Source organism: Drosophila subpulchrella, chromosome X (genome assembly GCF_014743375.2).
Source record: "Drosophila subpulchrella strain 33 F10 #4 breed RU33 chromosome X, RU_Dsub_v1.1 Primary Assembly, whole genome shotgun sequence".
Classification (NCBI taxonomy): domain Eukaryota; kingdom Metazoa; phylum Arthropoda; class Insecta; order Diptera; family Drosophilidae; genus Drosophila; species Drosophila subpulchrella.
This window is the reverse complement of record NC_050613.1, coordinates 20,978,321-21,550,850: the sequence shown is the minus strand read 5'-3', so window position 1 is coordinate 21,550,850 and position 572,530 is coordinate 20,978,321. Positions and strand designations below refer to the sequence as shown.

General features: G+C 40.8%; 54 protein-coding genes and 1 long non-coding RNA gene across 88 annotated transcripts in view; 29 read left to right on the top strand and 26 right to left on the bottom strand.

The window, feature by feature from the left end:
* Positions 1-3,670, top strand: part of LOC119557377 (mucin-19) — a 10,270-nt gene extending 6,600 nt beyond the window's left edge. For both annotated transcript variants that reach the window (XM_037870121.1, XM_037870122.1), the window contains exons 3-6: positions 1-96; positions 277-435; positions 1,763-2,467; positions 2,819-3,670. The exon at positions 1-96 is cut by the window's left edge and continues 1,463 nt beyond it. In XM_037870121.1, the coding sequence (XP_037726049.1) occupies positions 1-96; positions 277-435; positions 1,763-2,467; positions 2,819-3,048 (1,190 nt within the window). In that variant the 3' untranslated portion in view covers positions 3,049-3,670. The remainder of the gene's footprint in view (positions 97-276; positions 436-1,762; positions 2,468-2,818) is intronic.
* A 448-nt stretch (positions 3,671-4,118) lies between these two features.
* LOC119557527 lies at positions 4,119-4,576 on the top strand. Its single transcript, XM_037870301.1, has one exon. It carries the CDS (start codon positions 4,119-4,121, stop codon positions 4,503-4,505), a length of 387 nt encoding a protein of 128 aa, XP_037726229.1. The 3' UTR covers positions 4,506-4,576.
* A 2,370-nt stretch (positions 4,577-6,946) lies between these two features.
* Positions 6,947-7,159, top strand: LOC119558207. The gene has a single exon (XM_037871504.1). The coding sequence runs from the start codon at positions 6,947-6,949 to the stop codon at positions 7,157-7,159; it is 213 nt and encodes a 70-aa protein (XP_037727432.1).
* A 4,352-nt stretch (positions 7,160-11,511) lies between these two features.
* On the top strand, positions 11,512-17,783 carry LOC119557870 (protein yellow). Its single transcript, XM_037870870.1, has 2 exons — positions 11,512-11,929; positions 16,200-17,783. Exons 1-2 carry the CDS (start codon positions 11,692-11,694, stop codon positions 17,585-17,587), a joined length of 1,626 nt encoding a protein of 541 aa, XP_037726798.1. The 5' UTR covers positions 11,512-11,691; the 3' UTR covers positions 17,588-17,783.
* An 11,951-nt stretch (positions 17,784-29,734) lies between these two features.
* Positions 29,735-30,385, top strand: LOC119557769 (achaete-scute complex protein T5). Its single transcript, XM_037870667.1, has one exon. It carries the CDS (start codon positions 29,735-29,737, stop codon positions 30,383-30,385), a length of 651 nt encoding a protein of 216 aa, XP_037726595.1.
* Positions 30,386-44,835: 14,450 nt separating this feature from the next.
* LOC119555923 lies at positions 44,836-49,295 on the bottom strand. The gene is made up of 8 exons (XM_037867622.1): positions 49,242-49,295; positions 46,140-46,212; positions 46,007-46,083; positions 45,876-45,948; positions 45,732-45,819; positions 45,599-45,683; positions 45,466-45,539; positions 44,836-45,413 (listed from the first exon to the last, which is right to left on the bottom strand). The coding sequence occupies exons 1-8, from the start codon at positions 49,293-49,295 to the stop codon at positions 45,389-45,391; spliced, it is 549 nt and encodes a 182-aa protein (XP_037723550.1). The 3' UTR covers positions 44,836-45,388.
* Positions 44,965-45,372, bottom strand: LOC119555925. Its single transcript, XM_037867624.1, has one exon. It carries the CDS (start codon positions 45,370-45,372, stop codon positions 44,965-44,967), a length of 408 nt encoding a protein of 135 aa, XP_037723552.1.
* Positions 49,296-64,717: 15,422 nt separating the features above from the next.
* Positions 64,718-65,788, top strand: LOC119557559 (achaete-scute complex protein T4). Its single transcript, XM_037870345.1, has one exon. The coding sequence runs from the start codon at positions 64,745-64,747 to the stop codon at positions 65,786-65,788; it is 1,044 nt and encodes a 347-aa protein (XP_037726273.1). The 5' UTR covers positions 64,718-64,744.
* A 12,011-nt stretch (positions 65,789-77,799) lies between these two features.
* LOC119556803 (hepatoma-derived growth factor-related protein 2-like) lies at positions 77,800-81,206 on the bottom strand. 5 transcript variants are annotated; one of them, XM_037869243.1, is made up of 4 exons: positions 81,048-81,206; positions 78,974-80,216; positions 78,441-78,919; positions 77,800-78,345 (listed from the first exon to the last, which is right to left on the bottom strand). In XM_037869243.1, the coding sequence occupies exons 1-2, from the start codon at positions 81,131-81,133 to the stop codon at positions 79,034-79,036; spliced, it is 1,269 nt and encodes a 422-aa protein (XP_037725171.1). In that variant the 5' UTR covers positions 81,134-81,206; the 3' UTR covers positions 77,800-78,345; positions 78,441-78,919; positions 78,974-79,033. The 5 variants fall into 5 exon arrangements, with proteins under 5 accessions (XP_037725171.1, XP_037725172.1, XP_037725173.1 ...); XM_037869244.1 differs by having other exon boundaries at positions 77,800-78,916; XM_037869245.1 differs by having other exon boundaries at positions 77,800-78,801.
* Positions 81,207-83,709: 2,503 nt separating this feature from the next.
* On the top strand, positions 83,710-84,498 carry LOC119557302 (achaete-scute complex protein T3). The gene has a single exon (XM_037870012.1). It carries the CDS (start codon positions 83,710-83,712, stop codon positions 84,496-84,498), a length of 789 nt encoding a protein of 262 aa, XP_037725940.1.
* A 24,405-nt stretch (positions 84,499-108,903) lies between these two features.
* LOC119556788 (lysosomal aspartic protease) lies at positions 108,904-110,275 on the bottom strand. Its single transcript, XM_037869224.1, has one exon. It carries the CDS (start codon positions 110,263-110,265, stop codon positions 109,036-109,038), a length of 1,230 nt encoding a protein of 409 aa, XP_037725152.1. The 5' UTR covers positions 110,266-110,275; the 3' UTR covers positions 108,904-109,035.
* Positions 110,276-140,710: 30,435 nt separating this feature from the next.
* On the top strand, positions 140,711-142,237 carry LOC119557298 (achaete-scute complex protein T8). 2 transcript variants are annotated; one of them, XM_037870007.1, is made up of 2 exons: positions 140,711-141,562; positions 141,593-142,237. In XM_037870007.1, exons 1-2 carry the CDS (start codon positions 140,711-140,713, stop codon positions 142,235-142,237), a joined length of 1,497 nt encoding a protein of 498 aa, XP_037725935.1. The 2 variants fall into 2 exon arrangements, with proteins under 2 accessions (XP_037725935.1, XP_037725934.1); XM_037870006.1 differs by having other exon boundaries at positions 140,711-142,237.
* A 6,651-nt stretch (positions 142,238-148,888) lies between these two features.
* LOC119556380 (cytochrome P450 4g1) lies at positions 148,889-151,173 on the bottom strand. The gene has a single exon (XM_037868552.1). It carries the CDS (start codon positions 151,069-151,071, stop codon positions 149,398-149,400), a length of 1,674 nt encoding a protein of 557 aa, XP_037724480.1. The 5' UTR covers positions 151,072-151,173; the 3' UTR covers positions 148,889-149,397.
* Positions 151,174-153,086: 1,913 nt separating this feature from the next.
* LOC119556828 (exportin-6) lies at positions 153,087-160,715 on the bottom strand. Its single transcript, XM_037869285.1, has 11 exons — positions 160,515-160,715; positions 159,885-160,408; positions 158,756-158,911; positions 158,288-158,670; positions 157,953-158,149; positions 156,985-157,421; positions 156,369-156,918; positions 156,130-156,299; positions 155,852-156,061; positions 154,193-154,628; positions 153,087-153,915 (listed from the first exon to the last, which is right to left on the bottom strand). The coding sequence occupies exons 1-11, from the start codon at positions 160,515-160,517 to the stop codon at positions 153,838-153,840; spliced, it is 3,144 nt and encodes a 1,047-aa protein (XP_037725213.1). The 5' UTR covers positions 160,518-160,715; the 3' UTR covers positions 153,087-153,837.
* Positions 159,217-162,403, top strand: LOC119556829 (28 kDa heat- and acid-stable phosphoprotein-like). 2 transcript variants are annotated; one of them, XM_037869287.1, is made up of 2 exons: positions 159,217-159,233; positions 161,379-162,403. In XM_037869287.1, exon 2 carries the CDS (start codon positions 161,441-161,443, stop codon positions 162,041-162,043), a length of 603 nt encoding a protein of 200 aa, XP_037725215.1. In that variant the 5' UTR covers positions 159,217-159,233; positions 161,379-161,440; the 3' UTR covers positions 162,044-162,403. The 2 variants fall into 2 exon arrangements, with proteins under 2 accessions (XP_037725215.1, XP_037725214.1); XM_037869286.1 differs by lacking the exon at positions 159,217-159,233 and adding an exon at positions 161,177-161,287.
* A 299-nt stretch (positions 162,404-162,702) lies between these two features.
* LOC119557092 (apoptosis regulatory protein Siva-like) lies at positions 162,703-164,589 on the top strand. 4 transcript variants are annotated; one of them, XM_037869653.1, is made up of 4 exons: positions 162,703-162,833; positions 162,974-163,138; positions 163,663-163,996; positions 164,319-164,589. In XM_037869653.1, exons 2-4 carry the CDS (start codon positions 162,991-162,993, stop codon positions 164,380-164,382), a joined length of 546 nt encoding a protein of 181 aa, XP_037725581.1. In that variant the 5' UTR covers positions 162,703-162,833; positions 162,974-162,990; the 3' UTR covers positions 164,383-164,589. The 4 variants fall into 4 exon arrangements, with proteins under 4 accessions (XP_037725581.1, XP_037725579.1, XP_037725580.1 ...); XM_037869651.1 differs by having other exon boundaries at positions 162,712-162,833; positions 162,914-163,138; XM_037869652.1 differs by lacking the exon at positions 162,703-162,833 and having other exon boundaries at positions 162,901-163,138.
* On the bottom strand, positions 164,518-169,265 carry LOC119557086. Its single transcript, XM_037869640.1, has 6 exons — positions 169,182-169,265; positions 166,769-169,120; positions 166,060-166,715; positions 165,635-165,997; positions 165,019-165,579; positions 164,518-164,780 (listed from the first exon to the last, which is right to left on the bottom strand). Exons 1-6 carry the CDS (start codon positions 169,195-169,197, stop codon positions 164,619-164,621), a joined length of 4,110 nt encoding a protein of 1,369 aa, XP_037725568.1. The 5' UTR covers positions 169,198-169,265; the 3' UTR covers positions 164,518-164,618.
* Positions 169,266-169,587: 322 nt separating this feature from the next.
* LOC119557087 (ATP-binding cassette sub-family B member 10, mitochondrial) lies at positions 169,588-173,472 on the top strand. The gene is made up of 6 exons (XM_037869641.1): positions 169,588-170,074; positions 170,136-170,342; positions 171,598-171,800; positions 171,863-172,144; positions 172,203-172,946; positions 173,014-173,472. Exons 1-6 carry the CDS (start codon positions 169,705-169,707, stop codon positions 173,281-173,283), a joined length of 2,076 nt encoding a protein of 691 aa, XP_037725569.1. The 5' UTR covers positions 169,588-169,704; the 3' UTR covers positions 173,284-173,472.
* Positions 173,473-174,068: 596 nt separating this feature from the next.
* On the bottom strand, positions 174,069-177,321 carry LOC119557088 (probable methylmalonate-semialdehyde dehydrogenase [acylating], mitochondrial). Its single transcript, XM_037869643.1, has 2 exons — positions 177,191-177,321; positions 174,069-175,828 (listed from the first exon to the last, which is right to left on the bottom strand). The coding sequence occupies exons 1-2, from the start codon at positions 177,218-177,220 to the stop codon at positions 174,296-174,298; spliced, it is 1,563 nt and encodes a 520-aa protein (XP_037725571.1). The 5' UTR covers positions 177,221-177,321; the 3' UTR covers positions 174,069-174,295.
* A 17-nt stretch (positions 177,322-177,338) lies between these two features.
* LOC119557093 lies at positions 177,339-180,875 on the top strand. 2 transcript variants are annotated; one of them, XM_037869655.1, is made up of 3 exons: positions 177,339-177,476; positions 178,844-179,197; positions 179,880-180,875. In XM_037869655.1, exons 2-3 carry the CDS (start codon positions 179,150-179,152, stop codon positions 180,219-180,221), a joined length of 390 nt encoding a protein of 129 aa, XP_037725583.1. In that variant the 5' UTR covers positions 177,339-177,476; positions 178,844-179,149; the 3' UTR covers positions 180,222-180,875. The 2 variants fall into 2 exon arrangements, with proteins under 2 accessions (XP_037725583.1, XP_037725584.1); XM_037869656.1 differs by having other exon boundaries at positions 177,345-177,476; positions 178,916-179,197.
* A 250-nt stretch (positions 180,876-181,125) lies between these two features.
* Positions 181,126-197,474, top strand: LOC119557085 (carboxypeptidase D). 2 transcript variants are annotated; one of them, XM_037869638.1, is made up of 9 exons: positions 181,126-182,063; positions 189,720-189,955; positions 190,034-190,513; positions 190,585-190,685; positions 192,725-192,842; positions 193,102-194,428; positions 194,495-194,718; positions 194,786-195,993; positions 196,062-197,474. In XM_037869638.1, the coding sequence occupies exons 1-9, from the start codon at positions 181,614-181,616 to the stop codon at positions 196,229-196,231; spliced, it is 4,314 nt and encodes a 1,437-aa protein (XP_037725566.1). In that variant the 5' UTR covers positions 181,126-181,613; the 3' UTR covers positions 196,232-197,474. The 2 variants fall into 2 exon arrangements, with proteins under 2 accessions (XP_037725566.1, XP_037725567.1); XM_037869639.1 differs by lacking the exon at positions 181,126-182,063 and adding an exon at positions 186,761-187,443.
* Positions 197,475-198,118: 644 nt separating this feature from the next.
* LOC119557091 (arginase-1) lies at positions 198,119-221,672 on the top strand. Its single transcript, XM_037869650.1, has 5 exons — positions 198,119-198,425; positions 199,024-199,227; positions 199,290-199,476; positions 219,635-219,734; positions 221,179-221,672. The coding sequence occupies exons 1-5, from the start codon at positions 198,218-198,220 to the stop codon at positions 221,560-221,562; spliced, it is 1,083 nt and encodes a 360-aa protein (XP_037725578.1). The 5' UTR covers positions 198,119-198,217; the 3' UTR covers positions 221,563-221,672.
* LOC119557089 (protein elav) lies at positions 201,356-213,508 on the bottom strand. Of its 5 annotated transcripts, none has more exons than XM_037869645.1 (3): positions 213,254-213,508; positions 211,395-211,670; positions 201,356-208,831 (listed from the first exon to the last, which is right to left on the bottom strand). In XM_037869645.1, the coding sequence occupies exon 3, from the start codon at positions 208,770-208,772 to the stop codon at positions 207,342-207,344; it is 1,431 nt and encodes a 476-aa protein (XP_037725573.1). In that variant the 5' UTR covers positions 208,773-208,831; positions 211,395-211,670; positions 213,254-213,508; the 3' UTR covers positions 201,356-207,341. The 5 variants fall into 5 exon arrangements, with proteins under 5 accessions (XP_037725573.1, XP_037725572.1, XP_037725575.1 ...); XM_037869644.1 differs by having other exon boundaries at positions 201,356-208,780; XM_037869647.1 differs by lacking the exon at positions 211,395-211,670 and having other exon boundaries at positions 201,356-208,780.
* LOC119557090 (endoplasmic reticulum-Golgi intermediate compartment protein 2) lies at positions 221,560-224,020 on the bottom strand. The gene is made up of 3 exons (XM_037869649.1): positions 223,518-224,020; positions 222,636-223,448; positions 221,560-222,124 (listed from the first exon to the last, which is right to left on the bottom strand). Exons 1-3 carry the CDS (start codon positions 223,636-223,638, stop codon positions 221,715-221,717), a joined length of 1,344 nt encoding a protein of 447 aa, XP_037725577.1. The 5' UTR covers positions 223,639-224,020; the 3' UTR covers positions 221,560-221,714.
* A 2,463-nt stretch (positions 224,021-226,483) lies between these two features.
* LOC119558336 (amyloid-beta-like protein) lies at positions 226,484-283,742 on the top strand. 10 transcript variants are annotated; one of them, XM_037871797.1, is made up of 12 exons: positions 226,484-226,629; positions 227,824-228,151; positions 261,606-261,776; positions 273,069-273,207; positions 273,326-273,544; positions 274,087-274,763; positions 274,842-274,982; positions 276,595-276,744; positions 277,208-277,893; positions 277,960-278,104; positions 278,183-278,365; positions 279,195-283,742. In XM_037871797.1, exons 2-12 carry the CDS (start codon positions 228,074-228,076, stop codon positions 279,300-279,302), a joined length of 2,697 nt encoding a protein of 898 aa, XP_037727725.1. In that variant the 5' UTR covers positions 226,484-226,629; positions 227,824-228,073; the 3' UTR covers positions 279,303-283,742. The 10 variants fall into 10 exon arrangements, with proteins under 10 accessions (XP_037727725.1, XP_037727720.1, XP_037727727.1 ...); XM_037871792.1 differs by having other exon boundaries at positions 273,323-273,544; positions 274,830-274,982; XM_037871799.1 differs by having other exon boundaries at positions 226,485-226,629; positions 274,087-274,751; positions 277,957-278,104.
* LOC119558337 (nucleosome assembly protein 1-like 1) lies at positions 255,292-256,655 on the bottom strand. Its single transcript, XM_037871800.1, has 2 exons — positions 256,029-256,655; positions 255,292-255,961 (listed from the first exon to the last, which is right to left on the bottom strand). Exons 1-2 carry the CDS (start codon positions 256,584-256,586, stop codon positions 255,416-255,418), a joined length of 1,104 nt encoding a protein of 367 aa, XP_037727728.1. The 5' UTR covers positions 256,587-256,655; the 3' UTR covers positions 255,292-255,415.
* A 3,652-nt stretch (positions 283,743-287,394) lies between the features above and the next one.
* Positions 287,395-305,882, top strand: LOC119556138 (homeobox protein vnd). Of its 3 annotated transcripts, none has more exons than XM_037868034.1 (4): positions 287,395-287,720; positions 288,168-288,312; positions 300,699-301,384; positions 303,926-305,882. In XM_037868034.1, the coding sequence occupies exons 2-4, from the start codon at positions 288,194-288,196 to the stop codon at positions 304,903-304,905; spliced, it is 1,785 nt and encodes a 594-aa protein (XP_037723962.1). In that variant the 5' UTR covers positions 287,395-287,720; positions 288,168-288,193; the 3' UTR covers positions 304,906-305,882. The 3 variants fall into 3 exon arrangements, with proteins under 3 accessions (XP_037723962.1, XP_037723961.1, XP_037723963.1); XM_037868033.1 differs by having other exon boundaries at positions 288,128-288,312; XM_037868035.1 differs by lacking the exons at positions 287,395-287,720; positions 288,168-288,312 and adding an exon at positions 300,523-300,607.
* Positions 305,883-313,094: 7,212 nt separating this feature from the next.
* On the top strand, positions 313,095-314,162 carry LOC119556140. Its single transcript, XR_005219956.1, has 3 exons — positions 313,095-313,190; positions 313,275-313,364; positions 313,420-314,162. It is a non-coding gene; the product is annotated as an uncharacterized LOC119556140 (long non-coding RNA).
* An 8,748-nt stretch (positions 314,163-322,910) lies between these two features.
* Positions 322,911-331,529, bottom strand: LOC119556137 (cytospin-A). 4 transcript variants are annotated; one of them, XM_037868032.1, is made up of 11 exons: positions 331,393-331,529; positions 328,118-328,845; positions 326,976-327,491; positions 326,772-326,912; positions 325,977-326,153; positions 324,619-325,897; positions 324,384-324,535; positions 324,191-324,307; positions 323,800-324,118; positions 323,197-323,471; positions 322,911-323,118 (listed from the first exon to the last, which is right to left on the bottom strand). In XM_037868032.1, the coding sequence occupies exons 2-11, from the start codon at positions 328,523-328,525 to the stop codon at positions 323,029-323,031; spliced, it is 3,474 nt and encodes a 1,157-aa protein (XP_037723960.1). In that variant the 5' UTR covers positions 328,526-328,845; positions 331,393-331,529; the 3' UTR covers positions 322,911-323,028. The 4 variants fall into 4 exon arrangements, with proteins under 4 accessions (XP_037723960.1, XP_037723959.1, XP_037723958.1 ...); XM_037868031.1 differs by having other exon boundaries at positions 324,384-324,538; positions 331,393-331,528; XM_037868030.1 differs by having other exon boundaries at positions 324,191-324,310; positions 331,393-331,528.
* Positions 331,530-336,608: 5,079 nt separating this feature from the next.
* On the bottom strand, positions 336,609-337,243 carry LOC119556692. The gene has a single exon (XM_037869087.1). It carries the CDS (start codon positions 337,149-337,151, stop codon positions 336,807-336,809), a length of 345 nt encoding a protein of 114 aa, XP_037725015.1. The 5' UTR covers positions 337,152-337,243; the 3' UTR covers positions 336,609-336,806.
* Positions 337,244-337,726: 483 nt separating this feature from the next.
* LOC119557849 (vacuolar protein sorting-associated protein 37C) lies at positions 337,727-339,412 on the top strand. 4 transcript variants are annotated; one of them, XM_037870836.1, is made up of 4 exons: positions 337,731-338,001; positions 338,065-338,408; positions 338,475-338,626; positions 338,752-339,412. In XM_037870836.1, the coding sequence occupies exons 2-4, from the start codon at positions 338,138-338,140 to the stop codon at positions 338,944-338,946; spliced, it is 618 nt and encodes a 205-aa protein (XP_037726764.1). In that variant the 5' UTR covers positions 337,731-338,001; positions 338,065-338,137; the 3' UTR covers positions 338,947-339,412. The 4 variants fall into 4 exon arrangements, with proteins under 4 accessions (XP_037726763.1, XP_037726760.1, XP_037726764.1 ...); XM_037870834.1 differs by having other exon boundaries at positions 337,772-337,837; positions 337,926-338,001; positions 338,065-338,626; XM_037870835.1 differs by having other exon boundaries at positions 337,727-337,998; positions 338,065-338,626.
* A 591-nt stretch (positions 339,413-340,003) lies between these two features.
* LOC119556705 (ribokinase) lies at positions 340,004-341,332 on the top strand. Its single transcript, XM_037869102.1, has 3 exons — positions 340,004-340,277; positions 340,351-340,899; positions 340,960-341,332. Exons 1-3 carry the CDS (start codon positions 340,216-340,218, stop codon positions 341,270-341,272), a joined length of 924 nt encoding a protein of 307 aa, XP_037725030.1. The 5' UTR covers positions 340,004-340,215; the 3' UTR covers positions 341,273-341,332.
* Positions 341,327-341,982, bottom strand: LOC119556707 (translation machinery-associated protein 7 homolog). The gene is made up of 2 exons (XM_037869103.1): positions 341,828-341,982; positions 341,327-341,760 (listed from the first exon to the last, which is right to left on the bottom strand). The coding sequence occupies exon 2, from the start codon at positions 341,743-341,745 to the stop codon at positions 341,551-341,553; it is 195 nt and encodes a 64-aa protein (XP_037725031.1). The 5' UTR covers positions 341,746-341,760; positions 341,828-341,982; the 3' UTR covers positions 341,327-341,550.
* Positions 341,983-342,410: 428 nt separating this feature from the next.
* Positions 342,411-346,786, top strand: LOC119556704 (monocyte to macrophage differentiation factor). Its single transcript, XM_037869101.1, has 5 exons — positions 342,411-342,542; positions 344,774-345,032; positions 345,101-345,291; positions 345,357-345,576; positions 345,697-346,786. The coding sequence occupies exons 2-5, from the start codon at positions 344,784-344,786 to the stop codon at positions 345,979-345,981; spliced, it is 945 nt and encodes a 314-aa protein (XP_037725029.1). The 5' UTR covers positions 342,411-342,542; positions 344,774-344,783; the 3' UTR covers positions 345,982-346,786.
* A 5,110-nt stretch (positions 346,787-351,896) lies between these two features.
* Positions 351,897-376,734, top strand: LOC119556485. Its single transcript, XM_037868740.1, is given in 9 exon segments — positions 351,897-351,949; positions 358,610-359,120; positions 363,237-363,282; positions 365,020-365,355; positions 365,449-365,556; positions 365,621-365,802; positions 366,176-366,399; positions 370,133-370,198; positions 371,820-376,734. Coding segments are annotated over 8 exon segments (2,271 nt in total). The 5' UTR covers positions 351,897-351,949; positions 358,610-359,043; the 3' UTR covers positions 373,052-376,734.
* A 2,055-nt stretch (positions 376,735-378,789) lies between these two features.
* Positions 378,790-383,289, bottom strand: LOC119556486 (facilitated trehalose transporter Tret1). The gene is made up of 3 exons (XM_037868741.1): positions 382,544-383,289; positions 381,334-381,837; positions 378,790-379,923 (listed from the first exon to the last, which is right to left on the bottom strand). Exons 1-3 carry the CDS (start codon positions 382,809-382,811, stop codon positions 379,121-379,123), a joined length of 1,575 nt encoding a protein of 524 aa, XP_037724669.1. The 5' UTR covers positions 382,812-383,289; the 3' UTR covers positions 378,790-379,120.
* Positions 383,290-387,118: 3,829 nt separating this feature from the next.
* Positions 387,119-433,469, top strand: LOC119557594. Its single transcript, XM_037870396.1, has 7 exons — positions 387,119-387,136; positions 387,256-387,552; positions 428,681-428,737; positions 428,798-428,995; positions 429,727-429,920; positions 430,176-430,272; positions 431,786-433,469. Exons 2-7 carry the CDS (start codon positions 387,465-387,467, stop codon positions 431,941-431,943), a joined length of 792 nt encoding a protein of 263 aa, XP_037726324.1. The 5' UTR covers positions 387,119-387,136; positions 387,256-387,464; the 3' UTR covers positions 431,944-433,469.
* LOC119557598 (YTH domain-containing protein 1-like) lies at positions 405,938-406,844 on the bottom strand. The gene is made up of 2 exons (XM_037870399.1): positions 406,754-406,844; positions 405,938-406,692 (listed from the first exon to the last, which is right to left on the bottom strand). The coding sequence occupies exon 2, from the start codon at positions 406,637-406,639 to the stop codon at positions 406,106-406,108; it is 534 nt and encodes a 177-aa protein (XP_037726327.1). The 5' UTR covers positions 406,640-406,692; positions 406,754-406,844; the 3' UTR covers positions 405,938-406,105.
* On the bottom strand, positions 407,644-408,285 carry LOC119557596 (protein nullo). The gene has a single exon (XM_037870398.1). The coding sequence runs from the start codon at positions 408,283-408,285 to the stop codon at positions 407,644-407,646; it is 642 nt and encodes a 213-aa protein (XP_037726326.1).
* Positions 417,685-418,559, top strand: LOC119557599 (YTH domain-containing protein 1-like). The gene is made up of 2 exons (XM_037870400.1): positions 417,685-417,772; positions 417,834-418,559. Exon 2 carries the CDS (start codon positions 417,887-417,889, stop codon positions 418,409-418,411), a length of 525 nt encoding a protein of 174 aa, XP_037726328.1. The 5' UTR covers positions 417,685-417,772; positions 417,834-417,886; the 3' UTR covers positions 418,412-418,559.
* On the bottom strand, positions 418,854-419,609 carry LOC119557595. Its single transcript, XM_037870397.1, has one exon. It carries the CDS (start codon positions 419,607-419,609, stop codon positions 418,854-418,856), a length of 756 nt encoding a protein of 251 aa, XP_037726325.1.
* A 3,280-nt stretch (positions 433,470-436,749) lies between the features above and the next one.
* LOC119557344 (YTH domain-containing protein 1-like) lies at positions 436,750-437,634 on the bottom strand. The gene is made up of 2 exons (XM_037870081.1): positions 437,564-437,634; positions 436,750-437,500 (listed from the first exon to the last, which is right to left on the bottom strand). The coding sequence occupies exon 2, from the start codon at positions 437,445-437,447 to the stop codon at positions 436,908-436,910; it is 540 nt and encodes a 179-aa protein (XP_037726009.1). The 5' UTR covers positions 437,448-437,500; positions 437,564-437,634; the 3' UTR covers positions 436,750-436,907.
* Positions 437,635-440,036: 2,402 nt separating this feature from the next.
* On the bottom strand, positions 440,037-442,265 carry LOC119557865 (coiled-coil domain-containing protein 25). The gene is made up of 4 exons (XM_037870863.1): positions 442,191-442,265; positions 440,861-442,117; positions 440,377-440,797; positions 440,037-440,322 (listed from the first exon to the last, which is right to left on the bottom strand). The coding sequence occupies exon 2, from the start codon at positions 441,986-441,988 to the stop codon at positions 441,359-441,361; it is 630 nt and encodes a 209-aa protein (XP_037726791.1). The 5' UTR covers positions 441,989-442,117; positions 442,191-442,265; the 3' UTR covers positions 440,037-440,322; positions 440,377-440,797; positions 440,861-441,358.
* A 50-nt stretch (positions 442,266-442,315) lies between these two features.
* Positions 442,316-443,751, top strand: LOC119557875 (gastrula zinc finger protein XlCGF26.1). The gene has a single exon (XM_037870876.1). The coding sequence runs from the start codon at positions 442,416-442,418 to the stop codon at positions 443,700-443,702; it is 1,287 nt and encodes a 428-aa protein (XP_037726804.1). The 5' UTR covers positions 442,316-442,415; the 3' UTR covers positions 443,703-443,751.
* Positions 443,752-443,838: 87 nt separating this feature from the next.
* LOC119557877 (protein BRAWNIN) lies at positions 443,839-444,109 on the bottom strand. The gene has a single exon (XM_037870878.1). It carries the CDS (start codon positions 444,069-444,071, stop codon positions 443,886-443,888), a length of 186 nt encoding a protein of 61 aa, XP_037726806.1. The 5' UTR covers positions 444,072-444,109; the 3' UTR covers positions 443,839-443,885.
* Positions 444,019-444,633, bottom strand: LOC119557876 (small integral membrane protein 4). Its single transcript, XM_037870877.1, has 3 exons — positions 444,568-444,633; positions 444,221-444,485; positions 444,019-444,162 (listed from the first exon to the last, which is right to left on the bottom strand). The coding sequence occupies exons 2-3, from the start codon at positions 444,372-444,374 to the stop codon at positions 444,077-444,079; spliced, it is 240 nt and encodes a 79-aa protein (XP_037726805.1). The 5' UTR covers positions 444,375-444,485; positions 444,568-444,633; the 3' UTR covers positions 444,019-444,076.
* A 241-nt stretch (positions 444,634-444,874) lies between these two features.
* LOC119557749 (AP-3 complex subunit mu-2) lies at positions 444,875-446,876 on the top strand. The gene is made up of 6 exons (XM_037870635.1): positions 444,875-444,973; positions 445,036-445,123; positions 445,192-445,517; positions 445,596-445,755; positions 445,827-446,279; positions 446,362-446,876. The coding sequence occupies exons 1-6, from the start codon at positions 444,939-444,941 to the stop codon at positions 446,545-446,547; spliced, it is 1,248 nt and encodes a 415-aa protein (XP_037726563.1). The 5' UTR covers positions 444,875-444,938; the 3' UTR covers positions 446,548-446,876.
* A 5,948-nt stretch (positions 446,877-452,824) lies between these two features.
* On the bottom strand, positions 452,825-458,364 carry LOC119556667 (innexin inx2). Its single transcript, XM_037869017.1, has 2 exons — positions 456,765-458,364; positions 452,825-454,019 (listed from the first exon to the last, which is right to left on the bottom strand). Exon 1 carries the CDS (start codon positions 457,897-457,899, stop codon positions 456,796-456,798), a length of 1,104 nt encoding a protein of 367 aa, XP_037724945.1. The 5' UTR covers positions 457,900-458,364; the 3' UTR covers positions 452,825-454,019; positions 456,765-456,795.
* Positions 458,365-463,841: 5,477 nt separating this feature from the next.
* On the top strand, positions 463,842-466,346 carry LOC119556511 (innexin inx7). The gene is made up of 3 exons (XM_037868777.1): positions 463,842-464,370; positions 465,078-465,787; positions 465,855-466,346. Exons 1-3 carry the CDS (start codon positions 464,137-464,139, stop codon positions 466,234-466,236), a joined length of 1,326 nt encoding a protein of 441 aa, XP_037724705.1. The 5' UTR covers positions 463,842-464,136; the 3' UTR covers positions 466,237-466,346.
* A 5,269-nt stretch (positions 466,347-471,615) lies between these two features.
* LOC119556714 (U-scoloptoxin(05)-Er1a) lies at positions 471,616-472,316 on the bottom strand. The gene has a single exon (XM_037869112.1). It carries the CDS (start codon positions 472,223-472,225, stop codon positions 471,773-471,775), a length of 453 nt encoding a protein of 150 aa, XP_037725040.1. The 5' UTR covers positions 472,226-472,316; the 3' UTR covers positions 471,616-471,772.
* A 5,440-nt stretch (positions 472,317-477,756) lies between these two features.
* On the top strand, positions 477,757-488,454 carry LOC119557186 (innexin inx1). Its single transcript, XM_037869831.1, has 6 exons — positions 477,757-478,264; positions 483,694-484,140; positions 485,638-485,745; positions 486,674-486,829; positions 486,898-487,250; positions 487,373-488,454. The coding sequence occupies exons 2-6, from the start codon at positions 483,892-483,894 to the stop codon at positions 487,593-487,595; spliced, it is 1,089 nt and encodes a 362-aa protein (XP_037725759.1). The 5' UTR covers positions 477,757-478,264; positions 483,694-483,891; the 3' UTR covers positions 487,596-488,454.
* A 297-nt stretch (positions 488,455-488,751) lies between these two features.
* On the top strand, positions 488,752-489,824 carry LOC119557386 (leucine-rich repeat-containing protein 57). The gene has a single exon (XM_037870131.1). It carries the CDS (start codon positions 488,958-488,960, stop codon positions 489,672-489,674), a length of 717 nt encoding a protein of 238 aa, XP_037726059.1. The 5' UTR covers positions 488,752-488,957; the 3' UTR covers positions 489,675-489,824.
* Positions 489,825-490,067: 243 nt separating this feature from the next.
* Positions 490,068-492,976, bottom strand: LOC119557385 (probable peroxisomal acyl-coenzyme A oxidase 1). The gene is made up of 2 exons (XM_037870130.1): positions 491,760-492,976; positions 490,068-491,341 (listed from the first exon to the last, which is right to left on the bottom strand). The coding sequence occupies exons 1-2, from the start codon at positions 492,716-492,718 to the stop codon at positions 490,267-490,269; spliced, it is 2,034 nt and encodes a 677-aa protein (XP_037726058.1). The 5' UTR covers positions 492,719-492,976; the 3' UTR covers positions 490,068-490,266.
* A 1,587-nt stretch (positions 492,977-494,563) lies between these two features.
* LOC119556476 (actin-histidine N-methyltransferase) lies at positions 494,564-506,024 on the top strand. Its single transcript, XM_037868728.1, has 3 exons — positions 494,564-495,514; positions 504,786-505,043; positions 505,137-506,024. The coding sequence occupies exons 1-3, from the start codon at positions 494,661-494,663 to the stop codon at positions 505,642-505,644; spliced, it is 1,620 nt and encodes a 539-aa protein (XP_037724656.1). The 5' UTR covers positions 494,564-494,660; the 3' UTR covers positions 505,645-506,024.
* LOC119556475 lies at positions 496,473-565,650 on the bottom strand. Its single transcript, XM_037868727.1, has 4 exons — positions 565,138-565,650; positions 553,938-554,540; positions 499,276-501,388; positions 496,473-498,820 (listed from the first exon to the last, which is right to left on the bottom strand). The coding sequence occupies exons 2-4, from the start codon at positions 554,301-554,303 to the stop codon at positions 497,739-497,741; spliced, it is 3,561 nt and encodes a 1,186-aa protein (XP_037724655.1). The 5' UTR covers positions 554,304-554,540; positions 565,138-565,650; the 3' UTR covers positions 496,473-497,738.
* Between the last annotated feature and the right edge of the window lie 6,880 nt (positions 565,651-572,530).

Here is a 572,530-nt window from a genome sequence, read left to right as displayed (position 1 = left end):
GCAACCGCTTCAAGTTGAACCGGGCTGAGGGCGGCAGCACCACCACCAGCACCACCGAGGCACCGGTGGCCCCCGAAACCACCAAGACTGGAAGAAGTAAGTTTGGATAAGGCCCTGGGGTTTTGAAATCACTTCTAAAGGTGCCTGAAAGTATGCAGGGGAAAAACTAGGAAATAGTGTTGCCTACTTTTAGACACCTCTATGAAAGATTTCAAATTCCCAGTAATTTCTTTATAAGACCACAAGACCTATATTAATATTATTCTTAACGAATAGATCGTTTCTCCCGTCCTTCGATCGGAGGACGTTCTCGTCCTGGAGCTCGTACCACCGCGGCACCAGAAGCCACATCGTCCGCCGCCCCCGCCGCCGAGGAGGAAGTGGTGGTTGCCAAGGAAGTTAAGCCTGTGAGCACGGGCTTCGCACGAGGCAGACGTAAGTATTTGATACAAATTGATTTGAAATAATCTACCAAACTAGTTATATTGCATAAACTAACATTCATAAATATGTATGCAACTTAAAGTTTTCAAACACAAAATTTCAACGATTTTACATTGTAGATTTAAAATTTTTTCAACAAGCTATGATTTTTTGTGTACTATTTCGACACTAAATAATCAAAGCTTAAGCTGATTAGATCTAATTTATTTATAATATGGCATCTGAATGATAGGTTATTAGCATTTAACCTTCAGCTTGCTGCCACTGACTTTGCTGACTGGGTCAAGGGCAAAATGCTTAAGTCCGAGCTAAAATGTCGGGCATTTGGGAAAGAAAATTTAAATTGTTATTTGAAACGAATTGGTAGGAAAGTGAAAGCACTAACTGAAATATTACAAAATGGGATCAGGGTTATTTAAAGGCAATTGAAATTTAATCAAACATTTTGCTGCATTTTTTTTATATATGGTTCAAACATATAATTCATAATACTTGAGTTATTGGACCCCAATGTAGAAGTAGGATGCCTCTTTGAGTTAGTGGCTTAATTCTCTAAAATTCTACGTTCAAATATATCTTTTTGAAGAGGGTCCAAATTTTAACCCATTTTCATGTTCGATTTTTCTAAGTTTCCAATGGTTTTCACAATGGGACCCCAAAACTGCTTTTCTGTAATCCATAACTTGAGTTATTGGACTCCTATCTTAACGTGGGATACCTCTATGAGTTGGTGGTTGAATTTTCTTATATTCTACGTTAAAATATTTCTATAACAAAAGAGTCAAAATTTTAACCCATTTTCATGTTCGATTTTTCTAAATTTCCAATGGCTTTAGTAATGGTACTCCAAAACTGCACTTCTATAATCCTTAACTTGAGTTATTGGATTCCGATCTTGACGTGGGATACCTCTATAAGTTTGTGGTTGAATTCTCTAATACTTAACGTTCAAATATTTCTATAAAAAGAGGATCTACATTTTAGCCCATTTTCATGTTGGATTTTTCTAAATTTCTAATGGCTTTCAGAATAGGACTCTAAAACTGCACTTCTAAGATCCATAATTTGAGTTATTGGATTCCTATCTTAACGTGGGGTACCTCTATGAGTTTGTAGTTGAGTTCCCTAATATTCTACATTCAAATATTATTAAGAAGGTCATATTAAAAGAGGATCAACATTTTTTCCTACTTATACTCCATACTATAGCGATCTCCCCTGACTATCTTTATATTCCTGTAACCGAATGTTTATTTTTAATTAAGAATAATATGAATCATATAAAAATGAAAACTAATAACTCCCACTATTTTTACAGCTCGCAACCGCTTCAACCTGCGCGGCTCCACCACCACGAGCACCACTGAGCGACCCAGCGAGGATTCCCCCGCTGAGGGAGACGCCGCCGCGGAATCCGCCGCCCCCTCCTCGACCACCGCCAGGAGCACTCTGAGAGGTCGTCCCGGATTGGGACTACGTGGACGCAGTCGCACCACCACCACCAAGGCACCCGCCAATCCAGAGGGTGGTGAGGCGGCGGCTGAGAGTGGTTCCACCGCCAGTTCCGAGGAGGCCAAATCCGCAGCAGCTGCTCCAGCGGCTTCTCCCGCGGAGCCAGTGCGTCCGTCCCGCTTCAACCTTCACCGCGCCGGCGGCAATCGCCTGCTGCCCCGCGGCAAACTGGGCAGATCGGGAGTCAGCACGGAGGCGCCCAAGGACGCACCAGCGGCCGAAGACTCCGCCGCCGATAGCAGTAGCCATCACAATGACGTCAAGGAGGAGGAGGCGGGCGGCGAGGCCGGTGACAAAGCCAACGAGGCAGGCGATTCCGCCGGCGCTGCCGCTCCAGCGGGCCCCGTTTCCGGGCTGAATCGCCTCAAGACCCGGCCACGCCTCAACGCCCTAACGCACAAGACTGATGCGGTCAAGCCCAAGGCAGCCGCAGCCCCCGCCCCCGCGCCCAGGAAGATCAATCCCCTGCTGGCCAAGCGACGACTCCACCTGGGAGCCACCTCCACTACAGGTAGAGTGTTGGGGTCACCAATTTTTTAATCAGTCAAGGGGAAACTAAAAAATGTATAGGGAATCGGTAGAGATTAAAATCACATTATTTTAGAGTTATGAAACTTAAAAATTGGAATGTGAATGGACAAGTTGTGACCTTTAGAAGAATAGTTTTGGGTCACCAATTTGCAATCCCTTAAAAATTTTGGAAAATGGCACTTAAAATTTGTAAAGCAAATTTTTAAAGAATCAAATCACAATCTTTATCATGTATATTACCTTAAAATGAGATTGCAATAGATCTAAGAAACGGATTGGTTTGGGTCACCCAATGGTTAATAAGTATTAATTGATTTCTATTATTTTACAGAATCCCCCACTGAGGAGGAGCACTCGTCGCCGGACTCCTCCGCGGAGCAGCCCGCCAAGGAGGAGGCGTCCGCCGGAGGAAGCGACGAGTCCGCCGGAGAGGGAGCCGGAAAGCAGGAGCAGGAAACCACGGAGGCGACGGAGGCCACCACCAAACAGCAGGCCCGTGGACTGGGACTCTTGGGTCAGCGCCGTCGTCTGCCGCTCCGCAAGCCCGGAACGATCCTGTAAATCCACTCCAATCCAATCGAATCCAACCCTATAAACACATCGCCATCCGCCCCATTGAATCCTGAATAGAATACTCGTCACGATTCGCTGCTGTAACTCCTATAAAACGAAAAAAAATTTGGGATGATGGCCCAAACAAGCGATAATAACTCTTACAAATTGTTTGATATATGTACGTCCTTTAAGTTTCCTCCTCCTCGTACTCCTCCTCCCAAGGACTCGTTAGCTTTGTACACATATTACACTAATTAAACTACTGATAAATGCGGATATACTATGTAAGTAAGATCCCTCCTTGCGCCAAGAGAAAAAGTCACCAAAACCGAAAACATGGAGCGAGCCCAAAAAACGAGGAGATCCAAGCCACTCGTAGACCACTAAGCACAAAACCCCTGAAAAGAACAACACTGTGCCCTAATATATATATTCTCTACGATATATATATATATCTATTTGTATACCCCGACCTTGCCCCAATCCTTTTTCCTTTGATCACGCATCCCAATCGACGCGTGCATAGCAGATACAATTATTATTATATTTTTTTTCTGAGATACAATTATGAACAAAAACGACTTTTAATTATATTGAATAAAAACGAAAGGAAAAACATGAAAATTTATTTAGTGGCATTTTGTTGTTTATGTTGCGATAAGGTGGATACATATTTGGGATTCTGATCTTAGGTAAGCTCTTTATCAGCTGATAAGTCTGCTTTACTGCAATGCTTCAGGAGTGTTTATAATATATATTATATATAATAAAATATATACAAAATGATCTTTAGATTCTTACTGAAATCATATCTTAACCCTAAAATATTGAACTTAACCTTGATTGCGAGAGCTCTACCTATTATATCTTTAATCTCTGGTTCTGTATGTTGGCCAAACATTTACCCAGCATTAAGTAAGACGTTGGGCTTCTACAAACAGAACCGAACGATGTCAAGAATAATCGATGCAATATCAACAGATGTAGCTTATCTGTTTATCTGTTAGTTGGCTACTCATGTGGAGTATAAATATGTGTATTATTCTTTGAGAACACTTTAGATCGAGTTCAGCACTATGTCGAGTCAGTGGATTATTTTTGTTGTTGTTGTCGCAGTGACTATCCTCTCAAACGGAGTTAAAAGTGAAAAACAAAGTACCCAAAACCTTTTGGAGAAAGGCGATGAACAGTTGAATCTTATTTTGGACGCCATAAATGAGGTCGAACGTCAGCGGGTACAGGAAAATATTAAAGTCCCCAATTCGGATACAATTAAACAGCGGCCAAACAGCAAAAGATTGAGATGGAATCGAAGGAGGATTTTGCCAGATCCCGAAGGTCCTGAGAAGAGTGGGAGTCGAGCTTGGGCTGTGCCCTCGTCGATAACCGTAATTCAAGGCAATCCTGATTACCTCAATGTGAACAACTATACACCCGCTCCTTCTCCTTGGTGGTACAACTAAACTATAGATATCCTAACTTAATTGTAAAAATATATTTTTTGTTTAAGTACTCAGATGTAGAATAAATATATATTTTTAAACCATTTTTGTAAGCTTTCTTGGAAAATAAGTCTTATTTATACCAGATAAACTTTGCTACATTTTACAGTAACTTATACATTTTACCAGATATTTACCTTTCCATTCATTTCCATACACAACCCATTCACTCCTAAGCTTTTATGGTGAAGCCAAAGACACTTACCATTTTGCTTTGCAATAGCTTTTGAACTAAAGTTTTGCCCAGCGTGATCAGGTAAACTTGATCAAAATGAAATAGCAGGTGGTACAAGGTGTTGGATTAACGATTTGGAAACCCCATGGGATCCATTCTATAACCGTATAGTTAGCCCACAGCGAACCGGTTCCGATCGGAACTTGAGAAATGACTGGCGATTTTGGCCCGTGCTTTGTGGCTCAATTTGTTTGCTTTGATTCAATCCGAATCGATCGCAAAGTGAAATGTTAGCATTGATTGATTGATGGATGGATGCATTGCTGGCAGTATCGCTAACGGAATCGAAACCGTTTTTAGCCTTGTGGGCAGAGGGCCAACAAGCCAAAAGTATAAACGGGGAGTGGTGGGTCACTAAGTCACTCGGGTATTTGATTATTTTGGAAACCAACTGGCGAATTATTTCGTATTGTTTTTCATACCCTTTTGAAGGGTTTAATACTTGTGATGAAAAATGTGTACCATCCCGAATTTTAAAATATGAAAAACGAATATTTTTTAAAATATGGTAATGTATTTTGTTTCATTTCGTTTATAAAGTATGGATTTTAATTAATTCTATAATAAAGAGTACTGCCCGCTTCGACCACACCAGACATACCCCCTTTTTTCCTGTTTCTGCTATCCAATTGAATTCAATGCTAGAAGTACATTCATTGCTGCTTTGCGTACATTTTTTAGAGCAAATCATTGTTAGCCTTGACACCGGGGCGTATGCGTAATCGCCCCCAAAAAAGGCAATCGAAAAGGCAAGGCGGAACTCTCGACTTCTTGGTTATTGTGGGCCAAACTCATTTCCGATCTGAAAAGTTGGCCAAAATGCGTTGGAAATTTGCAGATCAAATAGATATTGATATTGTTTATATATTTTTAGGGGTAAAAAAGCCCCTCGCTCTTCTTGTTCAGTTTGAAAACTTGCTAAATCGACAATATTGGTAACTCATATTTTTTCTGTATGTGCAGTGCACTTTCTGGACGGCGTGTCGTCAAAACTCGAGGAAGCAGAGCGTGGCCAGAAACACAAGGTCGGTCGTTTAGCTTGGCTAAAACCTACCCATCCAGCTGGTATTTCCATCAAAAGCACCAAAATAAAAACAAAAAGAACAAATAAAAAACTACACCACCCCACTTAGAACTCCGTTTAGCAGCAGTTGTTCAAACAAAAATTAGTTAGCTTCGGCCGGTTCAGCTTCAGTTGATAATTATAATAATATTTATGTTGTTGCCTATCGCTAAAGTTTTAATTGGTCAAGACAAAGGCACAGTTTTTATGCATAACTAGAGGCTTACAATTTGGGTTTCGGCACACAGTCCTTCACATTGCCAAAAAAAAAAAAAACGAATAAGAACTTAATAAGCTAATTACACTCGAAAAAGCAGCGGGGATCGTTTCACCGCAATCAATCGATGTTTAGCCCTGGACAAGTTCAATCACTCCCGCTGATAATTGCCCAACTTTTATAATTGGAACTTTTCATAGATGATGCATCTTTTCCGATTCAGTTCTTAGGCGTAGGAAAAATATTATGAAATCACCTATTTAATGATTAGATGGTGTAATCCCCTGTTTCCATTTCCATTTTAATTTCGGTTTTAGTGTCCGGAAGTGCCATCGTATCTTCCCAGAAGCGCTCCCAAATGGCCAGTGATACCATTAGCCAGGAGGAAGCCAGGTAACAGTCACTTAGCTGTTGCAATTTAAATACTTTTTAATTGATTACTAATTGCGGCGAGGCAAGTGCCAAAACAAGACGACATGGCTGTGACGTTTTCAATGCAACCCGGGCTAGGATTGCAACTCTTTAGCAAGTTAATTGGCAGCAAAAGCAACTGTGGCAGCAGCAGCAGCAGCTTTTCACCAGGAAATCAATAAACGTTCGTCTAGCAGCAAAAAATAATCGCAGCACGCACATCTCAATTTCAGTAGCAACAAAAAAAACGTGGGGATACAAAAAAACCAACCCTGACCAGCTCAATTTCTCGTGCCAAAAACAAAAGCAAACATAGCCCAGTTTTTTCTCCTTGGGCATGTGAAAAGACAAACAATGTTGTCAGGAAAATACCCAGCAAAACACCTGAGTTCTAGTTCCGATTTTCTAAATTGGACTATAAAAAGCAGCAGGTGATAGCTTTCTTCACTCACAACAAGTCCAAAAGTATTTCAAACATGAAGCTGTTCCAACAAATTATCCTGGGTCTGGTGCTCATCTTCGCCATCATGGGTTCCCTGGCTAGTGGCAAGCCCCAGGAGGCCAAGGACTTGGATGAATCCCTAGTCGGGGATTCGGAGTTGGGCGAATCTGTGCCCGAAGGCGCCCAGCAGGACTATCTCAATGTGGCCGACTACACCACTGCTACTCCTCCATGGTGGTGGAACTAGAAAATGCTAAAGGCTTTCAACAATGTTTTGTTTATACTTTTTTTTTTATTAATTTATTGTATTCAAATTACATAGAATTTATTGTGTTCTTTAATTCATAAAGCCATGTCAACCAGATTATCATATATCATGTTAATAAATGGGGGGAAAGGTTCTAATTCAATTGAAATACATAACATTTAAATTAATATTTAAATAACAATAATAAATTTAATTTTAAATTTATATATATTTAATGGTTTTACTTATTTTAAATGTAAATAATAATTATTGAAATATTACATTTAAATATATTAAATTATTTGACTTAATTTATATTTATATATTATCTACTAATTTTAATGTAAAATTTAAATATACCTAATGGTCTTACTAAATTTGGGAAACTTCATTAAACGTATATCTTACTTTTATTAAATATAACTTTATATCTCAAGTTTATTTTGCCATCCAGTAAATCTATAAGATATACTTATACTTTTCTGTCTTTTAAATTTCGACCTATAAATACCCACCGAAAATTTCGAAACCAACTTATTCATAAGCCACAAAGCTCGATTCAGTTCGATTTATTTAATGCCCAATTATCCTTAGTTCAGAAGGTATTGGCTTTTTATGCATATTTTCCCGCTTACCTATAAATACTCCTAACGAAATTAATTTAAACCTATAAACCCAGTTTCAGTAAGTGCTTCTTTATGAATATTTTCCATTTAGTTATTTTAATTGAAAGCTGCATATTGTGGTCCACAAATGTTTTGACTGCTGGCAAATGTGGTGGTTGGACTTATGATAAATAAAATGCAGCGGAACGGGATGATGTACAGTGAACCAGTTAATGCGAAAATATATCATATATCAATCTCATTTACTTAGTTATCGTTTCCTCGGACCGCCACTAATGGAAATGTTCGCCTTGAGGAGATCGGGCGATTATTAATCGATAATTGCCCGATTACCATGCTGAGTAAACTTAAAGACCCATAAGAAATGCAACCGATGGTGGCTTATGATAAGTAAGTCGTCAAGTTGCTCATAAATTTCGAATGCAGTCCGCAGATTTATGCAGTCCACGGAAAAGCTATTACTATTAAGCTTTTCTCGATCACCGATTTTTCCGCTTGCATGAGACAAGTGCACCGCAGCAATTGCAGGCAAATTATGTCTGAGGCAATGTTTTGGGGCATGTCTACACCGAACTCAAATTACGCCAACCTCTATTCACTTATTTGCTTAGTTTTTTGCTCAGTGAACGTAGCAGCGCCTTTTATTGGCATTTAATTACTCCATTTAAGGATGCAATTTTCTGAGCTAAAACACACTTATGGAGAGATCTAAATTTCTCTGCTTTTGGCTTGAATAAATTAATCGAATTCCCCGCTGGCTATTAAAATACACATTTGGTTGTCTCTTGTACTTTAATGTAAATTGCAAATTGCTTAATCCATTTAATTGATTTCTAACCATATATATTGGGCAATAGGTTTGTGCAAATGATTTTTAGTACACCATAAGGGTTTATCATTTCTATATAATAGATGTTATGTTTAAGGGCATTTTTAATAAATTTATCAATTAAAGAAGATGGTTAGCTGGGTGCTTTTTAGCGCAGTGCATGTCAAACCGGGACTTTGGCGATGTGTGCCTGTGAGCAGGAAATCTTTTCTTTGCGGCCTGTCTGATTTTGGCCAAGACAAATAAATCCGGCTGGGAGATAAGAAGAGGGGATCCGGCGGTCAGGGCCATGGACATTGAACTTGAAAATGTTGAAAGCGCTGAAAACATTGTGTTTAACGAACGTAAAATGCTGTGCGGTGGTGTGTCGTTGGCTAAGGTTAGAGGAGTTTGGCAACAGGTTTTCCACTTGCCAATGATAGATGGAAATCCAAACTGGGGGGAGAAAATAAAAAGGAAAATGTTCAGGCTGCCATAAGTGGGAAAAAAGGAAAACAAAACATGAAACACGGGCCGGGCAATGTCATGCGGCATTTCGCTTGGTTTTCGCTTCATTTTCCGCCTAAGTTGTAGTGATCCTGTGTGTAAATAATGTCTAATGTTGCATGCCGGTTGCATAATCGTGTGGCAATTATGCCAAAGAGATTCGTTTATTTATTTTTAATTTTTTTTATCATGTACCGCTGCTACTATATTTTTTTTGGCCACTTAGCGCGCTCCGCTTGATAATGATGTTTTGTTTTTCGCGTGCTGGTGCAAAGACAAACCCGTTTCAATTATTGGGAAAAGCGCGTATAAATCATCGCTGCTGAAATCTGCGAATACTGAAAACTGAAAACTGAAAAGTGTAACCCAAAACAAACCCAAACAAACATAGCATCCCACACGACAAAATGAAAATCAAAATGGATATGAAAAGCACAAAAACGAGTCAATTCGATTTAAATTATAGGTTCAACGGCTGCTGGCGATCGCATCATTAATTGCGCTTTCAGTGGATACTCGGCTGCGTTATGCAAGAAACACACACAATTAATTAATAAAAGCGTACTGGTTATTTTAGCCGGGGCTTTTTATGGACCTGCCGATTGCAATAAATTTAAGCAGCATTAGTCGTAATTATGTGCAACATAGTTTTCGGCTGCCGCGTGTCTCGGTTCATTTTTCTGTGGGTGAGCCGAAATCCAGAATGCGGCCAAGGGATCAAGTTAAACCACTTTTCCGCACACCATACTGTTTTTTCGCCATTTGCATAATATTACCATAGCATAAATAGCGAAAACAAATGCCAAGAATGAATAAAGCAAGGAAAACAAATAAAAAATGTCTTTAGAAGTGTCATTCATAACGTTTTCCAGGTTTTTTTTATTAAGTGTTCTAAGTAGAATTTAAAAAAAAGAAAAGGAACGATTTTATTATTTATTTATTAGGCAAATCGACTTCTTTTACACCATTCTTGTTGCGAAATTGTCCCCAAAAATATTTGTTTTTCCCAGACTTGCTCAAATTTTAGTTGCAACTATCAAATAATAATACTTGTTTTGCGATTCAACGATTTTCCTTAGTCAACGTGTAGATTGTGGGACTCCAGATTAATGCAAACCACTTCATCAGCGGAGGTCGTAAAACGTATCTCTACCTATTTGGTTCGTTCATTATGCGTGTGGTATAGCGTTGTTTCTTACATTTTTTCCTTTTTTTGCCAACCAGCTGCAGTTGGGCCAAAGAGTTATGCGAACGCCTTCGGATTTTTTTTCAGTTTTCACATTCGCTTGCGGCGATGGCCATTAGAGCAAAACCCACTTAGGGCGCCCCTAAAATCCAGGTGGTCCACAGGGACCACAACAGCATTGCAAATTGCAGTCAGTTGAGTGGAGTTACCGAAACGCACTTCTTTAATTTTGGCGGCCTGATGTAACTCTCGAATAGTATGTGCGATAAATATGCTAAAAACCACCTGCTCATAATTAGCGGAAACCAAATGTTTGACCCTCGCTCAATTGTGATTCATCGGAGCTACCCAATCGAAATCAAAGCTAAACCAATCGAAGCCGGCCCAAGTAATTCATATTTAATGTTGTACAAGAAATACCTGCTCTGAATACTCTGTATCCATAAACATTATACTAATATTAAATTCATAGCCACATCTTGTTTACCTACATGCATATCATACATTATAGATAAGTGCACTAGCTGTATTTTGTTGCCACAGATTTAATTAATATAAGCTTAACATATTTAAAAAAAAATTAAAACTGAGCCATTCCTAAAAATTCTTTTGAAGGGAATTCAGTTTAGTGCATATATTAAGCTTAAAGCTTCGTTTGTATTAAACGAAATCATTACATTTTTGGGGCGAAAAACATTATAAATAATCCAAAATATGTTACCTTAGTAAATTAGTAAAATAAAAATGACCCACCTACTGAATGTGAACCTAATGTTTTGTAGTTGATTTGCACATAAATCAGCAAAATCCTAAATGTAGATGAAGGCCAGGAATTTCGCAGAATTCGGTGTGCCAAAAACCATACCCTTTCAAAATGATATGAAAAATGGCAAGCCCGGCGAAAGGTGTTGGCTGATTCAGTGAATTCGGAGGTATGAGATACTTGTATTTATTAAATACGCGTGAAAATCAATCACTGAAGACAAAAGCCACGCACTAAAAAAAAAAATATAAATATCCGAAGTTGGCCGATCCATGGGTGACCAAATAGATCATATAGTGGACCACCGCCAGCCGAACCGCTAAAAACACCCGAATCACTGAAACCACCGAAGTTGGCGCCTTCGTTTTCGTTTTCATTGGCCTGCCTTCGTCTTCGGAGAAAAAAAACTTCATATAAAACGTGGCCGACATATTGTGGCCAACAGTCGTAAGCGCGCCACGGTCCACAGAAGAGGATTAAACAGATATCTTAAAGATACTAAGATACCAAGATACTAACTACAGAACTTCCTTGAGAACATTTCATTTAAAGTTCGCTGATTTTTTTGTTTTTTTTTTTTGCCAATCCATTTTTTTGGCCCGAGTGATCGGCGTGTTTGTTCAGAGCCAAGAATTTAGTGCCATGTTTCAGGACAAAGGATGGATCCTGGTGACCCTGATCGCCCTGGCCACGCCCTCGTGGGCGGCCTATAAGCTCCAGGAGCGGTACAACTGGAACCAGCTGGACTTCGCCTTCCCGAATGCCCGCCTAAAGGAGCAGGCTCTGGCCAGTGGCGATTATATCCCCCAGAATGGTCTTCCCGTGGGTGTCGAGCACTTTGGCAACCGCCTCTTCGTCACAGTTCCCCGCTGGCGAGATGGTAAGTTAATTCACAAGTTGGACAGCCACCCCTTTTAGGGACCCCAATGCAGATTGCAAGCGAGCCAATCTCACTTTGGACATCATTAGCACTTACAAATTGGGTGTGATCTAAGTGATTGATTGCTCGCGGTTCACAGTTTTCGTATTTGGCTCGAGTCACCAAAAACAGAGTGCGAAACAAGCGAAAATCGGTAGAAAAATAGCGATGGACGCTGTAAACAAATTGACAGTTCGTGCTACAAAAAAATATGTGAGGAATTTTAGAGATATTTATTTTAGATTAGGATCAGAAATGTTGAGTATTTAAATACTGTGCATATTTAAATAAGTGAGGCATTCTTTGGGAGGGTTTTCTTTATGCTGGGTATTATAAGACAAGTTCTTGTTTTAAACTAGATTTTGCTGCTTATTGGTGGATAAAAGTAACCTTTTTTTGAAAAAAAAAGGTTACTACATTTCAACTTTATTTTATAATTAAATTTGATTGGGAGCTTATTTATATTTAATAGCAGTTGGTTATAGCACTTTTCTATGGTATTGGTTACAGGAAATTTCTGTGAAATTGGCTGCATTTGCAGAAGTATTTTACTTAAAGTAATATATAAAAAAGTCTAAGAATATTGAGTTTAAAAGAAATGTTTTAGCATAACAAATTTGTTTTATGCGACAGAGGAGGCTTGGCTAGGTGTCTGAATAAAAAAAATTCAATTGGATTTTAATTGTGTATGTGCTAGAAAGAGATGTACAAATTTGAAACTAAAAATATGCCCTAAAAGAATTCTATAACGCCGTATATTTATGCACCTTATATTCTCAGCACTTAAGAATTTTCGAGTTCTCTTCCAGTGTCCAAGTAGTTCAAATTCGATATATAGTTTGAATGTTTTTAACCAAATCAATATTAAAAATGTGATTAAATAATAGAAGCTATTAAGGAACTTCATCCTGTGAGTTTTCTGCGGAAAGCCGAAAAGAAACCAAAACACCTAAAGAATTTCTCCCGGCAAACATACTGAGAAGGTTTCGTGGTAAAAATCCTTTGGAACTTCCACAACAAATTATTGTTCAATTAAACACCACAAGGTTCAAAGTCTTTAACAAATAATTTTCATGAATAACAAACCAACAAATTGTAGATTATAAATTCAATATTTATTTTCAAACATTTGGTAGTTAAACATAAATTATGAATATATTATGAGACTTGCTCTATTTCCAGCCAACAAAGAACTCGTATAAGAAGTTCCAGAAAAGTGACATAGATTGTGTTTGACGGTTTTCAGCGCGTCGACCTCTCTTAAATCCGGCTGGAACTTGCGTGCTGCATTTACATTTGTAAACTTTAAACAATTTACCGTTGTAAAATCGGAGCCAATAGCGCGGCATTGGCATTATATGGTATTATATGACCATCCGAATTGTGAAGGCTTCTTCAGGGTCGCCACACACAAATGGAAATGGAAATCCAATCACAAGCAATAACTTATTATGGCATTATGCCATTAGCCAATGATTAGCTTTCAGTTGGATCGAAGTGAGAGTTGCACAAAGTCTAAATATAAAGACATTGTTCTGCGGCTTAGAGACTATTTCACACACAAATTAACAAATGATTTTTGTTTCGCGAGTTTGCAAAATTACTACAAAATAATATTTCACAAGTGGATGCAGGAAATAATGATGCATTGATGGTTAGGTAAAAATTTATATGTTACAGTACTTAAAAAAAATATACCATTAGCCAAAGACTTCATATTTTAAAAAGGAATATTACTTACAAAACTGGAATATTCTTAAATATTTTAAGCTTGAAAACTTGATGCATGAAATAATAATTCATTAATAATTAGGTGAATATTTTGTTACAATTTTTACAATTAGGCAAAGATTCCAAATTTTAAATAGGATAATTATTTGCAATCTCTAACACATTCTAAACATTTTTTAATATAAACCCTAATTAGTAAATGTATATGTTAGTTACTTCAAAGTACTTCCCGATATTCTGGCCCAACCTTGGGGTTTCTATTGAAATAGATTTCGAACGCCTATTTCGAAGAAATAATAACAAAAACCAGAAGGCCGAATCGGCAAAAAATAAAGCCCGATTTAAGGCAAACAAAAGCACGTGAAAGTTGTGGCAAAGTGGAATAATTTGAGGCACGCTCCAATGGCCATCGAAGCAAATCAATTAGTCAGAGCAAATCTGCGGTGGCAACAAGTGTTCAAAAAAAAAAAAATACACCTGAAGTTGACAGTTATGAGCTATGATTAATGGGACTTAGGCAAATCGAAATCCATTAGATAATCCCCTCGATGAGGGTTCGTGTAAATCAGTTCCGATCACCAAATAAACCGACAGTTATTGCGGCAATTTTTCTGTTTTTTTCGCTGTGTGTTCCCACATACGAAATGAGCTATGCGACAGGATTACAAATTGAAATCGAGTCTGAGAAATCGAAATTGAAATTAAAATGAGAATGCGAATGCGATCGAGAAACTGCAACTGCAGCGAAAACCGAGAATTGCCAACTTTAATTGGCCGGATAACGACTCAACAGCTCGTGTTTCATACAGATTCATTAGTCCACCATTAGCCATTGAACCACCAACCGCCGGTCATTCAGCCACTTAGCCACTTGATCCACAGAGCCATTGAGCCATCGAGCCATCGAGTGGACGCATTACCGCCAAAGAGCCCCCATATGTGTGGTCTTTGCCAAGAAGCGGCTCTATCTCAATCGCAAATGAGATCGCAAAAAATGGCTGACTTTCACGAGGGGGCGGAGACTTGATAGCTGGCTTACAAAGTTGCAAGAAAAAACGAAGAATGTTGATAATTCAATTACTTCTTTGGGCTGTCAAGAATTTTGTTCGATAAAAAAGGAATCAGTTAATTCCAAGAAAAAACGAAAATCCATGAAATTATCTTAGAGATACAAAGATATTATGAATTATTTATAAGTGTAGGCTACCAATTCCTCTATAAACAAGAGATTAGAAAAAAAAACGAAATTCCAAAAATATTTTATTAGAGATTATTAATTTTAAAATGCTTCTTAAATATTTTGAAATATATAAACGTTTAGGCTACCATTTCCCTTACAAACAAAAAATTTAGATTAAATCTTAAAGATTCACCATGAATAAGATTTTATTTTAGAAATTCTTTATATCAATGAAAAAGGTTTCAATTATTTTGAATTATAAATAGGTTTAGGCTTCCCTTTTCCTAATAAGCAGTCAATATTTTTTTAATTCTTAATTTTCCCACCTTGTAATCAACTCTATTAATAACCAATTTCCCAAATCACCCATTGAACAACTTCAATTTACGGAAACCACACGAAGTAAAAAGCGCTGATGGGGCGGAAAATCGCTTTCAGATGTATCGCATAATTGGTGATTTATGGACTGATCGATTGGGGCGGTTCGGTCCACAAAGGGGGCGTGGCCGCTACACAGAAAAAAAAGATAAACCCAGTCAGAAACCAGAAGTGCCTCGGAATTCAATTAACCAAGAGATATGGAAAGAAGCAACTGGAGCGGAAATCACTCGAGACACTGACGGTGGTCGTCGCGTATATATCAACAAATATACATCACAGTTGTATCGCATAGATGCATTTATATTGATGGTGATGTCAGAGCGTGTTGCTTCAGTTGCCGGCTAATGACATCCGAAATTGCACGCAACTTGCAACAGTGCAAATTTATGAGCCAATTCATGACTCAAACTCAAGTCTACCCAAACCAGGCCACTTAAAAAATAGAACTTCCAGAAATTTTACAATTCCAGAAATTAAAAGTGTCGTTAGCGCAGCGCAATGGCTTATAATTTAAAGTTCCGGGTGTCGAACATAAAGGCAAAACTATTTGCATAACATCTTAATGATATCTTTCCTTTAAAAAGACAAGTTTTAAGATTTTTATTAGCCTTTCCAGTGGCAGGAATATGGATACTTATTTTATTACTATCTCATTTTTTTATTACTTCGCAGACAGCGCACTTTTTAAGCTGGGTGGAATAAAAATGTTCACAAATATTTGCATAATTTTTTTCTAATAAATGCAACGGTTATAAAAAACCAGATTTAAAAATAAACCAGGTCAAGTTTTACAAATTACAAATAAATATGTAATGATATATGTGTAATAACAATTTTTCACAATTTTATATTCGCTCCTATTGAGCTCACCTTTCATATGGGGATTGGGAAAACTTTGATAGCTTTGTTTACGATATCTTTATTCTCTCTTTTTTTCAGGAATTCCAGCCACTCTGACTTATATCAACATGGATCGCACTCTGACGGGTTCGCCGGAGCTGATTCCCTATCCGGATTGGCGTTCGAATACGGCCGGAGATTGTGCCAATAGTATCACCACGGCCTATCGCATCAAGGTGGACGAGTGCGGTCGTCTGTGGGTCCTGGACACCGGAACCGTGGGCATTGGCAACACCACCACCAATCCCTGTCCCTATGCCGTCAATGTTTTCGACCTGACCACCGATACGAGGATTCGGAGGTACGAACTGCCCGCCGTGGACACCAATCCGAATACCTTCATCGCCAACATTGCCGTGGATATTGGCAAGAGTTGCGATGATGCCTATGCCTATTTCGCCGATGAGTTGGGCTATGGTTTGATTGCCTACTCTTGGGAACTGAACAAGTCCTGGAGATTCTCGGCCCACTCGTACTTCTTCCCGGATCCCCTGAGGGGTGACTTCAATGTGGCTGGAATTAACTTCCAATGGGGCGAGGAGGGTATCTTCGGCATGTCCCTGTCGCCGATTCGATCGGACGGCTATCGCACCCTGTACTTCAGTCCCCTGGCCAGTCATCGCCAGTTCGCCGTCTCCACGAGGGTTCTGCGGGATGAGACCAGGACGGAGGACAGTTACCACGACTTTGTGGCCCTGGATGAACGTGGTCCGAATGCCCACACCACCTCGCGTGTGATGAGCGATGATGGCATCGAGTTGTTCAATCTGATTGATCAGAATGCCGTGGGCTGCTGGCACTCATCGATGCCGTACTCCCCGCAATTCCATGGCATTGTGGATCGCGATGATGTGGGCCTGGTGTTCCCGGCTGATGTGAAGATCGATGAGAACAAGGATGTGTGGGTTCTGTCCGACAGGATGCCCGTCTTTCTGCTCTCCGATTTGGACTATGCCGATATCAACTTCAGGATTTACACGGCTCCGTTGGCCACCTTGATTGAGAATACAGTGTGCGATCTGAGGAACAATGCCTATGGACCGCCGAATGCCGTTTCGATTCCAAAACAACCCACGCTGCCCGTTGGACCGCCCTCGTATAACAAGAACTATCGTCCTGCACTGCCCCAGAAACCGCAGACCAGCTGGGTTTCATCGCCACCGCCGCCGAGTCGCACCTACTTGCCAGCCGGCAACTCGGGAAATGTGGTCTCCAGCATCAGTGTGTCCACAAATGCCGTGGGCCCTGCCGGAATTGAGGTGCCAAAGGCCTATATCTTCAACCAGCACAATGGCATCAACTACGAGACGAGTGGCCCCCATCTGTTCCCCACCCATCAGCCCGCTCCATCGGGCGGACAGGATGGCCTGAAGACCTATGTGAACTCCCGCCAGTCTGGCTGGTGGCACCACCAGCATCAGGGTTAACATTAACCCGTGCACGGTTCATGGGCATCTTCACAATCACACACGCTTGATGATAGGATATTTAAATCATGAGGAAACGAATCATAAACACGGGGCAACAGCGGTAATTTAAGACAAATCCCACGATGTTTTGGCAAGTGGCAATTCAAGAATTTCACCTAGTTTTGTATTTTAAGCAAGAAATAAATAAATAATTTTTTTTATATAAAAAAGGGATTATGTTTATATAAGTTGAGACGGAAAGTTTAAAGTGTAAGTATGAAGATCCTTAAACAATATTAGGTGCATTTCTGGATTCCATAACTTTAGTGATTGGATTCCGATTTTAATGTGGGATATCTATATCTCTATGAGTTTGTGAGTGAATTCTCAAACATTCTGCATTATAAATAGGAAAATAAGTGGTATCTATAAGTATGCAGCAAATAAAAGATCGTCTCTGTGTGATGAAATATTTGTATACTTTTAGATACCCGTCATTCGTTTCTTTACATTTTGAGACTTATCTTTTACAGATAGAGTTGTTTAAAGTTAACATTGCATACTTGACTCTTTAATTTACCAACCGATAGATGGCGCTTCTTGGAGTTTACACAGCACTCCTTAATTGTTCAAGCATGCTTGTAAAAGAGTAACCTACTTTTGGGGCTGAAAAAATTCAAAGGATAAACTCGTTTGCAATAACCCACCTTGGCATGCAAATGCTACGTTTTCGACGCCCTCCGAAAGTAAGGATTTCACACATAATTACAAGTGTGGCCCCACATCTGGGATCTCGCGGCTTAAAGCTATCAAAACTACACAGGAAAAAAATAAATATATAATCCCTTTGTTGATTTTTCATATCATTTTTACGTGTAGAGAATGTCAAACTTTATTTTCGAGAACTTAAACTTAAAATTTTAAAATTATTACATAATAATTTAATACACAGGGTGTTAATAGTAAAACAATGCTTTGTAGGAGCAGCAGGGGGACTCGAACCTGACCCCATTTAACCAAAGTTAGGAGAATTTATTAGGTGAGGGAGTTGAGCAGGAGGATGGCTTATTATTTTCATAAAAGTGATATCAAACTGCCTTTTGTTTACTGTGCATCAGCGATTATTCATGGCACCCCACATCCCAGGCGATGATTTATGCCCCCGTTTCGGGGGCGTGGCATTTTGTCCAACTTTCGAAAAACAAACAGAGGAATAAGGAGCGGGCAACATTTATTTACTTAGTGATTACGGACGGACAAGGATGGACATTCGACATTCGCAGGAAAAAAAGCCTCCTGTGCGAAACACTTAACGCCGAAAGTGAGCAAAACAACACTTGCTCTATTAACACGCCAGACTGTCTGATATTTATTGGTTAACATTAAGGAGGACTCAGTGGCGGCTTAACGAGAAAAGGGAATATCGTACGTGTGGCTAATTTGCGGTTTAGGCCGCATGATTTACATAGCCAAAAAATAAAGCCAGACCGCAGTCCATGCAAATTATAGAAATTTCCCTTTTTTTTCGGCCTCTGCTTGGCCAAAACAAATATTGAGATAAAAGTCAGTGGAGGCCCTATAATTTGAGTTATTCAAATGCCATAAATCCGCTGAAACGAAACGAGCTGCTAATTTCACGTTAGACGCCCTTTAATTTCACGCTGCCATTTGTGGCTTCCGTTTCGTATGAGTTTTTGGTCGATTTCGGGTTATTTTTGATTTGCATTTTCAATTTGAATGTCCTGCGGTTTTATAATTACGTTAAAAAAAAATAAAAGAAATACAATTTTGCAGCTTCATCAGTGTTTGCTGCATAATTTTGATTTTAATTGAAGGCGCCATCTCATTCCTAGTTTAGAGTGAGCCACCGCTGTGCTGACAACAAAGTTATATCAAGCTGTTAAAAAATCAAGTTCGTCCCTTCAGTCTTTCGTTTAGCCACTACGGGGATTAAGATGAACCTGTAAACGGGCATTTAACAATTCACTTTTTTGCCAAGCACATGTGCCCCCTTGAATTCAATTTAAAGCATAGCAAATCAAAAGTTTTATGCTCATTAGCCAAAGACTTAATTGATTGCAGAAGGTCGCCGGAAGGCGTGAAAAGCGAGCTCAGCCAGGGGGCCACATAAAAAGATGATTGGAAGAGCGGATTGAAGATATGGCTAGGGTTGAATTAAGAGCGGTGCCACAAAGGGTGCCACAAAGGGACTTTTAAGACTTACAGTGCCAATGGATTTTTCAAATGAAACTAAGTATTAAATACCATATTTTTATAAGGAATTGTGTAAACAACAAATTTTCAACATTAATAATACCTTTGTTTTCCAATTTTTTCAATAAGTTCATACATTAATTGAGCATAATAGGAGGAGAGATCTCGATTGGGAGCAGGGAAAGTGCAAGTTTATCGCTCAATTCGCGATCGCCTGGCCCCTTGGGATGCGCTGATGATTATTCGGCTGCAATTGAAATTTCATTTTAATGGACGCAGTTTATGACATCAGACGGCCCAACCGCAAAATTGCTGGCCAAAAAGACGTTGTTGGTGGCAGGATCGTAAATGAAAGAACCCAGTACAGAACCAGAAATCGACAGAGAAAAAACTACGATAAGGATAGCGAGCGTGTAGCGTGTAGCCACACAAAAAAAGAAAAGATACAATTGTATCTGCAGGTAAAAAAAAGGAGGCAGACAACTTGTGCAGCTGGATAAAACTAATGCACTTGCAGTCCAATCTAATCGTTTGCCAAATGTCAAACGAGTTTCATTCATGAGGCGATACCCCTTCCCCCTCTAAGTCCCCTTTTTCCCTTTTTTTTATCCTTTTCCTTCCTAAAATGTGAGAGAGTTCATTCACGAAGAACCGTGGCGATAAGTCCGGTTCTTCATTTCCGATATGACAAACACGCGTGAAGAGCATCAAACGTTTTTTATTTTCCCTCGGAGGAGCCCTTATCGTCATGGTTTAATTAAAAGGTTATTCTTGTAGGCAGGATAACACTTTGGCCGCAAGGATGCGATTGAGTTGTCTGCGCCGAGGGTATTTATTCAGCGCCTTATCTTAAAGACTTTCTGACCTTGCCTGTGGCAAACGAAAGACTAAAACGAAAAACTGAAAGTCGACCGCAGAGATCTCGAAACGGGAACTCACTGCACGACCACAAATATTTATTCACATGGCCAGGTGAGAATTGACAAATTTCCATTTCGTCAATTCAATCAATAAAGCTAAAGCTAAAAGGCAACACCTCGAAATGAAACTGCATAAAGTGCAAAAGACGAAAAAAGACCGATGAAAAAATGAGTGGCCAAGGCCGCTCGAAAACCGCTTTCAATTAAATTGGGGCACACTTTTGCCTGCGGTCGTCGCAAGCTCATCATCATCATCCTCGTCGTCATAATCATCGAGTGCTGGTGCCTCGGGAGTGAAAATGAAATTGTGGCCCCAGGCGGTGTGTCCAAAGGTCCCCAGCTCATCCTCCTCAAAACGCCAGCAGCAAAAACACAAAACGCAAAATTTAAAAAAAAATATAAACAAAATGGAAGGGAATCTTTAACACTCTTTTTAACCCGTAATATCAACACAAGAAATCTCTTAAACTATTTTTTTTATAACATCTTGTCTTCCCCTTCTTAAGTGGGATATAACATAACTAATACATACTAGTAGAATTTAATCTAGCTATTTTTACCTTTTAATATTTAAAAAAGTATCTATAAACTTCATAGATATTTATAATATTTAGTTTTTAATATAACCTCCTTGGTAAAAATTTTACATACTCCCTGGCAGGGTATGAAAATCAAAAAGAAACATAAATGAAATGTAAAGGAAGGAAAAACTGGTAGTTAGCTACTTTTACCCGATCGATTGACAGAGGACGAGGGATACGAAGTAAATATCGGGGGCCTTTCAGGGGGACTGGACTATATTGAAATTGAAACTGATGATGGAAAGTTATGGGAGCTCCATGGGCCGCATAATGATGACGAGCCACGATCATCACGATGGCTCTAGATTATGGGGCGGCCCCGTCTATTCAATCGATCACATATGATATGAAGTCGAGAATGGAGGAGGAGCAGGTGGAGGCCATTAAATGGTCGCTCGAGTGGGGACAGGAAATATGAGAACGTGTGAATGAGATCCACGAGGAATTGAGTTCGTTCGATAAGTCTATCCATCACTGAGTGCGGGACATTTCACATTCTCGGGGGAATATTTATGGGCCAAGGGGGCGCTACGTCCCTCCAAAGATGAGGCCTTTAGATTAAGATTAGATCATTGCCATCAATTGGTAGTTAACTTGATGGTTAAAGTGATGACTTTATCACTGTTAAACGGATCTAAATACATTTTCCAGTTAAAACGCAATTTAAAATTTATAAACGCTTTAAGATAATCTATATTCGATATGATCCTAACATTTTTTGTTAAAATAGTTTTCTTATTGCATATAAGTTTTCATAAAAATAGCATTTTGCTATAGATTCTTTACGTTAAGGACAAAAATATTAACAAGAACTCATAAAGTAAAAAAGAACCTGAAAGATAAATACCAGTAATTTAAATGAGATTAATCAAAATGTTGTTAGCGGTATCTGGACCTTCAGGTGCCTCAAATTAGTGTAAAATTTGCATTTAATATTCAATTACGGTTCCCAGGCTCTGGATTTTTATGCCCGGAATGTGCCTCATCATTATTATTATGCCATCCATCCTGCGGAATGGTCTAATAAACTTGACAATGCCGCTCTCCACCGACTTTCTTGGCTACTGTGGTGTGTAGGGTGTGTATGTAAAATCGGAAAAGGGTTTAGGACTTGGGCTGCGTGACCCTGTAAGGCTTGTAATGGATTTTCTCAGTTACGCGAAGATTGCGTGCGTCGCCAAAAAAATATAAAAATAAAAGGGGGAGATATATATGCGCCGATACTGGAGGAACCTTGCGTGTTTCTCCCCCCTTTTTCCCTTTTGGCCAACAATTTGTTAACAATTAGCGCCCATTGGATCTCTCTATGCCAAAAACTCGGAGCCACTTGCCTTTTAAGGTGCTGTGCGGCATTAAGAGCTCCACATTCCACTTGGCCGAGGTGAAACTTCGCCGGTGGTCCAGCCATATATAGCAGATATGTGCATATATAATATATAGGCGATATATATGCGCGTACTTGGCCATATCCATATCAATCATGCCGTCGTTGCCGTATGCTAATGATGGCAATTAATCAATGAGAATCAGTTAAGACCTGCAGCACACGAGGCGCACGCAATCGGCCCATTCAGGCAAAAAATACAAAGGTAACAACAAAATACAACTGAAGAATAAAGTAACTGAGCCTGCGAAAAAATACGAAAAATAAGCCACCAAAAAATTAAACAAGATCTGCACTCTAATGATGTGCTGAAGTGGCTGGGCCTCTGGAAAATTAATAGCCTGCAAATGAAAAAACATTTGTAATTGCCCCGGAGTCAAGTGACCCACATTAAATGGCCAGGCAGACAAAATATTTCAGGACCTCAGGTGGAAATATTACCGGAAAGGTGGGTTTTTTACTTAAACTAAGAAGGTCTGGTCAAACAAATTTTATTAGTTGTATAAGAAATAAAATTTTATTTTTAAATATCTCTGAATAGAAAGTACAGAAATACAAGTACCTTGTAAGAATTGCACAATTTTATATTATACACAAAATATTTTTAAAAATTATATATAAACATGGTAATTGCAATTTTGGTCTGCAAAATAATCATGTTCGTTTTTCCAAGGAAAGCAATATTAATTGCAGCCTATAACAATGATCTAATGATGTGCTGAAGGAGAATAAATAGCCTGGCAATTGGGAAAACATTTGTAATTGCCTCGGGGCCACAAGTGACCCACATTAAATTGGCAGACATGGGTTAACGCCTCTCGCATTCACTCCTACCGAAATTCCTCACTAATCCCATGTCCAGTTCACAGCATGCGACCCCTTAGAATGACCCCTGAACTCTGACCGTAATTGTCCACGCCTCCTTCTAAAAACTAAAACTAGATCATTCTCTATTCCGTTTATTATTTTTTGCACGTGGCAGTCTCCGCCATACTCATCTTTTTTCATATACCTGCCTATATAAACCAGTTCGACGCATGCAAATAATATAAGTTACTGTGTCAGCGGCAAAAGGCAACAGGTGAAATTGTCGCCCCAAGACCACGCTTTTGGCTCCCTATCCCGAGATCCCCACCTCTGGTTCGCTTTTTTTTTACTTTGCTGTTTTCCAGCCAAGTCAATGTCAAGTGTTGCCCCGGCTGACTTACTACAAAAGTTAATTGCACTGCACGCGCACGCCAAAAGGTAAAAAGAGTCTCGAGTCGCGAGGCCCGAGTCTCGACGACAGGCTCCCGATGCCCAGCATATCCAGTATCCAGTAACCAGTGCCCAGTACCCAGTACCCAATAGCCAGTACTCGGTATTCAGTACCAATCCCATCCCATCCCATCTCCAGACCTCAAGACCTCAACTTAAGGCTCGGGCCACGAGGCGCGTGTGTGCAATATCAGGTTTCCATGTCAACTTGCACAGTGGTTCAGGTGTGTGCAAGGAGAAGTGATTTTAAATTAAGGAATTGTAGGGCTTAAAACAATGAAAAATATATTATTCTTACAATCTACCACTTGCAGAAAATAATTTTAAAAATATTTATTTTAAAGAACCTACAATTATTGATTTTTAAATTTAAAAAATTGGTGATATCATATTCTTTTTTAATATTTTCCGTATCATTTTAGACCAAATACCTAGTGTATTTCGTTGCTGATTAGATAATGGAGAAAATATAATAATTATTACCAAAACTAGAGGATATTGGTATTTAAAAAAAAAAATTTTAATACATTTGATTTAAAGAAAATATTTAGGTATAAATTTTATATTTTAGTATGTGGTTCAAATCAAGCTATCTTTATTTGTTTGAACATTACAAGAGTTGATAAATCAAATTATATGCATTTTGCAGGGGTAGTTTTGAATTTCGGCCCACTGTGCGGGGGCAACTGCCACCGTGGTTGTCATTAGTCCGCTGCACTTGCTGTTGTAATTGTGACAGGAGCAACGAGCACGGATCGCTAAAGGGTCGATCTCCAGTTGAAGGTGCACTTGGTCACCTGTATTACCGCCGGGAGGGGGTTTTCGGTTTTGGGGCGGGGGGTTCCCCTGTCCACTGTCGACTGGCGGGTTTTCTGCTGATCGTGAGTGCCAGAAGCTGATTTCAGCACGGCTACCGATAAGCAACCGCTTCCAAGTTGCCTTTTTTTCCACTTTTTTTTTTATTTCGGCTTTGACAGACGCGTTGATTGGTTTTGTTGGGCGGAACGGAGAATGCGGTGTGCTCTTGATTCCATGAGACATGTAAATTGCTGAGAGCTCTGCCGGAAAATACAGAAACTGGTACAATTTTTTCGGCAATTTTTTTTCGGCTGCGCTTGTTGTTGTTGATTGTATTTTGTTGATAGTCATGCTGTGCCACGCCCCATGCCTCCCGTATTTGACAACTTTTTGCATAATTGCAATTGCCAGCAGATGAAAGACGAAGAAGAAGAGCGAGTGCACAAGGAAAAAAGCAGTGTACTATAAAGTATTTGAAGATATTTAAAATACATCATCATCATCATTTCTACTGCAATTTAAAATAAATATTTTTTAAATTTAAGTTTTCAATTTAGCTATACAGTTTTAAGATATTATATGTATATAATAACCACATGATTTCTTAAAATATTCAAAACAGATCTTTAAGTAACACCTACATATAAACATCCGTAGATCAAAATAATGAATTAAATTTATATGATCATTACAAAAATCATAAGATAATTTTTTTGATCTTTAATTAAATAATACAATTTCAACAAATGCAGTTAATTCTGTTAGTTGTAATATTTTTTCCAGTGTTTCACTGCGCAAAGAGCCGCTTGATGGTCGAGGCCAAAGCCGTGGACCATTCATAAATTTCGAGCCAACTCATAAATACGGCAGCAAAGGCTATCGAGGTGTTGGCCTTACAATCTCACGCCGTGATGATGCCTGAAAAGCAAAAACCCCCTCCATTCCATCGGCCTTTCGGCTGATTTAATGCAATGCCAAAACAAATTGTTATGTTGGGGCCGCTTGCCGCCCGCAATTAATCAAAGTTCTCGCATTACAATTAATCAAAAATCGCCATCCTCCTTCATTGGATTTCTCAAGGAGCTGTTGGCTTTTGCTCTTGGCCATAAATATCAATGCCAGTTGGCGATATCGGTATAAAGCATTGGCCAAATAGAATTGGCGGCGTCAAAACGCTCACCTTAGATGTCGCACCGATTCGATGACATATTCGCATTGCTCCCATAAATCAAACATATATGTGTGTATAACTGGAGTGGGAGTAGGGGCATCAAAATCGAAATCGAAATCGAGAGCGGCTTTCGTCCTTTCATCGCCCAGAGATCGGTGATCAGGCGGCAATTTGATGGCCATGAACAGTTGACAGTTGACTTTTGATTTGATCAGCAACAGGAATGAGATCCAATAATATCTAGCCTCAAGCTCAAGACAAAAGAGATTTCAAATCTTAGTTTTTTCTTTACAGAGATCAAAAAGAAAAAATGTTATAATATGATAATGTTCTTTAGAAATTGTATAAATTATCTCGTATTAGCCAATTTTGTAATGTCTTAGTAGATTTATTATACTTATACGATAACTATTATAAAAATATCAATAGATAGGAAATTTTATTGCGATCCTAACAAGGTATGGATTTTTTTGGGCAAAAATTAGGAGGTGCATTTTTTGGGCGAAAAATGCGTTTATTTTAAGCAGTTTTTCAGTCATAATTTAGTCAAATCAAGGCGCACAACAAAAAGACCGACTGTTTCGAGCAGCTAACAATCTCGGCTATCGATCCCCATCACTTTTCTGAAAATTTATTTTTTTACCAATTTTCGCATTTTTTATAAGGGGTTACATCATATATTTTTTCGAAAAATTTTCAAAAAATTAAGTTTCTAGATTTAAATGCCAATCGATTGGAAATTTAGTTACGAACTCAACAAGGTATGACATTCCTTATTCTGGCTCCATTTCGCAATTTGTCGACGAAAGAACTGATCTTTTTTGGGCAAAAATAGGGAGTATATTTTTTTGGGCGAAAAATACTTTATTTTTATCCGTTTTTCAGTCGTTATTTAGTCAAATAGAGGCGCACAACAAAAAGACCGACTGTTTTGAGCAGATAACAATCTAGGCTAACGATCCCCATCACTTTTCTGAAAATTTATTTTTTTACCAATTTTCGCATTTTTTATAAGGGGTTACATCATCTATTTTTTCGAAAAATTTTCAAAAAATAAAGTTTCTAGATTTAAATGCCAATCGATTGGGAATTTAATTGCGAGCTCAACGGGGTATGACATTCACCCTTTAATCAAAATCCAACTCAAAATGATCCTAAGCAACTGATTTCTTAAACCTAAATTTACACAATTCGTTAAGTAAAGACAACAAACTGACCTTGCATTGTCAGATGCTACGGAAGCTGTTCTTTAATCGAGGCTCCACTGTCCTAAAAAGGGTGCCGCTTTAAAGAAGTGTGGAAAAAATGATGTGATGTCAAGTTATTGACAGGCCGAGTCGATATTAATGACGACTTCATCTTCATTCGCTGGATATGCCATATATGCAGAGCCCATATTCCTCATCCCCCCTCGATTTATCCCCCAGGTTTTTTCGTTTTGCTGTCGCCGTGTCTTACTAGCAATTATTGAACTAGTTAGTCGGCCCCAAGACAGAAAAGCAGACGATCGTCGATTCATTTTTTCAGTTCAATTATGATCGTAAGCAAAGCAGCAGTAAGCGAAAAAGCAAGAGCCACAAGCAAAAGAGGCAAAACCCAAAAGCCAAAAGCCACACGACGTACGTATGCATATACGTACATATTTAAGCCAACATGTCAACATAATTTATATTAAATTTTTGTGTCAGATAATGATAGCGCCTCATGCTGCCGATCGCCGATCCGCGATCCTCGCACAAAATATATATCTGCAAGGGCTGCAGGCCGAAATATACATATGTATATGAAACGGGCAAGGAAAAATATAGCAAAACAAGAGGAGGGATTTAATGCTCTTTCAGAGTTTAAAAAAACGAAGAAGTGGTATACACACACAAAATATATTTGATCAATTAGATTAAGGTACAGTACCATTGTAAACCAACATAGCCATAGGCCCTGCAGCCAGCGCTATACTACTTAAGTTAGTTTAGTTTTGTAAACTACTCTATCTGTTATAATAATAATAATAATATTTGATCAAATTTATATAATAGTTGAACTAGGCCAATCCTTCAACGCAATTGGTCAATTTTACCAGTGAATTCGGTTCTATAACAAAAACAAAATAATATAATATAGTATGCAAAGCCACGACAAAGTAAACGTTACTATTTTAATAGTAATAACCTTTTTTATACTAACGTATCTATTCCATAAAATTTTGTTGTGCGTACCTATAATACGCCTTATTTTTTGTTTAGTTCAAAAAATTATCTTCTTTTTTCAATAAGAAGTTCGAATTTTGTTTAAATATTTTAAAATTCAAAACCTGGTTTAAACCACGACAGAGTGTCCCCTTTATCAACGAGCCACGGCGAATTTCTATTGCATCAACATGGATTTTGCATGACCGACCGGATATGATCGATTCTTTCGGCTCTTGGACATCTGGTTTAGACTCGGGGATGCCCTGCGACCTGTGACCTGTGCTCTGCGCCCTGTGCTCAGATGTCCTCGAATGTCCTCAGATGTCCTTTCCCTATGCAATGCCATGCAATCCCCCGCGGTTGCAGAAACGAAGTGTTAAACGAGGCCCAGCGTGTGCCAGCATGCCAAAGAGACCAAAATGCCAATTCAAATCTATTTCGGCACGGTTTCCTAGCGTGCAACCAGAATCCTCCAGCGGCGATCGCTTGGACAATGGAATTTCGTAGATACTGGAAACCTCCTAAATGCTTTCGAAATGCTTTCGACTTTCGGCCCAGCGAGAGAAACTCCAACTGCTACGATGGGCATAAAGGACCCCGGGGCATTAGGAGTGTTAATAGAAAAGTGCCTCTGGCTGATCAGGTTTCTTGGCAGGATCTATAGGGATCTATGCGATCGAATGGATCACCGTTTGAGGTGTTGACGAGGCGGCCTTGGAGGGTCATAAAACTTTGGATTCCAGGGGCACAAGGTCTTATGTTCAATGATTGCCAAACGACTCATGAGATCAGAAGGTCATCAGTAAGGACAAAGGAGTTGGTAAGGTTTTATTATAGACAAATCTTTTTTTAACAATATTTTTTTCTTACTAATGTTCCAATTTGACTAGATATACATGTTCAATGATTTCTTTGGTTGATATACACTTTTTAGGATCTTAATTCTTTTTTTTATGTTTTTATATTTATCTGTACTTTATAGACGCTTTTCCTGCCTTAAATCAACGACAAAACCTCATTTATACAACCTCGGCAACACTCCATCGTTTAGTATTTGATTTGTTTAGACCTTCTGATTTATTGTGGCTCAACTATTAGAGTCATAAAAGCTGGCTGGGCACTTTCATTAGGATCTGGAGCTCCATTTCTTTGGAGGGGTTGTTGTTACTGGGGTCCGAAGTCTGGACCTTTTTGCTTTTATTTCTTGAAACCGGTTGGCAGCCGGCACGCGACAGTGCCAGGTTTTAAGTTTTGGTTTGCAGACGACGGGCAGCTGAAAATGGGCAAAAAACACTCGGACGAAGAGGAAACTCTTCTCACTCAAAAACAGGGAACACTCGGGCCCGAAAAGCAGCTGCAATTTGCAGAGAAAGAGAGAGAGAGCGAGATATTACTACCTTTCCTCTCCATAAGAAATCAGAAATCACTCCACTCAAGAGACCCCAGAGATCCGATCCTTGAGTGATGATGCTGTTGCACCTTTTGCAAGGGGCAGGTAGATAACAACGCAGGTGAGATCCCTAGGCCCTGGAACCCCTATAAATAGCCCGAACGGAACGGGGAAGGGCATCAGAACGGAGCCAGCGCTCAAGCAAAGACCATCTAAGTCATCAAAAAAAGTTCGAAATATATTCGAAACATCTCTTCTGAAATGGCTCTGGGCAGCGAGAATCAGTCTTTCTTCTACGACGACGAGGAGTCCTCCTCTTCCCCGGCCAATGGGCCCTCGGTCATCCGGCGGAATGCCCGGGAGCGCAACCGGGTCAAGCAGGTCAACAACGGCTTTAGCCAACTGCGACAACACATTCCCGTGGCCGTAATTGCCGATCTGAGCAATGGTCGTCGTGGAATCGGTCCCGGTGCCAATAAAAAACTGAGCAAAGTCAGCACCCTGAAAATGGCAGTAGAGTACATACGCCGCCTGCAGAAAGTCATTGATGAGAACGACCAGCAGAAGCAGCAGCAGCAACAGTTGCAGTTGCAGCAGCAACATCTGCACTTCCAGCAGCAGCAGCAGCAACATCACCAGGAGCAACAGCAACAGCAGCAACACTTTTACGCCTGGCAGCAACAGTTGCAGTTGCAATCGCCCACCGGCAGCGTGAGCTCCTGCCACAGCAACAGCAGCAACGGCTCCTATTACACACCAGCAACACCAACGATCCCGGCAGCAACACCATCTTCGAATATCGTTACCAAGTTGGAGAACAGCTACGAAGACTATCGCAACAATTCCTGCAGCTCTGGCGCCGAGGATGAGGACATTCTCGACTACATTTCCCTCTGGCAGGACGATCTGTAAGGATCTTAGTTCCAAGATCCACCCGCAAAACTCCTGCAATTGCTAGTCGCACTCAACCATCATACACACACATCGAACCATTGATTGGCCAACAAGTATTACCTCAGCCACAAAGTATTTATATTACCCAAAACGAACTTTTTTTTTCACCTGTACAAATTAGCTATTAAGTTTTTATGTAGTTTATAAGACTAGCTTGTAAATGGAAGACAATGTACACTTAAGAATCTCTTTTTTTTTAACAAACATGGAGGACATTAAACTGATAATTATAATGAAATATACCTTGAGTTTTCTTATGCTGAAACTGGGTTGGGAAATTGGGCTGCAAAAAAAACCAGAAGAGTATGGAAATGTAAATTAAAGCTTTCTGAAAGGAAAACATATCAAAAACATACACTTTGCCCTGGACATTAAATGAATTTTGACTTCTTCCCTTTTAAAGACACTAATTCTTTAAAATTTCGTGTAGATAAAAGGATTTTTGAAAATTTACGGGATGCCTTCTTTGATTTTCTGTTTTTATTATTGCTCTCTGTTATTTACTTTCAATGCGCACATAATGATATTGCCAGAAATATGCAAAAATGTATCTGAAATTGTTACCGTTAAGTATTTACAAGATCACCGATCACTGGCCAGTAAATTATCCTAACAATTTGTCAGGACTTTTGGATCGAAAAAGCCACTTTGCATAAATAAAGGGCCGGATTAAGTAGGGTGAAAAGGAGCCAGGTAATTTACTTGCTGCATTTTTGCATATGGTCAGCAAAAGTTAATCAGAGACTGAGTGCCGACAATTCCCAAGCGATCGATCGATCGATTGTTGAACTAATTTTGAGTTATTCCAGCAATGCAGGCGAAACACAGGTCGGCAATTGTTCAGATCGCCCCCGACAAAGTATAAAGTTAAGAAAATGAAAGAGGAATCTGCTGGGGTCTCTTGCAACGGAAGCTGTCGCGATGAAGTTGCCACAGATAAAATTCACATGAGCCACATATGTACATATATAAGGCAAGCCAAATGCCAAGCGACATTGAACTTGTTGTTCATGGGATTTTCTTATGGGATTGTTTTCTCATCGTATGTGTAGGTACACATCCCACGCGCATTTCCTGTGCTGCAAACTGGACCTTGTTAATAGATCAATGAATATTGCGGGATAGGATACGCACTTCCGTCTGGCAAGAGTTTGGAACCATCGGAACTCGGAGCTATATAGCTGCAGCTATAACTGATCTCCTGTTTCGGGAAAGGTTCCATGCCAATCGATTCGTTATGCGGTGCAAAAGAAGAGCGATGGGTTCGAACGGTCCTGCACAGGAAGAAAATGTATTATAAAATCTAATGTATATAGTAATTGTGGTTTTGGGTACTTTACATATTGCTAAAGTGGAACGAGAGTATGGGATTTTAGTATTATTTATTATTATTTTAAGAATTAAATGAGAACAATAGAAGTAGCCCCAACATGCACTTAAGATCACATACTTTTTATTTGTTATGTTGAAGAGTTACAATTAATTTCGCACTGTGTTTTGGGGGCAGCTTTGGAGGGAAGAATCGAACGGTTCTGGGGCCCACAGCTCTCTTCATGGCGCATTTATCGAATTATTATTTCCGGCGTTTTTCCTGTTTTTGCATTGCATATATATGAAACGGCCTGGCACTAAAGTCAGAAAAAGACCAAAAACCAAGGGGCCAAAGGAAGGATTCTCCCAGCGAGGGAGATGGTGATTTCAAGACCCCGTCCCTTGGGGTTCCGAAAAGGGAAAAGGTTAAAGGGGGGTTGTGTCGCTCTCCTCCATTGGCGGTCTCAATGGGCGACATACGACACAATGTCTCGGCGACAGCAAACGGTGCAAAATCGAACGCTTTTTGTGTGAAGTTAATAATACGTTTGACATGGCCCCGAAAAGGGGATCGATCGATCCCAGAAATATATGCAGAAATATGTAGCAGATCGCTCCAGATCGCCCCGGGGCCGCTTGAAAACCCCTTCGGGGTATTGGCCGTATATATAGATACCCCTTTGTTGGTTGAGAAAAGGATATATTGGAAGTCTTCTTGAAGATAAACGCTGATAACATGTTTGTTTGTCCATCATCATTGCATTTATGGTAAATTATGGTATATAAAATAACAATATATTAAATAAGGTTCAGAGGTCCATAGTTCCAAGTGCATCTATTAGGTTTACTTAATGATGTTAAATATCAAATATTGTTTAAGACAGGTGATACATTCCAAATTTTTCGTTTCAAAAGAAGATAGGGGTATCTCTTAGTCGGAACCCCCAACTAAGCTCGTTCTTTCTGGGTTTTCTTCACTTTTTTTGTATGTCCAATGCAGGGCACTCTTTACATGCAACGCTGGGCGAATAAATTTATGATTTATTAAGGATGCTCTGATTACAACACAACCACGGCTCCAGACACCGTCTGATGCTGACTGATGTCTCGTAAATAACTTCCAGGGAGCAACAAGTGAGTTATTTGTTTAACATGAACGCGACTTTTTGACTCACAAATGTTGACAAAGAATAATGTAATTTATGTTCGGCCCTGACATCTTTCCAAGATTTCTCCGCAGCGAAAAAAAGGGAAGAATCTCGCCCCTCGATCTCAAAAACGAGTGCTAGAGATTTCACCGCACTGCAATTAGAGATATTCGCACCGATAATACATCTATATATCTAGAAAATCTATAACTGGGCGTTGGACCCTAGATGAAAAACAAAAAGCCGACAATAGGTCGCGTGCACAATTGTCCACGTAATTGTGATGTTATGTAACTTCTTGCGAAAAACAAGTGCAACGCTAAAGTGGAATACAATAAGGAACCGCTCCTCCATTTTCCACACAAAGGTGCACTTGTCATTGTTACAGTTTCCCGGGTTTCCCGGGTTTTCAGTTGTCCCGCTCAACAAACAACAACAAAAAAATGTTCAATTTCCCAGCCCCGGCAATTAAAAACGCCCACCAAACTCGATTTTCCAAAAGAATCCTCGATCCTGTTGCGTGCGTTTGCGTTTAGGGATCAGAAATTGAGCTCTGAAGTTTTCATTAGTTAAGCTGATTATACTTGACAATGCAGCTGAAATGATAATGATGCGTTCTGGTCCCTCAAAGTACGTAATTCATAATGGGCATCGATTCAAGAGGATTATTCTGGGGTTCAGCATCATTTGATGGCTATTAAAAATGATTGAAAAAGAGCAGAAACGGGGGTCCAATAAAACTATCAAAAGGGATTATGATTTTGAAAAAGAAAATTGTTGCCGACTTCTTTCACTTTCACTTAAAAGAAGAATACCTTTAATATTTTTTAAGGAATAGAGTTAAGCATTTGACGACTCTTGCTTTCGTTCATTAACTTTCTGGCACAAAAAACTTTGGCAATGCCTTAATTACCACGCCTAAATGTCTCAATTCAACCGCGGGGCTTTCACTTTGCGAAATTATTTAAATTAATTACCTTAAGTGCGACGCACGGCGATCTTCAAAAGCGTTCTTTTCTTCCTTAATTATAGACTCGTGCGGGGAGCAACTTTCTTTAATTGCCGCAGAGCAAAACAAATAAGTAAATTGGGGACACTGAGGGCTGGGGAAACCTTTAAGTAAAAATATATATTATCTATATGGTTTCGATTTTATGTACTCAAAGCTATTTTCTAAGTGAATGTTGATTCCAAAGGTAATAGTTTTTGGTTTGATAAGCTTATTTGCTTACTACTCGTTATTTATTCATATTTTTTTTTACACTCCTAGAAGGATTCTATGTGTTTTTTAAGTCCCGCGGCTGCGCAGACCATCAGAACCTCTTTTATAATGAAATTTACGACATTTAATTGGATCAGCAAAGAGCTGAGAACATTTTCAACTGCTGGCGGGGCATTCCAGGATCCGCGGGACTAGATGAAGTCGCGTGGCATTGCGCCGTTGAAAATATGAGTCTCTTATATATTTAAATGCATTCGGATTCGGATTGCATTCACTGCGTGACTGGGCTAATTAGTTGCCTGCACTCTCTCCCTGTTTTTCCTCATGATGCACAGATAAACAGTGGAGGCTGGAAAAATAGAACTACAAATTTTAGTTTTTTTTAAATTTACTTTTAGGAGTATATACAAAAATCCCATTTCCCATCAACAATATTTATTTTAAATGGTTACTGATCAAATGTACTCTAAAATTAAATTTTTAAAATACAATTTTTATGTTTAATACATAAAATTCCACAAAAAAGTGTAGTACTATAAAGTGTGTACTATAATTTCTGCCTTGGCTGTACGTACATATAAGTGATCTCGCCCGTCGAAATTCACTTTTGATTTCATATGCATTTCATCAAATTGCCGCTGCGCACGCGCATGCCAAAAGGCAGCGACTCGAAGGTGGAGATAAGAGACCTTGGTTTTATTTGAAAATTACTCGAAAAAAGCAAAAAAGCACGGGCAGCAGCCAGGAAAAAATTAAAAAATATACAAAACAAAACCAAAAAAAAATGGTATATAAACTGCAAAACAGCAAAAACGGGTTGCAGCCGATGCCAATTAAATGTGGTCCAGTCCACATCGCGGTTCCCCAGATCCGAGGTCCCCGATCCCCGATCCCCAATCCCCAATACCCGATCCTCGAACTTCGTTGTCATTGCCGCCGCGGTTTACTTCAAATGGGAGACGCGCGCGTCCAGCGCCAAAATGGCAATCTTTTTGAAATTTATGATGAAAAAATGAACACTGTCGCTTTTTTGAACATTTTAATTATACACACAGACAGACGCGGGATATATTTTTTGGTTGGATGTGGAGAGAAGATTTTCGGGAGATACCACTATGTTCAGCGGCGCCCCGACTTAACCGGTAGCGAAATACACTCGCAGAAAATGTTTACTTCCTTGGATCACCAGAAATCTTACAGGAAGATAACAGAAATAAATAAATAGTAATGAATATGTTCTTTTTTTATCTAATAGCTTTTTAAATTATTGATAAATCGTACAGTTTATCAGTACTTAATCTAGTAATAAACCCCGAAAAGTCCCAAAATGATGTACCCATTTTCTAGCCATGCAGCATAGGAACCACCGACTTTATCCGGAATCCCCAGTTGTTGCGGGCATTTGGCGAGTAATTAATAAATTCGCAACGCTGCCACAGGATATTTGCATAAGAAATTATGGCAATGAAATGTTATGACCGCGCCCGTGACAGACGACTTGCATTGCCGGGCCGAGGACTCTCCTCCTCGAAGGTCACCTCGCAAATACTTGTACGCAGAGCGGTTACTTTGAAGCTCCTTCCGTTGAAGAAGAGATGGAAGTGCCCGAGTGCACCATTGCATAAGATATAAGGTTTTCGGGATTACTCGCCTCCAGCTGTGATGCACAGAGACAGTTCGTCTGTCTCCCTGGCCCAGCAACAGCATTCAGAATCTGTGACAGATTCAGATACAGCAACAGAATCAGAAACAGAAACAGTTGCAGATACAGATATGCATATGATTTTCGGGATGGCCAATTGTCCTGGACGCAGCGTGCGGTGAATGTCCGAGAAACCGATTGGCATTGGGCAGGGCAAAACAAAACAAACACATCCTTTTTTTGCACGTGGCCGGAGGATAATGCCAGGAAACAGAATCCCATTGCCATTGTAAGTGCAACAATGATAATGAAAAGTAGTCAACGCAAATTACATAAGGCTCTGTGCGATTTTCAAAAGGAACACTGGCGTAAGGCGTTTGTAAGCCTCTTCAGAGGTTGCGCCTCAAAGACGTGTGTTTCTAATTGACCCGGAGCACAGAGAGGTACTTTTCCGGGGGTTCGGGGCTTCCTTCGTCACTGGACACGCGGCAGGAGCAGAAGCCACAGCCTTCGGCACTTTCAAGTTGCACAGGACAGCGCCTTCGGAGGAAGTCAGTGGGTAGCCCCTCAATTGAATGCCCATTATGAATAATAGTTGTCCAACAATACCAACCAGACTTCCCCTGAACAACTGCAAATTGCCGGGCTTCAAAGGCAGGTTCCGAATGTATAAGCGCCAAGTGCTGAGAAAGGTAATTCCGATAAAAACTGATCACATATCATATTATGATCCTAATCAAATGGTTTTTATTTGACAAAATACACTTGGAGTTCTACAAACCAAAGACACCCCAAATATTTCCGTTAATCTGTTGATATTTTTCAGTTTCTGGCAGTTTGCACCTAGTGGTATATACACCGTTCTGCAAACAGTCGATACTTCCCCTAACTTCCTCGATCCCGGGATCGCGGGATCCTAAAAATGCCGAACCGACGTGCGTGTGAATCTATTAAAACAGCAGCATCCTCCTCTGATTCTTCCCTTGATCCCTTCGATTCTGATTCCTGATTCCCTCAGCTCCTCCACCTGGTATACCAAAATTCAATTAAGCAAATCGAACACATTCGATGCGTTTCTACGAAAAAGTCCTTTTTAATGGCCTAGGCCTCCCGTTTATTTTAACCCCCCCCCCCCCCTTCTTCAACACCGTTTTTCAACAGGTGGATCGATCGGATCTCCAAAGAGTGGTGTGAAAAATGGAATTATAAAAACAGAACAGGCAAATTCCGAAAGGTAGAGAGGAGGACGGGGAAGTGCCAAAAGGGTTTCGTGAGTTTGATTGTTATGCTGATGAGCTGGGATTGGAATAAAAATTGGGATCGATCGTTTGGTGGGCGTAGAAATCAATTTCGAGTCAGTGGATCGATAGGAAATCTGTTGCTTGCCTGGATTTATTTATTTCTCACTTTTGATGTGGGTCGATCATCCACAGCAGCACTTCCTCTTTGATCCTTCGTGTTTGTTTAGCTGTGAAAACCGCTAACTGGGGTATCGATTTGATCTTTCGAGGGAATTCGATTTCCGGTTTCCGCAAAGGCTTATGCAAATATTTGGCCAACGGAACGGAATCCTCGATTGTGTCAACAGCATTTCGGAGATCGTGGGAATCGATTCGATTCGGTTCGATTGCCATGAGATGTCATTAGTGGTTAAAGTACACCCAAAACTAAACGCTGGTGGGGCGTGCAGTTCAAGGACAATGGGTCCTTAGATCACCGTGGTAATCGTGGCCTAACAAGCATCCTTTTCACGCTCCTGCGGCTGAAGATCAAAGGACCCAATGCACCTGATCCGTGATCCGCCACAAAAAGGTGCTAAATGGGGCGTACTAATGGGATCAATGCAGCGCGATTCGAAAGCCGTTTACAATAAAAAGAGAAATGAATAGAAATGCCGCAATCGAACAAAAGAAATGGATCGAAAAGCCGCAGGATAACTGCCAAGGATCATTGGGAGCCAGTCAATTGGATAATCGTGAATAATGACTTGATCAAGGGCACAGAAATTGACTTGCGCAACAAGTGATAACAATTAAAATGCCAGCATAATAAACTCCGACGGTGAAAGTAGGTCCTTAGCAAATGATACATTGATATTGTCTCTCCATTGTTCGGAGATCATTTGGAATTTATTAATATTAATCCCAAGCATATTAGTTCTATAATACATTTGAAATTAATTAAGTGAATCTACACAAATAAATAAATTATATTTAAATTCATTTTAATTATTAGCCAATATTTTATATTCATGGATTTATTAAACAATTTTAATTACGCGCACTTCCCCTTAATTTCCCCCACTTTCGCGGGCATCGATTGCACTTATTTAGCAAGCCTTTGCAATCCGCTCACTTGTCACCCGGCCACTCAACAGCTTCTTAGTGCGATCGGATCGACTTGCCACCATGACGCGGACTGTCAGTAAGCGGATTCTGCGGCGGATTAGTGTCGATCACTCTGGCGATCTTGTAAGCCTGCCGCTTTTGGGGGCAGCCAACAAGCAACTGGACACGATCACCACCCAGAAAGGGAGATTTCTGCAGAAAGTGCGACCCAACAGGGAACCAGATATAAGCCAGGAAAGACACGATTAATACCCCTCGATCACTGGGAAGATATCGCAGGGAATTAGGCAGTAAATACCCTATAAATGTGCCCAAAAAAGAACTAGTTTCTTATTAATGCTAAAAAATAATTTAATTTCCAATAAAATATATAATAATAAAATTAGTATAACTTTCTTATTCTATTTTATTTTTTATAAAAATATAAAATAGTACAATATTTAATTTACTATATAATAAAAATATTCGTATAAAAGAAAATTCAATAATTGTTTTAATAATAGAAGAAATAGTGATGGTTGCCAGAGTAAATACCCTTTGAGGTACCACGGTCAAGAGCTCGAGAACCTTCACTTAATTTTTCGCCAAGTCAGCGAAGGTGCGAGATCGTTTAACGCCTCTCCCCCGACAATTTCCAGTTTTGGGTTTTCGCGTTAATTGGGCGAGTGTGCGGGTCGCGTCGGCGGCAAGATTCGTTAGCACATTTGCGGTTGTTGTCAGGATAACAAGGATATGCCACCGAAAGCCGAAATACTCGAAACCAAAAAAATTAAAGGCCGCCAAACTAACTGGTAAACTGGAAAACTGAAAAACCAGCCGACGCCATCGGGCGGCTGGCTACAAAGGAAAAGGCCACAGAACTCGCGGCACTTGTTAGCTCTTGGAATTTGAAAATGCAACATAATTGCGCTGATTATGAGGCACCATAAAATGCCATTAACAAGCCATCATCCCGGCCTTCCGAGAACGCCGTCCGCAGCTCCAGCTCCCTTTATATGCATTTAAACCCATCCGATCGATACCGCCGCAGAAAGTCCACCCTTTCGCGATCCGAGGAGAAAGTGAAACGTGATCGCAGCGGGCGTTTTTGTTTCGGAATTGTTTACAAAACGTTTGACCCGCTGCAGCCCGAAAACATTTGACCGCAACTAGGACTCGAACTAAGGACTATCTAAGGCTCAAATCTCGTGGGTGCACTCAGAAAAATCTATACGGATATCAAAGATGAGAACTTACATATAATCAGTTGAAATTGAATTCAGTTTTCCAGAAAAATGATGTCTTAAAATAACTTTGGTGCAATATTTTATATATAAATTACAAGATTTTATAAAATAACACAATGAAATTCGATTTTAAAGACATTTAAAATATATTATAAAAATGCTTTTAATATCTTTACACCATTTGAGCACTTTGAAGAAATTAAATTCGATTCTAAACTCATTCATAATAACTATTTAAAAATAATCACAATAGTTTTACTAATTTTTCTCAGTGCCCTTTTCATTGGTCATAGCTCTCCTTTTTAGGGGGCGTGTGACTATTTTTATTATTATGATTCGATTGGGGCGAACTTTCACCAAATAGAGCAATAAATTCCCGAGTGTTGACGTTGATTTAGCTTAGTCCGAGTCTTTGGAGGCGGGCCAACACTTGCCCTCAGAATCTAAGCATGAAAATTTATGATTTAATTATTGTTTTGGTCCGCTCCCGCTGAGCGTTAAACGCTCTCTAATGGCCGAATGGTAAAATGTTTAACTGGCTAAATGGCCAAGTGACCGGGACCAAGGGAACAAGTCGCAGTCGCAGTTGGAGCAGCGGATGCATAAATCGATATGAAAATCACCAATTATCTTATGCAATACAGCGACAGTCGCAGCGAGGGAGGAGGCCGCATATACAGCGGACTTATAAACATTGACAACTTGTCGCGGATCGAGGAACCGCATCGAAACGGAACGGAACGGATCGAAACGAATCGAAGAATCGCCGGCATGATGATATACAATAATCGGGCAGCGGCAGCGATCAGAACATTGCGCTAAACGAGCAACTAACCAGAAGAGAAACGAGTTTAAATCGCAGAGTGCCGTGGTTTTTGGGCGGAATAGGTGACTGAAGGATGCTCTATTATTAAACCATCGCGGGATCGTTATGAAAATTGACACCATCGTGTATTATGATAAAGTAAAGGGTTATACAAAGAAAAAGCATCCTATGTACTATATTTTGAAAGTCTATCCCAATGGAAGGCTACATGGAATATTTCCTATATGAGCTCCCTTTCGATATGAAAATAGTATCTGTACTTTTTAAGGTTACTGTAGATTGTTATACGGATTTTTGGTCTAGGCTTCTAATACAATAATACATAATAACATAATACCTATAGATCCAACTATACCCTATACAGCTTAGAGCAACTCCGATCCGATTTGGCTGGTCAGTGATGCAAATGGCTGTGGCAGAACGATAACCGATGTCCAGAAATGTCCAGCTTCAAAGACAAGACGATGAGGCTCTGCCACAAAAGCCCGTTAGTGCGGAGGAGAACGATGATGATGATGCTGCTGCTCGATAGCTGGTCAGCGCCCTTTCTTCTGGAGTCTCGGGTCTGGAGTCTCCGAAGACGGGACTGAAGATTGGAGACCGAGGACCGAAGACTGAAGACTGAAGACTCGGGACAGAGGAGATTCCAGATCTGTGCGTTCATTTCCCTCTCAACGCAACTCGGCTGAAATATACAATGATATAATAAATTGAATGACATTCATAAATAAACAATATATAGCAGACATGGACCTCTCGATATTCTCCACATATTGCTGTCTTTTTCGCCGGGTAGCGCGTAATGAAGACATTAAAACTGCAGCTTCCCTTTTTTATTTTCTCACAGTCTTGCGAGTTGTGGGAGCCATGAAGTGGATGCCTTTTTCATCTCTTGGCGAAAGGGATTTTTCCCCCATCGAGTATTACATGCAAAAACAACAAAACAGCCAGGGAACAGCGGCTTCAACATCATCATTATCAACAATAACAAGAGCAAGTGCGCCCACCCAAATGAGCCGGGGGAATACACTTATGGGGCATGGGAAGGAGTGCCAATACCAACCGGTAGCCAAGTTAATCCAGTTTGTCGGATGATGGGGTCGAGAATCCCAGGACCAGGGACTAAACCAAACTGATGTCTCATTTAACTAAGCAGCGGGACACCAATAACAACATCGGCAGTCCGGGGGAAAAAATACAACATTTTTGGCCAAAATGCAATCATAATAAATGCGCTCGCTGCCTGGGTGGTGACGACATCCACATTCAGAAGATAGCCACACAGAGAGAAAAATTTAGTGATATCAATTTAATAATTCTACAAAGGTTTGTCAGAACTAAAAAAAATTTAAGATCATACTAAACATCTGATTTAACTCACCCGTCAAAACGATTTGAGCCATTCCAATATCAAAGATGTCCTGCGAATATTATCAAATGGAAAACTATCTGTATTTCTTCCTGTGCTAAAGACCGAGGCTCCAGAAGACTGAGGACGGAAGACCCTGAAGACAACCGTCAGATGAGCGGAGGATCCAGTGGCTGCTCCATTTGACTACATGCAGGTTGCATTAACATATGTATATAAACCCAGAGGATCGGGTTTTCGGGATTGAGATTGGGTCTTTGCCATGCGCTCTTGATGAACCTAATTGACAACTTTTTGTCAGCGCTCAGTGTGTGCGGATTATGATTGCTTTTATGCTAAAACAGAAGAAGCATTCAATGGAGAACCTGATGGAAGAACGTCGAGAACTTGGACTCAAAGATACCTATTGTTTTAGGGGAAGTCATAAAGTCATAGAGTCATAAAGTATTACATTATAAATATATCACATTATAAAAATTATCTAACATTACTAAAACCTTTGCCATACATAAATGCAAGATAATATTAATACTATAGATTATATATACATAGATTGTTGATTCGCATTGAATACATCGGAATAACAAAATATTATTTACAGAAAATTATTTACTTTGAAGAGTAGAACATTTATAACAATTCTTTTAAAGGCCAATATATTCCTAAAATTCTACAATCGTCTATAAAAAAAAACTAGTTCTAAGACTTTAAAATGTATAAAATACCTATAGGTATATCTTTCTAGGCCCAACATACCCTCAAAATTCTCCTGATTATAGGCATTTCGGAAGCAGACCATCGATCGTAGGCCCCAACTTTGTTAGTTTAAATATTCCCCGATCGAAGCGCATCAATTTGATTGATTTGATGCAGACGACTCAAAGTCGAGACGGCTTTTGTATTTTTTTTTTGTACGTTCTGGTTTCCCTTCCTTTAATGAATGCAAAAGAAATGCATGAATGTCTAGGTCCGCACATAAATCCCGAAGAAGTAAGCGACTTTGGGAGGCTAATCAGCCTGCGACACGCCCACACGTGACACAAACTAAACCGCAAAATCGGATATGGAAACAAGACGGGTGACAAAGTCAAAAATGCCAGAAAGATATGTTGACAAACCGATGGGGTAACCCAATTTGGCTCAATTGCAAACGCTAACTAGATCAACCGGCCGAGTTCCAGATCTTTCGCCCTAAACCGCTTTGCACACGCCTTCCTTCGGGTCAAAGAATCCTAATTGCCTTTGACAAAAACGCCGAGGTCGTAGGTCAAAGGCGATTTCAGCGACCCGTCCGTCCGCCCACAAATCAGATTCCAATGGCTTTCGAGTGGTCCGAAACACTGGCGAGGGACAATGGAGTGCCAGGACACAAAGGCGACAACAAAGCCTCATGACAATTGTCCAGAGGCCGAGATACACAAACACAAGGTATTTTCCTTTTCCGCCGAGGATTGCGACTCACGCCCGAGGCTGGGCAAAAAGTCTTGGCCAGCTGGCAACTGGGAATTGTGGGATATTCGGATGTGGACGTGGACAGCTCAGCTCCTGGAATTCACCGCCTGGCCGAATGTAAAACAAAAGTGTAATTATGCTACCGCCTTTGTGCCGAAAGTATGGGGGGCGTGGCACAGTAGTCGCCGACTGCCAACGCCGGTGAAACAGTGAAAGCCAGCGCCACACGTCACAGTGGTTCCAAATCGAGGGGATTATCGCATTACTTTTGTGATCCTGAAAAAAATATGGGCATTACTAATTTGTTTTTACGAATTATTTTATTCTTAACTTACATGATATGAAATGAATATATGATAAGATGTGACATAAATGTATGATGTGATATGATTATGATATAATATATATGAGAAATATATCGATAAATATTTAATATACAACTCTTCGTCTCTAGAAAATAGAAATATGTATGAATATAGACTGTGTTTACAGATTTGCAAATATCACAATGAATATTTTAATAAAAATAAAATGAAGTACCATTTTGTATGACCTCTTACATTTTGTATCCGTCTGGTATAGGTATGATAGGTATATTTAAAGACACTGTCTTGCGTGATCCATGATGAATGTGCGATGGGTTGGCACCCGGCACCCAAAACGAAATCACATTACAAAAATTAAGCATTTTTCTCACGCTGCACGCCGCATCTCGAATCTCGTATGTTAAACTGTCGCTCGCAGCCAAAACGCAATTAAACAAATTTCGCCAGGTATTTCGAGGGACAAGAAACTAAAAACAGGGAGCCACAGAAAGTTCTGAACGTTTGGCGAAGCGATTTTCAGAATTATTTAATTGTCGGAGCAAACGACTTAATTATTTTGGCAGCCAGCCCAGAATGTCCCGCGGCCATTTGGAGCTGCTTATTTCTTATTCCTTTGGGAATAATTCACCAGGCATATATATATATGTTATGCCCCCCCCGAAGGTGAGGTTCTTCATTCTGGAGATCTGGATTCGGAATTCTGGATCTGTGGACTGACTTTTGTGGTCAGGGTTTCGGGTTTCATGTACACACACGTCTGGCAAACTGTTTTGCATGCAAACAAATCCGTAGACACGCACATATCCTGGCAGACGGACTTAAAAGGACCTGACCTGCCATGGAAAACCCGCTGGAAAATCTACCAATCATTGTGTTCCTTCTTGTGTTGTTCCCTCAGCCTCCGTTTTTCCCGGGAAGCGGGTTTTGAAATTTCGCCGACAACACATATACCATATACTTATAGGAAATGGATGGAGTATGAAGACCCAGAGACCAAGCAAAACCTGAAAGCAGAGAAAACAGATCGTAATGAAAATCTCACGCCTAAGAACATTGTTTAAGCCGCATTTAGTTGCGGCTAAGCCGCCAGGATCTCCGGCCTAATCTCAGCGGCAATCTCTAAGGAAATTTGCATCATTTGCGGCTGCGCGTAATGCAAATCCCAGAGATCCCAGTGGATCAGAATCAGACCACCGAAGAGCCCACAGCAAGGCAGCCGCATAAAACCGCCTTCGTTTCACCTCCTCGAGTCCCCTGGGCAATTATGACAAATGCATCTAGTCATCTCGAGCGTTCCATAAATGCGGTATGAACTGAACTGGACCGAAAAGCAAGAGTTTATGGAGCTTCGTCGATTAACAGCAAGCTGAAAGAAGTTCCACTACTCTAACTGGGGGTATTATGGATACCTATAGGGGATAGCACTGGACTGAAAGCAAGAAAATAAGATGTTTTGAGGTTACGTTCTGAAATAATACTACCTATATATCCCGGCACAGATGTTAATAAATAAATGTTACATAACAAATATAGGACGGAATTAGTTGGTTTATTGGTTTAGTAAAGTTTTTGGTTTAAAGCATTAGATTCCTTCTGGTAACATCCGACGTGGTGGTGTAGTGTCATTGTAGTCATTGATGATGACTAAGCGGCTTTGAGTGGTGGACTCAAATGCCGTTGATGTAGCGCAAGTCTTCGACTTCGGCTGGCTGTTCACAGCCGGGACACATCTTATAGACAGCTACAAATTTCTTCACGCATTTCTTCCCAAACAAATGGCCACAATTCAAGGACGCCACGCGATGCTTGCCCACTGCGTTCCAAGTCTTATCGCAAAGAATACAATTCTTTAAATTCATCCAATTTCCGGTCAAAATCTTAACCTCCTCTTCCAAGTCTTCGTGCTCAAGTAGCTGCTGAGTCACCTTTGCCTGGAGTCTGACCAACTTTTGGGAAAGCTTCTCGATCTTGGCCTTTTGGTAGGTCAGTTTATCCAGCAGACAATCCTTTTCTCTACATGTTTCCATAGCGGCGAAGGCATCTATACGCCCGGCGTTATTTGGTCTGGCACTCATTCTTATGCGTTTTTCTTCACTTAAGGAATTCACTCTTATAGCTAATAAGTATAAATTTTAATTTTTTATAGAGCTAGTCAGAATATAACTTACTGGAACAGCGTCTCCGAAAAGAATCGAGTTATGAACTTGTGCGGCAACTGACACGTGATTTTCTTTACCCAGGCCTACTGCGGAGTTTGTATAAATTTTAATTTTTCATTGAGTTATTCGGAATAGAACTTACTGGAACAGCGTCTCGAAAAATATTGAAGTTATGAACTTGTGCGGCAACTGACACGAGGTTTCCTTTAGCCAGAACTACTGCGGAGCTTGTATAAATTTTAATTTTTTATAGAGCTAGTCAGAATATAACTTACTGGAACAGCGTCTCGGCAAGAATGAAGAAAAGAATGGAGTTATGAACTTGTGCGGCAACTGACACGTGATTTTCTTTACCGAAGCCTACTGCGGAGCTTGTAAAAATTTTAATTTTTTATAGAGCTAGTCAGAATATAACTAACTGGAAGAGCGTCTCGGCAAGAATGAAGTTATGAACTTGTGCGGCAACTGACACGTGATTTTCTTTACCCAGGCCTACTGCGGAGCTTGTAAAAATTTTAATTTTTATTGAGCTAGTTAGAATAGAACTTACTGGAACAGCGTTTTGGAAAATAATGAAGGTTTGAACTTGTGCGGCAACTGACACGAGATTTTCTTTACCCAAGCCTACTGCGGAGTTTGTATAAATTTTAATTTTTTATTGAGTTATACGGAATAGAACTTACTGGAACAGCGTCTCGGCAAGAATGAAGTTATGAACTTGTGCGGCAACTGACACGTGATTTTCTTTACCCAGGCCTACTGCGGAGCTTGTAAAAATTTTAATTTTTATAGAGCTAGTCAGAATGTAACCTATTGGAACACCGTCTCGGTAAAGAATGAAGTTATGAACTTGTGCGGCAACTGACACGTGGTTTCCTTTACCCAGGCCTACTTGGTATTTTTTTAGACTTCGCCAATTTTCCAGGGCTAGCCTAACTCTAATTAAGTTAAATCCAGGGACCAACAATAATCACATTTTATGATTTTTATTTTTTTAAATGTACCAATGCTTTTTGTGTTTTATATTCAATTTAGCTGATTAATAGACACATTGTGAAAAAGAGTAAAGTAGGTATTTGTTTCCTTGCAATACGACCAGTGTATATAACCATTGTGAACCAAAGTTAAAAATCTTTTAAAAATAAAACTCAAAATAATCAATACTTTCGGCTGCTAGTTTCATATAGAAAAGTTAAATAAAAAAAAAATAATTCAGGCAATACATTATACTACCTGTCATTAATGTTCCCAAGCGTTGTTACCAATATGCTCATAATCATCCATTAATTTCCACTAAAACAAATATCCATATAAATTATATATCGCATTTAAGAACTAAAACTTAAAACTTAAAAATGTAATTTTTGTATCTTGTTACTTAGTATTTATTTGTTTGGTACCCCTACCATCCAAACGGAAATATATTAAATAGCCAAACTTTTGTTCCTAAAATTGACCATAAAGCGACAAAGCCCCTGCAACACTGCTTGCAATAGTGAGACCAGGTTTTACAAAGTTCCTTGCAGTTAACTTTAAAGCAGCGTTCGGCACACAATACAATAACAGTTTGGTTTTTTATTTGGGTGTGTAATTTGCACTGGGCAGTTTATCAAATAACCACATTCTAAGTGCATTGTTTCCCGATTACTTTGCAAGTGATGAAATCGTTTCCATTCGATTAACTCTTCTCTTCCATTTTCCAAAGATCGGGTCAAAAAAAAAGCGGTCTTTTGCAAGCCGTCGTTCTTAGTGCATTGCATAGTAGGCACCACTGCTTTAATGTTAAGAGACTAATTTTAATCATGTTAAAGGCTCTTTACACTCCATCCAGTTTGTCGTGCAGAAAAAATCACATCCCTACTTAAGAATATCGCCAACCATGGGCATAAAAATATTAAATTTACCAAAAAACTAATTTTTTTGAATACCTATGTAAAAAATATAGGTAACCCCATAACTATGTAATTCCACCTTAATATAAACAATCAACTTTCTGCCCAAAATGTATTTGTAAAGCGACGAAAAGTCCATAAATATGTGGATACTAGAACCCCTTTTACAAGAGTATCTTGCAGATATCTTTAATATTAAGAGACTAGTTTACACGATTTCTAGCATTTGACCTATTAAAAAAAAATACTTTTATTTATACATATATTTCGGTTTTACTAAAGCGTAAACTATGACAAATGATAGGGTATTCAAGGCTGTGCTTGTTCAATTTGATCTCTCCTACCTCCGCGCACCCATCTATCTTTTATCACCTTGTGCCGCAACAATGTTGCCATCAGCATATTGCAGCAAACGGAATCCAAGGAATAACCCCTTTTTTTCCTTCCTGTTGAACCGATCGATCTGCTTCTGTTCGAAATTCAGATTCAGATTCCTAATCGCTGCAAGCTGCAAAAATCGTTGCACATGTCGGGGGCGTTTTTTGTCAACTGGCATTTGCTCCTTGATTTCGATTCCGTTTCCCCGATCCCGCTGATATATACATAGATAAGTAGTTCCCGTTCTCCGGCGATGCGACTCTTATGTCACTGGTGAAGGCTAAAGGTTACCGAAAAGGTGTGCAAGGTGTGTGTGCGATGGGGTTAGCAAATGGCTGGTTCTCATATTTATTTTTTGGCGTGCGTGCCAGGACTGCAGATGCATTCTGATTTTGTGTCTTTTGCAGACCCATTCTAGTACACTCGAAAAAAGGGCGACACAGAAGAGGCTGTTCTATTTCTTTTCACAAAATGCCAAGTCTAAACCTTTTTTTTTAAAAAAATATACAGAAAATTATTTCTCAATATAAGAGAATACGTACTTTATGAATAATAAACAATAGAATTACAAGAGTGTAACTTTTAACTATACAGATACATTATAAGATATCATTTTTCTTAATCTTGGTCTATTTTTTTCACAAACATTTTCTTCCAGTGTACACATGCCTTCTTCGGGTCTTGTACCCTTTTTATGCCAGCAGCGGGCAGCTGACATTCTGCCTAGTGTAAATTAATATTTTCTTCGTGTCCTTCGGCTGAGTGTCTTCTATATATACACACATATGGGCGATTGTGTGTTTGAGCAGGCCTTATCACTCTAGACAGGCGCACGCGTTGCACATTGGCACGTCTTCCTGTTGCAGTTGCAGCTTGTCGAGGACACGCGTGTGTGTCCTTGGCTACCTCACGGATACACCGCAGACCCAAAGATACAGATACTCGAGCTCGTGTTTGTCTATTTGTTTGCACATCCTTGCTCTAGTCCTTGTGTGTTTGCTCAGCTTTCGTCGGGGCATATCGATCTATAGTGACACTTTGAGGGGAACTTGTTGAAGATTGTAGATCACCCACTCTCTATCTCTATTTCAGCCAAAAGACAGAAAATCCATAAAGAAATGGGGGAAACATTACTAGCCCTAAAGGTTTTAACTTGAAAATACAAAGATCTTTGAGGTTACTAATAAGTTCTTTTGATGGTAATTGAAATAACCACATTGTCTTACAATGTCGTTTTGAATTCTACACCTTATCTGCCATCGAAAGGATCTATCCACGGGGGTATTTAAGGCTCCAGCCCCTTTTCCCACCCATTCAGTAGCCTAATTGTATAGCTTTGAGGGGCAAATTGATCGGTGGTGATCTTCTATTAATGCGCTACACCGCCAGCGATCATCGGTCTACTAAAAATCACTAATGTCGCTGATGGACTGCAATCTATAGCCGCCAACCAACTGAAAGAGTACACAGAAAGATATAGGTTTCTATTATAATTTTGGATATACCATCCATTACCGGGTAGTTGTAGATAATATGGTAGAATAGTTGATCTATTTTCTCCCTGTGCATCCGATCGCATAAACGAAAGATCGTTCCGAGTTGCAGTTCCAGTTCGAAGATCGCAGATCGAAGAAGATCGGCAGTTGCAGCCTGTCATTATGCGCCATGGATGGCGACCTTGATCTCGCCACACACTTGATTAATATTTTGTTGAAATGCTTTGTCTCCTGTCCTGTCCGAGGTGCCCATTTTCCATATGGCAAATTGATAATGTTCATTAAAATCAATAAATTCATAATTAAGTATTTACGGCGATCGATCTTGGTTCGTTGCATCGCTGGCCAGAAGAACCCGATCCGTCCACCAATTACAGACTAATCAAACAAGCCTGACAACAATTGCCATTGAATGGAGGAGCGGCGGGCGCCTAATTGCCCACAGCAATGTGTCCTTGCGCTTGACAAATTCCATTGGGTCCGATGCGAAATAGCAAAAGCAGACTAGCAGGCCAGCAGAGTAGCAAAAGCAGACTGCCAGAGTAGCAAAATAGCAAAGGAGCCGGCCGACAAAAGCAATAAAATGCTTTTGTTCTCAACCGCAGCTGGGTGGGACCGACAAGTGTTTAATCGTCGCTAATTATACCAACTAGACGGAGTCGCAGATGGAGTTGCGATCGAATAGGTTGCAGCCGGGGCACTGAAAATAAATACGGAAGGCAGAAGAGTTAAGAACTGAAGGTTGAGTACTTGAGAATGAAATTAGCATGTGAATTAAGGGTAACGCTTTTTGTTAAGTGGTCTTACATGCCAAATTTTTAGAGGTTCGACGCAAAGGAGCATATTGTTTGTATTCTCCTTTGATTGTTATCAAAATAAATAAGAAAATTGATTAATATAGAAAACATTTATTCGAAAGAGGAGGTAAAATATTTGGAAAAAGTCGGGCAGTCTTGTTGGCGCTTAATTCGAGATCCGGCTCGAAGGACCAAGTATTGCTGTGTGTTCTTAAGATTTTTTAATGATTGACCGTTGATTTTTCTAGTATTTTCGCCAGTGTGGAGTCTGCGCGTGTCAATGTCAGCGGAGTGGACCAGAGTTGGCCTGGCCGGAATGTCAAGCGTCAATTTAATTATGCGAACAATACAAATTGCAGCGGCAGCGGGGCAATGATTATGTCGCCGGTCGTCTGGCAGGCGGCCAACAAATTGCCGCGGCCCTCCGCTAATGGTCACATCGGTCTGATAAGAGAGTAGCCGGGCAATAATCACAAAAAGCCAGCTAAAAGGCATAAAAAAGCAGAGCAGAGCAGGCTGAAATAAATCAACAGTTGGCGGCGAGACAAATTAACACATAAATTCTAGCGGAGATCGCAACTATGGCTATCCAATTAATAATATGCGGGTAAACTGGCACGATGACAACGCCAGATACACGTAATGCATGGCGCATTACATACTATTATATATATATCTATATATGTACATATGCCATAGTAAACTCGAATCCGGCGAGGATGCCTGAGATCGAGATCTGGGGACTCGTCGGTCGGCTCAGCGATCATTGATCATCGTCAGCGGTTGGGGAAGTGGTTTGGTTTAGCCCCGTGGAATATCGGAGGTGCAAGGCTTTGGCGGCAAGTCTCGCAATCACGATCAACCTGCTGCCAAGATCAGTTATTCCCCCCGCTCCTGCGGCTCCCAGAATGTGATTCGGAAATTTCATTTTAATTAAATTGTTGAATGCTCAACTTGCCGCGCAAAAGTTGCCATTTAGTTGGGATCCTCACTTATTCGGGTGTTACATTACTTGGCTTTACTGTTGCCCCCTGAAAACGGCAATCCGGTTCGGCTTTTGCGATGATATCAATGCAACAACGGTTTATTACGGTGCCCTGGTCGCAAAACGTGAAGCATTTCGCTCTTCAAATTACATTTTAATGAGCTGTGAAAAAATATTTGTACCACTCAGCGGAGGAGATCGAGTCAAGATAGTCCTGAAGATTTTTGGGTACTCGTTTTGTAGGGAGTATGTCGGGGGTATGATGGACTTAATCAAAGGTTACTTTCTTTTAATTAAATTAATGAGCTTGCTAAATAAATTCTATTATTGTTTTCCACATATTTCTATATTCCTTTAACTTTAAAAAATTGGGATCCTAAAATCTCAAGGAAAGGTATCTTCAAGTCTTAATGTTAAGCATATTAATTTGTTTACCCCTTTTTGAAGGCGGATTGGCTCGAGAGATTTGGACCTGCGGTTAAGTGGAAGCAAATTACTTGACCCTCGAAGGCTTAGGCAGTATGTTCATGATGCGTTAATGGATCCTGGTGGATCCTCGATCCTCGATCCTTCGCGGGTTTCCCACACGCACAAAAAACGGACAAAAGGCCACAAGTATCCACTGCACTTGCTGCTAAAAGCCCGTAAACAAGTGGAGATGTCATGCAAATACTGGCGATGATCATCGAAGGGCTCATCAAAGGATATCGGAGGACAATAAGCCAAACAAAAGGTGGGCCATCAAAGTCCGTTTGCTTTATGTGGCTGATACAAACGGACAATGCCAGCGAAACAGCAGCAACACTCGAATGTGGCACTTGTGGCATGATTGACTTATCAAAGGGAGCCAAAGCATCGGCCAGAGCCAGATCCGGAGATCCACAAAGGAGGAGTAGTTGTTGAAATGAAGTGTTGACAAGTGGCAAGCCGGAGGAATGTGTGCCGTGCTCGAATCAATGAGCCGAGTGATGACAGCTGAGGAGGATCGCAGGTGGGGGGAACCCAAAACCAAAAGGATGGGGGTTGCATGAATGAGTGAGTGAGCTTCGCTGCTCCGCAGCTACGTGCTGCATGCAACGCAGCAGCAGCAGCCCCATATGGAGCTGGAGTTGAGCTCCCAGACTCTGAATTATGCGCACGCATTGTGCGCACGTCATGACAGCCAGCCAACTGCTAACCAGAAGCGCGGCCAAAAGCCAAAAGCTAAGAGCCGGGCCAAAAACCAAGCTACCAACTTGCACATTCAGATTCAGATTTCAGACTTTCAGACTTCCAGCACTTGTGCAACGACGCTTCACAGTTTCGGAGGAAATTTACAACAAGTGCAGCAGCAGCAACAGCAGCAGCAGGCTGAAATGCCAAGGAGACACGAGCATTGGACACGGAGACATCGACATCGACATGGAGATGGAGTTGCCAGCCTGGAGAGCTGGAAAAACTGCACAGCAAGAAAAGGGGGCTAAGCATTAGTTGTATCCTATGATTTCAGGACGACTGGCTTACCTTATTTAAAAAGGTCATGGTCCCCAGAAAAGGATTTTTTATATAAATTGATAATGTGTAACCTCTTTATCTCCAGGTTGCACTTTCTTTTACAAATAAATCCAGTCAATAAGTCAAAGTAAAAGTTTCCTATTCAACACTTTTCTTTGTCCTTTAAATAATGCTTTCGACTCTTCAAAACCCATCTTTATAAGCTTCCTCTTCTTGCAGTTCAGTTAAACCAATCCAATTGATGAAGTTATGAGCTTAAGAAGTGCAATTTTGGGTCACCTTTATACAGGCCATCAAAAACCTAGTAAAAAAACGGAGTCCAAAATTATTCATAAAATGTAATGCCTATTTTTGGAGAAGTATAACCAGCAAATCTTAAAAGAAGTCTCAAAATCGTATATAAATTGATAAAGTTTTGGCGATATAATGCAGATTGGGGTCACCTTTCTCACTCTATAGGCATGGAATTCATTGCACATTTTCTCTGCGTGTAAATCAGGAGTTGAATATGTTGTCGCTTGGTGATTTATGATGTGCTTCACACAGATTCAGAGTCGGCAGCCCCAGAGTTGGGTGAAAACAGCAGCCTCAACGGCATCAAGCACTTCGACATCGAGTGAAATGGCATTGATCGACTAAAAAGCGCTGTTGTGACAAGCGGCCAAGGAAAGCGCCTTCCTCCCGGACTCCCTATCCCCCCCATTTTGTATCCTTTTGATCCCCTTTTCCATTTATTATTCACCAACGCCAGTTTTCTTAATTAAAATGTAAAGCGCAGTCATGTAAAGGCCAGCGAGCCGAACTCGACCCAACTGAACTGCATTGCAATTACATAACTCAATCAATTTGTAAGTCTGAAAAGGACGGCTTCAGGCGGTCCCTTTAGCTATGCCAACAAACAGTGCGTACAATGAGTGTAAGGTATTTTTTTAAATATATGTAATACTAACCAAATCCCTGCCAAAGCATTGAGTTCGATATGAAAATGCTAGTTATACCTTTAACTATTTTATTCAATCTTGAAATGACCAATCATTCATCTTTGGAATCTCCTCAAAACGGCGCATTAAAATATGATTTTTATTATTATAAGCTCATTAAAATCTAGACCTCCACTGGCGAAACGCACTGTATGCGGGCAACAATTTTTCGGCAATCACTTAATCTGAAACGTAGCAACAACAGGCTAAACTGATCGCTTTTAAATGATTTTGGCTGCCGCTGCGACGGCGGCGATAAACGAATTTATTGCAACAACGCACACAATAATTGGATCGAGCGGATCGGATCTGTCCGGAGATCGGAGGATCGGAAGATCGCCAGATCTGGAAGATCATCAGATGGCCCCCGATCGATCGGATCCTTAAATTTTATTATTGCTTCGTTGGTGTGCTGCTGCTGCTACTGCCGTTTTCTTTTTTTTATTTATTTAGTTTTTTGGATGTTGCTGCCGTTGTTGATCCCATTGTTTCACTACACGACAACAGAGCCATAACAATAAGCGAAGCGATTGAAATTAAGTTGCTCCCCAGTAGTGGCCACCACCGGAGATTGGGGACTCATCGAGAATATCGAGTATATATACAGACTTTAGACTTTCGGTGTGTAATATATCACGTTCTTTATTAGCGAGCCGACGAGGAGACAAAAGCCCTGGCTGCAACTTTTAATCGATTAAATTGCCTCGCATTCGGTGTTTCGTAAATTAGTGCCCAGTCAGAGATATTGTCAAATGATCCAGATTACAAACGAGTAGGTATTCGATATATATATGTATACATATATTTAAATGTATATGCAAAAGGGCTGGACGAGAGCGCTGAGATCGTAAAAAATGGCAACAACATAATCACGATCGATCGACTATCGCGGGGACTATTAAAACGAGTCCCCCGATCCCGATAGACGCCCCCTCCTCGCAAACTCCCCGAACGACAACAGCGACAAGTGCCAGATGCCATCGCGATGATCAATAATGAATGAGTTCCCCTGTGCTCGATGGGCATATCATCAAGGGGCAAATATTTAATGAAACCCATAAACTGACACTCGCCTTCTCTTTGGGAGCCAGCCGATCGGATCGGATGGGATGGGATGGGTTGGGATGGCCAAAAGCCATCGACGACAAGCGGTGCATATAAAATTCATCAAAACGTTATTAAAACGTTGGCAAAAGGCAAAAAGTTGTAAATTTTAAATACAAATACACACGGGCGGCACAGGCTGGATCGATCGGGGGGATCGATAATCTGGAGACCCTGGCATACTTTTGCTAACGCTAATTTAAACGACGATCGACGAACGATGAACGCTTTTTCGCCGGAATAAGCCCGCCGCATAATTTGCATATCAGCTTAATGTAAGCGCAGGATCTGCACTTTGTAAGGCCCGGCGTTATCGCGTCGGCGATCATGTCATGAGGACAAAACTGCATAAATGCCGGCCACTCTGGGATCTCCAGACAGGCTTTATCGGGGGGGGATTGAAGATTGGGCATGGGGGCTTCGGATTTTTTCGGGGGAAGGGGAGGGGATCCATTGGGGGACCATCCAGTTTTGTCCCTGGATGCCACAGGCTGACACTTTAATTTTCAATTACAACAAATTGCCTATAATGTCTATGCTTATCGCCCCGAAGTGTGTGCTCTGTGGCTCTGAAAAATGCTGCCTAATTGCGGTCTAATGACAGCCTGCTTGCTCGCCTCGATTTGAATGGCAAAAAAAAAAAAGAGTAAGTGAAAAAAAACAGGAAGGACTCTTATCGAAATCCACGCAATCTTAAATCAATTCATCAAAATCAAAAACTTACAATTGATTTTCGGTGGCTCTTCCTCTATGCATCTCTTTCGCGCCGAGACTTTTTGCTCCACCGAGTTCCAGGATCCATAAATAAATGTAGATCACTCTCTGCGTGTGCAGCATATCCGGTCCAATACGCTGCAGCCTCATCAAAATGTGCAAAAAATAAGGAGGCGGAGGAGGAGGTCCGGCAACAAAACCTAACCTAAGCCGAAGAAAACTCAGGCAGACGATCGGCGATCGACGATCGAGCGTGCCCTATAATAATGAAATGGCACAGGGAACAGTGTCTACACGCAAAGAAAAATAATAAGATTAGTCAAGAAATGTAGTATATTTTGCGAAGTTAAAATACCATTATTTCTTATGCATGGTCACTCTGCAGCCCTTTTTGAGAAAAAGCCATACATTTTATGGCATGGTCATACTGCGTAGCTTTTCTTGGAACAGCTCATTAAAAATATTAACAAACTACAGTTAAATATGTAAATTGATTAAGAAAATAACTAGAAATACTAGTTTTTGAACCTTGCAATAATAATCCCAGTTATTTCTCCCCGTGCATTGTCCAGTTTCCAGTCTGCAGTTCTCTCCGCCGATCGTGTGTCTCTGCCAGTGATCGATGTGGCAATAATTTTTAAATAAATGATCGTGCCCTGTAAATGATCGCCTCGTTCCTGGGCCGCAGAAACGGAGAGCGAGAGACCCTGGTGTTTTGCTACCTAGTCGGAATCGGATGGATGGTCCAAAAGGGGGCTCTGTTTTGTAGGTGTTGTCATTAGGTTGCCGGTTAAGTAATTTGCCATGTACAGGCACAGAAACCATTAAGCTCCGTGCCCAGTCCGTTCCCTTTGGGAACTTGGCAACCTGGTCACTTGGCCACTGGGAGCTTCAAACAAATAAGTAATAAAGGAAAAGTTTCACAACTTTTTCACACCTTTTTTCGAGGCGGATGCCCGCGGCGCTACCGATCCGTAGATGAAATCCGAGAGTCCAGCGAGTCCGCAACCCAAACTCGAATACCACTCAACACCAACGCCTCCGCAGGAAAGTGGAGTCTGCGTGACCCGACGACTTAATCCAATTTAGGCATATAAATTATGGCCACGAATACACAAATAACAAATCGCTTTATTAACCAACGCAAACATTTATCGCAAAAAGTATAAATATTTGTTATTGCATTAGGCGATTCTCCCAATCGTATCCCCCATCCATCCCCATCCTCCAAAAACCAGAACAAAACGAGGTGTGAAGCTCGGGAGAGTTCCACTTCGCGGCATGGTGATGACAATCTGGTCAGCAGCCAAACGCAGGAAAACGAATCTCCATCCTCGGAAAGGTGTGAGTTTGAAGTAAGTAAGCTGCCCAATGGTGAATTTGAGAAGATACTTTGAGGTGTGCACTACATGAAAAAAACATTTGATATATACAAGTTATACCTATAATAATTTTAGTATAAAGAACTATTAAGAAATAATTTAGATTCAATTTCGAAAAAAATATTTGTATGATTTTAAAAATATAATAAACGTTAAAAAATTATTTTGTAATCAATTTTTGAAGATTTTATTGTTTAGTTGTAGTTAAATAATACATTCTAATGTGATCTCTCATATATAAATTTAAAATTTGTATTCACAGCTGAATTCGAAATGTTTTTGTGTAAACGCACACTATAAAACGCATACAAAAAGTTTGAATTAATTTATCCAATTCCCCACTGGCCTCAAACGCAAAGGCGAAGCTGCAGCTCCTTAATTATATATGCAAGAGCCGCAATGGCAGATATATCACCAGACTGCAGAACGATCCGCACACGCAACTTGTGCTCTGGAGTTGGGACCGAGAAATCCTCTGGAGAAGTGGGATCAAAGCATATCCCTAATCAGAAACAATTTGAAGGCAGTGCCTGGCCAGCAAACAGACCCCATAAACATTGCGAAGGTGTTGAAAGTTACTACAGCTTCTTTTGTTGGCCTTAGGGGCATGAGTTCTCTCGAGAGTTCCAGTTGCCTGGCTGCTGAGTAATTCTTTTGCATATATTTTATGCAATTTTATTAGTGAAAATTGCAAGAAATGTGCAGTCAATTCAGTCTCGCCGCGAATCTTTTTCGCATCCCTGTGGGTGATTTCGGGTGATTGATGGCACCAGAGATCCAAGGATCCAAGTGATCCTGGTAGGGGGCATCACATTAAAACCAAAAACCCATCGCCATGTCAACTTCGTTTTGGGCATTGCGTCAACGAGCGTAACGTTTTAATTTCCCGGCAATCAAACAGAACAGACACCCATCGATGGGATCCCGAATTTGATACTGCACTGGTAAAAATGCAGTCGTTCCTATCCGAAACCAACATTTTTTGGGGTTTTCATAGGTAAACAGAATAATATAATGTAAATGGTTGATATGAAATTGCGATTTTGAATTACAATCAATATATGTAATGAATTACTTCCATCATATCATAAAACAATACAGTTTACAATACCTATAAGTAAAGTTTGAGCTTTTGTTACGAAAAGTCATAATATCGATCAATATATCATAATAAAATGCATACAATGTATGATCTATTAAGGTACTATATTACTACTATTAATATATGTAATGTATTACTTCCATCATATCATAACACAATATAGTTTATAATACCCATAAGTAAAGTTTGAACTTTTGTAACGAAAATCATAATATCGATCAATATATCATAATAAAATGTATATAATGTAAGATTTATTAAGGTTGGCAAGATCTTTAAATACCTAAAGATAGTAAATGTTATTTAGAAATAAAATGTTCCTGTTTTTTCCAGTGCATTGGCCAGACAGTGGCTCAAGTTTTTGCTGCCACTCTCGGGGCAACGGAGTAAATCACCCCGACTTTGACATCTTGTGACAAAAGTTCCTTTGCTTTCGTTTGGACCCGAGAAGGTTTTGTTTTTATGGGTCTGCGCGCTTTAAAATTTATAATGTGTGGTCGTTGAATAATTTGAAGGCACCTAAATTGGTGCATGTCTAGATTTTAATGGTTTAATTGGGCTGCTGAATATTGAGTTTCCGAGAGCGCGGGCATCGTAAAATATATAAGCGTAAAAACTGAAGGGACATAGGGTCCTGGCACTCTGCAATCCTAGAAAGGAGGAGCCCCTAGCCGAGTTGAAAAGTCCAAGGTTGGTCCATTAACTTGGCGCCAGGATCAGTCGGCACAAATGCAGCTTGCCCCGGGGTAATTTCCATTTTGGTAGGCGTGAAATTCATAGAAATTAACTTGGGCTTGCCCTTCGACAAAGGACGACTCTGCCCTTTTTTTTGCCACGTCTGAGGTGCAAATTGGTTCGCACCTTTTTTTCACCAGGCGTCTGAGTTTTTGCTTTATTTTTCTGTTTTTTTTTTTTGCAATATTTGGAAATCGATCTGGGGACCAGTTCGAAAACCATTCGTGGACGTAGTTAGGCGGGTGATTAATGAGTTTTTAAGAGGCTCAGGCGAGAACTTTAATTGGAACATGGTGCTGCGTAAATCAGCTTAAAATTGCCACTAATAGGATGCCAGTCTCTGCCATTGAGAATCGCAGCATCTTCGTCTTTCATTAACCTTTTTTCTCACCTGTATTTGTCTCGTGTGGCTGTTCGCACCTCCGGAGAAATTTGCCAGGGGATTAGCACAAATTAGAGGCTCTGGGGTGTCGAATTTGGCTCTAATACCGCTGCTGATTAATGATTTGTTGGCAAATCTATTGGCTAGACGGTAGTCGAGGGCACTGGCTGTAATTTGATCCGCAAGATGCTTTCGTTTTACCCTGGATATTTATCCCTTTACCCCACCTGAATCGCATGCCATTCGGTTCATTAAAAATCAATAAGGGTCTGCAACGAAAAGAGTCCAGCTCCGAATAAAAAGTAGGCAAGGAGATTGTAGGATATCTTAAATACACTCTACATTTAATTACCAGAAATTTACACCATGTGTTTAATTTGTAGAATAAATATAGAATAAAAACGAATATAATAGCATTAAAAATAATATATAAATACAAATATATTATATTTAACAGTTAATACCCAAGAAGGGTATCCCAAAAACAGAGAAACGAGTTCGAATTCGCCGTCAAGTTCAATAAAAGGCGCAAAAAGTTGAGCCAGCCAAAGATCGTCTGGTAGTCGGAATCGAAATCGAAATGGAAATGGAGGATGGGGATCATCTGGACTAGCCTGCGACATTGTTACAAAATTTTATGCGTTTTTAAATTAAACGTTATATGCACTAATCCCGAACTAAACTGCGATTTACGGTCCGCGATCCGTGGAAGCGGAGCACAAAAAATTGATTAAAATTTAATGAGGCACAACTGTGTAGGCCATAAATATGCCATCCAAATGGCTTCATTTGCATGGGGATATGTTATGCTGTGGGGACCTGGGATCTGTGTGTGGAACCGCACCAGATATAATCGTAGAGCGCCAAAACACTTTTCATTTCGACCAAAAAAAAATGGCGCACGCCACTTTACTTTTACCATCTCCCTCTTGTTTCTTAGTAGTACCCGTCTCTATCGCTCATTTATTGTTTTTGACCCCAAAACAGAGTACACAGAAGAGCAGATGTTTCCATGTTGACCGCATCTAATGGTGCGTGCTACTGCCTTTTTGCTTAGCTCCCTCTCCTTCCCTCCGGATCGTGTTGTTGTGATCATGATCATCATTATCCCAGGGTCCAATGATCATCCAGCTCGAGACCGCAGAAAGACGAGACTGGCAGAGCGAGGTATATATATACATATATATTCGAGTCCACTTGGACAGAGCACACTCCTCTGCGAGTAATGATAGTTATCAGCCGTCCGTCTATCGAACCTCGTCTGGATCTCAAAAGTCTTAACTTGGCTCCTTTGGCCCGCGACTACTCATAAAGCAAACCCCTAAGAAAAACAAAGGCAAGCCTTTGAAATTCGAACTTGGAATGCCCTGAAAATCTCGGGTTCCATTTGAAAGAACCACCAAACTGATTTAACTTTTCCACTTAAGATCAGTTAGATATGAACCAGCTATGCGACGCAGTTTATATATTAGAAGAACAATATAAAGATAATATTAATATTGTTTAAAAAATACATAATACATAAATAAGCAATATCTTATTAAAGTTTATTATGATCTGGTATTTTAAAATTCCTAATAATGTATAGGTTGTATACAGTGTTTAGTTTATAACCGACACTTGGGAGTGGCTCTACCCCAAAACAGCTGCAAAATCAAGGCGTGTTACTATTGCGTTTTCTTTGAACAAGCGTTATGGCCAAGTCAAACTACCCTCAGACCCCAAAAGGCGGGCCCACAAAAAAGGGAAGCTAAATCTGAAAGCCCCTCGATCCGATCCGATCCGATCCCCTTTTGTTTGATTTGGCATGACGAACTGGGGCTGAACTTTTGGGCCGTGCAAAGTTCAATGCGCCGTTCGCATTTTGGTATCTGTATCTTAGTATCTTTATCCACGTCGGCCTTTTGTATCTTCTGGCAGTGACTTTGACTTTGACTGTGACTGTGGCTGTGGCTCCCCTATTTTGTGGCGTCGATACCGAAGATACTGGAAATGCATCTCGGGGCAAAAGAAGCAAGAGCAGCAACCCCTAGCAAATGAGCGTGTGTTTCCATTTTATTTGTGTGGTGTGCTGCGTTCGTTTATTTTTCAGCTGCAGCGGAGAAAGAAAGGTAGAAATCGAGGTAGTGAAGTCGGTCGGTTGTCTAAGCCCGTGTGCTTCCCCATCCACCAACTTACCATCCACCTTCCCCATTCCCCAGTGTTTTTCCCTTCGCGATCCCAATTCGTTCGCTTAAATACACCTGCCACGCGTCGCCATAGCCCAGAAATCCAGGGGAGTTTTAGGGGAACGGAGGGAGCGAGTCCTGCGCCTGCTCCTGCATTTAATTAAAATATTAACTACGAAAATGACTGAGCCAAAAGTTGGGGAGAGAGCAACAGCTACGACCCGCTGGCTGCACTACTCGAAAAGTGGTACTACTTGGAAACCGAACATTTTACAAAGAACCTCTGTGATATATAGAAATATATGTTAAGTAGTGGGAACATTTAAAATGTATTTAGAAAATTCGTTTATATACTTCATATACTTTTACAAATGCTTTAACAAATCCTATATATTCAAAGTTAACAAATGTACCATGACACTTTCTTCTAGAAAAGTTTCAAAAGCCACTTAGTAAGAAGATAAAATGATCAAATTTATGGTAAATAATTTTTTAGAGTGGAAAACGAACTCGGCACGTGGAGAGTCTATATATCCCTGACGCTGTCTCTTTCTCACTTTTCCTGTCGATCTCCTGCTCTCTTCTGCAGGTCCTGGCAACGGGAACTCGTTTCAATTAACATTCAACATTCATTTTTGCATTTCAAGTTTCGTTGGAAAAACGCACGCGTCGCCCCTTCGATCAGGATATATATATATAGTATGCAGTGTAGTGCATATATCCTGTATCGCCCCGTCCTGCTCACACGCAATTAACGCACGCGCCCTGCTCTCCATCTCGCTCGCACCTTCGAGTCCTTTCCGTTTCCCGTTTTCGCGGCCCGGAACTATGCCTCATATCAAAGTAATTACGCATTTAAATCTTCCAAGCGTTGCAAGTCCGGCCGAAAAAGGATATAAACAAATAAAGTGGCCCGAAAAAGTTGTTTACCGGTCGTCGGGACAACGCCAAGTTTACAGGTTATCACATTCGGGTTGTTTTTCGGGAGAATTACCACAGGATTACAACTTGAAAACATTCAGATCTGACTGAACTTCAAAAAATCCCCTCGGAATATCTTTGGAAATGTCATTCAAAATATACAAAATTCCTGTATTTTCTGTGGGTCTATTTTTTTAATAGTCTAAGAATTGTGCAACATTAATGATGATTTTCAGCATAATCTAATCATTGCTTATATAGTAAAAAAGTATCATTATCTAAAACCCAATAACAAAATTACTTAAAACATCAATATTTAACTTTATGTATTATGATATAAGACTCAGACTCTAAGAATGTATGATCAGCTAGATATAGTTTCCTTCTTAAGATTACCAACCTCAGATATAATATCTTCCTCTGCATAAGATCACAAAAGCCAAGTGGCTTCTCAAACGTATGATGATCTGACTTTACTTTTGATCATTATCCTGGCCAGATCTGCAGACTAGTCAGACAGAAAAGATTACAGAAAATCAGGTAGAATCCGATAAGATCGCTGGACAATGATCGGGGCTAAAGATCAACTGGCACGAGTGAGATTTACATACATGTGAGCGCATTGGATTTCGCCGGGATTTGACTTTTGACCGATCAAAGGTGCTGAAACAAAGGGAAAAACACACGATCTTGCCGATCCTGGTACTGCCACTTCAGAAAATCAAAACTATCAATCATTGCGCAAATGCATTCCACTTCAGACTTCAGTCTTTCAGATATCCGCAGACACAATAGATCATCCAGTCCACAAAGGACGCAGGACTTCAACCCTATTCTGGGCATTTCACCAGCATTTCTCCTGGTTTTTCTCGTATCATTTATCAAAATGCCACAATGGAAACCGGGCGAATGCGAAAATTTGAATAGAAAGTTGGTTTGCCAAAAATTCTGCGACACTCGGGAACAATGAACGTGTTAATGATGCCAAAATAATGGAAACCAACTACCGATCCCGGGCATTACAATGCAAAAAAAAATAAAGAGAAAGAGTGGAGATTCCAAACAAAGTGCAGCATGCAAAAAAGGTAATGGAAATTGTCAAAGGATATATGTGCCCAAAATATATATAGAAAGTACACAGAGAAGCGCCGTTTGCTGGTCATGGTTGAAAAGGTTTTTGGCTATACGGTTTCGGTTTTCGCTTTGGATTTGGTTTCGGTTTTTGATTTTGATTTTGAATTCGGGTTCTGTGATCCCCGATCTGGGATTTGGCAAATGGAAATGGAGAAGTGCCACTGCCGATGATTTTGGCAAAAGGAAAATGCTGGCTGAGGCAAACAAAGGGAACGAGTTGAGGACAATAAAAATATAACTTACACCTGGCCGCCGATTCTCCCTCTTTTTCACTGTTTTTCACTCATCGATTGATGATCGTGACAAAATGAAGCGACTTTTGTGAACGGAACGGAAGTTGCAATTCTCAGTCGGCGTTTAGCACGATCGTCAGTGGCTGATGATGACCAGTGCATCGATACAGTGGTCACTCGGAAGTGGCAATTTCCGGATATCCATGGGGGGTCTATGCTAAAAGGGCTAAAGAAGATGTTGTAGGTTACTATCCTTATAATACAACTTTCTCTAAGTAAACTCTCTAAGTAAATTACATTAGAAAAATTAAAATATTATAGTAGAATTATAATATAATGGTAATATTATAAGATATAATATTATTTTAATGGTAAAACCTATTAGAACTACGCTTACTTAAAGTATATTTTTGTATATTTTATAAACATATATTAAAATTTTAGTTTTAAATTTATCCTAAAAATGGTAAGTAGGTTTTTCGTAAAATCTTCTAAACTTAGGAACCCAGTCCTTACTGTAACCCGCCATCCAAAACGTTTGCCACATCTCGAAAGTCCCCGTTCTGTGGCGTGTTTTGGGTGAAAAAGCCGTGATCCTTTTGATCATTTAATTAGAGGAATATGTGAAATTGTTCGAACACCTTCGCAGGCCTGACTCTGCATGGCTAATAAGGCGGAGCGGTTCGGGATCTCCTGGATGGATCTGGGATCTCTTGGATCCGTCCGGCGCTAATGAATAGGGGCGTGCGTGAGCTGCACATGAAATTGGCGATCGCGACTTTTGCTAAGTTAATTAACACGGAAATCAAATTGCTGGCGTGCCGCAGCGAAAAGAACACTCAGCAATGCAGTTGATCGTTTTTATTTTATTTCCCCCAATAGCTTGAGTTTTTAAATTTGAGTGGAAATTCGAGTGATTCTTCGAGTGATTGGGTTGGGAACAGTTTTCCTGGGGGACTCTTTTGATACTTGAGTGTACCTGAGAGAAAGACAGAGAGAGGCCACCGAGGCTACCTGTGGCTCACTCACTTCTCAGCTCACTTTTGCCTACCTGGACAGGTAGGTAGCTCATTCTCTCTCGCGCTCCGTCTCTCTGTCTCGCATTTTGCTCCGATTCTCTCGCCGGTTTCTCTGCCTGGCTTTTTGAGCACCTCGGCTCGCAAACTCTCCAGCTTGAAGGGTACATAACGTGAGGGTTTAGGACGAAGGGACTCATTCTTGTGCAAGGTGTCAAACGATCAAGTTCAAGCCTTCTCCTCACCTCACTATATCATATTTTTTTCTGTTGATCGTACTGCTCTGGGAAAACTAAAGGAGGACAAAAATAAGCGATCCGAAACTGAGTGTGTGTTTATGAGCAAAATAATAGTAATCCAACGAAAAGCATAGCCATGTCATCGAGTGTGCTGACCACGAGCCACGACCTATTCCCCACCACCATCAACACGGCCACGAAGATATTTCGCTACCAGCACATAATGCCGGCTCCCAGTCCATCATCGCATCCCGTTGGCAATCAGAATCAGCCTGGTGCCGGTGGCATGGCCATCAAGACCCGCAAGTATACGCCCAGGGGCATGGCTCTGGCCAGATCCTCCTCCGATTCGGTATCATCCATATCGCCTGGCTCCTCGCCGGCTCCCTACAATGTGGACCAATCCCAGTCGGTGCAGCGGCGCAATGCTCGGGAGCGGAATCGTGTGAAGCAGGTGAACAACAGCTTCGCCAGACTGCGCCAACATATACCGCAGTCGATCATCTCGGATCTGACCAAGGGCGGTGGTCGAGGACCCCACAAAAAGATCTCCAAGGTGGACACTTTGCGCATTGCCGTCGAATATATCCGGCGGCTTCAGGATCTGGTGGATGATCTGAATGGAGGACCCAGTGGTAATTCAGTGGCCAGCAATGCCGTCACCCAGCTGCAACTCTGTTTGGACGACGAGTCCAGCAGTCACAGTTCCAGCAGCAGTACTTGCAGCTCCTCGGGGCACACTAACTACTATCAGAGCACCACGACTACTGCCGGCCACAATCCTCTCCAGCAGCAGCAGCAGTTGCAGAGGCAACAGTTCAATCACCAGCCACTGACGGCCATCTCACTGAACAGCAATCTGGTGGCCACATCCCTGCCAGGTGGAAATGGAGCCGCATCTGGAGGAGCAGTCATCACCGCCAACAACCAGCAAACCTGCCACTCGCCCACCTCCTCCTTCAACTCCAGCATGTCCTTCGATTCCGGCACCTACGAGGCAGCTCCCCAGCAGCTATCCAATCACTTGGATCACCTGGATCACCTCGATGCCGAGGGACACACCCACTCGCAGCTCCAGCTGAAGTTCGAGCCCTACGAACACTTTCAACTGGACGAGGAGGACTGCACGCCCGACGATGAGGAGATTTTGGACTACATTTCTCTGTGGCAGGAGCAGTGAATCCTGATCCTGCTCTGAAGATCCTGCCAAAATCCACATCCCACCACACATCCTGTTCTCTTCTAGTCAATGTTGAGTTGAACCAAGTGCCTCAAATTGTAAATAACACTCATGCGAAAAACCACACACACCGACACAATTTTTTTTCCTACTTTAAGCACAATTTTTTTTTTGTATAACTTAAGAACCAAGAGACCAGTATCAAATATATATTTATAAAATAATTATAGCATAAAAACGAAGACAACACTTTTTTGCAAATACAATTATATGTTAATTAGTTGTTGGACGAAGAAATAAAACGAAAAATCATAAGAATTACAAGAATCATGTTTTGTTTTTTGCTTTCTGAGGAGGGGAGCCCGCTTATAATCAAGTTGGTAACATATGCGGGTAGCACTTGCACTTTAATTGCAATTTGCTGGGATCCATAAGGTGGCATTATGCGGAGAAAATGAAGACAGGATGTGCGGGCTGTCGATGTTGTTATACGACCGCTAATGAAGATCGCCGGGGCATCGGTTTTATATGATCCCCTTGAAGAGGCCTCCTCGTAAAGCGTTAATACTAATCCAAAATAGTGCTAAGCCCGGATCAGTCGAACTCTGGTCTCAAAGCCCTTTCGCTTATTGCTCAGGTAGCCCGGGGGAAATTCAAATTGCCGCAGGTACGATCAGCCAGACATATATATAATATTTATATATTGTGGTATCCGTCAAATGACACGTGCTACACGTTGAAAAGTTGAGGGAGTTGCGTCGGCAAACCTTATCGCAATTGACTGAGCGCAAACATTTCTGCTATATGCTAATTCAATTGAATTCTGAATTCAGAAGCGGAAATGGGCGGGGCCAGACCTTGGAACACTTCATTCTAATGCAGAAATAGCTAGAGCTGTGGTGAAGGTCAAGGTTGGGGGTTTCCCGAAAGAAAGGACCATTAAACCATCAACACGAGTATTCAAATTGAAAACGCAATGTCAGTAATTTTGAAACATCAAAAGTAATGATCCAAAAATGGCATGCCATACCTTGTTCAGCTCGTAATCAAATTTTTAATTAGTTGACATTTAATCCTAGAAAATGTTGTTTTTGCTAAAAAGTGAATAATGTGGAAAATTTTTAGTTCTTAGAATCAGCCGGAAAATGACTGCGATTAATTTTCTAGCTTGTAAGCTTTCCATAACACTGCCCCTTTTTGATAACGGTCCAGTTTTGGCCAAGTTACATCAAAAAAGGATTACGAAAAATATCGATTTTTTGCCAAAAACTAAGATCCTTATTTTCCGCCTAAAAAATATCGGTATTTTGGCCGAAACAATAAAAGTAATAGTCTCCAAATGGAATGCCATACCTTGCTGAGCTCGTAATAAAATTCCCAATCGATTCGTATTTACACCTAAAAAATTTTTAAGTTGACCAATTTTCGCAAAAAATTGTGAGTTACCCCTTTCAAAATAAGTGAAAAATTTCAAAAATTTTTAGTTCTTAGAATCAGCCGGAAAATGACTGCGATCAATTTTCTAGCTTGTTAGCAGTCCATAACAGTGCGCCTTTTAGATATCGGTCCAGTTTTGGCCAAGTTACATCAAAAAAGGATAACGAAAAATATCGATTTTTTGCCAAAATTGTTTTAAATCCAAATAATTTCAGTGTTTTGGCCGTACCTTGTTGATCTCGTAATAAAATTGAACAAAACTTGCATTTAAATCTATAAAATGTAGTTTATATATTTATAAAGCATTTTCTTGCAGTCCTGTCATGTGCTATAATTTCCATTTTCCTTCTGAGACCTTCCTCTTGGCATCTCAACCGCTTAACCTTTGTTTCGAGTGTTTTGCCTACAAATTGATGGCTTTATAATATAGTTCTCTGCAGCACTTTCCATTTCTGGAAAAAGCAAAAGCCCTTCTCCGCACAATAACAAAATCCTTCGCTCCCACGCACCAAGATGTCAGATCGTTGGAATAAAACCTCTTCTGCTGGCCAGACAATAAATCACTTTGCATTAGAAAAACAAACGCCTGGGAGAGTGCGTCCATAGACTATATTTTGACACATTAAAGGGCATCGCGGACAAAGGATCGCATTGTCCTTGGGATCGCTGGATGCTCCACAAGGAAGTGAAAAGGGACCGTGGACCGGGGATCCTTTCTTTCAATGTCAACGCTGACACTTGACAACTCAATGCAATTGTTTCGGATCATGGAAATGGGTCCTGGGATACCATAGTCTGGATTTTCTCTTTTTGAACACTGTAGGCAAGGCTTAACGCTCCTCAGCGCCGGAAGAACTTTCACCTTTCCCCTAGAACCAAAAGAGAGAAGCAACGTTTTTTTTTCCAGCTGCTTTCGGTTTTCTGTTTTCGTTTGTTTTTTTTTTTTGGGTCTGAATTAAAACTGCTGTTTAATAGATTTCTCGACGCGCCACGCCAGCAACATTGTGGCACATAAAAAACCAGCCGCCTGCATCAATCAGGCCCCAGATATTTGACCAAATTATAGGCTCGTCCAAGGTTTCGAGGACTCAGGACCGCAGATTGATGGCTGGAGTCGCAGTTTTCAGTCGCAGCTTAGCTCATAATTCAGCTCTTTAAGAAGTTGTTACTTGAAACATTTATTTTTACACCTTAGGCGCGATGCAAACGCCCCGATATCCACCAAAAAAATAAAGTAAAATAAAGAGGAGAACAACCAACAAGGAAACCCAAACTAAATAATACAACGAAGAATTTGGGAAAGGAAAGAACGATATATTATGTACCCTAACATCAATATATAGTAAGTGAACTAATTGTAAGCCTATTGGTGTCTACAAAGAAACACGTGATTTCCAAGATCTATAAATGTTTGTTAATAAAAATATTGATAAGAGTCAACAAATAAATATGTATATTAATTAAATAATAGCAAATATTTTTTGTTTCTGATCTAATTTTACAATTTCAGATATAAAATAAACCAAATGGAATTATTTAGCTTGTACTTTTATGAAGATTTATATTAATACTTTTCTAAATTATATATAAGAATTATATCCTTAAATTCCCCAACCTCTCCAGATTGGTATTATACCACAAAAGTTAGGACATCGAACAGAACAAGGTAATCAAAACAGCACAGCGTTGCAGGCATCGTTCAGCGTTACCGATTTATTTGAATTTCAATAAGGCCCAAAGTTTTTGGGGTTCATTATCCTGTTATGTCGGCATTTCGGCCTTTCATCTCGCGGCGCACGCAACGCATTTGAACTGGGGCGTTATTAATTAGCGTTATGAATTATTGATGCAGGACCCTCGGGTTAAAATCGCCCACACACTGCCCTTTTCCCCAAAAATATATGTATATCTCAACTTGAGCCTAAACTATTTGGCAAGTGAGGGATTATTTTTAAAAGTCACTAGGATTTTAAAAGAAATATAGTTAAGGGATAATAACTTTTTTTAAATTAGAAAAAAATGTATTAGGTAACTAAAACACTAATCGCAATTTATAAGTTCTCTTGAAAAATTATATATTACATTTACTATAAAATAAAACATTAAACAAGGCCTTTCTAGAATAATCCCTTCTAAACTATTGGACACGAGATGATAAAGGCTCCCCGCCTGATATCTTTATTTTTCGGGGAGAGGATGCATAAATCGCGAAGCAAACGCGCAACGTTCATCATCTGGGGAGCCGAAAGGGGAGAAATATGTTCCAATTAGCGAAGCCAAATGTGACAGGCCGGCCATCCAGAAGAAATCAAGGCAGCGACTCGCGAGTCCACCAGGCAAAAGTTATTTGAGTTGTCATATTAGGTTGTGATAAATGTAGTTACATACCAAATGTGATAACTCTGTCCCCGGCCCTTGGATTCCCGGGTTCGGCGGATTTAGGTAGGCGCCTCGGCGGAGAGTCCCTTCCCATGATGATGATCCGCGTTCCGCGAGACTTCTCGTTCCCCTACATTCCGATCATTCAAAACGGTTTCATGATGGCCGGGAAATTCCTAAAGTCTGCATTTCGCTAGTTTTTGGGATTTTGCTTTTATGACCCTTACTACGTGACCCTGACTTTTATTCTTCGCTGACCTGTCCGCCCAGAGGGCCTAAAATTCCACCTGCCGGGTGGAAAGGGGATTACCTGAGCCCAAAAAGGGGCCTAATAGGCGCTCGAGGCGCCTGGACAATTGGTAAATCGCTGAAAATTAACCCTTCCCTTTTTTCTGCACCTTGTCGCCGATTTGGGTTCGAGTTTAGCAGGCTTATTTGCAAATGAAAATCCAGGATCAGCATAATAATTTTTACGACATGTTACTGGGTTATTCCTTCTTCCTGAGGTCTTTCCAAAAGTACTGAATATTTGTGTTGATAAGAAATTACGAATTTCTTATGATTTTGTTTTCCCCTTATTTATTAAGTAAATACAGTTGATATATAGTTTCAAATTGCGAATGTATCCCACTTTTATCTCTTACCTTTGGTAAGACCAAAATCATTTGGTTTTTCTCAAGTAGAACAAAAACCTTAAGTTTGCTGTAATCCAATATTAAGTATGACCACCTTCTGAGCAGTTCCTCCCTCAAAAACACCTTCCACCAGCAAAACATTTTTGTTTATTCAGTTTTTTCACTGACGCTGGTGGTCTTGCATCCCAATTACGTTCTTGAGGCTGCGATTATCCCAGAAATAGTCTAGAAATAATCCCATTAGAGCGTGCTGCATAAACACACAACAGTTTGCCACTGGGCGTGTTCCAGTTTGCACTAGAGAAATAGTTCCCGAAACCTAATTGCCAACCACTTGAAAGGATTTCGGGCCAAAATTCAAACTCAGCCCCGACAACGATGACAACCCAATCTTTGACCAAGTCACACGTGCCCCTCGCCCTGCAAATTACACGATACAAAAAATAAAGAAATTTGCACACAGATCTCGCATTCAAATTCCGCAACACGTAGAGCGAAACGTCTGAGATGTTTTTTGATGGATTATATGGACTTTGCCCATAAACACCAAACAATTAGTTTGATACACAGAAAATAAACTGAATTAAATACTGAAAAACTATAGATGCCCAGAGAAAATTCCCGGAAATCTAAAATTGTATATTTGGTAAAAGGCATTTTTATAAGGTTTCAAAAACCTTCTTTTAAAGAAATATCTATTTTAGCCATATATGTACTAGGTTAATAAAACCGTCAAGGATATAAATTTAGAAACTGATTTCCATTTTAACCATTAACCTCCAATGGCTTGTTCGTTCTTAGATCTTTTATCAAAAATATATATATTTTTGAACTTTCCAAAATATGTGATTGACTCTCATTTTAACTCCCCTTTTCTTTGTGTGTGTAGAAGCGGCAAATAGTTTTGAAGTCCCCTGGCCTTTTGGTCCATCAATCTCTGCGGTGGCGTTGCTGCTCGAGATTCTCGACTTTTGTCAAACACATCGCTTGATTTTGCACTGCCGTTGGTTTTATTTGCATAAAATGCGAAAAAGCCCAGCAAAGCCGAAGAGAGACGCATCTGCAGTGGAGTTTTTTAGTTGCCCAAAGGGGCCAAAATGGGCGGACAGAGCTGAACTGATCGATCGATGGTTTTGTGGCCTTTTTTTGGCTTTTTGTTGTATTATTTTGGTGGGGCCGGGTCAGCTGGCCATAAATCATGATCTGTAATTACCCGTTGGCGCAGGATGCTGCGGCATCTCCACATAAGCCACGCGTACAAAGAAGTCCCGAAACCGAAACGCGAACACAAACCAAAACCAAATCCAAAGCCAACGCCAAAAGAGTTCAAGAGTTTATCGGGGAGTTGAAAAGAAAGGATTGCGCCATGACCAAACACAAAATAAAAGACCACTTGATATGCATATTTGTTGTGATAGATAGCCGTGCAAAAGGCTGCGATCCTTTGATGCCATCATAGAGATGATCCTTTCACTCATCAAATATTTAGATACATAGATACACATGTTGGCCGAGAAGAGATGGCACTGGATAAACAAATGTGCGCCAGTTCCCCGAAAAACCAAACCCCTTCTCATAAATACTTCTCTTTTCTGTGTTGTTTGTGTTTTCCTTACAGGCAATCATCGCCAGGCGACCGCAGCCTCTAAAAACCTCAATATTGAATCATTTGCACAAATGAAATGCAGGCGCTTGCGCTGAGAAACTCTCAGGATTCTGGCCAAGATCGGTGGCTCTTTTTCTGGGATGCACTCTGTCTAGGAGTTTGTTTGCTTTGGGATTTAGTTGGCCAAGAGTGAAGGCATTTATTCAGCCCTATACCATTTTTAAACAAATTTGAAATATAATAATTTAGTGAATACTAAAATTTAAAAATATTTATTTAATTGCCATTCTTTGGAAATTTATTAAATTAATATTATACATTTGTTGTAGGAATATTTTAATATTTTATTTTAAAAACTATCTCAAATCACTAAATTTATTTGAAACACTTGGAAAATATATTAGCAATACCTTTTCCATTTTACTTGACTAGCATAATTTTGCATAACTTCATGTTGTATTATTTAAACAGCATAAACAAATAAAATTGAGAAGGTTTTATAAACAAAGTCAATTTCAGAGTATCCCCCATTCGCTTTTCGCTAAGATACCCACTTCCTTTCCTGTTTTTTGCAGTTGATGTCGCTGTCTTGCCCACTTCCCGTTCCAAGGGCCCCAAAAAGGAAAACAAGAGACGGAAAAAAGCCCACAAAACTGGCAGGTTTTGTCAATTATCAGGTGCAGCCTCAGTCTTCCAGTCTTCAGAGTCTTCAGTCTTCCGAAGCCCAGACTCGCGTGTCTGCCCCCCATCTCCAACTCTTTGGATCTGGATCCAGTCTTCACTTTTTCGCTGCCTGAAAGCGTGCGAAATTTTCATTCATAAATACCCATTGAAGTTGGGGTTTGGTTTTTTTTTTGCTTTTTGAAGTGGGGCGAGTACAAAATGCAGTGGTAAATGAAAATAAAATCAGTAGAATCGAATGAGCATCGAATGAGGAGACAGTGGCAGTAGTTTCGACCTCGAGAACATCTCCCACTGGGCGAAACGGATTCCGGCTCAACTGTAGTGAAATTAATTTCACATTTGTGTCAATATTTGGACTAGCCATGAAATCCATGGCCAGCAATTTAGTTCTGGTCGCAAGGTCAACATCGGTTTGAAAACAAACATCTGTGAGGTGCACTTACTTTTCGGCCAGCTGTCCAGCTTCAAAGATTCGCTTTGCACAGTAGCCAACCGAGGATTTTTAGCCAGCTACCGTATCTTCTAGATTCAGTTAGTTTTTGTTATTCTCATGGCCGTGGCAAATTTTCAACTGTTTTTCATCAAAACAATGAATTCCTTGGCATGTGCCCTGCTGTAGAGATCTCAGATTTCCACAGATTATTTTATTCGCAGGCGATCCTTTTATTTCTGGCTAATGGCCATGATCAAAAGGTAATTGAAATCGCCCCAATTCGCTGGACTTCTGGCCACCCAAAAACGTAATTGCACCATAATTTTGATCCCATTTTAATGACTTTATTTACCCAAGAGTCAGCTGCTGCTCCTGCAGCTCCCAGCGAATAAAAAAAAGATTCATCCAAGATCCCGATCCCAATCCCAGCCATCCGTGCAACAATTGAAAATCCCCCTCCTCTGATTGCAAATTGCATTTTAATCAGCTCTATTGTGTATAATTAAAATGTGTTTAGCGCATTTCCTGTGGGGTCCACTCAATATATATACTTTTTTAAAGCCCTTTCGTTTTTTTTTTTTTTTTAACTAGCCCAGCCCTTCGGTTGGCTGAAATGAAGTTATCAACACTTTGGCACAAATTTTCTGCCTTCTCTTATTAAATTGGCTGGGGGTTCGGTTGCTCTGTGGATTGTGGATCGGCTAATTGGCCTGGGATCGCATGACAGCCACGCGTGTCCACTGAAAGGAGATCGTGGATGGCATTTAAATAGCCGGCGAGCACGCAAATAGCTCGAGCCCACGGATCAGGAATCGATGGCTATGGGCACAAAAGATCTCGGGGAGAAAGCATCCTCCTCTTAGGACCGAGACCAATTAATGCGGAGAAAAGGAAAGAGTTTATGCTTCCGATGACCGATTTTTCAGGCCTCGTTGAGCTTATAAGAAAGCACAGCAAATAAAACATTACCAGTAAAATATCTAATTGGCTCATGGCATACTAAAATTTATTTTGTTTCATATCTTAATTATAAATTCCACCTTATCTGCTCTATTTATTACCCCCACAACTTACTTAAGAACGAGCCTGGATCTTTGGCTATTATGAACGTCGATCATTAGGCCGCATAAATGGCAATTAAAGACAGCGACACGTTCCAGCACTTTGGGATCTGAGGCTCAGAAAAGACAAAGAACCTTGGAGGGGCGGGGAATATCATAGCCCTCCAGAGAGATTCTAGGGTAACGATATACGCTGGCTGGTGGTGTAATTTTCCACAAACTGCGATGACCAAACACAAAACACAAGGACCCGAGAAAAAAATATGAAATTATTAAAACTACAAGAGGACTGCTCTTATCCTTGCCTCGTCCTTTTTTGAGCCCTCCCCCGACTCCCGATGCCTTGCAGTAGATAAAGCAAATGGAGAAATAATAATAAAAAAAAGTAACAAATACCAAGGGCTATTAATGACCGCAGGATCGGGAAAAAAGTGCCGCGTCATGGGGGAGATATCTTTATAATGCCAGGAAAAGAGAGATGTCAGTGCCGTGCTCCTCCGTTGAGTAAGTCGTAAATTTCATTGACTTTATCCTGGAAGTCTATCAATTTTTCATATTTAACACCATTGTCCTTTAATAATCCTTTTTGGGGCTGCCGAAGGCCGAATCGAAATCACCCACACAAACTGGGAAAATCATGCGGGATCCGATTTTTTTCGGGGGAATCAAGTCGCATAAATCGTCGATTTTGGAGATACTTATCGCTGGTGTGATATGCTCTTAAACATTACTAGACTGTGTGGTCTGTTCTGAACTTTGAATTCTTTGGGGGGGTAAGTACTATTAAGTGTGGAGTACGGTAAGAGATACTGGCTCATAAGGGTTCCAATCGGCTTAGTTACATAAGGTGCTTCTGCGTCTTAAAATCGATCTATAGAATTTTGTTTAAGGTAGTTCCACTTAGCAGATGTCTTTCACTTACGTGTTACACTTTGAAGGATAAGTTCTTAGCTGTAACATCATTACATCCATTGTGTCGCATAAGTTCCTGATGAGGGGATATACCTCCAAATATTTCCCGAAAGTACCTCCATTTTCCCTCCTCATAGAGCACTGCTTGACCGCTTGATCCCCACTCTCCTGGTCATTTTCCTTTTCTTTTCATCAACCCTGGAGGCCAGTCAAGGGGTAATATGGTTCAACACCAATTTAAACACTTCATGCATCTTGTTAGCTGCAGCAAAACGATTCACCCTTCCCCAATCCCCAGTCCGATTCGAATCGCAGTGGATGTGTAATATGATATGCAGCGTTTTCCTCCGTCCTTAGAGTCCGAATCTTGGCGATACATTCCCTCGGGGGCCGGCGAAAGGAAGTGATCCGCTCCTCCAAAAGGTAGTTGTTCATCTCCCCCACTATTGCCCCAAAACAAAAGACTGCTAAACGTATTGATTTCGATACAAAAATAAAGGAGAATCGATACAGATACGGATACTATATGCTGACTTCGGTTAATGGCCCTTGGCCTGACCCGCTTTGTCTTATAATTGGATTTAGATTAATTGCATCTTGACCGGCAAGAATCGAACGAAAGTAACGAAAAAAACTGCACATGAAAAATTACATCAGGAAAGAGAGATGCAGAGATACTACACAAAAATAACCAAACAAAACAATCATAATTCTGTTTCCAGGAAAATCGAAATTGTAACAGGAGAGCGCCAGCCATTAGAAATAATCCCAACACGGATCCCAAGGATCTCGTATCTTGGATCTCGTGGATTTCTGCGAAAGGTCGGCGTGTGCTACTCGTCTTGTGTATATTTGTTTTTATCCTTATCCCGCTGCGATTTCGGCCATCAATATAGGGAACCGCAAAATCATTCGGTTCTTTGGTAGGTTCTTATGTTTGTTTTGGGTGCCGCGTTGCGGTCCTTGCATAATTTCCACCGATCGACGGGGCACTTAATCATTAATTAGCGTTAGATCAATCTACTTCTTTTCATCTCTCTGGGGATCTCTGGAGCTGGAGGCAGCTCGAATTCCCCTGGCTTGGTTTTTATTTTATTTTTTTTTTGCTGCCAGAGGAGACAACATCGCTCGTTGACGGCAGTCATGTTACTTTTAATGATAATTGCCGCCTCACAACTCATTTTTCACATTGATAAATGCGATTCGCACGACCGAGTCGCGTTGGCATCGATGTTGCCACTTCTGGGTTGGCTTTTTTTTTTTGCATTTTCCGGGGACTGGTTTCCCTGGGTATTGGGATCTCGAGAGCCACCCGAGATTTGCATGTGAGTGTGCTACAAGCTGTCGACACATCGGGCTTTAATCACCAGGTGGCAAACATTATAATATCTGAGAGCTCAGAATAATGTTACATTATCAGAAATTACTTTGAAAAAAAAACCCCAAATAGGAAATACATTTTCCCTTTCCTAGTATGTATAATATATTATTACGTTTTTGGCTATATCACCTAGATATTAACACTTCGAAGGATTCCTTGCCCCATTCGGTATTTCGAAATCCCCCCTTGGGACACAGTCTGACCCTCGAGTCCGCAGAGGGTTAACAAGAAAGGGGGAATCAGAAAGCGTGCAGAACAACAAAAGCCATCACAATTTGTCTTGATGGTCCGAACACAAAAAATAAAAAACGGCCCAAAGCGCTACCACCAAGGATGCTGCTCCCTGCCTTCTCCAGCTCCACTTTTTTTTTTGCACTTTTTCTGTGCCATAAACCATTTAAACATTTTCAACTTGTTAGCAATTAATTAAATAGATCGGCCGCTGGCCAAACAGCTTCGACTGTCATTTTTCTTGCCGTCTCTCTCGCTCGTCGCTAAGCCCGTCTCTTTCGCACCTCTTAGCCGCCCGTTAATTACGGCGACAGCATTCAATTTTTATGGATGACACACGCCCCATTTGCATGCCCTTCTTCTTGATTTTCGAGACCCCCTCCCCCCACTGAAAGAGCAAAGTCTGGCAACGCTGCGGCACGCTTCAAAAACAAAAGGACCGCCAAAGGTTCGGTTTACCAACGGCAACGGCAACCCTTCTCGCCCCATCTCTTTCGCACACACACACTCGCCCCATCCCGCTCGCACCATTTGGAAATTTATTTCGCTGTTTTTGCAATTTAAGGTAATTATTATGTACCTTTGGGGTAATTTTAACACCTCGACACCATCGACAAATATCATCTGGAGAGCGGGGTCTTTTGCGCGTGCACAGGCACAGGAATATATATATATCAGAATATATATATTGTGGCGGCTATCAGGCCACCGAAATCTCAAAAGCAAAGGCAACAGCAACAACGACAAACGTTTCTTAGAAGCGCAGAGCTTTCAACACCTTCGATGCGTGCCCAACCGAAGGAGCACATCCTATCCGCCAGCCCCTCACCCCGATCACCTGAACCCATAACCCTTCCGCTTGCCCAGGGACCCCCAATCCCCGATCCCCGACCCCCATAACCCACCACGTACGCACTCTTGGCCAGTTATTTTTCACACCTCGACAACATTTTTTCGCACTTGGAGCGGCATATTCGGTTACCACAACAATCAAGCATTGCCGCCACCGCCACGATATCGAAATGCACAGAAAAAAAATTAAGGGATGCTCAAGAATTCGCGTATCTTGCAAGCTCTATTGATACATAAATAAAAACTTCAACTAGGAATACATTTTTAATTTTATTTAAGAGCATTATGTGTAGCGATTGCCTGGCCAACAGTGCTGACATAGGATTGCAATAATCCTAATGGATCGTCACTATTGAATTTTTGGATGCTCAAGAATTCGCGTCTCTTGCACGATCTATTGATACATAAGGACTTCAACTTAATACATTTTTAATTTTATTTAAGAACATTATGTGTAGCGATTGCCTGGCCAACAGTGCTGACATAGGATCGCAAAAATCCCAATGGATCATCACTATTGAATTTTGGAATGCTCAAGAATTCGCGTCTCCTGCAGGCTCTGTTGATACATAAATAAAGACTTCAACTTAAGAATACATTTCTAATTTCGTTTAAGAACATTATGTGTAGCGATTGCCTGGCCAATAGTGCTGTACACAAGGATGTGATCTCGTTTTTGTGGGTTCGAGGTTGTAGCACTAGATTCCTTCCAGTGTACATCTTCTGGATCTGAGAAGGTCCGATTCCGACTGCCGTGTTTAATAACCGAAGCTTTTGCCGCTTTGCTGCTGATTTAGCTTGGCTGTTATCTCACTCAGTTCATCGGGATGCGCGGTTCGACTTTGACTACGGACTCGGCTTGGCTTTGGTCATGGTTCCTCGGCTTTTGGCCTTTGGGGGCAGCGGATCGGAGGATCGGAGGATCGGGAAGTCGTATCCTGTGTGCCTGTCAGCACATTTGGCGTCGCAATTATCGCAAGTAGCGTGTGTGTAAATTACCGTTATTAGGTATGATCGTGCGAACGGCAAAAAGCATCTTACGGATTCAACTTTAAATTTAACTGCATCGTCAGCGGTTTCACTTCGCTTTCATTCCAGAAATCTCGGCCAATCTCTCCTCTCACAAGCCAAAGTGACAGTTTCCGCTTTTCGATCCAGGCGACATGGCCAAAAAAGGAGAAAAAAATAACAAGGAACACCCATAAAAAGTCAAATTAATGTGATGACAATAGATTTGGATCTCTGAGGCTCCCGGATCTGACAGATTTCACGCTTACGATATCGGCAGCAGTAGCCCACCGCCGATCCAGTCCATCACGTTTTACACTTGTCCAGGTCGTACGTGATTCCAATTCCGATTTCCCGGGTTCAGAGGTCGAGCGCGTTTTGCCTGGTCCGGTAGCTGGTGTTTTGAATTCCAATTAGTGTTAATGAGCATCGAGCACATAAAATATATAATTGATTGTGTCATAGGACGATAAGAATTGAGGTTTAAGGATGCTTCCGTTGGGCGATTGCTTCTGGGAATGTTAATTTCGTGACGAACTGTAAATCTGATCAAATACCATACATACCATTATAAATACTGATAATTTTCGAGGGGCTTGATGAACGAGTGCCGATAGGTTTGACCTTCACTTATGCTTTCTTTTCCTGATCGTCGCCCGGGTTCCCGTCTTGACCTTCGGTTCTTCCTTTGCTCCTGCCCCCGCAGCTCCTTTGGCTGATCCCTTTGACGCTCCATTGGCTCTGGCCTTGGGTACCGCCTTGGGTACTGGTTTGCCTCCAGATTTGGGTCGTGGATTAGCTCTGGCCTTTGGTACCACCTCTAGTCCCATCCTGGACAGAATCTTTTGGAACTCGCCAAAATCTCTGTTAAACAGTTGCCGGAATTGAGCATCCCTTGGATGAGACTTCCTTCTAGGTTTCTTTGGCGAGACCACTTCGCTGCATTCCTCCTGCAAAGGTGCAGAGTCCTCTTCCGTGGGAATGGATGGGGAAACTGTTCCGGCCTTCGTTCTTGTTCTTCTGGACGGTTCTTGAGCTGCATTTTTCACCGGAGCCCTCTTTCTGCCCTTTTTCGGCGAGACCACTTCGTCCTCTTCCGTGGGAATGGATGGGGAATCTGTTCCGGACTTCCTTTTAGTTCCCTTTCTCGGAGAGACCACTTCGTCCTCTTCCGTGGGAATGGTTGGGGAATCGGTTCCGGCCTTCGTTCTTGTTCTTCTGGACGGTTCTTGAGCTGCATTTTTCACCGGAGCCCTCTTTCTGCCCTTTTTCGGCGAGACCACTTCGTCCTCTTCCGTGGGAATGGATGGGGAATCTGTTCCGGACTTCCTTTTAGTTCCCTTTCTCGGAGAGACCACTTCGTCCTCTTCCGTGGGAATGGTTGGGGAATCGGTTCCGGCCTTCGTTCTTGTTCTTCTGGACGGTTCTTGAGCTGCATTTTTCACCGGAGCCCTCTTTCTGCCCTTTCTCGGCGAGACCACTTCATCCTCTTCCGTGGGAATGGATGGGGAATCTGTTCCGGACTTCCTTCTAGTTCCCTTTCTCGGAGAGACCACTTCGTCCTCTTCCATGGGAATGGATGGAGAAACGGTTCCGGCCCTCCTTCTGGTTCTTCTGGCCGGTTGTTGTGGTCTCGGCGAGACCACCCTTACCAACGAGTTCTCCTCGCGCAGGAGTGGCATGGACAGAAGTCCCTTTCGCTGCGTTAAATTACGCCTAAGTCTTGGCTTGAACGATGTTTTCTTGATCCCCGACGGGGACTTTGGTACGGTAGCGACTACCGGCTCATCATTTTTCGCCTCCTCCTTCCTTTAACATTAATAAGGTGTATAAAATTTAAATTAGTTGAAGTAAATTAGTTGACATGATTGACTTCCACTAAACGAATGGATATAAAAGCTATCTATAGACGAGTAGTGCAATGTTCAAAGGCTTAGCCATGCCTCGGTCAAAAGAAAATTGTTCAATAAATTGCATACTATATTCTTTATAAATTATAAAGCTTAAAGGATTTTCTAATAGTCAATGTTGAATTCGCGTTTAATTAATCCGATTTACCTTCTCTTAAAAAAAACAAAAAATAAGCGCATTATTTTTAAGTAGTTGTACCGACGGATGTTCGTAAATGATATAGAACCGATTACTGTTGTACGGCTTGCTATCCGTTAAATTTTTTCAAAACTGTATTGTTTTATATAAAAAAGATTTATTTTTTAATGAATTTAGAACTTTTACGGACTACTCGAGAGTATCAGTAAACCGAACACCGCACGGATGTATGAACTTTGGCTTGCGAAGTGACTTTCCTTCTGTTTCTTTTTAAATTTAGATATATTGTGCCTTTCATGGTATTGTTCGTGTTCACATTCAAAAATCTTAACTTACTTTTTAAGCAAACTATAGTTAGATCCCATGTTTTTTTTAAAGGTGTGTGCGTGTACGATGTTTAGTTGTGACTGGCATTAAGCAGTAAACCATTTAGAGAGTGAATAGAAAGCGCTTGCTATGTTTTTATATTTGGTTCGGATTCGAATTCCAATTTTAAAAAGTAGATTTGAAACTTTTACCGACATTAAAAACTAAGATACATGGTGCTTTTCATGGAATTGTTCGTGTTCACATTTAAATACTTTTACTTACTTTTTAAGAATACTATATATAGGTCCCATGTTTTTTCGTAAAGGTGTTTTGCTGTACGATGCTAAGTTGTGACTGGCATTAAACATGTTAGATATTTACAGAGTGAATAGGAAACGCTTGCTATATTTTATTTTATGTAATATGTGTTTCTTACTGAGCGACGTGTATCACTTCGATAATAAAAGAAAACTGGCATTAAACATGTAACTATTTGGAGAGAGAAAGGAAAACGCTTGCTATGTTTTTATTTTTGTTCCAGGGCTTGTATTTCTTAAAGCCGAAAGAGAAAGTAAAACAAGGGTATAAAAAAAATATATAAAAACAAATGTAATGGTAAGTTTGTCTAGGTTTTTCTACATCCACTTCTACAGACCGTTCTTTTAAAACATTCCTATACATTTTCCTACCTTCTACCAATTAGACTATTCCACACTTACCAACCAGAATCCCATAAAAATTACCACCAACAACAGATGTCGCTGCAGTGCAAGAAATATTGAAACTGTATAGAGGCCGCCACTCTGTGGTGAATGCACCTGGCAACCCTGGTCGGCTGTTGAGCCTCATAGGTCCTTTGCAACCCCCGAAAAGGCACCAAAAGGATCAACACTTTCCTCATCTCATGCGGTTTAATTAATCACCGAGCGATTTTGGGGTTTCGAATCCGCGGCTAATTAAATTGCTACCAAAACATTTTTACCTTTCGATTTTTTCGGTGGGTGTGTTTGGAGCAAATTAAAGAAGGGTTTTCCACAAAGGGTTTGTAAGGAAAACCAAAAAAAAAAGTGAAGGCGTACAGGTGATGACGCAAACGATTTTCATTCATGATATTAGAAATACATTAGGAATGGGTACACATTTTGGTGGCAGCTTTTAAAAACCAATTTAAATGTAAACGATTGATTATTTTTCATTTTGATTTTCAGCGCTGTTTTCTTTTCGTGGGATCTGTGGAATGCACCTTCTATTTTCTGATCTCTTTTTGGGCAGCTGCGTTCGGCGGGATCCTTTGGGTTAATCAAGGTTTTATGCATTTATGGGTGCAATCTCGTTACCCGACTTTCCCCCTCCCCTAACGGTATTGATATGGCCTGGCCGGGCGCAACAAAGTTGCCACTAGCAAGACCAGAAATTTGCCTCAGTTTCTGTTTCGCTTACAGAAGTTTTTACAGATTTATGAATGCTTTATGGCACGGGTCGTTGAGGGAGGAAAAGGAAAAAACTTCACTTGTTAAGGCGGGCATAAAAATCCAAAGTCACAAGTCACGAGCAAGTCGGTTAATGATCAGCAATTCGTGCACTCTGCCGAAGAATTCAATTCAATTTTTAGTTAATAAGGATTTATGTAGATTAATTAAATTTATTAAATTATTTATTTTTGTTCGATAGGTATATTTAGTTTAAAAATATTATATAGTTTTTGTAATATTGTTTTAAGACTAAAATGCTCGATCGAAAAATTAAGTATACATTATATTTTACAAATTTTGTATACTTAGTCCAGAATGTTTAATATTTTCTTGAACAAAATCATATCAATTATTAAGAAGCCTTGTTTTTTTTTGCAAGTGTAGCGCCGACATGCAGAACGTTTTCTTGGGATCTCAAAAGTGCGGTATTTTTCTTAAAGGGGAGTGTGCAATTCTGATTTTGCCGATGCCTTGCTGATCGTTTTGTTTTTCTTTTAATTCGCAGCCCCTCATATTATTGTGCCCTTGGTATTCATGATGCGGCACACACTTGTGGGATTTGTCTGCCGCCGCGATATTATTATTGTTCTGTGTTCTGTGCTCTGGAGCTTATGTTAATGTATATCGGACTGATCGGAAGCACGTGTCAAATGCGGCGGGACCAGAAAAGCGATCTACAGAGGGGGTAAACAATATCCCGGACCCCGAGAAAAAGTTCAAGGACTGGGGGAAAAAAGACTGCGAGCAAAAACACCAGTGGATACGCAGTTTTGGAGACAGTGAAAGTGCTACGACGACGACATCCCCTTTTCATTTCGTTTCGCCTCCGTTTCGTTTTCTTTCACATGATGGATCACATTTTATATCAAGTTCCCCTTCTCAAACACCATCTCCTTTATTTTTCGCTTTCAATGCAAACGACATTCGACAAAAGTGGAAGTGCATTCAAAGTCTTATTTCTTTTTTCTCATTTCTTTTGGCCATGACAAGGATCTTGCAGATCCGAGATTTAAGTCTCGATTTTCCCAAAAAGGAAAAATATATATATATATATATATGGTGCCAAAGGGACGCAAAGGACAAAGGAGAGAGGGAGTGGGATGGGTAGGTAGTAGTACAGAGAGAGCGGGACGGAATAGGCACCCACCACACAGAACATAAAACCCCTAGAAAGAGAGGACTGAAATTATTACGATCCCCTGGCAGTGCGATCACTTGTGCGCAAAGGACTCGGCACAGGGACTCGGGTTTTTCGAGCAGGGCAGGTAGGTAGGTAGCCAGGATTCCTCGACCCCGTAGCAACCCCTGTTGCTCCTCTGCCGAAGTCGCTGCCTCTGCTGGCGCACTTACCACGGCCTCTGTGGGTATTTAAGGCCCTAGGCCAGGACGGTAGAATATCATTACGGAATCTGATTCCACACAGTCAACATCTCTCCTCCGACCCACTCAATCAAACCCTCGCAAGGATTACCATGACGAGCATCTGCAGCAGCAACTTCCAGCAGCAGCACTATCAGCTGACCAACGGCAACATGATGTTGCTGCAGCACCAAAACCATCAGATCCACCAGCAGCAGCAGCAGCAACACCACCAGCTGATTGCCCCCAAGATGCCGCTGGGCACCAGTCAACTGCAGAATCAGCAGCAATCGAACATCGGGCCCATGGGCCAGCAGCAAAAGAAGAAGTTCAACTACAACAACATGCCCTATGGCGAGCAGTTGCCATCGGTGGCCAGGCGCAATGCCCGCGAGCGCAATCGTGTCAAGCAGGTGAACAACGGATTCGTCAATCTCCGCCAGCATTTGCCCCAGACGGTGATCAACTCGCTGTCGAATGGTGGACGTGGTGCCAGCAAGAAGCTCTCCAAGGTGGACACCCTCCGCATTGCCGTCGAGTATATCCGTGGCTTGCAGGACATGCTGGATGATGGCACTGGCTCGTCAGCAACCCGTCACATCTACAACTCCGCCGACGAGAGCAGCAACGATGGCAGCAGCTACAACGACTACAACGACAGCCTGGACAGCAGTCCGCAGCAGTTCCTCCTGGGAGGAGTCGCCCAGCTCAGCTCCGTCCAGGCCCACTCCTACCACTCCGCCTCGCCCACGCCCTCGTACTCCGGCTCCGAGGTCTCCGGCTATGTCAAGCAGGAGCTGCCCGAGCAGGACCTCAAGTTCGAGTCCTTCGACAGCTTCAGCGACGAGCAGCCCGACGACGAGGAGCTCCTCGACTACATCTCGTCCTGGCAGGAGCAGTGAGTGGATCTCATCGAAAGCCTCCACCGACAAAAAACCAAAAAAAAAAAACAACCTGTACAAATTGTAAATACCTCAAATTGTTGCCTTAGTGAGTGAGAAACCAAGTCCCAGATTCTACATTAGCTCCTAAGTTACCACCCGACCCAAACTTTTTTTTGACACTAGCCTAAGACAATGGAAGACAATGATATAAAACACTTATTTTTTTCATAGTTTTAAGTTTGTTATAAGCATGGAAGACACTAAACTAACTAGTTTTAAGGCTAAAATAAAAACAAACAAACAATATCAAAAACAAAATTCAAACAAATCTTTTTATTCTCTAAAAACAAGGAAACTCTTCTACAATTTCAGCTACTCCAAAATGATCAGTTGAGATCACTTTCTCTTACAGGTTTTACAGCTCAAAATGTAGGATCGTTCCCAGGAGATCTAAGAAATACTTGTTGACTTTTAAAAACAAATGAGTAAATTCGAAATATTAAAATTCTAAAAATTATCAAGTGATAAGCATTTTAAATCTTTGATTCAGATTGTTAATAATAGTTATTCAGATAATTTTGAAAAGCTTTCTAGATTTTCTTCAAATATCAAAACCCAAAAAAGAAAAATTTTAAAATCATACAAGGATCTTAAAAAATAGATATTATCTCAGAAAAAACAAAACCCTAACTCTGTCGATTGAAAAATAAAAGGGATATATGGTGTATGCATTAGGCTGGTGGAGTATTTTCAAAAGGACCACTAGTCAAGTGAATGAAGCATCTTATCTAGGGATCTCAGGATTATTAATGTGCCTACGAGAACTTAAAACAAGTGGGTAGGCAATACGAATGGTTACCCACTAAATTGCCGAATCACCCAGTTAGTTGCAGAGCCTGGACATGACTCACTATTCAGCAGGGACATGAAAGCCATGACAACCCACAGGAACTCAGGAATTCAACACCCGACCGGAAACAACAGCGAATATTTTCGTGTTTCGTTGCCCTAACGAGTTTCAATTTGGCCGGGCATTGTTAATGGCGCGTAAATTGCCCGGAAATAGGCAGTCACGCCTGAGAGGATGAAGTGGTCCTGGTCCAAGGATCGGGACTCGTAGACTGGCAGCGCTCAGGATCGATCCACGTGGCTGGCGCACCCCGCGATATGGCGATACAGCGATACAGCTTTCCATCATCAAGCTGGACGACAACGATGTCGACGAGCCGTGAAATGCACTTCCGCTAACCCCCGAGTTGTAGGTAAACCCACCCCAAGGCACCCCAAGAAAAGGTGAAAACTTTCGGGCGTGTGCCACAAGATGATGTGGAATATGCAGGAATGTCATCTAGGCAGGGCAACTGCCACGCCCACATTATGCAAATCGCCAATTGCGCTGGACACGTGCACATTTAAATGCAAAGGTAGGGAAATTGAACGCCAGGATCGAGCAATGATCCCCGGTAGGATGTCTTATAGGGACAGGACGAACAGGAAGCATATCGTCTTGCCGAAAATTCCAATATTTTTCCTCAAAAAAAAAGAAAAAATAATAATAAGGAAGAGGAAGGAGGCGAAGGATGTAAGGATAGGTAGTGGACGAGTACAATGCGAAATGTGATTGTATGTCAGCTTAAGATAAAACCAGGAAACGAAACGCAGACGAGGGAGAGTGAAACTCTCTCGTGGCCCATTGTTACCGGATATCAAAAGAAGCTTAGCGCAGATCCAGAAATCCAGAAGAGATCCGGGACTGCAAAATCTCAGGACCTGTCCGGTTTCGGTGCCTAGGTGTCAAAATACGGGGCTAAGCCAATGTCCTTTAATAGGCTAGCCCCGGAGTTTTATGCAATCTTGGCTCACTGGCTCGTTTGCGCAAAAAAAAAGATCCATTTTCACCAGCTGATCCCCGCTTTTCTCCTCTAGATCCCTGGGTTCAATCTCAAATGACAGAGAGCACTGAACTGCTGCAATAAATTCATTTTCATTTTCATTTCTTCTGGTCCTCTCAGGAAGTAACTTCTTTTGGTCCTTGTCGCAGGAAGTGCGTATTTGTTTTGCATCTTCGGCCAGACACAAAAGTCCTTCGGCCCTTCGGTCGTTTATTTATTTTTGTAGATGCGCCCCTCGGAAATACGAGCCAAATGTTATTCTATCATGTCGCAATTCAAAGGAAACGACATCCAAGGACACGCAGGACACTTGTAGTTCTACTTGTACTTGTACTTGTTCATGTTCATCTCCATTTATAAATGGCAGTTTGAGTTATGTGACTTTATGACGGCGTCGCCGTCGCGATCGCTTCGCTGGCCAAGATTTATGACCCATGTGTCAAAATACGATCCCCGGCGTTCCCATTCCACTTCGTTTTGGGAAGTGCTCTACTCCCTGGACCATCCATTGATCGGATCCTCTTGTTAAATTTCGCACTTAACCAGGCGTCAAGTGGCAGGCAGTAGTTCCATCTATAATTCTGGACACCGACTCGCCTTCCTGGTAGCTCGTTAATGAGGCGACACCGAGTGCTACCAGTCCACAGGATCCAATATCCATCCGACTATCCAATTGAGTTGAGTTGTCCAAGCAATTCGGTCGAAGTGGCCAAGTGTTTGGATACCAGGAAGGTGTGCACTACGGATACTGGCTTCCCGAATGACTGCTGCCAAAACATTTACTGCTTAAACTAACAAGGACGCGATTCAATTGATGAAAACAAGACATCATAATGGGTAAAAAAAAAGAAGTCCTTAAGTGAGTTTGCCATATGAAATGAGTTCCAAGTACTAAATACAGCGTAGTTTGTAATTTAAGTATTTTATACTATACCATTTTACAAATATATCAATTGTTTATCAGATATTAAAAATGTATACAACATTTTACCTCCTTGATATAATATATCAACAAAAGAAATCTGATGTTTTTGCTAGAGAAACTTTCATAGCCCTCCAATGGACTACTTGTTGCAACCCCATCTGGATTTTGGTAAAGAACAATCTAATCTCACCAATATCGAGTTCTCCCAGTGGAAAACCTCTCGATCCTCATAGCCGAACATCTCATTTGGCCTGTCAGCTCCACATGCATTCCAGTGATTAGCTAACAGCATGATATGATACCCGCGTGGATCGCTGGAAATCTGTTATCTACCGTCCTCCACCCACGCAATCTTGTTCTCTTACCAATCCTGACTGATTTCATTTCACTTTTGGTTCAGTTTTGTATCGATCACTACGCTACATTTAGCACTGTGTGAATTGACGGTAGTTAAATGACTTTGCACAGCATTGTGATCTCATGATTTCGGGATCTCGAGAACTCGGTATGGGGACTTTGACTTGATTGTTGACATGATGGGAACCGGAGAAACTGTAGAAACTGGAGAAACTAACCGCAGAATCAACAATGGCGCATATGAGACAATGCAGCACACGTGTCCGATTCGATTCTCTATTTTTCTGCTTTTTTCCACCGCTGACTGACTATCCGGGTCCAATAAACTATCAGGGGCAATCAATGTCAGAGCGTTTCTAGAGCAAGCAAAAGCCAGATTCAAAACTCTAGACTCTAGACAATGCGATGCGCTATCGAAGGATCCTCCATTGAAAAGACTTCGCTGGAATATCCTGTGGCCCATTGTCCTCGAATGAAAAGTGATTTCTTCTTTTATTCGTCGGCTGATTTCACGACATCATCACCGACGAAAAATAAAAGGAATAAAAAGGAGAAGTGCGCGTTTCACTTTACAAAAAATGGTTCATTGATGCGTGGATCTTTGGATCTCCCCTCCGAGGATCCATCAAAAGGTCAAGATGCGGGAGACTCGGCATTCGGCACGCCATTACACGCAAATCCCAGCAGCTTTATGGCGTTCCTCCTGGCAGGACATTAGCATTGGGTATTCGAAAACAGGCGTGTCCGATGCGAAGGTGTCGCTAGGAATGGCCCACCACTGGGCGTGGAAAATCCTCTACCTGTTCTCTACCTTCTTTCACATTTTTGGGAAACTTTCGGGATTTTCTTCCGCCTCGCGTGGAAATTTGCGAAACGAACAAGTGAAATGGCGTGAAAAACCGAAGACGATCAAGAACACGTGTTTGTTGTTTGGTTCAAAGGGCGCGACAAATGTCACGGACTAACGATCTCCGACAGCGAAAACACAGCCAGATATCAGTGGATATATGTATATAGTATCTAGGGAAAGTGGGAGGATTTAGAGGGAATAACAGGAGGAGGAAAGTATCTCAAACCATTCTTGAGTTAAGTCGGATTTACGGACTTGGACTTAATGGACATAAACATGATCATCATTGAGCCGAGGCCAAGGCATACAGGTATATTTGACAAGAAATATTAATAGATTTGTTTATATGGAAATTTTAGTACACTTTTTATGTTTTTAGACATTGAATTAAAGTGCCAGGCACTCTATAATTTGGTTGAATGGATTATTTAAGGGTTTTTCCGTAATCTTCTTTATTATTTTCTGGTTCCTTGGTCAGTGCATCTTTCTTGACCCTGGGAACCTTGGTACCAATGGAAAAAAGAACCGACTTAGACAGAGATTTACTAAATACAAGAAAAAATCGGATCGGAAAAATCAGATCAGGGCAGAAAATCAATGCAGACACAAAGGCAGCGAAACCACAAAGACCAAAAAAATAACCCGAGCGCGGGGTCAAAATCGAGGTTGAGGTTAAAAATTGAGGTTGCGGATGGCTGGTGTCACTCCATATCTTCAAAGCAAAGTCACCGACCCAAAACGAAGGAGAAAAAAATGTCAACCACAAGACTGCGGCGATCGATGACGATCTACCATCGAGATTCCCTTTATTTTTCATTCAGAGCCCAGGATAATGATCGAGATGATGACGTTGGCCATTCCGACCGACCCCCCGACCTTTGATCTGCCCCGATTTTTGTCTATTTTTTGCCCGACGCTTTGTTTTTGCGACTGCCTCCTACGATGCGATAATCGATTTATCAAAAAAAAGCAAAGCAAAAACCAAAGATCTCCGCAATGCGCTTTGCAAAAGTATTGTGAAAACTCCAAAAGCAAACCGCCGCCCAAGACAGCCAATTTTTAATGCACATTGAGGTGCATTAAGACGTGAAATTGTCACCATTGTTTGGCCATTGTCCCCGCTGCAATGGCCCACAGTCAAAAATTCAACATACAACAGCAATGGCAAAGAGAGCATCTCGGACCAAGTTCCACTCGGAACTCGAAGGATAATAAAACCTACAGATCCCTTACACTGAGAAAAAATGTAGAAACCTTAAATAAATAAAGACAAAATATTTTCTACTAAAACAAACTTAGTCAAATACTTTGATATCAGTTTAGAAAGTCTCAACTACATAAATAATATGAAAATGATATATATTCTTTGTTATTTTTAGTACAGTACTTTTAATGCCTTTAAAATTGTATTAATTTACTAAAAAGTACTTTTTTTTTCAAAACAATAAGATATATTTCAATATACAGAATTAAAAACCAAATCTATCTCATTTTACGAATTTTGTTCTTAAGTCTTAATAGTATTTTTTCCCTCGGTGTACCGATTGCAGCAGTCGGCGGTCCTCGGAGCAGCGTTGACAGCATCGAAAGCCATGTGAATAGAAGATTCTTAGACCATTCGAAATTCCCATTCCTTTCAGCATTTCCCGCTCTCGATTCTGCCGGCATTTATGCAACCGAATTTTCATGGACCGCATGCCACACCCACCGGGAAAAAATGTGAAAGGAACCGTAGATGAAGAAGGGCCCACAGAAAAAAGGGAAAAAGACTCGAAAAACTGGGCGTCTACGTTCTAACACCCCAAAAAGAGCAATTCCCTGGCAGAATGCACGTGTACAGGGCTGAAAAGATATTTATGAATGCATAATACATTCAGAGATCCAAACCCACAAATCCGTAAAAATTGTTGCAAAAATAGGAAGTATGCAGCATTTTTTCATACATAATTGGAGCATTTCGTTGGACTAAAACAATACCAAACAAATTCAGCTATCAAATGTTTGCCCCTAGAAAACAAGGTAGTAATCACCTTGAGATACGAAACTACAGAGTCCCGAAATACAGATACTTGCCCAAATAGACACGTGTTTTTCCGATAATGCGGGACTATCTAATCGAAACTATGCTGGTGACAAAAAAAAAAGGGAGTCCCTTGAAGTAATCGTAGTTTTCAATCGCTGGCAACTTTGTTTTTCCTGTTAATTTTGTTAATTTGGCCCAGCAAAATGATATCTCGCAGATACCGTATCTTGTAGCTGCAATTACGGCTAACAGCGGGCGATCGGCGACCCATTGCACAGCAGGTCCTTTTCCATTTTCTTCCCCTTAAGACATATAATTTCGCTATACCTGTTGTTCCCAATACAAATCAAGCGCACACGCTTCAACATTTAGCGGCGCTTTGCATAGGATATCGATTGGAACTAAGGGATAGGTGGGACTTTAGGTAGTATCCTTGTTATTAATGGTGCGCAGCCGCCGGATCTGAAAGTCGCTCGGGATCAAAGCGTTTCTATTAAGCGGCCAAGGCGTGAACAATTATGCCCTAAACATTTGGGTCAAACACTGGCCACACCCAAGATTCCCAATGCTTCCGCCAATTTAGAGCATTCAATTCAGAGCATCGCAGCAGGTTGTCGTTTTTTAATTGAGGTTGCCCAGCGCAAGTTCGTGGAAGTAGAACAAGTGCTACGGCGGTTTTTCATTGAGGACCAGCACATCCCATCCCGATCCGACTAGCCCATCCCACACTGCCTTATACTATTCGATCCGCTCTCCGATCCGATCCATTTCGAGCCATTTTCAGAGGGGCGTGAATCGAAGGAAGCCAGCGAGACGGCGCTAAGAGCAAACACTTTGCATAGACCCCGCCGAACCAGAACCGATCGCAAATGGGAAAGCTAACAAAGCATGGCGAATCATTTATACGCTTGCCGATCCTAACGACTGCAAATAAGAGTGTGGGAAGAAATCGATCGCAACGGGGGATATTGGGAAGTGGATCAATGAAAGATGATTAGACATTCGATAGGGATATCGCCAAAAGATCTTACTGATCCCACAAAATGTTACCATAAAATATATTGTAGATTATATAGAACTTGAGTTCTTGAGAGCTTGCTAAATTATTATATGAGCAATACAAAAAATAATCTAGTCCCATCTTTTGAAAAATGCTAACAGACAAAATCGCAGATCTTAAATAAATCCTATACTCCTTATCATAGCTCTTATAGCCACTAGACCAAACTATTGCAGTGAGTACAACACTCCAACACTCAATCGCAGCAAAGGTTAAATCCAGTAGTTCCCCCTGCCCAAAACCGAACAACTTGTTAACTGATTGACGGCCCACTGAAAGTATCTACGAGGTTGTGAAAGAGTTTCGATTCGAGCCGTGCATATCGTGACGTGTAATTGACAGGCAACACGCGTCCATGCCTGTCATCGCCTCCGAGAGCAAACAAATTTAGATATCCCAATAGAGCCCAGGCAGACACCATACCATTTTACCATTACCATGCAACATGAACACGGGACAAGAAACATACGCAGATGCTTGGGAAAGGGGCTGAGATCTCAGTCAAGTGGTTCGCCTGCTCTGGAGTGAACTGTGAGTGGAATGTCCTAGAAGGGCTCTTGATCTTGGATCTCTTGAGTTGGAAAGCAAGTCACTGACTAGATCCCTATAAGGAACATCCATGGACTTAATGGGTCAAATGAATGGTTTAGAATGGTTAAATTAAGCAACAGTTTGGTAAGCCCATCTTTAATTTGAGAATTATTTAGTCCCTTGAATAAGAAATCTATTTGATCTATGTATAAACATTTGTTTTTTTATATTAAAATAAAACTCGACGAAAAAACATCTGTATAAAAAGGTGTTACATGGTTATTTCTTTAAGATCCATTAAAAAGATATCCTATTTAGAAAAGATCCCCTGGATTATTACACTTGCCACCACTTTTTTTCGCCACGCTTGAAATTACAAGCCAAGCGGAAGGAAGTGCCAACAAAAATAATTATCAGACCATATTTTCTCTATCCAACACAAAAAAGAGAAGAAAAACGCCACAGAAATGGTGTTAAAACACCAAGGAAAACCACAAAAATTATCGCGATGTCGGGGATGAAAGGACCTTAGTGCACAGGATATGCGCATGCAGCAAATTGAGTTGTTTCCTGAGACTTAAATTGCACACTCACGATCCTGCGGCGTGGCAAATATGATTATTGATAAGCGGCACCCCGAATTTTGTGTCAAATTGTAGGAGTCTCGCATTACCGCAGGCCCGAAATCTAAAATTTCCAAAAATACGATTTCGAGGCGAGTCAGCGTAATCAGAGATTTCCAACACCTTTCTCTGCGTCCGTCCTCCTGCCACTTTCAAACTAATTAATTTTGATCCCGCAGGCGACATGCGCATCGAATGCGCTTAACAGCTTTCTCCCGGAGACTCTCTTCACGCCCAATTCTCCGGCTCTCACTGGACATGCCTGACGTAATGGGTTTAGAGCCCTCGGGCAGCACGTTTACTTGGAAGTGAGTTCTCCAAAAAATGAAATAGCCAATTTTGGTATCTGGCATATAATTTCCAGAGGAATGATGCGCAATTTTGGGATAATCCCAGGCAATGAGTCTTTGGGCAAAAGTTATCTATCCATCATCTTGCCTTTAATCAGCTGTAGAGATCTCTGTTAATGACTCTTAATTCTCTTTATTCGGAGTAGAGAAAAATATATGCTAATAACAAAAATGGGATGAGATAGGAAAACAACTTCTTGTTTACTATGCAAAATGCCTCATTAATGGTTTATTATTTTGTGTTATTTGAAGGATTATACTGGAAAATAAACATACTTTAAATACTTGAAAATAACGAAATGTACTGCAGAATTTCAGAGCTCTTCCAATAGAAAACATCCAAGTTTCTCTGAAATATCGGTAGTCGGGAAAATTCCAGAAATCACACATTACTCTCCTCACTCCCCGAATGAATTTGCGGTTGTTGAAGTGAATATTTTCGCACCGCACACGGCGATTGCCACCGCAATCACGCCTCAATTGTGAATAGTCGTATAGTCCAGTCCCCGGGGACGTAGGGCTATATATTCTCTATATGGCAAACAGACTATTTGCGGCGGCAGATGCGCCGCGCAGGGACCATAAATGTGCAACTGCCAAATGCATCTTTATCTCGAATCGCTCGGACAATGAGAACTCACTAACAATTGACGAACGCCCACCGAAATCGAGGTAAATTGAATTGAATGGCTATCGAATTGAGTTGCATTGAATTGAAATGAACATGAAAATGAAAATGACAAGAAATACGATTTTCCTTGCGTGGAAAAGCCCGAACCCAAAGACAGAGACCATATAATAGAGACACAAACTGTGGACTGTCAAACAAATAAGATGTCACGCATCTAAAACGCGACCAGCAGGGAAAAACAACGAGAGATTCGGATACATTTGCAGTTAGATGAGACCACCAGAGTGCGGAGGAGTGAGATCCTTTTTTTTTTTTTTTTACTTTTTGCCCTTTGTCTTTGGCCAGATAGAGGCATCTATATAGATATACATTTTGGTTTGGCAATGCGGTCAAAACATTGTCCACGAGAACAATGCCATTTGGGACCGCCCAACACGACAGGATTTCGCTCGGTGCTCAGTCCTCAAATACCTCGAAAATGAAAATGAAAATACCTTGAAATGAGCAAGGAATATGCGCTATGAGGGCTGCGAGTTCTTAACTGCCATTAGCATGCTGGGCTGGCCAAAGGATGCCAGAATGCAGGGATGAGCCCCGCAGGACACAAAGCTAAACAGTTTCTAATTGAGCCTTGCCTCGGTGACCCGCTTGTTTGTTGGCCAAATATTTATACACCATTAGCGAAACTGGCACGAGTTGGCCAGCTGCATAGCATTTTGTACTTGCAGCCTTGATTTTCCAGTCCAGACACCTGGAACCCGGAGAGATATACTCTTCACTTGGGACTTGTCAAGGCCTCGCTTCTTCTTCGTCCACCAGCATCTCCAAGTCATCATCGCAAAAAAAAAAAAGAAATATATACCTATGTATATACGAACACGAGCCAGACGACGACGCATGCCAGGCAAAATTTATGCTGGTATCTATTAGTATCTGGCCTTTTGGAGTTCCTGGTAATGTCAATTGATCTCTGTACTCCTCTTCCTGTTCGAGAAACTCTTTCAATGTACTGGGAATCGGAACTACAAATGCCCTCTTAACTCTTCCGTTTTTCCATCGAAATGTTTTGACATCTTCTGTGGTTTTCACAATCCTTTCTCATCCACACTTTTCGGCGGAAAACAGAGGGCCACACTACTGTTTGTCCAGTGGGCTGTGCCCACTTAAGTGGCTTAACCATTGTCTGGCGACCAAAACACACAGCTCTCGGGGACTCGATTCGATTCCCCACAGGAAACTCAGAAAAAATGTACATATAAGTATGTCCCAGGCCCAACTGTCGCCAATAAAAATTGCGACTAATTTTCCTGCCTTCGTTGGCAGCTTCCGCGCATGCGCAGACAAAAAATAAATAAGAATATCGTCGCTAAGCTCGTTAGTTGGTCCGGCGATTTGCGATTTTATTTTGATTTGTGTCGGCATATTTTGCATACATCAGCTTATGCCGGAATGAGTCCAATAAAGTTGCCGAATGCGAGGGGCGTTCTACAAGTTGTCTTACTCTTAGTAGGAAAATAAAATTACAAGTTTGTTTCAAAAATCATACAATATATTTTGATAATCTAGTAATTCCGAATTTTAAATAGATGTTTAGTAATATTTATTTAATAATATTTAAACCATTGAATTGAGAATTTTATTACTTAAACATTTGCCAATATATTTACTTGTAAGAGTAAACGAAACATAAAACGAAATACTACCTTCAACTAAAATATAGTATCGAAATATTAAATGTTGCTTTAAGAAATATAGGTAACTTCATAGGATTGAGCCCACTTTATTGTTAACTTTCCTACCCATTTTTAAAATATTTTTATTCTGAACACCCGAAAGAAAAACCTTAATTGCAGCGCCTAAACAAAGATCAAAGACATTCCTTCACAACTTTCCATTCCATTTATGAATTGGCCAGCCAATTATCCTACGCAGGGATTACCTGCCCTTGACATCCAGAGCGGGACCTTTCGATTGAACCTCGCTGAACCCGAAATGAGGACCAATCAACACCGCAAAGGTGGCACTCGAGAATTATTTCACAATCAATTTGGTTCGGCGGCATTTTGCCATCTAATTATTATCGAAACGCGGAACGATCTAAGAAGCCGACTACTAACTAAGGAAAGAAATAAGAAATTTGATGGGGAAAAATGCACTGGAATGGGAAAGAGTGGAAATGCAGATCGGGCGATGCTCTAATTAAAATTGAAATGAAGTGCCCAAGATGCAGGGCAGCGAAGAAGGTCCTTTCACAGGTAAACCTCTGGGACTCTTTGGAGTTATTCTAGGGCAATAAATTGTGTGCCCGGGAACTTAAGGGTGGTCCTTCGTTGGCACGTTCGTTTGGCCTCGGCTTAGGAGTTACAAGAAGAAAAAAAACGAAAACCCAAAAAAACGCTACGATATTACAATAAAAAACGCATTTCTTCTGTGAAGCGATCTACTTGGGCATTCTTCGCTCTATCAGGGACAGACCATTACGCTTTGTTTTGGATGCCAAAATGCATCTCACATTCGAAGATATAATCCCGCGCTGGCGCAGCCCACACACGTCTCCGTAGAATAGGGGTTAAGGATTAGCATGACCGTGGTGCAGTTACTCGTATTATGAACCCTCCACTCGGCCATTACTATTATTACTATTATGGGCCAAGGCGAATGGTTAAGGCCCGTAGAACAATCGGAGAACAATCAACGAATGCGCCACTTTGGCCATTGAAATGCAATTGCGCGTACTAATCGATTCGCAGGCGAATCGGGGCCATCTTCAGAACCCAGATACAACCTTATCCCAGATCACAGATCCCATAGTCCCTCAGCCCGGAGATGAACTCTCTTAGGGAGAAACTAATTTCATGCCCGGAGAGATCGGACCTCGACATATAAACAACGCGCGCCCTGTTATTGTTATTACAGCTGCGATTAATTAAGCAAACAAATCGAGACCGGCTATATGGCCGTATATATACGGTAGCTGTAAAAACAAATAACCCAGGGCAACACGATGCAGATCGATGCAGTTCGATTTGCGCCATATTCGCTCGCATTCGTGCGTTTTGGCCTAATTAATTGCCAATCATAAAGGCAGTGCAATGCGCTCGTAAAGCGAATCAGTTTTAAATGCCCCAAGTCCCCAAGTCCCCATACCATCCCCATACCATCCCCATCCCCATCTCCATTTTCATTTCCAACGCATTTGCACAGTTCCAATTATTCAAGTTTGCGCCTCGAAGGGAAGGTCGCGCCGCTTTTATGCGAAATGTGTGTGTTTGGCAATTAATTAAATTAAGTTTTCAGCGAAAAGGCCAAAGGCGTGAAGCAACAAGCGTGGGTCTGGCAACTCAAAGATCGACGAATAGGATACTCTTACTCATCATATAATATCATATCATATAATATCATTTTATATAATATCATTACATATCATAACTTATCATATAATTTTTGTGTTGGCATTTCACTATATTACTTAGATAATATTTTACCTTGATGAACCAATAATAATATTCCTGAGACCCCCTTTACAGCCAAAGTAACCTCTTTTATTCAAAGAGCATGGTCACAGGAAGTGTTTCGAAGTATCTTTATATACACTCTCTCTTTCGCTCTCTATCGGCTCGTCAACCTTAACAACAAACAGCGATAACATTTTAATTGCACTGATCTGTTGATCTGCTGATCTGCTGATCGCTTGATCTTCTGGCCAGTTTGTTAATGTCTTTTGGCAGCAGCAGCAGCAGGAGCAGCGGAATCGAATGCAATCCAATCGAATCGAATCGAATATCATCTGGGGATCGTGTTAAGAGGCTCTAATAAAGTTGCTCGTTCGCTGCCTGTCTCCTTATCGCAGAGTTACAGGCTCTCTTTCTCCGAAGTTGCGGGCCCATCGATCTGTTGCAATTATTTATCGCTTGGTATATCTTACATCATCTTATGGCCGTTCGCGTATATTGATAATGAAATCAACCAGCAACACCAACTTGCCACTTGGCTAATCTTAAAGTTTGCCTCTTTACGGCTTCCCCCCACCCAATGTGCCCCGCTTTTTCTTAATTTTCCTTCTTTCTTCCAGCGGCAACATGAGAAATCGATTTAAGCCGCCTCTTCTAGAGAGCGGGACATTCATTCATATCTCTGACGTCTACATGCAAGTTTATCAGCCGGCAATGAGCTTGGGGATAAGTCCAGCAGATAGGAGATCCCGGTCTCGATTATGCTGGTACTGGGTGCGCAACTATCGCATCCAGAGTGTCCATCAGATAGGGGACAAGTTCAAAGATTGCAGCCAACAAATGTGGGACACAAGAAGCTCGATGGCAGCCAAGATCGTGAGAAGCAGATTGTTAACTTATAATATATTTATAATATTTCATAAGATATGGCAGGACTAACTTTTCTTAAAACTCCACCCACGAAAACATAAAAGTATTTCCAAGTCAAGATAAAATCTAAGATCAAACAAATACCCGGGAATAATCAGTTAATGCGAAAAGCTTGCCAGATAATCTTGGGTTCGGTACCCAGTGACATCGGAAGATCTTGTGATTCAGCTTAGTTCAGGGCCAGAATCTCGATTTGCAAACCATTTTCGTTATCGCGATCGGAGCTCGGAACGCGTGTACCTGAAAGACTCCTGAGAGAAGGCGCAACTCCCTGGAGAATAGCACGTGCAAATCGCAATTCGCAACTCCCCAGAGCACTATGATCTCCCCGGTGATGATGATCTATGGTGATCTATGGTGATCTACACACATGCAACACACGAGGAGTTTTGCATAAACATTAAGGCACATTAGTCGCCGGCAGTGGCACTTCATTAAAACATATTTTGGCTACCTGGCAAGCTGTTTGCCGAACAAAAGAGGCCCCGGCATGATCGATGGTACCGCAGAGATATAGCGAAAACAGAGGATGACTCAATCATTGGGCAACGATCTTTGGATCTATGGATCTATACCACCGGACATCCCATAGTTCTTTTGGCGAATCGAAGACGTGTGTGTGTGTGCTAATTACCAGTCAGTTACAGTCCCAGATGATCGGTGATCAGTGATCGGCGATCGGCGATCGCCATGGAAATGCATAATGTATGCAGGCCAGGAAAGATGGAAGATCGAAGGCCAGCCAGTCAGCTAGCCAGCCTGTATTAACGGTAACCGGGGCTCTTTGTGTCCCCATCGAAATCGCCATATCAATCTCATATGCATATTGCGGCGGAGTAGAAGCAAACTGCAATCAATAATCAATTCATAACCATTTGCAAGGTGCAGACAGCAGGCGAAGGACCAGGAGCCCCAACCACATTCGCATCCAAAGCAGGGGGCTCAATCAAATTTGTTATAAAACTGTGAAAGTCCGCGACAGCGATCGGAAACAGGACTCAAAGTCAAAGGCGCAGATATATGTATATATATGGCGATTTGCATGCGATCGAGGCAGCATTATGCAAAAGATCCGATGCCGCCGCCGCCGCCGCACTCATTGCTTTGCATACAAACCCACAAAAACAAAGCGGGGCGAACCCCAATTCTGCAATTCCCATTGCCCAGAAGTAAACGTACTACCAATTCCAATTCGAAGTCAGAAACCGAAACTGAAACCGAATCAGAGAGGAGCCCAGTATCAATATCATTGGCTGGCGATCTTCCTCTGGCTGCCCGATCGAAGACTCACGCACTGATCGACAGCGAGACACAATTCAATCATTTCGCTCTGGACTGCCTATGGCAAACTGGCAAACTGGCAACGTGGGACGACCGACGAGGTCGCTTGATCTTTAGCGCTAGATTAAACGATCAGCGGAGACAGCCACCGAAAGACGTAGTCGTCGTCCTACGAGTTCGACAGGCTACACAGGGAAAAAATAGATGTAATAAATAAAATACTTAAATAATACTTCGTTCTTATCTACACATATATATGGCACAGTAACAAGGTTATCAAATTTTGTATAAAAAAAAAAAAAGTTCATAAGTTCATCAGTGGTATTCGAACCTGGCCCTTTTTGAGCACAAACGGCCTGTGACATTGCATTTATTTCGCAATTTGATCGGTTAGAAAGGGTATTTAAAATAAATTAATATCACAAGGAGAAGTTCGTTCTTCATTTAGGAAAATAATAAAATTATCGAATCTTTTGTATAAAAAAAATCATAAAATGAAAAAAATTTCATAACATTTCATTCATAAGATTTGGCTCTTTTTAGCAACAATACTTTGTAAAATTTTATCTACTTATCCATTTTTTTCGATTTAGGACAACTCTTTTTAATGCATTTCCTTCTACAAAACGATATCTAAGTAAATTTTTGATAGCAAAGTGTTTTTTTTGTCGTGTACAAGAGTACATATCTCGAACAGGACCGGATTGTACTTGTTTTTTGCTCCTGCAGCAGCCTCTTCTTGCGCCGTGTGTGTAGGTTGATCTGGGCCGAATCGATCGATGGATCGCTGGATGGATGGATCGTGGGCCCAGCAAATTATTTCACTTGCGCCAACCACTCGAACGATCTGCTGGTGGTCCCAATGTACAACTTGATTTCTGTTTCCTCTGCTGCACTGGCAGTTTGATTTGTTTAAATTTAATTATGCATCGATTGTCGATCGCCGATCGCTGAACGTTGAACGCTGATCGCTGCGTAGGTAGATCCGTTCCCGTTTCCCCCGAAAAATAACGAAAAAAAAAACCGAAAACCGAAAATCTTAAGGGAAAGGACAGGACACAGGTGAAATTATGATGGTTGCCAATGCCATGCCATCGCGTTTTTCCCTCTTACCTCGATCTTGATCAGGCTTCTTTGATTTGATTATCATCGTCGACGTGCTGATCGTCAAACCGCCAAATGATGATCGATGACAGTGTCTTCGTGGCTCCTTCATCCTTTCCTTTCTTTTCCCCATTTGTGGCACAGAGCCATTTACATTTTGTACTCTCATTTCTTTGTGCAACGTATGAAGCGATCAATCAAAAATGCAAACGGCCGAAACGATCACGATCGATCGCCAGGCGGTGGCTGTGGCAATTCAAAAAAGTTCCTGTGACAGAAGACAAAATAGTTTATGAGCGTTTGATGTGGCCACTGTGATAAACTACGGCCTCATTTCTTTGTATGCATACAGGACATATGCATGAGCCCCATATCTGAGCCGATCGGATTTGGATTCGAATACGATTCGTGATCATAACGATGTCATCGCATGATGTACAGTTTGTTAGAATTTGAATTGTGCGGGGCGCATCGTAAATTGTCGCTGAGGATCACTGGGGATCACTGAGCCCAGGATCAATGATCGAGAAAGATCACCTAAGATATCATTTTTTTTTATGCAGGCCATTCGGGGCTAGGTTTTCGGATCAATCGATCGATCCGATTGCAAATCGATTGGGTGACACAATTACCGAGCATTTATTTGCCATTTCCGCTTGGCAAAAGTCCAATGCAATGTAAACCACTTGGTTATGCAAATATAGATCGCTTAGATAGTGAGCCAGATATCTTTGATAAATTAAAAAATACCTCTATGGATATAGCCATTGGCCAGAGATAATCACACCCACGCTTTCTGGCTATCGGTTTACTCAAATTCTGAAACTGAAATTGAAATTCACTTGAACAAGAAGACAAGATAGATAGAGTGTTTGAGGAAGATTTGGCGCGAGGTTGGGTTTACGATTTTATGATTCCGTTTTCGAGTCGCGGGCCCGGGAGTGGGAGTACCTTTAATGGAGGTCCACTGATATCGCCGTGACCCGCGTGCGCCGGTTACTTCGGCGGAACTGTTTGCACACCGCCGTCTCTTTTAATATGTAAATAAGTGGATTGTGGATTCGGGAACGGTATGGTATGGGTATCGGGAATCGGTTAAGTGACTGCGTGGGTGTTATGAACTTGCATAACTGTGTCGACTGGTGTGTCAACACAAGGAGAGTCCCACTCGCGGCGTGTCAACATTTGCCGAGTGTGTCAAACGCGCGTCGATCAATATACGATATTACGTTGAAGACGAAACGGCAAATTTAAATCAATAATTCCACATGCCACATGGCACATGGCACCCGCGATAAGCATAAACAACAGCACAACTTCGGCTCACTTCACTTTGCTGGACTGGCACACTCCAATTCTTTATTTTTTGACAGCAAACTTATCCGAGAGATTCTAGACCGACTTTGGGCTCCTCGACACGTCATTATCATTAGGACCCGGCCATATATCACAGAGAGTCTCCGCTCTGTATCTTGATATATGACTCGCCCGCACCTAAATTATGATGGCATCCCGAATCTCCATAGTGCAAATAGCCGCCAGCTCCTTGGGGCTACAGACAATTGCTCCGGAGTCTCCAGGTGAGACAGATTGATTCTGGCCCCGGGCCATCGGGTAGGTGGGTCTCCAGTCTTCCGAGAAGGTGTGCGGAGTCCAACGCTTCCAGTCTTCCAATCTTCCGCCAATTGAGTGATCCTCGATTCCAGCATTTATGTATTTGGATAATAACGCCGCCCCGCTATCTAATGCAGCTGGCAAACGTAATTGAAATGATGATCCATACCGTTTTTTCGGCGGTACAGTAGAGCTTCCATAGTTGATGCTTGGGTTGAGTTCTGACAATAATATCTCAAATACTATATCTGAAAACTATTCCATTTAAATGTATTAACCGATCTCACTAATCATCAGTGACAAGTTCTGATTTCAAATCTCTGACTTATCCTTCCCCCAAAATCAATGAAATTTAATGTCCTATTTGATTGGAGAACCTGAAACTGACCCCTCGGCTTGTGGATTTTAATGAGCGCCGGCTTGACGCCTTCACGCCCACTGTGCCGCCCCTTGCCACATGGCTATATCTGCTATGCGGTATAGTTTAGTATAGTATCCCAGGCATATAGCAAACAGCACACAGCATGAAGTCGCCTGGAGCTAGTTGGAGTGCATCATCCAGATCAAGGCATTGTGGCTCTGTTTCGGCTCCGAAAGATCCGTCTATCATCATCAACGGACGATGATCGGTGGTGGTGGTGGTGGTGGTGGTTCTGATGGTTCTGATGGTGGTGGTGGTGCGGCGGCTAAAACAACAGCGGCGACATCAACCGTGGAGCCAAGCCAGTGAGCCACCGAACCGCCGAACAGCAGTCAAAACTCTGTCAGACAGTTTGTAAACAGTTTTCAAACCGCATCGCGATAAAGCCAGTCCCCCCAGCTCTTGGCCATGTTGAACTTGCTTTAAGCCTAAGACGCGTCGACTTAGATGATGATGATGATGATGGCTCAGAGGCTGTCTGGTCCATTTCAGAAACTGTGTCCGACATTTGCACCATTATAACTTTATCGCTTTTGGACAGATTGTTGGCATGACGGGGTCCAGAGGTCCAGTGGTCCAGTGGTCCAATGGTCCAATGGTCCAATGATCCGATGGTCCACAGCTCCAGAGTTTCACGGTTTCAGGGTTTCAGAGCAGATGAGCTGCTGGCTGGTTGGCCGTCATCGTGTCCGATCTGCAGTCAGAGTGAGTGATGTACCTGCTGCCAGAATGTTGATGATCATGAAGGCTTAATAGCATTAGGCCGAGCTCTGCACTGCTCTGCTTCTGGGGGGATGTCAATAAAAATTACCCACTGTGCCGGCCAGGGAAGCCTCAGCCTTTTATCTGTTGCTCCTGATGCTGCTGCTGCTGCTGCTGCTGCTGCTGCGACTATCGATCTACAATTTCCAATCTTCAAAGCTACTTGTAATTGCTGTGATGCTGTGCGGATTATTAACCCGGGATGATGGCTGTTAATGTGGGCTTTGCATTTGGCCACTGCGCACACTGCGCGGCAGCTTTTTAAAAAGCCATTTCAACTTACAAGCTTGTTAAGCTTGCCCCAAATCCTGATGCCGCTTCATTTCACCATTGGGGGCATGCCGTTTAATGCAATTTCACGTCGCTTTTTATCGCCGCCTAAGTAGCCACTAAACGGCAGCTCTTTAATCTCAACGACTTGGCGCGTATACCCCGAAAAAATCGAAAAAAAATCAAGTACTTGGCTGGCTGCACTGAGAGAAATTTGGGCCTTGTCAGATTAGTATTCGTATATCAAATACTTAAGATTTTGATTGGTAATTATGATCAACGAGATAGATTATACAACTCTATACAATCTATTGTATACCCTGATCAAGGTACAAAATACTGGCAAATATATCATATACTCGTACACAGAAAAAAAATGTCAGAATCACATTGAATAATCTAAAGTACCTATAATATAGCCCTATATATAGGAAAATTTACTTTTTAATGTCTGTTCATTCGATTATATTATTATATTATGCTTATAATTTCTGATATATCTTTTTAATATCAGTGTATCTGCCTAAGAAAAAGATATGATATCATTTTAATGGTATCAAATATGTTATATTTTGTTACTTGATCCAAAATAACAACACCACACCTTGGTATCAAGGAGGCTTTTCTCTCTCTGTGGCTAAAGAAATGAAAATGAACTTTCTTTGGGGTTTGGGGCCTGGGCCTCCAGCCTCGCCCACCTTGTTAAGCGCTAAGGACTCGCTGGGAAACTGAAACTGAAACTGGTATAGGGCCCTCTTAACGAGGCGCACACTTGCCGAAGATCTTGGGGATTGGGATTTATTTTTAGTTAACGCTAAATTGAACCGTGGCCAATGGCTTCTTCGTTCGCTCGCTCGTTCGGCTGGTAATTGCGGATTAAATGCATCGCGGGGCCTCATCATCAGATCGCGTACGCTGGGGGAATCTGATTAAGAATATTTCAATTAGCTCGCTCATAATGCCGGGTGCCACCTTCATATCCATCACCAGTTGCTCCAGAGTTATTCCTACTGCTCTTTCAGCAAATGATTGCTGCAAACTTTCCCATCATCCAAGTGGAAAGAAAGTTTTTGGGCAGTACATTGTGGCAACATCGTTTGGAGCAGGAGCAGATCATCGATTTGGGTTTACGGTTTTTTGGTTTTTGCATTTTTGATTGATTCGATAGCGGAGGGAGCCTCTTTAGGATGCATTTTGGCATGCTAATTAAGTCACTTGACCAAAGGGGATGGGACAGGCCATCGAGATGCCCAGTTGCGGATTGCAGTTAACGAGGAGCGATTAAGTGGGCGTGTGGCTGCCCATCGGATGGGGCTTTGGATACAGCTGGATAAACGCTTTCAATTGATTAACTTTCCATTTAATCTACATCCTGTTGTCCTTCGGCCGGCTACTGTTGATGATGATTGCCATTGCCCCGATGCTGCATAGTTGTTATATATATATATCTCGGTTTTGTCTCTACTGATGAGACAAAATTATGCCATAAATGCCAAGGTAAAGTCGGTCGAAATTTTGCTCAACTAAATCGTTGCTTGGATGCACTTTCAGTGCGCTTCGAGGCAGCTTATCTCGTAATATCCTTACACGGAGGAAAAGATGAGTGGCAAATTCTGATCTATACAACCAAAAGTCCATAAATTGTGATAATATAATATTGGGAAATTTATTTATTTATTTATTTATTTATATAATGCTAACAAGTAATTATAAACTAAATGCTAACAGAGATCATGAGCTATAGCAGCTATAGGCCTTCAGCTCTTCTGGTTTAGTATATTGGGAAATATATTTTGTTAATAATAGAACAACCAATGAATAAGTTATACCACCAATAAAACACGAAAGATAAATAACCCTCAAACTTACTTTATATAAGTTATTTGAATAAGAGTCTATTTCTCAAAGATCTATTCCAGTTTTTCGAGGAAATTTAACAAAGGACTTTTAGATTCCCATCCACTTTCATTTTTCTTCCTGTGCAGCTATGCCCCCCTGCACTATATCATAATCCGGCGGAGGCAATCAAGCCATCAAAATATCGCTGCAACCGAAAACACTTTCATTAAACTAAATTTTTATTGTGCCACCACACCAGAGAGACCGAACTTAAAACTGGGAGCAGGCGATCCCAGGGATCGGCATCATTTTCATTTATGGCAATCTCTTGGCCGATTCAAAAAAGCTGACTATAAAACTTTGACCCAGTTTCCTCGCTGGTTGTTATCATATACGTATGTATACAATACTCGCAGATATTCGCTCAACTTTTAGGCAGTTGCAGTTGGCTTTCAAGCAAAATTGCTACAAATTACACAGTTTTCGGGGCGCAAAAGTGTGCCGCATGCGTGACAGGGCAGCGCGGCAAGTTTTCCCCCTTTTTTTTTTGTAATTAAGCTCTGGCCGATGCAGCAGATTAAAGTAAATAATATCTGATGGTAGTGCCATGTGTCCGCTGCTTTACAATAACTCATAAACTGTAATCACTTAGGTCAGCAGGCCGGGCAGCAGGCCGCGAAACTAGTTATCCTTATCGATGTGCTCCACTACCCAGGTCCCCAGATGATTCCCCATATACGTACCCCCCTCACGTAACTCCACGATTTCGAATCGCATCGAATCGAATCGCACTGAGAGAAAATACACTATGGGTATGTACTTATATGGAAGGGCAGAATAATCCTAGGACCGATTTTGTCTTGACTTGTATATATCTCCTTAAATACAACTATTTGATCTTAAAGTGGTTTTCTACATTTCTACATTTTGGATTGAACATATATAAAAGGGAACGATTTTAAATTTGTTTATTTTTGATGCTGGTGTTTCGGAGATCGAGTTTCTTACTGGTATGGTATTTAAACCATTCAATGTATAATATAACCATTTTCAAAAGGTCAAAAAAGATTTTTAGATATCAATTTTTAGAATTTCCTGAACCACATTTAGCATTTATCTTTGATAATCTTTTTTTCACTGTATAAGAAGCGAAACGAAGATGCTGCCGAATCGGCACCAAAAAAATGCACTTTATCGCCGTTATCCCCTTGATTTATCTCTCACTTTACAAGGGCCACACTTTTTCCAGGTCATAATAAACAATTTCATAATTGCAATTGGGGATTAAAACAATCGATATCTCAGGTGGGGCTTTCTATTCTCCCTTCGAAATCAATCAGTAGCTTATCTAAATTGAAATTGATAGATTCTGAGTGGATTTTAAGGCACACTTTCGCTGGCTCACGTAATTAAAAAGTGGAACAACTGCATTTCTTGGGAACCACATGAGGCTTAACAATTAATGATAAATTCCTGTTAAATAATAAAGCCATATCTCCATATGTTTCCACCGTCCAGATTAAATTTAGAATGCTTACAAATTGATTAAGCACCAGTATATTTATTCAATAGTATATTATATAAACGATTTTCGGATAAATGTATTAAAGGCAGACGGAGACATTCAGTCTCTTTGTAAAATAGTTGCAAATCTTATTTGCATTTTATTTACATGCATACATACCTTCATTTCATTTGCATTTTTGGTTCCGAAATTAAACACACTCACGGGGGAAAAATGTTAGGTAACTTGCAAAAAACATTTGAACTGAACTCACATTACTTAATTTTTTCTATTTCACTAAATATTAAGTGATTTTAATTGACTTGCGATCCCCGGTAATATTACACAGTTAACTAGTTGACTAAAGTTAAAATTTATTCAACTACTTTTTATAATTTTTTATACCTAATACTATACTTATAGTTATATACTTCTTAAATTTGAAAACTAATTTTACAAATTGAAGGCAATTGTTTTACATTATAAAACCATTAAATCATTAACAACATATACACCCGGATGGATGTACTAACATTTTTTAATGGACTTTTAAACAATTTTGCAGATGTGCGAAGCGACAAAGCCGTTATCAAAGATTTTTTCTTCGATCCTCTCCTTTTTTTTTGCCGTCTTATCGATATACGATATGCGAACCCTGTTTGCTGTTTAAATGCGTATTGATTATCATTAGTTAAGTTAAGTTGTTAACTGATTCCGTTTAGAGATTTGTCAGCCGAACAACTTGGCCCAGGATTCCGATTCGGCTGGTGAAATATTTTAATGTGATTTATCTGCCCGACTAACAACAGCGAAAGAACAAGGATCGTACGATCGATCGAGCCATAAATCAGGCGGAGCTTTTGCGGCTAATGAGACAGATTGCCCCGTCTTGGGGCCTCGGATTCTTCGCTCTTCAGCACCATTCTTCTGGCCCGTTCTTCTGGGGGTCAAATGCCGGTGGTCTGGTCCTGGGGCAAAGAAACCGATCCGATCCCCACACGCAATTGCAACAAATGATATTTTATTGGTATTTGATGAGCATCGGCCGTTGATGCAATTGTCGGGTCAATAAATTTTAAGCTCGATATCGCTCATTAGAGAACGACCAAGGGGTATACACTTGTAGAAAATATTTAAGACCTATAATAGGAAGTAATTTATGTTTTAAAAAAAACTTTTCTACAAAATAAATGTAAGAATCAAAACAATACTGTAAAACCACTAAAACATTGTTTGATCTATCATAATATCATTACTTAACTGATCCAAAGGCAAGGTAACATTATTTTTAAGAGTTCATATATATATACTCAATGAGAACAGTAGGAATCCATAACTATTGATAATGTTATATAACATAACATCATGTTTTCCCAGTGCATCTGGTCTTGATCTGGATGGGAATCGACCACCGGGTGCGTTTCTTGTGGGAGAAGCGAGTCCTAATCCCCGGTTAAAGCACAAAAAATAACATCACATAAATAATGCGCTCATTGAGTTCCACTTCACTTCACTTCAGTTTGAGTTTGAGTTCCAATTTCGGATCGAGTTGTTTTTACGGCCCCTCGGCATCTTCTTTTTTTCACAATAAATCACGCGACAGGCCAATTAGGTCCGCACAATTTGCGATCACTGATCTCAGCGAGGAGTTAAAAAAAAAACATTGCTTCGAGAAGACCCAAAGAATCATTCGCCGAAACTCTTACCCCTTCCCACAACTCCAATTGCAACTCAATTAGGTATGTTACGGATCGCTGTTCGACGTAATCCCTTGCCTATAGATAATGGTAACGAAATAACCATGATATTATGATATCTACATGACTTATGAGGTTGGTCAAGGTACATAGATATGATATGTAAGTTAAGTATGTACTTTTTGTGAACTTAATTATGGACCTTAACATTTATCTGTAATTCTTGATAAATGCACGTCTTATAAGATATTGTTTATAGATAAAGGCAACATTTTTTTGAATATCGATTTATTTCAATTTTCCTTGTACAATGCTTTGCTCTTAGGTCTAGGGAAGAAAACCCCCCAAAAAAAAGGTTAACTATATTAAAAATCTCACTTATTTCGTTTTAATTTTAGAATAATACTTTTAGGGATTGCTTTGATGACTAATAAACATATTATTGCCATAGTTTCCACATTCCACAAGTCAGTATTAAAGTGATGACCTGCCACAGAGCCGTTTGCCTTAGGGAAATTGCAGAATTTACCGGAGCAAAGCCCAGTCTTTGATTGCCCACATCGAATTCGGTGTAGAAACGACCCAAAAACACATCGCCCATAATCCAAAAGTCCTGGGATGAAATGGATTGAATGGCCAGCGAGCACAAATAGTTTTCCTGGATGACATAGTACTTTGCTGCGATCTTAAATTCAACGCCATTAATGGTGATTACCAGATCCGGATATGAATCCAAGCTAGTGCACTGGAATGTTCCCTCGGAATCGGCACCGAATAATGCAGCAATCGCAGTATATTCAGCTATGGGAGCTATAATCAAGGAAGTTCCAGTATCCGCAATTGCCGCATCGTTGGTACTAATGAGGGTAGTGCCGATTTTGATGGAATCCGTTTGGAATTTCCAATAGGCCGCCTGGATGACATCCACATAGGTGAGGCCACCGCTATAAAGCGAGGGATCCGAACCGCCCAAAATGAGTTCACCTCCGTAGTTAACAACACTGCCATTATCTCGCAGGAAAAACGAAAACACAGGGCTCTGAATTAGGCCCTGGTTTACCATATTCTGGAACGTGGGCGTAACACCATCCACAGCCAGAATGGGAAAACCCATGCCAAGTATTCCATCGAAGTAGGCATCCACGAAGTTGGTTCCCTGCTCGGTGGTTACCTCAGCAAATGTTTGATTTTGTACAGTCAGGCCGGCGAAGCTCACACAATCCACGGATAGATAACCAGAAACACTGCCAGTTCCATAGGTTATGGAAAAGGCCGTTCCATTGGCCACATAGGTACTCGACTGACTTTTGTAGTAGACTTGATGATCCTCACACGCGGTGCTCGTACATGAACTTCCCGGAACCCAAAGATTTGACGAGCCGGTATCGAATTGTACCAGGAAGTACTGAGCGGGTGTTCCAATACTAATATTTCCGTAATACTGGTAATTATCAAAGTTGGATAGTTGCTCCATGGGGTGACCATTGGCGGTGTACTGGCGATTGTATTTCTGCTGAATAAAATCCCTTTCGGCGACAATATTTTTGTGGCTGCGCGTAAATTTCGGTGATCTATGGACGGGTATACGATGAAGGGTGGAACTGACCACGCCCACCAGAACCAGGATCCCCGCCAAAAAGACCAACTTTTTCATTTGAGAACCCGCCATGTTCACAATATCGAATGGCAAACACGACTAACTGGGCTTTCACTATCTGGTGGCGTTCTTATAAAGAAGGTTCCCAAAAAAAAGGGGGGGAGCTTACCGATAACGATATTAGTGTCGCGTGTGTGATTCCCGCGATAGTACCACAATCAATCAAAGTATTTTAGCAATCTCAGCTTGATAAGCAAAGGTTTGTATACCCGCGAATTTAAGAATTTTAGAAATGTCTGCATTCTTTCCCTTAAATATGGAATTCTTATCTGAGTTATTTTACTTAATTTTATTATAATGATTTTAAAGACTGTAAAGAACAAAACCCAAGCTTTCCCTTTTAATACTATCGCCTAGTGATATATTTCACCAGTCTGCCTACTCACTGCGATAACTGGACTTAAGTTTCATATCTTATTGTTATCAAACTATGATTCAATGTGCGTTGATCACTAAAAAGACACCTCATGCTAATCCTTTATTGAAAATTCGTGGAAATGACGATACAAACTTCGATTTCCTTGGATACTGAGAGAGTTTTTTTAGACCCCCTCTATCAAGAATTTATGACAAATGTACATACGTCATTTATTAAATGTGTGTTCAATAAATTATTCAAAATTGCATTCAATTTGAAAGAAAACTGAGTGAGTGAACTTAGGATTATTTTTTTGTGCTTTTTACCATTGATTTCTTTACCGTTTTGGGCAGTTATTTGATGTGTTTATAATATATTATTTAAGGTAGCTATCAAACAAGTAACCATTTTCCATATTCAAATGGAAATCACTTCCTGTCCGGCAAATTCGCTATGGAACCTGGCTAGATAAATGTTAATTAGCCTGGCTGCCCATTGCTAATGGAGATGTCAGGTTCCGCTTGAGGGTGTGGGAATATTTATGGATTGAAAGTAATGTCTCTAAAAACTAGACCCACCAAGACGTACCAGGCGATGAATGAAGAAAGCCAGGCGGAAAACAAAGAGTTATTGTTTTTAATGTATGCATAGAGAGTGGAGGCAGAGGACAAAGGTCACAGGACACAGCAGAGGTCCTCGGCGGGTAGTATATGTGTACGAGCATAGTGTCTGTATCCCTGGGTGTCAGCCACTTGATTAGCCATGACCTAATGTTGCACTACACACAATGGGCCATGATGAGCCCTTTTGTCGCCCGTGCGGCAGTGTCAACTTGGATTAGTTGCGCTACCAACCAATCCTATACAGTTTCTATATGTATATATAAACAGTGGAGGTAGAAAAAATAGCACTGCCAATTTGAGTTGATGGAAAATCATATCATAAAAATAAAAAAGGGAGACTTATAAGAAGTAAAACAATATATTTTCCAAATTTTGTATTATTTTAAATTGACCTTAAAATATATTTTATATTTTAATAAATCATATTAATCAAATAAATGATACTAACTGTTAAATATTTTTCCAATATTCAGCTAAGCTTCACTTGCATTTAATAATGTTGTATAAATTATAGAAAAATACTATTATTTCGGCCGGAGCTGTGTGTATACCGACCGATTCCTTGCGTGGGCGCTCAAGTCAAACAAATTGAAAATTTATCACCCGAAGCGAAAGGCACCACACACCGTACCCAAAAAAGTAAAAGAAGAAAAACCGATGATGAGTTTGTGTGCCAAAGCAAATGCATTTTTTACACTATGCTACTTGCAACTTGGTGGCGATCACAAATTCACTGAACCATTCGCAAATTGAATTCGCTTTGCCCAATTGTGTCAACCGAACAATGTCTTTTCTCTGAATAATTCTTTGATTTTTTTCGGGTCTATCGAATTTCAAAGGAGTTTCACACGCAAATGCCGACTGGAGAAGCTCGTGGAAGTCATTGGCCCGCTGTGAACTGGGGTTACACTGGGAAAAAAGGAGCTCAGCTATGAGTTTATAAGCTTTCTAAGTCCGAAAATACTTTTCTAGATTTTTTGAATTAATTAATTGAAATGTATTAAAAGAATTTATGGAATTATCTTCTTTATAGGTAATATTGAACCCTCTAATTATACTATTATAGAACTAGACCATATACCAATCTTAATAATGTTAGCTTATTGGCTTTTTAATTGTAGAACACAATTTCCCAGACATTTCGCTTAGTGAAATATCTTTGGAGTGGGTGCAGACTTTCGGTTCTGTGGCTGGGAGTTGGAGATATATATCTTGGGCATGCTATATGGCCCTCGGACCTCGGGGCGCTGCGTTTTAACTTCAATTTCATTTCGCCTGATCGATTTTTGCACGCAAAGTGTGAGGGAGTCCCCCGATTCCCCGATGCCCGATTCTTCGATTCCTGATCCCCCGATTCCCGATTCCCCATTCCCATTCCCCAATCCCGATCCCCTGTTAACCCCCGAGTGCCTCTGTACTTAGGCATTGAATTTATTGTGCAGTCCGATCAATATTTTATTGTTTTCGCTAAAACTTCTGCACCTCCTTGGAGTTTTCGAGGTGGTTCTGTTCCCGTGGTGCGTTATCAGTTTTGGGATTCGGACTACGAGGAGATCGAAGGTGCAGCTTCAAAGCGCCGTCGGCAAGATGGGGTTAAGAGGGGGGGGGGGAGTTTTAGTGGCGGGTGGGGAGCCCATATCGGTTTCAGTTTCGGCCACATGCAAAACAATAATCGATGCCGGGCAATTGGGAGGCTCGCCGCAGTCATTCCATTTAAAAACGTGTTAAAGAGTGTTTCACAGGGGCTCCTAGGGAGGGGAGGGGGTCGAGGGTCGGGGACCAAGGGGCTCTCGGGGGTTAAGATCACGCCCACAACTGCACCGCCCTGGCTTATTTGATTTTGGATGCGTTCATTCCGCCGCCCGCGGCTGCACTTCATCCTCCACGTGAATTTATGATGTGATTTCGATCATTTGACATAATCTATTTAGCGTCTGCTCTCGAGCTCCTCTGAGTTCTGAATTCTGCATTCTGAATCCTCGAATCTCGCATTCGCAGTCGGTATCCTCCTCCTCCTCCTCCAATCCTCTCCTGCATTGGGGGCATAATTTGTAATGAGATAATTTTATTTGCTTTGCCCAATGACTTGTGTTTGGATTCCGGGATGGTTGGTTAGGTGATTCTGGGGATCCTTTGGGAGGCGGAGATGGTTCCGAAATGATATTGCAGTTGCATGCCCTGTTGTGGCTTATTTATTAGCGTTTCTTGATGAAACTGAAGACTGGGGTTACAGCATTATTTTTAAAAATTTGAAAAGTAAGAAAAAGAATCCACCCCTTGGTGATCGCTTCCTTGTGAGTCATCGCAACAATTAGTAGACGCCCTAACCATATCTAGAGAAATTTGTTTTCTCTGATAAAGGACACACGCAGGCTAGAAAAAAAAAAGGAGACCCGCAGGATAATTTCCGAACCCCTTAACCAAGACATAACTTTCGCTCAAGTGATGCTATCGGGTTTTACTTTAATGTTACTTAGCTACCAAAGTAGCTACTGATCCAGGGTTTTTCTTTACCAAAGGATGCTGATGTTCGTTGATCCACCAGCTAACTAACACGCATTCTTTTACGAGCATAACTAATGTCCTCGGGATTTTACGACTTTCACCTACCGCAGCAGTTGACAACACTTAACCCTTGAGGACCACAGAGTTGGGGGGTTACGAAAAAGTGGCTACTAATTGTTACAGCAGCCACGGAAAATGAAAAAAAAAGGGACACGCGCCCAGCTCGAGCGATCTGTATCGCTGGCGAGGACTACTAATTAAGAACCAAGGATTAAGGACCCACCACACACACAGATTCCTCCACCAAAGAAAGTGGTGTAATTAAAGTCTTCTCTTCATTTTCCCATACACTTGCTACACAGAAAGGAAATTTTCTATGATATGGTCACCAACTCTGGAACTTAACATATTCTTTTGAACATCATATGATAGTAAATCTGAATAGTATACAGGAAAATATCACCTTATATTACATGCACATTATATGTAACTATCTTTTAGTTGCAAATATCAAATGGATTTCAAGCTGTTTTCCTTTCTGTGTACATAACATTGTATCAGTTTTTGGCAACTGACCCACATTGTAAGTCGTTCCCGAAAATCCAGGCATCCAGGGACTCGAACTCCGTTAATTCCAGTGCTGATAGTTACTAATTGTTGGTTATTAGTGCGCGCGCGGTTCTGTAACTGTTATTTTTTTTGGGGCTGGCTCCCCAGATCGGTGAGGGATTATGCTCCACAGCTCCATCGATGGCAATCAAGAGGTTTTGGAGTCCAATATCGGAGACAGAGACTCTCGGAAAGAACGGCGCGTTGATCGATAGCCATCACTGGGCTCAGTTGATGGTCGCGATCTCGATGGCCAACTTGTTTTTCAATCTGTTTTATACCCTCTGATGGGGTATACCAAAGAGGGGCTTAAATAAAAAAAGGTGTATTTAAATATATACAAAAATATATAAGATACACTTTGCTTACAATTTTACTACAAGGCTTATGCTTTTTAATTCTAAAAATAAATTCCCTAACCTATTCAAATGGAAAAATGTTGAAATATTGAAAAGTCTTGGTATATTTTATAACTTTAGAAATGTATAAGATTTGATTAAGCTTGTAAAACTGTTAAAGTAACATCTTGAGATCCCTAAAAATCTCTACTTCTGTATTAATTTTTATTAATTTAAGGGTATTCAGAATTTCGATCCTTCATTATTTGCTCTTATTTTTACATTTTGGTTTTTCTTCTTATTTTTTTCACTTCGTTTTCGTTGTGGTTCGTTTTCTTTTTGCATAAAACGCGCCTCATTTGCTTTACATGCCAGCGAATTGAGTTGATTTTTGAGGCGAGCGTTCGGAGCACTTCACTTGGAAGATGATGGCTGCTCCCGTGGATGTCGGACCACCCAAGCAGTCGATATTTGCCACCAAGGTTGCTCGAGATCTCTCCTTTCAAAGCCGCGATGTTTTCGCCACTGGCGCTGGCTGTCCCTCCATTTAGCATTCGTTTTGGGGCTGCAAATTAGAAAAATGTTGCACGAAAATCAATAAAAGCTAATGGATGACCAAATTGAAAAGCCGCCTGAGTGATGGCAACAATGTGCGGATAATTGTGAGTGGAAATTATTGGGCATTTGCCGTTTAAGTGATCGTTTAGTCTCGTAAATGAATGCAAAAAAAAAAAACAGAAAACTGAGATAAAATGCCCTGACAGAATTGCATTTGCAGAGCGGCATTGCCATTAAGTAATAAAAAAAAAGGGGAGGTATTGTGAAAATGAGGAGCCGACATTCCTTAGATCGATAAGGCAGCAATCTGTGCGATCTGATCAGTGATCAGGGCCTGGAATTGATTTTGGAGATGTTCTTTAATGGGCTCTTAAAACACTTTTAACACAAAATATATCAAAAAGAGAGCGTAATACAAATTATAATAAATGTTAATGATTTTCTGTCTTTTCTAGTCAAACATATATAGTTTCCATTAAATTTATAAAAATTAAGATTGAGTTATTTTCCACAATATGACCTCACCTTTAATCACCTGAAGCCATCGTCAGCATTTTTTTATTGCCCCTTCAGGTTGATTTTCCCTTTTATTTTGAACTTACTTTTTTGCTATTCAATGTGCCATTGTAAAATGTCGCTTGCAATGCCCATTTCAATCATGATAAAAATTCTAAAGTTCAGCAGCAATGACGACAATGAACAAACTGCCCATTAAGGAGCGCAAAAATTCTAAAAATTGTAAGTTCAATTAAATTGACAAATTTTTATGAACTACCGACTGCCGGCAGCAACTCCCTTTCATAAATCAGTTAACATAAACCGAAGAGTTGAGGAGTTGGGCAGTAAACCGGACTGCCGGCGATTAAAAATGCGTATTAATTTTTATGTGCGAAACGAGCAGAAACGCAGTTTTCAGTTCGGTTCAGTGATTTCCAACTGCCGAGGATCGAATGGTAGTTAAATGTACATGTTGATTGGGCTGAACAGGAAAAGAAGTGAAAAAATAACCAGATTAGATGGTAGCAATTAAGGTAACTCATTTAAATAAAACCCCACAAAAAAAGATTGTTCTTAAATTAGATTGTAAACATAACTCATGTAAAAGATAGATATATTAAATATAGTCTTATTATAGAAAATTTGTAAGGACCTAGGGAGAAATTATTTAAAATGATTGAAGACATCTCATTATGTTCTTAAAATGTATGGAACAGTTAAAAAAAATTCCTGAAAAAGTACTGCACCCGTAGATTTCGGCTTACTTTTGACTTTGCCAAATGAAGAAAAAAACAAAGCAAAAATCTAGGCCAAAAAGCGATTCGAAACGGATTTGATATGCAGCACGCTCAGAAGGACAATGGAGATCCTGCGCCGAACAATCGTAAATTACTAATTGAAAACGTATTTGGCCCATTGTGCACATTTCACCGGACAATGGGCATAAAGAATCGAGTGTTTTTGTTTCGGTTTACCCTCTGAGGATTTTCCAGGGAAAATGGCAACGCGTGTCAAAGGCGATCGATGATCTATGAACTATAAATTTGAAGGTATTATGTTTTTCTCTTCCTTGTTCAGTTGACTTTGAACTGGTTTTGGACTGGTCATATATAATATAAGTCTGGTTACTGACCTCTGGGCCGGACATCCGTCGAAAGGATCTGCACAATTAAGTTCCAATTCCAAGTCCAAGTTCGAGGGCTCACCATTCAGGCTCAGACTCATCATTATGCTCTCCCTCGCTGACAATTCAATTATTTTTTTGTACTTCTCGTACGTATATAAATACTTATATATATTTTGTTCTGCTGGCCGGAAACCCCGACAGCGGACTTCCTTGGGTCACCAGCACTGCCTACTTATGCATTTTCAGTTTCTGGCCGGGTCAGTTAATTGAGTTGTTCATCGTCGTCGCCGGCTCTTTATGCAATTCATTGCCGTGCATTGTTGTCCAGATCCTGGGCAACCCCGCATATCCTGCTGCTCCTCGAAGTCCTTGCTGCAGGACCACACAAACTCTGCTCCTTGGATTCATTGTGCCACTCCCGCTGGGAAGGAAGTGGTGGCCAAAAATTGGTACCCAGGGATCCACTAACCCCTCATTAATCAAAAGGAAACCTGTAATAGTTCTCATACTAAAAACTAAACTATATTTCATGTATCAAATAGGATTACTTTTAAAGAAAACTTATACCAGTCTTAAATATTTTCAATTTTAATGATTTTATAAATAATTTTTAATTTTAAACTTATATATTAAATCAAAACCACATGTCCTATCTGTGCACTACTAAGGGTAGCCATCACTTTTTGAAAAATAAGTGAGTTATTGAAATTTAAACAGGTTTCTTGTGGCCATAGGTAAACCCTTCACTCTTGAAACAATTTTAATCCATTTACCTACATATTTCCACCCGAAATAATTTATTTTTTATATTTATCCACTAAATTGATCGATAAACGATAGTCGGCAGTTGTCGCACAAATTGTCAACACCATCGATAAGCCATCGATGGGTTCGGTTCGGTTGGGTCCAATCAAGGCGAGAAGAGGTCCTCTTACTTACTGGCTGCTCTCCCCCTGAAGATCCCCGATTTTGTCGTGCTGGACTCGCATCAATTAAAGCCGCACCAATGTTTTCGCACCCGCAAATCGATTAATTCCGCTCCTAAATGCGATAAGACCCCAAGATTCTGTGGGCTTGGGGATTGAAATCGGCTGGGTGTTTTTTATTTTGTCTTTATTTTGATTTTTTTTTCTGGGTCTGGGGACCCCGGCTGGGCAGTCAATATTTAACTTTGAACTAATTATTTCAATGGAAAGGCAAATAAGTTGATTTTGCTGTTGTGCAAGAGCTTCCAAAACCCCCACCGAAGTCCCCCCTTGGATTTCTGGGGCTCCTTGGGCATGTTTTTTTTAATTATAAGCAACACGCAGGCGGCCACCACATTTGGCCAGAATGCAAGTCTTCATTCACTGGGCATGCGCGTGGCCACGTCGACAGAATGCCCCTTTTTCTACTGGATCAGGCACTGAGAAAAAATATATTTTGCACTAAAATATGGTATTAATATTGACAAGGAAATCAAGCAAACACCATGTGTAAATCTATATTTACACAAAAATATTTGGTTTTTAGTATGACTCTTATAATACTTTGATGTAAGTACTATAGTATTTGTATCATTTGAATTGTTTTTATGTTCTATAAGATGATCTGGCTGTTATAGAAACCATTGTAATATTGAAAACCTTCAAGTTTGGCTAATTTATTTTGAATATTATTTCTTTCCCTGTACTCCCATACCCAAAACCCATCCGAAAACCCATCGCCAAACCCAAAGCGCAGCTCCATCTTCAAGCTTGTCTGAGGACTTGATGCGCGCGCGATTTTTGCCACTTAATAGCGCTTAAACACGAACATTTTGAATTGTGTGGCAGGGGCGAGGAGGTTTAAGTGGGGATCAGAAGGAGCTGGGAATCAAAGTGCAGCGCGTAATTGCAGCAGCAGGAGCTGTGCCATAGGAACCACGTATATAGGGATAGGGATCGGAAACGGGAGTAGGGATTGGGAATCGGGAGCAGCCGCAGAAACAAACAAACAAACAGAGGCACAAACTCGAAGAGTCCGGCACAAATTGCGGTGTGAACCAGACAGGAATGCCATAATGAATCGGTTTGGTATAAAGACCTTAAGGATACCTTGTACGGCCAGCGACACCTAGCGGACGGTGGCCGAAGCTGCAGTGCAATATCTTGAGAAGATGAGGACTTAGAACTTGTAGAAAAGCTATTTAAAAATAAATACAATGTATATGAAATAGGAGAGTTAAAAAATGATATTTCTACATTTAAAAGGGGATGTTCTCAGAAAAATATCTTAAAGGTAATTTAATTTAAGGATCCCTATAAGCAAAACCATCATGCCTTGGTGTAAAAGACCCAACTACAGGATACAGTCTGTCCTGCTGGTATTGAACGCCCCAACTCGAGCAGTGCACATAAATTAATTTGTGTGCATAATGCGCCATAGAATCCTCGTACCCCAACTCGCAGATCCGATCCGTAAAAAACTGTGCGTGGCTGCGGAGCATTCATCACCTGACTTTCGCATTTGTTTGCTGACAATGAATTGCACACTCAACTCCGAGTCCAAATTAAAATTCTTCTTGAGCCCGGGCATAATTAAAAGATCCGAATGCCTAATGAAGTAAGCCCCGGCATTAGATGAGGGCCTTTAGAAAAAAAAGAGAGTAATGCCAAATTGGCAAACCAATATATCAATGGGTAAATCAGTGACAACTGAGGCCACGCGACTGCTGGAAAAAAATCGCAGGCTCAGAAACTCAAGAGAGGTACAAAAAATCGAAGGCCCTGTGAAAGGTGCGCCATATGTACACAGGAAAAAAATGTATATCATATGATGATCATCCTTTTAATGTTTCATATTTTATTTAAATATTACATTTACACAATCTGATTATTATAAGCATAATTAAATCAATGTTATACCAGGGAAAAATAAGTTTCATGAGAAAGAAATATAATTTTGATTGAATATATATATTAGATATACAACCCACGAATATTAAATTGATATCGGTATGTTTTCCATCTGTGTATATAATTGCCCATCATTATCGCTGATGAGCGAGCGAACACATCATGGATGATGATCCGGCCAGGATGGGCTGGAGTATGGAGCCACTTCCTTCGCAACACGTGCATCGCCATCAAATCGGCTCCAAATCAAACACACTCCCTGGTCAAAATTGTGTTTAATGAGTGACTTTTGGAGGGCAGAGCCCAAATGCAAGATTTGGGGGTAAAACGAGGGATAAGAGGTTGGGTTGGGGATGCTGCTGCTGAGGTAGCTTAGCCCATTATTCAGGCTTTATTTATTTTGTGGACCCTTATGGTCGGTCCACAAGGGCCCAGGCCCAAATTAAAAGTTCGGTGCGCCCAAGTCAAAAGTGCAAATTTTCGCAGCCGCATCAGACGTCATATTAGCGAATCAACTGACAAAGCATATGAATATCAACAGCGTTTGAACAAGTGGATTAAGGAGCGATCTGGAAACGGATCGAAACGGCGAATCCAGACACACAGACAGGTCTTTCGGCTGCCGTTCTTTATAATTAAAACTGGAATCGGACATTCCAAGGGGGCGGGAAGAACTTTAGATACTCTATCTAAAGATCAAAAATAAAAGGTTTATTATTGATAAGTACAATTTCTATCCCATTTAGGAATGTTTAAAAATGGCTTACAGAAAGGTGACCCAAACATGCAGGTTTAGAGTTGTTAACTTTACCACTTACATGCCAATGTAGAAGTGTCATACCTCTAAAAATGTGTGCTTTAATGATCTATAGAATTTACTTTATATTTTCCCAAGTACAATACGAATAAGTACAACTATTTTATTTAGCAAAGATCACTTAGTGAATGGACTATCTCGACAGCTGCCAAGTCGCAATGCTGAGCTGCAATTCCAGTTTCAGTTGGCAATCGGGTTTCGATGCGTTTCATTCATGGACTTCGCGAGCCTAAGCCGCTTAAGTTCTCCCTACCAACTCTTTACTTTTTTATTCCCGAGGACCAGCTCATTTTTATCGTGTGCTTTTTGTATTTGTTTGTATTTTTCTTTCTCTTTGACTAATGTGCAGCTTACACTTGACTGGCGCACAATCAACACCATCAACAGGAGCAGGAGATTCCGCGGGTCTTAGTCTGGGTTTCAGGGTCTTGGGCTGTCTTCTGGTTTCCCGGGTCTCATCATCATCAGTGGTCACACGGAAATAAATTGGGATAGTGGCTACAAAATAATATAGTAGTCTATTTCTCTACAAAAAATATTTGAGGGATCCCAAATGTTGGCTCTTTGAACAACGGATTTTTTTTTGATATTTTTTTATTTTAAAATACTTCTAAGAGAATCCCCTTCTAAGGGAAATATAAATTCAAGTAATACCCCTTTTTTTCTCTGTGCAGTGTCCATCACTTTTTGGCCAAAATGAAATGAGTCGATCCCGATTACTCGTATTAAAGGCAACGCGTGTTGCCGCAGCGTAAAAATTCACAAATTTACTGATCCCTCTGTCGATAGCCGATCTTGATGCCAGTCACTCTCTTTCGCCAAAGAAGACGGTCTTCAGCCGATTCTTCTTCTGGCCACCAATGTACCGTTTGTTTTATTTGACTTTGCTACGCCCACCCCGGGAAAATAACCCAAGATCCAGCATCGGAGATCCAAGAAGCAGGCAAAGGAACCCCAGGCTGGAGCCCCTGGTCATCAGGTTTTTGGATTGCCTAACGGCGCTTCAGATTTGCCATCTCGCAACTTCCCCTTTTTTCACTTCTCTGGAAAACATTAACCGCCAGCCAGAAGATCTAAATTGAAACGGTAGCTTCAATTGGCCACATCTTGATGGCAAAATGATGTAAGAGGCAGTATTTTGGTAGAAGGAAAATTATGGCATCTCGAAGGCAAACAGTAGCTTATCTACCATAGGAAAAATCTACTACAAATGTGCTAAAATGAATTATAAAACGGATCCCAATACTGTAAAATAATAAAACATTTGTAGTATATATAAAACGAGGTCACATTTTTAACTCGTTTCCATGATACATTTTTCCAAATTTCCACTGGCTTTCAAAATGGGAACGAAAATCTACATTTCCATAATCTATAACTCGAGCTATTGCAATCAGATTTTGAAGTGGGACAACCCTATGAGTTTGTGGTTGAATTCCCTAATGTTCTATATTAAAATATTTATTTTTAAGGAGGGTCAAAATTTTAGCCCATTCTCATATTCGAATTTTTCGTATTTCCAATGGCTTTCAGAATGGGAAACCAAAACTGCACTTATAAATTGCATAACTTGGGTATTTAAGTCCCGTTTTAGAAATGACATACCCCTATTAATTAGTGGTTGAAATCTCTAATATTTTTTATTAAAGTTTTTCTTATTATCGACCAGTTTAATCACTTACAAAATCCTTCATTGAATACATCCATAAATCAAACAGTTTCCTGTTTAAAAAACCACTGGAAGACCCAAGGAAACCCAGAATTGCCCATCTCGGCCATTATGCTAATGATATAATTAAACAGTCGCCTCTGGAGAACGATTTCATTTCGAGTCAAGTTTGTTGAAATCGAACAAGTTGCCCAAAATCGATTGAACCAATTTAAAAGCCATTAGCCAAATGACACTAAATGCTCCCCATGGGGTGCGCTTCGCGAAGCAAAAGATTCTGGGATTTGAAGAGCCCCATTTCATTGCATTTGGAGCTCATAAATTATAACATTAAAGGATGGGCCCCAGAAGAGCAGAAAGAAAGGTAACAGATCAAATGCAAATTGAAAAGTTTGGTTGTGTTTTTTGTTCTGTTTTTTGTTTTTTGTTTTTTTCGGGTACTTGAAATGGCTAATATACAGACTGTCCCTTTGGAAACTCCAACGACAGCATTTAGTGAAGTATTTGCCCGCAGTAACTATTTAAATAATGCCAAGGACCTGAAACTCTGGGCTTCTCGAGGCCCATTTCCCTGCTCTCTGGGCAATTACGGGCACCAGCATAAATGCGCAGCGGGAAAGGACCAATGGGGGGTTTCCTGGGTTTCCATCGCAGTTTTGGGAGCTTGCGAGGGGTACGAAAAGGAAAAGGGATAGGGAGTAAGGGATCTCGGGCTCTCGAGAGGCACACGCAACGCAACGTGGGCCGCATGCAAAGTGAAGTCGAGTGCCGCCATCAGTTTTGCCATCAGTTATTACTTGCATGGGGTAGATAGGGATCTTGGGAAGAAGGTGTCGTGGGGATACACAATCTATTCGAACAAAATAAGATATTATCATAAAAGCCTAAACGTTGTAAGGGCTACATTTTGACATTTATTAATTGATTTTTACATGGATTGATAAGGAGTTTTATTGATATTACAAGTGCAAATGAGCATTATGATTGCCCAATGATATAAAAATAGTAATATAGTAAATAAACATATACTCAAGGTAATTATTTATATCCCTATATCTAAGAAACTAAGACATTTTTAATAAATAATGAAAAATGAAAATTGTTTGACCATAGGCTAAGATACCCACTTTTTTCGCCATGTCTAAATTAACCACCAGATTTTTTTTTTCGGGAGTATCCGTTGTTCGAGTTCAGGTTCCCCAATATACTTTCCTCATTTCGCATACGTTGCCGCTTTACTTTTTTGTTTTACTCTTCCTTTTTTAATTTGCCGGCAGTCGAGCAAATACGACAGCGTTGATGATCATGTTAATGAGGGGCAGGGCAAAATCCCAGGCACCGGCAAAATCAGAAGCACACAGAGAGAAATATTTGCCATAATATATTTAGAGATTTTATATTTAATACCAATAATAGGATAGTTTAGATATTACTATTCTTGTGGATATTATTTATTATAAAAACAATTTACAGATTGAAATATCTAATTAACCTGCGAATATCAAGGTATAATGAGCTGTTTTTTTCCGGTGCCGCCACAATCCAGAGAACCCGTTGATGTTGCTGCCGTCGATGTTGCTGCTGCTGCTGCTGCTGTGGATGTTGCTGCCGTTGATGTTGCTGTCGCTGCTGGTGTTTGGGATCGTCGCTGTCCATATGCAAAACGTCAGCGTTGACGCAAAATCAAAAGATCACACAGGATCAATTACAACTAATGATATGGAGACGAGGCTGCCAAGCGGCATCGGGATCGGAATCGGGATCCCTGGATGGAGATGGAGATGGTGATGGTGATGGGTTGGGAGCTGGAGCTGGAGATGGAGATGGCAGCTTGACTCGGCTGACAGCTGAGATGACGTCGCCACATGCGGGACCCGTGTGCTAACAAGTTGCACCCCGGCTGAAATTGCCCAATTGATGATGAGATCCGCGAGCGAACTGGCGAATATGCCGGCCAGCTCACACAATTGCGGTTGAAATAATAGCACAGCACGCATTAATTACAGAAATTGCATTACCAAGGAGCTAAGTCGAGTTACTTTGGAGTGTGGTATCAAAGACTATTAAGCCTAATATCATCCACAAAAGGAAACGATTTTGGAAATGATTGAGACCAAATTAAACACATTTCTTTAATAGGATGGTATACAACCCATTTAAATGAATTTGCCAATGAAAACAAGTAAATATAATATAATAAATAGTAACTTTTCAATCAATATAACTTATTTATATAAATTGCTTAAATTTATGCTTTCAATCCTAACAAACTGCCTTCAACTGTCCGCAGGAAAGGAAGTTTGACAGCAGCTGAGACATCAGAAGTTGGAGCTCTTCATCATGTCGCATCGTTGTCACCTCATGCCCGAAAATTGCCCATGTTTAGCCCTTCGTGGAGCCCCTTTTGTCCCCCCCCCGTAGAAACCCGAGAAAACCCACTCGCGGCATAATTAAACTAATTGTCCCGATACCCGATCCCCGATTCCGTGGGTCGCCATCCGTTTGATGTTCATTGGGCGCGCGGTCAATGATCTTGAACCCGGGAATCCAATCCCATTCCAACTGCGATTCCAATTCCCGATGGTCCAATTCAAGTTCACCACTTGCACTTTAAAATGTAAAAATTATTGACGGCAACTTGCTGCCCAGTTATGTCATCAATGTGGCATTTTGCTGTCGACCAGCAATCAGGGGGCAAGTTAAGTAATCAAAAGGCTTGATTGAGCCGAAGATCGAAGGGGCAGAGGATGGGTTTCCAATACCCGGCAATAGGATATGTGGGGGGTATGTTGTATTTCAGTTTATTTTAAAATTAATATGATACCAGTTCTGTGACTATATTGTGTTATTAAAGACAAGACACAGACTTAAATAAAAAATATTTATTAACAATTCAATTAACAACCCCTTATCATCAGTTTTTATTGTTGATAACCAAGCTACTTTAATTTTAATATTTTTAAATATGCAATTATTAAAATCTCAAAATAGTTATATACCCCAATTCAAGAGGTATCAAGTGAAGGCATAGCTTTGATACACATTTCCTACCTGTAGTTTTGTGTGTTCCTGCATTTTTTGTTTGTCATCTCTCTACGCTACAGCCACAGACAGCAAAGATGCTTCGCAGTTTCGTAGCGAAAATGATAATAAATAAATATGCCGAAACACTAATAACACGCTTAAGAGATTGGCGCAAGTTGGCGCTTCCTGTCGACCATTCAACTCGGGCCTCCAACTTGGCTTGCCTTTTTTTTACCCTTTTCTCCGTTCCCCAGCCGATCGGTCAGTTAACCCGACTTGGCCATATCCGTCTGCTTCTGCTTTTCTGCTCTGGCCTTTTGCATTTGTGCTCTGTGTGTCGGATGCGATTTAATACAATAAAATATCACAATAGTCCTCGGGTCATTTAGTTAGACTTGCAGCTTATCATGCACACACACTACACTGGTAAAAAAATTAACTGAGAGGCATACGACTCTCTACAAGGGAAAGTACTCAAGAAAGTATCTTAACTTCTAAATTCAAATGTATTTTAAAAAAAGAAATATAATTGTATGAAAATAAAAATAGAACTATAAAATAGAACATCTATGAGGCTGTTTTTATAAATCTAACCCTCTTTTGTTTCAGTGCACGCAGACTTCGATGTGTGGGGATCCCCCTTTTGGGACCTCGAATCTGATCTGCAAGATTGATGTTAACGGAAAGCGTCGTTTCTCTCCGTTTCTGTCGCTCCATCTGTATCTTCTGGATGCAATCTGTGCATGCAGTTTGTCAGGCAACAAACATGTTCAGGATTTAGATACTTTACATATATTTACTTAAATCAATTACTAAAGAACACAATTTTTTGCCAATGAACTGTATATCTATATAACTAAAGTTTATGTTAATTTACAAAACAATTTCTTATTTTAATAATAAAATTTCTAGAAGTTCAGATAAAATATTATTGTTATATTTTTACAAATGCTCCACTTTAATGTTGACCGTTTTGTCTGGTGCACGAAACTTTGGTGGACTGTCTGAAAGTTGTTGTTTTGGCCTTTGTTGTTTATGCAATGTTCAAGTGCATCGTAATTGCTGTTGCTGTTGTTGTTGTTGCTGCCGCTGTTGCTAGTGTAAATTTTATTGCATTTCAATTTGGCAACCCAAGAGATTTCCCCCTTTCTTCATATCATACCGGAAAACGAACTCATTTTTGTGATTTCCGCTCGGGCAGGAAATTTCATAATAAACAGCGCTGACGTCACAGAGCCGAGACGAAGATACAATATGAATGAGAGGGATAGATAGAGATAGGCGGGGAATAATATGATTTTTGGGGGAATAATCTGGGGTCAATCGGGGATTATGTAAATTAGATAGGGCGATAAATGTCTGGGCACACGCTCACTTCTATCTTGCTTTCTCTTTCCTTTCACCTGCCGCGCCCTCTCTGTCTCTCTTTCTGGCTCCCCTTCTGTCTACACGGAGAGAAAAATAAATATGATGAGATGATCGATTATACTACACATTGAATATAATATATAATCTCCTGGTAGTATGGCGACTAAATATTATTTTAGATAGTAGATATTCAATCTGAGAATATTAGATGTATATCGGCTGCAGTTTTGTTTTCAGTGCACCCGTCTTTTTCCTTCTTTCTTGGCACACGCGCACCTGTAGCGGGAAAAAAGGGAAAAGGAGCAGCTGCTCCGATCAAGAGGATGCACCAGGACCAGGATATCGTAGCGCTCATTGGGCAGGTGCAACATTTACCGTTTGCCCCGGCCGCGGGCCAAAAACTCAGGATCGGGGGAAAGGTGGATGGGTTTGGGGGCATTAAAGTTGGGGCGACGCAGGACACAAGCCAGGACTTCAGAAAGAGGATCCTTTGGAAGGGTTCCAACATTTCGTTGGGGTTACTGGGTTTTTCTTACCCTTTCTTAATTAAAGTAAGTATAATTAATATTATTTTGATGTCCTAAACGCTCATCGTGAATGATTAATTGATTACCTACAAATATAGTATAGAATATTTTATAATATTTTATTACAGTCTAGTCAACCTGATACCAAAACACTCATAAGTGCTGCTTTTCATAAAGTTACAACATTTTCCTAGTAAGAACCTGTTAATATTCTTTTTTGATAGAATACAAGCGTTTTCCCCTTTAAAACCTTACACAAGTTTCCACTTCATCAGTCGATAAAAAAAAAATTTGTAATTTATGTCACAAAATATATTCATTAAGATTACGGGAGCTGAGACCCCCATAAAAGATACATATTCCCGCTGCGACGATGACAATAATAACATCACCAAACGACAACAAAGCGATGAATTTATGGGCTGAAACCCGAGGACAATCTAGCTGGATTCTAATTAACCCAAAGGTCCCCAGATGCAGATCGCTTGAGATACCATATAGATGGGCAGACAGGTAGCATCATAGATACATGCATGTAAGATCTCATGCCGAAGAAACTACTGTGCAGGTGTGTGATAGGATAGGAATTCCAAACAGTAGGTGGGCATCGATTGCGCCTCCTCTGGTTTTTTGATTTATAAGAGCAATACCATGGGTTCTACTCTTGTTTCTTGTTTATAGTAGTGAAGTGCCCATGATAGAGTTCGAAACGGGGGCGTTTTATTGTGCAATCAGTAGCCAAAATAGATAGGATTTCGCTTTCGATGACATTTTCCAGCGAACGAAACGAAATTGATATGTTGACATTGATAGCCGTAAAGGTGGGGGAAAACATTCTGGGAACAAGTAAGGAATCTCGAGATCCCCCGACCCGTACACCTGTGTACAAGTATATATCCCTTTGGCTAACTGCCTGATTAATTGAGCTGCCTTGTGATTGCAAAAAACCCAAGGAATTAAGGGAAATACTGAACAAACCACAAGGTGGTCCCCTCATCGAGGGAAGCCAAATCAATTAGCCTAACAAGACAGCCGACGAAATGGAATCCCCGGCTCTTCATCTAACCAGCTACCGAAAAAAAACAAGCCGAAAGAATGAAGGATGATTTGGAGTTCGAGTTCGGAAGCTTCTTCCCTTTTCCTTTTTCCTTTTTCCCGGGCTAAATGTGTGGTCTATGCCAATCATGCACTTTACGCGCTGCCTTCATTAGCCGCCAACAATCTTGGCCAGTTTATCGCACTCCTTAACCCCTCACTCCACTCGGCCACGTCTTAACCCAAAAGGTTCTGCCGATAGCGCCGAGAGCACAGATCAAACGGGCGAAACCGAATCCGCATCTGAATCCGAATCCACGGATCCTCCGGGGCCCATTATAAAACTGATTTGCGAGCTCCAACTCGCGCTGCATTTGAATGCGGAATTTATGCTGTCGAGTTTTTTGAGGTGCTCCTAGAGCATTCCTCGGCCACGCCCCACGCCCAGGACACTCGGAAAAAATCCTAGTCCTCTGGGGAATAAGGAATAAAATACATTTCATTCATTTCAATCGCTTGGCATGGTCAATCTTATTTTTTTTAGGTCCTTAAAATGTTTTAATATTATTAATTGATTTAGAAAACAGGATTTATCTGTGCATTCTTACACATTTTTCAAAAAAAGTTTTCCCAATTTAAGTTTTCTTAAGAAAGACAAACTGAATACATTTAAATATACAAGATATATAAACCTCAGATATCATAATTGCATTATAATATCTTAAGAATAGTCAGTTACTAACAATTCATTTTGGGAAAGACTTGGATACAAATTATAAGCATAAGCTCTTGTCAATTTAAAATTGGAAACATATTTCTTATAACACTTGCAACTCTTTTTTTGAAGTGTGCTCCTGTTTTTTCCCGCTGTCCATGTAACGAGCTGGCAAAATGACTTAATTAGTGGGCTGCTCGACTGGTTGGCTAAATGTTAACGAGTCGCTGGGCTCCAGCAGACAGAACATCTCACTCAGCATTAACAATTAAGTCGGGATTTGGGATGATCAGCCTGCTGGCCTGCTGGGCAGAAGTAGATCCGCAGATCCACAGATCCACAGATCCGCTGATCGGCAGTCCAGACAGAAAGAATCCTTATCTAAATAGGCGCGTCCCGAAGTACAAATGGTCAAGTGGATAGATAGCCGTCCGTCCAGGGAGTCTAATTTGTGAACAGTTAAATAAACAAACATGCCAGAGCATCGGATTCGGGACTCGGAATCCCTCGAGCTCAAGACTACCGAAGGACACTTGTCGGCAAAGTCCTCTGATGAGAAATGCTCCTGCTCTTCCCTTTGTGAAACAAGCCGACGTTTTGATAAGGACTCTCAAGTGTCGAGTGTCGCCTTTTACCGAGAGTCACGCGACATGGTAGAAAAGATATACAGTATACAGATATATTGGTGCCAGTTCGGGAGATCGGAAGTGCTGTAATAATTCAAGCGATTCGGAAACGAAACCCTATGCTCCAGCATATGTAAGGCCAAAAAAATGAAGTTAAGATAATAAACAGAACATAGAACCAAATTTCTGAACTTGGTTTATATTTCATCGGAGTTTACTAGCTCAGATTTCTTGAACAGAAATGTCGGGAAACGTAACTGAGTATTTGGGGCAAATACAGACTCAGATTTTATGCAAAAATACTATTTTTAATTGGTTTTTCGTTCGTAGTTTAGTCAAATAAAGACGTACTGCTAAAAGACCGACAGTTTTGATCAGCTTACATCCTAAGGTAAAATACCAATCACTTTAGGAGAAATTTATTTTTTGAGCAATTTACCCATTTTTTCGTCTTTTTTTTCAAAAAATAAAGTTTTTAGATTTAAATGCCAATCGATTGGGAATTTAATTACGAGCTCAACGAGGTATGACATTCCTTGTTCTGGCTCCATTTCGCAATTTGTCGGCGAAAAACGGATACTTTTTGGGCAAAAATAGGGAGTAGCTTTTTTTGGGAGAAAAATACCTTTTTTTAGCCGTTTATCAGTCGTAATTTAGTCAAATCGAGGCGCACAACAAAAATACCGACTGTTTTGAGCAGCTAGAAATCTAGGCTAACGATCCCCATCACTTTTCGGGAAATTTATTTTTTTACCAATTTTCGCTTTTTTTATAAGAAGTTGCATCATCTTTTTTTTCGAAAAATTTTCAAAAAATAAAGTTTCTAGATTTAAATGCCAATCGATTGGGAATTTAATAACGAACTCAACGAGGTATGACATTCCTTATTCTGGCTCCATTTCGCAATTTGTCGGCGAAAAAACTGATATTTTTTGGGCAAAAATAGGGAGTAGCTTTTTTGGGCGAAAAATACCTTTTTTTTAGGCGTTTATCAGTCGTAATTTAGTCAAATCAAGGCGCACAACAAAAAACCCGACTGTCTTGAGCAGCTAGAAATCTAGGCTTACGATACCCACCACTTTTCGGAAAATTTATTTTTTGACCAATTTTCGCATTTTTTATAAGGAGTTGCATCATCTTTTTTCTCGAAAAATTTTCAAAAAATAAAGTTTTTAGATTTAAATGCCAATCGATTGGAAACTTAATAACGAGCTCAACGAGGTATGACACTCCACATTGTGACGTTTTTTTGCATTATGACAGCCAAAACACTGACTATTTAGGACACAAAAAAAGGATCCCAATTTTCAGCAAAGATACTATTTTTTTAATAAAAACACAAAACATAAATATGTACATTCATAATATGTTATTTTATAAAATATATATATTTATATAAAAATATATATAAATGATGACGAATAAATATCCATATCAATAAAAATCACTACGGGCTTAACCCAACTATTTTATTGAGCAAAAACCTTTTAAAGACTTCATAAAGGACCAAAACCAGATTCTGAAAAGGGTTCTCAGCCCTCTTGCCGGGTAAATCCTTTCGCAGTTCTCAGAAGTGATTTAGAAGGACACTAATCCTGCGAAGAAATTGCATAAAAAACGAAATGCAACAAAATCGCAACATTCGATCGAACATCACGAACAGAGCGAAGAGTTTTTAGCACAGAAAAATAGAGTGGAGAACCTTTTCCCAGACGCAAACGTGAGAGAATCAACAGGACCAAATGGATTCCCAGAAGCTGGGTTCCTACCATCCGAACAGGATTGTTCCATTTTTGTGGCTGGGCCCAAAACAATGCGAAAGGACGCAAACATCGATGATATATCTTATTGACACAGGCTGACACACGCTGAATGGTGCAATATTTGCGCAATATTCCTGAGCTCTGCAGCTAAGAAAATGTTTTGGCTGCTGCTCAAAAAGGATTTGGCATCAGCTGAATAAAACAGAAGTCCTGTCCCTGAGCGAACATAAACATTATTCTGGACAGAAGGACCTGGGCCCAATTTTCAAATAGGCCAACAGGAAAATGGCAAGATACTACGTAAGCATCGACGTGTAAATGCCCTATAATTTTGTTTAAACCCTGAGTACTACAAAGCAAAATCACTAAGAAACTTCAAATTAATAAGATTATTAATACACAACATTACTTATTAATATTTGAAAATTATTACTTGTTGATTATGAACGATATATGTATGATAAGATGTAATAATATGAGATTTAGCACCGAACATTTTTGCTTTCAATGATCCTCTTAAAATAATGAAAGTGATATAATTTTACGTTATTTTTAATGTATGCCTTATAATATAACTTAAGAACTGTTTGTACGGTACTACCAAAAGTCGACCCAAGAAACACCCAACGATACCCATCATTACAAAGTGCGAATCAAGAACTGCGCAATCTTCTCGTTATTTGCTACGAAATTTCCGTGAAAACAGCATAATAGCCAAGAATGCTAACCGAGGAAATTGTACAACAATGCACAATTTTTCACAATTTTCCACAGTGCTCTTGGACCTGGTTCCATTACAATCCGTAGTAAAAACACCCAGCATGTGGGCACATTCAACCGATCGGTCCCGGGACTTTGCCAAGCAAAGTCAACAGAAATTGAGTAGGGAAAAAGCAAATATCACGAACTACTGTGAATAAGCAATGATGGCACAATGGATTCGAAAATGCAGAATGCGGGGGAACATTTTTAATTGATCAGAAATACAAACAAGTGCAAAAAAAATCACGCAACAATGCCTGGAAAAGAAGGTTTTCTTGAATGGCCAAGGATGCAATTGTTTGCATGGGGCGTTTGTCCTGTTCCTTTCTATTTTCTTGGCTATGTTTGGTCATGTTTTGTGTAAACACTGGCCCTCCGATTCCAAATGTCCAAAGGATAGGGGAGTGATTCGATTCCAGGATCAGTGGATTCAAGAAGAGACAAATAAAACTACTACTGAAATTCAATTCCATGAAATTGCCAAAGAACAGGACATTTCTGATCAATCATTGGGGAAAAAGGGAGTGAATCGAACAAAACAAGAAAACAATCGTCATAAAATAGACACTCTTTGAAAATGGAAAACGATTTGTCAACTAGTTTCTACCTTGTAAAAACCTAAAAGGTTTGCGTATTTTCTAGTATAATCTATTAATTATAATCTATACTTTAATATAAGGTATGAAAATGTTTTTAGGTCTAACAGACATTAACAAAATTAAGAAGCAATTTTTCTAAAATTAATAGAACTGAATTTATGAGTAGCAGCTGCTGCAGACTGTGTCCTTTTGGCTAATCTAATCAAGAGAGTCATAATTTGTCCCCAGAAAAACGCAGGTCGAGCACGGGTATCTTATCAGCGGGGAGTTTTCTGTGCCACAGCCTGCTATATAGTCCTTGGAACATAAGTATATCCTTATAGTCCTTGCAGGCCGCATGCCAAAAGTGCTGCGACAGCAATTAATAGCTAATGCCGCCGGAATTTGAATTTTTCGGGGGTCGGCGGACTTCAATCGCCGCTTAATCCTGGAGCTGCAATTCACTTTTGACGCATTTTTCGAGTCCCGGCAGACAGGACCTACTTAGAGGATCATTCAAGTGCATTTAAATCCTCATCGGAGCCAGATCCCTTTCAACTGTCGACTGTCTAACCGCAGCTTGCAAACCCAACACAATGGTTTCTATGGAAAATGAGGCTTGGAAACGAGGGAAAATCAGCGGCGCGTAAATTTCCCATTTTGCCAATTTGCCCGAATGCAATTCAAAGAGTTTTCAAACAGGAAATCAACGCTTGACACAGAAATCAGGGAATCAATAAGCATCTCTGAACCCCAATCATTATTTTTATAGTCAAGCGGGGGTGCATTTCCATTGCATTTCGAAAAAGGGTAAACAAATAATAGAAAGATGAAAATCGTCCTTCTTTGTTGCAAAAACTCCAATTGATCTGGCTGATTTTGGAAACTGGGTTAAAAAACGGAGCTAAAGCGGTTCTGAAAAGATTTTTCGTTTAAAAAAGACTGAGCTGCTAAATTCTTTGATTTATTGTTAATTGTCTGGACAAATCTTAAGTACTTTTTCTCAAAGTACGTGTAGTCTTTAATATCATAAAAGAATAAACCTTTTTTTGAATTTATGTTGAACTATCGTTGAGCTTAAGAAATACCAAAGATATTGGTTTTTGTATTTATTAATTGACTACTTAACTATATTTCTAGCTTAAGTAAACCAAAAAGAAATATTTGTTAATATAATACATTGTGAAGCGTTAATATACAGCAGATTATGTATATCGTTATAGCCAGTATTTCTCGAAACTTTTATCTTAAAGAAGAATCCCTTATTTTCCGTCTCTTCTCGGGCTAATTAAGATCCATCAACGTAGAGTTATGCAAAGTGTGGCTGGGGGTCCGACTCCGATTCCGATCCAGAGACCCCGACTATCCAGCTAGATGAAATAAGGGGCGCAACGCAACCAGTTCATTCGACACCTGCGATCGGCGCGACTTTAAAACTTCAAAACTGGCAGCGCGTGCGGTCAGCGGACTTTAAAGTCGGAGGGGATGGTAAATGGTATAGGGACTACCTTCTCCATAAGGCAAAGGGACCGAGGGGATCGCAGAAACTAAGGACACGCGCTCATTAATATGCCGGTTAGGCCCGACTGGGCAAGGTCACTTGGTTCTTCAAATTAAAGTGGTGGAAAGTGCGGAGCTGCTCCGAATACCCTACATAAAGGTTAGATTGAACATGGGTTAATGGTTCTGAAAAAGGGTTATACCAGAAATGGAATGAAAGGGGATCGCAAGATTTATAATCATTATGGGGTTATCTTGTGATGGAATGTTTAAAAGCATTTTTGTTACATATCTGTTATCTGTTATTCATTAAATATTATTTCCAAAATCTATTTATAATTATTTATTATGAAATTGATAGTGTTTTATAAAAATATTAAAGGGTACTTGCTTCTTCGGCTTACTGAAAAACATGTTAACAAATTGTACAGCTTTTAATATTTTGTCAAGTTATTGCGGCACATTTTTGGTCCCCTTTTTCCAGGATAAAAACATCCAGAGTTTTTGCTTTAATTACGGAGCATGATCAACTTTTTGGCGGAGTGTGTGCAGAGGGTGAAATTTACATAATTTGCATTGCCGCCGGCACTGAATCCTTTATCAAGGACCCTTGCGCGTGCGCACCCCGCTGCCCCGCCCCCTGTTTTTATTCTTTTTTTGCACCCCCGGGCAACAAGTTTGTATGAAAAGCTTTTTTTTCTACCCCCTCGCCATGTAATCGGTTATTCAAATAGATTTTTCATTTCATTCCCGATTGTTCGCGCATTAATTTTGGCCATTGTTCACCATTGTTTGTGCGGAATTCCGATTTCTAGTCGCAATCCTGTTGCTCCGTGATCCGTGGGCACTCACCCTCGAAAATCATCATCGGATTGCAAAAGTAACAGCTACCCATGCATAACTGTGGGTTGTAGTTGGTCCTTTGATTTCTATAGCGAGGGGGTTGATCGGTACTTTCGTTACTCGCGGCATTACGATACTCTGCCAAGGCAAGGATAACTCAAAAAGTATTTATAAAAATGTTGCATAGCTATAAGGTATTTGAAATTCACTATATAACGCTATTTACCAGCACTAAATATAAAAATATTTCCTACTTTATAGATACATCTCAGATCATCGATTCATCTTTTTCAGAACCATTAAAAAAGTAACATCTTTCAAGGAATAGCCGAACAAATTGTAGAAAATTCCAGCCAAGTCATTCCATCAATTTATAGATCCATTCATACCTTGACGATCCCATAAACAACCCGTAACTAAAGAAACTAAAGAAAACAAACACCCTGAAAATAAAAACGCAGGATGAAATATGACAGCATATAGCGTATAAAAAAGGACATAAAACCCTAAGGACCAAGGATCGTAAAAAGGCAGTATAAAAATTGAGCCCATATAGAATGATATATGAGCAACTCCCACTGACTGAATTCCCGATTTTCTGGCAGCTTTTTCGCTGTTGGTCGAAAGTTACCAACGATCCTTAATGCAAACACCCCCTAATCCTGCCGGAACTTAATGCCCAGGACCTTCGGGTGGACATTTGCTATTGACACAGGGGTTGATCAAAGAAAAGAGAGGGGGCGCAGTGTGTGTGTGTAGAAAGAGACGGGCATAGAGCCATAGAAAGAGAGGGGGCGAAAGGCAGAGCTGTTGAGCGATTGCTGTGCAGCAGGAGCAGATGTTTTTCGCGGCAGGATGACGATGCAGGATCGCCGGCGATCAGCGACCCCAGCACGGGACACGATATACACGGACTATATTCTATATAAAACGGAACAATGGGCGTTAGAGCGGGCAGGGGCTAGCGGAGAGGGAGACAGAGCTAAATGCGAGGGAGACCCACGAGCCCGGTTTTTAAACCGGTCGGTGTCCTGCGGCCAAAACGCCTGGCACCGCGAACAAATTAACATCTAAAACCTAAATTAGTCCAAAAATACATCAATATATTGCCGGAAAAACGGATGTTAACTTTATAGTTTGAATCTCTAAAATCTTAAAGCAATACAAATAAATTTAAACTCTTTAATATGAACTTCTAAACAACGTATTCGAGTCGATGACCATTTGATAAATATTTAAATAGTTTTAAAAAACAAATGCGTATAAATTACGAGAATTATTAAAAATATAGAATCCGAAAAAAAAATATTTAAGCTTTACACGTTTCTGCTGAATATTTTTCCCTGTGTACTTCTTAATTTTCATTACCGCTTTTTATGCACATTTGCGCCTCGAGCGATATATGCCCAGATTGGATCAGGATCGGGATCAGGATCGGATCGGATAGGAGCAGGACCTGGCCCATAAAGAGGGAGCGGTTGAGGGAGAGAGCGAGGGAGATGGAGAGGTAGCCAGGCGAGGGTGAGGGTAATTTATTGTTGTTTGTCAACCCCCGAAAAGCGCGCCAAAGGGGCCCCGATACCATATAGTCCCATATATACGCATGGTCATGGTGCTCTCTACACGGACAGAAAAATCTCACTATATAGATGACCCATTTCAGGATTTCAGAAATCACTTTTGGCCTTAAAAACAACATTTTAATTGTTATGATGGTAATACTTGATCAATATTAAATGATTACAACATTTAATTAAGAAATAATAAAGATATCTTATAGCAAAAATGAAAGTCCTGGTTTTTTTCGTGTGTATAGGGTCCCAGGTAGAGCACCAATACCAGTACACACGCACAATCACACAGACACTCACGCACACTTATGTAGAGCACAGGGCACGTGCGCGATCGCACAATAACAATTTACCATTCCATTCAGCTGCATTCGACTTTTTAGGGAAATTCACAATTTTCGCTTTTCATTGTCCTTAAAAACGGTACAGAAACTGGACGCAATCGCACACTTTTGGCGCAAGCCGAAGGTCGCTTATAGGAAAATACTGGAAAAATTGGGAAAACGAAAAGTACTTTCGAGAATAATTTTTCAAATTTTATTTATAATTTTTTAAACAATAAAAATATTAAATACTCCAATGTTTATGTCGATTCTTGGACAGAAGAAGCAAACCTTTAAGAAAGGAAGACTTTAAGTCCTGTTAAAATTAAATGTAATATGACGGGAAAATATTAAATCTTCCCACATTTTTGCTGGCTTTTAGATGTATTAGAACTGTTAGATATATACTTTTTTTTAAGATCCCAAGCAAACTCTTAGTAGATTTTCAAAAATGATTCCCGAACAGTGTCCCAAAAATGATCGTCCCCCGCAGAGCGATCCTTTTGTGAAGTTCTTCGCCTGGGTCCTGTCACTTTTCCACGGGGCTGCTTGATCCCGAAGTTATTTCGAGGACTTCCACAGCGAGACTTCCGTTCCTTCAAGTTTCCGCCACTCATAAATCCAGAAACGAAATAACACAAAAATTGGAAAACAAGAGGCTGCCTCTGGATTTATGAACGCACAACTGCACACAGATGCCGAATGAAGAAGGATCCTGAAGGATCCACTTGAGCCGACGACAAGTACACACAGGACATGAGAGGGCCCCAGGACTACTTATTCGTATACCCATTCACTCGGCGCCTTCCTCGGGTTACAAAAAATAATTTAATGAATCGGGAAAGGAAAGGAAAGGAATGGAAGTGGAAAAATAAAGGAAAAGCCAAGCCAATTTGATGGCTGGGGATCAAAGTCAAAGTGCTTTGAATGCTTTGCCTGATTGATTTACGATTGCCGAGTGTGAACCCGAAAAAAAGGGACGTGAGATCTCCCAGGATCTGTGTATATGCTTTCCATGTGTTTGCTCACCGCTTTCACTCCCATTTCAAATTTCACTCATCATCTATATTCATATTTCCAGCGCTCCCTTTTCCATTTCCCATTCAGGATTTTTTCCCATTGAAATCGATGCCTTCTCGAAATGCAAATAAGCCAGAAACCATCGGAGCGTTTGCCAATCCCAAGATCGAAATTAGTTTTTGTTTGCCCAAATTGTTGTATTTTCTCAAGCCGCCAAAGATGAAAGTCAAAATGAAATGGAGTTTTTAAAAATGGAATGCCAGGATTAGAATACAGGATGTTAGTTTTTCAGAGAGTGGGAGAAACTCATCAGTATGTCTAACATAGAGGGTTGTATATAGCTTTGAAAGCTTAATTTTAGAAATAAAGTTCAAATGGTTCCTCGAAAATAATAACCATAAATCAAAGGATCAAAACCCGTTCTTAGAAGTCGACTACTTAACACCCTATAAACACTTTTGCTCTAAAAGAATTGCCCCGTTATTATTTTATAATTTCAAGTTGTCCTAAATATTGAATATACCCCTTATATTTGTCATTACGAAAATTCCCCTAGAGATATTGTCAGATTTCTGTACATATCTCTACCTATCTGTGTGAATAAGAGAAACGGTGAATTTTTGGGAGAACCGAGCTGCATTAATGCGACTTTCAACCCCGTTGGGAATCAGACAAATTATAATTCAATCGGGGGTTGCTGAAAAGGCCACACAAAAATATTCCTTATTATTTATTTATGATTATTATTATTTTATTTTCTTTTTATTACAAAGCTCAGTTGGATACACAATAAAAAAAATTATATTATGGTTTGTAAAAAAGGTTGAAGTAAAAAAGTTACCATTCTTAATAAGGTGTTTTGTTTTCATAATAAATATTGGGTGTTTTTTCGCTTAAAAGAAGATTTACCAGCAAGCTATACGTTATGCCTTATATTATATTGAAGATTCTTCTTCACCAGAACTCATGTTAAGAACTTTACAGCTTGTTTAATTACTTTTGAGTAAATGAATAGTTTTTCATTACCAATTATAATCATTTTCAATATAACCATTTGGTACAACGTAGACAGAAGCTTAAAGCGTATCCCGCCTTTATAGCTTTTCCAACAATTTTCTCTCAGTGGACACGAGGGGCGTGGCAGGGGGGCGGCCTCTCGAAAGGCGTGTCGTGTCGCGTCGTCAAAGTGGGACGCAACCGAGTCAAAGCGTCGAGGACAACAAAGGACGCCGAGCAGCAAGGACTCCTCAGTACTCAAAATACTCCTCAGTACGCACAATCGTTGACTCCTTTCCTTTGAGAAGCCTGTCTGCGTTTTGCGAACAAGGTACGAGGATCGAGGATCGTGGATCGTCGGGATCCTGGATCAAAAACCGGTAGTCGACTCTGGCGAGAACCCCTTTTTCCCCCGTCGATGATCCTGGGCTCAAGTCCGTTTCCTTGAACCTTTCAAGTGAACTCAAGTTTATAAATTGTGCAGCAAGTACCACACACATACACTCCGCTATATACTCAGGTCTGTTGGAAACTACCTGAGAACCCGGACCGAAAAAAGTTTATTGTAGCACAAGCACACCGAAAACTAGTTTCCACAGACAGACCTAAGCTTCCAAAAAAAAAAAAAAAAAAAGAAAAGAAAAAAGAGATGAAAGAACTAGACTACTGGTAAAATTATTTTCCCACCAGACTAATTGCCAGAGATTTTTCTGCTCGACAAAGTGGGAAAAAAATAAGTAGCTAGAGAAAGGATGGGTGTTTTCTCACCCCTCGAAGGATTTGGATCGGCATCTTGTCAATTTTAATTAGGATTTATGGCCGAACAAATTCGCCAGGATCTTGCTTCTCGCCTTCTTTAATTTCCCTTAATTAGCCCGACAATTGGCAAATGATTTTGCACAATGCCGGTCCTGATTGGTTCTATTTTCACCAGCCAGGAGCTGGGAAATTCCACAAAAGATAGTCCTGAGACAGCCTTTCGATTAAGTGGAAAGTTAAGTAGAACTGACAGGTCGTTGATTCGATGATTTATTGTCGTTATGCTTGGAGGTTGTGTGGATTGGGAATAATTTCTGGGGGTCTGGAACATCTTAAGTGATATTTAAGGAATACTACCTAATATTCATCCAATATTTAAACTAAACGGAGCATTGCATAATCTTAAAACAGCAATCTTACGTGATCTATGAGGTTTGTGTGTGGGAAACCAAGGTGCTGATCCTCAGGTACACTTACTTTCGAGACCAGGGCTGCCAAAGCTCCCCTGGCCATATATGTTTATTACTTTATACATATATGGTTATTATTATATGCATATATCCAGAGGGGCGGTATATAAAGACGCTGTGTTGTGCTGTATGCCCGATAAATAAGGAGAGAGAGATCGTATCGGGGCGAAATCCACCCTTAAACCAGGTGGAGTTTTTGGCTCGAGTCGATCAGATGTTAGTTTTCCCAAAAGCCGCACTCTAAATGATATATACGGTAGAGGTGTGTGCGAGTGAGCGATCGAGGGAAGTAGACACCCCAGTGTAGGGGATGAAAAGTCAGGCCTTTTACATAAGGGATACGCAGGACCTCGAATACCTCGTATATTGTGTGTGTGTCAGTCAACGAAGTCACTTCCGTTGGGTTTGCGTTTTCAGTTCGAGTTCGGAGTTTCGGGGCACGCGACACAGAACGCCAGCAGCTGTCCTGAAGCAAGGACACACGAGAACCACACACATTACATCAGTCACCTTTCAACATTCGCCCAGGGAGCACACCGTGCTCCACAAGAAACCTACCCACCCGCACAACCCACACAAGTTTTGCTCCCCCTCCAAACCATGGCTGCCTTGAGCTTCAGCCCATCGCCACCGCCCAAGGAGAATCCCAAGGAGAATCCCAGTCCGGGACTGAAGGCCACCCTGAAGCCCTTTGGCAAGATCACAGTGCACAATGTACTGAGCGAGAGTGGCGCCAATGCCCTGCAACAGCATATAGCCAATCAGAATACCATTATACGCAAGATCCGAGACTTTGGTATGCTGGGTGCGGTTCAGAGTGCGGTGGCAAGTACTACCAATACCACACCGGTGCCCAGTCAGAGGAAGAGACCACTGGGAGAATCCCAGAAACAGAACCAGCAGAATCAGCAGCCCAGCGGGGGAAAAGCTTCAGTGCCCGCCAAGAGGAGCAAGACCAGCAAGAAACTGGCCGTGGAAAAGCCCCCGAAAACACCATCATCCATAACTCAACCCAGTAAGATCCAAACGGAACCCAGTTTGGGCACACCGGGTAGAAAGGGTTTGCCACTGCCACAGGCTGTGGCCCGTAGAAACGCGCGGGAAAGAAATCGCGTCAAGCAGGTGAACAATGGATTTGCCCTGCTGCGCGACAAGATTCCTGAAGAAGTTTCGGAGGCCTTCGAGGCCCAGGGCGCCGGCAGGGGGGCCAGCAAGAAGCTCTCCAAGGTGGAAACGCTCCGCATGGCCGTGGAGTACATCAGGAGTCTGGAGAAACTGCTGGGCTTCGATTTCCCCCCACTCAGCGGCCAGGGCAATAGTTCCGGTTCCGGCGACGATAGCTTCATGTTCATCAAGGACGAGTTCGATGGTCTGGATGAGCATTTCGATGACTCACTGAGCAACTATGAAATGGAGGAGCAACTGCCGCCGGTTGGCCAGCCAGCTTTGCCAGTGGAGAATCAGATTCTCAATCCTAATCAGAATGAGAATCTGAATCCCCTGCAAGCCAGCGATCTCCTGCCCAGCTTGACCACCCTAAATGGGATGCAGTATATCAGGATACCGGGGACCAATACCTATCAACTGCTTACGGCTGAATTATTGGGCGATTTGAGCCAGGAGCAACAGCAAGAGCAGCTACAACCAGGAACAACAGCTGCCTCCGCGGGGCAGTTATCGCGATCATCGCCCGTGCCACAAAAGGTGGCAAGAAGCCCCTGCTCCTCGCCAGTTTCACCTGTCGCCGCGAACGAGCTGCTCTTGCAGGCGTGTGCCGCCCAGCTGCAACAGCAACTGATCAAACAGGAATACATCAGCGGTGGCAACATCAACGGCAGCAACACCAGCAACACTTTGAGTTCCCCGCAGCAACAGCAGCAGCAGCAAGTTCCGATCCTGGGATCCTCGCCCATTTTACCCGCTTTCTACGACCAGGAACCCGTGAGCTTCTACGACAACGTAGTGCTGCCCGGCTTCAAGAAGGAGTTCAGCGACATCCTGCAGCAGGAGCAGCCCAACAACACCGCCGGCGGTTGCCTCTCCGATGAGAGCATGATCGATGCCATCGACTGGTGGGAGGCACACACGCCCAAATCCGATGGCACCTCCACCAATCTGTCCATGTAGCCAAATCCAAAATCTATCTCAAATCTCTAGAGCTTTCGGAATGCCTTAACAAAAGGTGCTGCCAGTATAAAATCAAGCTTATATTGCATACTTTCGGACAGCTTTCCAAAGTAATTTCGAAACCCTAGAGATATTTAACGTTTTTTTTTTTTAACCAAGCCTTGACTGAGTCATTGTGTAAATAGCAATCTAAAAAAAACAAAATGAGTCTAAGAACCAGAAAGAGTATGAAAGTCATCTAGTGATATAAACCAAATCGAAAGAACCTTCTAAGACCCAACCACAAAATAGTTAACCTGATAAAGAGCTAAATGTTGAGCCAGTCGTAGTTCGTAATCCTTTGCCCATTTTACTGTATTTTTTAACTGTGCTTACTAAGGAACCCAATTTTTTTCATAGATTTAATGTACGAATGTTGAGTTGATAAGCGATTTTATATATGTATGTCTCTGAATATAAAGCAAATATATATGAACATTTGTGAAAAATCAAACTAATTATTGTGATTTTTATTGGCCAAGTGAAAGGAAGTATTTGGGATTTTAAATATTTTTTTTTCAGCTTGTATATCGTTTTGAAATGTTTTCGTTGATACAATAAAATTAATCCTCATGAGATCAAACTTAGTTCCCATAGCTCTGATCCGCTGCCTTACGGTTTTGCATATCATATTGAGTTTCAAAAATAATGGTTAATGGCAAGCAAACATGCACATTCATCGGATCCAAAAAAAATGTGGAATGGAATCGGAATATCATGTTCATTTTCATAAGCGTCCATGCATGCAAAAGGACTCGCCGTCTGATGGATAGATAGAGAGCGAAACAAGGATACCCAAGAAATATTTGCATATATGCACTTAAAAAATTTAGTTCTCTGAAAATTAGAAAAGTCCTAAAATTTTTTTTTTTAAGATTCGATTTCGGAAATCAAGAAATACAATTAACAAGCTGTCTTAAAAACTATATTTAATTTGTCTTATAACATATATTCTTGTAAAACATTTTTTTTTTTGTTTTTTATAAAAAGAATTCACATTTGCAGAATGAATTTAACAAACTATTTTCAAAAAACGAACTTTCGAAAATCAATTTTTTAAGAAACAATCTATCTATCCTATATGTCCCATTATATGATTTCCTAGGCTTAATTTTTTTAGTGTAACATAGAGGGTAGCAGATCCTGCAAGGCACTGCGCTCCAGTGCCCCGATATGCTAATGAGCCTCATGTCCTGATAAATGACAGTGGCATATGAGAAATATTCGAATTTCGAATGCCGTAACCCTGCAACGTGGGAATTGAAAATGGGAACTGGAAATTTAAGAGTTATGCTGCAAGTGTTCGGGATTCGTTTGTAACGGTTCGGTTTGAACATGTGCCCCGATCCATAATGACACAAGTAATTAAAAAGTGCACCGAAAAAAAGGGGGAGGAGGTTGAAAAATTCTAGGGTGGTTGGGAAAAAGGGAGGAAAAGCCTTCAGGGTAAGGACTTTAGTGCATATTAATTAGGGATTTAACCGGGCAACCGCAAAAGCAAACAGAATGCCCTTAAAAAAGGGTCTGAAATGTCCTGATATCGAATTGTCGATCTTCAGATGGAATCTTTGATCGATTAGTTCATCTTAAAGAGCTCAAATTGTGTTTGGGATTTGCATAAATGTCTGAAAAAGAAAAAGAAAAAAGGAAAAATAGGTTAAAAAACAGAAAGGTTTTTTCAGTCATAAAGAAATTATTTAAATTTACAAACGGGAAAAGATTTCCCATCATCGAAAATGTCAGTCCCTCAATGATATCTCAAAAATTATAATTTATTTATACAAATTTTGGGAAATTCAGTTTTACATTTTGATCATCAAAATATATTACTTCTATTTATTATCATTTATTTACCAAAATACATAGGTCACTCTCTTTTGTTGCCACTTTCCTGAAAATATTTATAATCTCCAAGGAGATATATAAATGGAATATATTGGTATAGCACATACTTTTGGCATTTAGAGTAGCAAAATCTTAACTGCTCTCCTCATTATTTACAGGATATTTTCTCACCCTCACGCTGACTTGGCGCTAGGCTCTCCTGTCTGCTGGCTAATTGTATGCAGGACCTCATTGTCCTGTGCCTACGTGTCCTCGCAACTGTCTCCCCCTCCCTTTGCCTTGGGACATCTGCCCAAACAGGACAAAAACTGAGGAATAAACAGAAAAAACGCGCCAACCCAAAGGATATAGATGATGCAAAATTATCCAAGACGGCCGAACAATGAGGAAAATCAATTGAAAATCGTTTGGCCATTAAGAAAAGATGGCCTGTGCCAAAGGATCTGCCGGGAAGGAGAAGTGCATCTGCAGGGCCCCGAAAAATCGAAGAACCCAAACGAATCCGGGTAATACACTGAGAGAAAAGAAGGATCTTGACTTGTGAGCGAACTTTCAGATATAAAACTAATTAGGACTTGAAGTTTAGACATTGTGCTTTAAAATCAAGAACAATTTAACCTTGATTTTAGAATAGGAGCTCTCAACTTTATTTTTAAGCAAACTTTCCTAATTATGGTTTATTTTATTTTGCTGTGTGTATATGTTGGCCTGATCCCGAGCTCCTGAGTTCGCCTACAACCCCCTTTTTCCGAGCAGTTTCCAGTTTCCCAATCCAGGTGCAAAGGTATTTTCCTACCTTTCTATTTTTTGGTGTGATTGTGGTGGGTGCCCCGTTCACCGTTAGCAGTGAAAATCTTTTTCACGCACCGTTATAATTATTAAATATTGGTAATGCGACACGCCCCTTTTGCCGTACACCTTCGATTTTGGATCGGATTACGCATTTTTCCCGTTCGAATTCGGAAATCTATGCCGTTAGTTGGGTTTGGTTTTCTATTTTATACTATTTGGTGAATGCAAAAGGCTTAAGGGACAGATGAAATCTCAAAGGGATATGATGTGGCATGGACCCGCTCGTGTCCTTCGATTGGGGGATTCGGTTTCATAGCCCTGGGTGCCGCGATCGCTTTTGATTTTCCCCGTCGTTATGCCATTTGGGGTTACGCCCCCATATGTCACCATTGAATATTCATAAATCATTGCGAGTAATAATGAGTTATTACTATACGAGTACCGTCTGTTTTTTCAGTTCACTTTAGCGTGTGCGCATGCGTATACCGTTGACTTGATTGGGTTTCCCGTTGCTCGATCCTCCGATTTCTGGGCATATTGCATTACCATTATCCAGGCAGCCAGGTGCTGATCTCTGACCCGATCGAACACGAGCTGGCTGGTGGGTAAAATCAATTGTAATTGCGACAGATGACACAAGTTTCTTCGAGATTATAGTCTGGTGAATGAATAAATCTTGGGGGAAACACTCTATAGAGACAGATGTTTTGGGAGTAAATGTTATATTCATTAAAATGATTAAAAATTTAGTTTTGGCTGGATATTTCTGCAAGATTGGATGGCTGATTGAGAACCAGATTTATTCTTGTCTTACTTTAGTGCTTAAAGGATTTGACCACTTTTGTGAGTGCCTGATCCACTGAGCCACGCTGATCCTTTGTGGTCTAGTTTCATTCAAGGATTTCGTTTATCCAGTTTCATTCAGCTCTGATTTCTTAACCCAGTGCTCTCTGGCTCATAGATATTCTGCTCTGGCAATTATATACTACTTGCTGTGGCTTATAAAATTAACCGCAGCCTAAGCCGAGCTACTTAAACTTAAGCAGCTACTTATTTTCTATAGTACTCAGTTTTTTTCCTATCTATCTTCGAGTGGACGTACTTCAGTCCACAATGAGGCACTTAAGTGTGCGCTTTGTGGCTAAGACCCATAAGCGGTTAATCCAGCGACTGGAAACCAGGTCAAGAGGATAACGCTGGACAACAGTGGAGGGAAAAAATCAGGTTAACACTTTCTGGAACCGCCTGTGGTTCACCTAAGCCCCCCGCCCTCTATATATATATTTTCCCATTTTCCACTTCAACCAGAGATGATCTTGCGTATGGCTGCGGCTGACGGATCCGAGTTAATTTCATTCATGACTCGCGTCCTGGTTCCATATTGTACTGATCCAAACTATGTCATGCCATGCACTTAAGAAAATATTTAAGGAATTTTACTAGGAAAAAATTATTACTTGAGAACAGGCTTATATATAGATACATTTATAAATTTACATATAATACATTCAATAAGAGCCATAAATAAAAATATGAAGGAATAATTCAAGAACTTATAATGATTTAACAAATTTTGTACTTAAAGGCAAAGAAAAATAATATTTTATTTATTAATAATAAATTTGTAGATAATATTTACAAAAGTTGTCTTACATTTTCTGCAAATTTGTATATATCTTTTTCCTTTAAACCCCTAATTTTAGTACAACCCTACATAGTGTTTTTTTTTGTGAGTGGAGCCCCAAAGGAAAGGCATAAGGACAACACATGTGGCCTTCGTCGTTTTGGATTGCAGATTTGGAAGCATTAATTGAAATTGCTCCCCAGGCCTGGCTGCACATGTTTTCCTTTTCCAGGACATTTTCGAGATGTCACCGAATCCACGTGGGTCTCGTACCCTGTATTCCCATATACCATATATATATACATTCCCATGTTTTGACTAACGCACCCAGGGTGGCCACAGGGATTATTCTCCAGGATGAAGTAGAGTATTGAGTCATCAGAGGATCGATTGTATGACAAACACAATTTTGACACATTCTGTTGGCCAAATTCAATGGGCAGTGCACTCCAGGAAGCGTTTTGCAGACAGTTTTGCATTGATTGAGATGTCCTTGCACTCAGGTCCTTGTTCGATAATTCCCCGAGCTCTTTGTGTGACTCTATCTCTTCGCCCGAAGCTGTTTTGTATGCAACTTGAAGGCGACAAGGCTCCTGTGACTCAGGAGGACCCATCCTAACTAGCTGTGGGGTCCTTTTCGAGAAGCAGCTCAAGAAACAGCTCAATCAATGCAATTCCATCCCAAAACGCTCCAATTCTAAGCAATATCCTCCAGAAAAGAGAGAACACAACAAAAACCAATTCATTTAACAGTTCCAAAAAGATTTTCTAAATAATAATATAAGAGTTTTATATTTTTATGAAGTAAATAATATTGTAACCCATTTAAATATCACCTAGTCAATGTAAAACACATAACAGTATCCTATAAAAAATCCAAAAACCTTAAGAGCAAACATTATGTTTAATTTATTATCGATTTCCTCCCGAGCACATGCCAAAAGAATGGGATCAACCCAGAAAGGCCAATCAAACCATGCCAATCTCAAAAAGGTATGGTATAAAAACCTCAATTTTATGGTTACCACGTGGGATGCGATTAGAATTTCGGAAGAACCCAACCCACCAATCGGCGGTCATCAAAGGTGAGTCCTCGAGTGTCACGCATGAAGGACATATTCCCGTAGTTCCGAAAGGATTCCAATTTCGATGCCCAGTACGCCATAAAAAACGGAATGAATGTGCACAAACATCCGGAGGCCGAAGAACATTGGATTGGATTACAGATCCACAGGTAATGCCGCTATTTGCCTAGCGCAAAAAAGGACAATGACCAAACAGAATCGATGCGTATCGCTTGGTTTTTGGTTGTATTTTTTCTTCGGGGACCTGCTGCATGTCCTTTTTTTGATGTCGGCTGAAGGATGCTGGAGAAGGGTTCATTAATCGTGTGTTTGGCAACACAGGAAATGCGGAAGAAACCGAAAGGATTTCCGTTTCGTTCCGTTTCGTAATCCGATGCTCGTTAATCGAACGAAAATCGAACGGAAAATTGCAAAAGACCAAAAGTGAAAGCCGACTCCCAAGGCGGAATTCAGCTAATCAAAAAAAAAATTGGAGTGAGAATATCTGGTACTCTTCATAAGTACATCGTTTTTTTTACCGAAACCCGCGATAAACTGCTATCGATTTCGACACAATGGCATTTGCATTTGTCAGCATCGCAATCTGCAGCCGATTAATCGCATTACAAATCGCCCAGCGAATGAGGTGTCGACTTAAGATCAGCATAATGCTAACAAATACGAACAGGTAGGTACCTGATACCGCAAAATAAAGTAAAGAAACAAAATACCTCGCCAAGGACAGAGGCCCTGCATCAATATTTTGACATTGCCAGCGGTTTGCAAACTGCCGATTGCCTCGCATTAGCGCATTAACTCGATGATGGCAAAGGTCCAACAAGGTCTTCGATGGTCTTTCAGATCGCATATGGCAGAGGTTTTGTATAACGTGCACAGAAAGAAATAATATATTATTATATTAGTATCAGAAACACAATTTGCAATACTAAAATGATATAATATTAAAACCGAAAACAATACTGAAAAAATCTACCCCCACTATATTTACTCATCAAAGAAACATAGACATCTTAAAATAAGATCTGCGATTACCAAATAACACAGAACACCTTTTTTTCTAAGGTTACTAAAGTGAGTTTGTTTCGAGGAAATGTTAGGATTTCTTGTTGACCACTACATTAGGGCATCTTTCAATCTACAAAACTATCGAAGCTTTAATAAAGATATCCAAATGCTCAGATTACTTTAGATACTATCATATAAAATAAACCCCACTTTTAAGAAGAACCCCTTGCCATCCAAAAAAGAAAACATCTTCATTTGCAATTACATTTTTTTTGCAGCTCCATTGGCTACTTGCCTTGTCGTACATGTATTTTTCATATTTTTTGGGTTTCATTCAAACCATTTGACTTAATAAATACTAGAATAGAGCAAAAAAAATCACACTACATGGCTAGGAAAAAAAAGTGCAGATAGTGATAGAGGAAGAAATAATATAAAAAAAAGGTGAAGAGCACAAACAGTTGCGTTGAATAGTTGGTTAAAAAGGATATTGGTATATACGTATACATTATATAGGGGCACCACCCGCTAAAGACCAACAAACAAAAAGGTATTAATCATATAGAAGTAACGAGATAAGAAAAGAAAGAAAAATTGGTTGACTCTCTGGCTGGCTTGTGTGTGGGGTTCTTCTACGGTTCCTTCGGATCTAAGTGGGTTCGTCATCGTGGTTTCGGATCGGGATAAACAGCGGGATTCTTCATCTATGTACAGGGCTGGGTTCGGGATTGCGGTTCTGGGTTCTGGGTTCCTTAAGTTCCCTAATTTCCTTAAGCCACCGTGGCATACTGACGCTTCTCCAACGAGACATTGAATCCGTTCTCCAGCTTCAGGATGATATCGGCCTGCAGCTTGAAGTCCGCCTCCGTGTCGGTGGAGTGGACAATGTAGTTCCTCACAATGGTGGACAGGAGGACCTTCAGCTTCAGCATGGCGTACTTGCGGCCCACACAGCTCCTCGGTCCGGCGCTGAAGGGAATGAAGGAGTAGTAGTGCCTGTTGGCCATCCGTTCGGGCAGGAAGTTGTCCGGATCGAACTTGGTCGGATTGGGATAGATGTCGGGACGTCGGTGCACGCAGTACTGCAGCACAATGACGGTGGTGCCCTTGGGCACCGTATACGGACCACTGGCCAACTTGAGGTCATAGTCCAGACGCCTGGCGATCAGCGGTACTGGAGGGTACAACCTCAGGGTCTCCAGGATCACGCGCTCCAGATACTTCATCTCCATGGTGTCGGCAAAGGTGCAATCCCTCAGCATATTGTCACCGAAGATGGCCTTCTGTTCGGCAAAGACCTTGGCCTGGATATCCTTGTGGATGCCCATCATGCAGAGGGCAAAACTGGAGCCAGCCGAGGTGGTGTCGTGACCCTCGAACATAATGGTGTTCACCTCATCCATGATGTCCTTCTCGTTCCACTCGATATCGGGATTCTTGGCCATCTCGACCATGGCATCCAGGAGGGCCAATCGACGCTTGGCGCCCACATCGTTCTCATCGATGTCATCCAGATCGTCGCGCAGACCCTCCTTCTTGGAGGCCGGCGAGCTGGACACCGGGCTGGCGATCTCCTCAACAATCGCACGCGACTCCTCCTGGAAGTTCTCCTTGCGATCCTTGACCACCTTGCTGGTCATGCCCAAGATGATGTTCATCATGCGGTCGCCCTTCTCGCGCAGCTTGGTGAACTTGTAGATGGAGTCCAGGCGGTACAGAAGCTTCACCTGCCTCTTGTGGATGATGTCGCACATGTCGACGACGGCCTGGGCGTACTCGAAACTCTTGTTGCCCTCCGGCAGCTTCTTCACACCCATGGCGGTGGACAGCAGGATGTCGACGGTGGTCTGCGACATGTAGTCATGGACATCGAACGATTTGCCCGCCTCCAGGCCCATCCTGGCTACCACCGACTTGGAGTGATCGACGAATGTGGGCACGAAGCTCTTCAGAATGCTCTGGTGGAAGGTGGGGGCAATCATCTTGCGATGATGACGCCAGTGGTGTCCATTGCTGATCAGCAGACCATCGCCGAACCATGGCTTGAAGTAGCGATACTCCTCGGCCTTGGTCAAGTGCTGGTGGCCGCTTAGGATCAACTCGATGTCACTGGGATTGGTTAGGAACACCAGGAGCACGTTGCCCAGCCAGGCCTTCATCGTCTCACCGTACTTGTTGAGGTAACCCAAGCCGACGGCCAGGATCTCGGCATTGCTCAATCCGGCGGCCACATGAGCCTGTCCCAAAATGGGCAGCTCCGGCGGCGATGGAATGTTGGCCACCATGCGGTACTCCCGGCTATTCCGGCGCCAGTACTCATACAGGGCCATGGCCACCAGGGTGCCCACCAAGGTGGTCAGCATGGGGCTGAATCCCAGCAATGTCGTTGACGAACTGGCCGCTGCCGCCTGTTGCAGCGTCTCCTGCACCGTTTCCACTGACATGGTTGCTCCTGTCTCTTGGTTCTTGGTTCCTGATCCTCCTCTGTTGTCTTCTCAAGATGGCACTGTTGCTATTTCAGCCGCCAGTGCTCAACTGTGGATCACCATATTCCGAGTCCAGCGTTTTATACGGTCCCAGGGGTCTGGAGGCCACTGCCCAAAGTCAAGCGTATGCCATTCCGATTCCGATGCCCGTTCCCAGTCCCAGAAATTAGCAAACCAAATACCAGTCACGTACTCGCTTGGAGGCGATGAAACCTTTGGAACCCATGGCTGCACTGCGTCATTGCGCTCTGGTTGGATTTAGTTGGTCATGAGTGCACAGATGGCACAGTCCGCGGTCTCGAATTATCCGTTCATTATGAGTTTACCGAAATATTTTAATTATTCACCCTTCATGTGAAGTGATATCAGGGAAAAAACCCTCAAGATTCTTTTATTTTTTTAAGTTGCCATCGGGGAAATATATTTAATATAGAAAACCCTTGAAATCATAATAAGTTTATCTACCTTTGATGTGAAGTTATAAGAAAGAGGAATTCTAAATGTTTCCATCTGGAAAACATAATAACTTATAACTTATCCAAATCATAATTAGTTTACCAAAACGTTTAAATTATCCCCCTAAAGTTAAGTGATGTCTAGACTTCTATATCGAAGAAAAAACCTTTAAGAGAATTTTCCTATGGGTTTTTTAATTTTTTTAAAAAGTTTTTCATCAGACCATACCTTAATAATGTTGGTTTTAGAAATATTTTAGCTATACACCTTTTATTTGGAGTGATACCAAGACCACTTTCCCTTTAGGAAATATCATAAGCAATATTGAGAGTCACTAAAATCATTCATATTCTTTTTTGGTAAAAACGCAGGAACGTAAGTTTTCAGTGAAAACATCTTCAAAAGTATTTCTAGGCTTAGGTTTTAAATCTTTCTTTACCAGCAAAATTAGGGCAGTACGTTTTTTATGACTGCAAATTGTAACAATAAACCACTTTAAAAAGTATCACAGTTCAAACTAAAGTATGGGTTAATATTTAAATGTAATTTAAACAGGTTTCAATATTTTAGATAACCAGTTTGGAGTAATTTTTTTGGAAATACCAGAAACATTTGCAGGGAAAGTGAATGTGTCTACCGGCCCTTCAACCCACCCGCTTCCTGCGGAAGTGCGCAGGATGCCAGGATTCAGGACTCAGGACTCAGGTTCGGTTATATGCAAACCAGCCTGTGGAAGTTCGACTACCTGTGTTTCGCAGCATTTACCTGCTGGCAAACGGAAGTGGGTGATCCTTGCTCCGCTTCCTCGCCCTGTTTTTATATGCCATTCCCCTGTTTTGCTTTCGCTTTTCATTAAATTCAATTTCGGCGCTTTTGTCCTCGACACCTGAGCACAAGTATGCAAAAAGGGAAAAGCGAGTGGGTAAACAATGGGATGTGAACCACTGACAAAAGGAAGGAAGCTGTCGCTTTTACGATCCCCGTCCTGCGCATACTCCCGCACATTCATCATCATCCTGGCCGACCGATTGTTGTTTCGAGTGATCCTCATTACTATTTATTTTTATTTGCAATTGGATTATTTGTGCGCGTGTTCAAAGCGTGGTGGTAACCAACATGGGGTTGACCTATCCATTCATATTTTTTTAATCCCATGCATGTATGCAAAACATTTCACATTCATCTAGGTTTTCAATTATAGCTATACTTGGAAATTCCTATGGGTCAATTTTATTTCCAAAATGTTAAATTCTGGCACGCCTTTTGCAAAACTATCCAAGTTTTTCTCTCCCTCACTTTCACATTCTTTTAAAATTTATTTCATTTATTTATTTATATCCTAACGCTACAAATACTAAAAATAAAAATATATAGTTTTTAATAAGAAAGTAATGCTATTTTATTGACTATCAATGATTTTATGAAATTTATATAGTATGGTTATAAAATGTAGTTAATTTTACAGACTTTAATTATGTCTTATTACGTAGCTCCCAAAAATTTAAACAGCAAACACCTAAAATGGTAAAAATAGTTTTATTGAATTTTTGATTGAAGGGACTTAAGCAATTAGAATTCAAACCATTACAAAGAAGTTAAAACGACTTGGATTTGTGTGTAGTGTTGTTTCGTTTTCGCAGAATAAATTACATGAATGTGTGGCTGGGTTTTCGTCTCCTTCCCGTTTTTTTTTTACTTTTCACTTGATACTTTTATTTGCTTATGACGTAACCGATTTACATATTGATATATGCTAATTAATTTATGTATATAATATGTATATATGCTACTAAGATATAGGTATGACTTTTATCGATTTGCGGTGACAGCACAGAAAGCAGAGTAATTGTATGTTATGTTACGTGGTAAACATAAAATTACAGATAAGAATGCATTTAAAATTAAGAATTTTCTGTTTTTCAATTACAAATTAATGTCTTTTATCAATCGGGATGAATGCTGTTCGATCTAATCAGAAACACAACCTCGCACAAAGAAAGAACCAAACGCAATCTGGTGGGGATACATTAAGGTACATTATGGGACACGGGTCACAGGAAATTAAGTCTGAGCAAAATGACACAACAGTCACGGAAAATATGGCATACAAGAAGCGACAGCAAAGTACATATAAAAGTTACAAAACATATAATAATAAAGTATTCTATTTACATGCAAGCACTCTAAAGGATGCGGTTTTTTTTAAAAAAAAGGGGACCAGGATGGGGGGCAGTGGAAGTTCGGGGTTAGGGGGATACAGGGTAGGGCCTACGCCGTCTCATTGAGGTGCACGCAGTGGGCGTCCTGCATGAGCTGCGTGAGTTTCTGCGTAAACGTTGGAATGTCCTGGCCAGAGAAAAATAAACACCATTAAATCTCAAAATCTATGATTAGCGGGCTTACCACCACTTGCTATTTATGTGTAATTTAAGTTTACTTCTTTTACAGCTTAAGTTTACACTGACAAAATATAAGTACATGTGACATAGACAAACATAATTGAGATATTTAAAACTCTACTTGTCAGTATAAACTTAAGCTTAGTTCTAAAACTGCTTTTAATTACTGGATTTTGTCTCCTTGCAAGTGGTGGCAGCCCCTAAGTATTTAGTAGATGACTCACACTTGTCTGGCAGATCTCCTCTAGCGCCGTATGCGCCACCGGCAAGGAGGCGTGGGCAAAGCTCTCGAGCAACTGGCGTCGGTCCACCTGGCCCATCGCATACAAGGCCTGGGCAATCATGTCAAAGTGCAGGGAGCCCTCTCCGCTCAACAGCAGATTGAGCAGAGCCCGCTGAAAGGAGGCCAGGAGCTGTTCCTTGAACAGGGCACGCTGATACAGCCGACTCCGCTCGTTCACATTCTGCATCGAGAAGAGAACGCTGCGCACATTGCTGGGATCCGTTCCACTGACCAGCATCTGCCCGTACGCATTCAGGATGGCCATGAAGTGCGCCGGATGCAGGTTGTCGCTGCAGTTGAAGTTGCCGGAGCCACCGCCACTGTGGCCATTGGAGAGCTGGTTTTTGTAGAAGAACTGCCACTTGCAGGTGAGCACACTGAAATGGGAGGGATGCAGAGTTCATTATTTAATGAGTAAAACAATATACAAAAAAAGCGCAAAGACCCTTTTAATAACTCGTAGAGATATCGGGATCCAATTGTTGAAGTTATGGATTGTAGAAGTGAAGTTTTGAGTTCCCATTCTGGAACCCATTGGAAATATGTAAAAATCGAACATGAAAATGGTCCGAAATTTTGACTCTCTTGAAAATGAAATATTTAAATGTAGAATATTAGAGATTTAAACCACAAGCTCAAAGAGGTATCCCACTTTAAAATCGGGTTCCAATAACTCAAGTTATGGAATTTAGAAGTACAGTTTTGGGCACCCATTCTGAAAACCATTGGAAACACGGAAAAATCTGACATGAGAATGGGCTAAAATTTTGACCCTCTTGTAAATGAAATATTTAAATGTAGAAGATTAGAGAATTCAACCACAAACTCATAGAAGTATCCCACATGAAAATCGGGATCCTATAACTCACGTTATGGAATCTAGAAGTGCAGTTTGGGCTCCCATTCTGAAACCCATTGGAAATACGGAAAAATCTAACATGAAAATGGTCTAAAATTTGGAATCTCTTCAAAAAGAAATATTTAATAGTCGAGGATTAGGGAATTTAAATAAGAACTCATAGAGGTATCCCACTTCAAAATCGGAATCCAACTACTGAAGTTATTAATTAAAGAAGTGCAGTTTTGGGTTCCTTTCTAAAACCCATTGGAAATACGAAAAAATCTAACATGAAAATGGTCTAAAATTGTCACCCTCTTTTAAAATATATATTTTAATGTAGAATATTAGGAAACTCAAGCACAAACTCATAGAGGTATACCACGTCAAAATCGGAATGAAATTACTAAAGTTATGGATTTTAGAAGTGCTGTTTGGGGTTCCCATACTGAAAACCATTGGAAAACAGAAAAATCGAACATAAAAAGGGGTTGAAATTTGGACCCTCTACGAAAATAAATATTCAAACGTAGAATATTAGAGAATTCAACCACAAATTCATAGAGGTATCCCACTTTAAAATCGGAACCCAATTACTGAAGTTATGAATCCGAAACCCCATCTCTCTAGCTCTTATAGTTTCCGAGATCACAGCGCTCACGGCTTGACCGACTCGGCAAGTGATCCTGATCAAAAGTATTCAATACAATATACCTTATAACTCCACGAGTAACTTGTATACAAATTAAAAGTTCCTCTTACCTATCAAACAGAGCGTATAGCAGACTGGTGATCTCGCTGTTATCGGTGGCCGCATTTTGCTGCTGCAGCAGAGGCAGAATCTGCTGGGTGCTAAAGTCCAAAATGGAGGGCAGTAAGCCCAAGGAAGCGCTGCCCGGCTGCTCGACAATTAGCTTGAACATCTGCAGTATCTTCTCCATCACGGCTAGTCGGCTCAGTGTTAGTTGTTCCCTGAAAATCAAAAGGAACAGACGCTGTAGTGGGAGATCACGCGGTTTAGAGAGAGATGGGAGACCCACCTGCTGCTGACACTGATGAACAAAGTGATCATCTCCTTGATGAACTGGGCGCCCAAATGGGTGGGCAATGTGCGGAGCATACTCAGACTAAACTCGGCCACCGTGATGGCCATGGCAATGCTGCTTAGGCCAAAGCTGTTGAAAATCATTAGGGCCTTGGTCAAAATGGGCTGCAAAACAAAGCATATTTAATAGTAAAGGTTCGGATGTTCTTATTTATGAAAATAAAAATAAGTCACCTTGAATGTGTTCGCCAGCATATCCTTGGCATTGCCTCCAGTGGCCTTGAAATACTCAATGAGGGCCGTAAAGGTGCCCAGCAGACTGAGCGTGGTGGCCGCCACTTTGCTCTCGTTGGCCTGGCCCAAATCCAGATCGAGGAAGTTCTGCGCCAGCCCCTGGACATATTCGCGCAGCATCCAGAGGCGCCGCTGATAGTCCTGCTGCTGCTCCGGAACGTTCTTCCACGGCAGCACCATGTAGCTAACCAGACTGATGTGCACATTGATGCACACCTGGCGTGGCAGTTGGGCGCCCAGGCGGGAGCCCGCCTGCAGGAGGGTCTGAATTTGTGGTATATCCAGCAGGCACTTGGGCCGTATCACAGTCGAGATGAAGAGCAGCAGCTCGCTGGCCGCTTGCTGCACAATGGGCGAGGCGGCCGACAGGGATCCGTTGCAGGCGAAGATGCTGCCCAGGATGGCAAATAGGCGATGCAGTAGCTCCTCGCCGCTCATGGCTTTTGTTAGCGGAAAGATACTCCTAATGGCCAGCAGAACTTGAGCGTATCTAACAGATTAAATACACAACACATAAGTAACGAGTTCAAGCCAAGGAGATTCTGCTCCCACTCACAGGTTATCCAAATCAGTCTGGAACGTGGCCTTGTCCATTTCGCTACCGCCGCTAGCCAAGCGATTGCTTGCAAGGAGTTGCAGCGTCTGCAGCAAACTGTCGGACAGCATTTGCAGCTGGCATTCCATCTCATCGGCCACCCCGGGCGCCGCTGACGAGGTGTCCATCAGCGGGGCCAGGCGCACCACCGCCTGGCAGACGGTGGCAAAGTCGCGCAGAATCTCGCCCACATTGGCGCCCTTGAGTTTGCGTGCCGCCTCATAGCTGCGCGCACTTCCGTGGTCCAGGGCGTGCTCCAGCGACAGCAGATACATCTGCGGCCGTGACCAGTGGTTGTAGACTTGTGCGAATACGATGTGGGCACCTCGGGTGTTGGCCAGGAGGGCCAGCGATTCGAAGCATTGGTCCAGGAACTGCTGCCACTCGGTGGCGGAGGTCTGAAATAAGTAATAGATTTGTTAAAGAATGTTCAACAACTTTGTGAATTCTCTGGAAGACTCTTCTGGGTATCCATGATCACTTTGTATCTCTAATTGGAATATATATTTTATGTGGCAAGTGGACATTGGAAGAACATTCTATTCGATTAATTCTTAAAAATAGATAGGTATTGATAGGTAATTGAGGACTCAAATTCCCAAATAGCCTTTAAAATTAGGAAAATAAAATGGATTCCTCGTTCTAATTGGAATCCCAGTTAATTATACGATTGCAAATATTATATAGAGAATGTTATATGGAGAGATAATAAGGTATGAATTAAAACAATAAACTTCTATGAGCACCACTTTAAATGCAATAATATACATATCGATATTGGTTTTTAAATCTATTAGTATTCTTTTAGCAGTTTTCATTGAAATCGGAACCTCAACAGTTACCAAATGTGGCGCACAACTTTCTCTATTCTCAACACCCAAAGACCTTCAAACACTCCAAACAAGGCATCGAAATACTGAGCCACTCACATCGTCCTCCATGAGCTCGTTGTCCAGCACCTCCAGTTCGGGTTTATTGGCCTCGAATTGAGTGCGTCGCATGATCTCATCCACCAGCTGGGTGAGCACGTTGTTGAAGCGCGTGATTTTGGCGGGCTGCTGGGCAATGCCCTTGATGATGGGTGTCCAAATCTCCAGCTTTTCGGTGAAGTCCAAAGCACCGTGTACTAATTAAAAAATAAAAACATTAATAGATCACTCTTTTCAAACTCTAATCTCTTATTTCTACGAAACTAAACGAGTTTTACAAAGGATTGTTGTGACTATCTTCCAGAAGAGGGCAATACTTGTACCATTTGACTCACATTCTGTGGTGCAGCCGTATAGCAGATTAAGGAAGCTCTCCAGCATCTCTGGCTCCTGCATCAGCTTGCCGGAATACTTGGTGGTGTAGAGGCGCAGGAGCTCCCGGAACTTGTCGCAATACATCTCGCTCTGCCGCCGGTTGTTGTTGTGCTGCTCCAGGAGGCTGCTAACGCCGCCCATCAAAGTGCCTGCAAAGGGCAATGGCTTCTGAAGGTAGAGGAGCTCATTGAGGACGGAAAGAGCCGCCAGGGAGATGGGTTCGTGGGCGGGTCGCCACTGTGAGAGGTCGAGTATGCTCATGAGGAAGTACTCCGAGATCAGTTCAGTGCGTATCCAGGAGACCAAGTGCTGCACACAGCCGAGCAGCTCCAAAATAGAGGAACTGTGGGGCAGGCAATATTAGTTATTAAACGGGTTTCATAATGGGTATACATATGTATGCATCTATATAATTGACAAGGACCCACCTTAATTGATTGTCATTTGGCAGCGCTGAGGTTAGACTAAAGTCCATGAGGGTGTTTGGTATGGTCGTTTGGATGTCTTTGCCATTGATGTGGCACACAGCGATTAGTAGATACTTGGTGACCAGGTCCAGGACATCGGGTATACACATGGAGATGCTACAGAAACACACGCCACATGGGAGCACAAAGCGGGAAAGGATTAGGAACAGTGCTGTCAGTAAATCTTAAGTATTTTTTGGAAGGTGCAAACCCGTTTAAAATAATGATCTTTAAAAATATCAATTTAATTGGGGTATTTAATACTAATTTAATACTGCTAAAAAAAATCCGAACATTTAAAACCTCAGGAGACTATGATTTTAAAACCATTCTGTATTAAAAGAAAACGATTTGTCAAAGCAAATAGTTTCATTATAAAATAATCTTCTGATAAAAGTGATTATCAACCATTTTGTTTGTGTCTTTGGCAGAATTTTTGGTAAGCTTCCTTCTAAATAAATTAAGCAATTAAATACAGTAATAACAAAAAATATACATATTTATAAACAATAACATAAACACTGATTATAAAAAGATAAGAAAGACTAAAAATAAAGGGTAAATTGTAGATATTGGTGGGCATCAAAAATCCTCAATTGGAGAAATAAATGAACCAAGGGTACTATTAAAAAACCAAACCAACAATTGGGATTTCTGATAAAAAGCGCATAATAATGCACATTTACATATAGTAATATTTGTTATCTTTGTGAAATATGTAATAGTTAGGGTAACGACAGAAAAGATTGATAAAAGCCTAAAACATGTGCAACTACTGATAAGGACTGTGTTTAAGAAGATATGTAAAGGAAAAGAATTAAGGGTAACATTTTTAGGAAGCATACATTTGCATGTAAATAGGTTGCATATGATAAAACAAGGGCTTCAGATATAAAAACAATAGTTCTAGAATTGCAAGAATATTGATAGAACAAATTAACAATGTAGGAAAAACGAACCAAAATAAAGATTTCTGATAAGAGATGCATATATGTATAGAATACATTTAAATAGAACAAAAGGTACAAAGATGAAAGTGTAAGAACATAAGATTGGCTTGTCGCTGGCACTTCTTGATATGTTTACCCACCAGGAGTAGAAGTACTGCTTCCATTCGGTGGTCAGGTCACCCCGGTTGCTCACCACCTCCTCGGAGGTGATCCTCAGCAGGTTGATGCCCAGCTGGAACCGGGTTTTCGTCAGTTCCATGCAGTGCTGCATGTAGTTGGGGTCCTGTTCGGGGAACTCCCTCTTCCCCACCAGGGCTATCAGCTGGGCCAGTGTGTCCCTCTGCCGCTTGGCTGCATTCGGATTGCTGCCCAGTTGGGCATACGAGTTCCAAAGCGCCTCTCGCAACAAAGTCTTGTCCGTGGTCGTCAGCTGCGTCCATCGCCGTGTGATTGTGTGCTCCAAGGTGGAGGTGCTGAAGAACCACAAGAATTGATTCTCGTTGATATCCGAGGTGGTGGCCACGCGCAGGCAAAGCTGCCACGCCTCCGGCTGCGACTTGAAGGCCAGAAGATTCGTCTCGATCTCCCGTTTCCGCGCATTGGATGTACTCGGCTGATAGAACTCCTGCAGCAGACCCTCCACCGTCGTCATGGATGCGGCGTGCTGGCGGAGTGGGTGAAAACGAATCCCCGGTTAGATAAAATCGCTCTGAATCACACTCAACTCAACGAATCGAAAAGTGGGTTTGGCCAGGAGCCCCCCTGCTCACCATTTTCCCTGTCCCTGTCCTCCTGTGCGATCCTCCTGGGTGCCTCTGTTCTGGATGTGGGGGTCACTGTGTGCTCCGCTTGCCCGCGGTTCTGGTCTCGATCGCATCAGCAGTCGGCGTCCAGCAATTTCATGGTTTTCTTTGTGTCTTTTCTTTTTACACGAAAGGTGGCCAAAATCTGCACAACTATAGTTTATTGAAATCGATTTGTTATCGGCTATCGGTTCTCCAATTGGGTATATTTTTTTAATATGGCAGCACTGGTGACACGGTTTTAGCGGTACTACATCAATTAAATTTGCAAAAGAAAGTTCGTTTTTTTTTATTTAAATAGTCGAAATGGGTTAAAAATGATTAAAACAAAACAAAAAAGTTTCCTATAACTGTAAGACGGTCTGGCAGCCTTCGCCAATGTTGTTAGCCAGCACTGGCGAACTGACTATCGATGGCGGTTGGCGGCTATCGGTTTTTGGCCCTTTTTGAAATTGCAGAAAAACGTAAATTTTATATTTAAATATAAGAAAACTAAGTTTAGTTTAAAAAACTAAATTATTTGTTTGCAGTTTATAGGTTAGGGTTGTAAAAATAATGTTGGATTACACAAAATCCATAAATCTGAAAAAAACAGAATGCCATGATATAATTTGAAACATAGAGCCCCACGGGTTTTCACGTCAAACATCAATTGTACTTTGCAAGGCACACAGTCAACAGCAAGGAGATCATTTCTCTAACGCTTTTTATTATATTTTTTAAGAAATTTTATATTCGCGGTAAGTTCTTAGCCTTTACACTGTTTTTCCATGTGAAATAGATGAACTTTCAACCATTTATCATATTAATTATTAAATATTAAACTCACAGGGTAACTAAGCAAGAGCAATCGCATTCATAAGCCTTCCGAAGATTCCCAAACTCTCACGACCATGCCGCGCGGAAAGTATGTGAATCACAAGGGTCGCCTTCGCCAGTTTACGCCGGCGGACGTCTTGGAGTTGCAAATGGAAAGGATTCACCAGGAAGCAAACGAGGACGACACGGAGCAGGTGGATAGCGATGACCTGGAGTTCGATGTGGAGGAAGACTACGCATATGACTATGACTATCATCGCAACCGTGGCATTGGTCGCCTGATTGAGATCTCCAATCCGAATCGTTTGCCCCGCAGCAAGCCGCTGAGCGTACTGATTAAGGTGACATCACCGCGGAACCAGCAGCGTGGCCAGGAGGAAGATGCCACCAAGAAGAGGCGACGCGAAAAGAAGCGGGAGCGCAAGCAGTGCGAGAATGCCCTCAGGAGCAAGGAGTCGGTGGCCGACCTGGCCAGATTGGCATTGGTCCGTAAGGAGCGCGAGGCGGCCGCCCAGCGCCGCCTGGCCGCCAAGCAGGCCGCAGCCGAGGCTGCCTCCAGTTCGAGCATTTCCCTGAAGAAGATCAGCCCCAAGTCATCCGAGGACTCGGCCACGGACTTCCTGGCTCGCAATCCAAAGGCCTGTCAACGGAAGATCCGATCTACCCGAAAGAAGTAGCAATCAACTAGTTAGATCCAAGCAATCACACAAGGACACAGACATTAATGAAAACAAAAGAAAACCTGCATAAAAAATAACCCCCCCGAATATGGACACCCCCAATTGGACACCAATAACCCACTCAGACTTGGGTACACCCACCTTTAAAATCGAGCAAGAACCTCAGAAATGAACAGGAAAACGCCAGAACTGTAAATCCACTTTGAATACACTGTACAAAATCGAAGCCAGTCACGAAACCAAATCAAGCAGGCGTCGAAAATTCAAAAAGTCGAAACCCCGTCTCGAAATGCTAGTTATGGTCATGAATTTCGTTTCATTTCGAAGTTGGTTCTCTCGATTCCACCAATAAATACGAAAAACCAAAGAGCTTGTGTCTTATATTATTGGATGGTATAATCATTACAGCAACCTAGATAACTGAGCTATTAAAGATACGCGAATTTATAAAATTTCTCTGGGTTTCATTTAGATTTCAATGTTTAAACTTTTCGCTCACTTAGTTGTTATCGATAACAAGGCAAATATCGGTTATCCCTTCCCAGGGACTTGCTTACGTTGCTTACGTTTGCTTACGTTCAAATACAAAAATACTGAAAAACGTTTGTTTTTAATAATACCCTAAAATAATAATAATACTACCTTATTATAAAAAACAAATTGATCGGTTGTTGTGGTTTGTGTATGGTTTTATAAAGTTTATACATATGTTTTTATAAAAGACAAAAGAAAAGCTGATCGAAAATCGCAATAACGAAACTCCGAAAGTATTAAACATTCGGCAGCTGTGAGTATGAATCGATGTTAACATCGATGTTTCTCCACTTCTAAATCAAACGGTATAAAAAACTTAAATGCCGATCCAAGATAAAAGCGGGAGAACTGCAGTCAGCTGAATTATTTCGGAAATCGGTTATATATCTCCAGCCCATCATTATCTTACAATGGAAAGCTTGGTCCAGAAAAAGGCGGTAAAGCGATCCCGATCGGCGGACGATGACGATACTAACAACAATCTTACCCAGCGGAAAATCTGGGTGAACCAAAAGATGAGCGATACCCGCAATCCGCAGAAAATGAAGGAGATCCATGGTATGTCTATGTTTAGGATCATCCGGTACTATATATATCAATATATGCACCTGATCTGGGATCTATCAGTTATCATAAAGCTTTGGTCTCCAGCACTCATGGGCGTAGTTCAGGGAGATGGTTTTGCCGCGAAAGAAATTCTTATTGGAAAGCTAAGTTCTATGTAATACAATAGAATATCTTAAGATTTAAGATATTACATTGCGGTATTTAACGATTTTTTTATAATTTTATTTTGTATCTGTTGTTTTACTCCGAATTTCCCTTAGCTTTTTACGTCTAAGACATATTTTTAGATTATACTTACCTTTTAACCCGATGTCATTCGAGATAAAATTTCTGAAAGAATAGCAGGCTTTGAAATTAACTGATTAGGCATATTCAGTTTTCTCAAAATTGTTAGCCGTCTTAATTGATTTTTATTTTGAGCTCGAATCCAAAAAGTAAGCATTTTCTTGTATTCTTTTTCCTCGGCCTGGTAAAGATGCTACCATCTCCAATAATCCACTCTTCTGACACCGCAGAGAAAACAACCAAAATGCTTTTCGACGGTGCAGCCGGCAGCGGACAAGGTCAGGGCCAGGGACAGAACCCCTCGAACGGACTGGGCCAGGGCAGCCAGGAGCAGCCCGCCCTCTGCGAGCAGTACCAGCTGCTCGGCGACGGAACCATCTTGCTGCGCAACCTTCGAGCCGACCTGTCCAACCCGCGCCTGGAGCGCCACAAATCCCGCTGTTGCCAGCGCCCAACCCTCATCCACGACGTCTGCGTCAATTGTACTATGGATCTCTGCGAGGAGTGTGGCTATTCCTGCGGCGAGTGCTCGAAATTCATATGCCGCAGTTGCGTCACATTGTTGTAAGTTGTATCATACGGTTAAGAACTACATACATATAACTCCGCTAGGCTCAGGTTAGCATATTCACTAAAGAACTTCCATTCACTTTAAAAGAACTCCTTATAACTCTAACATGCATGAATTCTTTAAATGTTCGTTAGCCTTCAATCAGCCTCTTTAAATTCCTATTTATTTTTGCATACCATATAAAGTAACTGCTCAGTTCCGATTAAAAATGCTTTAGTTGTATCAATTTTCTCTGAATTTTAAGATATATGATCCGAATTTGATTTATACAACATTGATACGATTAAAACTCAACCTTACACCTCCCATTTCCAGTGGTAATCGTCCTGAAGAAGCCGAGGATCCGTTGTGTGACCGCTGCCAGATGTTCTTCGCTTAGGGATCACCTTGCCAAAGATCTTCGTTACCCAGAAAACTCCAACTCATATACAGTCAAGCGTCACAGAGGAACTAATGGTGCTCGTTAAATTTTAAGTTCTGAATCAGTACAAACTTGGCACAACACAAAAGTACATAGGTCTTTAGTTTTTATATAATTTTTTTCGAAGATGCAAATTTTTTCACAAATACAAAAAAATGAACAGCTTGGTAGTATTCGGTATTCCTTCCGGTATTCTACACCTTGCCCCTGAACTTGTGGTACTTCTCGTGCTCCTTCACCAAACTCTCGTACATCCTGGCGCCCGCCTCGCTGCTGGAGCGCAAGATGAAGTGTCCGGCGCGGTGATCGCAGATCCCGATCAGCTCGTGGCACACGCGCACTATGTGAACCTTGACCTGGAGAAAAAAACATATTATTAGTCAAAAAATGTTATGAAAGGATATGGAAAAGAAATATGCCAAATGTGTTCCTCATAAAAATGAAAAAAACTGTTATTTTTAATATATAGTGGGTTAGTTTAACTAACAATGAAGTTAACTGAATAAATATTCTCATAGAAAAACATAACATCTTTATGATAACACCTTTTAAGATGATTTTTAATTGACTTCCCGCTAACGTTATAAAACACACCTTTTCGAACAGCGTGGTGGGTCTTTCAGTGGCCACCATCTGGCGGATGGTAAAGATGAGCAGGAAGGGCGCCACTCGCTTCACGGCCAGCGCCTGTGTGGTGGCCACCGTGGCCATCACAGTGGCCAACTTCAGGCCCAGATCCGCCAGACCATCCAGCTCCGTTTCGCTTAAGTCCTGCGCCTGCTTTCGCTCCGCCCGATAGCCAACGATGGCCTGCACGAGATCCTGACAAAGGGCACTTAGCTGGGCAGCCCGGTCGGACATCAGGTTGCTGTGCTGCTTCAACAGCACCACCAGGTTGTCCGTGAGGGCACCGTATAGGTCCACAAAGTCCTGCCAACTGCCGCCTTGGCTGATCAAGTGCTTGATGTTCACATCCAGCATGCTGCCGAGCAGGCAATCCAGAGTTTCTCCTGTGAGGGGAATCATGCGATTCCCGGCCAGATTGCGCTGAGCCTCCAGCAGGCGGAGGGCATGACCTCGGTAGGCAGAGTCCTTGGGTTCCGGCAGACGCAGTGCCGCACTAACGCTGATCAACTCGAAGTGCTCGTTGAGCATCTAGGGAAGAGGTTTTTAGCCAGGAAACAAAGCCATATCACCGTGGAACACTTACCGCTCCCTTGACAGTGCTCAGTGAGCACTTGGCAAAGAGGGCCAGCAGGGTGAGTACATTCTGGAGCGCTGTGTGCTGGGCAGGCGTCTCGGGGCGCTGCATCTGCTCCACTTGCGTGGAGAGGCGTCGCAGGAGTAGCAGGAAATCCTCGTTGGTCTTGTAGCCAATGATCAGCTTGATGGCGGGCTCCAGGCAATCCAATGCCGAACTGGTGGAGAAGTCACCCGCCTCAATATCCGCATTCAATTGCCGCCAATAGCTGCTCAACACGAACTCGATCTCGTCCGGATCCAAATGCAAGCGCTGACGATGGGTGAGGGCCACGTTCAGCAGGCGAATGGCATGGGCATTGCGATAGTTGAGCTGGTGAAGATAAGCGGATTAGATTTATGTTTATTTATCTTATATTGTAAAAATAAACCCACCGAGTGACCAATATAGATCTTGCAAATGCGTCGGAAGTTCTCATCGATGGGTTGCAGCTCTTTTTCACTTTCCTTATTCTCCGCTTCAGCCTTTGCCTTATTTTTATCCTTCTTTTTCTTCTTCTTGTCTGGTTCCTGCTGCTCCTCCTCCTCCGGTTCCACTTGCTTATTCTGCTCCTTCTCCTGCTGTTCCTTTTCCCGCTCCTGCCTGGCCAAGCGATTGATGCAGCTGCTCACGTAGGTGGCATAGCCCGACAGAGTGCTATCCACGAACTCCTTGTACGCGGAGGCCTCCTTCTTCTTGGAGCGGAACTTGTGGGAAACCATCGCGCCGTAGATCTCGATAAGAGGCTGCAGTTGGCGCTGCATCCGCCTGCCCTGGACGCCAGTCATACTGGAAAGCGTTTCGATGGCCAGCAGCAAGAGACGACACTGCTCTGGTTGCAACTTGCCGGCAACCAGTTGCTCCCTAAGGTACTCCGTGCAGCTGGCGAGGAATGTCTCACTGCCGGCACCTTGACGTCGTATGCAGCGGGCGAAAAGTGTCTCGTAGAAGCTCCAACCCGTTGTCGAGCTGGTGGGGATTAGGTGGAGTAGCTCGCTTAGCTGCGGAAAGTAACTGCAGATGGGCAGCGGATGACCAAAGTGCATAAGATCTGTCAAGAGAATTTATCAATAAGTTAGTTGCAATTATTTCAAGATCCTTTACCTATAAGCAGTTCTAGGACCTGATTGGACTGCTCCTTTTGCTGACTACGACTGAGATCCCTGTATAAAACAAAGATCACCAGCCAGAGGCGCGAGCGAATGTTGGTGGCCAACTGAGCCAGCGGCAAGCGCTGCAGTGACTCTACGAGCTCCTGTGCCGAGGGCAACTGCAGCTCCTTATCAACCGCGGTGTTCTCCCTTACGAAAGCTATCAAGGAGGCCTCCTCCACCGTCTCCTCCAGCTTCAGTTTTACCATCAACGAGCCCTTGGCCTTGAGTTCCTTGGCCGCTGCTCCGTATTCCTTTAGCAGCTGCAGAGTGATCAGTTCCACGCACTCCGAATCCTCCAGATGGGAGTCCAAGTCCTGATCCATCTTTGTTTGCAAGCGAAGCTGTTTCTGTGGCCTGGACAGCCGGAATAATTGCTGGGGTGTGACCAACTCGGCCAGGGCATCGGAGCAATTGGCTCCCCGTTGATCGTGCAACAACCAGCCACTCTCCGCCAGCTGCAGCGCCAAGCGTTGCAATCGCTGGCGGCAGGAGCTCTTGCCGAAGTTGTGCACTCTCTGTTGGATCAGTGTCCACTCGGCGGTCGGCAGGAAACCCCTCAGCTGCAATGACCTTTGGCTGGCGGGGAAACCATCCGGCCAGTAGTGCGTGAGGAGCAACTCAAAACTACTTGCCCGCTCCGTGCACTCCAGAAAGGCATTCATCAGCCGGCGATTGTGCTCCTGACTCAGCAAGAGCCGTCCAAACTGCTCCAGCACCTGGGAAGTATGCTGTAGCTGCTGCTCCACTTGAACCTGATGTAAATGCACCTGCTCCGCCAGCCGAGTGCCACTTAGGTACTGACAAAGCAACGCAGCATGTAGCTCACGGGCAAAGTCCAGATTTTCCGGCCGCACACCTTGTGGCTGATCTTCCTCCAGCAGCTCCACGAAGGAATGCAACAGGGTCTTCCAAATCACCAGCGACGGCTTAGTCATCAGGTTGCTTACCAGGCGAGTGAAGGCCACGCCGGCGGAATGACTTGGCCAGGTTTGGGAGAGCTGCTTGAAGGCATCATTAGCTGAGGGTGCTGCTGTTGAGGGGGCTCTAGTGAAAATGAGGCTAAGGAAGTGCTTCTCCGTCTGCTTTTCCTTGTCCTCAACTGAAGTTTCAGAGTCCTGAAGTCGCCGCTTTTTGGCTTCCTTATGGGTAATCTCCAGAGGATACTTTCCCAGCCACTCCTTGAGGGCTTTTAGCAGATTCATGATGAAGCGTTCTGCACGACTGAGGCGACGGAACATGTCCAACAGCAGGATCAGATACTCCGAGTACAGCTCCTCCTCCTCGGCAGTCTCCTTGGTGATCGTAAGCAGCCAAACGGTGATCTGATAGACACTCTGCTCCAGCAGAAGAGGATTCAAGCGCAAGGCAGAGCATAGGAGGGTCAAAATGTCCTTCAGATTTGACTTTCTGTACTGGCGCACCAGATCGAGCAGCCTGGCGGTAATGAAATCAAATTTGGGCAAGGGTATATCGTGCTTTCGCAGTGACATCAACAAATAGGTGGCCAAGGGAAGCGATGACTCAGACTCCTTGCTTGCGCTAAAGACCACATCCACGATCATTCCCAGTTCATTTGTTTTGTGGCGGTTGTTGAGGATAGCGGCCTCTAAGAGCACCAGGCTGACATGAAGCGGCTGTTTCTGAATACGTTCGGCGTTAAACGGAGCTTTAAGTTGCTTTTCCAGTTCGACCAGCTCCTCCAAGCACGGGGATTTCAGACTGAGCAGCAGCTCCACAAGCGGACGGACTGTCTTCGAATCGTACTTCTCTAACAGCTCTTCGGGACTCTGATAGCGGCGGGCAATCTCGGCCAGCTGCTTGATCACAGGGACTACGAACTCTGCATCCCAGTGCTCCTGTGCCTGATTCCCATCCTTGTTATCCTTGCGGAGCTCCACGCATGTTTGGTGGGACTTGAACAGGGTGCCAAAGCATTGGGCTAGAGCCTCGCCGCTCGATCTCAGGGCATCCTGGAGCAGCTCACAGTTGAGGGCCAAGGGCAGGAGTTCCAGCGCCGACTCGTTGACATTCTCAGCCCGCGAGACCTTTTCAAACAGCGTCCTGATCAGCTGGTCTTTGATTTTGGAGGAGACCCAACCGGGTTGCGCCCTTAGCTTTAGGAAGTCTCTCAGCTGCTGGGTGGGGAGCGCTTCCTTGCTCTTGCCCAGGGATATTGCCAGCCATTCGGTGATGATCTCGTACTTGTTGGGATAGGGAAACTCCACGGATTGCCAGACCTTCAGGGCGAACTCAACACGTGCCGGATACGGTTTGCTCTTATCAGCCAGCCAGGACTTGAGCTCTGCGAACGACCAAACGGAGGGATTACTGTACTGGTCGTGGGTATGCTCCACTTCACTCACCTTCGCCTGTGTCCATGATCGCCTCTTTCAGGTGGAATTTAAACGCACGTGCGGAATAAAAACCAAACAAATATCGACAGCAGATATCGCGGGACGTTATGTCCGGATGTATCGATCTATCGGATCTATCGATAAGTAACATATGTTACGGCATCTAGCTACTAGCCTAGCTTTCAAGCTAAATTAATATATATTCAGGTGGAAGAGAAATATATTTATTTATTTATATATTTAATTCTATATATTTTTTATTTGTCAATATTTAGATTATAGATGGCATATATTTTGCAAATTATTTACATTTATGTAAGTACAATAGATATTAGGTACTTGTAACTTTTTTAAATCTATCTTTTTTCAAGCTAAGCCCAAGGCACTGCCGGAACAGCTGATTGTCCCCACCACCGAAGAAGAAGAACACCACTGGAATTCGTTTTGTTGTTTTTGTTTTTATACAATTCGAATTCCTTTCAAAATCTCTCCTGGTTTTTTCCTTAACTTTCTGAATGAGACAGGAATCACAATGCTGTTGAATTGCACGAGGCTGACACACGGCTGCACGACTCGCCGGGTCACGCAAATCAGCCAAATCAGGTCGCCCACATCATATAACCACCATTTGGGCAGGTGTCTCCACCGACGCAGCACCACCGCCAGGACCACCCTGCCGCCCAGCCACCCACCACTGGCCACACCTGCGAGGCAACTGCTTCAAACGCTCCGCATGCCGTGGTGGTGCATGCGACGAGGTTTCGCCCAGAGCAGCAAGTGGTTGGCCAGGAATGCCAAGGCGGACGCAGTGCCTCCAGTTGGAGCCGAGCCGGTGAAAATGGGCAGATCCCAGTATGGCCGCCTGCTCAGCCTGACCAAATCGGAGAAATGGGTGCTCTCAGGTTGCTACTACCCACATACATATATCTTCTGGATATCCTAATCCATTTCTGTGTTCCCCAGCGGGCATTGGCTGTCTGGTGGTCTCCTCGGCCATCACCATGTCGGTGCCCCTTTTCCTGGGCAAGGTCATCGATGTGGTCTTCAATAAATCGGGCATAGACAGCGCCGCCATGGCCAAACTGGGCGAGTACTCAATGCTGCTCTTCGCCATCTTCGTGGTGGGCGGATTCGCCAACTTTGCCCGTGTCCACCTGTTCGGAAATGCGGGTGAGTGGATACATATATGCGTGACCTTGGAACTAGAACAGAAAATCAATAGAGTTGTAAGGGAAAAGTAGCACATTTCCTGTTTTCCCCTTAGGTTTTCATTAAAGTTATACCTAAAAACTATTGATTTTAATCATTATCAACTAGGTAAGACTAAATAGTATCATCTTTAAAGTAAAATAATTCAAATTTTAACCATCATCAACTAGGTAAGACTTAAAAGTATCATCTTTAAAGTAAATAGTTCAAAATATTTCAAATTTTAATCATCATCAACTAGGTAAGACTTAAAAGTATCATCTTTAAAGTAAAATAATTCAAAATAGCGATCACTTGGAAAGGCGGGGGGGATTAACCCACAACCGACCAAGTGCTAACCACACAGTTGATTATTTTCCATTGATGGATTTTTGTTTCAAGTATTGACGCCCTCTGCATGAAGCAGGGAGACTTTGTTTTGTTTGTTTGTTTGTTTGATGTAGAGACATCGGTTTGTTTGTTTGTTTGATGTAGAGACATCGGTTTGAATTTGGTGCCACAATTAGGCGGGAACGTGGCCAACCCTTAAGAACTGTGAGGCGCTCGACCGCCGAAACTCTTTATAAGCCAGCGCTATTTATACGCACCACTCTCGGAATTCGCACTTGGGAATTATAGTGGCAATGACAGAGAAAGAGCAGAGCAGGCTTATGACGTCATGTCATCTCAGAGGGCTGTGTACGGAACTTGTTTTTTTATTTTAGCGAACGGCGGCTGGGATTTGAAGTGATATAATCCTTAGGGGTGGTATGATATTATCATGGATTGTATTGATATCATTATGGATTATATTGCCCTTTGGTTGACTAGTTAATAATAAATCACATTATTATTTTAACTATATAAAATAAATTATCTATAACTGTTATCCAAGCTGGTATGATATAATCATTATGGATTATATTACCCTTTGGTTGACTAGTTAAGAATAAATCGTAATTAAATCGAAGTATTTTTTAAACTATCTTAAGTAATACATGTATATCTCTTCTCCAAGCTGGTATGATAAAATCATTATGGATTATATTGCCCTTTGGTTGACTAGTTAATGATAAATCACATTATTATTTAAACTATGTAAAGTAAATAATCTATATCTCTTCTCCAAGCTGGTATGATATAATCATTATGGATTATATTAACCTTTGGTTGACTAGTTAAGAATAAATCGTAATTAAATCGATGTATTTTTTAAACTATCTATCTCTTCAACCAGCTCTCCGCATCGTGCGCAACCTGAGATCCCGACTGTACAGATCCATGCTGCTGCAGGAGGTGGGATGGTTCGATACCAAGGGCAGCGGCGAACTGATCAACCGGCTGAGCAACGACACCTACATGGTGGGCATGTCGCTCAGCCAGAACGTCTCCGATGGCCTGCGATCTGTGGCCATGATTGGCGTCGGCACGGGCATGATGGTATGACGGTTTGGGCTCATCCTTTTGAAGACCACCTCCTTAATCCATTGATTCCCTTGCAGATCTACACTTCGCCGCAGCTGGCGGCCGTGAGTGCCCTGGTGGTGCCGGCAATGGCGGGCATGGCCATTGTCTATGGACGCTATGTGCGGCGCATCACCAAAACGGAACTGGACAAGTATGCGGAGATAATGAAGTACGCGGAGGAGCGATTCGGCAATGTTAAGACGGTGAAGACCTTCTGCCGGGAACAGCAGGAAGTGGCCGCCTTCGATGGCCTGCTGGATGAGGCTCTGCAGATTGGCTACAAGGAGACGCGTGCCAGAGCTATTTTCTTTGGATTGGTGAGGCGCAAATATCATTTTAATTTATATAAATCCTTAAAAAATTCCTCTTTTCCAGACTGGCTTCTGTGGCAACTTCATCATTATATCCGTGCTGTGGTATGGCGGCACCTTGGTTCTGCAAGACTCGCTGACCATTGGTGCTCTGACTGCCTTCATGCTGTACGCCGGCTATGTGGCCATCTCGATGAACGGGCTGTCCAACTTCTACAGCCAGCTGAACAAGGGCATTGGCGCTGCGGAGCGAATCTGGGAGATTCTGGACAGGGAGTGCACGATACCCATTGACAAGGGCATTGTGCCGGTGGAGAAGCCGGTGGGCGAAGTGGGTTTCCAGAACGTCTACTTCACATTTCCCACGCGTCCAGAATCCGCTGTCCTCGCCGATTTCACGTTGAATCTGATGCCGGGAAAAACCACGGCGGTTGTGGGTCGTTCTGGATCCGGAAAGACAACGATAGCCCTGCTAATGCTTCGACTGTACGATCCGCAAGGGGGCACTGTTCAGCTGGATGGCGTGGATCTGCGAACGGTGAATCCACAGTGGCTGCGGAACAATATCGGTGCTGTCAGCCAGGAGCCAGTGCTTTTTTCCTGTTCGATCCGGGAGAACATACTATACGGCGCTAATCCCGGCGAGACGCCGAGCGAGGAGCAACTGCAGCGGGTCGTTGAGGAGGCGAACGTCAGTCAGTTCACGGACCAACTGCCGGATGGCCTGGAAACGCTCGTCGGCCAGCGGGGAATGATGCTGAGTGGCGGACAGAAACAACGAGTGGCGATTGCCAGGGCGCTCATCAAGGTGAAGTCCATATGGGAGTTGATGCTCATCATATTTACATACCCAACTCACTTGTAACCATTTTCAGAATCCCGCCATCCTGATACTCGACGAAGCCACCAGTGCACTGGACGCCGTTTCGGAGAACCTGGTGCAAAACGCCTTGGATAATCTTGTCCAGGGACGCACCGTGTTGACGATTGCCCACCGACTTAGTACGATCCGGAACGCGGATCAAATCGCCGTCTTGAGCGATGGCAAGATTGTGGAGCAGGGCAGCTACAATGAGCTGATGGGCATCGAGGAGGGCGTCTTCCGGGAGCTGGTGGCCAGCCAGGCATTCGCCGGACGAGATTGAGGTGCCGGAGGAGGAGGCTTGGGAGCGGGGACTTAGATTAGGCGGAGGAGACGACTTAAGATTAGGCGTGGGCCCACCGCTGGTTGGTGGTGGCTCCGCTGGTGCAACTGTTACCGTGCTATGTGTTCAAAAATCAAATGTTTTTATTTCTTTGTACAATACACACGATTGACCATTGTTAAAGATTGAGCGTGTCTTTTCTTCGGAAAATGGATGGATTGTATTGAGCAGGTGAGCGAAAGCATTTCTTAAGTGTGTAATGAATATAATAGATTATTATTATTAGTTTATTTATGACTTTAGTTTGTTAATTTATTATTTAAAGTATTGATTAAAAAAAAACAATTTTATAAGTCTCGTTAAAAAAAGTTCAAGATACTTTAAACCATTTATAAGAAAAAGGGCTTTTTCAGAAAATCCATTTATAAGATATATGGCTGTTTAAAAAAAAAAATTTTTAACTCCCGTGAAAAGAAATCCAAAATAATTTAAGAACCCAATTTTAAATAGTTTTTCCATAATTCGGACATTTCTATAATTACTTTTTGGATGAATGTAAGGATTTTGGTTCGTTCAATTAATATTTTAAGTATTTAAAAAAAAACAGTTTTAGAAATCTCGTTAAAAGAAGTTCAAAATACTTTAAACCATTTATAAGAACCAATTTTTAATCAGTTTAATTATAATTATAGGGATTTGTTAATATTAAATCATTTTTTAAATGAAATATCAGATGAATGTGCGGAAAAATCTATCTGTATATCCCAAAAATATTTGAAAAACACTTACACTTTCAAACATTTTATTGCTATCGTTTACATTTCAGTTTTTTCAAGCTTCTCTTGTTGTCTCTAACATCTTCTTAAATCTAATAAACAGGCACAAAAATAAATGCAATAATTTCTCTGTATCTAGCTTCTAAATACGTCCTGTGTGCAAGCATCCAGAAATTCAATACGTGGAACATCAGATCCCCCATAGGGATCTCCTCCAGCCTATCCTACAGATCCGCCTACTTCATGGTGGGCATGGCCACGGCCGCCTGGGTGTGGGTCACATCCGTTTCGCGCCACAACTGGGTGACCGTCTTGGTCTGGGTGTAGAACTTGATGCCCTGCTTGCCGTAGAAGTGGTGGTCGCCGCGGAAGGAGCCGCGTGTGCCGGTGAAGGAGAACATGGGCAGCGGCACTGGAATGGGCACATTCACGCCCACCTGGCCGGCATCGATCTCGTTGACAAACTTGCGGGCAGCAGCACCATTGGTGGTGAAGACAGCGGTTCCATTGCCATAGGGATTGGCATTCACAATGCCAATGGCATCGTCCAAAGTGTCAGCCTTCAGGATGACCAGCACGGGTCCAAAGATCTCCTCGGTGTAGCACTTCATGCTCGGCGTCACGTCGCTCAGGATGGTGGGTCCCACAAAGTAGCCATCCTCGTAGCCAGGCACGTTGATCTTCCTGCCATCCAGGATGAGCTTGGCTCCCTCCTTCACACCGGACTCAATCAGATCGTTGATGCGCTGACGGGAAGCGGCACTGATCACTGGTCCCACATCCGTTCCGGGCACATGGCCGGCATTCACCTTCAGCTTCTGGGCGCGCTCCACGAGATCGGGTATCCAGGACTGGGCATCGCCCACAAAGACGGCCGTGGACAGGGCCATGCAACGCTGGCCGGCAGCTCCGAAGGCGGCTCCTGCCAGCTGATTCAGGGTGTTCTCCTTGTTGGCATCGCCCAGGATGACGCCATGGTTCTTGGCGCCCATATTGGACTGCACCCGCTTGCCATTCTTGCCGGCCCGCTCGTAGATGTACTTGCCAGCCTGGTCGGAGCCCACAAAGGACACGGCCTTGATCTCGGGCGCATCGCAGATGAAGTTCACCGCATCGTGCTGGCCATGGATCACATTGACCACACCCGGCGGGCAGCCGGCCTCGTTGAGCAGCTCCATCAGCAGCATGGTGGCGCCGGGCACACGTTCCGAAGGCTTCAGCAGCATGGTGTTGCCGGTGGTAATGGCCACCGGGAACATCCACAGCGGGATCATGGCCGGGAAATTGAAGGGAGCCACACCGGCGGTCACACCGAGGGGCAGGACCAGCGAATAGGTGTCCATATCCCTGGCCACATTGGCCACCGTCTCACCCATCTGCAGGGATGGGATGCTGCAGCAGTGCTCCACCACCTGGAGGCCACGGAGCACATCGCCCTCGGCATCGGCCAGGGTCTTGCCCTGCTCCTTGGTAATGCTCTTGGCCAGCTCGCCCATGTTCTCCTTGATCAGCGCCTGCAGCTTGAACATCACCTGCTGACGGGAGAGGATCGAGTGGTTGCTCCACGAGCGGAAGGCCTTCTTGTTCGACTCGAGGGCCGTCTGCATCTCGGCCTGGGTGGCCTTGGGCACACGGGTCACCACCTTGTTGGTGGCCGGGTCGTGCACATCGATCCATTCCGTAGTCTTGGACTCCACGAACTTGCCGTCGATGAAGAGCTTGGTGGTGGGAGCGGCCGAGGAGTATGACCTCTTCGCCAGGTGGCGGGCCTGGTGATGGAAAAGGGATACAAGTTGGTATAGTAAAAGAACTAAGGTGATAATTATAAATTATAATCTTTTTGGAACTGGTATATATATTTAAAATAAATAATATCTCTTGGGGACTGATGATATATGTATGATATCTTTAAAATAAGTTAGTTAAGCCAAAATAGCGATCACTGGTGGGGGAGGGTAGTGTTTCCCATATCCAGCGCGCCTCACAGTTAGGTGTTTCTAAATTTGGCTAATTTTAAAATGTATTAATCTGCTCGCGGTCTTTTGTACATAGTTTGGTATTGTCCGATCATTGGAACTACATATTTACAATCGCTTAAAGGTCGGGGGTTCGGGGGTGCCACAATTAGTCAGGAAAGTGACCAACCCTTGATAACTGTGAGGCGTTCGACCGCCGAAAGTCCTAACGCGCAAGCTCTATTTAAACGAACGCCTCGCGGAATAAGCACTTGGGAATTATAAGGACTCTGCCAGCAGAGGGCGCTGCGACTGCGCTCTCCTTTCGCGGCTTTATTTAAAATCTTAGAACGATAACGATTCTGATTCCTCGATTTACCTGTATTACTTACATCCCATGTAAAAGTATTTTACAAGGGAAATATTTATTGTATTTAATATCATTTCTAAAGTGCAGTTTACCTAATGTATTTTGGCTTTCCAATTTTTGTTCTGTTCTTTATTTGATAAAAAACTAAATAGCTCAGTTTAAAAGCTTTTTTTGTGGCTTCTGTAATTTAATTTAATTTGTTGCACTTGACTTTGATTTGCGATGCAAATTGCCAAGTGGCCGGAACCCTAACCTCAATGCCCTGGACAATTTCGTTTTCGGTGGGGTGAGGTTTATTTTTTGGATGTCGATAACCCTCAAGGGGGCGGGGGCATTTGGGGGCTTATCAGTGCCCATCTGGCAGGCATGCTTTTTTTTTATAGCACGCCTCGCATGGAATAATACCGCTTATCGCGTTTTATGGGATTTTATGCCAGTTCAAACCTTCTAGCACTAAGTCCCCCGCTATAATTGTTTTTGTTTTCACTTTATCTACTTGTGCTTCTTCTTGCTCTTCAGTTCTACAGCGAGAAACATTACGTAACATGTGTTGTTGTCAATGGGCGATTTCACTCGCACACTTGTAGAGCTTTTGCTCTCGATTGATTAAGGTGAGAGTGAGATGGGCATACAAGTGCATTTTAAGCGGTATATTGCCAATTGGAGAGTTCACGGTCAGACACACACACACACATGTTTAAGTGAGATGGGAAATATTATAGTAATGATTCCGTTTCCCAGCACTGGCAATTCGATTCTTTGGTGTATTATAGGAAATCCATAAGACTCGGACCCATAGAACTCACCTCAGCACCGATCAAACGGACCAGGGACATCTTGGGGATATTCAGCTGAGAACTGGGGCGGGGATCGCGTGCTCGCCAAACGGTGGTTCCACTAGAACTGAACGCAGCCGCCGCTTTTCGATGCCAATGTGGGGGCCTGTGTGTTGTTCCTATATTCCCACTATATTATAGTGGTGTGTGGTGGTGTGATTGTTGATATACGAGTCAGAAAACTGGATGGTACGATGGCGAGAACGGAGGCGGCGAAGACCACGACGTCGAAAAGTGCCCAACGATAGCAAATAAAGTAAGACACACACCTTTAAGAACCTGGCGAACCAGCTGTTGTATTCGTTATATTCCAATTGTTATTGCTGTTATCAGTATGGTTTTTGCCCTCGTTGGGGGCTCGTTGTGTGCGTGTGTGTTCGTGCATGTGAGTTTGTTTTGCGATGTTTGTCTTTCCAGTCATTTCCCTGCTGGAAGGGCATATTAGCTAGTGACGAAGGCACAAAATAAACAGTTCTTTACATCTACTTAAAATATTCTTTAAGTTATCCAGTGAACTTAAAGAATATTTTATAAAAACATCTAGAAAATATACAAATTTTTCTGCTTCAAGAGCAAATTAGCTAGTGACGAAAGCATAATCATATTTTAAATTAGCTAATTAGGTTTTTCAAATAATTAATATAAACATCATGATGCAGAACCAATTTTTAAATTGCTACGATTTGATTCGTAACCTGTATGTAAGTGCATAAAGTCTTCGGTGTTGGATAGATATAGTCTTTATTGGGTATTTATAAACACCCGCGGAGATACAAAACCCCATATGTGGTGGTATTTGTGTATTTTTCCATTAATGTACATATATGTGTGTTTTTATTCCGAGGCACGTGTCAACCGGCTTCTGTGTTAGTGAAACTAAAACTAAATCTCATTAAATAGTTATGAGGCTTACTTAAAGTTGCAAAAGAAAGTTAATTAACCTAATTGAATATCCCTAACAACCTTAAAAATCCCTTGTGAGCTTAACGGTAAACAAAAGCCCTTCGCTGAATGTGCTAAAAAACGCCAAAGCGCTTGCAGATCCGATTGTAAATGAAAGTGGTGCTGCCTACTTTTAGGCGCTTGTTCTATTGAAATAACAATTTCGCTTTTCGCCGGGGCAAACAAAGTTTTTGCTCGGACTTCCGCTTCCTGGTCAACATAATTAAAAGTACTTTCCCTACATCCAGTGAAACGGAATCCATGCAACCACACACAAATGTCTGGCTTTCTCCTTTTTTTTTTTGGGGAGCGTGTTTGTTTTGACTTTCAATAGGACGCTAGACGCTTCCTTCTTCTCTTTCGAAAGTGATGCCATAGCTAAATAGCTGAAGTCGAAAAGATAATGTTTCAAAGACTTTCTGACATTTCAAAAAAGGTGATTTTTTTTTAAATTCCAGAATGTTGGAATTTTTTAAAATAATTTTCAGAAAATTGAAAGTAATCAATTTTTTTTTTGAGAACCTTATACCGTTTTTTAAACCACCTACTTTAGGGCTATTAAAAAAATAGTTAGACATCTATATAAGAAAAGATATATCTGCAATTTTTATAATCACTTAAGTAGATAGTAGATGCAGAAAGATCTATTTTTATTAGCATACTTTTGGGCACCTTTTCAAGGGATTTCAATGCTGGGGCCTAAGTAGCCATATAACGCCATCACTTGCTCTCTCGCCTTCTCTCTCGCGGAAGCGGAAGCCAACATGTGTGCAGGAGCATATAAATAGCAGGACGACCCGCAGGACTCGCTCACTCTGCTTGGAGAGCTTGGAGTGGTGTGCCAGCGCTCCAGCCGAGGCTCCCGAAATTTGACAACAACCATCATCCAGTCTGTTATTTTGCGCAGTTTGGATTTACTACGCTGATTTACAAACCACTGTCATGCCAGAAAGCTGAAGCCGAAAATAGCTCCAGGATCTAGGAAAGATGGAGACCACGACGGGCTACCAGGACATCAGCGCCCTGGAAAAATCGGTGAGTTAATCGACCAGCAAAATATGAATAGCCACTTATCAACACAGTGGGGATAGGCACTCGGGGTGCAGTGAGAGAAAATTGTACGGTTCAAAGGGGTCAATTACAGGGCAAGCCATAACAATAAATCATCAAGCACTTCATTTTGGAACGGCGCTCAAAAGCAGGCAGCAAATGTTGTACTACTCAAGGACTATAAAAGATGCCTAACGGCCAGGCAATTAAATGTCAAAAAACTCGTTAGATCACTGTATAGACTAGCTCTAAAAATAGTATTAAAGATCTTCGGTTGAGGTATTTAAAGGTGTAAATATGATATTCTTTATATTTATATTTAGTTACGAACCAAATTTAGAGATCTATAATTTTAAATCTAATTCTTTACCAACTTAAGGGATTATTTTGGTTCCTTTTAAAATTTTTACTGAAATCTTATGAAAAAAGATGTTGTGATCCCCGAGTAATTTGATTGCGACCTAATTTTATCAAAACATAATATCATGTTTTTAAAATTTGTCTCTTATAATACAATAAAAAACTGTATAGTGGCGGGTGGAGAGAATCCGACATGACCTATTTTACAAAATAGATTTGCAAAATGCTGGGGAAATTTGTTTATTTATCCGATGATTATAAAAACCAAATAACCCATACTTAAACACCAATTTCTCCCTGTCTCAAGGTGGCCAATGCCGGTTCGCAGCTTTACACGATGGCCCACAAACTGCATGCGGTGGAGCGCAGCCTCGAACAGACGACGATGGAGCAGATGGACGAGATGGAGGTCCTCGAGCTGCTCGAGTCGATGAGCGAGGTGACCAACGAGTACCAGAATCTGCGCAAGGACATCCGCGAGGTGCAGCAGTTGCAGCGTGACGTCAGCAGCTCCATACGCTACCAAATGCGCAGCATGCAGCAGACATTCCATACGCTGAAACAGCGTATAGCCAGCTCCCAGAAGGGTCGCAAAAAGCCAGAAAAGCCCTCGACGGAACAGGGAGTGGGTGTCATGAATAATCCATGAGCCTTATTGATTGGCCTCCCAGGCGAACAAGGGCCGACAAGGAGCGGAAAATGTGTCAAAGGGGGGAGGATAAGTAGGGACTATATTGACACCAATCTGAAGCAATCAACTGTGTAACTATATATCGCAAACACACACAGACACACCAAGCATTTAGACTCGAGAACAGATCCTATACTTTATATATATACACACTCGAAGAAAAACCACACCCAATTGTAAGCACACTAATGCGCTTTTCACGCTATGTTTTGGGTTTTAGTGGTGATAGGAGATGATGATGATCAAGATGATCACCAGTATCAAAATCAGAACATAGTGTAAAAAACACTCAACACAGACTTTTAGAGTAGGATGAATAGCGTACTTTACGACGAACCGAAATGTCTGAATGCACTTTTCCAAAATTTGCCTTAACATAATCGTATTTTGAGCTAGTTTTTGATACGACACGTTTTAAAATAATGATACCAAGCAAACAATACACACAATGGCAACCTGTTTTTGGTTATTCTTGTGTTCGTTTCACGTTTGGAGATCCGTTTGTTGAATTCTAGAGAAAAAAAATAAAAGTTAAGCCCAAAGAGAAGGGGGGAAATGTCTTTCTCTTGATTTTCAAATAACCCCTGTGATACCAGAACCAATTGGAGAATGTTAAAACAAATTAAATGTACAATATATGTATGATGCACATTCACGTTTTATTTATTTTTGTTATATTCCTATTTTCAAATCTGCCGCCATTCCGATCGAATTTTTCAACCTACTGGCATCTCTTTGCAAGCCAGGCGACATATTTGGTATATTTAAAAAGGGAAAACTGGTATATATGGTATTTTTACACATCACCAAAAGTTTTGTCACTTTCCAACCCTCTGGCAACGCTGTGCGATCGTGTGGCAACCCTAGTCGCGGTTGCGATCGCGTAGTTTCGTTTACAATATTTATTGGCCGTTTTTGCGGATAATATGGATTTGTTTACGCGGCTGCCAAGAGGAGCGTGAAAATGTTTGTCGGCTGTTGAGGAAAATCACTGGAAAAAGCGGTGAAATCAAAGGAAAGCTAAATATTCTGCGGCTGTTGTGTGCGCTCGAGTGTGTGTGTGCGTGCGTGTAGGTGTACGCGTCGGCGTGTCGGTGATCGCGTGCGAGTGTGTGCGTGTCGTGTCAACATTTGTGGCAAAATATTTGAAAATTTGCATTGGAGAAAGAAAGTGCAAGAAAGTGAATTTTAGGTATTTGCCAAGATTTGAAAAAGCGCCACTCGTAGTAACCACTTTCTGTGAAATCTAGTGCGCCTGCGTCCTTGGCTATCATATATTCGGTTTTTTTGCCTGCCTACGTGTCCAGAAACCCGTAAAACCCCCGTGAAAACCCCTAAGAAACCCCAGAAATGTGGGGTTTATGGCTAATTCTGATCCTCGGCTGTGCGGCCGGGGAATACAGTGAGGTCCGGGTGATCCAGGAAGTGGACAACTTCTTGGAGAATCCCCACTATCTGAAAAACAAGGAGATCGGCCAACTCTTCAGTCAGCTGGCCAAAGACTATCCCGACTTGGCCCAGACCTATACGATCGGCAAGTCCCTGGAGGATCGACCTATATACGCTCTGGCCCTGAGCGGACCCACCGGCGAGTCCAAAGAGGGAGATCTACTCAGACCCATGGTAAAAGTGGTGGCCAACATTCGGGGCGACGAGGCCGTGGGTCGTCAGATAGTCCTCTATATGGCCGAGTATCTGGCCACCCACTACGACGGGGATACGGAGGTTCAGGCTCTGCTCAATCGCACCGAAATCCACTTTCTGCCCACCTGTAATCCCGACGGATTCGCCAAAGCCCAGGTGAGTCACTAGTTTTTATATTCTGACTTAGTAATCAAGAATCGTTGGAAAAAAAAACCAAAGAAAGGGGGGAAAAAAACAGCTGGTGCTGCAAAAACAAAAAGTGATTGTAAACTGACTGCCAGTTGCCCCACCCCATTGTTAACCCCTTTCCATCTATTGTTTATAGATCGCAATAGACCGAGAAAAAAGTATGGCAACCATAGGGCTTTCGTTATATAGAATTTACTCTCCTGAAAAGTTCACAAGAGATTGGATATGTGCGATTTACATATTCATATTTATTCACAAAATGTTAATTTTATTATTCATTAGCATTCACTTCGAACAAAAAACCTGTTGACTTAGATTGAACAAAATATCTTAACCATTAGTAATCAATTTTATACAATTTTCTTTTTATATTTGCATATATTACAGGAATGATACGACTTTTTAATGCATATTTCTTAAGATCATATTGTTTGCACTACTATATGCACTTTTTCTGATTTTTAATTAACAAATATTATTTTTTTAGCAACAATTGCCGAAATTATAAAAGCTTTTATCTGTAGATTATCATATTTATATGTCTGATATAATAATATTGGGTCCATTGGTTTTTCTCAGTGCATGTAGACACCTCTATCTCTCCATTCTCTCTTTCGATCTGCCGAGCTTTTGTCTGAGCTAGTCTTTTTTGCTTACCGCAAAGAAAGAGCGAACCTGGAGATAGAGACGGGGGCTACAAGCAATCTACACGCTCCAGAAAAACGAGATCTTGTGCCCCCAACTACATAGAATGTGTGATTGGAATGTTTTGACCCCCTTTTTCCGGCTTGTGGTTAACCAACGTGAATGATCACTCAATTAGCAGCCAAGAATTCCATCTAAACATCACAAGTCTTAGGTGAGATACTGCATTTCAACTCTTCTCTCTGGAAGTCTTGGCAAAGTGCCATTCGAGTGCCCCTCAAATTGATAATCATTTAATGGATCCCAAGAGCTCTTCAACGGACTCAAGTAATGGTTTTTAAAGAGGTCTCATTTTTTAAAATAAACAATGGAAAGCGAAAGAGATAATACACCGCAAACGTGACTATAATATTCTTCTTAAAAAGAAAGAATTCTCTTTCTCTGGGATTAAAAGCAATAATGTTAACCATAAACCGATTTCAAGGAGCCTGTTTTATTTTACTGTATTTTAATTCCTCGAATGCGCTTTAATAAGAAAGGAATTCAGCGAATTGTCTTATCTTTTTGCACTGAAGTTCTCAACATGATCAATATTATATAGCAAATTCCCTTTGTTACTTGCAGTAAATCCCCAAACAGAATAACAACAATTTATTTTTAGCTAATTAAAAGGCTTTCTTGACGCCACACAGTTCTATTATTTCCATAATCTCACTTGGTATTCACATGCCTGCAATTTTTAATTGAGATTTATCTGATGATATTAAGAATTTGGATTGCCCACTTTTACACGCTGCCAAGGTTCGAGTTCAGTTTCAGTGGGCAAACAACAGCGCAAAAATAAAAACAATTAAACGACCATTATTATTAGCCTTATCAGCGTTCTAATTGCCAGAGATCTTTGTGGATCGTGTCTGGTTTTTTATTTGCCTTAATGGCAAGAGTATGTTGCACATGGGCCTTAATGGCTGAATGAATTTGAAAAGCTGTTCAAATTGGGAGATTCAGTTGTTGCACACTTCCAATGAATTAGAATTATGGCTAAGCTTGTAAATATTAAGTATGGCCTTGTTCGCCTACGCTTTTGGACACTTCAATGGTCAATTTCTGACTCAGATAAGATTAAAATGTTGGTAAACAAATTTTGCAGGCTGCCAAGTGTGATATGCACTGGGAGAAAGTATATAGTCTATTCCCGATTAATAAAATTGCAATAAAATATGCTAGAAATAACTAAACTTTATATAGAAAATGATCATAAAATAGTAATGGAACTTACACAATGTAGGATTGTGTCTACAATATCATATTTTAAATGATCTTATGTATGTTGTTTTATGAAAAACTCTTTTCCAAATTTAGCAATTATATGTGCTGAGAAAGTACACAATATTAAATCCTGATATAATACCTTAAATGATCCCATTTGGTTTTAGTATACCTGTCCTTAATCCTGCTTATACCATGCGATATAAATATAGAGCACTGACAATGCTAAATTCTGATCTTATAATACCAATTCTTAAACTATCTTTAATCCCAGGATATGGCTATGATAATGCCGAATCCCTTGCCATTTTTCTTCGTAATGGAATAATATGGAACTTGCACTTTATTGAATTGTAACTTTACAATATCATATTTAAAATTATCTTATGTTGTTCTATGTAAAACTCTTTTCCAAATAAAGCATTCAATATTAAATCCTGATATAATACCTTAAATAATCCCATTTGGTTTTTGTATACCTATCCTTAATCCTGCTTATATGTACCATGCGATATAAATATAGAGCACTGACAATGGTTAATTCTGATCTTATAATACCAATCTTATAATACCAATAATATTGATATTATAAGATCGATAGTCCAATAATAAACTGTCTTTAATCCCAGGATATGACTATGATAATGCCGAATCCCTAGCTTTTTTTCTTCGTGTGCGGTCGTTAGTATCTTGGTGACGGTTTTATGGCCTCTTCAATAATCTAGTGACAAAGTAAACATAGTTTGTCGGTCCGCTGACGTCATGATTTCGCAATTGCAGCACGGCGGCAAAAAAAAGTTTCTGACGACATGACAGGGGGTGGAACATTGAGCGGGTGGCAAAGGCAATTACTTTACAAGAAACTGGTTAGATGTCACAACAATAACAGCAACATAAGTAAACCACCGATGACGTTCGTGCTTTATTCACTTATTTTCCTGCAATTGAGACACTTTATTCGCAACCGGTTCGTTGTTGTTGTTGTCGATGATGGTGTTTTGCTACCGAGAGTTAAGAGCGCTAAAAAGTTTGCCAATTTCCGCTGCACACGCGCGGTGACAGTCTTTTTTTTATTTATTTATAATTTTGTTTATTGCCCGAGTGCACTTGCCAATCAACAGCTGTTCGCTCGGCTAACATAATGCAGATTATGTAAATGAGGTATCTCTGGCGAAGACGTGTAAATTTAATGCAGATACTTTGAAATACAGGTGTCTTGAGCAGACTCGTATTGCTTGTAATTTATATTTGATTTCTTATCAGCTCTTTAAACCAGTTCGGGGGCTTAAGTTTTGATACCCAGTAACTTTATCTTAATTGGTATATTTATTTATGTACATTTTTGAATTCCCCATTAAGCTATAGAAACTTCCTTGAGCTCATCTTAATTTTGATAACAATTTATTCACTCTATATAAGCTTGGCTTTTATAAATTTTCATCACTTAATTATTAAAGGTACCTATATTTTTAAAAAATATAATGATCTTGTAATAAAAAAAAATACTGCACATTGCAGGGTATTTGCAATTCGTATGCATCTCAGCACCTGAATAAACCGCAATTCCTCAAGGAAGTGCATTCCAGTGTGGCCACTCAGCCCCCCTCTCTCTTCCACTGAGCAGCTTTCCAATAAGCAGATCGGAGCTAAACATTTGTTTTTCTATTCTCACCCATCGTTAATCAATGGAAATGGTTAGTAGAAGTGGGTGGAAGAGAGAGAGGAGGTGCTGGAAAGTGGCCATATGCTTGTTCGTTTCCACTGATAACAGCGATTTGTCGCTCTCAATTTTGTGAATGCCAATTTCGTTTGTTTATCGATAAGGGTTGTGTGCGTATGTCTGCATGTATGTTTGGGTGGGTGGTTACTTTTTTTTTTGGCACCCACGCACACAGGATGGGTTGTCTGTGACGTCACAGCGTGGGAGTCACGCTATCGATTTTCGTGTAAAAATATCCTGTTGACGTGCGCTGTGCGTTACTCTCTTGGCTCTCTCTTTCTCCCCCAACACACGCACACATGCGCAAGCGCCCCACTTTTTGAGTCTGGCAACTCCCCCTCCACGCAAATAATAATAACACAATTAAAAGCCCCTAAATAAACTATAAACTATTAATCCCGTGGCAGCCGAAAAAAAGTAAAGCTTTTCCGTGAGCGGTTTTTTGATGGCTTTGGCGCTCGGTACGGCGTGTAATTTCCCTGCAATTAGCGCCTCTCTTTTGGGGCTGCTCTCTTGGAACGCCGCACAGTGGGGTGAACGACCGCTAATTGTGCGAAAATTTACATATTTAATTATTTCCTATTATTTCGGATCTAAAGAAATACAAATGAATATTTTTTTATAGAACACATTTTAAAATTGTTTCTTTCGTTTTACCTAACTGTAGTGTGAATCAGATATTTCTGGCAATCTATTGTTTTTCTATTCCAATTGTAAAATATTTAAACATTATTGGTTTGAAATTGTATCTATTTTATGATTTGAACTTTCATAACTAGAACCATTTCTACTATCTTCTGTTTTGGGATATTTTTTTAAAATTTGTTTAATATAATTTTTTTTTTTGAGGCATAAACCATATTTATTAGTTCTAAAGAAATATAGATTGGTGTTTTTGAGTTAGTCATCTGTTATGCTTTGGGGCCTCTCCGCTGCGCTCCACTGTGCGACGTCGACCGCGGCAGAGCGTCGGCGGCCGAGGCGGCGGGCGAATGGGCGCTTAAGGCCAATCAACGCAGCAAATTTTCAAACAGTTGATTTTTCGAGGCTGAGCTGCAACGACGACCCACGACGAACGGACGCCCGACGGACAAGCGAAAAGCACCAGAGAGCGAGCGAGCGAGAAAGAGAGCGAGCAGCTGCTGCTGGGCTGCCAAAGGAATATAACTGTATCTCGCTCAATTCGCACGCCAGTGATAAAAACAACGCAATCTCGACCAGATTGCCCCAATCCGCAGTCCCCAATCCGAAATCCGTAATCACAAGATGCCATCTCTGGGTCTCCTGTTCGTTGCCATTTCGATGGCCCTGCTGATCTCGCTCGGCACAGGCTATATCATCAAGGAGGACGAGTCCTTCCTGCAGCAGCCGCACTACGTCAGCCAGGAACAGCTGGAGGATCTGTTCGCGGGGCTGGAGAAAGCCTATCCCGACCAGGCCCGTGTCCACTATCTGGGTCGCTCACTGGAGGGCAGGAATCTGTTGGTCCTTCAGATCTCACGGAACACCCGGTCGCGAAATCTTCTCACGCCACCCGTCAAGTACATTGCCAATATGCATGGCGACGAAACGGTGGGACGACAACTCCTCGTCTACCTGGCCCAATATCTTTTGGGGAACCACGAAAGGATCACCGAACTGGGCCAGCTGGTCAACAGCACGGACATATACCTGATGCCCACCATGAATCCCGATGGCTATGCGTTGTCCCAGGTAAAAAGAGCACCCGCAGACGGGGGTCACCTGTTGGGGCGCGTGTTTTGTTTTCGGGGTGAAAAATCGATAAGTGGGTGGGTGTTTTTCGGGAAAACTTCGGGAATTGGGAAGTGCGAGCGGGAGAAATGTAGGGGTTCCATCTCGGGAGCAATGGATACCAACTGGGAGTGAGAACGGTAGCACTATACGATTTTATAGCAGATTTTAAACAAGGACAAAGTTGGGGAGATAGATAAGGTCGGTGTAGGATTATGAAAAAATAGGGAATATGAGATTAATGGAAGCAGAGACTAAAATATATAATAATAATCTTTATGAGGGGGTTTTGGGGGGGGGGGGGGGTTTAAGAACCAGCAGCTTGACTTGCAAAATTCAAAACTTATGTATACCATAACTATTATAACATAACTACAATCACAAGTGAGTCAATTTGAAACGTTTTTTTTAAGATGACTAAATAGATTTTGTTTACTTATAAAAAATATTTCAAGAGACCCCTAAAACCTCTCTCCAAAAGACGTAACTCAAAATGTTATCTTCACCAATGTTTATGATTCCTAGGGTTGATAAAACTGTATGAAATAAGACTATAAATACTACAAGTTGCTATCATCACCAGTTTTATGAGACGTTTGCATTGAAAACATTTTGAGTTAACAAACAAATAGGTACACAACTCACCCAAAATTTCGCACTTTTTTATCAATTGCCTTAGGCCAGGCACACTGCCCATTGAAAAAGTTGACATATTGCCAGAGACACACCTGATTTCCAATCTTCTGCCCGTTTGTTTATCATTAACCACTTGATGTCTAATGTGGAGTAAACACAAACATGCAATCATTGTAGACTATCTCCCTCGATTTGTAATTGCTGTTGCCACAGCCCCAAAGGTCAGATTGATACTATAAACAATCTGGCCGATGCTCTTGCGGGTATTTCCAATTGATTAGCAATGTGCAAGCAAATACATACCGTATATATATGCTCTGAAAACAGACTCCTGAACTTAACCCAATTTGGTTTAAATTGAAAAATATTACTCAATTCAATTGGCGTTATATCGAGAAGAATTGTTAGTTTACAGGTTCTTAATTGACCTGCAGACTTTCTTATGAATAATATTCATACGTTTTTATAAAGTTTTCTAAAAATATTGCTATAAATATGATTCATATAATGTATGTATTTTGAATTGCACACTTTGATAAGGTTTTTTTTAGTTATTTGCGTGAGCAGTCTCTAAAATTCCACAATATTTCGTTTATATTGCTTAAAACAAAAAAGCGACTTTTTGTGTTACCCATTTGCCTTCCAATTTCACTGATTCATCACTCGTATCGAGGGGATTTTCTGCACTGTTTGCACGTTTTATTTGTTTTCACTCCACGCCAGCCCTTTATATGTTTTCCCAGGCTAGCTCCCGATTGGTAGCGTGATCATTGTGGCCATAATGATGACATGATCCATTTAAGTTGGCCCTCTAATGGTGTAATTTGTTGATTATGCAATGGTCTATAGTCCAGAGTCCCGGGAAAGAACCTCTTTTGTCCGGCCTTCTGATTTAATTGTGTTGTTTTCCATTTTCCGATGTCCATCCATAGTGTATAGTTTTTGCTCTGATTGATTGATTGATTGCAGTTCCGATTGGCCAGGAAAAAGTGGGGACACATTGGTGATGCGTTCTGTTTTCTTTTTCCGCTCCATTGCACAATATTATTATTGTCGAATATCGATCCAGGGGCTTTTCTTTCGCCGCGATTGTTATGGTGCAATCACTGGGTTGACACCTGACTGCCATGCTAAATGGTCAATTCCGGTCAGGAGTGACCTGCATGCCAATCAGCCCATAAAGAGAAAGAGAAACTTAACTTAAGCTCGAAACAGATGGGTATTTTGCCATCATCCATGGTCATCCTCTGGAAATAATATGTTTTATGAAGCTTTTACATGATTTTGAAATTTCGTTTAAGTTCCTGATGGTTCGTTTAAGTTAGAGGTGGATATATTGAAAATGTATCATATTAAATGGGTCTTCCTTTGGGAATTGTATGTTTTATGACGCTTTTACAAGATGAGAGTACTTTGGAACAGCTTGAAACATACCTTCTAAAAGTTCGTTTAGGTTTTAAATTTAAAATTGATGGACCTCTTGTTAGGTAATATTTTCTATTTCTTGTAAATGCTAACTAATAACAATTTGGTTGTCTTATTTTTCAATACAAATATCACACACCTTGCTAATAAATGTATCAAATTTACTTTCATTGCAGGAGGGCAACTGCGAATCGCTGCCCAATTATGTGGGACGTGGCAATGCGGCCAACATCGATTTGAATCGCGATTTTCCCGATCGCCTGGAGCAGAGCCATGTCCACCAGTTGCGCGCCCAATCCCGTCAGCCGGAAACGGCGGCCTTGGTCAACTGGATCGTCAGCAAGCCGTTTGTGCTCTCCGCGAATTTCCATGGTGGAGCTGTGGTGGCCAGCTATCCCTACGATAACTCCTTGTAGGTTCTGCAAAGCCCCTCCTTCTGGAGCACCTGTGACTTAGGATTAAACTAAATCACCATCTTTCCATCTTGCAGGGCCCACAACGAGTGCTGTGAGGAGAGCTTGACCCCCGACGATCGGGTCTTCAAGCAACTGGCCCACACCTATTCGGACAACCATCCCATAATGAGCAAGGGCAACAACTGCAACGATAGCTTCTCGGGCGGCATCACAAACGGAGCCAATTGGTACGAGCTATCCGGCGGAATGCAGGACTTCAACTATGCGTTCAGCAACTGCTTTGAGCTGACCATCGAGTTGTCCTGCTGCAAGTATCCGGCGGCCAGCACTCTGCCCGTAGAATGGCAGCGCAACAAGGCATCGCTGCTGCAGCTGCTGCGCCAGGCGCATATCGGCATCAAGGGTCTGGTGACGGATGTCAGTGGTTTCCCCATTCCGGATGCCAACATCTATGTGGCCGGACTGGAGCAGAAGCCGATGCGCACCTCGAAGCGTGGCGAATACTGGAGGCTGCTGACCCCGGGACTCTATAGCGTGCATGCTGCCGCCTTTGGGTGCGTTTCCGGAGTGCTTTTTGTGTACCGAAATGGTTGATAATGTTTCGTTTTTATCATATACAATGCAGTTACCAGAACAGTGCCCCGCAAGAAGTCCGGGTGACCAATGAGAATCAGGAGGCCTTGCGGCTGGACTTCAAGCTGACGCCCGTCGAGACGAACTTTGATGGTATTAGCAGTATTTACAGTCCCTATTATTTCTAGAGAGGGCTGCAACGGATATACATATATATATGCGCATATATATTTTAGTCGCCAGCTAGAACAAAAAAACGACACAAACACACCAGACACACACGTACATATAACCATGCCATGACCTGCACCTAGTTGGCCTGCTCCTCCTGCTCACTCCGCACCTTCCTTGTACTATATATATATGTTACCTCCGCCATTTCCCGATCCTTAGCCCTCTGGCATGTTAATTTAGTCCTCTTCATCCCGGAACTACGATTCGATTCCACGCGAGAGCTATAAGAAAATATAAAATGTTTGGGTTCTCGTGGGGGATCGTATCGGTTTGGGATTTTCTCGAATATATTTTATCTATATATATATATGTTTTTCGCCTTATTTGTCATTTATACATTTATGTGGCATTTTCATAAACTTTCACTTTGGAATCTCCTGGGTTTTTAGCAATTCTTATACTGCCAGCTTATGTTAGCGATCTCTCTGTCTCTCTCTATCTCCTATACCATTATCGTTGTCTCTGTCACGCACACACTCAGCGAAAAAAACGTTTAATTTGTACATAGAGAATTAAATAAGAAATCGAACAAATACAAATAGCCAACCAAAAATAACGAAATAAAATACAATACTCGAGTAAGCGAATTGTACTTAGGAACTTATAAAGAAATCAGCCCTCTAAAGGTCATCGAATGACCTAAACGAACAAAACACAAAAAATCAATAGGAATCGGTTTTAGCTTGATCTCCCTTATCTTCCCCAAACCCCAAAAACCTATTGTGGAGTATTTTAGCAACGATGAGCAAAAAACTATGATAAACACAAAAACCCACGCATATATACCCACTTTATACACACACCGCTCTATATGATATCACTATCGATATATGTAGATTATATGCGAACCATATGGTTAATCCTATCAGAAACGATTGTAGAGCATTTCTCCAGAAAAAAAAGGAAAAACTTACCTTCGAAAGTAAAGCGAAATTATTATCAATTACGAACCGACTATTAATGTAGCACACATGCTCATGTATGGCTTTTAAATATATATATATGTATATGTACGATGTTGACGAGACCTGGCTAAAAACCAATGAAGAGTAATGGAGTGGCCTAAAAGAAATGAGGGGTACCACGAATCCTTTGCTAAGGATGAATAAAATTATGATTTTCGCTTGGTGCGTTTTATTTTCATTCATGGCTCATTATTTCATTTTCATTTGGTATTTAATATTAAAACAACAACATTTTCTATGCCATTTCTTTGTTTTTTAATTTTTAATATAGTTTTTTATTAGGCAAACCTTTTTTTTATATTTTTAATGTTTATATTTTTTTGGATTTTTGTGTTTTCTTTTTTTTTTTTTTTAATATTGTTGACTGTTTTTAGTTGTCTGATTTATTTATAAACCCCATTATGTTGGTCTAAGTCTTACGTCTTTGTCTTCTTTTCCCTCAGTTTCTCTCGCCGACCTCATATATTTGTATATATCCTTTGCCCTGCGATCGTTTAAAAGTTGGGGGCGTGTCCGAGAAACGTCGAGTCACATCTAAAGAATTTTAATTGTATATTCCACTAAGTACCTAAAAATCAAAAAATGAATGAAAAGCGTGTGTGCCAAAAGTCAAACTATACTTCTTAGATTTCGAAATGGATATGTTTTATATATATATATATATGCTATATGAATGTATGTGTATGGCACTTAATCGTACAAGAGTCAAGCATTTTATTTGGCATTTTACTTGGATTTTAACTTAAATAAATGTGAACTATGAAATTATGGCAAAATAAATGAACGAAATTATGCATCCGCTTGTGCTTGTGATTCCGCTGCTGATTTTAGCTTCTGCCGCCGCTGAATCGTAGACGCACTGCATCCAAACCTCACCCCGATCTCACCAGGCACCCGCATGTGGCACCACCTAAAAATCCTGAAAAACTAGCATGCTTACACACACACACAAGATCCTCACCCATTTCCGTTTCCGCTCTCCCATTCCCGCAGGCAACTTCCGGAAGGTAAAGGTCGAACGCTCGGAGCCGCCGGAGAAGCGCAAGGAGCAGTTCCACGGATTCCTGACCCCCACCAAGTTCGAGCACCACAACTATACGGCCATGGAGAGGTGAGAATTTGGGTCCATCAAGTAGGGCACATCAGCATATGTCTTGTATATTCGCACTCCTCTTATTGAAAGCCACCATATGGTGGTAGAAAATTACATATATAGGTTTTATGAAGTGATTACAATGGATTTTAATGGTTTAATATAGTGGTTTTCCTCTTACCTGAAGTTAAAGTAGTATTACCTTCAATATATATTCATATATAATTTATTTTCCAAGGTAACTCCATCTAATCCATATTTATTCTTTCTGTTCCAGCTTCCTGAGGGACATGGCCGCCAGCTATCCCTCGCTCACCCGCCTCTACAGCATTGGCAAGAGTGTCCAGGGTCGTGAGCTGTGGGTGCTGGAGATCTTTGCCACGCCGGGTTCCCATATGCCAGGCGTGCCGGAGTTCAAATACGTGGCCAACATGCATGGCAACGAGGTGGTGGGCAAGGAATGTCTGCTGCTTCTCACCAAGTACATGCTGGAACGCTACGGCAACGACGACAGGATAACCAAGCTGGTCAATGGCACCCGGATGCACTTTCTGTACAGCATGAATCCCGATGGCTATGAGATTTCCACCGAGGGCGATCGAACCGGCGGAGTGGGACGAGCGAATGCCCATGGAATGGACCTGAACAGGAATTTCCCCGATCAATATGGCACCGATAGGTACAACAAGGTGACGGAGCCCGAGGTGGCCGCCCTGATGAACTGGACGCTCTCGCTGCCCTTTGTTTTGTCCGCCAATCTGCATGGTGGCTCCTTGGTGGCCAATTATCCATTCGATGATAACGAGAATGATTTCAACGATCCCTTCATGAGGCTGCGAAACTCCAGTATCAATGGACGCAAGCCCAATCCCACAGAGGATAATGCTCTGTTCAGACATCTGGCCGGGGTCTATTCAAAGGCCCACCCCACCATGCACTTGGCTCAGCCGTGCAAGCTCTTCCCCAACGAATACTTCACCGATGGCATCACAAACGGAGCTCAGTGGTACAGTGTCACCGGGGGCATGCAGGATTGGAACTATGTGAGGGCGGGATGCCTGGAGCTGACCATCGAAATGGGTTGCGATAAGTTCCCCATGGCCGCAGAACTGCCGCAGTACTGGGAGGATCATCGGGAACCGCTGCTGCAGTTCATTGAGCAAGTGCATCATGGCATCCATGGATATGTGCACAGCACCATTGGCACTGCGATCGCGGGAGCTGTTGTCCGTTTGGATGGTGCGAATCACTCGAGCTACAGTCAAACGTATGGAGACTATTGGAAGCTGGCGCTACCGGGTCGACACAATCTCACCGTTTTGGGCGACAACTATGCTCCGTTGCGGGTGGAGGTGGAGGTGCCCGCGGGCGAACCCTTTGAGATGCGCATGGATGTCACCCTTATGCCTGACGATCCGCAGCATTGGGCCTCCGCCAACGACTTTAGGATTATCGAGAACGTGGTCCACACAAGGTATCACACCAACCCCCAGGTTCGATCCCGTCTGGCGGAGCTGGAGAACCAGAATGGACAGATTGCCAGCTTTGGTTATGCCGATAATGAGTTTAGCAGATACTTTAACTACCTCAAGATGACCTCTGATGTGAGTGGAAACCCTATTATCAGAATTTGTGTTCTTGATCCTTTAACATGCCTGTTTCCCTTGCAGATTGGCGAGCCCGAGGAGCACAAGTACAAGCTGTTGGTGGTGAGTTCCCTATTCGATACAGCCGCACCCTTGGGCAGGGAAATTATGCTCAACCTGGTGCGTCACCTGGTCGAGGGCTTCAAGCTGCAGGACGCCACTGTGCTTGATCTTCTGAAGCGCAGTGTTATCTACTTCCTGCCGCAGACTAACAAGTTCGATGATGTCTTCAACATGTACAATGCCAAGTGAGATAGTCCCCTATAAATGCTTCTGCTTAGAAACTTAATGTATTCCCCCATAACCATATTATAGCTCCTCCATTTGCGATCCTGTCCTGGGCGATGAGCTGGCGGAGCGTCTTCTCAATCCGGAGACAGACCAGTCCAAGGATATGTTCCTGCAGTTCCTGCGCAGCGAACGCTTTGATTTGATGCTCACCTTCGGAGCCGGCAGCTCGGAGTTGAGCTATCCCAAGGGAGACTCGGTGCTGGAGAAGTTCGCGCATGGAATGCAGCGAACCGAGTTTAACTACTCGCCCCTCCAGTGTCCTCCATCCGCCACGAGGCAGGCGCATCGTGAGACCACGGATAGGATAACCAATATGATGTACCGCATGTACAACCTACCGGTGTACACCTTGGGCTTATCCTGCTGCCGGATGCCACATCACAAGCAAATCGCATCCGTTTGGCGCAAGAACATTGATAAGATCAAGAACTTCTTGGCTCTGGTGAAGACAGGAGTAACTGGCTCGGTGCAGAACGACCAGGGACAACCGCTGAGGGAAGCCTTTGTCCGGCTGTTGGAGCACGAAAGGATCATCAATGTGACGAGGAATGCGGCGCGATTCCAACTGATGCTGCCCCATGGCCTCTATGGCCTGGAGGTGACTGCTCCCAACTACGAGACGCAAATGATCAAGGTGGACGTGCAAGATGGCCAGATCACGGATTTGGGCATCATACGCATGCATCCCTACACGCTGCTTCGCGGCGTGGTTATGGAGCTGCCCAATAATGGCAATAGAGCCACCACTAGCATTGCGGGCGTGGTGCTGGACGAGAGCAATCATCCGGTGCGGAATGCCAAGGTTTCGGTGGTGGGCCAGACGCAACTGAGGAACTTCACCAACAGCATGGGTCAGTACCATATATCGGCGGTGCCCTTGGGCAACATCGTTCTGAAAGTGGAGGCACCGCGTCATCTGGAGGCCACGCGACAGATGCACCTGATTCAGAGTGGCCTGCCCACGGAGAACGTGGTCTTCCACCTGAAGATCAACGAGCATGTCTTTGGACTGCCTCGCCTGCTGTTCATCCTGCTGGCCAGTATTTTGATAATTGTCGGCGTGGTCGTCTGTGTGCTGTGCGCCCAGTTTTGGTTCTATCGACGCCACCGGGGCAACAAGCCGTACTACAACTTCTCACTGCTGCCGCAGAAGAGCAAGGAACAGTTCGATCTGGATGACGATGAGGCGGGTGATGATGGGGAGACGGAGCTCTTCCGATCGCCAATTAAACGTAAGTTGGGAATAAGTTTGAGAAGACTTATTGAAATCGCCAAACTAATGGTTTATCTCCCACTTTAGGTGGCATGACCATACAGCCGTACTTCGATGAGGAGCAGCTGGAGCGCATTCTGCACACGGATGAGGAGGACGACGATGGGCCGCACATGGAACCGGAACTGGATGTGGCCGACGACAGTGGCGACGAGATAGTGATGCTGCACAACCATGGGAACAAGCGCCGGCACTAGATGTCCCAACGATCCCATCGATCACCACCAATCTCAACTGTCTTATCCAGGAACCATTTGAACCATGATCCATGATCCATTATCCACTGCAACTACACGACAACCACACACAACATAACTGTGATTCAAAACGTTTTCAAGAGAAACCAACGCAAGCATTGCTCTACCTTTTTTTTTATTTTTGTGTAATATACATATATACATACCCCCTAAATGTAACCTAATTACTCGATATACAATGATACGATTTACGTCTGCGCTTTAATGTTAGTGAGCTTGCACCTAGAATGCATCACAATCGTCAGCTTTAAATAGAGAATGTTGTGCTCCAAACTCAAAACTCCAACCCACTCGGCGAATCTCTCTCCCATGTCCTTAAAGCCCGTTTATATAGAGATATATATGTATATTTATCTGTCCAGCCAAGAGAACTGTAAGCGTAACCGTAACCTAACTTAAGACTGAGAGCCTTGCTACTCTAGCAAACAAAAAAAAAGAAATGAAAAGATGTGCAAAGAGATATGAAACACGCGAATCTTGGGAAATAGAACCAACAGATCACAGCCGAATGCCTGCAGAGCGGTTTGAGTTGCTTAAATGGACTAAAGTCTTGTTTAAATATTTTAAATGTATCTAGTATAATTCAAATGTGAATACTTAATCATACTTATTTATTTTACTGATGAATATTAATGTGAATTTTAAATTGCTCAAAAGCTCTTGGGATCATTTTAAAAATTACTTTCAATCTTAGTACTTAATAATTTAATAAACCTATCTAATGGCAAATAAATCTATATACATATATTATACTACATACATAGATTGTCCCTAAAACGATAACCCTCTGTACGCATAAATCGGGCAATCTATTCATCTAGCTTCCAAAAAAACCTAATATTTTACAAAAACAGCTAGAAAAAGGAAAAACAAATGTGCAGCTTGCTTAGGGAGAATCATAACCAACCAGTTAACAGCTTTTGTAATATTTTCTTGGATATGTCTAACTTATTAAATACAAATATACACAAAATTATAAAAAAAAACTGCACGATTTTAGCTATATAGAGCACAGAAAGACAAAGAAGTAAAAGATGAAGAGAAGGAACCAAAATATATTCCACAAGGTGCAGCATTTACTTATATATATATATACATACTTATATCGTATACATATCCACAAGTATGGCAATTAAAACTATGTAAGCAACTATCTGAATAAATTAATAATGTACCTACGAAATGGCGGAAAGAAAAGTTCTAAGGTAATCTCAAGCTTCCTGATCAGATGAATCACATGGAAGTTTCCTGGGTGCAAGTATTCCATGTGCACAGCGAAAAAACATCTATCAGGTTGTAAAAATGGTTAACTTTGTGTTGTATAAAGATGATATTTTGTATGTCATAAAAAAAGGTTTTAAAGGAAATATTGAACTGTTATATCGTATTATATTTATTTGTCTTTGCACTAGTTTTCATATTTTATTAGGTTGAAGTGTACTTAATTGAAGGTTCTGTTTAATGGTTCATATTACTTTGTAGTATTTTCTTTTCGTGTTATATGTAGTTTATTTGATATATAGTGAAATGATTTAAATCAATCAATCATAGTAATAATTGTTAGACACATCTCGGTGTTAAGGAAGTCGAATAGTATGCCCAAGTCTTGCCTTTGTGGAGAGTGTCGCTTTGGCCATCGCCGCTGTCGTCGTCAGAGCCAGGATCAAGGTCATCTGGCGATAGCCGGCTTATCGCCCATCCAGCGGCTCCCGCTCCATCCACACAGCCACTACAATGTCCGCCGATCTCAGCTGAACTGTCGCACAAGCTTTATCAGGGGGTCCAGAGCCCAAGAGATAGTTGTCATTCGTGCTCATTGTGGCTGCCGTCGTTGTCTCCTCCACTCCGGCTCCTCAGTTGCGGATCTTCCAGCGTTGCGAGCAGAGCCAACCCATCAGATCCCCAGGCCGAAAGCACACACGCAATATGTGGTGGAGCCGTAAGTTAGCCTCGAGGTGTCTGCGCCTCCATCGGGCCAAGAGCACCGGAAGAAGCACAACCTCCAAGGAACCGGAGCAGACTCTGGGCATAATTGGAGTGCCCTTTGCCAAGGGTCAGGGCAAACAGGGCGTGGAACTGGCTCCGGATTTCCTCCGCCAGAGCAGCCTGCGTCAGGTGCTGCAGAGCAGTCATGGTGAGTTGGGAGCTCGTGTTCCCCGTCGATTGGGGATCACACTTTTGAGGTCAGACTTGGTAAACAAAAATATATTATATCAAAACCAGACTAAACTAGCGTTGTCTTTCCGGTAATCTCTCATTCTGAGTACCCCACACTGTTTTACCTTTCAAGTACAATGTGTTACTGAAGTTTAAGGATTCTAACATAATTTGTTGATCCAAAATATGATATAGAGTGCTACAATGTGGTACTGATCGTTTGAATACCTCTCAAATCATGATCTCTATGAAGTTTAAGGATGCTTATACAGCTTTTTGATCCGAATATTATGGAGTGATATAATGTGGTACTGATCCTTACTATAACTCTTACATCATGGTCTCTATGAAGTTTTAGGATCCTAATATAATTTGTTGATCCGAAGTATTATATGGTATGCCATTTTTTGATCCGAATGTGATATTGAGTGATAAAATGTGGTACTGATCGTTTGATAAACTCTCGCTCCATGGTCTCTATAAAGTTTTAGGATTGTAATATAATAAACTAAGTGCTCCCCATTAAAAAAAACTAGTTTTAAAGTTGCGGTGTAAATAAATGGTTTATTGCCCAGATGGCCTGGTGATACGGGACTACGGAAACCTGCAGTACGCCGTGGACGAGCCCCTTCTCCAGCAGCAGCGGGTGCACTACCACCACATCCGGAACTACGCGGACTTCATGGCCTGCAATCGAGCGCTGATCGAGCAGGTGAAGCTGATGCTGGCGGAGAACTCGCAGTTCCTGGCCATTGGCGGTGATCATGCGATCGGTTTCGGTGAGTCTTCCCATCCGCATTCGCATCCTTCGTCCTGATGGCATCGCAATCACCTCTTGCAGGCTCGGTGGCCGGACACCTGCAGCACACGCCGAACTTGTCTCTGGTGTGGATCGACGCGCATGCGGACATCAATCTGCACAGCACCTCGCAGTCGGGCAACATCCATGGGATGCCCGTGTCCTTTCTGCTGGAACAGCTCCGCACCACCTGGCAGCACGCCGGCCTCCAGGATATCGCGCCCAACTGGTGAGTGTTAGAATAGTGTGCTTTTCCCCTGGGCTGCCCATTTGTGCTCCATTGCTCACTCAAAAAGATCTCTTTATAAGAAATAATCTATAAATATTCCTGAAAATGTTATAGGTTTATAGATCCCTTTTTTAGAGAAATCCTTTTGAGATAATCCAGAAACTCAAATATACACAACACAGTTTAGAAAAGCACATTGTTCATAGATCGGCTTACAGCTAGACAAGTCGCACTTAAGTCTCTCGGGGGGGTTGTTTATTCCATATTATGTATATTATATATATTGATTTCTTTTGGGGGGTTTTTGGGGTGGGGGTTTGCTGGGTGGGGGGTTTTTGGCGGGGGTTTGTTCGCCTTATCACAGTTGCCTTAACGAACTAAGAATTACTTGCTTTTTTGTTTTTTGGTTTGATTCTTTGCTTTGACTCTTGTCTTTCGATTTGTTTTTCTCTGGTTTCATAGTATTTTTTGTGCTTGCCTCAGTCTTTGGGTTTAGTTGCTATCAACCTTTGATCTGCTTATTTATAGATTATTAATTTACACATTGCTTTTTGCCTTGGGCAGTTCGGTTTCGTGCTTTTCTTCCAAGCATTGGAAAGTCAGTCGAGAAGGTAGAAAACAAGTTAACTGAAGATAGATCAAATCAGAGATCACAGTTAAAAAAGGAACCCAAGCTGCGGGGAGTCCCCGGAAATCAAACGAAAATTCGAGCACTACGTTCTCGCGTTCTAAAATCGTATCTATATATAGCGGCTCTATAACTAGGCATTTTACATAGGTCCTCGGGGGCGGGGCTTTGGCGTGGGGAGTGCTTTTGTTCTTCGGTTTAGTGGCTTTGTGAAAAACTCAAACTCTTCTCGACTCGAACTCAAAATATACAACAAAGGCTGGTTAATGGGAATACTCCCATATACACGACAAATCACAAATAATCACATTGAACGGACAGAATGACTGGCACGGAATGAAAACCGAAATAAGAACGAAAATCGAAATCAGATTTATATACATTATCAGACGAAGACTGTTGACCAACTAAATAAATACTCAGCTGAATTTCTATAACTCCAAAAAATATAATATTTGCCAAACAGAATAAATTTATCAATTCTTCTTGTTATAAATCGAACAAATATCCAATCTTTTGTCAAAAGATACAAACCAAATGTTATATTCAATGTTCAAAACGATATAAATAATTTGGTATAAATATGGATTATTGCAATCGAAGGTACTCAGAGTTATAAAAGTTCGACTGTCTGGCTACCCTTTTGGTTGAAAAATTTTAGTTTCTGAGATATCAATGGATAGTGGTTGGTGTGAGGATGGTGGATAGTGCTTTGCTGGTTGAAAATCAAGTCTATAAACTAGAAAAAGCTTTCAAATTCGAGTTCTTTGATATTGAAAATTTTCTGTGGCTCGCTAAGGTTTTCTTTTGAAATTACAATACAAAACGTAAGTGTTTCTCTGTGTGTACATGTGTGGGGAATACAAATCAGGTATGTACATCGTATGTACATTGATTGGGGGGTTTCGGGATCTGGAATTGGGGATTGGGATCTGGGGACATCTGTGGTTTATGCTTTAAATAATTACAATCAATATTAAAGTATCAATCAATCAATATAATTACACAATCATTATCGTTTTAACCAAGTAATCAATTAATAATTTCAATCGAAATTCAACTTGAAGAAATGTGTTTGAAATATATTTTGTTTGTTTTTGGCTTTTTTTTTTTTGCATAAATTCAATTCAAAATCGAACGAACAACAAGAACACACGCCTGAAAATAAATCAAGAGAAAGAAACAAATTAGAAAATGCTTCGTAAATTATTATACTTTTTGCTGCAGGATTTTCATGTGTTAACTTTACAGTTTTTTTTTTTTATTTTGCTACAAATAGATTAATAAAAAGAGAAAGAAACCATTTAGAGAAATCATCAGTTTTGCTGACAAAATGTTTATTGGGAAAAAATGTGTGCCAAAAATAGTACAGATCGGCGCCAGATCGGTCCGATCTCCGATGCGCTATCTTTCTGATTACTTACCGAAAAATCACACGAAACAATAAAAGTGAGTGAGGTATACGAACAATACAACAATATATAACAACTGCAACAACGAACTGAAAATCGGAAATCCGGAAACGAAAATCGGCTACGGATCGATCGGGAATATATGTATTTATATATATATATAGTCGGCCCACAACGAAAGGAACGAAAGGGGAATCAACTCAAATGTCAAAATCGAATCGGATTGTCTTCCTTTCAAAGTAAGGCCCTCCACATCATCATCTCGTTAAATCATCCTTCTCAGCTGGATTAATACACTGGGACCAAAGAAGCGTACGTTCAAAATACACTGAGCGAAATCATAAGAGCAAACAAAGAGCATACTCTTTTCGAGAGGGGGCACACAACAAACTGAAATCAATTTTGGAAATAGAAATAGAGAGTGTGTTGTGTAGCTGTGTGTTAGTGTGAGATACACTGTAAAAATATATATATATACTGATAGAAAGGAACCAAAAACCAAAGTGAAATCCGTCTAAGATGAAAAATGACAAATAGAGAAAACGTAAGGAGAACCCAAATTGTAACGTTCCAACGAGAAAGCAATACATTTCAACTCAATCATAACTCCGAAAGTACTTCCAACATAGTCTGAATTGAAATTCTAAAAATCAAGAACCATATCTGAAAACGAACAGAAGGTAAAGGTAACCAAAATCCAACTCAATCTTGAAACAAAAGTTCGGTGTGTTCTGATATATACTATATAGAGAGATATACATATATATGCAAAAAGCAAGAAAAACTCATAATCATATATTTTGAAATACATTTATAATATTAATATCTTTTTTCTCATTTGCTTGTATTCGTTTTTTTTTTGTTTTGTATTGTTTTCCATTTTGAAATATCATTTGAAATGTGTGATAAATATTATTAATTAATTAATTAATCGATATAAATATTTTAATAAAATAAATTAAATAGTTTCCTCCTTCTCGCCGCCGTCGTCATCATTTTAATCATAATAATAATATATATAGAAAGGTATATATATCCTTGTGGTTGTCAATGATTATTAACGTTATCATTTGTGTAATCGTTAACGCTATCGTTAAGCTTCTCCTGTTCCCTGCCCATCGAAATGATAGATAAACTTTGCTCTAAAAATTACAAAAATTACACACAATTAAGCAATACAAAGATACAGGTTCAAAATCATACACGGGACATGTCGCGACATGTCCCCACATTTACGTAAATCGAGGGAGTGGTGACTGTACTTTCTCTGCTAAACTAAACTATGAGATTCGTTAATCATAAGCGCTAAACTTAATGGCATTACACAAATTAAAAGTATTCTCGTTTGCACACAAATAATATCGCAACTGGCAGAGTCTCTAAACCGAGCAACAAAAACTGGAATGCATGTCTTTGGATTGTTTTTTTCACGGGGTTACGAGTACTAAACCAAAACTTGGACTATAGGGAATGTCTTTTTTGCTGAGATCAACTGATTCCGATGGCACCATCTTTATAGATGGGCCTTGACTAGATCGATTCCTATGTCTTCCAATGACAGTCTGGTTTTTTTTTAAGTGTTTAAAAAGAGAGAGAGAGAGAGAGAAGATAATCCTGGGGTTTCAGGATTGGGAGAACATGTAGTTGAAGGTAGAAAAATCATACAGTTTAAAAAACAAACAAAACCAAAAAGTAACAAATAAATAAAAATGATGCTAAAATTTTCATCAAGTGTTTTTTTATTGAAAGTAAATTTTTTCTTCGTGTTTTTTTTTTTACTTGTTTGGTGCGGAAATCAAATAAAATCATAAGAGTAAACATAAATTTGTAATGGATCGTAATTTTCCAACATAATTCGTTGCAAATTTAGATCAAAAAGCAAAATACACAAAATCAAAGAAAAGAAATAAACCATACTAAATAATAATAAACGTAATCATAATATTCATTCGATTGGATTCACAGGAATCGTTTAGCTCACGTGGATTTACATGTTAACATACACACAGATCGTATATAGCTAAGATATCAACTAAAACCGCTGGGTTGTGTTCATGTTCGCTGTGACAAATCAAATGGGTATAGCATAAAATCATAAATTAAAACTAAAACTAAAAAATAAAAGGTTTTTGCTGAAACGAAATCAAAATGGTTGGTAAACAAAATAAAATACAAGGTACAAAATTAAAATTAAACCAAACATAGGGGGTAAATAGAGAGATATTGAGAAAAGGGGAGATTGGGGATTTGGAGAGAGAGTTGGGATGTTATAGATTCCCGATCTTATAGAGACACTCGTTTTCTCTCTCTCTCTGTTCATGTGTTGTGTGTATAATTAGACTAATTCTTCATCATAATCATCTTGTTCATCTTCGCTTTGCTCAAAATCAAAGGAATATTGAATTCAAATTGAATTAAATTAAATTACGTAATTATAAAAATACAATAAATAATGTTTTTGTTTCGATTCCGTTTGTTTTCTTGGTTCTTCGCTTACTTAAATAGGTAAAGAAAAATGATGAGATATAAATATATGTACGCGAAGAAATACATATCAAATTCGCTTAAAAAATAATTGTATATTTTGTTAATTTTTTTGTAGTTGCTGTGGCTTGCGTTTGCTTCCCGTTTTGCGGTATATAGAATAATGATACTTTTAAGTTACATAATCGTAAAAGATTCTTTTTTTCGTTTCTCGTTTTCTTCACTTAATGAAATTATAATTTGTAATTTATAGTTTGAGATGCTTGAAAATTTGTTGCTGTTGTTTTGCCGTTAGTTGCATTTTAAAACTATTGCACAAGAATTAGAATTAATACAATTAATTAGATCATCGATGACAAAAAATATAAGTATATATATATATATATTAAAGGATTAGTTAATTAAATTAAATATTGAATATACATATACATATATGTGTGTGTGTGTGTGTGTGTGTGTGTGGTGTGTGAGTGTGTGTGATGACAGAAATACAAATTAAACAAAATCAAGTACATAATCCACGTTTCCACAGGATTTCCTTCCTGATTTCCTGTCCTACAGTGTGTTTCTATGTGGGTGTATAAATAAACTAGCAGATTGTATATAATGTATTGCAAATTTATCCGGAGAAGCAGAAAGTCAAATCGGGGTAATACCCATTTTGACTTGATGCTTGCCCTTTGCTTTGCTCCCATCTTCTCTTGTGGGTTTCGAGGGGCTAAATCTTTGGAAAGGGGGGAGCAGGCCGCTTCAATCTATCGTAATCGTGTTATTACCTACAAATTGCCATAGTTCTTTTGGTTTTGATCTACTTTTCCTCCCTATATGCGGCTGCCTCGAAACTTATTTCTCCTTCATCGTAATCTTCTTCTTTTCCATCTTCTGACTAGAGTTCTTGTTGCGAATTTTGTTCAAACAAAAAAAAAAGATTTCTTTGTTGGCCTATAGTTATACAAAAAAATAATTATATTTAGTGAGATATATATATATATATATAAATATGGTAATATATGTATATCTGATTACACATAGCGCTAGGTATCGTAATAATATTCAAAGTCAAATCAATTTCTATTTCGCTTTTTGGGTTCTGTTCAATGCTTGTTGAAACTTAGGTTTAGAATTTATGCTATTCGGAGAGAGAACTCAAAATCGGTTGGGGTGTGTCATCTTAGGTTAACTTTATAAACAAATTAAACACAAATCATTCGTATAAATATGCATGGTTGGGTCTGACTGGTTTTATGGACTGGATGCAGGAGCCTATTATCAAATACAATTCGTATACAAAGCAAACAAAGAAATCAAACAAAACTTAATTCAAATACGGAATATAGAATATAGAATCCAGAATCGAAATCATATATGTAGATATTTATGTGTGTTTGGTGTGTGTCTCACTCTCTCGTTTTAACAATCAAAAGAAGCAAAGAAATATATAGAAGTTCAACTGATAACTGATAAAGTAAACGCAAAAATTGCACAAAAGTTTTGGGTTTGGACATGGGGGTTTATGGGGTATTACATATGTAGGATGTGCTGGGAGTTATCCTCGTCTATAGGTAGCCCTTCCCCTTATCCTTTTTTGTCAACTTACTTGGCTAGAGAAATCGCTTGCTAATGCTTTTGTTCATGCCCCTCATTCATATTTTCCATTTACTTTTTGTTTTTTGCGGGTTTTTACTTTGTTTTAAACTGTTGTCATATAAAAAATGGTTGTTTCTGCTTTACTTTTTTTTTAGTTTTAGTAATTGTTTGTGCTACGCTTTGTTTAAACGCTAAAAATGTTTTGGTTTAGCAAGTATCTTCCCATTGTTTATGCTTACTTGCTCCTTGAACTATACATTATATAAAGTGTATAAGGTGTGCCTACGCCAGCAAGTGCCTGTACATAGCAAGCTATATACCTGCACGCCCACACGAGTGCACACGCGCACAATTACAGTATTAATATTCACTAACAATTATTTACTTTAGTAAAACGTTTCAAATTTGCGCATAAATTATTGTATTACTTATGTTTTCCGTTCGCTAACTTTCCCTCGATCATGCTATATGTTTTCTATATATTTTTACAGTTTGCACTGCGTGTAGTTGTGCTCAAGGGACACAAGTTTGGCTTGATCCAATCGGGTTTTTCGTTCTCTAAGTGTAGAAAACAAACACACAAAACATAAAAAAAATTCGTTAAATTTCTATATTTAAGTGTATATCTAGGTAGATATAGAATTATCGCATATACATATGGATATATATTTAGAATTATTAAACGTGCCCGTGTTTGCCATTCGTTTGTTAAGTATGTAGCTTTTGTTTTATGTTTCTTGTAATACTGTAGCAGCCTCCATGTTATGTATACATATCTATTATATATGCTCGATCCTCTCGATCGCCCCTCGAATACTTTTTGCCCCTTTTCGCCCTCTTCGATCAAGCCAAACTGATGTCCCATGAGCACCATGTATAAATCCTAGACACTGAACTCCTCTAATTTCTTAATTCTGTTTTTGTTTTACTCTTTTTAGTATCAAGTTTTGAAGTTTTTATGGTAGAAAAAGTTGGAGTGTAACTAACAGATTTCATGTTTTTTGTTTTCATTTCTTTTCATTTGTTTGGAAGATTTCATTGCTGCGTTTTACTTAAGGTTAATAAATTTTTAAAATTTCTCATTTTCTTTTTTGCTAGTAAAGTTAAATTTGTCATAGTTTCATTTTTTTTGTGTGTTTGGTTGATTTCTTTGTTTTGCTTTGCGACTAATTTGACTGCGGCAACCTTTGACCTTTCCACAGCTGCCATAGTGTTGTTCATATTGCAATTTTTCCTTATAATCTCATTGTTCATTCTCACTCCCCTGCTCTTCTGCTTTCGCTTCTACTTTCCTCAATCTCCTCTACTTCAGGCAGCTCCTTTCTTTTGTTTGTTTCGTTTAGTTAATGATTTGTTACTTAAATGCTAAACAAGAAGAATTTTGCTATTGCAACGCTTTTGGCCGGCGGTTTTTTGGGGAATTGGATTTGGAGCAGGATATTTATGTAGTTAAAAAGGTTGTTGGTGTTTTTTTTTTAGGGGGGGGGAAGTGGTTCACGCCGTTTCGTTGTGTCGTCATGTGGAGAGAGAGTACTTTCTCCTGCCTGATACTTTCTTGTTTTTCTTTTGTTTTTGTTCGTGTGTGTTTAACACATACTGTTTTGTTGCGCTTAGTTACCGTTATACCATGCATATTTATATATGTGTGTTGTGTGTGGTGTGTGTCAGGATGTTTAGATTCAGGATAATGGTTTGGGGGTGCTGCTGCTGCTGCTGCTGATGCTACATCTCTATCCACTTCCACTCGGGCCTTTTTACTTGGCCTTGTTGGTCTTAAAGCTGACCTGCAGCACCCGATTGCCCATGGTATAGCCGTTGAGCGCCCGAATGGCCATGGCCGCCTCATCGTAGTTGGTCATCGAGACGAAGCCGTAGCCCTTGCACTGGTTCGTTGTGGGATCCTTGACGATCTTCACCGATTGCACAGCCCCAAAGGGCCCAAACAGCTGCCACAGCGCAGCCTCCTCCGTTTCGGGCGCCAGATTGTAGATGAAAATGGGATACGCACCGCCTGGTCCGCTGGCCAGCGTTGTGGCCGCCGCCGCCGCTGCGCCCAGCCCGTTGGGCAGCATCACGTCCAGCATGTCACCGGCCATGGGCGAAAATCGGGCCAGTCCCTTGTTCACCGGGGTGTGCATGGCGCCGCCAATGCGTCGCACCAGCTGGGGATTGAGGAAAGCGGGCAGCTGCGGCTGAATGATCTTGCTGGTGCTGCCGGGCGTATTGGAGAACTTCACCACAATTGGGTCCGTGCAGCTGGATGGCGTTGTGCCGTTCAGGGCAATTATGGCCCTGGTGGCCTCCTCCCGCTTATCGAACCGTATGAAGCCCACGCCCTTGGTCTGCGTATCGTTGCCGGCATTCTGCAGAATGCGCGACGTGATTATGGCTCCGAAGGGGGCAAAGATGGCCTCCAGTTCCTGCTGGGTCATCGTCTTCGGTAGCCCCGATACATACAGATTGGCCCCCTTGATGGCATCCGACGAGGGACGAGCGAACGACACCTTGATGGTCTTGTTCTGCAGCCGCAGACCATTCAGCACATTGACCGCCTGCTCGGCATCCTGCGGCCGGACATAGTTGACGAAGCCGTAGCCCAGACTCTGGCCCTTGCTGGGCGCCTGCGGATTGAGGGGATCGATGTAGACCTGCGACTTGTCGCGTATCAGCTTCACCGACTCAATCTCGCCGACGCTGGAGAAGAGCGAGCGGATCTCGTCCTCGGTCATCGTTTGCGGCAAGTAGTTGACAATGAGATTTGTGCGCGTCTCCGTGCTGCCGTTGCTGCCATTTTGGGCACCCGATCCGGAATTGCCATTGGTGTTGGGCTGCGCCTGCTGTGGCTGGGGCACCACCGCCTGTTGGACTGCCGCCTGCTGCACTACCGCCGCCTGCTGCTGCACCACCGCCTGTTGGGCCACGACAGCCTGCTGCTGCTGTTGGAGCTGCTGGCTGACGGCAGCAGCGGCCGCGGCCACCGCCTGCTGTGTCTGCTGCTGCTGCACCTGCAGGATCGCCTGCTGCACCTGTTGCTGCTGCAGTTGGGCAGCAGCGGCCACGGCGGCCGCATTCTGTACGGGGGAGGTGGCCGCATTTGTTGCCGCCACCGCAGCGGCTGCCGCTGCACTCTGCATGAGTTGCGCCTGTGTTTCCACTCCGCCGCCGGCTCCGGTATTTGCCATCATAAAGTCCACTGGGTGGTGGGATCGGGGGTAGTCGAGGAGTTTGAGTTGGTTGGCACGACCAACGCAGGGGCAGGCGCATGGAAAGAGTAGTTAAATGTCAAGATTAAACCATTTGCATGATGTGTTAGTAGTTATTATTCATGTCTTTTTGATATCAATACTATGGGTTAGTGGGTGTACTATAGACTAATGGTTCGTAAGGTTTCAATTTAATATTCCTGATTTGGGATTAATATATATTAAGGTTATAAGGAAGTATAAAAAAAGCTGAGTAAATACTTAATGATATCTATGAAAGATTCTTCTTCTCATATTACCCCCATTATCTATGACTTTCGAGGGCCAAAAATATAATTGAATATTTACCAATCTTGAATATTTATCAGGAGAAAACTAATTTTCAAAGTACAATAGGGGTTGAAACTTAAGTGATCGTCTACTAAAATATTGCCTACTTTTAGGCACATTATCCTTTTGTTTCTGTAGATGCAATTCTAGCATTTCGTATCGAAATTTTAAAGAAACTATAGTCGTTTGTTTTACACTTTGTGTTCAATTGTAAGCTGGGATACCACTTATTTGTTTTAAGGACCTCGTTCAAAGGACTTCTTTACAATACATACACAAGGAATAAGCACAGTTTATTCACTTTTGAAACGGTTAATTTTCATCCAGACTAGTTCGTTTTTTGGTTTCATTTTCTTAAGGACCCCAAATTTTTTGCATCCCTGGTCTGCTCTTTCTCTCTCTGTGGGTTAGCGGTTAACGGTTATTCGAAGGAGCTTTGCTCACTGGCGCCGCCCAGCGGCCCACTTTCTTTCCCGGCCGCTCTCTCAGTGTCTATTCCAACCTTCCTCTCCACCCACGCCCACACTGAGAATCAAAGCTCTCCAGACAACGAAACACACACACACTCACACACTAAAACAAACACACACCTTCGTCACTGGAAGAACTGAACTTTAGTTAATTTTTTGCTTTTGCTCTGTCGTTGATTTGAGTGCTTTTTGTTGTTGTTGCTTTCGTTTTGCGGTGCGCTTTAAAAAATTTATCCGTTGATACTGCTTTTGAATTGATGTACTATGATTAAAGTTAGTGGTTACAGAGCTAAAAGCGAGACCAGATCCGCTGCGTCACAGGCACAGGATGCTTCTGAGGCGAGCGCAGGACTTTCTGGCCAGGCTTTGAGCTCTTACCATTGCTCTCTCTGCCACCCCCACCCCCTCTCTCAATCGTTTCCTCTTCGATAAACTGTTACAGCGCTCTCTCTCTCTCTCTCTCTCTCTGTCTTTCACTGTACCCCGCCCAGTTATGTAATGCGGCAGAGGCAGACGGAGGGTTAAGTTAAGGGGCCAGGACATGCGAGAAATCAACTCGCACCCCTTCGGAAAAGGAAAAACACTAAAAATGAGCAATAGGCAGACCCACCCTTGGCCAAACAAGTTGTAATATTTCCTTGGCGAAACGAAACGCAGAACGGTGGCTTCTATGTACAAGCGGAACTTGCCACCGCTTAAGGGTTAAACGCACGGCATTGCCACCCCCTAAGCCGGCTCTCGTCTCGCATTTACATGGCAACGCTGTAAGGGCAGCAAAAGCAATAGCAAAAGCAGAGGCTGCGGCCGAGGGGGCGGCTGTGGAGAGTGTGAGAGAGAGACAGCCATCGGCTGTTGCTTGGACTAAAACTAGCGGATGTTTCGGTTCAATGAACTAAGTGCGACAGAGACAGAAGGCTGTCCGAAAAAGCGATCTTCGTGAAAATGGCAGCATTTTGATTGATTTGCATGCAGAATTTCTAAAATGTAAGTCGGATATGTTAACTTAAAAGTAGATTATACCCAAACATTTTGGATTGTGTTAAAGCATGTTGGTTAATATTAATAATTATGTTGTTAAAGTAATTTTAAATTCGGTTTTCACTTTTAAGCAACATACGTACATGTAAAGAGAGGAAAATCCCTAGCCATGTTTGAAAAATGAATTGCTTAATTAAGCATTAGATCATTTACAATAAATGCACACGGGGAAAAACTTATTTGAACAAGTGCAATTAAGTTCCATTTGAGTTGTTACTTGCTAGTTTAAGGAAAGTATTTTTCATATTTTGCCAATAGTTTTCTTTTTCGAGAAAAACTAATTGGCGTGCTAGGTAAATAAAGTTAAATGTATGTACGTTGGTCATATTGGACATGTTTCTCGCACGCTATGCCAATTCGCACCTTTTTTTTTGTAGTGCTCACGAAAGAGTCAAAAGGTCACGCTCGCACATGTCGTCATCCCATACCACCCGTTTCCACCCACTTCTGACCCAGGGACAGGCAGACAGTGGTCTCGCTCACTCAACTAACGCCTTGGCAACTACAGTCAAACCTTGATAGTTGGAACTACTATTCCAAGGGCGGACTTTGGGGTATAACAAATTTACTTCTTGGCTGTATCCTTTTTAATTTCAAGTGGCTTATGTAAAGAAAGTTTTGATTATAGAGGTGCCACTGTGTCGCCTTCACACGACACCGCACCCTTTGACTCTCTTTCTCTCTCTCGCTCTCTTTCGTCCTGCGATCCCCGTTACCGTTAGCATGCTCTCTTCGGCCAAAAGCCCATCGTCTTTTAAATACTCACTTGTTTTAGTTTATAGAGCGAGTGTGTGTGTGATTGGGGGAGGTGGTTGTTGTTGTCTTGTTTGGCTAGCAAACAAAGTGAATTAATTTGTTAAGTTCTCTCTGGAAACTGGAATCCTTGCGCGCGCGCCCTTACGCGCTCCTCCTTGTACTTTCTCCCTCTCTGCCTCGCTCTCTATTTCGCTCACACACTCTCCGGTGGTCCAGGACTTTGGTGTTTGTTGTAATGTAATCGTTTTTGTTAATAAATAAACGCTGGCGTCGTCGTCGCAGTCGTCTGATGTGGACAAAAACAAAAATAAAACAAAACAAAAGAAGCGGTAAATTCGATGTGTTTGCTGGTAGTAGTTTTTTTTTTTTGGTTTTGGTTTAGTTGGGGGTGTTGTATGCATGTGTTTTTGTGCGCCTGTGTGTGTTGCTGCTGCTGTGCGTGCGTTTTTGTTATCGCAAATCGATTATATCGATTTTCCCCCTCAATCACATCATTCATATTCCACTGGCAAAAAAGGCATAACAAAAATATTTTATACATAGTAGCGAGAGCATTTTTTTGTATTGTTTGTTATACAATTCTATTGTGTGAGTGGCTATTTTTGCGTTATTTTGAAATACCCAAATATCTCTTGCTCAGCGGTTGCACTGATTTGTATATCTGGTGGTCAACGGGGGGTGGTCGGTGGGTGGTGGGGCCGGGGGGGTGTAGATACATTGTATGGTTGCTATTGTTTTTATACCCACATATACGTAAGTGCGTGCGTATGTATTTGACTTTTTTGTTAAAACGAATCGCGTTCTCTCGCACAAACACACACACACACTGTCACTTAGTATCTATAAGTTGTTTGTTGTTGTTCTTGGTACTAAACACGCGCTGTTTTATTTTTTTGTTTTGAGTGTTTGAAAAGCATTTCGGTTGTGAGTCTACATGTGGAACTGTCCCAATTTGCGTTTCCGCGCGCGTTCCCCTTGGTTTACAATTACAATAATTCTTCTGCTTTTGTTTGGTGTCTCTGTTTGTGTGTGTGTGTGTGTGTGTGAGTGCGTTTGCTTTTTATGGCAACCGGCGTTTTGTTTACTGCCAATATCTCAGCCACCCACTCTCTGCCTCTCCTTCTCTCCGCCCCCTCCCCTCGCAAAATGTCTACATACGTCTATCGGTTAACTGTTCTTGCTCCTGCTGCTGTTGTTGTTTTTGTTGTTGTTGCGTACAATGCTCCTTCCTTGCACATAAAATCGATATGCTAGCTGCGCCCTTTTTCTCTCGCTCTAGCACACACACACACACACAGATAGATGCCGCTCTCCTCTCCCGCTCACACACACACGCACACAGATTTGAATTTGAGCAGCAAGCATTTACAGATACACAGCACACAGAGGCGTAGATTTGAACGCAACTACTATCTCCGGACTACTAGCCGCCCCCCTCTCAATCTGACCAACCGCCGCCCATCTTCCCTCCGCCTTCTCTTTTGGAGATTTGCTTTTTTTTTTTTGGCATTTCCCCTCCTTTCTCTCTGCCGCTCTCATGTCCACCGAATTGCATATTGTTGCTTTGCCTATTAATATTTGTTTGAATGTATAAAACTTCCACACCAAACACACACACAGTCACACACCCACTAGCGTATAGCGGGCAGAAAAAAATAGATATGTATATATATATGCATATATGTGGACACTCATATTAGATGTGTGTATAAATTGCACAATTATGCAGCGCGGCACGATCATTTGGCAAAAAAAAAACAACAAAAATATTTTACAATTTCATAGAGATTGTTTGTGGTTTGTTGTTGTTATTGTGTTTGTTGTTGGCTCGGTTGCACAAGTCTCCGGATATCCGAGGGATATTCTTACATTTTCGTTCGGTATGAGATTCGCTCGATTCGGCCAATAGCTGTAGTTGTTTGTAGCTTCCAGTTGCAGTTACTTGTTTTTAGTTTGGTCAACGGTTATTGTTTAGCACTACTTTCGGGAAAAAAAATCAATTGCAGAAAGAGCACACAGAGGCACGAGATTTGGATTTCGATTTCGATTTCGATTTTTTCGATTTTCCTAGCTTTTCTCCTCTTGACTCGCTGTGGCAGGAGCGTTCGAACTGCGGCGCACGATGGTTGGCGTGGAAATGAAATAATGAAATGCCGAATTGAGGGATTGACGGTACGGTTTCGGTTTCCATTTCCCCACGGCTCTCGGGGTTGCAATACGTGTTCGAAGCGAGCGTGGAAAGTGCGCTGAAAGAGAGAGAGAGAGAGCAGCGAAGAGAGCGGCGACATGGACGTGGGTGGAAGCGTTTCTTTGGGGTGAACTAGTGGCTGCGTGAGACAGAAGTTTATTCATTTTCATAAATAAACTTTAGTGTCCGTAATAAAATCCTAAGTGGGCAATCATTTTAATTTCCCCACCATGAGATACATTTGCTTGCTAGGATAAGAGATACATTTCTTTGGCAAAGCAGGCATAATAAGAAAATATTATAAACAAAGGTGCTCTATATGTAGATTTTAAAACGATCTATTTTAACAATATGACAATATCAGATACTAAACTAAATTGTCGTTTTAAATAATAGTTTATACCACAGATAAACCTTTTAGGTACTTAACAAATTTTTATAAAATGATCATATTTGTTTTGGAAAATAAATTCTTTTTGTAATATTTTACTTTCTTTTTTTTAATGGTTTAGTTAATATTTTGAATATTATTATTATTTGTTGCTCATTAGGGGAAGCCCCTTTGCTACACCCATGCACATCGGCCGTACTCTCAGTTGTTGTATGCGGTGTTCACACTGGCCAACGAAAGTAGTTCGTGAAAATAAACCGATCAATGACTTCATTGTATCCCTCAAAATGCAAGGTATTTTATCCGCAAAGTAAATTCCTAAATTCTGAACAAAGCTTTATTTATAATATTGCAAATTGCAATTGGTAGATTTAAATGCCAGTGTAATCGCGGCTTAAAACCAAAATGGCGGTTACTCTCTGAGCGAAAAAAACCTGAGAGAGAGAGTCAGAGTTGTCAATTCCAATTCCATCGCTTGGAAACGTTTAAATCCACGCGCTCTTCTGGCAATTAGCAATTAAAAATAAATATTTAATAACTTAGTCTTGTTAAGTTGGTAAAAACAACTTGCAAATAGCCCACAAACTGGTAAATACTTAAGTAATTTACCTAAACTAAGCGAGCTGCATAGAGTTGCCACCTATCTTGAGTATAGAGCGGCGAATTCGCAACCGTTGTTTTCAAAAATAGAACCATCGAACCCAGATTTTCAGGCATTTGATCGTATTGGAAATCATTGCTATAGGCTTTTTCCAAACGAGGTCGTCAACCGTTTTATGATGCACGCGACCATTATCCTTGCCAAATAGCCGCGTTCTAAGGGCTGTTTTGGGTTTATGGTTCCGTTTCCTTTATAATGTTTTTTTTTTTTTTGCACTAGCAACCACCAACGCCAACGGTTGGGGTGGTTTCCGCATGCAGCATGCCTCGTACACCCCCTACCCGAGGAAATGAAACCCAAAAACAAGGAATAAGGACCAAGGACCCAGAACTCAGGACCCATTTCCAAGAGCCGGTTCAATTTCAACACACTGCAATCCCGTCGTTTTTCAATGTTTCCCTTCGTTTTTGTTGCGTGCGTGTGCTTAATTGCGCTTGTATTCGACATTCGGCACTCGACACGCCACATAGTATATAGGATATGCCGTACATATGTACATTTATGCCACATAGCCACCCTCCGCCGACTCCCCCAACCCTTGTAACTTCCGGTTCCATGTGCTGATTTTTTACCCTGTTCCAGTCGGACGCTCTGTTCCAATTTACAAAACAGGAGACCAAGTCTCAGACTGGCGAAATAGGGTACAGTGAAATGGTGTTATATGGAACTTTTATAGAGAGATTATTTAATTTAAAATTTTTATAAATCAATTGGGGGATAGGGAATAGTTATACTCAATAGAGGTGCAGAAAACATCGCTTTTCCGATGTTTGTACAGGCAAACATCTATGTAACATCGAAAAACATCGATGTTTCTGCACCTCTACTACTCAACCTCTGCCGGCACACGAACAGCGTACAACAAGAGTCGTCGAACACACACACCGATAAGCTGTCCCTTGCAATTACTCATACTATTTTTAGTTTTATCGGTTTTACCATATCCAGGATACGGTGAAATGGTGTTATATGGAACTTTTTACAAAGAGATTATTTTATTTTGAATTATTATAAATCAATTGGGGGATAGGGAATTGTTCTACTTAATAGAGGTGACATCGAAAAACATCGATGTTTCTGGACCTCTACTACTCAACCTCTGCCGGCACACGAACAGCGTACAACAAGAGTCATCGCACATTCACCAATAAGCAAACTACTCACACTATTTTTAGTTCTATCGGGTTTACCATATCCAGGATGCACTGCACTTTCAGAATTGTAACGCAACTTTTGGCCGGGGGTGGTTTTTGTCGTCCTTTCCGAAGGGTGGTGCTAGTGGCACAGGAAATATGGTGGGGTGGTGCTGCTGCTGTCCTCGCAGGATATGCGGACTCGGATTCAGACAGATCGGCGTCGCAAGTGTTTGGTTAGCATACAAATCTGCATATGTACATATGAACGCCCTTTCGATGTTTGATACATATGTAAGTTCAACTTAAAGTCCCTACCGTGGTGGTCGAATTAATGGATTTGCAGTTTAAAATTGAGGGAATACTTTATCAAATTAAATACTAGATAGTATATTTGAGTATATTTGTAGTTCATGCAGACCTTATATTTTATTTTGTGTGCCCAACCCAACAGATACATACGTGTGAGTCTTATCGGGGATCCATCATGGGATCACTGATAATACCATTAAAATTACATTAGACTTTATTTCGCTGACGCATGCTGATAGGGAAAGTTGGTGGCCATGTGCTTTCCCCGGACTATCTTCCTTTCGACCATTTCATCGCAGCTTCTACCCCCCAAAAAAGTAGGCAATACAAGTTTTATTCTTTTTGAAAATTGAAAAAAGAGGGGAAGTACTGGCGGGGGGTTTCAAAGGCGAAAGCGAAAGGGTTGGGTTGCCTAATCCATTTTAGCCACGGCGGAAACAAAACACAAACAACAATCGCACGGCGTTACAACAAAGCGGGATTAAAAAAGCAGGCCCAACACAAGATTACAATAAAGCTGGGAAAATGCATTGGGATGGGAGGGTCTGCTCTTTTTTTGTTTTTACCCGGCTCGAAGGATAGGCACTCCGAAAGAGCCGTTGGCCCACCCTTAGCGTTACATAAACACCCAGTCGAAATTGAACAGCGGTAACAAAAATGAACAGAACCGAAAGTTATGCTGCACCAAAAACTAGGAGACACGGGCCCAAGGACTCGCAATGTCCAGCACACTCGGAAAAAAAATGCAGATTTATTTTTCTTAAAGGTGAAAAATTTAAGCTAGATTTCCTTTTCGACTAAAATCTGAATTCTGATTTTCTCACATCGGTCAGTATTTTGGATACCGTGATGCAAAAAAAAGCCAGAATGAGGAGTGTCATACCTCGTTGAATTCGTAATTAAATTCCGAACCCATTGGCATTAAAACCTGGAAATTTTTAATTTTTTCGATTTTTCGCAAAAATAGATGATGTAACCCCTTACAAAAAATGGAAAAATCGGTCAAAAAATAAATTTCCCGGAAAGTGGTGGGGATTATTAGCATAGGTTGTCAGCTGCTCAAAACAGTCGGTCTTTTGGCTGTACGCCTTGATTTGACAAAACTACGATTGAAAAACAGGATAGAGAAATCGGATTTTTGACTAAAATCTGAATCCCATATTTTCGCCCTAAAAATTCAGTTTTTCGGCTGCTATAAAGGAAATAAACGTCAGATCGAGGAATGTCATAACTCGTTGAGCTCGAAATTTTAATTGCAATCCACTGGCATTCAAACCTGGAAATTCTTCATTTTTGCCATTTTTCGCAAAAATAGAAGATGTTAACCCCTTACAAAAAATGGAAAAATCGGTCAAAAAATAAATTTCCCGAAAAGTGATGGGGATTGTTAGCATAGGTTGTCAGCTGCTCAAAACAGTCGGTCTTTTGGCTGTAAGCCTTGATTTCACCAAACTACGATGGAAAAACTGCAAAAAGTTGTGTATTTTTTGGTTAAAATCCGAACCTTTATTTTCAGCCATATAAAATCAGTCTTTTGGCTGGCATAATGCAACCACTAGTCCGAATGAGGAATGTTATACCTCGTTGAGCTCGTAATTAAAATTCCAATCGACTGGCATTTAAGCCTAGAAATTTTTTATTTTTGCCATTTTTCGCAAAAACAGATGATGTAACTAACCCCTTACAAAAAATGGAAAAATCGGTCAAAAAATAATTCCTTGAAAAGTGATGGGGATTGTTAGTTTGGGATGTTAGCTGCTCAAAACTATCTGCATTTCAGCTGTACACCTTGATTTGGATAATCTATGATTTAAAAACCGCAAAAAAAAATAATTTAAAATCTGACCCCTTTTTGATATTTTTGTGAGAACCAAAGTATATTTTAAAAATAAATATACACATTTTTGTTTTATCTGTTACTTTGTTTTCTGTGTACTATCGGGTGATAGCCACCCCCTTTCTGGTCCTTGCTCTTTCGAATATTTACATAATGATCCTTAGGGCGCTTTTAACTTTGCACGTCTCACTGCACAAATGTCCGCGAGCCACGATCCACAATCCACGATCTCGAGGCGGATCCGGATTGGGCAGGCAGGATCTGCAGGATCTGCAGGATCGAAACTCTAACCGAGCCGATCTGCAGCCGGCGACAGATGCACTTTTCCCCCGAAACTAATGGTAATAATCATAAAAATTACCATAAGACACCGGGTTCAAAGTCCAGAGCTATGCACGATCGATGCAGGAATAGAAGCCAGGGGAGGCATACATATATGTTTCGGGAGGAGGGGGATCGCAGGACATTCGGCACTGAATCGTGGCATGTGTTTCGTTTTCCCCTCCCCTCTCCCTTTTTGCCGCCGGCGGCACATTGTTTTCCATTTGTGTTGTGTTTTTGTTGCCGTTTTTCCTTTTCAGACATTTTCACCTTTGTCGCGATGCAGCCTGCTCTCGTTCTGAATCCGATTCGGTTGCAGTCCCTTGGGGTTGCGATCGTGATCGGGCCAAGGACTCCCGGCCACCTGGCCTACTAATCAGGATCACGAATGGCAAACGGCAGTGGGTGAAAAGGAGCTGATCGAAGGGGGGCAGGATCAGGATCAGAAGGCAGACTTTTTGCAAAGGAAATGCGAAATTATGGAATGATATATTGACTGGTTATTGTACTCCTTTGTCCTGAAGTTGGAACCAAAATCTTTCTTTCTTTACGGAACTTCTGACTTACTAATAAGCTATTCGAACTTTTATAATGATCAATGATCAATGAACTGATGTTCACATTCTCGAGTAAATACTTTCAAGCATGTGAATTCTATTACAAAGAAGTAATAGAGCTTGTCTGGAGAACTTCTGCGAACTTAACTCTACCGACATAATCCAATTATTAACTTCTAGGAAGGTGGGCAAGCTGTCAGATTTGGTGAGGATTAATAGATTCCTTAAAAAAGAATCTGAAAGGGCCATTTATTGACATGATCCCAAGACTCACAGGGTGGGCTTCCATCATGATCACTGAAATGTTCCTAATATGATTAAACGCCAACTGAGTAAACGGAATTACTGTGTTCTTTGGCCTAATTGAACTTTGAGCAATTGAAATTTGGCAAAGATAACCTAAGGTTATTATAATCCTTAAGTTTTCATTTCCTGACCTAACCCACCATTGAGTTGTCAGAGAAAAAGACTTAAGCACGATCGCTGGAACACAAACTTGAAGACCCCATCCCCTTCATTAAGGATCGGTGACCAAAAGGGGTTCCCTAAATGATCCTCGCCGTATTCTTTTTTTACCCAAAAAGGCAAGACAACCCGCACTTCGAGGGCTTCTCCTGTTTCCCCTCCTTCCACTTTTTAGTTCAGTGATCCCTCGACTGGAACCCACGACTATTTGTTTACACGTCAGCTGTTTGCGGCCCACCCACTCCCCTGAACTATCCATAATATCCATGCTGCCATATAGCCAGGTCCCAACCCAAGTATCCCATTCCTATCCCTCACTCTTAGGGCCGTGCCACGTACTGTTCGCCTTCTTATTGATCACGTTGTATTCTGCTTGTCATTTCAGTTTGCCCAAGGATCAGTTGGTTTACATCGGACTCCGGGACATTGACCCCTACGAGGCGTTCATATTGAACAAAGTTGGGATACGCTACTATGCGATGGATGTGAGTACACAGAGAGATAATACACTTGTCATCCACTTTCATTTCATTCAAAACTATAACAGATGATATTGAACATAAGGATATCATAAGTATTAAATGGAAGTCACTTGATATGTAATGTTTTAGATCTAAGATATCATTTGATTATGCTCTTATTTTCTCGCTGTGTAGAAACTAGAGAAAGGCAGCCGCACCTAGGTAGAAAGCCTCGATCGTCCTTTTCCCGAATGGCATTTCATTTCACTGCATTCCAGTTTGGTTTCCCGATGCGATCCCATCCTTTTCCCGTCTAGCTGCCAGTTGTAAAATTGTAAAATTCCGGTTTCTTCCCCTAGCCCTGTTTATAGGGCAGGATCGGGTGACGATCGTGCGTGACTGCCGATGGCATTACACAGAGGTCCTTCGTCCTGCGCCCTCCGTTGTAAGCTTGGCATTTATAGGGGTTGTCACCGACCCTACAGCTACTACCAATACTACTACTACTACTACTTCTGCGGCCCCACCCCACTTTGCCACCCCCTGTTACAGGACTTCCGATCCGATGCGATCCCGAGAACGAGAACGAGTACCAGAACCAGAAACGGTGGTGGTGACTCACACGAAATTACGTGCCTGGCCACTTCCGCAGTTGGGAACTCGGAGCACATTCGCATCCTTGTCAGGAACGGCTCGTTGCCCATTATTTATGGCTCGTGCAAATCGACGTCTGTTGAAAAATGGTTTAATGCCCTCGCTCCCGATTTCAGTGCGAATATCCGGCCTCGACCAAAGCTGCAAATTTATTGTCGCTCATTAGTTCGATCGGAATTGGAATATTTTCCAATAGATATGCGAAAATGCGACAGGGGAACGGTGCAATGGGCGGGGGTCTTATCGCTGATGTTTTTGTACAGTCGCGATAAGGAAGGATAATTGAAGGACCAAGCCAAGCGCCTAGCAACATTTTTAGCTATTACATTTTCAGAAAACAAAGAATATACATATTACTAAAAACATATGATTTTTAAATCATCATATTTTGGGGACTCTAACTTATTTGAATTTTGTAGGCCTTATATTAGGGTTTTAAGCGCCCATACTAGCTTTGATAGCAAAATAATATGAAATATAACGAGTTTATACCCATTCTAAAGGCATTTTAGTTACGAAAGATTTGGTCTAGAAAAGCCATCCAATAGATATCTATCCATTTGCCGATCTATACCATAGCTTTAAGTATTTTAAATTGGAAAGCTTTTGGATAGCGGTTTTTTAATTCTATGGGTAACTATGTGAGCAACATATATTTTACTATATGAAGCATATAAATTATGTTTTTTGAAAGTCCTAGATGCGAAATAACGATAGATAAGGATGTACAAGAGGTTTTGAGTCCAGAAAGGCATTCATTCAACAATCATTCAGCCATTTGCCCATTCCCTCTGATTATCCGCTCCCTCGACAGACCATCGACCGGGTGGGCGTGCCCAAGATCATTGAGATGACGCTGGACGCCCTGAATCCGCAGAACAAGATCCACGTGAGCTTCGACATCGACGCCCTGGACAGCAATGTGGCGCCCAGCACCGGCACCGCCGTGCGCGGTGGCCTGACGCTCCGCGAGGGCATCAGCATCGTGGAGGCACTGAGGGACACCAAGCGGGTGCAGGGCGTCGACCTGGTGGAGATCAACCCCAAGCTGGGCAGCGAGCGCGACGTGCGCACCACCGTGGAGTCCGGCCTAGAGATCCTGAAGAGCATGTTCGGCTACCGACGATCCGGCCACTGGAGCAACATCGACACCGGCATCCTGGACAGCGATTTAGGATCAACAACACAACAGCGCTAACTCTTGAGCTTATCAATATTTATGTACAACATTCTTGCCATATTTGTGTGTGCTTACATATTTTTTTTCTCGTATCTTAATGAAAAAATAAACAAAAATATTAGTTTAAAGAGACGGGGGAAGCTGCGGACTGAGACTGGCGGGCCAAAAGGCTAGAGGCCGGCTTTGAGCTTAGGTTGCGCCGTGGGCAGATAGGCCGAGATGTCCACGCTGGCCATCAGGTTGGCCGTGTGTAGTAGGTTGTTGACGGGCTGGTTGGCCTGTCCGGAACCGGATACGGAAGTGGGTGGAGCAGTTGGAGCAGCAGCAGGCGAAGGGGCAGCCTTGGTGTTGATCAACCGGTGGTACAACTCTGGGGCAAAGGTGTGCAGCAGGCGACGCTGAATGCCCACGAGCAGCGAGTTGATGGCGCCCGAGATGACAATGATTCCGGATATAATCGAGCACAGGCGGATGGCGAAGGTCACCAGGTCATCCCGGTCGTTGTCCACCACAATCTTGAGAGCCGACCAATCGTACTTGAAGTAAATGCCAGGAGAGCCGTACGAATTGCGTTCGGAATCTGTGGATAACAGGGATCGATTAAATAATGTTAGGTGTAACAAGAAATATACTCATGGGAATCTCAATGGGTATAAAATAATATTTAAAACCTATGAAATATATCTACTAGTAACAGATAAAGTAACATGATAAAGTGGTTCCTAAAATATTTATAGGAGTTTACGAAAGAACTTGAAAATATTAGAATTGGGGCCCTGAGAAATCTAATAGTTAATGACAAAGCAATATGACATAGTGATCTATTATGATCTGTTGTACATTAAAAGAGCAATTTCCAAAGTAAATATACTTCCTAAGCCGTAACATATGGAATTTCAATAAGACTATTTAAATTGGTATTAAATGTGCTTTAAAACACTAGAGATAAGATCATTCAAAATATATCTACTAGTTACAGGGAAAGCAATATGATATAGTGATGTATTATGGCCTTTTTTATATTACATATTAGAGATAGCATCCACGGCTTTTCATCCTTTTGAAATATACTTCCTAGACGCGTTACTCACCTAGTTTCCGGACGTTTTCGGTGACGGCATACTGAAAAGTGTTGATGGTGCTGAATGTCTGATGGATCTCCGTGGGCACGACCTTCAGGAAGTACTGCACAGTGGTGGCCTCCTCCTGAATGATGGTCTCATCGCCCTCCAGCGGCTGGACAATCCGCCGCGAGTACTGCCCGAAGCTAAGGCGGTTAATGCGATGCGTGAAGTTGGCCGGCATGCGCCGGAGTTCGATCATCCAGTGGTCCTCGAAGAGACCCACCACCGGCTGGGCTCCGCCCACGAGATGGAGCACGCCGGCCACCTTGTTGATACCGAGAGTTCCATGCAGACGACAGGCGTCGAACTTGCTCTCCGGCTGGCCAATGTGCAGGCCATGTGGCTGCAGCTGGAGCAGATCGAGTGCTCCTGGTGGCGGCGGTGCAGCGGGCACCTGGGAGGGACTCTCCCGCGCCGGTTGCGGATCCCGCATGATGTCCTTGAACAGCACATCGGCCACCGAGTGGAATTGCTCGCGCAGATAGTGGTTCTGGATCTGGATGGCCTCGAACTGCAGCCGGTCGTGCTCGGACATCTCCCACCAGACGCCCTCGCGCTGCAGCGTCCCGTAGGCGAACACATCCTGCTGCGTCTCGTCCATGAGATCCACGCCGGAGAGCGAGGCGCAGGGCATGGCCACCGTGATGTCCACATGCATCTGCACCTGCTCGTCGAGGGCAATGTCCGGCTTGAACTGGTAAACGATGTCCGTTTCGTGCCAGTAGTAATGGAGTTCCGTGTAGACCAGGTAGACGATTAACAGGCGGCTCAGCAGGGATACTAGTGGAGAGAGTGGGGTGCAAATGGATTAGGGATTATCCGGGTAATAACTGAAAGTACCAGACTTACGTGTGCCACCGATTTCCGTCGTCTCCGTGTACTTCTCCGGGACTTTCTTAAATGCATCCAGATTCTTGGCGAACTCCAGGAGATTGCTTTTGTCGCCGCGGTAACGCAACGTGGCCGTCATCTTGCTGGGCGGGATTGGGCTTTGGGATTGAGATTCGAGATTGCCACTGGAATGGGTTCAGTTGCGGGTGCCGGGTGCCTGGTACCGCTTGTAAAATTGCACTTTCAGTTTGGCTTGGGTTTCAGTTTCATTGCCACGTACTCCGAAGCTCGCCGGGCACCGCCACGCCCCCTCCCACGATATATTGCCGCTGCCTCCTCCTCCAGCGGAATGTGGCGTATGGTGTGTGGGTGCGGTTGTGGCTGCGGGTGTGTGGCTATCCTGGCTATCCTAGTTGGTGGCTCTCATTGAGCCAGGCTTGGGGGAGTTGGCGTGGATAAACAAATGCGTTTGTGGAAAGTCCACGATTTATTTACAGCCGGTGCGCAGAACAGCTGTGCGGAAGCAGAGTTGCCACTTGGCAATGAGTGGGTAATGGGGTCACCCTGCTTAAAATAGGGGGAGAGTGGTTTGAGACTTGGCTAGGGCATACGTTGCAAGCAAACAGTGGGTGTAAAATAGGGGGAGCGTGGTACGAAGAAAAAAGGATTCAGATTTTGGAAAACATTTTCTTTATTTCAGGTTTTGGATCGTAGCTTAGCCAAATCAAGGCGCACAGCTAAAAGACCGACTGTTTTGAGCAGCTGACAACCTATGCTAATAATCCCAACCACTTTCCGGAAAATTTATTTTTTGACCGATTTTTCCATTTTTTGTAAGGGGTTATCATCTATTTTTGCGAAAAATGGCAAAAATTAAAAATTTCCATGTTTGAATGCCAGTGGATTGCAATTTAAATTACGAGCTCAACGGGGTATGACATTCCTCGATCTGACGTTTATTTTCTTTGTGTCAGCCAAAAAACTGAATTTTTAGGGCGAAAATACGAGATTCAGATTTTAGTCAAAAATCCGATTTTTCTATGCAGTTTTTCAATCGTAGTTTGGTCAAATCAAGGCGTACAGCCAAAATACCGACTGTTTTGAGCAGCTGACAACCTATGCTAATTATCCCCACCACTTTCCGGGAAATTTATTTTTTGACCGATTTTTTCGTTTTTTGTAAGGGGTTACATCATCTATTTTTGCGAAAAATGGAGAAATAAAAAATTTCTAGGTTTGAGTGCCAGTGGATTGCAATTAAAATTACGAGCTCAACGAGGTATGACATTCCTCGATCTGACGTTTATTTTTTTTGTTGCGGCCAAAAAACTGAATTTTAGGGCGAAAATATGGGATTCAGATTTTAGTCAAAAATCCGATTTTTCTATGCAGTTTTTCCATGGTAGTTTGGTCAAATCAAGGAGTACAGCCGAAAGACCGACTGTTTTGAGCAGCTGACAACCTATGCTAACAATCCCCAGCACTCTGCGGGAAATTTATTTTTTGACCGATTTTTCCATTTTTTGTAAGGGGTTACATCATCTATTTTTGCGAAAAACGGGAAAAATAAAAAATTTCTAGGTTTGAGTGCCAGTGGATTGCAATTTAAATTACGATCTCAACGAGGTATGACGTTCCTCGATCTGACGTTTTTTTCCTTTATAGCAGCCGAAAAACTGAATTTTTAGGGCGAAAATATGGGATTCAGATTTTGGTCAAAAATCCGATTTTTCTATGCAGTTTTTCAATCGTAGTTTGGTCAAATCAAGGCGTACAGCCAAAAGACCGACTGTTTTGAGCAGCTGACAACCTATGCTAACAATCCCCAGCACTCTGCGGGAAATTTATTTTTTGACCGATTTTTCCATTTTTTGTAAGGGGTTACATCATCTATTTTTGCGAAAAATGGCAAAAATTAAAAATTTCCAAGTTTTAATGCCAATGGATTGGGAATGTAATTACGAGCTCGACGAGGTATGACACTCCTCATTCTGACCTTTTTTTGCATCACGGCAGCCAAAACATTGGGTATAAATGGCAGAAAAAAAGGATTCAGTTTTGCTTAAAAATAGGGGCGTGGTTTAAAACCTGGCTAATCACGTTAAAATGGGGACCATGGTTTAGCACCTCGCTGTATAAAGTATAGGAGACCTTTAAAATAGTGGGATTTGGGTATGAAACTTTGCTACCTTTAAATAAAATTGCAGCAGTTAGCTTTTGTCAGGTAGTGAATTGATTTTATAGGTGGCGCCACCTATTGGCGAACTTTCTAGATGATCCCAAAACTATGCTACATTTTTAGGGCAATATGAGAAAAACAGTTATCCGAAAAGTATGCTACAAATATATTAAATTTAAAAACCGCTTAATCTGAATCTTAAAATACTGCAGACTTGGTTATTTAATTTTTTATTTGAAATAATAAACATGGTAATTTAAATAAAGTCAAAGGTTTGTGCGTCTCCTCGTTATCCTTTAGTCTCATTCATGTTGCGTCGCAAGACCTAGAAAAAGAAATGGTTTGTGTTATGAGTAAAACTTGAAATAATACATAATATATAATATATAATATAAATATATATAAAATAAAACACCATGGTATAAAAATAAATAAATTAAAAATTAAGCTAAGTACAATAAGCTAAATACAAATGTGAATTTTACAAAAGAAGTCATGCAAAAAGGGAAAAAAGCATATAAAGAGGGAAATTGAATCCTTGCAAGTGCTGCAAGGGCTAATCCACCACCCGAAGTTACCGCGCGGAGTTCAAAAAAACTCATAACAATTCCGACGGAAGTGGTTCGCTGGCGGAACCGGTTCTGCTAATGCCACCCCTTGCATTTCGGACTTCGTTCCGAGCACCTGCTGCTGCCTTTTTTCGGCTGGCACATTCCACAGGCCACGGACCACGCAGCACGGAGCACTGCTGAAGCAAGTAGTTCCCACTTCCACCCCCGCGTTTTCGGTTTCTGATTCGGATTCGCATTCGCCCTTAATATCGATCCCGGGCACGCGCTCTGCGCCCCCGACTTTCGACTTTCGGACTCGCAGGACATTCGATTTGGAGGCAACGAGTCCGCCGAGCAGCCAACAGCACTCGCAGTCGTTTGTGAGCGTTCGCAGCGCCAGGTACAGCCCATCGCCAGAGCTCCAGATTCAGAGATTCCAGAGACTCAGAGATTCAGAGCTTCGCTGGGAACAGGCCTGGGGCTGCTTTCTCCCGCTTTCTCCCACAATCAGAATCCACGAGAGAGAGAGAAAGAAATTGAGAGAATTGGATGCCGAGGAGCCGAGAATCGAAACGAGGAGAATCGAAACACACACTGAGAGACCAAAATCAAATCACTTTAAACAAAATACAAGCTCAATACTTTTTTTTGCTGTTCAAGTGCGAGTGCTTAATGAGAAAAAGATAAAAAAAAGAAGAAGAAATATAGAGAAAACCCTAGAGAAACATCCAAAACAAAGTGATATAATCTTGAATAGAACAAAACTAAGCCGATGCGAACAGTGGATTTGTGGTGCCAACTTAGCTGGGGGGGCCGACAAAATGCGCAGAATCAGTGAGAAAGTGAGAAACGAGAAGAGTTGAGAAAGTGAGAAGTGTGTTGCGCAGAAGCCACAAAAAACGACGTGGTTACGAGGCCTTTTCCCTGGCCAAGGGGTGATGGCAGGGGGGTGTTGGGACGGTCCTGCGTAGGAGCTGCCAAGAGCAGAGGACTTTCACAAGTGACACGGGACATGGGACATGCGAGCCAACGGCTGCAGCTGACAGGTTCTCCGCTTGCCATCCGAATTACGTAGTTTGCCGAGTGTATTTTTGTCCGAGAAATAACAAATACCCTGCCATGCCATAGCATACCATCTCAAGAACCAGCGAGTAAGGGGTACTACTGAGTGCTGGGTACTTTTGGACAGATATCAGCGAGTGCTCTCTTGCCTTTGCTTAACTTTAGCCCCCCGCCTTCCATCTTAGACTCTCTTCTACTACGTTCCACAATCAAATACTACGACCCCACACACACAGTCGCACACACTCAGTGTCTTTTCCGAGTTGACATTTTTCGTGCATAGTTTTTGGGGCAAAGGCAGCGACTGCGACTGCGACGAAAGGAAAAGCGCTTCGCGGTCACCAGCTAACTTGGGCACCGCAAATCGAACGAAATCGGTGTACGAACCCCAGAACGCAGAAGGCAGAGATCAGAAATCAGAAAACAGAAAACATAAAACCAAAATATGCTGAACCCACAATTCCGTTGCTAATGAAATTTTCTTGTGTTTTCGATTTCTTGTTGCTGCCGTCGCCGTCGTCTGTCTGTGCAGCAAAGTGTTAAACGAACAAGCCAACAAACCAAATACAAGTTAAACAGAAACAGCAACCGAAACAATATCAGAATCCGAATCCAAAATCAGAAGAGTTAGAGCTAAATTCAGAGCCCCTCTGAGATTCTAAGACTCTCAGCCAGGAGAAACAGGAGAAACAGGAGATACAGGAGACAGGAGACAGGAGACAGGAGACAGGAGGACAAAGGAGCCAAGGACAAGGAGCTGAAAGCTGAAAGGAGTGCGAACAATGTGCGCCGCGCTGCGTCGTAATTTGTTGCTGCGGAGCCTCTGGGTCGTCCTGGCCATTGGCACCGCTCAGGTTCAGGTGAGTCACCGCATCCACACACCACTCCACACAACAGAACCAGAACCAGAACCCCACTCCACTCCACATTCGATACAATGCCTCGAAGGAACGAAGGCGCTAGCCGAAAGACCCGAAACCCAGAACAGAAACACAAACCGAATCCGAAAGAGCACACTGAGGCAAAATATGACCCAAAAATATGGCTTTGAAATATATATAGCCCCATTAAAATATCTATTCTGGCTAGAGATCTGAAGACATTATTTTAATATTCAAGGTTTTGATACAAGTTATAATACCTATCACTTGTGACAAGCGGTATATTTGAATCTAAAAAGTAAAAAATTAGTTTCCTTCAAGTCTGAGGCATTTTTTTTAAAAACATTTTTAGAACAATAATTAAAATTAACATTAACAGAAACCGAAAAATTACAGATTTGATTTTTACTTTGGTAGTTAGGAAAATAACATTAAATTAATCTCCAGACATTCTTCCTTTAATACCTATTAAAATGTCCTATAACAAAATATGATCAAAACTTTAAAGAATTAACGAACTTTTCCATAGATTTTCAAAGCCATCAAATCTATAACTTAATTAATATACCATTTGGCTTATTCATTCAATATTAAGATAGAAAAAGAACGAATATATTTCATATTAAATATATTTGACCAACGTTTCAAGATACAATCATACCCATCAAATCTATAACATGGCACATTGATATATTTTACATTTATTAATACAATATCAAAAGTAAACCAATATATAAAAAAATCGTATAAAACCGAAGAACTTTTCAAGAGATATTTAAGCCTGATAAACCTTTAATATATTCCTTATAACATTTTATACCATTGATACAATATCAGAAGTGATATTACCGTGTACAGCTGACAAAATCGAACAGAAATGGCTGTGGTTTTTTTCTGCGTGCAATGGCAATTCAAATCCCAACCACACACACACACTGGCACACACACTCACACACACTCATTGGGCGAGAGACAGATACACAAACACTTGAGCAGCGTTTGTGAGTTTCTGTTTTCTGTTTTTCTGTTGTGGCCGTGGGCCAGGCTAAGCAGCCGCGCAAAGTATGCTACGAAAAATGTGCCATCGCTTAGCAGCGCCGCCCGAGGGTTCAAGGGGTTTCAGGGGGTTTCTGGGGGTTTCTGGGGGGTTTTCTGGGTAAGGGGTTCCAGTTGCCGTCTCAGCCGTTGCCAAACTAACCAACACAAGGCGCGAGTGTGCGCAAATATTGGCTTAATTGAACCGTTTTCTTTTCGCTGGCTGACTTTTCCCGTGGCTTTTCGGCTTACACAACCGCACACAGGCAACCGAAAGCCCAAAAACCGAAAACCCAAAACCGAAAACCCAAAAACCGAAGGAGATACCAGCATTCAGGAGCAGCAGCAGCAGCAGCAGCAGCTGGCTCCAACTGGCAATTTGCATGCGAAAGTAGCTAAAGTGCCAGCGAAACTAATGAAGGCAGTTAGGCCATTTTGATTTTGATTTGCCACCCGTTGCGGTTGGCAATTATCATGGAAATTGAATAAGTGGCCAGGCTATCGATCGGAGAAAAGGGGGGGGGGGGGCCGCTTTGGGCCACTTACATTCGCATCTTTATTCCCAGCTCAGGTCCAAGAAAATCCCTCAATTATTGCTGCGGAACTACAGCTCCGTCAGCTCCATCAGCATAATCCTCAAATTGTTCTGAGGCTGGTCCTGCATTCATCAGAGGGATTCTCTCTCTTTTCCGGGCGCATTCATCAATTCACAGGCACTCGCACACACACACACATGCGTTCCTGGGATATTGTTGGCTTAAACTGAAATGCTTTTTCAAATCATTTCAAAACAATTTCAGCCCGGTCCGAGCTTTCTCTTCTACCCGACTCGACCCACAATCGACGACGTGCCTGGCCTTAACAAAAATTTCCTTTACGTATTTCTCCCCTTAAATAACTCAAAGCAATTTGCCTTGGCAACGGACAACGGACAACGGACAACGGACAACGGACAGCGGACAGCGGACAGTCTTAGGGGTTCTGAGCATTTTGCGGCGAAACAAAAACCTTATCAAATTCATATACATGTACGTAGCGAAGCAATTGAAAGAAAGAGTGGAGGAGTTGCTGGAGGAGCAGCTGGAGGAGCAGCTGGTGGAGCTGCTCCCAAGGATGTTGGGGCCAGGATACCTACCCAATCCCAGTTAAGCTGCTTTATGGCGCCCTGCCCCCTTTCATGGCTTGTTTTGTATGCAGCCTGCAATTTGTTTTGCCCTTGTTTCTTTCTTTCACTCAACCACCACCCACTGCACTCCACCTATCTGCCCCCTTTGTTTGCCAGATACTTTAATGCCGCTATTCATGCTAGTTCGCTGTTGCCGGAAATTTATGACTGGACCTGGACTATCCGGGGACCTGGTCACCACCGCTCACCGCCCACCGCCCACCACCCACTGAACCACTGAACCACCCTCTGCCTTGCACCACCTTCTCCAGTCAGCCGTCACCGTTATCAGTGGCACGCATCGCCCTCGTCATTTTTGTGGTCGTCGGTGGTTGCTTATGTCGCCAGTACCCACAGTTCACCTTCCCTTACCACTCTACTGTAAAACACAGAAAAAAAACGAGATTCAATAGACCAACCCAAAGCCTCTAAGGTTTTTAAATCTCTTACAAATATGCCTAAAAGTATGCAACTATATTTGCATTAAAAGAAATAAGTTGTTAATTTTTACTGCATACTTCTAGACACTTTAGAAAAGGATTATTTTCCTCTTTTTGTAAAGCTTCTAAATTGGCTCAAGGCAATAGCTAAAATCTATCAATTTAATCAAACTAATAGTCATTCATGTCAGATATATTTTCCCCTTTCCACAAAATTTTTTTTTTTTTTTTTTTTAGATACAGGTTTCTTTTTTAAGATCTGCCCCTTAGATATGTCAAATTTCCAAAGAACTTTTGTGAAATTGATTTGAATTTCTTGTTGTGTGGTCTTCTTACCACTGGCTACCTAACCCCCCTTATCAGCCATGCCCCCTATTTTTTTTAGCTATCCATTCGCTGCTTGCATTTTTTCTGCGCTTTTCAGTTTTTTTCCCCATTTTTTTTAAGGACTTCACGTTCGCATGTCTGACTCATCCGCAAGGCAAAGTAAATGGTAGGGGTTGGCAGGACTACGGGACTGCAGGACTGCAGGACTGGCTCACAATGTGCAATATGCCCGAGCATCTCCCCAAACACTCGATGCCAGAGCGACGTGAACCCCCCTTAAGCCGCCCCTGGCAAAGGGAACACGCAATCGTCGCTGCCAAACAACCCATACAAAGTCCCTTTTCTGCAGAGAACAGGGGCTTACACAAAGGGGGGTGACAGGGGTGGCCGGGTGTCGTTGGCCATTTGATTGTCGGCTGGGAACTGGGAACTGCGAACTGCGAACTGTCGGCCAACTTTAGTTACCCACCCTGCTCCTTTGGAAGCCAACCCACATGCCCCCATCCCCTCCAGAATTGCACTGGAGTCAACTGAATTAGTCGGTTCGCTGCTCAGCTGGCTGATAGAAGACAGAGGCGTAGAGAGGGGCTTAGCAGAAGGGGGAAGGGGGGGGGGGGTCATACATAACCCCATCTATTGAGTCACCCGCTGGGCTCGGAATGAATCATGCGGGAATGCGATCCAGCCGCCGTAACGGAATTTCCCACAGCCGCAAAACTTTTCTGGAATTCCGCGTTTCGATCCAAAAATACACCACTTTGCACTCTCCACTCTCCACTCTACACTCTCCACTCTACACTCTACACTCTTCAAATGCGGCATGCACAAGCAGTAAAATAAAATCAATTATCAAGTATTTTCAACTTCAATAATATATGGTATTTACAACTTGATAGTATTACAAATGCAGGAAGCTCTCTTATTTTGAGTACAAGTGAGTTTTAAGTACCGGGAAATTCTTGGATGTGGTTTTCGGTACTTGTATTAAACATTGAATATTATGCAGTTGATTGAACTTATTTAAATCGAAATATTATATGAAAGCAAGCTATAACCTACAAACCCCGAAAAGAAAGAAGGAAAGAAAGTCCCTGAGTTAAGTCAAAGAAAAAAGATGAAAATCTTACTAAGTATTCAATTTTCAATACTATCCATGCTAAAGCCCTTATGACACTTTCTTGATTTTAGACTACCTCACCCACAACCCAAATATGATGTAATATATAAATTCATAACCTGTTGTTAGGCTGTAGACCATTTTCTATAGGTTGTCAGGACTTTTAAAAGTAAAGCCAGACAGTTAGTCAAAAATACTGACTACTGAGCCAAAGTGCTTGTGCTTATCTTTGGAGTATCTAAGCAATAAGCCCTAGATATCCCCCTCCCTTTTCGCCCAGTGTAGTAATAGAATCTGCCGCTAGGGGTGTCACCACATGGGCTTCTCGCTGCGCTGACCACAGTTCGTGATGGGGTTAAGTTTTGGTTTCAATTGGGTTTGTAGTTGGTCAGCCGTAGTAAGTCACTTACGCAGTCGCCATACTCTGCCCGCTGCTGTAGTGCATCCTCATCTACATCTCTCCGTCTCTCCATCTCCTGGGTGTCCTGTGTCCAGTGTCCTGCGACCCGTTTCCTTTGTCATTTGTCAGTCTGAGAGTTGTCCACGTCCTGTCCATCGTTCATTAGTTGTGGTGTCGATGTCACACACATATGTATATGCCATGTGGGCAAAGATGGAGCGGTGGGTTGGGTTGGGATGGTAACTGGTAACTGGTAACTGGTAACTGTGCAGTGACCCCAACTTCCCTGGGATTCCCTGCCAGGACCTCCTCCTCCTCCTCCTCCTTTTGTCTGTCCTTCGCAACTCGTTTGGTTTTGTTTCGTTACGTTTCGTTTCGTTCGGTTGGCTTGGCTTTCATGTTGCCTCGGATCGCATCGTATCGTATCGTATCGTATGGGATAGCTGTAGGTTTGGGTTTAGGTTTAGGTTTACGTATTCATAGTCGTAGTCGCTCTCTGTCCTGTGCCATAAGTGTCCTCCCACCCATCCCCACGTATCCTGTTACAAAGCATTTACGCTTCAATGATTTTTTTCGATTATGCATTTTGCTCATTTTCATTTCAACGTTGACAAAGGCAAAGGCAAAGGGAAAACCGAAGGCAATGGGAAAAACCAAGGCAAAGCCAGTGGCCAGGACTTGGGCTAGGGCTAATGTGGCCATTGTCTGTGGCTCAGTTGATGTGTCAGAGTTGCAGGAATTAGGGTTAAGTGCTCCTGCCCACCAGCGATGCTCTGTCTCTCTCTCTGTGGGGCTCTAGAAATCGCAGGACACCTTCGAGTGGAAAAAAAAGGGGGGGGGGGGTGGTGGCTAGGCCAACGTGGGTCAACAACTTTTATCCGGCAAGGTGACGACTTTCCAGCCCCGCTGATAAGCCTGATAATGATGGGCCCCCTCCGATAATAATGACGATGATGATGGCGATGATGACGATGACTCACAATCGAGCAAATGAACCAGAATGAATGACAAACGTAAACGAAACGAAATGAAATGAAACCAAATGAAAAGAAATGGGGGGCCTGGGAGACTGTCCCTGTCCGTTGGGCCAAGAGGCATAAAAATGTCACTGGCGGGGCAAAAAAAAAGGGTAAGGGGGCTCACAAAAGAGGCTTGCCAGGGGTAAGGACAACAGCCTTAAGGTGGAAATAGGGAGGATAGGTTTGGTTAAACCAAGGGTAAATGAGATAAGTTAGGTAGGCTGGGAGTTCGATTAAGATGATCTGAGATATATTATATTATAAAGCTGGAAAAAGAAAAAAAATAGGATGGTTTGGAGTTCGATTTAAGATGATGATCTGAGAAATCTAATATTATCAACCTAGAAGTGGAACAATAATTAAAGTTATAGGTATTATAAGAGAAGGGGAGATCTTAAAGAAGGTTTGAAAGAAACTTCAACACTAGGGAATTCTTAGATTACCATGTCAAGGTTCTTGGCTCTTTTTTATATATGTATAAACACTACTCCAAACCCATAAATACCTAAGACATCCAAGAGTTAGCTCTAAGATATATTATAGATTGAGGAATTAATATCGTTTTGGTGTTATTTACACTCCAATATACCCAAACTATCCCAAAACTATCGCTTACCCTCTACCAATCACTGGCATCCCGGCGAGAAAGAAAGCGGTGAGGACCATCGGGAAAACTTGGCCAAAAGAAAATAGTGTAGGGCGGAGTGATTTGGTGTTTTCGTTTCGAGGAGGTGAAAAGCAAGGCCTGCAGAAGTTGAGAATATAAAAAGTACCTCCTTCGCCACCCATTTCTCCACTATTTGTGTTGCACGTCTTTGGCACAGCCGTGCGGTAATGTTTTATACATTTGTATGGCAAACATTTACGAGAGGGAAAAACTTCCCTAGACTGGGATGAGGATGAAAATGAGGATAAGGATAGGGGGCGGGGGGGCGTGGCAGCGACAACGTGCCGGGCTAAAATTGTGGCAGGTGCTTGAATTTGGCATTTTGTTGACTGAGCCTGAACGACTTTTCTTGTAGCCGTAGCCCCCGTTTTCCCTCTCCTGACTCTACTTCTTGTTCTACTGTTATTTTCGTGGTTGCTGTTGTTGTTGGTGGCACAGCCGCATGCATTATTTGTTCAAGTGGTTGAAAGAAGGGGGGTGATGGTTTATAGGTGGGTAAGAAGGTGTCACCCGCCGCCTGCCCAATAGTTCGTTGCTGATTTCATTTGAGTAGCACGAATGGCACTTTCCCAATCGAATGGTTGAGCTCCAACCCCTCCACCCCCCCTACTGAATACCCCACTGGTTTATAGTTTCTCGAGCGGATTTGGGTTAGGTTCTGAAGTCCTGATTCGCTGCCATACGCTGGTTAGAAAGCCCGACTCGAGTTGACTTGACTTTTCCACTCGAATGGCTCGAATGGTGGGCAAAGCTCCTCTGGATCTGAAAATCACAAATGGCAAACAGACGCTGGGGAGCTGGAACTGGAATTGGAAATCGAATCGAATCGCATTCGCAATCGCAAAAGAGGAGGCTGTGTGGAGCATCATTATCGATGGTGTCATTAGCAATGAGCATCGAGTGGGGCTTCCTTATGCTGGCGATTGAATGAATGGATTCGGTTTGCTAGAGTGTGTCCTTGGAATAAATCATTCAGATTTACTATACGTGCAATCTGTTCCAATGGAAGGCAGTTATTTATGGTTGGGATAAAATATTTAAGGTGGAAGGTGGAAGGCCGAGGCTAAGAAGTTTTACTTTTTTTTTTTTTTTTTTTTTTTTTTAATACCTGTGATATGTACAATTTGAGATAGCCATCTAAATAATAACCATGGAGACTGCAAAGCACATTTTGAATGCTTAGAAACCATAAGGGGATTATCCAAAAGCCTATATTGTGGCTTATATGGGGTGGTCGATCCTATGTATTGCGGTCTTTTTAATCCAGCTTTATTAAATTTCGGATCAATTGTGACCACCGCGAAAAATCCCAAAAGTTCTTTTCTCCAGCCCCCCACTTTGGATAAACAAATTGGGCATGCACAACCCGCGCCTCTCTATATATATATTATATGATATATAGTATATAGATATAGTATATGGCCAAACAAGCTGCTAATTACGTGACCCAATTAATTCTAAACTCACATCGGAGGCCAAGAGAAGAGGGGTCACACATTTTTGTTGGCTTTTCAAATGATTTTTCACTGGTTTTTCTTCTGACCCGCTGCTCGTATTTTTCCTCTTTTGATGCTTTTCATTTGTCGACTGCCAGGGACATAAAAATACAGAAATACAGAAATACTGAAATGCGAAAACTGAAAACCGAAATGTTTATTTGAAATGTGCGCCAGGAAATACATTTGCACTCCTCTACTTTCCCCTTTCTCCTTTCTCCTCTCTCTCTCCCTGCTGCTGCTTTCCAACAACATTTAATTTTGCTGCCTTTTTGTGCGGCACGGAAAATCCAATTTTATTTGCATTTTCATTAACAGCAAATAATAAAACGGAAATATGATTTTTATGCCATTGCCATGCCGGTGGACCCCGAGCAGCTGGTTTTTTCCCCCAGCTCAGCCACGCCCCCTCGCCAACGCCCACTTCCAGGCCATTACAGCGTGCATTTCCGTTTTTTGGCTTCCAGCTTCTGCCACCCACTTCCTCCTCCCATCCCCCCCTCAACCGCGCCTTGTTGTTGCCGGGTGATTATAAGCAATTTGTGTTATAAAATCGCAATATTGCATTTTCGGCTGTGTTTTTCTTTGCTGCCATTTCCCATCCTCTGGCCAGCTCCTCTTTTTTTTTTTTTTTTTTTTTTTTTTTTTTATTTGCCCATCTGAACCTCTGCACCCACCTGCGCCCATCTCCCTGCACTTTCCATTTTCCACTTTTCTGGCCGATTCCTCGATTGGATTATTTTTCAATTGGCAGCAGAGTTTTCGCTTCCTTGGATTTCCCTTGGAGCATAACGAGTTTGAATCATTCAATCTCACAGCCCAGGGGTGAAATTGCATTTCCCCGGATTTTAAGTGCAGGAAAAGAGCTGGGAAAAGTGCAGAATGCAGGAAAATGTGATCAAATGTGGCCGAGTTCTGGAATGGTCTGATAAATTGATTGTAGTTTTAATAAGTTTATAACCTTGTTTAAAAAAAACAGATTTTAAAAATATTTCTTTTTGTAAAAATGTAGGCCATTTTCTGTTTGGAGTTTACAGATCGATTGGTTTTTTTTGTGTTGTTATTACAGATTATCAAATGATTTTGAAGCGAAAGGCAAGGGAATTGCTATTAAATTCAACCAACTGAGTGACCATCCCCAGAATATGCCCATTTATTCCGTGTTCAATCAAAGAGTTCGTTGATTCACCCATTAAATCGGGTACTGCCTTTTCCGGACGTTTCCTCATTTTCCACTCAGTTATTCCTGGCATTCATTCGTTCACTTATTCATCCCATGCTCATTTCATTCATCATTTGAGTGCTGGACTCGAGGAGGATAGTGCAAGGATACCCTGCGGACCATCTCGTTTGACCTCCACTTCTTCCGTTTTCCACTTTTCCATTGTCAATCGATGATTTCCGGGAGAAAGTTGCCCAACTGTGCGAGCGACGGCGAAAATTGGCGATGGGCAAACAATGAAAGCAAATCAAAGGCCGAAACCCCGCAAAATCCCCCGCCGGCAACTTTGTTTGACACTTTAATGCATCCGCACTTGGCCTCGTGTATCCCCCCCCCCAGTCCCTGAATTCCTGTCGCCCCAAAGTCCTGTATTCCTGTAGTAGTCCTTGGTTTTTGGCCCTGTTCCCGGTTCATGTCCTGGCATATTCCCCAAATCCCATTTGGCTATCAGCACGCCGGCAGTTGCAGATGGCTGAGAAGGGTGTTGGGTGGTGTCCTTTTTTTTCCATTTTTTTGCGGGGGGGGGGGGGGGGGGGAGGATATTCAAGGGGGAGTGGCTCATCGCCTGTTTGTCAACTCTGACGCCCGATCCAACAAACCATTTGAGGGCCATAAAAGTGGGCACACTGCCTCACATGTACAATCGTGGCGAAATGGAAAATGGGTAATGGGGAAAATGGGAAAACTGGGTGGCGGGGCCGAAGCGCAATATTTGCGACATAAAATTCGCTATTAAATTAAATTTTATTTGCACATTCATTCAAAATACAACAAAATATGCCCCAGCACGAAAATCGTGCTAAGAAAAGCTGGAAAAGCTAGGCAAAATGGAAAATGAAGCCAGAGAGAACCACCGTTTGTTGCAGAAATTGATTCGATGTCAGATTTTATGACCGCGTTTGCAGATAATGAAATTTATCCGCACCGACAGCCCGAGCAGGATAAATAAACATGGGCGGCGGCGAAGGGGTTAGACAAATGGATAGACGGTTAGTCAATCGCCCAGTCATTCACCCATTCACTCATTCATTCACTTAGTCAGTCAGTCAGTCAGTCAGCTGTACGTGCAGACAGCTTAAATGGGCGGTGGCAGGAGTGAAGCAAGGATACGGCTAAGGATGCGAATTCGAATACGGTTGAGAAATGATAAAACTAAACAAATGACTGCCGGAGCAAGTCGGACAAAATATGCGTGTTTATAGCCGCATTGCATTCGAATGAGCTCGGTCACTGATGAATGTGGCAAATGAATATTCAGCAGGGGGATGCAAATTTAAAGCTTTTACCCGGAGCTCCGATTGTATGTGTTCAGTGAACAATAAAGTCGCAAGTTCACAGCAACCACACCTTGAAAGCTGCCCGATTTCAGAGGTTTTAACCTAAATGGGGGAGGGAGGTTTTAACTTTAAATCCCTTTTAAAGGTGTCTAAAAGTATGGAACATTCTATTTCGAATAAGCAATTCTCTTGGAGTTTCTTTTTTCACTGCTAAACAGGGATTGTTTTGAAATCCCTTATAATGGTGTCTAAAAGTATGCAACAGTTTATTATATATTTTTTCATTGCATACTTTTAGACACTTTTATATATGACTTCTTTGTCGGTTTCACTGAAAAACCCCCCTTTTAAGCTGATTTCATATTATTTCCCCCATATATATTTTGACTTATAAATGTACTTATAGTCTAGTCGTGGATTTCAGCAAATCGAAGTTTATGGCCCTGCTTGCCACTCACTCCACTGGGAGTGGGGCTTTTCTAGGGCCATGAATCATCTGGCCGGGGTCAAAGGGACCATTGCACATGCCAGCTCTTTGGCATGCAACCACAGAATGCGATCTGCCCTCCATCCAAGTTCCTTGTGCATGATTCCGGCGACTCCTCCTCCGCCTGACACGTTCCAAAGAGGAATGGAGAATGTAGGATAGCGAATGGAGAACGGAGAATGCAGAATGAATCCAGAGATGGAGTCGGAGGAATGTGCGTTATAGACCAGGGCGTTGGGCGCTGGGCGTCCTACGACGGGGGTGTTGAGATAACGCATATTGTTTTTGGGGCCCCCTTGTTGGCCTCGTCTCACTTAATAAAATAATGTTGTATGCGCTGCGGCGCATAATGGCCGCCACACACACAGCACACAGGACACACAAACACAGCTGCACTGGCGTCTCTATTAAATTCATCTGTGCCACCAAATTGCCACAGCAGCAGCAGCCAGCTAATGGCCAGTGTGTGTGTGTGTTTATGCCTTTGTCACTTGGGTTCTATTAGGCACAAGCAAACATGTGTGTGTGGGTGACTTGCTGTACTTTATCGCTTAAATATTTCGAGTGCCACAGCGAGAAGAAGGAGAGTGGGAAACAAGCTCATTGCGATGTCTGCCATGCAGGGCACATAATCTGAATGGCTGTGTGTGTGTGTGGGTATAGAAAGCACTTGTATGCGACAATAGCACCCCGAAAGCCACACCCCTCCCCCCCTAGCAAAACATACCCCAAACCATCCCCAAACAAGACAAATTTTTAGTGCTGCCGTCAAAGTAATGACTTTTTAACGTCTCGCATGCGCGATTCCCCTGTCCAAAATACTTGGCGCCCCCGGGTGGACGGAGCTTATGTGTGCATGCATGTGTGTTTGTAGCCTGTAGTTGGTTGTGGGTAGTGGGTAGTGGGTAGGTAACCATAAAAGTCAATTGCCATTTAAGCGCTGATTTGTGCGATTTATTGATTAATACCGCCTGCCTGCCTAAGACACACAGACTGTACCCCCGGCGGCGATACACGATTTCTGCTTTTTTATCGATAGTTACTTGACGCTCTTGTACATAATCGAATGTCTTCATCGATGCCTCGACTCGACGCACTTTATGAACTGCTCGAGCGGTAAATTTGATGATGTACCACATTTGACCCATAGAAAACCCGCTGGCTCACTTTTATTATTACATTTCTGTGTGTTGAGCAAGGCTTATGGCCTCAGAATGTGAGTGTGTGGAGTGTGTGGTGTGTGGTATGGCCAGCCAAGCAGTAAACGAGTAAACTGAGTGGAAAAGATAGGTTGGGAATTATAAATTTATAAAGGAGCGAAGGGGTTGAGGGGGGCCAAGGCAAGAGGACCACGATTGAAAGCATTCCCTGTGGTTGTGGGTGGAAACTCGAAAGTTCCCATTCGATTTCGATTTTGTTTTTAAGCCACTCGAAAGTCGAGCAAATCAAATACAAGGCCCCCTTTGCCCCTTCCCACCCCTCTACTACCATACAGCTGCCACGCCCATGACAGGAACCGGAAAAAATGTTTGTGTCGTAAATAAATCGGACAAAGAATGGGGCAGGAGTGCTGCGCACAAATGTATGCTACAAAATTGTTTAAGCGAGCTATGTGAGTGTGTGTGTGTGTGTGGTATGGGGGGGGGGAGGGGGTGGGTCAAAATTCCAATGTAAATAAAACTGTATTGATATTGAGCCAGCCTTTCGCCCCCGCAATCTGCAATCTTCTGCTGGTGTCACATTATGGGGCGAGTAAAAAATATTTTATAGCTGGCGAACCCTTCACTCATGCATATGTATATGTGGGGCGATCGGACGAGTGTGTGTGTGCTTAGTTTTCAGACACACACACACATGGACAGGAAACTGGAGTTGGGGCTGGAAATGAAAAAGGACCCTCGAAGCGGGCTCACAAATACTGTGATTGAGTGGCGACTGCATCTGTTGTGATTTTGCGGTTGACAGTCGAGTTAATTTGCCCGCCCCTTCTCACTTTCCTACCCACCAATACCATTATCCTATATGTATATATATGTATATCCACTCGAGGGGTGCGGGTTGGGCGTCAAACGCTTTTTAATATCCCTTCTCAATGATACGGAAAATTAAGTGGTTAACACTGAATGTGGGTTAAAGATCTCCATCCCCACCCCAGCCTCGGCGACTTTTGTTGCCAACTGTACCCGTTTCTGGACTTGAAGATGATGAGGGAACAGGCGCCCAAATGATATTCCGGAATTAAACCCTTGCGGGCAGGGCCTTTTGTCAGGCCTTGTAGTAAGTAATCGATTGTTTCGAGTTGCTGGTCATGATTGGTAATCAAATTAATGTATGCTTAGCTGGCTTCAGGGATGCACAACCAAGGAAGGAAATACAGTTTCCCTGCTCTAATGATTCATAATCCAAAGCATCCTTTGCAAACGTATCAATATCTCTGTTGAACTGCAAGTGACTGCAAGTTTGTCTTGACTTTATTTAAATTAATCAAAGGATATAAGGCAACAATCGATATGCCTGTGACCATTGTGATGTGTGACCCATGACCCCCATATCACAAACCAAAGGCAAAGGAAAACGAAAAGCCAGAGTCGTAACCCCAATCCGAATTCCCAACTAAAACCCGAAAACCCAAAGAGCCGAAACCCGTAACCCGTAACCCGTAACCCGAAACCCTTGTGCATGCCTGCACATGTGTGTGCTGTTCTGTGGTGTTGGCAAAATGTTGATGTCGACGTGTTTTTAATTTAAATTTTTGCCCTGCCTCGTTTCGCACGATTCGGCATTTTGTTGCTATTGCTGTTGCCTTTGCCACTTTGCCACTTTTGCTGTTTAGTTATTTCGCCTATTTGCATTTATCTTCCGGTGGTTCTTTCCCCTTGGCCGAAATAACTTTCGGCCACGATTTCCCACTGCGTTTGCTGTGTGAAAGTGGAAAGTGAAGAAGTGAAGAAAGCAAGGGGCCAAGTCAAAATATGCATATAGAGAGGGCGATTTTCCCCGACTTTTGGGGATTACGCCTGGGATTGGGGATTGGGGTTCGGGGATTGCGGACTCGTCTTTGTATTCATAATTGAAATGAGCTCCTCCCTTGTCCCCCTGAAGTTCTGAATATAAACTCAATCGGGTTTTGAGTTAAATGTTTTTGGGTATTACTTTTTTTTTTTTTTTTTTTTTTTTATGCGGCTTAGTCGGGTCCAATGAGGTCCAATGGCCTGGAAACACGAGCAGCTAAAGATCTAAAGCCGAAACTGAATCTGATTTTGAATACGAATGCGAATGCAAATGAATGCTCGACCTTGTGAAATAAAAGGGGGGTTGTTGGGTGGTTGGAATGTGGCCATTGTGCAACAAAAAACTATTGTCTGTTTCTGCGTGGCTGGCTGGTATGTATAAGAAAAAAAAAATTTGAGGGGGTGCCTTGGGCGCAGCGCAACTTTCTCAAGAGTTGCTAATGCTTGAGCTTTATCTGTGCTCGCCTTATGGGCCTCCAGGGCTCTGTCTCTCTCCCGCTTTCTCTCCTTTCTCCCACCCACTTTCAGCCCCCTTTTTTTTCAAACCCCCCCCCTCCCCAAACTTCCCAGTGTCCCACTCATTTTCTCCCTATTCTCTGTGCTGCGCTCCGCAATGTTTGTTAAACTTTTGGCCTTGTTGAGGAAAATACATTTTTGGCAGCCTTTTAGCCCGGTAGCAGCTGTATAGTAGGGGGGAGGGGATGGAGGTTTTACATTGCCACCGTTTTTGTGGTAGGTTCTCGATGCCGGCGGCAGATTTCACCACGCTTCTCGCATGTGTCGAGCTGCCTCTGGCCAAAAAAGGGGGTAAAAGTTGGTCAGGAGGGTGCGCTGACTGAGCTGCCAAGTGGGTGGTTCAATGGGCGGCTAAGCGTCGACAACATCGTTTGCTGCTCGTCTATTTTACACAAATTATTTTGAATTTATTTCGGTTTACCTGTCCCCAGGTTCCTGTCTTCTTTCCCCCTTCTACGCCCCTGCCCTTCTGCCTTTCTCTACCTGTGTATAGTATACTTTTCTGTGCTACAAAAAAAAAAAAAAAAGGTTCAAGAAGCAGCAGAAACCAATTTCAAGCATTCATTCAAGACGCAACTGAGCGAAAGAGATGGCTAAAGGGTGTCTGTGTGGGTGGTTTGGGGGTGGTGGCTTGCTTGCCCCTGGCTCTTTTGCATAGTGACGACAGCATCCACCCTCGAAACGGCCCCACATTCCCCGCACGACTTTGAAATACGCTTCAAATTTACTTTGATATCCTTTTAATTTGTTGCCCTGCCTCCCCTCCCCCTGCCCTCTTTCACCCCCCCCCCCCCCCCCCTGCTTAGTGGGTGATGAATGGAACAGTAAACTTTTGTTATTCTTACCCACCTAAACCACCCAACCAACGAGCCGCCCCCCACCTTCAACCACCGCCTCTGTGGGTTAGCAGGGTTTCAATGTCTTAATTAGAACATTGTTTGCTGGAAATTTTCAACTTGTTAGGACCGAGAGATAGAGAAATTCCGACGGTGTGGGCATTGAATTAGAGGTGTGGACGGGGAGTTTTTTCGGTAGCTCCTGGGATTTCCAGAAAGCCAGAACTGCGCCAACCTCCCCGCAACGATCATAACTTTAATTGCAAGGACACTTTGGCTCAGAATTCCCTTAGCTGCATTTACAGCCGCCCCGAGTGATAGTTTTCAACCCCCTGCTATAAGACACACTGAGTTCTCCAGCAATTTCAGAGCGACTTGGCATATGTGGCACAAAGTTGTTGAACCCAGCAAATTGCCAAAAAAAAAAAAAAAAAAAAAAAACATAACCAAGACAAAAACGAAGAGTGGAGTGGAATATCGATTTTATTTTATTGACACGAAAAATTGCGCCTTGAAATATGCAATGCAAAAGTGGAAAATTCAAGCCAAGACGCCAGGGGGTGGGAAAATGGGGGGGGGGGGGGGAGGGGGTCTGGCAGGATATGTGGAAGTGGAACAACAACAGCAGATAAGAGTCATAAAAACGCACACTCAGGGGCGTGGGGGGTTGCTAGGGGGTCGCCAAAGGGGGCTGCTTTGGGTATTTCTTAACTCAACAAGGAAGCACAAGGGAGAAAAAAAGAGAGGGGGGTTTGCTAGAGGGAGACGGCACTAACGATTATGATGATGACGACAACAGCAACGGAGGAAGCAGCAGCAAAATACCCTTCCGAATGGAGTTTTCCCATAACAGGATTATGGAAAATCATATTAAAATACAACAAGCTGAATTTGCTTGATATACTTTCAAAACAATCAATTCTATACACTCAAAAGTGGAGTATCAAAAGGTAGGAACAGGGATTAATAACGTATAAGTCTGCTAGCAAAAGGAATTAAAAAAAAATATGATGAGATATCATGAATAACGATAGGTAATGCAATCTGAGAAATTTTTATTATATATATATACTTCCCCAATTTTATTTGGGGCATCAAAAATTGAAGACAAGGCGAAGGCTAAAGGCAAACGAACGTCAGTGACAAAAATGCCAAAATAAATGACACTGCGACAAAGTAAACTTCCTACTCCTCGCCCCCCCAAAACTTCCCCTTCGCCACCCCTGACCCAACCAGAAAAGAGCAACAAAAAAAAGTAGAAAGAGATAGAGAGAGAGAGGGAGAGATAGAGATAGAGCTAGAGCTAGAGAAGAAGAAAGGAAATTACGTGTTGGATTCGCTGGTTTTTTGGTCTTCCCTTAGATATTCTATCTTTTTTTTTGAGGGTTGCTTTTCTGTTGTTTTGGTTTATGCCGCTTTTTTTGTGTTATTTGTGGATTTGAAGTAATGCAGACTTTAGAGATTACAACAAGAACAATGGGACAAGAAGCAGCATAAGGACAAGATGAAGGCGGACAACAAAAGCAAATCCAAAGAAAGCCATTCGAAATGCTTAATGAATGAGCAGAGTCCTGGCAGAGAAAAAAAAAACAGAAAACAGAAGAATCACAGCCAGAAGAAGCATCAACAATGGCCAGAAGACATGAAAATGCGAACAAAAGGACGAGGGATGACAACAAGGAGACAACTATAAGCCGCATAGGCAACCCTGTCATCGTGCCAGCCAAATGCAATTGCAGGGGGGGAATTGAAAGATTGGTGGATAAAGAAAAAAGGGGTTAGAGAGCCCCCAGCACCCCCTCACTCCGCTCCATTCGCCTGATTGGGATTTGCATCGCTACGATTTGCCAATCCAACGACTGGCAGGGGATCAAGTGCGATTGAAGCCCTGAAACCCTGAGCCCTAGTCGATTGCAGTATCGATTACAATGCCAAACAATCGTGCAATCGGTGGCATTTCATTAGCCGAGTGCAGTGTGCATATGCAAGCACTGAACTATTGTTGATCGAGCTAGTTGCCATTGCATTTTTGTTGCTTAATGAACATTTTGAAGAAATTATTTTATCGATAAGTTGGTAATCGGTTATTTAAAACTTATGTGCTTACAATCGAGCCACGAATATGCACTATTCTCCAGGGGCAAAGTCTATAATCTATAATCGATTTGGCTATCTAGAGTGGCTCATTTCCGCACAACTTCTAAATAGTTGGATACCACTCAATATTAATATCGAAAAGTTTAAATTCGATCACATTAAACGTGTGTGCCTGTAATCGATCAACGCATTTGCAACATTGCACTCCCCATAGCCAAAGGCTATAATCTGTAATTGATTTGGTTATCTAGAGTGGCTCATTTCTGCACAAGCTCTTTAATTATGGGGATCATAACAATTCAGGATTACCGTCTACTTCTTTCTCTTTTTTTTTTTGCAAGCCAAGGGCTTAAGGGGATTCCCACAAAAGTCGCTGGCTGTGTAATTTGGGTGCCATTCAAAGTGTCCGAAAGCTGAAATTGCATATTTCGCCATTATGAACTTGTTAACGCTCCACCCAACCAACTAACTAACTAACTAACCCCACAGAAACACACCCCCCCCCGCCCTTGGCAGGCGTCACTAAAAATTACGTCAATTAAAGTTAATTGTGCTAATTTTAAACATTTCGCCTCGCTCGCTTGCCCCTTTTTCCGGTTCTGGTTTACTTTGCCATTTCAGTTTTTTTTTCTGCAGAATATGCACAAATATTTTTCGGTGGAAAGGGGGCGTGGCGTTCTTTTTTTTTTGGGGGGGGGGGCTTAAGTAAGAAAACAAAATGGCGTCAAGCTGACAAAAGCAACAACAAAGGAGGGGGGGGGAGGGGGGTGGTTTAGGGGGTACAGCAAGCGCAGCTGGAAAAGTTTCTGTTTAGTTTTTTCCTCTGCTGGAAAATGAAGCTCGTTTACTTTTATCAAAATGAAGTTTGTTTTTCCTACTCTCTCGCCGTTGCTGATTGTGCGCATAATGAGGGGCGGAGGAGGGAGGGAGGGGCTGGGGCTTTTGGGCTGGCCAGGATCATGGCATCGGACCAAGCAGGACCTGCAGTGGACAGAAAATGTTTAAAAAGTTTTGTGACCTTTGGAGGGGCTGGTTGACAGCGGAGGGCCATTCAAAGTTCGTGTGCAGAGGTGTGAAAGCTGACAGCAAAGTTCATAAAAAGGAGCAATTTTAATTTATATTTTATTTACATTACACTGAGGGGGGTGCGAGAGGGAGAAGCATCCATCCAATCAGTCAAATTGAAACTGAGATGCAGATGCAGATAAGTTGGCAAAGGGTCCACCTTGAGGTGACCGAAAATCGACGTAGAAATCTCCTCCTAACCACCCACAACATTTCAACCTAACACCATACCATCGCTCCACCTCCAACCAACGTCAAGGACAAAGCCTTGAAGTAAAACTTTTGCCTCGCCCAAAATCCATTTAAGGTCCTACCACCACATTTTATAATGGCATTGCTCAAGGAAGCAGAAAAGGGGGACAAAAAAATAAAAATAAAATATATAAAGGGGCAGAAAGAATTACGCAGGGGCATATGGAGAATTTAATTAAAGTTCATTTGCCCTGAGCTTCGCGAGGAAAATAAGGAGCTTATGGGGATAAGAATGCGAGGGAAGTGACATTTCCGGCTCAAGTAATTGCAGTCCTTCGACAGCCACGCCCCCTGGTGACAGGCAAGCGCAAACGCCCCCTTTTTGGTGACCCATTAACACGCGTTTTCCGAGGCTCAAAGCATAAAAGCTTGGGCTGCATATCGATTGTTATCGATTTTCAGAAATCATTGAGAAGCCGGAGGTGACTGTACTTGGTTGCAAATTAATCAAGCTATAAACTGCCTTGATTTACTTCGTAGGTATTTTTTAAACCTATTAGTTAGGTGAACCTATTTCATAAACTATCAACGAACCCCCTTTTAAATATGTTTTGTTTAAAAACCTTCAGAACTTTTAGAAAATATCAATAGACTTCGCAGTTATGCGTGCAAAACGATAACCATTACGTGAAGTCTTGAGAGCTTAATCCTCCTACCTTCCTGACTTTGGCCAGCCACTTATGAGCAATTAGAGTTGATAATGCAGCTTAATCCTCTCCAGCTGTTATCGATTAATCTGCTTCGATGCCCTGCTCCTTTATCCGGCTTTTGTACCACCCCCGAGCGATGCACTTAATTAAAATGTCTCGGTACTCACTCAACCCGAACTCAAGCCAGTGATTCCTGGCCCATCACTTTAAGTTATTTCGATACGCATCCTGGCAGTAGGGGGATGGCATAAGTTTCCCGCTCCCTGTCCGCTAATCTCCCGGAGAAAGGGGGGATCCTTCTCCTGGCAAAAAGTTTAAATTGCATGTCTATCATGTGTGCGTGTGTATGTGTGTGTTGCCAACACCTTGTCGGTGTCAACATTTTTCCTTACCCTTTCCCCATTTTTTTTTTTTGGCCAAATTGCGCATACGCCCCATGTGGCGGGGAATGCGCTCGCTTCTGTTTGTAATTTATGCACGTAAGTCACGCCCTTACGGCGCCCTTTCTCCTCCCCCCCCCCGCTTTCTCCGCCCACTTTCCCACTGCAGTTTCGAATGAACACACATTCATTGACTCCAAGGGGGAAAAAAAAATAAATAAAAGAGAAAGAACGGGTCGAGATAATGAGAAAAACGTAACAAGAAAGCAAAGCGAGGCAAAGAGATTCGGAATACAACTTTACACAAAGAAGAAAATCGGGGTATTGCGGGGCCGGAGGTGGACCGGGTGGAAAAGCTGATTTAATGAACTAGGTAGCTCACTCTTTTTCCACAACCACCCCCCCACCGCCGAACCCTATTTTTCCCCATTTTCCACCTTCTTCCGTCATTCAATCATGGCATTTATCTGGTGAATGTGCTCCTAAGCCCTGTGTGCGTCTGTGTGTGTGTGCTTGTGTGTGGGTGAGTGCTTTTGAGTGTGTGTGTGTGTGTGAGTGGCCAACCCCTTTGGTAATGAGTGTGCCAAATGCTCCGACGCCTTAAATCGACGCTTATCAAAGCGACTGCGATTCATTTTCCAGCTCAGTCTCCGGCTTTTGGGGAGTCAGTCTGATCCTTTTTCATACCGATTTTCTCCGGCTTTCCCTCTGATTTTCCAACTGTTTTCCCCCACTGTTTTCCCCACCCAGTTGTTGTGCTAGCAATTATCCTGCATGCCGTAGTTCAAAAGCGATTCAGGGTCTTAAGGGGGGCGGCACTAGACCTAATCGCAAATGGGTCAACATGGAATCCACTGCGGACTGCAGTTCTCAATGGGCAATCAATCAGCGGGAAAGTGATGACGATTTGTGGAACACAGGGCCTCCATTTGCAAGGACTTGGGGCCTTCTGAACCTGGTGCAGGAAAAAGATATGGTGTTGGGATTACAAAATACCTACGGCTTTGAAATCGCCTTTTTAGGTGTCTAAAAGTATGCAACCATATATTTTAAAACTCCTTCAAACTTATAGACTGCTTTCTCTTAGACCTCCCGATATACCCAATTTATAAATGCTTCCATAAAGCATTGGAGTCGTGCTTTTCCGAACTTCAAGGGGCTATTGAATGTCGGAATATTCCCATATCGCCTTTTTAGGTGTCTAAAAGTATGCAACCATATATATTTTAAACTCCTTCAGACTTATAGACTGCATTCTCTTAGACCTCCCGATATACCCAATTTATAAATGCTTCCATAAAGCATTGGAGTCGTGCTTTTCCGAACATCAAGGGGCTATTGAATGTCGGAATATTCCCATATCAAGCTATGTTTTTACCTTCGTCCATGAACTGCATCATTATTTGCCATAGTTCGCAAGACAAGGGACTTAAGCCCTGTTGTTTGGCCCCCATGAATGGCTGAAACCGGAGAAGTTTTGCTATCTGGCAGGTACATTCACAACTTGATTGCTACTGGATCCTGGCTGCCACACACCATACCAGCATAACACCACCCACCTCTCACCCGCCCAGCTTCCCACTTGGAAATCCTCAATCTGCTCGAGCTTCTGCCAGCAAGAGGATATTCTATTCTAAAAGGGCATAAATTATGCACACAAATTTGTTGCTGGCTGCGCCATTGTTGTTCTTATTGCCGCCCCGAGCTGCTCGGTTATTAAATACCGGATAACACACACGCGGCGCGGGAAGCCCAAGTATCAAGGACGAAGGACTTGGGATGCAGGACTTGGCTTGCGATGATTAAGTATCTTTTCGGCTAGGTGGGATACATAATATCTGAGTATCTTGGCAGTAAGTGTGTGTGCTGCTGTTGTTGTTGCCGCTGCTGCATGGCAGCAAATTGAAAAAGCTTTCCGTTTGGCTTACGCTCGTGCGATTAAAATGAATGCGAGTAAAGGAGTTAAGGACGAAGGGGGCGGGGGATAGGGGATAGGGGGCGTGGCTGGGTGCCATGAGAGGAAGATGGCAAGTGGAATTAGTCGCTGTCAGTCGGAGCGTGTCGGTGTCGGGGGGGAACGAAAACTTTCCTCCTTTCTCCGCTTTCTCCGAGCTGCGAAGCCATTAGCTCCAAGTGTTGTCGAAGTCGCCATCTTGAAACACGCACGAGTCCCGCCCCCCCTCACTTCCCTTGGCTTCCCATCGCCTGAGCTTCCAATTTCAATTTGTTGTCGAGGCCAGGCCAAAAGTTATGCCAAAAAGTATGCAAGCAATATACTCGTGCAATCCTTGCAGTGAGAAAAAATATTGGTAGGCTTCATTTTCCCCTAATTTCATTTAAAAAATCCCTTTTAAGGACATTTATCTAAGAATTGGATAGCATTTTTTTTAAGTCATTGTATTTTCTTAACAAAAGATTTAAAATATCGCACATAGTTTTAAAATCTCTATCGAAATCATTTTCATTTTCTAAAATTTTTTTTAAAACATCATATTTCCCTACAAAAGAGGAATGTTCTGAAGTATTGAATTTTAACATTTGTAATATCATCAAAAAAGGATTATTTAAATATTTAGCCTAACTCCCAAAGAGTTTTAAAATGGTTATAGTATTAATTATCTCTTTATTACTTTTTTTCAATGCAGTACGATTTTTCTCAGTGCACACATGCATAGGCTTCTAAGGATAGAGGCTGCCTGCTCTCGGCAGGAGTCACTTAATTAGTTTTCACAGTTAATTGAATTGCAATGGTCGCCCAAAAGAATGCAGCACTCAATCTCCCCCCCACCTTGATCTATCCCTCCCTTTTTCCAACCCGACTGAATTTTCTCCAACTTTTCCTATTTTCCCTTTGCTTTTCTCATTTCCTGGCCAAACCACTTGCCTGCCATAATTTGTTGATTAGTTTTTTTTTGTTTGGCAGCTTTATTGCATTTTAGCCAAATACCCTTTTATCCCCCTTCTAGCCCCCAAAATGTTTTGTGGCCAACTGTACTTATTAGAGTTCAGCTGTCTCTTTCTATGCCCATCTCTATCTATTCAGCCGCATTTGTCTCTTTCGCTCATGCACTTTCCGGCCTTGTTTCTGTGGCTTTTTGTGTAAAATTAATCATATTTATTATCGAACGAACGCTGTAAGCCTCAGCAATTTGTGGCCGGGATTAAAATGTTGTTAGCCAGCATTTTCATTACGGCCACAGCATACATACATCCATGCGTATATGGACCATATATATATGGTCCGCAGTCGAATCCCCGACTCTTTTTATTTCTGCCCAGCTGATCCCTGCTTGTAAGCGCATTAATGTTGCGTAATTTTTGTTGATTGCCTTGCTGATTCAGCGTTAATTTTTCAGTTAACTTCGTTGCGCATGGGTTTTCCATTTGCCATTTCCCCCCAAATTCGAATTTCTGTTTTTCGGTTTTCCGCTGGCCCAAAAATTGGGCGATATAGTGGTAGAAGTTTGGGGCCCTACTAGTGGATAATTTAGTTGATTACCTCAAATGCGGTTTGATGGTGGACTTTTTTGGGATCCGAGTGGATTTCACATTTTAATTCAATTTCTACCAATTAAGCTTTGTACAGAGTGCATATATATTTTATGCATATTATATATTGGTAAGCAGTGTTATTATTTAGGTAGTAATTCGGTAGCTTAAGACTACTTTGCTGCGCAAAGGAATCATTTAATTTGAAAACCAAATGAAGTCCTTTGGCAAATGGCCATCAGTCCATTTACCATCAAATGTAATATACCAAAGGACATTAAGTAATTTCTCCATCTTTTCGACTCTTATTCTACTTTTTTTTTGTCTTTCCTTCTCTGTCCACTTTCTACCATGAATCATTGCCATTTTTTAAGGAGGAGGCAAATAGGCAAACCATCGATTAACTACATCAGGCCATAACAAATGAGTTTTCAATTGTCATCTTGGGCCATTAAACGCACTCCTACACAATTTCCCTGGCCATTTTGCAGCTCGCACTCAATTAGCTGAATAAAAAATCGAAATGAAATGAGATGAAGTGAAATGAAATGAAATGAGACGACTGGAGGAGGCAAAAAGGACCTGCAGCAAATCGACGAATAATGAACCGCACAAGAGAGAGAAGGACGTTCAAAGTGGCCACTGGAGTGACCCAAATTATTTGGGGTGTACCGAGAATAAAGAATAGAAATGAAGGATAGATAAAGGCGTCAGTGGGAATCAGGCATTATATGCAAGGAAAGTGTAGAATGCAGAGTGCAGACTGCATCGCAGCGAGGCAGCAAACTTGAGTAATTTCATTTTGGGGCCAAAAGTTGTATAATTGAAGAGCTACCTCCTGCAGGAGATTGCCATGCCGAATCAATTAGGTGGGCGGGTGCGACGAGTGGCCAAATGCAGTTTCCGATAAAAGTGCAAAAACTGAAATTGAAAATGCCATTGCAAGGATGATGAACTGCTGGGAACCAAGGGAAACTCCTGCAGCTTCTGCTTGATGATGATGATGATGATGATGATGACTTTTCATTTGATGATAGTTAGTTTCCTAGGGGTGGCAATAAATATTCGCAAATTCCTATCGAATACCGATGTGTTGGGAATGTGATAGTGTTGTATAAGGTTTCTTGAAGCAGCTATTTAAGTTTTTGAGGAAACTCTTTTGTTTTTTATGGTGTTTATAAATTATCAAAATCAAATCTAACAAAAAGGAATTGATTAACCTTTGGAACAAAAAAAATTCAGGACGGGCTTGCAAATAACTTTTAAATATCATTTTAGGTGTCTAAAAGTATGCAACAATATGTTTTAAACTCAGAAATACAATAAATTCATTTAGAAAGACGACTATCCTTTATGCACTGCACATTTTAGAATATCTAAGATGACCTTTAAAAGTAACATCAAAACCATAGTGATTTGATTGATTGATTTTCGAAACCCTTCTATAAAATGAGACATTTACTGCAGTTTTTATTCGCTCCCACAGTACCAACTATTCCAGTAATGATGCCACTGATAATGATGATAAGCATTCGCTTTTATATATCATTTTAGGTGTCTAAAAGTATGCAACAATATGTTTTAAGCTCAGAAATACAATGAATTCATTTAGAAAGACAACTACCCCTTTTTCACAGCACATTTTAGGATATCTAAGATGACCTTTGAAGGTAACATTAAACCGTAGTGCTTTCATTGATTGATTTTCAAAACCCTTCTGTAAAATGTGACATTTACTGCAGTTGTTATTCGCTCCCATAGTACCAACTATTCCAGTAATGATGCCACTGATAATGATGATGAGCATTCGCTGGCACTCGAATTCAGTTGAGTTGAGTTCAGTTTTAGGTCGGGCCTTCCCCGCCACGGGCCTGCAACCTGGGGGCAGGTCCTGCCGCCCGCAAATGTAATTAAAAGTGCTTTCAGCAGCATCAATTAGAAAGTATAGTGCCACACACATACAGGCAGGGATGCGAAAAAAGAGACACATACACACACACACACACAGAGAGACACGCGTGCGGGGAAAGTTGTCTTGGAAAAATTGTGTTGCATACTTGCAGGCACTTTTCACAAAATTAATTTCAATTTGCATGCGTGTGTGTGTGTGTGAGAGTGTCCGTGTGTTTGTGTGTAAATGTGGGTGAGTGAGTGCTGTCAAAGCATCCGATTTACCTGCAAGAGGGAGAGAGACAGAGAGAGAGAGAGGGGGAGAGGGAGAAAGTGACAGAGATGTAGATGAAATAAAGAAATGTTTTTTGGGTTTTACTGGCTGCAAAAAGTTTTGGCCAAAAAGTTTCGAGTTTCAGTCTTTGCTTCTTTCGATCTGCATTCGAGTGTACGTGTACGTGTACGTGTTTGTGTGTGTGTGTGTGTGTGTGTGTGCAAGTGGAATTAAACGCATACATATGCCTGGGCACACACACTCACTTAGGCACGTTTCGGGCTTCAAGCGGAAAAGTAGAGAAAGCAAAAAAGTGGCTAGAAAGCAGGCCAACGAAAATCCATGCCCCTTTCTAAGCCACCCCCCCCCCCCCCCCCACACTAACCCCTGCTGGAAGGCCCACCCCCTACGCCTCTGTGTGCGCTGAGTCATCATCAACAAAACAGCAACAACAAGGCTTTTTGACACTCGAAATTGAGCCACAAACAAACGAGAAGCGAGAAAAAACACACACATACACAGGCAAAAAAAGAGGAAAATCATGGGCAAAAAAGTTAAATGGCAAAAAGCGAAAATGCACAAAAGACAGCAGCGAACGTAGAAAACTCATAAATAATAGCCCTGCCTTTGTGTGTGTGTGTGTGTGTGGGAGTTCGCCAATGGCTTCAAAAAAATAGAAAAAAAATGTCCGCGGGTGTGAAAGAGAAGAAAGGCGATTTCATTTCCCAACTTTGACTTACTTCAAGCGACACGCTACTTAGGTTGGCACCCCCTCTGCGCCACCCATGAGCCCGCCCCCCTCTATATCCTAAAAGCCCTAGCTTGTGGCTATTTTTCACAATTTGTTTTTGTTTTCTTTGCTGCTTTTTCATCTGCACTTGCTACGTGTTCGGTCTCCCCCCTCCCAAAAAAAAAAAAAAAAAAAAAAAAAAAGAACCAACCAACCAACCCCCTTGCCACTCCACCCATGCTCATTTCTTCTGCCTGACTGTTGGTCCGCAAATTTAACATGCAAAGCATAATTTGAATGCCCAACTTGCCTGCAACTGAGGGACAGTGCGTTTCAAAATTGTCAGGTCATAAAACGATCGCAGAGCTCACTCACTAAAGATAAATCATGAAAACTGCATTTTAAAAATATATTTTTAGAAGGCTGAATTATGGATGTAAAATTCCTGGAGTGCTGAGAGCCTTGTATTTTCAATCAAATATTTAGGTCATGAAAATATATTCAACTGTCGATTTGGCATTGAGATTTTTATTTACTACATTTTTTTATTTATTGCAGGAATTTTTTATTTTTTTGACACGCTTTTCGACCATGAAACGCACTGTAATTATCCCGTCGATCAGGCAAACGCATTTGTTATTCCTTCGCCTGTCGCCGACTGCCAAAGAAACAAAAAGAAAGCAAACAAAAAATAGGAAAAAGAAAGTAAGGACTAAAAAAACAGGGACTCCGAAGAGGAGAGAAAGCATTTTGCGTTTTATTTTGCATTAAAATTCTATTTGTCTCCAACTCGCATTAAGCATAACAGGCGACAGGGAATGGGGGAACTTTTTTACGTGTGTTATTATAACGCAATTTTCTTTTGTTTGTTTCGCTGCCGCTTTTCCAAACCACCACCCCCCCACAACCTCCTCAATTTTCCTCATCGCTCATTTGCTCCCGAGCTTTTCCAACTTTGGCCGCTCTCGAGTGTCCCGCTCGGGCGAAATTAAAATATCATAAATTTGAGTTAATTACGGTCGAGTAAACATTAACATAATTGTGTTTCTGTCGGCTCCCCTCCCTCTTTGGCCATTATAAGTAGCCCCCGAAGTACTTATTGGCCGGTCTGCTTTGCTCTTGGCTTTCTACTTTCCACTTTCTACGCTCAACGCTCTACTCTTGGCCAGGACACAAGAGATGACTTAAGTATTTAAATCGAAAGTTCAAATTGACTGTGGTTTATAAAAGAAATACTAAACTAGTCCTTGCAATGAAAACATTCTATACAGTTTTTCTATGTACATACTTGGATTTTAATGCTTTTCAGTTGCGAGTTCATATCTCATAGATAGATGTACCAAAATATATATACATTTTTAACCAAATTAAAAATGGAACAGAACGTATTAAATATAAGAATCACATCGATGGCTCGACCGATGATTCGTCGGTTGGATCGGAGAAGTCGTATTCCTCGTAGTAGTCATTCTCGTCCTCGTCGTCGCTGTCCTCGTCGGTGGTGTCGTCCTCATCACGAACGAAATTTGCCTCGACAATATCACCAGTGAAGTAGAGCACTGCCTTCGGTATGATCCTTGTGCGTAGATATTGGGCAATTTTGAAATCGGCACGCAGTATCTTATGCTTCTCGCTATCGTCATCTTTGTGCATCTTCATCAGCGGTGGATTAAAGAAGTTGAAAAACGAATCGGACAGATAGGTCTCATAGATGATGCGCTTATCTCCGTCGCCGCGATGGCGCTGCTTCTTCTCACACACCTCGGTGGTGAGATTCATGGTGGGCTCCCAGTTAATTTCACAGCCCCGGCAGTGGGTTATCTGGGGACCCTCAAAGGAGAACGGATCCCTATTATCGATGCCCGTCTTTAGGAAGTACGTTTTGGTAAGAGCCGAGTCCTTAAAAAAATGATTCTTGGCAAAATGGAACTTTAACATGAATGAGGGCTGTGACAAGAAGAGAGAGTTTGGGATTGGGATTGAAATTTTCCTAGATAACCAATTGAAACCCTACCTTTTTTTTGCCGTAATGTATCGATATATCGACCAGGAAGCGCAAGGCTGGCACATCCTGCTCCTGGACCATCTCGGCGATGCACGTGTTACGAAACACAGTTATCCAGAAATCGGGAATGCCCTTGGTCTGGGGCGGCACCGACTTGAACTTGGCCAAGGTCTCACGAAAATGGGCTGCCGCATTCGGTTCCAATGGATCTGGCACCTTGTAATTGGGCATCGTATCGGGTGGCTGCCAGGTACCCTCGATAATGGCCCTACGCTTGCGATACATCTCCCCGCTGCTGGCATTAAGGTCTATCTCCATTTCGAAGACGACATCGTAGAATTTCTTATCGACACACAGCTGTTCCAGCTGTAGATTCTTCATAATCACTAACTTGCTCTGAACTGAAATCGGTAGACTATCCACCATGGTCTGTAAATACTGACGTCGCAACTTGGTCTCTACGTAAGCCGGTTCAAATTCACCGGAAATCTCATCGATGTCTGGTGTTTGTTTTGCCGAGTAGTTTTTTTTAAAAATTTTTCTTATGAATTTTATTAAGTTTCCCATTTTGTAAAAGTCTAAATATTTCGTTTCAAGTCGATGTTGCCGGTAGAAGTTTCGAATGATGACTGAGCTCAGGATGGGGAATGTATGGCAAACTGGTGTGCTAGCAAGTCCTCAGGCTACTTGATCGTCGGAAAATGAATTCCATTTGAATTCATGGCTTGCTTGATAGTTGGGATTTTTATTGCATTTGAGGAGGTCTCAAAAATATATTTTTTTCTATTTTAAGAATCAATACAGAGTTCAAGCCAATTAGGCTAAGGATTCCAAATATTTGACCATCTGTTGTTCTGTAGTATTGACTTGAGTTATAATGGAATTTTGCTCAAGTGACCCTATCCATTATTGTTAAAGAAATCACATTTAGTACACACTCGTAACTTATAAAGATGTCAAAAAGTAGGCAGTGACTTCTATTACACCCCCAATTAAATCTCTATTGATAGAGATTTTTCGTTCAGGAGTTCACTTTGAATCTCTGGCTGCAAACTCATTTCGAAACAGGTTTTCCCGCCTTTTCCGGTGTCCCCATTTCCTGCTGCATACTCTGGGCCCCCTGATCGAAACTGCAATTACTTGGCAAGTTTATGAGCTGCAAGCTGCAAATGGGAGTACACCGTTTGACTCTACGCCCAGCAGGTTAATCAATGGCTTTCCACTATTTTCCAAAACCCATGCCCCCCCTTTTTCCTCCGATTAACCATGTTTTTTCGCTCTTTTTGGCCGGGCAACAAGCAAAAACCTGTCGCACACACACACACACGTACGCATGGCCACGCCCCTTTTCTGTGGCAAGGCGGAGGACACACACACACACTCATGCGTGCATTTGATTACAATTTGTCGCCCTTTCAGCTTGTTCAGCAAACAGTGCACGGATGAAAAGGGGGGGGCTTTTCCGGCGGGTTGGGCGGTGGTTTTCCACCATGATTGCCTTTCACCAGAGCGCGAGAAAAGAGGAAGTGAAACGACAGCAGCAGACGGAAGCTGGGGCGGATTTGGTCGGTGGGCGTGGCCGCAAGTGGCAGCGTTTTGGCTGTTGCACTCGGCCATCCCCCTGACGACCCCCCCCCCCCCCCCCCCCACTCAATTTTCCCGTGAGTCCACCTCTGACACCACCCCATTAACACCCAGGTGCTGCTGCAATTTCCCTTTGTCGCCTGTCACTTTGGCGGCTTCTGATTTGCCCCATCTCCGCATTACTTTCTTCGATCATTATGGCCAAGGGCCTCATCAATTTTCAGCGGCGAAATTGTCTATTTCGGGCAGGATGCAAATTTCAGCCGCAATGTGCAACCCGAGGCAACTTGTTAGCATGGTAATAACCGCATTTTAGGTGTTTTCAGGTTGAATTTCAAATTGCAAGTTGGTCGTTGTCCTGGCATTTCTTAGATTTTTAATTGGAAACCCATAAATGATTAAAGTCATTTTATTTCGGGAGCAATATATTCATCAATCAATAATATGAAACCCGATTAAGGGTTCAGTTAACATGCATTTGGTACACTTTGATAAACCAATTTAGTAGTGTTGAAAAACGTTTTAAAAATAATTAAGAACAAAGAAAATTAATTCTTTGAATGTAGAGAACTATCTGGTTTTTTCAAAACTTTAGTAAATATGCCTAAAATAAAATAGTTGAAATGTTTCCTTATTTATTTCTATGGGAACTGTTTGATCAGTATTTAAAGTGTTGAAAAACTATGAATAAACTCTAATTTTCTGAATGTTATATAATCTTTAGTGTTTTAAAATTTTAAGAAAGTAGTGAAATTATTCATCATTGTATTCATTTGAAACACTTTTATAAATGTTGATATCTAAGTGGTTGAGTGGTAACTCTTTAATCCATTTGATATTTGATATTTCCCTATTTTACAACACTTCCAACTTGAACACTAATTTTCTGAATGTTATAAAACCTGTAGTGTTTTAAAATGAAAGAATGCTGTGAAACTGTTCATCGTTGTATTCATTTGAAACACTTTTATAAATGTTGATATCTAAGTGCTTGAGTGGTAACTCTTTAATCATTTTGATATTTGATATTTCCCTATTTTACAACACTGCCAACTTAAATGGTGATGCCTTGTTTCTGTGTCGTTAATGTCGTACTTCCGCTCTCGAGACCAGGATTAAGTGGGTTGAACTGCGTTTAATGGCTGCTCCTGTCTATCCTCATTATTTTCGCTTGGCCAAAAGAGGATATTCCGCATAATTGTCGCAGGACATGCACTCTTTCACATACGTATAGATGGGGCTCTTCCTCTTCGGGGGATACCTTTTTCAGCCCCAAAAAAAAAAAACGCCACAGTTGTTACAAATTTGTCTTTGTGTTTTTGTTTGCACATTGCGTTGCCATGGCTAGCGACATTATTATTGCCCAACCCCCCCCCCTGGAAAAACCCCACCCCCCTTTACGCCTTGTTTGGCATATGCCTTTGTTGGTGTTAGTGTAAACAACACAACGGCAGGGCAGCAACAACAACAAGTGCAGTCCCAACTCGGGCAAAAGCCAAACAAAATCTGCATAAACAAACACACACACACAACTCACACACACAACACACACACACATTGCTGCAAAAGGGCATTGGCCATGCGAAAAGTGTGTGCGTGTGTGGTTGCTTTTGGTTGAATTATTAGATTGCCTGGAAAAATTGCTGGCCTGCCTCTGTCACTGGGTTTTCCACCTACCCCGCCCCCTTTCAACCTTTCACCCTTTCAGCCTTTCACCCTTTTTGCCGAAACCCAACAATTTCCACCATTTTTCCCCCTGCTTTTAGCCCCCGAAAACTGACAAACAAAAGCTAAGCCCAAGCTGCGTTGGCGCCTTTTTGCCAACTTAATTACTTTTGAAATAGTTGAGCTCACACACAAACACATCACATCACATCACTTTTGCTCGACTGACAACAACCGAGGGGCGAAGAAAATTCAACAGGGGGCTAGGTTGGCTGGCTGGAAAATGGAAAATGGCCCGTGGGTACAATGCATATTTCAGCTGCTGCCTTGGCAACCGGAAGTCGGCTTTAATGAAGTTTTACAAGTATCCGTTACTTGCGAATATCCACTCAATGCACTTTGCTCTTTGAGTGTGTGTGTGTGAGTGGGGGGGGATGTCGAATTCCCAGGGTTTCCGATCAATAATTATATTGTGGAACAGAGCTTTATGTATTTATGAATGCATTAGGGCATCATTAAATCGAGTGCCCGGCGATAGGGAAAGTTTCCGTTTAATCACTTTGCAACATTCCCTTCTCTGGGGTAAATGCATTTGAAGTTGGAAATCATTTTAAGTGGGACACACAATGTTTATCGCATTCATTTTGGAGGGCTGTCGAGCAGCAGAAATTAAATTTCAGAAATATTTTAATGCTGTTAGACCTATCGACACTTTTTTCGCATTCATTTGAAAGGCTTTCAAAGATACGGAATCATTCAGAGGGGATTAAAAATGAATTTATGAGTTTCAGACCTTTACAGCTGATTTTCAGAGTTTTATATCTGATTGTGGGACTTTTATATCCGATATTCATATGCGATTTTGAGCTTTTATTTTAGTTTTGTACCTTTCCTTTTAGTTTCTTTAATTTTTCGGTGTATCTGACTTTTTTTTGGATTTTATTTGCGCTTTGAAAGGCGGAGGCTGTGCAAAATCGGAGGCGGAAATGTCTGCTCTACTTTATTTGTGAGCGCGCGCGCGCGAAAAAATTGAAACAAAACCCTGGGACTTAAGCCTCGGGATTTTAGCTAGCTGAAAGGAAAAGCACAGATCAGAAAAACTACCATTGTTGCCGGTCATAATTGGAGAGTGAAAAGCTGGGGCCGGCGAGCAACTCGCTTTGATTGCAATCAGCGCCGGCATTGTCTCAAAATTCTGCTCGAAATCTCCATCCCTTTGCACATTAATCCCGCTCCCCATTCGCAGTGATTCTCCAATTGTCTCTGGTGATTATCCCTTTGATGATTTCTACAGCGCACCCTCAAGTGTCGTTGTACTGAGTGAAAAAATAAAGAAATAGGATAATCTGCTCTTCTACAAATATATAAGAATTGTAATGTATATTAAAAGCATACAAAAAATATTTTCTACAAATGAAAATGAAAATGTTATGGAAGAAAGCACTAAATAATATTGTTTTAAAAGAGTAAAATTATATAGCATACTTTTAGACACCTTTTTAAACTATTCAAAGATAGCTTCACACTCTAGAAACCACATTTTTTTTAACTAAATTGATTAATTCATTATATCAAATAAACAATAATGAATAAAACAAACAGTTTCCCTAAAGTTTGGTAGCATATTTTGCTGATGTTGGTCCTGCTCCTGCCTTCCTTTCGCACTTTCGTCAATCAATCAATGTATCAATTGATATCGTTATGCATAATTTGCCCGGACATTCATCATCGCTGGTGGGGCCTGCAGTTGGCCACATGGCTGGCTGCTCCTGTCATGTGGTAATGAAGCATTTAAGCAATCGCCTGGACTCAGCACTTGCCACGCCCCCACCGCCATAGACGCCCCCTAATGACGGCCATTAATTGTTCTTTGGCTGCCGGGTACCAACAGTATCTCACAGTATTTCAGTGTTCAGTATCTGCCTATCTACCAAACGATGTGGCATCATTTTTTATCGCTTTGTCACGGACGTGTGTGTGTGGGGGGGGGGGGGTGCTTAGAAATGTGGGTTGTGCCTGTACAATGTGGCGTATGATTAATGTGCCTCGGCATGTCTTTGTCTGCTGTTTGCTGCCGTCTTGTCTTTGGCTTTCTTGATGTCTCATGCTCGTCGTCCTCACACAGCAGATACCAAAATACTTGTGTACACATATCACACATTACGCATACGCATTGTTGGCATTGCTCGGAATGGGAATTCTTTTTTTTTTTTGAAATATCTCCATTCCCCTCCTGACAGTGACAACTTGTTACTTCCCGCTGAAAACGGAAGTCAATTGACCACCAGAATGGCAGACTAACCTCCTTTTTTTTCTATTTTTTTTTTTATTTTACAGGCCGCTTCTCCACGATGGGAACCCCAGATAGCCGTTCTCTGCGAGGCCGGACAAATCTATCAGCCGCAATATCTATCCGAGGAGGGACGCTGGGTGACGGACCTCAGCAAGAAGACAACCGGCGCCACATGTTTGCGTGATAAAATGGATTTGCTTGATTACTGCAAGAAGGTAAGTGTGTCTCTCTATTCCTCACCGCACCCCCTCTATTTTTTTTACATTTTGCATTTGATTGAATTGCAAGGGAAAAGCCAAAGGGAAGCCGCATGAAAAATTGCAATTTCCATTGCACTTTGCATATGGAAAAGTGGCTCGGCCGCTCCTTGCCTCGTTGAGATTGCGCATACGCCATGTGGTCAAGGGTGGTTGGGGGAAATGTAATTTTATGGCCCTGGCTAACGCTCGACTGAGGCTCCAGAATGCAGCCCCTACAGCAGTCGAGAAAATACTGGGTAACATATAAAAAAATATATGCATATATATGTATATATAAAAAAGAACTTTAAGTCCGGAGAAGGAAAACCAATAAATCAAAAGCAGCCACCAAACGGAGGGGAAAAAAGGGAGCAAAAGCTGAGTGGTCCTGCTGTATGGCATCAACAATTTAATTTGCGCTGCGTTGAAAGCGTTTACATTGAGACAACATTAAACGACACTTAATTAATTTTCCATTAATTTTCGCTTTTTGCATTTTGCGGGACTTCCCCTTCTCATTACCCATGCGTATGTGTGTATCCTGTATCGAAGCCATGGCATCCTTGTCGTCGCTGTCATAAATTGGCATTCCATAGTCAACATTTTGCCTCCGTTCCATTTCCTTTAACTTTTTAATTAAATTTTTCTTCTGCCAGTCACTGGCTAATGTAAGCTCCACTTCATCTGCTCAACTCGTGCTCCTGCTGGCTGTTGTTGTTACATCATCATCATCATCATCATCATCATCCTCAGTAGCAGCAGCAGCAACATAATCATCAGCTTCGTCAAATGTTCAATAATAGTTCATAAATATTGACATTGCATTGGCCCCGCAGTTTTTCCCGAGGAAAATGTATTGAGTACGACATGTGGCAGGGCAAATGAAATCAGATCACAGCCAACAGCTGTCCATGTGTCTGCTTTTGTTTGCCCGCTGCGGGGAAAGGAGAAATGTATTCGGATTCGGAGCAGCTTAAATAAATCCGATTGCAGCTTTTATTTCAAATTTAAAGAGCGAGAATATTAATCAGGATATGTACACCAAATGCCCGAGGAGTCGGGCAGAGTGTTTTATATTCATTTTCTCTTTTTTCCTAGGGAAATCTGTCTCTGCCATTGATTTGTAATAAAATTACCTCTGCTTTGATGTCTGTTCTTGGCGTGCGGATTTTGATTATAGGATTATAATGATCCTGTTAGCTTACATCCAACCTTAGATGCGATTATGTGGCGAACCATGGAACAGATACATCCACATTTGTACATTTTAAATTATGGCTGTAATGTTTAATATTGATATTTGGTATCTTTTAAAACATTAAGTTTTGGATTTTATATTTTGGGATGTAATTTTAACATGGTAAATCTCCAAAACCACTTTTGCAATCGTAAAAACTGCAATTTTAACGTTCATAAGCTTTACCAGCTCAAATGCATGGATAGTTTAATTTTCTATCATTCGGCATTTAAAATTGAGTTTACAGTTTTTGAAGAATGCCAAAGAAATCGCTAAGGTTTTGAATTTTTTTATAAAAGTGTCTAAAAGTATGCAGCGATATTATAAATTCCACCTTTGGTTAGGAATCCACCAAAGCTTCACTATTGAAAATTATTTGCTGCATACTTTTCGACATTTTTATAAATGCTTTCAAAACGAACTTGGTTTAGGGACTTCTCGTTTCTGTAAATAAATCATTCATAAAGCCAAAGTCTGCACTTGAGGTCTTCAGTCGCAGTTGAATAGTGGTTCTCTAACCATTTGCTCAGCCAGTGTCATGTGTTTGGTATGTGGTTTAAGGCCAGCTCGGGTGGGGTCAGGTCAGGACCCCAGATTCCCAGATTCACACTCGCACTCACACTCATACTCATACCCATACTCATACTCATCGCCGGCGTCATTACGATCATCTGTATGCAAATAATGAGCCCGGCAAGCTGTCAAAACTGTCGCATTTGATTCTGACATGCAAATTTCACCCTGACTCCTTGCCGCCGCCAGGATTTGGATTCGGATTGGAGTCCTCGGCTGTCGCCTGCAGTTGCTGTGTTGCCACAACATAAATCGAAATAACACACACTCATCCCCCCCACCCATGTATGATGTATGTAAATGACAAATATTGTATTGGTTTTTTATTTGCATTTCGTTTTCTCGTTTTCGCGTTTTTCGTTTCGTTCCATTTCATTTCATTCGGTTTTTCTTTATGCCGTTTTTACTTTAATTTTATTTAATTTTTTTACGTTTTCCTTTTTTTTTTTTGCATATTTGCTCGCGTTGATATTTTATGTAATTCTCGCCAACGCATTTATACGATGTCGCCTTTTTCTGCTGCCGCTCACACATTTTATAATTATGGTAATTTATTTATTATGCTTAATTTACGTCGGTGGCAATGTTTTTGATGTTTCTGCCCCCGTTCGCGCCGCAGGCTTCACTGAGTATAAAATCCAATAAAATCGTAATTAAGCTGAAGAGCCCGCAGCTAACGAATTGGATGAATGGATGTGTGTTTGGAGTGTCGTTCGATGGCTTTAAGATGGGTTTAGCTTAGCAACATCTAAGCTTCAAGTTTAAAAGGTAGCAGTTAAAAAGAAATATCACTAGGGGATGCCTAAAAGCATGCAGTGAATAAAGGACGCTCGCTTTCGATTGAATTCATAGGTTTTTCTGAGTTTAAAATATATTGTAGCATACTTTTAGACCCCTTATATCACACTAGGAATTTATGTGGCACCCCCGATTGTCTTATAAACATTTCAAAATAGTCTTGAGTATAGTTACTTGGTGTTTGATCGTTGGTTCTTAAATTTTTAGAAGAACTTTTTGTTTTTCACAGTTGAAAATATATTGTTGCATACTTTTGGGCACCTTAAATGACCCTAGTGATTTGTGGGGCTTGAGTTTTATTCTCAGGTTTCTGATCTTCGGCTCTCATGTTTTAGGAGAACATTTTCCTGTATAATTGAGAATGGGGATTTCAGAGAGTGGCCAGAAAAGGGCAGCTGACCACGCCCACCATCTACTTCACCTGCACGCAATTTCCATCCGACCCGTTGCCCCATTGCCCCGTTTTCCCCTCCGTTGATGGCATGAAAAGCCTTCAAACCTTCGAGCCACCACAAGCGAAGGCCCCGCCCACGCCGCAGCAAAGGGAAATCGAGGGGGGTCGGTGGTTGAGCGGGGGGGGCGTACTCTCCATTAATGTCAAGCCCCCGATGGGCGTGGCCAGGGCCGGGGGGAGTCGCACCTTAAACATTTCGCAAAACGGGCAAATTTGGCTATTTGCATGCAGTTTTTGCACTCACTCACTGGCTTCCTCCTACGCAAATAAATCACGCCAACACATTTTCAACTCGAACATTTTGTTTGGCTTCACCTTGACGCTGGCCGCGAAAGAAATTAATTAAAAGCGCTTTATTGTCCTTTTGTCCGGCTGCCCAAACTGCTCTTGGCCAACATGTTTATATTTATTTATATCATTTTTTCACTCCACTCTTCCATTTTTATATCAATTTTGTGCCCTGCGCTGGTTTCTTGTTTTGGTTTCGTTTCAATTTCAGTGGATCCCCGCTTGCTCTGCAATTCAAATGGAAATTAATTAATTTGCCTGTGTTTGCCTTGCGGTGTCGGGCTTCAAAATGTTGACCCATCTACCCCAAAAAACACCCCAAATAAAAAAGAAACCCAGAGAGTAAAAAAAAAAAACAGCCAATCCCCTCGATGTTTGCCCGGGCTAATGAGTTAAATTACATGTGCCTTGCGATGGCTTTCAAAACTCGCGGAAACTCTGGATTAATAATGATAAATGAGACTTGCTGATGAGTGGCTGGTTGCCTTTCAAAAATTCTCCATGCCCAAAATTGCACTTTGCAGGCATAAATCGCATCTAAATTCAATTAACTACACTCAACTCGATATGAAAGGGGCCATGGGAATGGGGGGGCTGGCTGGTTGGATCTGAGTTTGGGGAGCCTGTAAGCTCATTTGGTGGAAAATCTCATTAAGTGACTGGGCGAGGGCCACGCAACCGCGGACCAGAACGTTAATTAGGAAGGCTTGTAATTGAATATCCCCAAAAGCACTTTCCCCCCAAGTGTTTCACTTTGTATCACGTGTGTGTGTGTGTGTGTGTGCTGGGCATTCCTTGCTTGATAAGCAAGAACCCTCTGCTTTTGCTGTGCGTCCGTTTCTTGCATTGATTTCGCAGCATCATCCGGCGCTGATCGCTCAATTAAGAGGAGTGTTTTTGGCGCCTCTCTCCGCGCTTCTCACAGCGCCCTGTTAAGTTGCTGCTCGGCCGATTACGGACCAACTATGCGCTAATTATGCGCTGTCAGCGCCTCAGTTGCATCCGCTTTAAGAGCAAACTCAGCGGGGTCACTTAGAAAAAATAAGGTAAAGTTAAAAGCTTCACCCTTATGTGTAAAATATTCTGTCAAATTACCGAGGCTAGCATTCCAAGACCCATAAAGGCTAAAAATAAATGTGGTCAACCATGAATGATGGTTGATTACCAAAATATACATAAATATTGAAATTCAGCAGCAATGGTTAAATTTATGGAGAGTTTTATTTAAAGTAGCTTTTTTTCCGAGTGTAGGGGATGGGGTTTTAAAAAGACACGTCGCTTCGAGAGCTGCACAAACATCCCGCAGCGAGTCAATTGCACAGTGGCTGTTGTTGTTTGTGCATAATTGCACCGGCTGGAATAGTTTGCGAATCATTTGAGCCACCAGAGGCGCCCCTTGTAATTGCCACTGACCCATCCGCACCTGCATCCTGCCCGTCCTCCTCCATCTGTATCCTCATCATCAGGCTGCGATGATGCCCCTGACAGGTGAGCAGATGAACAACTAAACAGCTGAACAGGTTGGCCACTCACCGTTGAAGGACACGAACCGAACTGAACTATATTTACGAGACGCTCCATAATGGCCGCATTGAAACTCACTGAGCTGGCAAAAAGTAGTTTAGTCGCTAAATAGTTTAGCCCCCCCACCTTCCCAGATCCGGCAGATCCCCTATTGGCCCACTTCCCACTTCTCATCATCATCACTCTTCTCATCTGTGATATGGCTAAATATAGTTGGCCAGGCCCAAATGGATACACACCCGCACACCCTGACAGATAAAAGAGACAACAAATGGGCCCGTTTTGCCAGCTAAGCCGCTCGCTTAAATGCCTGCAAAATTGTGCACCGCCAAGAGCGAGGGGATTTGGGACCTGGAAAGGTCCAGCGGTGGGGGTGGGTGATGGTTCCGTGGGTGGCGGTCCAGTGGGTGGTGCTCCAGTGGGTGTTGGTCCAGTGGGTGGCTTGCCTAATTCAATTGTTTGTAATGCTACTGGACATTTAGAGTTAAATGCTTGCTTACACATAATGCCCATTAAAGGTGATGTATGTGCGGCCCGTTTGGGGATGCTGAGGCCCCAGGCCAGTGGGTTTGGTTGGGTGGTTTCTGGGTGGTGCCGGGGAATTTGGTTGGCTGACTATGCGAAACTTCCCAGATTGTGGTGCCCTGGCATGTGGTTGGGCCATTTTGTAGACCCGCCAAAATGGGCATGTATAACAGCGGAGCTATTACAACTGAAACCAAAACTACACCAGTTCAGGGCTAAGAATCTGGCTAATAGTTCTCTCTACACTCAGTAAATTGTATACGTTTATTCAAGGTTTTACCAACACAATTGAACGTCTTTTCAGTGCTATCTCATTTTAAAGGAAACTATTTAGAAGTCTTATTACTTTAAGAGTTCTTAAACAAAGTCCTTTAATTTAAATAGAAATACGGAATCTCTGATTTACCTTGCTTACCTAATCCTAATTATTTTCCTGTTTTGAACTGCATTGTTTTCGGATATCCTTTGTATACATGAATAGCTTTGAGTGAGATCCACTTACAAAGGCTTTTAGTTTGAATTTTATTCTGCAGCATGGCATGCCTTTTGAATAAATTTGTGCAGCAAACTAATAAAATAATAATTTTGCCAAAGCCAACCGAAGGGGCATTATTACCAACTCCTGTTTGCCTCACAGAGATAAATCTGAATAGAACCAAAATCTCTTGTAGTCCGGCTGAAGCAACTCAGTTAATTTACCATCGAGATTGATTTAATAAAGGAGCTTTGCCATATCGGATGTCCCTAAGCACACAGCCATAGAGCAGAGCAGAGCAGAGCAGCTGGCAAACTGTGTGGTTTCAGTTGCTCCATAATCAAATGAGCAGCGCAGACAAAAGCCAACTGAATCCGATTGAGCAATCGAGCCACTGTGTATAACAGTTGGTTGCCATAGAGCAGTCGTAATTACACGGCATTACCGCTCGGTGCGTATCAGCTTATCCCATAATGGGGATGGCCCATGGCCCCCAGTGAGGCAGTGTAACAGAATTGGAACAGAACCCGCTGGGTAGGTCAGCCATTGTCGACTGCGGACTTTAAACATGTGGACACGCAGGGCCAGGCTGTACAGGCCCACACTATACAGTTGACGAAAAGTATCAAGATTTAATGGTTTCTTAGGTCTAAAAATATCATTCTTATCCTTAAAAACGTTTAATATTTTTTTTTATGTGACAGTTTTGTGTTTTCTTTCTCAATGCTAACTTGATGTGGCAAATATCACCTGAGATAGTTCATCAAAACGAGTAATATTCTTTATCAGTTTTGTTTTTTATCGGTGTATCATATGGCATATACCATATAAACCATGGCCTGCTCTCGGCTGGCACCTTGAATTGTGTTTGCTTTCTGGCCATTTGACTGAAAGGACTCGGCGACACAAAAGTTCGAGGAAAACGGGGCGCAAAACAAAGCCAGGGAAAAACGGAAAAGCCGCAGGACCAGTCGGGGGCAACAATAACACAGCGCTTGGCCTTTTTGGCCCTAATGCCCCCGTTAGTGTTAGTGTTTGTGTTTCTGTTTCTGTTTCTGTTTCAGTTTCAGTTCCTCTGCCGCTGTACAACGGGGCGTATGGGAAATTATTTTTACAATTTCAATGTCAACATGTTGGGGCGAAGGCCGAGTGTGTGTGTTGGGGTTCCGTCATTGAATGCCTGGGTTTTGAAGTTAACTAAAAATACATACATATATATATATAAATGTTGCATACCCACGTCAGGTAAAAGAAAAAACAAAGCAAAAACTACGTATACGCCGCGTGACCAGGCTTCAAGTTACGTATACGCAGCGTTTGGCGGAAGAGAAGTGGACTGGAATGCCAAGGCGTGGCGAAAACTTAAATGAAAACAAGGCAAACAAGGCAAGGATGCGAAAAAATGCAAATAGAAAGTTGCCACAAAATGATTTGCCACACGGTGGCGTTGGTTGGAGGCGAATTGAAGGATGGAACACGGAGCACGGAGCACCATGTCAGTGCCACATTAAAAAATCATTTTCAATAACGCGCTCCACTCCGCCAGGTGTGCCCAGGTTCAGCCAATACCCATCCCTGGACTCCTCCTTCCTCCTTCCTCCTGGCAACTCAATTGTTTGCATTTTGCATGCATTGACAGACAGGGCACACCGGGGACCTGGCCACGCCCCCTCCGGATACAGATGTTTTATGGGCGGAATGTTAGGTGCTGTCAAACACTCACTTGCCAAGCCGGATTTCTCCTCTTTTTTAACTGGATTTGTTTGGCTTGGGCTTCTGCCTCACCTTGATCGGCGTGGAAAACAACTTGTCCCGAAAAAAAAGCAAAAGAAACAAGGAAACTTAACAAAAGATCGAGAGCCCATGAATAAGGCCACAATAATGGCATACAGTGTTTGCCGCTGTTCAAATTGGATTTGCCATAAATAAACCAAATGCCTTCGGGCCATGGGCTTTTCGCTTAAGCCAAGCCAATAAATCAATGCCGGGAAAAATCCAATCCGTATATCCAATTGACTAACAATATTTATCTACATGTACGAGTATAAACTTTAAAGTGCTGCGCCGCGTAGCCATTCGATTTACCAATTAACTAAAGCGAGCAACTTTTTTCGCAGCCCATTAGCGCCCAACAATTTGTTCAATAAGCCAATCCAATTACAATACAATTTATATAGTTTGTTTTTATCAACAGCTTAACTGCATAAACTGTAAAACAATTTAATTGTATTTTAAGTGAGACCGTTTAGAAAAGTTTATAATAATTAAGGTTCGTTAGGAGTTCAAAAAGCTGAAATAAATCGAAAAAGGTGCAAATAATCAGAAGGAAATGGTATAGGTGAAAGGTATTTTGTTTTACAATAGTGGTATAGATATGTTCCTAGCTTCCATATATCGAATTTTTCGGTCAAACAGTTATAAAATAACTTTTAATAAATAAAATAAATCGAAAAAAGGAAAAATAATCTAAAGAAAATGGCAAAGTTAAAGGGATCCATTAGAAATAGTTTTGATAAGATTATATAAAATTTCAGTTGATAGCTCGCCCATAAGTATGCAATAAATTCAGTCATACAGAAAGGGGAAGCCGGAAAAAAAGCGGAATGAATTTGAAGGACGAATGTAACGATAACGATAACGATAACTATAACAATACAACCATGGCAAACGGCATTCGCCGCTGTCATTAATGTCCGCGTATCGAGACCCTTCTAATTGCATTGCTCAAGGATACTTGTGAAGCGTGTGGACAGCAACAATGGCGACGTGTCCTGAAATCCCATGCGTGTATATATATTTTTATATCTATGTGAATGCATGTGTGTGTGTGTGTGGAAGCTAACGGAACAATGGCGAAATGTCAAGTTTAATTGTTTGTCTGTCATTAGCGAACACTCACCCACTCACTCACACATCCGCATTTCCATTCACCCACTGAAGCGGTGCAGCGATGCATGGATTTTTTGCTCTCTCTGTTAATTTTATACAATTAAATTTGCTTGTGTGGATGAGTGGGTGAGTGGGTGTGTGGGTTTAGTGGGTTGGGTGGTTGGGGAGTGGGCTTTTCCCGAAACAAAAGAATCAAATGCTGTTACAATAACTTGCGCCGCGCTTATTTGCGGCAAACTCTCTCAAGCGAGCCACTTAAACAGCCTCACGCTCGGCTGAATATGTTTTGATTAAGCCAAGTATAACGAACACATTTCAGCCAGGACGACGAGTCCTGCGAAAGTGAGTCTCACTTTCCACAGCCGACTGGCTACTGGGTGGATTGTTGGGTGGTGGTGGCTGGGTTGCTTGGCTAGGTGGGTGTATGTATATCCATAAGCCCCGGGCACGTTTATATACTCCATCGACCGCTCTGGTCAGGCACTGGGCCGTGTGAATGACATGACGTCGTCGTCGGTGGTTCCAATCCCCTGACCATTTCCCCCATTTCTTTATTTTTAAAGTGCGGGAATATTCGGGCCTGTGTGGTTGGGGTCCTTGGATGGATCCACCATGGTTTATATCGAGTCGCTGGCACGCACGCAACTCCCGAAACGAAACGAAAACATAACCTGGGGCACAGTGGAAAACCTGAGGTCTGAAAGGTGTTGCTCTTGGGGGAACCATATGTCTGCTAAAGGTTTGGCATTTAAGAGCCTTAATAACTGATTAACTGTTAACTCATATACCATTATTACAAGGTTTCCAAAAAATGTTGTACCAGGATTTCCTAATTCTAGACTGCTAACTTAAGTGCATAATCAGTTCTTTTATAAGATTGTATCTATATGAAGATAAACACTCATAATCAAGAATCAATGCACAGCGAAACCCTCTAAAATGAGACTTCATTAAATGATATTATACAATGTTTAAGGTAATTCGCATCTGAGACTTTTCAATAATAGAGGATGTTTATTTGCCTGCCTATCAGACGGTTCTTAATTAAAATGCATTCCGTTGTGATGATCTTGAACCTTTCCCAAAATCTGGAGAGGCAGGAGTGTGTAGTTATATACTTGGTGTTATATTGTCAATGCAGTCCAACGACTGTCCACAGTCCACTGTGCCATTATGGGCTTATACACTGGCAGCATATGGAATGACCAGCAGAGCACATAGCACATAGCACATAGCACATAGCACAAGGCCTTATGCCCAAGACTTGGTTTATTTTCTGTTTGTCCGGGAAGTCCGGCAGTCGAGGGCCTTTGGGGTTTCGGTTTTCAGTTTGACTTGACATGCATCAGCATCATTATTTTGTGCTTTTAATGTTTTATTTAGCCTGGTTGCCGACAGTCATACGCAGTGTGGGCTGCAAAAGGGGTGGTGGGTGGATAGTGGATGTGTGGGTGGTGAGTGGGTGCTGTCTGACCGCCTGTGAGCCTTGCCTACGTGCCGTTTGCACTCATTTCTTGCCAGGCCTCCTCCGCTTTTCTCCCTCTTTCCCCCTCATGGGTAGGTAACCATTTTCCAACCAAGCACTCAAACAACATTTAAAAAGGCCTCATTTTCATGAGCTGTTGTGCGAGTGTGAGTGAGTGAGTGTGTGTGTGGGCCAGGATGACGATGGTGAGAATGTGGATCCAGAGGAGTGTGTGCCACTCGGCACATAATTGTTTGAAACAAATGTAGTGCACACACACACAGAACACACTCACATGGGTGCACGTGCACCCACACAGACACACGCAGTACAGACATGTGGGATATTTTATTAGGCCATTCAGTTAGTCAGTCATTTAGTCAGTCAATCAAACCGGGCAGGCAATTAAAGTTTCACTGCCCATTGTCGGAAGCCAAAGGCAACAGGAACAACAAGAAGCACAGGGAAAAGAGGGAAATAAACACATCAAATGGGCTGGCAAACAAGCCCTGGGTTCAAAAGGGTATCGGTTCGTAGTTTTGCAGGAAGATAAAAATGGGATAGGGATAGGGATAGGTAAGAGGGGCATGGGCGTGGTAGTGTCCTGGCGAGCCTGGGGAAAATCCTTTCAGATAAATGAAATTCCCCTGAATCGCCCCCCAAATGAGAACTTGATTAATAATGAATTGAACGGCAGCCGGAATTTAAATTCTCTCCCACTAACTGGGTGGCCAGAACTAAATAAAACTGTTACATAAGCCACCTGGTTTAGTGGTAAAAGCTGATGAATAACTAGTGGCATTCTACTTTAATCAGTTTATGAGAGGACATTTTGGTTAGAGTAATGAGAAAAATAGTTTATAGTTCGAAACATTGTTCGTTATTTGAAAAATGTTGTAAAACAGTTATACATACTGTTATACAGTTATATAAACTGTTATACAAACTGTTATACTCTTTCAGATTTAATAGTATTTGTATACCCTTTAGTTGAGTGAGTTTAACAGCATTTTAAACTGTTTTTATTTTTTACTTTTCAGGCCTATCCCAACCGAGACATTACCAACATTGTAGAGTCATCCCACTACCAGAAGATCGGCGGCTGGTGCCGTCAGGGTGCTCTGAATGCGGCCAAGTGCAAGGGCTCCCACCGTTGGATTAAGCCATTCCGCTGTCTCGGTGAGTATACTTAAATATCAATACCCATGGAAGGGGACCAACCAACTGATCCGCTTTCCCTATGCTTCATATCCATCCATTGCATTCATCACCACTCGACGACGTTTGGCTTCAGAAGGACCATTCCAATCGGACGCCCTGCTGGTTCCCGAGGGCTGTCTCTTCGACCACATCCACAACGCCTCCCGCTGCTGGCCATTCGTGAGGTGGAACCAAACTGGAGCAGCCGCTTGCCAGGAGCGTGGCATGCAGATGCGCAGCTTCGCCATGCTCCTGCCCTGCGGCATCTCGGTCTTCTCCGGCGTGGAGTTCGTCTGCTGTCCCAAGCACTTCAAGAGTGAGTACTGACCAGGACCGTTTCGAAAAACAAAAAACAAAAAGAAGAAAAACTATGAATCCATAGCATTCTCTTAGCCATTCGCCCATCAGGAGTGTCACACGTCAGTCTTTTGAGACTGCAAAAGCCCATCGTTATTGTGGCAGAAATATGATATTCCGCAAATCCAATCAGCATGCTTTTTATTTCCTTCTGCAGTCCCCTTCAATTACTGTCACACTTTCCACTTTCCACACATTTTTTTTCTTTGTCCGCCTTTGTCTGTGCATAGCCATTAGTTACTTTCGCCCTGTGGTTATGACATTAATTATTTAAAACACAAATCAAATGCACAGAACAAACAAATGTGCCATTACTCACTCTGTCATTGGATATTAAGCGAATCAGCTATGGATTTATTTATTCAGGAATTTTATTGTGGAGTTTGCTTAAATTTGGCTTCACATTTCGTCAATTAAACGCTGGGTTTTCCTATCAATTAGCAAACGTGTTGGCTCTTCATTAAACAAATATTTCATTTATGAAATTTCACCCCCTCCCAGCCGATGAAATTCACATGAAAAAGACCGACTTGCCGGTGATGCCACCAGCCCAGATTACCAGTGCCAATGACGAACTGGTGGTGAATGACGAGGACGACAGCAATGACTCCAATTACTCTAAGGATGCCAATGACGATGAGCTGGACGATGAGGATGATCTGATGGGCGATGATGAGGAGGACGAGATGGTGGCGGATGAGGCAGCTGCCGGAGGCGGAAGCCCCAGCACCGGATCCTCAGGGGATGTCAATAGCGGATCTTTGGATGATATAAATGCGGAGTACGATAGCGGCGAGGAGGGTGACAACTATGAGGAGGATGGAGCTGGTTCCGAGGGCGAGGCTGATGGTGAGACCTCCTGGGATCAGAGTGGAGGAGCTAAGGTGGTGGCCCTGAAGAGTGGCGCTTCCTCTGCCCCGTCCAACATTCCGGTTGTCCCTGCCTCCGAGAAGACCACCCTCAAGTCCGACTTGGTCACGAGCACTCCTCAGCTTTCTGCCGCAGCAGCCGCCGCTGCTGCTGCTGCTGCTGCAGCTTCTATGAATTCTGGAAACTCGGGAGCTGGATTGGGATCGGGATCAGGAGCCCCACCATCAACCGCTCAGCCCACTTCGGACCCGTACTTCACCCACTTTGATCCGCACTATGAGCACCAGAGCTACAAAGTAAGTCAGAAAGTAAGTGTTTACGTTGAGGGCGCAGGTTTATTTATCGATGCAACACAAAACGTATTCTAAACAAAGGAAGCCCAACAGCGCCTTGAGGAATCGCATCGCGAGAAGGTCACGCGCGTGATGAAGGACTGGTCTGATCTGGAGGAGAAGTACCAGGACATGCGGCTGGCGGACCCCAAGGCAGCCCAATCCTTTAAGCAGCGGATGACGGCTCGCTTCCAGGTCAGTCATCCTCCGTGTGACGCACTCATCTCCAGCATTCCACATCCCAATGTCCACCACCCCCTCTCTCTCTCACTCTGTCTCTCTTACTCACTGTCTCTACTCATCACTCTGTCTCTGTCTCGCACCGTAACCCACCTATCTCTCTTTGACTGCCTGCCACCTATCCTCTAGAACTTGTGTACCATCTAAAAGCTATGTCTCTGCATCTGAATGTGTGTGTATGTCTGCGTCTTTATCGGGTAATTCAGTTGGCAAGGTATCGATGAAAATATGATTGATTAGTTAAGTGATTACTAAAAATCATAATCGATTATAGAACTCCCTTTAACTTTGCCACCTGAAGCTACCTGAGTAATGGGCCCCATAACAAGTATTCAATCCATCTGTATAATCATCGAAATCGTTTATTATTTCGTCAAGTTCCTTTTCTGTTCCCATTCTAAGCCCCCTTATCATGCACCCTGTATATCGTAATCGTAATTGTTTCCTACTCTAACCGTAATCGTAGCTCATTGAGTCGTATTCTTAAGACATTAAGTTGTCCTCATTGTATCGCCTGCTTTTCGTTTGCTGCACTTCGAGGTCAAGAGATGGATTTTATGTATGTAATACCCAATCTTAGGGATATACTACCCATCCATATCTCTGGACATCGTTGGGCTGTCTTTTGTTTATTTGTGTATCCATATGTATGGCAAATGGGAGCGAAAGAGGCATCAGATTGTAATCACAACAGCAATAACAATAACAGTACCAGTAAAAATAACGATAATGCTGCTCGTAATCTAACCATTTAACGAAGTACCGCTACAGGAACGAAACAATAGATCCAATTACCCATATTACTAACTAAAATTCAAAGTGCTTTGTAGTTGAACTGATTGGCATACAAACTAACTATAACCTATACCTTTACCTAAACCTACACGTAATCCTTAACCTATGCTTAGTTTTGACGTATTACTTATTTCGATACCAAACTATCCCCAAGACGAACCGAAAACAAACGCGAACACGAACGGAGGTCAAACCTCTGATATCCCGGCTTTGGTCCTTTTATCGATGTGTATTGCTCGCATTGTAGACCTGTATATGCTGCTTACGTAACTGCTGCGCTTCCGCCGGGAATGAACTGCATCCATGTATATATTACCATATACCATAATAAAACCTGACACTATTCGACTCCATGGACAGGATCATTTCAAATCCAACCATTTTTGCACCGCATCAGTGGCTTGCACTCTTTCTCTCCTCTCTCGCTCGTTCTCGCTCCATCTCGCTCCTCCATGGCAGCACAAGCTCCGTAGCGGCACAACCAAAACTCAAAAATAATAAAACCTGCGAGCTATCCTTTAATCCCAAAACTCAGGACAAACCAAGCGACACGTTCCCAACCCAAAACCAAAACCAACATTTCAACCACAAACAAAACATTCCACGAGATACGTACGAATCGAAGCAATTTTTTTCGAAAATGTAAACGAAATCAAAATACCGATAGACCGATCGACAGCTGCATATTGTTATCGATCGAAGAAAATTCCCCATGCTGATAATCTTTCTCTCTTGGTGTGCAATACGTCTTTATATGGGAATGTAATTTTAGACTTCTGTTCAGGCACTCGAGGAAGAAGGCAACGCCGAGAAGCACCAGCTGGCCGCCATGCACCAGCAGCGCGTTTTGGCCCACATTAACCAGCGGAAACGGGAGGCCATGACCTGCTACACCCAGGCCCTCACCGAACAGCCCCCGAACGTGAGTAGTTCCCCCTGCGAGAGGTATCCTCAATGGGATATGTCCGGTTCCAAGTAAAAATCGATATTTAAAAGATTAATTAGTAGTTAGCATTGCAATTTAACAGAATTATATAAAAAGTTACGTTCAATGTAGTATTGCAAGCATGTTCTTCATAAAAATCATTCTTTTCAAACGTGAGTCATCCCGGGGGCGCCAATTAATTGTTACATTATTTAAAACGCCTAAGGGCGCATATAGAAATTGTGAGCGTCCACCTCTGTTTTATTAATTTAATATCGGTTCAAAATTGTTGGAAACCAATTTGTGTCAAAAAGAAAAGTGGGATTTGTTATATGTTCAATCTTATCACAACCTCTTTAAGCTGTATTGTTAAAAAGGCTCTGTGAAGAGATTAGTCATTACTTCTTCCTTATAGATTAAGACATAAGTTTCGTATGCTAATGACCATAATCTCATCCAGGCTCACCATGTTGAGAAGTGCCTGCAAAAATTACTGCGCGCCTTGCACAAGGACCGTGCCCATGCTCTGGCCCACTACCGCCACCTGTTGAACTCTGGAGGACCCGGTGGCCTGGAGGCGGCTGCTTCGGAGCGACCACGCACACTGGAGCGCCTGATCGACATCGATCGTGCCGTCAACCAGTCGATGACCATGCTCAAGCGCTATCCTGAGCTATCGGCCAAGATTGCCCAGCTAATGAACGATTATATCCTGGCATTGCGTAGCAAGGACGACATTCCCGGCTCGTCGCTGGGCATGAGCGAGGAGGCGGAGGCCGGCATTCTGGACAAGTACCGCATCGAGATCGAGCGCAAGGTGGCCGAGAAGGAGCGTCTCCGGCTGGCCGAGAAGCAGCGCAAGGAGCAGCGGGCCGCCGAGCGGGAGAAACTGCGCGAGGAAAAGCTGCGCCTGGAGGCCAAGAAGGTGGACGATATGCTCAAGTCGCAGGCGGCCGAGCAGCAATCCCAGCAGTCACCACAATCGTCGACCCAATCGCAGGCGCAGCAGCAACAGCAGGAGAAGAGCCTGAGCAGCAAGGAGCTGGGTCTCGACGGTGGACTGGTCACAGCGGCCAATCCCAACTTGGAAACCACCAAGAGCGAGAAGGAGCTGTCGGATACTGAGTACGCCGAGGCAACAGTAAGGTGGGTATCTAAACCAAGTATAACTAACTTCTGGATAATAATGAATCTATCTAAACTCTACAGCAGCACCAAGGTGCAGACCGTGCTGCCAACGGTCGACGATGATGCCGTCCAGCGGGCGGTGGAGGATGTGGCCGCTGCCGTTGCTCACCAAGAGGCCGAGCCGCAGGTGCAACACTTCATGACCCACGACCTGGGCCACCGCGAATCGGTATTTGAGCTGCGGCGCCAACTCGTACCGCATTTGCCTAAAGCCTATCCCCTCTCTCTCTCTCCCCTCTCGTTGCAGAGCTTCTCGCTGCGCCGCGAGTTCGCGCAGCATGCGCACGCGGCCAAGGAGGGTCGCAATGTCTACTTCACGCTCTCCTTCGCCGGCATCGCCCTCATGGCGGCTGTCTTCGTGGGCGTGGCCGTGGCCAAGTGGCGGACATCGCGCTCGCCGCACGCCCAGGGCTTCATCGAGGTCGATCAGGTGGGTGGCGGGGTCGTGGTCGGGTTATGGAGAGCCGAGATCGCCGTATAACAGTGGTGTAGGATAGAAGTAGGGGCATAATAGCCGTATAACAGTGATGCTTTGTAGAAGTAGAAACAAGAACGTCCTAATCCAATTCGGAGTTAAGCTTAGAGAAGATCATTCACTCAAATCTAGGGGAAAACGGCTGAGCAAAATCCATTAATCCATTATATGTATAACAGTTTTATAACAGCAGAGTAGAACTGTGGCGCTCTGGGATCAATACATGAACTAATTTATTTTTTAACTCAAGCTAATGGTATACATCATATGTATAACAGTTTTATAACAGCAGAGTAGAACAGTGAAGCTTTGATATCAATTACATAAAATAATTTATTTTTTAACTCAAGCTAATGGTTCCCCTAACCTCCATTATATGTATAACAGTTTTATAACAGCAGTTTAGAACAGTGACGCTCTGGGAGATCAATTACATAAAAAAATTAATTATTTAACTCAAGCTAATGGTTCCCCTAACCTCTTGTATATAACAGATTTGATAAAAGTAAAAGTCCATGTATAACAGAGGCTTACTAAAGAAATAGTACCCAAGCTAAGCTAGAAGCAGCTTCTTCGGTTAATCTTGATTAACAACCTAAAATTTACAATTACACAATGGTAGTTGATAATATACTATATATCACTGTCTTAAATAAGTTTTCAATTATTACCAGAGATAGGGATTGTAATCTCGGTGCCTTTGTCGATCTCTTTCCCCATACCCAACACATATTACTCATTCTTATCCTTAAGCACTTACTAACTCATTGATATACCCAACCAGAACGTAACCACACACCATCCCATCGTACAGGAGGAGAAGATCGTGCCCAACATGCAGATCAATGGGTACGAGAATCCGACCTACAAATATTTCGAAGTGAAAGAGTAAGCGGGACGGCAACAGGGGCGCGGCTGGCTAGAGCAGGAGCGAGAACGCGAGCGAGCGAGAGGCACACATCAACAGCAAAAGCAGGAGCAGAAGCAACAGCAGCAGCAACCACAATTTCAAAAAAAAAAAAATGGAAAAAACTTAAGCATAATATTAAAAGCAGATGGGAAGAGAAATGATTTTTTTTTCGTCAAAAGGAGCGCAGTTCCAATAAGGAGAATCGAGGGGTAGAAGAAGAAAGATAAATTCAATGAATGGTAATATATCTATATATTAAATTAAAGCAAGCAAGCAGAAAGGCAAGAATATAAAGCAAGCAATTAAATTTAAGTATTTGAATGTTTAACAAAAATGCAGTAAACATCCTTTCTAGCTCTCTGTCTCTCTCTGTCTCACTCGACCACTCTGTCCCTTTCCCACACACACACACACACACACTCACACAGATACACACACATAATCAGATTGAAGACACAGACTCACATACATTTCCCATTTTGTGATTCTTGTTGGGCGCCAATTAAAAAGAGAGAAAGAGAACTAACAGCCAAAGAGGCAAGCAAAAATCCGTGCAAAGGCAACTCGGAGTAAAAGAAGAAAGTAGAAAGCGCAAAGGCAAGAATCGCAGACACCTAAAAAAAAGAAAAAAAGGAAAGGAGGAGCTGGCGGAGGAGAAGAAAGAAAGGAGAGCAGAAGAAAAGCAAATGCAAAACAAAAGATATTCCTAGTAAATAAATTGTCAACACACATTCACACACCGACTCACTCATAGATACAGGAACAGTCACACTCACACTGACAGCAACTCACAGATTGACACACACACACACACACACGCATTCATGGCTGCTTCGTAGCATACTTTTGAGCGTTTCGTGGCGTTGAAATGCTTGCAAGCCGATCGCAATTCTTACCGACAAAACTTACGCCATTTATTAGAGCCGCGCTAAGAGCTAAAAGAAGAAAGCAGAAAGGACGCAGAAACACAGATACACACACACACACTGAGACACATGTGAACCTAAGAGCTACCTACGCGTACTAATCTCTATACGAACGTGCATATGCGCTAATGTATATGTCGAACTCTCTCTCACACTCACACCTACACACCCAAAGGACACCAGACAAAAAACGCAAAAAGCAACTGCAAAAACCCAACAAATTATATATACACATATATATATATATATATATACAATATATTTAAAGCAAAGCAAGAAGAAATGTCCATAAATGTATTTATGTATCTATACACGAGCCACACAACCCAAAAGGTCGAAGGTCAGCCGGCTGAGGGGAAGAATTACGATGCTTGGCAGGCTATGAAATTAATATATGAATCAGCTACGTAACAGAAACAATGCAAAACGCTAAGCTAATTGCAGATGGAAACCCAAAGAAAGAAAAAAAACAAATATGACAAACGAAAGCGAAAAACTTTTAGAACTTTTTCTGCATATTTTGTGTGTAAGTCGGTGGCAAAAAAAAACCAAACAAAAACCAAAACCAAAAAAAACCAAAAAATGTTTTTTCTCTTTTTTACGTTACATGTTTCACTCAAAGGCCAGCACAAAACACTCACACCCCCAAAGACACACTCACACACACACAAACACACCACAGAAGAGCCCTTGAGAAGTCATAGCATTTCATATCAAAAGATTCGCAACTGTTTGCAATTATGCAATTATGCCTTAGGGCCAAATGACGGCGAAATCTGATAAGCGGGTCCCCCAAACGGAGGTGGAACCGCAAAATCCGGGGAGCTCGGCGACGGACGGATCCGAAGACGGCACCACCTAGAGTGGACGCTCCAAAGCGCCGGAGAGTCCCAAAGATAAACCGTTTCGAAACGGCTAGTTTCATTTCTCGGCTCGATTGCTTGGCAAATATTTGGCCTGCTTTGTTCGAGCAGCGAGATACTGTTACTCAATCAAGCCAAATAATCGAAATGCATTCCCCGCGGCGAAGAACCGACGAGTGGTTGCCCTTCTCAGTTCAATTTCTATTCAATCGAGAGCTACATTGAAGCAGATGTTGAATTTAAGCATATTAGATGAATATCTAAAGAAAAAATTAAATTGAATCTAAAATTGAACTGAAATTGAAATAAAAATTGAACCGAAATTGAAATAAAAATTGAACTGAAATTGAAATAAAAATTGAACGGAAATTGAAACAGAATTGAAAATCATTTCTTATTTAAAAAATATTTCAATTGTAGTCAAACAAAAGCTGAGATCTAAACTGTTATTGGTCTAAAGTATTCTGAATTGAATAGGAATATAGAGAGTAAAACTAAATCGTAAATTGTATGTCATATTGAAACCGATATTCAACTAAAAATGTAACAAGAGCCATAGCTTGAAAGATGAGATTGAAAATACAGTTGCACTGAGTAATTCGAAAATTAAATCGGAAATTGAGATTCTGAATGAGATTTAAAAGGAGAATGAACCCATAATTGAAATTGCAATTTAAATTTGGCAACTGGGTTTAAACTGAAACTGATATCAAGCCTGTAGTTAAAGTTGATTGGAAATTACTGCGATTGAAAGTTACTTTCAATCTGATATTGAAAAAATACGGTATAAACAGAACTGAAATCTGACATTTACACACAAACACAAATTAAAATCAAAATAAGTGCTGTAAATTAGGCAGAAATTGAAATGCAAATTCAAAAGTCACCTGAAATTGATACTAAAATTGAAGCTGGATGAAATTGACAATGAAAATGTAATCCTTAGAGAAACAAACCTTGCAACTGAAGCTGAAAATGTACAACGGAGATATGGAAATTTTAGTTAAGACCATAATTTAAATGTGATTAAGTTTTAAAAATTATTTCCATATCGAAATCATTTTATGCTTTAAATCCAAGGTCAGTGTCAATGAGGATTACAAATTTAAGTTCAGTTTCTGAGCATCAAGAATAGTGACATTTTCAATTTTGAAATTGATTTAAATTATTGTTATAATTGAAACGTTTATTTAGGCATTAACTTTTGGAAGTGATTAAATCCACTTTTCAGCTCAGTTTGAATTTCTATTATGACTTCAACTAGAGTTTTGCGATCAGTGTCAATTCAAATTTTACCTTTTCAAGCAGATTTTCAAGTTTAGTTCTTGTTTCACACATACTCAAAGTTGAATAACAATTTCAAACTATATGCAATTATAGGATTGGTCAGAACTTTTGGCTATACGGAAAGAATATCTTCAAGCATTTTTGACTCGTTTCAAAATCATGGCAATCTTCGTTCTGTAAGGCAAACTCACGGCTCTCCCTCACACAGACACACACACAGACAAAGACAGACACATTATATAATGCTAAATGTATTACAACAATATATATACATCAATATATATATATATATACAAACACATATATATTTCAACAGAAACAAACAAAAAGGCAAATCAACTACACAAAAAGTAAATAAGAAGAAAATCTAACTAGTCAAAGCTTGAATATTTTTTAATTTATTCATTAATACAACAAGAACAACAACAAAAAATGAAAAAGTATACATATATATAAAAACCAAAAAAGAACAAGAAAAAAAGAAAAAAACAATTGATATTTACACTTAGTGAAGCAAAAAACAAAACCAAAAAACAAAAAAAGCGGAAAGTAAAAGCGAAAAAAAAACAAAAAACAAAAATGATGCAAATGTGTAAGAAATAAACCCCGTCCTGCATAAATAAAATTAAATAAAATAATAATATAAATGGAAACGTAAAGAATATCATAAAACAAAAAAGATTTACACAAAGATTAAATGCAAAACCAACAAACAAAAAAAACGTGGAAGCAACAACAAGAAAATTATAATGAAATCGCATGTGTTTTTGTCGTAGTCTCATCATTGAAAACCAAGAGAAAAGCAAAAAAAAAAAATATAAAAAACAAAAAACAAATTCAAAACAAAAAGAAGTAAATTGTAACGAGAGAAAACCAGCAAATAAGAGCAAAAATTTGTGTAATTCTTTTTGTCGAACTATGATTTTTGGCCGAGCGGAGAACTCAGTTGGAGAAAAGTATAAGAAAATTTAAATATTAAATGTACTCAAAGACAATTGTAATTGCAACAATAATTGTACGCTATATATACTATTATTAATGTGGAAAAGATTTCAGCATTCGGTCCTGGCCGTTGACCCCCGATCTTTGATCGGCGATTGGCGATCGACTATCTTCGATCTTCGACTCGCACCGATCGATCTATCCGGATCGATATCGATTATCGATATGTCGGGCATTATAACACTATAGCCCCGGGGCGTGGGACCCAGGAAAAGCCAGGAAAATTGTATAATGTTTCACACAAAAAAAAACCCATTGATGGAAAACCAAACATAAAACATAAGAATGCAAAGGAAACAAACAACAACAAAACAACAACAACAAAGAAAACAAAACCAAAAAAACCATTTTCAATGTATAATCATATAATTTGATTTTGAATTTTTGTGTTCTTTTTCGAAATATTTTGCATAAATAAAATAAAATAACAGAAAAACAAAATATTAATCGCGTGGATCAACTTTATTTCGATTGTTCTTCCACATCCAAATAACCCCAAGATTATTATGATTTATTCCAAGCGATCGATCATATATTTCACCGATAACCCATCGAACCTAATCAATTTCACTGCCTTAATTTTGGATTAGCATCGATAATACGGGGTCAGTTGAAAGCAGATGGAACGGATTGGTTCCAGCTTTGGCATTAGCCCAATCGTTTTAGAAACATACATATATTGGTTATAAAACGAAGTAAGTACGTAATCCTAGTCCTTACAATAGTAAAATGTTTCCCTCTTTATAAGAAATATTTATAAGAAAAGGTTTTAAAATGACAAACAAACATGGTTTTCAAAATTTTAATTTTACCATCTGTAAACTTCAAGTGACTCACAGAAGGTTGAACCACTAATGTTGCATAATATTTAATAATTATATGCAAAACAACCCCTGAACTTCCAAAAGCAATTCCTGTTAGGCCCCTAAATCCCCTCGAAGATAACCAAAGCCCAATGCCAGAGAGTCTGGCCAAGAACGGAAAGATATATAGGCCCGAGACTCCGGGGAACATCCACTCACTTAATGAGTTTGACTTCTAAGCGGGGGCTGGACTACATTACACCCGGGCACATACATGTGTGCGCGCTCATTATGAGTTTCAACTTCGAGTGCGCCAACAAGCCTTTACAATAAATCACTTGAAAAGGTATATGTGAAATCAATGTAAAGCACTTCAGTCTATCAAGTGTCCGGAGCATGAAAATTGACGTACATTTTGATATATGGGCCGGGAGAGCTGCTTCAGCTTCTGCTGACTCGATTTGGTTTGCTTTGGCTTTTCCATTGGCGTTTGCTTTTGTCGCTCGCATTTAATGGAGCACCGCATTTTTGATCGATGTGGAACTCCGTGAATGTGGAGCACGGACAACGGACAGCGGATAGCGGACGGAAAAGCGGATAGATAGTGATCTGTTCGAAATAGCTCGTCGAGTGCTCCGTGGGCTTTGTTTTTTCACCCTGCCTGCGTTGTGAAACTTTCCAAAGTGCATTCTGCATTCTCAAGAGTGCACCACACACACAAGTGGCCACCGTCCCTTGTCCGTATGTCCGTTTGTCCGTTTGTCCGTTCGTCCATTTGTCCGTTTGTCCGCTACATGACAAATGACAAACAACACACTTGCCGGGCGTGCAGTTCCTCTATCGGAACAATGTTACACCCAAGTTGATAGAGGTAGAGCACAGATAGAGCGACAGACAACTTTGAAATGCACTTGAGGGTATTGGGAACTTGAGATATGTGCCTTTTTTTTGTTTTGCTGCAAGCAGTACTTAAGTGTTGGGGGGGGGGGGAGAATTCCTTGGGTCCGGCCCAAAAGCTCTACTCTAATTTCCCTGTTTTGCACTTGGGCTTATTGATCAACCAAGGACGCATCGGGTAATTTTCGGATAAGAGGTGGAAGTTGCCTCTTTAAAGTTTGTTTGGTAACAGATTTACTTCACCATTTGGTTTCAAAACCTTATAGTAACCGAAACCTTCCCTACGTATTACCAATAAATCTAGCAACTAAATTATTATGTAAATTGAGTTAAAATTAAAGCTGTTCAAACGAGAACAGTCTTTCAAGTTAATAATCACTAGGTGAACTGATAATAACCATCACTTAAAGCTACTTGATTACCAAAATTAAACGGCTTCCCATTGAGTTCACTTGGGCTGGTTAAGAGATCACTCGACAGAACCCCCATAAAGAACATTGAATGGGCTCTTAAGAAGTAATCTTCAAATAATTCATATCGTTCCGAGATCTCCAGTACCACTCCTATTACGGTTGTCATAGTGTCTGGCCCAGTCGAAGTTAGAAGATGTCACCACTGGGATACTGATAGGTGGTACAGCTCCTGAGGTCGCTGGAGAAATTAGGGGGCGGTCGATGGGGCTCCGAGTTCAGAGAGAGAGAGAGAGAGATAAGGGCATAAACACTGAATGGGTGCGACAGGGACAAATAGACTGACGACCGGCGGCAGTCCGCCCCACCTGGTTGTTCAGTGGCGTTCTTCTTGGTGGTGGTAGTGGTGCTGGCCCCCTTGATAAGGCGGTGCAAACGGTAGCCCGCTCTCCCATCTGATAAGAATCGAAACCGAATGGAAGCCAAACATGTTGCTACAACATTAAAACAGCCAGTCCACATTCAAATCGGGCTGATTAGCCAGCATATCGGGAGCTGTAATGTATGGGTCTTCATACCTCATATGTAGGTTGGTATGCTCTTGTTGTTGTGTGTTCTCCCGGGTGTCCACGGCATTATCACGGCTACCATATCACCAACTCCGATATCGGTCCGATCCGTACCCGTGTGCAAACAAAAACAAAACGAAAATAAAACAGAATACGGTGCCAAACGGGAGTTTTATGGGGCCCAACAACTCCCGATCGAGCAGCGATATTGTATGTCAATAAACATACGCGCCACATAATCACCCTTAATAATAACAATTTCGCCGGGGGCCATATTACTATTATTATTATTATTTTATGACTCCGCTTGAACTCGAGTCGGGAGTTATAACCTGGTAGCTTTAGCCCCTTTACCTTGGTCAGGGTGCTACCGAAACATCAAGTGGCAGTCTTACGAGCGCCCATTAAGATATTTATCGGCGACTACTCGACAAATTTATTCACTCGCATTCGCTGATGGATTGGATCGCCGGTTCCGTGGTGTCTTGTGGGCAAAGTGTTCGATTGAGTGCTGCCAATATAGCCACCCAGTGGGGTCTGACTCTAACGGACAGTTTTGGCGGACAAACGGACAAGCGGACAGGTTGCGGTCAGATAAGGAGGGGATTAAGTGCTGATTTAGTATATATTTTCCTCAATTGCGGTTTACTGTATAGATTGCAGGGATTATACTTTATGGGTGAAGGCGATATAGCACGGCAAATAACCACCCAGTGGGGTGCACTTTAAAACGGACAAGAATTACGGACAAAGGCGAGGTCCTCTATAAAGATCATCTTAAAAAAAAAGTAGAACGAAAATGTCTTAAAACGTGTAGATACAAGAGAATCCTTGAACTATAACCACGAAAATGGATACAAAATAAGTTTTTAGTGCAAACTTAACGTATAAGCTTTCACATGATACGGTCACATTTAACAACTTTACTTGATTCCCATTTTGATCACTTGGCACCACTGTGCATTGCAGCAGCAGCCACAAATCGGTTCAGACCCAGTAAAAATGAGGGGCAGAAGAACAAATATAAGCAAAAAGCCCGATTTGGGGCGTTGCGAGTATCTCCCGGCTGGAATATATCTCTGCGGGCCAGTTAAGTGCATGTGTGTGGATATATACATATATATATATATTTTTCCAGGGGGGGGACAGCGATAACTGCAGCGCACACCTACGGGGACAGCTTTATCGATACTCTTGTGTACACTTATTGATATTTGTTCAACTCGGCTGCCTTCAACGCTCTCCTGTGCACTGCGTGTGTTTTGTTTAATACCTATTTGACTTTAATAAGTGATTGTTGTACCGTTTAAAGTGTCCCTCGTTGCGCCACTCAAATTCTCTGGTGATTCTCCCGACGATTCTCTGGTTCTCCGGTTCTCCGGTTCCCGATTCTCCCATTTCGATTCTCGACGGATCATCGGGTGTCGAGGGCTTCTGGCGGCGGGTCCAGGTCCCCCGGTTTATTCCATTGGCAGTACGCCAGCGCCAGTTGGCACCTTTCGACGTGGAGTCGCTAAAACCACTCGATCGCAGCGATATCGCGACTGTTAGAGCGAGAGAGCCTGAGTGTCCGAGTGGTGGAGCCAACGGAGGAGCAAGCGAGATAAAACCACAAACGGACGCTCTCTTTCGGCGGACAGATTGTAATTTTTATTTTAGTACTATTAGCTGACGACGTTTTTATGGCTTATTGAAATCGGCCAGCGGCAGTCAAAAAGCGCGCGCTACGCCTGCCACAACTCCCGGATTCGATCCGGCTTCTATATATATATATATATGCTATATATCGGAAAATGTAGCTCTCTATCGAGTGCAGTTGACTAGTAATATCCCAATAAATCACGCCTCCGCCCGCCTAATTGCCGTACACAGTGTACATATACATCAATTAAAAAGTGATCGCGCATTAAAAAGCCATTCGAGTGCAAATAATTCGTCGACAAATAGTTCATTAAATAATTCATTAAATGTGAACCAATCGTAATCCAACTAACCAACCAACCACACACCCCCACCAATTTGTAGTAACAATAATTTTTTTTCTGTTCAGTTTCGGTTGCCATTTTTCACGATTTTCCTCGACGGTTTAGATTTTCCGCACGCGAGAGCCTTAATTATGAGCAATTATAATCCGAATTGCGGTTACTTCGAGGATTGCAGCTACTACACGAACAACGTGTACCAACAGGATTATTGCATGCAGCCGGATTACGAGTACAACAAGCATGTCTACGAGTAAGTACAGCCCAAAGTCACGGCCCGAATTCGGAACACACGACTCAGAACTCAGAACCCAGAGCTCTGAGATCCGAAATCACAAATCGGAAAATCGGCCGTCGGCAAATGGGCAAAGTCACTCAGCTGTCAGAATAATATTGTGAAAGGGTAAAAAGGGCGGGTGAATGTGGGTTGAAAGGGAAACCAATCACAGAAAATCATTTGTTAATTGCTATAATTTATAAGCCTAATGTTATAGTATAGATCAAAAAAATGAAAACTAAATAAGCAGACCCAAATTTTGATAATTCAGACTATGGCAACAAATAAAATATATACTTAAGACCTTAAGTACTAGTGAAATTTTATTAGAAGTGGCTCTCTAAAGACAACATTTAACAAGCATTAAATTTTCCATCCGTCTAAGATCACTCGTAGAAAATTCATTCATTAACCCGTTATCAGTCAATTGATCATAGAGCCACTTTTTTGGGAACTTCAAGTACATGGTCATGTTATGAATCTGTCGTTCACAGTCCACAATCTTTCTTTCATTCACAAACGTCAAACTTGAATGGTAGCATGAGATGGCAAATATAAGGCCCGGCAAAAATGGGGATATATATATAGTGGGTTTAATAACATAACATCTATTGAGATTTAAGTTTAATTACCTTGGGAAAGAGACAAAAGTCGGGAGTCCATCATTTAATCTAATGCTGGAACTTAGGAACCTAAGACCGTAGAGAAAAACGTCTGTGATCACAATGATCCATAACTGAATTTTCTTCATTCAGAGGATGGCAGGTACTCATACGCACCTGCAAAGAAATGTCACAATATTTCCTGGAAATCGATGAGGCAATTAAAAACAATTTGATTTAAAATCAGCTAAGAAAACACAAACCGGGCTAAGAAAACACCGGCCCGGGGAAAAAGGAAAGAGAAAGGAGCAGAGGATCAAGGCATGTCGCATTAACATTTAATGGCATAACATAATGAAATTGTATTGGCTACCGAACCGGATCGAAACGAGGTCCGTTCTTGGGCTAAGTCCCTGATTTTCGCACACTCCTAAGCCAATGTTACGGCATTGTGAATGGTATGGTATGGTATCGTATGGTCTGTTCTGGTCTGGGGTTGGGGATTCATCACATTCATCCACCGGCAGACTGACTGGTCGACTGGTCGGTAAGCCGAGGCAAAAAGGTGTCGGAATAACAGTACCATCTATATATATATATGGTATACTCATATAGCATATATATAACACACAGTACAGCCAAAAACCAAGACCCGAGTTCAACAATGCGCATTATTTCCACTTTGTCACCTTTCCCGACGCGACGGCGGGGTTTTTGAAAAACCAAAACACATGTTTAGTGAAATCGCCTGGAAAATCACACAAACAGGAGAGCAAAACGAAGCGAGCGACTGCGACAGGCAAAATTTGGGTTTAATTGGGTTTGTCCATAATCGTTGCATCGAACCCTCGGATAATCCGGGATAATGCTGTTTGCCAAATAAAACCAATTCCATTTATTTGTGCTTTATGTCATGTGTGAGGATCGGTAGCCTGAGTTCATTGATGGATCGTATGGTTGGTGGAACGCAGGATCGCAGGATATGCTGCATATATGTACATACAGCCAGTGCTTTGTCCCGAGTTTCCATCTCGGAATTTCCCTGCTACGGCAGTTGTTGCTCCATATGGCAGGTTGGGTTTTTTCCTTCCGCTTTTCGAAACCCCTTTTTATTTTTTTTTTGGAGAGGGTAAGACTTGAAGGACAACGGAACGCGGACACGCTACACTTGTCTCCCTGAAATATGAAGTTCGAAAAAATAATTTCATTTGAACGCAGAGTCCCCAACGCAAGTCACTCAAGTTGAACGTACTCCAGAACCAAGAACCCAAGAAAAAAATATAATAAAAAACATATAACTCGGTAAAAAAAAACCAAAAAAAAAGAGCATAACCATCCAAAAAAAAAAAGAATGAAGTCGAAAGCTTCAAATGCCTGGGAATGTGTGCACATGTCCGCGACGACGGCGACGACCGATGAGCCAGGAAGTAAACAAAGCCCGAACCCACAGGAAAAAATTCTGAAAATTTGTGGGCGTTACATATGCGACTTACGATTCACCTGCCTTAACTTGAATTTATACTCTTTTATTACAAAGATATTCAGTCTGAAATTGTTGTAAATGTTTTAAACATTAATGATAAATTTTACCTTATAAAGATTTATGATGTAAAGGTTTGACTGAATTATTTCCCGACCCATAAAGCACTGTCGTCTATACCCGAAAGGGATTCCTAAAAATGCGTTCAATTCGCGACCCTCACTTTGCGATAATTTGTGTTTATGTTTTTTCTGAATTTTTTTCGATTTGTGTTCCTCAAATATTAATGTCAAGTCCTGGCTGAGTAGCAGGGTTGTCAGGCCATAAAATAAAGTGTTACAAACCATAAATTCTTAATATTCTATTAAATCAATTGTAAGGTATTCGCATTGCTTAAATATTTAAGAACTGATCTTCAAAAGTACTTAGTATTTGTTTTAAATTTTGTTTTTGAGTGAATAATTAATTAATATAACTAATAAATTAAAATAATTGAGAATTGCTTACCAATAAAATGATATATTAATGGGAAATTACTGTTTCTTGCCATAGTAAAAGATATATCTTTAGATCAAAGGAATCTGGAATGGGAAATGAAAATATTAAAAGTGTAGGTTAAATATATTTGTTAGACTTAAGGGCTTAAATGAAATAAAATACAATACTTAAAGTATAAGTTGTTACCCTGATTTATTCTTTTAACTGCTCGACCACTCTGGCTTGTTGGTTTCCATGTCTTCGCTCAGGAAACTGTCACCCGCCAAATGAAAGGAAAGTTTTTCACCTTTTTTTCGCTTAAACGGCGCTGTCAAAGCGACGGCCACTTGCCAAGAAAATGTGGAGGAGGTTGAGGAGGTGCTGGATAAAGTGGGAGTTGGAAAAGTAATAAATGTGGGAGTTCGGTGAACAAAGAGTGGCTGTCTCTGCATGTCAGCCCCATTGTCAGGAAAAGCTAAGGCAAAAAAAAAATATGTATAGACGAAAAACAACGGCCAGAAATTGATACATTTCATACAATTTTGTTGCAGTTGCAGTTTCAGTTTTGCCGGGGGACGCGTGACTTTGTGACATTTAATGCCAGTTTGTCAGCCCGTTTTTTGTCATCGCATGCACTATATAGGCTATCCGGATGCGAAAATAACACAATGAAATTTGCATCCGCGACAGCCATTAGCCGTAGGCCATATGCCCATTCCGAACCCAGGTCGCCCGAGTCGTTTGATGGGCCTATAATGAAGCATGTGATTGCCTGAAGTGTCACGGACAAGAGTCCAGGGGCGGATCGGGGGGTCTCAAGTTGTTTTTGGCACAGTTCGGCTGGCATACGATACTACACGGATACCTAGAAATATATATTTGATATTATATTAAAGATTTAAACGAAAATTTGGATACCTATTTCATCTAAATTAAGCAAGCCCATCTGAACAATTAGACGTCGGCTGGCCAAAAGGTTTCCTCCCTCACTGATTGCAGCTCAAATGGGATAGTAATAGATGGCATCCTACAATGACCACCACAAATGGGCAAGGTGATGTTCGAAAAAATGAAATTAGGAAACAAAACAAAGCCGAACAAAGCGTTGAAATGGCCATTTCGCATGCTGGGCCATTCATACAAAATATATATATGCTGCCATTTGAAGCGGGCAGGGAATCGCCTTGGCATTTCGAATAAATTGCGAATGAATCGGGCTGGATTGATGTCCGGGTATCCCCCCGCTGTGAGGGAAGTAGGAAGTGTATGCGCAGAGGAAGTTGGCCGCTATGAACCCAGTTGACCAACTGACCCGGCAACACGGACACATCGGCACAGTGGGATGCGCAGCTCAAAAAAAAACGACTTGGAAAGACCAGGACAGGCAGTCGGGAAACCCATTTGTCAAGTTACGGGGCGCTACTCATGGATCCGATCCTCACAGCTGCACAAAAGATATAGGATATGAACGCAGTTGAAGATACAGATGCCGATACAGATAGAATGCCTTTCATCTTTTTTATTAGTCAATGAGCTGGTGAATGATCCAACCTCTACTGAAAATGTAGAACTAAAAGAAAGAATTGGGGAAGTACTATTTTATTACATTCCCATTTAAATTGTTGCCTTGCTTAAGATGATAAACGGAACCAATTGATAACCATATTGATTTATTCTATCAAACCAAACTATCAAATCCACCAAGATCATGTAGAACAGCTGAAGGATACTGATTTTACCCTAAGCTGACTTAAGCCACTGATGGATTGCTCTTGCCAGCAAAGACAGCGAAAGAAATCGACTTGGGATTGACTTCTAAATGCAAATCTCCTACTTTCGATCATTAGGGATCACGAGCCACCCTAAAAGTTGAAAAAACAAAAACGATATGAACGATCAACCCGTAGCAAAACCAAACAGATATCCAGCTGTATTTGCCCAGATACGAGTACATTCGCATCTTGAAGATCCTTTTTTGACTTTTGTCCTGCATGGGCAACGCCTTCTTGTTAGGATACATCCCCCTTACATAATATATTTGGCAATAGAGCAAACAAATTGCCCGGAATCAATAGAGCAGAAGCAGAAGATACACGATCACGCCGGCACAACTGACCAAAGGACAAAACCTCTAAAGATCAATCAGATGGCTTGGGATGGGAGTATGCTTACACTGAGAGAAAAAATATGGAAGAAATAAACGTTAAATGTATGATTATATAATAGTTTTATTAGTAATATTCCAAGTTCAGTATTTATACATTTGACCTTAAAAACCAAAATATATTTAATTAAAGAAATAATTTCCTCTTTTTCTATCTAAATTTCTATTTGAACTCTGATACTTATCATTTTCTATATGCGAGCTTTATGATAGTACTTTAAAAGTCTGTTGTAACTGTAGTATTTTTACGATGTAATGCAATCTTAGTACAGTTTAAGATACGGAAATAAACAGGAAGCTATATTTGGTAATTTGTAATTTTCATTATAAAAATCAGACTCATAACAAGATCCTTAGTTCTTGTATATTTTTTTCTCGGTGTGCACATAGGTGAATGATGCATTTCCGGCGGGGAAACTTTATGGATTCCCTTTTGGAAAATTCGTTTCTACTTTTTTTTTTGGGTAAATCACTTCCGCGGGACGAATCGGAGACCCGAAATTGTCATGGCCGTCAATTGACAACACGAGCGGGCCAAAATCAGTGGATAGTGTGAGGAAGAGGGGGAAGGGGGGATGTAGAGCTATAGGGCTATAGGGCTCTAGAGTAGAGGGTCAAAAGGGAGAATATAAAGGCAGAACCGGAAGGTAAATTAAAATGGATGACAATGGGATGAGCGGAGGAAGGGCGATGGGCGAGGGGCTGCAGCCAAACGAGCATTGAATGAATGACTGAATGAATGGGTGTGAATAAGTGTAAGTGTGAGTATCTGTGTGAATGGCTTCGAGTGTGCAGATGTGTGTGTGTGTTTCGGTGTGAGTTTGTGGCACGCTGCTTGAGGCTGCTGCAACATGGCCGCCTAATTGTATCCGCGTTAAGCAAACACCTTTTGCCAAATATCTCGATTTTTTACGCCTAGCGAGGCGTTTAATTGGGGTTGTTATACTCGAATTCCCCCTAACACATAACGAAATACTCCTTTTATATGCGTATATCCCAAAATATCCCGGGGATTGTCGCGCGGTTTGCCTGCGATTAACAAGGACGATTTGTGACATCCAACATACTTTATTGCATTCGAATGCGAGTGGAATGGAATGGAATGGTGTATTGTGTATCCGTCGGATGCGAATGCGGATGCGATTGGGCCAGCACATTGTCACACTTCAAATCGCATTGCAAAGGGACAGCTGCCTCCGTCTATGATCCTGATTCCGATCCCGATACTCCACTGCAGAGAGTCCTCGATAGCGACACAAGGACCATGACATACCAACGAACAAAAGTGGTCTTTTGAACAAGGGAAGTTTTCTTAATTTGTAGCTTTCGGTCCTAAATTATAATTGGGAGTTTTCACAATTGCAAAATAATGTTTCTTTTCTCAGATCGAAAACCTCAAGACATTCTATTAAGAATTCATAAGAATTTTTACCATTTGCAACTGACCAATCTGGAATATTTAAACTTGGAAGATACTAATCCAACATAGATACCCCTGTATTTCATTTTTAAAAAGAACACAAAATCCGGAAAAAAGGTTGCAAATTATTTTAAAATTATTTGTTTTTGCAATTCTTTTCATGATATAAATCTAAGCCTAATGGCTTATCTTATGTCAGTAAACAAATTTTATAAAAGTGTACTAAAAACAACCAATTCTATAATTTAAGAAATTCTAATCTAAGAAATTCATAGAGTCTATTCTTAATCACTATAAATTGGAGGAGTTTTAATAAACTTCCTCATTATTTGCACAAGAGTCCACAACAGATTATTTTTCCCTTTTTATAAGCACAAACAGCATTTAATTGTGTTTCGTTTCTAATAACCCTTTGATGCTCGTTGATCCTGCACCCATTGCTATGCAAATAGATTGAAAACTAATTCGGGAAAATAAAAATAAACTCTAGGAATGGGAATGCCAAAATCCCTGAAAGCCAGAAAGGGCAGAGGGACGACAAGGACGAGAGCTGCAATTGAAGTTGTCTCTACTTAGAGTCCAAATAGAAATAAACACTGACAAAGTAGTTTGAAGTGCGGGAAAAAAACACGGAGAACATAGCCAGGGGCACAAAAGTAAATAAATACACAAATAAAGGAGACGAGGACAATAAAAACAAACGAGTTTTTGTGCGAGAATCGAATTGAATTCGTGTGTAAATTTGAATGCCACCGCGCTCTACACAGATACAGATACGGATACATTTCTACAGATATATCCATGAGATACTTAAACTTCCTGCGGAAGCTAAACTATAACAACAACAGCGACGCAGGCAGAGGTTTTACTTTGTTATTAAATGCAACATCATCATTAAGCCCAATAACAATGGCCAACATACAGACAGCACAACACTACACACAGCGAAAAATGGGCGTGTGCGCATTGTAGGGAAATTTTGCCATCAAAAGTCCTTTGGCTTTACGAAAATTTCCCAAACATGCGCATCAGCATAGGGTGCATATAGCTCTACTGCTCGCACACTCCTCCGATTGGTCGGGCGGCCATGACGCGCCCACCGGGGCAGCGGCGTCGACGGCGGCAGAGGGTATTACAAGTAAAAATTCGACCCTTTCCACTTACCATCTCCATCCTCCATTCCCATATAGGGATTGATGGTGTGAACGTCATGAGCGACAATGGAGTGCCCACTTTCAGAGGGCGGATGGGTGTGGCAGGAGTACCAGGACCAGCATTATAAAGGACCCTCCATATATACGTATACATTATATATCCCCCATCCTTTATATAGATGACGCCCAACATGCCATATAAGAGATTTTCCCTTTTTTCAATTGCTCTTTGGGAGCTATACCCCAAGTTAGCCTAATGTTCGCGTTTATTATGTATTTCCCATATTTTATTTTTGGCTCCCCTAGTCACTTACTCTCTCTATATCCCTCTTTCTCTGAGTGCCCTGGGTGTGTCCCTAGGCCACCTCTCTAAGGACACCCCTCTATGTATTGGCATGTGAAGGATCTGAGCTAATCATGGGTTAGCTTATGAAATCGAAATTCAAATTGCACGAAGACCGAGCAGCGGCGCAATCCTTGTATATAAGGGCTCTACTTTAGCGCCCAAGTGCTCTATAACAGTTCCGTTACACGCAAGAAATTGGATTCCGAAACTCAGCCATAAAATAAACTGAATGCCAGAGCATGATAGCATACCACTAACATGGTTAAGGGATATAGAACTTTCACAATAATAAAGTTTTTATAGCCGGAGTAGGTACTACAAATGTATGATATGCTACTTAAAGAGTGTCTTTGAGTTCTGAAATTATTTAAAGTGTGTACTTGAAGTTATGCAAGCACTATGTTAAAGTTCCCTTATTGAAGTTCCTTAAATTCTTTCAGCATGAAGGGAACTATAACCTTATACATGTTCCTCAAGATTGAAATATGCTTTTCAGTTTCGAGGAATTTTAGAAATCATTCAATGGGACTGGAAGAATTGTATCTTTTAAAAATTTAAATATATAGATATTAACTTAATCAGTTTTAATGATCTCTGAACGTAAAGGAAGTAATCACTTCTCAAATCCAAAGATGTCTCGATTTGTTTATAACTCATATCGGTATTTATAGTGCCAAAACTATATCCCTAATAGCCAAATAAGCCGCGAAAGGAAAATCCCTAGCCAATCTTTCTTATCGCCCATGCCACTCAATAGGATAATGGGTTGATATCTCCATCTGATGATATCATATTGAGTTCCGACCACAAGCGCATATCCTGCCCTGCCCATGCACACTTGTACCGGCGTCGTAAGTCGGTGGCAAGTGTGTAGTTCCTGGTCCAGAGGTCCTAAAGGTTCAGAGGTCCAGAGTTGTAGAGCACTGATAATGATAAATACAATATAATGACGCGGCGATTGTTGACAACATCAAGTGCAGAACAGAGCGGGACGGGGCGAACAGAATCCCAGAATCCCAATCTGGGAATGGGAATGGGAATGGGTACTTCGTATACCTAAGGAGGTTCTCGAGGCGCTACAATGGCCCTCACACACACACACACACACACAGAGACACTGAGGGGACTGCAGCACACACACACTCTCACTCAAGTGGTACTCTTGAGAGCGGCAGAGAGAGCAACAGGAGAGAGTTAGAGCGGGACGGCGAGAGGACTCCGGCACAAGGACTCGCATTCAGATGCTCCATCTCGCTCTGGCGACGAATGGTGGTTGTTTTCCTTTGGTGGTTGAATGGGCCACTCACATTGTAGCCGTATCCTTGTTGAAAAGGACATGAGAAGCCACTTAGCGCGCCCAACAAAGCCGAGAGTCTCTCCACTCTGGCTATGTGTGTGTGTGTGTATGTGCGTATCTGTGTTATGTACCCAATGGCAGAGGGATGCAGACACAGATACAGATACAGATATGCACCACATACATAGAGATACACCCAAAGACACCCCGAGCATACGAGACCTGGTACTTTTCTGCCGTTGGTTGTTGGTTGTTGCTTGTTGGCCGCTTTGGACTTGGACTCGTGTCGAGTTCTTGATGCCTCGTTAGTTGTTGATGACACTTCAGTTTGGAATGTTTAGAGTGCGCTGCTCCGCGGATCCGTGCAACTGAGAAATCACAAAATCGAGATATCGACAATCGCGACCCATTGAACCAACGAACTTTCCTCTTGTTTTAATATACAAACACACATAAATCAAACACTATGCCTGGAATTTGAATTGCCCTCCAAAAAGGATACTTAAAACTACCAAGTGCTTGTGATATATATATCTATATCTATATATATTTTTTTTGGCGTGCTTCGATTAACGAAAAAAGCTCCAAAGTGGCGGAGAAACGCAAAAGTCCGCCCACGCCGCCGCCCGCGTCGCAGCGTCGCAAATCGAACAGTGGTTCCCCGATCTCGCCCAGCGATATGACCACCACCTCGGCCACATCCCTGGAGAGGACTCCCTCGAAGCGGGAGCGGGACCGCGAGCGGGACAACAGCAGCGGTCTGGGCAGCGCCGGCAGCTTGCCCGCCTCGCCGCAAAGTGCGATCACCGTGAGTCCCTCCTCCCCAGCCACGCCCAAGCGCCCCCTGCGCACCTCCACGCCCTCGCTGGAGCGGGAAAAGGAGCGGGAACGGGAACGGGAACGAGAGCGGGAACGGGAACGGGAACGGGAAAGGGATCGTGAGGAGCGGGACAGAGATCGCGAGCGATCCGCCAAGGTCTTCAGCACCGCCAGCACCACCGTGCCCACGAATACGAGTTCCAGTTCCGGTTTGGCGCCCGAACAGCTCCGGATTCCAACGGGAGCGGCGGCCTTCAGTGGATTCCCCGGACTCCATAGCATGAGCAGCCTGATGGTTCCATCGTCGGCTGCCGTCGCCGCCGCTGCTGCCGCCCCCTTCCTGCCCTGGTCGCCCATTCTGCTGCCGCCATGGAGCCACGCCCTCCTGCCAGCCGCCTTCTATCCGGCGGCCCTGAGAAACGCTCTGCCCGGGTAAGCTCAAGGATTCGGTTGGGAAACGGGATAACTGGGGATCAACTGGGGGAGCAATATGATTGAAAACGTGTTTAACTTCTCCAATTCTCAATGCTTGTATATCTTCTCCAATTCCCTATAATTTTATATCTTTCTTTGAACTTTGGTGATAAGACCATATTAATATTATTAATTCATGAAGCAATCACGAATATAATTTATGATCTTAACTAAGTATGACGTATATATTCCCTTATTATCTGCACATTCAAAATCTCTAAAATCATCACTAAGCTTCTTATCACTAACTTGTTATATTACAACAAATATGATCTCAACATATTTTATGTTAATAGTTTTATACATTTTTGAAAAATGTACCACCAATTTCATTGTAAAACTGTGGAATAGCCTTAATTCTCGAAATTCTCCCAACATTCTGATACTGCTTTTAAAGACTTTTTTCAGTATTATATGAGCTTTAGTCAATGACCGTTTTATAGCCTTAATTAATCCTTATGAAGGATATTAATATTTAAATTACAAAATTAATGAAATTGGTCAAATAGTTGGTATAAGCTTTATCCAGATAGGATATGCAGATAGTAAAGTCTGGGGTATATCTACCAAAATGTCACGACTTGAGCTGCAATGGCCCTCGCCTAAGCTCCGACTCAAGATCACACCCCTGCGACCCCTGCCTCCGTATCAGTTTCTAGATCCCATCCAGCTAATGGACTTGTCCGGCTAATCCAAAAAATTAGCCAATTCCCGCAGAGCGACCAGATACCAGAAACCAGATACAGAACGTAATTCCCCCGTCTTTCTGATCTGGCAAGTACTCAAGGTCCTGGCGATTGGCGGTTGGTTTGGGAAATTCTGGCTTGTTGTTCGGGCCTGGCTTAGAAATTCCCAATTCCCGTAGGTGAGTGCCAGGGAAACCCCAATCGGCGGCGACATGTGTGCAGCAGACTCAGAGATCCTGGCGTCACACTGTCTGGCCAAGGGAATTCCGCACAGGACGACGGGGAATGCCCCGTGTACCGTGGGAAATTCGCGAGTCTGGGCTCTGTTCGGTTCGGGAAAAACTCCCAACTCGAGTTGGGAAAACCGGAAGCAGACTAACTTGCGCCAACATGTGGCACGACCTGTTTCGACCTGAAGACACATCCCTGAGCTGACCTGAGCTGACCTGATCTGACCCGTAGTACTCGCACTGGCCCGAGCAGGTAGTCCAGATCGATACCGAGCGGATTTGCGTTTAATTGTTGATGGTATTAGGAAAATCAAAACTCGGTTTCTGACCGGGACTAGGTGTCAATAATCCAGCGATTTGCGTGCACTTAATCGAAGTTAATTCCGGGGGAAAGGTGCGAGTTCTGCGATGTAAAAAGGATATGGAATGGTGTCTATAGGATACACATTCTATCCTATCCCTATGCCCCCTCCTCCTTCTCCAGGGCAAGTGCGAAAATCTGTGAAAGTCAGAGCGCGGCAGGTAGTTCAGGTAGTGTTCCCTTAGCAGATCCTTGCCAAAGGACCTCCCTTTGTTGCTCCTTCCGGCCATTCATAAGATCGACACCGGATGTCGCTGCAATGAGCATGCTAAATGCTAAACAGGATGACAATCTTCAGAGGCTCCTTCTCAAGTCATTAATCACAGCATTCGATGGCTATTTGTCGGGGGCAATTAATAAAGTATACGAATATCCTCAGTTCAAATTCTGATAATTCATTTTTCGCCCTTTAAGTATTTTTCTAAAGACGTACGTTTTTAGATATCCCAATAACCATGTTTTCATATTGCATTTTAAGTCAAGAATGAATTCGGACAATTTTTTTTCACTATTATGATCTATAAAAATTGTGTTTTTATGTTTTCAAATTAGGCAACTTCTATAAACATAAACTGGTATAAAAAATAGATAAAGTAAAAAGTCTCAAAAATACGAAAAGGCAGAACAAGTTATAGATGTTCATCCTTTGAAGTAGGCTTTTCCAATTTCACTGTCAGTTTTATTTAAGATTCAGATCTTATAATTTTTTTTTTCATTTAGCCGCGGGCAGTTGCAATGGAGGAATTCCTTGCATATTTCGGGTATTTCAAAAATGCCTTTAAATAACTTCACTTCAAAACAGATTTTTCAAACATTTTAAATAATAATAAATATATATTGATCATCTTTCAGCTTGTTCGATGCCAAGGTGCCGTCATCGCAGCGCTCTGGCTTCCACATATCGGACATCCTGAATCTGGAGGGTTCCGAGCTGAAGAATGCCGCTGCTGCCGCCGCGGCAGCCGCTCAACATGGCAGTGATTTGAGCCACCACTCGGCCAGTGAGTCCACCAATGGACACGGTGGTCAGGGTGGATCCCATGCCACGCCCTCGGCCCTCTCGCCCACGCCCGCCGGCGGTTCGGTGGACGAGCACCACAACGGCAGCGGGACGGGCGGTGGTGGATCGGATCACCACAGCACCACCGAACATCACGCCCAACAGCAGCCGTCGAGCCACCCACAGCAGCAGCAGCAGCACCACCCGCACCACCACCAGCAGCAGCAGGCGGCGCACCACCTCCAGCAGCAGCACCTCCCGCACCACCAGCAAACGGTGACCCCACTCCCACTGGCCCACCACCAGGGCGGTCCAGATGCCCAGAGCCACGCCCACGCGAACGCAGCCGCCGCCCACCTGCTGGCCAGCCACAATGCCGCGGCTGCTGCAGCGGTGGCCGCCGGCCAATACCTGCCCAATCTGCCCAAGAACTTCCCGGGGAGCTTCGGGGACGAGATGTCCTCGTACCACCACATGGCCCAAACCATGCTCCAGCACTCGGGCAGGAGTGCGTGGATCAAGGAGAACGAGCTATACGGTGAGTTTATAGTTCTATTTGAAGGGGGTCTCAATGATCTTGGACGACCATGCTATAAGTCTAAAGTAATTCTTAATAGGTATTTTGATCTTGAGTTATGCCCATAGGGCATAAAATATATTTATAAGTATATTATAATAATATTTAAATAGGTTGTTTAGGATTATAAGTTTCGATGTTAGATGTCTTGGGTTTGTCTATTTGGGGAACTTTCAAAGCATAAAATCATATCATATATTATTTTTCATTTACAATATGGTATAGGATCATATATAATGATGCTATTTGTCTTGGTAACAGCAAATGATGCTCTTCATCTTGAGGAAATCGTAAATTAATATCATATTATAATCTTAATATTTTCCTATTTACTAAAATTATGTTTTGCTTTTTTTAAGTAGAGAAACTCTTCATATAACACTAGTTATATGGATTCTTCTCTAACTTCTTTAATTGAAGAAACGCTTCATCAAAACCTAAATCAATGATTTAGGTATTATAATTCAGTGGACTTTTTTGTTGCCTCCCTTTAGCTATATGATCTTAAGAACTTTTAGATCTTTAACAAAATTTCACCATTGAGTTGGTGGTAAATCCCAAGTTACAAAGTTTATCTGAAGAAACAAGAAAGACTTGATATGTAACATAGGAAATGGTCTCTGAACATAAAACTTAAGGTAGCTGAAAAACTAGAGGTTCCCCAAAAAAAAATCACGATTCAGTTTCATTAAAATCCCGAATAAAGGATTTCCCAGCTTTCTACTGCATTTAACCCCCGATTAACTGGCCGACTAATGATATTGTTCCGTAATTGCCCACTCACTCCTCCAGAGGACGAGAGTTCCTTCGGAGGGCAGTCGAGCGATGAGGCAGCTGTGTTTGCATACCCCGCGGATTCGGCAGGATTCAGGTGCTGCCAGGGAGTGGAGTGACGAGCCATGTCTGATCCTGGCCCTCTTGTTTTTTTTTTGTATTTTCTTTTTTGTTTTCCTCTTTTTCACTTTTCACTCACTCGTTGGCAGTTAACTGCGGATCGAAATGGGTGGGGTTGGGGTTGGTCTTCCCCCTTTTTTTTAATCTTGACTAATAGTTTGTATGCGCTTCACACTTGAGGATTAGCCTTCGTGTCCTTCGGCCAGGACACTCAATCGCCGGCCCGTTCGATTCGACGGCTCCTTGTTGTTGCGGCCCAAACATTTCTCGTCCTGGAAATTTATGGCACGCACTTCCGCCTGGGGTCTCCCTTTCCCTTTTTTATTATTATGCCTTTTTTGTTTAGCTACAAATTATAATTGCTGCCCGCTTGCCGTTTTTTTTTTGTCTGCTCTTTTTTTTGGGAATTTTCACAGCTGTGAAGGAGTCGAGGAGGAGTCGTTTTGATTATATTAAGTTATTAATTTGTTGAGTTGTCATGGTGAGCGGATGGGTTCATTTTTTTTTTGGCAGGGCAACTGCAACCAAGTCCTTGGTTTTGGAGGAGGGGCCTAATGGATGAGCATTAGCAGCTCCTACGACATTTGGATTTTTTGTTTAGTCAATGGGGTACACTGGGGGTAATGGTTATTCAGGTGTCTAAGAAACCCACAGAAAAAAACCTTTAAAAAAAAAAAGCTGTCTTACAAAAATAATAATAATAATTATTAGAAAGTACCTTTTATATACCAAAATATCCCATAACTTCTTTGTATTAATCCTAAACGGGATTTCCCTTATGAATACTCTCAAATACCTCTCTGCGGTTGCCAGGATCCCGCCCCAGAATATCATATAAAGCCACGCCCGGCGATAAATCACTATCTGTGCGGAACTCTATCAAAAGTGGGCGAACCGGAAGAGCCCCGACTGCCATTGATGTGTTTGAGGTTTGGCTTTTGTGTCGTCCTTTCATTAGCATCCTGGTTCCTGGTTTTTAGTACAGGCCCGAAGGTCAGCAGTCAGTCAGTCAGTCGGTCGGCGGGAGATCGAAACGATCGTAGATCCAGGTAGACAACGAGGGAATACCTCCCTATATATATGTATGCGATCTCTGTTTGTCTCCGCCTAATTGACGTTATTAGGGTGAGACTCCTAGGGGATGGGGGCAGGGGTTGATTTGACACTATGCATCTGGCATTTAGCATTTGGCATTTGGATCGTATCGACCACAGCCTCATGTCGCGCCTAATCCAATTGCCGTAGTTGCCATCCTGACTTTCCCCCTTTTTTCTCGTGTCGAATTCTGCTCGATCACTCGGTTTTTAGAGGGGTGTGGCGGTGCATTAATTTACGGCCAAAAAGGTATTTCAATTGCTGACAAATTCCCACCCAGCTCTCACACTTGGTCTTTGTCTATTTTTTTTTTTTGAGCTGTCTTTAGTGAAAAACCCAAACAAATGGTTGGCATTCGGGCGCCTAAGTGAGCAAAAATGATGTTTGCTATTTTATGGAATTCCTAAACGATTTATTGTTCGCTTTGAAAGGATATTAAGAATATCTATTCTATTGATAAATTTATTATGAGCAGATATATAAACCCTTGCCTTCTTGTTCTTTTATTTTTAGGAACCCAGCAGCCAGCCAGTCCGGATAGCACTTCCCCGGTGACCTCGGAGGTATCCTACACCTACATCGGTTCCAATTGCCAGACATCGCCGGCACTTTCCGGCGATTACAAGAGCTACAGCCGATCGGCGGACAGCGATGCCTTGTCCGTGGGCGATGCCCTGCACTCGCTGCATGGCTCATCCTCGGCCAATCAAGGAGGATCTGCTGGTGGTCCTTCGGCGGCCCATGCCCTGCACAACAATAACAACAATACGACGAACAACAATAATAACAATAATAGCCTAAAGCACGAGGGTATCAATGGAGCAAGTAGTGGTCACGATGATAGCCTAAATGAGGATGGGATCGAGGAGGACATCGATGATGTGGACGATGCCGATGGCAGTGGCGGCGGTGGGGCCAATGGACCCGATGGTCTGCCCAATAAGAAGCGAAAGCGTCGAGTTCTCTTCACCAAGGCGCAAACTTACGAATTGGAGCGCCGATTCCGGCAACAGCGCTACTTAAGTGCCCCGGAACGGGAACACTTGGCCAGTTTGATACGACTGACACCGACGCAGGTGAAGATCTGGTTTCAGAATCATCGCTACAAGACAAAGCGGGCCCAGAACGAGAAGGGTTACGAGGGTCATCCGGGATTATTGCACGGTCATGCCACCCATCCGCATCATCCGAGCGCCCTGCCCTCGCCCCGTCGGGTGGCCGTGCCGGTTCTGGTGAGGAATGGTAAGCCCTGCCTGGGCGATGGTTCCAAACTGGGTGCCGATTGCGTATCCGTCTCATCAGCCACCGCCACCGCCATGCAAAATGCCGCCGCCGCTCATCATCTGGTGGCCCTGAACGGAGCAGCCGCCTATCAACATGCCGCCGCCGCTGCCGCCGGTCTTCATGCCCATGCCCACGCCCATGCCCATGCTCACGCCCACGGCCACGCCCATCCGCACGCCCACGCCCAGAGGGCTGCCTGGTGGCCCTAATATTGCTAGGATATGATCCGATCCGATCTGATTCGATCCGATATGATCTGATCTGATCTTCACGGGCCTAGAGCCACTCGAATAGGTGGATAGATATGAACCCTTGGTGCAATAAATCAGAAGACCAGGCCCCCAAGAGACCCCCGGAGAAGCCAAAAAATAACTAAACATAAAATATAATTGATACATATATAGATCACAACTAGTTTATAGTCTCATTGATTCCTCCTTGAGTCATTCCTGTACATAAGTTAGTAGGCAAGAGCCCCAAAAACGATTATATATATATATGAACTAAACTAACCCCAAGACCTGAGCTCAAGAGCCGTAGGTCCACTTAGTCAGGGGTAACCTCTATATAAACATAAAACCCATTCCTGAATATAAACAAAAATGCCCATGACAAAAGTATACTATTCATTTTCTTTTGATTAAATGTTATATTTATATTCGTATGTCTTGTCATAGGGCATTTAGGTCCCATAAGATCCCCCATTTTACTGCACTAAAGTTGATAATACTTATAAAATGTAGAATTAGGCATCAATTTTTTTTTTAAATTTTTTTTCTAGGCCTAAGTTAAAAAATCTTAAAAAAAGAAAACATTTTGTAAATATTAAAATGAAAAAAAGCATGTAACTAAGATTATTCCAAAATAAAAAACTTATAAAAGGCAATGCAACTAAATCTGTACTATATATCTTAATATTAAAATCAAGCATAATTAGTGTTCAAATTTTTTAGAAAGAATTTAATGACCCAATTTTTTTTGTATGAATACATATATAATATAGACACTTAGTCTTAACCGATATTTTTTTTCGTGTGTGTGCGTGTATAGCGAGTAAAAGAAAACTCTTTGAATTTATAGCAAGTAATGAGTTCATAAATGTTAACAAAAGACAAGGACAGGACGCAGACAGAGACGGCAAATGTATTCAAGACAGAGAAAGCAAAGCGAAACAAGAACACTTCAAACTGAAAAATACATTTTAGAAATTTAATAAAAACCATTTACAAAAATTACAAAAGAAAATGTTTTACTATTACCATACCGGGGAATATAATATTTAATATCATCTGAAAAAATTGTATGTTGTTGAAACAACTTAAAGAGCACTCTAAAATGTATTGAAAAATGTTATTGTTCAACGACTCATAGCCCTATGCACTTTATGGGATCGTAAATGGCACCCTCCGCCGCATTTTGTAGGTCTACGTATCGCTGGGGCGTATAAACATGTTGGACAAACCATAAATATCGACTTGATTATGGTTGTTAGCTACCGTTCTGCGATTGGCATCGTAATCCGTCCAGTTCGCTTGATTACGGCACCAAAACAATTTTTAGGATTGGGAATCGGTAGGTAGATCAGGGGGAATCGAAGAGCCAGGGGGCTATATCATAAAGCCAGTGGGTCCGATCCGATAACAGGGGCCCAGACCCGGATAGAAATAAGGGGTAATCATTGGGCCTTAGCTTGTGGAGCACTCTGTCTGGGGTGGCTTCGATTTGGAGCCGATTAACTAGCCATCAGGCGCATTATACCCATATACACACCCATATAACCAATCAGTTTTTGAAGATATTGACCGCCGGCACAGATATCTCGCTCTGCGCCGCTCGACACATTTGGCAAATAAAGAACTCGAAGTCAAGTAGAGGCGCTGGAGTATCTCATAAAATAAAACGAGTGCTATTCTAATAAACGACAAATTAAATTACTCATCAATGGAATACTGCCACTTGGCACAAGTGGACCCACATGCCTCTCGCCCATCCACCCACCCAATTCGATTCGATTGATTCGCGCTGATCAGAGCGAGCATAATGGCAATGATATTTGTGCGATGCGGTGCTCTATATTAATAAACATCAAGTGGGGCCCCGATCATATATGTGTATTGCAGCAAACCGAAACGGGGAATGGGTATACGAAATCGAAACGCTCTCTTTTACACGGGTCATAAACTCAACAACTGCACCTCAAGTACCATAAATATTGCCCCTACATACGCCGCGGCCTATAGTTATTCACCACTTGGTTAATTATATTTTTACGATCGGACTTGTTGTTTTCGGATCCATCTCAATGGGAAGCTCTCGCTTATCACTGGGCCACCACCATGAGCAATGGTCATGATTGACACTCAAGAAAATGTGATCAAAGATCAGTAATTGACCGGGGGATTACGTAAGCACAGGTAATCACTCTGTTTTTAAGTGGAACATGAGTGATATTCTAGAACTGTCCTGATATGGGTTAGCCCTTTGACTGTTAATCATATTTTAGGCGAATATTTAATTAAATATTAGTAGTATTGAAATACTAATGGTTAACAGTTAACCAGGGAAGGGACACCATGTCAACGTTTGAATATTTGTATTAATCTTGGTTTATAAATTACACCAAAATTATTTTAGCTTATTCTTAGCTTGATCATGCTAGTCCATGCTAGTTTATATTATAACATTATAACAATGCTAGAGTTATTAAAAGTCGATAATCCATTGAAGTATAGTTTAACATTTTTTGGGCACATCCTTATAGATGCATTCTACAAGAAACCCACCTATGTATATCCATTACAGGATTGCCCACTTGTCCATCGAAAATCGTAGCACGCAGTGTGCTCTCGGTGAGCAAATTACCAGAAGTACATAATTGCTGCACCCGTTTATGGGGCCCATAACCCGTTTGAATGGCCAGCAGGCCAATATATGTGGCCATAAAGCCACCGATTAGCGATATCCGGAGGTGGGGGATGGTGAGTATTACGAGTGGGAGTGTCAGAAATCCAAGTACAGCCCCTAATCGTCGCCTAATCATTTGCATACCCGTATCGCACGGATCGAATCGGATCGGACAGGATGTTGATTGTGGCAGTGCGTATATACATATGTATATAGTAAGCGTACGTAAACGAGTATATGGCCCCAGCGAGTACATTTCAATACAATTCAATGATCTAGATTAGAGTGGGCCAGTGATATAGCCCTGGTGGACTGGAAGCCAGCAGCAGTTCAGTTGGCACAATCGTGAAATAAACTAATAATATTTTCTAACCGCCATCCCCCCCCAAGATCCCCAACCCCCTAAATATAGTATATACCATATCGATAAGCCCGATTCCCACTGCCTGTTTGGCTGTTTGACTGTTGGACAACCCGCGACGTTTACACGCTGCGCCAAGCTGATTGCCCACTCCCCGGAATCCCCATACCCCGTACTGCTCCCCCGGCGATATCAGCTATATGTCTCACAACTGCTTGGACAGTTATTTGGTCCGATCCGATCCGTTTCGTTACGCCCGCCTCCTCCTTCGCCGATTACCCACCTGGTCAAGCATGCATGACCGTCATGTCAAGTACAAACGTGCAGCTTATCGGAGTGTTATTGGTCTGTTCCGGGGGGGTCGGGGCTTCCAGATGGATTCCATTTCCATTTGTAGGACACGGCTGGCACCTTGCTTACTATTTACTTTTTCTTTTCCACGAATCCCAGTTTCTATGACACCTCCTTATCAACATGCCTTTAAATCATTGTTTGTCGTTTAATTCTCTTGTATTCTGATTAAACCCATGAACTTTTTAATAATTTCCCGATCCCGACTTTAATTTACATGAGAATCAAAATTTTAGCCCATTCTAATGTCAGATTTTTGCGTATTTCAATGGCTTTTAGAATATGAACCCAAAACTGCACTTCTAAACACCATAACTTGAGTTATAGGATCCCGATTTTCATGTGGGATACCTCTATGAGTTTGTTGTTGAATTCTCTAATCTTCTACATTTAAATATTTCATTTACAAGAGGGTTTTAATTTTAGCCCATCCTCATGTCAGATTTTTCCGTACTTCCAATGGCTTTCACGATGGGAACCCACAACTGTACTTCCAGATTCCATAACTTGAGTTATAGGATCCCGATTTCCATGTGGGATACCTCTATGAGTTTGTGATTGAATTCTCTAATATCCTACATTTAAATATATAATTTCCAAGGGGGTCACAATTTTAGCCCATTCTCATGTCCGATTTTTGAGTATTTCCAATGGCTTTCAGAATGGGAACCCAAAACTGCACATAGGATCCGGGTTTTCATGTGGGATACCTCCTTACCTTTGTGGTTGAATTCTTTAAAATTTTAAAGTCAAATATTTCGTTTGATAGACGGTTACAATTTAAGCCCATTCTCAAGTTAGATTTTTCGGTATTTCCCATGGCTTTCGTAAGCCATACGTAATCGTATTTGTTATGATTAACTAATCGGTGATTCATTCTGGTTTCATGCATATAACAAATCACAATGACTGTTTTGTTTTCGATGGTCGAGACTAGAAATTGTTTACAGGGGAATTCCAGCTATATGTATGTAAGACTCCCCGTGTTTGCCCAGCTCTTTTCACGCGAATTGGGTAATGAGGACAAGGTGATACCGAAACGGAATCGAAATCGGAGATCCATAACAAGGATCGTGGGGGGCGCCTCGGGACACTTGTGAGCCAAGATCTTTGGCATTGAGCAGGTGGTTGGGGAATGCATTGCTCACAACACTTGATCCGGAGACGATTTCCGAATGCTCGGACCCGAGACTGAAACTCCTCGAATTTGGCATTGATAAAGCTGCGGACATCGGACATCGGCGACACAGATATAGTCTAGATACAGATACTGAATCGCGCTGCCAGTTTGTAATGAAAAATTGATTAAAGCACGCACACACTTCTTATACATAACATACATATATATATGGATGGCATACGTAGACGGACCGATCAAATAATAATAAATTTATCACAAAATAAACGTGGAAATTAAATACTGAACAGAACAGACCGAACCAAATCAGGCCAGAAACCACAAAGCAGAAAAGGGGTAAATAAATGAGATTACAATTAATAAAATAATCGATAAGTGGCCATGCAGTCACCCACAAACATACATAAATATATATCTGTATATTATTTTATATTGGTGGGGTGGGGCGGAGATTGTAGGCCCAAGTTAATTACGCTTTCTGATTTGCCGTAACCACTCGACGTAGTGCAGATTGCCAGGTAGTAGTGCCCCACAGATTGGTTCCCAGGCCATCCATTGTTATCCCACTGCAGACCGGAAAAATATATATGAATTCCTGATCAGTTGTTTTGGAATGTCTATAAAACTAATCTTGATTATGAAATATTGCAAAAATATCTTAAGAAATATCTTAAAATCTATGAAAAAATGAAAGCTTAAAGGCTTTGACTTAGAAAACACTACTGATGATTCGTGTGATATTTTCCAACACTATTTAAGAAGACAGTGTTAAGTAAGGCTTATTTAATAAGTCCTTAGGAGCTTTATAAACCTTTTATAGCATCTTTGCAATCTATTTTATGCGATGCTAGTTGTAGCTCAAACTTAAACAACATTATAGTGCAAAATAGCATATTTCAAGAAATATAAAATCAACAAAGTTCAATAATATAATAACATATAGCGAAAACACTGGGAGTACTCCCAATCTTTATAAATACGTAAACAATCTTTGCAATCGATTTTATACGATGCTACTTGTAGCTTAAACCTAAATAATATTATAGTGCAAAATACCATATTTCAAGAGATATAAAATCAACAAAGTTCAATAATATAACATATAATAGAGGAATTTGGATTTGTACTATCTAATCTACATGTTATTTTGAGGTTAAGGTTTTGGTACTTTAGACTTTCAGACAGATGACCTTTTCCCACAAATGTCCTTTGTATTTCCTGGCTGTTAAATGGCTGACCGTTTGATTTGCCTCCTGGCAGGACTCGTGTCCGCAGGCCAAATGCAATTTTAATGACCAAACTCTCGGGCGAACACAAAGTGCTGATCCCGCCCTGGGAAATGGGGTTTACAAAGTCGCGGGACGCAATTCTAATTAGCCAATGCGGGGCCATAAACCGCCGGAAAGGGCGGGAAAAACCAGTGGGTGGGCAGGAGGCTGGGGGTGGGAAAAATCAAATCAAATTAAGTCGCCAGTTGATGGCGCATTTTACAGTATTTTTTTGGGGAGGACGACGCTCGGCGGATGGCGTTTTTAATAATGTTGTTGCTCATTTCGCGACCAGCGCGTCATTATCAGCATGTAATTTCTCATTTTCATAGTCAATTAAGTCAATCACACGCCCTTTTAGCCACCGCAAGAGGCCTTCGGAAAGCTGAAAACCGAATGCTGAAGGCCGAAAAGCATTGGAAAGCCACCCCCTGGAAATTAACACGTTGGCGCGGTGGTGTGTTTCCGTTTCCGCTTTGGCCCCCCCCCGCCCCTTTGTTTATTTGTAACGCAATTTGAAAGCGCCGCACCGCGTCGCTCGCGTTTATTGCTCAATTTCGACAAAGGGAATTACGTATTCATATGTTTACTCATCGGGGCTCATCGATGAGCGATGGAGGATGACTGGATGGATTCGGAGACCCGGGAAAAGTGCACCCACCCTCACTCAAGGCAATAACTGTAACAATTTCAAGCACTAAAAGGACACGTGGCAGCTGCTTTTAAAATTGAATTTCCTGCCATGTAATCTTGTCCAGAGTCAATTGTTTCTGTATTTCTGTGTGTGGGTTTTTGCACCACCCCCTTGTTTTTCCACCCGCACGTGCCACATTGTTTTTTGTTGTTGTTTTGTTTTGGAAGGTATCCCCCTCCCCAACTTTCCAACTTTTGGGTGCGCCGCGGTCACACTTTCTTATTTATGAAGATGCGGCCAATATGTTGACGATTTGCTGACCCAGAGATACCCAAAAGTTTACTTAATGGGTGTGAATGAGGTTTTGTGCATTCACAGATTGACTTTCTAATGGGGTGTGAACAGCCGGGGGGTGGCAAATTTCGAAATTGGGAAAAGCAACAATGGCGATACGGATGGAAATGGTGGGATCAGCAGGTCTTTGCGGGATCTGAAATGGTTAATTAATCGGGGGGAGATTAGGCATAGAGGAATAATAAATATCAGATGAGGTAATTGAAAACGTATATATCAGTATAATAAATGTCAGATGAGGTAATTGAAAACGTAACAAGGTAACAGGATAAATGGGTGGATCTCATAACGAATAACGTTAAACAAAGTTAATTAAATATTAATAATAAAAAAACTGAACATATCCAAAGACTAGCTTATTTTTGGGACCTCTCTATTTGATTACAAAGAAGTTGAGCCAAGTGTTTTAAAAAAATAATTAGATCCCAATTTTCTATGCTGAATTGATAATATTATCCCATCAGAACACACTTTAAAGACATTTAAACCATATTTTAAGGGTGATATTTTTTTTAATACAAGTTTTGATGGTTTCATATAGCATATCCCGAAATTCCCACAATTCTAGCAGCCTTTCCCACTGATTCAATGTTCACATGCCTAATTAACATGTCAATAAGTCGAGAAAGGGGACCAGAAAGATGACTTTACCCCTAATGAACGCAGAAAGAGACAGGAGAACGCCAAAGGACAGAGACAGGACGAGGGGAGTTGCGTGCGGAGCCTCGAAACGTGCGCCATTAAAAAGCCACGAACATCAATTTAAATATTGCATTACCATGATTTGCATAAAGGGCGCACGCATACCTCATAATAAACATACTATGTACATTGTACACCCCCCCTTAGCCGGGAAATCACAGACAAAACAAAGGGAGAACCCCATTAAACCAATATAAATTTGCACTTTCACATGACCCCGGCGAGTGGCTCTGGGCATATTCTGTTTATATAACCAGTGGTTGCTGCGGTGTCGATCGACTAATTTGAATTTGAATGCGCTCAGCACCACTGCACCTTTGCGCCACCTTCCCACGACATCGATACGATACTATCCTGTACGATACGATACCGATACGATCCTAACCATTAGCAGACAAAAGAACAGCTCGCGAGCCACCTGTAAAGGGTTGGCACTGAGCAAAATAAATATTTCTGATGCATGCAGCATATAATAATGGATTTTTTCCATAGCAAATGGGTTCTAAGTAAGTTGGGAAAATTCTCTAGGGTACAAAATGATCTAGTTTTTCTTCAGATAGTAATAATCTGAAAATTAACATTATATTTTCATAAGAAAACAAGTTAATGAAAAAGTTTTCAATCACACAGGCCTTGCTTTCAAGTAGGCGACGCCAAATCGAAATTCGGAGCTGTCAAAGGCTGGCCCCAGACCCAGAGCCCAAATTGTTCATTTGGATAGTATACTCCATTGCATTAACACCTAAAATAAAAAGCCAAAAAAAAAAATGGCAGTCCCTGTGGTGAGTGAAAAAATACAAATTATTTTCTCGAAAAAAAGTGAACAAAATTTAAAACACAAAAAAATAAACACTATTTTTTCCTAGGCGGCCGAAAATTTCAGGCGTGGGATTTTCGGAAGAGGCCAGGGGACCAGTGTATTCGACACTTTTGCAGCTTCACGGGGGTTCTTGCCGGTAAGTAAGGCCTTTAATATCGAGTGACTAAAAAATAAAGCCCGTTTCATGATAGTCAACACAAATCAACACTAATTGAATGGAAGTGCGTCTGGACTACATCCACTCTGAACTGCCCAATAACCATCCTCTACATCATAATCATATAATCAACTCGGCGAAAAATAATACAAGGATGCTATAATATAAACGCTCATAATATCAACTACACGGAATATAATACGAAAAGAATAATATAATACGAATAATAATACAAAATACAACAGTGCACAGGCTATACTCTGCGAAACATAATACACGACTGCTATAACACGGATAACTCGAATCTGCAACACAATAATGCAAGGAAACTATGGTGCGAAGGCTGAACTCTGCAAAAAAATAATACACGACTGCTATAACACGGAATACTGGAATGTGGATTTCAATAATGTAAGGATAGTATGGTGCGAAGGCTAAACTCTTAGAAGAATAATACAAGACTACTGACACGGATACTCGAATCTGCAATACAATAATGCAAGGATACTGTGGTGCAATGGCTAAACTCGGCGAAAAAAAAAGACTTCTATGATACTGAATACTCGAATCGGGAACACAATAACACAAGGATGTTTTGGAACAAAGGCTAAACTCTGCGACAAAAAAAAATACAAGGCTGCTATTAACGAATCGTAGGACTCTAAACTGGAATCTGCTGCGCTTATTAGATGTAATCCATCCCACTTTGTTTAGTATACGAATTTTGTTTGCGATATCTCTGAATGTCTTAATAAAGCGTACACGTCAAAAAGGAAACAAATTTTTTCAGTGTAAGGAAGAGGTGTGCTCATTGGGGGAGGGGGGGTTACCCACTCCTCGAGAGGGTTCAACCTTTTTGGCCTTTTATTGCATTATTATTGGTAAATAAACAAAAGCAACCGGCAGACAAAGCAAACACGATCGCAAGAAGAAAATCTGGTAGGGAAATCAATCAATGAAAATGAAATTGGGAATGGAAATGGAAAGGCTCTTAGGTGGCAATTAGCGACAAGCGGCGATCCTGGTGGCGATGGGAAAAGCGAGTGAACGGAAGTCATTAAAAGGGTTGCCTTGGAGTGTGTCCCGAGTCCGTGGCCCACCCACTGACCTTTGACCCCGTCAGCGAGCATTTGTGTGTGTGCGCCGCCTAATTGCCCACGACCAAAAGGGGTTGGCGTTACCTCGAGGGTCTGATCGGTAATTCGAGTAGACACGCTCCCAAAAAGGCGGATAGAGTGGACCCTGGGGACTCGGAAATTATAGGTAATCTCCAATATACTTGGGAAACTTCCCGACAAGTGTCAGATCTGCGTAAATTTCTGAAAGATATATAAAGAGTAAAGCGATTTTAGATGAAAATTGAACAACTATTACTTGGGATTTTTATTTTTAAAGGCCTACTATGAATATTTTGGGTTTTCTTTTTACATTTTTCTGATTATGAGTAGATATTTTGAATTTATTTTGAATATTCTTTTAAAAATACTTCATAAGTAACTATTACTTTTGGTTATTTGATTAAAATACTATACACACTCATTAAAATATATTTATAGCCTAATACTTATAATTTTTTGTAACAGCAAGAATAAAAGCAAGGGCCTCTGACCATCAGTCTTGGCAAAATCAGGGTCAGGGCTTCGGTCCTTGGAGTAGAGACGCCCACCAAGTGGTCAGCCCAGCGAACTCCGGGTAACTCCATAAATCAGGGGGCCTGGAGGGGGCTACTGCTGGACAATTGACGTCAACAATAAGTAACAATGATGTCAACTTGTAATTGAATTGATTGACAATATTTTATGTGGAACCAGAGGCCAGCAGCGCGACATTTCCGGCGACGAGGGATCCAAGGACCCTTAATGACAGAATTTGTTTAGATTAGCATTAATCGGGGGTGTGGGGGGGTTGGGGTGTTGTTGTTCGATGGACCACTGGGTGAGTGGCCATAAAAAACGATAAGGAGATTCAATAAAAATACTTTAAGCGGAAAAACAAACTTGAATGGCGATAAAAAAAAAAAAAGAAAAAGCAAACACACAAAGGGCCAACTCCGCCCGGACGATTGAAAGGGCGCAAAAAGGAAAAGGAAAGCCAGCAAGGACATGGACAATATGTGCAGGACACCCCCTTTTCAGGACGGGAAAGAAAGAAACTGCGCTTTTTAACTAATGAAATCGTTTGCTAAATGAAACGTGAAAAGTCAAATCAAATGAAAACCAGCCAGGGTTTTTTTTCTTCCTTTTTTTTTCTCGCCAGCGGAAGCGGAAATGTGTCGCCGTTCAGTGGCAGACAGGACCAAACAGGACCAACAAGAAGCAACAAATAACTGAAAAATTTTAAAATCCAATCTCGACTGCGGTTACGCAAAACCAATTTAAATCCACTTGAGTGGCAAAGTTTTGCTCGATTTTCGAATTGGGTCTGGGATTTTGGATTTGGATTCAGTTTTGATGTGTGGCTAACTGTGTGTGCGTTTCCGTTTCCGGGAGGTTGAGAAAATGGAGAAATTGCGGAGAAATGGAAAAGGGGGGTGGCAACGGCACAGTCACTGCGGTCTGCACTCGGCTGTGCGATTAATTTGCTGATTTATTCGCAACGGAAGGGTTGCTTAATTCCCGCTGACGGCTCTTTTATTTATTTACTCATCCAGCCTGGACGCAAAACAAAAGTAACTAACATGCACCCAGTCCATAGACCACAGGGGTCGCAAAACAGGTTTCAAAGGGGTATACGGAGAAAACCTTTGCCTAAATTATGCTTAAGATTGAAAAATCATTGTACATACAAATCAGAAGGCACACAAAACAGAAGTACCTATATAAATATTATTGTTCTACTAAATAATTTGTATTACTTGCTAATTAGAAACTACTTTGTGATGAACTTATACTTGTTCAGGCATTATTTTCATTTTTTGAGTGTAAATTTCTATATCTTATTATTTTTTGATCCAATTTCAATGTTATTTATTCTACGGTAATCCATGTTTCCATCACTTACCTTAAGATAGAGGCGAGGAATAATTTTCAGCGGGCCAAAAGTTTATCGTGGATGCCTTCGCTTTGATTCATTTTCCTTCTTGGGTTCTTTGCCCGTTTTAGTTTTCGCTCTTCTCTTATTTTATTTTATTTTTTCTGGTTTGCATATGCACAAAAGTTGTTTGTCGGAGGACCCGCCAGCCAATTACTGCAATGAACAAACACAACCAAACACGCATAAATATATCCAGCCAGGACAGCTCCGTAATGCCACAAAGTCCTGAGTCCTGAGTTCTGAGTTCTGAGTCCTGAATCCTGTGTCCCGTGTCAGTGGTCGGCTGGATTTGTATACTTGTTGTCTGGTTATCAACTCGCTTCCGGAACTTAATGGCCTGAATCCTTTTGCTGCCTTGATTTGACTCCCGTTCCCATGTCCCTTTGGCAGGACTCAGACGGAGTGCATTGGCCTGTGAGATCCTGCGAGGCTAACCCTTGTTAGTCCACCAAATCTAAAGGAAGTTTTCCTCTTGCCTGTGCATTGGATAACTTAATTTGATCAATTTTGCATGGTACTAATGGAACTGAGCTGCAGAAGTTATGACATCTGCTAGAGAAAAGGTTTGGTGACCCCGATTTCAGCACTTCAGCACTTTACCTATATAGATCTGATTTCCAGAAATGAACTACATCATACATAGTCATTTTTAAAGTTTCAGTTAGAAAACACAACATTTTGGGTACCTCAATGGATAACTAACTAACCTAAGCTGGCTAATCTCCGAGATACAATTTACGATGCAGGATATTCCAAGTCCATAACGGAATTCCCTGCTCGATTCCGCCTTCTTTTGTTTGTTTCTTTCGCTTTGTTTTTAATGCGCTTTTGATGAAACCATCATGTCACATTACATCAAACCAAACCAAACAGGACAAAACAAAGTCAAACAAAGGGAAGAATAAAACCGAGTGTATATACGGTATATCGGACACACACGCAGATCCCCGACGAATCCGGCGAGTCCTTCGAATCCTTCGAGTCCTGCGGGGGAGTCCCAGGACACAAGGATTTCGGCCATTTAGCAGCGGCAGCTCGAAATCTCATAAACACTTTGCTCGGCACAAATTGAAATCTGGTTAGCAGGATGGCAAAGAGGGGTGCTAAACAAACATTGACACGCCGTTCAGCGAAGGAGGCTGAGATTTCGAAGGAGAAGAGGTTGCACTGTGAGAAAAGTTACTAACCTAATTGAAAAACAAATAAAAGATATTCCCCTCATCTTTTTGGTATAACCCACAAAATATTCCGTTTTGAAAAGCATTTACATTTCGATTTTCAGCACTCAAGCTAATATAATTGCTTTAAAAGACTCTTTCCAACACTATTTTTAAAATGCATTCTTTTTGATTTGGTAAAGATTTTGAAATAATGATTACTGAGTGGTAGTACTAAGCTTCTTAAAACTAGTTATATATATATAATTTTCGATTGCCTTGTAACCAGCTAATACAAAAAAAATCTAGTTATGAGGAAATATTTTTTTAGAAATGATTATGTAGATTTTGCTGGCACTCATATTATGATGAAGATTAAGGTGGATATATTTCAAACATAGATAATATTTTTTTCACTGCTCAAGAAACAGAGTTCATGCGTGCAAATCAAAGTGAGCACGGCAAGTGTGGCCAAAAGGACAAAGGGCAAGAAGTCAGGGGTGGACTTGTGTACTAGATCGCAGGGTGTTCAACGAAATGGGGCAAGTGGGTGGTGCACAAACACATTTATTGGCTCGACCAGAGCATTTAGCCCTGATGCGTATTAGCTGACGACGTGGGACTCCGCCCGTGGGACAAGATTCATGAGCCTTGTTATTCCCTTTTCGAAGGATTCGGATAAGGGGTTACTGGCTGGCGAACTGCGGGATTCTTTATTGAATTTTTATGGGATCGTAATGGGGATCGTTTAGCAGGAAGGTCATACAAGCAATTTACAAGAAAATGTTTTCGAGAAAGACAAAAAAGATGCCATATGAGTTGGAGAAATAAGCAGCACAATATGCGACTGCTGGTTTAGAGCTTTTCAAGCTTTAGTCAGAACTAGTATTGTTAAAGAAAAAATAAACACAAATCCTTTAAAATATTAAAAAGAGAGTAATATTAATTGCTATAATTTGTAATTGAGTTTTAAAGTTATTATAATATGGTTCAAGTGGTGAGCACATAATCCTTTTTAAGGATCTTCAAATTACTTTTCTAGTTGAAATAATAATAATAAACCATAGTAGTCTTTATCATAAAAGTATAGTTCTAATATTACCAACGCCAGTCAAGTACTCCCCTCCGGCAATTGACTTTGGAACCATAAAAAAGTGAATTGCATTTGTCTAATCACAATTTATTGACCCTCAGCCTCGATGACCCAACGACTTCAGATCTAACCCGAGAGCAGGATGACATTAGCTAGGGTTTTTTTCTATTTTTGGAGGAGGGCGCGGGGCACTCCATGGTTCTTTGTGGGTCCATTGTGACTGTCATTGCAGTCGAACTGTCGGAATAGCCGAAGAAGAGTCTGCAGAGTGAGAGCCCCTGCCCAGTTCCATTGTGTTTTTTAGTACTTCCTCGAGCGGAGAGCCCCGAGAACTGAACTGAACTGAACTGAACTGGCAACAACAATGGCTGGGCGGCAATGTGTCATGCTTGTTGATTTGTAAGGATGCAGTGCAGCAGCCCCTGGCTGGAATTGTATTGACCGGAAAATCATAAAGCTCTTTGTTGCCCTGCTGCCGGGAGGAAATCAAATCGAAGCGGCCTCGTCATGGAGCTGGACCATCTACTCGAAACCGGAAATGTTGCCCAACGCATTTAATCTTTGTCCGCTCTTCGATTTTCCATTACCCGATTATAATCCTTCCTCTTTTTTTTTTACATTTTTTTGAAAAGTCTTTGCTTCCGCCGCAAAAGTTGCTTCGATCGTCGGCGTCATTATCATGGAAAATTGTTTATAAGTTGACAGGCAGTAAACAGGATTTGACTGCGAGCATCGGAAGTGGTGGGGATGGGGGGGAAATGCTAAGAAGACAAAGTTAGGAACCAAATTAACATCCAACTATGACAGGAAGTCAACTTTTCTTTTGTACCATATGTGGGTGAGTGTCTGTGTGGTCTGTTTTCCTCTGTTCGGAAAATGTGGAGCAAATGGAAAATCGAATGTGACAAGATGTTAAAGTTTAGCCAGTTCTGATGAAGATGCTTAAAAATAGTTAGGATTCACTTTGAATATGGGTGAGTAAAGGGGATCTTAGGTTTCTAAACACTCAATAGAGATTTTTATATCGATCTATATGTATATTCTAATGAACATATATGTTCTACCCACCTCCGCGTTTTCCGGCTGGCTTGGCTCACTTGTTGTCGGTGGGTTCAGGTTTTCCATGGATCCCTGGCAAATGACCCATAAATGACACGCACACAAAACGATTTCCCGCCGCCCGAGTTGACATGACCTGACCTGAATGAGCAATGTCCACCCGCGCTATCTATATATCTATATAAATATATATATATCTGGATCCCATCCAAGCCCACACCCACTTTCCCACTCTCACTCACCACTCATATTCACATCCACATTCGCCGGCACGAACTTGGGTTTCCTTCGGTTGAAGCATATGTACCTGCACAAGGAAAATAATGGATAGTATTAGAAATCTATTATATAAATAAGGAATTTAATAAACATGACATGCTAATAGTGTATTTTATAAATTTAAACTTCCAAATAAAATATGTTAAACATAATAGACAAAAAATTAGAATATATTGAGACTAAAAAAAGATTATCGGATATACGATTAACTGAACAACGTTCTAATACTACTAAAATATATAAACTATAAAGATTTGAACGAGTATAAATTTTTTATATTATAATATGAAGAGCATTTGTTTAAAATTAAGCAAATTACATTCATTTAATTGAAATAGAAAAACAAAATGGTATAAAAATGTCATACAAAATATAAATTCTAAACTGGCATTCTATTAATACAACATTTAATAAGATCTATAAAGAGTGATATTTTAATTTTCATTTAAATTCAGATCTTTGTAGTTAGATCTTTGTAAGGATAGTAATTTATTTCAGTGTACTATACCGCCTGGCTTATCCATTTATGAGTGCACATTAACCATTATGATTTATCCACATATGGGGGAGGTGGGGGTGGGTTGTGCTGGGTGGTTGGGTGGTTGGGTGGTTGGGCGGTTGGCTGGTGGACAAGGACGAGCGCCGTCCGGTAAGTGCCGCTGTGCATTTAAGTGGAAACTATAGATAATATTTTTATAGTTGCACTGCCACCGATTGAGTGAGTAAATAAATCCGTGTGCCTGCGTTCGTGTGTCTTTGCGTTTTGGCCAGTCTGTTTTGTATATTAAAATGTTGACCGCATTGAAATTTATTTTTGCCGATTTCTAGATTTATGACTAAGCATTTCTTTCATTTCTCCATTTCTCCAAGCCACCCAACTCAATCCCTCTCACCACCCCCGCCACCGATTTCCAAAACACATATTTTGGTGACTGTCCGCTGGTCAGCAAAAGATGCGTCAGCGTTTAATTTCATTTTCGACATGTGCCGGGCATTAAAGGACTAAAAGAGCAGGAGAGATAGAGAGCGATACTAGAAGAAGCCGCCTAATTGACAGATACAATTTGCTTTTGTCCTGGAACTACGAGTCAACCGAAGGGGTAGAATGGGTATGGTATTGGGGGTATGGTTGCTTTAAGGTCTTTTAGAAGTACGTGACATTGGCCTAAACAAGCGGACCAAATTAACGGACACGAAAGCGGATACGGATATGCATTTTATTTGAATTGAAGGAGGTAATCCTGTCAACGAGTCTATATATTCTTTGGTCTGATATCAAATATCATTGTTGGTAAATCATATACCAAAAAGGAAAAATGTCAGCAGAATCGTTTAATAAATCGGATATTTTAAAAAGTCCCAAAAGTATGCAAAAAAAAATATTTATTTGATAAGAACAATTTTACTCTTTAGAAGTTACATATATTCATTAAATTTTCAATTTAAAATCATAACTTAAAAAATATAGGCAATATTATCGTTTATTTGCTAGTTAAGCGCTTTAGTTTACACTTTACAACACTGAAATTCATTTTGTACTATAAATGCAATTCCCTATTTCATTTTGCAGAGCTGCAACAGTAATTATAAGAAGCAGTTCCTCAGGAAAACAAACACGATATAATTATATCAAACGCCTTTAAATAAACTCGTGCCTCAGTGCGTTCCATGGCGCTATGACTTGCCTTATTCTTTCCCAGCTTTGGCTGCCTCTTCTCATTAGCCTCGAGTACATCAATCATCGGCTTGTTTTAATTTTAAAGAAATCACACACCCCCTGCGGTGTGGCATGGGCACTTAATTAAATCCTCTGCCGCATGCCACATGACACACCCACCGCCGCCGCCCACACCATCCCCCAAAATCTCGACCAACCACGTCCGGAATTTCAATCCCGCCCACAAAAAGGATAAAATCAACGTATTGAAGCCATCTCTTTCCTGCACCTTGGGAAATTTCCCACTCGAGGGAAATTTCCGCGCTCAAGAAACGCCATTTTGAGAGTTTTCCCCCCGAGAGTTTGCACCACACCACACCACACCTCATATCACATCACCCACCCATTTTCCGAGGTCTCAGGTTTCCTCGCTTTGTGCGGCAGGCACAAGATTGATCTATTTTAATAAGCGACGGCTTAGAAAATTTTGATTACGAAAAATGCAAATTGCGAAAGCTGTAAAATTTTCCCGAGAATTTTTAATTTACAACCCACACAGCTCAGTTAATCCAAGTTTAATTAAGTTATTAAAGCTAAAGAAAACAACCGGGGATTACTTGTTTCACTGCCTTTCGCAGCTTTTTGTTCTTTATGGTAGATCGTAGAATGAATCGTTGAAAAAAATACATTTTGTTTGCGTTTAAATTAGTGATCTGATGTAGTTGGAATAAATAATTATATATATATATAGGCTAAAGCTAGTCCGGACCATCTCCTTATTATCTCTATAGTTATGCTTCGCCGCAAAGCTAATCAAGGTAATCATTCTCCATCATCATCCTCAATTGCGTGTAAAAATAAACTCTGTACCAGGCAATAAAAAAAATAGCCAAGAACTACCTTATCCATGTACAGTGGACACTGGCTGGGAGAGTCATCGTTGTCCCTGGAGTGATGGACCTGAACAACCTTCAAAGCTCCATTAAAATTAAACTTTAAGCTTAAAACTTAGTGCTAAAGGGGTCGTCTGTAAAACCGAAAAACAAACAAATGCATTTTACAGATGTACCACTGCATTGAGTGACCACTGTACATGGGCAAGAAAATGGACGTAGACACACTAAAACAGAAGGGGGTCGTAGAAAAAAAAAAGCGTACAAGCTAGGGGAATCGTTTAAAAAAGATTGTGTTTTTGCTGTCCATCCTGGAAACGCTGAATATACACAACAACGAGAAAAAAGTATGTATAAGGGGGAAAAAAAAACAAAAAATGTATATTGAAAGTAAAGCGATCCCTACAACTACTGCCCCAAGAAGAGTGCCCAAGTGGAGTGCAGCAGACGCTCCTCAAGTCCGTTCCCTCAGCTAGGTCTCAAAGTACTTGTAGATAGCCGTCACATAGGACATCACCTGCATCCAGTCGGGTCGTTCGATCTGACACATATCATTGATGTTCTGGTAGCGAATAAATTGTATAGATAATAATGCATTTTCGGGGGATAAATATCAGTTGCTCATGGTATGGAAACTCACCAGGGTGGTGCCAATTCCCACGGACTCGGCAGCAGCAAATGCCAGCGAAAAGTTGCGCCTCTTGTTGGCCGGACTCAGTTGATCGTATGGTATACGATCCGGCAGATACGAGTGCAGGATCGCACAGAAGGCCAGGCCATCGTTCCACGAGGAGCTGAAGTTGGTGATGTCAATGTTGCGATAGCCCACTGTCTTGTTTTGGCACCACTTCAGCAGGGCGTTGCGCTTGGAGCCTCCATTCTTGGCCAGCATGTTCAGCGGATCCTTGCGTTCCCCTGGAAAATATATAGAATTTCAGACTTTAGCATTCTGTTTCATGAAAATCTTATATATATCTTTTAAGTTTACAACAAAACAGTTCAACATGGCGTAGGTAAGAAACTTATTTAGAGAGAAATGACCAAACTACATTTTTAAAATATACATTTATCTTTGAAAACCTTATGCTTTTTCTAAAAATCAATTAATTTTATAGTTTTGGGGGATTTTTACTGCCACATGATGACTATTTTTTACTTAAAAGTTAAGTATTGATCAGGATCAATACCGCCAATGAAGTAGTGATCACTAATGTATCTAATCCAATTGAGACTATCTTCGTACCGCCAATGAAGGACTTTGAGACATTGCCAAAGGGCAGCCCACTGCTGCTGCTGCTGCCCGCACTGCTGGGCGTGGCCGGCGTCGAGGGCTGGGAAACATTCTGGATCTGATTCTGGGACTGAATCTGGCTCTGGGGCGTAGTCATCGCAGTTTGCTGCTGCTGCTGCTGTTGATCGCGCAGCGGCAATGTGGCTTTGGTAGTGCTAGCTGATCCTCCTCCTCCTGCGCTGCCAGCTGGAATAGTCGCTGCTGTTCCAGTGCCCGCTTGATTGCCCACGTTCACGTGCAGATTGCTGCTCTGCAGCACAGGCAGGCGAAGCTGTGGGGGGGATTCAAAGTCATCAGTACAGAGGTTCATCATTCAGACAGACTAAACAGATTAAACACTCACGCTTTCATGCCAATCACTGGAGGGGGGAAAGATAATGGGTGTGGTTCCCAGCTCCGGAGTGCCGCTGTTTAGGCTGGACGTGGAGCTGTAGTGGGATTCCGCCTCGTCGGCTTTGCCCTGCTGTTGGAAGAAAGAGAAACGTTGCAATTCAGAAAAGGATTTCTCGAGGAAACGGCTTCAATATTGGACTTACCGCCTTGTTATTCTCGATGCTCTCGATAAGCGTTTTGACGGAGAGTCGCGAGTCCTGTCGGCTGAAGCTCAGCTTGCTGCGCCGCGTGGCCATCTCCATCTCACGCTGGACCGTGGACAGCACCGACTGCGGAGTCTCCGACTGCTGCAGTTCTGCTGGAGGGTTTGAAAAAGAAAAAACATTTACCATTAGTGACTGCTTCCTTAAAGGAAAAGATATATACAAATATACTTACGCTGCTTGGTGAGCTTCTCGAGCTGCTGCTCCAGCAGCCTGATCTTCTCCTTCTGCGTCTTGTTGTCGAGCACGAGCTGCTCCCGGGCGCTGAGCGCCTCAGTCTTGAAGTCGTTGGCCACGCGCACGGTCATCAGGAGATCGGCCTGGAACTGCTGCCACTCCTCGGCCTCCTTCCGTCGCAGCTGCATCTCCTGGTCGAGCCGGCACTCCGCCTCGCCCAGCTGTAGTTGGACATCGCCCAGGTGGCGCTGCGTCTCGCTTAGCAGGGACTGCAGCTGGGCCTTGTCCTCCTGGTGGCACTTGCACTGCACCTGCAGTTCGGCCACGCGCTCCTCTAGCGCCTGCCATTCGCCGGCTATCTTGTCCTTGTCGCGTTGCAGCTGCTCCAGGCGATATTCGAGGTGGGAGACAGCGCACTTGGCATTGTTCTTGGCCACCTTGCACTCCTCGGTCAGGCCGGAGAGCTGCTCGCGTAGCCGTCTTAGCTCGGCTTGACTACGTGAGCACTGATCCTGCAGCTCGGCCACCCGCTCCTCCAGGGCATCCTTCTCCTTTCTGGCCACATCCAGCACGTCGCTCAGGTCCGTCTTGTCGCCCCTGGCCAAATCGGCTTCCAGCTCCTCGATTTTGGAGCGAGCATTCTCCAGCAGAGTGCTCAACCGACTGATTTCAATGGCCCGCTGCGAGATCTCCTCCTTGGCCTGCGAGAACTGTGCCTCTCCCTGCCGCCGCTCCGCATTGGCTGCGTCCAACTGAGAGTCCAACAGGGCGATCCGCTCCCTCTGGCGCTGCTGCTCCTGCTGGCCAGCTTCCCGCGCCTGCTTCAGCTCCGCCAGTTCGGCGCCCATTTCCTCCTGCTTGAGCAGAACGGCCTCGCGCTCCTCCTGCGATGTCTTGATTAGATCCAAAAGCTTCTGCTCCCGCTCCGAGGCACTGACTTCGGAGGCCGCCTGCTTTGTGTCCCGCAGGAGCAGCTCTTTCAGTGTGCTGATCTGTGTTCGCGATTCATTCAGCTTCTCGGTCTGCCGGCAAAGCGACTGGAAGAGCACATCCTTGTCCTCGGCTAGGCGCACGTTCTCCGTCTGCGTGTCCGTCAGCTGGGTTTGCAGGTCGGCCAACTCCTGCAGCGTGGCCTGTAGCTCCTCGTTGGTGGAGTAGTGCGTCTCCTCCATCTGAATGATCTTGTCCTGCAGGCAGGCTACAGAGATCTCGCTGGAGGATGACTGTTTATCCCAGTCGGGCGTGAGGCAGGGTGTGCCATCATGCGCATCGTTTGTCTGAATGGGGAAAATGGGATGTTATGCGAATGTTAATGCTGGGATTTGGCTGCACCAGATATTGTCTGGGAGTACTCACACTGGGCAGGGCTATCGAGGCGGGCGCCGAGCTGTGCAGCCGCTGCGAGTCTTGGATGATCTGGTGCTTCTCCGCATCCGACAGCGGCGAGTTCACAACGTCCCGCAGCCGATTGCGCAGAGATTCGTTCTCGTATTTCAGGTTGCCGATCTCCATCTGGGTCTTTTCCTGTAGACTCTGTAAGCACACACATCAGACTGATCAGTTTTGCTTCCCTCTAAGCTGCGTTGATGCTGCTGCTGCTGCTGCTGCTGCTGATGATGATGCTGCTGTTCTACGACGCAAAAGCTTTCTACTCGACTCAATTAAAGGAGCGCATCGCCTATAGATCGTATTGAATATCAATGGATTGGTTAGGGTAGCGAAGCGCAACGCCCCCGAGAACTTGACTTAGTCATTGGCTAGCGGAAGGGTCTCTACTGAGAATACCCTTTATCAAAACCTGCTATTAATCATTGCGGAAGGACAGAACTCTAGAGACTTTATGTCATATACTAAGAATACATCAACTGTTCATGGACTTATTTATAACATAACAATTCATCAGAAAACCAAACAAGTGTTATTTAAATCGACTGCCTAATACTTTTTGAATTCAAAATCTAGATTACTCCCTTGGCTTAAGGGTATGTAATGGCTTTATCATCGGACAAGCAGCAACAACAACATCAATCAGCCGTGACAACACATCAGCCATTTGTGGTTAGCCAGCCACCCCTTTTCCGCCCACAGTGCACCCCTTTTTTGTCCAGCCAACCCATCAACCCACTCCTCCTCCTGGCTATTTTTGCGCACCTGCATCTTAACCAGATCGCCCTTCAGTTTGGCCACCTCGCTTTGGTATGGCAGGAGCTCCGTGATGCGTGTCTCCAGCTGCAGTTGCTCGCTTCCCAATCTCTCCAGCTGCTTGTGCAGCTCCTGCATTTTGTTGTTAGCCTGCGTGTTTGAATTTCGGACTATTAATTATGGAATGGACAAACAAATAGGGGCATAACTCACCTCTAAGAGTTGCTGTTGTTGCTGTTCGCTGTTGATGAGTTGCTGCTGCTGTTGCTGTTGTTGTTGCTGCTGTTGCTGCTGTTGCTGCTGTTGTTGCTGATAGCTGCTGGCTGCCACAGCGGCAACAGCAACGGCTGCTGCTGCTGCGGGAAAAGCGTTGGCCGGACTGTCGGCACTGGTGTTGCTGCCGTTGGCCGATGTTGCTGTTGCCGTTGCTGCTGCAGCTAGTTGCTGGTAGAAATCGGCTGCAGCTGCGGCAGCAGCGCCACCATCTTGCACTGCGGCCAATGCGTTATTATTGTTGATGTTGCTGCTGCTGCTGTTGCCGGTTGCTGCTGCCTGCGGCACGGCTGCCAGGGAAGTCATCAGTGGTTGCTGCTGCTGTTGCTGTTGGTGTTGCTGCTGCGGCTCAGGTGCATTGCTGTGTTGCTGCTGCACTGGCAATTGTTTTGGCTGCTTTTGTCCCTTGAGCTTTGATTTCTTTTGGGGCAAGGTGTTGCTCTGTAGTTGCTGTTGCTGTTGTAAAGTAGTACAAGTTTATTTATTGATTAAAAAATGATTAAGCAAGTAAGTAATTGAGTAGTTTTTACTACTGTCATTAAAGTAATTAATAAATATTTTTATTAATAACAACGAAATGTTTTATTCATAAAAATCACTTTCCTAAGATTTTTTTCTTAGACAGTTAATATTGTCATACTGTGATTAAGGACAACGAAATTCTAAAGTATTGTAAAATTACAAGTTTAAACATCTTTATGTGATTAATAAAATATAAATTTGACTTACATATAAACATTAAAAATATTTAAATATAAATATTATTAATATTAGGATTCTGTTTCCGCATTAAAAAAAAACAGAGATATAGAAATAAATACCAAAATGCATAATAAAGTTGAAATTTCAAAATAAAATTAAAATTTTTTAAATTAGAATTATATATGTTGCTGTGTATTTTACAATGTGATTTAGAAATATAATAAAAAATCCAACTAGTTCCAAAATACCAAATTATTATTAGGTATATATCTTAGGGTCTACAGCTCCTATAGCTCTATAATAAACCCCCTGTTTGTTTGTTTGTTAGTTTTAACTATAAGATAGCAAAGGTTATAATAAATATGACAATAATAACGAACCTGTTGCTGCTGGTGATAGTGTTGCTGTTGCTGCTGCTGTTGTCGCCGCTGTTGCTGCTGTTGGTTGGTCAGCAGCAGCGCCTCCTCATCGCCCACATCCACGCCCCTTTCGTAGCTGGCCGCCTCCTGGTGGGCGTAGAACTTTGTTGTTGTTGCTGCGGTGTTGTTGTGTTGCTGCTGCTGTGGTTGCTGTTGCTGCTGCTGCTGCTGCTGCTGTTGCTGCTGCTGCTGCTGCTGCTGTTGCTGCTGCTGCTGCTGCTGCTCGTGGGCGGTATTCAATGAAGTGCTCGACTGCGACTTCTGGCGATTGTTGTTGGAGGAGTGCTGCTGCTGCTTGTGCGACGAATTGGAGGAGTTCGAGCTGGAGGTGCCCTGTCCTCTGCGGAACAAGGATTTTAGTTTGATCATCTTGCCGGATTATCCTTGCTTGTTGCAAAACGTAAACCATCAACGGGCCAACTTTAATTTCCTTATGGTTTGTTTGTATTTTTTTTATTTCCAATTATTTCATATTAAGCATGGTGTACTGAATTAAGAATGGTTATTTTTCTCGCAGTGTTTAGTTTTTTTTAAATCTTTATTTAATATGTCATGTTTAATGTATTTTGTGTACTTTATTTAATTTCTCGGAATGTTCGTTTATCGTTTGTTATGTGTATTATTCAAATAGAATTTTCTCGCAGTGTTCGTTTATCGTTGGGTTGCTGGTTATCGGTTATCGCCGTTTGCTAGTTATTTTGTACATGCTTGTTATCACAATGCTTTTATCAACTCAATTTGCTCTGCTTTCTTTTGATTTGATGGCAACGGAACGAACGGGTTAAAAAGTGAAATTGGCTGAGCAAAATTGCTGAGCAGAATTTGTAATGCAAGACGGCCAACAAATAAATGAATGAATGAAGGAAAGCGAGCTCGAAATTGGATTCACCAAGAGATGCTCATGTTGCATGCAACATCGACAATCGGCCGATGGCAACAACAATATAACCCGTTTGTGCGGCGGCAAACAATCGCATTGCATTGTTTGTCATCAAGAGAGAGAGCGAATAAGATAAAGCAAGAGAGGCAACGGCGATGAGATAAAGAGAGAAATCAAAACAAACACACAATCACAGTCGCGTTCACACCCAATTATTAATTAAAATGCACTCGACGATCATGAAATCGAAATTGAAATTCTGATACGTTATTCCAGCTCCGATTTGGATGGGTATATGGATATGGGATGCCGGAATATGGGGGTCTGACGGACATGGACATATTGCCAAGACCAGAGTTCCGCTGCAACGTCAACATTTCAACAGCCACACTTGCATACATATGTATGCACACTCCCAATCACACGTTCACGGTTGAACAGCCGAGGTCAAGCCAGTAGCATCACAACCCTTTGAAAGAAACTTGAAATTTTACATCTTTGTCTAAGATAAACTATTCGTTTGGACATTCCGACATGCCTTGTAAGAAGAATACAGTCTGTTATTACAGAGATACTTCTCCGATTTTTTTTTTAGGTTTAGGTTTAGGTTTTAGAAAATAATCCAAAAGGAGTTAAGTACTAGAACATAATTAGAAATACAAGGTATTAAGCAAATAAATTAAAATCAAACTGTACATCATAACACGGTCTATAAGATTTCTGTGACACAAAAAAAACTTTTTTCCTTTTTAAGAATGTATAATTGAATGCAGATAAGGAATTATTAATTATGAAGAAATACTTCTCCGATTTTTTTTTAATATTCTGTAGGTTTAACAAAATAATCTAAAAATAGTAAAGTACTACAACAAATTAGAAATACAAAGTATTAACCAAATAAATTCAAATCAAACCGTACATCATAACACGGTCTATAAGATTTCTGTGACACAAAAAAAAAAACTTTTTTCCTTTTTAAGAATGTAAAATTGAATGCAAATATGGAATTAATAAGTACTAAGTTAAAAGGAAAATATTACTTAAAAAGGAAAATTGCTCAAGTTTATTCTCAACTAAAACCTCATCTTAAACCTTTGATTAAAAAACTACGAATGCAGTGTCATATGATTAACCTCTGCTGTGCAGGAATGTATGTGTATGTGCGGGAGAGAGAAGACTCGAACTCTCCGCCCTTCGCCCCCTGCAACAGCACCACCCCCTCCCCACACACCTCCCCACTCTCCACTCTCCACTGCGTGTTTGTTCATGTGTTCTTTCCCCATTGTCACAAATATGCCGGATTACTCATGTCACGACGCGTCAGAAAAGCAGAGCAAGAGAAAAGAGAGCAGGAGAATATGATGTGAACATGAACTGCACCAACAAATGACATTGACAGCTGACCGCAGCAGCGACGTCGGCAGCGCTGCCTGCACTTGCAACACGCCGATCTGGCCAGTGTTGGTAAACAGTCCGGTTTTCGGTGATTTCGCTTGTTTGCCATTTATGGCCTCGAATGATTTCGGATTTGATTTTGATTTCTTTTCTTCTGCTTATTTTTTTGTTTTTTGTGACAGCGGCCCACGCGAAACACGCAAATTTGTTTACTTTACTCAGGGCCTTAAATTGAAACGCAAACAGTGGAGTGACATCATGCAAACGAGCGAAACACGAAATTAAATTCATATTCAGAGGGACACTTTTCGCCTAATTGCTGATGAACACGGGACTTTTCCTTATCATTATTATATGGGGGGGAGGTTTATCTTTATCTCGTTTGCACAGCGATAAGTTGGATAATTGGTCAGAAAGCAAGACCAGAAAGAGCAGGCCACTTAGCGATCGAATGTTAATGTTTTCAATTACGATTTTAGAACGCGCCCTAATTAGGAAACTATGCAACACTGTGCAATGCAACTGCAACTGCGATCCAGAGAGAGACGGAGAGAGCGGCGAGAGGAAAAGAGGGCGAAACAGGATGTAGGGGAGCGAGAGAGAAGGCAGATCGGTTGCCCTTCAATGAGAGGCAGCAACAACAACAACAATGGAGTTGCCAGAAAGAGCACGATAATTGAATAAGAAAAACTTGGGCGAGGGGAGAGGCGTAGAGAAAGAGAGGTGGGTAGTGAATCAAACACCCAACACGGTTTAATTATTTGCACCAGATAACTGTAAAAGGGATTTCTTTCGATTTTCGCACTCTCTTTCGTCGAAAAAACCGGAATACGACAGCAAAACAAAAAGCCAACTCCACACGCATACAAATATGCTGCTCTAGCACACACACACACACAAACACACGCACGTACACCGAGCCGAGTTTTATTTTTTGGTTTATTGCTACTTTAATAAAAACCTTTAATGTTGCACAGAGTTCGGGGGAAAACAGTAAAAAAAAAAATAAAATTAAAGGTAAAGTAGGCAAAACGGGGGGAACAACGCACGGCACTAAATAAACGAACTGGCAACAAAGCGACGCGCGTTTTCTGTTTCTGCTGCTTTCTGCAAACAACAACAACAAGTGTCCAGTCGACGGCGCCTATCGATAACGCCGACCGATAACACTCCGCCGCCAGAGGGCGCTCGCTCGGCCACGGCGCATGCGTGACGCGTTGCCCAACACTGAGTTGGCGCCAAGAAATATAATTTTCAAAAACAATCGGAAGAGCCAGTAATGTGCCAACCAAAGGTTAAGATGTGAATGAGATAAGGAGATTTTAATTATTTTCTACCAAGCATTATTTTAGATTTATTTACATTTTGAAATTTAGCTCATTTAATTAAATGGTAAATTTTTTTTTTGCATTTTTGAGAAGGTTTTTATATTGTTGAAAAAGACAATAGGACTTTAATATATCCAAAGGGTTATACTTTTTTTTTAAGTTTTCCCAATAAATACGAACTGAAAACAAATATATTTTTTTAGTATATACTTTTAAAAAGGGAGGTTCTTATGAAGGTTCTTATTAAAAACAAATTAACCATTCAAAGCATAAATACATTGGAACTTTGGTTATGTTAAACTACCGAAAATGGAAGTAAAGCCCCTGCTTTTTAGTAAACAAAATGATCTCTACTAAATTAAAATACCGCCAGAGAGGACTCCAAGGTTCAGACCTCGTATATAAATCCAGTGACCTTCGACTTTTCCGAGATTCTTAGCGAAGTCAAAGATATTTTCTTGATCCATTTGAAATAGCTAGTTGTTTGGAATTCGCTTGGCTTCCAAAAGGTGAGAGGGTTGGTCTGGGTTGTAAAGAGGTTTGGTTTATTAGAGACCTGGAGACATTGACCAAAGTCGAGCTCCCATGGCGTTGAATGACAATTCAATTTAGTCGGCGACTCTCCCCGCATTCTTTTGCTACCTTGTTGATATCTCGATATATAGCGCGTTGCGTGTGCGTGCACTGAGCGAAATAACCAGCCCAGAATGCCAGATGATGGTATTTAATAGGTTTTATTTGGAGAAAATAAAAAATGAGACTTCTTCCTTATTAAAATATTTTTATTTAATTATTCTAGTTTTTTAAACTTAAGAACCCTGTTCAAGCCCGCAATTTCTCGCAGTGCGAGGCTAGTTGGCTAATTCTTCCGATTCTTCGGACCGTTCTTCTGGGGCTTTTTTTCTGATGCCTCTTCGTAAGCGTGGGGCTTATCAGAGGCAGCAGAAGCAGAAGAAATCAGACCAAGAAACCGCAAGAGGCAGCAAAGCGCGTCGCTTTGGGGGTGGGGGGTCATTTGCGGTTTTCTGCATTTCTGCCACTTACACGTTTCTCTCGGCCTAAACCCCCCCCCCCCCCCCCAGTCACTTTTTACCCACCACGTTTCTCTTTTATGATTTTTATTGTTCGTAAGCTAGGTACGTTAGAGGTCTATGACCAAAAAGCCAGGCCAAAACAGCGCTTATCGTTAAGGCCGCCCGCCCCCTTTCACCCATCTGCCCCCCTCTGCCACCCCGTACGCCCCTGGAAACAGCTGGTGATAACCGCAGAAAAGCTCGAGTCCCCCCCCCGTGAAACCCCCTTTTTGGGATCGCATTTCGCTGCTGGCCAGTGACCACCTGAGAAAACCACTGGGCAGCCAGTTAAAACTTTAAAACTTGGCCATTCATTCGCTCCTGACATATTCAAAAAATAAAAAAAAAATAACCAGAAGGGGGGTTCATAGCCCCTCCGGGCATTCACTTGCGTTTGAAAGGCAAAAAGGGGGGCAGTTGCTCTGTGAATTTTCGTTTCTTTATGAATGTTACGCTTTGGCGCGCCAAAGAAATGTGCGCTATACCCTAAACAGTCGGCCATATCGCTTCGTTTTCCCACACTCTCAGGAAATTATAAAGATCAGATGACAGATTATAGTAAAGAAGATAATCGAGATATTTCAGAACAGATTGGGGAAACGGAAACAAATGATATCAGGTATACCAATGGTACTTCTGGTACAGGCATTGTTTCCGTTGATCTTATAAGTAAGTAAGTTATAAGCAAGAGTCAAAGGATTATTATATGTATAATCTATTATTTAGGCTAAGATTATACAAATTTAAGCCAGATTATCACAATCTGTTGGAACTGAGCAAGATGACAATTTCTTCTCATCTTTCATAGGCAAGAAACGCTTGAATCGCTTTATGATAACATAAAAAAATCTGTTTTTGTTCAATGGGATTAAGGGATTGATAAAGGAATTTGCAGCTCCTTTCTTGTATGATATACATATTATTTCAATTTTACATTCAGAAAATTGAACCTTAAATTATTTTGTATTTATATGTGCATAGGGGTCATAGTATAAGGCTTGGTATAAACCAATTCAAGAAAGATTCTTATTATATCACATATGGTTATGATATTTTATAGGGAATCCTCCAATAATTTGAAAAACTATCTTTATACAGAAGATAAGATAGATGGAATAATATTAAGAAGATACAGTGATCTTTGAAAAGGAACCCTCCGGAAGTTTTGGACCCATATTCTTATATCACATATGGTTATGATATTTTATAAGAAACCCTGCAATAATTTGTAAAACTATCTTTATACAAACGATAAGATAGATGGAAAAATATTATCAAGATATAGTGATCTTTAAAGAGGAACTCCCCGGAAATTGTGAACCCATATTTTTATATCACTTATTTTATAAGGATCCCTCCAATAATTTGTAAAACTATCTTTATACAGACAATAAGATAGATGGAATAATGTTATGAAGATATGGTGGTCTTTGAAGAGGAAGTCCCCGGAAATTTTGTACCCAAATTTTTATATCACATATGGTTTATTTTATAAGGAACCCTCCAATAATTTGTAAAACTATCTTTATACAGATAATAGATGGAAAGATTGATGAAATAATATGATGTAGATATAGTGATCTTTGAAGAGGAACCCCCCGGAAATTTTGGATCCATATTTTTCGCTGCTGCAGCGGACTGCGCAGTCGCTGCGAACTGTTTGCTGGCCGTTTTACCGCTCGAATTATGCGCTGCTCTCTTTTGATATGTTTATGTTTGTGTTTATCGGCCTTTGTTCGCTCCGCTTGCCATATGTTGGGTGTTATATGTTGTATGGTTTATATAGCCGGCGACAATAAATTATTTTTAGAAAACGGTTTCATTTTCGCTAACGTTTCTAAAAAGACTCTTTTTTCTCTCGCTGGTTTCTTTTGAGACATATAAATATTTATGCGTGGCTGCGAAGTTTTTTAAAGTTTCTTTGTTGATGGTTTACGTTTTGCTGTATTAGAAGCAGAAAGTGGAAGTTTCAGAGTTTCACTTCCCCGAAAATTATATAATTAATGCGCTTTTAATCGTTTTCGTTTCGAAAACTAGCAACAACAATGGGAATCTGGTTTAAAGTGCTTTTTTTTTTTTTACTTTTTGGTCTATTGTACTTTTTTACTCACCCTTCGTCCCGCGGAGTGTGAAGAAGAGGGGAAGAAGAGGAGGGGAAGAGAAGGAGGCACGGCAACAATCAAAATCAATCAAACGGTTCTTCTCCTAGACTCTCTCTCCTTCTTCCTTTTTCGGTTGCCGTCTCCGCTAGTTTTGCATGTATTTGTGTGAGGCACTTGCACCTTTAACTTTTCTTTATTATTATTTTTGGTTGCTGCACATAGAAAAAAATATGAAAATAAAAGAGATCACACAGAGACACACACACACTCGAAAAAAAAACAGCTGCCGCTTTAATTACATTAGAAATTCGTAAGCGAAGCCTTGCAACAATGGAAAATATGCAACTAATTAGCAATTATTTGCGGCTCTTTTTGTTTTACTATTTCTTCTGTTTCTGTTTTTGTTGCACAAATTCCAATTAGACGAAGCCGCCATCTGCAAATGCCATTTGTTGTTGTTTCTGCAGTTGGCTGCCGTTAGTCCCGTTATTTTGCAGACACACACACACACACACACACACAGCGAGTGCAGTTAGAGGGGGGTGGAGCGAAAGAGAGGCCGATAGCCAATGACCTCCACTTGATGGGCAATTAATATTCATTTAGTTTTTCTCCGTTACAATTAAAAATATGACTTTGCACTGGAAGACAGCGAAGAAGATGCTGCTGCCGCTGCTGCGCTCCGTTCGATTTGTTGTTTTATTTATAGAAGTGTCGCACGGAATCGGAAATCTCCGATTGGAAATCACTGCACACTGCACTCTTGTGTGTTATTTACGGGTTAAAAGCTATCGCTGTGGGTTAATACCGTTACCGCCGCAGCCTGGCAATATGTTACGCTTTTCTTTTGTTATTGTTGTTATTGGCCAAGCAAACGCCAAACGATCCGCTCGACGCGCTGCGTTTTTTGTTGTTGCGTTTTGTTATTGTTGTTATCGCTAGCGATGGGAGGCCATCGATAAGTTTCGCGGTTTCGCGCCAAAATATACCAGAATACCGAGTACCAACAGTACGGTACTACCCATTTTCAAATTTTATGTTTTGATCAAGACATGCAATTTAATGCGGAAGAAAGTTTTTAAAAATGTTAAGAATACCTATTTGGTTCATAATAATCAAATTCAAAACATGCCTGACAAATCGTAAGATTTAATTTGCTTATCATTGTTAAAAACACCTTTAAACGTATGATTTAATACGAAAGGTTTATTAAATAGGCTTGGTATAAGATCCTAAGATCCTTTTAAGCTCGCACACAACAATTATAAATATATTTCTCTTAAAACATGTATTATTCCCTTGCTAACTTACAGAATATTTATATCTAAGGCAATTGTTCTAAAACAACTTAAATACAATACAAATGCGAGCAAAAAACTATTTAAATTTTACCAACTGCTTATAAATGAATTTCCTTGTTTCAGGTGGTACATACATTCTAGAGAAACAGAAATATTATGAAGGAACGTTCTTCTATTACTTTATATACCATTTGAAGGGTTTTAAAACCAGGTTAATTATATTAGCACACATAAGGACCATATTTAGGTTATAAAAACAACAGTATTAAGTCCTATTGATAAGCTAAAAACTATTTAAATTTAACCAACTGCATGTAAATGAATGTCCTTTTTTCAGATGGTACATTGTAGAGAAACAGAACTATGATAAAGGAAAGTTCTTATATTACTTTATATACCATTTGAAGGTGTTTAAAGCCAGGTACATTATATTAGCACACATAAGAACCATATTTAGGTCATAAAAACACCAGTTTTAAGTCCTATTGATAAGCTTTAATGACAATTAAGATACGCTTGTTCGAAAAAAAAGAAGGGTATACTAAGTCTAGTAGAGAGTTAGGCGATGCGGCTAATCCCTGACCCGCTCCACCTCGCTGGCATCGAAGGGCACCTCCTCGACCTTGTGGAAGCCCGAGAAGCGGATGATCTTGCCGGTGCCCTCGACCTTCAGATGCTTGGCGAACTGCTGGGCCGGCGACAGGGCCAGCTCCTCCTCCGTCTTGTAGCCATAGAACTTGGCCCAATCGTTGCGCCCCGTGTAGACCATGTAGCAAACGAGGCCGAAGGCCTGCCAGGCCAAAACGGCGTAGCCGATGCTCAGGCGCCGCTTCCACAGCTCCGCCCGGTGCTCCGGTATGGGATTGGTGTTGCGTCGCACCCAGCGGCGCAGCCATTTCATCTCGAACAGCGCCATTTCGTGTTTATTTGTTGAAATTCCCTAAATTTGTTATGTAAAGTAACGAGGAGCAAATTGTAAACAAAAACGAACAGCTGATGGCCAGGGTTGCCAGATGTGTGCACAATGAACGAGAGCCGCAACTTTAACCCCTAAGCTGAGCTGGCTTAAAACATTTAACTTAATAACTAGTAGTAGGTAAATTGAATTGTTTAATTTGATTTAAAATAAGAAAAGAATTGATATAGCTGCCTGAAACACTATAAATAATTAGTGGCCTTAACCCCCAAACTGGCCTTTAAAAACTACCCTTGCGCGAGGGGTGGCAGCCCGGCCAGCCAACGGTGCTTTGTGAACAAGAGTTGCCACCTTTTATGGCCAAAATGTAGCTAGATGTTAGAATTAGCTGCAGCCATTTCAAAACATTTATTAAACATACACTTTTTTGTTCTATAAAATAATAATTATTAAATAAAAATATTTTTTAAATATTAATGAGCATATCTTAAGGCTAAAACAGCATACTTTTCAGCTTGCAGTTCCCGAAAATAGCCCAATCTGTCTGTAAAGTAGCTGGCTTGGCAGCACTAGATTAAACCCAGAACAGAAGATAATGAAACTCCGATCGGGGCAAACAAAGCAAGTGCTCCCGATCCGCAGGCAAAAAGACAGGAAAGATCAGGAAATCAACAGACGGAGATTGGGTGAGCAGTGCGCCCATTGGCGTTGCCCCAAAATCGGACAGAACCTTCACGAAAATCATAGCTATAAATCGCAATTCACCATACGCAGCCGGGGTCACCAACTCCCAGTGGAGGTCAGAGGGTGCTCCAGCTCGTGCCGACGAGCCTCGGCTTTTGGAATCGCAGTAAGCGGGGCATCTAACATTTGTCACCCTTCACCCGTGTAACGTTCATTCGTAAATTTCTAGTTGATCCTAACGCACATCTACTGGAATTTGGAAGCTGGAACTGAAAACCAAAAACACACACACACAACACAAGATGCCCACCACTCAGCATTCGCCACAAGGTCATGGCCACGCCCACTCCCTTGCCCAAGGACACGCCATCGATAGGAGCGAGGCCAAGGACACGACGGAGAACGGCGGCGAGGCGGGCAACATGCCCAACCTATCCACATTGTCGCTGGACGAACTGAAGCAACTGGATAGGGATCCCGAATTCTTCGATGATTTCATCGAGGAGATGTCCGTGGTGCAGCACCTGAACGAGGAGCTCGACTCGATGATGAATCAGGTGGAGAACATATCAAGTGGGTGGGTCCAAGGCGGAGGGCTGGACACAGATGCATTAAAACCCGTTCATCCTTACAATCTAGGGGAGAATGAGAGCAAGGGCAGCCACCTGGTGGAGCTGAAGCGCCGTCTCAGCGATGATTACACAGCTTTAAAGACCCTGGGCGAGAAATGCGACCAGCTGAATAAGAAGTACTTGAAGAAGTCGGAGGAATATGCTCCACAGCACATAAGGGTGGGTATTGAAGGTCTTTTGAAAAGGTGGCAAAGGGTGAATCATCACTGGCTTCCCCTGGTTTCCCCTTAAGAAAATCATTATATACCCATAATAATGAATTGTTTCCTTGGCCTTCCCCTTAGGAACTCCTTCAGATTGCCGCCTCCAATGCCGATGCCGACTGTGATCGGCATGTGGAGCACTTCCTGAACGGCAAGATTGATGTGCAGACGTTCCTTAACACCTACCAGAGCTCCAAGAAGATCAGCGCCGAGCGCAAGGCCAAGGAGGAGCGCCTGGGCACCCAGCTGAGTGCCCTGGAGCGGGCCGGTATCTAGGATTGCCTGGGGGAAAAACATTGGCTGTGCAGTCCACTCAATGTTTATCTCAATTCGCAATCCTTAATCCTCACTCCTCCATCCGCCACGAGTCGCAATAATAGAGTCTAAGCATGATAATCAGCAGAGTAACCGAAGAGAGCAGGAGTTATGCAGCCGGATATTTGGATGCGGCATTGGGGATCCAAATCGAATCCACAAGGACTAGTCCTTAAAAAAAACGCTCGCTAGTTGTACGCTATATTTAAACACGTGTAAATCGGTAGAGTGGCTTGTAATTCTAATTATACCCCCAGAACGGAACGCCTATGTGTTATGTCCCAACTCCAAATCCAGTCCCAAACCCAAATCATATGTATTACCCCAATAGGCTTTAATTGTTTTTGGTCCCTTACACTTATTGTTCCATGGCCAGCCCAATCGATATATTTGTACTATGTATATTTAATAAACATTATGATTTATATGCTGCCATGGTGTTATCTCTTTCTATTTGAGGACTTTGCTACAACTTTACTGTTTGGCATTCTCATAAACCAATGGATTAATTCTGAAAAGGATTTATATAAAATATATATTATGTATCGGTATTTCTTTATTTTTACGTATTAAAATATGATGAATCATAAACTTTTGTATACTTATTTAACTAGCAAAGGTTTTTTAGGCAAAGGTTTTTTAGGCTTTCAAAAATTTGGTGTTTTATTTTAAAAACAATTTTATTTTAAATTTTTTTTGTCTATAAGATTTTTTAAATTGCTGAATATTTCATTTAATTATGAATTCTTTAAAGATAAATTTTATGTTTTCCAATAAAATCTTGATTGGCCTTGCTTTAGATAATGGAAATTCAAAGTTCGCGCCTAAGATCAGATGTTCCAGATATAAACTTTTGGGAACTTAAATAAGTTTAATTTTTAATATCCTAAAATTAAACTAAAATGTTTTTTTTCTTGGAAATAAATTAAACAAATGATTTAAGGTTCCCCATATACATATGTAATTCAAAATATAATCTAGTACTCATAGTATTTTCTGGTATTTTCCTGGCCATATATCAGTTGATTTATCGCCCTGCCCCACCCGATCTTGGCCAGGAATGGAGTGGGCCTGCTAGCTGATAGTGCTCCGCCCACCGCCACCGTCCCCGTCCTTGCCCTTGCCCCTCATCCGCTGGGGTCACACAATCTCGGGCTGATAAGCGCCACGGAACACTCGCTCCATTTGACAACAAACCAGTGCATTTTTGCAGCGAATACGGGTGACGACATGGCTCAAAATCAAACCACCGAAGTGCTGGTCTTTGGCTCGGCCATCATAGACTTTATATGGTGAGTGGTGTGCCCCACGAGATCCCATCCAAAAATCTAACCGAATTGAATCGAATCGAATCCTTTCTCGCAGCTACACGCCCCGCCTGCCGAAACCAGGAGAAACACTCCATGGACACCGCTTCCAAACGGGCTACGGCGGCAAGGGCGCCAATCAGTGTGTGGCCGCCGCTCGACAGGGTTCCCGCACAGCTCTGGTGGCCAAACTGGGAGCCGACACCTTTGGCGGCGACTATCTGCGACAGCTGCGCGACGAGGGCGTCAATGTGGAGCACGTCCAGCAGCTGGAGGGCCAGACGACGGGCGTGGCCCAGATCGCTGTGTCCGATGGCGGCGAGAACAACATCATCATTGTGGTGGGCGCCAACAGTCAGCTGAGCCCCTGCGACGTGGCCCAGGCGGAGGAGCTCTTCATGGAGGCCAAGGTCTTGGTCTGCCAGCTGGAGACGCCCATCGAGGCCACGCTGACTGCCTTAAAGCACTTCAAAGGCGTGTCCATTGTGAATGCGGCCCCGGCCATGGAGAATACACCGCGGGAGCTGCTCCAGCTGGCCAGCATCTTCTGTGTGAACGAAAGCGAGGCGGCACTGATGACCCAAATGGCCCAAATCGAGACTGTAGAGTAAGTTTACCCCTATAAATCAGGGTAAACCCCCATCTAATCTCTGTTTCCTCCTCGCAGGGAAGCTAAAAATGCTGCTGGCATGCTGATAAAGATGGGTGCCAACACGGTGATCATAACTTTGGGTAAACTGGGAGCCGTTTTTGGATCCGCCGACACGGCAGGCGTTTACCAGCATGTGGCTGCACCGCATGTGCCGGCCGAGAAAGTGGTGGACACCACGGGTGCCGGCGACGCCTTCATCGGCGCCCTGGCCCACAACATGGCCCGCCATCCGCAGAAAAAGCTGGAGGAGCACATAGCCGCCGCCTGCGCCGTGGCCTCGCAGTCCGTCCAGCTGCCAGGCACGCAGGCCAGCTTTCCACGTACTTAGTGGGGGGGTAATCGGCCACTAGATTCAGTCCGGACAATAAATCGCCAAACTCTATCCCGACGTACAATGCTCTATTTAATGGTAAGCGTAAGTATAAAAAAAACGTAAGGTCCAAATGGCTAGACGATCAATTTGGTCCACATGGGTGTGTGATTCGGTTGTGAAATGCAGCATCCCGTGGTTTGTGGGGGCTGCGGATTGTGGTTGGTTGTGGGGGGGGGCGTGGCTGGCAGTGGGCTGTGGGTGACTGTGTGTGTGTCTGTCCAGCTGCTGCATCATCACTTCTTGCCCGACTTCTTGATCCCGCCGCCGACGAGGGGTCCCTTCTTGGAGGCATTCGCTTTGGCCGCGTCCAGAGCCTTCTGCTGCTCCTTCTGTTTCTGCTTGAAGGCCATGTCGTCCTCGTCCAGGTCCTTGGAGTCCTTCTTTGGCGCCTTCAGAGGCTTCTTCTTACCGCCCTCGCGTCCAGTCATGCTTGCTTGCTATTGCTGCGTGGGAAAAGCGATGGAAATCGGTGAAAATCAAGGAGAATTCAATCATAAAAAAGTCACGCACCTTTTTCACACGTTTTTCCGATTTCGATTCGATTTCCTCTGGCCGATTGCCGCAATCGTTATCGATGGCTGGCCTGCGCTGCTTGAGGTGGTGGGTTAATCGATGTTTGAATTGCTTTAATTAGGCGCGCTTTTGTATTTTAAGAGAGAAACATAAATGAATGATTAACTGGTAAAATTCTTCCTGATTTAATTTTCGGGGTCACCAAAGTCTTGAGTTTACTTCTTTCAGAATGTTTTCCAGATAGAGGGAAAATAGAGGGATTGTGCAATTTTTACAATTGAAATCCTGAAGCCTTAACCAAAGCCAAGTTGATTCTGTTTTGGAACACAAAGCAAGATGCTTAATTGTGTTATTTCACCCAATATTATTTTAATTAAATATTTCCAGAGGTGGACTATCGCACAAATCGACTCATCGATATCTTGCATAACCATTTCAACGGCGCGCTATCGATATCAAATCGGCGTTTGCCCATCAGCAGATCCGCGAAATAAATAAAAAGCGGACGCCAAGTCCGAGTTCCCCGTTCCCCGGATCCCCCGGATGCAGTGCAGCGAGTTTTGGGTCCCTGAGAATCCTGCGTGGGACTGGGATTCCGAGTCCGCAGCCGCCTTTTTGCGGATCCTGACCTCGGCATCCGCGTCCACATCCGCATCCTTGGCAGACATCCACCGAGCACAGCATCCGCACTCGAATCCGCGGCACCAAGTCGGTGAGTTTCCCTCCAGAAATTCGTGTTTCCCTCCAGAAATTCGTATTTCGGCGGGGTTTTCCGGGGGAAATTGTGGGACCGGCGAATATAGGAAGTACAAATGGGCAGGTTACAAGGCTGAATTGCGTGACGGCAGCGCTACAAATTGGATTAGTACGGCGATTGATTCTGAATGGGAAGATGTAAACAATCTCCGACGGTTTCCTGTGCACTGGAAAAAATATTTACCTTTTTGGTAATGGAAATATAGAATTTTATAATCAGATATTAAATAGGGTTCTTTAAAAATATTCATAGGAAAAATGTAATTTTATTTTAAAAATACAAAGTTATTAAGCTTGAAATCTTAAAAATAGGGTTCTTAAATAAAAGGTACATATAGAAAACAGCTAATACTATATTAAAAATATGGGGTTTTTGAAATTTCAAAATCATTTAGGATTTCTAAAAAATTTATAAAATAGGATAGCTACAATCCTACAAAATATTGACAGGAAATATACGATTGCACAACATTTAAAAGATATCCATTATAAAGGTTAGAAATGTTACGACATATGGAAATATAGAATTTTATAATGAGATGGGATCTTCAAAAAAAAAATGTATAGGAAAAAATTAATTTTATTTTGTTGTTAAGCTTGAAATCTTAAAAATAGGGTTCTTAAATAATATGTACATATAGGAAACAGGTAAACTATATTAAAAATATGGGTTTTTGAAATTTCAAAATCATTTAGGATTTCTAAAAAAAATTGTAAAATATGATAGCTACAATCCTACAAAATATTGAGAGGAAATATACGATTGCACAACATTTAAAAGATATCCAATATAAAGGTTAGAAATGTTACGACATATGGAAATATAGAATTTTATAATGAGATGGGATCTTCAAAAAAAATGTATATGAAAAATTTAATTTTATTTTGTTGTTAAGCTTGAAATCTTAAAAATAGGGTTCTTAAATAATATGTACATTTTACATTTAGGAATTAGGTATTACTATATTAAAAATATAGGTTTATGTAGGTATCTCAAATCCTACAAAATATTGAGAGGAAATCTATGATTACACAACACTTAAGTGATATCCAATATAAAGGTTAGAAATGTTATGTCATTTTCTCCCAGTGCTATTTTTCCCCACCCGCTGTTTTGTAATTGCCAATATAAGGAATGCCCGAGGCATCTATTTTTATAACTATTAGCATAGTCGTTATGGCGATGAAGTTCGGCGGGGGCGACCGCTATGTTTTCCCAGCCTGTGACCCCCTCCGCTTTCAATGGGGCATACTTTTGGGGGGGTCAGGGTCACCCACCGCCACCCACTGTCGCTCGTCTATTAAAAAATTGTCATAATTCAATGAGAGGACCAAGCCAGTAAACGTTTCAAGTCTTAACCACACGGTTAAATATTTATATATTCCGAGAACATTATCGTAAATGCTATCATAAGGCGAGTTTCACGGATTATTAACCGTGGTATAACTAGTATCTCCGCGCCATTAAACCCAGAACCACGATTTTTTTTGGTAATTATAAAATAATAATAACATTTTACCGGGCTATTAAGCAGGATACTTACGTAAAATCAAGGTTTTGAAATACTTTTTTGAAAACGATTATAGAACCTTTTTACATGTCTGTGTCAATAATGAAAATATCAGAAAAGGGCAAATGAGTGAATTTACTTAGTATTTGATATACACTACTTTTGGACTATTACAATTAAAATGCAATTATGCAAATAGGTAATAGATAATGAGTTCGATATACTAGACTATGAGTTCCCAAAATAAGAACTATTTTGACTGCAACTGCAAACGAATTTCGAGAACCCCATAATCATATTCGTATCTCACCCGATTCGGACTTTGAGCCGTGTTCCCGACACGCGAGATAAGCGGCCGCCAATCAGAGAACTGGTTTCAATTGCGGATCGGGTCAAAATCAGCAACCCTGGCCATTGTATGCAGGTTGTCTGTGCAATACTAAATGACCATAAATTAACTCAATGCAGGAATTTCTCAAGGGGCTGGCCAGTTCCATTATGAAGTCATTGCCGCCGAGTCGAGTGCTTATCACTCGATGTAGACCAAAAGCGGTATATATGGGGTGATAATCAATTGGCCATAAAATGGGGAGGCGTGGGTGGATAGGTTAGCCGGGTTAGTCGGCAATCAATCAATTTCACGATTCGGACAACCAATTTGCAATCTAATCCGCAGTCTGTCTACGATGAGCACCAGCGAAGGGAGTGGCCACGCCAGTGGGATCCGGAATGGCAGTGGACATGGGAAGGGCGAGGTCGATGGTAACCTCAGCCTGATGCAGGACCTGCAGAATAAGTACGCCTTCCTTGAGAATTTATTTAGCAAGTTTTGGAAGTCCATCATCAAGTCGAATTCCAAACTCAAGCTGCAGCTGCGCAATGTCAAATGGAAGAATGCCAAGGCGAAGCCCGGCTGTGCCTACCAGCCAACGGAGGTGAGTTCTGGCCTGGTTGTTTGTACACCACATTCTTTAACAACACACACGTTTCGTTCAAAAAACAGATTGAACAGGTGGCCAATGTGATTACTCACGGGATTTGGATACTGCCCGCCGTGTTTGCGGCCATAACGCTGTTCGAACGCTCATCCAGTGCCAGCCAGTATTTGGTTTCCTGGGTCTATGGCGGTGCCCTCTGCATGCTCTTCACGGTGTCGACCTTCTTCCACTGCTCCTGCTACTGTGCCGAGCACAAGTGAGTGCACTGAATGGCCTTCTTTTAACCTGTATATCGGTTACTTACTGTTTTCCCCCCGTAAGACCTCCGAGCAATGTCAAGGCCTGGCCCTGTCTGGGCTGGCAGACGTACCAGGGTCTGAAGAACGTGCTCCATCGGTGCGACAGGGCCATGATCTATGTGTTCATCGCCGGCTCCTACTTCCCCTGGCTCACGCTGGAGAACACCGACCACTCGGCCATACTCTTCTGCATGGAGTGGGTCATCTGGCTGATGGCGGGCATAGGCATTGCCTACCAGCAGGTATAAATGGTAGATTCTGTAATTTTTAAAGATGTTTAATGTGCTATTATAGAGATATATTGTAACCCCCTTTTTGTATCGAATCCATTTTAATTTATATATTTTTTTTCCCCACTACAGCTCTTCCACGAGCGCTACAAGTGCTTGGAGACGTTCTTCTACCTGGTGATGGGCCTGGGACCGGCCTTGGTGGTGGTCTTTACTGGCCATCACTTCCACGGGATGCTGCAGCTAAAGTTCGGCGGCGCCTTCTACATCCTGGGCATTGTGTTCTTCAAGGCGGACGGCATGATACCCATGGCCCATGCCATTTGGCATCTCTTTGTGGTGCTGGCCGCCGGCTGTCACTACTATGCCATCCTGGTGAACCTGTATCCCGATGGCGAGGGAGCCATCGGTCCGTGAGAACGGAAACGCATCGAATTTAGACCTTAGAGTACTTAACGACAGGGATTCGATGATTTTGTCAGCCATGATGTGTATAACGTATTCCTATGATGAACAAGATGTACCCGAGATGTCTCTGCTCCACAATTAGCCAAATTTTTTTTTTTTTTTGCGAGCGAGTACGAATAGTTGTAGCCATTAGCATTACGAACTAACTAAATCGAAACGATTCTTGTGATCAGTATCTGCGGTCTTGCCAAAGATTCAAATTGTGCGAGTGCTCATGTCTCCCCATCTATCTATCTTGATATTATTAGCTATATATTACTATATGTATATAGATATATTGACCATGTACCAGCTCCCGTTATGGCCATGTGTTTCTCAAAAGACTTTGATCCGTACTCAAAAGGCGAACGACACAAAGAAAGTGAAATTGTACAAATATTCGAAAGTTTACAACCTGAATTACCACGCCCACCCCGCGCCTTTTGAACATTAGAAGCCCGCCTAGCCTGCATTACATTATACATGTTTATACAGATTATACAGATATACAATATACCATATACCATATACCATATACAGATCTAGTTAGAATTAAGGAGCCGATCCGCGAGTCCAGCCCCAGTGGCCAGTTTCATCGCTTAGCTCAGGGACTACTCGGTGTGTTCGCAGATAGTGAAGATGGTGGCGATTATATATACGCTTGATATTTTGGGGCCTGGCTCGCGATCGGCGTATATTGCTCTCGCGGAATTCTAGGCATATCCATAGAACTCCGTAGATGCTTGAATAAATGGTCTATTTCCAAAAAAAAAAAGAGCAAAGAGTCTATATCTTTGAGGGGGAGCCTAAAATAATTGTATATTGTTCAAATGTTATTTTCTTCTGTTAAGCTTTAAAGTTACTTTTACAATTATTTGTCTGTTGCAAATACATATATGATTTTATTGACATTATTCCTTGGTTTTTTCTTGGTTGGCAACAAAATTGTTGGTTAAATGAATGCCTTTGGTAGTCGATTAAACTAAAATAAATAATTTCTTTTTATTTTAAAAGATAAAAAACTCAGCGCTCTTGATTAAATATTTGTTGGTACATCAAAAATATGGACACACTCCGGTTCGAAGAAAAGTAATGAAAAAATAAAAAAGTTAATGAGTAAAATATGTCTATGGTTTCGCTCCTTATTAAAAAAAAAAAGAAGGAAAGTGAGTCCCTTAAGAGTGTTTTGCATGCTCAAATATATTTTTATATATGTATATATTCCTAAAGTCCCTTTGGGCAAATTCTAAAATACTGAGACTTGAAGCCAAGCTTATAGCGACATTAAGAGGCCAGTCGAATTTGTCCCTCACAGGAAGAGTGTTGGTATAATTAAAATGTTCTGGCTTTGTGAACTGATCGGTAGTGCTTTTATTATTAAATATATATTTTAGATTACAACAACGAAGAGTAATGCGTATTTAAAAATTTTAATTATTAATAAACCTTGCAGTGTTTATTCCATTTTCAGTCTGAAGCTATCTGCATGATCGCTTCAACTGAAGATGTAGAAATGTTTTTTTAGCAAAGTATACATTCAGTTCTGTTCTCTTTATTTTCTTCTAGTTTTGGTAACATCGATGATAAGCCTTGTCCTGATAATCGATACTATTTATGTAATGAATCTCCGCAATAAGCTCGACAAATGCCTTATCTGCAGTTTACTTTGTGTTTTTGCGATTTATCTTAACTCGATAATGGACATCTTCGAGTTTACATTTACATCATGCAGAACTTTTTACTTTGAGATTGCTCACAATCTCTGGTTCTCAGTTATTTGTATTCAACTGCACAATGTATTTAAGTATCGATTTGAATCTCGAAATCGGTTCTTGGCCTGCAGCATCTTTGTCTGGATCACGCCTTCCATTTTGCTTGGCCTGATTCGGTGGCTTTTATTCTATTGTATAGGCTCTCCCGATCCGATAGGTAAGTTATAATAGGCTACAGTCAAATTTATACATTTGAAAAAATATTTGTAGACTACAAAAAGGATTATCTATTTTGAATTAGTCTATTTGTTGTGGTCTTGCATTGACATTCAGTAAATAACAAAATTTTCCTGATTTGAGTAATAATTTCAAGACAAAAACGGTCTAGATAAAGGATTTCGGTCCTAAATAAATCACCAATGTAAATAAATCAATAAAAAAGAATATGTAATGTTAAAAACTAGGAATTAAAGAAATCTCCAGATCTCACAGTAATTCACTGGATCATCGATTTCGGTGTTTACCCTCTTCTGATCCTAAATACCTTTAATGGAATCATGCTTATCCTAACGGCCATTCACATTTGCAAAGTAAAGGGGGAATTGAACAAGCTTACTTCGCAGGAGGAAACAACAAGGACCTGTGACAGTTCCAACAAACAAACGTAAGTCCTATTTACTTTTGGCATTCGACAGTTAGTCCTGCATCTAACCCTATTCGGTATTCTATATATAGTTTTCTACAGTGTCTACAAATCTATTCCATAATGTGCGTTTCTTGGATCCTGTTAATAATTTGCTTGATTCTGACGATCTTACACATCTGGGAACCGGCCTTCAAATACTTTTATCACGGTTTTGGTATTTCCCTGCTTATTTTGCTCATCCTTAAGCGCTGCACCCGTATAGAGGTAGAGGAACCAGACAAATTTTTTTAAGTTTCTAGCTCTGACAAATACGTTGTTTTTAAAGAATAATTTCAAAATGATGCATATTTACTTATATAAAACATTATATTTTAACCTAATTTTTCCAATAATTCCGCTGTTAATCAAGAATATATATTCTTTATTGAGTCGGAAATGTGTCTTTCACAATGTTTATGTCAAAGAGACATTAAAGATTAAAGACATTAACATTTGGTTTACACAATAAAACACCAAAAACATCGGGTATGATTAAAGAAAATCGACTTTGATTTGGATTAATTTGTATTGTATTGAATACCCTATTTTAAAAAAGACAACTTTTTATATAATTTCAAATATGTGTTATATATATATATATATTTTATCTTCATATATATTACATATTTTGAAAAAATCATTATCAGGATGTATGCTTTCCCTCTAGAGAGAAAGATAACGAAAAAAGGAAAAATTTTCGAAATTGAAATATATTATGTGCAATGAAAATGGGTCTCCAAAGTGCATTTTAAGAAGCTAATTAAATTAAAATGTATTTATTTTGCGAAATAAAGCTATCGAGAGCCAGTTGAGTTTTTTCTTTTGGTGTGGCAAGTTGATGGTTCAAAATGAGCCCGCTTTATGAATTAATTGGTGAAGTTTTTATAAGTTAATTCTATGTATTTATTTTATTTAACAAGTGAAGCTTAATAATAAAATATCACAAAATAGCTAATTAACTTAGTTCAACATTTTCTTTTTGTTTTCTTTTCATACAGTAAACAGCCTATCGATGATATGTATTCTTCTTACCATTGCCGTTTATATTTACGTTAAGAAGCTCCGAAATACACTCGGCAAATGCATTACCTTCAAACTATTTTGCATGTTTCTATCGTATTTTAGGTCGGTTTTAAGTTATTCTGAAGAAGTAAAACACATACTGTGTAAGTTGTGAAAGTCTTCTCGGACCAGAAAGTTTTTGAACTTGTTTATTATTTTAGATTATTTTGATGACTTCTACGTTTTCTTCGGAATTGCTAATGAAGCATGGAACGGTGTCATAAGCTATCACTTGTGGAAAGTTTTCAAACCTCTCGGAAGTCCTGAATGTCGCTATCAGTTTCTGATATACAACGCTATTGTCTGGATTTCGGCTGCAATTGCGACAGGATCTAGAATTTTTCAGAGACACTTTTATTGGTCGCTAACGGGTAAGTTTATAGAAAGTCCAATCAATTTATTTCATATCAAATCAAAAAAGATCTGTTTTAATGATACAAAATATATCATTTGTAATATCAAAACTATATATTTATAGATTCTAATTTCAAAATGTTATATGATTTATAGTCTTATTGTTCAAATTGTTTCCACTTTTATTTTTTATTTCTTTTTTAAGCCGCTGTGTTAAGCCTTTTCGTTGTATTGCTATATGTGATCTTGACTTTCTTCAATGTGATCATGTTTTTCCTGACTACCATCAATATATGGAAAGTAAAAAAAGAAATGAAGACGTTTTCAGAAAATGGGGATTCGCCAATGGCCTGCCTAAATTTTGACACGCAAACGTAAGTTTAATATTTTGAAATACTCAAACAATAATAATACTTACTTTTATTTTAATACATAGTTATCTACAGTTCTTCCGATTATTTCTTATGATGGGCATTTCTTGGATTCTTATGCTTATACCTCATGTAATTTATTTTTTAAATTTTTTTGATTTTATTGTTATATTTGTGGACATACTCATCCAAAATTTCCAACTGGGTTTTGGTATTTTGGTTTTTGTGCTTCTTATTCTTAAGCGCACCACCCTCAAAATGATCACTGATAGGTAAGTTATAATTTGTAACCCTGCACACAATATTTTAATTTTGGCCTGAAGATCGTAACGCTTTAAGAGTATTCAAGCTTCGTATGGCCGATGTGTACTTCATGATTTTAATAACCTGATCCCTGTACTTTCAGTATTCGTGAAAGACGGAATAAGCGGCGTATCCGTGCTCAGAGAATAAAAGACCTGGCTTAACCCCACCCACAGAAAAGTGCCCTGTGGAATAAAATACTTTGTAATGAGTTTGCTTTGAATGAACGTCTTATACCAAATTATGCATATTTTAAAATCTATTTGGCTATTTGGCTTAGTCTAGTTTTAATATATGATACAATTTTTGTTGTATTTTTTTGTGAATAATATTACAAAATGGTGTTTCCTGAATTTCAAATAATTGCGATCAATGTTAATATAGAGCCGCATTCATTTTAACATCGATTGACCTTTTGGCATATTTTGGTATATAATAGAAAAGTAAAAATGAAATATTTCTCTTACTCCATGTATATTTTATTGTTAAAGTGAATTGAGTTTCACAAATAAAACTTATTGTCTTTACGTTACACATTTGATTTTTCGCGCTTCCTTTTCGAAGGTGGGTTTTGCAGTTCTCCTTGAATTACGAAAAGGTGTTATTGGTATAAATACTTACGGTATGAGCAACTTTCTTGGTAAAAAATCCACCGTATCTTCTTTCACCACCAGTTGACTGAAAATATGTAAATACAGTGACATAAATTATAAACCCTTTTTTATTTATGTACATAGATAACTTCTTGGTAATGTGTCAAAAACATAAATACTCGCCAAGAAACATAGATATTTAAAAATTTAAAAACATCGACGATTATCCACCTCTAACAGTGGAACTAAAAAATATCGTATCGATGATATATCATTTTTTTATAATATCAAATGGATAAAATATTTATCAACCGAAAAATATCGATATATCGAGTATTTTTGATATTTTTTAGTTGAATAAATTTTTTGGTTATTATTTTTATAGGGAAAACAATTAATTTTAATACTTAAATTTGAAACTGTTAAACTCGTGTGTGTCCTAAAGGACTTAAATTACTAACAATGGATTTTTGGTTCTGAAATGTATAGTTTTACGCATTTCTGACACTCGAAGCTGCATGGCAGGCAAGCATGTGAGGCAAAGTGTATTTTTAATATATAAAATTAAAATTTTACATTTAAATTTATATAAATGTAAGATTTCCGAACCAAAGTTCCGTTAACCGCAACGAAATGTAGAAAATAAAAATACGGTCAGTCCTTTTTACGTGTTTTTAATTTTCAGGGGTCCAGCATCAAAAAAATATATCGATATATATCAGATGAAAAATATCACATATATTTTAGTTCGAAATATCGATATATTGATATTTTCATGTATCTTCCACATCCCCAAGGCACACTGCTTTTTTGTTGTTGCCGAGAGGAAAGTCAGTTCGCGCAGTGAATTTTTTTCTGGTAATTTTTCTATCTGGCACTCGCCACCTCGCCACGTAAATCCAAATCCCAGTTAGTGAAAAACTTAAACTGCTGAAAAACACGACAAAGACCCAGTTTTGTGTGCCCGATCGTGTGCGTAGTTAACAAAATAAGAGAAAACCCACGACGAAAAAACAATACACACAGCGACAGCACATCATGTATACATATATATACATACAGGGTTTCTAGCGTGACGTGAAGTGTATATAACAAAGCGGACTGAACAAACGATGGAGAGAAAAGCCAAATGATAGTGGAAAACACGCAGACATTGTGAAAAATCATTTTGCAATTAATATCTAGTATAGTATCCAAAAAACGCATTGTTTTCTGGAGTTTTTCTTTTCTTTTTTCAAGTTATACATGTTTTTTTTTTTTGGTTTTGGTTTTGGTTTTGCACGCACACATGCAAACATTTTACTAGGGCGAGTAAGGAGTAGAAACTCGCTGTTTTTCTTTATTTTTTTTGCTGTATATATATTTTTTTCAAGTTATTGAGCTGAAGGTAGAGTGCAAAAAAGAGTAACGAGCCGAAAAACATGTAAAAATTCCATTCAGCATTTCCCACCACTAGCAGCAGCAGCAACAACAACAAGCCGTTTTCGCTCTCTCTCATCCACTCGTTGCTGTTGTTGTTACTTATGTACTATTCTTTTTTTTTCCTGTGTTTGCGGCTTCGTCATTCGCATGTACGTGTGTGCGTGTGTGTGTGTGCCTACGTGAGAGAGCGTGCGTGTATGTATATACCCGCATACAAACGTACACACACACGCCGATTCATGCGCTTGGCTTACACTTTGTTTTTTTTTTTTGGTTCCGTTACAGTTGCGTAGTACATGGGCAACAAACATCGCCCAAATTTCACATATATACATAAAAGCAGTAAGTGGTAAAAATACTTAACCAAAACATAGGGGAGTGGCTGTTTGTGTGAGTGTTTAATTCCATTGTTTAGCTTCTAGTCTCTAACTAAACAATGATAAAATGGGTAAGTGATTTGTACTTTTTGGGCAAAGAAGCGAAAGAAATAATGAAAAATATAAGAAACAAACAACAACCAACACATGCATACAGTCGCGTCCAGCAAGAAATGTCTGAAAATTCTGGAATAGGTTTACCTGAGTTTTTACTGTGTCCCCTTTTTCCACTTTAGTTCCGCTGCACTTTGACTACCTATGTATGCATATCCTGTATACATACATATGTACTTCCTGTTTATCAATATATCACATGCCATGTGTTTTTGGCTGCGCATTAGGTGGAGTTTTTGAATTGTCCTGGGAGAATATGTTCAGACGTAGTTGCAAATAGTCTTCAAAATATCTACGCCGTAAGTGTATGAAGTAATAAAACCATTCTAAGAAAACAATACTTGTTTTTACAATATCTAAAAATCTAACCTAATATGTATGAAAAAGGAACATTTTACAAAGCCATTTAGGATTAAAATCGTGAATATAATATGTATTGTTACTTAAAAGGTTTTTGAATAAGTAATTTACCAAAATCATGTCCAAAGTTTCTTTGCATTATTAACTATGCGGAATATATATATATCAAGTGTTTAATTATTTCAAAAAGACTCATAATTAAAGGACTTATATTTGGAACTATTTTTCGGCAGTTGACTGTTGTGACGGCATTGCCAGCTGTTATCGTTGAAGGCAACGTGTTTTTGTTGTTTTGCGTTACATTTGGCTAAGATATGCCATATTTGGGTGTTCCGCAGTGCATTTGCAATTAAAATAATGGCCATTTCTTCGATCAGTGTTTATATAGCTTGAGACGACGACCTATAATTTAGACGATCCTCATTAACGACACGCGCCTTTTCGTTTTATGGCCTTCCCTCTTCCATTGAAGAGAACGGGATCAGGGCTTTTTCAGGCAGGTAGGAAGTTCGATTGGTGTACGATTTCCCTCTCTTTCGCACGCTCAGCTGCCGTGTTTTTTGTTTTCCAAGTTGCAGCTGGCTGGTAGGAGAAGGGGCAGCTGGCTGGAAGGGGAGGGGCAGCTGCATTTCTCTCCTCCCCGCCTCTGCTCTTTTGCTCCTCTTTCGCCCTCTTCTCTCCATCTCCGCGGGTCATTCCCCTACTTGCTGTTGGCAATGACATCGCCACGATCGTTTGGGAAAAAGTATTGGAATATTGGAATGGTGGTAGCAAGTACCCCCGCCGCCCCCTACTCTTTTCCTCTACCTTTTCGCATTCCACTGAGGTCATTCCCTGGCGCAAATTACAAGTTACATATTTCCCCATGATCGTTGTACCTTATTTGGTCGGCAGTAACTAAAAACCGCTCTACAGTGATCACCGGGTAAATATACCAAAATCAAGATACATGCATTTATCTGGTACTTGGTTAACATAAATTGTTCAGATAAGAAAGGTGGTTGTAATTGTTATTTAATGTCAAAAATGCAGCGAACTGTCAATGATTTGGAAAGTATTTGTTCTTATTTTTTTAGATAAATATTGGAAAATCTGTAACTAGATAGAATTAAATTTTTATATTGAAAAATATTTTATCGAAAATATTTAATTTTCCAAAACTTCGATTGCGAGTGCCCACTGTACTGGTTAGGCTCGCTCAATGTTTTGGATACTGGAAACACTTGAAATAGCAACAACAATGCACGCTCGCGATCAGCTGGAATGTTCGATGGATCGCTGTTTGCGTCTGGCAATGCTGTTGTGATTTTGTTTTCCAGACAGATCCATTCATACATACGGGTGCATGACTCACTCGCCCAGCTGACAGTTAGAAAGAGAGCTATATATATTTGGATATATACATATATTTATATGCATATATGGGCTTTTATCAGCTGTTTCTTGCACACGCACACACACGTACACAATAGTGCTGCTCTATTTACACAACTGTGCTCCAAATTAGCCGACTACTGTTATCAAACTGTAAAGTTTTTCTGCCTTTTTGTTGTTGCTCCACAATTCACTAGTACACTGGAGAAAAATGTCTGCTAAATGGTGTCAATGCTGTATTCATTTCCATCAATAAAAGGCTGACCTTATTTGTTTACCATTGAATTAACATTTATTTAAAATGGTATAGGGTGTTTATATGTCGCGGATTAATTTCAGTATTTAATTATTTGCTCAATTTGACAATTTTACTAAAAATTCAATAGAAAACTGTTAACATTATTATAGAAAATCTCAAACATGCCTATAAAATAATAAAAAAAAAGTACCAAAATGGTTTTTAAATTGAGTTAGTTTCAAAAAATAGGTAAATATGATATTTTCCTAGATATCTCAAACATGCTTATGAAATAATAAAAAAAATTACAAAAGTTTTTAAATTGAGTTAGTTTTAGGCAATAGGTAAATATGATATTTTCCTAGATATCGTCGTTATTTTATATTGTCAATTTTCCCTAAGAGTCTTGTGCTTGCTATAGACTTTCTAATTTTTTGGGTTTTTGATTTCTCAGTGATTAAGCTTTCACCCATCTGCATATGGAAAGTCGAGGCAACCTTTGCTACTCTTTCTTGGTTGGCTTTTCCTTACATTTCTGGGTACCTTTTTCGTTTTGGAGAGACCACCGACCTTCAGGTTACCCTTTTGTTCCCCCTACCTTTCAACTTTCCCGAATTCACAGCCTGTGACGCTTTTCGTTTCTGTACTTCCGCATTTTCCTTTGCGTTCTATGGATTTTCACGCTGGAAGGCGGGGTACACACTCTGTTTATATATATATTTCAGTATATATTTCCCTTCCCTGGGTTTCTGTTTTTCTTTTTTTTTTCCGGCTATCTGCTGTGTTATATTGTACATGGGGAAAAAGCAGCCCTCGATTTGGTGACCGTACCACCCCATTCCACCCCGCTTTTCTTCTGGTTTTTGTGTTTTCTGAGCGACCCAAAGCGATTTAGGCCGCCCCGCCCCACTTTTCCACCGCCCCCTTTTGCGCCTCATATTGCTGCCCTCGTTTTCTGGCTCCTCTTTTGCTCTCCTCTCTTTCTCTCAGCTCCGCATTTTCCAATTTTCCTCGTTCTCTGTTTGTCATAAGTTTGGATTCCTTCTGCGCTTCCTTGAAAATGGGAAAAGTTTCTTTCTCCTTTTTGGCTGGGGGATCCCAAAGTGGATGATGTACATATGTATAATATCCTAGGGATTCCCTTCCTGCTCCTGGAAATAATTCCTTAAGCTCATTGGAAATGTTTCAATGTATATTGTTCGAAGTTTAAGGAGCTATTTGATAATGAACTTGAAAATTTAATACAGCATCATCTTGTTTGAATGAAAAATGTATAGCTTCAAGGTGTTTTTGCTAGAATCTAAAAATTTAGTATCTTACGAAATTTATAGCTTTAGGAAGTTTTTGCTAGATTTTAAAGATTCAGTATCTTTCGAAAGTACATATAGCCAAGAAAGCGTTATATACAATTTCTGTATAAGTTTCAATTTGTATTTCTTAACTGAAAAAAATTAAATTAGTTTAACCTAGTTATTGATATTTTTATCAGTGAACGAAGCTTCATCGACCCTAAGATATCAACACTTCAAAGTAAAAAATATTCCACAATATTAAAGCTATTTCCACGTTTTTAAAGGTATGAGCGCATATTTGTTAGTTATTCTTAATAATTTTTTTTTACCTGTTCCTTGATTCAAATAGTCACACATTGTGTTTATTTAAACTACTGAATTTAAAACCTTTTTTTTTAATAAAGAAACTTTTTCATTGTGAGAAACGTACGCTATACCTTAGATCTCGATCAAGTGAACTACACATCTTGATGGACTTAAAGATTCTGTTGAAAATTTGCAAAGAATTTTCCTGCGGACTGTGTTCTTGGTATTTTGTATTTTGGGCTGCGAGATTTTTTCCACCCGGCATTTTTATAGGCGAGAGGTAAATTTGCATTTTCACCTGCCCCTTTCCGAAATCCGAGCAAAAGGCAGCTGCAATTGGCTGCAAGGAAATAGAATCCGTAATTGGTTATTTATGGTGAAGATTATGTTTATGTGGATTAAGAGTAAATAGGGATACGACTTTTGCACAGGATTTAACAATTTCAATTAATTATGCTTGATAGGGATTTTATTTTGTAATGAATTTAAATAAGAGAATACAATATGACTATAAATAGGATTTTATTTTGTAAGGAATTAAAATTATAATAAATTAAATTGTAGAATAAATTACATTGTAAATAAAATGAGCATTAATATAATAGTGTATACAGGTAAAAATCTACTATGATATGTACAAAAATATTGAATCGTTCGCATTGGGTAGGATATTAAAATAATATTCAAGTAATATTCTGTTCTCCGAATGATAACGTTTTGTCTGATAAAGTTTAGATTAAATCTTGATTATGTATTAATATTTTTCGGATATTTCTAAAATTTCTCTGAAAAAATTAAGGATGATCTGATGATATTAATGATACATGGAAATGCCTGTCATAAAGTTAAGATACTGGTATTACAAGTCCTAGGAGATGTTCAGAGAAACTTAAGTCGGGTCCCGAAAAAAAAAATTGCAGCTTGCTTCCAAGTAATTAATTTGCAGCTTGCCACGTTCCACCTTTCGACGTTTTCCACCCACCCGGCCCAAAAAAAAGTTAGCACCTTGCCAGCATCCAGCTTCCGAGAATACGGCACATCTGCCTGCCTGCAGAGATCCGCGATCTGGGATTCGGGGCTCAAAATTCGGGGATCCGCGAGATGCAGCCGGCCACCCAAGAAAGTACGCCTGGCACACTTCCTCGCCGGATCAATCCGTGGGATCTTAGGTAGCCCACGCGACTGGCACGCGCACCTTGCCTCCCTCGCTTTTCTACCTGCCACCCACCCACCGCCCACTATTTCGGAACCCCTCCTCTGGCCCTTAAATAGATCGATGGCCGGCAGGACCTCTTCAGTCGAGTTCCACTCGTGACAAGTTCAACTTGTGTCCTGAGATCTTGTGATTTCTTGTGTGTCTTACATTCAATTTGCTAAAAAAAAACGTAACTTTGTGATTATCCCATGATGGATTTCAATTTCGATACTGTGACTCCCTGTTCGACCATGTCGTCCTACTATAACTTTAAGATGGCCAGGTATGTCGGATATTATATTATCAGTTGGATTGCTAGTCGAATTATTGTATAAATGCGCAGCCTATTTACTTAAGTTTTTTTTTTGTAAGAAAAAGTTTGCTTCGTATTAAGGGATGGCAACCCTGGTTCATTTCTTGCTGACAGCTACTGTATGCAAAGTGTATTTTTAAGTTTATGGTTAAGCATGGGTATTTTTATTCTGATTTAAAAAAAGCTTATGAAATTTTGGACATTTTGGTTGTATTATAAAAAACAGGATTTCTTACCAAAAAATTATAGGACATTTAATGAGAAGGATTATGATTTTGTTATGCTTGAAAACTCTGGCTTTTAAGTACTCACACAAACACACACATAAACTCAGCTCTTCTCAATTTTTTGTTAATGGGTTTTCCATTATATTTCGTTCGTTTAATCGCGTCGCACACAATTCACGTCTTTGTCATGTTTTTTTTCCTCCGTATAAATGTAGAACCACCATCCTCCTCCCCTATCCCCAACCAAAATTAAGGGAAATTTTATTAAACCGAAACTAAATCGAATCAATCAACTCTTAGTACCAACAACAACTCTATCATCTCTTCAATTACTACAACAACTACAACAACGCGCCTACAACAACATCAACAAGCACACACTCAGAGAAAAACCCATAGAAATTAAGAGAAGAAAGCACAGTGTGTGTGCATGTAAAAATAGAAAGAAAGAAAGAAAGAGCAACAGCAACATAAGTACAACACAAGAAGAGCAATACAGAAGAAAGTTGGAGAAAGCAGCAGAAAAACAACAACAACACCAGCAGCAGGCCAGCTGAGAGCGCTGAGCGCCAGAAAAAAAAAGAACGAATCGAGGAAAGGATCGAAATCGAAATCGATCTAATTTCTCAACTCACCTCATCACCATTATCCTTTCCCCCACGACCAAAACTCACCTTCGATCGAGGGTGTAACTTTTGTTGATTCGAAAAACACACACTCGCAACTCTCAGGATATGTACGGCAACAATAATCCGGGTAGTAACAATAATAACGGCGGTTATCCCCCATATGGCTACAACAACAAGTCGAGGTAAATTCTTAAACTTGAGTTCTTACGTTCCGTCAGCCATATTCGTTCCATACCTTTTGTGTTTGATCTTGAGCCTCATTTGAATTTCAAACTCAAACATTCAGTCGAACTTCTCTATGTGCAAAAAAATAAGTAGAATACTTAAATTTCCTGTGAAATACTAGTAAAGTAAAGTAATGTTTATTCTTCCATTCTGATAAATTAACCCATTTCAAGCTAGAGAATTTCGACTGTAGCATCCTTTCCGAAATCCCTTCCCTTCCTTTCCACCCATAAAAGCTACCCACACATAACACACCAAAACATAAAGATGATACCAGTGTTTACCTAATTTTTTTGCTACCCAGATCTCTCTTTGGCGAACGAACAAAAGACCAACCCAACCTTTTTTTGAATAGTTTGTACGAAGAAGAAAATTTCCTGTTGCTGGAAAATCCATTGCAGCCAACGTTATATTTTTGGTTTAGATTTAGGTTTATTTGGTTATGAAAGTTACATTTTTTTGCTTGTTCGAAATCTCTTAGCAAAACTTGGCGGCATATGCATTGGTATGTGTGCAGGGAAGGATGTCGATTGCTGGTCGATAAGATCTTGAGATTCTTATCGAGTTGCTGTCGATGTCGAGCTGGCACACAAAAAAAGATATCATATATCTAGTGTTTCTACCACCCCCCTTATTCATTTCATATTCACACACCCACATATTGTTTCGTTTTTTTAGTTCACTTGTTTCTTTGTTTTACTTTTGTGTTCTGATATTATCAGAGAAAAAAAAAACAACGATTACACAGCCACAGGAATGGATAACAATGACCGCAACAACAACAACAAGAAGGATTTATATAAGTATAATTAAATGTTACATGTACTAGATGGTGCAAACAATGATACAAAAAAAAAAACCAATAATCGATTAGATGCAGAGGCTATAAACACAAACGAACACAAGTACACATAGATAGCAAGCCAGAGCAGCAAAAAACAGTCAATCGTTTTGGGGGAACCCCCTTATAAGAACAGCCCAACCCCAAAAAGCTCCGCTCCCAATTGTAATTTCATTGTTTTTTTTTCCCACCTTAGAAGATGTTAATTTTTTCATAGCTAAAACCCTATAAAAAGATGTTAATTTTTTCATTGCATAGGAACCCCTTCATTAGCTGTATTTTGCCATATATATATCGTTCGATCTAGTTATTACGTTTGCGTTGTGACATTTTTCATAGCATACATTCATGCGCTCGCATTTATCCTACACTCGCACACACTCACATAAAATCAATTGATCGCCGTCTGCGTGTTTTCGTAATCGCGACATGCCTTATTTTTGTCCTATATTTCCAGTTGTATGTGATAAAAGATAAGCAATATGCTAACAATGTTAACCGAGCAACGTGAAACAACGTAAAGTAACGCAATCTTCCATATTAATATATATATACACATAAACCATTTATAAGATCGAATTGCATTTACAAAGAGCGAGCGCGCCATGTCTGGGCCACAAGAAAAGTTCTGATTCCGTTGGGAATCGGAACTCGATATATCTCTCATATATATATATACGCGTAGAACAAGGCAGATACATGTATCTGTATCTGTGCAATTCGTTTGTGGCAAGAGGATTATAGAAACGGCCTAAAAACGTTCTCATCGTGCGGATTGTGCAACCTAAACATTCTCACAATGTACCGGTAAATGTTCTTGAAACTACCTCTCTCTCTCTCTTTTTATCTTTCTTTTGTCTTTGTTCCACACTTACTGCTTGGCGTAACTGTACTAAAAACTATTTACTTTGCCTTAATTGCTTTGAGTTGAGTTTTTTTTTCTAAGTCAGTTTTTCTTTTCTCGCCTCGCATTGTCCATATATCTTCCATCGTCAGATCTTCAGTAGAACGTAAGCTTTAAGTTTCGCCTAAGAAATGACAAATTGACTGTTTTTTGCTGCCAAAAAAAGAAGATAAAAGCGGGGTCAAGCAGTGGTCTGATTTTTATAACGATCATCCTAGGGCATAAAATAAATGGGGAAAAAGCAGCAGCAGCGTCATTCATGGCATTTTTATGTGCTGTTTCTTATTCTCCTTTTTTTTTTGGGTCGTATAATTTATGGCACATTATTCAGCAGTCGATGAAATGTAAACAGAGCAACCACAGAGGCCCCCCCCTCTCCGAATTTAGTGCATCACGTGCTGGGTGGAAATTGTGTCAGGACCTTGACATGCAGTAGCCTTAAGTTATATACGTATGGTTGTCCCTTTTCCACGCATGTGCTGGGAGATTTTACAGTTTATTACTAGCCTTAAGCACAGGTTGTTGTTGTGGTTATTGCGTCGCCATCTCACTCTCACCCCCCAATACCCGACACATCCCAATGCATATAGCCGACAAATTGCCTTTACCCCCCCACTCTCTCACTCTCTGAATCCTTGTGCTGGCTATCTCTCATCCTCCTGCGAGAGTAGCAGCAAGATAAATAAAAGCCAAACGGCAAAATGCAAATTCAACATTTGCCCCCAAGGTCATCAAAAGCCCAGCAACTACAAATACTACAACATCAAACCGCAAGCAGAGCAGCAGCATCGCATCAATCAACAATGTCAACAATCAACACCAGCGCAGAGTGACCCTGCTAACGCATATTTGAGATTTTTTAGTGACACTATTTTTTTGTCTATTTTTTTACTGTGCAAAATGAAAGCGAAAAACTATAAAATAAATGTGACTTTACCAACGAGTAATTGAGATTCTCTAATCTCACCCTATTTTTTTTTGCATATTTTTTTATTGTGCAAAATAAAAACGAATCACAAAATTAGTGTGACCTTGCCAGCGAATATTTGAGATTTTTAGTCTCCCTTTTTTCGTACGAATCGTGCAAAATTGAAATCCTGCCCATACACACACTCACACACTCCAAAACACCAAATCATATACAAGAACCAAAACTCCCTTCCAGCAAAAATTATGTAACGCCCATCATCGACGTTGTACCGCAGCTGAATTTAATCGTGTGTAGACATTTTTTTCCACAGCCCAGAAAGAAGCAGCCACCATTATCATCGAAAAGCGAAAGACACTCACTGACTCTTTAGATAGTATGTAGATTTAATTTGCACGGGGGGGCAAACGCGCCTGCTCCGCCCCCCATGGTCTCCTCGCCAACGAAACGAAATGTTTTTGAATCGAGGACGCCTCCAACGCCCTGTAAGTAACAAGAATCTAAGACTATAGCGAAATGCGAAAACAAAATATAATAATAACATAATGAAATATTGGGGAATACTATACAAATCAATATAAGCCCTAACTTAGACCTAAATACAAAGTACAATCGATCTGCAACTAAAATTCGACGTGGGAAGAAAAATGGCGGTGTCCGAAAAATATTTTTTGTTTATGTGATTCAAAAAGTGCTAAAAGTGATTATTTTTTTGATTTTTTTAAAGTGAAAATGTGCTCCAACCAATAAAAGTGTCCGATATTGGAATATAATGAATAATGGGTTACTAGCATAGTCCCATGATTATTTTTTTTCTTTTTTTTCGGTGAATCGAAAGAACCACAAAAAAAATACATCATGCTTTATTCTATATAGTGCCAATAATTAAAGTGAAAATACAATATTTTCACTCTAATGGCAATTGGGGCTTTGCAGGATTCGCGGGTGAATATAACAAAGGGATCTTCCATTTGGTCAGCTGTGTTATATTCCCCAAGAAACTGCAAAATCTTTGAATTCAGTTTTCTCAGTCTACTATCTCTAGAACCATTAATGGTTTTCTCTTTCAAATTAAGTCTAAGTCTGATGAGAATTTGCTAGCGAGGCAGTTGACTGTACTCCTTGGCACTTTTTCAGTTAAAGTTAGCCGTAAGCCTAAGTTAGTGGTAAGAAAAGAATCGTCAAATCATCCAACGCAAAACATTTCTTAATCATTTTTAAGATACTTACAAAATAGCTAAAAAAAAAAAAATATAGTAAATTGCGCTTTATACATATAATTTTGATAATTTTAAATAGTATTTTACTTGAACCAAAAAAACCAACAACATCATCATTTCCCCGAGTGCTAATCGATATTTTCTCTTTCCCCAACGAAATGGCATCCCATCATCCTATAGCGGTGGGCGTGGATTTGGCATGTCCCATTCTCTGCCATCCGGAATGGTTAGTATACACCACTTTTCTATACTCATCTTAACGCCTGAAATTTATAATTATTGTTAGCGACAAATTTCCATTTTCAATGAAAGCATGAAAGCAATCAATCAGAGGCCAATGAAAAAAACTTAAAATTTGAACTCAAATTAAAGGCAATGCATTTGATATTGACTGACTTTTGTATTTTGTTTTGTTCGGTTTCGTTTTTCTTTTTCAATACTCATAACAATAATAATAATAATATAAATTTTATGCCTTTTACTATTCATAGTTGTATGTTATTGAGTTTGTCTCATGAACGCTCTGGGGACACACGCTTTTGAAAAAAAAACTAAAACTTAACAAATACTAAAAACTTAACTGAATTATTTTCTGGATGCTGAACGATTTCATTTTGGTTTATTGATAATGATGAAAATCAACAACTTAAAGTTTGCAATTTAAACAACAAAACCTAAACAAACAGAAACAGAAACAAAATAAACATAAACCAAACAAAAACTAACCAGCAACAACAACACAAACAAACAACTTTTTAAATATACAAAACCCTTAAATAGAAAAGTTTTCAAACAATGAAACACACATAAATACAAATGCCAAACCAAAATACTCAAACACACATGCATGAGCCATGAAAAGCAAAGACAATCTATAATAGAAAACCTTTCGGTACCACCCTGCCACCTTGTCCGTCCTATTTCCGTTTCCATTTCCGTTTCCGCCTCAGCTTTGGCTTCCGTTTGGCGTTTTGCGCACTTTTGTATCACAGTACCTGACAAAAAAAATAGATACACCTGAAGTCAAGCCCTTGGATAATGTAAAACTAATTTTAAACACTGAATTTAAATCATTTTTATGTTCTCAAGAGAAATAATCGCTTAACTTTAATTTTCATAACAAATCATCTTCATTTTCATCACCTAATCATAAAATTAAAGTCTAGATAAAATCCAAAGCATTTTTCCATTACTGATAAAAGTACTTTTTAAATTCCAAAGCGAATATAATTTTTTGTCACCTTGTCATTGACTTTATATTTTTGCCAAGCACTGTATTTCCCTTTTCTCAATGACACCGAGACCCACACAAAAAACACCCTCACAAAAACTAAAGAAAAAATACCTAACACAAGACACTAAAGAGGCTTAAGAGAACTAAAGAAGGGAAGAAACATTTTATGCATTTCTTGAAATTCCATGATTTTTTGTCTTTGGTTTTTGCAACCCAGTGAATGCCGTTTAGCTCACACAGACAAATACATACACGGAAGTACAGTGAAGCAAGAGAATGTTTCGATTTAATGCTTAAATCAAAATCAAAATACAATAACAATCGCAGCACTTGAGTTTCAAGCACGCCCTTAAAAATAACCACAAAATAGAATTCAAGAAATAAAGATTTTTCCGGAAATTTGCATATGGAATATTGTTACCGTTAGAGTTTTATCGTAGATATCTACGTATTAAGCCAAACTTCGTCACCTCATCCACTAACCAAGTTGTGTGTTGTTGTTGCTGACCGAAAGCAACGATCGATATATATATATGTATATCGATAGATATATCGATCTCGAGAAATAATACAACCAAGCGCAGCCCAGCCAAACCGAACCGATCCACCATCCAAATCAGTCTACTAATAATCAACCCCCAAGACAAGCGATATGAGGCCTTCTCACAACACTAGAATATCTTTGTATGGTTAATCTGATTACAGTCACGTTATGCGTTCTCGCCACAGGATACAGAATTTTCATTTCCAAGTTCCTCGTCGCGTCGCGGTTACAATGATTTCCCCGGCTGCGGCGGCAGCGGCGGGAATGGGGGTAGCGCCAACAATCTTGGCGGCGGCAACATGTGCCACCTGCCGCCGATGGCCAGCAACAATTCGCTGAACAACCTGTGCGGCCTGTCGTTGGGCAGCGGCGGTAGCGATGATCTCATGAACGATCCCCGGGCGAGCAACACCAACCTGATTGTCAACTACTTGCCCCAGGACATGACCGACCGCGAGCTGTACGCCCTATTCAGAGCCATCGGACCCATCAACACGTGCAGAATCATGAGAGACTATAAGGTGAGTGTGTGGAAGGACTATTAAGATCCAAACCTTAACCTGGTTCCATAAAATATAACCATAACTACTCCTGTTTTTCATTTCCCCCCACAGACTGGCTACAGTTTTGGTTATGCTTTCGTGGACTTCACATCGGAAATGGACTCGCAGCGTGCGATTAAAGTACTGAATGGCATCACAGTGCGCAACAAGCGGCTCAAGGTTGGTCAGAAATCACTCCAGTCAAAGATCAAGATAACTAATTCGAAATATTATTTGCCAATAGGTTTCCTATGCCCGTCCCGGCGGGGAATCGATCAAGGACACCAATCTGTATGTGACCAATCTGCCGCGCACCATTACCGATGATCAGCTGGACACTATCTTCGGCAAGTACGGTTCCATTGTGCAGAAGAACATCTTGCGTGACAAGCTCACGGGTCGTCCACGTGGTGTGGCCTTTGTTCGGTAAGTCCTTAATATAGTTTAAGGTATTTAAGAAGGGTTAATCAAAAGGCTAGAGGTTGTGTCACCTGCACTTCATCGAGGTTCTTAGAGTCGAAAGTTCTTGTAAATTTAACGAAATTTGGATTACCAATGGATTTTAATAATATTTTTCATTATAATTTAACATTGTATAGAGAATATTTCGACTTGCAGAACATTTGAGTGATGTGGGGTGTGTATCCTCTTGGCCAAAAGTTTTATTTGATCCCATTTTATGTTGACCTACCCGGCTCATCAAGTGTTTTCCTTTCTTTTCTCTCATTTTTCTTTTGAACATCGCTCATTTGCCATCTATGTGGGGTGTACTTTCGATCGATAAATAAAAACCATGTAGGTACAACAAGCGCGAGGAGGCCCAGGAGGCCATATCGGCGCTGAACAACGTAATACCCGAGGGCGGATCGCAGCCGCTGTCCGTCCGGCTGGCCGAGGAGCACGGCAAGGCCAAGGCGGCCCACTTTATGTCCCAGATGGGCGTGGCTGCGCCAAATGTCCCACCGCCGCCGCCACCACCGCCACCACATATGGCCGCCGGATTCAACAATATGGTGCACAGAGGTAGATCAATAAAATCACAGCAACGCTTCCAAAACTCGCATCCCTATTTCGATGCCAAAAAGTTTATCTGAAATACACAAAAAATCCAGAAACGAACACAAGATGAAACACACAAGCCACACACAGAGCTATATATATATATATATATAAAAAAATCAAGAGCGATCTGCTGGGTATATAGTATACATATATATCTCACATTATTATATGTCTTGAGAGTGTTATACATCTTAAACCCTTGATTCACTTTGGTTTTTTTTTGGTATTTGACAAACAACAACAACAAAACAGCAGGCTACAAAAACCAATCCAACCTACAAACAACAAACAACCTACACTAACAACCAACAACAACAACAACAATATAAATGCATTCTTAGTTTTATTTTTGCTTTTAACTTGGTAACTCGTAAACGATTCAATTGATTGCAATTTAAACGTGCATATATATTATAATAATATATATGAATTATATTTGGAAACAATGCAAAAATTGAGTTATACCTTTTATTATTTAGTGTAATTAAAAATTAATACAAAAACCCTTACAAAAAAATACAAAAAAAACTAATAATTTGAGAAAACCCAAAAAAAAATCGTAATCTTTAGATACTAACATTATATTTAAAAGAAAAACGGAAGTTATCAACGTTTTTTGTTTAGGCTTAAATCTTAAGCTTTTCTTTCACAACTACGACAACAGAACACACACATCAACCCACAACACACACAAACACATATACAGGCAAAACGGTAAACTAGCACTTGAAAAAAAAGTTCGCGTAAAAGTGTTGGTTTAAAGACCAATTTTTTTGACAATTTTTTTATAGTGTGTGTGTTCCGAAATGGAACAATTTTTTTTCCGGATACAGATGATTTTTAGGATAAAATCACAGCACAATGAGAAAACCATAAAGCTGCAATTTTTTTTGATAAAAATAATACACCGAAAAGCACATAACTAGAAATATATATATATTAACAACAAAGAGATAACAACAAACAAGGACTGAATCGATACCTAATTAAAGAAAGCATAAATCACTAAAAAAATATATATATCTGCAAAGGAAAACCCCCCACTTCAACGAAGAGAAGAGTGTGCAATTTTTTTTTTTGGTTCCTGAAGGTTTTTTTTTTGCTAATTTTTTTCCTGTTCACAAAAGACTGGTGCGAAACAACTGATGATGAAATAAATGTTGCAACCAAGCAATCAGAACTGAATTATAAACGAAAATCAACAAATTACTATATAAAACACAAGCCTAAAGGAGTAAAAGTTACAAAGCGTTGCCGAGCATAAAACCTGTAACCCCTTTAGCTCCACCCACCTCTTCAGCATCTTCAGATCGCATCACGAATATCGAAATCGAATCACGCCACTTTTTTTTTTTTGTTATAATTTACCCATCTTTACCAGCGACAACAACTACAAAAATCCACTGCAAAAAAAAAAAACAACAAGAAAAAAAATCAAGAAACGCAATTATTTCTGTTTTTCAACTTCTCTCTATATCATCAAGTTTTTATCCATATATCGAGAAAAACGATAAGATGAAAAATTAAAAAAAAGAATCCCTATTTAGATATACTTATAATATACATATATATTTCATTATATGAAACCTATTCTATAAAATAGCGTTAAATTTTAATAATTATTTAGTTTGTAGTGCGTTAAAAGCATTCAAAACAAAAATCCAGCATATAAAACAAAAACCCGAAAGTGTGACCAGAGAAACAGAATATAATAAAAAGGCGAAAAGCAAAACAAACATAAAAACAAAAACCAAAACCGCAAATTTTTTTTATTTTTTTTCAAGTTCAAGCAAATTTGAAAAAAACGAAGTGTTGGAAAATACACCTGGATGCCCATATATATTCTACAGCGGGAAGTTTTTCTCCCACATTCCTTCCACTATTTTTTTTGTTTTTCTTTTTTATTTTTGATCTTGCTAATCTGCCTTGTGTGAGTGTGTGTGTGGATCGAGCGAATGAGATGGCGAGTGAGTGTTGGTAGGATATCACCATCCCCCATCTACCACGCGTGCGTGCGAGCGAGTACGAACGAGAGCGCGAGTGCAGATTTCCCGTTACAGTTACAGTACCCAGGCACAAGAGACAGAGAGAGGCGGACGGCTGTGTGACAGACAGAGACACAGAGAGAGACACTGTGAAAGTGATTAGAAAGAAGTGAAAGGCGCATGGTAAGTATGCGCGCACTCAACCGAAACGATAACGGGGTGCTGCCAAAAGTCACACAACAACCCCTATATAAAAAGAACCCTCAAAACCCCCCTCTCATGAATCCCCATTGTTTTTTTCTCTTTTTTTTAATGTGATGTTTTTTTTTTTGAATGGATCAAAAATCGACGATAAATAAGACACAAAACCATAACCATCTTGATGTCTCTCTCTCTGAACCCATACACCCCTTTATCGGTTCCAGTGCAAAAAAAAAAAACCAACAATTTTTTAAACTTTTTTTGCCAGTGTATTTCATAATAACATTTTCTTCAAGTGAAAACTGTGTGCTAAGCTATGTATTTTTTTGTTAATCATCTCTGCCTAGTGCTCGAAAAAAAAAATAATACGCATAATCACAAATTTTTTTTTGTTTATTTTTTTCTGTGCCTGTCAGTGTTTTCAGTGTGGAATTTTTAAGATATCTATTTTATAGATTTATATAATTACATCAACCATCATTTCTACCAAAGCCAGGCAACAAATCTGCAAAACCCCTATCCACACTTTTTTTCCGTAGATTATGCTAAACCCTACATATATTTTATTTGAAATTTTTATTTAAATTGTATTTAATAGCTTTTTGTTGTTGTTGTTTTGAATTTTAAAAAATATATGATCATTTGCATTATTTTCTTGGGTATATTTTGAATATTTAGTTTAAAATATCATAGAATTATCTCAAAAAACGATTTGATATTAACTTTATTTACTTTCAAATGAAAACGCTGCCTAAGTTTTGGAGAATATACACTTGATTTTCAATCAACTTTTTTTTTAGTTTTTCCATTTCTTAAGCTTTTTTTTTTTTTGGTTTACAAATCCTTTTATCAACATAAATAATTCCTTATTATATTTTATTCTTTTATTGACCACTATCAGCCAAAAAGTATGCAACGTTTTTTTTTGTTAAGCTTTGGAAAATGAGAATCAATCTTATAACCGATATCCTTGCGATAACAAAGGTATTCGTAAACAGGCAAAATGATCCCCCTGATCAATAGCAAGAATATCTTCGTACTTCGGAACCTATTGCCGAAGACAGTTTGGATTTAAATGAGTCATTTTTAGTTTGGTTTAATTTTTTTTAGCTTGAATTTAGTCATTGTTTTCCCGTTTTCAAGCCCGTAGTTTGTGTTTTTCATGGTATTTCGCATATGTTGTTTCCATGCCGTAGATGCTCTATTGTACTTTAATCTACTCACAGCACTAACCCCGAATCGGTCGCTTTTCCTTTTAAAGCCAAAGAAAAAGCGACCGACTGAACTCATTTTCATTGATTGTTGTTGACAAAGAAATCAAAACAAAAAAAGACAATTTAAATAATTGAATAATCTCTATAAACCAAGAAACAATCTTTTTATTCCCCCCATTTCATCCAAAATCAAGCAAATCAACCAACCCCACAAAAAAAAAAAACTCAATCTGCGCCGCAACTAATCCAAGTTGTACAATTTTTTTTTCGTTTCGTTCCTTTTTTTCATTATAGACGGAGCTATGGAAAAATTACGCTCATTATTCGATGCTATATGCGATGCTATCTTTGGTCTCGATAGTAATTATTCCTTTTTTATATACTTATATTTCTAATTAACTACTCCTAGTCGTAAAATATCATAGATTCTTGCCTTCCTACTGCAGGAAAGCAAATAATTATAAAGCTTTTTTATTTGTTGAGAGCCCTTAAGACAGATCTAGCCGAGAGATCGAAAGCAGAGCCTATATTCTATATAAGTAGAGTCTATCAAGAAGAGAGCACACCTACACAGATACACACAACACACGCACACTCATGCGCTCCCACATAATTGAGAAGACAGAAAATAAATATTCAATTTCAGTTTTTAAATTTCTCATCTATCTCTATAAAATAAATATTTATGAAGAAAAAAAAAATACTTGAAAAAGAAGCCGAATTTTCTTTTCAAAGCGTGCCATGTTTTTCTTTGTTACTTTCTCTCATATCATCATCCAGCTACTAAACCATCTCTCTCTTAAAAAAAAAGAAATCGATTTAGTTATAAACAACCATTTTTTTTTGGCTTTTGGCATTTGCTCTTATGCTTTTTTCTTTTTGAGCAATGGCCAAAAGCGTAGAGCGTTATTTAAAAAAGTTCCAATTGAAAAACAGCCAACAAAAAAAATTGTACTTCTAGATGAAACCCAATTCGAACTCAAAATTTAATCACAACAAAAATATAATTGAATTTAAATTGCTGCTGCTGGCCCTCTAAAGAGTTAAATTTCTAACGAATACTGTGTTTGCTTGCGCTTAATATTCACCCCTCTTTAAAACTAAAACCGAGTTCTCATAGATCCCCTTGTTTGGAAAGTTTTGTTTAGTGTTTTTGATTAGATTTTTGTTTAATCCAATCCCCTCATGGTCTGCTTTGTCTGCTGTGCGAACTCTTGTTACTTCATCAAAGTTCCCCAGTTCGAAAATGTTTCTCGCTGCAAAAAAACTAAACTAAACCAAAACCCGTTTAAATCTCTAACTAGATTATTAATATGAACTATATACCAACATGTTTTGCTTGCTAATGTTCTTTGAACGCACTTGAATATTTGTATGTGAGTGTTTTTTGTACACTCACAGATTCAGTCACAACATAAACACACATAAATAGACCATCACCAGATCAGTCATCAATTTGTTTTAATAACACCAATCCAAGTTCCCATCCCATCCCAATAGTTCCACAAAACTAAAATGGAAAGAGAAAACATGGCACGCTTAATGAAAGTTACGAAAACCTTTAAATCGTGTGTTATATCGAGTGGGAAATCCTTTGTAATCAAAAAACAAATAAATATAATGCAATTACAAAACTTCAGCTTGAACTAAAACTACAAAAATCCCTAAAGTAAACCAAAAGTAACAAAGAAAAAACAAACAACAATAAACACTAACCCAACACCATCTAAAAACAAGAAGAAGGCAAACGAAACTCTCTAAAAGAAATACTAAACCTAATTAATATCTCTCACCTAGGCTAGTTAAGTCAGGGCTCTACCAGCATTCAGGTTTAATTATAGTTATACAATAAGTTTTTTTTGTCAATTTATTTGTTAGTATAAAGACGCATGATAACTTAAAACATTTTTGAAATATTTAACTAATTTATTTTTTTTTCTTCTAACCTTTACTTTGCTATCGCACCTTTCAATCAATATAGGCGATAACTTTGCCGATTTGCTTGACGGACTGTACCGCAGGAAGTACCATTATCCCTACTTATAATTGACACCGCAACAGCAGCAGCAACTACTACAACATCAGCAACAGGCGTTGGGCTTCACCAGTAGCACCAACAATAGTATTGGCAATGGTAATAATAACGATAACAACATGCTACTCTACCACCAGCATTACCATCAACAACAACAACGCCTGGGCAATGTTGCTGCTCACAGTATGAGTCCGAGTGGAAGCAATAATAACATAAACAACACGAACACTAATAGCATAAACTTTAATACGATACGCCAGAATGGAGTTGCTGCCCTTCATTATCTTCAGGAGCAATTGCAATTGCAACAACCGCAGGAGCAACAATCACAACAACAGCAGCCGTTGACAATGCCATCGCCGCCGCCGTTTCAACAACAATCACGACAAACACACCATAATGGCAGCAGTAGCAGTCTTGGAAATCAACTGCTTGCCATAGGCAATAACAATAGCTTCAATAACAGCTCCAATCACTCCAATAGTTTTAATGGTAATTACAATAATAGCGCTTTCAACAGCAACGGTGCCATTAGCAGCACCAACTTTACCAACAGCTCCACAAGCAGTGGAATCTTCACCAACAACTCCACAAGCAGTGGAAACTTCACCAACAACCCCGCAAGCAGTGGGAATTTAATCAATAACCCCACAAGCAGTGGAAATTTTTCCAATAATGCGGCTATCAGCAGCAACTTCACCAACAATCTTTCTGGCAGCAGCAATTACACCAGCAGCAACAGCAGAAACTTCACCAATAATGCATCTAGCAGCAACAACTTCACCAATAATGCATCTAGCAGCAACAACTTCACCAACAACGTGGCTAGCGGCAGCAACTTCACCAACAACGTGGCTAGCGGCAGCAACTTTAACAAGAACTCCAGCAGCAACCTCGTTGGAAACAGCAATGCTGACAGCTGTACCAATGACGTCAACAACACTAATAATCACCACAGCTCGCCGCAACACGACTTCAGTTTTAATATGTCGACAACTGAACAAGAACTGCATCAGCAAACACTCAAGTTGCAGCAGCTGCATCTTAGCAACAGCTTCAACAACACCACAGCAGCATCAACAACATCAGCAGCGACAGCAGCAGCAACTACCACTTCCACAACGGCAACGGCATCATCCACGAACCCAACAAATGTTGGATTCTTATGGCGTACATAACCAGAGAGTTGAGAAGCGAATGATGAAGGCAATCTTCAACTTAGAAATTATATATAACAAACTTATATATATATATATAAAACTATGAATACCTTATATTGATCATCGTAGTATCAGCATCCATCGAAACCATATACAAAAACCCAAATTTTATGTTCTCAAACCCCAAGAATTAACTATACTTTTTTTTTTATATGTTCCTCACCCAAACCCTTATGTTGTAGTTGGTTTTTTTGTGCTTTTTTTTGGGAGGAATCTTTTTTTCTTTTTGTAACTAGCTCTAAGGCAAGACACGTATATGTATACAAATCATAAATAATTATATATATATATATATAGAATGAGGAATCGACGAGAAAGGCGATCTTTTTTTTGCTTAAACTTAGAGAAAAAAAACCTATGAGAAATACATTTTTTTGTCACATATTTATAACGTATAATCGTAAAGAAATACAACAAAATATATATTATACAAAAACACACACATTATATATCTATAACTATATAACATACTTGTAGGCGTGAAGACATAAGCTCTGATTGTTTTTTTTTTCTCTGTGTCTGAAACTGATTTTTTTGGCGCGAACTATGCCGCAACAACGTACACGGGCATCGTGTATGTTTATAGCTGAAGTTAATCGAGATATATGAATACATATTATTTTTTTTCATAATTTATAAATCCATTTTTTTGTCTATATTATACGTAACGAAATGGCTAAACCGGCTGGACATGCTCAAGTTTTCAGGCTGTTTATTACTACATTTAAAACGAAAACAAAAAACTTAGCTAGAAATATGCTTGTGTAGGAGAAGGAGAAAGAGACCCAGACAAAATTACAATACAAACCCATTTTTTTCATAGCTATAATGAATATGTTTTTTTTTTTACTAAGTATAAAACTTTTTTTGAAATCCATTTTTTTTATTAGTTTACTTTACGAAAGAACTTGAGCATGTAGCAGCAAGAAAAACGAAAGAAAATAACATTCAAAATCCGAGTAAGAAAGAAACGTGATAAATAGCCCGACAAAACGAAAATCAGAGGAAACTGTATGGGAAAGTAGAAAGAAAGAATATAAACGAAATGGAAAGGAACTTAGAAAGAACACAAAATCGTAGGAGTGACTTGGTGTGATTATTAAAACTTATCTTATCTTGAAAAAAGCACACTGTACTTTATTTAACGTTTTCTTTAAAATTATATTTTTGTTTTACACCATTTTCGATATTCTAATTCAGCCACAGTCACTCCATTTGCAGGCAACAAATATTTTTTCGGTGTAGGTGCATAAAATAATGAAAGAGAACAACACAATTAAATGAAACTTCAAAATATGCGATGATCCTTTTTGCTAAATTCTATAAATACTTTTATGAATTACTTATAAAACACAACAAAATTGTAAAACATTTTGACTTGTTAAAATGACAAAAAACATTTCAGAATTTCAATTTTATTTTATTATTTTATTACCATGTCTCTGGCTTAAAACAAAACTTACAAGAAAATAAGGAAACAATTATTTAAGGCAACTTAATAAACATTTTCGACACCAACAACATTACCCCTGAGTTTTCATTTTATTTACACATACCTATTTACGATTAAGACTATGATAACTATTTATTAGGATTATGATTTTGCAGTTTGTGTGGCATATTAAGTCAACGAAATATGAATAATAAAAACTAGTTTTAAGCGAAAAGCGAGAAAGCAGACACAGTAAACACTTACAGCTTGGTTGTGCTGAATACTAAATATAACGATTCAAAAACAAGAATAAAAAAAAAAAAAGAATATATAGCGAAACCGAATATTTATACACAAAATCGAAAGCGATTATTAAATCAATATGTAAGCGACATTCATTCTAAAGCCCCTCCAATCGGGATGGCGGCGTCAAACTCACTTAAATCGAAAGCAAATAGTCTCAACCAAAGTAGCCTTAGTGAATAAGCGGATGCATAACGAATATCTGATTAATCGGAAGAACTCATACATATGGCACCTTAGCATGCGGTCGATCGTCTCGTGTAATTAGATTAAGCCAAGGCGAACCAAAAATAAATATTTATTCATTTTTTCTTGGATAGCGAATCGAGGGAATATTTTTTGTGACTATTTTTTGAGCATGTGACAAAAGGAAAATCATAAATGAACTTGTTTTTTAGACTGTTTTTTTTTTTATCTCGTAAACCTTTAGACAATTTTTTTTTTTCTTTACTCATAAGAAGCCAAGCTAATTTTGTTGTAATACCGAGACCGAATGGAGACGCAGAAAGTGAATAGAGTTTTTTTTTTGGTATTTTTAATAACTAACGTTGTAGAACATGGTAACCTCACAGAAAACCTAATCGCAAATACATTTAAAATGTTGTTCAATAAAAAACTTAAAGCATGAAAAGTGTTAAGTAACGTAAATATACATTATACATTTTTTTATATCAAAGTAAATGTGTCTAGAAGGTAAAGATCTTTTTATAAAGAAAAACCAAAATACCAGAAATATGCATACAATTTTTTTTCTAGCTTAAGAGAAGCGTTTTTTATATAAACATATTATACAAGAAAAACACAAAAAAAAAAAAAAAACAAAACAAAAAACAAACAAACGACTTAAAAGAACCTCAACAAAGTGGAGATTAGTAAGACCCCCAGATATTGATTCAGATTCAGATAGATTTATTCTTTTTCTGCTTCCGTTGAAGGACAGATTGAAATTAGACAGAATTAAGCGCTTTATCCTATGAAACTTTTTGGTATTATTTCGTGGTTTCAATTTCGACCATCTATCTGCTCTATTCCCTTTAGCCTCTCTACCCAAAATGTAGTGCCCCTCGTAGCGCTCATCTTTCATACAAAAATAAATATTAAAAAAAAAAACACCGACAAATTATATACAATTCAAAGAGTAAAAGAATATAGAGATATGTATACATAGAGTTTAACAAACGGCAACTACCAGGAGGAGATACGACCGCCCATAGAGGTGAGGTAATTTTTTTTGCATAGTGAGGTTAACACTCGATTTGATGATGGCGATGATTGTATGTGAAACGAGAACTGCCCTAAGAAAGATTTTTTAAAAACCTAACACCAACTAAAACGACAGAAACAAAATATAAAAAACAGAATATAACGAGAATTAGGTAAAAGTAATGAGAAAAAATCGACGAGTAAGAATACTACAAAATGCCTACAAATAAATGCATACCTAAAAGCAATATACATACATTCATACATAGATCAAGTTTAGTGGAGCAAAACAACAGTTTAAATAGCAAGCAACAAACAAAGGGAATATATTCGAACAAAACAATTATATTAACTATACCGTATACAAAACGTATATATATATATATATATTATAACTATTAAGTCCCCAAAGTGGAAATTTTTTTGAAATAACTAAATATTTAAAAGTAATAACGTAATAAACCGAATAAACGAGACACACACACAGAGACAGACAGAAGGCAGACAGACCCTCGAAAAGTTCGTAGTTCGTAAAACAACACGAGAAAATGGCTAAAACCAATAAGAACAACTTGAATTTTAACTCGTTTATACAAAGAACACATATATACATATATTGAACTAGCAGCTAATTGTTGTACTTAAGAATGTCACATTACAAAAAGAACAAATAAACGAAAGAACATTTAAAATTCAAACAGAACGCAAAAGTAACGCTCGTTTTTCTTAGTGATGGGCTTTTTTTTAACATAACAGTGCGCTTAACAGCACGGCAGCAACTTAACAGCACTATGGATTCGAAAACAGCGATCGTTGAAACTATAGGATTTTTAAATTCAATTTAAGATCTATAAAAATACCCCAATTCCTAAATTCGACTAGGAAAAACTATTTTGTGCTAACCAGATTGCGAAAATTGGCATCACTAAAAAACTTGTCAATCAGCACTTAAAATATGAAAAGATCTAAACGGAAATTGCTAAGAAACTCAAAAATCATTTTATTTTTTATAATTTATATATATTTTGGATACTCAAGGATATATTTATGGCTTGGTTTCAAGGTAATTTAGATCAAACGGTCATATATTTTCTTATTTGCGTTATATGAATTTAAAGACTTCGAGCTTAAAAATGTCTTTTATAAATATTTGACTTCTCTTATCCATATGACAGCTAGAAATTTCTTTTTTTTAGGAGCGTGCTTTTATTCAAGCACTCATTTTGTGTATGCGCAAAATAAAATTGTTAAATCACATTCTTTGGCAAATCAAATTTCTAGTTCTACTAGTCGCTATCTACCTTTTTGGTCAAATCCAAGGTTGCCACTTGAAAATTCAAAAGGCGCAACAAGAACACTCGAACAAAAACCTTTTGATTAATGTTTGGCCGTTATTGTAATACCTCTTTTAGAATTGCTTTTAATTACCACTTGAGCACAGGTCTACATTTTCAAATTTACAAATATACATAACTCCATATCGGTCACTAACAATAGAATAAAGAAACTTTATCATTAGTGTTCGACAACAAACAAATCACTTGAATAGTTTTCCTGCAACAAGTCACTTCTTTCCATTTGCACTTTGCTCGAGGATGTGCCACACCTGGGGTATTATATCATCGCCGATCTCTATATCTCGAGTGGAAATGCCCCCAAGTGCTTGTCCAATAGTTCCAATTCGGGACGAATTACAAGTATATGTATTGATATCACAACAAGTGGTAAACAAAGCGCTCGATGGGATTTTATTTTACTTTTTTTTCCGGATCGTTAGGTGCTGATAGCTGCGACACGTTTTCACAGCGCCTCCAATTAGTGTTCCGGAATTGCGTCAGAGCACGCAATTGTTCAGATAAGAGCCACTATATTCACTCGACTCTCGATCCTTCGCCTCGTGATCCCCCGTTTCGTGATCGGTGATTGGTGTACCATGATCCGTGATCCGTCATCGTGTCACGAACGCACACCCACCGGCGATCGGTCAATATTATAGACACCATATCACTATCAAGTGGCGATAAGCATTAGCATTAACTGAGTTTTTGCGGGCCAGTCATTGTTTGGATTCCCGCGTGGACAACTTGAAGGTTGACTCTCTTGAGGGTTGGGCCCCTGGATTGCAATGGGTTGCATAATTCTGATCCAGAAAGTGGGCTCGACTTGGAAAATAAGCACGCGCCAATTAACCTGGAGATCCCACAGTAAGTATTGGATAAGAGGCACTTGTCTTTTACAAAGGTTATCTTTGAAATTTGAGTAGTTTTCCTAATAAGTGGAAGAGGTTGTGTAATAAATTTCTAAGCCTTTTCTATTTCTTTTAAATAAATGTATATAGGATCCCTTTGTATTTTTTTTCAGAATAGAACCTTTTCTTTATAGCATTCCGTGGAAGTTTTAAATGTGTTATCTATTGAAGACGCTTCAATTGCAAACAAAATCTGCTGATTAATTCCTAGTAATCAACAACGCAGTTGTAATAACAATTTCCGATCATTCGAGGTTCTGAAAAAAAAATACAAAAAACCTTCCTAGATTGCTTTAACCCAGAAATGATTAAGAAGATTTCTGCTTTTGTTGTTGTGTTGTATGTTGCAAATAGCAGTTATACATGTGTTTTATTAATAATAATACAAGGCGTAAAAGTATCAAAATATATACATTAGAAAAAAAAACAAAAAAAAGTATGTGTAAAATGTGTAAAATTTCTTTGTCGCCTGATCATTTCCACCGACCGCAGCTGCAACATGCACTTCAATTGACTTTTGTTTACTTGGTAAATGGTTTTTATTGTTTATCAAATTGCCGCATTCCATGGCTGCCAAGGCTAAGTACTTAACACATCACAGATTGAAAACCCCGACCCACGCTTTCTAATGGAAATGCGTTCACCACGGGCACATTCATCAGCATTGGAAACCTCTAGGTTCTTTGATTTAAAAAAAAAATATTCAGATATTCACATTTGATTTTTGATTTTTTTTTCAGGTCGTCCTAAAATGTAAAAACTTTGAATGTGTGCCCCTGGGAACTTTAGTATAACCCCCCAGTTTTGTCCTTTGTTTCATTTAAATATTTTTTCATTACTATTATTTCTTAAGGAACACCTCGTGCAGCTCCACGTCCTTCAGGTTGTTGAGAGTGAGTCGTCGTGCAAACTTGCCCGTCTGCCATCGCTCCTCCAGCTCCTCGAGCGTCCTGCCCCTCGTCTCTGGGACAAAGGTGCCAATGAAGGCGGCCGCCAGGAAGGAGATGCCCGCATAGAAGGCAAACAGATTGGCCGTGCCCAGGATGGCCTCCATATTCGGATAGATCTTCAGCATCACAAAGGCCAGGATCATGCCGAAAAAGATGGCTATGCCGGAGGCACTGCCTCTCGCCCGCTGCGGGAACACCTCGGAGATCATGAAGAAGGGCAGTGTCAGCATGCCCATGGTGGAGAACACGATGTGGGCCACAATGCAGGCCACCGGCAGCCAGTGCCAGGTGCCCAGGGTGTCGGGGAACCAGTTGCCACCGGCCAGGAGCAGCATGCAGAAGCCCATGCCGGTGGCCGAGAAGATCCCAGCCGGCTTGCGACCCCATTTCTCGAAGATGCCGCTCATGAAGAGCGTGGTGATGATACGGGCCACGCCCAACATCACGGCCACCAGGACGGGATCGATGGTAACGCCCGCCTGCTGGGCAATCTGGACCGCATAGACAATGATCACCACCACGCCGCAGGCCTGTTGGAAGCCAAAGAAGGTGGTCATCATCAGGACGGGCTTGTAGACCTCCGGGCGGTGGATCATCTGGCTGAGGGACTCGCCGGCGGCGGTGGTGTTGCTCGCGTCCGCCAGCTCCTTCATGTGCGCCAGCTCCGTCTCGAATTCGGGTACGTAGTCCACCTCTGAAAGGGTTTAAAAATGTGGTATATGAGATAAGGGGTTACCAGAATTTTGGAGCAAATTATAAATAGACAAGATCGACATAGAATAATTTAATTAAATTAATATGGTAACGAAATATATAATTAAATATTCTTATATAAGTTAAGAGGTCAACCTCTGAAAGGGGTCAAAGATGTGGTATATGAGATAAGGGGTTACCAGAATTTTGGAGTAAATTATAAATAGACAAAATCGACATAGAATAATTTAATTAAATTAATATGGCAACGAAATATATAATTAAATATTCGTATATAAGTTAAGAGGTTTACAAATGTCGGAATAAATTATAAGTATCTAAAATAGACATAGAACAATTTCAATGTTAACTCAGTATATTAAAAATACTAGTACCGCAATAAGTTCTAAACAAAAACCTTTAATACAGTTTCAATATTGTTAAAAACTTTGGAAGCTGTTACCTTAGTAGATTGCGCAATGCGTTGATTCTTAAAATTATAAAGACAGTTTTATATATTTAGAAAATATTCGTACACAAGTTACACTGTTTTGTGAGGAAATTATAACAACTTGTTTTAATAAAAATGTAAATAAACATAAAAATATAAATTCATTTAGAAAGTTAGAAAAAGATACAATAGACATAGCACAATTAAGTTTAATGAAAACAGTATCTATTTTGTCATGCATGTAACTAATATTTATTAAGAGTTTGGAAAGTGTTACTTCTAAATTGAATACTCATAATTGAATTTATTCCAATCCAAAAAAAAATCATAATAACATACCGATAACATAAAATGTCGGCCCTAAAATAATAAATACATATAATTACTTTATCTTCCGCACATATAATAAACCAGTAATTGATATTTAAGGCTTTAATTGCAATTAAGTTAAATTGATATGATAAAGGAAGTATATACACTTAATAATAATTTCAATTGCTTTGCCATTTTGTTGGTTGAACATAAAAAGTCTCATTAAAACATTTCGAATGAAAAACAGCTCATTTTTTACTTGGCATATAATGAAGGTCATTTTTGACATTAGCTTTATAATATCAATTTTGCAAATGGATTGTCAGACTTTCAGTCATTTTAATATCTTCAAATTGCTGCCCAGATTGCTTGATTATTTTGTAAATTATTAGTCACCGATTGAGGTGAATCTTATCAGATTTATAATTACACTGGCCTACAGAATAAAGGACTGAAAGTGCTTTTAAGTTTTCCAGGGAATTTTAAGTTTCTCAGAAGAAGAGAATTTGTAAAGTTTGAAATTTTGCTAGTAAATATAAAGTAATTTCAGCAAATATAGAAAAAAGCTTTGGTTACTTTGCCATTTAGTAGGTAGTTAAAATTAAAAAAAAACCATATAGGGAGGCATTTTTTCAGGGAAGGACTCACCTTTCTTGGGCAGACCGCGGAAGTATCTGAGAGACGACCTGGCCAGCTCCTCCTTGCCCTTGGTGAGCAGCCAGCTGGGGGATTCCGGCATGGGGAAGACGAGCAGGGTGGCCGCCAGCTGGTAACAGCAGCTGATGGCGAAGATCAGCTGGATGTTGTGCCTTATGAAGTACCCGAGGACGTACATCAGCAGAATGCCACTGGCCAGTCCCAGCGAAGTGCCCAGGATCAGGCGACCCCGTATCCTGGGTAAACTGATCTCGGCAGAGTAAACACCCACCGGCGATACGAACATTCCGATCATGATGCCACCAAAGCAACGACCCACCAGCATTTGGTAATAGATCATATCCCGATCGGTGTGCATGAAGCTGGTCACCAGCAGAATCCAGCCAATGAGTCCTATCAAATTGGTCAGCAGGATGGTGTGTTTGCGGCCAATCCTGTCCAGAAAGTAGCTAACCAGGAGTCCTCCCAAAGGACAGGCCATGTTTTGGATGGATGCTAAAACGGTAAGAATATCAAAGGATGGTGAGTGTGTTTTTTGAATATAGTATATTATTTAAATGAGTATTGATTTTTATTATAGGCTGTCTAGACGAAAAGTGACGCACAGATTTTACATTTGATTAATCACTGGGTTCTAGGGTTAAGTCATTGAGGTTAATGACTTTAAAAAATCATTTTTGTTTTCCAGAAAATATTTTTTTGCAGTCATCAATTGGGTTTTAGGGTCACTTAAATCATTTTATAATATCAACATCCCAAAAATGTAGTATGAAAGGGCTTTGATAAAAGTCCCTGCGATTCCCTTTGGATCTCTAGGAATTTATATATTCTCTATATTTTGTGTTCTTAAAGAGTGGGGATTACTTTTAGTATTTAAAAAATCATGAAGTTCTAATATAAAATCACTGAAGTTTAATATGGAAAGGATTTCATTTAACGTCACTACAATTTAGTATGAAAGGGCTATCATAAACATTACCGAATTCCCTTTGGATCTCTAAAAATTGTTATATTTTCTTTACTAAAGTTTGAGTAATGCTATCCTTTGGAACTCTAAAAATTTTTATATTTTCTATACTTAAAGCTTAAGAAATTGGACATTGCTGAAACGTAGTATGAAAGGACAAGCTTAAAAACTCCTAAATGCTCTTTGGATCGCTAGGATCGACGATCCTGTGTGTGATATCTGCCGTGTGCTTACCGAACCAGCTGGACTCGTCCTTGTTGAGCCAAAAGGGCTGCGTCTCGTCGTGCAGCTGGTTGAGGGTGACGGAGGGCATGCTGACCACCATGCCGGAGCCGAGGACCCCGCTGTTGCCCAGGAAGACCATCAGCTCCTGCCGCAGGACGGCCAGGCGGCCCTCGCCCAGGGGCTTCTCCTTCTTCGCGTGCGGATCCTTGGCAACGACGGTGGGTCTGTAGGCCGGCGGCGGCACCAGCTGCTCCTCCTGCTGCTGCTGGCCCTTCATTTCGCTGGGCTTTTCTTTATTGGTTTTTTATTTGATATGGCTGATTGTGGGGGGCAAATGCCGCTCGATGCCAGAAAAGGGGGCGTGTCTGGTGGAGCCGATGGTGCCCTGTTCGCTGCCAATCAATTAATGGCTCACAATTAGCTATAGTGGCGACGTCGTCGACTACCGGGGGCACCAGTGGGTTCGTTTCTGGGTTTGGGTATGGGTATGATAGCTCCGACTGCTCGACAAGTGGAAACTTCCGCGCATTTCAATCAAGGGCTCACGCTCCAGTATCAATTTCACAAGTTGCACTTATCAGTTTCGAACGGCCGAGTGTTTTGCGTTACCTACCCGCATTCGTACTATTTTTTTTGCCAAATTTGCAAAAACCCATACCCATTTGGCTTTTTATAACCGGAGCAAAACCACAAAAAGAAAAGACTACAAAAAACACGTCCGTTTCGTTCGGCTTTCGCTGGGCGACTGAATTGGATGCTATGCTCTTGCCCTGCTTTTTGCGCCCCATAATTTGCAAATTAAAAAATTATTGTTTGCATTTAATACGAATGCGAATACGCGGCGTATACGCGATTAGGCGAATTCGAATTCGGCGATTACGTATACGCCACCGCGGTACCGCTGTGTGAGCGGCGTTTTGAACGCAATTAGCTGCCTAATCGATCCGGCGACACCCTCGGCTGACCCCGCCTCACACGCCCGATACCACCGATACCCCCCGAGACCCCATGGGACCCCTTATTGGGACCCCCTGAACCCACATTATCTCTCTATAGCTCTCGCGTTGCTCTCCCAATCGAACGACATTGGCAACGAACTTGACATTGGCACACACGAGGAAAGGTGAAAGGGGGGGCTTTTTGGTAAATGCCATATGAAAACAGACGCAAAGAGCGAAATCTGTCATCGGTTGGCCGTTGGAATACCCTGATTCGGAATCCCCCAATCAAAAAAAAATAAAAATATCACCACCAGAGCGTAAACAGTTTAATTTGTTATTTATGACTCTACTAATCTTACCAAATCGCCACTCACGTTTCGTGCGTTAGCCGAATCGGGGGACTTTTGATATTAACTTCTTTTTTCATTATGTTTCCTTGTCTTCGTTTTAAATAACCAATGAATCACTTAACGTATAGACTCTTTGAACAGTATAGTGTTTAAAAATAAATACAATGTAAGATAAGTATAATTTATAGATATAGCAAAACTATAAATTATAAGAACAAGTATTTGTAATATTTTATGTTCGTCTTTAATGTCTTACACTTTTTGCTTTGTATCTTTGTATTAAGTTACCAATGACTCATTTGAGTTGAGTAAGGTTTAAAAATAAATCCGAATCTTACAAATACTTAAAATATAAATAAGTAGTGATTGTTTTTCTCTCTCTAAAGAATTTGGTTGCAATTTGCTTACAACAAAGCTATTTTATTTATATATTTAATTAATTTTTTTTTTAAATTTTTGGACATTATAATAAATTGTAAAATAAATGTAATAGCTTGCATTACAAATAATGTGGACTCTTCCCTGTGTAAGAGTATATTTATAAGGTAAACACAAATGTTTCGTTAATGAAATTGGTGCTGTTTTTTTTTTGTTCTGTTTACGAAGCACCTCGGACATCGGAATCGCATTCGGAATCGGTGAGAATATTGCGGCTGCAGTTGGCCAAAAGCCAAACGCCAAAAGCCCACAGCCAGAAGCCAAAAAATTGAAAAAGAGGGCCTAAAGCTTATCAGACCTCTTCATCCACCTGTCCGCCTGTCTCTTTTGCCACTTCGGCTGCCTTTGCTGCGGAAGAGGTGCATAAATTATGCGATATCGAGCGGAATGTTTATACCCGGCGCTCTGTTTTGGACTGTTTTTGGACCCCCAGACTTATCAATAGGGCGATGCACGCCGCCGCCACGCGGCCCGATCGCTGCGAAATGAATAACATTGCGACTACCTTAATTAACGAAATCCGAGCTAAGAATTGTGGTAGCCTGTTTTTATGACCACAAGCATTATATTCGCGATAATGGTGGCAAATATTTGAATTATGATTGCGGGCCAATTTGACACGTTCAAATATTTATGGCTTAATATTTAAACAAATCAACCAATTTACACAAGAAACTTGATACCGCAAAAAAAAACCAATAAAGGCGGATAAACCAAGTGAGACGATAAGTAATTTATGGCCAGTGACCAGTGCCCCCATAATTTAAATTAAAACTGATTTATGACTGCCGTAGGCAAATTTCTGGTTTCCTGCTAAATACCACTTATGAAGGTATACCTTTCACCGGGGCTTTCCCCCTTTTTTGAGCTGCTCTCCAAAAGGCAATCGATCAACCTGAAGTTGTAGCTCTAAACCAATTATTCTCCGGTGTCTCAGCCAATGCCCAAATAAAAAAAGAACCTTTTGGGGCTCAAAAACACAGAGAAACACAACCGATCGCTCGATTATATGTAAATGTCTTGCCAGACAGCTGATAAAACAGTAACAATGAAAACGTGAGAGTGCCTGCCCCAGAACAGCTTTAAAAAAAGAAATACAGTGTATATCAGATAACAGACTCAGACCCACCGAATATATATTTTTGATTCGAATAATGGCGCCAGTTGACCGATAGTCCTAGGCGAAAGAAATTCTCAAGGTAATTCTTAAGAATTTTGAGAGCATAAAAACACTAACGAATATGTGGCTTTGAACTTTGCCCTTTGCTATTTTTTGCTGTCAGTCATTAGAAAAAAGTACACGTTTAGAATATCATGCTTTGTAAATACTCAAACTGAGTGATTACAATTTCCATCATTTTTCCGACGTGCTTTCAAGTATCATTCGACCGAATTCCACTGTAAACTGATCAAAACTGGTTATCTGAGGACTGTTTATACGTCAGCATTACTCAAAAGCCGCTATGCCCGCCTAGCAACTAGAATTTATTTTGGCAACAAACTATTTTCTTCCAATCTATGCGCTATATTTAAAATTAAGTATTTTTGGGATCTCATTTGGAACAGTTATTTTCTGATTTTGATTTACAGTCGTGCGTTTGGAATTGACTTGGAAAATTGCAAAAATTTTATTAGCAAAAAGATTATGTCAAACATTCAAGAAAGTTGAACATATTATTTGTTTTTTTAGTTAGTCAAATTTTCTGGTTAAACTTAACAGATATTTTGAATTTTGGTAAAAGCGTAAGAGCGCGCCAAACTAGTAACATACTTTAAGTATATCGATAGTCTGTAGGCCAACTATCGTATAACTTAACAGAGCTGTTAACAGTCAACTAACATTTTGCCACCAAGCGTTACCAGATAGTCTGAAATTGTTTTAAATTTGAAAAATACGTTATGTTCAAGTAAAATAAAATGTATGGGTCCTTAAAACTGCAGTGTACGATTGTAAGTTAATAGCATATCAAAATATGATTTGAGTCATAACATTAAGAACTATTTTTCTAAAGCGTTAGCCATTTTGAGGAGAAAGAATCAAATTGAATGTCAATGAAATTTTAATATATATATTGGAAGATAGTTTTAAAATATATATTCATACATTTAGCAATCAAATTATAAGTTCATAAGTAGTATATTTAATGTTGTATGCACTTAAACATTAACAGTTGTTAGCAGCCAACAAATAAATTCATTCACAGATTAACATTATCCGCTCTGCATTTTCCTCTGTTACCAACGGTTAACAGAGTACCAGTGTTGGCGTTTTGACCTTTTTACGGATATATGTATTTGTACGCCTACTTTTTAAGGGTCATTTTTAAAAACATTAAAAAGTATATAACAAATAATTTATTTAAAATGGTACAAGATGCGCTCTTTAGGAACTATATAAAAATGAACATGCCAATGTAAGCTGCATTCCTTGAGAATTAAAAATAATTAATTATATAACCACATATTGTGACGTTCTCTTTCATTAATTTATTATAATTAAATGGCAGAACTTACTCAGCTATGAAATAAATTATGGTTTTACTTGAAAATTATCACTAAGTTTTTAAAGCCACTAAACCGATAGAATTTAAGTACGAAACCCTACTAATAACAACTGCTATAAAAAACCAGTTTTTTATGAACGAATGCTCCTTTTATTTGCCGCCCTTTCGTCTGCTCTATCCTGCCTTCGGAATTTTCTGCTGGCAGCACCCTAACATCCGCTGTTATCTTCTGTTGGCCCATCCAATCGGGACTTGGCCAACAATGAAAATTCAGTTGGTTTCTGGCGCTCGACGAAAGCGCACGTGCTACTGCCCCGCCCCTTTTAGCCGCCTCCCAAAATCGCGAACGAATTTTTGGCGCGCATTCTTGTGAACATTCAATTGCATCAATAATTGGCATTTTTTTTCTAGTGTTTTTCAAAGTTTTTTTTTCTTGGTTGACGTTGCGTTTGTGTGTGATTTGATCGAAATTATTATTGTAATCGTAGATGTAACTTTGCCCGTGAGTGTGTGGCTAATTGCAGGGCGCACTTGAAATATTCATGGGGCAAGTGCAGCGACAAAGGGCTGAATAATTCACCAGAACTACTTGTATTTTTTTTGTGTTCATACCGCCTTGCGGGTGTTCGAGTTTCTGGCCAGGAGGTGAAAAAAACAAAAAGCCGGCGATCCGACGAACATGTAAATCGAAGCTCAAATGGCAGCGAGCAACAAGCCCCGGTACAGGTACAAGTCCCACGGCGCCGCCCTGGAGTGCCTCCTGCACCTCGTCCTGTTCACCAGAGGTGAGTCCCTAATCCCTAATGTCCTTATGCACACTGTCAAAAAAGTTCCCCCAAAACAAGGTTATATTTTCCATGTATTCTAACTTTGAAAAACCGTCGGGAGTCATCATATTCTATACTTCCTTCGGAGGGGAACCTAATATTTCAATCTTTAAAAAACCCTATTCTATACTTCCTTCGAAATGGAACCTAATATTTCATTCTTTATAAAACCTCACAGAGTTCTGGCCAAATACATATCTATTGAAAATCCATATGCCTTTCTGCATTTGATTTTATCATGCTGGCACTTCACCAGTAATTGTTTACAGAATGCAAGTCTATAAAACCCCTCCCATTATAAAGTCATTATTCACACAGAGAAAAATTATAGGGAACTCAAAAATTCGTTGAGATTAAAAATATGTATCTAGAGATTGGGCTGGGTTAAAATTTATCACAAGACTTAAGAACCCTGATTTTTTATTTTAAACGTATTTCATTGCTTTTACCTTGTTTGAACAAAATATTAAAAAATTAGAAAGTATTTTAGTGATAAAGAAATCGGTTTCTTCCCCTTTTCCTGGCGTGCACTTGCGATTCCCTCGGGGTGGCCGAAAATGCCCAAATGGCTGGCGAACGCGGCGTATGCGTAATTTATGGACCTGCTCCCATTGCATTCCACTTGCGGCGCGGGCCATTACGGTACTTAACGAAATTAAAATGCGAGATGCCCCGCCCCTTTTCATCGGACCCGCCCACCACACAGTGGTTCAAATCAAAAAATTAAAGTTTCCCATTTATTTCTTAGCAAGATGAAGAAGAAATTGTAAATATATTTTTATATAGATTACCAGAAAGTCTATAGCCCACATTTAATGTTATATTCCTCTACAGCTAACTTAAAAGCTAACCACCTGTACAATTTCCAAGCAAACAAAAAAAGGTAATAACATTTTTTGCCCAATCAGATTGCTCATTCAGACCACTGTGCATCGGTTGCGCTAATGTGCGAAATGGACAGCAGCAGCAGCAAAAGGAAAACTTTATTATTATCATAGAATTCTTGGAAAACTGTTGCCTCAGCTTTTTCCCCTCCTCCATTGAGTTGCAGCCAAGTAAAAGTGCAACACGAAAAGAATGTGGCCAACTAAACTAATCCCAGCAAATTGAAAAGAAAAGAGAGTCCAGAATCCAACTTTGTCTAGCCTTCAAGGCGATTTCAATTATCCCACGTCCAAATTATAAGCTGACTTTTGATTGACCAAGCAGCTGGGAAACCCCGCCTGAAAACCTTGATAAAACTTTGGTCCTAATATAAATGCATGAAATACTTGATACAAAGTTACTGCAAAGTCGGCAAAAAGGATTTGATATTAAAAAACTGTAGTGCTTGAAAGGTTACGTTGTAAAATCATTAAATCAACAGCTTTTGTATCCAAACTGCTTACATCTTTTCGTAGAATAATATTTATTTAATCACCCCTAACCGATTGTTTCCCAACTGAAACCATTAGCAGCTTTATGAAGCACTTTGGGTCGGTTACAAAATATTGCAGCCACAACGCTTGCAAAACAATCTAAACAACTTTATAAGCCTCAGGAAATTGCAATATGGGAAGCACTTAATAATCGCTAATTATTTATAAACGGAATGGCCGCACCGAGTGTTTTCTCTTATATGGGGAAAATCCCCAATTTGATTATCTACAAATCGAATAATTCTTTCAATATAATACTCTTAAGGCTCGAGGCGATCCGATGGAATCTTCTGCCCAATCGGTTTCCCATTTCACTGCCAGCCAGTCATCTGACTGGTATTCCCCAGTCACAACCTATTCGGGTCTATCTGGATGGGATTTATCCCGGGGCCAAGTTCACTCCATCCTTATCCATACTCTCATCCCTTGTTGTGACATTCCAAAAATAGACGCAAATCGCAGTTAAGAAATCTCATCACTCTGCCTAAGCGTGCCACAATGAAAATGAAAGCGTCTAAACCTGAACCGATACTAGACAACAGGCAGACTTCCCTTTAGGCGATTTGGGGCAGCACTGGGAGAAATTATGAGGGAGAACACTAAGCAGTTCTTAAGTCTTGAAACACAAAAAAAATCGAAATACGTGTGGGTTTTAATCTTCAGAGAATTACAGCTATTTCAAAAAGTGTCTAAAAGTATGCTATAAAAAATGGATATCGTCTTTCGACTTACCTTAATAGCTCTTTGCGATAGCTATTTCCAAAAGTGTCTAAAAGTATGCTATAAAAAATGAACATCATCTTTCCGCATATCTTATTAGCTCTTTACGATTCCCAATTATTAGTTGTATACTTTTAGCCACCTTTTAGGGATATGTTTGGAGCTGTTTGTTAAAACTCACCCCTTTAGTGATCCGATTTTTCTCCGAGTGTATTGACGGATTGGTTACAGCTCACCTGGCGCGGTAACCTCGGCTATGAGCTTGCCCCATGGGCTCGGGACCTGTCTTAACTGGCTTACGGACGTGCGGCTGTCACAAAAGGGCGGGCTAACCCAGTCCTGGACCCCAGACATAGACATAGATACAGATACAACAGATCCAGTGCGACGCAATATGGCGACACTAATCTGAGATTGTCAGCGCCGCTCCCCGAACCCCCATTGGCCCCCCATTTGGAAACCCATCCCATACCATACCATATACCACCCACACCCCATCCTCCACCTCATGTTTGCGTTTGCAGCTGATTAGACGGCGGTGACACTCCATTTAACTGTCAGCCGCAGTGCCTGAACCTGCAAAAAGGGCAACCGGCAAGCCAGTAGGCAGCAGTCACTGGCTGCAACACGGAAAACAACATTTCATAATCGTGCAACCTTTTGTAACTCACATTTGTAGCCATGCCCTTGAAATAAAAATGCCATAGCTGCTCAAAAAAGTTATAGAACTTTCTATTATCAGTGGTATTGTTTTGAAATCGGTAATAGAAATGTATGGAATAATACAATCAATTTAACCAATTCTTAAGGATAAGGTACGTCCTATCATCAGTAACTTTTTGAATTTCAATATAAATTACAAATACTTCTGTTTCGATGTGATATTTTCCCTGTGCAGTAAATGTTGCATCGTGAGGCGGCGGGTGGTCGGAAAGTCCTGCGTCTTTCTTGCGTCAGCGAAAGCTCTCAACCTTGCAACAATTATTCAGACCGCGTCCATCTATCCATTCTATTTTTCTGAATTATATAAGCTGTTAAGGGAAATATACAAGGGAATATTTTAAGCTTTACTTAGGCAGTCCAAAAGTGTGGACAAGAAAAGTTTTTTGGCTGGGCGTGGCTTTTTCAAGAGTGTCCACAGTGATGTGAGTAATTCGAATACATTTATAAACATTGTTGGTCTCCTTTTTTTTTTTCTGGCAAAAGAGAAATATTAAATCATAATCCCGGGGGCCAAAGGCTGAGGCACGTTTATTTCTTTCTTCCAACAAGAAAAATGACATAAAACCGTTTTAATGCAGGTGGAACCGAGAGATAACGGCTGTCAGGACTTAATGCCCCAAATGATCTGAAGAAAAGGGGGCCGGGGAGTTTAAACTCAAGTGGAACCGAATCATTAAAGTGTAATGAGTTGCGATAAGAAAAAGGGCGCTGCGAAAGGTTAAATGTAGGCAAATTAGATATTTTCATAAAGCAGATTTCTTGAGGGCTACTACAAATGCATAAATCTTATTTTATGCCGTAATTTAAGATACCTAAAATATGTGTTTGATAACAAAACTGAACTAAAGATATAGAAATGCATTTAGTTATCCTTAACTTCAAGCCAAAAATCAATCATAAATCTATATTGTTTTAAGCGATATAGTTTATTTATTCTCTACCATTCATTAAGTATACTTATACCTCCCATTGCCTAAGTATTCGGTTAGCATTAAGTGAAAATTCTTCAGCCGCAACTCAAATAAATTTTAAACACACGAAGAAAAATGAAAAATTATAAAAGAACATAATCCGGAAAAGAGGAGGAAAATAGAGGTGGTGGAAAAACGAAGGTAAATGTTTACAAACATTGGACGGCGTACAAAAACTTTGTTGTGAAAATAAACAATACGAAAAATAAACCACGGGTGTAAAATGAATATTGAATGCTCTTAATAAGCGGTTATGGGTGAATACAAAGAAAAATGTATAAAAAAATGGGACATTAGGGTTTTTAAAGTACAAGGAAAAGATAGGAAATACTATACAATAACCATTTTAGATTTTATTTAATATAGTTTATGTTCTGCTGACTTCCCCGTTTATACTTTATTTCATCAGTTAACTTTGCACCATTTTGCCCCATTTATATGCCACTTAGTTTTACAATGTCCCTTGGCCATGGGAACACATAAAAGAGAACCATGAGCGGTGGCATCTTCATCAGCATCGTCAACAATTTGGCACATTATTACTCGCATATAGCCACATACATTCAATTGTGTGGCCCGCCCCCCGAAACGCCCCCTGCGATATTGTTATTTTCTGGGTATTTTTTTTGGCCTCAAGGCAGCAGCATCTGGCTGCTGTCGCTGTTGCAATTTTTCCAAATTTGTCAACTGCTGTGGTCGACATGTCCCACCACCCACAACCAAACGCCTGCCCCCCTTTTGGCCCTTTTACTAACCAAGGCCGCGCATATGAAATGTGTCGTCTTTATTTTGTTTCAATGGGAAAAGCACTACTAGGGGGGGAAATGGAATCGACTAAGTGATACCAATTCAATAATCTCTCAAAAAGAAGGAGATTGCTAAAAGGTTATCCATGATAACCATCTTTTATAACCAATAACTTTGGAGATTTTAACCAGATTAATATTTACCAGATTTCTAGATCTTCTAAGTCGTATTCAATATATGTATATTTACTTAACAAGCATTCTTAAGACCCTCCTAATTACGTTTTGACATGACATTTTGTATTTACTTTAAATACCTTACAAATCTGCAGACATTTCTAAGACGGCTTAACTTTTCACCAAGGAGAAAGCACTTTGTTTGTCGCTTAGGGCATTGCAAATGTAATGCCAGATTATCCCCATTGAGTGACAGACTTGTGCGACTCCCTGATACCCTGTAGATAAAGCTCAGTGGCAGTTGCTGATATTTCTCAAAAACACACCTCCGCCCCCCAAATTTATTGAGATTTTGCCAACTGCTGCTTTAATTTGGTCAAAACAATTTTGGTATAACATACCCGTATAATCAAAAAATAAGGAACTTTTCAATACAAACCCTTTCAAATTGTAATTATTCCCCGGAAATGTAAATTATTTTTTATGCATACCCGCTTTCCCCACATTTCATATCATATTCAGTACATCTTTTGTTTGTTTTTTTTCCCCCTTGCCGCGGGTTAAGAAATAACAACTTTTGTACTGCCACGCCCACGAAAAGGGGATGGGTTTGTTTGTTTTTTTTTTTGCCATTTGTGACATGTTACAAGCTGCAAATGAAATAAAACGCATATTAAAAATAATTTCCGAAGCGATCCCCTTGGTCCTTTGCCATTTGCGTGTGCACCCAGCGGGGGGTGTGTGTGTGTGGGCCTTAACCCTTTGCAACCTTAACCCCCAAAAACCCGGCAGCCCGTGGCCATCAATCGGGTTAAAGGCCACACATGAACAGGAGCACGCAATCGAGTTGGGAATTGTTGTTCCCGTGGACGATGATTACACTGCTGGTAATGATTATGATGATGATAATGATGATGCCCCAAAAGGTCTCGCCACTCAACGTGCAACATGCAATTACAGGTCGAATCGCCTAAGGGAAACTTAGGCTTTTTAAGCACTTGAAAGGGGTCTATTGCAGGGACTTTACAATGGATTTTTCGACCAAATTTAAGCTGATATCTTTTGGTGTAAGCCTTTATATTCTCTATTGATCTATCTATCTATCTTTTTATTTAGCTATCTATATTTCTATCTATCTTTTTATTTATCTATCTATATTTCTATCTATCTATATATCTATATATTTATCTATCTATATGTTTATCTATCTATCTATCCACCTATCTAATTATCTATATATCTACCTATCTATCTATGTATCTATATATCTATCTATCTATCTATCTATATATCTATTTATCTATCTATCTATCTATCTATATATCTATCTATCTATCTATCTATCTATCTATCTATCTATCTATCTAACTATCTATCTGTCCATCTGTCTATCTATCTTTCTATCTATCTTTCTATTTATCTAACTATCTATCTATCTATCTTTCTATCTATATTTCTATATATCTATCTTTCTATCTATATTTCTATATATCTATCTTTATGTTTATCTATATATATATATCTATCTATCTATCTATCTATTATATTATATTAATAGATTAAGTTATATTTTCATTATAATTCCATAATAAAATCCTCATAAAAGAGGATTAAAATTTCGTATTCCGCCAATATCCACTGTAAGGCCTTGTGTTTCGTGTTCTCTACTTAGGCAAACATTAACACCCTTTGATTAAAATGGAATGCCTACTCACATACATATTTCACAGCACGTGTGTATGTAGTAATTTATTCGTGGTAGCACGAGTTGATTGTTTTCAATTCGTAGAGGGAGATTTTATCTCTTTTGGCCCAAAGTTCGCATACAAAATATAAAACATTTATTTAATTTTTGAGGGCAAAACAATTACCCTCTGCTAATTGTAGTTATACCTGAATTATAACGAATTAAAATGTTTGTTTTAGATTGGAGTACATAACTTTTTGTTTACCATTAAATAAATGAGATACTTGAAAGTGAAATCTGTTTATATCGCATTCACATTTGATTTGCGACTGGCAGATCTCCTTGGAGATCTTTGATAATTTAAGATTCCCCTTTGAGTGCTTAATTATTTAAAGTGTTGTCTCTGTGTTTTCGCACTGCTCCTTCCTACAATTTTTTTTTCTTTGCACCCATCTCCTGTCGTGTCCTTTTGTAATTTCATTAGTGTTGACAACAAATTCGTTGTTGTTGCTGGCGTTGTTGTTCCTATTATCCTTTATCCTGGCGAAAAATTGAAAGTCAACTCGAGCACTCTCCACCTTGATGGGAATTGAATAGAATGCAAAATGACAGCCACGCCCCTCGACCCCATAAACCCCACTCCCCCCAAAAATCCCCATAGAGCTCGGCATGTGTTATGAGTACAGAACGTGCCCAGGAAGAAGAAGCGGGCAATCAGATGCACTGAGATAAAGCCATTGACATTATAATGTCAAAATATCATATTTTATAGCAGAGATGTTTTATGAATTTAATTAATATTAAGAGCTAAACCTTAAAAATATATTTAAAAGTTGTAGAATAATAATATTACCCTACATTATCTAGCATTCCTTTTATCAAGCAAAATATATTTTCTAACAACTGTTAAATAAGACAACTCCATTAAATTCTCATATGGTTTTTTTAAATATTTTAGTTTTTTCTTTTAAAACTTATATTATTTATTAAGTTCTATATAACATATCTAAATACAAATTATGTACTTATAATGTAAGGTGGTTAATTTCATATTTAATTTTGCATCACATACTTTTGACAACTACCCTTACAATCAAATACTTTTCTCTCCGTGTAGTCGAAGAAAAACAATGGAAGGAAGCACTACTGGCAGTTGAGTTTTTGCTTTGAAAGTTAATTAAAAACCCATTGAGTAGAGATGCGAATGTTGGAAAGTGTGAACTACGGAGAAGGGATTTGCCACGCCCCCCAGGCCGCCCCCAGGCCAAACACATCACTCACTTTCCATTTGCATTACCCTTTCCCAACGCCTTCTGCTCTAATTTTCCCTTTTTTTTTGGCCCGCCCACCGAGTTGCGAAAAATGCCAAGGAAAGTGCGAAGGTTCTGCATTGCATTTCGCTAATGGCCAAAATGCGGTCATGTCGCAGGTCACAGGTCACGGCTTCTTCTTCTTTTCGGTAGCAGCTTGTCAGCCTGGTTCCCAGGTAGCCTAGGTGTGTATACAGAATGCTACCGTAGCTAATCACCTGTATTTATACAGGTAAAGAAGTTAGTGTCTAATTGAAAGTGTCCTCAACAGGGGGAATTTCGCTTGTCGTCTTGGGGATTAAAGTTGTAAGCGGCTCAATGGATAATTAGCTAAATGGCCCGGGCATGGCAACCCTGCTCCACCGATTGTCCTCCCATTTCGGCCCCCTGACAACCCTAATGACAGCCAAGTTGTGGCCCCAAGTTCTGGCCCTCGTCCTGCCATTGTTCTCCTGGAGATTCGTTTCCTGTCAGCCGGCGACTGCATGGTAATGGATGCAAATACGTTCCAGCTTTATGACGAGTGTGTGCTGTCAGCAGAACCGAAAACATGGGCCGCAATATAAACCTATAGGTCATCTCAAACATCTGCCAGAGATGCTAGTGAAATGTGTGCTTCACTCTATGGCCGACAGTATCATGTTGCATTACGATAAAGCACTTAGGGCTGGGATTGAATTATAAGCAGTACTAAAAACTGTGCACTCAACAAAATATTCGCCTGGAATTTAAGAAATTTAAAGGCAGTAACAGTTTTTTAACTACAAATATATATATCATTTAGCAAACTTACTTTAAATAAAAACAATTTTGTTTGGAATAATATTTTAACTATTCTTAATAGGATGAATACCTTTTTGAGCATGGAAAACATTTAAAATAAATACTTTTTAAGTATATGTTATCTTTGTTTAGTTAGGAATTATTGACAATATTATATTATAGATAATATTACAATTTGTTGATTAAGTTTCTCACTTGAAATAATATTATCTTATTTTATTCAAATAAATATGTTTATCTAAATTATATCATTTATTGGCTTAACAAAATATTATCCTGATAAGTTGAATACTTAACTTTAAGTTACATAGTTCCAAAGTTTAATACCTCCTTTAACTTCTTGAATTTGCTTTTTTACCTTTAAGCTAGGGCCTAACCCATGCTGCAGATACCAGTGGCATCTCGAATGGCAGTGATTCCTGCAGACACCATCTTGTAAGCCCCCACCTGTAACTCCCCAATCCAATCCTCTCACCTCGCCTAAGCTCTGTGATTTCAAAAAACGTTTCACATTTTCCATAGTTGTGGCTGCAACACAAAAAAAAAAAGGAAGGAGAATGGGAAAAAAACACACGGGAAACTTGTTCGTACATTTTCCGAAATGAAAAACGCACATATGCAACAGCAGACATACGTATACGATAAAATATGGGGGTAAATGTGGGTGGCACCATACCAACTGAACCAACAAGAGATGCAGATGGTGAATACAGATACGGATGCAATGTTGTAGATGCAGATACACAGATACATTTTGGCCATCAGCTCCTGTCGACTCTATTTAAAGAGATATATTCCAGTCGAATTTGCATTTTCCGTTTTTCTAGCCTACAAATTTAATTCGCTGACTTCACCAGAATTGACCATTTCAATGTGTTGTTGCTAGTTCGTATTTGATTTATAATTAAAATCGCCCCTAGAATATATTCATTTTGCATTCGATTTTCTGCCAGAATGTTTATTTGCTCCAGTGCTCGACGAAATGAAATGTTAGAACATTTCCTCCTGTCAGAGCAGTACAGTACAGTGAGTGCAAAAAGTGAGTCTCCAAATTAATTAACACTTGGCAGATGATTAACTTATATACGAATTTAATTGTGGCTAGGCTTCACTCAGAACGGCATAAATTATTCATTTAATTTTTGTTTACCTGATGAACATATTTGAATTTTCCATTCGACTCTGCTGCTTGTGAAAATGTTTATTAATTATTCAGCAATCATCTTCCATAGAACGTGTTGAAATATTCACAAAAATCTAACACTCATGAAAAATAAATTGTCAAATAAGGATGAATAGGTGTATTTTAAGGAGTTTACTGATGTTTAAGTGTGGCTTTTTTAATTTTTAATATTTAATTAAATAAGGAAAATAATTTATAAATGTCAAGCAATGAAATTTATTAGCTCTAAAACTCAAACCAGCAAGAATTTTATTTATTTTGGTCTTTAATCAATTTAGAATTTTCTGATAGAAAACACTATATGCTAAGTCGTTTATTGGGATGTAGTTTGCTTCTTCGGCTTCAAGTGCCTCAGATGGATTTTCCTGGCAGGGAAAGCCATTGAATATTCGCTCTTCATCGCAGATCGCCGCGTGCGCTGAAGGTAAACAAATATTTGGCCATAATCATCAATCAACTAACCATAAACTGTTGCCCCGCACTGTACGGCCCCATCAATTTCCATTCAGACAAATCCGAAGGTAAACCCATGCCAGAAAGAGTGGGCGGTTGTTTATTTGAGTTATGCATATCAAGTTGAAAGGTAAACATGCGAAATATGCCGACCCCAACCCAGCGGACATCTGCTAAACTTGGCCTCTAATTTGCATATTCAAGCAAATTACAAGGCAAGGCGCACAAGTTTTTGGCCCATAATTATGAGGGGCAGTGTTTTATTTACATGCTTTGGAATCAATTTGGTGGCGCAGATAAGCGGCCAAACAATAAACCATTGCAGGGGTCAAAGGGGAGTGGGTGGGTGTGGGTCAAAGGGTCAACGGGATGGGGGTGGAGTGGAGATAAAAGCGAGACAGACAGTCGGAACCAAAACAAACAGGACCAAAAAGCCAGACAAAAGAAACCGGGCAACCGCAGCCGGCGAATGGGGGAAAAAGGATGGCCCACAGAAGGTCAAAAACCAAACTACGGCCCACGAACCGCCCACAAAACAACTTACCACCCCTACTTCCCCCATTTTTTCAGCCTAAAAACCACACTTTGGAATTTACCCACCGCCGGGTTCATCCAAGTTTTTGGGTCTCTTGGATTTCGAATTCCTTTGTCTACGATTTAATTTACTTCGATTTAAAGTGGGTAAAATGCGTGACATGCGGTTAACTTATTCAGTCCAATTTATAATAACCAGGGAGTTTATACTTTTCATTAATTTATAATGGTTTAATAATAGACAATATCAACAATTTAAATATCATTTAAAAAATAAGAGATGACTGGAATCTGGATTTCATATCTAGATTTAAACTTAAATGGGGATGATAAATCAATGTCATGTTAACTTTTGCCTTTGATTTAAATTGCCGTTTCGGAAAAACTTTCAATCTAAATTTATCGGTCGAAAAAATGTTCAATGAAAAGTTATTATTTTTCCCTCAAAGTATTTGTCTGTCGTGAAATTAACATCACATTGTTTTTCCGAACCATTTAACTTTCTTTGATAGATAACAAACTATAACTTTAGCGCCACATTGGGAAATCAGTCCTAAATGAATAGCTTAGTCAATCACTACATTTTTAAAGAAGGAATAGTTAGTTAGCAGAATATGAAGATGTAAGGATATTATATTATTGTAGAGACCTACTTTTTCGAAGAACAGAGTATCCCAGAAACGCCGATGTCCCGAATCGCAATAAACCTAATGCTCGACATCGAAAGTTTGATGTGGCTTTTGAGTTGCTGACCCGCAAATCGTTTGATAAACTTTTCTGTGGCCGAAACTGGAATCGCTCAAAGTTCTGTGGTGTGGTTGTATCAATCATATAGGGTCTGGATCTGTCACTTGGGTAATCACGATAATTGGCAACTTCCGAAGGACACGCCGCAATCGCTGCTTATCAGTGGAACTTTATTTACCAGCTCCTTGGTTTTCCTTTAAAATTACCTTTTCTCAAGGTTTCCCCCTTTTTTTTTAACCCTTTTCCCAATTCTTTTGTGGGCCTGAAATCATAAAATTAAATATGCATATCAGGCGAAGTTGGAGAAATTCCGTTTTTTTTCTTTAGCTTGGCCAAGAGAAGCTCTGCAATTGACTTAATATCCTTTGGGCAAACAATCAAAACAAGAGGAGAAATGATGCTGGACGGAAAAATGTGGGAAAAGCGGGGGCGGAAAACGCGCAAAAAGAAAACGCGGAAAATCGCACCCAGACGCAGAATGGTCGATTTGCAACGCTTTGTTGCACGCACCCATTGAAATTGTTTCCGCCCTCTTTCCGCAATTGTTTTTTCTTTCGATTTTATGCTCGTCCTTCTTCTCGTCCTTTGTCTCCTTTTTTCCCTCGTCCTTGCTGCTTGATTTGATGTGTGCAATTATGGCGTCATTTACATTCTTGCCTTCCAAATGGCCAATCCATGACACCCATCCCCTCATCTGGACCACTTCGCCATCCCAAAGTATCCTCAAGTAATTTTGGGTACGCTGAGAGGAAAAAAGTCTGTCAGATAAATATTTTTATACTACAAAATATTTATTTAACCTATCTATTATATCCCATATTATGTTAGAAATACTCTTTAACATTTATAATAAAGATGATAAAATATTTTTAAGCGTCGTTATATTCTTTTATAACTAGGTTCGTCTCCATCCCCTTTTTAGAACCACTTCTCCATCCCAAAATATCCTCAAGTAATTTTGGGTACACTGCGAGGAAACTCTTGGTTATTAAGAGGAATCATATTATCATTATATCCCATATCATGCTAGAAATGCTTTGTAACATTTACATTTATGATGATATTATAAGGATACAATTTTTTAAATCGACCCTATATTCATTTGTAACTAGGTTTGTATCCATGATATTATATTTAGACTTAAATTTCTTTATTTGCTATCCTGACGCTAGATAAAACTATCATTAAGGTTGAGATTTTTTCTTCGTGTGTGGCTTGGTCTTACTGTTGTTTCAATGCCTTTTAGCTTGCTAAGTATGCTACAGAAATTTCCTTAGCTTTTCATGACCCGTGCCTTTCTTTTTGTTTTACTGCGCTCAACTTCTTTGTCTTTAGTGGGGGTATGGTATGGTATAGTGCCATAAATATGGAGGGCAGGTCTACTTATATAGAGATGGATGATGCTAAATGACGAAAAGAATGGAAATGCCAACATTGTGTGCCGGCCGTTATTGTTGTGAGTTTACTTGGAACTCGGAAATAGTGGAGAAGGCCCGTCGAGGGGTTACTAAAACAAAAGTTACCAGAAAAGTTACTCGCCCCAGCCCATTCACTTCAATATTTTTGGCTTAAAAATGCCCGCGTTGCACACTTTTTTCCGTTGGGCTCCCAGACTTTGCGAACATTTTGCGGAGGTAAACAAGCCGCAAACTTGAACCGAACCAAGTGCAAAGTGAAAGTAAATATGAAAGGCAAACAGAAGCCAGAAAATAAATATACCTGATGGGGGGAATCAAGGAAAATATACTACCAAATTCTCATTGCCGAAACTTGATAACTTTACAGCTTGAACCTCGAGATGTAACGAAATTGAGCTGAATTCCGATCGAAATTGGCGCTCAATTAAAATCGAATCGAAGCCAAAATGGAGTGTTGATACCGAGGAAATAATATAATGATGTGAGGAATCAAGTTTCGACAAGGGGAACTTGGAAACATATTTGTAACTACAGTCAGGCTCTCAAATTCAATTTCAAAATAGAATTTTCAATAATAGATCATGCCAGAATTTAATTGGTAAAACAATCTTTTTCAATTGGCTGACACAGAAATAAGGCAAAGCAATTAATTTTCACAGCGGCAAAGAGCATTAAATATTATTTAATTTCAATACAGAATTATCTAATGAAAGGCTTAAATTAGTGCAAAGCCTGATTACAAAAATGCAATTAAAGTATTTGTAATTTATTTCAGCTACAATTGCAAACAAAGTTAAACAAAAAGTAATCCCCTAATGAGAAAATAATTGGAAACTAGCCAAAAAAAGTGTCATAACAATGCAAACAATGTTAAATGCAAAACATATCATAAAATAATCACAACATTAAAAGCTTTTTAAACAAATAAAAACGTAAACAAATAGCGCAAGAATCGACAGGAAATGAATGAAATGAAATGCAGGGAAAATCGTGGAAGATGGGAAAATCAAGAGATACTAAAGCGGAAATTAAGGGGAAATTAAGTGAAAGTGAGGCGGGCATAAATCAAGCCGCAAAGTGAAGGGCGTAGGAAAGCCACTTGGAACTTCATTTTTTCATTGACTTTTTCCCGGTTTTCCTTTCTTTTTTTTTTTTGCTTAATTTTCCCGTTTGGCAGTGGAGAGCTGTCTTCCGCTGGCTTTTTAATTGCCACTTACGCGTTCTGGCTTAGACCGAAAGCCCCGACAAAAGCCCTTGATGCTGGGTCCTGAGTCCTGTTCCTCGGCCTAAATTATATATATATATATATAACATTTCTGTTTTTTCGGCAAACGCTTTTTATCCCTTTGTCATTTCGGTGGGACGATGGGCGATGGGCGAAGAAGGCTGGCTGGCGACATAAATTAAACTCAACTAATTGCGTATACGCCGCGTGTGCCTTAAGTGGGCTTTGCCAAGGACAGCGGCAAGGACATCGCTTTGGGGCTTAGTGGTCCATGTTGATCCTGCTGCAGCACTCGCTTTTTATTATCTTCGAAATTTTCGCGTCTCCTTCAAGGGGGATTTGTGGCCCTGATTTAGTAGTGTGTGTGCAGTGTCATTAAAATTTAATTAAATGCCCCGAAACGCACATGAATAAAACCGAATGCTCAAACAGGAATTGGGACATGAAACAGGACACTGATGACGCCACATCCGCCGCATCCTTGGCCCACAGCCTTGTCATTATAATTATTAGCATTTCTCGGCCTCATTACTATCATTATCATCATCATTGCCAACATATCCGCCCGAGCGCAGCGGCGACATCAAATGAAATTCGTTTTGTCTCCGAGCTTGTAATAATTTATAACACGATGAACTTGTCGTCCTTTCCATGAGTCCTGCCAACACTCACACACACACACATGGAAGCAAACGCCCGCAGACAGTCACGCATATGCAAATGAACTGTGTGCTACCTTATATATATGTTCAGCACTGTACCATCTTCTTGGGGCGAAAAGAAAATGCCTCAGTCACATTTTTCTTGCTTAACATACTTTTAAAAAAAAATTTACAAGCCTGGAATTTATTATTATAATTTTTTGGCATTACATATAGGACGGAATACCAAAGACGAATAAATTAAAGAAATTATAAATTACTCTAATGATCTTATATCATTAGTCAAAATGCCTGAGTGCATAATTTTAGATAACCAAATATGACATTTTCTATCTCCAACTAGACAAATTAAGTATAATTTATAATTCCAGTATTAAAATCCCGTCTGATTTATTTCCAGCTAATGCGGTTAAGTATCAAACAGTGGAATACAACAATTGCCATGTCCAACAGAGTTTTCCAAGACCAACTTTCCTTATTCCCAGACACTTTTCTTGCGTCTTCCCATTTCACAACATCTCAATCTCATTCAAACATCTTCCTTTCAATTAGGCAACTAACCAAGTCATGTTTATCCATATAATATACCCTATATACTGCTTGGGCCCAGAAAAAAAAGGGAAAAACAGTCGGCATCATCATCATGATTGTCATCGTCATCAGCGAAGCATGATAATGATAACAATAACAAACAAGCGCAGCGACAACTCTGGAAAGAAATGGGCTTTTCGGGGAGTTGGGTGGTAGATGGGTAGATGGGTTCTGTGGGTGGATGGTGTGATATAAAGATTGTTGCCATATTGCTATCATTTGCACACAATCAGCGTCAACGTCAACGGGATGCGAAATGAGCGGAGAAAAAAGTGGGAAGAAGAAAGTGGGAAGAAGAAAGTGGGACGGAGGTCAAAGGGCAGCGGGTGGCTGGGTATGTGGGTAATATATGCACAAGGCCTCCCCCGCCCCAACAATCCCCCTCAAAAAGGAAGTAAAACCATTCGACAGGATGAGTCTAGGATGACGCGGAGATTGCTCGTCGTTCGCCCATGTTCGCCCAACGACCAAATTGCAGATAAAGTATAAATAAATTTAAATAAATAGCGTAAAATCAAATTTCCTAGGAAAAAGAAAGGGAAAGCTCGAAGGGAGCCTCAAGTGGCGTGAAAATTTCCATGTGGTTCCATGTGAAAATGGTGGCAAACAAGAATTGACTGACAATTTAATCATTAGTAAACGAGTGAGCGGAATAGCAAATGGGGCAATTTTAAACCCAACAGATAAAGTGTTTTTCATTAAGGAACAGATATTGCTTTTACCCAAATTGTTATTAAGCTTATTTGAATTTTGTTTACGATTTTTGTAAAGGCCCTTTGAATAAACGGCTGAGCTAAAGCAATTTCCTATTGGGTTTTCCCTTTGACATATTGCTCAACCACATATTTCACGCGGTATGTGACCGCGACCTTGACTATAGACCACCCTTTCAAACCCACCCCTTTCACCAACATTTGCCTATAATTGCCTATTAGTTTTCATTTGTTGATTTGGTTTTGTCTGCACGTGACATTAGGTTCTGGTTCTGATTTTTGGTCGTGCCTTCGATATTGATATTGGTTTGGTTCTCGGTTTCTTGTATCGATTGGGAGGTATATACAAACATATATAGTCTGTAGGCTAATGGTCAAAGTGTTGCCATCGGATCAATGAGGAATAATTGGGGCCCTGCATTGTGGTGGTGTCTGTGCTCAAAATGGCGGTCAGAGTTCAAAGGGGATGAGGTTTGGCTTTGTTAAAACCTGAAAAGGCCAACGGGGCACTCTTATGAGATTGTCATTTCAATAAAATAGTGGCTCAATATATTTATTTATCATATTTATTTACATAGCTCACAGTTGTTTAGACTGAGAATAATTAAATTTAGTTCCCTGCTTAATTATTCTTCAGTGTCAAACATTCCTGAAATATTTCTGAAACCTGTCATTCGAATTCCTTAAACCCCTTGCACTCTCATTATTTAATGCCAAACTTTGGACAGCTTTTGGCCAGAAAGTCAGAGAGCGTTGGCCAAATTGAAGCATTAATATTTGGATTGTTCGGAATTTTGTTTTATGTCGGTCGGGCCCTCGACTTTCCCCCATTTCACACCCATCCATTTCAATTTCGTTTCAATTCTTTCATGACGGCCATTCAGAATTATTTTTTTTTGTCTGGCAGTTCGTTCAACTTGGCGACGACAGCGCCACAAATATTTCATTGCGGCATTTGCATTTTTTAGGGGCATTATTATGGGGTCATAATACCCTTCCACCCCGCGACATTAATTTCCCGGGAAAACCGAAAAGTTTGAGTGCGATTGGGGAAAGTGCATTACTCGGAAAGCGGAATCGCAGGCGGAATCATTATTCATTCGCTGCCAATCTGCAACAAAATTGCAAAATTGGCTGGCTAAAGATGAAAGCGAGCTGCCAAAAAATACAAAAAATAATTATTTGTGACGGTTGGCAAAAGTATAGAAACATATATGTGCACCGTGGGAAAATGGGGAAATTATAAAGATCTATATTCAATTTATGATGTCTTATAATATTGATAATAATAATGATATTGCCTAATGATAATCATCATTATAATTCATATTTTTAAAGTACCTACAAATAATTTTTGTAAACTACAAATTTGTTCCTCTCTGTGAAAGCAAATAAGAAAGAAAAATCGACCAAGGCCTTTAAGAGCTTCCCTTGGCACCAGTTTTTTTTCACACACCCCCAATGCCCCACAATTTTCCCGCCCCTTTTCCCCAAGTACTTGCAAATTTTTCAATTCTGTCTGCCTTTTGTCTGTGTTTGCTGCACTTTGTTGCTTTTTTGTTGGCTTTTGTTATGTATAGTTGGCAGCTGATTAATTGCCTCGCCTCTCGGTGCCACGCCCCTTTCTGACCCTGCCCCCGATTTTGATTCCGATCGAGAGTGCCCACTTCGCATTATGCCAACCCCATTTAATAATTTAATTCGCTAAAAATAGTTGGATGAACTCTCGGCGTTGAATATTATGCCACCTCTAATTGGCATGGCGAAAAGTGAAAAACTGCAAAATGTTTGCGGTGGAAATCGAAGCACGATGCCATTAAAATTTCACTATTTCAGATTTCACCTGTTGGCCTTTTGCTGATTAATGATTAATAGCAATCCCTGATTGCTGCACTTATCTGTTTCAGTTTTTAAGTTCCGTTTCAAGGATAAAGGGGACTTAAAGGTGTCCGGTTTTAATTGCATCTATGTACATTAAACATATAATAAATCATATGTTGTTCAAGAAATATTTCAATTTTAAGCGTTGTTTGGCGCTTAAAAGATAAATTTATTTACCTAAGCCTGATTTCCATATTTCGCCCTTACTAAAAGGCTAAAATTGGTCAAAAAATAGATTATCCTAAATGTGATGGGGATCGTTAGCATATGTTGCAAGCTGTTATATATGTATAGTCTGTCTTATGAGGTTTATAGCGTGATGTTTTTTGCTTTTCAATTTGGCGCTCTTTCTTCGTTATCTTTGATTTGTCCACTGAGAGAGAGATTTAAGGACAGGACAATTAATTTGTACGATTACTAATTAAATCGGGCTCCAAAATATATTTTATAAAACACAATAGAATTTTGAACTTTTACACTTATCGGGTCCACATCACGGTCAAAAGACTACGAGTCCAGTGTTGTACCAGTTGTGTGGGTTACTCGGTTTAAATTTATAGAACTTAAATTTAAGCATCCTCCTCCTCCTCCTCCTCCTCCTCCGCCTCCTCATCTTCATCTTCATCTTCCTCCTCCTCCTGCTCCTCCGACTCATCCTCATCCTCATCGACAGCCTCACCCTGATCCTGATCGTCATGCTCAGCATCATACATCTCCACATCCTGATTGGCATACTCATCATCCCACATCTCCACATCCTGATTCCACTCAACATTCACCTCCGCGTTCCGATCGTGATACTCATTCTTATCTGCATTATAATTATTGCAATCATTACAATCGGGTTTGCAGGACGGGCAAAAGAATTTAGCGCGAATGTAAGAACTGTACGGAAAATCTGTGTTTATAAAGACGGGGTTGCTTGAGCCATATAGAATGCGATCAATGCAATTCGCATCGAGAATGCGTCTGATTTCACGGATCTTTCTCTTTATAATCTCAATGGGTTTGCCACGATGCACGATTTTCGGAACAGGCTTCTCTCTTCGGCTGCGCCTGTCCCTGTGAACGGTCTTCTTTGCTACTGGAAGAGCTCTCCCCATTTCAAATGTTGTGTTGGTTAGGTCTAATAAAATTTGCTGAATTCAAAGAAAAACTTCGAGATAAAAAAGTATTAGAAATTTCAGTTTGCTACCGACTTTTTTACTTGTTTTTACCTGATGTGTGTCCTAAAGATGTAAAAAATGTACTGATTATAAAACCAGTCTGGCTTCTCCAGCCTGACAGGAATCCAGAGAGGTTACTTCGATCTAGTTTCAAATGCTCATTATTACCAGGGACTTTTAAGGGCTTACTACGATTTTGTAATATATTTTATTTCATTTTGTATTATAAGATTGTAAAAGCAAATGAACAAAAAATATTTCACGGAAAAGTGGTGGAGATTGCTAGCCCAGGTCGTTAACTGCTAGAAACAGTAAGTCTCTTAGGAGAACTAAGTTTTTCGCCCTAAAAAAGTCAGAATTTTGGCTGTCATATTGCAAATAATTGTCAGAATGAAGAATGTCATACCTCGTTGAGCTCGTGGCTTAATTTCCAATCCAATGGCATTCCAATCTGGAAAATTTTTATTTTTGCCATTTTTCGCAAAAAAACATGATGTAACCCCTTCTGAAAAATGAAAAATTTGGTCAAAAAATAAATTTTGCTAAATGTGATGGGGATCGTTAGCATATGTTTCAAGCTGCTCAAAACAGTCGGTTTTATAGTTGTACGCCTTGATTTGGCTAAATTACGAGTGAAAAACCTCCAAAAATAACGAGATCTTTTGATTAAAATCTGAAGATGGTCTGTCTTATAGCTGTACGTCTTTTGGACAAGATTAATAGCGGTTGATATATTACTAAATCGCTCTTCAGAAAAAATGAAAAGAAATGTAACAAACACGCATGGGTCAACCCCCTTATTCAATCAAATTTGTGATGAAACGGAAAATAAAAATTTTTTTGATATGTTTTTCATTTCGAATTTTATTTAGGACCTAAGGCTTACGAGCTATCACAATATTGGCTATATAAAATGGGTATATCTTATCGAATAAAACATCCTAGATCTTCACCAGTCGTTCGCGGCGCTGGGCAAAGTGAAAGCCGCCGTAGTACTCCTCCAGATCGCGAAGATCTCGCTGGAACTGGGCATCGACCTTGGCCAGGTCGGCCTTCTGGCGGGCGGATGGGCGTCGCACGGGGGCGTGGCTGCGCAGGCTCAGACGGCGACGGATCTTCTGGCCACCGACCATGTCGTAGAGTGGCGACTCCGGCAGAGCGGACTCCTCGGGAAGCAGGCATCGCTTGGGATCCGTGTGGGAGGGGAAGCCGCGGGGCGTGGTCTGTCCAGTGAATGCCTCACTGATGTCGTGGAGTCGCTGCTGCTTTTGGGCCAAGTGCTCGAAACTGCACTTCCACTGGGCATATCGGCGATCGGCTAGAGTGGATCCGGACTTCTTGGTGGGCGTCAGCAGGGTGCCGCAGGATCCGAAGGACGAGCAGCGGGGCATGGGCCGTAGGATTTGCTTGGATCGCTTGCTCAGTCGCTTTTGCTTCCTGGCCGAAATGCTCAATTTGCGGAGCAGGATTCCCTGGATTTTGTTTATGAAACCGGGAAGGGGAGTGCAGAAAATACCAGGACTTGCCGGGCTGGTCGAGTCCTCTACGCTCTTCACTTTTACAGCGGAATGAGTGCTGCCCATTTTTCAAACTCTTAGGTTTTTATAAAATTCAAATGTGATGGTCACTCTTTGTGAATCGTTTGGTGTAATGGGCACACTTAGTATCGTTGATATGCTGTGATGTTTAAATACTCGTTGAAATATCTTCTTTCAAACACGATGTTATCGCTGTAACTGTTGTTGGACAACTGATGCTGATTGCCACTGGGCGGCAGGCATATATACCCCAAACTGTGGGATCAGGTACCTGGTGTACCTAATAGGGATCAGGTCTTATTCGCTACCCGTGCGACCTTCATAAAATTCTGACCCCTAACCCTGACCATAATCCCCTTGTTTTGCATAGTTTTATGAGGCAACATTTGGTCGCGATTTCGGGGTTTTGCAACCGTTGCGATTCTTTTTTATTGCCCCTGCAATCCTTGCACGTGCAAGGGGGCTGGGGTCGAGGGTCGGCAAATAGGGACGAGGTTGGCCAACAGGCAGAGGGCATTTAATGGCCTGTCATTTGCTGTCGCCTGCTGCTCGCTGGCCAGGATATCCAACATCCTCGAGACATAATTGCTCGCTGTAGTGGGTGGCTGCAGTTCTGGGGGGGCGGGGACAAGAATCCCAGAACGGGGGCGGTGGTACAGCCACTTAAGACTTGGCTGTCAACGCAGGGGGAAATTCCTAATGAATTGCAGCAAAGCCATAAACGAAGCACAAGACAGTAAGGAAAAACTAGCATAGTTAACTACAATATTCATAAAAATAAGAAAATTGGAAAACGAAATACATATCAATTCCAGTAGGAGCCACATAATAAAAATATTAAATAACTTTTAATTTTAATAGCTCTTTTTTACCACTTAAGCTAATAAATATATATATTTTTTTAATATTATATATTATATATATTAAGAACCAACCTGTTTTTACCAGTCTGCTTAGATGTTCAAAGGAACTTCAACATGGTTTCTCTCTGTGTAGATGGTGGTCTGGTCTGGAAATCAGGAATTGGATGGCGGAGGGTCCGGGTTCGTGGTTCGAGCTGCGAGCTGCGAGCTTCGAGGTCCATGGTTAAGCATCCTGGCAGAATGCTCGCTTTGTGTGTCAATCAGTCTTTGCATGTCAGTAGAGTCTTCATCAATTCTCCGGGCCCTCTACCTTTGTCTTTGTGTGGGTGTGCGCGTGTGTGTTAGTGTGTGTAAGTGAGTGTGTGTGCGTGCCTGCGAGTGTATAAGTAATTGCGTGGGCGAGGACATAAGCTGCTTTGCCATTATTGTAAGTAGACATATGTACAGTGGGCACTGCGTAAAAGCAAGCTGGAGAAAATAATGAAGACCAATTAAAGTGCACAAATACACTGAGAGAAATAGCAACAAAAATTGGAAATTAAATATGAAAATGTTATACTAAAAGTGACTGTGAATCAAATATGCGTAAGTTAAAATATAAGGAATATTATTAAATATATGATTATATATGTATGTATATACCTTGCTTTTAAAAACACCCATATTTTCTAGCTCTGGATAAAATCCCATTTCGTAGCCCCGAGTACTCGAATTTCCCATTAATTGGGTTTGTTGTGGAAACCCCCAATGACCCTGAATTCCCGCTCATCTTCCACTTATTTGCAGCTTTCGATGCAGACTCTAATTGCATTAAAATCGAAACACAAAATACCTTCTCTTGTTCGCTGTTTTCCTCTGGAAAATTCGAGGCCACAGGACGAAGGTCAAGGGGGTGCGGCTTGTGGTCCAGTTCGGCAGTGTCCATTTTCCGCTTTTCCATTCTTTAGGGGCAACGCAAACCAAAAACCTAAAATTCATTTGAAAATTCCAGGCAGTAGTAAAATAAATGGGTTTTTTGTGGGGGGTTATAGACTATCCATTTTCTCAACATAATTCCACAAAGATGATATTGAGTGCTAGATCAATGTCAAAGTATTACAAAATCCAGGAAAAGAATTCTAAAGTAACTTAGAAAATATATTAAAAATATTTATAGGTAATTTAAAACTGTTAGTGAGCCAACAATGTTGTATTTCATTTCTAAAACTATCTATTTATAATATAATCTCTAATTGTAATTGATAGATTCCTAAAAGAGCATCTCTCTGAGTTGAATCCAAAAACTGGGAAAATCCATTCCCTGTGAGCCAAAAGGATGTGGAGAGCATTTCATTGTCAGCTGCAGTTAGAATGAAAATCCACGGGGGTCAGGTGGACAGATATTTGCGGCTTTTGGAGTTCCAAGTGGGCGGCCTGACAGGATTCAACTTTCAGAGAAATTCCAGAGGAACAAAGGTCTCATGGATTCGACTCCTCTCTGGGCGTTTGTCCAGCAAATTCCATTTAATTCAGCAGTCATTTGTTAAGTGCCAAATAAAAAGGGGATACCAATTATTATTGCAGCAGATACATTTGCATATGGGCATATTTGAATAACTGCCGCCACAGTTCGTTTAATTTCACATTTTGCGGCTGGCAATTAATTAGTGCTTCCTTCCCGCAAATTACATATTTTATTGATTCGCAGTTTTCAGTGTCAATGTCAAAGGCCAGTGACAAATTGAATTTATATTTTTTAATTAAATCGAGCTATCTGCGTTTTCCCACTTTAGGATTTTCCATGGCTCACGCAATTCAATTCAATGCAATTCCTACCTGGCTGCGTTTTTAAAAGCCTTTTACGACCTGGCCAACACGTCTGCATATCATAAAAAAGACAAAATACAGAAAATACAAACGTAAATGGAAAAATGGCAAATGGCATAAAAATCGTTTTTTATTTAACCCTTTCAGGGGCATAAAAAATGCATCTGGGAATATTCCCCTAACCCTTTCTATTTGCTCTCATTTTCTTTACGCCACCCGATGTGTATTCCCCCATGCAAATCAACCCTTTTCCTTTGCCGCTGCACATTCCGAAGGACAAAGGCGTTTTTATCCTGTAAATATTTTCCTCTGTGTCAAGCGTAGAGGTGTCATTCGAATTCCCCAAGGATAGGGGGCAAATATATGGACAAAGGGTCGGGCGAAATAGAAAATGCCAATAAAGGGCGGTCCCCAAGCTGACAAAGCGAATTTGGCAAAAGTTTGCCATTCAAAATTAAGATAAAATGGCTCGAATCAAAGGTGAACTTTCGCCAGGTGGGAGTGTACAACTTATTGGGTCCTTTATCAAAAGCGAGGTCCTACAACTTTTAACTTAATTTTGTTCTACGTGATATGCAAACATAAAGCTAAAGCTCGAACTAACAGGAACTTGACATTTTAAGGTAGCTATTGATTTGGAAATGCAATTCCAAGCATTATTATAATCCAAAGCTTATAGGTTAAACTGCAAGCTATCATACGGTTTTATAAAATGCTCTCTTCAATTGTCGAAATAATGGAGGGATAACTAGTGCTAAATCCTTTAAAAGCGTTTTCTAACCCCTAAGTTCAGCAGTTCCATTGCCCATTTAATCAATGTCTCCACAAGTAAGCCCCTTAGCAGACCACAAAATCAATCCTTTTCGATCGCCCCTGCCCCCAAGTAGATTACAAAGTTTACACAAGCCAAGTGTAAGCCAAAGTTAATAACACTTATATACTCAATCACCCACACACAGACCCCCAACACCATCGCCCAGTTAACTTTGTCTTCTGTAATTTGTTGGGCCACAGAAAGCCATTTGGGATGACCACAAATCTCGGCAGAGCGAAACGCGGAAGAGGAAGAAAAACCATATAGAGTCCAAAAGGATAAGGGCAAGGACACTGTGCGTGAGGGTTAAGGACAAATCAGGCATCAATAGCAATCAATCAATTTGTGGGTAAACAAACAAATTGACCAAAAAAGAATGCGAGCCAACCAAACACAGTCACTGACAAAAGTTAACAGCATCTAATGTGATTTTGACACACTCCCCACACGAAAGTATGGATGGGTCTTTTGTTTACAATTTTTGCGCTGGTCCCCTAATTTTCCGCCCGATACCAGCGTCCCTTTTTCAGCTGTTTGGGGAAACTCCCCATTCCCGTTTGTTACAAATGAGGGATACCCTTTAGTTATTGCAGGAGTATTAATAAAAAATAAAATATGTTTTATAATGATATACATATAGTATTATACATTGTTTCAGACACCAATCTTATTGCAATCAATTTTAATCAATTTTTTTCATTTGTAAATTTTCCAAAATGACCCCTCCGATAACTTATATTCTTAATAATTTAATGGGTATCATGGGCATCGCCTTTCCTACTTCAAACTAACATTTCGCTTTTCATAATTGAGTTTGTTTAAGCACAAAAATAAAAGGGAGACGTAAAATGTATTTTTGTTTGTTTTACTTGGTTTTCAATTTCGAGGGTGGCAACTCTGCAGCCAGCTCCAATCAATGGAACTATCCATCAGTGAACGATGGCCGTGTCCATCCATTCCGTTTCCCCCATCCAATCCACCGATCCCCCAATCCCAATCTCCACTGGAGTTTTGATGCTGGCACTGGCACGCATCAAATTCCCTGTTCCTGTTCCCAATCCTCCCTTGATTTTCTTCTTCACAACACACACACATGGGGAAAATCAATAAAAAAGAAAAGCTTTGTTTCGTAGGTCGAATTCTGACTTACCCTTGGGTGTTTTATTACGACTTATCATTGAGTTTGGAAAGGTAGATGTAGTTAAACAGCTTGAATGTAGGCAATGAGAAAAGCAAAATTTTCATTTGACCATTGCATACTTTTGGGCACTCGCGAAAAACAAAGACCTTACATCTCAAGGACCTGATATAAATATATTTTTATAAATTCAAATGGAACTATTATGATCAAGACACACTCAAGACTGGCTAAAACTTAAAATATAAATTAAATTAACCAATTTGGTTTGCTATTACATACTTTTGGATACCTAAGAAATAAGATCCATAAATCCGAAATATAATCTTACAAGTTCTTATAATGGGTGTATTAATAATGAAGATATACTCAAGATGGGCAGAACTTATTGCATAGCATGTCTTAAATTATAAGTACCCTATGCCATAGGGTATACCGGGCCCAAAAAGAGCAGCTCTGAGTGTGACAGAACCACCGAGTAGGACGTTCCATAAATTCATCAGCGTCTCTAAATGGCTTAAATGTGGCTTAGATGGCCACAGCTGCAGGCTGGTTTTTGGCTGGCTGGCTGGCATTAAAACCGCAAGATGTCCTAATCCCGCCGATGGATTTACAAGGACTTAACCCCCGCCCACCGCCCACTCTCCACCTCCCCCTCCTCCACGGAATGCCTAATCTGGCCACTTGATCCCTATACAGACACATACATATATGTGAGCCATAGGCCAAAGGCCATAGAGCAAAAATTGTTAGGTATATTTGAATGTCTGTATGTGTGGCACATCCGCGCAGATCCGCGGTAATCTTTGGCCAGATTTCACACCGCAGAGCACGCGACTGGCGGGGGGAAGGGTCAAGGGGCAGCCGATTAGGCAAATCTGGAAGGGATTTCAATTGAATGTGTGGATTGAATGGACTACCATCTACCATCTACCATCCAGCAACTTGCAACACGCAACGCGGGCAATCCTCAATTGTGGCCAGATTGTAATTAGAGCGGATTGCCGATTGTCACCGGCTTACCAAAACGGGGCTTTAGGAACTCGAAATCTGGGCCAGATCATCTCGGAAAGGACCGCGAACCACTTGAGTTTGCTCCCGTTCAGCCTCGCGCCTTTTGTTTTTTCCGGACCACTTTGCTTTGTCCGCCACTCGAGTTCCGAGTCCGCGTCCTGGACTCAAGTGTCGCGTTGGAGTCAGCCAAACACTTGCGGCTGTCAAACGGCAGCAAAGTCCCTCGGCTTTCGCCGCACCTCGTCCTTAGCCTTATCCTTCCCACAGGACACACGGCGAGAAAAATCACCAAAATCGGTGGGTTTCTATAGCAAGCACTTACACAATTTCGAGAGACTTCTAGATTTTTTTTAATTTTCACATTAATATTTAAAATTGCAAGGCTTACTACTTTGATTCTCAAACTCTACACAGAGAAAAAAAAACGCTATGATATTATGATAATTTTGATGATAGTTAATATAACATCTGAATGGAAACAAAAAGTATCACTATGATATGTTTACCATCTTGCTTTTGCTCTCTTCCTCTAAATATTTCAGAAAGCTGTACGTATTTTTTTCTGTGTTTTATATTTTAATGGATCATCTACTCATATCATATCATATATATATAAAATTCCAACATTCATATCATATACGTATTACAAACAAGCCTCAAAAGTAAACTCCCCAATGGCTCATAAAACTGACCCGATTAAAGCGACTTGCTGGTAAAAAGTTGCGACTTATACTTTAATATCAAAAAGTTTGTGTGCAAACAGGGAGCCAATATTGTCTTGTTTTTCTTTCTGTGTTAGCGTAGTGGCTCTTAAATTATGTATACGCCTTGTTGCCGGCCCTGAATAGTTTGATTTAACCCGGGTATTTTGCTCTTTTCTCCCCACTTGGTTGCATGCTAACAGTTTGACACTTTAAAGTTTGTCTCGAGAGTTGAAAAGTTCAGGGGAATCGTAATCGGCATTGGAATGGGCAGGAATTGTGCCGGGTTCCAGGGTCAATGTCAGCTTGCATATTTCATGGACCTGGGCTGGACAGGGGTTAGGTCACGATGTTCTGGATTTAATGGGTGGAAAAAGGTGCCCGGAAGTGACTGGCAAATGCTCGTCTCCAAATTCTTTTTCTATCTGTTTCAAAATATTTTTCTGGCTGCCTAATAATTTGAATGACTTTGTATTTATAACTGCCCTTTATTCCTATTTTTCTAATTGATAAAATCCAAATATATAATAAGTATTTTTTTTTTAATTTTCCGCACAAAAGAATAGAGCTCTCATCTTTGCAGTTTTGCTGCGCATAAATTCCCTATAAAATAACACCATTTACTATTTATTATTCCGCCAGATGGGCGGAGTGAAAGAGATGGGGAAAGAGAGCCCTTGGGGCAGGATTTTTCCATCCTTTTTTTTTTGGCCCCACTTGTTCTTTATGGCAGCCAAAAGGCCAAACGGAAAAACTTAATAATTCTACATCATTTTTATGTGCAGCTCATGGAAGTCAGACGGCGCAAAAGTTGGCCTGCATTAAATAAAGAAAATTCTGACACTTCAACGCGCCTTTAATGTTAACCCGGCTCTTTTCCCTTTTTTTTTTTATTCTTCACAATTTTCCCAGTTACCATATGTTGTCCCTGGCGAAAAGTTTCGCTGGTGGGAGGAAAAGTTTCGCAATAATCATCATGGCACTTGTTGGCCACCTTTTCACCTAGCAATGAGGTGCGATTCCCCGTCTCTTTCTGCCCCAATATACCCCTCTCTTTCGCCGTCTAAAATTATAGTGCATAGTGGTCGAAGTCATTGATTGATTGAATGATTGACTGATTGCGGGAACAATCGAGAGTCCGCACCAATTATGGCAACTCACCGATGCAAGCTAAACTACTTGGGTAACCCCGTCTCTTTCACCCGGCCCCTTTCACAGTGGTGCCGTCTCTTTCTACATTGTCCGAGGAGTCCAAGGAGCGGGAAAATGTCAGGAAAATGCGGCAACTTGAGGTGCGATGGGGTGGCGGGGGTACTTAAGTGGGCACCCAGACACTTGACAAGCCACTAAAATCGATACTGCCAACCGATACCCTGTAAACACGGCGGGGCTATCGGATTTCTAGAGAGGGAGAAATAATAACAAAACTGATTTCTTGTTTATATTCCAGAGCCCATTTGAAGTATGGATTTTACGTTTTATTCCTGCTGATTTTTAGGATTTTATATTTATGTATACTTACCTAAAAAAGGAAATTCCCAGCAAAGAAAGGGTATGGTAAAATAGTAGGTTCCCCTAGTGTTACACTAATTACAAATGCAAATATTGTAATTACAAAGCCGCAATCCATAATCCATTTTTGCCCATCTCTGGGTTCGTTTTAAATATTTCCATTTCCATTCCAATTTCAATTGCCTTCAGCTGGGCTGCACTAATTAATGCACATTTATCCGCGTAATTACGGGCAACAGGCTACTAGTTCTTTCCACCGATTTGAATTTGGAATGAGCCCCGAACTTTTCCAGCTTTTCGCCATTCTGTGCGGTTTGCGGCGGCTGTTGAATTTTGTATTATCAAAGCCCAATCAAAACATTTTGTGGCCGGCCATCAGTTAATGGGCTGGGCGGAAAGTTGTGGAAATATGAGTTATGTGGGGAGAAATTATTTGACGAGCTCTAAAAACACATTAGGAAAAACATTTGCTTTCAAAATGAGAACAATTAGTGCCAATCGAAATTGGGTATTTAAGTATTGCTAGGATATTTCGTTTTTAAAGCCATATATTATACAATTTGAATAGCGTGCTTTCCCTGATACTTTGAAAAATCAGAATGTTGCCCGAAAAAATTAAAAAAATTGTTCGAAATTCAATCACTGGCTATTTTATTGCGTTATGGCAGCCCTAAAAACGGAGTTTTTAGAGCAACATATATGGTTTTTCAATCGTAATTTAGGCAAATCTAGGCGTACAGCTATAGGAACGACTGTTTTGAACAGCTTGCAACATATGCAAACGATCCCTATCATAATTAGGAAAATTTATTTTTTGACCAAATTTAGCATTTTTCAGAAGGGGTTACATCATGTTTTTTTTGCGAAAAATGGCCAAATTAAAAATTGTACAGGTTGGAATGCCATTGTATTGAAAATTAAGCCACAAGCTCAAGAATGAAGAATGTCATATCTCACATTCTTCATTCTGACCCTTTTTTGCAATATGACAGCCAAAACTCTGACTTTTTTAGGGCGAAAAATGGGTTTCCGATTTTAGTCAATAAACTCGTTTTTTCGAGGTTTTTTAATCGTAATTCAGGCAAATCAAGCCGTACAGCTATAAGACCGACTGTTTTGAGCAGCTTGCAGCATATGCCAACGATCCCCGTAACATTTAGGAAAATTTATTTTTTGACCAAATTTAGCATTTTTGTAAGGGGTTACATCATGTTTTTTTGCGAAAAATGGCCAAAATAAAAATTTTCAAGATGGGAATGCCATTGGATTGGAAATCAATCCACGAGCTCAACGAGGTATGCCATTCTCCATTCTGACAATTATTTGCAATATGGCAGCCAAAATACTGACTTTTTTAGGGCGAAAAATGGGTTTCAGATTTTAGTCAAAAGAACTCGTTTTTTTCGCGGATTTTCAATCGTAACTTAGTTCTCCTAAAAGACTAACTGTTTCTATCAGTTAACGACCTGGGATAACAATCTCACCGACTTTTCCGTGAAATATTTTTTGTTCATTTACTCTTGCAATCTTATAATACAAACGAAATAAAATATATTACAAAATCGTAGTAACCCCTTAAATTTGAAACTAGATCGAAGTAACCTCTCTTGATTCCTGTCAGGCTGGAGAAGCCAGACTGGTTTTATAATCAGTACATTTTTTACATCTTTAGGACACACATCAGGTAAAAACAAGTAAAAAAGTCGGTAGCAAACTGAAATTTCTAATACTTTTTTATCTCGAAGTTTTTCTTTGAATTCACCAAATTTTATTAGACGTAACCAACACAACATTTGAAATGGGGAGAGCTCTTCCATCAGCAAAGAAGACCGTTCACAGGGACAGGCGCAGCCGAAGAGAGAAGCCTGTTCCGAAAATCGTACATCGTGGCAAACCCATTGAGATTATAAAGAGAAAGATCCGTGAAATCCGACGCATTCTCGATGCGAATTGCATTGATCGCATTCTATATGGCTCAAGCAACCCCGTCTTTATAAACACAGATTTTCCGTACAGTTCTTACATTCGCGCTAAATTCTTTTGCCCGTCCTGCAAACCCGATTGTAATGATTGCAATAATTATAATGCAGATGAGAATGAGTATCACGATCGGAACGCGGAGGTGAATGTTGAGTGGAATCAGGATGTGGAGATGTGGGATGATGAGTATGCCAATCAGGATGTGGAGATGTATGATGCTGAGCATGACGATCAGGATCAGGGTGAGGCTGTCGATGAGGATGAGGATGAGTCGGAGGAGCAGGAGGAGGAGGAAGATGAAGATGAAGATGAGGAGGAGGAGGAGGAGGAGGAGGATGCTTAAATTTAAGTTCTATAAATTTAAACCGAGTAACCCACACAACTGGTACAACACTGGACTCGCAGTCTTTTGACCGTGATGTGGACCCGATAAGTGTAAAAGTTCAAAATTCTATTGTGTTTTATAAAATATATTTTGGAGCCCGATTTAATTAGCAATCGTACAAATTAATTGTCCTGTCCTTAAATCTAGGTTGTATGATATACAGTAAAAAAAAAGTGTGAATTTTTGTAAAATCGTGCGTATGCGATGGCCATTGCTGGGCAATGGAATCGCCGAAGGGGTGGAATGAGTATTTGCCCAACTGTTTGACAGCTGGCACACCTGTTGCCAGTCCTCGCCGGGGATTACGTCAATGGGTCCATCAATCGCCGAACCACTCCGAACCAAGCGGAGATGGTGTGATTGAAGGGGTGGGGTGGGGAGCGGAGGGGAGGCTTCCTATTCACAGATCTGTGGATATGGTGTGCGTGTGGCCAGCCAGCAGCTGGTAGGTGGTGTACAGCGGCTCCTCCAGTGGCTCTTCCGCCAGATCCACCTTGAACCGCTTGGCCGCGCTCTCCATTTCCTCGAGATCGCTGAAGCCCGGGAAGCCAGTGGGGCAAAAGTGGCCGGCAATGGCCTCCGGGATGTGGGTGACGTTGTGCAGCATGTGTGCGGGCGTGGATTGCAGATAGTTCCGCCACTTCTGGTAGGACGAGGCCGGAATGTGGCCATTGCCCCTCCTCTGGCTGATGGGCGACGAGGTCTTGGGCATGATGCGCTGCGCCTGCTGCATCATGTACATCTCCCACTCCAGATTGCCGACCATCGGAGGGGATTCCATGGATTCGCGGGACTGGGAGGCCTCGCTCATGTCCTGGGTGCGCATCAGTACCTCTTCCTCCTCCTCCTCCTCCTCATCGCCATCCTCCTGGTGCTTCCTGGGCGACGAGTTGGCACTGCTGCAGGTGTAGTAGCCACAGGACTTGTCCAGCTGGGGCTGCTCGGCAAAGTCATCGCAGATAGGCTGGCTTGATCGGCTCCAAATGCTGCGGCTGGAGGAGTTCTTCGACGAGGATGAGCTGCTGCCCACTCCGCTGCTGTTCCGGCTGCTATACAACCGCTTCAAGGAGCGACTTCCCGATCCTCCAGCTGCCAAATAGATACTGCTGTTGAGGTTCAGCTCCTTCAGTTTCAGATTGCTCGCACAACAACCCATGATCTACGTTTTGCTTTATACAATATTTTGGGTAACTCTGGTAAGATGTTGTTCGCTTGACAATTCCTTGTCAACTGTTTGGCTTGGCCATAAACCCGCAGGATTTATATACTCGGCCAGCAGGTAACTTCGGATCCAGCGGTTCCAGGAATTACCTATACCATCGCCAGGCCAGCTACCTGATTAGGCTGTCAGATATCTTCTGGCCTAATCCGCGAACGGGATTTCATGAAAATACGCGGTACTTTATGGCCCGGCAATTTGGCCAAAAACACGGTGGATGCCAGTACCTGAGATCCTGCCGGAAAAATGTCCTTGATTCGAGCACTTTCGATCTGGCCAACGAGTTAAGGATGGTCTCTGGTAATGCCTGTTCGTACTCCTTGCTGCCTTCTTATTTTTAATATTTTTCTAGCCTTAACCCTTTTCGGTTTTTATCTGCCTTGTCATATATATTATATATAGTGCTGCAGTGCTATGAGTTATGGCTCAGAAGATATATTACGCTGATGTACTGACCATCGTGTCAGTCATTTTGGTCGGTGGCCTTGTGCCTTTGTTTTTGGCCAGATCCTTCGTCCTTTCCTTGGCCAATTGTTGTGTAAACGCCGTGGCGCAGTCCTCGGAACGCCGTTGACGCCGGCCACAAGTCTCGAATCAGCGGGACAGGACCTTTTCCTGGCCAAATCAAAAACCAGAAAGCAATAACCAAATACGGAATACTAAATAACAGAGACCAGCTGCACCGACTTCGATCTATTTCGGGCGAAAACTCCTCAATGGAACAGCTCTCCCATTCTTGGACTCTATAGCTCAAGGTTAAACGAAATCGAAATAGGCATCGTCATTCCCATCGTCATTGCAAATGTGAAATGACATTGGGAAAATGGAGAATTGAAATTGGCAAATTATTTCGCGCTTGATTTGCGCTCAATGAAGTGTTGGCAATGACGATGGCCAATGAATGGCCATTGCCACTCGAAATGGGGCATAAATGAGACCGAATTGACCCTGACAAGTGGCACCCCAGAATGTTTCACACGTTCGCATTTAATTGATTAAAACCACCTGACATTTTGGTCATTAAATAGGTCGGAAAGCAATGTTGCCAAGTCCCAAAAAATCACTAGAACTTTCTATCAATAAATGAACTCATAGTGGGTTTATTAAACTTGTTTGAACAAGATCCATTCTCTTGATTTATAAGTAGTAACCCTTTAAAATTCATAAAATATTATTAAAAGGCCACGAAGATAGCAAAATACTTTTTAAATTTAAAAGAAATGCATACTTATCAAAAAAAAAAGCACTCAAAACTAAACTGTTCTTTCAAAATGTCCTTAAAGTTAATATATTAATAAAAGGCGATAAACTTATTGACCAATAATATTATTATATTAAGTTTAATACTGGCTACAACTACTTTATTTAAGCAGTTTTTCAATAAGTTATCTAATATTTGTAAAGTACAGCTAGGCAGTACCGACAGCCCGCCTGCCTTCAAGACCCTGAACCCTGAACCCCGAACCCCTAAGATCTGCAACTTAGTCGCCTTATCGATGGGCTCGTGCCCCTATATTACGAGTGTATCCCTAGAACGGAATGCAACTGCTGTGGCACGTGATAATCGCCGCCTCCTTTGGGGTCTCCGGATTCGAATACGAATACCCATGGCATTTCTAATAACCTACGGGTTCTCCTTTCGGCTTTACGGGGAACCAACTTGGCTTTTGTTCCCGGCCAACTGAACAGCCGAACAACTGGCCAACCTCAGGCCTCATTTGACTATCGCGAATTTGGTGTTTGCTGTTTTGGTTTCTTGTTGCATTTTCACACGCAATCGTTGAAATTCCCGCATTTCTCGGCTGGGAAAACGCGCAGCGGAATTTCCTCGCCTTTTCTACATTTTCCTCGGCGGAGTTTCCCGCCCTTTCTGCCCGTCTCGCTCACTCGTTTGTTTAGCGAACTTGGATCCGTATCTGCATCGAAATCTGCATCCACATCCTCATCCGCATCCGCAGTCGCATCCGCATCCGCATCCGCTTGGCAGTCACGTAACTCCGGCATTTGTTCGCTGCACGTGACGGTTCCACATTTCGGGAGGTCTCCATGTTGGATGCGAAAGAGCGAAAACGGAAGTCGAAGTTCACTGAGAGAAAAACATCCCTTAGAAGCAGAATGAAAACAAATACTTTCAATGTATATAAAACAAGAGAAAATATTCATATTTTATCTGTATCTTTAATCTATATATAATAATACAAGTTGTATGTTAAATTTTTCGAGTATTATAATTTATAACTGCCCTTTTCTTTCTGTGTTCTCTTAAGCTTGTGCAAATGGCATCTGAGGAGTTGCTAGTAAGACCAGGGGATAGGTTCGAGAGTAGTATACACATGTATCCTTCGATCGGGTGGGGGCCTGATAAAGAGAAATTCCAAATGGAGAAGTGGCACGTATGAGGAATGACCCTTGACAATTTAGCTAAGTAAGATGCAAAGCTAACTCACGACTTCCTCATCGCTTTGCATACAAAATTCACTCAAGTAGCTATATTTGCTTTAAACTGATGACAGCTGTGTTCAAAATAATAGCAGAGTGTCATTCAATATAATTTAAAATTCGAATAAGCAACAAAGTGGTATATCATTATAAGAAAGGAAATTAAATAGGCTTACATGGCATTTAGTACCTTTATTGTTGGATAGTGTTACATATTATACTATTATTTTGCAGCCATCTGTACTTGCTTGCGTAAATACGCATATATACTTTATGGAGTTCCATCCTAATGTGTTTTCTTACACCACCACATGTGAAGTATTTCCAGAAAGTTTCACATTTCACCTTAATTAAATAACAAAACTTGAGGGAAGTTAACGCAAATGGTCCGTAACTTTTACAACTGCATTTAAATAACAATCAAGCCCGGAGGATTTTGGCCATCCAACGAAGTGCATCAATCGCGTATGCAGTGTGCAAACTTTATTTGCGCCAAAGGAGCAATCGAATCGAGGATGGAACTCCAAGCATTTGGACAGATTCGCAACTTTGTGGCAGAAATCAAAGCCCGGGGGCCAAGGCAATCCCAATTCTCCGAGTCCGAGAATCCAGTTCGACTGAGTCCAGTTGAGTTGCCATTAAATGCGAACTGACTGGATCTGGATGAAGAGCAATCCGCACGAAGGCCCCAAGGAAATGGCCACGAAATTGAAATGCCATTGACACAAAGGTTTCGGAGGGGCAGCCCGAACTTAGGGGCAAAAGTAGGAGACGTGCCGGGGACCCCAAATCGTTGCAATGGAACTGAAACCGAAACTGAAATAAAATAACTAAAGGGCACAGAGAGAAAAGATATTTAAAAGGGAATAAGTTCACACTTCGAAAAATTAATTTTCCAATTGTGACATATAAAACCGTATAGCCTCCATTGATATGATAGCAAAATTCTACAGTATCTCATCTTACTCCCTATTATAATATCTACTGTTGTAAAATAATTGTATACAATATTTATTGTTTACTAACTTTGGTATTCCAACTCTTATGCTGTTCCCTAATATTCTGTGAGTGGTTCAAGGGTCCTTTTATTATTATAACAATAGCTACAATGCACTTACCTGTTATAACAGCTAAAATATGGCCCTGCAATAAAGTCCAACATGCCCCCGATTTTTTCCGGCGTAGTCAACGAAGTTGAATGCAACTTTTGGCACAAGTGCAAGCCAAGCAATTGTCTTGAATTCTGGCTTGGATAGTTTTTTATTGAGCCAGCTGGCCGGGGTGGAAAACAAAAAAAAAAAGAAAAAGAAGGAAAAGCGAAGGATGAGGACCAAGACAATGGCAAGGACATGACCGTTTCCAGGACTCTCGCGGTCGCAGGACATCTGTGATAAGGAGCATCAATGCAATTTCTGTTTACCATATACAGTTTTTCCTTCTTTTTTGCTTGTGACAAATAAACAATCGAAAAAAAAACACAAAAAATCATGAACGGGCGGGCTTAAGGGAGGGAGGATGGGAGGGAGGGATGTGAAAATGTGAAAGTGGAAAAGGCAAATGGAGGCCGAATTTTGTTTACGAAACGCATTTTCCGTGTATCGCCGGCAACTCCTTGGCCATGGCCATAAAGCCATAAACCGTACCGCGTGCTGAGGCCCAGATCGAGCAGGTAGATAAGATATCTATGAAATATACACTTATGTACCTCCTGAGGACTCTCCTATCCGTAGCTCGATGATAATGATGATTGCCGCGATGCGATGGCAGCGCACTTGTTGATCCCGCGACAGGGTCAAGTTAAGTCGTGTACGAAAAATCGCTGGACGCTTGGAATTGCCCATCGATGTGCTGATAGTGTCCTGGATGGTATTTCCGCATCCTATGGGAATTTCTCGACGGCACTGAGCCGGGGGAAACACGGAAACCCAGCACTGGACATCCATCCAATCGATCCACATGTGTTCCGCAAATGGGCGAGACTACTTAGGCTCTAATTTCGGCAATCACCGATCACCTGATGCCATCGCAGCTGGATCCTGGATTTGCCCAGGACCATTTAGCCAAAGGACCAGGTGCTCGCGAGTCCTTGACCACGACAAGTCTAAAAGTCCAGAGCGGCCGTGAAGTAAATAAACTGGAAATGGAAGTACAGTAACAAATTTGTATACTAATTTTAAAAAGAAATTGTAATAGATTATAATACCTAATGAAAGGAAAACATTATCATATAATTACCATTTGATAGAACTGTAATATCTCTGTTGATCTAAGAATGTTAGACATCGTTTTGGTAAAGTAATGACTTATTCCTAGGGAGGTTTATCAAGAACTCTTCCCAAGCTGCCAATCCAACTTTATCTGCATTTAACCACATTCATTGCCAAGATATATATAGTGCACTTTAAGGGTTCGCAAATGATAGCTGATGATGGCTCTCCACTAAAGCATCACTTAAGTACAGTTGTGCTCAAAAGCCCAAATGCTTCCGTTACTAAAAGCGCCCCCTACAATTAAGCATTCTCCATTTAGCGTCACGCCCCCTTCTTCAGCGACCCGTTTTACGATGGCCACTTTACGTGCCCCATCGCAGTTTTTTGGCCAGCTTTAAAGGGATTTTGTTGGTGGTAAGAGGAATACCCCATTCCACTCCCCTTAAAGTTGGTCCTACATTATTTCCTTATCTCGCTTTACTCGACTGCGCCTTTGGGGTATGCAACACATTTTTCCAAGTGCTAGAACCCCGTTCCTCTCTGGAAATACCACAATTGTAGGCTGTTCCATGAAGATTTATTGAAAATAAATTGTAAATATAATAAAAATATGATATTTTATTAATACAATATATTTGAATAAAAAAAGAGAGAAGAAAATAAATCTATAAGCTTTCTGAAAATGTATTCCTCTTAGGAATAATATGTTTTTTGACTGCTTTAGGCGGATTTTTTCAGTAAAAAGGACGATTTTTCAAGACTTTTTTGAGGTAATAAGGGGATTTGATTCCTGGGGGCACCTTTCCTGGGAAATTCTTTCCTCGTTGGCCCCTCCGAAGCCTTTGCATGCGTCACGTTGAATTGAGTCGAATTCATTTGAGTTTCTGGCATATAGGTAAGCGGCTTTGGTCGGCACACCTGCCACTCCCCCTGCGCCCAGTGCCGCCCCTTTGATTTCGGTTTTCTCGGGTACTCGGAAAAACGAAAAATCGGAAACCAGGGAACTTACAACGTGAGGCAGACATCTTGGGCCGCCCATAATCGAGGAAAATCAATAGCATTCCCCCACTTATAATTGTGTTTGTGTTATGACTGTCGTCCTGAGCATTCCTGCCCCTCTTTTCTCTCCGTGCACTCCCACCCATTGTGTCTGTCTGTGTTTTTCTTATGAATTATTGAACGGCTTATGGAGTTTTTCTCCGCTTGATGTTTATTTACATTCGTAATCCGGTTTCCTTTTTTTTCGCTGTGCCGTTTTTGACAAAGTTTATTGGGAAAACGTTGGCTGATTCGGTTGCGTTTGCATTTGCATCTACCCAAAGTCCACGAGCTGTTGATGCGACTCATGTGCAGATAAATCATAATATTCCTCAGTTCAGATTTTGGCACAAGCTGTTGGGCTTGGCAGCAGCTGCGGGCGAACAATTTGATATTGCCTAAAATAATGCCCAAGGATTTTGAGGAATGTCGTTTTAATAAACGGGAATAGATTCTCAGTAAAAATGGAATTAAGAACCATTTTAATATTGGCAAATCTGGTAAAAGCAAGTCATCCTGGGCATTTGATATAAGCAAGTTGAACTTAGTAAATTAAGGTAGTTTAATTTAGTTTTCCTCGAAACCTGTTAATCTAGGTTTCCAGGTATTTAAAACAGTCTTAGCAGTCTTAAATATCTTGGTTAAATCTACTTCGTTAGTATTTTATTTCTTATTAAAAAGGATTTATTAACATTTTTCTAACCAGTTTCTTATTGATAAAATTGCATTATTTATGTACATGGAATATTCTGTTAATTAAATGATTACTGCCAGGATTATATTTTGCTGAACTATATAGCTTGCATTATCTTTGGAGATTATTTGTCATATACATTCAGTAAATGCTGTGAACATACTGGTAATTTTATGTCCATGACCAGTGAGTCATATAAATGCAATATTTGGATATTCAGAAATTAATGCTAATTAAATGAATGACACTGACAGGGTTATTTCTGCTGAATCTGTATAGTGTGTCTCGTCCCTGAGCTCTGGTTTATTTATCAAACGCATTAATATCGTCTTTCGAATGCTGTGTTAAATTAATTAAATTCATCCATCCGGCTGTCTTGCTCAGTATATGCAAACAGTGTTTCTCCTCCTCAAGAATGGTTCCATATTTAATTGGCTCCAGACACATTGCTCATCCGCCTAACTGGAAACAACTAGAAAACCAGTTGGTGAGTCACAAATTGCGCAAAATATTTTTGTTAATTGCCGACTGGCTGAGTCCTTTCTCGTCCTTCGCATCCTTGGTCTTGTGTATCTTATTCTGGTCTTTGTGCCTCGGCTACTGATTATTAAAATTGCATTCCGCCGTTGTTATTGTGGGTTGTTTGTTTACTCTAATGAGCATTTAATGGCCAATTCCAAGCTGGTGACACACACACACACACACACAAACTGAGGAAAAGCAAGGGAAAGCGAAGAAAATTGAGAGAGGAAGATAAATTCAGATTGGGCTTACCTGCAGCGATTTTCCCATCCGGTCTTGCACTTCACCCTTTTCCCTCGCTCTCCACCTAATATGATTTTTATTACACTTTCCCAGTTCATTACAGTGTCTGTTTTTTTTTTCCTTTCTCCCTCGCTTTTCATTCATAAATTACGGGGAAATTCTGCAGATAGTAAGGTTGCTTTTCCCCGCTCGCTTCGCCGGAAAATCCCCTCATTTTATGGCACATCCTTTGTACTTATCCCTGTGGGAATTGCGTATAATTTGCGCATGTTAATTAGCTCATTTCGGGCATAGATTTGGGCCCATCTCGTCGAACACATGTAATTAAGCAAATTAGGCAAATGAAGCAACTAAATAAATAGTTCAAGGGTGGACCAGCTCCCAGGCTCCAAAGGGGGTGGGGTGGTGCTGTCAGCTGGGCGCTAAACACTTTCAAGGTCGTTTGCCTAAAAGGCTGACTGCCCGACCTAATGACCCATTCCATTCCCCCTGTTTCATGGCACTTATTTTTGCTCTCACTGGCTACACAGGAAAATAATTATGAAACAATATATTTTATTATATTTATTTAAGATTACGTTTTTGACCAAAAAACAGTTTGGTTTACTTTGATTAAATACAAATTTTAGGCACATTACAACTAATAAAATTTAAAAAGGAAGTATAATGTGGCCTTTCTAAGTTTCCTTTAAGTATAAACCCTTTAAAATATATGACACCTATCAAAAGTCCTTTTTAACCAAAAAATATATTGGTTTTTTTTTTTGGATTTCAAATAAATGTTAGGCACATTACAAATTATAAGTATCTAATAAGGAAGTCTTGGATTATTTTTAAATTTCCTTTTATAAAGCCTTTTAAATTTTCTGGAATCTATTAAAATCAAGAGTTCTTTGAAGTTATAAAACACTGATTGGTAAAACTATAAGATATACATTTTAACTGTATCATCAGCACTTTCAGTTGGATTTCAAAGGTGGTCGAGGACCCCACCTGTTCGCAGGCTTAGTGATGGTCTGTGTGGTTGTTGTGGTTCTTGGTCGGGTGGTTCTTGGTTTGCTTCCAGCATTCATTTGGAGCCCGGTCCCTTTTTGGCACATTTATCATCGCAATACCCAGACACACACTTCAACGTCAAGGTTCTCGCCTGCGATCCCCACTTTTTTAGCGAACTTTTAATGCACTAAATAACTAAGGAAAGTTAGCTCGTCTTGGGTGTGAGATGGATGTGGGTGCAGGATGTGGAGGTGGCTGCCCAGACCTTTTCCACCCCACATTTGCATATGCTCGGGTGAGAAACGCAGTCGCAGCACTTTAGTCAAACTTTCTTCGACGTCAGCGTCTGGAAAACTTCATCCTTGACACCCCCACACGAACATTACACCCCCCAACACCACTGACCTCGAACCACCAAGCCCACTTCGGCCCTTCTAAGCAATCATCTGGGAATAAGCATGGCCATATACGATCCTTTAAGTGCTCCACGATTGCATAATGGAGGGAATTTTCAAGTGCAAAACTTGGCATAATTCCTCGGCCATCAAATCTGTTTGCAGAGTGTTTATTGCATTTTCCAAGCACATTTCCTTGGCGATGTCCGCTTTTCCGAGAACGCGTAGGATAATATTTTCCGAGCTGCCACTTGCCACACAAACACAAGTTGACTTTGAAATGCTTCTCCTTCTTGTATCAAGTTTCTTTGTTGATTTTCTTTAAAGTTTACAAAATCTGTTGAAATGGGAAAGCAATTTAAGTGATAATATAATAATGGAATTAGTTGGGCTAGCTTACAACTGGTTTGCCTGATTTATGATTAAATATAAAATGGTTCTAATGCTGGTCCTCCTTTTATCTCATTGCAGTTGTGCATCTGGAGGTTTTTGCCGAGGAGGTAACCACTACAGCAAGTCTGTCTGAAGGTGAGTTAGGGATGGAAAGTGACTGATTTGTATATAATATATTGCCTTGAATACCCACAGAATGGGGCTCTGGATGGCGGGGCACCAATTTCCTAGTCGAGGTCGAACAAACCGCTCCCATTTCGCCGCCCTCCTCGTCCTCGGCCTCCTCGAATGGCAGCGAGGATTATATCGGGGAACTGGGCAGCCAGGAGGACCAGGAGGGATTCACAACAGGTGCCACAACAGGGGCCTCCAATGCCACCACCGTGGAAACAGGTGGGTTCTATGCCTCTTTGTAGAATTTTGTTGGGAAAAAATCATTTAGGAATACTCTATTTAAGCCAAGTCATCATATTTTGAGTGCGGTAGAAAGTTTTTAGTATTTTTAGTGCCGCTAAAAAGTTTTAGATGCCAAGTTGGTAGAGTTAGGAACAAAAGCTGTCAAACAATTCGAAACTATTTTTTAAATTTTATCCACCTTGACAGATTTATGGTATCTGGTGCATATGCCATTAAATAAACTGTTATTCCCATGGTTAAAACAAATCCCTCGTAATTTGGTAATAACCAATTTCAAATGAGCATAGATTAGTGGTGTTTCCACTCGCGGAATAATAATTTTCCAAGGATATGCTACACATACAGCCGTTTGTACATCCCCTTTGGAAATATATTGAATTTTCCTGGCACTCGCGCAATTCGAAAACACCTGGATATAAATCCCCTGGCTGGCTTTGGCCGGGCTAAAGATGCCGATTCGGCTGCTTAATAAATCCCATTGCCAAATCCCATTTCCCTAACCAATCGCAGTCACAATCCATTTGTTTATCGCCGAGATTTCACGTCGCCGATAATTGAATTCGAGCCTGACTCTTGAGTTATTTACGTGCGGTACGTGCGACCAGTTTACAATCCAAACAAATCCATAATGTTTATGGCGAAAGGTTGAAGTCGTCTGCTTACATCGAAGACAAATAAACAAATTGCATTTGGCCGTAATCTTGCAGGACCCAAGATCATTGTGCGCACCGAGGAGGTGCTGATTGTGGGCCTGGTCCTGGTGCTCTGGGTGGGGGCCATCATGCTCTTCTTCAACCGATGGGGCAAGATCCGGATGCTGGAGCCGTATCAGCCCAAGTTCCAGCAGCAGCACCGCAGTTCCTGTCCGCTGGTCGATTTGGATGCAGTCACCACGCACCAGGTGAGCTCAAGATTTTGGTTTAGCAAGCCAACTCATTCTGAGATTCCGCAGCATTTCTATAGGAATTTTAAATGGTGTCTTAAAGTATGCTTCAACTTATCTGGAATATAGAAAAAATATATTGAAGCATACTTTTAGACACCTCTGGAAGAGGTATACAATATATCTAGCAATTTCACCATATAGTTTTATGCATTTTATGAAAATTATTTATTTTTAACATTCGTTACTTATTTATATATGTTACTTTTTCAGCGCTCCTCCGTGTCGCGAATGTCGATGGGCATGGTGCACAATCTGAATATGCCGACGTGTCAATTTGCGGCCTATAATCCCAACATGTATGCCAAGGGTACGTACGTCATTTTGCCTTTTATACGCCCACCCCTTCAGCACCACCCCCCATACCACCCGCCAATGAACCCCCTAGAATCCACCCCGAATGCAATTAAAATCGAACATCCATCGAGCTCAAAGTATCCGCAACTTGTACTGCATACTTTTGTGCGTCGCCAAGAGCGGCACAGTGGTGCAAAATGTATTTTATGTAAAGATATTTTTGGGGAAAAAAAAGTGATAGAAAAGGCAAAGACATTTTTAGAGTAGAATGGTTCATATATAGTTATGTTTTAGTTTGGGGTAATATGAAATCAAATTCATTCCCCACTCGAATACCATATGGCACAGCTTAGTCGCACTTGAATTTAATGAACTGGTTAACATATGCAGACATCTGTTCTCACTGCCAATCCCCTCCAGCTTTCGTAGTAATCCCTCACGACCCTCACTACCCAACAAAGTCGAAATACTTATGCGTAATGTGCGCCATTCGAAGCGTTCATTAATGCCACGCCCCCACCAGCTGGTAAATACAGCATTTAGTTGTAGTCACTTTACCGCCTCTTTAGCATCTCGATACTAGGACGTTTTTTTTAATGAGTTGCCAGACAATTAAGTTGCCCGCTGAGCGAAGGCAGCGGAGCGCAAGTGAAAGCAAATAACAATACAATTTTAATGCCCCTAATGGCTGGGGATTTTTTGCGCTCCACACCCTCATCTCCTCCAGATTCAGATACAGATTCACATCCACATCCCACAGAGCTGAGCAATTAAATCTCGTGGAAATGCAGGGAACTCACGGACAGGAAGACAAGCGGCCCGTGATTAAGATACGCACATAAAAAACATGCAAGAGAAAGTGTGCACAAAGAGAAATTTTAGTAGTAGAAAGTGTATATCAATTAGTGCGGAATAAATAATAAAATATTTCTGGAACAAAAACTATACATTCTTATTAGGCTTTGGAAGGTACAAAATTTCAAAATGATTTAACTTCAACTAGGAAGAAATATACCTTGAAACTAATTTCTTTTAGTGCATGAAATGGTGATGGGGCAAATCTGCAGGGGGCGAGGCGGTGGAAATGCTGAGTTGAGACCTCGGTTCCGTAGCGGAAAGTCTATTAAGTTGAGTCAGGACAGCGCCGCTCGAGGGGATTCCCCAATCGCAGAAGGCCAGGGGCAAAAGGCAGCGAGCAGCACGTGACACGAACTGTGAAGGATGGTGGTGACCTACAAATTACGAATAAATTGAACCGAACAAGCCACACATGCTGTCCATCAATTTGGGATTTTGCAAATGGAAAATAGATTGCACATCAATTAAAACTACTTTGCACCAAACAGTTCCATTAGTATAGTGAGTAGAATTGTACATTAAATACCCATGGGTAGAGCCTAGGCCGTCAAACTCTTATAGAGGAACTTCCCGCCTCGCTTGAAATTCATGCCCTGCTGATTGTGTGACCCCCTACCACTAATTCATCCCGTAACTGAACCATTATCCATTAATTCGTCTGTTTCCAGGCTACGCCTCGCATGTTTCCGCGTCGCGTCCCCGCCAGAACTCGGTGTTCGTGGGTGCCACCACCAGTCACTACCTTATGCCGAGGCCCCCGAGGAAGACCCGGTCGGCGATGGACCTGCACTCCATGGTTCTGGACGAGAGCGCCGAGCAGGTGTAGAACTCCAGGGGGAGTCCCATGGTTAGGTTTCTATGGGAGCCAGTCAGTGTGTAAGTCGTCGAGGTGTGAGTGCGCGTGTGAGGTCCATGTTCTTCGAGTGTTTTAAACGAAATATCGTCGGAGGGGGCACGCAAGTCCCAAATGGTCTGAAATCACCTGGTAAGGCGCCCAAGTGTATGCCACAAAATATTTCCTTTCGTTTAACTTTTCACAGCATACTTTTAAGCGCCTTCTCAATTGCTTTTAAGTCCTTACCGATTTCTGAGGTCTAAAATATAAATTATAAATTGCTAGAGAAATTCCTATTTGAACGTTTTGAAAGCGCTAGTCCGCGTGCCTAAAAGCAGGCTATACAATTTTTCCCATTTTCCAAAAAATATTTTAAGCACTAGAAGAGAATGGATTGAGTGGTAGTAAAAATGCGGTTTTTCTTTTATATTCGGGTGTCTGCAATTGAGGGAGCAAGGAATGATAGGTGGAATAGCACTGTCCAATATTCGCAAATACTTATACTTAGCACTCACAACAAACTCTATGCCATTTCCTAACTATCTCTGTCGCACACATATTTATTTCTGTGCTGGCACAGAGTCAATTTGAGTCAATTTTATTTAGGACCACCTAACACACAAAATTATCAGCTAAATATACCGAAAATATGTAGAAGTATCTATCCTAGCGTATTTTTAGCCCTATCCAGTGTTACTCAACGTAGTCTATACCTAACCCGATTCTTCTAGAGTGTTTCTCCTACTACACAATATTGGATGCCAGAGCAAATTGTTAAATAAACATATGTATACACGTAAAGTAAATAAATGTATCCGCGAAACTCTTTAGTTTGTAAGCCCAAAGCTCAAAACCCGATCAGCATACAACTCCAAGCTTGACCAAAGTTCCAGAATCTACATGTTTTCTCAGCACCTCTGTATTGCACTTTTAAATGTATCGTAACTTAAGTAATTTCGACCAACAAAACAAGAAAATTTTGGAAATTGTATGCAGATGGAGCGGAAAACGAGGGTAGGGGATGAACAATATTAGAACGGTGTGGAAAATGAACAACTAACTAACGAAAGCTTTAAATTCCTTGGGTCTCCTGGGGACCTGCAAAACCAAAAACCCATCCAGATCGAAGTAAACTAAACCAAAGCTGAGAATTATACTTTAGACCTAAGATAACTACGGATGTGTGTAAGTCTATACCAAAAAAGTCTAGTGGCAAATATGTGGATCAATGTACACTTTACCAAAACTAAAGAAATATAACCTAAACTTAACGATAACTCACACAGTCAGACCGTTTTCCTCACAACTCAGAAAACAAAAGAAAAACGAATTGTTGAATATAAATGTTTAATTAACTTGTTTACAATATTTACAAGGCCTGAGCAAAACCAATTATATATACACTTGTGTAATATATCAAAAAACTAAACTATGTATACATATAATATATATACATGTATGTATAAAACCAAAAACAATTATATACATTTTGATGAATTCGATTAAAAATTATATTTGAAGCGAAGCAAGTGTTTTTGTGGGGACCTTTTTTAGTTTCAGGGATTAAAGATAAAAGAAAATTTAAATTCGATTAAGTTCGACCCTTTGACTTTGACTGACTGCCATGTTTATAAGGCCGAATTGAGTTAGGACCCACTTAACGGGCAGATGTTCTTTTTAATGTTTCGACTAAAGTGTTTATGGTGTGTGGGCGTGCAATAAAGTATAAAGCTATTTGCTTTCGACTTCTAATAACTCGGATTTGGCCGAAGTAAATTGGGGTCACCCCACGCTGGGTTCCCATAAACGGGCAACATTTCACAGATGTCGTCGCACGACGGCAGTTCGATTGGTTTGGCTTGCTTTTTGGTGGGATTCCGAAGGGGGGCTCTTGGCCATAAACACATTTGACAAGATTTCCAGAAAAAGACGCGTAAATGGCCAAAAGGGAAGCGTGGTGGTGGGGCCAATAAACGGAAGGCAGTTCATGTCTGGCCATCTCGGCCATCGGGTTCAAGTGCAGGCGATTTATGATGGCACCAGAGCTGCGCTTGACCAAATCAAACAGAAACAATTTTTTCCATGTTTTGAAAGTTTTTTAATTGCGAAGAGAATTAATTTCTAAGCTCATTTTAAAAAAAATCTTTTAATTTCCTTTCAAAATAATCTTAGCTAAAATATAAATGTAAATTTAAGATGATCAACATGATCATTTTGATAAAAATCTGAAATTTCTAGATATATTCCCCATCTGGAGTTTTGCTAGCTGTTTCTATCTCAGAGAGTTTCGAAGAGTCGCTGTCTCGATTTTACCCAGTGTAGTTTTAAACGCTATCTCGCACTTTTCTTTCTTTTTCGATTTGAGATAGTTTTTAAAGTGAGGAAATTCAAGAGCTACACAGAGGGAAATATTCAAGTACATTGTTCTTGAATTGAGAACATTCGTTCTTAAAAACCGTGTAAGTACATTTTGGTATCAATGTTCTGAATATTATAACGAAATGGTGAGAAAAGAAAAGTTAAATTACGTTTATTTAACAACTTTTTGATAAGTATAACTGACCGGACTAATAGTTTAGTTGTTAACATATACAATGTAAATAACGCCATTTTAACTTGATTCAAGGACAATGAAAACATTTTCAACTTTAAAAATTTCGTTCTATTTTTAAGAACATTTTCAACTCAGATGAGAACGGCAGAATTCTTTTTATGTACCATTCCTTAATATCAAAGGAATATGATATCTTATAAATTTGCAAACATTACTTTGATTCCAACTTATTTTTTTCTGTGTTGTAGCTTTAAAGTTATTAGAAATTTACCAAACAAATAACTTAAAGCCTTTTAAAGCTTCTAGTGTACTTATAATTTTTTGACTTTATGAACTCGGCCGTTTTCAAGTAGGCAATTGTGTCATCACTGGTTGGAACTTTAAGTGCAGCAAGGGAAAGAGGAGAAGAACGACCTTGTCGCCGCCGCGGGTCACAAATCAAACACCACCACCCCCTTTTCGGGCCAGAATCTGCAGCTTGCCAGAAAACCAAACGACACTTTTTGGGAGGGGTTTCATAGATTGTGGCCATTTTACTGGAAAATGGGGATCTTACACCATTTGACTTGACCAAAAAAAGAAGCAAGTGTTTTATTTAGCTGCTACAATCGAAGGTTCGACAAGTTGTGGCAGTTAAAAATAAACATAAAGCTGAAAATTTGTGTTTATTGTAGCCCATCATCTACGACTTAAGTTTCTGTGAGTAATAGTTAAGATACTTAAAAGATACTAAAAATAATACTCCCTGTACTTACTAAAATATGAAAAACAATTAATAAAAAGTGCTAATATCATAAACGCAATGCAAGTATATTGCTTATTTAACAAGAATTTCAGCGGTGTCAGCGCATAAAAAAGCAGGACCACCCCATAAAAATGCCATGAACATTGTTACCACACTCACAATTTGGCCAAAATTATGAACATTCGACTAGAGCCTAATCTGCAAAACGTTTAACGATGACAAAGGCGAAGGGAGCGGAATCTGCATGACAATGTGAATTAATTTCGGGCACACGACCACATCCATTCTGAGGAAACCATTTGGGGACAGGACCCAGGGAGCAAATGCAAAATGGCCAACGAGGCCATGCAAATCTCGGCCAATTGTGTGTCAAAGATTGATTGACATGGCCGTGGAGGCTGCGTGAAAATTAAGCACAAGTGGCTAATCAAAAACGCTTAGTATAATGTTTTCTTTTTTTCTGTCTTTCTTTCAGGGGTCGTTTCAGATTTATGGACTTGTGGGTCAGGCCAGCACTTAATTGCCTTTGATATTTTAAAGCCAGGGACATCAACTTTATAAGAAGGATACTGTAGCAAAGATAAGTTTGTGTTTTCTGCAGCGGATGATTTTTAAAAATAGATAGAAGGTATACATAAATGAATAAATTTCAACAACATAAATGTTTACCAATCAAATTTTATGAGTATTGTCTATGGTTTTGTAAAAATTACAGACCTTTTTTGGAAAAATATAAATCCAGTCGTTTTAGTATGAGGTTTATAGCCTTTCCTAAAACGCATCGTGATGTTTTTGCTTTTCAATTTGGCGCTCTTTCTTCGTTATCTTTGATTTGTCCACTGAGAGACATTTAGATGGCATTTCAGAGCCAGCATCCACACGTCAGCAATTGTTGTGGGCACAAGCGCCGGATGCCTTCTGCGCCCCCAACTCTTGGCGGCGTCTTCGTTCTGTTGCAAGGACACACAGGACACATGGAACACACTGCTATTGCGCACTTGCAATTCCTTTCCCCGCTTTCCCCTTTCCTCAGTTGCCATTGCCATTGCCATTGCCATTTCCTCATTTTTCCTTTTGTCCCTCGGCAGCCGCATAAAATTTTCAGTGCCAGCACTAGCTTTCCCCCGACTTTTTCTGACTTTTCCAGCGACTCCCACATGAGCGATCACTTTAATTGCTGCAGTTTTATTTTGATGCCGGCGGCCATAAACGTAAATAAGAATTTTAGATGGTCCAAAAAAGCATCGTCTGTCGTGCAGGATTTTCGCCCTCTAATGCATTTTATTTTACTACCCTAATTGGTTTTAAACTTTTGAGATAGACGTCAAAATATAAAAAATTTACGATTGCGATAATAAACGATTTTTTGATTAACAAATCCGCTCTACGTCTCCTAATAATAACTATCAAATCCAGCAGTGGCCATCGCATACGTACGATTTTACAAAAATTCGCACTTTTTTTACAACCTAGATTTAAGGACAGGACAATTAATTTGTACGATTGCTAATTAAATCGGGCTCCAAAATATATTTTATAAAACACAATAGAATTTTGAACTTTTACACTTATCGGGTCCACATCACGGTCAAAAGACTACGAGTCCAGTTGTACCAGTTGTGTGGGTTACTCGGTTTAAATTTATAGAACTTAAATTTAAGCATCCTCCTCCTCCTCCTCTTCCTCCTCCTCCTCCTCCTCCTCATCTTCATCTTCCTCATCTTCATCTTCCTGCTCCTCCGACTCATCCTCATCCTCATCGACAGCCTCACCCTGATCGTGATCGTCATTCTCAACATCATACATCTCCACATCCTGATTGGCATACTCATCATCCCACATCTCCACATCCTGATTCCACTCAACATTCATCTCCGCGTTCCGATCGTGATACTCATTCTCATCTGCATTATAATTATTACAATCATTACAATCGGGTTTGCAGGACGGGCAAAAGAATTTAGCGCGAATGTAAGAACTGTACGGAAAATCTGTGCTTATAAAGACGGGATTGCTGGAGCCATATAGAATGCGATCAATGCAATTCGCATCGAGAATGCGTCGGATTTCACGGATCTTTCTCTTTATAATCTCAATGGGTTTGCCACGATGTACGATTTTCGGAACAGGCTTCTCTCTTCGGCTGCGCCTGTCCCTCTGAACGGTCTTCTTTGCTATTGGAAGAGCTCTCCCCATTTCAAATGTTGTGTTGGTTACGTCTAATAAAATTTGGTGAATTCAAAGAAAAACTTCGAGATAAAAAAAAGTATTAGAAATTTCAGTTTGCTACCGACTTTTTTACTTGTTTTTACCTGATGTGTGTCCTAAAGCTGCTAAAAAAATACTGATTATAAAACCAGTCTGGCTTCTCCAGCCTGACAGGAATCCAGAGAGGTTACTTCGATCTAGTTTCAAATGCTCATTACTACCAGGGACTTTTAAGGGCTTACTACGATTTTGTAATATATTTTATTTCAATTTGTATTATAAGATTGCAAAAGTAGGCAAACAAAATATATTTCACGGAAAAGTGGTGGAGATTGCTAGCCCAGGTCGTAAACTGCTAAAGACAGTCATTTTTTTTTGCTGTACGTCTTGATTTGCCTAAGTTATGAAAAACCGCGAAAAAAACGAGTTCTTTTGACTAAAATCTGGAGCCCATTTTTCGCCCTAAAAAAGTCAGTGTTTTGGATGTCATATTGCAAATAATGGTCAGAATGAGGAATGTGATACCTCGTAGAGCTAGTGGCTTTATTTCCAATCCAATGGCATACCAACCTGGAAAATTTTTATTTTTGCCATTTTTCGCAAAAAAACATGATGTAACCCCGAAAAATTAAAAATTTGGTCAAAAAATCAATTTTCCTAAATGTGGTGGGGATCGTTAGCATATGTTGCAAGCTGCTCAAAACAGTCGGTCTTATAGCTTCACGCCTTGATTTGCCTAAATTACGATTGAAAAACCATGTTTTCGCTCTAAAAACTCAGTTCTTTTGCTACCATAACGAAATAAAACCACTAAAAACGAGACTAAGTTTCCCTCTGTCGCTTCCCTGCTAAATTGTGGTCCAACTGGTGGGTGGCCTTCGTCTTTATGCTCCGCCAGCTGCATGAACGATAGTCAGTAGATAGGCAACTAGATGCCCTCCAAGTGGCGTACGTCAAGTGCTAGCAAACATGAAATTTGATTACCAAAACACAAAGGTTCTGCTCTCAGCCACCCACATTTTAGCCCAGTATGATTAATCGTAACTGCATATGCAGCTGCATTCGGACCGGAAGCCACTAGTTAATCAGTTTCCCTGTCTTTTGACCAGGCCAAGAAAGCGCCAGACTGTGGCTGCTAATTAAGTTGTGACTGGAAATGGGACTCCCCCGCTTCGCCAGCAAAATGTGTGCGGGTTCTCACTATTCCGAGACGTTTGGCAGCACTGAGAGAAAATATTTATTGGATCAAATATTAGAATTTTAAGACAATCTTTATCAAATAAGTGTAATTACCTTACCAATCCTTAAAACAGCAGTTTTTAACCAAATCCAAACATATGTTTATATTTAGCTCGTTATTAAATTCCCTGTCAAATGGCATTCAAGCCTTAGCATTTTAGTTTTTGACCATATTTCGCAAAACATGATCAAAAAATGTATTTTTCCGAATATGAGATCACTAGCAAACGTTGTTAGTTACAGCTAAAAGCGTTCTAAAATGTAGCCATACTTTTGTCTCCTAGTGCATCCATGCTGTGGTGACAAATGCAATAAGGAGCGAAAGCGAGAAGCCTCCGCTGACGAGGGTTGGGAAATGTGAGGGCTTACTGTTGCCAGTTTGATTAATGATGGCGATTGCCGGGACCCAGGGCAAGGGGGGGATTTCGGAGGGGGATTCCTTTGACAGTGTGACCCCCGTTCGGCCACTTTCATGGTCAGGCCACTTTATTATTGCGAGAGGAACTAAGTTGTCTGCCCAGGCGGCCATAAAACATCTTCTTAGTCATTTTAAATCGGAGAAAACAGTGCGCCACAAGCGCCGTGAATCAATCAGGGGCGGCTGGCGCAAGGAGGCGGAAAGGTGGGCGTTACCCGAGTGCAGCCCCACTGTCATCAATGTTTACGACTGGCCATAATGACGAAACACTGGGAAAAGAAGAAGATTGGCATGGTATAATCAAAAGGACACGCAGCCTCATCAAGTTTTTCGCATTTTCGGGGGGCATCCCCTTTGTTGTTCGGCAGCCATTGTTGGTGCGAACAATGCGTGAAAATAAAATGACCGATAATGAGTGCGTTCCCGAGCCAAAAGAGATCCAAGTTCTGCCAGCCCTGCAGCCATTCATATCCATGTGCTGACAGCAAATTGTCCAGAAACTCAAAAAGGCAGCAAGCCGTTGAAGCCATAAAACGGTCAGCAAACAGCAAAAAGCAGAACCCCAAAAGGCGCCCCCTCATACAGATTGGCAACAAAAATATGAACCAAAACCCAAGAAAACAAGAAAAGGTTTAAACAGTAGATGTTGCCCAAGGTCATAAAATTGTGAGATATGCGCCAGCTGGTGTGAATTGTTTTCGGAGCAATCCCATCTCTTAGTCGATTCGAAATGTAGGAAAAGGTGCTTAAGAGGATATTTTGATGGCCGCGCAAATTTAAATTATTACAGAGTTGCCAGACTGCAGAGTGCTATAAACAGATAATGTTCATGTTATTAACAGTGAATTTACAAGATGTTAATGGCTACACTGTTAATTTAAAAGTATATCGACATACCAAATGAAAAATCGAGGCGGTAATTTCTAAACATTCAAACGGAACACATTATATTAACTGATAGTACAGGTAAACACACTTTGTAATTTGTAGTCAAGCAGATCGAAAATGTTTGCATTCGCGAATGGTCGTAATTGTTCGACTCTGTATTCGCGTGGGCCTCTAATTGAAAATATCACGATTCTCTTGGGCCTCTAAACAACACAACACAATAATAATTTTGCTATTGGAGATCTTGAAGCTCCGCAATCTAAATTGAATCAGTGTTCTCAGAATCCTCTTCCTCATCTGGAACCAGTCTTATTTGCACTGGAAAAGGTGGGGATTGCTAAGTAAAGGGCATTCTAATAGATTGCAACTTACAGCGTCGACGTGTCATTGTTACTACTGCTCTCATTCGAATCGGGGGCTGGGACCGCGATCGACGTGGTGGTGGTGGTGGTGGCGGCGGTGGGGGTGGAGGTGTCGATGAATTCTCACCCGGGATTGGATTGTCTCTGGAAAGAGTGATTCTTATGCCTCCGACCCGTGATGGTGCTTGGTTAACCTCAGGTTCCGCGTTTGATTCGGCTCGGCGAGCCCTCTCCCTGGCTCGAGCAGCCCTGGCAGCCCTACGACGACGATTCCTCCTCCTTCGCGAATTCTGCCAGCTGTTCACCGGCACATGGATCGGCCCCCTGTTCTGCAAGTTAATCCTGCCGCCCGAAGGACTAATTCGATTACGCATAATGCTCAAAATTCGTCGTATTCTTTGCCAGTTTATTTGATCGCCTTGTTCGGGAGCCTTCTCAAAAATAAATAGCATTTTCGGTGAACGCACAAATATTACCGACAATCCAAAACTCACCCGTATAGGCATTTCGCACGAATTTTTATCTATGAAGCGGTGACTAACCATTTTACAAATGTTCGGTTTAATATAATATTAACTGATATTTTTTTTAGGAGAGCTGTAGTTGCTACCGTCGACGGAGCAGTAATGACTACTCTCACACAGCCGGGATCTAACTTCTCTGACACCGGTCACAAAGGCTTACTTTGATTTGGTTTTTCGGTTTTAAAAAAACCGACTACTGTTTCTAAACACAAAAGCACACTTCGATCTCGTACATACTTTTCCACGAATGCAACATAGAGAACTGTGCCTTAAATTGCTTAATTTTTTCAAAAAATACCAATTGCAGGCTTTGAAAAAACGTACAAAATGTACATAAGTATCTTCAAAAAAAAAGTACAAGTGCGGTCTTTACAAAACGATTTGCGTATGATTTAATAAAAAAAAGGTAGGGGACAGCGAGAGATGTTGTTGTGGAAAATGCGAGGATGCATCAGGACTCAGACCCGACTACATGAAGTCATCCGACTCGTTGCCCGCATCGTAGTTGGTGCGCATGTTCTCGCTCTTCTGGAGGGAGGCGTAGCTGCGCAGCTCCGACTCCAGCTGCCGCTGCTTGGCGGCCTCCTTCTCCTGATCGCGGCGCTCCCGCTGCAGCTTCTTCTGATCCTGGCGCTCGGCGGCATCGCGGGCCTCTCGCAGCCCGCGGAAGTCGGGATGCTCCTCCTCCGTCTTTGTCCTGTTCAAGCGGTTTACAATCTCATTGATGCGCTTCTCCAAGCGGATGCGACGGACGGCCTTCTCATCGTGATAGGCCACCTGGCCGGGCTCCATGTCTGGGGTCTTCTTGAGGTTCTCCCACATGGTGTAGACAACCTCCAGGTTGTTCACCTTGTTGCCCTGGATGCTGTTGGCCTTGCACAGCTGGGCGGCATCCACCAGGACATCGCTGGGTATGTCGTCGATGGTCTGACCCTTGCGGAGTCTCAGGTACACATGGGCCGAGGACAGGTCGTGGACGTGGAACCACACGTCCTCCGGCCATCCCCAGCGGATCAGCTCCTCGTTCTCGTGCTTATCGCGACCCATGTAAAGCATCGCCGGCGGCTGGACTATGTTGCTCTTGAAGTAGAACACCATTTTGCTAAATTTCTCTTCTTTTGGGACAATGAAAGGGATAAACTGGTGGTCACCGGCTGATACGTTCGTTTAAATGGGTTTTTTTGGTATCGTTTCGGCTTGTGCTGGTGGCCTGGTCCCGTCATGTACCTAAATAAGATGAAAATAAATATATTGCGTTGTTTATTGGAAATAATTAATAATTTGATTTTATTTTATTTACAGCCGGTGTTGTCGATATCGATAGCCAAGGGGTAAGCGAAATAAAGTCGATAGCGGGAGAAATGGCATGGCCACCATCGATATTATCATCGATGGTTTTACCATCTCCAGCTTAGTGTGGCCAGCTCACTTGTTGCCTAGAACATTAAAATAAAATATACCATTAAAAAATAACAATTTTCTAAAAACAAATTTTTGAAAATTTATTTTAAAAATATTAACTGAAATGACCTTGACCCGGGAATCTGCTCGTGAGCTCTGTCGCACCTGTCTGCTCCAATTAGACAAGGAACACATCAAATCAGAGTTCCAATCAGAGGAGATCCCAATCAGCCAGGAGCTGCAGCAGTTGCTCAATTTGAATCCCTCCCAGGATTTGGAAAACCAGGACATGGAGCAGTGGCTGCCGAATGAACTGTGCCTGGAGTGCCGCATTTTGGTTCAGAACTTCGAGAGGTTCCGCAGAAAAGCCGAGGATTGCAGGAAGCAGCTGCTGGAAATGCTGAAGAAGGACCCACGGAAACCCACATTCGAGGTGGTCTACGAGGATGGGGAGGGGGACGAGAGGTCGCTGCACAGTCTGGAACCCCCCGAACCCGAGCCCGATCCAGATCCCATCGATGAGCCGGCCATTAAGAGGGATAAGTCCCCCAGAAAGGCAACCAGGAGCTCGAGAAACACTCTGAAGTGCTCCCTGTGCCGGCACAGCTTTGCCCACCAGATCACCTTGGCGGCCCACATCCGCAAAGTCCACGAGGGCAGCAAGCGACCCTTCCAGTGCGACCAGTGCGAGAAGGCGTACAGCTTCATGGGCGGCCTGTACACCCACATTCGGGAGGTGCATGCTCCCAAGGAGCGGCGTCATCCCTGCGACCAGCCAGGATGCGAGAGGGTCTACACCAGCCGCATAGCCATGCAGAAGCACAAACGGCTGAAGCACAGTCCCCGGGACAGGGACTCCCTTAAGAAGTTCATCTGCGAACAGTGCGGCGCCAGCTTTAATCAGTCGGCGAATCTTAAGTATCATCTGAAGACGAAACATCCCACGGAGGACGAGGTGGCCGCCAAGGAGGGCGGCGCTGGGGAGCGTCACTTCTGCGATATCTGCCAAAAGGAGTTCCATTCGCGATACACGCTCAAGTACCACACTTTGCAGCAGCATGAGGGGCAGGAGGAGCTGCCCCACGAATGCCAGGTCTGTGGCCGCCGGATGGCCAAGAAGTTCATGCTGCTGCAGCACATGCTGATGCACTCCAGCGACAAGCTGCCCTGCGAGCACTGCGGCCGTAGGTTCGCCAGAAGATTCGAACTAGAGGCCCACGTGAGGGCGGTCCACCTGAAGCTCAAGCCCTTCGCGTGTCGCCACTGCCCAGAGAGCTTTGCTTCGAGGAAGACCCTGCGGCACCATGAGTATATCCACACGGGCGAGAAGCCCTACGTGTGCAGCACCTGCGGACAAGCCTTCCGCCAGCAGACGTGCCTCAAAAACCACCGGAAGGTGCACGACAAGTAGTCTTAACTAGCATTAGAGTTGCTTCTTAATTAAAGTGGTTAAGTACAAAATGGGCTTGCTTTGGAGCTTCTGAAACTGGTGATGGGCAATCACAGGACATAGGTCAAACAACCTTTTTCTACAAAAACACCGGGTATAAACTTAATTAGCTTTAATGACCAGTAAATTGTCAATTACATGGCTTCAGGCAGAGTCCGGTGGCTTGGCTGTGGGATCCACCTGTGTGCTGTGCTGCTCCCGTTCGATGTAGGCGGGCAGATCCTCCAGAGGTCGATAGTACAGGTGCACGGCCTGCGATCCGGCCATCATGGCTGCCAAGGCGCAGCCAAGGAACTTCATGTACTGGCCCCAGGATACTCCGGCGGGCATTTTGCTTAGTCAGTGCTGTTTGGGGGCCGCGCCTGCAGATGATGCTGCTCCTCCACGTAGTTCTTGGCCTGGCGACGCTTAAAAGTGCGATCTGTAAGGAGTTTCGTTATTAGACCCAACAAGAGGCCATTTGGGCGAGGGAGTCTCACAGAAATTGGTCTCGCCCACTGTCCAATTGATCATGGAGAACTCCAGGCCAGCGCCCAGCAGGAAGAAGAGCGGCAGGAAGCGGTAGACACCGAAGCGCTTCTTTCCGGGCCAACTGTCCAGCAGACGACGCACAGATCCGCTGTACGAACTCATGTGTTTTCAGCCGGCGATTATATAACTCCGTGTCTTTCCCGCCCTTTGCCAGGCGAAATTCAAGCGAGCCGTGTGTGTGCAGTGCCTCCGTCACATGTGTGTGTTGGTTATCTATGAAGTTTAATAGAAAACGCTTGAATTTCTTGCTTTGTTTATTTGTTATTTGTCAAAAATAAAGATCAACTCCATTTACCTCTTGTTTCAGTTTCCACTCGTTTCGTTCCGCTCCCCAGCAATCAGCTGTTCAATTAGAGATGTGCAAGGGATAAGGTATTAGTGATGGGCTCACGATAAGTAAGCCACTGAAAGGCATGTTGCTAGCGTGAAATTAATTTATTCACAGTGAAATATAATATCATAGCTTTCCAGTTTTGTACCTATAATTTCAATCCCCGAAAACTCCCTTTCGCTTATCATTCAAATATATTAATATATGTATGTATACCTAACAAATTGTCTTTCCATTTCGTGAGTGTGGGAGTGGAAACCCCTCCCGCTACCATCTCCAATTGCTCATCCCTAGAATTGAATTGCAAAAAAATCGAGCTTAAATAGTAAACAATAATGATACACAGTCTGTTTATAGTGAACAGCGGCGGGTAAGTCAATCAATATGTACGTCATGAAGAACCGGTGTAACCCTAGCTTATCCCACAATCAGCGAGGTCTTCCTGGAAAAGCACTGGCGCTCGGTGGTCTCGCGATCCGTGTGCGAATACTTCCTCGACGCCCAGCGAGCCGCTCCATATGTAAGCAGCCCCTGCCACGTATGGTCTACATATGTAGCCTATATGCTGACCATAGCTTTCGATTCCAGGACGTGCCGCCGGTGATTGCAACGCCCCACTACTACCTGATCACGGTGCAAAGGGACGCGGTGTCCCTGGTGGCCGCCTGCAAGCAGGAGGTGCCGCCACTCTTCGTCATCGAGTTCCTGCATCGCGTGGTGGACACCTTTCAGGACTACTTCGGCGACTGCTCTGAGTCCGTGATCAAGGACAACTATGTGGTCGTCTACGAGCTGCTGGACGAGATGCTGGACAACGGCTTCCCGCTGGCCACCGAGAGCAACATTCTCAAGGAGCTGATCAAGCCGCCCAACATCCTGCGCACCATTGCCAACACGGTGACGGGCAAGAGCAAGTGGGTCCAATGATGCACATACCTCCCACCACCCCAAAACAACAATCTTGTTAATCCCCCCTTGTGTGTATTCCAAAGTGTGAGCACCACCCTGCCATCGGGCCAGCTGTCGGCGATTCCCTGGCGCCGGAGTGGCGTGAGGTACACCAACAACGAGGCGTACTTCGATGTCATCGAGGAGGTGGACGCTATCATAGACAAGTCGGGATCCACGGTGTTTGCGGAAATCCAGGGATACGTAAGTATCCAAGGGAGATTGAAAATAGCACCGCATAGAGTGTAATCTATTTAAAAAACTCTCTTTTTCAGATCGACTGCTGCATCAAGTTATCCGGCATGCCCGATCTGACGTTGTCCTTCATGAATCCTCGCCTCTTCGACGACGTGTCCTTCCATCCCTGCGTGCGCTTCAAGCGCTGGGAGGCGGAGCGCCTGCTCTCCTTCATCCCGCCCGATGGCAACTTCCGCCTGATGTCGTATCACATAAGCTCCCAGTCCGTGGTGGCCATACCCATCTACATCAGGCACAATTTCTCGATCAAAACGGGGGAGCAGGGACGTCTGGATCTGACGATTGGGCCCAGGAACACCCTGGGACGCACCGTGGACAAGGTGAAGCTGGAGCTGACCATGCCGCGATGCGTGCTCAACTGCCTGCTGACGCCGAATCAGGGCAAATACACCTTTGATTCGGTGACCAAGACACTGTCCTGGGATGTGGGACGCATCGATGTGTCCAAGCTGCCAAATATTAGGGGATCGGTAAGCAAAAAATATAATAATTATAGAATATAGGAATTCAAAGAATGTTAACATTAAACACATTTTTCCCCTACCCCATTAGGTTTCCATCACGCCCGGAACGACCAACATCGATGCCAATCCCTCCGTGAATGTCCAGTTCCAGATCTCGCAGCTGGCCGTCTCCGGGCTGAAGGTGAATCGCCTGGACATGTACGGCGAGAAGTACAAGCCCTTCAAGGGTGTCAAATACCTGACCAAGGCGGGCAAGTTCCAGGTGCGGATGTAGACGAGATCAGCATCCCGATTCCGATTCTGATTCCGATTCCAGCTTTAATTAAGTGCTAACGTTAAGTGTATTCCACTGTTGTATGTCATTCGATTTCTGTGCCCCCGTCTCTCCCCCTCCCCCCTCTCTCTCTCTCTCTCTATCTCATCTATGTATCTATATCTACCCATAAAAGTTAAACTCCAAGTGTAGTCGTGGTGTGGTTGTTCTTGGGCGGCGACGCCATGTTCGAAGAATAGGAATGCGAGAATCGATCGGCAATGAAGTTGCAAGTCTTCGAGTGGCGTGGCATGGCAATCCACTCGATTCCGCTGCGCCTGGCAACAGCCAGCGAGGAGACCAATAAATTTAAATGAAAATGCAAAACTTGATTTTGCAGCCAGGCCAACGCATTTAGCATACGAATAGTATGTATACATCTGTTTATGGATGTGTGTGAGCGACGGAGGGGAGTGGAGATTCGCTCAAGTGGATTTTCAGACAAGTACTCGGTATACATAAGTGGGAGCAAACAGAATAGGGAAAATTAAAATCATGGAAATAAAGCAAATATTTATGTTCCCCTGACATATGTACAAGAAAGTTTCCTTACGTGCCTTTAATGATTATAATATTAATGATATTATTACTTAAAACTATTAAGTTCACGGCTGGAGGAGATTGTGATAATAGCGATATTATTTCTTAGAATATTAAATTCATGACTGGAGAAGGGAGACTATAATAATAATGATATTATTTTCAAAGTTATTAAATTCACTCCTGGAGGTTCCACTGTTTCTGGCTCGTTATCTCCTTATACAGCCTTAGCTGCATTTTTGTCTGTGGCCGAGACCGGCAACCGGTTTGCCCCTGCCACGCCCCCTGCCCCTTGGCCCGCCCTCCCCTCCCCTAAGCCCACTGCAGCCGGAGCAGCAGCAGCTTCTAGGCTTTTGGGCGCGGCGTGCAACGGTAGCCAACAAGCGCCACCGAAAGGCGACTTCGACCATGGCTAGACATGTTATACACACACACAGAGAGCCGGCTCTGGGCCGGGTCCAAAAATCCGGACCCCGAACGGATCGAGAAAATAACTCAGGTTTCGAGTCCAGCTCGCGAGTCATTTTTCAAGCGTGGGAAACACTCGTTAAAGGCTAAGCCAGTTCTACAAAAAAAAAGGAGGGGGGGGGTTTGGGGGAGTCACACACAGCATGGTGGCTTGCCCCAAAAAGCAGAGTCCAGCAACCCTATCCATCCATATCCATACCATTATTCCAAAGCGAGGCGTTTTTAAACGCTCATTAACAGCGGGCGACAAGAGTTCGTTGCCTAAGTCTTTCGTTTTGCCCTCCTAGGGCTTCCTATCGCCATCCCCTTTCCCCCCGCCGAGAATGGAGATCCTCTGGCATTTAACCGCCGTAATTGATAGCGCATTTCATACGGCTCGATTGTAAATGTTTTCCATCTCATTTGCATTTCCCATCGCTCGAGGGAGAGCCATTTAAAATCAAGAATTAAAGGGGTGGCATCTAGAAGTCGAATACTACCATACCCTAGACAAAAACAATAAATAAGTGGTATCCAGAAAAAATATATATACTAATTAATGTTTTAATCCAGAGTTATACATTTCTGATTTTATTAAATAGGCTTTTCTTATTATTGATTAGCTTACCCATAAACTTACACCCTCGGCGAGGGTATCAAATGTAATATTTAAAATTCCCCTGTAGAAATGTTAATGGCATTTGGAATTATTGCAGTTCATGAACAGATTTGTAGCACCTGAATGTGTTTTTTAATGAGCCCCTTGAGGTGTCGATGAAGCCTCATAAATTTCCTCTTTAAGCGAGAATGCACGTGATTTCGTGCCCTCATACATGTTTTAATCGATACAAAATCCTGTTTGCCCCATAAGCATTAAATTATTTTGTTTAGCTTCTGTTTGGTAATACTCGTATGCTCCAGTAAAGTTTAACTATTAACGCCATGCTAAGTGATTTCAAATGGATGCAAATGCAGCACTGCATTTGATCTACTTTCAATTTGAAATGTTTGAACAGCCAAGGTATAATTTTAAAGTAAATTTGAAAATGCTCTTTCGTGAATTCCTATATAATCGGTGTGTTTGTTTATCGTGAGTTTGTGATAATAGTTAGGTATATTTGAATTAACATAAATTGCAGGTGGACTTCTCTTTGGGTAGCCATATAACGATTTTTGTAAGAGATGACAGATGGGAAGAAAAAATAGGATACAGCATAGTATTTCTCGGAAGTCTTTAGGCTTGAATCAATATTTTCCAACTCATCATATAGGTAAGATAAGGTTCCAGTTATATTACAATTTTAACCAGTTTTACAGTTCGAAGTCATGATATAATTGTGTTTCATTGAAATAATCATAAATGTTTTTTGGGATCGTTTGAGATATTATACTTTTAATCTGTTATTATTCCTTTTTTATATTTTATGGATTTTAAATAGTGCTAATTATATCCGCATTACGATCTACATTACGAAACATTCAAAAGCACAGTGAAGTTAATGGAGTCTATGGCCCCAAAATAGTTTGAGTGAAAGACAAGCAACAAGCATTTGTCATTAGCGCAACAAGGTTGCTCCCCCTTTTTTTCACCTGAAAAATAAAGCAGGGGCGGGTATTGAAAGGGGGTGGGGGAACTGTAGCAGGTCGTGCAATTGCATTCGCTGTTCGATAATAATTTATGCAACTTGTCGCCGCTGCACTAAGCAAATGTTTGAACTCTGCTTGTTCGCAGTGTTTGCCTTGCTTTGTGCTTTGTGCTTTTCGCCTTTGTTTGTTTGTTTGTTTGCTTTGATTGCTGTTTGCCCAACTTTGCGAAAGGTGTTGAATGCCGGCCGCGTCAATTGTATCGTCCCACATGATTTCAAAACTATGGCTTATATATAAACCAGAGCACGAACCCCCCATAGAATGTCTAATAGGCACTCGCCCGTCTGGCCGGCTAATTAGAAACGTTGATTGTCTCCGCAAGAAAATGGGGGAAGGTGGGTGGAAATTGGGGGAAAATGGAAAGCAGATCCAACGGGAAATGTGGACACTATTAGGTGTTCGAATATGTGTACCCTTGTACTTTATTAAAAAAATGTTTTGTAAATGTAAAAGATTTATCTTCCCATTTCAAAATACTTTTCGTTATTCAATATTTTATTTAAAGTATTGACAACTCCCATCTTTAAACTTTAAATTTATCTTTGTCTAACTAAGCAACTAGAACCTAACTCAAATGTGGTGAAAAGTATAGCTGTAAGTACAATGTATCTAAAAGGTTGTTCAACTGAAAGGCAGCTAAAACGTAACTACAACTGAATATAAAGCTTACATAAGGTAACTACAATTACTTAACTTACACTTTAAAAATATGTAACAAAATAGTTATGAAATGAGACTAAAATGTAGCACAAATGGGGCTTAGTAACCAAAATTAATCTTTTCCGAGCCAAACTCGAATCTCTTATTCTTTGTATTGAGATAAACCCGTCGCCTAACCAAAAAGGGAACAAACCCGAAAGAACTGACGGTATTTCCATCATAAAGACGCCTCCACAAAATAGACTTTCTGTGCCAGTGCGATGAGGCTCATTAAAAACGATTGAAACTTCCGCAATTCGATGGCCCAAGTAGAACTGAATCCAGAACGAGAACCAGAACCATTATCCGTATCATAATCACAATATGAATCGGAATCACAGACGCCGAAAAGTGTGTTTATGGAACGCAGTATTTCAGTTGTGTACAGATTACTCATTTCTTCACTTTTGATGCGAAAACAAAAAGAGCCCCGATAAACAAAAGATCCGAAAAATTAAAAACCACAACAGAAAGCAGAAATGACTAAAATTTCGAAGAGGATTTGCATACAAAGTCCTCAATTTTGCGATAAACAAAAGGGGTAATTTTCCAGCCGATAACTGTGATATGCTAATGCCAAAAGTCTCGATACGGTATTCACATATTTTATTTGTTAATTTCTCTTGTGTAACCACTAATTAGCCAGTGTCACAAATTGGTTTTAATTAATCGATTTATAAGAGGTTAGAGGTCGTTTGATAAATGGTGCAAAAAAAAAGAAGCATTTACAGCAAGTAAATATATTTTGTACAAATATATGCAAGTTCCTATAAATAACATCTTCAGATCGTATACGAAAAATTAAAAACAGGCCAAACTGGAAGTCTGTTTTCGCCCCGTTGAAGTTAATTTATCGCATTGAGCCAGAAGCACAAAGAATTAAAACAAAAACCAGACACAATTGCGACAAAATGAAGGCAGATCAACAAAAAAACAAAAAACAGCCATTACAATAAATCAGAGACGACAAAACCGTCAACGATTCACAGACTCACAGCGAAAAGCGGTCTTTTTTTAAATAAATAAATTGTGTCCAAACGAAATTTAGGGGCTTATGTGAAATGGAGCTTACGTAAGCGGTATGCGCAGCCGCCGCCAGAGGTCGCCTGCGAAATAGATCGCATGGGGGTGCTTTTGCCGTAAATCTTTTGTGCAAAATTGCGCGAAATTAATTTGACAATTGCAAGTGCAAGGTCATCTGAAAGGTGTGTGTGCGGGCCACCCATCTGTGGCACACTATATGCACCTGATTGTTCAGTTTACTGCATTCGGGAAATGAAACCAGATACCAGATGCCAGGGGAAATGCAGCACAAGCGTTGACCAGGAAATTCTGGTTTAATTCGGACAGCTATAATCGGTTCCTATGGATGGTGCTACATTTTGGGGGGTCGCTATGATATTTTTCCATTATAAAAAACCATAAATCGGTGAATACCAATGCTTATAAAGTATACCACTTGATATCCCAGACGTATTTGCCTCACAAATGATAAATTATATTCAATAAATTTAATTTACAGCACAGAACTTTGACTTTTTAGTGACGCAGTGGGTTTCTTGAACCCGTTTCCATTTTACTCGCATTCCCATACCGATTTCGCTTTCCTCGGCTCCATGCCGTAATATTTATTTACGTATTTATTGAGGCCAATTGCAGCGTTTAACTCAATTTGATATGCTAATTTGCTCAACATCTTCTCGGCCTTCTATTGCCACACTTTCCATGTAAATTGCACAAGAGACATGTTGACGTAGTGAATTACTCGAGTTCCCGATTCCCATATGCCCCGATCCCCCGGGATAACGACAATCTAAAGTTACTGACCCACTATGTGTAATTCGCGGCAAATAGGCGATTTCAGCAGGAAATTAAACAAAAACTCTAAAGGGTTATTATACGGTTAGTTAACTTAGTTAATACACAACCTGGCTGTAAGTTCACATATAACCTTTGCCAAAATGAAATATAAATATTACAAAATAAGGTATTAGTAACAAACCTCTCATTTTACAGGAACTACACTCGAGATCTATTATTGCAATAGAACCCTTCAATATGAGGGGAAGTACGTGCCTTTAAATGTGTGGGGAACTAATTTAACTGCGTCAAGTCTAAACAAATATCTCAAGTAAAGTCGATTTGGCACGTGCGTAAATTCGATAGGGGAACTTCATATAAACAGGATATGGTGAGACACCTGTGGAACCGTCTGGGAAAACTTTGAGTCAGCTTTATTTATTATTTAGTAAGAATAATGTAGTAATTCCTTAGAGGTTTTATGGCCTTGACTGATATCGTTATCAAAGCCATTATATATCTGTAATCATTCAGTAAAATGTCTGACAGTAAGTGATATGCAAACAGTTGTCATAAAATAGGGGAAACAACAAGGATGATCATGATACTATTTTTAGAGATTGTAAGATATTGACCTCCCTTTTAAGGTTTTGTAAATGTGTCTTGAGACAGTAACATCTAAAAAAAAGAAATCCCTATAGCATATCGCTCTTCCCAGCAGATCTACTGGAAAAAGATATGTAGAAAAGTGGATTGGGGCAAATCCCGAGGTCAAAGACCACTAGAACCCCAAAGTTCGCTCAAAAGTTTGCCGCGCGTAAACACGTTCTAAGAGAGCTGGTCATAAAAAACCACGTTTACAAGGTGGGTACACAAAACGAACCTTTGAAGTGTCCACACAACCTTGTTTGCAATTGTTTTAGGCGAACACATATAGGACCAAGTGCCCCCCCCCCCCCAAAAAACCCCGAAATCCCAGAGAACCCTCCGATAAGATAGATTTTCCTTGTTTGTTTCGATTTTCCTTGTTTTATTTTCTTGTTTATTTTCGCATGAAATAAAGTTGTTCGGCTCGAGTACAAACAGTAAATCATAAAAAAGATCATCATGTTTTGGGTGTTTTTATTCTCATTTAATGTAAGTATTTATAAGTATATGGAATTGAAATTGAAACTTAGCTTAGGGCTTGGCTCGTTTATCGCTTCGAGGATAAACACACAGTTACAAACACTTTTATTTGATTTTCGATTGCTTTTTTTAAATATTGCTTTTGAGTCTTTCATTTTTTGTTTGTCTTTTCCATGTTTACGCTTAACGCTAATTGTATATTTCTTGCGTTTCATTTACAAAAATATATACGTCTATAAATATATATGCATAAATTTATTTGCTCTTCTTTATTGATGAGTTCGGGTGTGTGTAAAAAAAATTGCGCTAAACTAAATAAATGCTACCAAAGATATGCAAAAAAAAAGGAATTATAATTATTATTTGCTGGCGAAAATTGCTAAATTAAAAGTGTAAAAATTGAAATAAAATATGTATTATTATGCTGGCGTTTTTTCTTTACTAAGTGTAAATTATTGTTTTATTTATTTTGTCTTCTTTTTTTGTATTTTTTCGCATTTTTTAGATGTCTTAATCAATGATCACAACTCTTAGCATAAATATTACTCGCATGTGGCATTCATAAATATATATTTTTTTCGGTCCGTCTGTATATTTATGTATAAATATATATGTAATTGCTTATTAAAAATATATATGGATGTATATAGATCTATCATATCTCAATTCGTTTGCTGCTGCACAAAAAATATATAGTTTGAAAATGTCTTTTCTCCTGTCTTTCAAAGGTCTCCAGAATGCTTCTCGATGGATTGGCCGTGGGATTTGCATGGGTCATGTCGGGAAATGCTTGGTCTTGGCAAATGGAAAATTTGATTGTCTCGTGATCGTTGAACCAACCAAAATCCGTAGCCAATCCATCTGTAGCTTACATCTCTGGATGCGGCTAGTATTTGTTACTTGTATTGTTACTGTTACTTTATTGTAATTGTAATTGTACGTGTCTTGTTGTCGATGCAAAACAGTAAACACAAATCGGTTATTGCTTGCGATCTTGTCTTTTACCATGGAATTCGTTGATATGTGTTCATTAGCTCGTCATTAGCTCGAAAGGCCTCATCTACATAGTCGGCTTCCTAAATCCTCCCTCCTCTCCCGCTTTCCGATAGCCGATTTCCCCATTTTCCGACATCGTCTTATCATCGTCTTAACCCAATTTCGGCTGCGTGAAACTGCAATGGAATAATGAAATCATTTTGTTTATAAGTATTTGAGTGCTGAGTTTGGGGTTAATAATGGAAATGACTGATGTAGATTAAAGTTAGTATTATGTGACAAAGTTAAAAAAATTCAAGATAAGATTACGCGAAAAGCCTCGATAAAGAGTTGAGTTCTTTATGGGCTTTCAAATATTCAAAAAGCTACATAAAATGTTTAATAATAGGTACCAATTTAAACATTTAATTTAAATAATTATGATAATATTTATAGCTCTTCGAAGCTAACAGCTTATTTATTAAATGTTATTAAATTATTTTTTAATTATTTCGAGCATTAACATTTAAAATAACAAATTACGAGTGCGGTTCTGAATTAATTTCCTATAAATACACCCTATTCTGACCACGAAAACCCATTCCCGCAGCTGTCAAACATTATAGACTAATCACCTGAGAGCTTCCAATCGCTGAGGAAACAATAAATCATCTCATCATCGCCATTGTCTAGCCAGAAAACGATGCATTTCCATTTCAATCGGAAATAAGTGGACTCTCCGTTTTTGAGTTTCACTTCTGGCCCGATTCGAGTTTGACACTCTCGCTCGCTCTGCGCTAATTGAAAGCAATTAATGCAATTAAAAGCCTGGGAAATGAGTTGCCGACTTAGCAAATTAAGTGCGTGTATAGTAAAAATAACAACAAAAATGTACAAAAACATTTGAAAAGGCACATTCAATGGAGAGCAAAAGTTTTCGCGTGTCTGTTTCTCGTTTCATTCAACTGAGGGGCCAACTGGGGGGGCTAAGTGGGTGGTTTTGGGTGTGACAGAGCGGTCCATTCATTAATTCATTGATACCTCAAATTGGCGGTCAGACGAAAACCACATATAGCCATATACTACATATACTACATATACTACATAGATTCAAAACAGAGAACGGCAGGAGCACTTCCAGCGCTTATTTGTTGATTATGATCATCATCAAGAGCTGTGGAGGCCGCTTAAATTGTGTGCCAGCCATTAATTGAAGCTACGGATCTACGGGGGCCTGGATCTTGTGATCTCTGATCTTGAGGTGGGGCCATCGGGGGGTGGCTGATAAATGATAAATGGAAATGAAAACGTGTGCTAATTGCAACACTTTGTCACCAATCAGTGGCCACAGCATCAGCGCCCGTTTGTGTATCCCATATCTCGTTGCTGTATCTCGCACCTTATCAACAGGCACTGTTCCCCGAGGTTCCCGCCTTCGATTAGATAAGTGCCCATGCCCATGCCCCAAACTGTCACGTTTGTGTGTGGTGGTTGCCCAACTTCTAATTGGCATTGCATGTCCCAAGTCAAGTCCCCGAGCCGAAAGAAAAATGTCTGCACATTGGGCAACGCAACTCAAGACAGCCCGAGTAAAACTCAACTCCGAGCTGATTACGAGTCGAGTCCGACGACCAGAGACCCGAGCGTCGAGAGCGGTTTTCCTTATCTCTGTGCTGTACCCAAAAAAAGCACACACGGCAAAAAACTACCACAGAGAACCCCAAAACTACCTTTCACTCACATCACTTTATGTCAGAAAGTAAGGGGTAATTATAAATCATCATAAAGATATAATAAGCTTTCAGGTTTAAAATCAAATTTAAAAGTGAATATAAAATATGCAGCTTTAGCTATCAATATAATAGTACCCTAAGATCATTACCTATTTATCTTAATATTATTTGTCTCTGTGTAGAGATGGCATGACATGGGTCTTCGGAGAGTCCACATCTTAAGACCGAGGCAACCTAAGAAAATCTGAGGCCATGGAAACGACTAATAAATAATGAGCTTGTTAGCTCGTGTGTTCGACCATCACTATAGTGAAGAGATGAAACTATTTAGTACCCTACAGTGATCCTTAAAAAACCGCCCATAAAAACATAATTTTTCTTGAAAGCCTTAAGTTGCATAGATCTTATAGATAATAAGCCCTTTAAATGTTGGATTCTTAATTTTTAAATGTCTGAATAATGATGCGACTAATACTTGCTTACAAAATCAAACAAAAATTAAGATCTAGTGCTGTACAACAACAATAAACCAAAATCAGTGTTGCGAAGACCCAAAATCAGTGTGAATCAATGCCGTAAGAATGTAATTCAGTCTTGTGTAAATACTGGAAAATCTGTATATATGAGTTTGAAGATGAAACCACCCTTCCCTGTGGAATTTTAGAGGGCATCGTGTAGAGAAATGCCAAGCCATAAGAAGACCAAAAGAATCTTTTGCCCTGCTGGCAACAATCTTTAACTAACTGCTGGTCAAACTGGTTTGCCCCCTACTCTCCTCCTCTCTCTTTCTTTCCCCTCCCTAGTTGACCGTGTGTGTGAGGCGGACGGAGCGATGGCTGGCTGTTGCGCATGCGCAGCTGCCGTCTCGCTCGCACCGAAGCCGGTTACGCTTAAATGAGCGTAAGACCAGAAGAACTCTCTTCTCTCTCACTCTGTGAAAAGTGTTTCTTTGTTGTGTTGGAAAAAACATAATTTTTTATTGTCATTAGTTAGGTCTTCTCTAAAAAAGTAGCGTCGAAAAAAAAAACGTAAATTAACTACCAAAAAAATTATATGGTATATCGTATGTATAATCTTAAGACTTAATCGAGGTTTACATCGAGTGGAAGTGTGGCTTGGTCTAGAAGCTAACTAAAACTAGTGTCTTGATGATGATGATGATGGGACAGTGTTTGGGATAGTTTGGGATGGAATTTTTACGAGACTTACTGGCACTCTGGCACACGGCCACGCCCACTGATTAGGCGTCGAAGGGCCGCTTGTGGGCGCTGTGCTCATCGCCGCCCATTTCGCGGGAAAGGTCCGATATCACCTCCTTGTAGATGAGTGGATCGATGTTCTTGCCCAGCTGATAGAGCAGGAACCAGTCGCCGATGTTGCACTTGTTGGCCACCAACTCGACCTCCTCGCTTTCGGCCAGACGGGAACGGGCTCGGAGCAGAAGGTGACGGAGCTTGGGTCCCGCCACAACGGCGATCCTGTAGATCAGCGAGATTCCGGACAGAATGCTCAGGATGATGAACCAGAACCACAGGAACACGTAGATCTTCTCGTTCACAATGTTCAGGGGCAGCACGCACAGACCGTCGAACTTCTGCACACTGCCGGAGGGACCGTATTTGTGGAACGTACACTTGGTGACCTTTGGAAAGACCCGGGCCATGGGATCGATGCGCTCATCGGGCTCCAGTTCGGTGAACTTGAGGACGTCGCTGCCGTAGGTGCTGAACTCGCCGTCCAGGAAGAAGTCCACAAAGTAAATCTGACCGATCACGTTCACAAAGTTCAGGGCCTCGCACACGAAGAATCGGAAGGCGTAGAAATTGTGGCGATTCAGGTTGCCAATGAAGTAGTCCACGAGGATCTTCTTGCGATCGTTCTTGCACTCATCGTTCACAATGGGGCTGTTGAGGTCCATTACCAGCATCTTGAGACGTCCGCCCTCCCAGGACTTCCACAGATAGCGCGGCACGTAGAACAGGATGGCCTGGAAGAAGAGGACGAAGCAGACCCACTGGTAGTACTTGTGGTACTTGACCTCGTCCTCGCCCTCCACATGGGAGCCCACGCCGGGCTGCACCACATCGCGTCCGGTGATGCCAGTAAGCCTCTCCGGAACGGTGAACGTCGAATAGATCCAGCAGTAGGTGTCCATCACGCCCAGCGGGATCTCGTCCACGATACAATCGATGGGGTCACCAATGTATTGGCGCGAGGTCACCAGCAGGGAGAAGGCGATCAGTATGATCACCGTGGCCTTATAGTGCATGCGAAACACATTGTTGTCGATGCACACCTGGTCGATCTTCAGCAGGCCCTTGACGGACCCAAAGACATCAAACATCTTGGCTGTCTTTTATGTACTTCTTGTACTAATATCGGGTAACTTATTTCGGATGGTAAGGATACTACTGATCCTAGGGAGACGATGCTCGCTGTTTGTCTGGTCTGACTTATGCTTGTGGGGTCTCGGATTCGGGTTCCTCACAACGTGTCGGCCACCATTACTCTTCAGTTTCTGTTTCAAGAATGCACACGAAAAAAAAGATAGTAGTAACTATCGGGGAGAGCAGCGTTACGTGGGATTTGGCACTGGCACTGGATCTTCGGTTGGGTTTTGGATCCCCCAGAGAGCTTCGGTTGTGTTCGGCTCCGGCTCGAGTTCGAGTTCGTTTCGCGCTCTCAACGCGACAACAAAAACAAAGCCACAAAAATTTTGGGGGCGGCGGGGGCGACGGTTACCCAGGTGGAAGTTTAAACGCCGTCGCAGCAGCGGCACTAAGCGCACTCTTCGGATAGAAAATTCAAACTGTTCGAAACTGTTCGGCTTTCCGCTGAGCCAGGTCGCTTGGCTGCGGTAAACGCCGTCGCGCGAGAGCACGAGAGCGATTGTTCTCTCGCTCTCCCTGCTCTCTCTCTCTCTCTCTCTCTCTGGGGTGGATCTTGTTAAACAATAAACTTTATTTTATTTCATTTTATTTTTCACTCCTCTCGCGGCTCTCTGGCACTCGCGCTCTCGCGTCTTGGAATGGCTGAAAAAAAACAGTGGACCAAAGGAAAAGGGTGACATTTTCGAATCCGGAGAGAAAGAGAGAGGGAGAGTGACTCAGTGATGCTGCACTATATTTAAGAAAAGGCCTTAACTATTTACCTTAGTTTTATACATTTTTAATTCGCTTAAAACATGTTATGTCTAGGGTCTCCGAAGACCTTGGCTAAACCACGTACGGTTTCATTGTACATCTGGCAGCCTTATCCTCAATTAACCCTAGATTAGTTTTTTCTAACTTGTATGGTTTTTTTTTAAGATAAGACTATCTATTTGAAAGTATTATATCAGTATCAAATTTGTCATCACCCTTAACTCATTACCAATTTGGTTAGGGTATACAATCTTATCTTTAAAACTATAATTTTTAAACGAAAAATGCTTCTTAAGTAAAATTAGGAAAAATGAGCACATTTACGAGGGTTTTAAAAAGTAAACCTTTTTTCAATTATTTTTTAAAATTTTTCAAAAACGTTTATTAAATTATTTTTGGAAATTAAAAATTTCCAAATATTATATTAAAATGTTGCATACCTTCTGGGGTTAAGACAGTTGTTTTTTCAGCACTCAAGATTTATGATTTAATTTTATCGTCATCTGGCAACGCCGACGCTCATGAGTCTGCCGATGCATTTAACCCCCCCGTTGGGACACGACCCCAACCCCACCCCGCTCCCCGCCAACTCTTAACTCGGAATCTGCCATATTGGAGCTCCGTCTGTGTCTGTGTCTGTGTCTGTATTTGTGTGTGGAGGCGACAAGTTCTTGGAACCCGTTGTGTTGTCGTTGTTTTTGTACTTTTGGATGCTGGAGTGGTTTTGTTTTTCAGATTGGAGCTGCTGCTGCACCACCAACACAAAAAGTAGAGGGAAAACCAGAGACAAAGAGGTGAGTGAAAGAGAGAACACAAAGGAAATGCAAAGAAATACCAATAGTGGAACTCTCTGCTTTCACTGCATTTCTATACCTGCAATCCTCTGTGTATACCTGGTGAGTTCCAGCACTTACCTGAGTTTCGGGTATAGGGTAAGAATATTTAGCGGGATTTTTCATGCCCTTCTGTGGAGAGCACAAGAGAGCCCTGATATAGGAACAAAACGAAAACGCGACTACCTGTTACACTCGTTCTTCTTCTTTCCCGTTCTTTTTCTTTGTTTTTGGTCCGTTCTTCAGATTCGATATTCCTCTTTTACCTGTTCTCTGACCAAAAATTTGAAGCCACTGTTCTCAAAACCCTGGAAACTATCTCAATTGTAAATTAAACATTTCAATCCGGACACACACCGGCTTATCAGGGGTATATAACTATACGTATATACACTTTATAGGAATATATAACACCGACCCTATATAACGTACTACCATATATTGCTCTCAAGTGCGTGTATTCGATTGTACAAAATAATTAAAACGGTCTAGATGTAGCAATACTCGGCTAGTTCCAGTAGGCTGATAAGAGATAGGGCATTTGTCATGGGAAGCGAACTGGTTGCCATATGTAGGTGTTATGACATCGAAGATCTGGGTTGATATGGTCGGACATTGGGGATGTCTGAAGGTCCCACTTGGCGGGCACTCAATTACTTTTCGAGGTTTAATGGGCTTGAAGGGTGTTAGCCGGAACTAAGTAGATAATAAAAACTATATTTATACATTTTTTTCAATTCGATATACTACACCTTAAGTAATAAATTTCAAAGATATAGATAAATATTAAGTGCAACAACTCAATCTACTATAGAAACCACCTCCCAACTTGATCGCTGATTTGAGTTTGAAAAACGAATTATAGCCCCCGGGAAAGATGTAAATTATTTTTGCAACAAACTCATACAAACTGCACCAATGGGTCTACTCAATCAATAATGATTAGCTGCTGCCTGCCAAGCAACCTGGGAAGCGGGAGAGCGGCAATAAAAATCAGTTATAAAACCATTAAGCCTATATGTCCGCACACCGATGTATACGACTGGTATATATCCCTTAACGAGACGACTACTGTCTGGGCTATTAATAGCCGGAGAAAACCGCAGCGAACCGAGGCGAGACCGAGGTCTTAATTGCCCACTAACGCCAGTACCGAGTCCAATAAATCAGATTGGATCAGTTGTCTTTCGACCACGCCAACATATAGATCAAATTTCGCACAAGTTGGCCAATTTTGCCCCAAATCAAATCTTCGGACATGATAAGATCACTATGAGAAGTAAATATTTAGAAAAGATTGTTGATCGCCGATTGGTTTGCCGTCGATCTTTATATTTATACAACACTAAAAATTAATATTGGACCTTAAGCCATGGAATCCTCAAAAGATATACCACAATTTTTCTTGAACTTTGGTTTTAGCACATCTCTTGGTACTAAGCATAGACTAAGTATAATTATATCTCATATATATATATATTGATTAGTTTAAAAAAATACAACTATTGTTTTCTGTGTATTCAGAATACCATTTCCCCTGTGTCACATGCTTAATTGTTTCGGCTTAGTCATCGACTTCACACGAAATCGACCATCAACATATCTGAAAATTCCCCGAAAATCGTCTGCGTCACGTAAAACAATCTGGTGAAAAGAAGATACATCTACATCAACAATCTCTCGCGATTTATCCATTCGACTTACTGCTCTTGGAATACATATTTTTCTGGGGTCAACTTGGAATGCTATGGCAACAGAAATGATCTGCCGATCAATTTATTTGCCTTTATCAAGAATCTTATGGATACCCAATTAGGGCATCCTACCAAAAATAGTTATTATACAAGTCAATAATGGGGAATTCAAAAGGAAAGGTCAGATGAGTATTTAAATTGAGAATTTAAATTCTCGTAGACAACAGCTTTTCACTGTCAACAGACAGAATTTACATACATATCGAATTGCAATCGGGTTAATTAAAAAACTCAGAAACTTCTGTAGATGTCAAAACACTTGTCAGACAGTAATTAAGATTTGAGTTTGGAAAGACTTGACCCAAAAACATTGTATATTTCCAATTTAGAGGACAACAACTTTTACTAATTGAACGGACATTAAACTCTGCCATTTTATGATCAAGAGATCAGCGGGCTTCGCTTGGATGCTAACTGGTTATGGGAACACATTCCATTTAGATTATTTTACTGTGAAACTAACTATATAGATAAAGAAATACAAATAATTGCAGAGCAAGAAAGAGATACCTAAAATTGCGTCATTCGCCGTATTGAATATGACTTTTTCATACCGCCCAACCATCCATCAACGATTTCATTTGCATTGCGCAAAACCAAATTGTATCAAAAACACTTTCACTTTTTCAGCAGAATTTTGTTGCAACGAATGCGAATATATCAATATCGCGACGTCTGTATTGCAAATATATGTACTTATGGAGGGGTATTGCTTATGGCTGGTAATTGAATCTGTAGCCGAGGGTAATATGTGTGGAGCGCCTTGCTTGAATGGTTCGAATTTCGTTTTCATTGCGGTTTGCTTTATTTAAATTTCAATGCAAAATTGCCAAAGACAAAAGAACTTGTATAACCTATGTGTTTTTATCTGTATCTGTATCTGGGCTATGCTAATATAGCAGTACGACTCTTATTCCAATATGAATCAATGAACTTTCGTTACCAAAAAACAAAAAAGGTGAACGATACTAAAAAAAAACGTAATCAAAGCAATTTCCAGCGAAACCCTAGTAGAGGCAAATTTGAGCAGTCAACCGGCTAAAAATGTTGCAATTACTAATAAAGTCGGCGGTCTCTGGTTACGCACGACTTCTATATGTAAAGCGGTATGGTATGGTATTGTATGTCTATCTTATCCGGCAAAGTTCGGAGCGGCCACTTAAGCGCTTAAGTTATAAGCACCAAATACGAATTCCTTGGCGAGCTATTTAGATAAGCAAGAGATATAGATACTTATGAACTGATAGTACGGATCTCTGATGGCATTCCAAAAGCAGAAGGTAAATGAAAACAACCCGGGCGTTACTAAAAAATAAATAATGTATTTTCTGGGGATTGACTAGGCGATAAGATTGTGGGGTCCAAATAATGAAATACACTGGTGGAGGGTGAATATCCACCTGAATATCACTTGTGAAGAACCTTGTTCCGATGTCGCTGAAAAGCAAACAGAAGGAGCCCTAATCCGTCCCAGTGGAGTCTACTTATATAGCCCCCTTATTTCTGTCTGGCACTGATATGGGTCAATAACATCCCGCCCCTCGCCGATCCGATCGCCCATATCAAGCTGTAAATATACTTATGTACTTATCCAAAGTCTGTCCCATCCATCAGAATAGACAGCATTGAATCACTATTGGGGCGATAGCGGCACGCTTCAATACCCGGAGAGTTCCAGATTACGTCGGAAAGGGTTCTAGAAATCGACTGGCCAGAAGCTTTGATTGCTCTAGGGAATTTCCTATTTAAGAATTGTATGATTTCAAGTAGTTTGCTTGTTTTCTTTTTAGTCTTAGATGACGTATTTTATACATTGCCTTTGATTACTTTGAAATAACTATTGTGCTGATATCCTAAGTCTCTTGAGTCATAGACATTTCCTCCCACTGATTCATTTTTTTGTGTTTATTTATTTCGATCACTCACGTTCATTATTCTGGTAGCTCTTGGATCTTTAATTTGGATTAGGTTGAAATTACTCACCCACACACCTGGCCGAAATCATTGGGTCGGTATCGCAAGCCCATCGATGAGGTAAACCCTGAGAATATGGCCAATCTTTTCTACATTTTCTTTCACTCTCTCTGTCTCTTTTTCTCGCTCTTGTGAGAACCCTAGAGAACCAAAGGGGTTCGACCTCTTCGGTTTTTCATAAACCCACGAGCCGAATTCATGCCGAAGCTCTCAAATGGGTGAAAACTGAATAATTACCAAAAACAATTGGGGGTTTTCTTGGGTTTCAAGAGATTTTGTGCACTGGAAAAAATGAATTGGCAAATGCCAAATTTTAAACATTATTTTCAAGCATATTACTTTCAGGGAATCACTAGGTTTATTATCGATACATATATCAAGGGCAGAAATAGGCAGAGATGTATTTTGCTTTCTGCCAAGAGTGTCCCATAAATCTTTCCCAGTGTAGTGCCCTATAGTAGGTTCTCATATTTCCCTTACTCTTTTCTTGGACAGCTCTGAATTAAACTCAATTAAATGGCTGATTCGGCATTTCCGTGCGCTTCTACCCGACGACACTATCTTATCGGGTCTGGACGGCTCTCCTGGCCAAAAAGAGCGGTCGATAAGGCGCCAGAAAGCCCTCTCAAAAGAACGGAGAATGGAGATCGGGGAACGGCGACCCGGAGACCCGGAGCAGTGTCTCGAGTTCGGAGCCTTGCAGTTACGAGGAGCTAGCCGCGGCAAGCGGAGCGCACAAATCCATCCGACTCCAGAACCCGGCGTATTTGTAATCGCCACCTAACCGAAACCATCGTAACCATCGTAAGAAATCCAACGAAATATAAATCGGAACGGGGCCAAAACCTAAACCGAGGAAGATAACGAGGGTGCTACAATGCTGAATACCTTCAGTTCGGTGAGGCAGTACCTCAAGTTCGATGTCACGCGGGTGGTCATCGATAACATAGTGTTCAAGCTGCACTATCGATGGACCTTCGTGATGCTCCTGGTGGCCACCCTGCTGATCACGTCGCGCCAGTATATCGGGGAGCATATCCAGTGTTTGTCCGACGGCGTCATTGCGCCGGTCATCAATACCTTCTGCTTCTTCACGCCCACCTTCACAGTGGTAAGTTCGCGGGGTCACCAAGGGGTCACAGGACCTCAGCAGAGGTCACCGGGTGGTATTACTAGCTTTAAGTATAAAATTCCTTGATATCGTAGTCCACCCATGATTCGTCAGAGAGTCATTAATCACTAACTAAATTAGAATTAAAATTAGAATTAATCGCTCTCTGACGAATCTTTAGTGTCTGTTGTCGTGGGCCGGCATTCTTTAAAAAAAAATTATGAAAACTAAAATTAGAATTAATTCTTTAAAAAAAAAAATTATGAAAACTAAAATTAGAATTAATTTTTTAAAGAAAGCCGGCCCACGGCAACAGACACTAAAGATTCGTCAGAGAGTAATTAATTCTAGTTTTAGTTTTCATAATTGAGTATGTAATACTAGAAGAACTTATTTTGTTTAAATGAATTAGTTTCTTTTTGTTTTTATATGAATAATATGTAATAAAATGAAATGTTGTTTTGGTTTTTTTTTAATGATCACTTTTTCTTTTTAAAAAGTAGTATTTTTATAACCCTGGAACCCATCTTCGAACTTTACATGGTTTGCTATAGAAAATCGTAATCCACTTTGCGTCGTTTCAATATCCCCGACGCAAAGCGAGGAATAGGTGTATATAGTTATAGGATTACAGGATTGTTCTCAATCAGCAAAGGTAGAAATAAGAATAACTATAGAATAACATCATATTCTACAACTTCTATTAGGTATCTGATCGGAACCAAACCACGTATAAGCCGGGAAGTGAGCCCCCCGGTATAGGAAACTATGACCCCACAAAGGACCAGATCAAGCGTCATGCCTACTACCAGTGGGTGCCCTTCGTCCTGTTCTTCCAGGCCCTCTGCTTCTACGTGCCCCACGCCCTGTGGAAGAATTGGGAGGGCGGCCGTATTAAGGCCCTGGTCTTCGGCCTCCGAATGGTGGGTCTCACCAGGTACCTGAAGAACGATAGCCTGCGGATCGGCAAGCTGAACATACCCTCGATGGCGGAGGCGGAGGAGCGCATCAAGGACATTCGCCGCACCATGATCGACCGGATGAGGTTGAACCAGTCGTGGGGTGCCCACTTGGTCGCCGCCGAGGTGCTCAATCTGCTGAATCTTCTGTTGCAGATCACGTGGACAAATCGCTTTCTGGGCGGACACTTCCTCACCCTGGGTCCGAAGGCCCTGAGGAACCGGTGGTCCGACGAGCTGAGCGTTCTGGACACAGTCTTTCCCAAGGTTACAAAGTGCAAGTTCCACAAGTATGGTGCCTCGGGCTCCCTGCAGGATCACGATACCCTTTGTGTGATGGCCCTGAACATCATGAACGAGAAGATCTATACCATCCTGTGGTTCTGGTACGCCTTCCTTTTGTCCGTAACGGTTCTCGGACTGGTTTGGAGAGTTTTCACCCTATGCTTCTACAGAAAGTAAGTGGATATTAGCTTTCTGGGAATTACCAGATGGTAACCCCTCTTATCTGATCCCCAAAACCAGTGTCACCTTCACCCGCTGGTCTCTCTACTGGGCTAAGCCTGGCCAACTGGACGAAAAGGAAATATCGGCGGTGATTGGCAAGTGCAACTTCTCCAACTGGATGTTCCTCTTCTTCCTGCGCTCCAATCTCTCGGAGTTTCTGTTCAAGAAGGTCATCTACCACCTGGCCAGCGAGTTTCCCAACCCCGACCACGACAACGACATCAATGCCTATCGAGAGGCGCCGCCCACGCCCCGTTATCCGGATATCAGTAGGTTGGATACGGTGGACTCGCCCCTTTTACACCACCGACATCCTGCCACGCCCTCTACGGGCGGGACCACGCCCCTCACGGGAGCCCAAGGGCCGACGACCTCGGAGGTATCCAAGCTACCTGTATAATTTATGCATTTCAATTAACGCTAGGCAATTAATTATTTGAGCTTTGTCTTGTTTACACCTGTTTTTTTTTTATATGATCTTTTTATTAGAAATATATTTATTTTAAGAGACTCGGCTTTGTTTTATGTCAGCTTAAAGCAACAGGTTTTTTGGGGGGCACACAAAAAAGTCTCTCAAAATGGCCGACAGAAAAACCGTAATTTGGTGTTTGGTATTTAAAAAATGGGTGAAAACCGACCAGACACCTTTGGTGGGGCGTGGGGCATGGGGCGTGGGCGTGGCCGACAGTTTGTGTCGAGTGGCGACTGCGGTTGGGTGACCCAGTTCGAGCGATCCGCTGCGGTTTCGAAAGTGTTTGTTTTTAAAGCTGTCAGGCCGAACCCAGTGAAACCGTCTAGCTCCGTGGATGGGTCATAGATTGTGGGTTATGACTGGAAAATCTGAATAGGTTTGCATCAGAAGATCCCCAGATGCTAGAGGTTTTCTAACTGCATATACCGAACCCCCCGAGGTGAGTAACTGCTACTGAAAAAGCATTATCTTATCTAAGCTTACGAGAAATATCATGGTTTACGACGAAAAGGCTTCGAGATATCTAACAAAGATAATTATATACTTTCCCTAACTAAAAGATTAATATAGAATCTTAAGTAGGTGAAATGGATCTCAATGAAAATAGTACTCATCTGCTTATGAAATGTAAAAGAATCACAGAAAAGGAGTTTGAATTAAAAAAAAACATTCTTATTTCCTTTTAAAATTAAGTAATAATGTTTTTTTTTTACTATAACTTTAAGATCTTTTTTTTTAGAAAGACTCGATGAATTTGGTTTATTAAATTCCTAATGGGCCTTCATGAAAATTACCCATCCACGAAATAGCAAAAGATAGCAAAGTATGCGGCAAGCCTAGAAAATATATTTCAAATCTAGCAACGAGCCCCATAAAGACATTTACACATGCCGCTCTGTCATAACCAAGTCCATATTTGGACCGATTTCCATTTGACTTGCCCCCACAGATCCTCCGTTTCGGCTGTCTTTAGCAATCAATTAGTACGAGAAGCTTTTTGCACTTACTTTTGGCAACTGTTGCCAAATAGGAGCTGCAAATCTTACGCCACTTCGCTGCGAGGTGTAATGGCAAGCTAGTTATGACACCTGTGTGCCACCAAAAGCGGTAGCCAGCATTCGAATGGGGAATCTAAAGCCGATTCCGATTCCGAATCTGAATCGGAGTCCCCATTGATTATCTGACAAGATTTCGCTTTGATAGTTTGCGGTCAATGCCAACCGGCTTGGATCGAATTGAGTCTGACAAAAGTTCAACTTTCAAAGCACTCCGGGGAGATATTTGACGGCATAAGAAGGGGTCTTCAAAGCGATCAGGTTTATTTCTTGTCGCCTCTATACCGAGATCTCTACTTTTTTCTTATTTTTTATTAAGCCTCAACTCGATTTGGGGCTGTTCTGCTTTATACTCTTTGGCTGTGTTCTTTTCGATCCGATCGCCGCCTGCATATCAAGTGATTTCTTTCGTTTGGCTCGCCTAAAAGCCCCAACAAAGCAGAAAAAGCCAGCTCTCGAATATATCAAATAATAAATAATGTGCTAAGCTCGCTCTGTCACTGCTCTTCGGCTGCTGGAGTCGCTTGCTTACCGGTAGAAATTTGTTAGAACTATGAAATAGGAATACAGATTTTTATATATTTAACAACAAATTTGTTTAACTGATAACAATGGAATATTTGGTTGCTATGGAAACAGTCCAATACCATGAAAACTATAGTTAAATGAGTTATTAAAAGCGCTATTGTAATTATTAGATTATAATACTCTTTTTAGTATATCATGAATTTCTAATAGAAACCTGTTCAGTTCCTTGAACAATAACACCCATGCATCTTCCCCTATACCGTCTTTGAAAAATTCAAATCAGTATATTCTGCTATTCGACTTGATCATGAAGGTCTCCCCATTTTTGGCTTTGTTTTCTTTTTCAGAGATTGTTGCTGTTGCCATTGTTGTTTCTACCCCCCGCTTTGGTGAATGACCGTTAACATTTATGAGATCGAATTTGGAGATCGAAATGGACTTTTGGTCTTGTCTGTTTCTCGTTTGGGTATGCCAAGTATTCTTTTTTCTTGTGACTTACTTGTTCTATTGAGTTGTCTGTGTTCGGGAGAGTTATAGATCGGCTTCCTTGGATATAGTTTAAAAGGTGTGCGTGGAAATGAGGTGAAATTTGGAATGGGGCAGAGCTAAGCAATCTTTATTTCCATTTTGAGAGATAAAGATAGGGTCGGAGTAAGGTGAAATTTGGTATAGGCTATTGTAAGTTATTTAAATGTTTTTAGTATTGTAAGTGATATAGGTGCACCACCCCAACTTCCCCACTATAAACTGCAGTCTAGACTGCCCGGCGAATACCTTCAATTATCAAAATTGATGCGACAATTAACACTTTTGAACTTTTGCAGCTGCCTGGGAATTTCTGACCTGCCGAAGGGGTTGCCTTTCAAGAGCTTTATTATGCCCCGTGCCTTGCCCGGAATTTGTTGCCAATAAATTATATGCAATTGGGACACTTGTTGCATACGTTTATTTGCCAATCTCTTGGCATGCAAATTTATTTCAATTGCATTTAATTTGTGGGGATTAGCAGACACCGCTATAAGCCATAGAAAGGGGGGTCCTGTTTTTGGGGGGGATGGCTTGGGACCGTAGGGCCGACCGGCTGGTCCCCCAATTATAAGAGACCAGTCACAGTTTATGGAGATTTATAAGCATTTCAGAGAAGTTCAACTGGGCCTCATTTGCTATTCGAATTTTTGAGTAACTTCCTACAACGTGATAATGATAATTGTGGGTGGGAATTGGGTTCATAAGCTAGAACATGCAATAATAAGAGCATCTTTAAGGATACTAGTTTATATTATTATAATTAATATATTCCTCATTACAAATACGCAATATCTGTTCTAGACCACGCAAAACCCCCAAAATGTCAACGTTTTTTGGCTGTAGGAATCCTCCCCCAAAAACTAAGTCCACAAGTGAACGACCTTCGTCGTTGAAAATTTCGTTTTCCGCAAAGGAAAACTTCCGCCCTTTGTGTCCTTTGTGTCGTCATCCTGTGGAATCCTTTAGCTTCCGCAAATGACGCAAAAATTTTCACGCGTAGGTCAGTTCGAGTTGGGATAATATTTTGAGTTTGGATTTGAGTCGAAGTTCCTTTGTTGGGAACAGGAATCAGGAAGCAGGAACAAAGGACCTGGCTCTCCTGGAGTCTCTTTGAATATATATCTCTCATGTTCTCTCTGATTTTCTCTCTCTCTCTCTGTGGGTGGGAGAGATCCACCCCCAAAAGGATAATGACGCAGCAGCTTGGCGAGAGCGGTTTTTCCAGGAAGCAGTTTCGAATTTCAGGGTTGACCAGATTGTTTTTGTTTCGGGGGTTGTTCCACATTATCCTCTCTTTTCTTCCCTCTTTTTCTCCCTATTCCTCTGTCATTCCTTCTTCCTCCTTCCCTTTCTATATATTTGTGCAGCATGTGGCACACGTTTCCAAATTGTTGGGAATTTACGAGAATTTTCCAAATGCGTCTGCTTCGTTTAGATTTATTTCTGTTTTCAGGTCTTGACAATGACCTTGAACCGATTTTCTTAGATGCTAGATCCTCTACAATTCAAAATCAAATCCCAAAGGAAACCCTGTTTATTTCTGTTTACAAATCTGTTTTTTTGTTCAAGGTATTACGAATTTTAATGTGAAAATGTGAATTTAATGTGAAATACATTTTTCTACTTAACATTGCGCAATCGAAATCAAAAGATTACAGTTCTTTGGAACCCTCATGTCTTAATTCCATAACACATATTTTAAATTATAAAGAACGCTAAGTCAGCTTTGATGACTTAACCCACCCATCACTTCGAATACATTTTAAATGTCACTCACATTATTCCATCCCATTTAACACCATAACACCTCTCAATCAACCTTCGTTCCTATCTATGTTTGAGCTAAAAACTGGAAACCAAAAATCCTAGAATTTTGTATATTTATTTTTTCCATTTTTAAATAAAGCCGGGAAAGACGTAATGAGAGGGGACAACAAGCGATAGGAGACAGGCCAAATGTGACAGTTGAAATGCTGATAAAGACTCGACACGATGCGATTAAATATGTATGTTTACAAAGAAGGTCTGGATTCAGCTTGGGACTCTCTATACGTAAAGAAAAATTATTTGAAATAGGGGTCATTGTGATCATGCTTTATAATTGAAAAAGCGTGGTGGGTTATAATGACATACAGCATGATAAGCTCTCACGAGCTTTAGTTTATTTAAATACATTATAAGATTTTATGTTCTAATTCTGGTATAATGGATATCTTTAATGGTCGTTGTAGTTAGTGATATGACCAAAGTTAATATGAAAAGTGATTATTAACGTATTCTTTTGATCGTTTATTGTCACCAACTTATTCTTATTTTCTGGCCCCCTTTTTTGGGGCATGACTCTCACCGAGATCGGTGACCAGAGCGAATTAGTGTCGCATGCCCAATGATAGCGCCTCAAGGCGCTTTCAATTTAAGCAATTACGCAACTGTCCGTCCGTCCGTCTGTCCGTTAAACTATCCGTCCGCCTTTTAGCGGGAGTAGATGTTTTTTCTGCCCCAGGTTGCGCTCTCTTTGAGCTTAATCAATCAGCCGCAAATTGAGCTGGCTTAAATGATCTCGTTCAATTGCCAAATGGAAAAATGTCAAATCCAATTCCGATTGATTGCGTTCGCCGTTCGATCGGAGGTCACCAGATCGTCGTCGGCTTTCAAAAAGGCGGTCTCCGCATCGCCCTGGGAATTTAGAATTTAGACTTCACAAAAAGTGTGTCACCGATCGGACTACGACTGCTCAAGGTGGTCTTTGTGCGTCTAGAAGAGTCACAGGGGTGGTTTCATTTTTGGGGTGTAGCCAATTAAATTCTTTACCGAGATTGGATGCCTCTGGGTGTTCTTTAATTGGTTTTCAAATTTCTCAATGACTCTTCTCCAGTGAACTTAGCTCACTCTGTGACAATTGCAGAGAAAGGGGAATTTAATCTAAGGGATACTATCTGCCTAGGAATCCAGAAAACCTTTTTATAAATTTAATTTACATTTATTTAATGTTCGTAGGGTATTTGCTTGATTTAAATACATAAGCAACCTTTGAAAATGCGCTCTCTCAAATTGCGCAAGCGTGGCTTAACGAGAGAAAGGGAGAGCGAGAGAATCGATCTGTATCTGATTTACCTTCTGTTCCACTGCCAACCGTTCCCCGCTCAGTTGTAGTTCCATTTCCAGCTGGTTTCGTTCCCGTAAATACAAACATTGGTTAGTTTCTGGGTTTTTGTTTATATATTTTTGGTTTTGGTTTTGTGTTTTTGTTTTTCTGTATACTAGAGTGTGGTTTGTGTGTCAGTTACTTTGTTACAACTTACAATTAATAAAAAAAATGATAGAGCAGTGATCTCTACCCCTCTTGCTCTCTGTCAGCGGTGTAAGAGCCAAGTGAGAGTGAGGAGTGCCGCTGCCACGCCCCATTCCAGTTCCAGCCTTCCAGCGGCATTGCAACCGTCCGTATCACAAGTGTAAATGCAGCTGCGATAGTCCATGCGATCGCCCTTATTTCGCACATAGTCACAGTAGTTGCCCATGTCCTTCGAGCTGCAGAACCTCTTCGCCCCGATTCCGCCCTCGAAGCGCCCCACGTGCTTCACACAGAACTGGGCGCCATGCACACTGGAACAGTTCTGTGGCTGGATGTCCGGCTCGTCGTACCGCTCGAACCACTCGCCGCACTGGAACGGGTGCTCCGTGTCGCTCGTGTCGCACACATAGCACTCGATCCCCGATACCGTTAGCATCTGCAGGCTCATCAAAAGACAAAGGCCGAAGGTCAGGCTTAAAAGCCAGGTCTTGTGGGCGTGGTTGGGCGGCCACATGATTACGTCACAGTCGCACCAATATAACTTTAGAGACTCTCTAGTAAATTAAACAGTCAGCGTTTCGTCAGCAAATGCCAAGTTTATACTGGAACTGAAACGCCGCTGCGACTCCGTTCCCGTTCGTTTCGCTGGCCAAAAGAGAGCGCGTGAGTCGAGAGAGAGGAAGCGCTGAGCTGCGACTTAATTTCGGCGATTTTCAAGCCAGACTTAGAAAGATCTAGCCAGTTATAGAGGTCAGCATAGGTCAGCCTATAGATTTTGGGGTTATTTTTGGACAAACTATCAAAAAAATCAAGTTTACCCATGGAAAATTATATGCTTCTAAGACACGAGACTTTTTCAATTTGAATTATCTACTTATCTAGCGATATCTAGATTATCAATCTACAGGTCTAAATAGCTGACCACAAAATACTTTTACACATTTTTGGAAAACGCAGATCTTAACATCGTTCTTAAGTCTTGTGCTTCCAAAGAAACGTGTACAGTATTTCAAAATATTCAATAACATTAAAATAATAATGTAATAAAATAGTTCCAATATCAAACTTGTAAAAATCTTAAATACTTTATTTTTAATAGAGTGGATTCAAGAAGTCTAGACAGAAAGTTGGGCACCAATTGAATTTTACCTAAACTAAGCTCTTAAGATATAATTTAATCTATTCTTAACCACATTCAAATACTTTTGGCATCACTGACGTTGTTTCGGCTCTCTCACCTTGTTTGTTGTTAGCAGAACCGGTTGCTAGGTAAGAGGGCTAGAGCCTCTATGGCTAGTTGTATATGTACGAACATCACATATCCTTCGACGGCGCCCTGGCAATCGCTTATCGGCAATCGCTATCGCCGGGCCCATCGGTTATCGGTGTTGACCCCACCTGAAACTTGTTGTGCAGCCAGCAACAGGTAAAAGGCACTTAGTACGTGACGCGTAGAGCATAAAAAACAAACAAACGGGCTCACACAGAGCCAGAGTGCTCAGATACAGATACAAAGATACTTTGCCTTTGTTCCTCTGCTTTGTCTCCCAAGTTGATGGCTTGTGTTGGCATTTTTGGTATGCTTTCTTAGGTGGTTTTTAGCATGCCCTCACTGAACTGGGTACTTTAGTTTTTACAATGAGGTTGGATTTTATAAAAATAATCCAAAATACTTTTAAAGCACTTTTTCACTTCGTTAAATGGGTGTTATAATTTCCCTTTCTCAATAAGTATTTAAAACAATTTTAATTTTCTTGGATTGTTATATAGGGTGATTCTACAAATTGAATAACAATTTTAAATAGAACAGATGCCGATGAACGGAACAAATTCTGGAATCTCCAGAGATTAAATTGCACAATTATGAATCTCCTGAGTCCCAAAACTTTGTTATCAAACCATCTAGGGTGTTTGGGGCTTCGAATCTCAGAGCGCCCTTACATTCTTGTTTCTTTTTATCGTGGAGGGGGCAACTCCAAACCAAAACGAGGCCATTCAACTTCTTTCTGCGCTTCTCCTACTGATTCTTCGACTCGAGAATCATCGGGAAGAGAGAGCGGGAGCGTTGTCAACCGATCAAGTATACCAGTACCACCACCCAATTGGCCAACACAAAAAAAGCCAAGCCAAGCCCACGACTTGGTAATTGAAAGCCAAGCAAGTTTTCTCGTTTTGGACTGATATATACCTATACCCGTAACTACAGTTTTCAGTATCGAAGTGGCCAAGACTGGAATGCCGGCAGAAGGGAAGCCATTTCACAATATCACCGACCATTCGGCATTGAGTCATTGCGATCCGCACTTGTGCTCTTGTGTTTCCACCTCATTATAGTCCCAAGTCGGGGCTCCGAACATAATCTTCATTGGGCATTAACGGCCATAAAAATGCTTGTTCCGACGAAGATTGGTAGAGAAAAGGGGGATGGTTAAAAGTCAAGTGTTGTAGGCTGGGAGTAAACGGTCTCCATTTAAATTTTTTTCCAGACAGCTATTCGGATTATTTCAATGGTTCTATCTTGAGATTTTTGGATTGAATGCTAGGGTAGATCACTTAAAGATAAGTCAATGTACTTTTTATGTTTGTCAAATTGATCACTTAATGATCATTTTAAAAGCAATGTTGGGCGTACATCAATAAATTGAAGAGGTTCAAAGGTCAATTAAATAAAATGAAGAAATATGTTAATGATGGTATTCGGAGGAAGACATATGACTAGTTAAATTCGTGGGCCTCAAAAAATGTATAAAGATTATAAATACAGCGTATTAACATTTTTTTTAGCAATTTTTTAATTGCTGTTGTTGTCAAGTATTTTCAATCCACTCTCTTGTATGACTTATTGATGATCTCTTAAAGCTTTGTGTGTGCTTTCTGTTAAATTTATTGTATGCTTTAATTTGATTAAAACATTAAACTTCCTAGAAGTAACTTTATTTACGACTGTCTTTAATATGTGACTTCCTTGGAAAGTTTTACGATCTTGCATGAGATCTTTGAAGGTCTTCGTCTCCGTGCTGATTTTCCTCTGAAACTAGCTCTATTCTTAGCACCTCAAGATGAATCTTCTCCAGTCTGCCTGATGAATTTTAGTACCACGGACATTGACGATCAGTGTTTACTTGAAAACATATGCCTAGTCTCACTCTATATATAGAAACCATGGGATGTTTAAGGTTGGGGTCCACATGCCCTTTGTGTTCCAGTACTTTCCACAAGGCTCCTTTTGATCGTCGATCTTGCAACGTTCTGCGAATTGTTTTTATACTTGTTCGATAATGCTCACGTACGCAGGGTACACGAGGGGAAAAAATAAGTGTTTGATACTAGTTCTTATATCTAAAATTAAATGTAACTTAGTTATATTTAGTTGATACTTTCAAAAGAGGCATTTATTTAATGAAGACCCTTAGATCCAAAAGACCAGATTTTTCTCATTACGATTTTGAAGTCTGTTTTAGATTTAGCCTTAGGATAGGCAATATTTTTCTATTATGATCTTCGATCACATTTTTCACTGTGTAGAAAAAGCCAGACATAAAAGGAAGCTGCAACCCCCCGCTCTACCAACCCCCTTTTTTCTCTTTCTTTCTCTCTTTTGCGCTCTCTCTCTCTCTCTATCTCTTCCCCATTCCATTTTTCTCCTCTTTTAAGGAAGCAATCCAAAAAGGAAGTTGCAAAAACAGGAGCAGCTGCGAAAAATGAGATTTGTACAGATGAGTGAGCGAGTTTCTCGGAGAGAGAGTTTTAACCACGAGAGAGATGGTTTTCGGTTTGAAGTAGAAGGAGGTCCAATGCGGTGCACACTGAGATAAATATGTGTAGGTACAAATCAACGTTCGTGCTCCTGCTCACGTACATAAGTCTGCCGATATCGATGCCAGCGATACCTGGTTCGAGTACTTTTATGGTCGGGGGCGGGTCTGCGAGGGGGCGTGTGGTTAATGGACCGATTGCGACAGACGTGACACTCGGCAAAGTGAAAGGTACCACCAACGATACCTTTGTCCACATGTTTTCGGAGTTTCGTGTGGGTACAGTTTGTGTGAAGAGAATATCTGTTTGCTGTTTAATTGCACATGTGCTAGTCGATTCTTAAGTCAATATCAAATGGAAGTATGCAGAGTATAGAATAGGTAATATTCTACTTTGTAGATTCACCAAAACATATCTTATGATACAAAAATTAAGCTATATGATCCAAATTTAGGATGTACGGACAGCTATCTCTCTCTTGAACGGACAACCTTACAGAATCCCACTTTCTGATCACATATTTTTAAAGCCAAAACTCGTGGAAGTGTGGTGGTACAGTCGTATTACAGATATCACAACCCTATGTAAGACCCGCTCAAAACTTCAAGCTTCAATTCGAGCTCCATTTACTCGCTCCTCATGTCCGTGGCAATGACAACGCACTTAACATTTTTCCCTACCTCTACACTTTTTATTTTGGGGTTTTGATTTCTTTTTGTATGCCCGAAAGTGCGCAGTTTATTGTGGCCCCATAAAAAGGCCATGTCAAGACGAGCGGGCCCGAAAAAACCTTAATTTAAAATTAAAAGCAACACGAACTCGCCGCATGATACAATGGAGATGGGGATGGGGATACGAACGATTTCTTTAGGGTCGGAACGTAAGACAAAACCAGCCAAAGGGCGGGGGAATCCAGGCCGAAATGCGGTTGCAATGCCAAAGGCACTCCCCACACACTCAAATTGTATCGTATACAGACATAACTGTAATTTGAGATCTGACCGTATATCGAGGGGCAAAATGGTTGGGTTGGCCAATTGACTAACTGACTCAATGACTGACTGACAGACCTAAAGTGTGCGCACACGCCGAAAGATTTAGCAAACAATTGGATCCGATATCACTCGGTTTTCGACGCGAAACACGTTCTTATCCAGATCCATCCAGACGTCCCGAGCATCCCATGCTGAGACAAGAAAAACTCAGATTATGTTCTAGGATAAACAAATGAAAAAGAGATCAGCATATTCTTATAATATTTAAGAATTGTATACTTGGGCGGGATCTTTACATCTTTCATACTATTTCCCGAACATTATTTAAATTGAAAAAGTAACATATTATACTTTCGAAGCCATTACCAAATAAATTATAAATTACGACAATCAATCAATTAACCATTATTATACAACGATAAAAAATCTGTTTTGTTATATTTGACGTTAGGGAATTTTGTTTCTACCCCCCGTTGTTATGAAAGTTTCTCTTTTCACTCCAATCACTGCTTTGTATACCCATAATTTGTTTTCCAAAATCAGGTTTATTTTGAATAATGCATGTTTAATTTTAAAATGAGCTCACCTCTATAACTCACCTCACTTCTATGCAGAGCAACAAAAACGAGATCAATTGCTATTTCAGAGATTGAATAAAAATAAATTTTAAAAAAATATAAATACAATTTTTGATAATTTTAAACGCCCTCGAATGTTTTTCGCAGTGTAAATTGTACTTTACAAACCTATCTTTCACAATACCACAATTTCTCACAGTGCAGATATTAAGAATTTCAAGTTTTTCCTCACCTTTTCGTAAGCCAAAACAAAAGAAATTCGAATCAGAGGGCCAAAACGCACGAAAATAAGTGGACAAAAAACGAAATTGGAGCCAGCCAAGCAGGAAAGAAGTCGCGTAAACGATGGTGAATGGTAAAAGGGGGCTCAAAGACCTACAGAGGGGGTTCAAAATAAAGTATATCTCCTGGGCAATTGCTGCTCCAATTTTAGTTCATTGCTAGCGATCAGTTTAATTTAAGGCTTAATTCGTTTAAATAAACATTTGAGAGCGGGAGAGAGTGAGCGAGAGAGTGAGCGTGAGAGTGAGAGCTCCCGAGAGAGAGAGAGTGTCGAAAAAGAGCGAATTAAAAACCAAAACTCTCGCCGCTCTCGCCGCGCCAGCTGTTCCGTGAGCGAGAGAGAACGGCTTGGAAACGGAGAGCGGAATGGCGCGGAATGGGAAATGGAATGAGAATGGAATGGGTTTTGAGTTTTGCTGTGAAATTTGAAAACGAAGCGGCAGTCGACAAACGCAGCGTGCTACAAAAGCCATTGCGAGCGTCTACGCGGCGCTCGAAAAACACAGGAAAATTACAAAAAATTCGAAATACAGCCAACACCGAGCGAAAATCGAGAAAAGTCCCAGTACATCGTATACGGAATTCGACCAGACAGTTCTGAAAAATCAATCGACATATTTTTTTTTGGAGAATTACCGTTTTGCGTTCGTATTTTTTCCAGTGAGTGTGTGTGCGCGGTTTTTTTTTTAGTTTAAAATCCATTTTTCGAAAACATAATTATTTGAGTCACTGTTGGCTGCATTCAAGAACCTGTTCCATGCAAATTTTACGGCCACCTGGCAGCTGATTCGAAAAATAATACAAAAAAAACCCGAAGAAGAAGAAGCAGCCCCAAAACAACAACACACACACACGTACAGGCCATGCTGTGACAAAAAATAAGACGAAGAATAACGAAACAGAAAGCCAGTGGAAGAGCCTGAGAAGACAACGGAATTCTGCGTAAGTTTATCACCCAAACGTATAGTCCAATATCGAAAAACAAACCTAGTGAAAAAAAAAAAAAAAACAGAAGAATGCATTCTTCATCTTGCCAACGAAAGCTGTCTTAATAAGAAAAGAGAAGCTTTCGAGCCGAGCTTTCGAATAACACCGATGACTTCTGAGGAACGAGAAATCCCAAGTGGGCGACAGGGACAGAGATATAGACGTTCGTATTAGTTGTATAACTATAATGTAATCCCCCGAGATTAAGCGAGATGTCAGCCTTGGAGCATCACTTTGATTAGAACCCATTTGAGCCAATTGGATTTGATCGACGGCTGTCGCAAGTCAGGTGATACCAAGAGTTCTTGCGGTTCAACAGTTTATGGGGCTCAATAATCACATAGCAAGTACTGGAACGTTACACCATTGAATAGATGTTATCATTTTTTTATAATATTTAGAATTAAGCTTAGAGATGATAGTGTCTCTATCAACAGCAATACTTTAGGTATCATTGCCTAAAACTGAACAGAAGCTTCTCTTCATCAGAATAAGACCTGATGGAGCTGAACAAATTCTTCTGCGGCACCTGAAACATATTTATGTTTAGATAATATTGCGAACACAATCATAGGCATTGTTTGTTTTTCATTACGTCAGTTGATTATGATCAGCATTCTTTGATCTTGTAATTGTATACAGATGGGTTCCACAGTTTATTTTGCGCAACTGACTGAGCTTCGGCTCTAGAGATGATATTACAAATGAGCTTTTACTTCCATTAAAATAGGTTTTTGTATGTTTTTATTACATCCAATCATGGTTAAAAAATCTGTTTATTTCTTCACATTTTTCCAACATTGTATCTTCTGGTTAACCTTTTCAGATTTTCCTCATGAATCTTCTCGCTCCCAGCATACTTTTCATTTCCTCTTTGGAGTTCCTCTTCCTAGCTTTTCCCCTATTCAATCTTCCCCTTATCTTTATCCCCTCTTTTCTTTGGTTTCTTTTTTCTCGTTATTTCTCAAGAATCTTCCCGCTTCATCATTTTTCGTGTCTTATATACACAGAAAGAAATATCACCCAGCAATCCCATATGTTGTAAATAATTAACCCCAGTGTTTTCATCATATAATTTGAGATTTTGGATTCTGATCGTAAGGTAGGATTCAAACGATATGAGAAGACCGAAGATATGGTTGTATCATTTGTGTTTTTTGTCGTGTATCGGCTCACCTTAGAAGTAGCCCGTCTGACGGGTTCGGCGACATCTATGGCATATCTTCTCTTCGCATCCCAAAGATGACCCCCTCTCCACTTGGCCCCAACCCCCACAAATTCCTGCCCCCCTCCAAACGGAAATGGTCAATTTAAGTGACGCAGAACAGTGGCGACTCATTGTATTTGAGCATGTGTCTCCAATCGGGAATTCAAATGGGGGAGGAGCACGTAGTGGGTACTACGGTTCCTAACTACCGATACTCTTTCCCACCTTCTCCCACTCGTGGTATCCCTATTATGAGCACGCTATGTTGCGGTTTCTCCATTCTAACGATCCCATACCATCCCATCCCATCCCATACGATCCGATCAGATCCTCACCGAGCTGCATGCCAAGTTACTAGCCGCAGAAGTGGATGACCAAAAAGGTTTTGTTCTGGGCCAGCTGCCGCGTAAATAGATCGTTAGCGATGACAGCGTAACACGATAGTTATCGGCCTTATGGTCTTTAATGCTTTATTCTCATTATTTGACTCTTTAAACATGTCCAAGATGAAAATAAAATATCGTACACAAAGTTTTTTTCTTTTTCGTCGCTAAAGAATTCTTCACTTTTTTGTATGTACATATGTACATACTTATAATAAGCTTCAGTAATAAGTTTTTGCTAATATTTAACAGATTTTGTAGCTGCTTATAGCTAGGGTTTTTTTTTCTAAAGATTTCATAATGACTGGCTGTCATTTTGCAGTCTTTTAGCTGATATTTATTATCCGTTTTCAATAATTTACTGTTTGATTTAGGGAATGTCTATGTGGTATCTCACTTAGGGGATCTTACCAAGGTTGTAACCCATAGATCCCAGATATTAGCCACTTCCTGTGCGTGAGTCGTGTCTCTTTGGCCGATGCCACCCCTAGTGTGTCGCACACACGCACACCCGAAGGGCAACTTCCGCTCTGGCGACCAGCTGCTAACCCAATAAAACACCAACCAAACCCTAATGAAAATGAATCAACTCGGCCCGACTCAAAAATAACTCGTTGTACAGTCGAATGCAATTAAGTTGACGTCACAACTTCAAGAGACAGACTCCCGCAAAAACAAAAAAAAAAACAAAAAACAGAAGAGCAGAAAAAACTCAGATTCCAAATGCAATTGCCAGTGCAATATTGCAATTGCCATTGCAGTTCTCGTGCGCTGTTTGTATTCATGTTAAGGTTAAGCATGTTGAGGCTTTCAAAAGACCCGACAACAAAGTGTACGGACACTAGAAAAATCAGCAATGACAACGACTAAATAAATTTGCCAACTGAAACAGCACTAAAAATTATTAAAAAGGGCATTTGTGTGAGCGAAGTGTTAGTTACACGTTTTTCATTTTTCATTTTAAGCAAAGGTTTTTAAAATAACATTTCCGAATAACATTTTGTTTTGGGATATGTGTAATAAGTACGGGGATCATTTGAAAATTGGTATTCACGTTATGATTTTAATAATATTTTACACACAGTGTGCTTTAACTGATTGGGAATTATAGCGTCACCAGACCGGTACACTTCGGGTATCTGATCAATATATTAACAGAGCTTAATAATCTTTAGTTACACCTTTGGCTAATACATATAAATCATTCTCGGTCACATAACTTTGGTCTAAAACCGCCATTACCCTAGATTTAAGGGTATTTAAAATAGACGATTGTCAAGCGACGGCACGTAAATAACATTAATGCAGTTGCGATGACCTTTTCGAAAAACAATTGGCAGAGCTGACACCTAAAACTGGCCCCTCGGTTTTTCCATTTTCCCCCCATTTCGGAACCGAAACAAATTGCAATTTGCACAGCGAAAACTCCACCAAATCCGCGACTATCAACTTCTGGCCGGCAACACTTGCAGTCCATGGTCCCCACGGCCTTGGCAATGAAAATGCCTAGGAAAACGAAGGAAAATCAACAACAAGTGCCAGCTGCTTGTGTGTGCAAGTGTGGAAATGTGGAAATGGGAGGGCAGGTGGGAGGAAGTGGGCGGTGGGCGGAGGGCCATTGTCTCTATATGTGTGTTGATATGCAACTTCAAAAGCAAAAGGCAAAGTCAGCGAAGCGTTGAGGGGGCGCTGGTAAGGGGGAATGGGGGGTTTGGGCCAGGAAGGAGGCAATTTATATGTGGAATGGGCTGTTGGAGGGGTTCCGGGGGCCTACACCTTGTGAAGTTTACATTTTTATCATCAAGCCAAAGAACTCGGGATCCATTGAAATGCCGTCATGAGAACTGTACGACTTTATTGGATGCAGTCCAAAAATAGTTCAACAAATTGTTTATTAATATTTTAAACGCTCATATATATCACAAGTCTAAACAAGAAGTTCTGTGCAGCTAAAAGCCTCCGATAACGTTCCGTATCACTTTCCGGAAACAATTTTATATTTAAAAAAAAAATCACATTTTTATCGGGATTTCAGCCATAATTTCCCCAAATCAAGGCGTATAGCTAAAGACCGACTGTTTTGAGCAGCTTGCAACATAGGCTAACGATCCCAATCATTTTTGGGAAAATCTTTTTTTGACCAAATTTCGCATTTTTTATAAGGGGTTACATCACGTTTTTTCGTGAAAAATGTGAAAAATAAAAAAATTTTAGGTTTGAATGCCATTGGATTGGAAATTAAGCAACGAGTTTAACGAGGTATGACATTCCTCGTTCGGACTTTTATGTCCATTATGGCAGCCAAAACACTGAATTTTTATGGACGAAAAATAGGATTCAGATTTTCGTCAAAAATACTCTTATTTCTAGCGGTTTTTCAATTGTAGTTTCGTCAAATAACGTCATACAGTTAAACGGCCGACTGTTTTGAGCAGCTTGCAACATATGCTAACGAGCCCCATCACATTTAGGAAAATTTAATTTTTGACCAAATTTTTCATTTTTTATAAGGGGTTACATCATGTTTTTTTGCGAAAAATGTGAAAAATTAAAAATTTCCAGGTTTGAATGCCAATAGATTGGAAATTAAGCCACGAGCTTAACGAGGTATGACATTCTTCATTCCGACCCTTTTTTACAATATGACAGCCAAAAGACTGACTTTTTTAGGGCGAAAAATGGGATTCAGATTTTAGTCAAAAGAAATCGTTTTTTTTCGAGGTTTTTTACTCGTAGTTTAGGTAAATTAAGACGTACAGCTATAAGACCGACTGTTTTGAGCAGCTTGCAATATATGCTAGCGATTCCTATCACATTTAGGAAAATCTATTTTTTGACCAAATTTCGCATTTTTTTGTAATTTTTTTGCGAAAATGGCAAAAATAAAAATTTTCCAGGTTGGAATGCCATTAAATTGGAAATTAAGCCACGAGCTCAACGAGGTATGACATTCCGCATTCTGACCCTTATTTTCAATACGACAGCCAAAACAGTGACTTCTTAAGACCGAAAAATGGGATTCAGATTTTAGCCATACAAATTCGTATTTTTCGCGGTTTTTCAATAGTAATTTAGGCTATACGATTTTGTCAATTAAATTAGATTAATAAGAAAATTTTAAAATACTCTTGAAACGGACTGGTAGTTGTGTAGAACCCTCTTCAAGATCGAAATGCCGCAAGACAAAGAAACCGTAACGATTTAACATAATTGAGACGGGGTCTCCCAGTGGCGCTTGGGTCAACTGCGTTGCACAGAGATCGCAAGAGGAGCCGGAGGAACCAGGGGAACCACTCGGTGGAGGTGCATTGCCCCCAGTTGGATGTTCTCCCGGGAGGAAGATGAAGGGGAGTCGGAATTGGAATCCGTCTCAGATGCCAGCGGGCCACACAGGCAAGTGGAGCAAATGCCAATTGGTTACTTAAATGGCGCATCAATTTTCCCAGCTGAGCCGAGCCGCTGCGAAATGTATCTTTAATTGAAATTGAAACCGTCTCAAGATTCTATTAGTTGATGTTGATTTATGCCAAAATACTCACGCTCTGCGCATTTATCAATCAGAAGCTCATGGCTCACCACGAAATTGTACACATTTCGGCGAACTTCAATTGCTAGGTGTTGCCTGTCGCCCCAATTAGCGATATGTACTTCACAGATACCGAGATAGCAGCCGTGTATCTGCGCCCAGTTTGCCTACACAGAAATTAAATTAAGTGCAATGGATATCACATCGTTTATTATTTGATCAAAAGAAACTACAGAGATTTATTAACCATTATTTTGCTTACTTGCAGTTGATATGCATCGAAAGTTGAAGGCCAAGAGAATTCGAAACAAGACAAGAACCGGCAAAAGAAAGCTAAGAACGCGCCTAGCCTGAAGCCTAATTTTCATTTCGGGAGGTCCAACAACACTGCCCGGAGGAGAAGCTCCTTGAAAAGAGATATTGATCCTTAGTCCGATTCGCCCACCGAGACCCAAACTGTGCCAAGATGTACAAGTTGCTGGGTAGCCTGAAGAGCTACCTCAAGTGGCAGGACATCCAGACGGACAACGCCGTCTTCCGGCTGCACAACTCGTTCACCACGGTGCTGCTGCTCACCTGCAGCCTGATCATCACCGCCACCCAGTACGTGGGCCAGCCGATCAGCTGCATCGTCAATGGGGTTCCCCCGCACGTGGTCAACACGTTCTGCTGGATCCACAGCACCTTCACCATGCCGGATGCCTTCCGCAGACAGGTGAGTGGGATGGAAAATGCGAATTTCGGGATCTAGTTTGTAAAATTATGGGATATGATCTCAAGTTTGGCAACAAATAAGATCGTTTTCTTAACAAATCCAACTTCTTATAAACAGTCTTGCTAGAATTTCAAGAGTTCAAAAGTTTTTAGCTTGTTTTTATTATAAATATCATAGTTCCCCAACTATGATAGATTAAGATTGTATTTCTTAAACAAGTCCACCTTCTTATAGACAGCTTCATTAGAATTCTAGAGATGTTAATTCCTCAGATATATCAATTCCTTAACAAATTCAACTTCTGATAGACAGCTTTATTAGAACTCAAGAATTCTACACTTTATAGCAAGGTACCCATCTATTTCCGTTCAGCATAGGCCCTAAGAGCCCTTACTTCCTCTTCGATCCAGATCCATCATAATTAAAATGGTATTCTTGTCTACTCTGCAGATCCCCTTTATATAAAACCCCTTCCATATCTGAGTTTTTGTCTGCCTGTCAAGTTTTCTGTAGGCCGGACACGTCCGACCCTTTTGGAAGGTATTCCATACATATAAAACACATATGATATGTGTAATACACACACATAATTCATGCCCGGCCTATAAAGCAATTATAAACTGGGCGTTGTCTGCTTCTTCCTCCTTATTGCTGCGGGCTGCGATTTGTACAATCGGTTGTGGGGGGAAAAAAAGAACAGAATCAAGAACACCAAAAAAACCGAAATTGAATTCCCCACCGGAGGAACTCCAATGTCCCCTAGCACTGACAAAAAAACTGATCAAAGATCAATTCAATTTACTTGAGGTCAACAGTTCCAATTTTAGATCACTACCTTTAGGAAACTATATCAGTATATCTTTAGATACTATTTGTTGATCTGTACAAATATAAAACTTAAGAAATTAAGAAAGAATAAAAAGATGAACGCTTTAAATAATAATGATAGTTGAAAGCTCATTTAATGGAAGTTATCATATACATTTAATCTGCCAAATTTAATCAGTATCACTAAATTATAAAAAGATATTTTATTCATCACTTGCAAGTATAGACCATTTTCTTTCCGTGTATATCTCCACAGGGGGATTGGCTCATATTTCATGCAAGGCAGGAAACAGTCCGATAACTCCCTACTCCACGATTTCGTGGAAATATTTTTTGTTTTTGGCAGTTTAACCGATCAAATTACTCGCCAAGTCGCGCTAACTAAGTGAACTGAGCATGTTTTGGAGTGGGTGGGCGGAATAAATCAGGGAAACCATGTGGATACCTGGCCTGGGAACCCAAGTTGCCGTTTAGTCGGGTTAATTGTGCCTATCTGATGGAGGTGACAGATCGAGTGTAGATTACATGTCTGCAGATGGTATGTCTGCAACTCCTGAGGAAAGAAATATATAATTTGTTTGTAAGGACTTTCAGTAACTTATTTTATACACTATGCCTTAATTTTATACCATTTTGTTAAAATTCCTCTTGGTTTATTGTATTTTCCAGGTTGGCCGTGAGGTTGCTCATCCCGGTGTTGCCAACGATTTCGGTGACGAGGATGCCAAAAAGTACTACACCTACTACCAGTGGGTGTGCTTCGTACTCTTCTTCCAGGTATGTTCCGTAGCATTCATTTTGTAATCCCTGGATCCCCGAAGTAAGCCCCCCTATCAATACACAGAATTATATTCCAAGATTTCAATTATCACATCTCCAAGATTTGAGTACTCACAAATTCACACCTTCCTATTGTTTATTTTCTAAGATTAAGATCTCATGTATCCCACATCTATATTAGGGGAAGATTCTCAATGATCTTCTAGTTTTTTTTTTCTGTGCAGTGATGTGTTCACTTTGTTTGTGGTCTCGATTCTTTGCCACGAAGGCAATCGCTCCAATTAAGTTCAATTGAATGCGTGGCATGCGTGGATATATGGGGAGCTATAGGGGAGTGCTATATACACTGACCAAAATATGCTTACCGTTTTGCTTAGAGAAATAATCTAAGAGTGTATTGACTGGTAAACTCAATAATTTGTTATGTATCTTTCGATCTACGATTAGGTTTTAATCAGAAACTTATTTTTTTGGGAACCCCTTTAATTGAGTGATGTTTTTCTCTCTGTGCACTTGAGATGTGAATGGGTTAATGTATATTGCTGAAGCGACGGAAACAAATGGGAATAGCGCAACAAAAGTGCTTTGGACTTGTGAAATACCAAATATAATTAATGACTTGCTAAATAGCACGAACAACATCAACAGTGGCAATTACAACAGCAGCAACATCGACATCGACAGCAATGTGTCAATTGCTTCGACAGATTTCAATAAAATTGTTTGTTGAAACAGATTCCGAACTATTGGCATATGATATTCTTAAGTTGACAAATGCAAACAAACGTTAAGCAAAGGGTTTGAATCAGGGCTTATAAGGTATCTGGATTTTGTAATAGGAATATCTGTAGTATTCAAAATATTTACCCAACAAGCAAAGAAATTGTAAAGAGTTTCTGTAATACCATTTGTTTATTTATTTTAGGCCATGGCCTGCTATACGCCCAAGTTCCTGTGGAACAAATTCGAGGGCGGCCTGATGCGCATGATTGTGATGGGCCTAAACATCACGATTTGCACTCGCGAGGAGAAGGAGGCGAAGCGCGATGCCCTGCTGGACTATCTGATCAAGCACGTGAAGGTGGGTGCCCACTTACCAGACTGATTAGAAATCTATATCCTATATCCCATATCCCATATCCCCTTTAGCGCCACAAGCTGTACGCCATTCGGTACTGGGCCTGCGAAGTTCTCTGCTGCATAAACATCATCGTGCAGATGTATCTGATGAATCGCTTCTTTGACGGCGAGTTCTTCTCGTACGGCACCAATATCATGAAACTCTCGGACGTTCCGCAGGAGCAAAGGATGGATCCCATGGTCTATGTGTTCCCACGGGTCACCAAGTGCACCTTCCACAAGTACGGTGCCTCCGGTTCGCTCCAGAAGCACGACTCCCTCTGCATCCTGCCGCTGAACATTGTGAACGAGAAGACCTACGTGTTCATCTGGTTCTGGTTCTGGATTCTGCTCGTCCTGCTCATCGGACTGATAGTGTTCCGGTAAGATTCGACTTACAAATATGATCCTGATGATATATAGTATTGAGATATTATATCCTTGAAACCCAACTTAATATTAAACTAGGTATTAATGGAACTTGTTTTACATTAATCTCTTGCAGTGGCTGCATTATCTTCATGCCGAAATTCCGGCCACGCCTTTTGAACGCCCGCAACCGCATGATTCCCATGGAGATCTGTCGCTCGCTGTCCCGAAAACTGGACATCGGGGACTGGTGGCTCATCTATATGCTGGGCCGCAATCTCGATCCGGTCATTTACAAGGACGTGATGAGCGAGTTTGCCAAGCAGGTGGAGCCCTCCAAGCACGATCGTGCCAAGTAGACCAGATATACAGATGATATATGAGATGATGCCCCGATATGCCCTACGATATATCAATACCCTGCCTGAAAATCCCCCATCATTTTGTCCGAAAACCCTAAATTCCAAATTCTGTTTTGGATTTTTATTATTTTTATTTAGCACAAATCATACTACTTAGTTGAAACTAAAGACCAGGACAGAGCCACGCCCCCGACGCCCCATTGGTAGTTCTGTGATTAAGCCCTTACCTTAGAACCCCTCCCCAAAGGCCCCCTCTTCCCCTTTACCCCTACCCCTAAGCCTAAAGCTATCATAAACATGAATTAATCAATGATCACAACTCGAATCGCTTGGCAGAAAAGACAATCCTTTTATTTTATTTTTATTTTTTGATTTCCATCAATTATAACAAGACATAAAAAAGATGAGATTTTCCTTGTGTTTTTTTTCTGCAAACAAAATCATTTTTTTTCCTAATTTTAATTTCTAATTTAATGTTAGTTCTTATTTATAAATAGACAACATCACTAAAATGAAAAGAGAATCCCCCCAAAAAAATTAAAAGAGATACTATTTTTGCATGATATTAAAAAATGTTTGAACGCTTCGGAACAAACGTTAAAATAATAACAAATAAATATTGCTTGAGTCTTTCATAATAATATTGTCTAGATTTCCATCGGAAGCGTTTTAAACACACAAGTTTTTTTTGGGGAAAAAACTGAAGAAAATACAATGCGCTATGTTAAGTTTATTGTGTAGTTTTAGGCGAAAATTGCTAAGGTTTTATAAATATATATATACATATATATTTGCATATATATTTTTTAAACTAAAATATGATATGAAATAAAAAACTTTTTACAACTGGCGAAAATGTTACCGTTTTGTTTTTGGGATTTGATATATTTTGAAATGTGCAAAAAAAATATCGCACTAAAAATAAGTAAGGCCAAATAACAGGAAGCAAAAATCATTTAGAAATACTTATTGTACTTGAAATAAATTCCAGTGTGGTTCGTGACAAGGTTAAGAATTTATCAAAGCTTCAAACCAACCCATTGTGGCTATAATTAGGCACATTATACTTTTAGTATTTTTCTGGTATTTTCACTAGCGTTCAACTACGTTCATACTGAGCCAATAAATATTCAATAATATCGCCATTCGATATCAAATCACGCTCTTGATATCGATAAACGGAGGAAAATAAATAAATAAAATTATAATTAAGCACAAGTGTTTATCTTGCTGTAAAACGCAAAGCAAACCAGGATAGCACTAACTAAGCAGAGTGCGGAACCAGGATTAGTCATCGGACAACCAACCCACCCAGTAATTAGCTGAAAGCCTTGATTTCCCTAGGGGAGCACCTGGACAATGGGCAACAAACAGATTAAACAACATTTGGAGACGGCGCAGAAGACTGGAATCCTGAAGATATCCCTGCAGCGCCTACAGGAGTTCCCACCGCAGCTAAAGGCCTACCCGAACGTCCTGAAAACCCTGGATCTCTCCGAGAATCGCTTCGAACGAGTACCCGACGAGCTGGGCAAGCTGACGCTGCTGAAGCATCTAAATCTCAGTGGCAACCGACTGGTGGAACTCAACGAGGTGGTCGGCGAACTGGCCAAGTTGGAGGTGCTCCTGCTGATGGACAATCTGCTGACGAAGCTGCCCAAAACGTTGGCCAACTGCACCCACCTGAAGACCGTGAACCTGAGCAACAACCAGCTGAAGGAGTTTCCCTCCATGCTGTGTGGCCTGAAGCAGCTGGATGTCCTCGATTTGTCGCGGAACAGGATCACCGAGGTGCCCTCCGAGGTGGGCGGACTGTATGTGACCGAGCTGAACCTGAACCAAAACCAAATATCCTCCCTGGCTGAGGACGTGGCCGAGTGTCCCAAGCTGAAGACCCTCAGGCTCGAAGAGAACTGCTTGCAGGCGACGGCCTTCACGCCCAGGATCCTCAAGGACTCGAAGATCTGCAACCTGGCCGTCGATGGCAATCTGTTCCAATCCAAGCAGTTCACCGATCTCGATGGCTACGATGTCTACATGGAGCGCTACACGGCGGTCAAGAAGAAGATGTTCTAATTCCGGATAAACTCCCATTACCCATAACCAGTCCTCTTTTTTTTGTGTGTGTCCCAGCCCTTATTTATCAGCGTAAACTAATTTAATAGCTTAATTCAATATGCCTTCAGTGTAAATCGTTATGAATAAAACGAAAAAAGACATCCATAACAAGGGAAAGCTATCAATTCGATGGGTAAGTGGAGAGATCTTATACACATATTATTATTGTTTAAGCTTATTACTTTAGAGGGTTATTATTCATCAATCAAAGAAAATGGTCTTAGGAAAATTGTAATAATTAATTAATTTGTTTTCATTCCAATATTGTTAATGTTAATAAATATGCTGCGTGCCTAGACCCTTTTCTCTTATTGCTTTTAAATACATTTTTTATAATTAACAAAAAACGAATGTATTTACACATTTTTTATTTTAAACGTATGCTTATAAGGAGTATAAATGTTTATAAAATCGCAGAGGACAATCTTCAATAACAAATTCGATGCAATCACTAATAGAAAAACTCAGTGGATAACATATATGTATATTAAGATGCGTAAAAACAACTAAGTGTATAAAACAAGTGCAAGAAGGGATTCTCATCCCCCCATCACAGCTTTCCTCGCATCATGGGCAACAGGTGGTTGTAGAAGGACGAGTTGACGGGCTCCTGGTTGATCGGATTCCTGCGTGCCTCCTCCATGAGCCGCTCGTAGACCCGGCCATCGTGGCAGCCCAGGGTGGAGCCCAAAACACGATCGTGGAAATCGAAGCCATCCACCAGGGCCACCGCATTGGGACGCAGCTTGGCCAGCAACTCTTCGTATCGACGCTCCACGAAGCGCAGCTGGCTGCCATTGATGCCACTGTTCCACCGCAGCACGCATCCCGACTGTCGCAGGAATGTGTCGAAGACGAAGAGCTCCACCAGTTGGCCCGCAACCAGGGACACAGTCGGGCTAAGATCACCCTTCTTTCGAAGACTTTCCAACTCAGCCAGAGCGTTCCGGGTGAAGAAGGCATGGGCGTGGGCAATGGCAGCCGAGGTGAGCTGCCTTCCGGCCAGATTGCTGGCCATCTCGGCACTCACCTTGCCGGATTGATGAGTCTTCTGGCTCTGCCAAGCCTGACGCACCTGCTCCAAGGCGGAAATCTCCAGCGCTCGCACACAATTGGCCGCCAGATTCTTGCCCCAAACCAGACGGGCTGTGTCCCTCAAATAGGAGACACTGGGGGGCAGGACCTTTCGCTTCAGGCTGTCTACATACTGGCGCACCAGAAATCGAGCTGTTTGCAGCAGGAGCACCGTGTACTCCCCCTCGTAGGTGTAAGCCGCGGTGGTCAGGCCATAGATGCTATCGAAGTTGGCCGAGGAGAGGAACCCGTGGCCACCGCAGCTCTTTCGCAGCAGATCCACGCCCGCGCTGGCCTCATCGGTGGCCACCGCCTTGAGGCAGCAGCTCAGGGCGTGCAACTCCGGCAGGGAGTTGCGCCCTCCCGCAGCCTCATCCTCCAGTTGCCCCAGCACCTGCTCGTAGAAGCGCCACAGCCAATCGGAGACCAGACGGTAGGACACTCCTCGAGCAATCTGCGGCAAGATCTTCGCCTGCTGCGTGATGTGGTCCAGAACCGAAACCTCCGGCTGATCCCCGTCAATCCGGCTCTGGCGACGCACTACGGAATACCTGTGGATTAGTTACAGGTATGGATTTAACATAAGGATTGGAATTATGATAATAACTTGTGATACAAGACGATATACCGAGCTTCTGATAAATAACATAAAACTGAGTGATACAAGGGTTCTTAAAAAGTAATATAAGTCCCTTCAAAATACCAAATGAAAGGAATTTATATACTACATAAAGGAAATTCTTTTAAGTGTTATCTCAATCTATATACTTCATTATAGCGTTGCTAAATTTGAATACCTGTCATGACGAGAATATTTACCAAAGTAATGCACAAGATAAACCAATTCTTATTGGAAGACACATAGATAACTTAACAATCTTTCCAGATTTCTGCAATCTGGACGTCTTTTATGGGGTTAAAAACAAGAGACCTTCAAACGACCTTAATCCTATTCCGCTTTATAGTCACCTGGTGGCGATGGTGGCCGCCTGCAGCAGTCCAAAGAGCACATCCTTGAGGGTAATAACCCGCACATAGACCATGGTTCCGTAGAGCAGCAATGGAGGTCTGTCTTGGACAAAGGTTCCGTCGGCCAGGACCTGGGCGTTCTTCATCAGCATTTGATTGCGGGGTATGCGCACGTCGTGGAGTCCCAGGAAACCATTGTTCACGCCATTTCCCCCCAGACGAGGTCCTATATCACCGACATCGACACCGGTCAGCGGTTCATGGCTCCTCTCATCCCGAATCCTTACCAGAAAAGATTGCAGACCGTAGTGCTTGCCCTTCACATAAAGCTGGGCCAAAACAATGGCCACATTGGCAGTGTTACCCAGTCCCCCGGGCCACCATTTATAAGCACTCTGAGTGGGTGTGTTCAGGACAAATTCCTGCTTGTCAGGATCGTAGTCGGCTCTGGTTTCCAGGCCCCGAACAAAGGTGCCGTGACCAAGTTCCGTTTGGGCGTAGGTTCCCAGGACGCCGTCCATGTGCCAGGATCGATTCAGCCACTGGGCCTGCTGCTCCTCGGTGCCCTGGCTCAACAGGGTGGTCATAAACATGGAGAAGTGCACGCGGAGGGGAAAGCTCTGCTGAAAGAGGCCAGTGCCCAGGGATCCGGAGAGGAGCAACCGAAAGTCCCTCAGCATATTCACACTGAGTTGAAGCTGTGGCTGCTTTTCCCGCTGCCATTGCCGGAGTTTGGCCAAAAAGCGAGTGGATCGGGCCACAGTCTGCTCATAGCGCTCCTTGTAGGACAGACAGCTGGGATGCACTGCGTCCGCAAAGTCGGGATCGTCGTAGAAAAGGCGATCCAGGGCACGCCGCTCCTCCAACTGGGTGGAACCACCTGCCCACCAGCGGGCAAAGTCCTCGCTGTCCAGAGTGGCCGCCGCCCGCTCTTTCTGCAGATCCGCATTCACAGACATGATCGCAATATCTCTCGATCTTTGTCGGGGCTTTGTTCTCCTCCAAGATTTGCCAACTTCTGCGGTCGAATGGCTCGACTGCACTGAGCATCGGTGGCTCCAAAAAAGATTTCTGCAGCACGAAAAATAAGAGCGAGGTCACCAAAGGCGTGGGTTCGAGGGGGAACCTTTAAATATCCCCATCGGTATTGCATAAATTTATAAGGTTCAAAAATCAGTTACGTTAATGGAACTACAAATTTAAAAAACCTTATACATATACTGAGTTTAACCAGGATACATGTTCCTTTAACAAAAATACGAATGAATGTTTAGGTTTTGTTAAAAAAAAAAGTTTAAAAGGGTATCGAAAATAATTATTCACTTAACGAAAAAAAAAATTGGTTACGAAAATGAGGGTACATTGGTACCCCTTTGGACCATCCTGCCTACGCCCTTGGAGGCCACCACTGCCTCTCTTTCTCGCTCTGGCCCCTTGCTGCTCCAACCGGTGCTCCAACCGATGCTGCTGCAGAGGAGTCACTGAACTGAGAGCTGAGCCCCTCTAAAGTGTCTGCACATCAGGGTGGACCTTAAATATTATTTTGCAAAGCAATAGAGAAACTTATAAAGTATACAAATTTGAAACATGTTGAATGTTTGATAATAGAAAAATATTTATGTAATATTAATGAAATTTAATATTGGCCATGTCATACATAACGATATTTAAAATAATGACCGAAAGTTCCCGGGAAAGTGCATTTTAGTTCTTGGAGTGGAGTGAATACATGTGGAATATATGGAAATCTAGACTCCTGGATTAAGTGCATCGAAAAGCTTTTCAGGTATGTTACCCTATTAATATAAAAATTGATTACATCCAGTCCAGTTTTTTTTTTAGTTTTTGCTGTAACATGTAGAATGTAATGCTTTAAAATATTAACCTAATTTGGTTCACCCTACTGCGATAGCAGTCATAGTGCGTAGTGATCTCTTATCTTCTTGATTTTTTCTGGGTCATCTCAGCACCGATAATAACAAAGAAATAAAATGAAATACTCCTGATTTCTTCCTTTTATTTTATTTATAAACAGTAAAATAAATTTTTTGTTTGATGTTTCAAGTTTCCATTTGGTTTCGGTTTTACTTAAACCATCAAGTTCATGAAATATTAATTTATTTTTATTTGCTTGTCCGTGCACAACAATATAATTTCTATATTTGTTTGTTTGTTTCTCAACATGTTATCAGCTCAGTGTTTGTGAATTAAAGCCGTAAGTGGATGGAATTTTAAGATAACCTTAAACCCCCTAGGCCATTGCCAAATATAACTTGAAAGCCCAAAATAAAAAAAATAAAAGGAATTTACTAATTTTTTACCAGTCTACTATTTAATGGGTTGTAAATAAATAAATTTAAAATAAATTTTAATTAGTACGTTCTTTCTTATCCATTCATTTAAATTTAAAAACATCTCAAATCTACCGGTTTTTGGCAAGATACTTTGAAATAAAAGGTTCTTATTAGAAATAAAATGATTTGTGCTGTCTTATCTACAATAGACCGTTTAAAAAATAAAATAAAAAATTTTGTGTTGAGAGCTTAATAATTCAAAATTTGGGGAATGCCCAGGGTGACCATTTCCTAACCATTTAGTATATTTTGCTGCTTAGTATATTAATACCAAAAATTAATTGGCGCGCGTTTGAAAAGCAGTTAGCTTTGGCTTTTACCAAGCCGTTGATTTATTATTTATTTAACAGTTAAAATTCAAGTTTTAAACTTAATTTAAAGCTTATAATTTCAATTAGTAGACTGGGCATTTTTGTGGCGCCCAGCGCACGGTCATACTGCGCCCAGCTGATCGCCCGCCGCGTGTTTTTTTGGGATTTTCCTTATTTGGCTGTTGTTGTTTTGGGCCGCCGGTACCGCTTAGCACTCCTTCTCTCTCGCACTCGCCATGGGCAAGAACAACAAGCGCAACAAGAAGGCCAAGCAATCAAATGGAGCCACTGCATCCTCAGCCTCAACCGGCGCTGGGGAGGATGTGGAGGACCAGCAGGCGGCAAGGTCATTGCCCAGTTTGAACCCGAAAAAGCGGAATCAGCTGAACAAACTGGTGGAGGAGCTGCTCGATCTGGTGGAAAAGCAGCCGGCGAATCCCAACGACGAGTGGAAGCAGTACGAACAGCTCCAGCAGCTCCTAAAACAAATCATGATCCTGGAGGAGTCGCTCAGCCTGGCGGTCTGTCCTCAGATCAGCGATTCACCGGACGATCAAACCCGACTGGCCAAAGTCGAGGCCTTCAGTGCGTGGGCCAAGGAGGGAGGCGTCCACAGCGAGGGTCTGGAGATAGCCATCTTTCCGGGCTACCAGCTGGGTCTGCGCGCCACCCGGCAACTGGAGAAGGAGGAGCTGGTGCTCAGTGTGCCCCGGAAACTGATCTTCTCTGAGGAAAGTGACTCAGATTGCCGGTTGTTCGGCAACATGCCACAGGCCACCCATCTGAATCTGGCCTATGATCTGGTCATCGAGAAGATCCGTGGCGAGTTCAGCGAATGGCGACCCTACATCGATGTCCTGCCCGCCAAATACAACACCGTGCTGTACTTCAGCACCAAGCAGATGGAGCGCCTCCGGGGCACCGCCGCCTGCTCCCTGGCGCTGCGCCAGTGCCGCGTGATCGCCAAGCAGTTCGGCTTCCTCTACCGGTACGCCCACATCCTCACCGAGACGAGCTCCGGCAACAGGAGCCTTCCCGGGGACAGGGGCCTCTTCTTCGCGCAGCACGGACTCTGCTACAAGCTCTACAGGTGAGTTTTGGGGAGAAAATACCGGTATATAGGTAACTTTCCTATGGAATAGTTAGATTGCTGCATAGATATGTGACTGTAAAGAGAAGATCCCCTTAAGACTTACTCCTTATCGCTTATATGTATCTTGTGATATCTGGCATTGGTAAATTTAGGTAAGGCTATCAAATTATAGCACAAAGGTTCCTCAAATAAGGTTTCTCTTATGGGTATTCCATATTGGTAGAGGGAAGTGTCTTTGCTTTTGGACCTAATCGGTTTAAGCTGATAGGAAAAATTTAAAAGATCATTTAAATAGATTCAGTAAATTCATAATCTTTAATGATTATTATTATCATACTTTTCCTTTGTATATTTGTTCAGCTAAAAAATGTTTAATTCCTAAGCATTTAAGAACCTTTAAAAGGAACCAGAAATGTGGCATTAGGCCAAGTTTTTCTTGTTAAAAATTTGTTTGGTTTCCAATATCCCAATATTATATTGCTTGATGATCTCTTAAGTATTCGCAGAAATAGATTGTACACCTTTCCGAATTTCTTTAGGTAAAGTACGAATTCCATCTTAAAACCCTGCTAATGTATTTATTTCACTTAAGTATGTTTATTTTAGAACTTTTGTTTGTAGAACCGCCTTTAAATTAACCAGTTGTCCCATTGGCCATTAATTACATGTACATTCTTACAGCTGGCGCTGTTTGTTTTTAATTGAGGGTACATATGGCCAGATTGCCCGACCATTGTTGACCTTCCCGTCTCTCATTGCGATCGCATTGTTGTGCCGCAGATCTATTTACGGACCCGCTTCCACTTTGGACGGGTCATGGTGCACTGGGGATGCTTCGGGATCTGGTTCCCCACTCGCTTCTGTATTTATAGTGCTGCGGTTGCGACACCGAACCACGGCAGTAGTCCAAAAACCCATCGAGTGACTCATTCAAGTGCTTTCGAAATGTTTGAAATCTTTGCCACAATTCGTTCTACATTTTATTTCTCAAAAAAATCAAATTGAAACTTATTTACATACATATTTGAGCGTGCTTAAATGTATAATTATATTTATATATATATATATATATATACTGTCGCCAGATGTTCTACTGCCTAGTGAAGGGGGCGGGGGTGGTATCGAAATCAAATCAAATTAAATCAAAAATAAAGTGGCTGCTCTACAAAATAAATACAAGTATTTCTTCTATTTTCCCTCTTGCTTTTTGCAGTGCATCTGAACATTTAAACTATTAGTGTTGTCGTTGTTTTTGTTGGTGTTGCTGTGATAATGACCACGCCCATCTAGCGCCCATCTATGCTTTGCCTTGATCTAATTTCAATTAAATTTTGGTATTTTAGTCAGTGCCAGAAAGAAATTTGCTTGGTTAAATTGTATCGAACACAGATTTCCTCGTTTTCTTTTTTTCGTTTTTCTCTCGTTAATATTTATTGTCCTCATAAATGGTTTTTCTTTTCTCTCTCGAATTTCAATATCTATTCGATTTGGGCTTTTTGGGGTTATGTGTTAGTCTGAACACAACTGTACTTTTTGGCTAAGATCCTGTTCCTTTGCTCATCGTTTAAGTTACTTTTCGTTTTTATCTCGTGCTTAAGAAACCCATTTGAATGCCGTGTCCTATGATTTAGTTGAAAGAGTCGCTGTAGTTGATGGTTTATACTCGTAAATTAGATCTAGATAGTTGGAAATTATAGTTGCCGAGCTTAAGGACTAGCAACAGTGCGCGGCATAAACGTAGAGTGAATTGGACTGTATTATTTTGGCTTAAAAAATGTAGAATTTCAAAATAAATTATAAAAATAAAAATATATTCGATTTTGGTCATTTTATGAAAGAGCTTTTTGTATAGATTCCAAAAAAGTATTTTTTATTAAAAGCAATATATTTCAGTAACAAACCGTTAAGAAATAAATGTAAAAACAAACCCCTCCTTTACAAACCGCCTTATGGCCATGCCACGCACTGTCCGAATGTGTTTTCTAGGTTTATTTTTGTTAGTTTTACTTTCTCTCACAGAATGTTCCTCTAATCGAGCTCAAAAAAATTCCACCTCCTATCTGCTTAAACTAACTAATCGACTAACTTTTGCTCCTTCGCGTTGAGTGTGTGTTTTTGTTGGTGGCTATTAGTGTGGGTGTGTGTGTTTCTCGTGTACATTTATATAAAACTTGGCCTAAACAACGGTCTATTGTTACTAGAGGAGCCTATTGCCTAATGCCTAATTGTCGAAGGATTTGCGCAGCGTGTCGAACAGATATTCCTGCACCTCCGGCGAATTGGGATCCATGGTGTTCAGTTTCTGATGGGCACTCCTCAACGAAATGGCCAGGCCACGCCCACCCACGCCCTGCTCCGGAGGGGCAGCTCCTGGTGGCGCCCCCGTTCCAGTGATGCTGGTGTTCGTGGTGCCGTTGGTGGTCAGTGAGGTGGCGGTGCTCAGTGTGGCGGATCCATCGCGGGCAAAGAGCAGGGAACTCTGCCGTTGCAGCTGATGGACGGGCGTACAACAGGCCACCGAGGTGGAGATGCTGGCAATGCCCGCTCCCGATCCGGATCCCGATCCCGCTCCCGAACCGGAACCCACGACCAGCTCCTCCATGTGCTGGCGCATCGAGGGACGACGCGATGGCTGCACCATCTGGGGCAGCTTGCTCTTCATCGCATTGTAGGTGCGCAGGTAGCTGCTCTTTCGCCGCCGCTGCTGCTTCCATCGACAGACCACAAAGATGACCAGGAAGGTGGCCAGGGCGGTGACCACAATCGCCGTGCTGGCCACAATAGCCGACTTTATACCTGATGGCATGCTGGCGTACAGGCTGCTCAGATGCTGTTGCGAAACCGCCGACGTGGCCGCCGCTGCCGCTGGACTGCGATGGAAGCCGGGACCGGAGAGCTCCAGGTCCAGGAGATCGTGTGCCCGCGCCACCTCGTTCTCGATCTCATCGATCACATCGTTGTTCGGCGGCAGCCGGCTGTTGTCCACCATCGAGGAGGAGGAGGAGACGGAGGCGGAGGAGTTGCTGCCTCCATAAGGACTCACGCTCAAATCGATGTCGATGCTGGTGGGCTCAGACTCCGGACTGGAGTCCGCCTCCTGGGAGCTTCCGTCGAGCAGCAGTCGTGGCGGGGGCAGGAAGTAGGGATTTCGCTCCTCGGTGGCCGTGGCCAGGGAGGCCAGCGCCAGGGTCTTCCACGAGGGGAAGAAGCCCAGCGACTTCTCGCCCCGCGCGTTGATGGCTATGGTTCCTGTGCCCGCTCCAATGGTGGCCGATGCGGAGGAGGTCTGTGCGTAGGCAGGACCTGAAAGGAAAGCATTTGAAGGACAGAATGGCAGAGAGTACGAGATGGATGCAGTGGAGTGGGCGGAAAACGGGGGAATTTCCGAAATGATTTCCAAAAAGTTAGTATTTTTATTGGGCAGCTGGCAGGCGGGTTCACTTAAGGGCTATTTTAAACCATTTAACCATTTTAAATCTATTTTATTGAATATATTTATATAATCTTGTGGAAACTATTCCATGATATTTTATTTTATTGAAATGGGACTTAGGCAAAATACCATATGTCGAGCTAATTGATTTGTAGACCTTAGTATCTGGTGTTTTTTTTTTATATGCTGTAGCCCGCGAAGGAGCAAATCTCGCGAACTCATCCTGACCTTTCACCCCTCATCCTGCCACTGCCCCCGCCCCCGAACCCGCCCCTCCCCTCTGCCCACCGCTGGCGTTGCTTGCGCAGCCTCAAGGCCGTAATACCTCGACTTCCCACCGGTTTGACCTCGTCGTTCGGCTCGATGTCGATGATGGAGGTGAAGTAGCTGGAGCCCTGCGAGTCCGTCTTAATTTCGTCGGGCTTCACGCTCTTCAGGTCCATCAGGTTGAAGTGCGGGAAGTTCTCGAAGGCCGTGACGATGTCCATGTTGTCCTGCAGCAGGACCTTTTGGCCGGGATACAGACGGGAGTGCTCGTCGCCGCCGCTCACGATGGTGGACAGGTGCAGCTGGCTGGAGCCGCGCTTCCGGTGCTCGATCAGCTCCTCCAGGGTCATGTTGCGCTGCTCCAGGACCTTGAACAGTCGGTTGCCCGACCGCCGATCCTCGATGAGTTCCAGCAGATCGGTGCGATCGTCCACATCGTCGATGATGTTCAACTGTGGTGGTTTGCCCGCCGATAAACTGGGTGGTGGTGGTGGTGGTGGTGGTGGTGCATGGGAGGAGGGCGGTTCGAAGGAGGGAGAGGGTGGTGGTGGTGCTGCAGGAGTGGGTGGTGACCTGGCCGGTGGTGAGGGAGCGGGAACGGGAGCAAGTGCAGGTGGTGCCGGCACTCGGGTGTGGTGCGTGTTACTCTCTACTTCGTCGAAGAAATTCTCCAGCTCGTCCTCCCCGTAATTCAGCTCATCGCTGCTCTTGCTCGAGGGTGTTGCCGATGTGGTCGAACTGGGCTCACCCAGTTCCACTTCCTCAGCACTCTCGCCAATGTTGCCCCCTATGAAGTTGTCCTTCAAACGCTTCGGATTCTCCTTGATGCTGGAGTTTCTCAAACGATAACGGGGATTACCGGGTGGCAGGGAGGATGGAGGTGGTGGTTCTGGTGCCTCGGTGTGGGCACTGCCTTCTCCCGTCTCTGCTTCACTGGAATCGGGCTGTTCTTCGGGCTCTTCCGACTCCTGATCCTGCTCATCATGCCTGGGCCTCTCCTCCGCCTGCTCCGCGTCTCTTTCCCTCTCCTCCGAGTTGTCACGCTCCTCCTCCTCTTGGTTCTCCTCCAGGTTGCTAACCACCGTGGTGGTGGAGTAGGCCGTGCTGGTCTCCACCTCCTGAGTGGTGGTCACTGCCGCTGCGGTGGTGGTGGTGCTAGTGGTGCTAGTTACCGCCTTAAACAGTCCCGGTGGCCTTAGGGTGGACCGCAAGTGCTGTCGCTTCTTATAGAGTGGCACGCGGGTGGTGGTGGTGGTGGTGGTGCTGGAGCCGCCATCTCCAGTGGTGCTGGTGGCCATGGTGGTGCTACTATGACCGTTGAACCCACCCAGGATGCGTCTTGTGGTGCTGCTCTCCCGCGAAGAGCTGCCAAAGAGCTTCAAGCGTTGCAGGGCTGTGGGGTATTTGGCCTTGTTTTTCTGGCCCACCAAGGAGTCGTCCTCATCGCTATTCCCGGAGGTGGTGCTAGTGGTGGTATAGGCAGCCGGCAGTCGGCGCACACCCTGCTTATTCTGTTGGCCGGGTGACTTCTTCGGGGAATCCCCTCGAGCGCCGCCGCCGGAGGAGTAAGTGGAGACTGGCGGTGGGGCCACCGCTGTGGTCTGCAGGGCCAGCAGAGCATTCTGTTTTCCCTTGAGTAGATCGTCCAGCGAAAGGTTTTTCTGCTGCAGAATTTCACTAAGACTCAGGCCACCGGAATTCTTTAGGATATTCTTGAGATCCACGGACGTCTTGGTGGCAACTGCTCCGCCTGCCTCGGCCAAAGGTTCCTTCTTGGCCTGCCCGTAGGGACGACGATAGGCCTTGCTGGGATTACTGCCCTGCGGACTGGCATCCGTGGGCTCCACCCGCTGGCGCTGCTTTTCCCGCTCGCGATCCCTTTCGAGGGCCGCCATGGGTTCCCTCACCAACGGTTGATTCCTTCTTCGCAGGGCATCGGCATCATCCTCCACATGACCGCGCCAATAGGCGGCGGTGGGATCTGGACCGGAATCCTCCTCCGTGGCGCCCATTGTGGCCAACGGAAGTTGTGGGCGTCGTTTCCGCTTCCGGGTGGCCAACTGAGCGGTACGTCGCCGGTTGGAGGAGCCACCACTTCCATTTCCATTGCCATTGGCATCGCCGGAGCTCTTGGAATCCTCCACAATCAGGGAAACACCCGTCTGCAAGAGCTGCAAATAAGATAAAGTGGTTGTTTAGGGATAACATTTTCCAAATCTATGTTTAATATGAGAGAAAAGGTATTGAGAAATGTGATGGCAACCAACAAATATTATTAATATATAAAACAAGTTTTCCAACAGGACTGTAATATTCAGGGAACATGTATCTTTTAAACAGATTATATCCATTTAAATAATGGTGCTATAGGGTTACTTAAGCCGTTTTAGGAAATATATGTATGCAACATATGCATGAGTTATTAAAATATATATATATATACTTTACACTTATTTAAAAACATTCTATACATTTCAAAAATTAAATAATATGTACATTCTACTTTTACCAAATTAAATGTAATTTCTTGCAGTGCATTAAATGGCTTTTCTATGTTTTTGCACATACGAGTGGGTGTGATGGATGAAACCGAGCCATTTGATTGATGGAATCTATAAATATTTGGCCCGCTCTTTATTGACTTTCCACCATAATCAGTTGTCTGAAAATGCAGGAGAACCCCCACGCATATTTTGGCTTATTGATATCTAATCAAAAGTCGGTTGTTTATTGAGGGAAAGCCATCTGCTGCACTCCATAACCATTTCCCAAAGAAAAAATGAAATTGAATATGGGTCTGAAAAAAGTCATCAACATTATGGCCAAGGTTTTATGTTATTGATATTGAAGTCTGTCTGTCTTTTAATGCTTTCTGACTTGGCAAATATTTAATGGTGATCTCTTAACAATGCTTCTCGTTTACGGTCCTATACTTAACAGTTTCGTTTAGAGGATGAGTAAAATATTTACATTAAATATTTTCATTAAATATTTACCTAATAAATATTTGTAATTTGTGGCAAGTCAGGTGGAAGCCATTCATGCATGAAATTGCATGCCCTGTCGTCCTAATTGGAACAACTTGGCCCATAATTATAAAATCGCCTACAGAAATAAGGACCTTTATCCGTTGGGAGGCGGGTGAAAGGTCCTTTTGTGCTTATGTAATTAATTTTCAATTTTCGGCTGGCAACAGAGCCGGAAGGAAGCCGAGATAAAGATGCATACAGGATTGATTGTGAACAGCCGGAATTCATAAATGCTGGCCCTGAATAATACATGTATTTGTGTGCATGGAATGTTTGCCTTTGATTAACTGGCTTCCTCGTCATCTAATCAGGCTAATGCATTATGGCATCCTCTTGCGGTTTCACCTTTTCAAGCCCTTCGATTGGCCAGACAGGCGGACTGACAGACAGACAGATGCCGAAATAATTAACCCAAAAGCCAGGAGACTAACTATTTGATGGAAAACAACCTGCACGGCAGTAACTCATTAAAATGCCAAGGAAAATACACGAAATCCTGCTAACAAAAGCAGGCAAACAATGCGAAAATAATGGAGAACAGGGGGGCAATCGTTGCATAAGCCCCGGAAAATCGAATCGAATCGTATCGAATGGAATCGAGAATGCAGCCCCGACCATTACACGCATTTCTCTCACGTCATTTGCTGTGACATCTCTTTCGAGTCAGCTTTCCCTGCCTTTTTTTTTTTTTTGCTGTTCCAACTGCTCCATTTTCAATTTGTTCTAAGTTTCTGGCTTTTCCGGAGAAAAGAAGAAGGGTGAAAGGAGAAATGACTGCAGGAGTATGCATGCATAATGAAGACAGACGAAGGCCGGGAAATAAAGAGACCTCACGTTGGCAATCGGATTGTATCCTAAGAGTCTCAACTTGTCCGGCGAACAAACAAACCAAAGCCATAGAAACCATTTGCTTCGAATCACACATCAGCATTTTGCAGATAGGTGGATTATCCAGGAAATTAGGAACTGGAATCGGGAGAATTAAAAGATGAGTTTCACACAGATCCCAATTACAAAAAAAAAAGTTTTTTCCCCTGAGCAGGTTGCACTTGGCATTTTTCATTTTGCATTTTGCATTTGCAATTGAAGTCCCGACCGGACAAAGGCATGCTTTTGAGACACATTATTTTTGAGACGTAATGACAGGGCAAAGTTCGAAGCGGAAGCCACAAAAGACGTCGGCAATTCGAGTCACTTGAAAATGTCAGTTCTGGGAGTTTATTAAATCCGGATGGCTGTCGGTTGTCTGGCTGGCTGACTCACTTCCCTTTGTAAATGACAGGTGAGAAGCGCACCTGGTTCCCCTGGAACTTGGCATCCCTCATCCTCGGTTGTCAACGGCAGACGACTTTGTCAATGGCAAAAATGGCCAAAAAAAACATGACAGTTCTTGTGTGACCATCAAGCCAGTCGATTTTCATCGATAAATGTCAAGTTGGGTTACAGTTGGGCATACAAAAAAGATATGGCTATAGCATGATCCCAAAAATCTGTCTGTTTCTCGAATAACCTACATAAACCAATTTTCTTTTCCTACATAAATGTCACGCAAAGTCATAAACTTGTTATCGATAGAAAAAAGTGTTGGCCAGAAAAGTACAGTTGCCTTCGCCTGAAAATGCATAAAGTCAGCAAAGGAGAAGTTCGCCGTACTTAAAAACTTAACACCGCATTCAAGTTCAGTTATCCGATTAACTGCAGTGGGGGAAAGCAGAGGAAGTAGAGAGAAAGTGGCAGACTCTTGAACGCTGATTAACTTTTGCCCAGGTACAGTCGGCACAAAAGGGCTGCACTCGCTTGGGCCTTTCCAACACTGGCAATGCCACCTGATAACTTATTACTTTTAATAAAAATAACCCGCCCCTTCTGCGGCAAAAGCAGGCACAGGAAAGACATAACAGCCAATACAAAGGCTTCCGGAAAAAGTTGAGAACTTCTCTGCTCCTTTTCACTGCTGCCCAGCATTAAATACGGCCAAGAGAAAAAAGGTTGAAAACTTACTGCAGTGGCTGTTCTTGCTCTTGTCCATGGTGATTTCTAACAAAGTGAGTGGCGAATCCCCCTATCCCCCCCTCCCCAAACCACTTCAAACAAGTTGCTGCTTTTCATAATTAAATTGAAAAATTTATGCACAATTAAATGAAAAACTTTTCTTTGTGGTTGCACCAGCAGCAGCCGCAGCAAAGCGAAGAAAAAAGAAGCCAAAAATAGCCGAAAATGGGGGAAAATTAGAGGAGCGGCATATAGTCGACCGAAAGGGTGCCGAAAAAAATATCTTTTTTATATTAAATCAATGGTTTTAATGGGGTTTATTGCTGCGAAATATAAAATTGTGCCTTTTTGCTATAAGTCATATTATTTCAGCTATATAGGAGAACTGAGATATATTATTAAATTCAATTTTTGTTAAGAGATAAACTATTTTAGGGTATAAAATATACTTTATTAATAACCCGAATGACTTTGATAATAATATGCATTAATTGGAATAACTATTTCCGCCATGGCTAGTAACATATCTGTAACTCCTGTCTTTCAGATGGGCCGTTTCCACGGTTATGACCCGCCAAAATCTTGTGCCCAGCGAAAAGCAGGAATCGGGAGACAGTCCCAAGTTCATCTCGGCCCTGATTCCCTACTGGGACATGGCGAACCACAGGCCGGGCAAGATCACCTCCTTCTACGGCGCCGTTTCCAGGCAATTGGAGTGCACCGCCCAGGAAGCCTGTGCCGCCGGCGAGCAGTTCTTCATCTACTACGGGGATCGGTCGAATACCGATCTTTTGGTGCACAACGGGTGAGCATACCTTATACCATACCTTTTATTATATTAGTTTCAGTGAATATGAAATTAAAACCAATAGTCTAATATTTTTGTTTTCTTCGATAGTTTTGTGGACGTGGACAACCCCAAGGATTACGTGAATATTCGCGTGGGTTTGAGTCCTACGGACGCTCTGGCCGCCAAGAGGGCCAGCATTCTGGACAAGCTGAACATCCGGCATACGGCGGAGCTACGGGTGCTCCCGGCACCGGAATTCATCTCCAAGGAGCTGTTGGCCTTCGTTCGGGTGTTCAAGATGAGCGCCGAGCAGCTGGATCACTGGTGCAGCGAGTTGGAGCGGGCCGGTGACCTGCTGCACATCGACTGCGCCTTGGAGACGGATCACGAGACGCGCACCTGGCAGTTCCTGGAGGACAGGTTGAAGCTGCTGCTGGCCGTCCTTGACAAGGAGTTGCGGGAGGCCGACGAGGTGAAGGAGCTGTCTGACCTGGAACTCAAGGATGGGGGCAAGCCGGGCCAGGAGATCGAGCTCATGTTGCTGCTGTACCGCCGGCTGGAGAGGAGCATTCTCGCCGGAGCTCTGCAATATGCCCGGGAGCATCGCAAGGTCTAGGGAGAAGGGGCATCGCTCACCTTGGAGCACATCACCCACACAATTCGAGTGGCCATCGAAAAGCGACATCAATAACTCAGTCTAGCATTAGCAATTAGCTATCATTTTTTTTTTCTCTACCATTACTTAACTTATTTTAACCGAAAGTCATGTAGTCGAGTGTTTCTGAAGTTGGATACCAAAATAATTTATAATTCTACAACGATCGACTGTTGTACATCGAGTTAGGGAGCATTCTCCTCGAATTTATACTCGTCTTCGTCAAGTGTTGTCTGCGCATTCTAGTTTATAGCGTTTAATTGTTTTATGTTTGTTTATTTTTTATTTTTAATAATAACAGTTTTAGTATTTTGAAATTAAACATGAAGTCAAACACAGCACAAGGTGAACTTTCAATGGTTATATAAAACCTTTTCTAGTTCCGCTTTCATCTTTTCAAGTTATGAGTCCAGTGGAAAAAGGTGGGTTGAGATTCCACATGGATTCATTTAATTGCCAATAACTAATTGACTTGCCAGACGTCCAGCTGTGACAGCCTCAAAAACCAATCAATTTGTAAAACCAATCCCCTACACACCCCGGACAATCACGCACACTCAAACTGCCATGTGTGTGGACATGTATGTTCTGGCGGATGCCTCCTGGCGCTGTCTGTGGATGTAAAGTATTTGATTGCGCCCAAAGTGCGCATGTGTGTGTGAGTGTTTTGGGGGTCAGAGGTCAGCCTTAGTGGGCGCAGCGTGAGGCGCGACTCACGAGCGGAAACGGAAATTAAATTGTACATTTCAGTTCGACAATGTCGGAATGGTTAGTCGAATGAAATATAAAAATGTAAAGAAGGAAATTTGGAGAAAAAATACTAACTGACATCTTAGAAGGACAAATTTTGGGTTATCTTTCTGTATACCCATCTTTTTTGGAAATTCGGAAAGGGAAAATTTCATAAATAATACAAAGAATATACCTAAACGAAAGATATCCGAAAATCGAAATTTTAAATTCTAATAAAGATGGGAAGTACTAATTTTTTGGCGGTTAAACAACGTATTTTGTTATTAGAACTGGTAAATGGTGAAGCTTAACACATTTCTGGCTGATCACGCAGTCATCTCCGCATCGAGATTGAGCCGTATTATGGGGATTGGCGATTGGGGACTGACGCCCCCGCTGAAACATCGGGAACGACAACAATGCACTCCAAATTGCAACTCCTAGTGGTGTTAATTATGGGCCCAATGCCGATGGAACCCCCAATGACGGCTGCCGATGGCGATGATTACGGGGGGGCTGCGCTGCGAGTAGTTGTTGCTCTGCCAAAGGCATCTATTCGGGGTGGGAAATTGGTGGAACTATGGATTCGACACTAGAGGAGAAACGGGGGCGTGTTTCGCCAAATTGCACTGGCAAACACTTTGGAAGATGTCATTAAAATGGCTCGACTACCCACAAAAGCCCCCATTTGCCCCCCATCCACTCACCATTGACATTTGATTTGACACTCGAATAGCTATTTTCCGTATTCACATTTCGCGCCACGCCTCCTTCTGCCGACCGACCGCCCTTTTTCGCCATCCACACTTCCCACACACAGTTGGCACTCAATTTTCACGCTCGTTGGAAAAGTGATTGCAAAAGGGGGCGGTGCAAAACGATGTTTGGCCAGTTGATTGAAATATTTGAAATATTCGAATGAGACGACACCGGAAACTGGGTCGCATCGATGCCATTTATCGTTATCGATTCGCGCCGCCTTTCTGAGCCATTCGCCCCTCTCCATTTCCGTCCGGCGCTTTTGCTAATTGCTTTGCAACAATTTTGTTTAGCCGGCCAAGCAATTAGCAAATGACAAATGCCCCAGCCTCCGAAAGCCCCCCCGCCGCAAAACAATCCCCCCCCCCTTTTCGGCCAACCACAATGCAAACTTAAGCTGCTTAAAATGTATGCAACATGGGTCATAAAAATGATGCCAAACCTCCCGGACAAAAAGCGAACCGAATTGTTTACGTTGCGTGTGCCAACACATAAAATACAGGGTGATTTTTTTGTTTAAATAAATAAAGAGTAATTTTAAGTCTTATTAATGGGATTTATTTCATGGGAAAAAAGTCCACTAAATACTTTCAAGTTGATTTTAGTCTGGTTAATAGAGCCGTTTTATAACCTATAAAAAAAACAATACCAAAAAGTATTCTAACCATTATTTTCCCATTTCAAATATTTTAAAGTTTTCTTAAAATACAAAGAATATTTACTTTAAAAATTGTATTAAATATAATATAAGATATCCATATATTAAAACTTTATTTTGGGAATTTTGTAAAGCTGTGAATCCAAATATTCTAGACTAGCGGTCCGTACACAGTAAAATTAAAACATTATGATGTAAAAAAAGCATTTTTATTGTGATTGCTGGGATTGAAATAATTTCAAACTATTAGATATTTATAATATTTTATTTATTATACATTTTATATGTACCCTGTTCTTGAATAAATAAATTGCAGAGTGTGGCTTTATCTGCCGTATGTCCGCTTTATTTGCTCGGAAACTGTTGGCAACTGTTGGAATTCTTTTTGTATTTTGTTGCCATTTTTTGTTGGCCTAGTCTGAATAAATCTACGCATGATGTCGCACTCACACAGACACAGAGGCACACACACACACACACACATCAGCTCAGACACCCACACAGACAGGGAAAAACAAGGATACGTGGCCACACGGACACGTGGTTAGAGCCATGTTTGTTTTAATCCATGCTTTGTTCCAAACCCCACTAAGCCCCCTGCCGCCCCTACCACCCCCTCATTCATGATTGTAGGGGTGCTTAAATGCCCGAGTGTGTGTGTGTGCGTGTGTGTGTGTGCCTGACGCTTAAGCACTTAAGCGCATTTCCATAGATTTTAAGGCGATTTCATTTTCAACGCTCATTTGCATGCGACCAATTGGCATTGTATGATTTTATCATGGTATATCTCGTGTTGTTCAGCTTGTTGTTGCCGTTGGTATTATTAAGTTATGCTCTTTGTTGCCGCTTGTCAATTGATTGCATTTATTTGCTCAACTTAAACGTTTCGCAATTGGCTTAGTTTGCATTTTGACATTTGCGTAAGTCAAAATGCCAGCACGAAAAGCAAGTCCGTTGAGGTTTACTTAATTGGTAACCGATCAAAAAAATGACAAACTGCATATTCAACGTATAATGACTTGGTTTATTTTCTGGTGTCCATAGACAAATTGATTGGCTTTCGAAATCTTAGCTTTTCAGACGTATTCCGTCGCCTGCCTTTGTGTGATTTTTATTTATTGCTATTAATTACCGACAATGAAAGGATTATAAAAAAATAAAATCTATTTTTTGACCAAATATCGCATTTTTCATGCCTGGAATAACTTTATTTTTGTCATTTTTTGCAAAAAATTGTGATGTAACCTCTTATGAAAAATGCAAAAATTGGTCAAAAAATAAATAGCTAATGAGTTGTTAATAATAAACATAAACACAAAGCATTTTGTTTGTCATAAGGGTTTTCCACGATCCATTTCGTTAAGAGTGAATATAATAATAATTTAATACTCTTAGTATTTGGACAAGTAACTATGTATATACATATTTAGGTTTGAATGCCAATGGATTGCAAATAAAGCTACGAGTTCTACGAGGTATGACATTCCTAACTCTGACTTATATTTGCAATTTGGCAGCTGAAATACTGACTTTTTAGGGAGGAAAAATGAGACATAGATACATAGATACATAGATACATAGATACATAGATACATAGATACATAGATACATAGATACATAGATACATAGATACATAGATACATAGATACATAGATACATAGATACATAGATACATAGATACATAGATACATAGATACATAGATACATAGATACATAGATACATAGATACATAGATACATAGATACATAGATACATAGATACATAGATACATAGATACATAGATACATAGATACATAGATACATAGATACATAGATACATAGATACATAGATACATAGATACATAGATACATAGATACATAGATACATAGATACATAGATACATAGATACATAGATACATAGATACATAGATACATAGATACATAGATACATAGATACATAGATACATAGATACATAGATACATAGATACATAGATACATAGATACATAGATACATAGATACATAGATACATAGATACATAGATACATAGATACATAGATACATAGATACATAGATACATAGATACATAGATACATAGACACATAGATACATAGATACATAGATACATAGATACATAGATACATAGATACATAGATACATAGATACATAGATACATAGATACATAGATACATAGATACATAGATACATAGATACATAGATACATAGATACATAGATACATAGATACATAGATACATAGATACATAGATACATAGATACATAGATACATAGATACATAGATACATAGATACATAGATACATAGATACATAGATACATAGATACATAGATACATAGATACATAGATACATAGATACATAGATACATAGATACATAGATACATAGATACATAGATACATAGATACATAGATACATAGATACATAGATACATAGATACATAGATAAGATACATAGATACATAGATACATAGATACATAGATACATAGATACATAGATACATAGATACATAGATACATAGATACATAGATACATAGATACATAGATACATAGATACATAGATACATAGATACATAGATACATAGATACATAGATACATAGATACATAGATACATAGATACATAGATACATAGATACATAGATACATAGATACATAGATACATAGATACATAGATACATAGATACATAGATACATAGATACATAGATACATAGATACATAGATACATAGATACATAGACACATAGATACATAGATACATAGATACATAGATACATAGATACATAGATACATAGATACATAGACACATAGATACATAGATACATAGATACATAGATACATAGATACATAGATACATAGATACATAGATACATAGATACATAGATACATAGATACATAGATACATAGATACATAGATACATAGATACATAGATACATAGATACATAGATACATAGATACATAGACACATAGATACATAGATACATAGATACATAGATACATAGATACATAGATACATAGATACATAGATACATAGATACATAGATACATAGATACATAGATACATAGATACATAGATACATAGATACATAGATACATAGATACATAGATACATAGATACATAGATACATAGATACATAGATACATAGATACATAGATACATAGATACATAGATACATAGATACATAGATACATAGATACATAGATACATAGATACATAGATACATAGATACATAGATACATAGATACATAGATACATAGATACATAGATACATAGATACATAGATACATAGATACATAGATACATAGATACATAGATACATAGATACATAGATACATAGATACATAGATACATAGATACATAGATACATAGATACATAGATACATAGATACATAGATACATAGATACATAGATACATAGATACATAGATACATAGATACATAGATACATAGATACATAGATACATAGATACATAGATACATAGATACATAGATACATAGATACATAGATACATAGATACATAGATACATAGATACATAGATACATAGATACATAGATACATAGATACATAGATACATAGATACATAGATACATAGATACATAGATACATAGATACATAGATACATAGATACATAGATACATAGATACATAGATACATAGATACATAGACACATAGATACATAGATACATAGATACATAGATACATAGATACATAGATACATAGATACATAGATACATAGATACATAGATACATAGATACATAGACACATAGATACATAGATACATAGATACATAGATACATAGATACATAGATACATAGATACATAGATACATAGATACATAGATACATAGATACATAGATACATAGATACATAGATACATAGATACATAGATACATAGATACATAGATACATAGATACATAGATACATAGATACATAGATACATAGATACATAGATACATAGATACATAGATACATAGATACATAGATACATAGATACATAGATACATAGATACATAGATACATAGATACATAGATACATAGATACATAGATACATAGATACATAGATACATAGATACATAGATACATAGATACATAGATACATAGATACATAGATACATAGATACATAGATACATAGATACATAGATACATAGATACATAGATACATAGATACATAGATACATAGATACATAGATACATAGATACATAGATACATAGATACATAGATACATAGATACATAGATACATAGATACATAGATACATAGATACATAGATACATAGATACATAGATACATAGATACATAGATACATAGATACATAGATAGACAAACTTCAAAAAATCGTAAATATGAACGCGGATATCTCGGAAAATATCAAGGATAGAGAAATGGGATTTCAGATTTAGATTCCGTAGGCTTGAGCGCAGCGCAAGTTTGTTACGCGAATATGCCACGCCCACTCGCCGCCCAAGCCTGTGGCGCCCACAATTTTCATGCTAGATACAACATTTTAACTGAAATGTATTTTGCCACGCCCACTCTAACGCCCACAACGCTTAAATCTGTCTACCGCCGGTAGGTGGCGCATTTCAATCTCGCTTTCCTGCTTGCAAATCTCCATTTTCCTTTGGTCCCTTTAGCTGAGTAACGGGTATCTGATAGTCGAGGTACTCGACTATAGCGTTCTTCCTTGTTTTGTCTTAAATCCTTCTACCTATTTTTGACCTCAAGATACTAGGTATTTTGGCAATCATTTTGCGAATAAAGGTCAGAATAAGGAATGTCATACCTCGTTGAGCTCGTAATTAAATTCCCAATCGATTGGCATCCAAGCCCGGAAACTTTAATTTTTTATCGATTTTTGCAAAAATAGACGATGTTACCCCTTATGAAAAATGTGAAACTTAGTCAAAAAATAAATTTCCCGGAAGTTGATAGGGATCGGAAGCTTTGGTTGTTAGCTGCTCAAAACAGTTTGTCTTTCAGCTGTACGCCTTCTTTTGGCAAAGTTACGACTGAAAAACTTCACAAAATTATGGTGTCTTTGTCACGTTTTTTTGCGAAAGATGTGAAAAATTAAAAAATTTCCAGGTTTGAATGCCATTTGATTGGAAATTAAACAACGAGTTTAACGAGGTATGACATTCTTCGATCTGACCATTATTTTTGTAATAGCAGCCAAAAAACTAAATTCTTAGGGCGAAAAAATGGGACTCAGACTTTGGTCAAAAATACGATTTCTATCCAGTTTTTTAATCGTAGTTTAGCCAAATCAAGGCTTAAAAACAGCTTGCCAAAAATAAAAATCTTTCAGGTTTGCACGCAAATGGATTAGAAACATTAAAATGTATTCCTCAATTTGTATAACCCCTCGACGGAGTTGGTATTAAGTTTTATACGCCCTATTCTTTAATAAGTGGGCTTGGCCGTGGAGCTCGACAATATGATTAACTGCCGGCATTGGAGCAGAAATTGCTCCACAGCTGCTGCTGCTGCCTGTGTTGCATGTGTGGCTGTTCTGTTGCAGTTGTTGCATATTATTGCCCCGAAGGCGGGGGCCATAAAAACAGATGGTAATCTGCGTAAGTGGAAGTGCCAGCAGGTGTTGCACCTTGCTCGCAAAAATCAAAACGAGGAAATGGAAAATCTTAAATTGTTGCCGCTCGCATATCGATTTACTCAAGTTTTTCTCCATACGCACTAAATAGTTTCCCGCAGAAGTACACAGGGGAAAAACTTAAAAGTATTCCCTATTAAATACTTCGAAAGTATGATTTTAAAAATAAATTAAAATATATATTGTTGTAAAATCTGGAAATCTTCTTGTATGTTTGTTGGTATAACTTAACTATTCCTAAAACGTTTTAGACTTCTGCGGCACCTTGAACATCTTTTGAAATACAAAGTTTGCACTTTCCTTCGAGTGGCTAATTCGCACAGTAGTGCTTTTCACTTTCCTCATGCATATTCGCGAAATCGCGAGAGTGGGAGCCCGCCAGTTGGTCCTAACAAGGTTAAGTTGAATGGAAACTAATTTGCATGGCACGTGACTGTACCCCAGAGCTGCCGCCAGAGTTGCCAGAGCCGTGTTTGTTTGCAATTAACTCGGCCATTGTTGTCAACATTGTTGCAATGCCCACGCAGCGAGCGCTACTTATTTTATTTGCTAATTGCAACACTCAGGACGACAAGACGAAAGTGCTTGACAAGTTTAAGTTTGTTGCAACAGACAGCGGCAGCGATTCAGAACTATACAAGTATATATATACCTGGTGCTATAAATATATGTATATATATATACAAAACTAGAAGGCCGAGCTGCCAGCAGAACGGCAAACAAATTAAAAGTGACGCATTTTCCTTACTTCTTCTCCTTCAGACGAGTCCTTCCTTCGTTTCATTTTCTTCGCTGCCCAGTAATACTTGGGAAAATCATGACGGATTCCTTTTGACTCACCTGCATTTCTGAGCAGCAGTCAGAAAATTCCCCCAGCTAATCTCCATAATTGAAGGAGAATACAAGAAAAATATTCACGTTATTTCCCATGAATGTTTTGTGATAAGTAGCTGGCTACACAAAAGCTATTATCTTGAATTTATAAGAGGAAGGGTCTTCCTCTTCGACATTCAATGACTGATTGAAAAAATATTAATAAAGATCTTGATTAGTATAAAATGAGAATACATATAATATTTAAAATCAGGTATAAATTATGGAAATTCCTTGATAAGTTTGAATGAATATTGCAGATTTGAATTGGTATAAAACTAGCTTTAGCACTTGATTTTTTTTTAGTTCCTGACTATATTTATAAAGGGTAGTTCGTTCTCCACACTTTTTTTAGGCACTCCTGCCTCACTTACTTTGTGCCTTTCAGCGCTTTTTACACTTTGCACTAGTTGCAATGGCATCCACATCGGCATCATTGGGGATCCAATTGCATAAGCTGAAAACAAGAGGTCGCCGTGGGCGTGGCATTAACCCAAAAAGCCAGCAAAGCTGACGACGTTTGTTTTCCCAGGACCCTCGAGTTGAGTTGCGAAAATTGCGAGGCGAAGAAAAGCCGGGCGGCTTAAGTGCAGCCAAGAAAGGCGAAGGAAAACTCATTGCTGTGCTTATTATATTTTTTGCATTCTGGCGCGGGAAATTAAGTTTACTGCTCGAGAACATTGTAAGCAAGGGCTTACGATCTCAGTCTGTGGGCTCTTAGATTTCTCTTTAGATTTCCAAGCAAAATTGGAATTTCTCTGTTGAAAAGTCAATGTAAAATATTGAATTTCTAGTTATTGTACTATATAATTTTGCATAAAATATTATTCTATTCATTTAGTTTAATTTAATGTAAGACCAATACTGATTTATGGCCATCAACTGCCAGTTTTCAATTTCTCCGCAGGCCACTTATGCCTGGCAGCAGCCTGTCAAAACTTCCATCTTTATCAACACTCTCAGCCGTCACTCAGTCGATTTAGTGTGGCAAGCAGTTGGTGTTCCATTATTGTTAACAAGCTGAGGACCAAAAACGGAGCTGAGGACTGTATCCTGCGGCCTGGCATTACGCATTCATGCTTTGTTCGACATATCGATAACAGGCACTTAAACGCACGACTTAAGGTCATGCATAATAAACTTTGGTGTGGGTTGCAAAGAATGCGTATACGACTAGGAGTCACTGCCACATATTTGCACTCATTTTGGGCCTCAATTAATAATGCCTTTAAGGCCAGATGGCCGTGTGCGCATAAACACATCCATAAATTGTTCAGCGCAATTATGTAGCTAGGCCTTTTTGCCTGTCCCCCAAGGAGAATTGTTTCATTTGCTGTTAAATCTATAATGGGCACATTACGCAATCAAGCGAGCAAAGCGGCCGCGCACAAAAACATCCTTTTGGGATCCAAGGATCCGAGGAGGCGGTAAATTGACAGATCTATGGGCCAGCCTTTGGGGAACTTGGCCTGGCAGCTCGGCTTCATCTGTCGGCCCTGCAGTGCGGCACTCACTCTGACAAATGAACGAGAAATTGCCACGCTTTTTTCACCCATATATGACAGGGCCATAAATATTAAATTTTAATTAATTGAAAGCCATTAAAGCGTTTGCCTTTGGCAATCGCATGAATCACGCACGGACGCTCTAAGCCCCTGAAATCGGGGTATTTTCAAAGTTTCACTGGCCGCATTCAATTAGCCCTTGTGATAATGTGACTAATTGATTGGCTTGCAGGGTTAGTCATTCGAAAGATTGTGTGTAAAATAAACAAATAGTGAAGATTATTCGATAATGTTATTTATATATCACGCTTCCATCGCTATCGCAGAAATCTCGGATGAATGGCTGACAATTGGCGGACGAAATGGCCAGGGCAAATAATCGTAAATAATCGTAAATAACTGTTGAATGGGCAGCTGCAGCAAAATGGCGTCAACTGTCATTTCCGCTTGTCAAAGCAGAAAAAGCAATATGGCGACACTCCGTCCGCGGCAGTCGAAAAACCGAGGGCAAACTGCTGCTTTGATTAACTGCTGCCAGACGAAATGGATGCAAAAAAACCGCATGTAACCCACAAGCACACACACACACACTCATGGTCACACAAATACACACCCACTCGACGACCTCACACAGATGGACAGTGTGTTTGCGGTGTTTTAATTCGCTCGCCACACATTAAATCAATTAATTTATGTGCATAACTTGATACATTCTATTAAATACGATTAAATGCTTAAACAAAATGCATAATTGATTAATTGCATTTTCCGCCAACGATGAGATATCTTTCAATTTTCAAAATATTCCCCGCAGTGCGGCAATTTATGGCCGCTATTAAAATGACCGAGTGTCGTCCATCCGATGGATTGATATTGATACGTTGGGTTTGTAGGGCCATTGGCATCCCGAGAGCTTGGTTTTTTTGGCTTTTTGTCACTACACTAAAGTTACAAGGCTTAAAGTTTCTTCTGAAATGGAAAAAAAAACGAAAAGTTGGCCTACTTTTCTGCGCCTCGCATTTGAATTGCATATGAATCTGCAAGGGAGGTCAAGCTGCATAATTCATATTCATAAGCAGGCCCCAAGGATCTCTACTTAATTTTCGGTTGCCACATAGTTTAAAGGGTCTCCAGACAAAGTTTAAATTAGAGAAATTATTGTTCAGAATTCTTAGATAATCATAAATTAACTTAACAAAACATTTTTCGTTTGATATTTTTTCGTGACCTATCTTATATGTATATAAATGAAGTGATTTTTAACGAACTCACAGTTAAATATATATATTTTTATAACAAAACTGAATTTTTCCACACACTGCACTCGTTATTAAGTATATACAAATATTTGTTAAAAAAATTCAAAACATTTTCCTTTTATTCTCATTCTTGATATTAAATAAAAGTCTTCTTGGAAAATGCTAAACAAATTACATTAAAATTGTGAAAGTGAAGTGCTACAGACAACAGCTAAGATCATAAATTGTAATTTAGAACTGGTTTTTCGCTTGTCTGAATTTCCAAACTCGCATTTGCCCTGACCCCAGGTAAATGTCACAATATAAATATTTAATATTTCAATTATGCAACCGCAAATGATAAATTTCAAATATATTCCACCCCCCATTTCCGTTTCCGCTGCAGCGACCCCAACATCCGCTCACACAGACACATGCACAGGCACACAGACGACACACAGACACACAGGCACACCCACACAAAGGGCCTTAAATGTGCGTACAATGTGGGTCACACGAATATGTCTCAAGCAGTCACTCCTCGAGCCTTGTTGACGTTTTCGGCTGGCCCTGAATAATTTAAGTCTGTTTTCGAGCTCACGGGGCAACATAAAAACCGCACACAAATTACTGAAAATTGACCGCACTTAAAGCGGCCAAAGCACCAACACACATACACTACTGCCACTCAAAAACACATACATACGTACATGGGCACTGGGGTACATAAAATACAATTTAAATATTTAATTGCGAGCACAATTTAAAATCGTGTTAAAGCAAAAGGCAAAGTAAAAGCCATAAAAAAACGTGCTATACAGCTAAATGTTGCCGGAGCCATGTTATTATAATTCCCTACACTAAGGGCATATACGACTTTCAAACTGAACAGAGAGGAAAATATTCGAAGGATAAGTTCAATTTGTGAGCCCATACAACACTGCGTATACGTAATTTTGTTTAACAAAATGTTGCACCTACTTTTGATAGTTAATATTGCTTTAATAAATTTATTTAAAGGCACATAGCCTAAAATAGATTTTATTGCACAAGAAACTTATTTCCTAACTTCTATTGCTTAATTTTAAATACACAGCGTTTAATATATATGGGTATTAAGTTCCAACTAGTTAAAAAAGCATAGAAAACATATCAAAATAGTTTTTTTATTAGTTGTTTAAAACTGAAATTCAAAGCTGAATTAAGGGCTTCGATTAAAAGTTTTCTCTGCCCTAAAAATGACCAAAAAACTGAATAAAAATACCTGGACTTTTAATATATAAAAGGTATGCTTTAAGGACATTCCGACTTCCTAGTAACCATAGTGAAAAGTTCATCTAGCTCTCCATTTCGCCGCCCATCTCACTTTTCAGCTCTGTTCTTGTTTTTTGCTTTTGCTTTTGTGTGCTGCTGCATGGCCTGTGGGCAAAAAGCTATTGCATAACAACTGGGGCCAAGTTAATGAGCATTTTTAATGCAAATCATTTGCCCAGGGCCACACTTTATTCATATACGTGTCCAGGGGCGGGGGGGTGTTAATTGTCTCCTTTGGCCTGCCGATCCTTGGGGGCAACACAACATTCAACATACAGCATAAAACATACAATATACGACACTCACACATAACATAATCAAATGATTGCCAGCTGTTGCTGTTATTCTTTTCTGGGGGGAAAAAAGAAAGAGACCAAGTTCCTGGGTTTTTCTGGTTTTTTGCCCCATCTGCCAGCGCATATTCATTTAAATTTCAATTTATACCCGACCCGTTTTATAGAGTTAAGTGTTGACGGGAGTTCCCGTCCCCAGATTCCCCACATTTCCCACATTCCGCACTCCAGGCCCATCCCCATCCCCATATCCATGCCATCCTCGTCACTCTGGTAACTGGCGTATGGCTGTAATAAGATATGATAATGCCGCTGCATCTCCTGCCAGTTAATGTTGTGTGCATTTCAGTTGGTTAAGCTAAGTACTCGCTATGCATCCTCGTGTCTGGTGGCTGAAGATATGTGTTTATACACTCCCCCAGGCGAAATGCGGTCGCTGCTGGGAAAAGAAACGTTTTGCTGTTATTTAAATACAGCATTTTAGAATCAATTAAGGATCCCATAGAAGTCTGTCAACAAATCCTAGAAGCTGCTCTTTAAAACTTATTAACATAATATTTTATTTGCTGCTACAAGCATTCGAAGTTGGTTTAAGGCTATCCTAAACTAAAATGGTTATTATGGTCATCAGCCCAAAAAAAAAACAATTGCTGATTTAAAAAGGATATAAAAACTATAATGAAAATGTTTTCAAAAATGTAAGAAAAATGTTAGTTTTGCCAAATTGTAGACTTATGTTATCCACTAAAATCAAAAATTGCAGAGCTCAAAAAAAGGAAAAAACAAGCTGTAAAAGTCCATCAAAATTACCTTAAGTGGGGCAAACCAATCAAGAAATTAGTCAACCATTTTAAGCCAGCGAGAACTTGAAAACCCTTTCACGTTTTTATGGCCAGCAGGTATACGATTATAATTCCCACAGCTCCGAGGCAATTATCGTTTGTCGTTTATCGATGGCCATTTGCCATTTGACAGGATTACAATTTGAAACATTCGTAATGGACAATAAAAACTAATTTCGTTTGAATGGCACACACAGGACGGCCAGGTAATAGGGGGGAGGGGGTATTGAACCACTTTTGATGGTCAAACAATATGGAAGTCAACAGATTTACCTATCTATATGCATATATATATCTCTCAGGTTAGCATTTTTCACAGTTGCCGTAAAAATGCGTAGGTTTTCAACCAATTTTTGTACCCAGAATCCAATTAGAAGACAAAACAAAGTAAACAAATACAAAAACAAGGAGCTGGGACAGAGGAAACGAATGCAAACAGAAACGGATGGACACTTATGGGCCATGATAATAATATTAATTCTTCGGTTCTTCGGGATACGTGAACCACAGTGCGTATGAGCAACGTGCCGGCCACAGTGCGTATGGGCAATTCAATGGGTTGTGGGAAAAAGCTGAAAGGAAAACTGAGAGCAGGTGGAAAATAGAAACGGCAGAGACAAATTTCAATTAAAGTGTTGCAATAACAACAGTTTTGTGGCAGAGGAAATTAAAGGACAAACACGAGTGCATGTCACATCCCCATGTTGCCGTCCCCCTCTCTCCATATCACTCTGTCTCTCTCTATCTCTCTTATGCTGCGATCCTGTCATGTGTGAATGAGTGAGACCGAGTGAGGGCAACAACAATTGACAGCAACACACATAAAAGCTTTTAAATCTTAATAAATCTTGCATACAATTTAAAAAACACCAAATAAAAACGAAAGCCAAAGGAAATAAAGCAACAGTCGAGGTAGAAGTTTTTCATGGGGGACCCCTTGTATCTGTATATCTGCATCTGTGTTTCTGTGTATCTGTGTCTCTGTGTCTGTGTGTGTGTGCTTCCGCTTTGCAGACATTCTTTTTTGGCAACTGCCATGGCAGCTGAAGTTGACACGGCACCGTGAGGATGAGGATCCTTCCGCCAGAGCTCCCCTACCCCTCCTCATCCTTCGTGCCCCGAAAATAGCAGGCAAGTCAAAGACATCGCGGTTGCATTCTCGTTCTGTCACAGCTCGGATTCCGATTGTATGGGCACACTGAGCGAAAAACGGAATCTCTTACTATGTGTTTAAATATTATATCTCATATCTGATTGCAGCCTAATTTCAAAAATATGCATTGTAAGACTTAAGATTTCTAGAAACTACAAGAACTAGTGATTATAAATATGCCACAAAACTGATCTACGCCTAATTTAGTATATACTGATATTTTTGGTAGTGTGACCAGATACATTTAATTTTTAATTTTTCAATGTAAGTCTTTCCAACTCAATTATTCTATTAATAATTAAGCAAGTACTGTACTCTAAGAGCTATTCCTCACATCTATATAACAAAATAATTAACAAACACATAAAAAATATATATTTTAATTAGTTAAAATGTATTTCAGAAATCCTGAAACAATGATAGCTAAGAAACCCTATCCCTGATTGTTTTTATACATCTACTTATGATATTTAAGATTATAATAGTGTGAAGTGCGGTTCATACTTCATAGGATTTTTCTTTAGAACAAAGCCCATGATAAGCAGACATTTTTTCTCCCTCTGCAGATTCATATACATATCCATAAGCCCCCGGTGGTGTGTGTTTGCGTATCGCTCACCTTGGCAACATCTCGTAAATGTTGAACTGTATCTTGGGTATTTCCAGTCGTGACTTACCCCTCGTCCACCAAAGAGCTTGGACTCATCAGCGCGAACATAAATATTTGAAATTTTATGGAATTTTTTAAGGTTGAAGTCTCAATAAAGAATATTTTGGGTAATCCCTCGCCATGGGTAAACAACTCTTATTTCGGGGGCTTTGGATTTAAAAAGAGGTGGCGTTTGTGTGCCGAGGGCTGTGGGTTAAGGGTCCCTCTGTGCGCGTCTGAGTTCATGTATAAATTTTCCCAACTAACTGCGTCACATTTTGCATAAGTGATGAGATCGATTTCCGCTGATGTGCGTGATGGAGAAGAAGCAGACGAAAAGCTCTCGGAATAGGGATGCAAAGGGGGGCCTTTGAAAACCCCCCAAAGTTTCCAAGCGAAGAATCTGAGGCTAACGAAAGTTGCCAAAGATTGTCAACAGTTATTGCTAGTTGGGAGCCACAAAAGTAGGGGGGTTCCTATAAAAAAAGAGGTATAATATAGGGGGGTTCCCCCCACACGGACCCCAAAAGTGGGGTTCTACAACAATGTCTTCGTGTGTGCAGCAGCAGCAGCAGAAAATAAGCCAAAAGTGCCATAAAATGTTTGCACAGAGTTTTCGGGAGTGGAGTTTGTTTTCCCTTCAGTTTTCCCTCGCTTTTCCACGCTTTTCCTGCATCTCGTCTGCCCTTGCTTATTTACGTTTTTACCGCTTTTATACACGTCATTTATTTGGTTCTTGGTGGGTCCAAAACCAAACTAAACCGTAATTTTTCTTCATCTTTTTGTCGTCCTGTTGACTTTTTCCTGACTTTTGTTTTGCCTGCCAAGCGAATGCAATTCGAGTGTCTAAAGGGTGCCACAAATATTGAACGAGAAAAGAAAACCACAAAATGGAAAACTCAATAGTGTTCGAAATGAACATATAACTTTGACAAGATTTGTGGCGTTGATTTGGCAACATGTCTCTCTGAAATCCACTCCATTGAATTGCGAATTTAAAATAGAACTTGAATTAAAATTTAAAGCATTGAATAGAGCTTCCTGTTGCAATACAGTACAAATATCTGCAAATAAAATATATTTATAATAAACATTTAAACAACCACAAATGGGAGAAAAAAAAATATGACAAACAAAGGCGCAAGATCAAAATGTTAACTAAATTGAAATCATAACGATATAAACACAAATTGCGGCTTAAAATGAAATGAAATCATAATTGAATATGGAATCGGATTTTAATAACGAAGCTCTGATTGACTCAATTTAAAAGTTAAGCGCTAGTTGGCCTGTAAACTGAAACCATGAGTGATAGGATGCCATTAAAAACCAGCCGAATTTCTGGAAAATATATAAAAGCCACAGAGTTTAAAGTAAAATAACTCACTACTTCTCCGCTGAGGAAAAGCTGAAAGTGAAATGTATCTTAAGAAGGCAGTAAGGGGATCCCCTTTGGACAAACTGTTGCTTTTGCTTGTTCGGTTTATTGTTTAATTTTAAGTGCGACACTAACAGAAGCTTCCACTTGTCACGCATTTTGTGCGGACAGCCGTACAAACTGAGTCTTGTATGATTAGAGCGGCAAACTGCAGCAAATGGAGGGATTTTCAGGGGGTTAAGGGGTTTTCAGGGGGTTAAGGGTGGCAACAGCAGCACACACGACACATAAAAAGCAGCATGGAACTGCCCTTAACGAGCGCATAAATCTTTAACTGGCCCACCCACAATTACCCACCCAAAATCCACCCACCCACTCTCAAACAAACACACACATACAAACGAGTGCATTGTTTGTTTGTTTTGAGCAGATTGTTGTTGGGCGGTGCGGTGGCTCAGTGGTTTTGTGTTTCGGTGGGTGGTGGGTTGATGGGTTGATGGGTTGATGGGTGGTGCCCCTGGAGTTCTGCTCCTGCAAGCGCAACAAGAACTTTGCTTTATTTGTATTCTAATGACAGTTAACGTCAGTCTTCGACACAGCAACTAGAAGGCAAAGGTTGGACAAAGCTAACAGGCTTGCTAGACTTATGCTTTTATGTCCTAAAGTCATTATTGGGTACATTTTTATATAAACTATTGAATAACTATATAAAATATAAAATATTCTTAAGTTTTAAAATATCCTTGGGATATTATATCTTTAAAAATAGATATTTGTACTTAGATATTCAACTACAAATTTATAGTAACTACATAATTAGGAATGATAGATAAAAACCCAATGGATGTGAGTTCCAATATTTTAATATTTTGAGCCAACGCACAGTGGTCGGGCTTGTATGGAGCCGCGGCCATAAATACTTCTAGATGTGCTATCGCTATGAAACTTTCACCAAAAATCTATAAAAATATTAAAAATATATAGTAAAAAAATTGACCAGATCGTACAACTATATCCTGTAGCTTCCTTGGGAACGATTTCCTCAGTAATTGCGCTTACTGGAGAAAGCAGTCATAAATTCAGTAAATTCATAAATTCAGGCTGATATTTTTACTGTAAGTTATTTAACAACCTAGATCTATAATACCTACATGTATGGGTGTGATTACTTATTTCCACCCCCATGCACACCCTCTCAGATAACAGACAAAAAGCTTAAGATATATACAAATATTTTTAATGTGGAAAACAAACAACATAACAAAATCATATTCTTTTTAAATTGTTTCATTAAGTAATGAAATAGTTGACTCTAGTAGCGTTGATTTTTGGTTATAAGTAATTTTTCTTTGTCCAGTTATATATGGATCAGAGCTCAAAAGCAATCTGTTTAACAAATCTGTATTCCACGACTAATATTAGTTACTTTTGGTGGCAAGGAGTGTTTTATAATTATAGTTTCCTTGCACTCCAGCCAATCAGAATTTTTGTTAAGAAATCTCTCTTTATTCCGATTAGCAATCTGCCAAAACGATGCCAGCTTTTTACAAATATAGTTTATTTGTGATTGGAATTCGTCCAAATTCGACTCATATCCCTTATTTCTTATGTCCTTAATTAGGGCATCCAGTACATTTTTAAATCTTTCCGCAAGTGTGCCAGATTCCTCAATCCAAATGTTAAAAACATAATTTCGAGTATACTCGCTTTGAATTTGGGTACCTGAGAAAATAATTAAATAATCAAACAAAAAAATAATCTAAAAACATAAAACACATAACAAATAACGCAAAAACAACAACAAACTACAACGGCAACAACAACATAACAGACACAGAACAAAAAAGTGCGTCCCTCCTAGATAGAGCTGCTGAAAAATAAAAGAGGTTATGTTGAATTTTGCAATGGCAAATGTGCAGACGCAGGTTGTCGCAGCTGAAGTCAACATTTTTATAATCTAAAAATATTAATAAATAGTATAATGTGTACTTTATTGGGGGGCAACGGGGGGAAAACACTTAAAACTTTACCTAAACTTTGTAATGGACAACAAATACAAACTAAAAAAGACCCACTTCTTTAAAAATAGATATAGACAAGACACAGCACAAAATATTTATATATTTATCTGTATAAATAAAGTATATACCACTATGAACAATATTCATTTGAGTTCTATTGATTTTACGGGTGTTTTATAATTAATTTGCCTTTTTTAAATTTCGGCTGTTGCTCTTGACTGCTGGCAAATTGCAAATACGTAAACACGTGCTCGCTCTTTTCGTTCCATTTTTAGAGAGTCCCGTTAGAATTGCCAAACAAACGGTATTGTGTCGTTAAGTTTGGACAATCAGCTGTTCGAAAAAGTGGGTTTCGTTGGAATAGCTCAAAATCAATTTTTTGATTTATGGCCTATGGCAGCGACCACTGTGCAACGGCTTTAAAACATATCTTTTGATATTCCTTCTCTTCGGTGGATCTTAAGAAATCCTAATGTTATCTTAAATCGAAATATAATTTTTAAATTTTAATATATATTAATATTTTTTATATATTTATAGTAACACGTATTCATGTAAGTCTTAGTTTCTTAAACTTTTATCACTATCTATCACTTTTAATAAATGCATAAATATACAGGAACTTCTCAAAAGTTCCTCGGGACAACATAGAATTTTCATATTATATCTTTAAAAATAGATATTTGTACTTAGATATTCAAGCACAAATTGTATAAAAATAATAAGAAATTTTAAATTTGAATATATACAAAAATTTTGTATATATTTATAGTAACACGTATTCATGTAAGTCTTAGTTTCTTAAATTTAACTATCACTTTTAATAATTGCATAAATATACAGGAACTTCTCAAAGGTATATTTTATAAACAATGCAATTAAATCTAATTACTTGGTATACCCTCAAATTTTTCCACTGTTCTTAAGTATTTACCTAGTCGACTCTACTTGTCTTTGAACCACATCTTATTCACTTTTTGCTGCATACTTTTCGGCACACCATTAATTTAATATGCAGTGCAGTAATGCATATGCATGCCTACCCACACACTCGCACTCGCATTCCCATGTGCACAAGTGTGAGTGTGTGTGCCGGGCTGTAATTACGAGTGTGTAAGTGTGTAAGTGTGCGAGGGTATGCAACTTTAAATGCTTATTTAATTGTGTTAAGTGTCATTTACACTCGTTTTTACCACCCTCCGGCGAAGTCCTGCTCCTTTGCTGAGCCATTTTAGCGGCAAAAACTTTTAGCTAACATTTTAATTTATGTTCTACTTGCCACGCCCCCATTCGCACAAAAGGGGGCGGCCGGCGTCTTGCCGCTCAGCTCTCGAAATTAGTTTTAGTACCGAAAGTTGGGGAATGTCTTCATTACGCGAAGATAAACGCCGTCATTCATATAAGATTGTGCATATACATCTTTGTAAATGTGTGTGTGGTGTGTGTGTGTGTGTGTATGTGTGGCGTGTCCTTGTAAAACTGCTTTTCTGTTTAAGATTTTCCCAAGTTTAGCTTTGGCTTTTAGCTGGCTCACATTTCCCTTTGCCATTTTTGTTTTTATAATATTTTCCGGGCAGCAGACTCTGTTGTTTTTTTCCCATTTTACAATGCTTTTTCGCACACGAACATTTTTCTTAAATGTTCATCGTTTTGTTATGGAAATATTAAAGTAAGATACTATTTTTAGGGATATAAAATATTATCTTAAAAATCAAGGGATCTATACACATAAAAAAAAATTCGGTAAGCCTTTTTCAACTTTTAGGTCTAATTTTTAAATACATTTTGTAAAATATTATCCTATAAGTCAGGGGATCTAAACACAAAAAATAAAATCTTTTAAACCTTTTAAAACTTTTCGGTCCTGATTTTTCGTGGTGCACAAGTTGGAGTTTTCAAAAACTTTTTCCCCGCATATGACATTAATGTCAGTTGCATGTTTTCTTTGGCGCGGTGAAAAGGAGGCAAATCGCTCATCTCTAATAAGAATTTGTTGGCCCTGTTGTGTTGCCATTGGCAGTGGAAAGTTGATAAGTGAGTGACTTATTGAAAAAGTTCTTAAATCTCCGTGGAAGTCAGCGAAGTTCACGGGTAAGTTCATAACTTCTCAACAGATTTTAGCCGGCTTTTTGATATTGATTTCAAGGGGTTTTAAAAGGTTTTGATGTGTTGAATAATGGAGCATTAGTTTGTTAAGTACCTATTGACATCTCGATCAGTTCTTATATTAATTTAATACATTTTATTTAACTTTATTTTAATCCTTGCAGCTCCTTGACAACTTTTTGCGTTAATTTCCGGCAGATTTTCTTGCGAAAGCTGTGCAATTGCAAATACTAAACAGTTAAGAGGGCAGAGGAACAGCATTAGGCCAAACTCTTGGCCCTCTAATTTGTTGTGCACATAAATTAAAAGGGCAAGGTAATAAATAAGGGCTCATTAAACACACACACACTACTGCAAACCGGAAGTGACAGCGCCAGAACGATGGCCATAAAATGAACTTCCGCTGGCGTAACTTTTTCGGTGCCACGCCCTCTTTCAGCCACGCCCACGCCCATTGGCCAATCGCTTATTTGCTTATGCAAATTGTTGTGCATTATACACAGACACAAACCCGGCTAATTCACAACCGCTAATTACAAATCCAGCCTTGTTTTATCCCCCTCTCATTTTCCCGCATATCCCTTTCTTGGGTACGTTTTGCATTAATTTGCAATTAAAATGCATAAATTACGAGCACAATCAATTAAAAATGCAGAGCTAATAAATTTTAAACGTGTTTTTTCAAGGCTCCTTTAAGTTTACCGATGATAATCCAAGTCAGGCAAATGAAACGTTTTCGAAAATGATTTTATATTTAAGATATTCTAAAAGTCTGTCTACTGTCTACTAATAAATTATGTTAGGACTATCAATCAAGTAAGATAAGTAAGATAATTGTATTTAATTAGTTAAGTAATAAATTTAGGCCTATAAATATTTACATTAACAATTAAAAGATTATAATTACTTTTCAAGAAGGAAACTTATTTTAAGCTGACTTAAAAATATTTTAATATATTTGTATGGGATCATTTCGATTTAAATGTATTTCTTTCAATAGTAAATAAAGTTATTTCAACACATTTTACTTACTGTTAAACTGATTTCTTCACTATTGCTTATTTATTATTTTATCATTTTTGAAATTCTTTAAAAACAATTTTTATGCCATTTTATTCGACACCTTGTGAGCACACACTTTGTGCTGGGCAAACTTCAATTTATAATTCTCAGTTTGCCAAACAATTTGTTGGCTGGGTTAAGCCGAAACAATTGTTGACATATGCTGATGACTCTGTCCATGTGTGGCCTTTTTCCCCAGTGTGTGTGTGTGTGTTGGTTGTGTGTGTGTATTGGTTAAGGCAAACACCGGCTAATGTACACATCACCTACCTGTCTGTGTGTGTGTGTGTGTGTGTGCATATAGAATCTATAGACGCTGGCACAAATATGTGTTTATATAAATTACAATTAATTGAGTACATTTCAGTGAGCTGAACCAATTCAAACAAGTGAAATGGTGCGAAATAATTTGCTGCAACCCGATGCCAAGGAGCTGGCGCCAGGATATCCGGCGGTGGATGATAAGCAAAAACTAATTAAATGTTGTTTATGCAAAATTAAATGCGAAAACGAATATTGCGCATACGCCCCGTGGGACGAGCGAAATGGGCGAGAAGGAGAATGGAAATATACTTTTGTCACGTTCATAATTACATAATGTATTATGCAGATTTTGCATAACAATTTGGCAAGGAGCAGGAGCCATTCCAAGGAATCCCCGTGGGTCCTTTCTCCTGCTGCTTTCTCTCCCCCCCCCCCCCCCTACCACTTTCTCCTCCTGTTTTTGCTCCCCTTCGCAGATGCAGAGGATGGGGCAAACTGTCGACAGCAACACAGTGCAAAAAAGTGCAAAAGTACTGTGCTAATGGCTCAAGCACTTCCTCCTCCATTTTTGCCCTCTTTTTCGCTTTATCTGTGGGCAGAGTTGACTTGAATGAGGTTAGGATTAAGCACAGCCACAAAAGTCGCCTTCTTAATTAGGGAAAATATGTAAATATTGTGATAATAAATCTTGAAGTGCCCTAAAAAATATAGTTCCATATTGAGAAAAAATAATAAATATACATAAAATACTAAATATTATTATAAGGGACCTTTAATAATAATATTTAGTATTTTATGTATACTTAGTATTTTTTCTTTTTGTTTGTTTAAATAATTTTTATAATTTGTAGGTCAAAAAAAGATAATTAAACATAATATTTAGTTGCTTAATAAATATTATATTTCTTATTCTAAAAACTTCCGCTCAACTTAGGATCTAAATATATTAAATATTATTAGTGATCTGTGATAAATGTTCTCTCGAAGTATATTATGAATTATAATTATAATACATATATACTAAATACATAATATACTAAATATTATCCTACAAGGTCCCTAATTTGTTTGTATAATTATACCCGTTACTCGTAGAGTAAAAGGGTATACTAGATTCGTCGGAAAGTATGTAACAGGCAGAAGGAAGCGTTTCCGACCCCATAAAGTATATATATTCTTGATCAGGATCACTAGCCGAGTCGATCTAGCCATGTCCGTCTGTCCGTCTGTCCGTCTGTCCGTCTGTCCGTCTGTCCGTCTGTCCGTCTGTCCGTCTGTCCGTATGAACGCTGAGATCTCGGAAACTATAAGAGCTACAATACTGGGATTTGGCATGCAGATTCCTGAGATTCCTGCGCAGCGCAAGTTTATTTCAAAAGAGTGCCACGCCCACTCTAACGCCCACAAACCGCCCAAAACTGTGGATCCTACAGTTTTGATGCTAGAACAAAAATTTTAACTGAAATGTATTGTTCTCATCAATACCTACCGATTGACCCAAAAAAAAGTTTGCCACGCCCACTATAACGCCCACAAACCGCTCACAAGCTTCAAAAAATCGTAAATATGAACGCGGATATCTCGGAAAATATCAAAGATAGAGAAACGGGATTTCAGATTTAGATTCCGTAGGCTTGAGCGCAGCGCAAGTTTGTTACGCGAATATGCCACGCCCACTCTAACGCCCACAAACCGCCCAAATCTGTGGCGCCCACAATTTTTATGCTAGATAAAAAATGTTAACTGAAATGTATTGGTCTCGTCAATACCTATCGATTGATTTAAAAAAAACTTTGCCACGCCCACTCTAACGCCCACAACGCTTAAATCTGTCTACCGCCGGTAGGTGGCGCATTTGCTGCTTGCATATCTCCATTTTCCTTTGGTCCCTTTAGCTGAGTAACGGGTATCTGATAGTCGAGGTACTCGACTATAGCGTTCTTCCTTGTTTTTATAATTTGCTTGTCAAAAATAGAAAATAAAACTTAATATTTTAATAAATATTTTCTTTCATATTCTAAAAACTTCCGCTCAACTTAGGAACTAAATATATTAAATATTATTAGTGATCTGTGATAAATGTTCTCTCGAAGTATATTATGAATTATAATATTGTTTTAGAACAAAGTTAAGAAAAGTAATGGTTATAACCTTGTGATTAACAAACACAAAATAACTTTATGACATAGATGGTTAACTCAGTGTAGTCTCCCCCTGAAAATCGCAGTGTAGGGCTCCCCGTAATGGCAGGTCAAGTGGGTTTGGGCCACGGGGCTGAAAGTGTAAACGAAGTTGCAGCCATCGTCATAAGGCACAACTTAAGGCCGGCTTACGTCACGTAAGGCGATACTCCTGCCGCTCCGTCTTTTAATGGGACTGCAAGTTATGAGTAGTTACGGGTAGTAGTGCCACCGGAGTACCAGGGGAGTTCCAGGGGAGTTAATAAAGAGCCGAAGTACCACAGTCTGCAATTGCTGGAGGCAAGATGAGCGCGTAAAGTGCGTGGCATTAAGTTGGAAACGGACTCGAGCCAATTAGGTGCCACCCCATCGGTCGACTGTGTTAACTAGGTTTTGATAGCACATTTTGCATAGTTATTAAATACCTAACGGGTAGTTCTAGAATGCTTGATATTTATTTCCCTTGAATTGATTTGCACAACATAATTTATACTTCCTGTAATAATTTCTTATGGATTTTTACATTGAAATGGGAAACGTATAAGGCTGTAAAATAAATACGATAATCTTCTGTAAATAAATAAATAGAAAGAAAGCATATGGAAGCAAGGGTATTGAAATTTTAATGGCACGTAAAAACCCAGCTTAAAAATTTCGCATGCTCATTTTCGGAATCCATTTCGTAAAGGGCGCACCTCACGTAAGGGATCATGGCCAGCGTAACGTAAGGAAAGTCGCGAAAGGGGGTCGGAAAATGAATGAGCGCAAAAAAGTACGCCAGATTTTCATGCAATTTGCATATTTTTGCAACCAGAAACTGAAACTGCAACGAAAAACAGGGCAAATCGAGGCTGAGGAAAGTGATACGAAAGCAAAGCAACTCACGACAATTTTGTCGCGTTGCCCAACACTGGGGGGAGTGGCAGGGTTGCCATGCATATGCAAAAAGTGCAGCAAACAGAAAAAGCTACACAAAAAAAATACAACTACAAGGATGATGATGACGCCGCCCACGTCGTGTCTTTGTTTTATTAAGTACTTCTATTATTTTTCCCTTTTGCCGCCCCACAAAAGCAACAACGACAACATTGCCAAGAAGCAAACTTTGTGTTTTTGTTGAAATATTTTAGGCGGCAGCAATTTCTTGCACTCCTCTCGTTTTTAGTACCCTTTCTTGGGGTATATTGTGTTTTTTAATTATTACTGTTAAAATATTTACTGATTTTTATAAATATAAATTGTTACTTATACAAAGTAAGCTATCTTACTAAAGAACATAGGTTTTCAAAACATTCTTTTGCCTTACATATATTTATTAAGTATTTTTAAAAAATCCCTTTTAATTTTGTTTTATGTAGAAATTATTTTGGAAGTTATTATTACCCATTTCATGAATCAGATCTTTTAGAAATTATTTAAATGAGGGTATTTTTAAAATTGTCACATTAAACTATCCCCATTTTACTTGTTATTTTTTCGCTGTTGTTAACACAAAAGACAAAGTAGTGCAAATTTGCAGCCAGGGGATTGGGTGGTTAGTGGTGCTGGGGTCCGTCTTTTTGGGGGCTTGTTTTTTTTTTTGTTGCCTGTGGGTGGTGGCTGCATCTTAGACATGCATGCCACTAGGCAGTAAAGTAGAAAGGCGCCAAATGAAAGGGTTTCGGGGCGAAGACACCGAGTCAAGAACAAAAGAATCAGCGCTTAACACAATTTTTAGCCCACCCATCGCCGCTTTTCGGCGCTGCCGAGTTTTCCATTTTCCATTTTCCGTTTTCTTTTCGCTTCTTCTGTGCCTTTTCCTTTTGGTGTCACCGCCAGAAATAGTGTTTGTCCCACTTGGGAGGCCTGTTCTGTTCCACATGTTGGCTAAGGACGAAAAAGGAGGCGACACGAGGATGTCGCTGCTGCTGCTGCTGTTGATAGAATTTATTTAGTTATGCACACCTTCATTTTAAGTCCTTTTACGTGTTACACGAATACAATTTTAAGTGCATGTGTGCATGCAGCCCCCCCCCCCTGAATTTTCCCCCCTCCCCGAATTTTCCGGCAACTGCTTTTGGTGTCAGTGAAATCAGAGCTAAAAACAAGGAGAACAAAACGTTTCGTTTCGAGGAAACCCCAAAGTTTATTGACATCTTGGCTGGCAGAGGAGACGAAAAAGAGCAGTGTAAATCGAGATATCTTTACTTATACTATTTTTTACAAATAGTTTATTAAATCGCACAAAGAGATCCTTTTTCATGCTTAAATTATTTTACAAAATAGTATATTTACAATTTATTATTATTTATGCTGTTAAACGATAACATTATTTGTGAGTCTTTCATTTTTAAAACTACTACTTTAATTTTTCCAAATTTAAAAGACAAGAAAATTTATAATAGAAAACCAAAAAACAGTATTGTGACTTTAAAAATAAAAATCACAAGTAAGGAATTTTTCCCGTCCTTTAATTTTTCATTCTTTTTATTTTTTTCATTGGATGTTTTGTGATTTCTGCATCACTAAAAGGAATATGTTCTATATCGATAAACTATTTGTATTCTACATTTTATTTTAAAATAAAGCAATAATTATACATATATATATGTACATACATATATAATTATATTTTATACAATACGATAATCGAAAGACATGGTATTTATACATAGATAATGAAGTGTGATATGATTATGATGAAGACTCCTCTGATTTCGTATCATAGGTATTTACTTTCTCCATTTTCTCTTCATTTATAATAATAGTACCCTATTCTCACACCCGAAAATCAGTAATGTGTGTCAATTTAGTGACGCATTGGGCTGCAGTTCGCTTCTGTTGGGGAAAGTGAATGAGCAGTCCTGCTAACGAGTCATGGTCAGTGTGAAAATACCAGAAACTGGGAAACCCTGTATGCCACACACAGACAAACAGAAGCTTGCACACACACAGGCACAGACTCAGGGGAATGTGTGTGAATGAGGAGCTCAGATGAGCGTTCATAATGTGTGCTTAATTATCGCAGAGATATATATTCCACCCACCAAGCAAACATACACACACACATCACACATATCGCTGACCATGAAGGGCGTGCGAATGGGGGTCAAACGGGGGCGTGGCAGCAACCTGTGTTCAAGTCTGTTTAATGTAAGCAAGTGTTGCATGCAAATATTTGCCGGAGGGGTGACTTTCACTCCCTCCCCTGAAAAATGCTTAATAATTTAGTAGGCCGTCTATGTGTATGTGTAGGTAGGTAGCACCCCCATGAAATACGTATTTCCAGTTTCTTAATTGCTAAAAATCACATATGTGTGGCTTTGCGGTTGGGGCGACAGTGGCGTAGTGCGGGGGGGTCCTTTTTACCTCGAAAGAGATCACTTGACTTTGATTTTTGCCGGTCACTTGGGCACAAAAACCCAAAACACACACACACAGCGCTTGAAACTTTGGAAAGAAGTTTGTTTAGCTAATATTTGGGTATTAGTTCAAGTGGCGTTCGGAAAGTTAAGTTTAAGAAAGGCGGTTTTCGAGTGGGCGGATTTATGAATAAGTCATGGCCGAAATGCTTCAATCTGCTTATTGTTTACAGCAATGAGGAATGAGGTGGGCCTCACTTCTTCGTCTTGTTCAATGTTTGGCTCAAATATTTGCTCATTAAACATTCAGTGGCCTGACGGGCGAAAGTTTTGCTCTAGACTTCTGGAAAATCGGTGAGGGGCCCAAATGGGGAGGCCTAACAATAAGGAAATTGCATTCAAGATTTATAACTTTAAAATCAGCAAACTAATGCCGCAGGCAAGGCGCTACACTTGGCGATTTATCAGTGAATATCTTTAAGTTTTCTTAACATGAGGGAATGTACATTAAATATAATTATATATTATATTAAGCAGAGGGAAATAGCATAGCATTGAATTTAAATCAATTTTACACTAACAAAAAAATTAGTAAAAAGTAAAAACTAATATCTGCATTTATAATAAAAATTAACATGTTAAAAAACATATTATGTAACTCAAATATAATTTATTTAAAAATATTATTATTATAATTATATATGAGTGATTCTTTGTGAAACGTATCAAGATTTTCTTTATGGTCTCAAAGCGATCTCATATTTTTATCACAATATTATACCATTTATATAGGACTTCTAAAAAAATAAAAATAAATCCATTAACTTAAGGCATTTTATAACTAAATGAAAAATAATTTTAAAAGTGAACTTTAATTTAAAAATGTAATAAATCAAAGCATACATTTTAAATTTACTGTGAAAATAATTGTAAATACTTATACTTTTTTTCCTTCCTTTATAACAATGTAGTTTTTTTTCTTCCCCAAATATATTATCTTTAATCACCTTCAGTTCGACTGGACACTACCTAATCAATGGGAAACCAGGGAGGATATAAACGGGGTGGTTCGCTCTTGACCAGATGTTGTCGTTTCTGCTACTAATGTAATGGAAATAATTCTGACATCGAGACGACCGAAATACGAGAAATGCTTATTTATGAGCCAAACCCAGACTGCCGAAAAACAATGACAACAACGATTGCATAAGCCGAGGCGACTTTCCACTTTTCCACTGACATCCTCTGCTTTTGTAGGCGGTTCAACTGGCTGGCTCAACTTGTGAAAATGTTGAAAATGCTGCTCTTGTTGGCCCGAAAATCCCGCTTCCATTTCAGGGGGGTTTTCCCCCCCCCCCTTTCTGCTTTGTATGGGTGTGTGTTTGTGTGTATTTGAGTGTGTGCACAAAAACCGTGAGCAACATAAACAACAACAATAGCAGCAACAAGAAAGGCAGCGGGAAAACAACTGACGTCTCTAACCGAACAGAAAAATACGATACAGTGGATGGGCAAAAAATTCCAAAAGGAAAATCCTAATGATTTCGGTTTCAATAGTTTGAAAACAAAAGTTTAGGACTAAACCGTTTTTAAACTTGTTTTCTTCTTACCCTTTCAGTAAACAAAACATTTAAATATAAATATATATATTATTATAAATTTTAATTATAATACAATGTATTTTCCACATTAATTTTGATAAAAAGCTAAGGTTGTTAAAGTTACAGTGTGGCATTACCCCTGCCTTTTATTCAAACATTTGCTATGAACGATAAAAAAAAAGCAAAGCTAATATTTAAAATGCAAATCCTAGAAGAATTTACCAGTGCTTTTGACCGCTTTGTCCCACTGTACAGTGCACAGTGGAGCGACGAGCGGGTAAACCGCATGCCAAAAGCGGAAGTGGCATTGTTAAGCGGTTTATGTGCCACATGTGCGTCTGTCTGTGTGCCTGTGTGAGGTGTGCTGGCATTGGTAGTGGTGCTCAGCCTCCGTCTGTGCATGTGTGTGTGTGTTTGTCTATGTCTGTGTCTGTGTCTGTGTCTGTTCATCCGTCTCCGCTTGTTGTTGTTGTTGTTGTGCGTTTGCATGCTAAGCACGTATTTCCGGCATAGTTTTTGCATTCGGTTCTAGCCGCCTTTTTCCTTTAGGCCCGGTTTGCGTCTCCATTTGCGTGCGTTATGCCCTCGACCCCAGAGCTTACCCACAACCTTTACCAGTTTCCTCCGATTTTCCACAGCGTTTTCCCCAGCGTTTCCTTGGCTGCCATTAGCTTATCCACTTTGGGCACTTGGCCTCGGTGATTCCAAGTTGTCCTCGCATCTAGCGTGTATTTATGATGGATGCAGCAAGTGCATCGAGCTGCTAAATTGCGCACTGATTCCCACTGACTTGCCATGAGTTGATTTGCCAAAACAAAGCTGAAGAAAACATGTACAGCGAGTAGATGTCACTAAAATGCTTTTCAAGTTAGCAACAAAATTTAACCTACACAGAGAAACATCTGACGTTCTCATCTGAGTTGAAAATGTTCTTAAAAATAGAACGACATTTTTAAGTTGAAAATGTTTTTATTTTGATCGAATCAAGTTAAAATGGCGGTATTTAAGTACATTGTATGTACAAATAAACTATTAGTTCAGTCCTTAGTGTATACTTATCAAAATTTTGTTAAATAAACTCAATTTAGCTTTTCTCTTCTCACCATTTCGTTCTTATATTGATACCAAAATGTATTTATACGGTTTTCAAGAACGAATGTTCTCAATTCAAGAACAATGTTCTCAATTCAAGAACAATGTTCTCAATTCAAGAACAATGTTCTCAATTCAAGAACAATGTTCTCAATTCAAGAAAAATGTTCTCAATTCATGAACAATGTTCTCAATTCAAGAACAATGTTCTCAATTCAAGAACAATGTTCTCAATTCAAGAACAATGTTCTCAATTCAAGAACAATGTTCTCAATTCAAGAACAATGTTCTCAATTCAAGAAAAATGTTCTCAATTCATGAACAATGTGCTCAATTCAAGAACAATGTTCTTGGATAGTTTTCTCTGTATACTTAAAATTATTATACAGATTTAAGACTACGTGGCATAAACTCCCTTAAAAATCCCTAATAAAATTATTAAGTAAATTAAAAGAAATTAAAAATGAATTAAGTAATATAAAATGCAAATTAATATTTAAAATTTAAAATAATCCTAAAACACACTCATTATTTGTTAAGCAAACTATTATTATTAATAAGCACACGATATGTATATGTATCACCAAGATTTTCAGTGTAAAGAGCCCTTCTCCAGACGGACCAGAGTGATAAAGAACAAAAGACCCCCTTCGAAGGAATCTAGCCCATCAAGCAGCTGCAATTCATTGCACACCCGGCTCAAATATAACGCATACGCCACGTCTGACCAAATGGAAGTCGGATATGTAGTTCGAATCTAAGAATTCTGGGCAAAAGGAATAAACAGCCGCATAACTGTCTGGATGAGTGCCGAATGCCATAACAATAAATCGCAGTTGATTCAATTGATGGTTGGAGATGGAGCCCAGTGAAGGCATGAAGCCGGAATCGGAATCCCTTCTGCACTAACTAAATTCAAACACTTAACGCCTTCTGGCAGATGCCAGCAGATACCCCTTGACCCCTGAGCCATGGTCCATCGTCCGTCCACTTCTGACATTCCGCTGAAAACGAAACAGACCGGACGAACGAAAAAAAAAAAATACAACGAAATGAAAAAATGCCGAACAAAAAAAACAATAGGGAAAAAATTCACTCAATATTGCTCGCAGCTGAAGCCCCAAAGTAAAAAAAAGACTGAAAAAAGCGTCCAGACAAAAGCCAAAACAGAGAAGGCCAAGAACAAGCACAGAAAGTTAACATGTTCCAGCACCACATTAATGCTCAAAATAAAAATGTTTAAGGTATTTTAAAGAGTGTTCAAAATGTAGAGAAAAATTTTTTTAAATCTATAGGAAAATATATTTAAATAAGGAGGGAGCAACCTCTTTAAATTCTCAAATGCACTGTCTTAAGACTTGAGTATAGTATTTATAAGTAAATAGCCCGTGAAAGGAAAGAGATCTATAGCAAAAATATATTTCAGAATAGTTCTTTCAATAGGGATTTCTAAGGGATTTCGTTATAAATGAAATTGTAATGATTGTAGTAAATATACCTAATAATTTTCCTTAAGTTATGATATCAACTTTTGTATTTTTAGAAAACTATATCTAAATTACCCACCGCTGCTGTTTGTTTGAAGGAGGTAAAGAGTTTTCATCGCTTTGGCAGGACTCGAGGGATATATGCTCTCGAAGGAAGAGAAGGTTCAACAAATGTTTTGCCTTGCGGCCAAAGTTGAAGTGGATTGAAGTTTTTGGGCTGCAGGGTAGCGGTCACTGTAAGCCGATTCCTTACAATTGACTTTTTTATTAACTCGCTTAAATCCTTTTTATTTTCAATGAATATTTGAAAGCTGTTCTTAGGTCACTACATAACTCTGAACTTAAATTGGCTACTAAAAATAGGTGTGCATCAACATATTAGAGATGACTTTTTATTAAAGCCGCAGTTGCACATTTATTTTCTTATTTTTTTAATCCAGTATAATAATTTTTTAAATATCCTGTTAAATCTTTGCTTGCATACCCTTACCATTTTTCTCTTTTATTTTTATTTTAATTTTATTTTCCGCTCATTTTAAATGTGTCATGGCAAGACAATTTCTTTCGGGGTCACCGCTCAGCTTGTGGTCACCCGGAAAATGGGGTGGGGGGGGGGGTTTGTGGGTTGGAGAGTGTGGAAAGGGGCGTGGCAGGCGTGGGAAAGTGCTTCCATGTGTGCATGTCAGCCAGTCACTCGACCAGTCAATTAGCAGCGGACGCTTTTCAATTACCGCCCCGCAAATCGAACAGAGGCGAAAATACTGGAAAGTGGCAGATGGAGCGGGATGGCCATAGTTATAGCCATTGCCACACAGCAAGTTGGCCAAATCCAAAATCCAAATTTACATTTGTCACCAGCTATGTGGGCCAGCACACAATATGGGCCAGGCCGTTAAGTAATCGGAGGCTGTTGAGGAGGTCATCGGCTAATGTCCTTGCCCCTTGTTTCTGTGTCTGTGTCGAATTATGGATCCCTTTATCCCCTTCTATGCCCCCCCCCCCCCCCCCCCCCCTCTTTTTATTGCCCTGGGAAGGGGCGGGAAAAGCCCTGTGAGGGCGTGGCTAATGCTGATTGCACACAGATGGCAGCCATCGCAATCGGATTTTTGTGTGGTAACAAACGTTGTCCAATTTCGAGGGAAATACATTGTGAGTCCCCGAATGCAACAGCAGTGGTCTTAAATTTGATGGGATTGTTCAACCATATATAGTTCTACTGCTGGATACTTTGGAATTTAAAAGCATCTAGTTTTCCCTTTAAGTCCGTAATATAGTGAAAAACTAAAGAAAAATAACTTCATATCTTAATAATAAAATAATAACTTTGTATTAAAGTATAAGATATAAGTATAATAAATATCTCAAGTTTTAAAATCTATCAAAAATATAATATATTGTCTTAAATCAATATATGACATTTTAGTAACAGTAAGTGTGTTTTAAATATTTCAGCTGATAATCTGTTTTAAATCAGCAGCATCTCTTTCATTTCCAGCGCTTTTAATAAAATCAGAGATCCAAGGGAAAAGTATTCCACATATTTTTAATATCCTTGCCTTATTTTTTGGGAATCCCATCTTCTTCGCCGTAATAAACAGCCAATGGGCCTGGGCAATTTTCTCATTAACCCATTAAGGCGGCCAATACTTTGTACATCATTTTAAATTGGGTTTTTTAAATTCTTTCGGGGTAATACAATTACCAGCGGGGTAAATCCCTTAATCATATGAATATTCATTATAGCTGGCCAAGCGAACACATAGTCAGGGGGGGGGGGTTTATGGGGGTGGTTTTCAGGAGGGGTGGGCCAAAAGTGGGCGGTGCATCGATGCAAATGCATTTACCGCACAACTTCCGCCGCAATGGCGGACCATTGACAAAAAGACGGAAGTGCAGATTTCTGACAGCTTATGTATTTGCGTGCGTGTGTGTGTGTATCTGTGTGTGCCTTGTGCACATGTGTGTTGGCGAGAGGACAACAACATCCGACATGACCGTATCTTTGGCATTGTCTGCTGGTGTCAGTGCAAGGATACTCCACATTTTGCTCATTTTTCGATTCGCCTCCATCTTGGTCTGCAATTTAATTGAAAATTTTCCTACGTGCAGCTGTGTGCGTGCGTCGATGCGGTGCGGTTGTCTGTGTGTGTGAGTGCACACGTAGGCCACATTAATGCATGTTTTACAATCGCACACGCCTCGCAATTTCTTACCGGCCAACTTTTTGGGGACAACTGTACTTAATGACACTCGCCATAATGCATTTAAAGCATTCGCAATTTTATTGCCAACCAAATGGCCAGGATAATGGCAGGATAATGTCCAAATGCGTGTGCTCAGCTTCCTTTTTGGATGTCAGGGCGTATATTTTTGAGGGGGGGGGCTAAACCAAGGAACTTCCTTCCGTTAGCAATTTCAACTGTATTTAATGGAAACATCTGAACGTGACGGAAAACTAGTTTTCCTATTCTTCAATTTAAGCCATCTGCTTTTGCTAGGGATATTTTGGCAAACGTGCCAAGCCTCTACTCAATTTCCCCAAAACGAATATCATATTTGATTAGGCAATTATTATTTGTCATAAATACCAGTCTTGAATACTGAAAGCTGTATTTCATAATTCCTCCATTTTCATTTAATTATTTTATTTAGTAAATTTAGGCTTAAACGAAGATTTTAAAAGAATAATTTAGAAGTAAACTTGGTTTAAACTTGGTTTAAATAAAACAGGTCTTAAAAAATGAAATAAAGCTGTATTTCATATTTCCTCCATTTTCACTTAACTATTTTATTTAGTAAATTTAGGTTCAAACGAAGATTTTTAAATAATAATTTGTTTATTTTTAGAAGTAAATACTTTAAACTTGGTTTAAATAAAACAGGTTTAAAAAAATGAATTTCTTAATAGGTTTAAAGGAATATTACTGTATACATAATGTATTAGTTAGTATATATAGTACTTTCTCTAGTGTTTTTTCTGAGATTCAAGATCTTTTAACCTCAAGGGAAACTGTTGTGAAAATCTGGTTGGTAATTGGGTAGGGAATTTCCCTGCTGCTCGTTAGGGCTATCTGAAAACTTTTCGGCATTTGGCCATTGCAATTTAATGCCGCACTTAAATGTCAATGCGAGTCCTGTTTACTACTTCCGGTATGCTCCCTGCCGCTTGTTTGGACCCGGTTTGTTTGGGGCTTTTCGGCCAGATCGTTTGCATGGCCAATAAAAAAAGTTTTACCCTCAAAGCACGTGTCCTCCGAGAAGAGGAAGTTTTTACGGGCAGGCCAAAACAGCAAGAGTTCATAAGGCCAAGGTACGAATAAAAGAGGAAAAACACGGATGCTGCAATTGAATTTAAATGAAAAATCCATTTAATTGCTTTAATTAATGGCACCCTACTCTTGAAATTGGATCTGTTTAAAGGTTTTTTTTTTCGGAGCGGCCACCGAAAAAACAACAACTTGTGCTCTGTATAAAGGAAACCACTGAATTTCAATTGAAAATCGATCAGTCAGTGGGTTGTTGTGTGTGTGTGTGTGTGTTGTTGCTTGGCTGAAACTTCCGTTCGGCGCTGGAAATTATGCTATGAACTATGCATAGCCTCGGCTTGCTATCTCTCTCGCCCCCCTCATCAGCCATCTCTCTCTGATTTTATCGCCCCCTCTCTCTGCCTCTCTCTTTCTCACTCTTTTTGAGTGGTTTTTGGGTTTTTGTGGTTTGGTTTCTGGCAGTAGGTTAAAGCACTTGTTCTTTTACTTCCCTGCCATCTTTTCCCCCGCTGGCAGATATAAACAATGCCCTGTCTCCATCCCTGTCATCCGATATCTACCCGTCTCTCTATCTCTATCTCTCTTTCTCTTTGCTTTTCTGGTGCATCAAAATCTGTCTGTGTGAGCAATTGTCACGTTTATTGATAGAACCGCCGATGTTGTTCTTCCCCATCGATGGTGCCCTGAAAAACGTTTGTGCAAATGCCCACAAAGGACAATAGTACCCCTCAACTGAAGAATGCGGCAAGACAAACGAGATACTTGGGCTTGGGCATGGGAAAACCCAAACAATTGAGCACTCAAGCTGGCGGAAATATTATATTTTGGTTTTGTGGTCAACCAGCTACTGAGTTTACCATTTTTAGTACCATAGAAACTAGTTTATTTCGAAAGGAAACTACATTTTTATAAACTTAAAAAATTGATGAGGAATATCTGTATAAGCTATACTAATCAAATCGGAATTTATTAACGAGTGTGACAAGATATGATATCTCATATTATATTTTTTATCCATTTGTACATATTTTACTGGGCGATAACCTTTTTTTTGGGGGGAAACCATTAACTTTTCTTAGACTTTCAAGCAACCCAAACTTTCTAAGCCACTTTCCCAACTGCAATTATGAATTCGCCCATTGTAACCGTTTTGAGTGCTCCGCTGACGGCGCGGGCTCATCAAAAATGCCCAAGAGCTATAACATAAATTAAACTGCAGTCTAAACAAGCGAACGATTATTAAGTAATAAGCGATTCGGGTCAGGGCGATCATAGTTCATGTGGCACTCATGAATCATTCAGACACTTCGGCCACGCCCCCATTTCAATCCGTTTCCGTGCGATATGATACGATACAATTCGATTCAATTGGCTTCGATTCGATTCGATTCGATTCGAATCCACCGACAGCAATGACTTGAGCAATTATTGACAAATTGGAGGGGGAGGGTAGTACGGAGATCGGGAGTTGGGAATCGGATTGGGAATGGGGATTACGTATTGATGGCCCTAAATGCTGACGGTAACTACATCGGGCAATCGCTTCATTACACCTCAAATCGCCCACACACACACACTTGCACACCAGCACACACTCACACACCGAAGCCAAAGTCATTTTCCTTGTCAATTGGCCAATCCATTCAATAATTCAGTGCGTGGCCCTAACTCAAATAGTTGCCATCTCGTATTTCTAAGGGGGGTTGAAAAGGAGGTGCTCTATAAATCTTGGCTCAACCCAACAGTTTGAACTTTGGCCGCAGCTTGTTGACCTTTCTTTGGCTTGCCTCTTTTTCTGAACCCCTTTTATTTTCCTTTTGCCTCAACACCTCAAGTCAAGTAAAATCAACTGTCATGCAGTTTTAAACAGTTTACGGGGCGTATGAGCGATATTTACTGAGGCGTTATTTTCATCACCGCACAGCTTGTGTGCTTTTCCCCACCCCCATTTTCCGCCCACTGGCGATGAGGTCGCGGTGGGAGTGGCAGCTGTGACACGCCCCCTTCACTCTCCCATGGGCGGAGCGACAGGAAATTTAATTACAAGACAAAATGTCGACGATATCACGATATAAATACGAAATGCAAACAGACGCACATTGAACAGCTGCACAGTAAAAAAAGGGGTTCATATATAAAGATTAAATAAATATATAATTGTAAAAATAAGTATAGGTTTTTTAATTTAAATTGTCTGTATATCATTAGGATATCATTATCATCTATTAATTTAAAACCAATAAATAAAAATGAATGAGTTATTTAAGATCATAAATATATTTTCAAATATTGTTGATCGAATATATTAAATATAACAAGTACTTAAGTAAACAAATAACTTGAAAATGAATTTCAATTCAAACAAAATATTTCAGATTACAAAATACCTGTTTTTTTCAGTGTACAAGACACGTTTAGATGGGTAGGTGATATATATGTACATTAGTATAACAGTTTGTTGGGGATACAACCTCCGCTGTCGCTGTTGCAGTTCTCCCAGGGCCGGGGGCCTTTTGTCAGTGGGCTTTGCGATATTGGCAACCAACTTTTGCGCGATTACCATGCACACAATTTCCCACTCGCCCGGAAAAAGGGGGTAACGTTCGGCCTCGGCCCGTTGACTTAAAACTGCAGTTTTGGCTGTAACTCAATGAAGCTGGGTTGAGAAAATTTTAATATTCGAAATTCGAATAGTGCAATCGTTTGTCCATTTTTGATCAGTTCCACTTTTCAAAATATTGAACTTTAATCATTTTCATAGTGCAATCCGTTGTCCATTTTAGATCAGCTCCACTTTTTAAAAAATTAAACTTAAAAAACTTTTAAAAATCAAAAAGTTTAAGAGAAAAGAAAATAAACCTTTGAAGATTACTGGTTTTTAAACATTGTATTATAAAATATTCGTTTGGCCCACCTGTCAATGCTAAAAGTTAACAAAATGTTTGCCCACAATAAGTTTTCAGAGAGAGCACTCAGCTTCGAACTTTCTTTTTGCCACTTTAGAGGCAGAATATTCAATGTTTCATATGCCAAAACTCTCTCGGTAAATTGTGTTTAAATTGCAAATTGGTAAAATGGTGTTACCAGTTGACAAAACCGAAATTCAAACTGGCAGTCGCAATGATAACAACAGTGGTGCGAGGGAAATTGGTGGAAAGCACTTTCCCCCCACCCCCTTCGCAATGGCATTCTGGCAATTTCTGGTCTCGTTCTCATATTTGTAAATATTTGCATTTTTACGCTTGTCGCCCACTCGAGCGTGTGCAATCGAATTGCATTCGAACGCACACAGATACAAGGCGGACTTTGTGTGTGTGTGTGTGTAATGGCGTGCGAACAAGATATCCTTCCGCTTTGCCACCCCTCCCCCCCCCCCCCTGGCTCTTCCGCCCAGGAGAAAAGCAGCGATGGTTTGACCAACATTTAAATGGACGCTTAACTCGAGGGGCCAACAAAATGCGGGGTTACGAGTGAAAACCACTGGGTGGTGCAGTCCAGGAAATCGCATAGATGGTGCATCTGCATCCCAAAGGTTCCATTAGATGGGGACTTGTGTGATATAGCGTTCCATTTCATAGCGAAACTATGGATTTGCATAAATATCTATTGAAATAAAATGGGGAAATTTAAGAAAGTCACATTGTAATTCACCTTTCACATATCACAAAACATTTTAATACATTATTTCCATGAGTTAAATTTTAGATGGCATCTGTATTATGGTTAATATTTCAACAAAGCGTGTGTGTGTCATTTCTAAATTCGATTTTAAGTACTCCACAAAAGACCATAAACAAAAGAGCGGTGCAAAATGTTCACTGGCAGCATAAACATGCGGGAGTCCCCGTTCCCAAGCTTTATTTAACCAAATTCTATGGCTCACCATTGTCCGACAACAATTAATTTGTAATTTCATTTCATTTTATTCAAATGGCCAATCCCTTTATTTTTTTTTTAAGCGGTCGAAAATTTAATCAATTTTAGCCAAGCTAGGTGCAATGAATTTTCATTTGGTCAAATATTTGCATTTCGCTTTAATTAGTTGCAATAATGTTGCAGCCTCCCCGCCAACGCGCAAATATTTAAACCAATTCCGGATGCCAGGATAATAATAATTCACAAGGATTCAATGGGAGTTTGTGTGCGTGTGCTTGTCTAATATTGTGCTAATGAAGCAGTTTTTCAGGGAGTGCCGAGATATGGCTGTAACATTTTATCTAAATTTTATGTTCAGATTTTAGATATTTGTTTTAGAGTTAGAGTTGAAGTTAGAAAATCGCTTATCTATTGAATATTTAAGTGAAATACAATAGTGAATTAAATAAAGAGAAGGCGAGGGATTTTTGAAGAGAAGGGGGGATTGAGAGGACAAACAAACTGTTCAATTGACGACCATTTTCCCAAGGATGCACCACCCTCAAACACACACTCTTGTACGTGACTGTGTCAGCACCCTCACATTTTGTCACCAAATCGAGGGAAACCCATTCGAATGCAAGGGAAATGAGCTAATTATGCGGGGATCACAGTGGAAAGCAAACACTCCATAAAAAATCCGCAAACAAAGTGTGCAATTTGGGTGGCATTCTCCTTTGGACTTGGGTCATTTTCAGCAATCAGTTCAGCTTTGACCAAGTGAGTTCTCCGAAGTGGAAAATTGCATTATTCCAATGCCTACCCATATTGAGGTTTATTAGATAAACTGAATATTCAGTAAATTTTAAAAATAAATATCCTTGAAAATATCCTTATTTCTTACTGACTTTCATTGTAGTAACGCTAAGGCGTACGGCAAAAAGACCGACTGTAGGCTAACGATTCCAATCACTTTAGGGAAAATCTATTTTCCAATGGATTCTTTCTTACTTTTATGTCCATTATGCCAACCAAAATACTGAATTTTTACGGACAAAATAGGGGATTTCGATTTTAGTCAAAAAAATTCTTATTTCAAGCGGTTTTTCAATTGTAGTTTCGTCAAATAAAGTCGTACAGTTAAACGGCTGACTGTTTTGGGCAGCTTGCAATATAACGATCCCAATTAATTTCGGAAAAATCTATTTTTTGACCGAGTTTCTCATTTTTTATAAGGGGTTACACCACGTTTTTTTGCGATAAATGTGAAAAATTCAAAATTTCCAGGTTTGAACGCCAGTGGATTGGAAATTAAGCGACGAGTTCAACGAGGTATCGCATTCCTCGTTATGACTTGTATGTGCAATATGGCAGCCAAAATACTGCATTTTTAGGGACAAAATAGGGGGTTCCGATTTAAGTCAAAAATACTCCTTTTTCTAGCGGTTTTTCAATTGTAGTTTTGTCAAATAAAGTCGTACAGTTAAACGACCGACTGTTTTGAGCAGCTTGCAACGTAGGCTAATGAAAATCTGTTTTTTGACCAATTTTTGCATTTTTTGTAAGGGGTTACATCACTTATTTTTGGGAAAATTGAAAAAATTGAAAATTTTCAGGTTTGAATGCCAATCGGTTGGAAATTAAACAACGAGCTCAACGAGGTATGACATTCCTCATTCTGACATTTATTTTTATTTTGGCAGCCAAAAAACTGCATTTTTATGGCGAAAAAAAATTGTTGTCAAAAATACGAGATTCAGATTTTTGTCAAAAATGCGATATTTTTTTTCGGTTTTTCCATCGTAGCTCAGCCAAATTAATGCGTACAGCTAAAAGACCGACTGTTTTGAGCAGCTTGCTAAATATGCTAACGATCCCCATCAATTTTAGGAAAATTTATTTTTTATCAATTTTGGCATTTTTTGTTATTTTTGCAAAAATTGAAAAAATTGAAAATTTTCAGGTTTGAATGCCAATCGATTGGAAATTAAACAACGAGCTCAACGAGGTATGACATTCCTCATTCTGACATTTATTTTTATTTTGGCAGCCAAAAAACTGCATTTTTATGGCGAAAAAAAGGTTCCAAATTGTTGTCAAAAATACGAGATTCAGATTTTTGTCAAAAATACGATATTTTTTTTCGGTTTTTCCATCGTAGCTCAGCCAAATTAATGCGTACAGCTAAAAGACCGACTGTTTTGAGCAGCTTGCTAAATATGCTAGCGATCCCCATCAATTTTAGGAAAATTTATTTTTTATCAATTTTGGCATTTTTTGTAAGGGGTTACATCACTTATTTTTGCGAAAATTGAAAATTTTCAGGTTTGAATGCCAATGGATTGGAAATTAAGCGACAAGTTCAACGAGGTATGGCATTCCTCGTTCTGACTTTTATGTGCATTATGGCAGCCAAAATACTGAATTTGTAGGGACAATAAATGGGATTCCGATTTTAGTCAAAAATACTCTTAATTCTAGCGGGTTTTCAATTGTAGTTTCGTCAAATAAAGTCGTACAAATAAACGCCCGACTGTGCAGCTTGCAACATAGGCTAACGATCTAATCTATTTTTTGATCAGTTTTCGCATTATAATTTAAAAGAAAACAAAGAAAAAGCTTTTAAACTGGACTATTTGTCTTCGATCTATTCTAGAACATGACAGCAAGAGATCATTTCTTGTGACTCCTTCACCCAGGGATAAGCGCTTTTGATCAGCATTATTTAATGCTTGTCAGACAGCCCCTGTTGCAGTTTCAAGCTGTCTTATAGGCGCATTAGGACTGACATATTTTGGCATTTCATCGGGGCTTTCCTGCCCCATTCTGAGTTGCACTTAATCCTGCTGCCTCTTCTTGCGTTTGTTGCGCAGTTTTCGGGGCAGCTGCTTGCAAGTTGCTGGTTGCCGGTTGCTAGTTGCTGGTTCCCGATGTTGCAAGTTGCTGGTGGCTGATGTTGCCGGCTGCTGATGTTGCTGTAATGCCGTGAGCTTATAGGGCTTTAGTGGCGCTTATCACATGCCACCAGCAGCCGCTGCTTTTTGGCCCAATGTTTTCATATGCGAAACTATAAAACAACAAAATCAACTTTTTATTTTTGCATATTCGTGTTGGCTTTTGATGCCGTTGTTTGCCAACCTCACCCGCCCCGCTTTTCAACCAACAACTTTGGCCAAACAAAGTCAAAGGATTTTTGTTTGGTTTGGCCTGTTTTTTGTTTCCTTCACATTTTTTGCAACTATTTCGCGGTTTATAGTTTATAGCGAAAAACCGCAAATTGGTATGGTTTTCGAATTTCGGTTTAAGCTATTGGGTTGCTAAAGTTGTCCTTAATTGAATTACAACTAGTTTCTTTTGGTCTTTATAATATATAGAGGAAATAGGTTTATAAATACTTTGCATGGTTAATGGACTTGGAGGTATTGATCAAAAGCAAATCCCACAGTTTTAAGCCCGAAATTGCGGCAAAGTTGTGCCGAATAGAATTTCGTCGAAGCTCCATTAATAATTGAATTGCTTAGTTGCTGCGTCTGTAAATAGATTAACCTTCTTCAAAGTGTCTTCAAAACATCAATGAAAGTGGGCGTGTTCCGCCGGATGCTGCCCTTTTGCCCCTTCCCCTCGGCTCAGTTCATTAATATATCAAAGCTGTAATCTCAGTCAGCAGCGAACCCCATTCCCATTCCCCACACATTTTCCCATACCCAAAAAGCTATGCTTTTTCCCCCCGGTTAGCACGTAAAACGCTTTTAAACGGAAACTTATAAACACAACGCGCTAATTATTTTTCGGCATGCCTGTTCTATGGTTCCCTCTCTCTTTCTGCCGCCTCTTGCCATCCCTTTTCTTTGGGTTGCGTAACGAAATATTCACGCTGCGGTTGTATGGGGCAAAAACTTATCCACCCACCGCAACCCACTAAGTTGTTGTCTAATGCCTGCAGACAGACATTTTCATTTTGGCTTGAGACTTCCCAAAGTTGCGAATTTCCTCATTACTCGGAGTTTGGGGGAAAATATCACATTCAGGGCTGTAAGTTCGACAGGTAGAATGGCATATAATTTACCATTTAAGAGGGACTTTAATTATAATGGGAATGGGGCAAAGCAAGGTCTGATTTAAATGGAAACCAATCGGCTGCAATGATATTCAGTCAACACAATAATCTAGTCTACTTTACATTTACTATTAACTACAAATTTCTAGATATATATTCACACTTTTCTTTAAAATTTGCTCTTAGAATATGTGTTAAAAACATGGTTAATGGATCATTTTTATGGATTTCCATTGTTTCTTCAAAATTTAGCATGAGTTGAAAATATGTAGATTAAACTGTATAGTTGTTATAATGTTTCCCCTTTTATTTGTTTATTTATTTAACCGATTGGAACCGTAACCAACTCACTGGAATATTTTCAAGTTTCGCCTGTCCTCTAAGATGTGCGAAAATTCCAAACTTGTCCATAGTTTATGAAGTGTTTTATTCGGGCCATGAACCATAACTGGCCAACTTGTTGTCAACGTTGTGCTGGCTCTTCGAGGGGAGGAAGGCGGGTATTTTTAGAGGTTTTAGGGGTTCCACGGGATCAGCGGAGACAACGTGCTCAAGACATTAGCGGGGATTCCCCTGTCGATGCCGCCCCCCCATAATGCTCTTTCCCGCCAACAGAGGGCGTTTCTGTGACGGCATTCGCCATTTCCGCTTCCGCTGCACGTACGTGGCACTTGGCCTAACTACTTGCTACACAGATAGACCTTTGGGGTCACGCCCACACACACCGTGAGAAAAACCTGGAGTCAGTTGAATAAAATCTTTAATATCGGAGCCATGTGTTTCACTAATGAGTATAGTTGGAGTAAAAATAAAATCTTGAAAGGAGTTATAAATTTTAAGTTTGTTAAAGGAGAAAAAATAGAACCTTTGGAATATTAAAACAATCTTAAAAGTTAACACAAAAAATTACAAAAGGAATTAAAAAAATAAATCACATTAAAATAAAAAAAAAGTTTAGTATTTCTTAAGCTATTATAAAAATCGCAATCAAAGAGCCCATTTAAATTCTTAAGAACTTTTTATTTTTTAATAACTGGATCGTTTTCAATCGTCTTTTAAAGGACTGCTAATTTTCTAAATTTTTTTCTGTGGTTAGGAAAAAACCCGTCTAAAAGTGTGTGCAACATTTTTGTGTTTTTGTTGTAGATGGTGTAGTTTTCGTTGTTTTTGTTGTTGTCAGCTCGTTTTTGGCCTGGCGCTTATTGTAGTTAAGTTTTATGCCGCCATTTTCTTCCGCTTTGCGTGTTGCACGTACTTTGCCCCTTAGTTCGTATGTGTGTGTGTGTGTGTGTTGCCTGTTTTTTTTTTCCAGCTTTTGCCACTTCCTTGATGTCTTCACCACCCCTCTTCACCCTCTTTAACCACTCCAGCCCCACCCCCCATTTCGCTCTCTCTTGCACTTAATTCCATTTTCACTTTCTTTAATGATGCTCAATTTTTTGCATCATTAATCTTTAGCGATTTTCAGCTTTGCCGCTGACTGACACGGCGTCTCAACGGGGTTTTCCCTGCACTTGCCCATTTTTCACACCCATTTTCCACCCACCAGCCGCCCCCTTTTTACGGGACGTCTCAGCTGTTGGCCCTAATAAGTATGCTACAAAATTTGTAATTACAATTTCAAGATAATTTGCTATGAAAATCTTCAAAATTCTGCCATCAGAGGTTTTTTTCAGAGGGTGGTTTTATGTTTTCTTAGTCACTTAAAGAAGTCTTTCGAGTGGGAACTTTTCAACTGCTTAATATTTGAATGCATTCTAAAGATGGAAACTAACTTTATCAGTTTCTAAAGAATGTATGATATTTAAAAAGAAGAATAGATAAAGAAACAAAATATATGGATAATAGTATTCAATGGCTTAAATTCAAATGCATTTTTTTTACTTGACACCTGCTAGAAAGACTATTTACTCAATTGCTACAAGGTGCTGTATTAAATTTTAAGAAATTACCTTCACTTGCCGCTTTCGATAAATCAATCGCTTAGGAATGTGGCAATTTTATTGAATTTTAAGCTGTGGCTATTTGTGTCATCTCATTCGAACGAGGTGAAAAATGAAGCCTAGGCGGAGGACCGTGATTGATGAACCCATCGATTATTAAATGCCGCACTTTGAACTCCTCGCTGGCGATTTTGATGCGGTCATGGCTCGATGGACTGGAGTGCTGGCCGAAATTGATTTGATTGCCCCCCCGTCTTGGTTTGGTACTATTTTTACCAGGGAGTTTCGGGGGCTACAGGGCCCCCACATCCCACATCCCCCTCCCTCTTCCCAGATCCCGAGAACTTGCATTGTTGATGCTGTTTTCTTTTTATTTCATACAATATTTCCACTTCGCTTTCGTGCTGCTCGGCTGCTCTTTTTTGGCTCGACCGTTTTCTTTTAACAACTTTTTGCTGCTGTTTTTATTTGAAGTTTGCAATAAAATAAAAGCCACATGGAGCTGGGGGATTAGTGGGGCGTAAAAGGGGGCATGGTCGGAGCAGGGAGCCAGGAGCCAGGAGCCAGGAGCCAGGAGCAGGGAGCTTGGCCCGAATGGCCACGGCCCTCGGCCACAGACACGGACATGGAACGCGCAACTATAAAGCAAAAAACCTCATTCATATAATTTATGTGTGGCTCCCCAGGGATGGAAACGTGACACGTGTAGCGTGACTGCCGATGGGCTGTGGTAAGATCACCACAAAAATCCAATAAAAATTCCAAGCAAGTTTAAGTATATACTTGTTCACGCCCTCATGTTTTGGGAAATGGATTTCAATTCTAAAACGACTTGTTTAAAAAATCCTTGCAAACTTCGATAACTTATCGATAACTTCGATAATTCGAAAGATTAAACAATAATAATACTTTATTTTAAATTTTAAGTACAACATTTCCTTTCGACTCCCACAGAATAAACAAAAGTATCTGAGCAAACAGCCTTACATTCATAAAAGCGAATTCTTCAGTTTTGAAAATTACTTAAAATAGGTATACGATAACTTCGATAACTCGAAAGATTATACAATAATGGTACTTTATTTTACATTTTAAGTACAAAATTTAATTTCTACACCTACAGAGCAAACAAAAGTATCTGAGCAAATTCTTTAGTTTTTTCATCTGCATTTTGATTTTCGATAACTAAGTGATTAATTCGATAGTTTTTTTTTATTGATAACACCCGTGCAAGGTTCACCCCTAGGTCATTCGCAGTCCGAGCCAAAACGGCTCCTGCTTTTACTTCTGCTGGTTGCATTTTATTTTACCATTTCGTTTCGTCCACGCTTGAATTTATGAATTTCGACTCGTTGCCATTCCTTACCCCTCCATGCCACGCCCCCTCCTTTGGCCCGCCCCCGCCATGTGGCGCATCCATTGTTGGCCCCGCACATATGCGGTTTTATATATTGACACTTAAAATTTATGGGACTTAAAAATCTACAAAACGCTACCACGTTTTGTCCAGCAAAGTTGGTTTAGAGCTCTGGGTTTCAGTTTCAGCGGGATGACGAAAAAAGAGTGGGGGGGGGGGGGGGGGGGGGGTTTCAGGGTTGCGGTGGCCGTGCCTCTGACAAAAGCTTGGCACGCCTTTTGTCCCAAAAAAAAAAAGAGAGGGCGGCGGGGAGGAAAAACAGCAGTCAAGACTGCGAGAAGTCAGTTGATAGGAGTGTGGAAAGTGCAGAAACTAAGCAGCAAATCGTGTGTGAAATTAACAGGCTTGCCGCAGCCAGGGTTGTCACCCCGCGGCTAGTGGTCTGTCTAAAAAAAAAAAACAAGACCCATTAATTGAAATGATTTGAGACCAAGAGTGTCAAAATATAAAAGGTTGCCACACTGGCTTAAATCCTTCTTCTTCAGAGAGAAATATTCAAGTACATTGTTCTTGATTTGAGAACATTCGTTCTTAAAAACCGTGTAAGTACATTTTGGTGTCAATATTCTCAATATTACAACGAAATGGAATGATGATATAAGATAAATTGAGTTTATATAACAACTTTTCAATAAGTATACACTTTTGACTGATCTTAGCACAATGAAAACATTTTCATCTTCAAAAATTTCCTTCTCTTTTTAAGAACATTTTGAACTCAAATTTGATCGTGAAAATTCCCTCTGTGTAAGTTATATAATGCCTCAACTAATTGTTTTAGCTTTAAGCTGAAGAATTATAGCCATGAAATGCCATTTCCTACTTCGTCTCTGCATTGTGTGCTTATCAATTATCCCTTAGCCATATCTTAAACTAAATCTGACCGGACAATCCAACTGGGCTGCCAACTCATTTTTAATGCAAGCTTCTTTTGGTGGAAGGTTCCTCTCTCCCATTTTCGTTTTCTGTTTTTCTTTCTTTTGCCTCTTCCTTGCGCTGCTAATTAAATATAACTTAAAGTCTATCAAAAACAAATTAATCATTTAACAGCCGCAAATTACCAGAAGTGCGGCTGCCAGAAGTGGTTACTTGGGTGGCAACTTTGGGTTGCCATGGCGGTCCAACTTGACGCACCAAATGAAGAAGAAGAAGAAGAAGAGGAAGCCAAGCCAAAAAGCTGAAGGCACTTTCTATTTCATTTTCATTGCTGATTTCATTCAGTTAATCAGCTTATTGAACTTGAGGTTCACTGCCTGGCTGTGGGCCAATCTCCTGGAAAAGCCGGGCTGGGAAAACGAAAAGTTGGCAATTGGGGATTTGGTTTTTAAGCAGTTGCAGCTGCCACTGTTTGGCCGAAAGCAAGAGGAACTGAAATCAAATTCAATTTGCCAGAGAGCGAGTGAGATGTGCTGTGGCAGCTGTGGCAACTCTGGCTGGCCCTGGCCCTGGCCAAAGTTCAATTAATTACACAATGATCCGTAGAGTCGGCTTTATTTTTCCGACCTTATAATTGTTTGATATAAATTGTGATTGCCAGCCGCTGGGCGATTATCACTCACCTGAGTTGGCTGTGTGGACAGCAGGTCGATTTGCTCCTCGTGTTGCTGCTGATGGCCAAGTGTTGCTGTGGGTGTCAGGTGTGGCTGTTGCTGCTGCTGCTGCTGTTGTTGCTGCTGCTGTTGCTGCTGGAACTGCTGCTGGTAGTGCTGCTGCTGCTGGTATTCATATTGCTGCTGCATTTGATATTGCAATTGCTGGTACTTCAAGTGATGCTGTGGTTGTTGCTGTTGCTGCTGTTGCTGCTGTTGCTGTTGCTGCTGTTGCTGTTGTCCATGCACCATGCAGCAGCAATAGAGAACGATTGCCAGCAATTGGATCGTATTGGCAACACTGCGTGCTGTTTTATTTATTGCTGACGACGGCATGTTGCCCCGTCTATATAGTGGCGGATATATATCTATATATGGTATGTCTGTGTATATATATCCGTTTCCGTATTCGTATCCTCGCCTCTTCACACTTTGCTATGTGTGCCAAGTGTATGCAACTGCCAAGTATGCAACACTTTGCTTGCCACTGTGTTTTCCTGTCTCTGGTTTCTGGTTTCGGGCTTTCGTCTCTTTTCTCCTCCAACCAGTTGCAAGTTTTTTGGTCCTGCCCCACTGCAAGAAAAACATTTGTGAACCGAGTGAGTAGAGCGCGCAAATAAATTCAACTTGTTTCTCAAGTGTCAGACACAAAAAGTACATGTGCGGGGAATATAGCGATATACGGCAAATACTTTGTTTATTGCTTGTCATCCGACCTTCTGCTATTCCGCCAAACTTTTTAGAAGTCATTTATATTATGGGGAAGTACTAAAGATAAAGGCTTCTAAGAGGTATACCTTATTTTTATACGACTTTTTTTATAAAACTACCCAGTTTTGGCAAGCAATTTCCAAAATATTCCCCTTAATTTGGTAAACAAAATTGTTGCTTGTGCAAGTTAATGGAATTTTTAAGCGCCGAATTGGGCAGGAAAAGAAAAACAAGAGAATAATAAAAGAAAGGAGGAGCATGTCGAGGAGTACTGGTATGTATCATTTTAATATTCCATGGAAATAATTGTGGCCACAAATGGAAATGGCCGCTGCAAACGCACAACAACAATAACCAAAAAAAAACAAAAATAAGAAAATAAGAAAATCGCAGCAATTAAAACAAAAGAAAATGGCAAATAATGAGTGTGCAATTGGCAAAAATGTCTGCGTGCAAAAATCAAAAATATGATTTTCCATAATTAATGCAACCAAAAGCAAAACAATTTTCTTTCGAGCAGAAGAAAGACGCAGACGGAGAAGAAAAAGTGCGGCAGAGAGAAGAAATCAATTTCACTTTTCAATTAAATGCCGGGAAAAGCGGATGATGATGTTAATGATGGGGATGAGCCGTTTTTCGTTGCCGTTGTTGGGATGGGGGGAATTTTTTAATATCTATGCAATAAAAGTTGCTGCGAAAATTGCACTTTGATGTGGCTGGCGAGGCGGTGGGGGGCGTGGCAATAATGGCTGTAAAAGAGCCGGTAGCAATTATTATGCCGTCTCCCGTCTCGCTCCCCAACTCCCCTTCTCGCTCTGGCGCCTCTCCAGCTGCATAATCATAAATTTTACTTGCGATAATTTCAGCCGGCAGACAGAAAAAGAAGCAAATGTGCCGAGTTCTGCTGAAAAAATAAAAGATATCGTTTGCTGGCTATGAATAAAAGCAAACTAGAGATGGCCCAAGAGGTGGAAACTTATTAATAAATAAATAATAACTAAAATTAAAGGATATTATTCTATTTGAGTTACTTTATTTAACCTTTTTCAATGATTAAATGCCATATTTCGGTATTTATGATGTTGATATTTCCCCCCTCGATATTTATACATCTGCGAAAGAGAGAACGCTGCTGAAAAAATAAAAGATATCGTTTGCTGGCCATGAATAAAAGCAACCCAGGGGTGGCCAAAGAGGTTGAAACCCATTAATTAATAAATAATAATTAAAATTAAAGGATTTTATTCTATTTGAGTTACTTTATTTAACCTTTTTCTCCGATCAAATGAAATATTTCCGTCTTTATTATGTTGACTTTTTCCCTCTCGATATTTGTACTTCGCCAAAAAAGACAGACAGACAGTGAGAACGCTGCTGAAAAAATAAGAACATTTAAATGCTCGATATGAATGAATGCAAACTACATGTTTTACCACTCGCAAACACATTCGCACACACTTTGGAGCTGGAGAAAAAATAAATTGTATTTTACTGGCCATGGTAGGGAAAAAAATAAAAAATAAATCTGAATGTTTCGATTGCCAACAACTTTTGACTGCGTTAACAAACTTGTTTTTACTGCTGGGCTCTGATGGTACAGTGAGGCTCCCCGGTAGCGGAAGTTTCCCCCTCTTGTTTGGTGTCAATGATAGCGTGAATGCTACTTTGTGTACACACTTCATTTGCACAAGTATCCATTGGATGGCCGCAGCGCAATGATCATTCGAGCTGAATGGCAGACACGGCGTATACGCAACGTCCTTTTGCCTGCCCAATAACTGTAACTGTAACTGTAACTGTAACTGTGCAAAGTGGGCCAATAATCATCGTCATTATGCCAATCAGCCACTCAGTTCAGGTGGTTTGAGCCACATTGAGTGTTCGTAAAAATAATATATAATGCCCATGCAAAAGGGGCTTGCAATAAGCCCTACAATGTACCACAGTTTCGATATGGAATTGGAAAGTAAAATATAAAAACTATATATAAAATCCTTAAATGGCCAACAGCAAAGAGAATTTTTTCTGTTAAGTCCATGGCTAAAGATTACAAATATCTGCCAACATTTATTTGGGCACTCAGGGTTTTAATAAACTCTCCACAAATCAGTCACAAAGTTTTTAAATGAAAAAGTAACTTTTGGCCAGAGCAAAAAAAGTGTGAAATAGCTGGCTTAAATTGATAGAGACTAACAATTATTTTACAGAAAAATATGTATAAAAATGGCAAAATCATGGAAATGCAAAATAAAACGAAAATCATTGTGGGAAAAAGAAATCAGAACAAATGGGAATAAATTAGAAAATGATATTATACGTTGCCCAAAAAAAGTATATACACTTTTTAAAAACTACAAAAACAAAAGGGCAAAATAAAATAATGGGAATAATATTAAAGTGTTTCGGTTTTCCGCTTAAATCCCACTTTAAGTTCCCATTCTCTGAAATCTCAAAACCCTCTGCTCCGTTTATTGCCACCCTCGTAAAATTGATAAACAATAAATGGGGGGGGGGGGGGGGGCAACACTTGTGCTTCCCAGGAATTACGTAATGTCCCCATAAACTTCTCCTCATAAAGTATTTTAATGGGGCACAAAACTCAACAAGAGCCGCCCCAGTGTCGAAATCCGTTGGGGTCGTCTGGCATTTTATGCCCCTACCAAAAAAAAAAAAAAAAGATTCCACCACTGCTGGCCACAAAAATCGAGCGAAAAATTGCAAGCAAAGTGTAAAATTTATGATGAAAACGTGCGACGCTGATAAGAATGTCCTGGACAAGCGGAAGTAGCTGCAGGATCGGACCGGAAGTGGTTCGAGTGGGGGGGGGGGCACTGTGGCAACCCTAGGCAAATGAACGGAACCCAAAGCCAGACAAACGAGGCGTGGCACCTTGTTGCTCGTTAGGGTAATAGTTGTAAATTCCTCTTCTGCTTTTCCGCTTTTCTCCCCAGTTAGATTTACGCCTATGATACGATTAAAGTGCAACACAAATGTATCGTATTTTCAGAATTTTAAGGTAACTCCCTGGGAATATTCCCATTTTATAGGGTTTATCCTTTTGCAGACCCTAGCTCCTACTAATTAATACAGCCATAAACTATCAGTTGTGCAATAAATCCTTTGGAGGATGGCAAATGCCTCCAGTTTTTCCGGACAATTAACCTTTTTGCAAAAAGGAAGGACCAAGGATAAAAGTCAAGACAGGGAAATCGCGACTTGTGAGCGCCAGGTGGCGCCAATTGGTCTTATCCTTTGGTCAATGCAATCAGGCTCGATGAGAGCAGAAAAGAGAATGCCGCAGAAAGGCGAGGGAAAGGGCTCCTCGAAAGGGCATGAAAAGCGGATGAAAAGTGGGTGGAATTGCGGAAAATGCTGCTGCTGTTTGCAACCGTGTGCTGCTATGTGTCGATTCCATGGGCCTTAGGCCAGCCGTAGCATATTTTCCGCTCCCGATGCGAAGTTCACCTCGGAGTGGTCAGAGGGCCAAAAGGCCCATGACCGTGCCCCCGGCCAGCTGCATTGCTGTTTTGATTAAAAGCATCCGGCCTTTGAGAACCGCCAACAGAATGAGTCGAAGGACTCCCCAGCCGTTGTGCAGGTGTGTGTGTGTGTGTGTGTGTGTCTCTAATTTGATTTGCATTCCAACAAATTTCGATCTCACACCGTTTCTGGCCATCGGCTATTTGGCACAAAGTGCACCGAGCTCAACTCTTGGCCAGCGCTCAAATGATGTCCTGCGGAGCACGTGGCTGCACGGGGAAAAAGCAATATAAAAATATATATTTCAATGTTTACTGGATAAAAATAATACATACATTTCAAAATTTACTATTTTTCACACTTTTTAATTGATAAAAAACTTGATTTCAATGTTTTTTTGTGCCAACTAATTTTTAACAATTGCCTAAAGCCTTTAAAATTATTTCAAAGTTTAATATTTATATTTTTTTTAATGATAAAAAACTTTTGTCCAGGAGTTATTTGTTATAGATAGGGAAGATAGATTTTATGATATTTTCTTGGCGTAGCTTTAGAATTATATAATTTTAAAACATTTGTATTACCTATTTTTTATAAACTTGATAAGGTAAGCCTTTTATAAAAACTTAGAAGTTAGATTAATAGTTCTCTGGACCATTTAGTTTTTAAGCTCTGATCATCAAAATTTTAGATATTTAGTGTCCTAACTATTTTTTATAATCTTGACAGGGTAAGCCTTTTATAAAAACTTAGAACTTGATTAATAGTTCTCTGGACCATTTAGTTTTTAAGCTGTGATCATCATAATTTTTAGATCTTTAATATCCTTTACATAATTACACCATTTTGAAGATATTTTCTAGATTTTTTTTTGGTTTTGTAGGAAAACCATGTCTGAATAGAGTAGTTGGTTAGATATTTTTTAACATTCCTAAACATTTATTTTTCTAAAAATATACCATTAGCTACCAAGTCTTTAACCTCTGTGTAGTCAGTGAAATGCAGCTGTTCACTAGCGCCCGGATTTGGATTTGGTTGGCCCGGATACGGATGAGCTACCGAGCCGAGTTCACCTCAATCAGCGTGCATTTAACCTTTTGGCCAAGTGCCCGAATTGTGTCATCTTCGCTTTTGTCTGAGAACTATTTTTATGGTGTCAGTCGTTGCGTATACGCAACGTGGCATAATTTATGCATGAATGCGACTGCAGTTCGGTTCGGTTGGGGACATATGTGAGTTATGGCAGATGCTGGCCAAAAGTAGGGCCAAAAGCAGGGCCCAGACCAGAACAGAGGAGAAGCATTCAAAATGTTTGACAGCCAAGGCGATGGAAATTCCCAAAACTAATCAGCACGAAAAAGCACGTGGCCCACTCGCTTTCTCTTTCGATGAAAATGAAAGAGGGTTGGGTTCCATTCTTTTTTCTTTTGTTTCACCCCGTCTCCAAAGAGGTACTATAGATAGTTAGAGGACTATATGGCCCACTTGGGTTCGTCTGCTCTGGAGCATCGGATAATAACACGCATTTTCAATGGATCTGGATCCTTGGTGTTGTAAACTTGTCCCATAAACAGCAGGCCCAAATGGAGTGGGGTAGTGCAGAAAAAACCATTAATCAAATGAGACCCCCTTTGTGTATGTGCGTGTGTGCGTGTGCTTGTGAGGCAGGAAACGGAAGTGTTACACTAAGCCATTTTGTCTGTACGTTTGTCAAGCGAAGGAAAGTTCCTGACGGAGCACTGGATGTGAGTATCCTTAACCTCCTGGGAGGCAGGAACTCCTGGCAGGAGAGCGGAAAAATAAATCGTAGACAATAGGAAAAAAATAGTTTAGCTACTGGTTAAATATTTGCAAAGCCCCATTTGATTTAAATAAAGTTATTAAATACCAAAGCGTTCATACAAAAAACAGTATTTTTAAGTGCAATTTAACTTGGTTGCCACGGCAATTATCCCAATGCCTCCTCTCATGGCCCCAAGTTCTACTTCACACTTGTGTGCCGGCTTTAACTTTTATCTCGGCACCCCCATATCATCCATTTTGGCCCCCCCCTGGAACCCTCCATCGGCCATCTCGTTATGGCCATAGGCCAAATCCGAAGCCAAATGCAAAAACTAAAGCCAAAACTTTTTGTTTAGCTATTTGTTGCTGTTGTATACGCCTGGCTATCCTGGCACGCACACTAATAGATGCAAATACATACATTAGCACATCGACAAGCACACAAATGCACTGGGAAAAAGGCAAATTAAGTAGGGAAAGAAAATATATTCTTTCTAAAATGGAAGGTTTTGTTAAAGTTAAGGTCCGTAGAAGGTTTAAAATTGGTTTTTAGATGTATTCATTCTCTGTTTTTTATTTTGTTTAATATTTTAAATACTAAACAGTTGTTTTTGTTTATACAAATTTTATTTATTAGTATAATTTATCTTTAAATATATATTTATGAGTTCGAAAAATATGAGATTCAAATTTTGATTTCTACTATTATGATCCCAACTCTACACTTTATTTTTTTCTGTGCACACTCAAACTCACACAAAGAGTTGCCGTGTCGCAAGTGAATGGGGAACATGTGTTTGCGCATTTAGTTTCCTTCTCCGCTGGCTCAACGCAACTTGATGAAGTGCAAAAAAAAAAAAAATATGAGGAAAAACGCAGGTGAGACAGGTGGAGAAGGGGGCGAAAGTTGAAGCTGACAGCTGTCAGGCGAGCTGGCCAAAACATATTTGAGAGCCTTAAAGAGCTGAGCCCGATCGAAATAATCCCGATAAATTTGTCACCGATTTGCAGGAAAACCGAGAGAATAAAAGAAAGACTTATAGTCTTATATTATTATATATATTTATTGCGATCATCAAGCATCAATAATTAACTTAGCAATCCGATGAAATAATCTTAAATACCCAGCGAAATTTTAATCCACCTGGTCAGGTAATATTATAATCGCAACTTGTTAATTATACCGACGATCATTCGTGATTGTGAGGGGATAAAAGCTAAGCCATTTTTGATTTAAGTTATGTTCATGCTTAGGCAATTTATGAATTTATGCAGAGTTGTTTTTCCTTTTTATATCGTATTTTCTGCATGTGTACGTTTCGTTCGTGATAATTAAAAGGTAATTTTAATGCTCCGCTGCATTCGCTGGCTGCAAAGAGTGAGACTTTCGTTTTTCAGATTGCAATTTTCGAAACAATTTGCCCTCCGACTCTTTCAACAATTGGTAATTCAATTATACATAACCCAATATTGGCCATCGATTATTGGAATATTCATTACAAAATCGGTTCCATCAAAAATGCATAAATTAGGCCATTCGAATGGACATACAAATATGCAGATGTAGCTGCCAGTTTATGTCAAGTGTCACAAATGTCGAAATGTTTGACAATTTAGTTTGTTCTCTCTGCGATTTGATATTTGATTATTGGTAAATCGAAATGTTTTTGCTGCGAAATATTGCATAGTCCCCTTGCCCTTTATCCCGCCACCTCTGCCCATTCCATCAATTTGTGTTTTAATTACAAAATTAATATCAATTATGCCACCTGGCCTTAATACAAATCTGGAAATCTGTAAATCAACTTTGCATAAATGGCCGAAACGCAGATGACCGATTCGTAGCATTTTGATTGGAGACAACTAGAGTTCAGTGGCTCGAATTTCCTTCATTCAATTAGTATCAATACATTGTGTTTATCGGTTCAGGAATTGTTCAGTGTTTGGCTTCGAATTAAGTCATTAATTGAATAAGCCAATTATAATAAACATAATATAGTTTATGTAAATTGTGGGCTGCTGAGGGTGATCTGAAGACAGGAGTATATACTTAAACAATTTTTATAAGTTTCAAATAAGCTACTACAAAGATTATTTAATAATAACGAGTGGGTGAATTTTCTTTATTAAGTAAACACGCCTGAACATACTTAAAAGCAAATAAAAAACATTTTAATGAAAGGTCTTATTGAAATGCTTAACGCAACCCACCATTTTCGCTCCCATAAACTTTTCCCTCGTTTTTTGATACTTTTGAGCGATTTCCAAATTTCTCTCGTTTTTTTGGACACTCGAAATTGACATTTCATTTAATTCGGCATCAGCAAAATTGTATTGTCATTTCATTTGATTAAAAATCTCATAATGTAGGCCTGTTTTTTTTTTTTCTTATGCCGCTGCTGTAGGATATTTTGTCAACAGAGAGAGAAAAAAATATCAGCAATCGCGTTGGGAAAAAGTGAAAATCTAAAATTTTGGCCCGCAGGCGACGAAGCTTTGAAATTGTGTGTGTTTGTGTGTCCCCTTGAAAAGCAGACAAAAAAGAAGAAATAAAAAAATTAATAAGAAATAAACCGACAAAAAAAACGTGAGATAACAAAAAAAAATGAAATTGTGCCGCAGTATTTGCGTTTGGCGGCATTTTTCCGCTGTTGCCCGTCTCTTTGGCGCGTTTTCACATTTTCCCCGCCCCCTGGATTTTCCGCGTTTTTCCCACCCACCGCTCCCTGCAGTTTCAGCTTGTTGTTGCTGCACATGGCGCTCTGCTGATGGCTTCATATTCATTTAGTTGCCCAATTCCTTTTGTTTATCTTTTCCGTCTGTCCCAGCTTTTTTTACTGGACTTTTTCTTGTTTTATTTACATTTAGATGGAATTTTAATTTTAATTTGATATGTGTCGAACGAAACAAAAAAATCTGTCAGGCTTTCGAACCCATTATTGGCCAAAAACTTGTGCTTAACCAAAAGTAGAAGCATATAACAATGCTCTCAATATTTGAACAATTCGGCTTTTTGCTTTTTTTCATTATCAATTTAAGTATTAATAATATTCCATTAAAAACACTAAGTGTTGTCAAATTATAGATGATCTATTGTCACCAATGTTCGAAATTTGCCTTTCTACATTTAGCAATAGGTTTATTTAATATCCAATATAAGCACCCATTGGGTTGTTGTTACCAAAATAGTTATGTTTTATTGTTTTTCATTATCAATTTAACAATAAATAATATAATAATAATATTCCAATAAAAACTTCCTCAATGCTCAATGCTGCTATAACACCCATCACTAGACTTTGTCAAATTATAAAAAATCGATTGTCTTCAAGCCGCCAATGTTCGACATTTGCCTTTCTACACTTAACGATAGGTTTATTTGGTTTTCAATGTAAACACCCTTTAGGCCATTGTTCCTAAGGGGTTTTTCACAGATTTTCGGTTAGCGTTTCAACAGCTTTTTGCCAAGAGATCCCCCCAAAGGCAGATGTTTGCCATCAGCATATCGCTCCGTTTGCCAGATTCCTCACGCAAACATTTTTCGCATATTTCCCCCATATTTTCGCATTCAAACGAAATCCTTTTGATATTGGCCCCGCCAGCAGCATCGCATCGCATCATCAGCAACCTCATCCTTTTTTCGTCATCGTAATCGTCCTGTGTGCCATGGCTACGGGTCCTTCGGAAAGCTTAACGATTTCATTAACAAGGACACACAATGGCAGCTGATTGTTGTCGTTGTCGTCGTGTTGCCGCCGCTGTCACAAATTTCACTGGCAATTAGCAGCAAGCCGAATACCACAAAAAATTAAACAAAAAAAAAAAAAACGAAACGAAACGCTTAACCGGTTTAATTAGGGGCGCCCAAACTGGAGATGAAGAAAAGAGGAGGCCAAGCATCAACTGCAAATTGTTTTCATTTTCCCCCGCAGCAACGCCAAACGCTAAACGCCAAACGCCAAACACCAATAACAGCCAACTGGCAACTCGTCACGCCGGCACAAGAAAATCACAAGAAAATCAAACAAAACACACACAAAACACCCAAGAAACTTTCGCTAAAAAATAAATACGAACAACAAAAAAAGAAGTAAAGCAACACGAACCAGTCACACACCGTCCAGTCCGCAAATGTTGCAGGTTTCCATCGGTTGCAATAAATAACGCAGGTTGCTATTAGAAGAGCAACACATATTGCTGGTAAAGAAAATTATTGCTGGCTATAAGATGTTTCAGAGCATATTGCAGGAAATAATATTCAAGTTCGTTTTATATTATAATTTATAAAAATATTGCAGATTTCCATCGGTTGCAATAAATATCGCAGGTTGTTATTAGAAGAGCAACACATATTGCTGGTAAAGAAAATAATTGCTGGCTATAAGATGTTTCAGCCGACTATTAGATGTTTCAGTAAATATTGCAGGAAATAATATCAAGTTCGTTTTATATTATAATATATGAAAATATTGCAGATTACCATGGGTTGCAATAAATATCGCAGGTTGTTATTAGAAGAGCAACACATATTGCTGGTAAAGAAATTTATTGCTGGCTATTATATGTTTTAGAAAATACAGCAGATAGCTTAGGAAATTCTTTAGAATTAATATTCAAGTTTCTTTATATTATAATTTATGAGAATATTGCAGGCTTCTATCGGTTGCAATATCGGTTGTTATTAGAAAACCAAAAAATATTGCTGGTGAGGAAAAATATTTCTGACTATTAGATGTTTCATAAAATATTGCAGATAGCCTAGGAAATTTTCAAGATTTAATATTGAGGAAATAATAGATAGATAGATAGATAGATAGATAGATAGATAGATAGATAGATAGATAGATATACAGATATGATAACTAATGAAAATGTTGCCGGTTTCCTTATTAATTTAACTCGAAATCTACCTTAAGTTTTCATTTTTTTATGTCCAGCAAGTATTTCAGGTTGCTTTTGAATATTATCATAAGTTTAGACTTCTATAAATGGCAATATATATTTGGTTTTTGGAATTTTTGTATAGCTGATTTTATTTAAAAGAAGATCAGTTTGTTTTGTTTAAAAAAAAGGGTTCTTAGGAACAGCTGATTATAACATTTAAGATCTAAAGAAGTTTATCAACATGTAAAAATATTAAAAACTCTTTTAGAAATAAATGGTTACAACTTATATATATATATATTTAAAAATTTACCAAATGCAACGTTCAAACAAAGCCCATCAAATGGCAGGTTGCTTCAGGTGCAATGAGGATTTCCCAAAATAGTACAGATGATTTGGCGGTCCATCTACTACAACAGGATGCTGCCGTTCTCAAAACAAAATCCACTCTTGTATTTTCAAAAGAAGTCCAGCAAATGCTGCACGTTGCTTTGGTTGCTCTTTCGAATTCGGTTTTGTTTCATTGGCACCACACAGCACAGCAACAAAAAATAAATAAACAAATGGGCACGTGACAACACAACACGAGCAAAAACCAAAACAAAACACTCAACAGTCGGCGGTCAACAAAAATTTGATTTGAGAAAAGGTAGCGCGCGGGAAACTTGAAAATGCGAAATCACCGTATCGTATTTTGTGGCCCCAAAGAGTCAAAGTCAAGAAACACGCAATTTATGCTGCTAGTTGCTGCTGGGTGTTGCACGTTGCCGCTGATGTTGCAAGTTGCAGGTTGCTGTTGCCGCACGAGAGACACGAGACACACACGCTGAGCGCTCGCTTGCAACTGAAGTTGCCGTCTGATAATGCCGCCTGTGTTTCTTCTTCCATTTTCCGACCGCCGTTTTCCGAGCCGCATTTTCCGAAGCCGAGGCTGTATAAACCGATGCCGAACTCTTGGCCCGAATCGCAGTGGCCACGAGGCCCACTCGTCTTGCCACTTTTCCCCACTTTTCGTCTTCGTCGGTTGGCGAGTGCAGCGTCTGCATTTTCCACTTTTGGGCGTGTGGTGAAAACTTGCGCCAAAATATGACCAAGCCGGTACCGCCTTCCCTTTTCCATATCCATTTTCCCTCTCGAAACAGCCTTGAAGCTAATTGATGTTTTCAAAGCGGCTCGAATGATTACCGCCATCGAAGCAGCTCTATTGCAGTCCGTTCCGCAACTTCTTGGCCAAAAAGTTGGGTGGCAAAATATTATAAACCTCTTAAACTAACATTGGAATATCATCTCTAAGTTGTATCTGCAACGGAATAACTCAAGCAATCACAAGACAATTTATAGACAATTTACCTTTTATTCAAAAATATACTAACAACTAGAAATTTTTGTTTAAATCTATTTTTAGAAAAGGTTTGCCATTTAAAATATAATTAATATTGGTCTAAGAAATATGTCTAAACATTAAAAAACAAATCTGTTTTGTAACAATTTAAAAAAAAACGTTTTTAGAAATTTTAATTACAATAAATTACCCACTGGTCTCCATTGTATATATGGAAAACTTAAAGTAACAGCAGTTCGGTTATATCTGCTATTTTGGGAATTAAAAAATATGTGTCAAAATACATTTCGTTTAAGAAGAAATTACACTTGTTTTCATTTTGTAATAACTTAAAACTAACTTTATCAAAAGTGTTAGTAAATTGGCATGCTTAAATTAACAGAACCCGAAAATCGCTTAAGAGCAACCAAAAATGTTAGCTCCTTTTAAGATTGCGCCGAGCTGCCAACCTGTCTGATAGATGGCCAAGTCGCTGACAGGGCTGCCAACCTGCTCTTGGCCGCAGAGTGCTGACAGCCAGCCAACAAGCCAAGTTATTATCATCGAGGTAAGCAGGGTTCCGCTGGCAATTTCGACAACTTGATCCTCATCCATTCACGGTCAGCTTAGGACGCGCACCTTTTTCTGGGTTTCGGTATTTCGGCATTATGGTGTTTCGGTGTTTTTTCCGAGTTGTGGGTGGGATTGAGACGGAGACTTGGGGCGCCACAAATCCCGACACCCCCGAACTCTGAGCCAATTCAGGGACACGCGGCCAAAAAGCCAAACAGCCAAACCAGATGAGGCCAGACACTCTCTAAACACACAAGGAAAATGAGAATCTAGAGACTGGGAAATGGGCAATGGGAATGGAAAAGGGAAAAGGAGTCACAAATCCGGGGACAGATAAGAGTCTCGGACGGAATTCGGTTTGCCGGATTTCGGGGGTCACTTTGGTCCCATGTTAGGTGCACTTTTATTTTTATTCGTCCTGCCGCTGGATCCTCTTTATTTTCCACAGCTTTCTTGTCCCTCTCAACTTCGTGCACTTCCTACCGTCTCCAATGCAGCCCGTCTCCCTCGGAAAACCCTCTTCTCCAAATCTTTGACAAATGTAAACAGTCGTCGTTGTGTAGCCGCTGCTTCGGTCAATGCACTGAGAATTTTGAAGATCTGATTGCTATAAATAAATAAAATAAAAAAAATATAATAATAATAAAATAGAAAACTGCTATACTTATGGTAAAACACCATAATGGAGCTTGATTTTATACTTAATGAGAAAAAGGATTAGGCTTAAGTTGTATTTTTATAAGATATTTTAGGTGATATTAAAAATGATATTATATATGTTTTTAAAGGGAAATTATGTTATAGTTTTTGTATAAATATCTGATTTATTACAATTTTAATAACATACATTGTCTTTATTTTCAGCTTTTCAGCTATTTAAGATTTATTTTTCAAATTATTATCAGAATTTTGAATATCTGATCTATCTATAAAAAGAAAACTGCTATACTTATGGTAAAATGCAAATGGAGCTTGATTTAATGCTTAATGAGAAAAAAGATTATGCTTAAGTTATATTTTTTAAAGATATTTTAGGTCATATAAACAATGATATTATATATGTTTTTAAAGGAAATTATGTTATATTTTTCTATAAATATCTGATTTATTACAATTTGTCTTTATTTTCCTCTATCTAGAAAGAATACTTATTTGTAACTTCCTTATTAACGATTTAATATTTAAGATTTATTTTTCAAATTCTTATCATATATTTGAAATTAAATTTATTACAATCAATATTCTAATTTATAACAAAGCTTTCAGAACATTGTTTACTAAAACATTTTCTCCCAGTGCACTTTCACGGGCAATGCGGGTTGTGCTTTTCCTGCTGTTTTCCCTTTGGCTCACACTCGCTCCTCCTTGATTGTGTTCGGTTGGTGTTTTATTTTCCCCCGGTTGCAACTTTAGATTAGAGTTAATCAGCTTAGCGTGTCACTTTGACTATTAGGTGCTATGTTTTCGTTCGTCAAAGGATTTCGCCTGGTGGGTCAACTGGCAGGTGGTGTTAATTATGATTTGCAACAGCAGCACCCACTGCCCATTCCACTTCGCCACTTCCCCAGGAAAAATATCAATATATATTTTCCCTTTTTAACTGTTTAATAAAATATATAAAAATACTTATATACCTGATCAGCTTTTTCAAAAATCTTGTACAACATTTATGATTGATTTTCGACATGATTGTCAGTTGCGAGCGCCAGTTTGTCAAATTGAACTTGATTTCTACTAGAAAGTGAGCCTACACAACGATGCTCCACTAACCATTTTCACCTGAAAAACCTGGCTTTCCACGAACAGGATTTTCGAGTTGCTCGCTGGGAAAGTAAACGAAAACAGCTGTTGCAAGTGCAAGTTGCTCGTGTTGCTGCTGTTTGTGTTGCTGTTGCAGCAGCAGCAACATTCATTGATTGCCATTTTGGCATTAGTTTCAATTTATTTCGCTTTGAGTGTGATGGATGGCACCGGCGACAGCAAGCGAACGTGGCCCAAAGTCGGGCCATCAATTGCACATTCCGCCGGTTTTTAATGCCAAAACAATTGTTGCTCAATATAAATGTATATCATTGCAAACAGACAATGCAAGCAAGAGAAAAATCCAAGTCCAAAATCGAATCGAATCGAATTGAATCGGAGCGAAATTGAATTGCAGTCAAGACGAGAGCCGTAGAAAAAGGCCAGAAAATGCGAGCAGCTTGAGGAAAATGCTGGAAATGGCCAAGCAATCAGATGGCCATTGTATATTTGTGTGGGGGGTTAGACGGGGGGAGGGGGAGTTTGGGGATTTTCGGAAAACCAAGGAGCCTCTCTGTTTCCCCTTGACAAATGTGCCGTTCAAATGCTGTGGACGCCATTTAATTGCCAACATTAATTGGCACACTACGTTGTAGCTGCCCCGCCCCCATAAAAACACCCTCACTTTTCCCAGTTTTCCCAGTTTTCCTCGCCTTTCCAACCGTTTTCCCCCGGCCAACCCGAAAGCAAAGTGGTCGAACAGATTTTGATGCTTTTATAAATGGCACGTCAAATTGTTGTTCAATGATTTCCAATTGACTTATTGCCGCAGAATTCAATTGAGTCGCCAGTCTCGGTTTTTCTCCTTTTTTTTTTAGCATTTCTCCTACTCTGGCCGCATCGTGAGTTCACTTCGAATATTTTAACCACACAAGTCAGCATTTTCTGCTGCCACTGATTGGAGCTATCAAGTGAAAGTCTAGAGAGATCATTTGAATGCAAGGAAGTGGAAGTGAAAGATTGTTGACGTTTTTTTTTATTTTTAAATTGTACAGATACTTTTTCAAACCGGACTCTCAACTCAGTCAATTTAAATTTCTCAATTTTAAATACACATTTATATTATTTATTATTAAATTTGATGGCTTTTAACTTGTTCTATCTTTGGTTTAATCTGCTGGCAAAATGTCAGAATTTTGTGGATAATGATATTTGCGAATATTCAATTAAATCGCTTAACTGTTAACAGGCAATTACCGTTTACATTCGATAGGATTAGGAATGTCCTTTGTGTGTCTGTGTTTAATTTTTTTAAGCCCGTCTGAGCCGGGCATTATTAGGGTAAAAGTTGGCCGACTGTTTAACAAGGTAACTGTGTGTATTTATACAAATTATAATCCGAGCGATTTACGCGCAGTCAATATTACGACTGAATTCCAGCATTCAACGCATCGCCCAAAAAATTTGCAAACAATGCAGTCCAAACTGCTAATTAGATGCCCACACATGTGTGCACATGCAATTTACACAGAGAGAAAAATATTAGGCAAGCACACTTGATTTAAAAAAGAAAAAACATTGCTGATGTCTTCAGCTTGAAAGAATAAATTAAATAACTAAGACATTTTTTACTTTAATTTAAGAATACTTAACTCATCCCGTTCTTTATTTTTCTTAAAAGTGACATTTAAATATCTAATATTGGAACAAATTATAGTCTACAATAAAATAATTGGCATTTTCTTAGCATTACTCAGTGGGATATTACAAAAATCACTGGGGTTTTAAAATCATTTTAAAATATGCTTAAAAGTATGCAAAGAAAAAAAGAAGGTTGTTTTTCGGAATGATTCAACCTTGCTTTCGGTTTCAAAACTTATTATTGCATACTTTTCAGCACATTCAAGACAATTTTAAAGCCCCAGAGATTTCTGTGGCACCTTTGCATATTATGGTTACAAATACTAAATCAATATTTATCTTCTCAGTGTATAAGCGAGTACAATGGCCGGCTTGTGGAGTTACGAGTTACTGGTTAAAAATAAAATTGAATTGGTTAAATAAACAAAAGTAGCGAAAGGTATATTTATTAAATTTACACAACATCCGCTGTTGCTGTTAACCATTTCCGTGTCCAAACAAAATGGGAGCAAACACACACACACGCACAAAAAAAAGGCAGAAAGTGGGCGGGGCCCAGGTTGTAGGAGCCCAAAAATATGCAAGCAATAAATTCATGGAAAAAACCATGCAAACCGATGCAACAACAATAAGGTGAGCGGCAACCTCATGAAATTTGTAGGCGTGGCAAAATAAAATCAAACAAAAACTGCATGCAAAAATACGAGAGTAGTAAGCCTGTAGTTTTTTTATTTTTATTTTTTTTTTTGCAGGAAGGTATGGGAAAAAGATTGGGGCCTCAGCCCCCGAAAAAGTGCAAACAACTGCAAAAGCATATCAATAGCAATGATGACGATGCTCCACGTGACCATTCCATATGTGGCCCACAAATTGCGAACTGGGGATATAATCACATATACAGGCATACTAGAGTACGACGCGTTTCGCAATTATATATGGCCAACAATGTGATAATTCATTTGGATTACTTTTGAATATGTCTAAATGTTATTATTCGGCTTTTCTTTTTTTTAATAAATTTATTTAGGGATCAGATTATTGTATACTTTTTACATATTTTGAAGAGAAAAGCGGTGGTGAAAGTTTTAAGCTTATCTATAAAGTCGCCTTAAAGTATGCAATGCATCCATCGAAAATCCGGATTAAACCTATATTGTTGCATACTTTTAGACACCTTTGTGCTTATATTTCAAGAGTTAGTTATTTTGCTTATTTTTCTATTTATAGGTTCTTTCTTTTGAAAAAATCGTATTAATTTATTCAGTATCAGTAAATTGCCTTTTACCACCGAAACGCACTGTCCGAGTGTGCATGGCCGTTTTAATACAAAATTTCCAGGTTCTTGTTACACTTGGACGAAAGTGAATTATGGGCAGTTGAACAACTTTGTACACGTATATTTCAATTAAAAATAAAGTTGAAATTGGTCAGTTGTAAGTTGAGCACGAGTTAAAAAATAAGAGCATAGAAACTCGCAGGGAAAACCGAACCTATCAGAATTCGCGTGGCTTAAAGCCTTGAATATATTTGCCATTTTAAGAAGTATTTCCATTCTCGTTCACACCAAAAAAAAAAGAAAAACTATTCCACTTTTTGGCCAAATCTGACAAGAGCAAATAAGCTGGCAGAAGCTTTATTTAAACGCTGGGTCGCAGAAAAGGGCACCGGCCACAAGGGAAAAAAGCGGCGACAGATAGAAAGTCAAATAAAATAACCGAAATCGTGTTTGTACGCCCCTTGTTCCCTTTTTGGCCAATGTCAAGTGTGGAAATGGTCAGCCATTGACCGGAAAATGGACGCGGAAAATGGAGGTGTGATGGAAGGTTTGGGGGGCCTCTGAAATCGAGCCTCAAAACTGTGTCAAGTGAATGAAAGAAACATAAAAAAATTGCCACAACACAAATGGAAAAAAAAAAACATAAACAAAAAAACAAGCCCCACAACCAAAAAAAAAAAAAATATGGCAAGAAAACTGCAAGCGGCCGACATTAATCTTCGAAATTTGTTTTGTGCAAACAAGAAAACCACACAGAAACAAAAGGAAATAAAACACAACAATTCGGGGTGCTCTTTAAATCTCTCGAGGTTTTACAACAATAGTTTCTCCGCCTGAGAGTATGCAATAAAAATGTGTTTCCTTCAATCTGGTAAAAATACTCTCTGCTTTTATTGCTATTTCTGGTACAAAAATGGCAATGCCACATTTTGCTTTGTTTATTTTGCAGTATTCCTAAAAACTTAAACCAATATTTCTATGTATATGAAAGGTAACAATCTGGTTTTCAGAAATTTTATGAAATTACACTCTTAACCTTAATCAAAAATTGAAAAAAATTTGTATTTTCTAGTATTTGTACCAAAGATGAGCAACGTCCTTTGCTGTAATGATAGCCAATGTATTGCCAATTTACGTTATCCTTTTCTTTCTGTG

Excerpts from the sequence above, each read along its gene's own strand:
- LOC119557527 (XM_037870301.1), top strand. The coding sequence starts at position 4,119 with ATGTCGAGTCAGTGGATTATTTTTGTTGTTGTTGTCGCAGTGACTATC.
- LOC119558207 (XM_037871504.1), top strand. The coding sequence starts at position 6,947 with ATGAAGCTGTTCCAACAAATTATCCTGGGTCTGGTGCTCATCTTCGCC.
- LOC119557870 (XM_037870870.1), top strand. The coding sequence starts at position 11,692 with ATGTTTCAGGACAAAGGATGGATCCTGGTGACCCTGATCGCCCTGGCC. Across the intron at positions 11,930-16,199 it reads AGTTCCCCGCTGGCGAGATG|GAATTCCAGCCACTCTGACT; the intron begins GTAAGTTAATTC and ends TCTTTTTTTCAG.
- LOC119557769 (XM_037870667.1), top strand. The coding sequence starts at position 29,735 with ATGGCTCTGGGCAGCGAGAATCAGTCTTTCTTCTACGACGACGAGGAG.
- LOC119555925 (XM_037867624.1), bottom strand. The coding sequence starts at position 45,372 with ATGAGTGCCAGACCAAATAACGCCGGGCGTATAGATGCCTTCGCCGCT.
- LOC119555923 (XM_037867622.1), bottom strand. The coding sequence starts at position 49,295 with ATGCACAGGGAGAAAATAGATCAACTATTCTACCATATTATCTACAAC. Across the intron at positions 45,820-45,875 it reads CTTGCCGAGACGCTCTTCCA|TAGGCTTCGGTAAAGAAAAT; the intron begins GTTAGTTATATT and ends CAAGCTCCGCAG. Across the intron at positions 45,684-45,731 it reads CTTGCCGAGACGCTGTTCCA|CTCCGCAGTAGTTCTGGCTA; the intron begins GTAAGTTATATT and ends AATTTATACAAG.
- LOC119557559 (XM_037870345.1), top strand. The coding sequence starts at position 64,745 with ATGTCATCGAGTGTGCTGACCACGAGCCACGACCTATTCCCCACCACC.
- LOC119556803 (XM_037869243.1), bottom strand. The coding sequence starts at position 81,133 with ATGTTTAATGCCAGTCACAACTTAGCATCGTACAGCAAAACACCTTTA. Across the intron at positions 80,217-81,047 it reads ATATATAGTATTCTTAAAAA|GAAGGAGGAGGCGAAAAATG; the intron begins GTAAGTAAAAGT and ends TTAATGTTAAAG.
- LOC119557302 (XM_037870012.1), top strand. The coding sequence starts at position 83,710 with ATGACGAGCATCTGCAGCAGCAACTTCCAGCAGCAGCACTATCAGCTG.
- LOC119556788 (XM_037869224.1), bottom strand. The coding sequence starts at position 110,265 with ATGGCGGGTTCTCAAATGAAAAAGTTGGTCTTTTTGGCGGGGATCCTG.
- LOC119557298 (XM_037870006.1), top strand. The coding sequence starts at position 140,711 with ATGGCTGCCTTGAGCTTCAGCCCATCGCCACCGCCCAAGGAGAATCCC.
- LOC119556380 (XM_037868552.1), bottom strand. The coding sequence starts at position 151,071 with ATGTCAGTGGAAACGGTGCAGGAGACGCTGCAACAGGCGGCAGCGGCC.
- LOC119556828 (XM_037869285.1), bottom strand. Across the intron at positions 158,671-158,755 it reads CCAAATGACAATCAATTAAG|TTCCTCTATTTTGGAGCTGC; the intron begins GTGGGTCCTTGT and ends CCTGCCCCACAG. Across the intron at positions 156,919-156,984 it reads CAGACTGATTTGGATAACCT|ATACGCTCAAGTTCTGCTGG; the intron begins GTGAGTGGGAGC and ends TTAATCTGTTAG.
- LOC119556829 (XM_037869287.1), top strand. The coding sequence starts at position 161,441 with ATGCCGCGCGGAAAGTATGTGAATCACAAGGGTCGCCTTCGCCAGTTT.
- LOC119557092 (XM_037869653.1), top strand. The coding sequence starts at position 162,991 with ATGGAAAGCTTGGTCCAGAAAAAGGCGGTAAAGCGATCCCGATCGGCG. Across the intron at positions 163,139-163,662 it reads GAAAATGAAGGAGATCCATG|AGAAAACAACCAAAATGCTT; the intron begins GTATGTCTATGT and ends CTGACACCGCAG. Across the intron at positions 163,997-164,318 it reads CGCAGTTGCGTCACATTGTT|TGGTAATCGTCCTGAAGAAG; the intron begins GTAAGTTGTATC and ends TCCCATTTCCAG.
- LOC119557086 (XM_037869640.1), bottom strand. Across the intron at positions 165,580-165,634 it reads TGAGCACTGTCAAGGGAGCG|ATGCTCAACGAGCACTTCGA; the intron begins GTAAGTGTTCCA and ends CCTCTTCCCTAG. Across the intron at positions 164,781-165,018 it reads CCACCACGCTGTTCGAAAAG|GTCAAGGTTCACATAGTGCG; the intron begins GTGTGTTTTATA and ends TTTTTTCTCCAG.
- LOC119557087 (XM_037869641.1), top strand. The coding sequence starts at position 169,705 with ATGCTGTTGAATTGCACGAGGCTGACACACGGCTGCACGACTCGCCGG. Across the intron at positions 171,801-171,862 it reads GCGTCGGCACGGGCATGATG|ATCTACACTTCGCCGCAGCT; the intron begins GTATGACGGTTT and ends ATTCCCTTGCAG. Across the intron at positions 172,145-172,202 it reads GAGCTATTTTCTTTGGATTG|ACTGGCTTCTGTGGCAACTT; the intron begins GTGAGGCGCAAA and ends CCTCTTTTCCAG.
- LOC119557088 (XM_037869643.1), bottom strand. The coding sequence starts at position 177,220 with ATGTCCCTGGTCCGTTTGATCGGTGCTGAG. Across the intron at positions 175,829-177,190 it reads TCCGTTTGATCGGTGCTGAG|GCCCGCCACCTGGCGAAGAG; the intron begins GTGAGTTCTATG and ends TTCCATCACCAG.
- LOC119557093 (XM_037869655.1), top strand. The coding sequence starts at position 179,150 with ATGGAGACCACGACGGGCTACCAGGACATCAGCGCCCTGGAAAAATCG. Across the intron at positions 179,198-179,879 it reads TCAGCGCCCTGGAAAAATCG|GTGGCCAATGCCGGTTCGCA; the intron begins GTGAGTTAATCG and ends CCCTGTCTCAAG.
- LOC119557085 (XM_037869638.1), top strand. The coding sequence starts at position 181,614 with ATGTGGGGTTTATGGCTAATTCTGATCCTCGGCTGTGCGGCCGGGGAA. Across the intron at positions 194,719-194,785 it reads TTCAACATGTACAATGCCAA|CTCCTCCATTTGCGATCCTG; the intron begins GTGAGATAGTCC and ends ACCATATTATAG. Across the intron at positions 195,994-196,061 it reads CTTCCGATCGCCAATTAAAC|GTGGCATGACCATACAGCCG; the intron begins GTAAGTTGGGAA and ends CTCCCACTTTAG.
- LOC119557091 (XM_037869650.1), top strand. The coding sequence starts at position 198,218 with ATGTGGTGGAGCCGTAAGTTAGCCTCGAGGTGTCTGCGCCTCCATCGG. Across the intron at positions 198,426-199,023 it reads GGTGCTGCAGAGCAGTCATG|ATGGCCTGGTGATACGGGAC; the intron begins GTGAGTTGGGAG and ends TTTATTGCCCAG. Across the intron at positions 199,477-219,634 it reads CAGGATATCGCGCCCAACTG|TTTGCCCAAGGATCAGTTGG; the intron begins GTGAGTGTTAGA and ends TTGTCATTTCAG.
- LOC119557090 (XM_037869649.1), bottom strand. The coding sequence starts at position 223,638 with ATGACGGCCACGTTGCGTTACCGCGGCGACAAAAGCAATCTCCTGGAG. Across the intron at positions 223,449-223,517 it reads GACGGAAATCGGTGGCACAC|TATCCCTGCTGAGCCGCCTG; the intron begins GTAAGTCTGGTA and ends TCTCTCCACTAG. Across the intron at positions 222,125-222,635 it reads CGAAAACGTCCGGAAACTAG|ATTCCGAACGCAATTCGTAC; the intron begins GTGAGTAACGCG and ends TGTTATCCACAG.
- LOC119558336 (XM_037871789.1), top strand. The coding sequence starts at position 228,074 with ATGTGCGCCGCGCTGCGTCGTAATTTGTTGCTGCGGAGCCTCTGGGTC. Across the intron at positions 277,894-277,956 it reads TACGCCGAGGCAACAGTAAG|CAGCACCAAGGTGCAGACCG; the intron begins GTGGGTATCTAA and ends TAAACTCTACAG. Across the intron at positions 278,366-279,194 it reads GCTTCATCGAGGTCGATCAG|AACGTAACCACACACCATCC; the intron begins GTGGGTGGCGGG and ends ATACCCAACCAG.
- LOC119558337 (XM_037871800.1), bottom strand. The coding sequence starts at position 256,586 with ATGGGAAACTTAATAAAATTCATAAGAAAAATTTTTAAAAAAAACTAC. Across the intron at positions 255,962-256,028 it reads TACATTACGGCAAAAAAAAG|CCCTCATTCATGTTAAAGTT; the intron begins GTAGGGTTTCAA and ends TTCTTGTCACAG.
- LOC119556138 (XM_037868034.1), top strand. The coding sequence starts at position 288,194 with ATGAGCAATTATAATCCGAATTGCGGTTACTTCGAGGATTGCAGCTAC. Across the intron at positions 288,313-300,698 it reads TACAACAAGCATGTCTACGA|CTTGTTCGATGCCAAGGTGC; the intron begins GTAAGTACAGCC and ends ATCATCTTTCAG. Across the intron at positions 301,385-303,925 it reads CAAGGAGAACGAGCTATACG|GAACCCAGCAGCCAGCCAGT; the intron begins GTGAGTTTATAG and ends TTTTATTTTTAG.
- LOC119556137 (XM_037868029.1), bottom strand. The coding sequence starts at position 328,525 with ATGATCAAACTAAAATCCTTGTTCCGCAGAGGACAGGGCACCTCCAGC. Across the intron at positions 324,119-324,190 it reads CCAGTGATTGGCATGAAAGC|CTTCGCCTGCCTGTGCTGCA; the intron begins GTGAGTGTTTAA and ends TCCCCCCCACAG. Across the intron at positions 323,472-323,799 it reads CTCAAAGTCCTTCATTGGCG|GGGAACGCAAGGATCCGCTG; the intron begins GTACGAAGATAG and ends TATATTTTCCAG.
- LOC119556692 (XM_037869087.1), bottom strand. The coding sequence starts at position 337,151 with ATGGCGCTGTTCGAGATGAAATGGCTGCGCCGCTGGGTGCGACGCAAC.
- LOC119557849 (XM_037870835.1), top strand. The coding sequence starts at position 338,138 with ATGCCCACCACTCAGCATTCGCCACAAGGTCATGGCCACGCCCACTCC. Across the intron at positions 338,627-338,751 it reads ATGCTCCACAGCACATAAGG|GAACTCCTTCAGATTGCCGC; the intron begins GTGGGTATTGAA and ends CCTTCCCCTTAG.
- LOC119556705 (XM_037869102.1), top strand. The coding sequence starts at position 340,216 with ATGGCTCAAAATCAAACCACCGAAGTGCTGGTCTTTGGCTCGGCCATC. Across the intron at positions 340,278-340,350 it reads GCCATCATAGACTTTATATG|CTACACGCCCCGCCTGCCGA; the intron begins GTGAGTGGTGTG and ends CCTTTCTCGCAG. Across the intron at positions 340,900-340,959 it reads GCCCAAATCGAGACTGTAGA|GGAAGCTAAAAATGCTGCTG; the intron begins GTAAGTTTACCC and ends TCCTCCTCGCAG.
- LOC119556707 (XM_037869103.1), bottom strand. The coding sequence starts at position 341,745 with ATGACTGGACGCGAGGGCGGTAAGAAGAAGCCTCTGAAGGCGCCAAAG.
- LOC119556704 (XM_037869101.1), top strand. The coding sequence starts at position 344,784 with ATGAGCACCAGCGAAGGGAGTGGCCACGCCAGTGGGATCCGGAATGGC. Across the intron at positions 345,033-345,100 it reads GTGCCTACCAGCCAACGGAG|ATTGAACAGGTGGCCAATGT; the intron begins GTGAGTTCTGGC and ends TTCAAAAAACAG. Across the intron at positions 345,577-345,696 it reads TAGGCATTGCCTACCAGCAG|CTCTTCCACGAGCGCTACAA; the intron begins GTATAAATGGTA and ends TCCCCACTACAG.
- LOC119556486 (XM_037868741.1), bottom strand. The coding sequence starts at position 382,811 with ATGAAGGGCCAGCAGCAGCAGGAGGAGCAGCTGGTGCCGCCGCCGGCC. Across the intron at positions 381,838-382,543 it reads GGACGAGTCCAGCTGGTTCG|CATCCATCCAAAACATGGCC; the intron begins GTAAGCACACGG and ends TTACCGTTTTAG. Across the intron at positions 379,924-381,333 it reads CCGCGGTCTGCCCAAGAAAG|AGGTGGACTACGTACCCGAA; the intron begins GTGAGTCCTTCC and ends AAACCCTTTCAG.
- LOC119557594 (XM_037870396.1), top strand. The coding sequence starts at position 387,465 with ATGGCAGCGAGCAACAAGCCCCGGTACAGGTACAAGTCCCACGGCGCC. Across the intron at positions 428,738-428,797 it reads TACAGCAAGTCTGTCTGAAG|AATGGGGCTCTGGATGGCGG; the intron begins GTGAGTTAGGGA and ends GAATACCCACAG. Across the intron at positions 428,996-429,726 it reads TGCCACCACCGTGGAAACAG|GACCCAAGATCATTGTGCGC; the intron begins GTGGGTTCTATG and ends GTAATCTTGCAG.
- LOC119557598 (XM_037870399.1), bottom strand. The coding sequence starts at position 406,639 with ATGGGGAGAGCTCTTCCAGTAGCAAAGAAGACCGTTCACAGGGACAGG.
- LOC119557596 (XM_037870398.1), bottom strand. The coding sequence starts at position 408,285 with ATGGGCAGCACTCATTCCGCTGTAAAAGTGAAGAGCGTAGAGGACTCG.
- LOC119557599 (XM_037870400.1), top strand. The coding sequence starts at position 417,887 with ATGGGGAGAGCTCTTCCATCAGCAAAGAAGACCGTTCACAGGGACAGG.
- LOC119557595 (XM_037870397.1), bottom strand. The coding sequence starts at position 419,609 with ATGGGTTGTTGTGCGAGCAATCTGAAACTGAAGGAGCTGAACCTCAAC.
- LOC119557344 (XM_037870081.1), bottom strand. The coding sequence starts at position 437,447 with ATGGGGAGAGCTCTTCCAATAGCAAAGAAGACCGTTCAGAGGGACAGG.
- LOC119557865 (XM_037870863.1), bottom strand. The coding sequence starts at position 441,988 with ATGGTGTTCTACTTCAAGAGCAACATAGTCCAGCCGCCGGCGATGCTT.
- LOC119557875 (XM_037870876.1), top strand. The coding sequence starts at position 442,416 with ATGACCTTGACCCGGGAATCTGCTCGTGAGCTCTGTCGCACCTGTCTG.
- LOC119557877 (XM_037870878.1), bottom strand. The coding sequence starts at position 444,071 with ATGCCCGCCGGAGTATCCTGGGGCCAGTACATGAAGTTCCTTGGCTGC.
- LOC119557876 (XM_037870877.1), bottom strand. The coding sequence starts at position 444,374 with ATGAGTTCGTACAGCGGATCTGTGCGTCGTCTGCTGGACAGTTGGCCC. Across the intron at positions 444,163-444,220 it reads AGTGGGCGAGACCAATTTCT|ATCGCACTTTTAAGCGTCGC; the intron begins GTGAGACTCCCT and ends AACTCCTTACAG.
- LOC119557749 (XM_037870635.1), top strand. The coding sequence starts at position 444,939 with ATGATACACAGTCTGTTTATAGTGAACAGCGGCGG. Across the intron at positions 445,124-445,191 it reads CCCAGCGAGCCGCTCCATAT|GACGTGCCGCCGGTGATTGC; the intron begins GTAAGCAGCCCC and ends TTTCGATTCCAG. Across the intron at positions 446,280-446,361 it reads TGCCAAATATTAGGGGATCG|GTTTCCATCACGCCCGGAAC; the intron begins GTAAGCAAAAAA and ends CTACCCCATTAG.
- LOC119556667 (XM_037869017.1), bottom strand. The coding sequence starts at position 457,899 with ATGTTTGATGTCTTTGGGTCCGTCAAGGGCCTGCTGAAGATCGACCAG.
- LOC119556511 (XM_037868777.1), top strand. The coding sequence starts at position 464,137 with ATGCTGAATACCTTCAGTTCGGTGAGGCAGTACCTCAAGTTCGATGTC. Across the intron at positions 464,371-465,077 it reads TCACGCCCACCTTCACAGTG|GTATCTGATCGGAACCAAAC; the intron begins GTAAGTTCGCGG and ends AACTTCTATTAG. Across the intron at positions 465,788-465,854 it reads ACCCTATGCTTCTACAGAAA|TGTCACCTTCACCCGCTGGT; the intron begins GTAAGTGGATAT and ends CCCCAAAACCAG.
- LOC119556714 (XM_037869112.1), bottom strand. The coding sequence starts at position 472,225 with ATGTGGCCGCCCAACCACGCCCACAAGACCTGGCTTTTAAGCCTGACC.
- LOC119557186 (XM_037869831.1), top strand. The coding sequence starts at position 483,892 with ATGTACAAGTTGCTGGGTAGCCTGAAGAGCTACCTCAAGTGGCAGGAC. Across the intron at positions 484,141-485,637 it reads CGGATGCCTTCCGCAGACAG|GTTGGCCGTGAGGTTGCTCA; the intron begins GTGAGTGGGATG and ends TGTATTTTCCAG. Across the intron at positions 485,746-486,673 it reads GCTTCGTACTCTTCTTCCAG|GCCATGGCCTGCTATACGCC; the intron begins GTATGTTCCGTA and ends TATTTATTTTAG.
- LOC119557386 (XM_037870131.1), top strand. The coding sequence starts at position 488,958 with ATGGGCAACAAACAGATTAAACAACATTTGGAGACGGCGCAGAAGACT.
- LOC119557385 (XM_037870130.1), bottom strand. The coding sequence starts at position 492,718 with ATGTCTGTGAATGCGGATCTGCAGAAAGAGCGGGCGGCGGCCACTCTG. Across the intron at positions 491,342-491,759 it reads GCGGCCACCATCGCCACCAG|GTATTCCGTAGTGCGTCGCC; the intron begins GTGACTATAAAG and ends ACTAATCCACAG.
- LOC119556476 (XM_037868728.1), top strand. The coding sequence starts at position 494,661 with ATGGGCAAGAACAACAAGCGCAACAAGAAGGCCAAGCAATCAAATGGA. Across the intron at positions 495,515-504,785 it reads CTCTGCTACAAGCTCTACAG|ATGGGCCGTTTCCACGGTTA; the intron begins GTGAGTTTTGGG and ends CCTGTCTTTCAG. Across the intron at positions 505,044-505,136 it reads GATCTTTTGGTGCACAACGG|TTTTGTGGACGTGGACAACC; the intron begins GTGAGCATACCT and ends TTTCTTCGATAG.
- LOC119556475 (XM_037868727.1), bottom strand. The coding sequence starts at position 554,303 with ATGCCGTCGTCAGCAATAAATAAAACAGCACGCAGTGTTGCCAATACG. Across the intron at positions 501,389-553,937 it reads TGTCCACACAGCCAACTCAG|CTCTTGCAGACGGGTGTTTC; the intron begins GTGAGTGATAAT and ends TCTTATTTGCAG. Across the intron at positions 498,821-499,275 it reads CAAACCGGTGGGAAGTCGAG|GTCCTGCCTACGCACAGACC; the intron begins GTATTACGGCCT and ends CTTTCCTTTCAG.